The sequence below is a fragment of the Neoarius graeffei genome, chromosome 18 (assembly GCF_027579695.1).
Source record: "Neoarius graeffei isolate fNeoGra1 chromosome 18, fNeoGra1.pri, whole genome shotgun sequence".
In the NCBI taxonomy this organism is placed as follows: domain Eukaryota; kingdom Metazoa; phylum Chordata; class Actinopteri; order Siluriformes; family Ariidae; genus Neoarius; species Neoarius graeffei.
In genome coordinates, this window is record NC_083586.1 from 48,626,967 (window position 1) to 49,130,353 (window position 503,387).

Here is a 503,387-nt window from a genome sequence, read left to right on the forward strand (position 1 = left end):
TTTAGCTTCAGGAGTAAGGGGGAAAAAAAACCCCACCAAACCTGTACAGTAGTTACCGCCTGAGGCTTCTTTTGGTGCAACCGGAAGTTCGCACAGGTAAAAGGCCACAGCTTTTGCAAGGTTCGGTTTGAGTGGAGTCAAACGGGACGGGCAAAGAGAGAGGGAGGGCAGGGTAGGGTATGGTAGGGTAGGGCAGGGCAGGAGGAGAGCTCGTCACAGCGATCCTTCCCACACTTTCACACACAAAAACGCCTCCGGAAGGCTACGGATTTCACTGAACAATCTGAAACAGCAGGTTTTTGGAGAACGAGCTCCAGAGGCGGAGAGTCGCGAGCGCACCGGGACACACTGCATTAACAGCTGCATTAACATGGCGCGCTACCGGACGGTTACCTTGGTCCTCCTGTGTTTAATGGAATGCGGGTTAATTTCCGCCTTCAACCTGGACACCGAGAACGTGATCAGGAAAACCGGGGAGCCGGACAGCTTTTTCGGGTTCTCGCTCGCCCTGCACCGACAACTTCGTCCGGATGACAGAAGAATGTAAGCGCGTGTTTTTAATGCCATATTCAGCTCTAGTGTGGGAGGAAAGCAGGTGACTTACTGCTCGTCTTTCCACTTGTCACTCTCTTCGACAGATGCACACATCTGCAGCGATTTTAAGCTGGTAAAAAGAAAAAAAAAAGTCACGGTTTTGATGACTTCTTATTAGTTGTCATTTTAACTTCTGACAACTGGATCATTAAAATGAGAGTGTTGGTGAAATAAGGACTTGAAATCGGCTGTTTTACTCTATTATTATTATTATTATTATTATTATTATTATTATTAATAAACATAGCCTAGGTGGCTTTTTTTTAAGTGTTTAACATTGATCAGGAAGTCATTAAAATAATGTTAAACAGTTAAAAAAAAGCCACCTAGGCTGTTTAATAATAATAATAATAATAATAATAATAATATCTAGTGTATTTATTTCACAAACACTTAGCCTAATAATAGCACTTAGCATATTGATTTGATTGATCAGGAAGTCGTTAAAATAATCAAATCAATATGCTAAGTGTTTGTGAAATAAATACACTAGATATTATTATTATTATTATTATTATTATTATTATTATTATTATTAATAAACATAGCCTATGTGGATTTTTTTTTTTTTTACTGTTTAACATTATTTTAATGACTTCCTGGTCAATCAAATCAATATGCTAAGTGCTATTATTATGCTAAGTGTTTGTGAGGTAGATAGACTAAATATATATATATTTTACTCTGAAACATTAATTCATCATATAGATTTAGGTTGTTGTGTATATTAACTTACGATTTCATTGTGTTTCTCTCCTTTGTGGATAATTCGTCGTTTAAATCACTGATTTAAAGCCTATTAGGCGAAATTACAGTAAACCAAAGACGCCATTTTGCTTATTAATATGCAAACCATAACCTGTAGTCTTCAGGCTATTTTACTTGTATTTTAAAACCCACTTCAGTTTACTCACGTGAGACAAGTCTGGTGAGGCGTTTTCCATACATATTTAACATCTAGATTAAATAAAAATGCTAAAATTTATTTAAAAAAACAAAACGATATAAAACATATCCGCCCTCAGCACAGTATAGCGACCTAGTCTGAGGTAAAGAGCTGGCCACGCCCTAATCACGTGCACATGCACCTTTCAAGCAGCTGTTTAATTGTCTCGTGCGCTCAAATTTGACAAATTAGCAACAGATGCTAAAGACAGATTATTATTATTATTATTATTATTATTTAAATGTTATTTTTCTCCCCTTAGAAATTAAATTAATCTTAATTGGCTTACTTATCTGTGGAAAAACAGTAGTTTTATTGGTTGAATAAGGTCAAATATTTTAGTTTTAGTGAGTTGTAGCCTGTGTGAGTCAGGTTATGAATCATTCTCGAAATTCTCCTCAGCTGCCAAAGTTCCTGACCAGAGAGAGAGAGAGAGAATGTGTGCCAAAGCCCAACTGGTGTTTCTCCTCGAGAGAAAGTACTCTGAGCCTATCTGTCTGAAACACCGAGGGGAAAGTGTGAAAGACAGAGTGAAGGAAAGATTGTACACTCTCAGAAAACAAACTACGTCATTGTACCTTTAGGGGTGCAACTTGTCACTGGGGCAGTACCTGTTAAGGTGTACCATTTTCATATACTGATTAGGAACATAAAGCAAAAGCACAACTTTATTCACGTCATCACACACTTGTGAAATTCCTCTCTGCATTTAACCCATTTGAAGCAGTGACCACACACACATACCCAGAGCAGTGGGCAGCCATGCTACCAGCACCCGGGGAGCAGTTGGGAGTTAGGTGCCTCGCTCAAGGACACCTCCGCCCAAGGCCGTCCCATATTAACCTAACCGCACGTCTTTGAACTGTGGGGGAAACCGGAGCACCCGGAGGAAACCCATGCAGACACGGGGAGAACATGCAAACTCCACACAGAAAGGCCCCTGCCAGCTACTGGGTTCGAACCCAGAACCTTCTTGCTGTGAGGTACATATTAGGTACATACATAAAGGTACATATTAGGAGGCACTTATGCCACCGTGCCGCCTAATATGTACCTTTTTGACCCTAAAAAGGTACACACAGTTACCTTGAAGTCCAATAATGAGCCCCAGGGGGTACATTAGTGTAGACTGTACGTTGGGGGACATAAATTGACTCCTACTGTACCCCTATTTCTAATAATGTAAGTGCGACTCAATACCACACCACATAGTGCACCATTTTGTAGTCATAGCTTAGTTTAGCTTAGTCCTCTTCATCCCTTGAGGGGCATAAGGCATCAATGAGCTGCCTCCATCTGGACCTCTCCTGGGTGACGTCTTGAGCCTTACCCCATGCCAGATCCATCTCTTTCAGCTCATTCGTCATGGTTTGCCGCCGTGTTGTTTTGGGCCGACCTGGTTTACGTTTTCCAGGAGGTGCCCATCTTAGAGCAGTCTTTGGTATACGGTTCTGAGCCATTCTGAGGACATACCAAAGCCATTGTATGTGCTTGTGCTTAATCTCTAGCGCCACACTCTGGCTTTTAGTCTTCTTATAGAGTTATTTCTTTGCATCTTTTTCGGCCAGAAGATGCAACATATTTCCCAAAGGCATCCATTGTGACATCTTATTCATGTCACCTTTTACTAGGTGCCAGCATTCTAAGCCATAAAGGAGAATGGGTTTGGTGTTGCTGTTGTAGAATCTATTTTATAGAAGAAGAAGAAACCTTATGCGAGGATCAGACTACACGTATTTGCCACAATTTTTTCATTGTCGACAAATTTCCAGCATCAGGCGAATATGAACTTGAATCACTTGTAGCACTTAAATATGAACGTCGAGAACAATGAATGGGCCTTGTTAAAGTCAAAGTTCTTCCCATGCCAGAACATGGTCTTCTCAGGCAGTCTCCCATCCCAGTAATAACCAGGCCCTTAAAGCACACTGGGCAGCACCGATCTCCACTTCTATAGCCCTCAGCCTCTCGCCTATTATACAGCTAGGGTTACAGTGGGTAGCTAGTCCTCTGGTAACCACGAGAGTTTGACTCCCCACTCGCATCTGTATTGCGATAGTTTAATTCCCCACTCGCACCTACTTGACAGATGGCAGTAGGTACCATTATTATGATGGTCTTTGGTATGACCTGACTGCGAGTAGAACTTGCAGTCTCCCAGTCAAAAGGCAGACACGCTAACCACTAGGCCAGCTTGCGTTGCAAATGGGCCTTGTAGTGTGACATAATCTAAGAACAGCAATGCGGTGTCTGGGACGCCCCAATGAAAAGTCTAGCATGTCAGGTTTTTTTTTTCTATCTTAGTTGGATAACTCCTATATGGCCTGTTCCTTGATGGCCATCGTTGACAATTTCTTGACCATACTCCACAAACATGAACATGAACAATGATTGGTCGGAGTCCAACTTGTAGTGTTGCCAGTCTCCCGACCAAGACAGGGCAAGAATTTATGCCACTATGATTGCCTAATCTGACACTGTGACCATTGTGAAAGACAAAAATATCATGTAGTCTGATCCTGGCATTAGTCAAGAATATTGAGTGCACTTGAGAATTATTACAACACACTGCTGTAGGGTTTACAACAGCATTTTGAGTCATTAATTGTACTTTTTGCATCACAAACTAAAGCACTGAGAGAGAAGATCTGCATTAATACATATGGTTATGCATTTACACTAATAAGAGACAAGTCGCTGGTTTTGCCGGTAGTCTCCTGTGGGTGAGTGGAGACCATTTAAATGAAAACTAATCAAGTGGGGACCTGAAGAAACATCAGACCACACAGATCATACAGCCCACCCTCTATTAACATCATTGGATCTCATCAATCACTAGGTCAATTGTTCACAATCACGCTACATAATTAGTAGATTAGATATTTTTTAAATTAAATATAGTTTAAACACAACCTCACAAGACTTATATTCTCTTAAATCAGACCAATCATGCTCCCTTTTTTTCAGTATACGATTGTTGTAAGGAATTGTTCAAACCAGTCATTTGGATTTGTTAGTGTACCACATCCTACCTAATTTGAACAGGATTGAGGAAATGTTAATTCAGATTGCTGCTTTGTAGTTTGTCACTGCTGCTGAAATCGCAGTTTCATGTCACACACGAATGGTCACCTGTTTTATCGCTCGCTAGAATAAAAATGAACAATTTATTGCACAGAAAATCTCATCTCATTATCTCTAGCCGCTTTATCCTGTTCTACAGGGTCGCAGGCAAGCTGGAGCCTATCCCAGCTGACTACGGGCGAAAGGCGGGGTACACCCTGGACAAGTCACCAGGGCTGACACATAGACACAGACGACCATTCACACTCACACATACGGTCAATTTAGTCACCAGTTAACCTAACCTGCACGTCTTTGGACTGTGGGGGAAACCGGAGCACCCGGAGGAAACCCACGCGGACACGGGGAGAACATGCAAACTCCGCACAGAAAGGCCCTCGCCGGCCACGGGGCTCGAACCTGGACCTTCTTGCTGTGAGGCGACGGTGCTAACCACTACACCACCGTGCCGCCCTGCACAGAAAATGCATAAGAATAATGTTTCTACATCCAGAGTTTGCAAATTTGCGTTTCATTTTGCATTTGCGGGCGGCACGGTGGTGTAGTGGTTAGCGCTGTCGCCTCACAGCAAGAAGGTCCGGGTTCGAGCCCCGTGGCCGGCGAGGGCCTTTCTGTGTGGAGTTTGCATGTTCTCCCCGTGTCCGCGTGGGTTTCCTCCGGGTGCTCCGGTTTCCCCCACAGTCCAAAGACATGCAGGTTAGGTTAACTGGTGACTCTAAATTGACCGTAGGTGTGAATGTGAGTGTGAATGGTTGTCTGTGTCTATGTGTCAGCCCTGTGATGACCTGGCGACTTGTCCAGGGTGTACCCCGCCTTTCGCCCGTAGTCAGCTGGGATAGGCTCCAGCTTGCTTGCGACCCTGTAGAACAGGATAAAGCGGCTACAGATAATGAGATGAGATGAGATTTTGCATTTGCATTTCATGTCTCCATGTAGTAGAAATTCTGACCTTGTGTGTGTGTGTGTACACACACAAGTCTCGTTGCTTGTGTATTGTATAAACATTTCTTATCGCTATGGCTACAGTTTGAAATCAGTATGGTAGAAAATTTTTTGAAAGGCTCTGGAAAAGGCTGTAAAACTCAGAAATCTAAAAATTATGGTTTATTTTTTTGACGTATGTGTGTGTGCATATTTTTAGTTGTGCTTGCTAAATATTGAGGACCAGAATACGTTTTTTACCAACAGAATCAGGGCATTTTTTTGGGATGTGAGGACATTTCTTCCGGTCCTCATTTCTTTGAAGGGCAATTTGAGAGTTAAGACTTAGTTTTATGGTTCAGGTTAGAATGAGGTTGAGGTTAGGGTTCGGGTAAGGGTTGGGGTTAGGCGTTTGGTTGTGATGATTAAGGTAAAGGACTAGGGAATGCATTATGTTAATAAGTGATAGATGCAATTAGGTGGAAGATGCACAAAGATCGAAGTACAAGAGTGTGTGTGTGTGTGTGTGTGTGTGTTTGTGAATGGTTTGTTTTGACTCATATCCTCGATGACGGTGCATGGGCTTGCCTTGTTTAAACACAAGAAAATGTGTCTCAGTTCCAAATGTGTACCCTACAAGCGTGAGTGTCTGTGTGTGAGATTCATATACCTGCAGGCCAAGGCAGGGCTGCGTTAGGTGTGTGTGTTGGAAGAAGGGGGGGAGGTTGGGTGTGAACTGGGTGTAGCATTCTTTATCAGGCCATGGCTAGTAAGAGACACTTTGTCTATTGGCATGTGTGTGTGAACAAGCATATTTTTGTAGAGACAGAATTTTAACATGCACAAATAGTTTTTCTACTCATGCAACTCTTTAACAAATCAATTAAAGCACTTGCTACAGAGAGAGAGAGAGAGAGAGAGCACGTGTGCTTGGGCACATTGTCACCAAATACCTCTCTTTGAGTTTCCTTTTTTGAGAGCTACACAGAATATAAAGCAAAGAAAGAGATGAACGCTGATTGTTCCAGGCTTTGCGGCTGGCTATCCATAAACTTGTATGGCTTTCAAGATCTTGCATTTGTACTTGACTAAATAAATCAAGGAAGGGAAAACCTATCGGTCTCAAGAAAGAGAAAACGAATGTTATGATACATTCAATAAGTTTTCACTGACTTGTGCATAATGTAAGCCGTTAATAAAAATGTGTGAAGAGAGCTTAAAGATGTGTTGATCTGGTATTGAGGACTGTCCTGGTGTTGGTCCCGGTATTGGGTTTAAATGCCAGATAAGTAACAGATTGTCAATATGTGATGTTGACTGACAAAACACGTAAACATGGGGATGGAAGTTGACTTACGGCTCTCTGGTACACCTGTGATGTTTCACATAGCTTAGCAACCAAAGTATACAAAGACGTCACTAGGTGGGTTTCCATTGCAGTTTTGTGCAAAATAGAAACCATTTTATTTAAAACAAATAAATAAAAAATCGAGAAAACAGTTGTGAATGGTCTGTTTCCAATGAGTAATGTTACGCAATCAAAGCTGGGTTTTAAGATAGAAGATAAACTTTATTCATCCCTCAGTAGGGAAACTTACATCTTTCAGCAGCTCACAAATAGAAAAAGAGTCAGGAATAAACAGTAACAAAAAATAGAGTGCAGTAAAATTATTAAAAGCCTACAGGAAAAAAAAACATATATCTATGTATAAAAATAAATTAAAAAAGGTAACAACATGGGCCATGTACGTCATATACACAACAAAATAAGAATAGTACTTCAACTGAAGTAGAATATTGTCCTAATAAAATACTGGCAACTGAAATAGAAATATTGCACCAGGTAGTGAATGTTATTACACAACATAACATAAATAATGAGGATGGAATATGTGTGTAAAGTAACCAAAAATTGACAAAAACACACAAAAAACCCACAAGCATAATTGCACACGACAATTATAAGAGTGAAACTTAAATAAGAAAATACTTTGCAATACTTGCTTTTCTCTTCTCGCTATAGTTATTCCAATTAAACATGGTGACAGATCTCCAAGACTTGATAAGTGCTGGCATGGTGATTTATGTCATGTGACAGTCACTGGGGTTGAACAAGCCAGTGCATACTTGGTGCTGGCCCCAAGCCTGAATAGACTGGGGAGAGTTGCATCGGGAAGGGCATCTGGTATAAAAACCTATGCCAAATCAAATCTCCGGATCATGATGATCCACTGTGATGACTCCTAACGGAAGCATCCGAAAGAATTAGAAAAAGAAGCTGAAGAAGAAGACAAAGATGCGACTTGAATCTGAAAAATGTGTTCCCATTTAAATTTTGCAAAACATTGCTTTGTCGAATCATCTAAAAAAAAACGTGCATAACATTTTTTGTGATATTTGATTTGATTTTTTTTTTTTACAAAATTCATGTGTTTCCATAACTTTTTTTTTTTTAGATTTGCAATTTCAAATTGTGTAAACAAGTAAGCAGGCTAATGGAAACCTGCCTACTGTTGCATCAGTATTGACATCTCTGTAATTCAGTGTATAATACATATTTAGAATATATCAAACGAGACCGTCAATGACGGCGTGGCTCACTCCGGCCCCATCTAGTCCAGAAGGAACGATCTAAAGTGGGCTACCTTGCACAATAAATGTTGCAAGCTATATACACTATATACAAGCTATATATAGAAGCAATGTCCACCCTAGGAATACCGACCTATTTGCTAGAAAGAATCCAAAATGGCAAGGAATTGACCGAGAAGAAGTGATTTTTGTTGAACTGGTCATTAAGGCTTAATTAGTCCATAACTTCATTAATAATTGTAATAAAGCAAATCTGGGTAGAAGTTATATGCACCCTAGGTACCCCTACCTTTGTGCCAGAAAGAATCAAAATCGGTGAAGAATTGAGGGAGAAGAAGTGATTTGTGTGGAAACTGCTTGTTAGGGCTTAATTACTCCATATCTTCATTATTAATTGCAATTATGCAAATTTGTGTAGAAGCTATATGCACCCTAGGCAGACCTACTTTCCTGCCAAAAAGAATAAAAATTGGTGAAGAATTGAGAGAGAAGAAGCGATTTTTGTAAAACGTGGACGACGCCAGACGGACAACAGACAACATGGCAGACATGATGGCATAAGCTCATCACCTGTTGGCTGGATGAGCTAGCAAATCAATCACATAAAACAACAAGAATCTGTTCGTTCCTTCCATATAAAGATCACATTGTTTCCCCTAATAGTTTTTCACAATATGTCCCACAGTGACAAACAATTGCTCCAAATAGCAACTGAAATAAGTTTTGATATCGGAGGTTTTTCAGATTTTTGATGTTGATATTTGGGAAATGGGACTTCTGTATTCTTTCCCTACGTCAAGAACAAATACTAAAAAAACATTTGTATTTGTTATTAAACGTATGGAAGAGTGAGCATACTGTCCAACGAAATTGATTGTTGTGAATATATGGTGTCAGCACTCAGGCAGTGATGGCTCAGATGTTAAGGCCCTTGAGCAAAGTCACAACTGTCCAGCTGTGTTTGGATTGTCGCACTAGCAAGCCACTTTGGATAAAAGCATCTAATTAATCATTGGATATAAACAGATGCAGATGCTATATAACATAACCGGCACAATTGAATTACATTACTTACAGATAAAGTACAGGAGATGTGTTGCAATCAGATTATATGTGTAGTGTGGAAATCCCACAGAAGTCCCAGTGTACAGATTTATATACTGTGGAATGGAATATAAAGTGGAAGAGCAGTTATACAACCCAGAATTGTAGCATTAAATCAATTAAGTACTTTCCTTTTATACAGCAGTTTGCTTTCTTTTTCATGCATGGCATGAAGTACAAATTAGCAGGAAAGTCAGTCTCTTTGCACACTGTTGCCATGGGCCGTGATGTTTATTTAGGGATTGTTAAACGCTGTGGTTACGTTCAGCTCCGAGCCTGAAGCAACATGAAAAGACAGACCTGGAGGTGAAGAAACGCTGAAACTATCAGTCAGGATTAAAAAAAAAAAAACCTTGGCAGAGACGGCTAAAACCTGGCTGAGTACAGATCTTGGCTTCCATAATTGATTAGTTTTGACTTGTCTTTGTCTTACTGGTCCTGGCAGGCAGCGTAGGGTAATTATTTTGGGCTGGTGCTTGTTTTAACGAGAAAAGAAACATTTAACATGGTCAGTTATTCCACAACAATTACAGCCTTTGGTTTGAATGCACATCACTTGACAAAAATATGTTACAAAAGATTCATGGTAAAGTTTTTCAACTTTTTATTTTCCTCCTATTATTACCCAGGATAAAAGTTGACAGACATATTGGCTTAAAGAAGGTGTGGTGAATGGATTTATAGTCCAAAAGAAACTGTGAAGAAAATGATAACTGGATCTGGATGTGTGCGTGCACATATGTATATCCGCTGGTGTTTCCTTTGCACATACTTACCGTAAAACAAAAAATATTAAAATGTAATCAGAACATGCACCGGCTCTGGAGAACAATGCAGATATAACAAGAAATCCCTCTAATCATCTCCCAAACATCACCATATATAACCTGGCCCATATCCCGGGGTGTAATGGGGCCAGTCTGTGTGGAAACAGGCTCCCCTTCCTTCCTCTGATTCACTCAGCTTCCTGTTCGTGAGCTTTTTTGTAGGTTTAAGTTGAGTTTGAAGTGTCAATAGCTAATTTAGAGCACTCAATTGAGTGAGACTTCATTATGCTACATGGTTAATATCATAGTAGCTTCGTAGCAAATATTAGCAGTTCACGTAAACATAAAATGTCCATAATTATGACTTTCCTAGTGGGAACATTGGATAACACATTAAAAACAGCATTGGTTTCAACCTGTTCAGAAAAAGGAGTCATGCCAGATTAGGAAAAACATTCTAACCTATTATTCTTAAAGGATATGGGACATGGATTTTTTTCTGGGCATAATTACGTATAAAGGACATAAGAAATGCCATCTAAATCACTGCAGGGCGTCAAAAATATGAAAATCATCACATTATTCAAGTTTTTTTATACATCAGCGTAAAACAAGGATTCGTTAATTAGCTAGGTGGTCACGTGACCCGTGACGTCACAAAAACTTTCCAAGGAGCCAGCGCTTGGGAATCTAATGTAAACAGGTTACCGAAATGGACACCATCGACAGTGACATTCCCGATGTTTCACAGAGATATGAAGTTAGACCCTATCAATTCGAACCGATAGCTGGAAATTCACATGAACATGGATCTTATCTTTACTCTGACGGGTCAGATGATTCTGAGAGTGAGAGTTCATTCAATCCCCATGAAACTGAAAGTGGTCGGCTCGATAACACTTCCTGGTAAGTTAAAAACAATTCTGCTCAAAGGCTAATGATCTGTTGAAAGAAGTATTATTTTTGTATCATACATTGAAAGTTCATCATAGATCTAGCTAAAGTCCGTTGCAAGCTAGGTTTTTTTTGCTGATATTTTTCGAGATTGATTGAGATACAATGCTTCCAGAGTCCGAGATGAAAACATTCAAAATGGCGAAACGAGTCAGAATTATGATAATCAATAACTGATACACCCAAAATTATAATACTAATCCTTAGGCTTTCAGTCGCTTAGTGAATGCACCTCGTGGTGGCCGTAGCACTTCGGGTTTCACTCCGCCATCTTGTTCCTGAATTGGGACGTTGGGAACAGCTCCATCTTTAAGTAGCCTCTTAAATTTGGCTTGGCAATTAATATCGCTCAGTACCTGAGTATTAATGTTGAAAGAATCCTCAGTGAAATGGTCCGAACACAGTTTGTGGGAAACAGTAGGTGCAAAGTTTTTTCAACAGGTGTTCTGTAAAGTTATCCTACCTCTTGGATTTGTCCTACCAAGCCTACTGCGCATGCGCGAAGCCTACTGCGCATCAGTGATGGGAATTTCAGCTCTTTTTCGGGAGCCGGCTCTTTTGGCTCTTCTTACTATAAGGAGCCGGCTCTTTCGGCTCCCAAACGGCTCCTGAGATTTTATTTTTGATTTAATTGCTGCAATTAACTAGTTAATTAATTACATTATTATTTATATTTTATCCATTGTAAAGCTTTGTAAAGTATAGCAGTGTAACAATGTTCTAGCTATGGAAATAAAACTTACTTACCAATTAATAAATTATTTTCTCACAAACATAATGCAAAACTGTTATATTACCAATATAAAATACACAGAAGACATCAAATGTTTATCCTTTATGGCTTTATTTCACACTCGACCTTGAACAAAATGCCACAAAATAAATTATGAAGTATAAATCAGGCCTAAGAAACTATGAAGCAAAGTTGGAAATTATTTTAACAAACACAGAACAATGTGCAACAAAATATTTTATTAAATAAAATATTAAATAAAATATTAGACTCCTCTCCCCTGCGCTCCACAGCTTTAAGCATTACACCAATTTTCGTATTTTCGCAGCTGTGAATGACATCAACCCCCCCCAACCAAAAAAAGTAGGCGTACACCATGCTACTTTTTTTTCCTTTGAATGGTAATAGACAACACAAAGACGCAATCGGACAGCAACTTTTTTTGTGAAAGTCTCTCTCTCTGAGGCACCTAAGGACAAAAAACTAATTCGGCTCCCCAACTCGGCTCCCACCGAAGAGCCGGCTCCCGTCGTTCACTTCAAAGAGCCGGCTCTTTGAACCGGATCGTTCGCGACCGACACATCACTACTGCGCATGCGCAGGTGAGCCCACACTTTCCTCAGCTTCGGGTCCTTGGGGAATGCAAAAAAAACTTACTCCAGGGCATTTCCAATTGGAATTATTGCAACCATAAGCAGCACAATACACCATGATGTTCAATGTACATTAAAGACTATAAAAACAATTTTCTTGTCATCCACTTCTCCATTCATCTACCCGCTTGTGCTGTGCCCGAAAGTTTTTGTGACGTATGATCACGTGACAGCGGCTCTTCCGGTTGTAGAAAATGCATATCGGAAGTCGAGCAGAAATGCCATATAATCATCACGAATATAACGATTTTGCTGAATTTAATAGATGATTTTGTATTTGTTGATGCAATTAATTCATATTTTTAATGGAAAGAAACTGATATAGCGTGCATTTATGTTTCATGTCCCATATCCTTTAAAGGAAAACGGCAATGTACACTGTGCTTGTATTCCCTAATGCACGAATCAGAGACCCCTTTAACTGTAGTTAGTACATATTATTTTAAAATTTGGGACAATATTTAAATGTATACAATAATATTTTGGCGATTGGATGCAGAGTTTTTGATGTTTCCACCTATAAAACCCATTTTATTTTGAAATTGTCATTAGATTCCAGTTGACACCATTTAGAATCATAACACTCTATAATGGTGACTCGTGCTTTCCACAACTGCACCAAAATTAGAAAACTGTAACCCCCCAGGCTATGCTTCAAGACTCTAAAGGTACCTGAACCCACTTCTACTCCTTTTCGACCAACAGGGAATGGGTTCCGTTCTGGTTCGTGCACCAAATTTCGAGCCGTTCAGAACTTTTCAACCAAAAATAAATTGGTTCAGAAACTGAAAAGTTGGAACCAAAGTATAGTTGATTTTTCCAGCATGAACTGTGCCAACATAAGTGGGCGTGTCATTAGTTTGGAGAAGAGGCAGAGCACAGCACTGGAGAACGCAATGGAAAAGGATTCATCTACAGAAAAAAAAAAAAAACTGGACCCGAAAACAAAGATCTGCAATAATAGAACAAAAGCTTGGAAGTAATCAATGCGCTCTGCCATCTTGCTACTACTGTTTCCTCCCGTTATGAATTGCGCACTGCCCTCCGTTCATGACACATCCTTGATGACAACGGTTCCACTCAAAACTGGTGAGAATGTGGGCCGGTTCACTAGCTGGCACTCGTCTTCTTCCGCTTATCCGGGACCGGGTCGCGGAGGCAGCAGTCTAAGCATGGAAGCCCAAACTTCCCTTTCCCCAGACACCTCGGCCAGCTCCTCGGGAAGAACACTGAGGCGTTCCCAGGCCAGCCGAGAGACATAGTCCCTCCAGCGTGTCCTGGGTCTTCCCCGGGGCCTCCTCCCGGGGGGACATGCCTGGAACACCTCCCCAGGGAGGCGTCCAGGAGGCATCCGAAAAAGATGCCCGAGCCACCTCAGCTGATTCCTCTCGATGTGGAGGAGCAGCGGCTCTACTCCGAGCTCCTCCCGAGTGACTGTGCTTCTCACCCTATCTCTAAGGGAGCGCCCAGCCACCCTGCGAAGGAAACTCATTTCGTCTGCTTGTATCCGCGATCTTGTTCTTTCGGTCATTACCCAAAGCTCATCCCCTCCTAGAACTGCCACCTTATTGTGGTGGAGGGGTTTGTGTGCTTGAATGATCCTAGGAGCTATGTTGTCAGGGGCATTATGCCCCTGTCAGGGTTTCCCAAGGCAGACAGGTCCTAGGTGACAGGCCAGACCAAGAGCAGTTCACCAAAACCCCTATGGAGAAAAAATCAAGGACCGTGACGTCGCCCGGTATGACGCAGCCGGGGCCCCACCCTGGAGCCAGGCCCGGGGTTGGGGCTCATATGCTAGCGCTTGGTGGCCGGGCCTTTGCCCATGGGGCCCGGCCGGGCTCAGCCCGAAGAGGTGACGTGGGCCCGACCTCCTGTGGGTTCACCACCCACAGAGGTAGCAGTAGGGGATTGGTGCAGTGTGGATTGGGTGGCAGTCGAAGGCAGGCGCCTCGACGACCTGATCCCTGGACACAGCGGCTGGCTGTTGGGACATGGAATGTCACTTCACTAGCTGGCACAAAGGTTAAAAAAATCCTGAATAGAACCGGTTCAAGAACCCGTTCCCTGTTGGTTGAAAAGGGGTATTTGAGAACCATCGGTCTGAACAGTTGACCAGACCTTCCAGGCTACACTGTTTTGAAATGATAGAACACTTTGATAATCTTTTACATTACATTATGTTCAATCTTATGGTAGATGAATTAATCCAAAGAGTACAACAGAATACAAAAAGCATTGTATCTTCTATCTGGAGTTGACAGTGATGAGACCAATTTTCCACTCAAATGACCAGAAACAAGTGCGATGTGGGAAGATGGAGGGTTGGAGTGCTAGAACACAGAGATGCTACATCTACTGTTCAAGTGACAAATGGTCAAACAACAAATGAATCACTTTTACAAAATGATAGAATTAGCTTTAGTGCATTACTTAGTGCAGAATAAGTTTTTTTTTGTTGTTTTTTTACGAGGATATCAGCTCATATAGCGTGAGAGGAGAAAAACAAAATGGCGGGGCATGTTGCTCAACCAACCGAGGATGAAATAAAAACTCTGCTCAAAAACAAACCCCCCCAAAAATACAAATAACAACAAAATATGGAATAAAAGTATTTGATGGTAAGAACGTATCTTTTTTTTATTTTTCAAGAATTATTATTATAGCAATTTTCACGAATTGCTACTGTCATTTCGTCGGTTTGTTTACATTCTAAGCAGAAATTTTTTTGTCATACATTTTGGATAAAGTTTTTATTTATTGAATTTGCAAAAAATAAAAATGCTCTGTTTCTCAAAATCCAGTGACTGTAGCTAGAGAAACAGTTATTCCACTCAATCTCGTCGTGCATGGCTTATAGCCAATTCGTCATGTACGACTCGATGGAGCAACTGAATAACTTTTGTGGAATAACTGTTAAATACTGTACATCACTCAGATCTGCGATGTATTTCGTATGAAAAATGCGAGTTTTTTCAACACAAGAAGATGAACTTCATATCTTCAAGGCAACTTGTGATTTTCTTTTTATTATATCGACACATTCACAAACAAAAAGTACTCAGATTTATCAAAATAATTCATTGATTTCCTCACGAGTGACATTTAGAGATTTATGTCATGGTTTTGGTTCTCCAGCTCCAGGATGTAGCTCGTATAAAAAATACGAGTGACGTATTTCCCTGTAAAACACTCATGTCCATATAATATAAATGTATATGAATACATCAGTCCATTGGTCCACATGTGAATAAGTGTAGAAATGTTTTAATGTAAAAAAAAAGGTTAATACTTTTATACGGTACCTCTGTGTAGGTTTTACTGATCACATCTTAACTGTATATGTTTATTTCGTTTTTTTTTTTTAATTTTTTACTTTAACGTAACAGACCAGAAGCAATTTCTCTTAGAAGAAATGGAAGAACATTGATGTTGGATCAGGTTTGCCCTTTTGCGCTTATCATTAGGTCAGTGGACGACTGACCTCTTCCATCAGCAGATATTCATTTCCACCAAAAGTGTTCATCATTGTCATTCCCTGACAGATTTTCATTGTCCCTTCTGCAAGTCCTTTAGTGAAGTAATATCAAGCAAGCATCCAAAGTCATCCTGTAAGTCATCCCGAGTCAGACAGTATGACCTCTGCAGGACCCAATATGGGGTTGCTACCAGTGTCTTCAGCATGACTTGTCAACGATAAACCAGACTGTATCGTTTCTAAAACGGATCAGTTATTCATTTAGAAAGTTTAGTTTTTATTCAAACCAATTTCCAAGTGCGGCAGAATCCAGTTCAAGAGGTTAGGGTTTGGCTATGGGAAGTCTCAAGAAATTATCTCAATCTTCCAGTTTCGGGTTTAGAACTATATGTAGAACTATAACCCCTATCTAATTATAAGATTGTATGTGTCAATTATGACTATACAGTATATTATACAATGTAATTTTACAATACACTATAAGAACACAATAAACTATTAAAAGGGTTTCTCAAGGACTTTTGGACAGTTAATGGTTTACATTTTCATAACTGACCAGCTTTCTTACAGTTAAAACATAATGACGTATTTGTGCAGTCGTTTTATTTTTTTTTAAATTATTATCAAATAACTTTTAATGTGAAATCCTTTAAATGTGTCTTATTCCTTTTATGCAATACAAATACACAACTGATGATATTTTGTCCATGATAATATTACAGTAATAACCTGGCAACTTGTCCAGGGTGTACCCTGCCTCTCACCCATAGTCAGCTGGGATAGGCTCCAGCTTGCCTGCGACCCTGTAGAACAGGATAAGCGGCTACAGATAATGGATGGATGGATGGAATATTACAGTAGTTAATGCTAAAAAACACACTATATAGTAGGGGTGGAATGATACATAATGCAAAAATGGTGGAAATGTGGATCAACATTCTATTAATTATGAATGTAATGCTGTTTCACTGTTTGAACACCAGAGCTCCTAATCTGTGCAACCCATGGAGGTAAAATATATAGAGTGTACACTGGTGGCATGATATCGTTATTTAGTGGAGAGCCTGCCAGATTTGCACTTGTAAAGTATGATAGCTTTGGATTTCAATGACAAACATGCATTATACTTTATACGTTTACATGGCGGCGGCACGGTGGTGTAGTGGTTAGCGCTGTCGCCTCACAGCAAGAAGGTCCGGGTTCGAGCCCCGTGGCCGGCGAGGGCCTTTCTGTGCGGAGTTTGCATGTTCTCCCCGTGTCCGCGTGGGTTTCCTCCGGGTGCTCCGGTTTCCCCCACAGTCCAAAGACATGCAGGTTAGGTTAACTGGTGACTCTAAATTGAGCGTAGGTGTGAATGTGAGTGTGAATGGTTGTCTGTGTCTATGTGTCAGCCCTGTGATGACCTGGCGACTTGTCCAGGGTGTACCCCGCCTTTTGCCCGTAGTCAGCTGGGATAGGCTCCAGCTTGCCTGCGACCCTGTAGAAGGATAAAGCGGCTAGAGATAATGAGATGAATGAGATGAGACGTTTACATGGCCATGCTATGTCAGCTTAAAAAAAGCTGCTCCTTGGTAGCTTTTAAAGATAAGATAAAATAAGAAGACCTTTAATATCCCACAATGGGAAAATTTCCTGTTTGCAGCAGCCCAGTGGATAGCAGCAGAAGAGGACATATCAAGCCACACAAAAGAACAACACCAGAGGCCATGGAATACGGTCATTTTAGCCTACTTTGGAGCTCTATTTCTGCTGTGGAGACTGTTTCAATCGATCAGTTTTTCCTGGTCTGACATCTTGTTTATTCAGTCAAAATCTTTGGGAGAATTTATTTATTATTAAAATATTTTGTTAAAAACGCTAAACTTCTGTTAGTAGCAATTTTTGATTTATTTAGTTGGATACACGCAAAAGCACATTGCTTTGCTTTGTTTACAATTCAGGAAAAAAACAAGAATCAAATATTGTTAATATTCTCAGAATAGAATCAAATAATTTCTGGAGTGTATCATTACACCTCGTCTATAGAATATAGTTAATTATTATACATAGGCCACTTTTTCAATGGAATAAAAACATGTATTCTATTCCCTTCTAGCGGGTTTCGTTCATTTGGTTCGATAGCATGCAATATTGTTAGCATATCGCTTAACCTACATGTATTACATCACTCTACCTAATAGAGAATGAGCATTGAATATGGTTTACGATATTGCATGGTTGTCAAGACAACATGACGTCACACGTCGGAGACGTAAAACTTCCGTGCTGGTGAGCGACTGTGACGATTTGTAAACAAACATGGCCACCAGGTTTGCTTCGTTAAATACGGAAGATTTTGAGAGAATTTTGACAGAGAAAGACGCGTGGAACACCCGAAAGGAATGTATAATAATAATAATAATAATAATAATAATAATAATAATAATATTTGCTGGCTTTTTTCCTTGGTATATCAAATATATTCCATTCAGAATGATATACCACTCAACGCCAGCCAATATTATTTAAAATGTTCATACACAGTGTGGTGTACACAGTGTGTCAAGTCTGCATGTTTGTTTGCTTGCTCCAGCAGTCTCTATTTGTGTGGACTTGTCTTGACTCAAAACTGTTTATCTAATAGTGGAGGTCAGCCAGACCCAGCCACAAATGCCTCTATTGCATTACTGTTGAGCCGCTGGGTCTCACTCTGGATACCACGAACCTTCACTACACTAATGAAGGCATGATTCATCGGTCATTATAAAGAAAAAAGTATCCAGGACTCAGATGATAATGAACTTGAATATAGTTATATATCCTCTTGCACTGTCTCTGTTGCGTACATGTCTTGCTCTGATTTTATTTGCTATTTATCTTCCGCCTGATCTCTGTGTTGATCACTAAGCCGTTGCTGTACAACTCAATAAGGCATCTCGTGATTCTTCAGTCACAAAAAAGTATGAACATAGAACAGTAGCTGCTTGTGTTCTTTGAATTCCTCTGTAACTGTCTTTATAGAGAGTCAATTTGTTAATACATGTGAGAATCTTTTTTCTTTGGCAATTTCTCTTTAAAAAGTACCAAAAAGCTATCACGGCACAGTTGCTGGTTCTAAGATCATTGGTTACCCAGTGATTATTGGTAGATTTTGGTATTTTTTTCTTGATGAAATGACAAATTTCTGGTAGTTTATTTCATGCTTTGTGAGTCAGAGTAGTTTATTCAGGAAAAAGTTGAATCGTTGTAATCCTTACAGATTGAGGTTTTACATATTTTACAGATGAGACATATTTGCCCTTTGGCACACTAGAATGGTTTAGGATTTACTGTATGGTCGATGCTTATTGTCACTGATGGCCTCAGGCGATATGAATCAGTAGCCATTACACAGCTTTCTTTCTTTCTTTCTTTCTTTCTTTCTTTCTTTCTTTCTTTCTTTCTTTCTTTCTTTCTTTCTTTCTTTCTTTCTTTCTTTCTTTCTGTTGATAGTTACATTTAATTTTATGGATCATCTGCGACACAAGTTAATTTCAGTTGTCGCTTATGGCCCATTCTATAATTGCAGGTACATTTCAAGTGTTGACTCTGTTATCCTTAAACTGGGAAGCCCATTAACAGAATTGATGTTAACAGAGTTGACATTTTCCACCATTTTGTCTCTTCGCTCCACATGCTAACCTCCAACTAGCTACCACATGGTGTGTATAAAACAGGATTTTATGGATTTTAAGTAGTCTTTGAGTAGGACTATCGAACCGTCCATATCCTAATGTCCATCCAAAAGGAAGGAGGTGAGAACAAAACCTCACTGTCGTCACTTCACAACATCCGCTGCCGGAACAATAGTCTTAGCGTAGGCCATCGCCCTCTCCGGGTCCAGGAAGTCTTTGCTATCTCCGTTATAGGAGATGCGGAGTCGAGCTGGGAACATAATCCCATAGCGGATCCCTTGTCGACCTCGGAGAAGGTTCCTGACATTGTTGAAAGCGGCCCAGGCCTTAGCGACGCTCGCGGTGTAGTCTGGAAATATAGCCACTGGGTCTCCCTTGTACCGGAGTGGGCCTCCGTCTCTGGCTCGGCGCAGTACATCAATGCAGTCCTGATAGTAATGCAACTTGGCGACAATTACCCGGGGTTTTCCATTGGGCTTTCTCGGTGCAAGTCCTCTGTGAGAACGATCAACCAGAATATCCTTATCCAAACGCAGAACTTCCTTTAATAGTTTAGAGACTGAAGCAGTGGAGCATGAGCCAGGCTCCTCCGCAACTCCCACTATACGAACATTGCATCGTCTCATTCGCCCCTCCATGTCCTCTGTCTTCTCCCTCAGATTAGCCAACTCTGTTTTAAGCTCAGCAACCGTCACCTGTAGCGCGGTAACCTCACCCGACCAAGTTGACAAACCTCCCTCCATGTCGCTGATGGCGGCCTTCATGTTGTCCATGTCGGAGCGGATGGCCGCAGTGCTGTTAGCAATTTCAGACTTGACTTCTTTCAGCTCGTTTTTAACGAAGTTGAATTCATCAGTGAGTGCATTCTTTAGCTCGGTTCTAATAATAACGGAGATATCTGCCTTCAGTGAGGAGATGATATCCGCTGTCAGGCTCTCGGGATCCATTTCTGACTCCGGCTGTGACGCGCTTATCCTCTCACCGCTGACCTTATCACCTCGAGCCGCGGTGATTTCGGGCCCAGCGCTTGTAGGGCCGCAGTATTTATATTTATGGAGCTTGGTCGCCATTGAAGTAATGCGGACAGTTTAACTCTGCTCCAGGGTGTTTCGGTTGCGGTAATTAATGAGATTTGCGACAAAACTACAGAAAGTGCACTTTAAAATAATATTTTTTGAAAAGTTAGGCAAAAGTTTCAAAAATGAGTGAGAGATTCACTTCAATATCACAATAACAGATTTGACGAATAATTACTCTCCTGTTGGTGTATCCTCAACATTTTGTTCAAATTAATGAGAGAAGAAACAGAACACCTCACTGCCTTTCTGAAATTTCCCGCCAGAGGAAGCGACGTCTCTCGGTGCAGGTGTCATGCGTATTATTAAACGCCCTTGTGGATTTTATGCGGTTTTATAACAGACTTAACAGAGTTGACAAGAACACTGGGACAGATAAAAAAAAGTTTTTTATGACTGAAATTTCACATAATCCAGAAAATAAATGTTCTATGCAATTGATTTTATAACAGTTAATATAATAAGCCCCAAAAAACAGATTGTTAGACTGAATCACTTCATGTTTATTCGAGTTGAATGGATGAATCAGGAGTCGAAGACGGCCAGTAATGTTGGGGGAGGGGTGGGAGTCATTTAGTGAATGTTTTATGGATAAATTGGGTCTAAAATGTACATCAAGCATCGCTATTGGTGAAAGTCTGTCATAATTTGCATTGTTGTTCAAAACTGATTCAATAAAGATTTCTCATCTCATCTCATTATCTCTAGCCGCTTTATCCTTCTACAGGGTCGCAGGCAAGCTGGAGCCTATCCCAGCTGACTACGGGCGAAAGGCGGGGTACACCCTGGACAAGTCGCCAGGTCATCACAGGGCTGACACATAGACACAGACAACCATTCACACCTACGGTCAATTTAGAGTCACCAGTTAAACTAACCTGCATGTCTTTGGACTGTGGGGGAAACCGGAGCGCCCGGAGGAAACCCACGCGGACACGGGGAGAACATGCAAACTCCGCACAGAAAGGCCCTCGCCGGCCACGGGGCTCGAACCCGGACCTTCTTACTGTGAGGCGACAGCACTAACCACTACACCACCGTGCCGCCCCATAAAGATTTCTTTTGTGGAAAATAACAAAAGGAGACACAAAATGTACCCTGAATTCTAGAATGACCCATATAACAGCTATAATCAGTTATTCCCTCATCAGCTTCTTTTTTTTTTAAATATCTCTTGAAGTTAATACGACAAAAAAATCTTGACAAGTGACAAAACTGAAAAAAAAAATGGCAAAGTTGTATGTCGTGAAAACTCCTGTGGTGGAAAATTATAGCGGTGATACTGCAGTATTGTAGTTGAGTCACTAAACCTTGAGTCCGAGTCCAATCTCAAGTCCCCAGTGTTCAAGTCCAAGTCATTAAAGAAAATTTCGAGTCGAGTCCCAGTCAAGTCCACTATTGATCCAAGAACAAGACTCCAATCGCACAATTTGACGGTGGCTGTTGCTTCCTTTATGTGAAAGCGTCTCTGCTACTGTGTTGAACTAACGTTCCTGCTGGACTGCCCCATTTTAGTTAATAGGCTACAGATAAAAGGCTTGTTCATTGCTCAGCAAGCCCCGCCCACTATCAACAGGGCAAATGACATGAGAGAGGGTTAACACTAGCTAGTTCATCGCTCAGCAAGCCCTGCTATCAACAGAGCAATGAACATAGCGTGTCACTTCCTTCTCTGGGTGGAGTCTTGCCAAATGACGATTGAAGTTCGAGGTTGTCCCCGTTGTCTTTTCGATAGTTTTTCTACATATGGAACACATAGCAGTGCATTTTTTTTCCCACTGCACGAGAAGTCTGTATAAGCAAAGCGAACAATCCTCTCCAGGCATTTTAGTGCCATTAACGTTAGTTTGTTCCTGAACATGACGTATGAACAGGTGAATGTGCATTCTCTTGCACAAAATTAGTATAAAAATTAATGTAGATATAAATATCTTAAGGGGCGGCACGGTGGTGTAGTGGTTAGTGCTGTCGCCTCACAGCAAGAAGGTCCGGGTTCAAGCCCCGTGGCCGACGAGGGCCTTTCTGTGCGGAGTTTGCATGTTCTCCCCGTGTCCGCGTGGGTTTCCTCCGGGTGCTCCGGTTTCCCCCACAGTCCAAAGACATGCAGGTTAGGTTAACTGGTGACTCTAAATTGACCGTAGGTGTGAATGTGAGTGTGAATGGTTGTCTGTGTCTATGCCCACGTTTACATTAGACCGTATCAGCGGATCATCAGATTAACATTTTTAAAACGATTTGCGTGCACACAGCAACACCAATACATGGATACGCTCGGCTCCGCAGGCATCCTGCGCTCCAAATCACTCCGCCCTGAACAGCGAGTGCCCTCTGGAGGGTGCGCACTCCGGACTTGCGCAGCTCACAGAGCGCGCGAGTGTAGTGCACAAGCTGTGATTCAGGACTGAGCCGCTGTGTGTGTGATCCCAACGCATGTCACTTACCACTTGCAAGTGGAAGGATGGCAAGCCTAAAGACAATCATAACTACACAATGGGCAGTATTTGCATCAGTATTTGCAGTATTTGCATACTTTTATACTCTTTAATGAAAGGTGATACAAGGCGGAAGTCTGCGCCGTTTTTCAGCAGTCGCGTCACATGACCAACGCCAGCGAATCAGGAAGGTGGATGTCACAGTGACGTTGTCCAATGACGACGCCAGCTAGAGCTCAGCACAGCGTATCCGCGTATTCTCAATGTTTACACAGCACCGGAGCTGACATGATCTGGATTGAATACGTGGACCCTGGCGGATTCCCGTTTCCTGGCGTTTCCAGGCGGTTTAATGTAAACGGACAGTGCATCCGCGAAGAAAACGAGACAGATACGGTCTAATGTAAACTTGGCCTATGTGTCAGCCCTGTGATGACCTGGCGACTTGTCCAGGGTGTACCCCGCCTTTCGCCCGTAGTCAGCTGGGATAGGCTCCAGCTTGCCTGCGACCCTGTAGAACAGGATAAAGCGGCTAGAGATAATGAGATGAGATAAATATCTTAAGCCAAATTATTATGGCATGTTGCAGAAAGTAAAGAAAATATCTGAGTCCTTGTCTCCAATTTATGAGTCTGAATGCGGTTAATGCACGAGTCCGAGTCATCAGTGCTCAAGTCCAAGTCAAGTAACGAGTTCGTAAAATTAGGGCACGAGCCGGACTTGAGTACTACAAGCCTGGATACTGCAGACTCCTTCCGGAAATCTTAAGTAAGCATCTCCTTACTGAAAACTTCACCATATCAACGACTCCAGGCTTTCCTCTGTTAAGTAGGATTTTTTTCCCCCATGTTTACCTTGTAGCCAGAACGAGTGTCAGAGCTCATTTCATATTAAATGAATCAACACCTTCTGAAACAATCAGGAATTCATTAGTGGTGTGGAGTATTAGAAATCAACACCTTCACAGCATCTGAACGACTATGCTGATGTGTTTTCAATGAACAATAAGCTTGTATTAATTATAGTTTAAATTTGTTTTAATGGGAATTATGGGGATAAACAGATTGAGATTTTTTTTCTTTTGTACAAAAAAAAAGAAAAACAGCCAGGATTAAATCATATCTTTCAGATTGGCAGCAGTGGTTGAGTTTCCACTCCGAGCTTACTTGGCTGACAGGAACCTTTTTTCCCCCTGCGTTCTCTGAACTATTTGATCATTTTGTTGGCTGCCACGTCTACATGTAGCAGGTTTTCTATCAGACCAGAGCAAAAATATAGTAGACTATATAGCGAGTTCGCCATTTGTAGTGCTGTCCGAATGTACAGTGAGAATTATTACACCTTATATAGTGGACTCATAGTATCCTACAATGCACCATAAAAAGTCATGTACAACCGATGGTCACTAACCAAGCAATATATCCCATCATGCATTGCAGTTGCGCTGGCATTTTCACAGAGCTGTAAAAGCTGTTTCGTAAAGAGCGTTAAATATTTTAGATTGAGTATAGCAGTAGTTTGTTTTTCCTTATGACAACGGGCACGAGACAAATTTATAAGTTGTGGCGCGAAAATACAACATTATTGTAGTGTGTTGGGGTGAATAGAAGAGAATAGAAAAAAGCTAAAATAGAATAAGACAGATAAAATACAAGAATAAAAGTTTGAGTGCAGAGCGATGAATTAATCAAAAGCCTCAAATTTGATTTAATAAAAGGCAGCGGCAAAGAAGAAAGGATTCAGCCTTGCTTTAAAAGAACTGAAAGATGCAGCAGACACAAAGTCCTTTGTATTTATTAATGTGGGAAATTATACGCTCAGTATAATATGGATTTATCACAAAAATACATACATGCATGTGTTTATTATTTTGAAAACCCACCAGCCGACTGATCTGGCACGTTTTGATTGTGCGACACTAACGACGTAAATAACGGCGCGGTGGAGTAGTGTCCGAAAGTGTTTTGTCATTTTACCAATGAGCTCACTATATAGTCCTCTATATAGTAATTCCCTATATAGGGAGTAGGGAGCGATTTCAGACACAGGGTGTGTTCCCTAGATAGTGAGTAGGGAGTAGTGAATGAGTGAGTGATTTTGAACACAGCTTGTGCGTTACTGAGAGTCCTTATATGTATGCGCTGTGATTGCACTCTAATAAGGAACAGGTGCATGTTAATTAGTCCTAATGGTGTAATTGCAGTCTGCAGCTGCATACTCTAAGCTTCAGTGCATGTGGATGTGAGAGATGTAACCGGACAACTTGACATATCAAGTTTGATCTTGGATGGTAACTGTATAGTAATGCTGTAAAGTAAAAGCGCTGGTTCACTGCTGTCCACCAGGCACCCAGCAGAATCACACCATAATAAATGGTGTTTTTGGTGCAAATAAATAAATAAATATGTATTTGTAACTGTGATGTGTGTCTCATTACTGGGATCACCATCGCAAGACAATGCAGCAATTTATTGCCGTGAAATACACAACACCACACAATTTGATGGTTCATCCATCCATTATCTGTAGCTGCTTATCCTGTGCAGGGTCACAGGCTAGCTGGAGCCTATCCCAGCTGACTATGGGCGAGAGGCGGGGTACACCCTGGACAAGTCGCCAGGTCATCACAGGGCTGACCTACAGAGACAAACAACCATTCACACCAACAGTCAATTTAGAGCCACCGATTAGCCTAACCTGCATGTCTTTGGACTGTGGGGGAAACCGGAGCACCCGGAGGAAACCCACGCGGACACGGGGAGAACATGCAAACTCCACACAGAAAGGCCCTCGTCGGCCGCTGGGCTCGAACCCAGGACCTTCTTGCTGTGAGGAGACAGCGCTAACCACTACACCACTGTGCCGCCTAGTCGATGGTTCATAATATGCTATAATAATAATAATATTGGTTGAATTTGTGCCCTTGCAAATATTTTGCTCATACACTCATCAGGAGCTCCGCTTTTAGGCACGGACTAAAGATATATGAGGAATACAGCAACTTCAGCAGCTGGTTAATTATTACCATTTCTGGTCACTCTTTAATAGTGGGAGCACTTGAACTCCCAAGGACTGATAAAGCAGAATGATTTGGATGATTGTCATTATATGAAACTGCACTATGGTATCTACTGTCCTTTTGTTATGCCCTTCGAATATCTCTCTAATGTTAATAATCCTTTCTGTATGCGGTAGTTAAAACCAGTCTCAGATCAGTGTAACAGCTATTACTTGTATTTGCAAATCTCACTTGCACACCATTGCTCTCTCTATTTCTTTTTGATAACCTGAACTCACTGAGAATTTATAGGACTTGTTGAGTTAGTTGTATTTCCCGTGAGTTAAAAGATGACCACCTGCCCCAAGCCTTAACCCTAACTACAAATCTTCATGGAAATACGGTTGTGTGAATTTCTGAGAAATTGCGGCTGTGAGATTTTCCTTCCAAGGGATGAAGGGAGTAATGGGTGTGCATACCATTTAGCCCAGAATTCATTAGCAGGGTCATGCAAAGCCCTCAGGGAAGAATGTGGTAGGGAGTAAATCATGCTCTCAGCTACTTGATCAGATATCGGTTTTGAGGTTGGTTAGGGAAGATGATTACTTGAGAAACTGAATCTGAAACGTCAGTAAAGGAAGAGATAGAGGATAAGAGAACATCAGGTGGATGATAACGGAACCTTTTTTTTCTTCTTCAGTATTACTATATACACTTACCGGCCACTTTGATACTGTAGGAACTTGTTCTTGGTTCTAAGATTCCTGTTCTTGGCTGCAGGAGTGGAACCCAATATGGTTTTCCGTTGCATGCTGAGATGCTTTTCTGCTCACCACGGTTGTAAAGAGTTGCTATGAGTTACTATATCCTTCCTGGCAGCTCAAACTAATCTGGCCATTTTCCTCTGACCTCTCTTATCAACAAGGCGTTTGTTTCCACCCACAGAACTGTCGCTCGCTCAACTCAATGTTTTTTTTTTTTTCGCACCATTCTGTCTGTGTAAACTCAAAAGACTGTTGTGTGTGAGATCACCAGTTTCTGAAATACTCAAACCAGTCCATCTGGCTCAACCCAACACCCATGCCACAGTGAAAGCCACACTTTGAGATCACAATTTTTCCCATTCTGATGTTTGAACATTGTGAACATTAAGCTCACTGAAGCTCTTGATTTGCATCTGCATGATTTTATAGATCGTGCTGCTGTCAAGGGATTGGCTGATTAGAGAACTGCATAAAACTGCAGGTGGATGTAGGGGTGTTCGTAATAAAGTGGCTGACGAGTGTGCACATGACCATCATGACGCATTAGATAACATGATTAAATAGATGACTGATCCTAATGGCTGTACAATTCTTACCAACGTCTGATTAAACCCTAATTACAACAGACCCAAAGTAGTACAATTGACCTGTTTGTATCATACAGTACGTGTATATGACATTTATTAATATCAGCTTTAAACTTCATGGCGTTATCTCTATGAAATTAGATTGAAAATTCGTCAGAATTCCCCACTGGAATGCCAAACATGTAAATTGGACAGAGGCAAATGCCAAGTATGTATTTGGCGACACAAAGAGATGCTTGTCTCATTGGAAAATCTGACCCATTTCTCTGGATGCTCTGTAAAAGAGCGTGGCTTCATGAGCGCTTGTTCTTGTATCAGGGCTTTCCCTGACTGCAAAATAAAGCACCTTTGGGTGAAGTTAGAGACATTTGCTGCAGTGCGTCCAAGTGCACCACACTGATTAATAACCTACAGATCTAACTGATCTTTTACCTACACATTAATACCTCAATCGGCTTGAGTTTAAAGGAGAACTGAAGTCATTTTTAAACTTGCTTTATTTCTTAATTAATGTGTTATTCAATTACGTTTTCGGTTTTAGTAACCTTATATCGTGACTCGTATTGGCAACAAATTGCAATTAAATATTATACTTATCGGCCTATTTGGTTTGTAGCCATGTTGAATTTAGTTCGTTTGGTCCACGGCAGGCGTCGCTTATCCGCGCGATCTTCACGAGACTTGTGCGAGACTTCGAAACGTGAAGTGTCAGCCAGGTGTCAGTGCCGCCATTTTGAAAACTGTTTTCCAAACGAAATATTGCACAAAAACAAGTTTAAATGACGATTACTGCCTACTTTTTTGAAACTTTCCTGATTTGCTATCAAAACAATCAAAACTTCCGGCTTGATTACATCAGCATTCAAAAGAGGGCGCGCACGTCTTTTGACAATGTTGGCAGATGTTGGTCACTTTGATTTCCGCTGTACGTTTTACTTCCGTCCTACGATGTCTCGCACAGGTCTCAACGAATCTCGTTTATGGCCATTACTTTGACATATGGACTGATATATTACATAGCGTATTTCAAACACTCATAACTAGCTATAGCAGTGACAAAATAGCTATCAAAAATGCATTCCGATATTTAATAAAATGAGATATAGAATTTTGATAATAAAAAATTTCCCTTCCGTTCTCCTTTAATAGACAGAGTTAAACTGGGTTTTAAGGGATTTGAACTGCTTGTTTTGGAATTGTCCAGTTCTTGTCAAGTTTCCCAGAACAATAAAGAGACCATAGATGAGATTCATATGAGATTTTGTGATGGCAGATCAGTGCTAGTCTCAAATGGTTGCCGAAACCTGATTGGCTGACCTGATGGTAGCCATGTTTTTGAAGTAACCTAGTCATCGTTTAAAAAAATCCACTTACAGAGTACAGCACAGCAGTGCAGCTTGCTCGGACTTATTGTTCCTGAGATACAGTTAGCTGAACTTGATTTAATAATGATCACTCCCTGGACTTATAACCTGTAACCAATAACTTGAATTTTGGTTGATATTTGAAGACTGTTGCGTCATATCCTCGGGGTAGGGGTAAGATTAGACTCACTGACTTATAAAGTGTCTCATTCGCCGGGTTTCCATTGCAGTTTTGTATAAAATGGAAGCAATATTTTAAAAAATTTCACCAAACACAATTGTAAATGGGAGCAGCACGGTGGTGTAGTGGTTAGCACTGTCGCCTCACAGCAAGAAGGTCCGGGTTCGAGCCCCGTGGCCGGCGAGGGCCTTTCTGTGTGGAGTTTGCATGTTCTCCCCGTGTCCGCGTGGGTTTCCTCCGGGTGCTCCGGTTTCCCCCACAGTCCAAAGACATGCAGGTTAGGTTAACCGGTGACTCTAAATTGACCGTAGGTGTGAATGTGAGTGTGAATGGTTGTCTGTCTCTATGTGTCGGCCCTGTGATGACCTGGCGACTTGTCCAGGGTGTACCCCGCCTTTCGCCCGTAGTCAGCTGGGATAGGCTCCAGCTTGCCTGCGACCCTGTAGAAGGATAAAGTGGCTAGAGATAATGAGATGAGATGAGATGAGATGAGAAGTCACAACTCAAACACCTCTGAATTATTTTGTTACATTAGAAAAAGGTCATATATACTGGGAAGCCATGGCTTAATGGTTAGAGAAGCAGCTTTGGGACCAAAAGGTTGCTGGTTTGATTCCCTGGACCAGCAAGAATGGCTGAAGTGCAAACCCCCCAACTGGATTAGAGTGTCTGGTAAATGTTTGTAATGTAATGCTTATCAACTATACCAAGGATTCCTATATTAGGTCTCGTGACGTTGTTTTAGTAATGTGTTGTTTTTGGGTTTTTTTTCAAATTACATCCATCTCGCTAACTACTGAGACACATTTTGAAATGAAGTAAGTAGGTAATCAATGTGTCATTCAATTTAGAAATGAAATTTTAGGCAAATCTTTTCTCAAAAACATTTTGAGAGAATACCACTTCATGAAATTCCTTCCGCAATGACAGGACTGTTACATGATGAAAGTTTCGCGCCGAAAACCAGATCAACCCAAATATAATTCAAAACACAGTTACGTTATTTGGATAGGAGTATGTCCATGGATGTATTTCAGCATATTCTCTATAACAGCCTGAGATTTTCATTCAAAGCCAAAGTCCCTTCCCACGCCATGTGGCGGCGCCGATCTCCGTTTCCATAGCCCTTGGCCTCTCACATAGCTAGGGTTACAGTGGGGGGCTAGTCCTTTGGTAACCATGAGAGTTTGACTCCCCACTCGCATCTGTATTGCAGCGTGCCTTGCCAGATGGCAGCAGGTACCATTTTTATGATGGTCTTTGGTATGACCTGACCACGAATAGAACTTGCGATTTCCCGATCAAGAGGCGGACACAATAACCATGAGGCCATCTCGCAGTTGAGATTTTCGTTAGCCGCCAAAAAAAAAAAAAAACACCCTCTGGAAATGACACATTAGCAGCTTTAATTGTTATGAATGAGTGCACTTGTCTTTTGCCCATCTGGCATTTGACCTCCCTGACTTTGGCCTCCTGTGGACACCGAATTAAAGGTCAACGACTGAAGACACATGTAATAGGTTGGCAGATTTACAAAGAATTTTAAGTACTGCACACTGAATATAGAATATATTTGATTTGTTGTGTTCTGTAGTGAACATATTCAAATCTGTTACGGATACAACATCTTTTTGTTAAGGTAATTCTTTTGCGATTTTAGCTTCTTTTCCAGTCATTAACTTGTGCTACTCGATAGCCAAGTAATGGCCTTCCACATTTTCCTGAACTGTATCTGTTTCACTGACGTCTGAAACTTCAAAGCCTGTGAACAGACCTGTTTGATTCCCAAGTGCTTTGATGTTGCTCTAAAGCCTTTCCCGCTGCATTATGGGTAACGTAGTCTCCGCCGTAGTCAGAGCCGCTTTTTGTTCGCGGCCATAAAGAGAACTTCTGTAGCCGACGCTGAAGTGTCTGGATGACTATCAGCGCAGCAGCCGATCCGAAACAGAAGAAAAGGGCCTTTCAGTCAGACAAATGTGCTGAAAGCAGAGATACGACCTCAGCCCTGTGTGTGTCTGTTGTCTTCTCAGTGCTGCTGCTCTTCTTTTCAGACGAAAGCAGAAAGGGTGTCTCTGTCGTTTCTTCATGGAAGTCTGAGAGAGTACAGTGAGTGATGTGTGGCAGACTGGACAAGCAATTTTAAACAGAGTGAGGGCTTTCAGTTGTGCATACAAACACATTTGTCTTATTTTATGTTCTAGAGCTCACATTCTCTTTAAAAAGTGTCACCTCTGAAACTGCGAAAGAGGGTGTTACTTACTGCGTATAGAAACAAAGCAAATCGTAGTGCATGGACAACTTAATTTATTACATATTCACGGGATATGAGCAATCGTGCACTCTCACTGGCTACTGTACTACTAGGATATCAGCTCATATACCATGAGTAGAGAAAAACAAAATGGAGGAGTTTGATAACTAAATCATTCTAGCTAGCGCTTAGCTATCTTAGCCTTAGAATGCATGGGCTCGACTCAACGGTAGCGAGTATGGCGTAAGACACCTAATGTTTTGATCTTACAGAGAAAGAAACGATAACACAAAAGCAGTAACAGAGAAAAGATAGATTTGTCTTTTGCTTCACGGATCTATTCGCGAATGTCAACCACAAATTACATCCCTGCAGCTCAAAACTCTCCGAGGTCGATGCAGTGTCACGATGTTTTCCGTGCATTGCCATCTTGGTGTGACGCAGTTCCATCTAATTAGTTAAAACTCTTTGCGGTTGGCTGTTTCTGTAGGGCCATACTGTTTACCGCAAGAGGGAGGAAAACGGTTCCAAAATGGAGAAAAGCGACCCTCAGGACATCAAAATGATCACATTGTTCTTGCGGGATACAGGAAAATGCCATGCACAATAAAAAAAAAAAAAGAGAGAGAAATTTCAGATGACTTTGCGGTCATCTCATCTCATTATCTGTAGCCGCTTTATCCTGTTCTACAGGGTCGCAGGCAAGCTGGAGCCTATCCCAGCTGACTACGGGCGAAAGGCGGGGTACACCCTGGACAAGTCACCAGGTCATCACAGGGCTGACACATAGACACAGACAACCATTCACACTCACATTCACACCTACGCTCAATTTAGAGTCACCAGTTAACCTAACCTGCATGTCTTTGGACTGTGGGGGAAACCGGTAGCCTGGCAAGCCAGACTAAATGTGAATATTTAGTCTGGCCTCGCTCGTAGACATTTCCAAAGGGTGTGGGAAGATCAACCCTCTGTCTTTCAAACGGTCTCTGTGCGTATAGGCCAACGCTCTGACCAATCAGCGCAACAGTGACTGTGACGTAGTCAGAGCGACAGAAAGCAGTGGGGGAGGCCTTGAAATAAATAATTTTTCAAAATGCGTATTAATTAATAAACAGGTTCTAGATATTAAGAGGTTTGGAGATAATGACCACAAGTTTGGAGTCTGTACCACATACTTAACATACACTCTTATTTTTCAAGTGTTTTTCAAGGGTTTGCTTAAACTGTTTGAGAGTTTTTATTTTTATTTAGTGGTGTTTGGTGAAATAATTTCCCTTAAATTTAAAATAACGGGAAAATAAGAAACAATCAAAAAGTAATGTTTCAAAGCTGTTTATTAATTCTTCGTACTGCACAAACTAGCCCCATCCTTTTGGCTACGAGCGGAGCCAGCTGGTAGATCAGACTTTTGCCATAGCTGGTCGGCAAAACAGCGAAAACGTCCTTCTTGAAAAGGAATGAGCGGAGAGCCTCTTCCTGCTCATGTTTCAATGAAAACTCCAAGTCTAATTCTTCTAAAACTGATTCCAAAGCGGAGTCAAACGAGCGCTGTTCACTAGCCGTAGCCATCTTTCCTGTTGTGCTTTCTCCAGCGTCGCGCAGCCTTGTCGTCACTCCTGCAAAAGCCCGCCCAAAGAATCCAAACAAAAACCTTGCGTTGTGATTGGCGGGCACGGTTTGATATCCGGGGTGTGTTGTTGATATGATGCGAGGCTAGACCCACTCGTAGGCAAAAATATTTTTGGCCACTAGGCCTAGTTTACTAGGCTAGGAAATCGGAGCACCCAGACACGGGGAGAACATGCAAACTCCGCACAGAAAGGCCCTCGCCGGCCACGGGGCTCGAACCCGGACCTTCTTGCTGTGAGGCGACAGCGCTAACCACTACACCACCGTGCCGCCCAACTTTGCGGTCAGTACCTTTTAATTTAAAAGCGAATACAAATACTCCATTAATATCAAGCTAAAATATACATCACAATACTAACACATAGTTTGAAGATGCGTTGTGTTTACACTGGTAATGCTTTTGAAGTTATTTTTAATGTCATCATTCCTTAAAAGTCTTGCAACTTGGAACAGCTGAACACTGTAGTGTGTCTGTTCGAGACACATTTATTCTTGTATAGTGTTTTCTTAAACCCTTGACGTTCATGCACTGTTTATCTTGTGCTTTTACAATGCCTAAGATATTACGTGTCTTCAGATGTGTACCGTGAATAAGCATCGTTATTGGCTTGAGTTGAAGTTTGCAGTTTACTGTCGGTGTCAGTTTGTAGTTTAATTGTCCGTGAAGATGTTTAAAAGTCCGTGCGTCAGTGCTGGAGTGACAGGGACAGGAATGTTTAAACACAACCAATCGTTCTGTTGAACAGTAAAAAAAAGAATCTGTCTTTTTTTTCTGCATAAATATTAAACGCAGTTTAGTTTTTCAATAGGTGTCTTGTTTTCTGCAGGTTGCCTGTATGTTGTTGGATTATCTCATCTCATTATCTCTAGCCGCTTTATCCTTCTACAGGGTCGCAGGCAAGCTGGAGCCTATCCCAGCTGACTATGGGCGAAAGGCGGGGTACACCCTGGACAAGTCGCCAGGTCATCACAGGGCTGACACATAGACACAGACAACCATTCACACTCACATTCACACCTACGCTCAATTTAGAGTCACCAGTTAACCTAACCTGCATGTCTTTGGACTGTGGGGGAAACCGGAGCACCCGGAGGAAACTCACGCGGACACGGGGAGAACATGCAAACTCCACACAGAAAGGCCCTCGCCGGCCCCGGGGCTCGAACCCAGGACCTTCTTGCTGTGAGGCGACAGCGCTAACCACTACACCACCGTGCCGCCCCATTGTTGGATTATACCATGAGTATTTGCGGCAATGCTAAGAAAACAGATAATAAGAGGCTCCCGAGTAGCGCAACAATAAAGCGTTCACCTTGTTGTCAGGACATTGTAAGTTCTAATACCGATGACACCAAAGCGATCCATGGTCAGGCACCAAGTGGCTGTGCTGTCTGGCTGGGAAGGATGACATACGGTACTCTTTCCCTTGTCAACTGTAGTGACTAGCCAATCGTGAGCGTCTTTGAGCTCATGTACTGTATGTGGAAGAGGGCAGACAGCACATTCAGATATTTTGTTTGCTCTTTTGAAGTTAATGAGACCAAAATGTCTTGGCAACTTGTCATGTTACCAAGAAACTTCACAGCCATCCAGCTGTCCACAAAGACTTTCCTGTGGTTTAAAACCTACATTTTACAGCTTTACCTCTGACTGTGACAAAGTAATCACACTGGAGACTCCTTCCATAAATGTTAAATGTGCATCTTCACTATATTTAACAGTTATTCCACGAAATCGAGTCGTACGTGAGCTGATAGCCGACGAGGTGCGTAGCGCTGAGTTGGCTATAAGCCATGTACGATGAGATTGAGTGGAATAATTCTTTTATTCTATCCACATTCACTGGATTTTGAGAAACAGAGCATTTTTATTTTTTGCAAATTTGATAAATATAAACTTTATAAAAACAAAAAAAAATGCCTGACAAAATAATTTCCGCTTAGAATGTAAACAAACCGGCAAAATGACAGGAGCGATTTGTGAAAAATGCAATACTTATTGAAAAATAAAAAGGTACGTTCTTACCATCAAATACTTTCATTCCATATTTTGTTGCTTTTTTTTTTTTTTTTTTATGGGTTTGTTTTTGAGTAGAGTTTTTTTGTCCTCAGGTTGGTTCAGCAACATGTGCCGCCATTTTCTTCTTCTTCTTTAGGGTTTTTTTTAGTGGTTGGCAAACCAACTTAAAGCTGAATTAACTGGGCTGGTATGTGGAACAGGAGATACTGGGAGGAAAAAAGCAAAAAAAACTAAATTCTTTTTGCTATTTCTGTTTCTTTTAAATACTTGATAACAAAGTGATACGGTATATCTGGCTTGATTCACTCCGACATTTTGTTTTTCTGTACTCATGGTATATGAGCTGATAGCCTAGTAGTAGAGTAGCCAATCAGAGCACACGATCGCTCATATCCATTGAATGTGGATAGAATAACAATGATTTTTTTTAAGTCAGTGTATGTGAAGTGTCCAGCACTGTTTGAATTATTAGAAGAAGGATTACGTATTAGAACGTCTGTATTAATTAAAAAAGTCTACTATTCTGTGAGGTGTGCAGGTATAGAAAATCAATCAACACCTTCTGAACAATCACAATCAAGAATTCAACAGCTCTGAGGTATCATGAATATTAGTGACTACTGGGCAGTCTGAATTGAAAACAGAAAGTGAATTGAAGACGAAATATTGGATGAAAAATATCGTATATAGACGTAGACAATGATTTTAAAGCTGTATCATTTGGGAGCCAAGTGTGATCATGATCTTAGATTAAATTAATTGTATTTTATTATTATTATTATTATTATTATTTTTTTTTTTTGGACACAGGCTGCTGGTTGGTGCTCCCAAGGCAAGGAAGCTGCCCAATCAGAAGTCAGAGATAACAGGAGGCTTATACAAATGCGATATCAACTCCGCCAGCTCTGCCTGCCAGCGAGTTAATTTCGACAATGATGGTATGCTTACACTACAACAAAACAATTTCTTAACAAGTGATCAACATCTTGAATATGGACAAATGTTTCTGATATATTTCTTTTTATGAGATTATTCTACTGGCAGACAATTTTGCATTTTTTTCTAGAAATAGGTGCTTAAAATGAGATGTACCTGTGAATAGATTTGAATAAGATAGAAGACTATTTCAAGTTTAAAATGAGCAAGAACTGTCTAGCGATAGGTGTAATAATCGTATATTTGGTTTAGATCTACAGTACTGTGCAAAAGTCTTAGGCACCCTATTTATTTATTTATTTCCCATACAAACTTTTGTTATAGTTTTTGTTAAAAACTCTGATGTCCATAATTATAACACAAGAGTAAAGAACAATATTCATATTGTGAAAATAAACTCAAAATCAGGACACAGGACTTTTGCTTTTTCAGCTGCCATGTATAATTCTCTGCCCGACTATGTGAAAAACTCTGAGAAATTTAGAACTAACTATTGGAAACACTTTTCTGGTATTTCAATATATTTTTATAAATGGAATACAAATTTTATTCATTATTAATCATCATAATATGTTTGTCTCACTATATTGTATATTACTTATTTTATATTAATTATATATTTTACAAATTTAATAATGTAGATAGAGATTATTAGCATACGTTTAGACAGAATCGCCAATGGAAACTAGCATCAGCTGAGTGGATCTTGTGTTTGATTGATCAATCAATCAATCAATCAATCAAGTGTGATGGTCAAAGTGTCCAGAAGAACTGTGGCTGGTTCTGTAAGATGCTCAGTAAAACCTACAGCCATGGGCGGATCTACCGGGGTGGCATAGGGTGGCAAATGCCACCCTAAAAGAAAGCCTTGCCACCCCTGCTGCCACCCCAGTTGGCAGCGACGAATTCAAAGAAAAATTACGGCCAATTTGACATTTACGTGCGCTAATTTCCAATGTCCGACTGCGGCGAATGCAGCACGAGATAATGCCAGAGATTGGTTGTTTTGGAAAATTGAGAGGCGTGAAGCGAGGGAGCCAGGAGTCGTGAGGAAAGGAGACACGAGAGGAAAGAGGTAAAAGCTGATTAACTATCTATCAAGAAATGAAATTATAATGAATGAACAGTGCTAGCGGGTGGCACGGTGGTGTAGTGGTTAGTGCTGTCGCCTCACAGCAAGAAGGTCCTGGGTTCGAGCCCCGGGGCCGGCGAGGGCCTTTCTGTGTGGAGTTTGCATGTTCTCCCCGTGTCCGCGTGAGTTTCCTCCGGGTGCTCCGGTTTCCCCCACAGTCCAAAGACATGCAGGTTAGGTTAACTGGTGACTCTAAATTGAGCGTAGGTGTGAATGTGAGTGTGAATGGTTGTCTGTGTCTATGTGTCAGCCCTGTGATGACCTGGCGACTTGTCCAGGGTGTACCCCGCCTTTCGCCCGTAGTCAGCTGGGATAGGCTCCAGCTCGCCTGCGACCCTGTAGAAGGATAAAGCGGCTAGTTGCGATGCTGATTTTGAGAGGATAAAAATCAGGTTGGAGAATGTTATTTAGCTAACTATACATGTAACGTTAGCTAGGTCTGACATTAGTTTTGTGTAAAGTCGGCCACAAAAGTTAATATTGATTCAACGTCTGTCAAGGAATTTGTGAAGCGTTTTGCTGAGCAACATGGAAATCACCGCATTCAGCTGTTGCATGACAAGTTCATGTTATGCTCACTGGTGAGCCTTTACAAAGCGTGAGGGAAAAAAAAAAACTATAAAATGTGACACTGGTGTAAATGGTTTAAATCATGCTGAACTTGAAGCAGTGTTGTTATTGTTGTTGTTTTTTAGTGTCTGTTCTTTTGCATATACAGTATAAAACTGTCCAGAAACGGTATAGACCTCATCTGAGAATGTGCGTTCTTCGTGAACAATAAAAGCATGAGATTAAGTTTCTGTATGAGTTTGTAAATGGTAGCCCGTGCCCTTTTGTAGTGTGTACATACTATTTGTTGTCAAACTGTGATAACTATGATTAAATTCAGTATATATACGTCTGTAATACGTTGCCACCCCTAAAAAATTCCTGCCCCCCTCTTGCCACCCCATAAATATTTTTCTAGATCTGCCCCTGCGTACAGCTCATTTCCTTATCAAACTGCACCCATTGGACCTGAGACTAGCATTTTATTTAAAGCAAAGGGTCGTCTCACACCAAATATTGACTTTGTTTCATTTATTATGGCTTACTGATTACTGTTTATTGTATTTTTTTAATGTTGAAACATTTCATTTCATTATTTTTTTAAGCCATTTTTGGTCTACAGCATATCTTTACATGTGCCTCAGACTTTTCCACGGGACCGTAAAAACTATATATTTACAATTTATTTACCTCAATCTGTGTTTACCAGCAGACAGTTACCGTAAATCTGCTAACGTGAAATCTATCTGATTCCTAATACTATCATCTCAAGCTTTGCACGGAGGTCTCAGGATTTCTTGAAGCTGTTACATACAAAAAAAGTCACCTTATGGCTTACAAATGATAATAGATACAGTGGTAATGTACAATAGCAGCCCTGCTGGCAGTCGGCCATTTTGCCACCTATAAACGCTCTATTGCTGGTTACTCGCAGTGTTTTGTTTTTAAAAAAATCAAAAATTTCCTTGTATTTTTATGTGACATGATTTATTTGTTGTCAGCCCTGTGATGACCTGGCGACTTGTCCAGGGTGTACCCCGCCTCTCGCCCATAGTCAGCTGGGATAGGCTCCAGCTTGCCTGCGACCCTGTAGAACAGGATAAGCAGCTACAGATGAATGGATGGATGGATGGATGATTTTATTTGTTTTGATTCACTGAGAAAAGTGGTCTTTTTAGCCGGCAAGAAGTACATTTGTGGTTTGTGTTGTGACAACGACCATTGTTTACTAGTATCTGTGTCAGTACTGCATCTGCGTTATCCAGCCGAGTGAGATCTACACTCATCAGAGTGAAGTCTGGTTTGATTGATTGGGATTTTTATTGTCATTAATGAAGTACAAAGTTAACAGACAAGAAAAAAGTACAATTTGTGTTTGCTTTTTTTTTTTAAAGCTTTTAGTATTTTTTTTTTCATTTATTATGGCTTACTGCTTACTGTTTATAGTATTTTTTTAATGTTTCGATATTTCATTTCATTATTTTTTAAGCTGTTTTTGGTCAACAGCATTTCTTTACACGGGCCTAAGACTTTTGCACAGGACTGTATATGCAAGATATTTTCACTTGCGAAATCATACTATCTCTCTTCCTAACTCTATACGATACCAGTCAAATGTTGTTGGAGTTGTTTTAATGAAAAGAAGCGTGTTCAAATTAATTCCTCTTGAATTTGAAAAGGCCGATCTGGATCACTCTAATTGCCACCTGTAGCACACAGCATGTATATTGAAATTAAACACAAAGTTCTATTGTAAGATAAATCTAAGCTTATAATACACTATCGTTCAAAAGTTTGGGGTCACTTTGAAATGTCCTTATTTTTGAAAGAAAAGCACTGTTCTTTTCAATGAAGATCACTTTAAAGCAGGGCTTTTCAAAGTGTGGGGCGCGCCCCCCCTGGGGGGCGCCAGAGTTCTTCAGGGGGGGCGCAACGTGAGAGACAAAATGGATCGGTTTTTAGTACCTAAAGCTACAGTGAGTGAGGAGACAAAGTCTGGGCCAAGCAAAAAAACAGAGCCTCCAGGATGTTGCGATTTGCAACTTCAGCGCAAATTCAACCAGTCCCCGCGAATTCAGGGCGGTGTTGCAATTATATCCAATCACCGCAACTTTCCCGCAAATTTGACCAATCGTTGGCGTCGTCTTGAGGTGACGTCGACAAACTACCTTCCGCCTTACTTCCGTGTGTTCAAGAGAAGCAGCATGCGCGCAGTGTTGCCAGATTGGACGATTTCAAGTGCATTTTGGCGGGTTTTGAACATATTTTGGACTGGAAAACGTCAGCAGTATCTGGCAACACTGAAAGTGTGTTATGTTTATAGTGAAGCACTGTGTGCACTTTATTTTTTTTTACTTAATACAAGAAAGTAATGGATGCCAACATTTTTGCCAAAATGGTATTTTATTTTCCATTGTTTAGGCAGCTTCAGCATCATACTGTGAGATTCTGTTCAAATTGTTTTTTTTCTTCTATGAAGCCTGAGCCATTTATTTTATTAGTTTATAATTATTGTTTAATTTAGTCTTCAGGAGAGACTGCCTGCACACAGCTGAGGCATTTATATTATATTTTAAGGTAACTTCATGTTGTGCTGTGAGGTTCTATGCACTTTAACTTTTGAACCAACAGGTGCATTTGGATAAGTAAAGCCTATTTTTCTGCATTTTTGTAGTCCTGGTAATCTTTTATATTGGTAAAGTTGTTTATAGGACCATTTCTCTTTGTTTTTTTAATCAATAGTTTTTCAGTAATAACTTAATATTTAACATATCACTCAATTTTAATCACAAAAAGAGAAAATTGCAACAATTTCTCGCAACTTTCACTTCCTCCCGCAATGTAATCGCAACAAAAACCTAAAAAACACCGCAACTTTCATCGCAATTTTTTGGGAAAACCCCCGCAACATCAGACATTTTAGCCCACAACAATCACAAAAAAGGCCCGCGGAATCCTGGGGGGACTGGAAAAAGAAGGAAGTATGAGCACGATTATTTAAAGTTTGGATTTTCATGGATTGGATCTGAAGATGCTCCACTGCCACAGTGTGTTGTCTGCCAAGAGGTGCTAGCTAACGATGCTATGGGATGTTTAAAGTGTGTAAAACAAGATGTTTTAAAAAGCACAGATGTTTAAAATGTGAAAAAGAAAAAAAATAATGTGTACAACAACCATTTTTTAAAAAATACGAATGGAACATTAAGTATAGCAACAACAAAAATTGTAAGGGGGGGCGCTGTTGTTTATTTGCTCTCCGAGGGGGGGCTGACTCTCCCACACTTTGAAAACCCCTGCTTTAAAGGAACAGTCCACCATACTTCCATAATGAAATATGCTCTTATCTGAATTGAGACGAGCTGCTCCGTACCTCTCCGAGCTTTGCGCGACCTCCCAGTCAGTCAGACGCAGTCAGACGCGCTGTCACTCCTGTTAGCAATGTAGCTAGGCTCAGCATGGCCAATGGTATTTTTTGGGGCTGTAGTTAGATGCGACCAAACTCTTCCGCGTTTTTCCTGTTTACATAGGTTTATATGACCAGTGATATGAAACAAGTTCAGTTACACAAATTGAAACGTAGCGATTTTCTATGCTATGGAAAGTCCGCACTATAATGACAGGCGTACTAACACCTTCTGCGCGCTTCGGCAGCGCACTGATATCTGAGCTCCGTATCAATGCGCTGCCGAAGTGCGCAGAAGGTGTTAGTACGCCTGTCATTATAGTGCGGACTTTCCATAGCATAGAAAATCGCTACGTTTCAATTTGTGTAACTGAACTTGTTTCATATCACTGGTCATATAAACCTATGTAAACAGGAAAAACGCGGAAGAGTTTGGTCGCATCTAACTACAGCCCCAAAAAATACCATTGGCCATGCTGAGCCTAGCTACATTGCTAACAGGAGTGACAGCGCGTCTGACTGCGTCTGACTGACTGGGAGGTCGCGCAAAGCTCGGAGAGGTACGGAGCAGCTCGTCTCAATTCAGATAAGAGCATATTTCATTATGGAAGTACGGTGGACTGTTCCTTTAAACTAATCAGAAATCCACTCTATACATTGCTAATGTGCTAAATGACTATTCTAGCTGCAAATGTGTGGTTTTTGGTGCAATATCTCCATAGGTGTATAGAGGCCCATTTCCAGCAACTCTCACTCCAGTGTTCTAATGGTACAATGTGTTTGCTCATTGCCTCAGAAGGCTAATGGATGATTAGAAAACCCTTGTACAATCATGTTAGCACAGCTGAAAACAGTTGAGCTCTTTAGAGAAGCTATAAAACTGACCTTCCTTTGAGCAGATTGAGTTTCTGGAGCATCACATTTGTGGGGTCGATTAAATGCTCAAAATGGCCAGAAAAATGTCTTGACTATATTTTCTATTCATTTTACAACTTATGGTGGTAAATCAAAGTGTGACTTTTCATGGAAAACACAAAATTGTCTGGGTGACCCCAAACTTTTGAACGGTAGTGTAACTTGCAGTAACAGCTTCACAAGTACAAGTGCACTCGTCTGTAACAAAGTTGTTCTTGAAAGTTGTGTTACAAATCCTTCAGCACAAAGATTTTGATTTGAAGGAATCTTTGGGGTTTTTTCCTTTTTTTTTGGGCTTATTTCAAAATTTTACATAAACTGTGTATAATTCTGCAATTTCACGTCTGGTGTGTGTGTTTGTAGAGAACCCGAATGAGGAGAGCAAAGATAATCAGTGGATGGGTGTCACAGTGCAGAGTCAAGGACCCGGTGGCAAGATTGTGGTCAGTGTTTGCTTGTGTGTGTGTTTATGTCTGATGTATCTACTCAGTCTATCGCTCTAGTTAGTAAGCACCTGCTGGTTTCTACCTATTCCAGACATGTGCACATCGCTACCAGAAGAGAGCCTATACCAACACAGCACAGGAGTCCCGGGACATCACGGGCCGCTGCTACGTGCTCAGCGAGGACCTGAAAATCAACGAGGACACTGGTGACGAGGGAGGAGACTGGAGCTTCTGCGAGGGCCGAATCAAGGGTCACGAGCGGTTCGGCTCCTGCCAGCAAGGCCTCTCGGCCACCTTCACTAAGGACTACCATTACCTAGTGTTTGGTGCACCTGGAGGCTTCAACTGGAAAGGTGGGGAATGGGGAGGGGAGCAGATGAGGAGGAGTGAAGATCAGGAGCAGAAGGGATGGGAGAGGGGAGGAGAAAAAGTGTAGAAGGGGAAAGAAGAGGGGGTATCTAGATTAGGAGAAGGGATGGAGAGAAGTGGAGGAGGAGTAGCGATCAGGAGGAGAAGGGAGGAGAGATCAGAAAAAAAGAGGAGATCAGAAGAGTCCTAAACAGAAGAGAGATGAAATGGGAGTGGAAGAATGTGGAAAGGGTGTGAGTTAAAAAGAGGAGAAGAAAGAAAAGAGGAGAATGATGCAGCAAGGAGAAAAGATAAGAGGGAAGGGTAGAGGGGATGAGAAAGGAAAGGAGGCAATTGGATGAGAGGGGAGGAGAAATAAAACGTGCGGTGCAGACAGAGGTGGGGATGAGAAAAAAGAACTTAAGGAGGAGGGAGGAGTGATGAGTGGGAAGGACAAAATTAGGAGATGAGAGAAGAAGAACAGGAGAGAATGAGATGTGGAGCAGAATATGGAGAGACCAGGTGAGAGGTTAGTAGGAGAAAGGAAAAGAGGTGGAGCTGAGATGGAGGATAGGAAAGGAGAGGAGAGAAGGGAAGGGAGGTGAAGATGAGGAAATGAGATTGAAGTAAATTTGTTCTAGTTGTTTCAGTCCCATTTCACTGCTGATTATCACATTGAACACTTTACTCAATTCTCACCACACAGTACTTCATTTAACATCTTCTTTTGTTTCCTTCGTTTTGCCCTCCAACTATCCCACATATTCATGATCTTCTACTCTCATCTGTTCGTCCATTGACTCCAATGATCCTTTATCTTGGGCGTGGCCTCAGGCATTGTACGCTTGGAGCAGAAGAACAACACACTGATGGACATGGGTTATTATGACGATGGACCATTTGAGGTCAAATACAGCACGCCTGAAGGACTTGACAGAGTGGCCATTCCTGCTAACAGCTATTTAGGTGCGTCTGGTGTTCATGAGATCACATCACAACATATTCATTACGAAAAATAAAATCCATTTCCTTCAATCCTTATTTCATCTGAAGAAGGAACTTTTATTGTTTTTCATTGATAGACCTGGGTGAATCCTGAGATTCTCTGTTTCTGTTTAGTAAAAGGTCATTTTTATTAGGTCATTTTGACTCGCACAAAAAGTCAAAGTCAGGATCCCTCCCATGCCAGGACCTAGTCTTCCCAGGCAGTCTCTGGTCCCAGTACTAACCAGGCCCTTAAGGCGCACTGGGTGGCACAGATCCCCGGTTCTATAGCCCTCGGCCTCTTGCCTATACAGTGGGGGCGGCTGGTCCTCTGGTAACCACGAGAGTTTGACTCCCCGCTCACATCTGTATTGCAGTGTGCCTTGCCAAACGGCAGTAGGTACCATTTTTATGATGGTCTTTGGTATGATCTGACCACGAGTAGAACTCGCTTTGACTCACACAGAACAACTCAAAATAGTCTTTTCGGCTACGTTCACACTGCAGGCTGAAGTGACTCAAATCCGATCTTTTCGCCCATATGTGACCTGTATCCGATCTTTTATTGACAATATGAACGACACAGATCCGATTTTTTCAAATCCGACCCAGGCCGTTTGGATATGTGGTGCTAATTCCGATTCCTATCCGCTCTTTTCATATGCGACTTCAGTCTGAACCGCCAGGTCGCATTCATCCGACTTACACGTCATCAACAAGCCACAAACGTCACTATTCTGCGCTGAAGTAGGCGGCGGGTCTCTCAAAAAAGTTACAACAACATGGCGCATAATCACGGGCGCAGATAGAGGGTGGGACGAGTCAGATTTAAATTCACCTCGTTCGGTCCCCCCTACTTATAGGGAGGAAAAAACATCTATGCTGTCTTTCTTTGCATAAGGCAAACCTCACGGAAAAATCAAAAGACTAATTACCATTCGGTTTATTGAGGTGCACAGCAGTGTATACATATAGTTGCAACAACTCACATAAAACAAAACAAAGACTGATATTCGGTTGGTTGAGCTGCGCAGACTGCACAGGTTGCGAGCTCGAGCTTGGTTGCTATGGTTACTAACAACAAGTTTGACAGGCATATTGGGGTTGGGGTTGGTTTGCTGGCAGCTTTGTCCCCCCCCCAGTTCAAAAAACGTATCTGCGCCCCTGCGCATGACATCAATGCGAGGGACGCTTCGGGCTGTGAAGGTTCTGAATCTTCTCAACGGAAGGACGCAGAGGTTAGGGAGCTGATTTCCATTTGGGGGGATGCAGCTATTCAAGCTAGATTGGATGAGTCATACCGCAACCGGGCGGTTTTACTTCCGTAAACACTGGCCATGCTCACTGCGTGTGACGTCGTCGTATCCTGCAGTGCGCATGCGGAACACTTTTAGGTCGCTTTTCGTTCATACTGAGGATCACATACAAGTCGCATATATTTGTTAATGTGAACGACCTCACAAAAAAATCGGATTTCACAAAAAAATCGGAATTGAGCATTAAGCCTTGCAGTGTGAACGTAGCGTTCCACTGCACACTCACTGTGGTCCATAACAAAGAGGTCATGCTCACCAACCGCTGACTTTTGTTTAGCATTTTTGTTTGAACATGCTGCCACTGGCTGATGACCCACTTCATCTAATCGCTGACTGGCCATGTCTGTCCTCAGGATTCTCTCTTGACTCTGGTAAGATGCTGACTAAGAAAGGTCAGCTGACCGTGGTCGCTGGAGCCCCGAGAGCCAATCACAGTGGAGCTGTGGTTCTACTGAAGAAGGAATTTGAAACAACTTCACAGATGGTCTCTGAGTATATCATTGAGGGAGAAGGCCTAGCCTCATCTTTTGGCTACGAAGTCGCAGTGGTCGATTTAAACGGAGATGGGTAAGACCAGTAATTCAACAACTTTAGCTAGATTCTGTGACAACTGTGTATGCTTAACTGCTGTTTCCTGCCACTCATTTACAGATGGCAGGATCTTGTTGTCGGAGCTCCTCAGTACTTTGAGAAGGATGGTGACATCGGTGGCGCTGTCTACATCTACATCAATCAGAATGGTGATTGGGACAAAGCCAGCAAAACTAGAATAAACGGACCCAAAAACTCTATGTTTGGGCTGGCTATTGCAAACCTTGGCGACATTAACCTGGATGGATTTAATGGTTTGTGACTTTGAGATTTTGTTGGCAATAATAGTTTTTCACTGTACAAATGATTTTTTTTCTTAACTTTTGGCACCAAAAAACCTCACCTGCTTTTCCATTGTCTACCAGTCCAGCTGGATAGTTTTTGTCGCTAATTAAGATTGGTTCCAATAGTCTGTCGCTGATTAATTAGTGGTATTGCGTCAAACTAAACGCTAACATTCAAGACAAAAACCTAAATAAGAAAAACATTGTAAAGAAAGATGTACTGGCATTGTTATATAGCAATACAATTTCATTTTCTGACCATCGCGTATGACTTCACTGGGGTTTTTCATGCCTTTGTAACATCCTTATAAAGTTACAGTATATTCAGGTCATTCTATCTGTCAATTTAAAAAAAATCAACTTTTTATACAAAATAAATACTTAATTTTACTGTTTTATTATTTTTCTTAACTGGACTGGACTTTTTTCGATTCTTTATATTTTTGTTTTTGAAAAAAATGGTAAAAACCCTTTCATCAATGAACATTTTTTTTTTATTTTACAATTATTCACCGAAGGCTCAGTGAATATCAGTGAAATAATAACTAATAAGCAATTAGTCAAAGAGTCCAGGTGCTAAACTGGCCTGCCTGCAGTCCAGACCTGTCTCCCATTTAAAACATTTGGCGCATTATGAAGCGTAAAATACAACAAAGGAGACCTCGAACTGTTGAGTAACTGAAATTGTATATCAGACAAGAATGGGACAACATTTCTCTTTCAAAACTACAGCGATTGGTCTCCTCAGTTCCCAAACATTTACAGAGTGTTGTTAAAAGCAGAGGTGATGCAACACAGTGGTAAACATGCTCCTGTCCCAACTTTTGAGTATATATTTTTCAAAAAACAATAAAATTTCTCAGTTTCAACATTTGATATCTTGTCTTTGTACCCTTTACAATGAAATATAGGGTTTCCATGATTTTGCAAATGATCACATTCTGTTTTTATTTAAGTTTTACAGTGTCCCAACTTTTTTGGAATTGGGGTTGTAAATCACAATTCCACCTTAGCTCTGAATATTTTTAGACCAAACTTTGTAACATCTTTAGGGCTTTTAGGAACAGCGGGTTTTTTCATAATTTGTAATTCTTCCTCACTTACGGTGACAAAGCGATTGGCTGCCATTTTGCTGAGTCGCTTAAGGTGATTATCGAGAAATAGTCCTAATTTCTCGACCAATCAGCACGCAGTTTTCTATAATCACCTGCGTATTTATACTAAAAACCTGTAGAAGCTGACAAACTAAATGACCAATCCGAGAAAGCAAACACGTTAATAGTAGCCCTTCTTTCACAGAGAGATGGGGGGGAGGTGTATTAGTCATTGCTCAAGTTGGTGGAAAATAAATTCCATCCCTGAGTACCTCTAGGTTCTAGTTTAGGCACGTTTTGGTTTCTAAATGCGCAGTGGTTTTAACAGAGTAAGCTTAATTGGAGGCTTCTTCACTGATTTTTTTTTTTAGACTGAGCTACTGAACATGGTGATAATGATTCTAATTATGGTGAGCATGCTAATAAAGAAGAAATGTTAAATGTGCACATGGGCTGTTTGTGTTGTGTAGACGTGGCTGTTGGGGCTCCGTATGATGATGAAGGAGCAGGAAGTGTCTACATCTATCATGGGTCAAGCGACGGCCTCAAAAAAGAACCTGCTCAGGTTTAATACCAAATCATCATTCTGACATTTACCTGATGGCATTTCAGACAAGAAGTCAATAATTTTGACTGGTCAAAATTATTGACATTATTTGACTTTTGAGTATTTATATACTGTATATAATTGAGTATTTATATGTTCTACTGTAGTGCCTTCTCGGTCATTTCCTTGCTTGTGTACGTATCTTTTTTACTCACTTATTCTCATTCCGTTTATTTATTTTTTTTGTCTCTGCCAGGTGCTGAAGGGAAGAGACCAAGGCATTATGACGTTTGGTTACTCCTTAGCTGGTAACATGGATTTAGACAACAACCAATATCCAGACTTGGCCATTGGCTCTCTCAGTAACACTGTGGTCGTGTACAGGTCAGAGCTTGGGCTGTTTAGTCACAATAAAAATCTGGAAAAAATTTCATGAAATATTGGATTACATTTAAATGATCATTTTAAAAGTATAGCTTCATTACATTAATCTACCCAGAGCAGCCTGGGGAGCAGTTGGGGGTTAGGTGCCTTGCTTAAGGACACTTACGGTATTCCTTCTGGTCCAGAGAATCAAACTGGCAACCTTTTGGTCCAAAAGCTGCTTCTTTAACCATTAGGCCATGGATTCCCAAGTCATATTATTTAAGCCTTCATAACACAGAACACATCCCAAACAATTTCCTATTCACTATGCTCATTATGCACAAGGGTATAACATAATGACACTGTAGGACCTAAAGTTTGCACAAGGTGTTGCGTATAACACCACTTGAAATTGTGATTCAGTTATTGGAAATGATTGCATGTATTCACTACTTTTAGGCCATATATTAGTTTGTTGCTTTGCATTTCATTACAAAAGTGTGGAGAACGGGCGGCACGGTGGTGTAGTGGTTAGCGCTGTCGCCTCACAGCAAGAAGGTCCGGGTTCGAGCCACGTGGCCGGCGAGGGCCTTTCTGTGCGGAGTTTGCATGTTCTCCCCGTGTCCGCGTGGGTTTCCTCCGGGTGCTCCGGTTTCCCCCACAGTCCAAAGACATGCAGGTTAGGTTAACTGGTGACTCTAAATTGACCGTAGGTGTGAATGTGAGTGTGAATGGTTGTCTGTGTCTATGTGTCAGCCCTGTGATGACCTGGCGACTTGTCCAGGGTGTACCCCGCCTTTCGCCCGTAGTCAGCTGGGATAGGCTCCAGCTTGCCTGCGACCCTGTAGAACAGGATAAAGCGGCTAGAGATGATGAGATGAGACGTTCTTGCCATCAAGTATTTTTATTCCATATTTTGTTGCTTTTTTTGTGTGTATTTTTTGGGGTTTTTATTTCGTCCTTGGTTGATTCAGCAACACGCTCCGCCATTTTGTTTTTCTTTACTCACGGTATATTCCATCGAAAAAGTGTCCTGTATGTTGTATAATAATCACTAAAATCAAACCTTCGGCAACCTTTACTTCTTGTTTTGTATCTGAACTCTGACTATTTGAGCTTCCACTGCTCCTTCTGATCGTTTATTCCTGACACTTCACAGAGCACGGCCAGTGGTCAACATAGAAAAGATTATCAACATCACTCCCAAGAAGATAGATCTCACGAAGAAGAACTGCGAATACGGCATTTGGTAAGAGAGATTAACGAACCTCAGTGTGTAATGTTTTTACATGCTTGTGTGCTGATTGTGTTTTTCAAAAAAATGGATATGTTTCCAGTCTTCAGGTGAACGCTTGTTTCAAATACACCTCCACCTCCAAAACTTACGCCCCTGCCCTCAGTGAGTACATACATATTCTTCCTGTCATGCTGAGCCAGCCTTACAATTTAGAACTAAAATACTACAAATGTATTAAATGTTTATTTTAATAACTGATCAATCTTTCCTTACTTCCACTCAGAAATCAAATACACTATCCAGGTGGAGATGAAGAGGAAGGACCAGGGACTTCCACCTCGTGCCAAGTTCGTCTCACCCAACCCCACCGACACTGATTATGAGAACACAGGCGACATAGAGCTTAGAAAGCCGAATGAGGAAGAGTGTATCACAAAACAACTCAAACTTCAGGTACGACTAATCACTAAATCAAGGTGTTACAAGAACGTGGGGGTGGTGTTACTTTCCATATTTTGTTGATCATCTGCAGAGGCAGATAGGTGGCACTGTTGTAAAATTTGAACCGCATAAACTGACGTGCTAGAATTCGGTGTGTTAGCCTGTGTATGCATGAGTGAGAGATAAAATGACTGATGGCCATTCATTTTCTGACAGCACAACATTTCAATTGAAATTTTCTCAATTCTATGGAAATTAGGTATGACGGTAGCCTGGCAAGCCAGACTAAATGTGAATATTTAGTCTGGTCTCGATCGTAGACATTTCCGACAGGTGTGGGAGGAACAACCCGCTGTCTTTCAAACTGTCTCTGTGCGTATAGGCCAACGCTCTGACCAATCAGCGCAACAGTGACTGTGACGTAGTCAGAGCGACAGAAAGCAGTGGGGGAGGCCTTGAAATAAATAATTTTTCAAAATGCGTATTAATTAATAAACAGGTTCTAGATATTAAGAAGTTTGGAGATAATGACCACGGGTTTGGAGTCTGTACCACATACACATTTTTTTCCAAGTGTTTTTCAAGGGTTTGCTTAAACTGTTTTTGAGAGTTTTTATTTAGTGGTGTTTGGTGAAATAATTTCCCTTAAATTTAAAATAACGGGAAAATAAGAAACAATCAAAAAGTAATGTTTCAAAGCTGTTTATTAATTCTTCGTACTGCACAAACTAGCCCCATCCTTTTGGCTACGAGCGGAGCCAGCTGGTAGATCAGACTTTTGCCATAGCCGGTCGGCAAAACAGCGAAAACGTCCTTCTTGAAAAGGAATGAGCGGAGAGCCTCTTCCTGCTCATGTTTCAACGAAAACTCCAAGTCTAATTCTTCTAAAACTGATTCCAAAGCGGAGTCAAACGCGCGCTGTTCACTAGCGGTAGCCATCTTTCCTGCTGTGCTTTCTCCAGCGTCGCGCAGCCTTGTCGTCACTCCTGCAAAAGCCCGCCCAAAGAATCCAAACAAAAACCTTGTGTTGTGATTGGCGGGCACGATTTGATGCCCGGGGTGTTTTGTTGATATGGTGCGAGGCTAGACCCACTCGTAGGCAAAAATATTTTTGGCCGCTAGGCGGGTGGGTCTAGTTTACCAGGCTAGTATGACGGGGTAAAAAGTGACAAATCTAAATGATTGGCTCAAACGATTCCTCATACCAAACCTGTGGTGCCTGATGTTACTTCAGTTCCCCACTCACAAACTGGAGCTCCTATCTGTAATTAGTTCCCATTGCACACGTACAGCAGAGAAACTATTAGTGACACAAATGACATTTCCCTTGCTAGTGTGAATGTAGTGTTAGAAGAGGAAAACCCAAAATTATTTAAATGTGTATAATAATACTTTGGGTATTTACTGTAGAAATAGCCACTCATTGTATGAATAAATAAATTCTATCCACATTCACTGGATATGAGCAATTGCACACTCTGATTGGCTACTCTACTACTAGGCTATTAGCTAGTATACCGTGAGTAGAGAAAAACAAAATGGCGGCGTGTGTTGCTGAACCAACCGAGGACAAAATAAAAACTATACTCGAAAACAAAACCCCAAAAAATACAAAAAGGCAATAAAATATGAAATAAAAGTATTTGATGATGAGAACAGATATTTTTTTTAATTCTATCCACATTCACTGGATATGAGCAATCGCGTTCTCTGATTGGCTCCTCTACTACTAGGCTATATCAGCTCATATACCATGAGTAGAGAAAGACAAAATGGTGGCGCGCATCAAGTCCGATATATCACTTTATCAAGTATTTAAAAGAAGCAGAAATAGTTAGATAAAAGAATATATATATATCTCCTGTTCCACACTCCAGCCCAGTCGGTGGCGGGAATGCACTTTTAAGTTGTTTTGCCAGCTGGTAAAAAAAGAAGAAAAGAAAATGGCAGCGCATGTTGCTGAACCAAACGAGGATGAAATAAAAACTCTACATGAAAACAAAACCAAAAAACCCCACCAACAACAAAATATGGTATAAAAGTATTTGATGATAAGAATGTATATTTTTATTTTTCAAGAATTATTATTATTATTATTGCATTTTTCACAAATTGCTCCTCATCTCATCTCATTATCTCTAGCCGCTTTATCCTGTTCTACAGGGTCGCAGGCAAGCTGGAGCCTATCCCAGCTGACTACGGGCGAAAGGCGGGGTACACCCTGGACAAGTCGCCAGGTCATCACAGGGCTGACACATAGACACAGACAACCATTCACACTCACATTCACACCTACGGTCAATTTAGAGTCACCAGTTAACCTAACCTGCATGTCTTTGGACTGTGGGAGAAACCGGAGCACCCGGAGGAAACCCACGCGGACACGGGGAGAACATGCAAACTCCGCACAGAAAGGCCCTCGTCGGCCACGGGGCTCGAACCCGGACCTTCTTGCTGTGAGGCGACAGCGCTAACCACTACACCACCGTACCGCCCACAAATTGCTCCTGTTTGTTTACATTCTAAGCAGAAATGATTTTGTCGGACGTTTTGTACGAAGTTTTTATTTATCGAATTTGCAAAAAATGAAAATAAAAATGCTCTGTTTCTTAAAATCCAGTGAATGTGGATAGAATAAAACAGTTATTCCAGTCAATCTCGTCGTACATGGCTTATAGCCGACTCGGTGCTACGTGCCTCGTCAGCTATCAGCTCATGTACGACTTGATTTCGTGGAATAACTGTTAAATATATGCACTGTAAGGCACTTGATTCATCTCATCTCATTATCTCTAGCCGCTTTATCCTTCTACAGGGTCGCAGGCAAGCTGGAGCCTATCCCAGCTGACTACGGGCGAAAGGCGGGGTACACCCTGGACAAGTCGCCAGGTCATCACAGGGCTGACACATAGACACAGACAACCATTCACACTCACATTCACACCTACGGTCAATTTAGAGTCACCAGTTAACCTAACCTGCATGTCTTTGGACTGTGGGGGAAACCGGAGCACCCAGAGGAAACCCACGCGGACACGGGGAGAACATGCAAACTCCGCACAGAAAGGCCCTCGTCGGCCACGGGGCTCGAACCCGGACCTTCTTGCTGTGAGGCGACAGCGCTAACCACTACACCACCGTACCGCCCACAAATTGCTCCTGTTTGTTTACATTCTAAGCAGAAATGATTTTGTCGGACGTTTTGTACGAAGTTTTTATTTATCGAATTTGCAAAAAATGAAAATAAAAATGCTCTGTTTCTTAAAATCCAGTGAATGTGGATAGAATAAAACAGTTATTCCAGTCAATCTCGTCGTACATGGCTTATAGCCGACTCGGTGCTACGTGCCTCGTCAGCTATCAGCTCATGTACGACTTGATTTCGTGGAATAACTGTTAAATATATGCACTGTAAGGCACTTGATTCATCTCATCTCATTATCTCTAGCCGCTTTATCCTTCTACAGGGTCGCAGGCAAGCTGGAGCCTATCCCAGCTGACTACGGGCGAAAGGCGGGGTACACCCTGGACAAGTCGCCAGGTCATCACAGGGCTGACACATAGACACAGACAACCATTCACACTCACATTCACACCTACGCTCAATTTAGAGTCACCAGTTAACCTAACCTGCATATCTTTGGACTGTGGGGGAAACCGGAGCACCCGGAGGAAACCCACGCGGACACGGGGAGAACATGCAAACTCCGCACAGAAAGGCCCTCACCGGCCACGGGGCTCGAACCCAGGACCTTCTTGCTGTGAGGCGACAGCGCTAACCACTACACCACCGTGCCGCCTGCACTTGATTCAACTGCACTTAAGAGTTCAAGAAGCAGCGTGTTCTTTAATAAAGTCAAACAGTAACCATTTTCCTGCTTAGTAAACCGAGCAGCTGCTTTGAACATTTCCATGTTAGGACAAAGCTGAATTTCTCTCGTTTTCTGATGTCAGAAGTGTGCAAGAATATTACCGCCACCTTGTGGGAGAAATCTTGTATATTGTCATGTTATGAAACGTATTTTGCTGTCCCGCTCTGAAGGATAACTTAAAGGATAAGCTGAGAGGCTTGCCCATCATGGTGAACATAGAGCTGAAGCAGTCAGGACGCAGGAAGAGACAAACCGGCCTCGCTGAGCTGAGTCCCATCCTTGCTGCCAACAAACCGAGCAATACCGAGGTAAACCCACTTAGTATCACAACATGCAAAAGCTTTCATCTACTCAGGTCTTTAATTAAAGAGCACGTTAAAATGCATGATTGATTTTTGGTTTCAGGTGAATTTTGTGAAAGAGGGCTGCAGCAATGACCTGACGTGCCTGAGTAAATTGAAGCTGGAGTACAAGTTCTGCTCTCGAGAGCAAAACAAAGACAGTTTCAAGCCACTGCCAGAGTAAGTTTTCTTATATAAGTGAACAGATTGTTTTGTCCCACACCGGTGGAATTTATTATGGTAGGCTGGGGGGAAACGCCCTCGCTTAATGGATATGTACAGTAACTGTGCTGTGAAACAAAAGGTGAACTGTGTGTAGGGTTTTTATCCTAGTTTTATCCAAGTATCTAAGTGACAGTGAGATGGAGGATAAATTAAATCTGAAAATTGTCCAGCGTTTACATGTTTGTTTTTTTTCTCCAAGAAAATACATTTGTACAAAGGGGGCGTTTTTGCCCCAGTGGTAAGGCAAAACACCCTCAGTGTGGGGTAAAATGCCTGATAAAGCAATTCGCTTCATCCAGTAGTAGCAAACTCACACAAAAAGCGTTTTTTATTATTATTATTATTATTATTATTATTATTATGGGGCGGCACGGTGGTGTAGTGGTTAGCGCCGTCGCCTCACAGCAAGAAGGTCCGGGTTCAAGCCCCGTGGCCGGCGAGGGCCTTTCTGTGCGGAGTTTGCATGTTCTCCCCGTGTCCGCGTGGGTTTCCTCCGGGTGCTCCGGTTTCCCCCACAGTCCAAAGACATGCAGGTTAGGGTAACTGGTGACTCTAAATTGAGCGTAGGTGTGAATGTGAGTGTGATTGGTTGTCTATGTGTCAGCCCTGTGATGACCTGGCGACTTGTCCAGGGTGTACCCCGCCTTTCGCCCGTAGTCAGCTGGGATAGGCTCCAGCTTGCCTGCGACCCTGTAGAACAGGATAAAGCGGCTAGAGATAATGAGATGAGATAAATACGCAGATTATTTTTTATAAAAAATAATTTATTTCAAACTTCAAAAGCAGCATGCAAACGTAATGACGGTGTGGCGCAGACTTGTAACTTATCTACGCCGACTCACATAAAATACTTTGTTCTGAAATCGATAAAATAAATCACAATTCCACCTTACCTTTGAATAGTTTTAAACCAAACTTCGTGGCATCTTTAGGGCTTTTAGGAACAGGATTTTCTTTCATGCTTTGTAATTCTTCCTCGCTTATGGTGACGAAGCAATTGGTCGCCATTTTGCCGAGTCGCTTGAGGTGATTATCGAGAAAAAGTCCGAATTTCTTGGCCAATAATCACCTGCGTATTTATACTAATTTTAAATATTAAGATAAATATTAAAAGTAGGTGGCCTTTCGATTTCATAAAACCGGTGAAATTTAGTTCCCTCTGAAATTTGGTCATTGTGATCTATGTTTATTTTTCTCATCTCATCTCATTATCTCTAGCCGCTTTATCCTGTTCTACAGGGTCGCAGGCAAGCTGGAGCCTATCCCAGCTGACTACGGGCGAAAGGCGGGGTACACCCTGGACAAGTCGCCAGGAGGCGACAGCGCTAACCACTACACCACACTGATGGTCTCATGTTGCCATTTAGAAGTTGTTTGCATTGTTGTTCGAGTTACAAATAGTATACTGGTCTTTAGCTGCATATTTTTACTTTACAAGATAGGCATCAAGTGCATGCCTCAAGTAATGTTAAAAGTGCCTCTTCCATTTTAATTTTCAAATCCCGACTTAAAACTTACCTTTATACTCTGGCTTTTCCTTCGTCTTAACCCCCTTTTCCTGCTCTATTTCTTAAAACTCCTTATTTGTGGTTTTGTGTGTTATCCCTTTTCTGTGATTATTTATTCCTTCTTGTTTTATTAACTCTGTACAGCTATGGAATCAATTTTGTGCCAAAATGTTCATACAATACTTTTGAAATATCAAACAAAAACGACAAATCAAAATACAAAAAAACAAAGTCAGTTTTTTTATACTGGCAAACAAATTATTCGTGTAATCGTGCAAAATATCAGTCTATTACTCTTCAGAAACCTTTTATTTTTGTTCCGCGTCTTTCTCAGTTTTGTTTGTCGTAATTTATTTTGGTTGCGATTCCAGCTTTCTCATTTGCGCTCCCTGACTTTTTGCTTGCAGTTTTGGCACAAACTTCACGTGTGGGTGGGCTGTCCAGGAATGCATTCCCATTGGCTAACTAGTGTTTGACTGACAGCTACGCTCAGCCATTCCCCCGGAGGCTGTTGCGGCCATTTCCTACTCGGATTCTGGCGGACTGTTTGACGAGTGACCGATCCATTGACGGTAAACAAGGATGGAGTGGACTTCAGTGGCGACTATGATATTGAATTAATTCAACAAAGTGTAAATTCAATATCATAGTCGCCACTGAAGTCCACTCCATCCTTGTTTACCGTCAATGGATCGGTCACTCGTCAAACAGTCCGCCAAAATCCGAGTAGGGAATGGCTGAGCGTAGCTGTCAGTCAAACACAAGTTAGCCAATGGGAATGCATTCCTGGACAGCCCACCCACACGTCAAGTTTGTGCCAAAACTGCAAGCAAAAAGTCAGGGAGCGCAAACGAGAAAGCTGGAATCGCAACCAAAATAAATTACGTCAAACAAAACTGAGAAAGACGCGGAACAAAAATAAAAGGTTTCTGAAGAGTAATAGACTGATATTTTGCACGATTACACGAATAATTTGTTTGCCAGTCTAAAAAAACTGACTTTTTTTTGTTTTTTTGTATTTTGATTTGTCATTTTTGTTTGATATTTCAAAAGTATTGTATGAACATTTTGGCACAAAATTGATTCCATATACAGCACTTTGGTCAGTTTAAAACTGTGTTTTTAAATGTGCTTTATAAATAAATATTACTTACTTTACTTACTTACATTTTACATTTTGGGCGGTTTTTGAACATATTTTGGGCTGGAAACCGTCAGCAGTATCTGGCAACACTGCTTTTGGTTATTTGGGGAAGGTGGGGGTTAGGGTTATGACTGTGAAAGTGTTTTCAAAATTTCTACTTTCCTGATGTTGCATTTGGTGAACTTTTACTCATATATTACTTTTTTGAAGTTATTTTTACTGGGTTATGCAAAAACCTCCCGCACCCAACATCACCTCACTTTTGATAAATACATGTATGTTAAATAAATAAATCATGATTATAAAATAAATTCATTGAAAGATGTGTAAAGTACTTTTATATAACAATAAATTGCTTAACAATTGTTGTAATAATAATTATAATTGTTAATTAATACATTACAACAATTGTTAAGCAATTTATTGTTATATAAAAGTACTTTACACATCTTTCAATGAATTTGTTTTATAATCATGATTTATTTATTTAATATACATGTATTTATCAAAAGTGAGGTGATGTTGGGTGCGGGAGGTTTTTGCATGACCCAGTAAAAATAACTTCTGTAAAAGATTTATTCCTTTGTAAGGATAAATTGTAAGGATTTATTCTTAATTGTAAAGGATTTAGTCTGTGACCCTCTGTTCAGTATTTTTATTTAAAATGGCTAGAAGGCATTGAATTCTTCTGTGACCTTCTGTCTCAGCTAGACACATTGCTCGAGACGTAATATTGATATCTTTATCAGAACATATTGCCCTTTGCTATCTCTGACCTAAGGTTGTGTTAGATTTAACCAGTCTCTTCAGTGGACTCGCTGGTTATGGAGCTGCTGAGCTGTGAGCCTGATGAGGAGCACAGACACAAACACACACCCTCTGCAGTGATGTCATTTCATCCACACAGATAACACACCTATATAAAATCCCCTGTATTTTCTTGTCTCTTTGGGGACTTGCGAATAAAGATTGCGAACTACTTTGTGGGGTTCCTGTCTTTCTTTGCGACTCACCCCCAGACGTCTGGGTGACATGGGGGGACTGATCTCGAGATGGGGTAATCGCTCTCTGGAGGCTGAGGGCAAGAGGTGAAGAAACCTTTCAACTTCAAAAAAGTAATATATGAGTAAAAGTTCACCAAATGCAACAGCAGGAAAGTAGAAAATTTGAAAACACTTTCACAGTCATAACCCTAGTGGGGGTGTTTTAACCCTATTTAGTCAATATATTATTTTTTTAATTCCTGAAGCAAATATTCGACGTTAAACATTTCTATTTCAACCAGCAGCCCACATTTGACAAGAAGTGGTCTTAAAAAGACCAATGTTTTTTTTTTTTTAAATTCGATCAGATTGCTGAAAGACAGTTGAATAAAGTTCAGAGGAGTTTACTCTATGGTGGGGTTTACATTAGACCGTATCAGCGGATCATCAGATTAACGTTTTTAAAACGATTAGTGTGCACACAGCAACGCCAATACACGATTCGCGTGCACACAGCAACGCCAATACACGGATACGCTCGGCTCCGCAGGCATCCTGCGCTCCAAATCACTCCGCCCTGAACAGCGAGTGCCCTCTGGAGGGTGCGCACTCCGGCCCTGCGCAGCTCACAGAGCGCGCGAGTATAGCGCACAAGCAGTGATTTGGGACTGAGCCGCTGTGTGTGTGATCTCAGTGCATATCGGGCATGCGCGTCACTTACCACTTGCAAGTGGAAGGATGGCAAGCCTAAAGACAATCATAACTACACAATGGGCAGTATTTGCATCAGTATTTGCAGTATTTTCATACTTTTATACTCTTTAATGAAAGGTGATACAAGGCGGAAGTCCGCGCCGTTTTTTAGCAGTCGCGTCACATGACCAACGCCAGCGAATCAGGAAGGTGGATGTCACAGTGACGTTGTCCAATGACGACGCCAGCTAGAGCTCAGCACAGCGTATCCGCGTATTCTCAATGTTTACACAGCACCGGACCAGACACGATTTGGATTGAATACGTGGACCCTGGCGGATTCCCGTTTCCCGGCGTTTCCAGGCGTTTTAATGTAAACGGACAGTGCATCCGCGAAGAAAACGAGACAGATACGGTCTAATGTAAACTTGGCCTATATCTATCACATTCTCTATTTGCGTCCTGATCTGTGAATATTTTAAGTGTGATGTAAAGAAATGTCCTGACCATCTCCTGTCATGTTTTCAGTCTTAATGGAGTGCCAGTCATTTCACTCGTTGACCAGAAGGAGATTGCGCTGGAGGTCAAGGTGACCAATAAGAACGGAGATGACGCGTACGAGTCAGAGCTGACCGCATTATTCCCCCACTCCCTCTCTTACTCTGCGGTTCGCACCAAGAAAGCAGTGAGTCTGACTTCTTAACTCTGTACTACACATCAGTGCCCTGCTTTTTACCTTCTTTTATGTTTAATTGAACGTTTGTTTGTATACAGGAGAAGGACATCGTCTGCGGGGCCAATCAGAACGGGTCAAAAGCCGATTGTCCAATGGGAAATCCTTTCAAAAGAAACTCGGAAGTAAGTCACAGAGATGGCACTGTAATTTAGCCGGCATGATCAATCTGTTCTGATGCTATCTTTCTATTTTATGTTATAGGCCATATTTTACATCATTCTGAGCACTACTGGGATCTCGTTGAACACGAATGAGGTCGAAGTTACACTTGAGCTTAAAACGTAAGTGATTTTCAGACCGTCAAGTGAAAATTATCCTTCAGATTTCATTTTTAAAGGAATAATTTAGCTTTTTTTTCTTTATCTTAATCTCCATACACTATAGTTGTAGCATATTAGAAAGTGATTACCTTACCATAGATAACAATTTCAACATGTTTCCAAGGAATGGAGAAAACAACAGAAAATCGTTAGCTTTCAGGCAAAGCTAATTAAGGGTTTTAAATGAGACAGATATGCCAGAAAGTCTCACTGAGCTCTTTTTCAAAACCTATACAGTACAGGGATGTGCATCTCCATCACTGAGGCCAATGCAGTACACATATCAATGCATTGCCAAAGATCTGATACTTTAAAGATACATACGAAGCAACTACTAATACCAGAACGTCAAGGACGTAGTCGCTCATCTGGCCTGCCATCAAAACAACCATGACGACCAAAATATCAAACAGAACTGAAATGTGACGATGTGAGAGAGGACCAACATCCACGACTAATTGTTTACAAGAGGAAAATCAACAAAGGACTACGTTTTATTCCCCGAGAGAAGATCGACCCAAAACATCGATCAGAACTGAACTCGCACGATAAATGAGAGAGGAGATACAATTCTAGTCAGAAGAAAATTTAAGTTGACCTAATAAAAAAAATTGACGATACAATGACCAAGTTTTGTGCAGAAGGTCTAGTTCTTTCAAATCAAACTATCAGAACTGAAATCCATTGAGATCTGAATGAGGGAGGAGACACGATTTAACTGAAAAATAAACAAAGTTGTAAACAAATCAACAAACAAACAACCAAGTTTCGTTCCTCGAGGGAAGATCTACCCAAAACATCGATCAGAACTGAAATTGGGTAAGAACTGCGAGAGGAGATGCAATTCCAGGCAGCACGGTGGTGTAGTGGTTAGCACGGTCGCCTCACAGCAGTTCCGGGTTCGAACCCAGTGGCCGGCGAGGGCCTTTCTGTGTGGAGTTTGCATGTTCTCCCCGTGTCTGCGTGGGTTTCGTCTGGATGCGCCGGTTTCCCCCACAGTCCAAAAGACATGCAGTTAGGTTGACGTGGGGCGGCCTTGGGCTGAGGTGCCTTTTGAGCAAGGTACCTGACCCCTGACTGCTCCCCGGGCGCTCTAGTGTGGCTGCCCACTGCTCTGGGTGTGTGTGCGTGTGCTCACTGCTTCAGATGGGTTAAATGCAGAGGATGAATTTCACTGTGCTTGAAAGTGTGCATGTGACAAATAAAGGTTTCTTCTTCTTCTTAATTCTTATACGAAGTCCCAAAATTCGTTAAGTTGACCTAATTAGCAGTTCGTTAGCAAAAATTTGACAAGACGGTAACAAAGTGTTGTGCGGAAGGACTAGTTCTTTCAAATAAAACAATCAGAAGTGAAATCCATTGAGAATTGAGGGAGGAGATACGATTTAACCGGAAGTAAACAAAGCTGTAAATTAATTGTTTACAACAGGAAAATCAACAACCAACCAACCAAGTTTTGTTCCTCAAGGGAAGATCTACCCAAAACATCAGTCAGAACTGAAATCGGATAAGAAATAAGAGAGGAGATAAAATTCTAGTGAAAAGTCCAAAAACTCGTTAAGGTGACCTAATTACCAGTTTGTTAACAATGACCAAGTTTTGTGCGGAGCGATGAGTTCTTTCAAACAAAACAATCAGAACGGAAATCTGTGTCGAATCGACGGAGATACGATTAACCGAATTGTGGACGACGGACACCAACGCCATGGCAGCAGCTCATCAGCCTTATGGACAGATGAGCTAACAATATGACACGATTCGCCCGTATTGCGATACAGCGAGATTCGACACGATTTGATTCAACACAATGTGATACGATGCAATGCAAAAGAATACGATGCTCTGCAGTTCAATATAGTACAAATAGTTTGATTTTGATTTCTTTTACTTCTTTTTAAGCAGCCAGCAAATCATAAATTTACGAAAAAATTTGGATTTTAGCGATGCAAAGATGTTAGAAATGAATGAGTTTATCCCAAATTGTATCCGTTGCACACTTTTTTCACATCGTGAACGTTTTTATCAGTGCACCAATGCAAATCTGAGTAATGCCAGTTACATAAAAATTTTATGTTCATGCAGCAAAAGATAACTATTCTTCCTTCACAGTCCGATCTCAAATGATGGATGATAATGATCTCATCTCATCATCTCTAGCCGCTTTATCCTGTTCTACAGGGTCGCAGGCAAGCTGGAGCCTATCCCAGCTGACTACGGGCGAAAGGCGGGGTACACACTGGACAAGTCACCAGGTCATCACAGGGCTGACACATAGACACAGACAACCATTCACACTCACATTCACACCTACGGTCAATTTAGAGTCACCAGTTAACCTAACCTGCATGTCTTTGGACTGTGGGGGAAACCGGAGCACCCGGAGGAAACCCACGCGGACACGGGGAGAACATGCAAACTCCACACAGAAAGGCCCTCGCCGGCCACGGGGCTCGAACCCGGACCTTCTTGCTGTGAGGCGACAGCGCTAACCACTACACCACCGTGACGCCGGATGATAATGATTTAGTGCTTAAATTAAACACTGATTGGTTTATCAGCAGAATTAATAAATATGTTTCACCTAATTGTTTTTGACAAATTTATCAACTGCTGTTAAACTTCAGTTCGAAGTCTGTTTCAGGTAAACGGTTGTTCTGTTGTTTTCTAAGGGCAGGGAAGTGTGTTGTCTGTAGTAATCACACATGATACACATATGGTTAATGGAGATTAAAGAAACATTAGGGGATCCCTTACAATTATTTTGTGTGTGTGTCTGTGTGTGTGTGTGTGTGTCTTGTAGGACGAGTGAACAGGCACCACAGATAGTGACGAAGAAAGCAAATGTTGTAATTGAGCTGATGTTGTCGCTTTCTGGGTGAGTTACAAAATACCATAACTTTTAATATTTTTCAGCTTATAAAAATGACATAAGTAAAATTACATATATATATATATATATATATATATATATATATATATATATATATATATATAAAAGCAAAGAATGAATGACTGACATACACAACACACTGACAATAAATAATAAATATAATAATAGTTAAGTCCCTGACCTGGAGAACTGGAGTTCTGACCTCAGGGCAGGTTTTTCTTCTACTATTTTAATATTCTGTATAAGTAAAATAGAAATGCGTACTGATCTTTAACGATAAACATGGATCTTGTGTTTCAGGGTAGCTAAACCGTCTCAGCTGGAGTTCTCCGGAAACGTCATCGGAGAGAGCGCTGTGAAGTCGGAAACTGACATCGGCAGCCAGATTGACTATGAATTCAGGGTGAATACGTGTTCATACATTATTATACGGTACATTAGGACACTTGTTCGATGGAATAAAAACACGTGTTCTATTCCCTTCCTAGCGGGTTTCGTTCATTTGGTTCGATAGCATGCAATATTGTTAGCATGTCACTTATCCTGCGTGTATTACGTCACTCTACCCAGTAGAGAATGAGCGTTGAATACGGTTGACGATATTGCATGGTTGTCAAGACAACATGATGTGACATGTCAGAGACGTAAAACTTCCGCGCTAGTGAGCGACTGTGACAATTTGTAAACAAACAAACAAACATGGCTGCCAGGTTTGCTTTGTTAAATACGGAAGATTTTGAGAGAATTTTGAAAGACAAAGACACGTTGAACACCCGAAAGGAATATGTATGTGTAATAGTAATAATATTACACTACTGTTCAAAAGTTTGGGGTCACTTTGAAATGTCCTTATTTTTGAAAGAAAAGCACTGTTCTTTTCAATGAAGATCACTTTAAACTAATCAGAAATCCACTCTATACATTGCTAATGTGGTAAATGACTATTCTAGCTGCAAATGTCTGGTTTTTGGTGCAATATCTCCATAGGTGTATAGAGGCCCATTTCCAGCAACTCTCACTCCAGTGTTCTAATGGTACAATGTGTTTGCTCATTGCCTCAGAAGGCTAATGGATGATTAGAAAACCCTTGTACAATCATGTTAGCACAGCTGAAAACAGTTGAGCTCTTTAGAGAAGCTATAAAACTGACCTTCCTTTGAGCAGATTGAGTTTCTGGAGCATCACATTTGTGGGGTCGATTAAATGCTCAAAATGGCCAGAAAAATGTCTTGACTATATTTTCTATTCATTTTACAACTTATGGTGGGAAATAAAAGTGTGACTTTTCATGGAAAACACAAAATTGTCTGGGTGACCCCAAACTTTTGAACGGTAGTGTAATCTCATCTCATCTCATTATCTCTAGCCGCTTTATCCTTCTACAGGGTCGCAGGCAAGCTGGAGCCTATCCCAGCTGACTACGGGCGAAAGGCGGGGTACACCCTGGACAAGTTGCCAGGTCATCACAGGGCTGACACATAGACACAGACAACCATTCACACTCACATTCACACCTACGCTCAATTTAGAGTCACCAGTTAACCTAACCTGCATGTCTTTGGACTGTGGGGGAAACCGGAGCACCCGGAGGAAACCCACGCAGACACGGGGAGAACATGCAAACTCCGCACAGAAAGGCCCTCGCCGGCCACGGGGCTCGAACCCGGACCTTCTTGCTGTGAGGCGACAGCGCTAACCAGTACACCACCGTGCCGCCTGGTAGTGTAATCATTAAGGCTATTTTTTTTTTAATCATCATCATTGGGGTAACTCTGTTTGTTTATTATCGATTTTGAAGGTGATAAACTTGGGAAAGCCTCTGAAGTCGTTCGGCACGGCATATCTGAACATCGAGTGGCCCAAGAACACAGCTGCAGGGAAATGGCTGCTGTACCTGATGAAGATCAATACTGTGGGTACGGCTATAACCAGCTGCAAACCAGATGAGGTCAACACGCGCAACTTATTTAATGTAAGCCACACTTCAGACTACAAGGATTATTTTTATACCACTTAGATACAGAAATAGATCTCCCATTAGATATGTAGAAGTGGGATGTACTCACATAATTAAGTACTCAGTTACAATACTGAAGCATCACTTTATCCGATTCTAACTGAAAATTCATATAGAATACTTAATTAACTCGTACATTTCATTTCATTCTACTTACATTTCCATTCCAATCTCATGACTCAAATATTTTTTCCTTTTACCCAGCTACCAGTCCGATCAGTGGCGTTTCTCTGCATTTGAATATCCAATCACATCCATAACAGTAATAGATACTACAACCAATTTCTCAATCTTTCCCTAAGCACTGCTATTAATCTCACTTGCACTTCATACATTAGTTGTTCTACATACAGTATGAATGTAAATGTGGTATGAGGAATATGAAGCATGACCCCAACAGTGTTCCTAATCGTAAACTTTTCATAAGTGTCGTCAGGCAAAACAAACCTCGCCCGGTAGCACTTATGATGAATATGAAGGAAGATATCGGGAAAAAAATAGGTACCCTATGGGTCCATGTGGCTACTGCTTATAAATAAAATTGTTTTCTGATCCCATATCCATACAGTAAATACAGCATATATATTTACTCTGTGAGGCAGTAGCCACAAAAATGAAGCGTAATCCTAAAATGAACAGTTTAAAAATCACAGAAGTAAAATATACCAAGTGTCTGTACTTTATATTATTCTACTTTTAGGCCAAACAAAATAATATATGTGTTTCCGGTTACCCGACCGACCCTGTAAAAACACTGCGACCCTTCAACTGTTTATGACCACGATAAACAAACTATTTCTCATGCCCAACCCTACCTGCTTGGCAGCCACCTGGCGAGTCAAACGAGAACCGCTAGGGCGTCATATAAACCACTCGGTATTTGCCGAAAGACACGAGGCCCGTCAGGAGTAAATTGGGGAGGCTGGGACCTCCCCTGCCCGAGTTACGAGCGTCTAAAGTCGGGCAGGAGCCGCCGATAGAAAAACGAAACTAAAGCCGAGCACCGTGGCTCTTCATCCCAAGGCGCAGGGCAAGCCCAACCTGGCAGCGCTGGTTCGTTGGGGACAGGGCAGAGGTCTCATGCGGGGAAAATAATTTAGTGTGGATATGGCTAGATAGTGATTGAAATAATGCATACATCACAAGGAACTGTTTGCTCAGGGTATAAATCAGGTATTCAACACTTCCAATGCTATTCTATACTCAACTTAAGATATCTGAATTGATAATAAATCTGAAATTGGAGGAGTTTGTGTCAGTGAAATGATACATTCCTTGATTTCCTCCTGATTTAAACCTTAGAGCAAATAGTGATGAACCATGGACTAACAGGGCTGAAAAATGAAAGCATTTGCATTTATTTTGCAACACAATTTACAAACACAGAATAGGAAACTTAAATATAGGAAATTTAGTTTCTTTATTTGAAAAGAAAATGGCACGGAGCAGCTGTATTCATTAGAACAACATAAGTGAACATTGCATTCATAGACAGAATAAGAAAAAACATGAAGCAAATATAATGTCATTAAGGCCGAGATATTAGGCATGCACCCAATTTTGATAAACACACAAGACATCGGTTTTAAGTATGAAAGTCCCCACTAGTATATAAAAATATATTTTGGAAATGTTCAGAACTGAAGGGATAGATCTAGGTACTGGACCACACCACCACCACTCTGGCCACCACCAAATAGATCATCCACCAAAATATTCCTATTTTACCTGGAAAATGAAAGTATGCCATCATTATTATAGACTGGTACCAAAATCCAGAATTGTGACACCCAAAGGCATTTTTGAGACAAAGTCGGCAAACAGTCTTATTTTGTCAATTTGGGTGTGCCGAGTTCAAATCTGCAATATGCCGAGCTCTATCTGACCTCTGTTGACCTCTGGAGGTCATTGAACTTTGGGCCTGTAAACGTCTCAGCTGAACCCAGTTTCTCAGCTTTCTAAGGAATGAAATGTACTAAAATGATTAATGAAGTTAGCAAATGGCCTTGTTTGTTAAATGTTTGGGTGCTGAATTCATTTTTCATTTGTAAAACGACATATGACCTCTGATAACCTCAAGGTCATTAAACTTGGCCTATAGGCCTATGCATTTAACGGCATTTTTAAACTGACTTTACTCCCCCACAAAGAATATGAACAGACAAAAAACAAATAGAAAGGAACAAATACAACATTAAATGCCAGTCCATGTACATGTGACTTACTTTTCACAATGAGAATGCCTCGGCGATCACCTTACATAACATTGCATTACATTTAGCGGTTATTGTTTATACAAAGCTACTGAAAAAAGGACAGATTCAGCAGCATACAAAATGTGGGGGCATACAGGGTATACAGGTTAATCAGGGTTAGTATATATGAGAGTTTTTTTCTTTGTTGTTTGTTTTTTGTAAAGGCTTTACCCCGTTTAAAACAAAACAAAACAAAGGTTTTTTAAATTTGGACACTCTCTAGGATAATTTTGCAACTTCAGTTTTAAGATTTTGACATAATACTGTCTGCATCTTCTCAGTTCAGTATCGCTCTTCTGTACTTTCTCCACTCCTGCACGTATTTAGGACATTTATCTGTTCTGTGTGCTTGTGCAACTACATTAAATTTAACAGCTGAATTTTCCACTTTCATGAAAAGCAGTAATGAGTAATAATTAAATAATGTTCAGTTGTTATTCCGTAGGTTTGTGTATGCAAAGAGTCCCAGATATTACAAATCTCATGGCTTGTACAAAGTTCTTTGGGCAGAGCTTCTGAAAGAAACATTTTAACGTTTACCAAAGGAAGATTACAACCCCGATTCCAAAAAAGTTGGGACAAAGTACAAATTGTAAATAAAAACGGAATGCAATGATGTGGAAGTTTCAAAATTCCATATTTTATTCAGAATAGAGCATAGATGGCATATCAAATGTTTAAACTGAGAAAATGTATCATTTAAAGAGAAAAATTAGGTGATTTTAAATTTCATGACAACAACACATCTCAAAAAAGTTGGGACAAGGCCATGTTTCCCACTGTGAGACATCCCCTTTTCTCTTTACAACAGTCTGTAAACGTCTGGGGACTGAGGAGACAAGTTGCTCAAGTTTAGGGATAGGAATGTTAACCCATTCTTGTCTAATGTAGGATTCTAGTTGCTCAACTGTCTTAGGTCTTTTTTGTCGTATCTTCCGTTTTATGATGCGCCAAATGTTTTCTATGGGTGAAAGATCTGGACTGCAGGCTGGCCAGTTCAGTACCCGGACCCTTCTTCTACGCAGCCATGATGCTGTAATTGATGCAGTATGTGGTTTGGCATTGTCATGTTGGAAAATGCAAGGTCTTCCCTGAAAGAGACGTCGTCTGGATGGGAGCATATGTTGCTCTAGAACCTGGATATACCTTTCAGCATTGATGGTGTCTTTCCAGATGTGTAAGCTGCCCATGCCACACGCACTAATGCAACCGCATACCATCAGAGATGCAGGCTTCTGAACTGAGCGCTGATAACAACTTGGGTCGTCCTTCTCCTCTTTAGTCCGAATGACACGGCGTCCCTGATTTCCATAAAGAACTTCAAATTTTGATTCGTCTGACCACAGAACAGTTTTCCACTTTGCCACAGTCCATTTTAAACGAGCCTTGGCCCAGAGAAGACATCTGCGCTTCTGGATCATGTTTAGATACGGCTTCGAGTTTTAGCTGGCAACGGCGGATGGCACGGTGAATTGTGTTCACAGATAATGTTCTCTGGAAATATTCCTGAGCCCATTTTGTGATTTCCAATACAGAAGCATGCCTGTATGTGATGCAGTGCCGTCTAAGGGCCCGAAGATCACGGGCACCCAGTATGGTTTTCCGGCCTTGACCCTTACACACAGAGATTCTTCCAGATTCTCTGAATCTTTTGATGATATTATGCACTGTAGATGATGATATGTTCAAACTCTTTGCAATTTTACACTGTCGAACTCCTTTCTGATATTGCTCCACTATTTGTCGGTGCAGAATTAGGGGGATTGGTGATCCTCTTCCCATCTTTACTTCTGAGAGCCGCTGCCCCTCCAAGATGCTCTTTTTATACCCAGTCATGTTAATGACCTATTGCCAATTGACCTAATGAGTTGCAGTTTGGTCCTCCAGCTGTTCCTTTTTTGTACCTTTAACTTTTCCAGCCTCTTATTGCTCCTGTCTCAACTTTTTTGAGATGTGTTGCTGTCATGAAATTTCAAATGAGCCAATATTTGGCATGAAATTTCAAAATGTCTTTCGACATTTGATATGTTGTCTATGTTCTATTGTGAATACAATATCAGTTTTTGAGATTTGTAAATTATTGCATTCCGTTTTTATTTACAATTTGTACTTTGTCCCAACTTTTTTGGAATCGGGGTTGTAGATTTGAACTTAATATCCTTTGCTTTATTTTTATTTCAGGATACATCACTGTCCAGAACCAAGCGTGAAGTTAAAGGTGAAAGCACAGGAAACAAAGGAGTTTTATCACCCCTTCTTTCTGACAAGAGGAAGTCTAAAGTCTTGGTAAAAACCTGTTTGCTGTTCACCTGTTCTCTCCCGAAGCCACTGCTTTGTTTGTAATCAGTTGTTTGTTGTGTTGTTTGTAGACCTGTGACAGTGGTGCATCGTGTGTGAAAATCAAGTGTCCTCTTGAGGGATTGGACAGCAGCGCCGTCATTGCACTGAGAGCGCGTCTGTGGAATGGCACCTTCATAGAGGTGGTTCAGTGTTTTATTTTATTAGGGGTCCAAGCACCAAAGATGTTGGAACACGATTGTGTTCTTTTTATTATTATTTTTTTCCTCTTCTTTCTTTTTCTGGCCAAAAACAAATCATGCAGATCAAAGCACAAGTCATAGAGACGTTAAACTTAGTCAATATGTAGTACTCCCTGCTATGCAGGAAAGCAAAATGGGCCAGATTGGACTGGTGGTCACTTTAAAGTACAGTGTTGGTCCATATCTTATGAACTGCGAGTTGTACCATGAAACTGTTGCATCTGTGAAACAAAAAAGCTTCAAGAACCAGCTTCAAATTTTGTCCTTGGATTAGGACATATACGGTACATATTTTCTCTATCAACATTCACTGGATATGAGCAATCGCGCACTCTGATTGGCTACTCTACTACTAGCATATCAGCTCATATACCATGAGTAGAGAAAAACAAAATGGCGGCGCGTGTTGCTGAACCAACTAAGGATCAAATAAAAACTCTACTTGAAAACAAAACCCCCCAAAAGTGTTATCAAGTATTTAAAAGAAACAGAAATAGCTTAAAAATTTTTTTTTAAATAGTCCCTCCCCCAGAATCTCCTGTTCCACACTCCAGCCCAGTCGGTGGCGGTAATGCACCTTCAAGTTGGTTTGCCAACCACCCAAAAAAAAAAAGTAAAGAAGAAGAAAACCCCCCCAAAATACAAAAAAAAATCAACAAAATATGAAATATTTGATGGTATCTTTTTTTTTTCAAGAATTATTATCGCATTTTTCACAAATTACTCCTGTCATTTCACCGGTTTGCTTACATAAGCGGAAATTATTTTGTCAGATGTTTTGTACAAAGTTTTTATTTATCGAATTTGCAAAAAATAAAAATGCTGTTTCTCAAAATCCAGTGAATGTGGATAGAATAAAACAATTATTCCACTCAGTCTTATCATACCTGGCTTATAGTACCTTGAGTCAAGTCCACTGTTGATCTGAGTCGAGTCCAAGAACAAGACTCCAACCGCACCATTTGACGCTGGCTGTTGCTGCCTTTATGTGAAAGCGTCTCTGCTACTGTGTTGGACTAACGTTACTGCTCGACTGCCCCATTTTAGTTAATAGGCTACAGATAAAAGGCTTGTTCAGCAAGCCCCGCCTACCATCAACAAGGCAAATAACATGAGAGAGGGTTAACACTAGCTAGTTCATCAATCAGCAAGCCCCGCTATCAACAGAGCAATGAACACAGCGTGTCACTTCCTTCTCTGGGTGGAGTCTTGCCAAATGACGATTGAAGTTCGAAGTTGTCCCCGTCGTCTCCTCGACAGTTCTTCTACATATGGAACACGTAGCAGTGCATTTTTTCCCACTGCACGAGAAGTCTGTATAAGCAAAGCGGACAATCCTAGGGGCTTCTCTCCAGGCGTTTTAGCGCCATTAACGTTAGTTTGTTCCTGAACATGATGTATGAACAGGTGAATGTGCATTCTCTTGCACGAAATTAGTATAAAAATTAATGTAGATATAAATATCTTATGGGGCGGTATGGTGGTGTAGTGGTTAGCACTGTCGCCTCACAGCAAGAAGGTCCTGGATTCGAGCCCAGCGGCCGGCGAGGGCCTTTCTGTGCGGAGTTTGCATGTTCTCCCCGTGTCCGCGTGGGTTTCCTCGGGTGCTCCGGTTTCCCCCACAGTCCAAAGACATGCAGGTTAGGTTAACTGGTGACTCTAAATTGAGCGTAGGTGTGAATGTGAGTGTGAATGGTTGTCTGTGTCTGTGTGTCAGCCCTGTGATGACCTGGCGACTTGTCCAGGGTGTACCCCGCCTTTCGCCCGTAGTCAGCTGGGATAGGCTCCAGCTTGCCTGCGACCCTGTAGGACAGGATAAAGCGGCTAGAGATAATGGATGGATGGATAAATATGCCAAATTATGATGTCATGTTGCAAAAAAAAATAAAGAAAAATCCGAGTCCTCGTCTCCAATTTACGAGTCCAAATGCAGTTAATGCACAAGTCCAAGTCATCAGTGCTCAAATCCAAGTCAAGTCACGAGTCCTTAAAATTAGAGCACAAGCCGGACTCAAGTACTACAAGCCTGAGACCTATATTTATTATATAGTATATAGGCTTGCTGTTTGAAACATTATAAAGAGCCACATTCGGTCAGTGTCCTGAACTTCATGTTGTTGTTGTTGTTGTTGTACCATGCAGGACTTCGCTGACCTGAATTATGTCGACATAATTGTGAACGCATCACTCAGTCTGGACAATGCCCCCCAAAATGTGTTGCTGAAAAATAGAAATACACAGGTGAGCTGGGACAAATTTGGAAATATATTATGAGTAACCATGTATTTATATATATTATGATACATTATTGGTGTGTGTGTGTGTGTGTGTGCGCGTATTAGGTACGAGTGACTGTATTCCCAGAACGTAAAGCAGCACAATATGGAGGTTTACCCTGGTGGATCATCCTGGTGGCTATATTACTGGGCCTGCTCCTGCTGGGCTTACTGGTCTTCCTGCTCTGGAAGGTAAGACGAAGCACAGCTTCACTGTAACAAATTTATCCCCATCAGCTCTCATTTATCGATTATGACTGACCCGTCTATGCCTATATCTGTGTGTGCGCTCGTTTGTGCGTGTGAGAGAGAAAGAGACAAAAAGAAATGTTCCAGATGGACTAGACCAAGATGTAAGCACTGTTAACATGGATGTAGGGTTGTTTTTTCACTGCACATTCAAAAACAAGAATGGGCCCAAACAGGAACCACCAGGATATAGTTTACTTTCCAGCAGCTTGGAAGACTTGGAATGGTCACAGTGATGACACTGAAAGCAAACACATCATTTCATCACTGGAAAGTCCATAATAGACAAAGTGCTTTTCTGGGGCCGTATGCAGAGATGCCAATCACTACGATTCGTGCATAGTCACTACGTTTTTGACAGTAGCACTACGAGGCTACGACCGTCTATTCAGTTTATATGGGATTCATACGATTTTAGCACGGATGCAGTTCGAAATGCGTGAATCTATAAGGGTTCACGATATTTTGCTGGTGTTCGGTACATTTGAGGCCAGTTATCGCTTGATAATTCAATATTTTGACTGTATTTATGGTCAAAGTTTGCTTCGATGGGCGCCGCCATCTTTGTTGACAAGCGTTCTGCGCATGCGCGAATTAATTATCGACGCTGCGATGGAATGTCGAGCAGCCCATGTCAGTAGGTATTGAGGGGCGGTCAGGGTGTTGTAACCTCACAAACTATCGCTCAAAACATGAAATCAGGGTTGTCATCCACCCAAAACACCATGTTCCGAATATGCAATGAACATTTCACGATATAATAATAATAATAATAATAATAATAATAAGTTAAATTTATATAGCGCCTTTCAAGAAACCCAAGGACGCTTTACAATTATAGACAAGGAAAAAAAATACATAAAAATAAAAATAATAATAAAAAATAATAAATAAAAAGTAAAAAGTCCACCAAGTAGGGGTCAGGATGTAATTCCAGTGGTGTAGCAGCCACAGTCCCACCAAAAGGCGCACGAAAACGAGTCCCACATCTCCAGCACCGCCGCCGTGACGCCGTCAGCAACATCGCTCGATCCACAAAGCGAGCAGAGAAGCTCCGCCACGCAGAGCGCTGGTGTGTCCCAAACCGCCTGCACAGCCGCCGCGACGCCACCGAGCAACATCGCTCAGAACATCACACCAAGCGTTAAAGCGCAGAGCGCTGGACAACCACGATGTAAAATGAGCAACGAACTCACTGCAGTCCATAGCTGGGAGCACAGGCATCACCCACGGCGAACCAAGGCCTGGAGGGAACCGACACCCAAAGCTAGGTCCGGAGCTACACCACAACTGCCGGACAAAACACTCGAACAAACATCAAATCACACAAACACACAGAAAAATAAATAAATAAATAAATAAAATGAACATAGAAAAAGCTCTGGTGAGAAGCGGCAGCCAAAACACACACGACATACTCTCAACCGGAAACGGAAAAAAAAAATTATTATTTTCAAGGTGATATATTCGCAAAAAGAAACGAAACACTGTTGGAACCGAAACAGTCAGTAAATCAATCAGAACTGAATAAGTAATCTGACTTGATATTGATGAGATTAAAAGTGAAAGGAAGTTGATAAAAATTAAAAGTAATCAAAGTGACTTGACATTAATCATGGGAATAAAAAGGAAATGGACATGTTCCAGTACAACTATTTGAGTATTGCTAATTGAGTGTTCCAGCATATTCTCTATAAGCATTGATGGCATGTAATCTGCATTTGTTTAGTAAACTATTTGAGTATTTGCTAATTGAGTGTTCCAGTATGTTATCTATAAATATTGATGGTATGGGGCGGCACGGTGGTGTAGTGGTTAGCGCTGTCGCCTCACAGCAAGAAGGTCCTGGGTTCGAGCCCCGGGGCCGGCGAGCGCCTTTCTGTGCGGAGTTTGCATGTTCTCCCCGTGTCCGCGTGGGTTTCCTCCGGGTGCTCCGGTTTCCCCCCCAGTCCAAAGACATGCAGGTTAGGATAACTGGTGACTCTAAATTGACCGTAGGTGTGAATGTGAGTGTGAATGGTTGTCTGTGTCTATGTGTCAGCCCTGTGATGACCTGGCGACTTGTCCAGGGTGTACCCCGCCTTTCGCCCGTAGTCAGCTGGGATAGGCTCCAGCTTGCCTGCGACCCTGTAGAACAGGATAAAGCGGCTACAGATAATGAGATGAGATGAAATTGATGGTATGTAATCTGCATTTGTGTAGTAAAGTTAAGAAAATAATATTCACTGTTTGAAAGTTGATTGTATACAACTTACCAGAGAAGTCTTAACTTTGTGTGAATGTGGTGAGTTATGAGTTGTGGTTTGGTTTTATTTTTCAGATAACTGAAAAAAAAAACCCAAATCAACAATTTTCTCCCCCCAGAACCAACATGTCCCAGTTCGTTTTAGTCACCTGTATTCACTCAGAATGGCCCTAAAAAAGCACCAATTTCCAAAATTTTCAAAATTTTCTCGGGGGGCTTACAGCGCCCCCCCCAACCCCCAGCTGGATTGGACTCGCTACGCACCCTGCGGGCGCTCCGCTCGTATGCATGTGTCACTACACATTGATTTCACAAAAGGTTGGCATCTCTGCGTATGTTTCACTAGCTTATACAGGTTATGACACAATTTGTCACAAAAATGGTCACTGATAACAAGAAATCAAACAAAGCACCTCGTTGAGACAATTTGAGGTGTATTGCACTGTTTTGTACGTGCTTGTACATCGCCTGCCCAGGGCCCACAGATGTTAATTAGCTCATAGCTAACTCTGGCGCAACAACTGGATTGTCCCCAAAAACCAATAAACTAAACTAAATTAAACATTTGAGCTAAAGGTAACAAAAATAATCGGGATCCTACATTGTCAATTTTTTCAACTTGTCAAAGGCACGATGACTTCAAAACTAGATCTTTTAACCCTAAGTATACTTCGTGCAACATGGATATACGCTATGACGCATACAGTACACGTCTCTGAGCGCTTGTTCAGTACGCCTTGATTGAATACGCATCATCTACCAGGAGCAGCAAGAGTGTGGTCTGAAAGTAACACAATCCCCTGAATTAGATAAAAACAAGAACACAAAAGGCATGTGCGGTAGTTGGTTAAGTCAAGGGAAGAAGATCTTTAATGTTTAACACTGGTCTTAGAAGACGACGAATGAGACAAGAGGAAGAAATTTTAAAATGATTTTACAACATGTTCTTCTGTGTTTCACACTTCAGCTACTCTCACCTACTGGACAGTGTATACACGCTCAGGGCTCCCAGCTACAAAATCTGTGTGCTGCGCATGACAAAATTTGTGTCGTGGATATCGTGTGCACACAGTGCACGGACCACATCTGTTGAAGTATATTTGGGCCTTTATATTCTCATAGTATCTGAGGCCCGATGGCCACATGTGCACAATACATACATGGATTGTTCCAGCGTCCAACCCAGTGTTTTAGGCTAATATTGGCCAAGTAATGATCTACAGTTACAGATGGGAACATTCTCTGTCCCTGTGTCCGAAATCGCTCCCTACTCACTATATAGGGCACTATATAATGGGGACGCTATTTTGTAGTGCTGTCTGAAACCTTAGTGAGGATTATTTACACCCTATCTAGTGCACTCAAAGTATCCCACAATGCATCACAAAAAGTAGTATACAACGATGGTCACTAGCCAAAGCGATATATCCCATCATGCATTGCGGTTGCGCTGAAAGAAATCAAATTACAAGTCTCAAATTTGATTTAATTAAAGGCAGCGGCAAAGAAGAAAGTATTCAGCCTTGATTTAAAAAAACAAAACAAAAACTGAAACATGCAGGCAATTTGTATTGATTAATGTGGGAAGGGGCGGCACGGTGGTGTAGTGGTTAGCGCTGTCGCCTCACAGCAAGAAGGTCCTGGGTTCGAGCCCCTGGGCCGGCGAGGGCCTTTCTGTGTGGAGTTTGCATGTTCTCCCCGTGTCTGCGTGGGTTTCCTCCGGGTGCTCCGGTTTCCCCCACAGTCCAAAGACATGCAGGTTAGGTTAACTGGTGACTCTAAATTGAGCGTAGGTGTGAATGGGAGTGTGAATGGTTGTCTGTGTCTGTGTGTCAGCCCTGTGATGACCTGGCGACTTGTCCAGGGTGTACCCCGCCTTTCGCCCGTAGTCAGCTGGGATAGGCTCCAGCTTGCCTGCGACCCTGTAGAAGGATAAAGCGGCTAGAGATAATGAGATGAGATGAGATAATGTGGGAAGTACGCTCAGTATAATATGTATTTATTATTTTGAAATCCCACCAGCCGGCTGATCCGGCACATTGTAATTGTGCAACAGTAATGACGTAAATACCAGTGTGACGGACTAGTGTTCAAAAGCGTTTTTTCATTTTACCAATGAGCTCACTATATAGTCCTCTCTCTCTCATTATCTCTAGCTGCTTTATCCTTCTACAGGGTCGCAGGCAAGCTGGAGCCTATCCCAGCTGACTACGGGCGAAAGGCGGGGTACACCCTGGACAAGTCGCCAGGTCATCACAGGGCTGACACATAGACACAGACAACCATTCACACTCACATTCACACCTACGGTCAATTTAGAGTCACCAGTTAACCTAACCTGCATGTCTTTGGACTGTGGGGGAAACCGGAGCACCCGGAGGAAACCCACGCGGACACGGGGAGAACATGCAAACTCCACACAGAAAGGCCCTCGCTGGCCACGGGGCTCGAACCCGGACCTTCTTGCTGTGAGGCGACAGTGCTAACCACTACACCACCGTGCCGCCCACTATATAGTCCTCTATATAGTAATTCCCTATATAGGGAGGAGTGAACGACTGAGCGATTTCGGACACAGGGCGTCTTGTTGTTGTTGTTAACTCATCCGGCCGACAGGTGATGAGCTTATGTCATCATGTGTTGCCGTCTGTTATGCGTATGTGACTAACCAAAGCAATATATCCCATCATGCATTGTGGTCGCGCTGAAAGAAATCAAATTTTAAAAAAGTCTCAAATTTGATTTAATAAAAGGCAGCGGCGAAGAAGAAAGTATTCAGCCTTGATTTAAAAAAAAAAAGCTGAAAGATGCAGGTACTTTGTATTGATTAATGTGGGAAATTATACGCCCAGTATAATATGGATTTATTACACTTTTTTTTTCCTCCAAAAACTTTATTTAGAACATATAGATACAAACAAACAAGGCACTTCAAAGTCACATACAGTTCCTTCTTTTGGTTGAGCAAAATAAAAATAATAAAATAAAGAATAAACAAAATATAAAGGGCTCTCTCATATTAACTTAAAGGTATCAAGTAATGAAAACAACTTAAGGGCTTTTTTTTTAAATCATTAATCAGCTTTAACGACTGACTTAGGACCTTAAGCTCATTCCTCCACCTAATCAGACAAGGTTTTCTTTTAAAATACCTGCATGTATTAATGTATAAATTTTCCAAGTATTAATAAAACATTACCAACAAAATCTAGATTTCTATTATCAATATAAACACTAAATTTGACCATGTTTACAGTCAGAGGTGACAAATCAATGTTTTTGAACTGCAGCCAGCTTTGCATATTGTTCCAAAAAGGTTGTACTAAGTTGCAATTGAAAAATACATGTTCCAGGTCCTCGATTTCTTTCTCACAGAATACAATTATTTACACTACCGTTCAAAAGTTTGGGGTCACCCAGACAATTTTGTGTTTTCCATGAAAAGTCACACTTTTATTTCCCACCATAAGTTGTAAAATGAATAGAAAATATAGTCAAGACATTTTTCTGGCCATTTTGAGCATTTAATCGACCCCACAAATGTGATGCTCCAGAAACTCAGGCCAAGTTTACATTAGACCGTATCTGTCTCGTTTTCTTCGCGGATGCACTGTCCGTTTACATTAAACCGCCTGGAAACGCCGGGAAACGGGAATCCGCCAGGGTCCATGTATTCATTCCAGATCGTGTCAGCTCCGGTGCTGTGTAAACATTGAGAATACGCGGATACGCTGTGCTGAGCTCTAGCTGGTGTCGTCATTGGACAACGTCACTGTGACATCCACCTTCCTGATTCGCTGGCGTTGGTCATGTGACGCGACTGCTGAAAAACGGCGCGGACTTCCGCCTTGTATCACCTTTCATTAAAGAGTATAAAAGTATGAAAATACTGCAAATACTGCCCATTGTGTAGTTATGATTGTCTTTAGGCTTGCCATCCTTCCACTTGCAAGTGGTAAGTGATATGCGCTGAGATCACACACACAGCGGCTCAGTCCCGAATCACTGCTCGTGCGCTTCACTCGCGCGCTCTGTGAGCTGCGCAGGGCCGGAGTGCGCACCCTCCAGAGGGCACTTGCTGTTCCGGGCGGAGTGATTTGGAGCACAGGATGCCTGCAGAGCCAAGCGTATCCGTGTATTGGTGTTGCTGTGTGCACACTAATCGTTTAAAAAACGTTAATCTGATGATCCGCTGATACGGTCTAATGTAAACATGGGCTCAATCTGCTCAAAGGAAGGTCAGTTTTATAGCTTCTCTAAAGAGCTCAACTGTTTTCAGCTGTGCTAACATGATTGTACAAGGGTTTTCTAATCATCCATTAGCCTTCTGAGGCAATGAGCAAACACATTGTACCATTAGAACACTGGAGTGAGAGTTGCTGGAAATGGGCCTCTATACACCTATGGAGATATTGCACCAAAAACCACACATTTGCAGCTAGAATAGTCATTTACCACATTAGCAATGTATAGAGTGGATTTCTGATTAGTTTAAAGTGTCATTGAAAAGAACAGTGCTTTTCTTTCAAAAATAAGGAAATTTCAGAGTGACCCCAAACTTTTGAACGGTAGTGTACATCAAAATTAAATCTTAGGAATTCATTTGTCGGATACATGCATGTATTTATTATTTTTGAAAACCCACCAGCCGACTGATCCGGCAGGTTTTAATTGTGCGACAGTAATGACGTAAATCCCAGCGCGACGGACTAGTGTCCGAAAGCGTTTTTTCATTTTACCAATGAGCTCACTGTATAGTCCTCTATATAGTAATTCCCTATATAAGGCGTAGGGAGTGATTTCAGACACAGGGTGTGTTAGTAAATATGTCGCAGGCCTTATGATCAGGAAATAAACATAATTGTTACTTTTACGTTGGTTGAGAACAGTGTTACATTTATGGAACACAGAAATATGATAGTCCTATTATTTCCTGTTGGTATCTTGAGAAAGTACCAAAATCATACAACTGGAAGGTTTGGTACAGGACTGATAGCCAATAATAAAAACAGCTTTGTTTTTTGTTTTTGTTTTTTGGTGCCAGAAGCAAGTTTTAATACTTTATGCAGTGGGAAAAGGCCCTAACCAAACAACTTTACTTCTTTTAGTGTGGCTTCTTCAGCAAAAGTGAGTCCAAAAATGAACCTGAGAAAGAGAGGCTGACTTCTGATGCATAGCGAGAGGGAGTGACAGAAAGTTCGAGCAGCTCTCTTTTGGTAACAGGCCTTTAAAGATCCATTCAAGCTCAATGGTGGCATGGGGAGTCAGTGTAGGCTGCGCTAACTCATGCTAGCCCGGATCATCATGCTCCCTTGCATTGCTTAGATTTGGGGAAATGGTGGCTATTATTATTATTATAATATCTTCTAGCTTCCAGTGCATAGTGATGAATTAGAATGCTGTTTACAATGCAATCCTTTCATGTATGGTGTTGGTGCACGGGATAAAAGGGTTACATACATGGGCATGTCATATTTCCTCATAGAAAGCTTTACATGCGCACACACACACACACACACACACACACACACACATATTGAGGATAGTACACGGTTGCACGAAGATATGAAGTTTATCTTCAAGTGGTAAACATATTCACGAGTGAGCAAAGCGAATGAGTGATATATTTTTCGCCACTTGAAGATCAATTTCATATCTTCGCACCACCATGTCATGTTCTTTATATTATATGGACACATCCATAAAAAAAATACCCAAGTTAATCAAAAGAATTTTAATTTTGAACCGGTTCGCCATTTTTACAACACATGTCTAGTCAGCGGGAAAACGCTGGGAGTGACATCATCAGAGTGAAATATCAGGAATTATTATACATCCAGGCCACTTGTTCGATGGAATAAAACCATGTGTTCTATTCCCTTCTAGCGGGTTTCATTCATTTGGTTTGATAGCATGCAATATTGTTAGCATATCGCTTATCCTACGTGTATTACGTCACTCGACCCAATGGAGAATGAGCGTTGAATATGGTTTACGATATTGCATGGCTGTCAAGACAGCATGTCCAAGATATAAAACTCCCACTCTAGCGAGCGACTGTGGCAATTTGTAAATAAACATGGCTGCCAGGTTCGCTTCGTTAAATGCGGAAGATTTTGAAAAAGACAGACGCGTTGAATACCCGAAAGGAACGTGTATGTAAAATAATAATAATAATAATAATATTGGCTGGCTTTTTTTCATGGTACATCGGATATATTCCCTTCAGCTAGCATGATATTGAAGTCGTCTTCAACTCGTTCAACATCATGCTAGCTGAATGGAATATATCTGATATACCATGAAAAAACCCCAGCCAATATTATTTAAAGATGCCACTCAGATCCGCAATGTATTTCGTATGAAAAATGCGAGTTTTTCAACACGAGAAGATAAACTTCAGATCTTCAAGCCAACATGTGATTTTTCTTTTTATTATATCGACATGTTCACAAACAAAAAGTACCCAAATTTATCAAAACAATTCATTGATTTCCTCATGAGTGACATACAGAGATTCATGTCACGGTTTTGGTTCTCCATATCCCGGATGGAGTCCGTATGAAAAATACAAGTGGCGTATTTCCCTGTAAAACACTTGTGTCCACATAACGTGTAAAAAAAATTAATAAAAACACACACACACACACACACACCATAACTGATTATCAGCTTCATTACAGATGCTTGGACCTCGCAGACTCAAATCTTTCCTGCTTTATTGTGCATGTTATACTTTCTAGAACATCTGGTGCTAGATTCCTCTCTGTTGCTTCTTTTGAACAAAACGTTGCTTAGCGCACTTTCTTCACGTCTGGCATGCTTTCACTTCGTATTAATCTCAAACAAAATAGGTCCAACATTTGGCTCATGTTAACACTAATCCCTGTGCTCTGTCATTGTCTTCAGTGTGGATTTTTCAAACGTTCCAAATACAACGACAGCGTGCCAAGTTACAATGCCGTGAGGATTAAGAAGGAAGAGCGTGCACGTCCACCCAGGAAAGAGCAGCCGGCCTCGGTGGAAAAGAAACAGTGGATGACTTCTTGGAACGAGAGCTACTCCTAGCCTTATGCTACGTCAACTACTAATGCACATTAATATCCTGCTTTAAAAAAAAACGAACAAAAAACACACAAAAAAAACCCAACAACCCAAAGACACTTTCTCTAAGACGTTGAGCGCTTCATCTTTGCACACCCCGAACTTCTGATTGTAAATATGACAATGACAAAATGAAAGGAAATGTAAAAACCTGTATTATGTTTAGTGACTACTTCAGAAACGATAAATGAAACTGATAACCGAGATAAGGAAAAGAAAAAAAAAAAGAGAGAGATGGATATTTTTGGGCTTCTCAATGAATCAACAATCCTTACTGTTACATATAGGCATGTGCCAAGAGTCCGTTATACGATATCACAATATTCAACACACATTACAAACAGGATCATATTTAAATTCTCAATGCTAAGTTAAATATAGCCTATGAGATGCTACGTTGTTGACTTTCCGTCGACTAATGTGCACAGAATCCGCAGATGTTAGCAATCAATGCTACACGTAATGTACTTTTAGTAGTGCTGAGGCTTTTTTGTTTGTTTGTTTTGGTAATTTACCAACACGTCTGAGGTAAATATTGATATTCCTGATAATTTTATCTAATTTTCAGTGTTCTTCTGCCTTTACATTGTGTGTGTGTGTGTGTATACAAGACTTGCAGGGCTATATGCTAGCTAGATAAAGTTTAGCCTTATTTCCAGGAAGTGCAAGCAGTTTGTTGCCTAGCAACAGTGTCCCAAAGTGTTCTCTCAGCTCTTGAATAAGCAGATCATTTTCAACTATCGATATCAAAACCACAAATTCACAGCATATAACCAGTACTTTTCCGATAAATTGGTAATCGAATATTCTGATACTGTGGTAAAGTTTTGCGGTTATTGTGCAACAAATTTAGAAATGTAGTATTGGCACATGCCTGGTTGTGTGTATACTAATTGTGTTCGGAGAACTGGTATTTATTATCTGGTTCTCACAAGCAAGCCAAAGACTTTTGTTTGTTTTTTTGTTGTTTAATGGGTACTTTTGTGGTGAGATTTCCAACCTAATTTGCTAAAAAAAGTTCTCCATTGTTACCAGCTTTTTTTTTTTTTTTAAACAAACCTTTTCAGTTTTACTCAGAACTATTTGGAGGAATGTAAATATTTTTGTTGTTTTTTCTTTCCCTTAACCATTCTTTATTTCTTAATGCTTGTTTTGTAAGATAGGTGTTTTTTTTATTATTATTATTATGAATTGTTCAGATTGGTACTGATTTCAGTTTCATTGACGTATGTATAGTCGTTTATTTCATTCATACAGGTCATCATTTCAGGGTTTAGCACAAATGTACAAGGGCTGAAATTTGTTCATGTAGTCTGGCACCTTTTTATAGAAAAAAAAAAATTACGCATTTACATTGGCAGACTTGATGTTGACAATGGAAACGCAGCGTCAGCCATATTTTTTGGATGATAAAATACGTATGAAGAGGTTATTATTCAAAAATGGTTGGTATTGAGGAAAAAAAAAAAACAACCCATCTCAAACTTCTGAATTTGGCGCAGACATGACATTGTAAAATAAAACAAAAATAAAGAATTAACGTATAAATCCTTTCATGATCTGTTTTGCACTTGTGTACTGTGCTTCTGAGCTCGTTTCCTCACGTTCGTTTTCATATTTATTTAAAATGAGAAGGGAAGGCGCACATACAGTACTACTTGAGGTCATTTGCAAGAATATACCATGTATTTTATTATATGAGCCTCAGAAGTATAGACATCTTGCTTTCTTACAGAGCATTTTCTTTATTTTTTTTCTTTCAATTTTTCCAGAATTTATACCCTCAGTTTAGTCAACTACATTGTCAGGGTTCCCTTTAAAAGATGAATTCATTTAAAAAGAGGGGGAGCACAGTAGAAGAAGAAGAAACCTTTATTTGTCACATGCACATTTCAAGCACAGTGAAATTCATCCTCTGCATTTAACCCATCTGAAGCAGTGAACACGCGCGCACACACACCCAGAGCAGTGGGCAGCCATACTACAGCGCCCAGGGAGCAGTCAGGGGTTCGGTACCGGTACCTTGCTCAAGGGCACCTCAGCCCAAGGCCGCCCCACGTTAACCTAACTGCATGTCTTTGGACTGTGGGGGAAACCGGAGCACCCGGAGGAAACCCACGCAGACACGGGGAGAACATGCAAACTCCGCACAGAAAGGCCCCATCAGTCATTTCCCGATCCCTCCCCATCTCTCTCGCCCGCTCATTTCCTGTCTCTACACTGTCCTATCCAATAAAGGTGAAAAAAGCCCAAAAAAAATCTTAAAAAAAAAAAAAAGGGCCCTCACCGACCCCTGGGTTTGAACCCAGAACCTTGCTGTGAGGTGACCGTGCTAACCACTACACCACCATGCCACCCCTTTTTTTTTCCTTTCTTTTAGAAAAAAAGTAGTGTAAAAATTATTCCCCCCCGATCAAGTGTTAGAAACAATGGAATAAAACAGATTGGCAGTTCATGTAAAATATTTTTTTATTTATTGTTACACATGTAAAACCATCTGTGGCATAAGAGACAGTGAAAATCTCTCTTCCTGACAAGTCCACTGACGCCCTTGCCTCATTATATACAGCTGATGATAAAAATAAGCAGATTTAAAAAAAAAAAGTAAAAAGACAAAAAAAGTGTACAGTCGGGGAGGTGATGTGCACAGTTAAAAGTGCACACTCAATTTCCACTCAGTAGATTTGCTCAGCAAAGCACTCGTACTTGTGCTCCGTAACGCAGACAGACATTCGCTTGCTACAGATTAGAGGTTAATCTAAAGTGCAGGGTGTGCTCTAGCATTCACAAAAGCACTTCAGAGAAAAATCGGACACTGGATTTGATAAAATTCTCCATTTATGGTAGTTATGGATATTAAGACGGATCCAGTATCAACAGTTTGACTCTGTGAATGCCAACCCTGATAAGAAGTGCTCCATGGGTCACTTCAGTTACACTGCTGCCCTCCAGTGTGAAGAAACAGGAACTGCCACTTTGAATTTAGTGCATCAATGATTCAACAAGGGTGGAGCTTAGATTACATTTGATCAACCAACCACAAATTTCATAGGACATGACATCATAATTGTTTAGCTTATGATATATGAGAAGCATGTGGAATACCCCAGGGCTCAATTTTAAGCCCAATATTATTCAACACAGATGTGCAAATATATCCATTTGAGTATGTAGACAGTGAAACTAAACAAATGTACCTATTGGTTATAATTATGCAATAAAATACTTTCCCTCATGTCAGTTTTCTTCCTAGCAGACACGGCTCCTGGTTTTACATACCCAATATAACATTCCACTCCTTAGCATCGGCTATGGAGCAAACTATCACGGGCTTAGTGCTAGCAAGGTTAGTTTGTGTTTTCCTACCATTATATCATGGAATTACATGTAATACTTTATGCTAAGCATAGCATCAAGGCAAATGAGTGAGCTAAAGGGATAAATGATGTCATATACCTTGGTTTGTGATTTGCTGAAATTTAACTGAGTCTCACCTTTGTTGATGAGTCACTTAGCCAAATCAGGACATTGTACCTCAAATTTGGATGTCAAGAGACTAAAATCTGCATGGACAATACAAACAATTTCATTTAAGTGGAAGTCAAGAATTGATTCAAAACAGCAGCAGTGTAATTAAGACACCTTGAGTCTTAAGTTTGGACATGACGAATCAAGACCTACGATATAAAACTATGATTAAAAATTGTAAAAATATCTTTACTTAACCAGAGAATGGAAAGAATGTGCTAGAAGAATCTAAGTTACTTCCAATTGAGTGGGTTCCTATTCCCATCATATCCAGTGACTTGCAGTACATACACACACACAGCCATGACGTACATGACATCCTGTTGGGAATGTCCGCGCTTCCCAGATCAGGGGCTTTTCCCTGAAGTGTAAATTTTACTGGCGATTCAGAATCAGCAGGCAGATTCAAGATTAGCAGGTTTACCAGCAGCACCGCTCAGTCGGACCTCCTTCTCCTTCTTCGCCCGCTGCTTCTCAAACTTTTCCTGTGCCTTCTTCATGTCTCTCAGCTTCCTCTTAATGGTGGACCGATCTCTGTGACTTGACACCCCCAGCTCCTACAACAAAATTATTACAAAATGTATGCATTTTATTCAACACCAACTATGCCTTCACGTTAGAACGTGGATACACAATATTGTTGGTGAATTCCAACCTTGAGTTTACTGCTGTCCAAATCGGCCAGACGTTTGCCATCAATGCCTTTTGCGGTGAACTCAGCTATGTATTGGTCCATGTTCATGCCCATCAACCAGCGACACACCTGCTGATTGGTCCACTCAGAAAGGGGGCAGTTCAGCCACAAGTGTTGCTCTGTGACTGGACCAGGCTTATCATCGAGGGTCTGAATAAGAACACGGGTATGAAAAACACAAGCCTTCACATATACACAATTTATCTGCATAAAGAATTGGATATACAATATTTAACCCACACCATTTCCGGACAAGTTTCATCAAGCGACAACATTCAAAGATAATTTGTTGAAAATACATGCAAGTAGAAAACATCTGCTTACTAATGTGGCTGCCTTCATTTTTTATTTTAAAAATCAGACTGCCTATCTAACCTTTAACCCTATAGTTTAACTAGAAGGGCACTTGGTAGAGTGCATACCCCCACCAAGCCACATAACATCAAAAATCAAATCAAAATCACTTGAACTTAGGATAATACTAAAGCTGTCCACCAAATTTCATCCAAATCCATTCACTACTTTTTGAGTTACATTGGGAACAGACCAAAAAAAAAAAAAACCCGGATCCGCATACATATCCTGATTTGCGTCAAAATCTAATCAATTGTTCCTTGACCCATGGCTCACCTTTCCTCCAAATTTCATCAAAATCTGTTCACTACTTTGAGTTACATTGGGAACAGACAAACAGAGGCGAAAACAGAACCTCCTCCAACAAAGTTGGCGGAGGTAATAACCCTAAACCGAAGATGAATAATCCATAGTATTAGTTTAGTACAATAATTGTAGTTCAGGAACACCAACAACTTTTAATCATATTCATCGTTTACTAAATTAGACAAATATTAGCTATAAGACTTTGCTAATAAATCCAGCACTACGGTGTCAAAATCTTCCTGTGCGAAGATCTTAGAATTTCTTGGGGCAACTATCAATTGCACACCAAGGTCCATTTGACCCACCACAGAATCAGGTTGGACTGCCTTTTACAGTATTAGTTTTATTCAGGTTATATTTAAAGTGAATAGCATTTACTGTAATACTGTGTAATTAGGTTTCTTAGCATCATGTACCGTAGGATCATTATGGAGGACCCGTGCACGGTGGTGTAGTGGTTAGCACGGTCACCCCACAGCAAGCAGGTTCTGGGTTCGAGCCCAGTGGCTGATGGGGCCTTTCTGTGTGGAGTTTGCATGTTCTCCCCATGTCCGTGTGGGTTTCCTCCGGGTGCTCCGGTTTCCCCCACAGTCCAAAGACATGCAGGTTAGGTTAACTGGTGACTCTAAATTGACCGTAGGTGTGAATGGTGGTTTGTCTCGATATGTCAGCTCTGTGATGACCTGGCGACTTGTCCAGGGTGTACCCCGCCTCTCACCCATAGTCAGCTGGGATAGGCTCCAGCTTGCCCACGACCCTGCACAGGATAAGCAGGGACGGATAATGGATGGGGATTCTGCAGGACAATTTGCTACTTTAATCCTGCTTATGCGGTTATTTTTGTTTTTAAACCTGCCTGCGATTCTTTCTAATTAATTTAGTTGGTTTGGTTACTCAAAATATAAACAAACTAGCATCCTAATTTAAACCACTGCAACCCTGATCAGGCAGTTACTGAAGATGAAGTGAATGAATGCTGTAAATTATTACTTACAATATGCAGCAACTCTTGTTCAAATTAAGCAATCAATGCGTTCTTTCCAGACCCAGGAACATCATATCCATGTTTCAAACACATTAGCTTTTCATTCCTAATAATGTGCTCATAATGGGTTTCATTCCAATTATGCCAAGATAACATTTACTTTCATCAATATGGACACCACACACACACTGCTGAATATTTAACAGTTATTCCACAAAATCTAGTCGTACATGAGCTGATAGCCGATGAGGCGCGTAGCACCGAGTTGGCTATAAGCCATGTACGACAAGATTGAGTGGAATAACTGTTTTATTCCATCAACAATCACTGGATTTTGAGAAAAAGCATTTTTATTTTTTGCAAATTTGATGATTTAAAAAAAAAACCCTTTATACAAAACTTCCGACAAAATCATTTCTGCTTAGAATGTAAACAAACCTGCGAAATGACCAATTCAATTTGTGAAAAATGCGATAATTCCGGAAAAAAGGTTCTTGCCATCAAATACTTTCATTCCATATTTTCTCGTCTCGTCTTCTTCCGCTTTATCCGGGACCGGGTCGCGGAGGCGGCAGTCTAAGCATGGAAGCCCAAACTTCCCTTTCCCCAGACACCTCGGCCAGCTCCTCGGGAAGAACACCGAGGCGTTCCCAGGCCAGCCGAGAGACATAGTCCCTCCAGCGTGTCCTGGGTCTTCCCCGGGGCCTCCTCCCAGGGGGACATGCCTAGAACACCTCCCCAGGGAGGCGTCCAGGAGGCATCCGAAAAAGATGCCCGAGCCACCTCAGCTGATTCCTCTCGATGTGGAGGAGCAGCAGCTCTACTCCGAGCTCCTCCCGAGTGACTGTGCTTCTCACCCTATCTCTAAGGGAGCGCCCAGCCACCCTGCGAAGGAAACTCATTTCGGCCGCTTGTATCCGCGATCTTGTTCTTTCGGTCATTACCCAAAGCTCATGACCATTCATTCCATCTCATCTCATTATCTCTAGCCGCTTTATCCTTCTACAGGGTCGCAGGCAAGCTGGAGCCTATCCCAGCTGACTACGGGCGAAAGGCGGGGTACACCCTGGACAAGTCGCCAGGTCATCACAGGGCTGACACATAGACACAGACAACCATTCACACTCACATTCACACCTACAGCCAATTTAGAGTCACCAGTTAACCTAACCTGCATGTCTTTGGACTGTGGGGGAAACCGGAGCACCTGGAGGAAACCCACGCGGACACGGGGAGAACATGCAAACTCCACACAGAAAGGCCCTCGCCGGCCATGGGGCTCGAACCCAGGACCTTCTTGCTGTGAGGCGACAGCTCTAACCACTACACCACCGTGCCGCCTCATTCATTCCATATTTTATTTTATTAAAATTGATTTATTTTTTGATTGATTGGGGTCCTTCTTTAGGGATTTTTTTTGGCAGTTAAAGGTGCATTACCGCCACCAATTGGGCTGGAGAGTGGAACAGGAACTGGGGGGGGGGGGGGGGGGGGGGGATTATTTCAGCCATTTCTGTTTCTTTTAAATACTTGATAATTTTGGGGGTTTTGTTTTCGAGGAGAGTTTTTATTTCGTCCTCGGTTGGTTCAGCAACATGCTCTGCCATTTTGTTTTTCTCTACTCATGGTATATGAGCTGATATCCTAGTAGTAGAGTAGCCAATCAGAGCACGCAATTGCTCATATCCAGTGAATGTGAATAGAATATAAAAAGAGAGAATATTTTCAGGGGAAGAAAGCCCAAGTTATTGTTAATGAAATGAATCACAGAATATCATGCAGGAATATTTAGACTTGGATCAGAAGGCTAAAATCGGTCAACAATCTCATTTCCATGAATCCGTAGTCCGTCAACAAAACAGCACACACTGCTCCTTTTTTTAAAAAATCTAAATGTAATATATTCTGACAAAAGTCAGGGCAGTTCTACAATAGCTCAGTTAACTGTGAGCTGTGTAAATACTGCAGTCATGTTACTGCAGTTCCATTAAAAAAAAAAAAGTTATTGGGACAAGTTGAATCTAGAGCACTTTCAGGAATGAGGCCATAGAAAGTGCGAGCAAGAGAGCAAAGAGTGATAAGGAAGATAGCAATCTGAACACTCCTTTCTGTACCTTATACCTTTCTGCCTGGGTGAAAGTGACTCACTATCAGTCTTAAATAATAAACCCAACAAATTCCTAGCTTAAGAGCAACTTTCATATCATAACTCAAGAGATTTGTACATGGAGACCGTATACACTTGCCCATGAGTTCATCGGGCTGATCCTCAGAAGATAAAGGCGACAGTGTTTATACGTTACACAGGCAAACATGCTCTTGTGTAAATTTAAATCCTTTGGCAGGTTTACACCAGGCAACATGGAAGTCGTGTATAAACACGTAAATCAAGATACAACTCTGTCAAACAGACTCAACACATACAGTAATCCTACATTCCCCCCCCCACACAGAGACAGACCTTCCACAAGTCCAACGCATGACCTTTCCCATAAAACGCCAAGCCTTTTTGACAAATCGAGACTGTATACATAAACTTGACTCTCAACCTTGTCATGTCATGAAGAACTAATTAAATGGCTCAATGCCTGGTATTTGGAGCTACTGGAGAACAGAATATTTAACATTTATTCCACGAAATCGAGTCATACATGAGCCGATATCCGACGAGGCACGTAGCACCAAGTTGGCTATAAGGCCAAAAAAAAAAAAGAATAGTGTTTTTCCGGTAACATGAAATACTAAAATAAGGTCGGTAGGTAAGAAAGTTTTTTTTTTTCTTAATTTTTTTTTATTTTGTTCGAAAAAATTAACACAAGTAAACATCTTACAAAATAGTATTTTGGCACAGAATCCTTTATACCACACATCATAATAAAATAAGTATTTTAAATCTTTAAACAAATAAAAAAAAATATCACGAGAGTTCGAGTTATGATCTACGGAAGCGATATTTCATGATATTTTCATGTAATAACGTGAAAACACCTTATCAAGAAATAACGTGAAAATAACGTCCTAGGCTAGGCTACTTCCATTAAAAGCAGACGGCCTAGCCTACTGTAGAACTTGGGTCGAGCAAAAACACAGAGCAAAAACATGGCTGAATCCTGAATGACTCCTATTTGTATAAATAGGGGACTACATAGGCAGCAAAATGTAGTGTTTTTCCCTGCCATGGAAGTGCACTTGTATACTGAAAAGGAAGCAATTTGCATTACAGCCTTGAATGAGGATTCAAAATGGCGGCTTGGCTCAGTTTTCCTTCCTCGTTGTTTATGCAGGAGGGCTGATAGAAGTGGCGAAACATTTTACTTTTTATCGTTTCTTTCACAACTTGAATGTGTTGAAACAAAAAATTATGACAAACTAACGCCGCTTACACTAAAATATCAAGGGAAATTTGTAATAAAAACTTTACGGTCGGCAATTTCGACGCGGAAATTCTTGATCGGTCGGGTTACCGGAAACGCACTATTTTTTTTTTATTTGGCCTAAGCCATGTATGACGAGATTGAGTGGAATAACTGTTTTATTCTATCCACATTGACTGGATTTTGAGAAACAAACACTACACTGCACAGTGGTGTAGTGGTTAGCACTGTCGTCTCACAGCAAGAAGCTTCTGGGTTCGAGCCCAATAGCTGACGGGGGCCTTTCCGTGTGGAGTTTGCTTGTTCTCCTTTTCATTGTCGGGACTTGAACTATTAATCGACGAAACCCACGTTGCAAATGTCGGGAACATTCAGAATTTGTCGAGTTTAAATTTCCCGCCAAGGGAATCCTGGTACCAATGTTGCCATTATTAGCTGGCTTTTGTGTGATGTCAGGAGTGCGAGTGGTTTTACCAGCGGCTTTTCCACTTACGTCCACACAGTGTAGCTTCCGTCCGACTCTCTGCTAGATTACATTCATTTTGACGGAAACTTGCGACAGAACATGACATAGAAAGAGAGACTACAATCTATGAGTGTTATGGGGGGGGAGCGCCCAGAAAGCGAGGTATTGCTGCCAGATGCAGCAACACAAATGCAGTGGAGGGCGTGGCCCTGTTCCTTTTCCCGAAAGATAAAGGTAATCGCTAATTAGTCAAGACTTTGCTACAATGAACTGCAAAGCATTTTGTTTCCAACATACTGTAATACTACTAACTTAAGGAATGCATCTTCAACTTCCAGTCATCCAAACGTGCATTTACTGGGCGATCTACTGCCGGCGATAGACTATGCATGGCCACGGAAAAGTTGAACTGAAGACCGTCAGCTGTAGCTGTACTCGGCTAGTATATCAATCTTTTTTAAAAAGTCTATTCTAATTCTAAGAACGTTTTGGAAAGCTTACCATTCCATATTTGCAAGTCTGTCTTCATGATCGTCCTCAGGTTCATCATTGTCACGGTCACTGACCCTGCTCTCGTCGGACAATTCTGGCTCAAATCGGTACGGTTCGATACCCCTCTCTTCTTCCCTATCGCTGGCCACTTCTTCTTAGTCTGGCTAACGCAACTTCAAAGCTCTGCGAGCATTGGTCTGGCATAGATATTAAGCCCAACCGTTTCCCAAAGTGCGTGGTTGACCCGCCTCCCTGAAATGCCTCAGTTTGCTACTGGTCGAAGCCAGAAAAGACTGTGACGAAGCTTAAACCAATCACATCACTCTTTCCTCTGACGTATGTGACGCGACGGAAACTGCTTGAGTAACAGGAAGAAGATAAATACCTCCAGGGCTGCTCTTTGCTCCGTTTTCAATGAGAACTTCCCGTTGAATGCTTTCAATACAGCATCTACCGCTGTGTCAAAGGCTTGCCGCTGCTCCATGTTCGTAATGTTTCTAGTGAATGAAGCGCTTCCGGCATAGATTCTGTAAACAATCTATGGCTTCCGGTCGCAGTTCTACTACGTCACTGCCTTGAACACGCCTCTACCCAGGGCCGTTGGAGATGCTCGAAGTTGATTGGCTCCCGATTTTTCGGGAGCTTGGACGAGCTGGAGATAGCTTGCCTTGCCAGACTATGTTCGCAACAGCCCCCCGTGTTGCGTCACACTTAGGATGGGCGGGCCCAGGCTAACTTCTTCTGTCAGTTTGTCATCAACTTGAACTGATGAAAAACTACTAAAACTTGAAGTTTCTCCCTCACTAAATTCCTGTTCGATTTGGTCGCTCATGTTGTTGTTCATGGCCGACACACGCCCGTGACATCACGCGGCTCCCGTCTGCTACTTCCGGTTGCCTGGTGGGCGGTTCTAAAAGGGCTAAATTTACTCAGCTTTTGTCTGCAAATATATCCGCTACCGTGCGGTTTAGAGAACAGTTGCCTCTGTCCAGAGACTCAATAAATCTCGCCAATTTTAACTGCTATTCTGTTTTAGCGCAAAAAAACGCATTTCTCTCAGCCTTTAAAGATGAAGAATGTCAAGAAACGGGTGAAATGACAGGAGCAATTTGTGAAAAATGTTATAATAATAATAATTCTTGAAAAATAAGATACGTTCTTACCATCAAACACTTTCATTCCATATTTTGTTGCTTTTTTTTGTATTTTTTGGGGTTTTGTTTTTGAGTAGAGTTTTTATTTCATCCTCGGTTGGTTCAGCAACACGTTCTACCATTTTGTTTTTCTCTACTCATGGTATACGAGCTGATATCCTAGTAGTAGAGTAGCCAATCAAACAGAGTGTGATTGCTCATATCCAGCGAAGGTGGATATAATAAAAGCATATCGGCTAGCGTTGAGGAGCAGATCGAGAGCCTGTGATCAGGGACAGAAACAGTGACAGATTGTACTGGACATAACTGACAATGCTGGAGCAACCATGTGACCGCTGGGGGTTGCTCACCTCGCATGAGGAGATGATGAGCTTCTGGGAGTGTCCTCGAGTACGAGGTTCACTCAGTAAAGACACCAGGGCAGAGCGAGGACTGCTGGCGTTCAAATTGAAGCTCTGCCAGGACGGACGGACAGAGAGACAGACAGACAGACAGACACAAATGTACAAACAAGAATAGAATAAATATCTATTCAATTTGGGATTAACAAATAAAAGATATTTCACTTTTACCCCAAATTTAGGAATAACTGAATCCTAATGTGCTGGATTTTTAGTTCTTTACGAATGACGCCACCACACCCTCTACATTCCCTCTTGTTGGGGGGGGGGGGGGGGGGGGGAGGTCAAATAAGTATGGTGTAAGACAAAACTCTCCAAAAAAAATAAAAATAAATAAAATAAAAGACCCAATACCCAACATCAATGAGTGGTGCAAACAAAAATTGTCGTGAAGAGATTTTTCCCACCACAAAAAGTTCCCTTACCCCACAGCTACTTACTGATGTTTTAAAACATTTAAACTTTATATGCATTCTGCAGGGGCGGCACGGTGGTGTAGTGGTTAGCGCTGTCGCCTCACAGCAAGAAGGTCCGGGTTCGAGCCCCGGGGCCAGCGAGGGCCTTTCTGTGTGGAGTTTGCATGTTCTCCCCGTGTCCGCGTGGGTTTCCTCCGGGTGCTCCGGTTTCCCCCACAGTCCAAAGACATGCAGGTTAGGCTAACTGGTGACTCTAAATTGACCGTAGGTGTGAATGTGAGTGTGAATGGTTGTCTGTGTCTATGTGTCAGCCCTGTGATGACCTGGCGACTTGTCCAGGGTGTACCCCGCCTTTCGCCCGTAGTCAGCTGGGATAGGCTCCAGCTTGCCTGCGACCCTGTAGAACAGGATAAAGCGGCTAGAGATAATGAGATGAGATGCATTCTGCATAACCAAAACGGCAAACTTACTGATATTTAACTAACTTAGTAGTTACACATGCCATCAATAGTGATTTTTTTTCCAAATCTACGCCGTTATCCAATATCATGGGTTACATACCATGATAATATAAGCCAGTATAAGATATTATTATACATACATGACACTTTTTTTGATGGAATAAAAACGTGTTCTATTCCCTTCTAGCGGGTTTCATTCATTTGGTTTGATAGCATGCAATATTGTTAGCATATCGCTTATCCTGCTGTACGTGCATTACATCACTACCCAATGGAGAATGAGCGCTGAATACGGTTTACGATATCACATGGTTGTCAAGACACGTCACACGTCGGAGCTGATGCAAATATTCAATGAGAGTTTTCTGCTGCGCATAAGCATTTCTGTGTTCGCCGGGAAAGAGAAAGACACATTGAAAGGCTACCAAAGCTTCATTAGATATTCTTCAGACATATTTACAAGAGGGGAAAGAAAAAAAAATACCAACAGACATCGAAAAACCAGAAAAGAGACACGTCGGAGACGTAAAACTTCCATGCTTGCGAGCAACCATTTGTAAACCAACATGGTTTGCTTCGCTAAATACGGAAGATTTTGAGAGAATTTTGAAAGACATGTTGAACACCGGACCGGCACGGTGGTGTAGTGGTTAGCGCTGTCGCCTCACAGCAAGAAGGTCCGGGTTCGAGCCCCATGGCCGGTGAGGGCCTTTCTGTGCGGAGTTTGCATGTTCTCCCCGTGTCCGCGTGGGTTTCCTCCGGGTATCTCATCTCATCATCTCTAGCCGCTTTATCCTGTTCTACAGGGTCGCAGGCAAGCTGGAGCCTATCCCAGCTGACTACGGGCGAAAGGCGGGGTACACCCTGGACAAGTCACCAGGTCATCACAGGGCTGACACATAGACACAGACAACCATTCACACTCACATTCACACCTACGCTCAATTTAGAGTCACCAGTTAACCTAACCTGCATGTCTTTGGACTGTGGGGGAAACCGGAGCACCCGGAGGAAACCCACGCGGACACGGGGAGAACATGCAAACTCCGCACAGAAAGGCCCTCGCCGGCCACGGGGCTCGAACCCGGACCTTCTTGCTGTGAGGCGACAGCGCTAACCACTACACCACCGTGCCGCCCTCCTCCGGGTATAATAAATAAATTATAATATTTTTGTCTCATTTGTTTAACTGGGTTCTCTTTATCTACTTTTAGGACTTGTGTGAAAATCTGATGTTTTCGGTCATATTTATGCAGAAATATAGAAAATTCTAAAGAGTTCACAAACTTTCAAGCACCACTGTATTCCATTCAGCTACTCATCTTCGACTCAATCAATATCGTACTTGCTGAATGGAATATATCTGATATACCACTCAAATGATTTAAATATATATGCCAATAAAAGAAAATCAGCCAATCAAAAATGAGTGTCACATTAATGTAATAAGAATTCTTGTTTACAGTATAGTGACCGTAACCTTGCATTAGGATTTGCTATCATAATTATTATCCGATTTCACTTAAATGCACAATTGTGCGCTGAAAATAAGCACATCACACTGGACTAAAAATAATAAAACATATACACTTACTGGCCACTTTAATAGGAACACCTCTTCACCTAATACACTTATCCAAACAGCCAATCATGTGGCAGGAGCACCATGCATACGGATATGCAGATATACAGTGGGGCAAAAAAGTATTTAGTCAGCCACCAATTGTGCAAGTTCTCCCACTTAAAAAGATGAGAGAGGCCTGTAATTTTCATCATAGGTACACTTCAACTATGAGAGACAGAATGGGGGGAAAGAATCCAGGAAATCACATTGTAGGATTTTTAATGAATTAATTGGTAAATTCCTCAGTAAAATAAGTATTTGGTCACCTACAAACAAGCAAGATTTCTGGCTCTCACAGACCTGTAACAACTTCTTTAAGAGGCTCCTCTGTCCTCCACTCATTACCTTTATTAATGGCACCTGTTTGAACTCATTATCAGTATAAAAGACACCTGTCCACAACCTCAAACAGTCACACTCCAAACTCCACTATGGCCAAGACCAAAGAGCTGTCAAAGGACACCAGAAACAAAATTGTAGACCTGCACCAGGCTGGGAAGACTGACTCTGCAATAGGTAAGCAGCTTGGTGTGAAGAAATCAACTGTGGGAGCAATTATTAGAAAATGGAAGACATACAAGACCACTGATAATCTCCCTCGATCTGGGGCTCCACGCAAGATCTCACCCCGTGGGGTCAAAATGATCACAAGAACGGTGAGCAAAAATCCCAGAACCACACGGGGGGACCTAGTGAATGACCTGCAGAGAGCTGGGACCAAAGTAACAAAGGCTACCATCAGTAACACACTACGCCGCCAGGGACTCAAATCCTGCAGTGCCAGACGTGTTCCCCTGCTTAAGCCAGTACATGTCCAGGCCCGTCTGAAGTTTGCTAGAGAGCATTTGGATGATACAGAAGAGGATTGGGAGAATGTCATATGGTCAGATGAAACCAAAATAGAACTTTTTGGTAAAAACTCAACTTGTCGTGTTTGGAGGAGAAAGAATGCTGAGTTGCATCCAAAGAACACCATACCTACTGTGAAGCATGGGGGTGGAAACATCATGCTTTGGGGCTGTTTTTCTGCAAAGGGACCAGGACGACTGATCCGTGTAAAGGAAAGAATGAATGGGGCCATGTATCATGAGATTTTGAGTGAAAACCTCCTTCCATCAGCAAGGGCATTGAAGATGAAACGTGGCTGGGTCTTTCAGCATGACAATGATCCCAAACACACCGCCCGGGCAATGAAGGAGTTGCTTCGTAAGAAGCATTTCAAGGTCCTGGAGTGGCCTAGCCAGTCTCCAGATCTCAACCCCATAGAAAATCTTTGGAGGGAGTTGAAAGTCCGTGTTGCCCAGCGACAGCCCCAAAACATCACTGCTCTAGAGGAGATCTGCATGGAGGAATGGGCCAAAATACCAGCAACAGTGTGTGAAAACCTTGTGAAGACTTACAGAAAATGTTTGACCTCTGTCATTGCCAACAAAGGGTATATAACAAAGTATCGAGATGAACTTTTGTTATTGACCAAATACTTATTTTCCACCATAATTTGCAAATAAATTCTTTAAAAATCAGACAATGTGATTTTCTGGATTTTTTTTCTCATTCTGTCTCTCATAGTTGAAGTGTACCTATAATGAAAATTACAGGCCTCTCTCATCTTTTTAAGTGGGAGAACTTGCACAATTGGTGACTGACTAAATACTTTTTTGCCCCACTGTAGCTCGAAACGTCAGAATGAGGAAAAAGTTTGATTTCCGTGACTTTGACTGTATCATGGTTGGTGGTGCCAGACAGGCTGGTTTGCGTATTTCCTTTTAAGTAACTGATCTCCAGAGAGAGGGGACACAGAATGGTGTGAAAAACAAAAAACATCTAGTGAAAGGCATGGGAAGTCAAGAGAGAATGGCCAGACTGGTTTGAGTTGACAAGAAGATTACAGACACTTTAAAAAAAATAATAAAATTTTAAAGCTACACTTTGGTTATAATTAGTACACAAAGTGTACCAACAACAAGCATACAGAACTACTTAGGTGACCCTGATTAAGCTGTGGCCACAACTTCGTATAATAAGGTCACAAGTTACATTTCTTAAGATCGATTTCTTGGCCACACAGTATTTAATTTTAATATACAATACTTAATAAAGTGTTGTATTGAATCAGACGAGTGTAGTTCATAGGAACCTAACCCATTAAGTGTCGCTCCAACAAAAATATCAAGTCTTGAGCTCCAGTTACACAATTAACAACCACAACTGTGGCTTTTGGTGTCTCATACGGTATAGTGGTGCTTGAAAGTTTGTGAACCCTTTAGAATTTTCTATATTTCTGCATAAATATGACCTAAAACATCATCAGATTTTCACACAAGTCCTAAAAGTAGATAAAGAGAACCCAGTTAAACAAATGAGACAAAAATATTATACTTGGCCATTTATTTATTGAGGAAAATGATCCAATATTACATATCTGTGAGTGGCAAAAGTATGCGAACCTCTAGGATTAGCAGATAATTTGAAGGTGAAATTAGAGTCAGGTGTTTTCAAATCAGTGGGATGACAATCAGGTGTGAGTGGGCACTCTGTTTTATTTAAAGAACAGGGATCTATCAAAGTCTGATCTTCACAACACGTTTGTGGAAGTGTATCATGGCACGAACAAAGGAGATTTCTGTGAGGACCTCAGAAAAACCTTTTCCAGCTCATCAGGCCGGAAAAGGTTACAAAACCATTTCTAAAGAGTTTGGAATCCACCAATCCACAGTCAGACAGATTGTGTACAAATGGAGGAAATTCAAGACCATTGTTACCTTCCCCAGGAGTGGCCGATCAACAAAGATCACTCCAAGAGCAAGGCATGTAATAGTCGGCGAGGTCACAAAGGACCACAGGGTAACTTCTAAGCAACTGAAGGCCTCGCTCACATTGGCTAATGTTTTTTTTTTTTTTTTTTAAAGATATTTTTTTTGGGCTTTTTGCACCTTTATTGGATAGGACAGTGTAGAGACAGGAAATGAGCGGGAGAGAGAGACGGGAAGGGATCGGGAAATGACCTCAGGCCGGAATCGAACCCGGGTCGCCCGCATTCATGGTATGGCGCCTTAACCACCTGAGCCACGACGCCCCCACATTGGCTAATGTTAATGAGTCCACCATCAGTTAAGAACACTGAACAACAATGGTGTGCATGGAAGGGTTGCAAGGAGAAAGCCACTGCTCTCCAAAAAGAACATTGCTGTTTGTCTGCAGTTTGCTAAAGATCATGTGGACAAGCCAGAAGGCTATTGGAAAAATGTTTTGCGGACAGATGAGATCAAAGTAGAACTTTTTGGTTTAAATGAGAAGCGTTATGTTTGGAGAAAGGAAAACGCTGCATTCCAGCAGAAGAACCTTATCCCATCTGTGAAACATGGTGGTGGTAGTATCATGGTTTGGGCCTGTTTTGCTGCATCTGGGCCAGGACGGCTTGCCATCATTGATGGAACATGGAATTCTGAATTATACCAGCGAATTCTAAAGGAAAATGTCAGGACATCTGTCCATGAACTGAATCTCAAGAGAAGGCGGGTCATGCAGCAAGACAACGACCCTAAGCACACAAATCGTTCTATCAAAGAATGGTTAAAGAAGAATAAAAAGTTAGTGTTTTGGAATGGCCAAGTCAAAGTCCTGACCTTAATCCAATCAAAATGTTGTGGAAGGACCTGAAGCGAGCAGTTCATGTGAGGAAACCCACCAACATCCCAGAGTTGAAGCTGTTCTGTACGGAGGAATGGGCTAAAATTCCTCCAAGCCGGTGTGCAGGACTGATCAACAGTTACCGGAAACGTTTAGTTGCAGTTATTGCTGCACAAGGGGGTCACACCAGATACTGAAAGCAAAAGGTTCACATACTTTTGCCACTCACAGATATGCAATATTGGATCATTTTCCTCAATAAATAAATGACCAAGTATAATATTTTTGTCTCATTTGTTTAACTGGGTTCTCTTTATCTACTTTTAGGACTTGTGTGAATATCTGATGATGTTCTAGGTCATATTTATGCAGAAATATAGACAATTCTAAAAGGTTCACAAACTTTCAAGCACCACTGTATAATCTTGTATAACTTTGTCGACTTGAGAAATAACCCGCGGTGTCAAAACATGAACATGTGGCCACACCTTATTAAAAAATAACCATTAGGTCACCTCAGTGGATCTGTAAACACATTGTTAGTATGTTAGCAGGTTAGCAGGTATCTACTCAATTCAACTGTTAAAATTAGTCCCAAGTGTGATAGAGTGGCACTACTCCAAAAAGGTAACACTGCAACACATGCACAACATTTGTGGAGACCTCCGTCAGTCACACGACTACATGAACCAATGTCTATTAGTGACTAAATATAACCAAGTTGTCCACTATGACTACTCCACCTAACACACCAATATCGTCTATAACAAATGAGTGAGGAACAAGTGAGACGTGTTAGTTTGCTACAAGCAAGGAGGAGATTAACGATGTGCTGAAAATGATTTCATACTGTACCAAATCTAAGGATTGTGAGAGGCGAGAGTGCCAGGACAAGGTGCTCTGTTTCAAAGAAGAGTTTAAGAAACGGATTTAGCAAAAAGGACAACGTAGCCATTCAACAAAGAGACTGTCTCACTGGAAATACTGTACATACTAAAAAGACATCGTATCATAAGCTATTTGACTGTGTTAATGCAGTGAGCTAGTTGATGAAGAATCTTAAACCAAGCAAGTATGAGTGGATTTGCAGAAGACAGCGCAATGTCCGAGATGTAGTCATAGAAGTCCTGCAAATTAGTGGAAACATTGTCATTTTGCATGTTTGTGTTCACACCGATGGACTATTGGGAGCATCTTTTTTTTTTTCCTGCAGAAACACACTTTTGGGCCTCAGGTGATCATTTTTATGGTTGTTCTGCATTCAATCTCACGTTCAAGCCCAGTCGCTATAAGCCTCAGTACACAATCCTCCTCGGTCTTCTTTTCCTACAAGTTATGACACGGAAAAATCCCAAAGCTTAGGGTTCCCGTATTAGAAGTCATGTATTTCGTAAACTGCTAGCTCCACAGCCAGTGGAGCTACCAACCTTATTCTGATCATGAATCAATAAAGATTACTCAGCCCAATATGTTATTCAATTCAAGCCAATAATAGTGATCCAAACATTCGATTTTTTTCCCCCCCAACTAAGAAGAAAACTTCCGGTCTACTCTGCCAGCGCTGCCATTTTGGAAATCACATGATGCATTGTTGAATGCTGATTGGCATGGAATTCGTCTGCAAGAAACTACGCACCAATGTTTTGAATGTGAACTGTCTAAATGAGTGACAAAAATGGGACTAAAGGCTCACCACACACCGTGTCATGGTATGGAAGGGTTGAAAATTAAACAAATAGTCGAAAGTCCTTCCCGCGCCACATGGTGGCACCGATCTCCGTTTCTGTAGCCCTCGGCCTCTCGCCTAGGGTTACAGTGAGGGGCTAGTCCTCTGGTAACCGCAAGAGTTTGACTCCCCGCTCGCATCTGTATTGCAGTGTGCCTTGCCAGACAGCAGTAGGTACCATTTTTATGATGGTCTTTGGTATGATCCGATCGTGAGTAGAACTCCCAATCTCCCAATCGAGAGGCGAACACGCTAACCACTAGGCCAACTCGCAGTTAAACAAGTAGTACAGTACACAAAGTCTATAGGTAAAACAGCACAGTGTGTAAGGTTTACGAACACCGTTTCAAGCTTTGGCCAATCAGCACACAGGATTGCAATCATGTGATTTTCAATCATGGTGGCGCCGGCAGAGTAGGCAAACTTTTCGACTCCGTTCAGTAAATCGGCAGCAGGGGACACTATTATATTGAAATTGCTTAGGTTTCGTATACACATCGTAGCAGTAGTTAGACAAGGGTCATTTCTCGCTCAGTTTTCAAAAAGATATCTGGATGAAACTTGGTGTGCATATAGGTAGTGACTATAATACCCCTTTTCCACCAAATCAGTTCCAGGGCTGGTTCGGGGCCGGTGCTGGTTCACAACTCGTTCAACTTGCGAGCCAGCTGAGAACCAGTTTGCTTTTCCATAGCTCGCGGTGCTAAGGGAAGCCACGTCATTACGTCACTGTATACGTCAGTTACGTCGCTACGTTTGCATAAACCTTGGCGCAAATATCGAAGCAAAAACAACACGGAAGAAGCAGCAGCAGCAACAACAGCAGCAATAATAATAATGGATGACTTCGCGTTTGTACAGCTGCTGCTTCTCGTCGCTTAAAAATGGCGATCTTTCGCAGTCGTTATTGTTGTTGGTCTTAACAACTCCGCCCCCCCCCGCTGACGTAAGCGGTTCTTTTCTCTGGCCCAGCAAAGAGTTGGTGCTAGCCTGGAACCGGTTTTTCTGGCCCCAGAACCAGTTCTTTGTCAGTGGAAACAGAAAACCCGGTTCCAAACTAAGCACTGGCCCCGAACCAGCCCTGGAACTGCTTTGGTAGAAAAGGGGCATCTGTGATCTCCATGTCATGCATGACGTCATTTTATGACCTCATAATTTTTTTTAGGAATAGCTATGGATGGGGACCACCCGGTACACTTACCAGGACAAGCTACTGTAGACAAAATTCTTTCATGCCATCTTCCATGGCCCTTATACCTTAATACTTTTTTGCACGCATTTGACCTCTGACCTTGACCCTTTGTCAAAATTAGGTCAAAGGTCATTTATGCGTTAAATCACTATTCCTCCCTCTTTTTTTCATTAATTTTCACGAAATGGGGTATGGAGAACCTATTTGAGGGGGGGGGTTTCAAAATAGTTCACATCGGTTAAGCGATTTGACCTGTTTTCACCGAGTTGGTGACCTTGAACTTGTCAATTAGGTGACTCTATAGCAAAAAGTCAGTTTTGTCCATTTTTCATGGTCTTTGAGCGAGCCTTGCTCCTTTGCCATAGAAAAACATGTTTTAATGAATATTTATAGTTTTGACCTTTGTCAATATTCAGTCACATATTTTCAGTGGCCTACATCTCAAAAACGGAGCAAGATATGGCTATAGTTACAATTAACCATGAATAGGAAGTCATATAGGCGGCACGGTGGTGTAGTGGTTAGTGCTGTCGCCTCACAGCAAGAAGGTCCGGGTTCGAGCCCCGTGGCCGGCGAGGGCCTTTCTGTGTGGAGTTTGCATGTTCTCCCCGTGTCCGCGTGGGTTTCCTCCGGGTGCTCCGGTTTCCCCCACAGTCCAAAGACATGCAGGTTAGGTTAACTGGTGACTCTAAATTGACCGTAGGTGTGAATGTGAGTGTGAATGGTTGTCTGTGTCTATGTGTCAGCCCTGTGATGACCTGGCGACTTGTCCAGGGTGTACCCCGCCTTTCGCCCGTAGTCAGCTGGGATAGGCTCCAGCTTGCCTGCGACCCTGTAGAACAGGATAAAGCGGCTACAGATAATGAGATGAGATGAGGAAGTCATATACGGTATGGGCTTTCATTTGGGAACATTGGTTTTGCCCTGGAGTGACCTTGACAGGTCAGATCAATGATCTGCATCTTTTTCACTGGCCTGCATCAAGAAATTGGTGAAAGATAGGAACTTTGTGAATAATATTAACCATGGAAGTATTATATCCTTTTCCCTTTGGCATCAGATTCCAGACAAGTGGCTTCATTTCTCTCAGTTCTGCGACCTTGACTTTTGTCCCAAGGCCTCAGGTGTGGAAACGGGATGCCACTTCGCCCTTGGCACAGTACCTCTAGTACTGATTTGAAGTTGCTGAAATGTTGATTCGGGAAACCTTTATTGTTTTCTGATCAAACGGAGACTGACAGATTGTATGTGGAGCGGACCGTTCATGAATTACAGCTTTGGGGATTTTTCCGTGTCATAACTTGTGGGAGGGCGGCATGGTGGTGTAGTGGTTAGCGCTGTCGCCTCACAGCAAGAAGGTCCTGGGTTCGAGCCCCGGGGCCGGCGAGGGCCTTTCTGTGCGGAGTTTGCATGTTCTCCCTGTGTCCGCGTGGGTTTCCTCCGGGTGCTCCGGTTTCCCCCACAGTCCAAAGACATGCAGGTTAGGTTAACTGGTGACTCTAAATTGACCGTAGGTGTGAATGTGAGTGTGAATGGTTGTCTGTGTCTATGTGTCAGCCCTGTGATGACCTGGCAACTTGTCCAGGGTGTACCCCGCCTTTCGCCCGTAGTCAGCTGGGATAGGCTCCAGCTTGCCTGCAACCCTGTAGAAGGATAAACTGGCTACAGATAATGAGATGAGATAACTTGTGGGAAAAGAAGGCCGAGGAGGATTGTGTACTGGGGCATGTAGTGACTGTTCTAAGCTGTATTCAATAAAGGCATTTAAACCATTTGCAAAGTGCAAAACACTGTGCATGTATATTCACTTGTTTCTTGTCCGTTTTGGTTGTGTAGGATATGGATAAATGTTCCCACATACTGTATAAGGGAAAAAAAAATGTGGTGCATTGTGTTAACTTATAATTTAATTATTTGTTACGATAGAAATGATTACATTTCAACAAGCGCATTAATTGCTCTACTGTCAGAGCTGCTGTTATAGAAAACGAATCAACACCTTCATGCCCTCAGCCCTCACTGGACTGAACTTGGGTGTTCTTTGGGACCAGGGTCTGGCAACTGGACAGAGGAGGAAGTGGTGTTGATCTTTGCATTCTGGATTCCCGCACAGGTAAGTGGTTTTCTTGCAGCTTTCACCAGTGTGGACTTCGAGGCATCTTTTGCAGGCACCGAGTTGTTGTGCTGCATCCCTCTTTTCCGAGGGCTTTAGGTTGGTTCTAAACTTTCTGCAGAAGTACAGTTTTCTTCTGTGCTTTGGGTCACCACAGATGATGCAGCCTGTTGCGTCACTGTTGGATGACACTGCCGGACTGTTGGTTGCTTTTGTTCTGGCTTGCTTCAGGAACTTGGTCTTGTCATTGGCAGGTTCAACGGCATCTTTCAGCTGGTCAAGTTGCTCATATATGGCTTCCTGTGATTTTTATGTTTGTATGTTTAGAGGTTTTTCACCTTCAAGCTTCAGCTTCTACTTACTTCTACTTCTGATTCTACCTTTTCTTCTGGAAAAACCCACTACTACCACAATTCTACTATAACGTCAGCTCCACTGAAAACCAATAAAATACAAGACGAGTGGAATCCTGTGTCCGAGTCCTTCCCTTTCAAGTGTGGGAAACCCTGATGCTCACATACACTTGACAGCCCTTTATATGCCTATTTGCTGCAAGCAGTTTTGTGCACTTCACACATGCAAAACCAAATCAAAGCAGCGATCCATCCTGCTCCATCAACAACTTCTCACCTTATTCCTTCGTTCCGTTCCGTCCTCTGCATGTCCCTCTGTCGGACTATGGGGGAGACTGCAGCTGGACAGTGACTGCTCTTTCTCTCGCTCCCGTTCTCTCGATCTCTCCCTGTCTCCGAACCAGGAGAAAGGCATGCAGGATGGGATGGAGGACACAGAGTCGGAGGGAGAAGCGTTTCCACTAGATTCGTCCACCAGCTCTCTGGAGCTCCTGCATTTCGACATGAGGGAACAGTACAAAGTCAAGTAGCACTAAAGAGGCACCTACAAAGAGAAGCACCAGATTCCATACATTATTGAAAGAGAACACAAAACAGAATTAAAACTCAGGAGAAGAAACTACCTGCTCCCTACAGAACCTCGCTGTGCCTCCTTTTCTTGCTTGCGGCCTTTGCCACCGGATTTGCGCAGACCGCTAATGAAAAATTATTTGAAAGCAAATCAACACAATAATAAACTTGTAATATATATTTAAATATAGATGGTGTTTAAGAGAGCTTGGGTGTTACCCAAAATCCGGAAATCTTCTCTTAGATGATCTTGTGGTTGAGCTATCACTCTCCTCATCTACAAGATAAATATTTATTTATTATGCAGTGTTCACTTAAAGCTAGATGGCCTTTCGATTTCATAAAATCTGTGAAATTTAGTTCCTTCTGAAATTTTGTCATCGTGATGCATGTTTATTTCTATAATATCTCAACATATCAGGCCATTCTGTGGCTGGGAAGTTATTTAATTTGAGTGGATTCCCAAGCAAATAATGTGCATGAGGGCGGCACGGTGGTGTAGTGGTTAGCGCTGTCGCCTCACAGCAAGAAGGTCTGGGTTCGAGCCCCGTGGCCGGCGAGGGCCTTTCTGTGCGGAGTTTGCATGTTCTCCCCGTGTCCGCGTGGGTTTCCTCCGGGTGCTCCGGTTTCCCCCACAGTCCAAAGACATGCAGGTTAGGTTAACTGGTGACTCTAAATTGACCGTAGGTGTGAATGTGAGTGTGAATGGTTGCCTGTGTCTATGTGTCGGCCCTGTGATGACCTGGCGACTTGTCCAGGGTGTACCCCGCCTTTCGCCCGTAGTCAGCTGGGATAGGCTCCAGCTTGCCTGCGACCCTGTAGAACAGGATAAAGCGGCTAGAGATAATGAGATGAGATAATGTGCATGAAATCGTTCGCTTCGTGCAGTCGAGCAGACACGAGGAAGTCCGTATGCGCATGCGCAGGTTTACCACCTTTTTCTTTTGGGTTTTACAGCAGCTGGCATCCACAGTGTTGCATTACTGCCATCTACAGGTTTACCTTTGAGCGTGCACTGACCGTTACATCGTTCTGTCGCTAAACGAACAGCTGATCACACCGAGGTGCTCGCTGAGCGCCGATATTTATTAGCTTGGTCCTGCGTTTCCTTTCCTTTGTATATAACATAACGTCTTTTCTTTTCACTTTCCGTTACTGTAGTCAGTCTTTCACGTTTCATTCGCACGCTCACATCCTCCATTTTTCTCTCCTGTTTCAAATTTGTATCCCATAATGCCTTGCACAAACAGGGAAAGCCCACCACATGATGCATGACGTCGTACTGTATCTTGTATTGGGTCATGGTGAAGCAGGAAAAAATAGCGCAGAATTTAGGACCACATGGCCTTAAATTCATCAATTGTTCCATTTAAAAAAAAAATCTAATAAAATTGGAAGTCTGTGATTCAAATTCAGTAGCTTCCAGTTCACTAAACAAAAATATTTGGGTGTTTGGGAAAATTCTTTTTATGACCTAAATCTGAAAAATCTGAAAGGCAGTCTAGCTTTAAGTCTCATTTGGGTTGAGCTGGACTTTATACAAATCCTATAGGGGTTGACTGAACATTGAAATTTAGCTATATAAAAGAGACCAACCAGCCTCCAGACTAATCTGATCAGCCCGCCTCCGTTTCTTCGGCCACATAGCCAGAACACCACCACCTCTCGAGCTGGCCAACCTGATCAGGGAACCCGCCCCACCCCACTGGTCCCGCCCCAGAGGGAGACCCCGGACCAGGTGGCTTGACCAGCTTAAGGCAGACCTGAGAGAGGCCGGACTTAACCTCCGCACAACCTGGCTCGCTGCCGAGAACAGAACGAACTGGAGGGTCATCTGCCAAGGCGTCACGCTCTCACGAGCCAGTGAGGATGAGTGAGAGAGTGAGTGAGTATATAAGAGAGAGCAATTTGATTATTTAACTTATCCCACAGCCCTGCTGAATTCTCAATCCTGATTGGTCAGAAGGTGTTGATTACATTTTCGATAACTGCAGCGTCGGCAGGATTTCTGGATGTTTATATTAATGTGATCATTCTAATATGCTATTGTATCTATAGCGACAGCGATTTCACAAAAGAAAAGAATTGTATGACGGATGTGCAGCACAATTTAAGTTGAATGATAAATGGGTTGAAAATTGCGTTATTTACAAAAGGAAAATCATTGACAGGGAGGCTTTTTCTTCAAGGAGCTGTTTGCTTAACATTAACAGAAGGAGTCTCCAGTATCAGTGCTTTATAACAGCCAGCAAGTTTTCCACCGCAAGAAAGTCTTCAGGACAGAGGAACTTGTGTTTGCGGTTTCTCCGTAACGTGAGTTTTTTTTTCGCTCATCAACTTCAAGACATCCTCAATGTTTTTGAGGACGTTCTGGATCAGTAACATCTCATCTCATTATCTCTAGCCGCTTTATCCTGTTCTACAGAGTCGCAGGCAAGCTGGAGCCTATCCCAGCTGACTACGGGCGAAAGGCGGGGTATACCCTGGACAAGTCGCCAGGTCATCACAGGGCTGACACATGGACACAGACAACCATTCACACTCACATTCACACCTACGGTCAATTTAGAGTCACCAGTTAACCTAACCTGCATGTCTTTGGACTGTGGGGGAAACCGGAGCACCCGGAGGAAACCCACGCGGACACGGGGAGAACATGCAAACTCCGCACAGAAAGGCCCTCGCCGGCCCCGGGGCTCGAACCAGGAACCTTCTTGTTGTGAGGCGACAGCGCTAACCACTACACCACCGTGCCGCCCCGGATCAGTAACATAATTGCGAACAAATAAAAAAAAATAATTCTTGGTAAATTGCTGTGGTGTAAGCAGAATGAAAAACACTTCAGGATGTGCCGTTATAGCAAAAAGATCAACTTTGATATGGTAACATAACTCCTCTCAGTTTAATTTCTTATTACAGCAAATCCCAAAGTCTTTTAATCCTTAAAGTTTCAGTGCTAACCTGCTTTCCTTAAAAAAATAAATAAAAACGCTGAAATATTACAATATACACCTCAAAAGACTGCTGACCTTATCATAAATGAATGAAATCAGTGACATTTCTATATGAATAGGTGATGCTGCACCTTTACTCTTCCTGCTCTGGCTGCTCTCCTTCTTCTTGTACCTCCTGTTCCGGAGGTTGTGGAGCAGGCCGGTGGATGACTGGTTGGATGAGTGAGATGTAGACGAGTCTTTAGGTGGCGACAGGCTAGACATCGTACTGCCTTCTCCATGAGGCATAAGACCCTGAAGGGAAGGAGAGCTGGACAAATCCCCTCCTCTGTCTCCTCCAGGCCTCGCCCTGCCTTGAAACTCCCGCCTCTGCTCGTAGCCTGGCTGCGCAGTGGGGACAGGGATGGAGAGGCTCTCCAAGTATGATGGTCTCCGATTAGTTTCAATATTGCTCTCGCTTATGCTCTCTTCTTGCTATGGAAAGAAATAAAAGAAGGAAATTTAAATAAAATCTCTGGAATTAAAGGACTGCGAAAACACCATCATAGGCTACAATTAATATACTATACCATAACATACAACAGTCAAAATACAATGGTGTAGTATAGTAAGATATAGGCAGCAATCAAAATACTATATTATAGTATTTTGACTGTGTTATAGTGCATTATATTATAGAGCATTATGACATAGTACGTTGATTATTGCCTATTGTAGCATTAGAGTATATACATCATACAATATTATGACTAGTCTGTCAGTACATTATGGTATAGTATTTTGATTATTGCTTAATATAGCATATTATAGTATTTTACAACATCATGGAATAGTACTATGATTGTTTCCTATTATTAGCATTATAGTACATTATATATAGCGGAGGCGGCATGGTGGTGTAGTGGTTAGCGCTGTCGCTTCACAGCAAGAAGGTCCAGGTTCGAGCCCCGTGGCCGGCGATGGGCTTTCTGTGTGGAGTCTGCATGTTCTCCCCGTGTCCGCGTGGGTTTCCTCCGGGTGCTCCGGTTTCCCCCACAGTCCAAAGACATGCGGTTAGGTTAATATGGGACGGCCTTGGGCTGAGGTGCCCTTCAACGAGTCACCCAACTGCTCCCTGGGCACTGTTAGCATGGCTGCCCACTGCTCTGGGTATGTGTGTGTGTGCTCATTGCTCACGTGTGCACGCACTGCTTCAGATGGGTTAAATGCAGAGAGGAATTTCACAAGCGTGTGATGAATAAAGTTGTTGTTCACCATTTTGGCAACATGCATCCAGTCAACGGGAAAAACACTGGGTGTGAAATCATTGGAGTGAAATATCAGGAATTAAGTCAGTCAAATCCACAATTATTTCAGATGAAAAATGTGAGAGTTTCTCAACATGAGAAGAAACTTCAAGCTGTGTGATTTTCTTTTTATTATTGCCATCATCTGCTGTCCATCACTAGCGATGATGACTGCTTCATTAGATGTGCAGAAACGCAGATAGGCTGCGAGGCTTGCACCAGAGTGACAGTCATCCACAGTGGTGGCATGAATGGCCTGATCGAGCTGCTATGGAATGTCTGGTTTCGTGAGCTCTCATATACTCCCTTTGATGCTTGTCTTCAACTGCAGACACAGATTTTTACTATGTTTCACCATCCGAGGCATCCCTTTCCCACGTACTCCTGTCCTAACGAAGCACCTTGCACAGTAAGGTAAGGTAAACGATGTCAAGCCCCCATCATGTTGTCTCTCTGGACCGCCAGATCTGATGCCAAGTGGTGCACAAAAGTGCCACAGACCTGACGGGTATGGAAGTTGCCCCGCAGTGGCAACTGACTTACCGAGCGACACCATCCATTGGCCATTTGAGTGGCTCTTCCACATGCCATCAGGTGGCGCGCCACTGCACCGAAAAGCGCCCTGCTGACAGTGCCTTATTGGTGATGTACTATTTAACCCATAGCTGGAACCCAGGCAGGTGCTACCACTCCGGGTCAGAGCGGACCTGGGAGCAATGGTGATTAAGGGGTAACTCCACTTTCCCCAATACTCAAGTCCTCCCAGACCTGAGACTCACCACCGGTTGCAGTTTAAAGTCACACCCAGGACTAATAGCAGCTGATAGCCTAGTCTTTTTTATTATATTGACACATTCACAAACAAAAAGTACCCACATTTATCAAAACGATTCATCGATTTCCTCACGAGTGACAGAGAATTATGTCACGGTTTTGGTTCTCCATGTCCTGGATGTAGCTCGTATGAAAAATACGAGCAGCGCATTTCCCAGTAAAACTCTCGTGTCCATATTGCCTCGGTCACAACCGGCCGTACGTGCTCCTATGGCCGGTCTACGTGCAAAAAACGCAAGAAACGCACGGAGGGCGCGCGTGTGACGTGCTGATTTTCTAGCCGTAGACTGGCCGCAGACCGGCCACAGAGGTTCTTTGTCATGTCAAACAAACTCTACGGGTGCTTACGTTTTTTTCAGGTTGCAAGACAAACTTACGGCCAACGTGCGTCTTTCTCCATGAACAAAAAAAAAAAACCGCAGTGATTTGGGAAACGCCAAAAATCGCACGGCCAAAAAAATCATACGTCCGGTTGTGACCAAGGCTTATATCATTATATATTATAGTATAATACATGATAATAAGAAACAACCAAAATAGTATACTAACATACGACAATTTATCTCATCTCATTATCTGTAGCCGCTTTATCCTTCTACAGGGTCGCAGGCAAGCTGCAGCCTATCCCAGCTGACTACGGGCGAAAGGCGGGGTACACCCTGGACAAGTCGCCAGGTCATCACAGGGCTGACACATAGACACAGACAACCATTCACACTCACATTCACACCTACGCTCAATTTAGAGCCACCAGTTAACCTAACCTGCATGTCTTTGGACTGTGGGGGAAACCAGAGCACCCGGAGGAAACCCACGCGGACACGGGGAGAACATGCAAACTCCGCACAGAAAGGCCCTCGCCGGCCACGGGGCTCGAACCCGGACCTTCTTGCTGTGAGGCGACAGCGCTAACCACTACACCACCGTGCCACCCCCATACGACAATTTATATACTATATAATGCAACAACCAAAATACTATAATAATAATAATAATAATAATAACAGCGACAATGCTATAATTTAGTATATTCACCAACAGTTTCGGAAAAATAAATGGGCTCTTCAAAGCAAACATTTACATCACTTATGAAGAACTGATTTGCACAGAACACACATTCTGATATTAATCTAATTAAACCTAAAACACATTTGACAGAATCCAGATATAAACGGGAGCAGCGATATCCTGGAAGTCACCTGTGGTTGAATGGAGGACTGTGTGCTCTTAGCGGACTCTCGGAGTTTACTTCGAGATGGCCTTTTTCGCTGGACTCCTTGGGTGAGCCTGGCTTTGGCTCTGTAAGCACTGCAGTCTAGACGATCCGTCCGGGGTACCGCTTCCCCCAAGTCTGCATCTGAGGGGTGAAATTATGATCTGCTTATTACTGCAACATCATTCGTGCAAACTAGGAGTAAATTTGGGTTTTCAGAACTTCAAAGGCAAGAGCTCGTAGTGCAATCGATGAGTAAACCAAACTACTGCAGTATAAAAACAGCCTATAATCCTGTTGATGTAACAGACCTTAAAATGGTGAGGATGTTTTGAGAAAAAATGCCTAATAAATAAAAGGCATCGTAATGATTCTGCGCTACCATGGACGAGGTAATCCGAAGCATGTTCATTCCTGTCCGAGGATCCTGAGGTGGGGCTGCTCTGCTGGCTCTCTACTGCAGGGCTGCAGGACTCGTCAGGCTGATCCGAACTCGCTCGACCTTCCAAAACAGCAATCTGAGGACCAACATAGAGAAAATATAAAGATCGATTTATTTAACAACAAACAGGTGATACTTTTTGCCCATTCACAATTACATTTAATGTTGTGGAAAATCTATGAAAACAGGTCCTTGTCATCACTTGCATTAGAACCTCTATAAAAAACACAGTCACTCCCTCATCAGCCAACTTTTTTCCAGCGTAGATTCACTCCTACAATGCAGATGATCGAGCCCTACTAGTTGCAAATGTGTATGCCAAAATATCTTCAAAACATACTTCAAACAGCAAGAACACACTACTGAAGGGGGAAAAAAAAAAAGCTGTCAGATATTTGACCTTGGGTGGCACGGTGGTGTAGTGGTTAGCAATGTTGCCTCACAGCAAGAAGGGTCTGGGTTCGAGCCCAGTGGCCGGCGAGGGCCTTTCTGCGTGGAGTTTGCATGTTCTCCCCATATTTGTGCGGGTTTCCTCCGGGTGCTCCGGTTTCCCCCACAGTCCAAAAGACATGCAGGTTAGGTTAACTGGTGGCTCTAAATTGACCGTAGGTGTGAATGGTTGTCTGTGTCTGTGTGTCAGCCCTGTGATGACCTGGTGACTTGTCCAGGGTGTACCCCGCCTTTCGCCCGTAGTCAGCTGGGATAGGCTCCAGCTTGCCTGCGACCCTGTAGAGCAGGGGTGGGCAGTTATTTTTTCCATGGGGCCACATGAGAAACAGAAAATTTTGTGGAGGGCCGGACCAAAAGGCTGAACTAAATTCTGCATAATATTAATTGTATTTCTTTATATAAAGCAATAAATAACATTGTTTTTACAAGCTGCTAAGACTGGTAAGAGTATGGAAAAAACGAGGTTGCCTTACAAAAAAAAAAAAAAAAGTCATTTATTCAATCAAATTTCCCAAAACAATGGTTAACAAAATGTGAACGTTTGTACCTTTTTTTTTTCAGTCACATTCACCCCAAAACACAATAAAGACATCACAATATTGTCTTTCTACTCCAAATATCAAGCAAGATACATCATATTATAATAAATGATGCCCACATTTGTAGTCTAATCGCCTTATTTGGTGCTTTTCGCCGGAGATCGGCTCCGGCACCTGCTGGTGACGTCACACAATGTGATTGGCTGGACCGTTTGAAGGATGACGTACAAGTTTGTGGTTGGTCTGGACAAATTATGGAAGTAGTTATCGCGGAATTAGGTTTCGTGGGATTTCATGTCATGTTCATGTCGCGCACATTGCGTTTTTGTTGAACACAACTTCAAAATAAAAGCAATGCACATTCAGTCCATGCATGAGGTAAAATTAGAAAATATGTTTATTTTGTAATTTCTCATTAACCTTACGCGGGCCGGTCAGAATGAACCAAAGGGCCGGATGCGGCCCGCAGGCCGTAAAATGCCCAGGTCTGCTGTACAGGATAAGCGATTACGGATAATGAATGGATGGACGGACGGACATTTGACCTTGCCCCTGTTTGAATCAAATAGAAAATCTAAATCAGTTCATCTGCTGGTTACAATGATTCATTCAACCACTCGTTTTTTGAGATAGCACGCCAACAAGAATCTTGGATGTACGCATGCACGGTCAACATAATGCCTCGACCACGTACAGTTGAACTCAAAATTATTAGCCCCCCTTGTGGAATTGAACATAATTCTTGATTTCTCCATGAAAATGACCATTGACAACAAATGTTTTTATTCTTGAAATAAATGCACTATGAAGACATTGTCCAACAAGTTTCATTACGATATCTTATCACACTGAGTTTCAACCAAAAACAGCAAAAGTGAGATGTTCAAAATTATTAGCCCCCTGACCATTAGTAGTCAATTGTGTACCCTTTTTGACCCACAACTGACAACAACCTCTTGGAATAGTTTTTCACTAGGTTGGCACAGGTCTCCTGAGGAATTTTGGCCCATTCCTCCATTGCAAACTGTTCCAACTGGCCCAAATTGGATGGTTTTCGTGCATGGACGTTCTTTTTCAGCACTTGCCACAGGTTTTCTATTGGACTGAGATCTGGGCTCTGTGCAGGCCACTGTATGACGTTGGTCTTGGTATCCTTGAAGTATTGCTGGACTATTTTAGATGTATGCTTTGGGTCGTTATCTTGCTGGAAGACCCAACGACGACCTAAGCGCAAAGTGAGAGCAGACTTCTGCATGTTTTCCTTCAGTATTTTTAGGTAATCTTCCTTTTTCATGGTGCCATGCACCCGAACCAGACTGCCTGTACCTGAGGCTGCAAAACAGCCCCACAGCATGATGCTGCCACCACCATGTTTAACTGTGGGAACTGTGTTCACAGGGTTGAAGGCCTCTCCCTTTCTTCGCCATACATAGGCAATGTCCATATGCCCAAACAGCTCCAATTTCGTCTCATCTGACCAAAGCACAGACTTCCAAAACTCATCTTTCTTCTTCAAGTACTCACGGGCAAACTTTAGTCGGGCTTTGATTTGACGATGTTTTAGTAAGGGGGTTCTTCTGGGACGATAGCCCCGAAGCCCATTCCGATGAAGAGCCCTCACAACAGTGTGCCTTGACACACAAACTCCAGAAGAGGCCAGGTCAGCAACAATTTCCTTTGCAGATGTACGGGGCTCTTTACGGACATCTCTGACAATTTTTCTTTCCAGAGTTCTTGAGATCTTACACTTGCGTCCACGACCAGGTTTGTTCTTGACCGAATTTGTCTCCTTGTACTTGGCAATGATGCACCGAACTGCAGTTCTGGAGACTGTAAACCTCTTCGAAATGGCAGTGTAGCCTTGGCCCTTGTCATGAGCCTCCACAATCTTTTGTCGGAGTTCAAGACTTATTTCTTTAGTCTTCGGCATTGTGACAAATAGTAATCCTCCTCATTCATTCAAATGCCCTGTTCCTTGGAGTCCTTTTAAACTGTTGAATGGAGCCAATTGACTACAGGTGTTGCTAGGAAGCCAATTGATTGCACAGGTGTTGTTTAAAAGCTGATTGGTTAATTAACTGTGTTTTAAAAGCAAGAATCCACATGGGGGCTAATATTTTTGACCAACTCATTTTTACCATATTTCATATAAAGACAGCCTAAAACTAATTTCATATTCCAAAATGCACCACAAACATCTGAATAGTACTGGTGATTGTTTGTGTATATCAATTTTTATCAATGCTTTAAACATTTGGAGGATATTTGGGAAAATGTTCCAAAATTTAAGGGGGGCTAATAATTTTGAGTTCAACTGTATTAGCAAAGGCATAATTCTATGGTCACACTACAGCTCGCGATGCCTTGCCACGGGTTATTGATGAAAACAAAGTCTTCGTTGGCGATGCTATCCCAAGCTTTGGGACGTATTCCCAAACCCATCTGAGAGTATTTTCCGCTTAGTTTGCCGACAAAAACATCGCCACCAAATTTCAGTGTATGCATTGAAAATTTTCGCAATGTTTTTAGCCACTCATGAGGGGGAGAGACACCAAAAACCAACTCACGAAACTTGGAGAACATTTGCCATGCATTGCACGATTAGTGTGATCAGGGCCCAAGTAATGCAGCATGTCAGTTTCCTCTGGCAGAAATGCTATCATTAACACAAACGTGCTTTTCCTTGCAGCTACACTAGTCTCAGAGGTGCTGCTATAGAAAATTAATCAACATGACCAATCGGGTTTGAGAATTCAACAGCGCTGTGGCATAAATTCTTAAAATGACCACAAATTTTACACAATTAAAACGTTACAGACAAACAAAAACACTAGTCCTAAGAAATACTGCATTATAAAATTACAAATTAGCATCATATCATCCGTCATGGTCTCTCTCTCTCTCTCTCTCTCTCTCTCTCTCATTATATCCAAGGCTTAGCAGACTTCCACACTAAAGTCAGATTTACCTGTTCATGAAGCTTTCTCAGAGACTTCTTATAATCCCTCTCTCGATCCTCCAGACATCTCTTCAAATCCTCCTCTCTCTTCATAAACTCAGCCTCCCTGCAAATGGAGCACAATTAAAAACTCACTCGCACTCGAACCCATTAATTATTCACGGCTTTTTCCGCCCTTTTAGATTTCAGAAGGTACCCAAAGGCCTCTTCAGATCACAAACGCTAGTGAGCATAAGTCAGCAAACAGAGTTTCATTTAAATCTCACTGAGGCAGGAAAATCTTTAAATAATAGATGCCACTTTCATGCAAGAAATATCTTGGAACTTCTAGCATGATGAGAAGAACGGCCACTTTAGAAGAAACATTATATGTAATCAGAGGAATTGTTCAAATAAAAGAAAAATGCTTGTTTTGCTCACAATGCCAAGAGATGCAAGTTAGTGTTATGAACTAGAATGCTAATTAGCTTGTATTTATTTCTTAGCCATGAGAATTTTAGTTAGATTTATAAGGCATGAGGGCGGCACGGTGGTGTAGTGGTTAGCGCTGTCGCCTCACAGCAAGAAGGTCCTGGGTTCGAGCCCCGTGGCCGGTGAGGGCCTTTCTGTGCGGAGTTTGCATGTTCTCCCCGTGTCCGCGTGGGTTTCCTCCGGGTGCTCCGGTTTCCCCCACAGTCCAAAGACATGCAGGTTAGGTTAACTGGTGACTCTAAATTGACCGTAGGTGTGAATGAGAGTGTGAATGGTTGTCTGTGTCTATGTGTCAGCCCTGTGATGACCTGGCGACTTGTCCAGGGTGTACCCCGCCTTTCGGCCGTAGTCAGCTGGGATAGGCTCCAGCTTGCCTGCGACCCTGTAGAAGGATAAAGCGGCTACAGATAATGAGATGAGATAAGGCATGAGCTACTTGCATCTGAATAAAAGTAAAAATTGATTTATTCATTGCTAATATTCACCCTGCTGCCGTCGTCGTCTAAAACCTAGGAGCTTGTGGCTTGACGTTAACTCTGAGGTGACCTTGGCTTCTGGTGTACACCGTATACTAGCCTAGTATTAGATAACCTGCTAACAAATTAGCAAAACATGCTTAAAAAAAAAAGTGTCAAATTGTTATAATTACACTATAGTTAGCCTAACAGCTAGCTTGATGGCAACGCTGGCTGCTGAATTACTCGATAGAAAAGTCTAAAATTAGAAAGATTGCTAGCAACTTTTGACTACTTGTTATACAATAGTTATCCCCAAGATACCAATTTGTTGGACTCGTGTTTAACGGCAAACCCTCCTCCTCAGCAAACATTGCAGTGCAGTGACCCGGACACGTAGATTTCTCCTCTACAACATCCGAAGGATCCGCCCCTTTCTCACTACCTGGTCCAAGCACTGCAACTAGCTCCTTGCTGGTCTTCCAGCTTCTGCCATCTGACCCCTGGAGCTCACCTGGTCTACAACCTGTCTCGTTCACCCCTCTGCTTGCTGACCTGCACTGGCTACCTATCGCAGCTCATATCAAATTTAAGACATTGGTACTAGCTTACCAGGCTCTCAAGGGGTTAGGGCCAGCATACCTCCAGAGTCAGATCCGCCCCTACATACCAGCCAGATCCCTAGACTCCGCTACTACTGGTCGTCTGACCCCTCCTCTTCCCCAGCCTGCTGTCTGTCCTGGTTCCCCATTGGTGGAATGACCTTCCCATTGAGGTCAGAACTGCAGACTCCCTGACCACCTTCAAGCGCAGACTAAAGACTCACCTCTTCAGGCTGCACCTCTCCCCTTCTTCCCTGCCCACTGTGCATCAGTCTAGACCAATCCAGGCTGTGTACTGTCTAGCCTGGGGTTAGCTGTTGGAGTTCTCCATTTAGTTGTACTTTGTACGGTTGGTTTGTTTCCTTGGCCGTTTGAGTATTGATAAATCAATTGAATATTACACTAGGTATTGGTGTCACTTGTTCAGTTGGCACTCGAACTTTGTCGAGAAGTTCAGCACTTCGTGTACCTGACTTTTGCACTCATTGTACATCACTCTGGATAAGAGTGTCTGCTAAATGCCATGTAATGTCATGTTTGGTACTAGTGATAGCCCGATATATTATCATCTGTTTGGCCAAAGTGCCACGAGGGCCAATAGACTTTTAGCTACATTTCCAAAGTTGGCCCAGTTTAGTTGTGTTTGTTGGGCCAACTTTAAATATACCTTGTCCACTATGGTCAGTACTTTTGACTGTTGGTAGGATAGGAATTGACTATTCTACATATTCAACCACTACAAGAATGGGTCAGTGTACAATGTCAGGGTGCCATTACTTACAGTACATAGTTGAACATAAGTGTGTGTATGTCTTACTGGTCCTTGTGCTCTTGTAGTAGCCTGCTGGCTTTGTCGTATTTGACCTGTAGTGACTCGTGCTGGCTCTGGGCCTCGCTGAGTCGCTGGTTGATGGTCTTGCAGAGAGCCTGAGCATCGAGCCAGTATTTCTCCAGCTTTTCTATTCTCTCTTTGCTCTCGTTTACGCTCTTCTCCAGAGATGCACCTCGAGTCTCCCAGGCTAAGCGGTCAGCTTCACACACTCGCAGCTACAGAAACATGTACAGATACACTGTTTTACAGTTACAGGTAAATACAGAGGGCATGGCTGAGATTCTGCTTACCTTTTCCTTCATCTGCTTCAGCTCCGCTAGAGTTGTGTTGTGCTTCATTTGGAGCTGGAAGAGAGACAGATTAAGCTTGGAGAGTGTTTAGGAAAGTTTACATTGGAAGTCATGCATTGTACATGGCAGATTATTTTTAAATCTCATTGTTATGATGTTCCTGGACATTCATTTTGGTACTAGTGCCCATAAATCTGTTCAAATAAATAAAACGCACACAGTTTTTGCCAAAACGTTTTTGTTTTGTTTTTTTGCTTCGCACTAAAGGCATAACAGGCAACGGAAGGGAATGGCTAACATCTCATATCATCTTTAGCCGCTTTATCCTGTTCTACAGGGTCGCAGGCAAGCTGGAGCCTATCCCAGCTGACTACGGGCGAAAGGCGGGGTACACCCTGGACAAGTCGCCAGGTCATCACAGGGCTGACACATAGACACAGAACCATTCACACTCACATTCACACCTACAGTCAATTTAGAGTCACCAGTTAACCTAACCTGCATGTCTTTGGACTGTGGGAGAAACTGGAGCACCCGGAGGAAACCCACGCGGACACGGGGAGAACATGCAAACTCCACACAGAAAGGCCCTCGCCGGCCACGGGGCTCGAACCCAGACCTTCTTGCTGTGAGGCGACAGCGCTAACCACTACACCACCGTGCCACCGAATGGCTAACAGTTTAGCATAAATGCATAAAAATGGATTAGGTAGGACACACTGCCCAAAGTTGGATTTACACATCAGAAGTCATTTTTCTTTTGTAAAATCAAACTTATTTAGTGATGTGTTCAAATGGAGTTCCTGTATTAAATGTCTTTTGCATCATGTGAATGTTGATTTACAATTTATAAGAAGAGTACAATGAGACCGTCAGTTACGGCGCAGCTCACTCTGGCCCTGTCTAGTCCAGAAGGAACGATCTAAAGTGGGCCACCTTGTGCAATAAATGTTGCAAGCTATATACACTATATATAGAACCAATATCCACCCTAGGAATACCAACTTATTCGCCAGAAACAATCGACCAAGAAGAAGCAATTTTTGTTATGGACTAATTAAGCTCATCAAGGCTTAATTAGTCCATAACTTCATTAATAATTGTAATTAAGCAAATCTGGGTAGAAGTTATATGCACCCGAGGTACCCCTACCTTCATACCAAAAAGGATCAAAATCGGTGAAGAATTGAGGGAGAAGAAGCGATTTGTGTGGAAACTGCTCGTTAGGGCTTAATTACTCCATATCTTCATTATTAATTGCAATTATTCACCCCTTTCACATATCCCACAATCCACTGCATGGTTGGGAACTTCTGGTGGCCAGGTCCAGGCTGCCGATACAGCACGAAAACCAATATTGAGCTATATACTCAGTTTCAATGTTCAAATATTACTACAGGTTTACATGGTTCACAGATATTTTTAAGATTAATACTGCTCGAAATGACTGCACATTTACACTTTATCAGTTTTGATGTTCAAATATCAGATGCAAGCTGAAATGTGAGGTTATTAGATTGCTTTTACAGGTCTAGTTACTGGTTCCACTGTATTTTTCGTCAGCACAGAAGCTTTTAAATCGGCCATATCATCGCCCATACAGCCCTTTCACTTTCAGCACTGTTTACACAAAATACATGCTCCAACTACACAGCACTATATATAACTCTGGCCAGCAACATTAAGAGTGTACATTTACATATGAGAGACCATGTAAACCTGCAATAATATTTGAACAGCCAATATTTGAACATCGAAACTGATTATATTATATAGCCCAATATTGGTTTTTGTACTGTTATCAGCAGCCTGGGCTTGGCCACTGGAAGTTCCCAACTGTGCAGTGGATTGTGGGATATGTGAAAGGGGCAAATGCAAATTTGGGTAGACGCTATATGCACTCCAGGTAGACCTACCTTCCTGGCAAAAAGAATAAAAAAAAAAAGTCAGTGAAGAACAGAGAGAAGAAGCGATTTTCATGAAATGTGGACGATGCCAGACCGACAACACGATGGCATAAGCTCATCGCCTGTTGGCCTGATGAGTTAATAACAACATGCCCTGTGTCCGAAATCGCTCACTCGTTCACTACTCCCTATATAGGGAATTACTATATAGGGGACTATATAGTGAGCTCATTGGTAAAATGAAAAAACGCTTTCAGACACTACTCCATCGCGCTGGCATTTATGTCATTACTGTCGCACAATTACAACCTGCCAGATCAGTCAGCTGGTGGGTTTTCAAAATAAAATACATGCATGTGTTTTTGTGATAAATCCATATTATACTGAGCGTATAGTTACCCACATTCATCAATAGAGATCTTGCATGTGACGTCACAGCCGATCCAGATTGTGACAGACGCCATCTTGTCGGTCAAACGCCATATTTCCGCCTTCTACTTCTGGTTCTACTTCTAGCTTTTCTTCTGGAAAACCCTACTATATACAATTCTACTACAATGGCTGCGGCTACAAGCTCTCCCTACCTGTGCACGGTTTTTATGTTTTTTGTGTGCATTTTTGCGTGTTGTTCGTCTGTACCGGACTTCAATACCCACTACAACCGTATGGACTTACTGGACATTGATTTCCAGAAGAAAATGACGGCTTGTAGCGATTTCCATCGCATGCACAACATTCCGGACGAGATAGCGAGACCAGCGGGGTCTCCGTGGATTGTTATGGCGAAGGAGGCGGCGTCGGGAGAGGAAGCAAAAGCGAGGCTGCAGGCAGAGCCGGCCTGTTGACTAAGCTCAGAAAACAGCCACTCAAATCTCCACTGCTAAGCCTCTACCTCTCTAAACGCCAGATCCATGGTAAACAAGACGGACGATTTGGAATTACAGCTGGAATTACCTTATTCTATTATCGGCTGGTCAGTGCTATACTAGATACTACTGATACTGTATATCTAGTATTAGTACTCAATACTTAAGTGACTTACCCGTCCAATGAGGATTGTTATTTTCTTGTTTACAAGATGCTGCGGCTGACAAATCCTGAATTTCTGTAAAGATAACTGTCCAGAGATTTATAAGCATGCAGTGCTTCACCACTGAACAGCAAGGGAAAGTTAATGAGGTAATTATACACGTCTGGGTATTCCACCTCTGGCAGTTCAAAATCTACCGACACGGTCGTGAAAACTATGTCCGGTAAGCCATAAGGGCCACTAATCTGTAGGTCGTTTATTTTGGACATATATCTAATTATCTGTTCATTAGAAAAATGAGCCGTGTAGTCCGTCGGTTGAAATTGATCCATTCTGTACACGAGTGCAGCAGTATTCAGCTGTGTTTTTTACCGACAAGATGGCGGCTGTGTACTTTCCGGTTACGTGACTGCAAGATCTCTATACAAAGTACCTGCATCTTTCAGTTTTTTTTTTTTTTTAAATCAAGGCTGAATACTTTCTTCTTTGTCGGTGCCTTTTATTAAATCAAATTTGAGACTTTTAATTTGATTTCTTTCAGTGCGACCACAATGCATGACGGGATATATCGCTTTGGTTAGTGACCATCGGTTGTACATGATTTTTCGTGATGCATCGTGGGATACTTTGAGTGCACTATATAGGGTGTAAATAATCCTCACTAAGGTTTCAGACAGCACTACAAAATGATGTCCTCACTATATAGTGAACAGGGAGCGATTTCGGACACAGGGATGGTCATCACTATCCCCCGCCATGAGCATTTTATGAAGACCTTGCAACACTTACGCTCTTATAAGCACATTGCTTTAATATTGACTTATAATGTCCTAAGTGCTATGACACCTTCATAAAATGCTACCCAGCTTTTTTTCAGTAATATGAGCATGCAAAGTTTCATTGATGTAGCTTATGTAGTTTCTGAGAAAACTTGTCCAGATTGAAACGGATGGACGGACAGACCGACTCCATTCCTATATCCCCTGCGCACTTCGTGGCGAGGGACAACAACAACAACAACAATTATTTCTCCAACGTGTATTACTCTGTACGAATATCAGGTTCCCTTGCTTAAATTTAGGATTGAAATCTCTGTAGAAATGGCACTGTACTTCTTTAAAAAGGTATACAGTAGTTGATTTTTTTTTTTTTATTCTAGCTGAAGCTAGACATTTTGAAGCCTTTGAGAAACCTTGTCTTGACGCAGACCCCGTCCACACGTAGCCGGGTATCTGCTAAATCGAAGATATTTTTCTACGTTTTGGCCTGTCATCCACATGAAAACACATCAAAAACGAATATTTTAAAAAACTCCGGGCAAAGTGAAGATTTTTGAAAACTCCGTGTATGCCTTTTCGTGTGGACAGAGATAACCGGAGGTTTGCGTTTTAGAACGTCACAATCTGCGCCAAAAAAATGACAACAAATCTGCCCTGACGTCAAACGTGCGACCTTTGTTTACTGCAGAAGCCAGATTAAGCATGGACTTAAGCTAGCCGCACACTACGGCGATCCACGCGGTACCGAACCGACCCATTTCAGAGCCGACTCCCGACAGGGCACGCACATATCCCCCGACTGTTGACGAGTGCAGTCGCGATTGAAGCGACACGTGACAACTTAATAGCTTTGTGATTGGCTATTGGATATAGTTACTGTTAAATCCAACACTTGAAGATGCTACAGGCTGAATTACAAATGACACAACATGGAATATGTAGCGCACTATCTAGGCTGCATGAGCTATTATTTCCAACCTTAAATAGAAGAGTTAAAGCGATTTGGAATTCAGCCACACAACTTGAGCAGAGTGGCTTTCCAGCCCACTGTGTCTATGGATAAAGCTTCAGTCTATGGAATTACAGTATATACCTGCATTAGGTGCTACCAACACGTATTTCTCGCGCTAGAAATTGTGTTTAATGATGTCACGTGTTATATGCGAAAGATATGATTGGCTATTGCTAGCGACTCTCGCCGATCAGTCTGGCTCCCGATTAGTTTTTCGAATCGGCTGTGAGATGAGTCGGGACCATCGAAAACTAGTCTTTACGCCTGACTCGCGACTTCAGTTGGCTCGGTACGCTGAAAATCGGCGTAGTGTGCGGCTAGCTAAAGAGTAATGGATCGGAGTAGTGCCTTGAAAGCATTAATTATTGTGCAGGTGCTATTTACATGTTTAATTTTAGAAGCCCAACTACTGCTCCAAGAGCACAGGCGATGTGATTAGGGGGTAGGATTTGGGGAAATAGCCATCTACAGGTTTGGAATGCTTATGAATGTGATTGAAAACGCAGATGTTCGGTTATGTGTGGAAGGGATTTTTTTCGAAGACGAGGTGGTGTGGATAAAACATTTTTATAAACGGAGGGGGGGAAATGTTCGGTTTTAAAAATACCCGGCTACGTGTGTACATGGCATTAAATATTTGTGACGCCACCTTTAACACATAACTTTCATCTCAGCTAGCAACCAATTATACGATGTTCCTGCATCGTACCTCTTTGAATGTTTGCTCTAACTCGGTGTAATTCGTGCCCTCGGGAATAACAATGCCTTGATTCTTCAGGTGTGCAAATACTTCCTGAGCCAAATCTAGGGTTGTGTCGTCTTCTTTCTCCTCTTCCATTTGAGTCTCTCCATCCTGTATTACAGCCCCAAACAATGCAGACTAAATCAGATACTGATGAAAAGTAAAGGAATCAAAACGCAGTCACTTTAAAACTCCATAATTTATGACAATCCCTCTTACCATCTCAATTACTCCTCTCTCTCTCTCTCTTACCTCTTTCATGGCGCTTTTGCTGTTTTCTCCTGCTAGTAGCTGGTCTTCTTGCTTGGTGTGATCATGTTCCTGTAGGACGTAAGCTGCTGGCTCTTCAGGTTGGACTTCTTGAGTTTGGGGGACCTTTTCTTCATTCTCCGCTTCCTCGTCGGCAGTGTCGTCATCTTGTTGGACCTGTTTTTGCGGGTTCTTTTCTTGCTCCAGAGTTTCACTGATCAACCGAGCTACTTCACTCTCAACCCCTGGCTTTTCCCGGCCAATCAGGAACCTGCATTTTTGGACACAGAGGGTGCGTTATCTCATGTAAATTTTGCACAGATAACAGGATTTGGTCATATGCATGCTGTGGAATTTTGGCAAACATCTAAAAAAAAAAAAAAAAAGTTGAAAAACCTTTCACCAAAACAATATTATTTACTTTTTAACAGCTTGCTGAGTCTAGCTATAAAATCCTGACGTGCTCTTGGGTCTACGTCCCTTTATAGGGATATGGAACAGATAAGCCACTAGTGTAATAAATAATTAACTGATCTTCCAGTCTTGCTGCGAGTGTGCACCATCATTGAACAAACACAAGCACGCCCTGCGATCTATGACCACTAAAACCCAGACACTAGGGTCAAGCGATCACACTAAAAAGGCGCTGCTGAATAACGAAGCTCTTCAGTTCATATCCTGATGATAAATGGACCTCGCCCTTGAATTCCTGAACAGTAAATGATTGACTAATTATGTATTTTTGAGCTCCGTCATGTTCATGTACGTGTTCGTACTTCACAAGTCCTCTGGTGTTCTTCAGTACAGTGGCAGCGAACAGCTGGGTGACTCCTACAAGGCTGATCCCATCCACTTCCACGATCTGATCGTTGACCTTAATACTGGCAAAGACACAGCATACAAACATTTCTAACCCCTATGTAATTTAATCTCAAAATAATCCATAAATTAAAAGCTGGACAATGTATAAATTAGCAATAACGCTGTATCCATAAAATTATTGGCATTGTTGCGTAGAAATTTATTCAGATTTGGCTTAGGTACCGGCCATCATTCTGAGCCGCTCCTTTCTCTGTGATGGTTTTGACAAAGATGCCGAGTTTCTCCAGACCTTGATCGGCTCCTACGCCCATTCCTATTATACTGATCCCCAGACCTTCATCTCCTGTACCAACAAACCAATACGTATGGAATCAATTTTGTGCCAAAATGTTCATACAATACTTTTGAAATATCAAACAAAAACGACAAATCAAAATGCAAAAAAAAAGTCAATTTTTTTAGACTGGCAAACAAATTATTCGTGTAATCGTGCAAAATATCAGTCTATTACTCTTCAGAAACCTTTTATTTTTGTTCCGTGTCTTTCTCAGTTTTGTTTGATGTAATTTATTTTGGTTGCGATTCCAGCATTCTCGTTTGCGCTCCCTGACTTTTTGCTTGCAGTTTTGGCACAAACTTCACATGTGGGTGGGCTGTCCAGGAATGCATTCCCATTGGCTAACTTGTGTTTGACTGACAGCTACGCTCAGCGATTCCCCCGGAGGCTGTTGCGGCCATTCCCTACTCGGATTCTGGCGGACTGTTTGACGAGTGACCGATCCATTGACGGTAAACAAGGATCGAGTGGACTTCAGTGGCGACTATGATATTGAATTAATTCAACAAAGTGTAAGTGCGGGACAAATGTGTTGTACGTGTTGCAGTAGTACACATTATGCAGGCGTGTTTAACGTTAGCAAGACAGCTATTATATTGGGTAGTGGAGCTAAGTCGAACATTTGACTTGCCACGAAACACCTGCATAATGTGTACCACTGCAACACATTTGTCCCGTACTTACACTTTGTTGAATTAATTCAATATCATAGTCGCCACTGAAGTCCACTCGATCCTTGTTTACCGTCAATGGATCGGTCACTCGTCAAACAGTCCGCCAGAATCCGAGTAGGGAATGGCTGAGCGTAGCTGTCAGTCAAACAAAAGTTAGCCAATGGGAATGCATTCCTGGACAGCCCACCCACATGTGAAGTTCGTGCCAAAACTGCAAGCAAAAAGTCAGGGAGCGCAAACGAGAAAGCTGGAATCGCAACCAAAATAAATTACGTCAAACAAAACTGAGAAAAACGCGGAACAAAAATAAAAGGTTTCTGAAGAGTAATAGACTGATTTTGCACGATTACACGAATAATTTGTTTGCCAGTCTAGAAAAATTGACTTTTTTTTTTTTGTATTTTGATTTGTCATTTTTGTTTGATATTTCAAAAGTATTGTATGAACGTTTTGGCACAAAATTGATTCCATAAATACGCACAGGATATCTACACTGAAGAGAACACAGTTCTGTGCATAAATGTTTCAAAAAACTAATAGTTACAAAAATTTATAATGGAAATTAGTTACAGTCCAAACAATAAGACAGCAGTGCACTTATAGAAGAAGAATACTGATATGCTCAAGTACCACAATCCAAAAGATGATGAAAATAGCCATCCCAAAACAATCACTGGAAGTGAAATCTCATTGACAATAGAGATCAGGATAAAATGGGGTTCACGCTTTGAAATCTCCACTTAAGACTAACAGTGGTCTCACCCGTAACTGGAATTCCAGACCATCACCCATTTCCAAAGAAGCTTATGTTCCTGCACATGGTAAAACTAATTTCCCATGATGCCCAAAGCATACCCCAGTGACCAAACCAAGCATAGCCTGTCTGTCTGTCACTCACCAAGTAACGATGAGTTTTGTCATTTATACGTACCTTTCTGAATTTCCACTGGGAAGACGTCCATTTTCTCCACCCTCTTCTCCAGCTCATATTCGGCTGATGCGGATACGGGGTCGACCTCTTCATTCCTGCGATCGTACTCTTCGTTGGAATATGTAACGAACACCTGCAGAGAGAGCATACACATGCACAGTTTTAGGTGAATCCCATAATAATTAAGGCAGACAATGACAGTTCAATGTGACTCAGATTAGTTTTCAATTAACAAATGACTCATCTACACCAGAGGTTTACAAACTTTTTGACAGGTGGAACCCCTTTTAACTGTAAGTAAGTAAATAAATAAAATCAAGAACCCTTTCAGTACAGATTTATTTTATGCACAAATATTATTTAATCACATATAATATTTTGGCCATTTACTCCACCCAGAGAACTCCAACCCGTGGCATTAAAATTTTCAGCAGTTAGCCTTTTGCACGTTCTGCGATAGGGTTCTTGATGTGATCCTTCTGTGGTGCTCAACTACATGGTGCTACTCTTGGATGCATTATAATAGTATTATATTTTGGCTTTTATATCTATGTTTAGCTAGCAATTTAGCTTTTTGCTGGTGTCGTTAAAGTTATTTATTTATTTATTTTTAAATCTACTTGGTGCCATTTGTACAAATTTAGTATTGATAATACACTTAATTCCATTATTAAACAGTCAACATAGAACCATCCTGAAACTTTTCTGAGGACCACAATGGAAAGAAGTGTTTTACACTTTGTTGGGCCATCCTTGGTTTTAGTTTCATGTATTTAGTTCGATTGTACATTAGTACTTTGTCCTACTTGCATGCAATTTTACCTTAATAAAAATCAATCAATCCTTATGTTATTGATGAGCATAACTTTCATATGGTGGGTTGAACCCCTAGGATCCCCGAACCCAAGTTTGAGAACCACAGATCAAGAGAATTTACTATATTACTATGCTTAACCTGGCAAGCTAAACCAGGTAAAATAGCGTGTGTGTTTTCGTTCCGCATGCAAGCAGCAAATAACCTGAAAGCAACTAATAAAAGAAACAGACTAGAATTCAGTTCCCAGTTGAGAATGGCACAACCAGGCCACTCCCTTTCTCTCTTTCGGTAAATCAAGCCCATTTTTATTGCCATCCTGTCCATAATCTATATACAATCCACACTCACACCTGACTGTCGTCCCATTGATTGAAAACACCTGCTAATTTCACCTTCAAATTAACTAGAAGTAGTTCACATACTTTTGCCACTCACTGATATGTAACATTTACACAACATGCTTACCACTTTAAAGGTGCAATTTGTTGTGACTCAAACAATAATTGAGATAAAAAAAAAAAAAAGGAGGGCAGAACGGTGGTGTAGTGGTTAGCCCTGTCGCCTCACAGTAAGAAGGTCCGGGTTCGAGCCCCGTGGCCGACAAGGGCCTTTCTGTGCGGAGTTTGCATGTTCTCCCTGTGTCCGCGTGGGTTTCCTCCGGGTGCTCCGGTTTCCCCCACAGTCCAAAGACATGCAGGTTAGGTTAACTGTTGACTAAATTGACCGTAGGTGTGAATGTGAGTGTGAATGGTGGTCTGTGTCTACGTGTCAGCCCTGTGATGACCTGGCGACTTGTCCAGGGTGTACCCCGCCTTTCGCCCATAGTCAGCTGGGATAGGCTCCAGCTTGCCTGCGACCCTGTAGAACAGGATAAAGCGGCTAGAGATAATGAGATGAAAAAAAAAGTCTGGAGTGTGCATAGGTATTTACCCTCCCAAGTCAATACTTTGTAGAGCCACCTTTTGTTGCAATTACAGCTGCAAGTCTCTTGAGGTATGTCTCTATTAGCTTAGCACATCTAGCCACTGGGATTTTTGCCCGTTCCTCAAGGCAAAACTGCTCAAACTCTTTCAATTTAGACGGGTTGCGCTGGTGTACAGCAATCTTAAAGTTACGCCACAGATTCTCAATTGAATTGAGGTCTGGGCTTTGATTAGGCCATTCCAAGACATTTAAATGTTTCCCTTTAAACCACTCCAGTGTAGCTTTAGCAGTATGTTTAGGGTCACTGTCCTGCTGGAACGTGAACCTTCATCCCAGTCTCAAACCTCTGGCCGACTCAAACAGGTTTTCCTCCAGAATTGCCCTGTATTTAGTGCCATCCATCTTTCCTTCAGTCCTGACCAGCTTCCCTGTCCCTGCAGATGAAAAACATCCCCACAGCGTGATGCTGCCACCACCATGCTTCACTGTAGGAATGGTGTTCTCAGGGTGTTGGGTTTATACCACACACGGCGTTTCCCATGATGGCCCAAAAGTTCAATTTTAGTCTCATTTGACCAGAGAATCTTCTTCCATGTGTTTGGGGAGTCTGCCACATGCTGTTGGGCAAACTCCAAACGTGTTTTCTTAAGCAATGTTTTTTTTCCTGGCCACTCTTCCATAAAGCCCCACTCTGTGGCGTGTATGGCTTAAAGTGGTCCTATGGACAGATACTCCCATCTCCGCTGTGGATCTTTGCAGCTCCCTCAGTGTTATCTTTGGTGTCTTTGTTACATCTCTGATTCATGCCCTCCTTGCCCGGTCTGTGAGTTTTGGTGGGCGGCCTTCTCATCAGGTTTGTAGTGGTGCCATATTCTTTCCATTTTGCTATAATGGATTTAATGGTGCTCCGTGGGATATTCAAAAAGTTTGGGATTTTTTTTTTTTTTTAAATAACCCAACCCTGATCTATACTTCTCCACAACTTTGTCTCTGACCTGTCTGGAGTGCTCCTTGGTTCTCACGTTGCTTGCTTAGTAGTGTTGCAGAGTCAAGGTCCTTCCAGAACAGGTTGATTTTATACAGACGACATCATAGGACAGATCATGTGACACTAACTTCACACAGGTGGATCTTAAAATCAACTAATTACATGACTTATGAAGTGAATTGGTTGGACCAGCGCTTATTTAGGGGTTTCATGTAAAAAAGGGGGTGAATACTTATGCACACTCAAGATTTCTGTTTTTTCATCTTAATTATTGTTTGTGTCACAACAAAACAATTTGCACCTTTTAAGCTGTAAGCATGTTGTGTAAATCAAATGGTGCTAACCTTCCAAAAATCCATTTTAATTTCAGCTTGTAATACGACAAAACAGGACAAACACCAAGGGGGATGAATACTTTTGCAAGACACGGTATACCGGGTTGAAAGATTGGACTTCCAATACTACAGCGAAACATACAAGTCAAGACAACACAGTGGCTCTACAGCCATGATCAGGAGTGGAGAGTATGGATTTAAAATACAAACCTGAAATACTACATTCGGTCATTTCAATTTAATAACTTTTTCCTCAAGTCTATACTTTATGAATATTCTCATTAATCCAGGTCAAAGTTACCTCAAGGAAATTGGATCAAATGCAACTGGACTTGGTTTTAAGTCTTTGAAGACGTTTCACCTCTCATCCAAGAGGCTTCATTAGTTTGTCTGACTGGGCTAGGTGAAACATCTTCAAAGACTTAAAACCAAAGTCCAGTTGCATTTGATTCAATTTCCTTGAGGTATATACACGTTATGAAAATACTTCGATTTGTCTGATTCCACAGACTAATTTCACCAAGATTTAAAAAAAAAAAAAAAAAACCTTAGTAATTGTTATGGAACATGTGAGGTTACTGTGACATGTTTACACTTGGTTTAAAAACGTGTCTTAGGCGATCAGATCACAAGTCGAAACGACCACCAAGATACATTCACTCCAGCTGCTTGCTCACGTGATCTGGGATACATTTGACAATATATCTTTTGCAGTGTAAAAACTAACGGTGTCCTGACACACCCCAGACAAGGATGTAACAGGAAAATAAGTCATCAATGCAAGACATGGTTGTTGTTTTGGCGACAGTGCGCCAACACTCGTCTCGTCCTCGTCTTTTGTAAGTCGCAAATGATTTTGTCCTGCTGGAACAGGACTCGTACAAGGCCGGATTAACTATATGGGCCTGCGGCACAGTGCCCAGGGGCACCAACCACTCACAGCCAGTGGGGGGGCACCACATGACAGAAACTTTAAAAATATTTTTCATGAATGTTTGTACACTTAAAATGGTTATACACTTGACATTGTTAAATAGTCATATATAATTCATTATGAACACTAATTTCATAAGAACAACAATCATAATTCTTAGCAAGAGTGGCCTATGTGACCATTAACCCCCCTTTCCTCAACCTGTCAGTTGAGCCAGTCCACCTACGGTGAAATGCATCAATTTTTTTAAAACCGCGGTAGAAATGAAAAATGGACAGACATCAATTGAGTGGTTGTGCGAAGAGAAAATTTAAAAAAAAAAAAAAAAAAAAAAAAAAAAAGAGAGAGACTCCAGGCGTGTAGCTGCAATTAAAAATGTTCCAGTGTTAGATCGTTTTTTTATAAAAACATCGACAACTGCTGTCACTACCAGTGCTGAAGCCGAAGCTAGTGAAATCAGCGATGCTAGTGAGGGAGATGGCCCTGCTAGCACTAGCCGGGGAGATGCTACAACCACAGCCAGTGTTAGCCGAGGGGTCGGCGACGACGAGGATCCCCTTGAGACATACAAATATATGCTGCTCATTTTTGAATAAGACATTTCAGTATGCCTACATGCACATCGTTGGTTGTTTTCAGTGAATTTGATGGGCTGATGTAGCGTACTTAATAAATTTTCAATGAGGAAGAATGACCTTGTTTATGTGTACTATTGTTTATGTATATGCTACTATTTTTGACAGCAAAGGGCAAGGTTTGTGAGTGTGTGCAGGAGGTTACTGAACGCGTGCGCGCAGGGTGTGTGTGTGTGTGGGGGGGGGGGGGGGGGGGGGGGGCACTTGAGGTATAGTGTCCAGGGGCACCGCATTGGCTTAATACGGCACTGGACTCGTATATTAGTTCTTGAAACATTTTTGTTTTCTTCACTCACCCAACCTAAACAAATCTGGCGCTTGTCTGAATAAGTAATAAAAGTTAGAGCCCTGCACTCCCGCGGGAGTCCCGCGGGACCCGACGCAAAGCAGTGTGGCGCGGGACAAATTTTGAAAGCTCATTGCGGGCGGGAGAGGGACTGCACAATGCGGGAGCGGGCGGGAGAGGTGATAAGCTGCAGTCCCGCTAACTAAAAACGTGTTTAAAATAAAATTTATAAATTATTAATTTATGTCTATCATATATAATTTGTGCTGGATATTTTATTTGGCATTAATAAAAACATTTTAAGATGCTTAAGTTTGCGGATGTGGTCTAATCTCGCGTACGTTTCCGATTCCTTTCCGCTCTTCCGTGTTTGAGATCTCCGATCATGGCAGAAGAGCAGAGCTCCTCTCGTGAAGCTCACAATGGGCATCTCTGTAAAGCCTCAGCTGCGCATGCCGCCTGGCAACGCACACCCTCGCTATGTGAAGGATCGGTCAGTGGAGAGCTCAGCTAAGCTCAGCATGTTTAATTCCCCAAGCCAATGACAAGAACTTTCGTGAGAAATAACGCGAACGTCTGTATCATGCGGGATTTGCGGGCAGGAGCGGGACAAAATATGGCAGGCGCGGGCGGCAGCGGGACTGAAAATCATAATTCTTTGCGTAGCGGGCCTGCACAATGCGGGAGCGGGCGGGAGCAGGGCTGAAAATTCTGTCCCGCGCAGACCTTTAATAAAAGTGTTGCGGGCCCTTTAAGTTTCCAGCAGAAGTGATGAAGGCAGGAATGAAATCTGAACACAAGAGATCGTCTGGATACCTTAGAGACACATCATGGATAAGTGTACAGTGGTGCTTGAAAGTTTGTGAACCCTTGAGAAGTTTCTATATTTCTGCATAAATATGACCTAAAACATCATCAGATTTTCACACAAGTCCTAAAAGTAGATAAAGAGAACCCAGTTAAACAAATGAGACAAAAATATTATACTTGGTCATTTATTTATTGAGGAAAATGATCCAATATTACATATCTGTGAGTGGCAAAAGTATGTGAACCTTTGCTTTCAGTATGTGGTGTGACCCTCTTGTGCAGCAATAACTGCAACTAAACGTTTCTGCTAATTGTTGATCAGTCCTGCACACCGGCTTGGAGGAATTTTAGCCCGTTCCTCCGTACAGAACAGCTTCAACTCTGGGATGTTGGTGGGTTTCCTCACATGAACTGCTCGCTTCAGGTCCTTCCACAATATTTCGATTGGATTAAGGTCAGGACTTTGACTTGGCCATTCCAAAACATTAACTTTATTCTTCTTTAACCATTCTTTGGTAGAACGACTTGTGTGCTTAGGGTCGTTGTCTTGCTGCATGACCCACCTTCTCTTGAGATTCAGTTCATGGACAGATGTCCTGACATTTTCCTTTAGAATTGGCTGGTATAATTCAGAATTCATTGTTCCATCAATGATGACAAGCCGTCCTGGCCCAGATGCAGCAAAACAGGCCCAAACCATGATACTACCACCACTATGTTTCACAGATGGGATAAGGTTCTTATGCTGGAATGCAATGTTTTCCTTTCTCCAAACATAACGCTTCTCATTTAAACCAAAACATTCTATTTTGGTCTCATTCATCCACAAAACATTTTTCCAATAGCCTTCTGGCTTGTCCACATGATCTTTAGCAAACTGCAGATGAGTAGCAATGTTCTTTTTGGAGAGCAGTGGCTTTCTCCTTGCAACCCTGCCATGCACACCATTGTTGTTCAGTGTTCTCCTGATGGTGGACTCATGAACATTAGCCAATGTGAGAGAGGCCTTCAATTGCTTAGAAGTTACCCTGGGCTCCTTTGTGACCTCACCGACTATTAGACGCCTTTGTTGGTCGACCACTCCTGGGGAGGGTAACAATGGTCTTGAATTTCCTCCATTTGTACACAATCTGTCTGACTGTAGATTGGTGGAGTCCAAACTCTTTAGCCCATGTTTACATTAGACCATATCAGCGGATCATCAGATTAACGTTTTTAAAACGATTAGTGTGCACACAGCAACAGCAATACACGATTTGTGTGCACACAGCAATACCAATAGACGGATACGCTCGGCTCCGCAGGCATCCTGCGCTCCAAATCACTCCGCCCTGAACAGCGAGTGCCCTCTGGAGGGTGCACACTCCGGCCTTGCGCAGCTCACAGAGCACGTGAGTGAAGTGAACAAGCTGTGATTCGGGACTGAGCCGCTGTGTGTGTGATCCCAGCGCATATCACTTATCACTTGCAAGTGGAAGGATGGCAAGCCTAAAGACAATCATAACTACACAATGGGCAGTATTTGCATCAGTATTTGCAGTATTTTCACACTTTTATACTCTTTAATGAAAGGTGATACAAGGCGGAAGTCCGCGCCGTTTTTCAGCAGTCGCGTCACACGACCAACGCCAGCGAATCAGGAAGGTGGATGTCACAGTGACGTTGTCCAATGAGACGCCAGCTAGAGCTCAGCACAGCGTATCCACGTATTCTGAATGTTTACACAGCACCGGAGCTGACACGATCTGGATTGAATACGTGGACGCTGGCGGATTCCCGTTTCCCGGCGTTTCCAGGCGGTTTAATGTAAACGGACAGTGCATCCGCGAAGAAAACGAGACAGATACGGTCTAATGTAAACGTAGCCTTAGAGATGGTTTTGTAACCTTTTCCAGCCTGATGAGCATCAACAACAGTTTTTCTGAGGTCCTCAGAAATCTCCTTTGTTCTTGCCATGATACACTTCCACAAACATGTGTTGTGAAGATCAGACTTTGATAGATCCCTGTTCTTTAAATAAAACAGGGTGCCCACTCACACCTGATTGCCATCCTATTGATTGAAAACACCTGACTCTAATTTCACCTTCAAATTAACTGCTAATCCTAGAGGTTCACATACTTTTGCCACTCACAGATATGTAATATTGGATCATTTTCCTCAATAAATAAATGACCAAGTCTAATATTTTTGTCTCATTTGTTTAACTGGGTTCTCTTTATCTACTTTTAGGACTGGTGTGGAAATCTGATGATGTTTTAGGTCATTTTTATGCAGAAATATAGACAGACAATTCTAAAGGGTTCACAAACTTTCAAGCACCACTGTAAATGGCAACGTGTCTCAGCTGTCCACTTGTGATCCACTCGCCCAAGACACCTTTTAAAATCAAATGGGGCAGCCATGGCCTGAAGGTTAAAGAAGCAGCCTTGGGACCAAAGGGTTGCTGGTTTGAATCCTGGGACCAGCAGGAAAAGTGTGAGGGGAGATGAGTGAATGAACTTTCCCCTCCCAGCCCAGCCCGAGGGCTGAAGCGCCCTAGAGCAAGGGGTTAGCAAGGCACCTAGCCCCCAACTGCTCCCTGGGTGCTGTAGCATAGCTGCCCACTGCTCTGGGTGGGCGGGCGGGCGGGCGTGTGCACTCATTGCTTGTGTGTGTGTGTTCACTGCTTCAGATGGATTAAATGCAGAGGAGGAATTTCGCTGGGCTTGAGTGTGACAAAATAAAGGCTTCTTGTTCTTCTTCTTCTACACAGGGCATCTCAAAACAGCACTTTCACCAAATAGAACCAAACAGTATAAGGTAACAATCCCCCCCCGTATTATGGATAAGATTTTGTGTTACTCTTAAGTCTTTCCTGTTGTCAGGAGTAACCATGCACTGTGTGAACAATGTCTTTTCTTCAGCAGTCATGCACAGAGGAGCCTCTCTTTCCCTCTGCAGGTCTCTTTTCCAAACACAGAGCCCGGTTTATTCTTAGAGACGAGCAAGGATGAGATTAATAACTGCACGACTAGATGAGTGAGAGAAACCACAGGCGTGAGCGCAGTAATCAGGTCACACTTTAGACTTGGATTCCACTGTGGTTTTTTTGGAAGGAGCTGCCGTGTCTCAGGCTTCAGATTGTTAATAAGCATAGCGAGACTCGAGGTGGAACTAGTGAAGGGTGAAATCTCTTCTACACTACAGCAGCACAGAAAGCAGCCTGATTTAGCCCCACCTGCTAGTGCCAGACGTCTTGACTTCTCACTCGAGCAACCGAGACACACGGTGCATGTATACATGTGCGTATGTGTGGTGGGGTGTTGCTTATGCAATCTTACAATACCAAATGTGGGGCGGGGTGGTGTATTTTTGTGGAAATATTTTACATAACGGTACTTGGACAGTAAATAATGGTGCGGTCAGACTAATGAGCAAAAAAAAAAAAGTTTATGTCTACAGAATAGTTACGAGGGCATCTGAGAAACCTGTTTTTAGCTCAAGATAAAAAAAGCTTCCACTCGGTCATTCAAGACGGGCAGCTCAAACACGCACCCAAGTCCTGATTGAAACGTTGACACGGATACGCTCCAGAGGAAAATCCTAATTTACAAACTGGATAACAAGAAGAGAAGAGGACACTGAAGTGTGTGCGCCAGAGATGACGAGGCGAAGCAGAAGACGTCTGCGATAGTAAATACTCCAAATAAATGAAGGGAATTTAAAAACGCAATCCATAAGAGAAAGAAAGGCATCTGCTAAAGAAAAGACTAACCCTTTTTGTCCCTAAAACACCTTTTTAAATGTAAAATAAACATTAATCAGTTAACACACACATTACAGTGCATTAAAATAGAAGACAGTCTGTCTGTCTCTGTCTCTCTCTCTCACACACACAGGCGTCTTTCTTTCCTAAACAAGATCTCTGCCTTTCAAGTATTCCACTTTCTACTAGTCCAGCTGAGTCATGTGACCTTGTAAACAATACACTTCCTGTGTGATGCCAACCAATCTCCCCCCCCCCCGAGATGTCCCCGCATCTGCATCTGGACAAATGCATGACCTTGCAAAAAACATACACACAAATCAATCAAAGAAAATTAATATCATGAAAGGACCAAGTACCAGCATCTGAAGAGTTAGCACTTGATGCCAAGGAAAAACCTGTAGCTACACTGCTTAAGTGAAATGGATGTGAAGCAAGCTACTGTGCACTTATTCAACAACTGCAAATATTCCTGAACAGTCCTGAGGGAATATACTGTTTATACAGTCAAAAATAGAGTCCTGAAGACAAAGAACGCTGCAGAAATGAGCGGTTTTTTTTCCCCTCTTGTGGTACAGCAAGCCTTGGTAATTATCTGATCTGTTGAGTTAGCAGTGTTTAATGAGGTAGAATAGTAAAGTGTCGTGGCTCTTTCAGGCTACATCCACACGACAACGGCAACGAGATTTTTTTTTTTAAAAATATCGTGTCCACATGGGCAACGGATCAGTAAAATATCAGGTACATATGGCAACGCAACGCTTGCTGAAAACGATGCAATACACATGCCACACCTCTACGTGCGCTGTAAGACGGTCCCATCGGAGACACCAGAACAATAGAAGAAGTAGGACGCATGCGCATAAACCCGTTCTTCTGTAGCATCAGCCACAAAGTTTTGATTATTAATCAGTACCGTAAAATAGTATCTATTGTCTAAGACACTTATTTATATTTCATATTAAAACGTCTATTAATACATAGAAAGCCTGGCCAGGCACTGAACGTTCATCTGCCTTCACTTTAAGAGAAATTCAGGGCGAGCATGAGCCTAGGTTCTTCCCGGTCACTGTCACACGCGCACACCTTCTCACTCCCTATCCTATGGATATAGTCCCTTTAAATCACGTGCTCGTTTTTTGAATGGAGACGCGGAAAGAGGAATGAATGGGGGTAGATGGAAGCCGGTACGCCAACATTCTGAGATCCTCCAGAATTCTTTAATGGTCCGGAATAAATTGAATGCTACACGTTGATGGATTACTTTGTTCTTCTACGCCCTTTTTGAGGAATGTATTGTCGGACTTAAACCAACATCTGAAGAGGTGAGATCGCTCCTTTTTCTTCTCTATTTTTGCTGGCGGGATTGTTTTTGTTTTTGGAAAGCGCACGGGCAGTGCGCGGTTTGGTTATACTGCTTCCGCAGTGTTTGGACTAAAGACTCTGCCCTAAGGGCTATTCTCTCTCTCTCTCACTTTGCACCATTACACAATAAATATTCACAGTGAAAATATTTTGTAAGCACGTTTCATGAACCAAGTTATAGGATTTGTTGACAACTCGCATCGAGTTCGTTACACTTCTACCCGGCTTGAAGCACTGACAGTCATGTGGTTGTGACGTCATCATAAACAAATCCATTCTACTCATCCAGACAACTTCGCAACGGCGCCGTTGCCAGATTTTTCCACTCTGGAACCCGTTCTCAAAAGATTTCGTTTTGGGGCACCCAAAACGCCGGTGCTGTGTGGACGCCAGGCCGGAACGATAAACAATTTTATCAGATTCACCTGAATCCGTTGCCGTGTGGACAGGGCCTCAGACTGTATTTTAGACCAGGGTTTCTCAACACAAGTCCTGGGAAAGCACTAGCATGAGCTGAAGTTTTCACAGGTTCCATCTAATGCTGTGTTTGACGTCACTCGGAAGTGAGAAGTCTGAACTCGGAATGACTGAGGAGGGGGAATTCTTTGGTTTTTCCTCAATTCAGAAATTCCAAAATTACAAGCTTTAAGGGACGCATACATGGGGTTGGATGGTAAGGATAAATTCAAGGGCCCCATCTCAAAATGAGACAAGCCCAGAATGAAGTTACTGTGTGCCAGGGACAGATCTAGCCCAAGAATCTGACAGGTGAACATTTTCAGAAATATTTTCACTAATTTTACCAGCTCGCTATGGATTTTCACAGGGCCATAGAGTACACTGAGCCCTTTCCGAAGAGGGCAGCCACAGCCCGCTACGACCACGGCTCGGCCTGTTATTCGCCCCCGAACACCCCGTGTGAGCACGGCTCGCCAAAAAACTTTAATACAAGCCCTGGCTCCAGCCGCACGCACACGCTGGGATTTAAAAATTCATAACTCGGCCACCGAAAGTCCTAGCCCCATCAAACTTTACAGGCACCTTCCTCTCCCTGAAACCTTTCGAAACAGCCCAGGCATGGCCTGCTACGACCACGGCTCAGCTAATTATTTGCAGCGAATTTCAACCTCTTTCTGGAGCATTTTTATTGGTTTGACCTAGATTCTTTGTCTCCGGTCATGCTATACAAAGCATTGTGAAAATACAGGGAATTAGGTCAGGTAAGCATCACCGCTTGCCACAGGTGGTCAGAACCTGAACCACTGGCCTGTTGGTTGAGCGTGGTTATAGCCGGCTAGCAGTAAAGTAAATAAACGCCCCGTGACCAATACCAAGTGGTGCATCAGTTGCAATATATGTGCACGTACATCGGTCAGACTCAGTCTGGATCCATCCCTGGTTATGCAGTAGGATTAACCCATCAATAGCCTGCTCCTAACACATATGATCCCATGACGGGAGTCACAATATGCATATTTGAGTCCTGCTCCTGCAGAAACGCCAACCACTACCACCAAATCTCAAAATTATTTACATCTGCACCTGACCTGAAGGTTTTCCAATTAACTCATTTGGTTGAATTCCCAAAGAAAACGATAAGAAATTAAAAGTTCGTCCATGATTTTGCAATGTTTTCTTTGTGATTTCTCCTTGCAATATTTATTGTTCCAATTCACACCTGCATTAGCATAAAAACAAACTTGTCTGGCCCCCAAATTCTTTTTGGAATGTCCCATGAGTCCCACTGGATCCCAGTGATCTAGTCCTCATGGACCCCATCTCTGAGCAGGGAAAACAGAGTGCTAGTGTTGGAAGTCCTCCAGTTAAACCATGTAGCAACAACAGACAGCATTATCAAAATAAGATCTCTGATATTTTCCTATTTGAACCCACTTTGGTATTTGTAACAGCACTAGTTTGACTACAGCTAGTCAAAGTACCAAAGATTTGCAATCAGATGGCTAAATTGTCGAACATTACTGCTCTTACCATCAAAATTATCTGAAAACATGTTTCCTTACAGACACAATGCGTTTTTTTTTTAAAATAATGGTTTAAGGAACCTATTCATAAAAAATATCCATACACAAACGACCACTTTTGGCTCCAAGAACTTTGTCCTTTTCTACACCCTCAGAACCCTCATGAACTCGAATAGTTGGCATTAACCTTCATCAACCATTTGGCTACGACCTGTGAAAAAGTCGTAGCCAATTCCAACCTTTATTCCAGGTCAAGCTAAGAGTTTCTCACACAGAAGTAAACTATACCCAAAGCTATTTCTCTGTGTTCACCGTCAGAGGCAAAAAAAAAAAAGACATGCCTGAATTAATGCAAGCTGAGACAGGACCTTTGTTCAAAAAAAAAAAAAGTGGATCGTTTCCTCACATTTGAGTGTATCGCTTACTGATCCAGAATCAGATGATCTTACCTACACAGTACTATTGAAAACATATGAGGAGCAGCAAGCCTGCTCTTTGGTTGCCACTATTGCGCAACATGTAGGTACTCAGAAAACATTTACCTGCATGTGAGATCTTGTATAAAAATGTAGAGGAAGGATAAAGACGGAAAGGAAATTTTCCAACAAAATAACTGGGCCTGACCAATACAGCCAAGCAGGCCTTTGTGCTGTCACATAGTTTTGGTTAATGCTAGTAAGCCAAGTCAAATTAATTGCTTAGGTATTCCACAAAACTTCTGCTTAGCACATACACTTGTTATTGCCTCATAGTGCGTTTACAGGCATAAAAATGTAAGGTTAACTTTGGCGTACCTTGATAGGAGCAGTGGAGAACCTGATCTTTCTCCTTGGGCTGAGATCGTCATCAGAGAGGCCTGGAATCTCCTCATATTCCTGGAACTGGTCATGGTCTGGTCCGGTGTGCTGTCCCTTTTGCTGCTCATCCAACTTGCTTTCCCGGTCATCCACAAAAGCAGCGTTCTCAATCCCACATATCAGAGGTCTTTTCCCAGCAGAGTCCTCATTCACTTGCTGTTGCCCCTCTTCAACATCATGTTCATCATCCTCTTCCTCTAAAGCCTCCTTCACCACATCCTGATCATCCTCCCCATTCTCCTCAGTTTCCCTCTGCTCCTTCTGCATGGCACTTTCCTCCAATTTCTGCTCAACTTTCATCTCACCGTGTGGATATAGTTCCTCTTGCACTTGCTCTTCCTCGTCTTGTACCACTTTCACCTTCTCATCTTCCTCTTGCTCCTTCTGCTTCTCTTTGTGCATACTTTTATCCTCAGCCAACTTTTCCTGTCTTTCCTTATCTCCTACAATCTTTGTTCTGTCCATCCCCTCCTTTTTCTCCTCCTCCTCTAGCCTAAAGTCCCTCCCTGATTTATCTTGATATATGATTCGAACCTCCTTGCTGTCTAGGAGTTCCTTGTCCGAAGGAAGATTTGTGGGAAGTTGCTCATTCTTGACTTCCTCAAAAACATCATCTGCAATGTGGTCGTCTTCATTGCTTTCACCCTCAGATGATTCATTATGGACCACCACTAACTCGGCTCGGACCGTAGACAGACCAGGGGTACCAAAGTCCCCCTTCTGTTGCTTCCCTTTGGAGACATTCAATTCCATACATTCATTTCCATCTCCTGAAGGACTGAGAGAACTACTGCTCAGAGACAAACGATGACGCTTCTCGCTTTTAAAAAGAATAGTTGGTTGTGTAGAGACAACAGAAACTGAAGTTTCACTAGCATTGGCCACTGTGGTTTTTGTGCCATGGCTAGTCCATGGAGGGCTTTCTTCTTTGCAGACTCCATTCAATGGTGAAGGCGAATACTGGGACTCACTTTGTGAAGTTAAGCTCGCATCTGCCTGGCCAGAAGGACTTTCAGGCCACAGAGAGTATGATGTGGGAGAACCATCACTATCTGGTGACAAAGGTGTATCGGAATGCTCACTGTTTGGGGACGATGGTGGTTGGGAATGACTGCTTGGACTTTGTGAACGAGTTGAGACAGATGGGCCGGACAACGACTCACTGTCGCTGTCTAACATGAAGCTCTCCAGTCTCCTGGATATAGGTCCCGCGTTCTTCATAATCACGGCAGGCTTGCGTGGTGGTACCTCACGCTCAGTTCTTCCCCTGTCCTTGGCTTGCTTCGGATGTTCTCCTATTATCTGAATTTGGTCTGTCTTTTCTGTCAGCTTCTTCACACACCTACCATCCTCTGAAACGCTACGCACAGAAGACCGGCTGACAGATCTACCAGGCCCACATCTGTCTGTCGGTAGTCCACTCTCAAAGAGCTTTCTGGTCTCTGAGAACTTCTCAGCCAGCGCCACTTTATTATACGAGATGTCTTCTGATTTACGTACCACTTCCGAGGTGCCCGATTCCATGCTGGAGGCACTCCCCATGCTAGATCTGTACGAGATGGAACTTCGTTGCAATTTAGCCGTTCCAGGTTTGGTTTGGTTTGCACTGTCCTGTGGCTGTTGGACATCCATTTGAAGGAAGAGGTTTTTGATTTCATTGACCCGGCTACCTGATGGTCTGCCTCGCACCTCGCTACCTCCATAGGAGTAAAGGACGGACGGGCCCTCAAAGGAGCATTTGATGGAGTGGAAGTCTGATTTGTATGCATTTCTGTGAGGAGAGGCACTCCTTAGCACTCGGTCACTTTTGGGTTCACTTTTAATCATTTTCAAACTGAATCAAATCGCGCACGTAGGGCAAGTGTATAAATGGATAAAAGACGCAAGCTTTAAAAAAAACAACAACAACAACAACAACAAAAAATGTTTTCATGGGCTTTTTGCTGGCATGTTCTACACAGCCTTAAACAGGACTGGTCTGTTTTCTAGTTGCAAGAGGTGCTTGAAGAATAGCACACTGCACTGAGGTGCTGTTACCTAAAGAAAGGAAACACCAATTTTTAGACAGATCAGTTAAATGTTAGTTCATTTCAGTTCAAGGTAATTCTGATTCTCATTCGAAGTCAATGTTTATTAGAGATATTACATGTTTATTTTTATCTAAGCATGTCAAAACAAGTACTGTACAAACAACAAAACTGATTCAAAGTAACAATGTATCAGATTACTCCTTAAAAGTCTCCCCTTTAGGAAGTCTCACTGAAGTGTCTAAGCAACACCAGCCCACGGTCCGAGTCTGGATTCGAACTAATGCAACTCTGGTGTTACCTATAGGACTCCGTTCCAGAGCTGCCTTTTAATTGCTGACAAGGATTCACTCCATATCGATACCGATAACACAGAAGGCTAGATCACTGCCAGGGAGAATAAAACTCGATCAAACTCACCATAACTCCATGCATATCAGCAGAGGAGGATCTGATCAAATCACCCACATTCAGAAGCGACCAGACCAAACTTCTCACACCCCTTCAGCTCCTGACTGCCTGCAGGATTCGCACACACATTCTCTCTGTCTCTCGCGAACAGCTCGGGAGAGAACCTTATCCTCGAACGCGCGCTCCCGCGCCAGAAGGTTTATCGAGAACGCGCGAGCATGTGTGCGCGTGCAGAAAAGTGGCGACGCGCACGCGCATGCGGGAGGGGGTTGGTGGTGGTGTGGGGATCTTCCCTGGCAAGCCGTGGGAAAAATTCCTATTTTGCCTTCTAGCTCCAACATAACTTGGACACCCAATTAGTAGTACAGACTCTCTGCAGGGCGGCACGGTGGTGTAGTGGTTAGCGCTGTCGCCTCACAGCAAGAAGGTCCTGGGTTCGAGCCCCGTGGCTGGCGAGGGCCTTTCTGTGTGGAGTTTGCATGTTCTCCCCGTGTCCGCGTGGGTTTCCTCCGGGTGCTCCGGTTTCCCCCACAGTCCAAAGACATGCAGGTTAGGTTAACTGGTGACTCTAAATTGACCGTAGGTGTGAATGTGAGTGTGAATGGTTGTCTGTGTCTATGTGTCAGCCTTGTGATGACCTGGCGACTTGTCCAGGGTGTACCCCGCCTTTCGCCCGTAGTCAGCTGGGATAGGCTCCAGCTTGCCTGCGACCCTGTAGAAGGATAAAGCGGCTAGAGATAATGAGATGAGATGAGACTCTCTGCAAGCAACATTGACAGAAAGAATTTAACCTTGAAAATAGTTGAAATTGGGTGGCACGGTGGTGTAGTGGTTAGCGCTGTCGCCTCACAGCAAGAAGGTCCGGGTTCGAGCCCCGTGGCCGGCGAGGGCCTTTCTGTGCGGAGTTTGCATGTTCTCCCCGTGTCCGCGTGGGTTTCCTCCGGGTGCTCCGGTTTCCCCCACAGTCCAAAGACATGCAGGTTAGGTTAACTGGTGACTCTAAATTGACCATAGGTGTGAATGTGAGTGTGAATGGTTGTCTGTGTCTATGTGTCAGCCCTGTGATGACCTGGCGACTTGTCCAGGGTGTACCCCGCCTTTCGCCCATAGTCAGCTGGGATAGGCTCCAGCTTGCCTGCGACCCTGTAGAAGGATAAAGCGGCTAGAGATAGTTGAAATTGAAAGTTTGGAAAAAGCCAGATTTGAAAGGAATGGAAAATGTATGGGTTCGAGCCCAGCAGCCGGCAAGGGGCTTTCTGTGTGGAGTTTGCATGTAAAGGTCTGCGCGGGACAGAATTTTCAGTCCTGCTCCCGCAAAGAATTATGATTTTCAGTCCCGCTCCCGCCCATGCCTGCCATATTTTGTCCCGCAAATCCCGCATGATGCAGACGTTCGCGTTATTTCTCACAAAAGTTCTTGTCATTTGCTTGGGGAATTAAACATGTTGAGCTTAGCTGAGCTCTCCACTGACCAATCCTTCACCTAGCGCACGTAGCAAGGGTGCGCGTTGCCAGGCAGTATGCGCAGCTGAGGTTTTACAGAGATACCCATTGTGAGCTTCACGAGAGGAGCTCTGCTCTTCTGCCATGATCGGAGATCTCAAACACGGAAGAGCGGAAAGGAATCGGAAACGTACGTGAGATTAGACCACATCCGCAAATTTAGGCATCTTAAAATTTTTTATAAATGCCAAATAAAATATCCAGCACAAATTATATATGATAAACATAAATTTTATTTTAAACACGTTTTTAGTTAGCGGGACTGCAGCTTATCACCTCTCCCGCCCGCTCCCGCATTGTGCACTCCTCCTCCCGCCCGCGCCTGCAATGAGCTTTCAAAATTTGTCCTGCGCCGCACTGCTTTGCGTCGGGTCCCGCGGGACTCCCGCGGGAGTGCAGGGCTCTATTTGCATGTTCTCCCCGTGGGTTTCCTCCGGGTGCTCCGGTTTCCCCCACAGTCCAAAGACATGCAGGTTAGGTTAACTGGTGACTCTAAATTGACCATAGGTGTAAATGGTTGTCTGTGTCTATGTGTCAGCCCTGTGATGACCTGGCGACTTGTCCAGGGTGTACCCCGCCTCTCGCCCATAGTCAGCTGGGATAGGCTCCAGCTTGCCTGCGACCCTGTAGAACAGGATAAGCAGCTACAGATAATGGATGAATGGATGGAAAATGTAACGTAAATACATGCATGGGTTGGTAGCTTGTAATATTGAGAGCCTGTAAGAAAAGTTTCAGGCATGTTTCAGCATTTATGAGAAAGTTGTGAGCGTTTTTGTATCGCTGCTCTAATCGCGTAATTGTATCGCTAGCCTGTTGGAAGGGTGATGCGTGATGTCACTTGGGTGCAAGGCTAAGTGTCGCTCTTCAGTACTGAAGGGGGCAAAGCGTTAAGCAGTAATCAATTTCCGCAGACAGGATGGCGGAAAGTGACTCGGAAGGCAGCAAGTACAAACTCATTACAGATTCTGCTGGCCTAGAATCAGTTTGAGCCAAGAGTTAAGGAAGGTGATTCTCAAGAAGAATCAGAACAGGAAACCAGCTCTTCAGATTCTGAAACTGACGAGGAACAATGGATGGGCAACATGCAATGGTGTTCGTGCAAACGTTGTGATCACACATGGCTGAAGCATGCTAACGAACGTTTATGCTGCCAGGAACGTGTAAAAACTCACGCATTTGCCTCTTCGACAGATTTAAGTGAGTCAGATTGTATGCAGATCTGTCTGTAGGTAGTCTAGCAAGGTTACAGTCCGCAGAATGAGGCTGTCATGGCAGCACTACTTGTACCGGGGATATACATAAATATGAAAAGTTGCCTCCCGCACATTCAGTCACGTAGGAGTACATCAGCTGTTCACGCTTCCCTCGCTGTTCATCAGTATTATCTTTCCCCCTCCACTTTTTTGTTAGAGAAAGAGAATTTCAAAATTTTTTCATATAAACTTTTAATGAAATAATCTCCAGCCAGGGGCAGCGATTTCTTGTAATTTGTGTGTGGAGGGATTAAGTGCAGATGAGCTTCCATGTGCTGCACCCAAGTGACATCAGAGCATTGCCGCAAACGATCGGGGGGGATTTTTCTGATTGGTTAAAATATTTTCAATGGCAGCATTTATGAATTCATCGATGATGGGGGAACTCTGCATAGAAACTGACTTTCGGAGATGGATATCTTAGTCATGTGAGATCCTTATTTTCAATTAATCGCATGGATCGTTAGTTTATATAACAATCTATCTTCATAACTGTATTTTAACCATGTTCTTTCTTTTCCTTTAAACCAAATTGTTTATGCACTTGATTTGATTGTTTTTGACTGGATAAAGTTTCAATCAAGCACTCGTCATCATATTCTTCTCCCTTGTCCAGCACTGTTGCCAGGTCAGGGTCCATGTGGACCCTATTGATCCAGATGTCATATTAATTGGAGCATAGTTTTACGCCAGATGCCCTTCCTGATGCAACCCTCCCATTTCTGGGCTTGGGAAACAACCATTCACCAATGGGCAATTTAGAGTAGCCGGTTAACCTAACCGCATGTCTTTGGACTGTGGGGGAAACCGGAGCACCCGGAGAAAACCCACACAAACACAGTGAGAACATGCAAACTCCACACAGAAAGGCCCCTGTCAGCCATTGTGCTCAAACCCAGAATGTTCTTACTGTGAGGCAACACTGCTAACCACTACACCACCGTGCCACCCTTTCAAAACCCTTTTATATGAAGGATAAGAACGGATTCATTCATTCATCTTCATTACGTGCTTTATTCTGGTCGTAATGGATGCACAGCCAATCCTGGGAACACAAGAGATGGGTCACTAGTCCATCACAAGACACCCTGCGGAGCAATTTCGCATGGCCAGTCGACCTACTGGCATGTTTTAGGAAGGTAGAAGGAAACAAGAGAACCCAAATGAAACCCATACAGACATGGAGAGCATGCACCGAAACATGCACCTGAGCTCAAGGAACCTGAAGAACTTTAAAAGGAAAAGTTTCAGAAAATGTAGAACTTCTTTCTGGAAGTAGAACCCTTGACCACACAACTCACTCCTTTCTATTCATGTCCATATTGTAAATTAAACAATTTCATACCTTGCAGTGTACCAAGCAGTATCTTGGGTATCCGGGGAGGAGCTTCTTTGTCTGGTTAACAGTTCTAGCTTTCTAAAGAGGTCATACTTGGGAGCTTTTGTTCTGTAGATTTTGACACAGAGCTTCTAAAAGTGCTAAATTTAGCCTTTTAATAAGTGTATTCTTCGAGTTTCTTTTATTTCTGTGAAGCAAAGCAGTAAAACAGGCTCACGTTAATGATTGTACAGTGTCACCGGAGCCTGTGCCATTATGTGTGGGTTATTTGTGAAATGTTTGGTTCCCAAAAGGTTCTCATGAGATTGGGACTGTCATGTGAAATAAGTCCAACCTTCTCTTGAGCCATTCTTCCAAAGTAGAACTGACATGGAGGAGCTTTTGTCTTTCTGATACATATTTAGGTCATGTCTGACAAGAGGAGACGAGAGGATTAATAAGTTGTGAGGATGTTGGAAATGTGCTTTAGCTGCTGTCTGATCTTTCTTTTTTTTATATTTTCAGTGGAGCTGTGAGGCGAATGTAGCTAAAAATGAATGGAAATCAGTTTTACCAGAAAAAAAACCCTTTACCGTTAATATCTGCATCAAAACATGCCCCATTCTTCATGCTTTCTGATGAGGTTTATGACACAGTAGGACTTAGAAATATTTATAAAAACGAACCATACACCCAATCACTGTACGGTTTGCAAACGAGCCATTATAAAACTGGAATTATTTTCCCCCCCTCAACCAATGATAATTAGTTATTATTTCACTTATAGGCCACACCCCCAAAACCTGACAACAGAATTGTTCCACCTTGAGTTTAAATTTAACGAAACTTACTATTCGTCCATCCATCCATCCATCATCTGTAGCAGCTTATCCTGTCCTACAGGGTTGCAGGAAAGCTGGAGCCTATCCCAGCTGACTATGGGCGAGAGGCGGGGTACACCCTGGACAAGTCGCCAGGTCATCACAGGGCTGACACATAGACACAGACAACCATTCACACTCACATTCACACCTACGGTCAATTTAGAGCCACCAATTAGCCTAACCTGCACGCTTTTGGGGGAAACCAGAGCACCCGGAGGAAACCCACGCAGACACGGGGAGAACATGCAAACTCCACACAGAAAGGCCCCTGTTGGCTGCTGGGCTCAAACCCAGGACCTTCTTGATGTGAGGGAACAGTGCTAACCACTACACCACCATTCCGCCCTGAAACTTTCTACTTAAAAGCATTATCTATACTTATGTGGCCAAAAGTATACAGACACCTGACCATCACATCTGTATGTACCCATTCCAAATCCATGGGCATTAACACAGAGTTGCACCGCCCCCTTTTGCTATTATAATAATCTCCACTCTTCTGGAAAGGCTTTCCACCAAATTTTGGAGAGTGGCTGACGGGATTTGTGTTCATTCAGCCACAAGAGCATTACTGATGTCAAGTCAGGAGGCCTGGGGTGCAGTCAGTGTTCCAGTTCATCTCAGGAGAGTTCAGGTCAGGACTTCACGCCAACCTTTTTCCACTCCAACCTTGGAAACCATGATTTTACAGACCTGGCTTTGTGCACAGGCTCATGCTAATGATAATGAGTTCCAGTGAATGGAAATTGTAACGCTCCAGTCAGTGTATAAAGACATTCTAGACAATTGTGCACTTCCATGTTTGTGGCAACAGTTTGGAGAAGAACCACATGTTGGTGTCCACATACTTCTGGCCTTATAACCTAGGTTAACAGTGTAATCTGAAGAAAGTGTTCAAAGATTTGTGCCTGTATTTATTGACTTCGTAGCTCGAGGGAAAAACTAATAAAAACGAAACAATAAATGTTGGACAATTATTTTGTCATAAAAAAAAACATGATAAATTAGTGACAGATCTTGGTGTCGCTGAAGTGTCCGTTAGCCTTTCTGTGGCTCATGGCTTGCAGTGAACCTTAAGAGTAGCTGAGCGAGAGTGTGTGACAGTGAATCCTCTAACAGATGGTATTTTACAGCGGCTACATATTGAGAGTAGATTATCTCTACTGATCCCCTGTCAATCAGTGCTGCTCAGAAACAGATCTGTACTCACACAGCTTTGGGTTTAAACATATAAAACACAACGAGCCTGAGTGAGCAAGACTGTATGGTGACGGAAAACCCACTTTTCATGTTAATATCAATAATATTTAATAGGTGAACGGTCGACCCATTGGAAAGGGTTTAGTTCATCGTTGGATCCTGACTCTTCATTTGCATAGATGAAAATGGCACATTTAATCCACGACACATCCAGACTTTACACGCTAACTCAGTTTCCTCAGCCCACAATTAAATCTCACACTTCACAAAACTGATCTCACATCGGAAACAAAGTGCTTTTCAGATTTTTATCAATCTGGGATCATGTAATTTATTTTTCCTGCACTATACCGTGATCCCCAAACTGTTTTTTTTTCTTTTCAGATACATGCCTTTAAAAAAAAAACAAAACACTATTTTGGTTACATAAGCTCAAGACACATTCCATGTTAAAAATAGAATCATGCCAGAAATTCAAAGTACATTAGAGAAGCAAAAATAATCAAATGCGCTTCTTACCTTGTCTCTTTTTTAATGCCTGTCAAACTGCACTGACATCCAAGTTGACTGGATTTACTTCCACTAACGTAATATCTTTTCTTTTTTTGTAGAATAAGGCCTTGCTTCTACTTATTCACTGGTGGGGAACTATGGGTTGGTAATATATTACTGACATCCTTTGTACTTGGCCTGGGTTTGTTTCATGGCCTGAATTTGGTTCTGTTTTCCCCAGGTGGCCTCCGGACCTAGATTTATAAAAATATCACCCAATCAAAGTGGCAGTGAAGGAAAGAGAGGGAAAGAAAGAGAGAGCGAGTTTGTGAGAAGAATAAATTTGGAAGATTCGGATTCCTGATGAAGATGTGTTTCTTCCACACAAATCACTCATTTGCATTAAAGCATGATAAAGTAATAATGTCACAGGGAGTGGCTACATATAGCATGTGCTGCTGTTTACACACACACACACACACACACACACACACACTCCTAAAGTTCTCAGTTTGACTGGAAGGCTTCTGCAATAAACACACACCCTCATAAATCTCTACCCCTTGTAAATGCCAGCAGTCTTTAAATAGGGTGTTGGAAAGTTTGATGAGACTTGAATATTAAAACAAAGACCTATCAAAGATTATATATAATGTACGTGTTCTTGGTTCTAAGATTCCTGTTCTTGGCTACAGGAATGAAACCCAATGTAGTCTTCTGCTGTCACAAGCTGAGATGCTTTTCTGCTCACCACGGTTGTAAAGAGTGATTATACACTACTGTTCAAAAGTTTGGGGTCACCCAGACAATTTTGTGTTTTCCATGAAAAGTCACACTTTTATTTACCACCATAAGTTGTAAAATGAATAGAAAATATAGTCAAGACATTTTTCTGGCCATTTTGAGCATTTAATCGACCCCACAAATGTGATGCTCCAGAAACTCAATCTGCTCAAAGGAAGGTCAGTTTTATAGCTTCTCTAAAGAGCTCAACTGTTTTCAGCTGTGCTAACATGATTGTACAAGGGTTTTCTAATCATCCATTAGCCTTCTGAGGCAATGAGCAAACACATTGTACCATTAGAACACTGGAGTGAGAGTTGCTGGAAATGGGCCTCTATACACCTATGGAGATATTGCACCAAAAACCAGACATTTGCGGGCGGCACGGTGGTGTAGTGGTTAGCGCTGTCGCCTCGCAGCAAGAAGGTCCGGGTTCGAGCCCTGTGGCCGGCGAGGGCCTTTCTGTGCGGAGTTTGCATGTTCTCCCCGTGTCCGTGTGGGTTTCCTCCGGGTGCTCCGGTTTCCCCCACAGTCCAAAGACATGCAGGTTAGGTTAACTGGTGACTCTAAATTGACCGTAGGTGTGAATGTGAGTGTGAATGGTTGTCTGTGTCTATGTGTCAGCCCTGTGATGAGCTGGCGACTTGTCCAGGGTGTACCCCGCCTTTCGCCCGTAGTTAGCTGGGATAGGCTCCAGCTCGCCTGCGACCCTGTAGAACAGGATAAAGCGGCTAGAGATAATGAGATGAGACCAGACATTTGCAGCTAGAATAGTCATTTAGCACATTAGCAATGTATAGAGTGGATTTCTGATTAGTTTAAAGTGATCTTCATTGAAAAGAACAGTGCTTTTCTTTCAAAAATAAGGACATTTCAAAGTGACCCCAAACTTTTGAACGGTAGTGTATGAGTTACTATATCCTTCCTGGCAGCTCAAACCAATCTGTCCATTTTCCTCTGACCTCTCTTATCAACAAGGTGTTTGTTTCCACCCACAGAACCATCACTCACGCAATGTTTTTTGTTTTTCACACCATTCCGTCTAGAGACTGTTGTGTGTGAAAACCCCAGGAGATCAGTAGTTTCTGAAATACTCAAACCAGTCCATCTGGCTCAAACTAACACCCATACAGTGAAAGAAAGTCACACTTTGAGATCACAATTTTTCCCGTTCTGCTGTTTGATGTGAACATTAACTGAAGCTCTTGATTTGTATCTGTATGATTTTATGCATTGTGCTGCTGTCAAGGCATTGGCTGATTAGAGAGCTGCATAAAACAGCAGGTGTATGTATGGGTGTTCTTAATAAAGTGGCTGGTGTGTGTGCACATGGGTATGCAGAACTGTGAAATATGATATATGTGGCATATGTGGTGTTGTAATACTTGAGATTGATCTTGGTCTCAAGACCACTTTTTAAAGGTCTCAGTCTCGTCTCGGAATCGACCACATTTCTACTTGGTCTTGTCTCAGTCTCAGACATAGAGGACTTAGGATTTTATTTCAAGACCGGTCAAGACCGCAACGGTGGAGATTTCACTAAATTGCCTATGCATTATCTGATTTATTTGTTAACATAGTTCCTGTGATTGGATTTAAAACTTCCTGCTTAAAATGCGACCAATAACGTGACTCGTTGCTAATTTGAAATTTTTCTTCCTGTTAACAGCCGTCACCCCGCCCCCACCCCTTTACACACACTGGTCTGGTCTTGGTCTTGACTCAGTCTCGCCCTGCCTTGGTCTTGGTCTTGACTTGATCTCAACCCCTCAAAGTCTTGGTCTTGTCTTGGTATCGAGAAATACATTTCATAGGTATTGGACTTTGCAATCTAGCCCAGGTTTTAGCCAAAATATTGATAATCATATTAAAGCTATTGGGTTCTATTGATATTTATTTTTTTCCTGGCCTTAAAATGATACAGTAATAAATACATGCTTTTGAATTGCCAAGTTACATTGGCCAATCCTGTAACTCGAAATAAATCTAAATTAATTTGCCTGAAAAATGAACAGTTCTCAACATTCACTTGGTACAACATTTTTATTAGGTCAGGTGAGTAATTCCAAGATTGGGATGCCATTGGTAAACTGAAGGTAAAAGACATTTGAAACACTGGTAAAGCGTCCTTCACAACAACCAATGTACATGTTTCAGATAAATAAATCATTAATAATCCATCCATTATCTGGTTATCCTGTGCAGGGTTGCAGGTAAGCTGGAGCCTATCCCAGCTGACTGGGTGAGAAGCGGGGTACACCCTGGACAAGTCGCCAGGTCCTCGCAGAGCTGACACATAGAGACAAACAACCATTCACACTCACATTCACAGTTACGGTCAATTTAGAGCCACCAATTAGCCTAACCTGCATGTCTTTGGACTGTGGGGGAAACCGGAGCACCTGGAGGAAACCCACACAGACACAGGGAGAACATGCAAACTCCACACAGAAAAGCCTGCGTTGGCCACTGGGCTCAAATCCAGAACCTTCTTGCTGTGAGGCGATAGTGCTAACCACTACACCACCATGCTGCCATCATTAATGATGCCTACAACATCTACAGCCATTAGAAAACACCATTTTGCTTCTAGCAGATGACTATAACGCCACTTTATATTGAAATGTATTCATACGTTATCATTAATAATTTGAAAATCATGTAATTTTTGCATTGACGTGTGAATCCATTTAACATCTTGTGCTTGAAACATTCTTGACCATGAATCCTCCATTGTAGGTTATGAAAAAGGTACATTTTAGTTCCACAACATTGTTAACTGTGAAATATTTGGAATTTTCCATAAGTCATATGTTTATCTGCATTGAGGCGGCAAGGTGGTGTAGTAGTTGGCACTGTTGCCTCACAGCAAGAAGTTTCTGGGTTCAAACCTCACAGCCTTTCTGTGTGGGGTTTGAATGTTCTCCCCGTGTCTGCGTGGGTTTCCTCCGGGTGTTCTAGTTTCCCCCGCAGGTCAAAGACAAGGGGGTAGATAAGGGGGCAGCCATGACCTGAAGAATAGCAAAACAACCTTGGGCCCAAAGGGTCACTAGTTCGATTCCCCCAACCAGCAGGAAAAATGTGAGGGGAGTTGAGTGAATGAACAGCACTTTCCCCTCCTTCTGTATCATCGCTGAAGTGCCCTTGAGCAAGGCACCTAACCTCCAGCAGCTCCCCGGGCACTATAGCATAGCTATGTGCTCATTGCTCACACGCAAGTGAGCATGTGTGTGTTCAGTGCTTCAGATGGGTTAAATGCCGAGGACGAATTTCACTGTGCTTGAGTACATGTGACTAATAAAGGCTTCTTCAAGACATGCAGATTAGGTAAAATACCCAGACAATACTGGGGTTAAGCCAGTGCATGCTTAGTGCCAGTCCCAAGCCCGGATAGATTCCGGAGGGTTGCGTCAGGAACATGTCAAATCTATACTGTAACAAAACAAATATGCAGAGCAGATCTGCTGTGGTGACCCCTAATGTATGGGAGCAGCCAAAAGAAGAACATATGTTTATCTGCATTACTTAAATATCATGGGAAAAAAAGTCTGTGTATGAATACTACAAAAAACTATGATGTAAGACGATAATGAGGACTCCTATCTACAAGGTGGCACCTTACGCCCAAGCTCCAGCTTCGAGCCACACCCGTCTCCATACATAGTATTTAGGATAAACTTAATATTGGGAAATAAAGACATCGACCAGACTTTTGACAGATGGAACTATTGAGACAACAGCTAGCACTCTATAAAATATTGTGTAAAAATAGTTTGCATACAATTTTAACATCCAATATGGTAGCATACAGTTTGGGAGGTAGTCCAAAATTTCCTAAGAGCAGACTGATAAGTTTTCTTGGCACCATGTTCTTGGACAGATGGTGATCTATTTTATCTCCCAATACTCACCCATTTCCCACACGCTCTGGGCTACGAGTGGTGCAGATTTAATCACAGAGGCCTTCTTTAGCATAACACGAAGCAGGGATAACAAAGATACTCCCACGACATGACTAATTTAAGACATCATTTGAAACATTTTCCTAAAACATAGTCCTGTCAAATACTGCATACAGTGACAAAGGCTATTTATAAAGCCAAATGTCATTTCCCCATTCCTTTTAAAACTCTCTTTGAGCATGTGTGTGTGTGTGTGTGTGTGTGTGTGTGTGTGTGTGTGTGTTATGGCTATTTTAAAAAATGAATGACTTAATAATCTGAAATTGGATAGTTATACACTTGAATTATATACACTAATTTTAATGAACTTACACTGATTGTAATGAATGCAAAATATTTATTAATGCATAATTTGTGTACGTTCAGTTTCTATCCACTGGTTCTATTCCCCTTTAAAACCTGGGAAGCACAACAAGCTTTGAACAAGTGATACTTTTCCATCTTGGAGTGTGTGTGTGTGTGTGTGTGTGTGTGTGTGTGTGTGTGTGTGTAGAGCTGGCTGGTGCAGTGGAAAGCAGCTGCGTTTCTGTTTATCATCTCAAACCTCTTGAATGTCTTCAGAGACTTTTAGCAAAGGTCCTGCAAAGCACAGAGAGAGTCAGCAGGGTTGTTTCTAACTATAAGTTTCAGAAGCATTCACACAGGATCCCTGAGCCACCATGGCTGCATTGCACAGCTCCAGGGTCCTGGGTTTGATCTTCAGCTTGTGTGAAGATATGCATGTTTCTTCCCCATGTTTTCCTCAGAGTTTCTTCTGGGTGCTCTGGTTTCCTCCAAATTCACAAAATCATGCTGGCTACATTAAATTGCCCTGGGTGTTGTGTGATGGCCTGGCATCCCATCCAGGATGTACAGTATTCCTGCTCTGTGCCTAGTGTTCATGTGACCAAGATAAAATGGTTTATAGAGATGAATAAATGTTTTGTCATGAAGGGACATGCTTGTTATCTTAGTTCAGGCTTTCCCAGAGGCCTCCTTGTGGTCTGTAACGTGATTTGGGTAAGAGTGTAGGACAAACTGGATGTTAAGTAGCACAAGTAATCAGAATCAGAATCAAGTTTATTGCCAAGTACGTTCTCACATGCAAATAATTTGCTTTGGTGATTGATGCTTGAACAGTTAAGATAGAAGATTTTAGCATCGACAAAAGTAGTTATATACACTGAATAAAAAATAAGAAGAATCTAAAATATACAAATTTGAAAAATGTACATATAAGGGGTATGTGCATGAGTTGTTTTGGATAAGAAGTAACTAAGGCTGGTATTTTAAACAGAAGTTGAAAAAAAAAAAAACATTCACCCACAAAAAGCCCACAATTCTCAGTATTCTTTTAACCAACCCCAAATAATCAATTGTATTAGATTGATCTGGCAATAAGGGAAGTTTAGCACATTGCACACACTGTATCAAGATCATCACAAAGTCATATTTTGATAAATATCATGTCACATTTTGCAGTATATATTTACAGTTGTGGTCAGAAGTTTACATACATGAATGTCATCTTGGATATGAATGTCATGGCAATATTTGGGCTTTCAGTAATTTCTTTGAACTGTTCTTTTTCTGTGGCAGAATGTACAGCATACATCTTTAATTAAAAAAAAACACACTAGAATTTGGTGCACAAGTTTTAATTTTCTTTGGGTTTTCTAAAATCAACACAGAGTCAAAATTATACATACAGGGTCAAAAATATACATACAGCACACCTAATATTTGGGTAAAATGTCTCTTCGCAAGATTCACCTTGACCAAACATTTTTATTTACCATGAACAAGCTTCACTGTCATTAACCCTAACATTCATATTTACCATAAAGTATTCACGTAGAATTGTATTGATCAATGTCTTTATAAGGTCCAGAGCACTGGAGGTGCACGGCCTCTGATGTCCACCATAGGGCGCTGCACCAAGGTGCAAGACCCTATTGTTTACCGTAGGATTCTTCTTATTCTCATTGTTTATTCCTATTATTATTATTATTATTATTGGGCGGCACGGTGGTGTAGTGGTTAGCGCTGTCGCCTCACAGCAAGAAGGTCCGGGTTCGAGCCCCGTGGCCGGCAAGGGCCTTTCTGTGCGGAGTTTGCATGTTCTCCCCATGTCCGCGTGGGTTTCCTCCGGGTGCTCCGGTTTCCCCCACAGTCCAAAGACATGCAGGTTAGGTTAACTGGTGACTCTAAATTGACCGTAGGTGTGAATGTGAGTGTGAATGGTTGTCTGTGTCTAAGTGTCAGCCCTGTGATGACCTGGCGACTTGTCCAGGGTGTACCCCGCCTTTTGCCCGTAGTCAGCTGGGATAGGCTCCAGCTTGCCTGCACCCTGTAGAAGGATAAAGCGGCTAGAGATAATGAGATGAGATTATTATTATTTTTTTTTTTTCTTCAAGACTTGGCCATTTTTGAGATGGTTCCCATGGGTGAAAACTCATGAAATTTGGTACACACATCAGTCCTGGCCACTGCTACTCAAGGATAGAGGCTTGGCTCTGGGTGTGTCTGGGGGACTCCATCGTGCCCCCACATGTCATTGAGACTTTTGCCCAGTATATAGTTTCATCTATCCACGTCAAATTTGGTAGGTGTATGGGGTGCCCCAAGATGAACAAAATTGGAAGGTATATTATATTAGCCATACTCAACAGGAAGTGAGTTATTTTTGGTTTTGTGCATTTTGACATGTTACATTTTGATGTTCTCCTCCAAGGCAGTTTGTTGGATTCAGGCTAGGTTTGGTATACCGGAAGTGCTCGGACCCTTCATTGGCGCTTGCTGCTATATTTCTCTATTGAGCCATTTGTGTTTTAATGTTTTCCATTTAAGGCTCTATCAGTTTCAGCTATAATAGTTTACCTGGTTTACCATAAAATTTCATTTAACTTCGAAAGAACACAGAATGATGGAGGAACTGTATTATACAAAACACAAGACAATGTGTGTAGGGCCTCACAAAGTTATAGCCTATAGTGCTTCCAAAAATACATAAATTAACAATCTGGGACAAAATAGTTGAGTTTAAACTCATTTGCTTCAGTTATGGTATGGGCAAGATTAAAAGTTTTGCAGGCATCACACACATTCCATGACTATATACAGTGGCGGTTGAAAGTTTGTGAACCCTTTAGAATTTTCTATATTTCTGCATGAATATAACCTAAAACATCATCAGATTTTCACACAAGTCCTAAAAGTAGATAAAGAGAACCCAGTTAAACAAATGAGACAAAAATATGATACTTGGTCATTTATTTATTAAGGAAAATGATCCAATATTACATATCTGTGAGTGGCAAAAGTATGTGAACCTCTAGGATTAGCAGTTAGTTTGAAGGTGAAATTAGAGTCAGGTGTTTTCAATCAATGGGATGGCAATCAGGTGTGAGTGGGCACCCTGTTTTATTTAAAGAACAGGGATCTATCAAAGTCTAATCTTCACAACAAATGTTTGTGGAAGTGTATCATGGCACGAACAAAAGAGATTTCTGAGGACCTCAGAAAAAGCGTTGTTGATGCTCATCAGGCTGGAAAAGGTTACAAAACCATCTCTAAAGAGTTTGGATTCCACCAATCCACAGTCAGACAGATTGTGTACAAATGGAGGAAATTCAAGACCATTGTTACCCTCCCCAGGAGTGGTCGACCAACAAAGATCACTCCAAGAGCAAGGCGTGTAATGGTCGGCGAGGTCACAAAAGACCCCAAGGTAACTTCTAAGCAACTGAAGGCCTCTCTCACATGGGCTAATGTTAATTTTCATGGGTCCACCATCAGAAGAACACTGAACAACAATGGTGTGCATGGCAGGGTTGCAAGGAGAAAGCCACTGCTCTCCAAAAAAACATTGCTGCTCATCTGCAGTTTGCTAAAGATCATGTGGACAAGCCAGAAGGCTATTGGAAAAATGTTTTGTGGACAGATGAGACCAAAGTAGAATGTTTTGGTTTCAATGAGAAGCATTATGTTTGGAGAAAGGAAAACACTGCATTCCAGCATAAGAACCTCATCCCATCTGTGAAACATGGTGGTGGTAGTATCATGGTTTGGGCCTGTTTTGCTGCATCTGGGCCAGGACGGCTTGCCATCATTGATGGAACAATGAATTCTGAATTATACCAGCAAATTCTAAAGGAAAATGTCAGGACATCTGTCCATGAACTGAGTCTCAAGAGAAGATGGGTCATGCAGTAAGACAACGACCCTAAGCACACAAGTCGTTCTACTAAAGAATGGTTAAAGAAGAATAAAGTGAATGTTTTGGAATGGCCAAGTCAAAGTCCTGACCTTAATCCAATGGAAATGTTGTGGAAGGACCTGAAGCGAGCGGTTCATGTGAGGAAACCCACCAACATCCCAGAGTTGAAGCTGTTCTGTACGGAGGAACAGGTAAAATTCCTCCAAGCCGGTGTGCAGGACTGATCAACAGTTACTGGAAATGTTTAGTTGCAGTTATTGCTGCACAAGGGGGTCACACCAGATACTGAAAGTAAAGGTTCACATACAGTGGTGCTTGAAAGTTTGTGAACCCTTTAGAATTTTCTATATTTCTCCTTAAATATGACCTAAAACATCATCAGATTTTCACACAAGTCATAAAAGTAGATAAAGAGAACCCAGCTAAACAAATGAGACAAAAATATTATACTCGGTCATTTATTTATTGAAGAAAATTATCCAATATTACATATCTGTGAGTGGCAAAAGTATGTGAACCTCTAGGATTAGCAGTTAATTTGAAGGTGAAATTAGAGTCAGGTGTTTTCAATCAATGGGATGACAATCAGGTGTGAGTGGGCACCCTGTTTTATTTAAAGAACAGGGATCTATCAAAGTCTGATCTTCACAACACATGTTTATGGAAGTGTACTCATGGCACAAACAAAGGAGATTTCTGAGGACCTCAGAAAAAGTGCTGTTGATGCTCATCAGGCTGGAAAAGGTTACAAAACCATCTCTAAAGAGTTTGGACTCCACCAATCCACAGTCAGACAGATTGTGTACAAATCGAGGAAATTCAAGACCATTGGTACCCTCCCCAGGAGTGATCGATCAACAAAGATCACTCCAAGAGCAAGGTGTGTGATAGTTGGCAAGGTCACAAAGGACCCCAGGGTAACTTCTAAGCAACTGAAGGCCTCTCTCACATTGACTAATGTTAATGTTCATGAGTCCACCATCAGGAGAACACTGAACAACAATGGTGTGCATGGCAGGGTTGCAAGGAGAAAGCCACTGCTCTCCAAAAAGAACATTGCTGCTCATCTGCAGTTTGCTAAAGATCACGTGGACAAGCCAGAAGGTTATTGGAAAAATGGTTTGTGGACGGATGAGATGAAAATAGAACTTTTTGGTTTAAATGAGAAGCGTTATGTTTGGAGAAAGGAAAATACTGCATTCCAGCATAAGAACCTTATCCCATCTGTGAAACATGGTGGTGGTAGTATCATGGTTTGGGCCTGTTTTGCTGCATCTGGGCCAGGACGGCTTGCCATCATTGATGGAACAATGAATTCTGAATTATACCAGTGAATTCTAAAAGAAAATGTCAGAACATCTGTCCATGAACTGAATCTCAAGAGAAGGTGGTTCATGCAGCAAGACAACGACCCTAAGCACACAAGTCGTTCTACCAAAGAATGGTTCAAGAAGAATAAAGTTAATGTTTTGGAATGGCCAAGTCAAAGTCCTGACCTTAATCCAATCGAAATGTTGTGGAAGCACCTGAAGCGAGCAGTTCATGTGAGGAAACCCACCAACATCCCAGAGTTGAAGCTGTTCTGTACAGAGGAATGGGCTAAAATTCCTCCAAGCCGGTGTGCAGGACTGATCAACAGTTACCGGAAACGTTTAGTTGCAGTTATTGCTGCACAAGGGGGTCACACCAGATACTGAAAGCAAAGGTTCACATACTTTTGCCACTCACAGATATGCATTATTGGATCATTTTCCTCAATAAATAAATGACCAAGTATAATATTTTCGTCTCATTTGTTTAACTGGGTTCTCTTTGTCTACTTTTATGACTTGTATGAAAATCTGATGGTGTTTTAGGTCATATTTATGCAGAAATACAGAAAATTCTACAGGGTCCACAAACTTTTAAGCGCCACTGTACACTCTCAGAAATAAACTACTTTTCCTTGTTATTGTTGTGACACCATCATTAGTTTGTACCTTTTTACCTGGGAAGGGGCATGTGGTGTATCTTTAATAGTAAAGCTTTAAACGCTCCTTAAGTTACAGTAACATACCCATCATGCTACCACTCCAGTAACCAGAAAACGTACTGCTTGGCTCCTTTATTTCTGAGAGTCTATGAGCCATATGATTACTATCAGCTACCATTGGGCCATTCTTCATTTACCATGAGACACAAACTGTGGTCATCAAAACCTTCTGAGATTTAAGTCTTAAATACAACCCCGATTCCAAAAAAGTTGGGACAAAGTACAAATTGTAAATAAAAACGGAATGCAATAATTTACAAATCTCAAAAACTGATATTGTATTCACAATAGAACATAGACAACATATCAAATGTCGAAAGTGACACATTTTGAAATTTCATGCCAAATATTGGCTCATTTGAAATTTCATGACAGCAACACATCTCAAAAAAGTTGGGACAGGGGCTGGAAAAATTAAAGGTACAAAAAAGGAACAGCTGGACGACCAAATTGCAACTCATTAGGTCAATTGGCAATAGGTCATTAACATGACTGGGTATAAAAAGAGCATCTTGGAGTGGCAGCAGCTCTCAGAAGTAAAGATGGGAAGAGGATCACCAATCCCCCTAATTCTGCACCGACAAATAGTGGCGCAATATCAGAAAGGAGTTTGACAGTGTAAAATTGCAAAGAGTTTGAACATATCATCATCTACAGTCCATAATATCATCAAAAGATTCAGAGAATCTGGAAGAATCTCTATGCGTAAGGGTCAAGGCCGGAAAACCATATTGGGTGCCCGTGATCTTCGGGCCCTTAGACAGCACTGCATCACGTACAGGCATGCTTCTGTATTGGAAATCACAAAATGGGCTCAGGAATATTTCCAGAGAACATTATCTGTGAACACAATTCACCGTGCCATCCGCCGTTGCCAGCTAAAACTCTATAGTTCGAAGAAGAAGCCATATCTAAACATGATCCAGAAGTGCAGACGTCTTCTCTGGGCCAAGGCTCATTTAAAATGGACTGTGGCAAAGTTGAAAACTGTTCTGTGGTCAGACAAATCAAAATTTGAAGTTCTTTATGGAAATCAGGGACGCCGTGTCATTCGGACTAAGGAGGAGAAGGACGACCCAAGTTGTTATCAGCGCTCAGTTCAGAAGCCTGCATCTCTGATGGTATGGGGTTGCATTAGTGCATGTGGCATGGGCAGCTTACACATCTGGAAAGACACCATCAATGCTGAAAGGTATATCCAGGTTCTAGAGCAACATATGCTCCCATCCAGACGACGTCTCTTTCAGGGAAGACGTTGCATTTTCCAACATGACAATGCCAAACCACATACTGCATCAATTACAGCATCATGGCTGCGTAGAAGAAGGGTCCGGGTACTGAACTGGCCAGCCTGCAGTCCAGATCTTTCACCCATAGAAAACATTTGGCGCATCATAAAACGGAAGATACGACAAAAAAGACCTAAGACAGTTGAGCAACTAGAATCCTACATTAGACAAGAATGGGTTAACATTCCTCTCCCTAAACTTGAGCAACTTGTCTCCTCAGTCCCCAGACGTTTACAGACTGTTGTAAAGAGAAAAGGGGATGTCTCACAGTGGTAAACATGGCCTTGTCCCAACTTTTTTGAGATGTGTTGTTGTCATGAAATTTAAAATCACCTAATTTTTCTCTTTAAATGATACATTTTCTCAGTTTAAACATTTGATATGTCATCTATGTTCTATTCTGAATAAAATATGGAATTTTGAAACTTCCACATCATTGCATTCCGTTTTTATTTACAATTTGTACTTTGTCCCAACTTTTTTGGAATTGGGGTTGTACGTTTTCTTTACTGTTTTGTCTTTTTAGTTGCTTTTAAGTAGTACACAGGTTAGTGTGTGTATATATATATATATATATATATATATATATATATATATATAGGTATATACACACAAACACACACATTTGGGGTTGCATATTTGATATGGCATAGGTTTTGACACCAGATGCCATTTCTGATGCAACCCTCCTCAGTCTATCCAGCACTATGTACAACCCCAGTGGCTGGGATAGATATTTTACCTAATCTGCATGTCTTTGGACTGTGGAGGAAACCACAGCACCCAGAGGAAACCCACACAGACACGGGGAGAACATGCAAACTCCACACAGAAAGGCCCCCCCATTGGGCATGGGGTTCAAGCCCAGACCCTTCTTGCTGTGAGGCAGCAGTGCTAACCATTACACCACTGTGCTTCTCAGAAACCATCCATGTATTATCTGTACCACTTTTCTGTCAGGGCTGCAGGAGAAGCTGGAGCCAATCCCACCTGACTTACCTGAGTAACCAGTTGACCTTTGGACTGTGGAGGGAAACCAGAGAACCCTGAGGAACAAGCAAACTCCAGAAAGAAAGGCCCCAGTCAGTCAGTCAGTCATGAGGCTTGAACCTAGAACCTTTTTGCTCACCACTGCACCACCCATTATGAGAAACCTTCTCAGTATTATGGTGGTGCTTTCTTTTCCTTTTTAAATCAGACTTTATTCAGAAATTTCATCAACACAAAAATATAAATTTACAACTTTGAAGAGTACACACAAAACACTTATTTTCACACACACAGTCATTTCTTCTTCTTCTTTTGGCTGCTCCCGATTAGGGGTCGCCACAGCGGATCTTTCGTCTCCATTGCTCCCTGTCTTCCGCATCCTTCTCTACCACACCTGCCACTTTCATGTCCTCTCTCACCACATCCATGTATCTCCTCTTTGGCCTTCCTCGTTTTCTTTTGCCTGGCGGCTCCATCCTCAACATTCTCCTTCCAACATACTCTGCATCTCTTCTCAGGATGTGCCCAAACCATCTCAGTCTCATCTCTCTTAGCTTAATTCCCAAGCTCTCTACGTACATGTGCTGTCCCTCTGATGTGCTCGTTCCTTATCCTGTCCAATCTCCCATCGCAAACCTTAACATCCTCAACTCCGCCACCTCCAACTTTGCCTCCTGTCTCTTCGTTAAGGGTACGGTCTCCAATCCGTACATCACAGCTGGTCTCACTACTGTCTAATACATCTTTCCTATCACAAATGACTCCCGAAATCCTTCTCCACCCTGCCTGCACTCTCTTTCTCACCTCACTATCGCAGCCCCTGCACAGTTGACCCCAGGTACTTGAATTCACCAACTTTCTTTACGTCTACTCCTTGCATCTTCACTACACTCTCATCGATGCGCATGTATTGTTTTGCTCCTGCTCACCTTCATTCCTCTTCGTTCCAATGCATCCCTCCATCTCTCTAAACCCAGCTCAACCTCCTTTCTACTTTCACCACACAATATCACAATATCATCCGCAAGCATCATGTTCTATGGTGACTCTTGCCTCACTTCATCCATCAAGCTACACACACACACACACACACACACACACACTCATTTACATTCATAATTTCAGCATATCCCATGGATGTTCATTGTTTGTCTTTTCAGTTCACATATTATGTGTTTATATACAGTCTCAGCAGAAACATAGTGCTGCTGAAGAGCATCTTGTTTTCCCTATTTTCAGTTAGCCAGCCAGGCTCATCCGGAAATCATCTCTAATTGGGTTTCTCATTGTGTGAGTGCGCCATCTGCTGGAGGACTCAGATATAACAGCTGGCTGCTTATAAAAGACGTCATCGGCGGTACCCAAGCCAGTGTACGGTTTCTGAGGGAACCGACCATCGTCAGTCTATCCGCACTGCTCCTGCGGCAAAGCCCCCAGCATCGCCAGCAAGGTAGGAAATTGCACAAATACAGGTACAGCATTTTGTCATTATGTGAACGTTTTTCTGTATCATTGTTGCTTGTGTGTCTCTATTGTAGTGCGTGTGGGTGAGGAACCGTGAACGCAGCCTGTGAGGTGTCGATGCAATGGCTTTATTTCTAGGGAGGGGAAATAAACAAACACCCTCCTGGTGCTGAACACCGAGGTTAATTAAAATGTTCTCGTCTTCACGCGCCGTGTTGCTGCTGGAATGAATGATGCGCGTGACGCTGTGCTGTTTGCATACTCATCGTCACGTGACGTTGATTAATAATAATAATAATAATAATAATAATTACATTAATCAGTCGTTAAACTGATTAAAAAGGTGATTTTGACGCGATGAGCGAAACCGGAAACGGATCTTGGTGTATAAAATAGCCAGGCGGATGCAGCGCGTGCCTGATTTGATTTGGAATAGAATTTGCCGCATAGGTGGCTCGAGCGCTTGTTACCTTGACAACACAACTGCTGAGGGGGAAAAAAAACAAACATGGCCGGCTGATTTCCAGCTTTCTGTATTTAGCATTAACGCTTTCACTCAAGGGCCCAGAGCTAAATTCAAATAAATTAAATATTTTATTTATTTTTCTGAAGCCAGGGCCCCTAAAGGCCCAACTATCACTGAAAAGGCACAAACACTTCACTTCACTTGTGGATAATTTCTCTGGTTATAATACATAAGGCTAAATTGCTCAACTCTGATTGGTCAATCAAGGAAGGCTCCACCCACCAACACGGGGCTGTATTTCTGAAATGCTATTGGCTAGTTCGTTGCTTGGTTACAAAAATTAGCAAATTTGTCAACAAAATGGCTGACTCAGCAATGTCATGTTTCACTATTGATGAAGAAATGATAAACCAATTGAAAGCTGCGAGCAAAATTTTTTTTTTGCTTTCCATGTTTAAGAAATGGGCCGCAGAAAGACAAACGACTCTCTAGTGGCATATGAATGCTGTGAGTTAGACAAGGTGCTATACAGTTTTATGCAGAAGTGAGGAAAGAAAATGTGGAAAACTACAAACCAGGCTCTCAAAGTAATGCAGGCAGCGCTGGATTGGCATCTGAGTCGAGAGAAATATCCGGGATCAATCCTGAAAGGTGGAAAGCCTTGTCGTGTCATGATGAAGGATTGGTTCAGAAAACATGAATGACAAACGTTGTGAACTTGAATGGCTTCCGAAGTATAAATTTGGCCCTATATATTATAAACAAGTAATTGTATGGGGCCCAGTAAAATTAAGGATTGATTTTACTCATGATTTCAAAGTTTTGAAATCGCCCTTGTCGCTTTGCGACTTGGGCAGTTTTCAAAACTTTGAAGTCATTCGTGAAATAATCCTTAATTTTGCTGGGCCCCATACAATTGCCTATGCTAAATGCCCCAAGGAAAACCAAATCACAGTCTCTGAGGTGGTGTACCTCAAGCTACAATTTGAGGTTGTTTTTTTTTTTTTTGTATGTGTAGACTTAATGTTTATCCATTCTTGAAATTGAAGAAAGGGCTTAATTTTTAGAAAACTGCTGTAACATGTATAAGGGCATGGTACAAAATGGGCCTTGTTAATGAATGAGAGCAAGTGGGTTTTTTTTTCTTAACCCCCCCCAGCTGTTTACATGGAAATTGGCAGGCACATAGATGGTTGTACATGGAATACCAAGGTTGAAAAACTAGTAAACCAATTAGTATTTGATTAGCATGAAGGATGAATGCATCCCATTCAGGAATGTCATTCCATATCTATCAAAAACGTAATAGACTATTTCTAATCATCTTTGTGCTCTGTAGGCCTTTGTATTTCTCAAGTAGGGCCTACTAGTGTTAACCGAAATAATCATTTTTATTCTTTAATATTCACAGCTTTCAAGGCTAATCTTGAGAGAACTGGGCCACATCCAATAAACAACTCTGGTTAATTGAATTGAAATTGACCTGTTTCTGACTTCTTCTGTTTAAAAAAAAAAAAAAAATTGACCACTAATCTTTCGTCAAAACTAGTTATATTCTAAAATGGTTATTCACATGAATAGGGTTGATTTGTGTGTGGGGGGGGTAAAGTTGTGAAAACTCACCTTGAAGTGTCATGATTTCAAAACTAGCAAATGGAAAATCTTGCTGAATACTTCAGTGAGGGAACATCCCTCGAAGTTATTTGATATTCAAACAGAAGTGAAAACATGACCACCTCCAAAGCTGGCAGAGGTAATAAATTATCCAATGTGTAAAATTTCAGTCTGTCTTACTCTAATCCTCCAGACCCAAAGCTATGGGAAAGGAAAAGCTGCACATCAATATAGTGGTCATTGGCCATGTGGACTCTGGGAAGTCCACCACCACTGGGCACCTCATCTACAAATGTGGTGGCATCGACAAGAGGACCATTGAGAAGTTTGAGAAGGAGGCTGCTGAGGTGAAACACTCAGATCAGAATGTTGAGCAGTTAAATGTTTGTCAGGTTTTTCACTTAAATATTTGAGAGCTTGCAGATCATTTGTGCACAATAGTCTTTTTATAGGACAATGTGCCATACAGTTTCTGACCTTGTATCAAATCATCCAGTTCTTTTTGGTGAAACCTGAAACATGTTTGAACTCTGGCTTTTGTAACTTTAAATTTCAGATGGGTAAAGGTTCTTTTAAGTATGCATGGGTTCTGGATAAGCTGAAGGCTGAACGGGAGCGTGGTATCACAATTGATATCTCCCTCTGGAAGTTTGAGACCAGCAAGTACTACGTCACAATCATTGATGCACCTGGACACAGAGACTTTATTAAGAACATGATCACTGGTACCTCCCAGGTCTGTGTAACTTCATGCATATAAATCTTACAGTAAAAGTCCTTGGTAAATAGGACTAAGTTTACATTTAAGATTATTTAATGACTTATTTTATCGGTGATCACAGGCGGACTGTGCCGTGCTCATTGTGGCAGCAGGTGTGGGTGAGTTTGAAGCTGGCATCTCAAAGAACGGTCAGACCCGAGAGCATGCCCTGCTGGCATATACGCTCGGTGTGAAGCAGCTGATTGTGGGTGTCAACAAGATGGACTCCACAGAACCTCATTACAGCCAGAAGCGCTATGAGGAAATTGTGAAGGAAGTCGGCGCCTACATCAAGAAGATTGGCTATAACCCTGACACTGTGGCCTTTGTGCCAATCTCTGGCTGGAATGGAGATAACATGCTTGAAGCTAGCCCAAATGTTAGTAAAATGCTGAGCAGGAATAGTTATTGAGCAAATCTCTACATGCAGATCTCAAAGATGTAACGGTCCTGTTTTCTATAGTATAGAAAATGTCTTAAGACTGGCTGGTATTGACATGTGCGCTTTTCACAGATGAGCTGGTTTAAGGGCTGGAAGATCAACCGCAAGGACGGGGGTGTCTCTGGAACAACTCTATTGGAGGCTCTGGATGCCATTCAGCCTCCAAGCCGGCCAACTGACAAACCACTGCGCCTCCCACTCCAGGATGTTTACAAGATTGGAGGTGAGGAAACACATTTGTCAGTCCAGACAGGCTTCTTCAAAAGCTAACATGCAAATTATAGCAGCTGATCTGTCTGCAATCAAAAATTTAAAAGAAAACTGAATTTGGAGAGCACTCAGGAAAATTAAGTATTCTCTTTCACAGGTATTGGAACAGTCCCAGTCGGTCGCGTTGAGACCGGTGTCCTGAAACCTGGCATGGTTGTGACCTTTGCCCCTGTGAATGTGACCACTGAGGTCAAGTCTGTAGAAATGCATCACGAAGCTTTATTGGAGGCTTTGCCTGGTGATAACGTGGGCTTTAATGTGAAAAACGTCTCTGTTAAGGATATCCGTCGTGGGAATGTCGCCGGTGATAGCAAGAATGACCCTCCACAGGAAGCTGCTAACTTCACTGCGCAGGTGAGCAGATGGCTCCATAACATTTCTGATTAGTAAAGTCTTTTGAAATACAAATTTTACAAAGGAGCTGATGATTGCCTCCCTGAGTTCTGGTAATGGTTTAAGTCAGTCCTCTTGAGGACTGAAAATGGGGCAAGCTAAGTTGGATCACCAAACTCCAACAGTCTTGTCTAGTGGGAGATGATCCCTTTTGGGTCACCAGGCTTTCCCCAATGTGTGGACATATGGTGCTCTGCCATGCTGTGCAACAGTGCCATGTCACTTGCACGCCAAAAAAAAAAAATCAGTACCATAAATTGAACAATGCAGAGTACTTTCTGCATGTAAATGTATCCTAGTCCCCTCTGAAAATGAGGAACTATAGAAATGGGACAATATTGTAATATGTATAGACTATCCTGGTACTCAACCCAGAAGTGAAAATAAAGGGGTTTGCTGCATGGACTGACTGCCATTTGCAACCATGCATAAAATCATGTTCTAGATGGTGCTGTTGCATGACTTGACCAATTCTTTTCCTGGCATCCTAGAATTGGAAAATGAAGAGGCATCCTAAGAAGTGCTTTCACTTTAAATCTAAGTTTGCCCCTTGCATATTTGACAAGGTGAAAAACCAGCAAATTAATGTTTATCCAAATCAGATGGTGCAGTGGTTGGCACTCTCCCCTCACAGCAAGAAGGTTCTGGGTTCGAGCCCAGTGGCTGACAGGGGCCTATGTGTGGAGTCTGCATGTTCTCCCTGTGTCTGGGTTTGCTCCAGTTTTTCCCCCCACAGTCCAGACATTCAGGTTAGGCTAATTGGTGGCTCTAAATTGACCATGAGCATGAATGGTTGTCAGCCCTGTGATGACCTGGGGAGTTGTCCAGGGTGTACCCTGCCTCTCACCCATAATCAGCTGGGATAGGCTCCAGCTTGCCTATAACCCTGCACAGGATAAGTGGTTCTGGATAATGAATGTATCCAAATCAGCCCTAGATGCCACCAGCATGTACCCTTTGAAATTTTCTAACTTCAAATTATTTCTTTGGGTGGGGGGAGCTGTTATGGGCTGGGCTCTGCATAAGTGGCACTTTTTTGGGGGGGCAAAGCCCTGGGTCAGTATGTTTTGTTTTTCATCCTCATGAAGGTCATCATCCTGAACCACCCTGGCCAGATCAGTGCAGGTTATGCTCCAGTGCTAGACTGCCACACAGCCCACATTGCTTGCAAGTTTGCTGAGCTGAAGGAGAAGATTGACCGTCGTTCAGGGAAGAAGCTGGAGGACAACCCCAAATCGCTCAAGTCTGGTGACGCTGCCATTGTGGGCATGATCCCAGGCAAGCCCATGTGTGTGGAGAGCTTCTCAGCATACCCTCCTCTTGGTAAGGACTCTCTTTCAGATGGCCACCTTTAGGATCCTCAAGTGTGAAACTTGTCATTGTTGTCTGTCTCTCTCAGGACGCTTTGCTGTACGTGACATGCGTCAGACGGTGGCAGTGGGTGTCATTAAGCGCGTGGAAAAGAAGGCACCCACTTCAGGAAAGGTCACGAAGTCTGCCCAGAAGGCCCAGAAGAGCAAATGAATATTGTGCAGGGCTGCAACCTCTCGAGTCAGCCACAGCAGAACCCACATCCATCCGCTCCTTAGCTTAATAGTCAAAGCCTGGCAAATTATCACAATGCATCGCAAGAGTAGACGAAGGAAAAAACCCACAACCACTCTGACAATGATGTTTAATATGTTGTATTTATGGTTTCTAGTCTGAATTGCATTTAGTTCATGTTTTGTGGATATTTATCAGCACCTTTATACTAGAGTTTAGATTAAGGACAGGAAAAGTGTTTCTATCTTCTCTGCTTAATGTGCAATAGTCTGAGAACCTCTCCCAGTCCTGACCAGCCATGTTGCTAATGTGATCTGGCATGCAAGCATGATCAGCCTTTTCTGCTTTTCTAGTAAAGGATTTTAATTTTTTTTTTTTTTTTTTTTTAAAACATCAGTGTTGAACTGATGTCATGATGTGGCTTTCAAACCTAGTGTCTTTTCTGGCTGCATGCATGATGCTACCCTAGCTAGAGCACTTTACTGAGACTCCCTTAGCACTTTGAGAAAGCATGAGCTAAATACTTTGCACTTGCACTCATGTACTTTAACATATGGACATATTTCTCCATAAGCTCATTTAACATGGATAAACAATAAAAATTGAGCATTCATTTTTTTGTTGCTGTTGACTTTGTTCTTGTTTTACTTTTGGAAACGAAGCATACTAACATCTGAATCAGTTGCTGCATGGAGATGAACAAGATTGGCAAGTGGGGTTCAGCTACACTTGCCAGAAATTTATTAATATTATACACTGATCAGCCACTGTGTATTCCATATGTGACTTTTTTTTTTTTAAACTATTTGATCACATGGCCACTGACAGGTGGTGTGAATAAAACAATCTCATTACAGTGGTACCTGTTAAGGGGTGGGATATATTTAGGCAGCAAGAAAGAACAGTCAGTTCTTGAAGTTGATGTGTTGGATGCAGGAAAGATGGTCAAATGTAAGGATCTGAGTGACTTTGACAAGAGCCAAATTGTGAGATCACTGGGTCTGAGCATCTCCAAAATGCACATCTCATGGGGTGTTCCCAGTATGCAATGGTTAGTATCTACCAAAAGTGTTCCATGAACTGGTGACAGGGTCATGGGTATTGAAGGCTCATTGATTTTTGCATGTGGCACAAAGGATGGGCCAATCCCACAGAAGAGCTCCTGTAGCACAAACTGGTAGGAAAAAGTTAATGCTGGTGAAAACAGTGAACTTTTTTTTGCCCCATGCAAATCAATGAGCCTTCGATACCCATGACATTGTTGCTGGTTCACCGGTTGTCCTTCCTTGGATCACTTTTGGTAGGTACTGCATACCGAGAACACCCCACAAGATGTGCCATTTTGGAGATGCTCAGACCTGGTCATCTAGCCATCATTAATTTGGCCCTTGTCAAGGTTGCTCAGATCCTTATGCTTGTCCATTTTTCTTGCTTCCAACACCAACTTCAAGAACTGACTCTCTTGCTGCTTCATACAGATCACCCCTTGACAGGTGGCACTGTAATGAGTGTTTTTCATCTGTCAGTGGTCATAATGTAATGGCTGATTTGGTGTAGTTATAAACACATGGCATATTAGCTATTCTCATTAGAAATGACTGGCATGAACTTTGCTAGAAAGCTAAAACATGATCTTGGGTAGCAAACAGACCTGAAATACATGCACCCTGACAATTTTGTATTTACTTATCAGGATTTTACTCCTTTACACACCTCACTCTCTCTTGCTAACTTGCAATCTATCTTGCTAACAACTAACAGCTGCATGTTTGAAACTCCAGTTCATGACCCTTGATGACTGGCTATTGATTTTCAGTCAGCAGCTTAGAATTATTCTGAAACACTTACTGTAGCTTGCATAGCCAACAATCTAGATGGCTGACCTGAGAGAAACTCTACCTCATTTGTCTTTAAATGTACAAACGTAACCCGATGAAGTGGTTCACTAAAGAGTATTTTCAGGTGTATTTATATCTGCGTTCAGTTGATTTTAGCTGGTTTCACTACTAATCATGTACTGTATATTAGGGTGCATCAGTTGCCCTCACTTTCATAAAATCTGATGCATTTTTGCTTGGTTGTTCCTTTTCACCAATAAAGACATCCTGTAAAATGTTTCGACCATATTCAAAAGTCTAATGGTGGCACCATGAGGTTCATTTTTTGCCAAAAACGCTTATTTTATGTTTTCGCGTAAGGTTTGAATCACAATGTTGGACTCCATTTATTGATTTCTTGTGACCCAGAGATCATGTTAAGAACCTTTGCAAGGGATTGAGAAGCATTAATGTGATTCATAATACATTTGTATTGTTTAAAAGTAGTTGAACAATGATTCAATGAACAGCTAAAACTCAAACTGTGCTTGATAATAGATTTAGAATATGTACTAAAAATGTGTATCTAAGATATTTGGTATACTCTATAAGGTGCCATAATGTTTCATGAAAAGTGATCGAAATTTTGTCATAAAAGTCATAAAATAGCAGCTTTTTCCATAACTTTGAGCTCCTGGTGCCACCATTAAACTTTTGAATTTTGTCAAAATATTTCACCCAGTGTGTTTTCTTACCAAAAGGAACATAAAAACAAAAATGCATCATGATCGGAGGAACTTTTCATCTGATGCACCCTACTGTATATACACCAGTCAAAAGTTTGGACATGCAATTCAGTGGTTTTTTTTTCTTTATTTTTATTAAGAGTCACTTCATGTCTTAAAGTAACAATGGATGTAATTTCTCTACTTAGTTGAGCGGTTCTTGATATAACATGGATTACTACAGTTGCGGTGTTGAATAGGGCTATTTGATCTCAAACGCATTAAGAAGGCAAGAAACTCGTTCACTAATTACCTTTTGACAAGGCACACGTGTTGATTGAAAACCACTCCAGGTGACTACCTCATGAAGCTGGTTAAGATCACACCAATAGTGTACAAAGCATTGTTGAGGTAAACGCTGGATACTTTGAAGAATTTAAAATATCATACATATTTAGTTTTTTTAAACACTTTTTTGTTTGTAACATAATTCCATATGTGTTCCATATGCAATTTCATTGTTTTGACCTCTTCAGTATTGTTCTAGAAAGTAGAAAATACAAAATACAGAAAAACCTATGAATGAGTAAGGGTAGCACCTCAGGGAATCGGGGCATCGAGTAATTTTTTTTTAATAACAATCCTCCAGCCATGAATATACATAAATAATAATTAGAAGCTCTTAGAAGTAAAGAATGCAATAGTGCCATCACCAAATGAATCGAGTGAACATGATTATACTGCAAATCCGTGGTTAATAGTCTGCTTTAACAAACTGGTGATGAAACACCAGAGAACTTCAGCACATGGTTTTAGAGAACCTGCATCACTCCGCTGGAAAAGATTAGATTTTTTGCAAATGTGAACAGAACAGGAGAATCTTGAATTGTATGCTCTACTCAACATTTAAAATTTTTTTCATCAAAACTGTATAGGGTTCAACATTAAAGGTACTGGGACTTATTATATTTAAAGAAAAATAAAAGACTTCATGATATAATGTTACATTGAAAAGATGTCAAAACTATAGCTGTATGGTCTTGTACAAAAGTCTTAGGCACATGTAAAGAAATGCTGTAGACCAAAAATGGCTTAAAAATAATGAAATGAAATGTTTCAACATAAAAACAAAAAACTATAAGCAGTAAGCCGTAATAAATGAAATAAAGTCAATATTTGGTGTGAGACGACCCTTTGCTTTAATAAGTTTTATAATGAAATGAGCTGTAGGTTTTACTGAGCATCTTTCAGAACCAGCCACAGTTCTTCTGGACACTTTGTCACACTTGCTTTTCAATTTTGCACCAAAACCCAGTAGCCTTCATTATGTTTTCTTTTTTAATCGGAAAAGTGCTCTCTTATGTAATATGCTGCTCAGATAGGAACTTTTTTTTTTCCTGTAACATTTAATTTTGTGCTGGAAAACGAACATTTGGACTCTAAAATGTTTTTGTACTGACTCAGTAATGTAGAAGCCATAAAATAGAAATTGATAACAAGGTTTGTGTGAAAAAAAAAAGAGTACCTAAGACTTTTGAACAGTACTTTATGTGAGAAAAAAGTTTTTTGTTGGCTTGACAAAATCGGAATCAAATCCGGAATATAGTATCGATAAAATGTAGCCTACTTAAGTTATTCCATGAAATCGAATCGTACATGAGCTGATAGCTGACGAGGCACGTAGCACCGAGTAGGCTATAAGCCGTGTATTACTAGATTGAGTGGAATAACTGTTTTATTCTATCCACATTCACTGGATTTTGAGAAACAGAGCATTTTTATTTTTTGCAAATTTGATAAATAAAAACTTTATACAAAACGTCCAACAACATCATTTCCGCTTAGAATGTAAACAAACTGGCGAAATGACAGGAGCAATTTGTGAAAAATGTTATAATAATTATTATTGAAAAATAAAAAAAGATATGTTCTTACTATCAAATACTTTCATTCCATAATTTTTTGCTTTTTTGTATTTTTACCTCACCCGGGATGGAGTCCACAGGGGGGAGAGGTATTTTTTTTGGTGGGATTTCTTTCTTTCTTTCTTTATTTATTTTTTTGTTAATGATATTACGGGAAAACAGCTGGACCAACCTTCATGAAACTTTCAGGATAGATGGACATTGGTCTCAAATAGAACCTCCAACATTTTGAGGGTCATCCGGACAAGGTCGCCAAAAAGGTCAAAATCTTTTTTTTTTTTTTTAGGATATCTTCCTTCATATTAATTCAGATGTGTTCCGATTGGCTGAGAGCAGTACGAATGAGAATGAGAATTAGAACCATGTTTATTGGCCAAGTATGTTCACACACAAGGTCAAGGTCACCAAAAAGGTCAAAATCTTTTTTTTTTTGCGATATCTTCCTTCATATTCATCACAAGTGCTACCGGGCGAGGTTTGTGTTGCCTGGCAACACTTGTTTGGGTTTTGTTTTCAAGTAGAGTTTTTATTTCGGCCTCGGTTGGTTCAGCAACACGCTCCGCCATTTTTTTTTCTCTACTCACGGTATGTGAACTGATATCCTAGTAGTAGAGTAGCCAATCAGAGCGTGTGACTGCTCATATCCAGTGACTGTAGATAGGATATGTTATAGGACATTTAATAGTGTGTGTTCCTCTGAGAATAACAAATAACAGTTGGAATTTGTTATAGCCATTTCTATTTTTATAGTATTACTGTTATTTCCATAATTTTACAGCCACAGGATTCTCATAGTCAGGGGTGCTCCTAGGATTTGTTTTCATAGAGGGTGAAAAAGGGGAACCAAGCCCTTAATGTGATGGTCTTATTGAGGTTATGTGGGTTTGTGTGTGTGGTTCATTCAAATATCAGAAAAAAGCAGCCATATAAGCAAAAAACAATAAATAGTAATACATATGAATAAATATTATTGAGGCACAAAACAGTATCATCTGTTTCAAATGTATTCCTCTGGATTGCATTTAAGAGAGATTTTATTCCTTCATACATCAACACCGCTTTGAAAGCGCATTAGATTTTGAGTTTATTACCTTCTCTCTGCTTACCCAGCATTCTCAGAGTCTGCTGCAGATTTGTTTATTCCAGACATGTCCAGGACTGTACCATTTAATAGCATATTGATGTATCAAGCCAACAGATCATTCATTCTACCTCGCTGGAAACATTTTTGTTTTTGTTTTCCAATGACCATAGGATTTTATGTCTTGGTGTGGCTTCACTTCACTGTGCTTTGGGTTTGGGCGAAGCTTGGCAAGATGAGATTAGGTTTGTCATCTTCTCCACAGGTCTTTGAGAGTCTTGTTTGGCTTTGCATTGTATCCAAAATCAGATGAACATCCACCTCCGCTTCTTACTCAGGAATGAGTCCACATTCCTTCTGCTGCTTCAAAGGGTGTCGCATGTCCATTTCTGTAATTTGGCTTTTGATCACACGTCCACCCTGAAAAATCCCCGAATCAATCGACCTGAGATTTCAAACTTGGCTTGCGTAAACGCTTCATGTTTCATACCCCTCCGTGATGGCTTTCTACCCCTTCCTCTACTCATCCCTCTCTCTTTTGTCTTCATTAACATTATGGCATTTGGCAGATTTTGACTTTTTCCATTGACTTTGTTCGTATCTTTAAAAACTCATCAGCATTTAAAATTCTCAATTCTAAAATGAGCCATCTTGTTCATAAAACCTTGCCTTCTGGGTTAACATCGGTTCCTGTTGTTCTTATGTGAAAGATTAGCAATGCCTTTTTTATTTTTCTATTGGAGACACGCAATTATAAGTTTGTCATAGCACTTTTACCTATGCAGTTAGTTTAGGCAAGTGAACCCAGCAATTGCACTTAGGTGTGGATCAAAATGGCCAGTCTGAGACCAAGTGAGTGAATCCTAGTGCAGTTTGATTGACTTGAAACACAACTCAACTCTGATTTGATCAATTTACATGAAACAACCAATCAATAAAAGAGTTCCTTAAAATTAAATTTCCAATCCTGTTTCTACATCCAAGTTGTTGTTTTTTTTTGTTGTAACATGCAAGATGGAACGTGACCCAACAGGAAATTAATGAAGTGTCAATTTCACTCCGATTTGATCTAAGAAAAGGAATAATACAGTATTTAAGAAAGCGTCTTTTCGTTATATTGCAGATTTCCCTCTTGATGCGAACCCAATAATACAGTGCTTATAAACAAGCACAATGCATGCAATGAAAAATCCTCATGTATGGTTCATGGTATTAAACTTTTTTTCCTCTTCTTAAATAAATCATCAGTACTTAACAATATATAAAATTAATTCAAAAATTTAAAATGTATTTTAAAAATACCTCAAACTCCATTCTTGCCTTTCCAACTTCCCATTTCTCGTTTTGAAAATAAAATACTTAAAAATAAGACAAAGCTTTCAAGCAAGCTTCATGTCCTTCAAGATGATCAAATCTAATAAGAGTACATCGTTGTCCAAGACTTATTGTTTTAGCCGAACGTGTGGCATAATGAAAGGCTTTGTACCACCCAATTTGGGAGCCAGGCCGTCCCTCGTTGCTGTCCCTGTCCTCAAAAGTTCAGAGGAGAAACTGGAATTTCCCGAAGACTGTGCCAGGAAGTCAAAACCTTGGGGTCGAGTATGAACCGAGTTCTCCAAGTCTCCATCTGGGATGAAGAGATCGGCCTCGGCCCAGCCACCTCCTCCTGTCTCATTCTCTGTAGCCAAAGAGTCCTGGCTGCTGCTGGCTGAGAGGCTGTGGTGCCTGTCAACCTCTGGAATCCCAATGAGATCCTGGACGGAAAAGGAGTTTCCCATGGAAACAGTCTGGCCCCCTCGATCTGGCACTGAGGAAGGTGAGAGCTCCATCAGAGGGTCCATCTCCATTCCTATCTCTGGGCTCATATGTCTCCTCCAGGAAGCGTCCTCTTTGGCGCTGGGCCGATTTCTAGCGCTTGGTGCCAAGTCCTGCGGGGATCTGTTTAAATACGAGGGTGGGAAGTGATCAGAAGAAGGACTGGACTGAGATTGGGCTGATGCACTGTTCACTCGGCCTGAATGAGGCAGCTGAAACCGGGCAGATGCTGGAGGGGGGGGAGGAGGAGGAGGGCTGGCCAGTCTTGGAAAATGTACCCCACCAGGGTTTGCCATGAAAACAGGTGGGCAATCTGTGGTGGGTGTTGCAAGTGGCTGAAGCGGAGAGGGGCTAAATGGTGAAGCAGAATTGAGTTTGTCATCCATGGAGGGAGACCCCGATGAGTTGTTCACGTTGAAGTTGAACTCATTGGGAGCCAAGATGAGATGGAAGCCATGGGGGAAGTTAGAGCTACTCATTTGGCTGAACTGCGATGGAGAGGAGAGATCCTTGGTAAAGGCCGGACTTGGGTAGTCTGTCGTTTTTGCCAACTCAAACAGGGGAAGAGAGGACAGGCTGAGACCTGAGGAGGTGCCTTTTTGCAGGACCTGACGGTAGACGTCCAGCAGTGAGTCCAACTTGGATTCAATAGACTGTACCTGAACGAGAGACATAGAAACACTTAAGGCCACACCAATTCAATTAGTTGGTTCTCGGAATCGCCGCTTGAAGAAAAGGCAAAATGAAAAAAAAAATCGAAATCAAACTCCCACCAACAGAAAAGATCACGTGACGTGAGGTCACGTGATGTCGAAAACCAATCAAATTGCCCCTTTCACTTTCGATAAAGACTTGTGGAAGAAACATGACTGTGGAGGGGAGTCCTGCAAAGCCTGTGTTTGTGATTGTTAGGATATTCAGCGAACAGAAGTGTAAAATCTTTGACAGGTGTGTTGAAATTCTGTTTACTGGTTTGCCTGTATTGTTTGGTCTATTTCCACCGCTAATTTTACCATCAGAGCATTTTTTTAAATTTTATTTTATTTCGCCTGCTCGCTTCATATTTTTCCTGAAAAAATCCGAGAACCAACTAATTAAATTGGTGTGGCCTAAGCACCTGATAAAATGATGTAAAAACAAATACAGTGACATGTAACACCCCTGTAGTTCTACCTGAGCCATGTCTGAGTAATTGTTTTCATATCTGTCTAATTTGTCTTACCTACCACGTTTTGGTCTGAATTTTTAGCTTTCCATGAAATTGGGAATTCTCGGGAATTTTGGGATGATATCTGCAGTTCATATCACAGGAAATGCAGACAAGGTAAACTAAACTTCTATCGTAAGCATGAATATTAAAATTATAAATCACTTTAAAAAAATTAAAAAAACAGCATCACTGTCTTAAGAGATCCATAATGTTCATGGGTTGTGCTAGTTAGCTCATCCAGCCGTAGGCCAGGCCGGATGAGCTTATGCGATCACGCGTCGTCTGTCTGTCCACGATTTACAAAAATTACTCCTCCTCCTACAAGATTGATCAGATTACGATCAAACTCACACACAATGTTCCCCAGGTGGCTGTGCATAAAACTTGTAAAGATGATGACACCACCTCTCACATTTACAGTTTCATGGGCGTCTGAAATTTTTGGGTGACTCGTCACATTAAACGCTACTCTTCGTAAACTGCTGGGACGTTTTCACTGAAACTCATCCAGAAGACTCTAAAGACATTCCAACAAGAATTGTTCACCAGGTGGCGCCACCTACCATGGATGAGGCTACACAGGGGTCATGTGCAATTTCACGAAAATTGCTACTCCTCCCACAGGAGTGATAAGATTTTGATCAAACTCATATGGAATGTTCCCCAGGTTGGTATGTATAAAAGTTGTCAGGGTGGTGGCCCCACCTGTCATTATTTAATATTTTACGAGTGTTTGAAAATTTTAGGTGACTCGTCACACCAAACACTACCGTTCATAAACTGCAAGGATGTTTTCACTGAAACTCACCCAGAAGACTCTAAAGACACATTCCAACAAGAATTGTTCACCAGGTGGCGCCACCTGCCATGGATGCGGCTACACAGGGGTCATATGCAATTTCACAAAAATCGCTACTCCTCCTACAGGATTGATCGGATTTCAAACTCACACACAGCAACAGTGACTGATATGAGCTACAGCCTCATTGAGGCTATTTTTTTTTTGGTGTGTGTACCGTAGCTAACGCTCTAGCTGGAAACGTAAATGGAAGTCAGCATTTAATACTGAGATACATTTTGACAGTGGGTTTCCTCCAGGGTTTCCAGTTTCATTCCACCTCCCAAAACATGCTATTTTCGCCAAAACAGAGGTGTGTTTTGGGTTGGTAACCTCACACCACCCTGTTGCTGATTATTTTCCTAAGACTGAAATTTGCCAGGGGTTATTTTTTGTTTATTAAAGAACAGCATGCATTTTTTAGCAAGTTCTAATCAGATTTAATGTTAAATATAAACACATATTTATATCATATTTGAAACAATACTGCATCCTGTTTAGATAACTTGAGCTTCATATATGGTTACCGATGTAGAGTTAAGCTTGTTAAGAATTTGCAAATGACGGTACACACTCACCTGTCTCTCGACTTTACACACCCTCCCCAACATGCTGACGTCCTCCAGCAGATCTCCATCGGACAGCATCTTCTCCTTCAGCTTCTTATCTACAGGGACCTGCCCCTTCCCCAGGATCTGATCCACCCTGACGTACATGGTTACATGTTGAAATTTTATAAAAGATCATCAGATTAGAGAGATACACAATATGGCATGAAAAATGCATGTGAAAATGGGTGATAATATTCAGCTTACTTCAAATGCTGAATATGTATCATGATTCATATGCAGGAATTATTCATCAAAGTGCTTATTGAGGATCAACTTTTATATTAAAAGAGAGATAAAGATGTAAAGAGCAAAATTATCTTTCAAGTAAGCAGATATGCTCGTATGGACATATGCATGGAGGCTCGTATGCTTGTTTGCTAGTATTATAGTGTTCAAGTGTGCAAGTAGGAGTGTATGCAGGTATACTAGTATTTTTGTAAGTACAACTCCAATTCCAAAAAAGTTGGGACAAAGTACAAATTGTAAATAAAAACGGAATGCAATAATTTACAAATCTCAAAAACTGATATTGTATTCACAATAGAACATAGACAACATATCAAATGTTGAAAGTGACACATTTTGAAATTTCATGCCAAATATTGGCTCATTTGAAATTTCATGACAGCAACACATGTCAAAAAAGTTGGGACAGGGGCAATAAGAGGCTGGAAAAGTTAAAGGTACAAAAAAGGAAGAGCTGGAGGACCAAATTGCAACTCATTAGGTCAATTGGCAATAGGTCATTAACATGACTGGGTATAAAAAGAGCATCTTGGAGTGGCAGCGGCTCTCAGAAGTAAAGATGGGAAGAGGATCACCAATCCCCCTAATTCTGCACCGACAAACAGTGGAGCAATATCAGAAAGGAGTTCGACAGTGTAAAATTGCAAAGAGTTTGAACATATCATCATCTACAGTGCATAATATCATCAAAAGATTCAGAGAATCTGGAAGAATCTCTGTGCGTAAGGGTCAAGGCCGGAAAACCATACTGGGTGCCCGTGATCTTCGGGCCCTTAGACGGCACTGCATCACATACAGGCATGCTTCTGTATTGGAAATCACAAAATGGGCTCAGAAATATTTCCAGAGAACATTATCTGTGAACACAATTCACCGTGCCATCCGCCGTTGCCAGCTAAAACTCTATAGTTCAAAGAAGAAGCCATATCTAAATATGATCCAGAAGCGCAGACGTCTTCTCTGGGCCAAGGATCATTTAAAATGGACTGTGGCAAAGTGGAAAACTGTTCTGTGGTCAGACGAATCAAAATTTGAAGTTCTTTATGGAAATCAGGGACGCCGTGTCATTCGGACTAAAGAGGAGAAGGACGACCCAAGTTATCATCAGCGCTCAGTTCAGAAGCCTGCATCTTTGATGGTATGGGGTTGCATTAGTGCGAGTGGCATGGGCAGCTTACACATCTGGAAAGACACCATCAATGCTGAAAGGCATATCCAGGTTCTAGAGCAACATATGCTCCTATCCAGACGACGTCTCTTTCAGGGAAGACGTTGCATTTTCCAACATGACAATGCCAAACCACATACTGCATCAATTACAGCATCATGGCTGCGTAGAAGAAGGGTCCGGGTACTGAACTGGCCAGCCTGCAGTCCAGATCTTTCACCCATAGAAAGCATTTGGCGCATCATAAAACGGAAGATACGACAAAAAAGGCCTAAGACAGTTGAGCAACTAGAATCCTACATTAGACAAGAATGGGTTAACATTCCTATTCCTAAACTTGAGCAACTTGTCTCCTCAGTCCCCAGACGTTTACAGACTGTTGTAAAGAGAAAAGGGGATGTCTCACAGTGGGAAACATGGCCTTGTCCCAACTTTTTTGAGTTGTTGTCATGAAATTTAAAATCACCTAATTTTTCTCTTTAAATGATACATTTTCTCAGTTTAAACATTTGATATGTCATCTATGTTCTATTCTGAATAAAATATGGAATTTTGAAACTTCCACATCATTGCATTCCGTTTTTATTTACAATTTGTACTTTGTCCCAACTTTTTTGGAATCGGGGTTGTATACTGTATACTAGTATAAGTATGCATTTAAGCTCGTGCTCAAGTATGGTACTATACATGCATGCAGTATACAAGTATTCATGTTGGTAGTATGCTAGTGATTAAGTATGCGATTACATGTTTGACAGTATGCCAGTGCGCAAGTATTTAAGTGTGCTTGTATGCAAGTATGTTTGTTAGTATACTTGTTGAAGTATGCAACTATGATAGTATGTAAGTATGCATACTGACATGTATACTAGTATTCTTGGAATTAAGTATGCTAATATGTATGTTCATTAGTATGCTAGTGTTTAAGTGTACAAGTATGTATACTAGTATTCTTGTAAGCAAGTATACTAGTATGCTAGTGTTTAAGTGTACAAGTAGGTATACTAGTATTCTTGTAAGTATGCATGTTCATTAGTATGCTAGTGTTTAAATGTACAAGTACGTATACTGACGTGTACAAGTATGCTAGTATGCATGTTCATTAGTATGCTAGTGTTTAAGTATGCTAGTATGCATATTGTTACAAACTGTACCAGAAAAGAAATACTGATCACAATATGACACAATAATACCGAATACTGTCATATATTTTGTGAAAAAGTTTAAAATCAGTGTGATCTTGCCATTAAAAAGCAAACCAAATTTCAATCTGACAACATATTTGTAAACCCGCCTGTCGTGTGTGTGTGGGGAAAACACACTGCATTTCACTGCAAGTGTGATTTACCTCGTCTGTAAACTTTTAATCCGGCACAACATGTCCAGGTGTCCTGCTGAATATTGCTCGATCACGTCCTTAACATCATACGGACGCAGCGTCTCTTTAAACTTCTTCTTTGCCACGTGGAACTGCATGATCCTGCATATAAATATAGACCATAAAAAGAGAGCAGTTTATAACATTAAGGCTACATCCACACGACAATGGCAACGAGATTTTTTTCTTAAATATCACGTCCACATGGGCAACGGATCAGTAAAATATCAGGTACATATGGCAACGCAACGCTTGCTGAAAACGATGCAATACACATGCCACACCTCTACGTGCGCTGTAAGACGGTCCCATCGGAGACACCAGAACAATAGAAGAAGTAGACGCATGCGCCTAAACCCCTTCTTCTGTAGCATCAGCCACATAAAGTTTTGATTATTAATCAGTACCGTAAAATAGTATCTATTGTCTAAAACACTTATTTATATTTAATATTAAAACGTCTATGTAAATTAATACATAGAAAGCCTGGCCAGGCGCTGAACGTTCTTCTGCCTTCACTTTAAGAGAAATTCAGGGCGAGCATGAGCCTAGCTTCTTCCCTGTCACTGTCACACGCACACACCTTCTCACTCCCTATCCTATGGATATAGTCCCTTTAAATCACGTGCTCGTTTTTTGAATGGAGACGCGGAAAGAGGAATGAACGGGGGTAGATGGAGAGAGAGAGGAATGAATGGGGGTAGATGGAAGCCGGTACACCAACATTCTGAGATCCTCCAGAATTCTTTAATGGTCCGGAATAAATTGAATGCTACACGTTGATGGATTACTTTGTTCTTCTACGCCCTTTTTGAGGAATGTATTGTCGGACTTAAACCAACATCTGAAGAGGTGAGATCGCTCCTTTTTTTTCCCTATTTTTGCTGGCGGGATTGTCATGTGGTTGTGACGTCATCGTAAACAAATCTGTTCTACTCATCCAGACGACTTCGCAACAGCGCCGTTGCCAGATTTTTCCACTCTGGAACCCGTTCTCAAAAGATTTCGTTTTGGGGCACCCAAAATGCCGGTGCCGTGTGGACGCCAGGCCAAAACGATAAACAATTTTATCAGATTCACCTGAATCCGTTGCCGTGTGGACAGGGCCTACAAGTATAAACAAGCAGCGTTTGACCATGCAAATGCTTTGTGAACACCAGCATGTTAGAGGAAATGGACATTATTTGGGGACCAAAAAAAAAAAAAAAGGGACGTTGGTTGTTATCACAAAATATTGGGATTTCTTTATTTCCAACACAGGCAAAATAACTATACAGCTGTTGTAACAAAACATTAGGGCCTTAAAAAACAAACAAATGGTGGAAAATAAAGCTGAAAAACAAACATTTCAGAAGAAAACGGAGCATCATGCAGTACTTTGATATTCAAACCTCTAGGGGGCAGTAATGAATAAACAAACCTGACAAGTCTATTTGGATGTTGTTAAAACTAAATATTGAGCCTTGTTTTTGTTTTCAATGATAAAACTGATTGCTTTAAGGAAATTTGACACAGTGGTAACCAGAGAAACGGAAATTTGATACCCTGAGAAAACCTTGAATAGAGATTCTGTTTCCCTCTGATTTACTCAAGCACCCACCCCCACATTCACCCTCCCACACACACCTGACAGCATCTTCCAAAACCACAGTCCAAGGCTGAAGAGCTGCAAAATAACACTTAAGTACACAATACACCCTGGAGCACAATCATAACACTGCACCGACCACCAGATATTAATTAAGGCTACTTATACAGCAGCAGCTGGCAGAGCGCTGAAGTCTTGGTAAGAGTCAACAATATAACATACTCTCATACTTCCAGTATTGTATTACTTGGATGCATTTCATCACATGATACCTGACCATTTTATCACAACTGTGTAGAGAGCTGGCAAATTGTACACATGAATTTGATGCCAGCAACAGGTTTCCAAAAAGTTGGGACAGGGGCACTTCTTCAACAACACTCTCTAGATATTTGGGAACTGAGGAGACCAGGTACTGTAGTTTTGAAAGTTGTCTCATTCTTACCGGACCTGATATACAATTTCAGCTGCTCAACAGTTTGGGGTCTTTGTTGTATTTTGTGCTTCACAATGCGCTAAATGTTTTCAATAGGAGACATGTCTCGACTGCAGGCAGGCCAGTTTAACACCTGGACTCTCTTACTATGGAACCATGCTGTTTTAATTCATGCAGAATGTGATTTGGCCTTGTCTTGCTGAAATAAGCAAGATATCATTCAGCATTAATGATGCCTTCCTAGGTGTACAAGCTACCCATGTCATGTGCACTAATGCCCCCTCATACCATCACAGATGCTGGTTTTTGAACTGTGTGCTGATGATAAGCTGGATGGTCCATCTCCTCGTTAGCCTGGAGGACATGGTGTCCATGAGTTCTAAAAAGAATTTCTACTTTTGATTCGTCAGACCTCGGGACAATTTTCCACTTCTCCTCAGTCCATGGTAAAAGAGTTCGGGCTCAGTGAAGGTAGCGGTGTTTCTGGATATTGTTTATATCTGGTTTTAACTTGCATTTGTGGATGCAGTAAGGAACTGTTTTCAGAGACGATGGTTTTCTGAAGTGTCCCTGAGCCCATACAGTGATTTCCACTACAGGCACGTGTCTGCTTTTAATGCAGTGTCTCCGGAGGGCCTGAAGATCACAGGCATCCAATGTCAGTTTTCAACCTTGTCTCTTGCATACAGAGATTTCTCCAGATTCTCTGAATCTTTTAATGATATTATGTACCATAGATGATGTGATCCCCAAATTCTTTGCAATTTTCCATTGAGGAACGTTATTCTTAAATTGTTGCCCTGTTTGCCCTCGCAGTCTTTCACAGACTGGTGAACCCCTCCTCATCTTTACTTCTGAGAGACTCCGCCTCTCTGGGATGCTCTTTTTTTTATACCCAATCATGTCACGGATCTGTTGCCAATTAACTAAATTATAATTTTTTTTAAAGTTACAAAACTTTTTCAGTCTTTTGTTGCCCGTCTCTACTTTTTTGAAACGTATTGCTGGCATGAAATTCAAAAAGAACATATATTTTTCAGAAAACAATAAAATTTCTCAGTTTCAACATCTGATATGTTGTCTCTGTACTTTTTCAATGAAATAGAGGATTTCCATGATTTGCAAATCTCCATATTCTATTTTTATTTACAGTTTAAACAGTATCCCAACTTTTTTGGAAATAGGGTTGTATTATAGTGTTCAAGTATGCAAGTATCCTAGCATGGTAGTATGGATGTATGCTTGTCGGATAGTGTTGAAATAATCAAGAATTCTAGTGTGCAAATATAATAGCATTCAGTTATGCAAATATACATGTTGGCTGGTCTGCAAGTATGCTAGTAGGAAGGCATTTTGTATGCAAGTTTCACGTTGTTTGCCATAATAATAGTATTCAAGTAAACCAAGATGCATGAGTTCAAGTATGCTAGTATGCATATATGCAGTATGGCTAGAATTGTGCTGGACAGTATGCCTCGCATTCGTGTTGTCTCGTATGCTAATGCTTAAGTATGCAAGTTTGCAAATATGCTACAGTGTGTTAGTCTGGCAGAGTATACATATTTGCTAGTATGATAGTGTTCAAGTATGCAAGTAAGCCAATATGCAATTGCTCAAATATGCATGCATGCAGTGTGGCTAGTACTGTGTTGTGTTGGATAATATGACTACTATGCTAGTGCTTACAAATACAAGGTTCCATGCTTGCTAGTACTGAAGTATGCTAATATCCTAATACATATTTGCTACTAGGACAGTATGCTCATAAGCATGCATGCAGTATAGCTAGTAGTCATGCTGGCTAGTATGATAGTGCCCAAGTCTGCAAGTTTGGATATTTGTTAGAATGCTACTGTTTAAGTATGATAGTATGGTAGAGTATGCATATTTGCTGGTATGACAGTATTCAAGTACAGTTGTGGTCAGAAGTTTACAAACAGTGACATGAATGTCATCTTGGATATGAATGTCGGCAGTATTTGGGCTGTCAGTAATTTCTTTGAACTGTTCTTTTTCTGTGGCAAAATGTACAGCATTCATCTTTAATAAAAAAAAATGGATTTGGTGCACAAGTTTTAATTTTCTTTGGGTTTTCTGAAATCAACACAGGGTCAAAATTATACATACAAGGTCAAAAATTTACATACGCTCACTTAGATTATTAATTCAGAGGTGCTGAAACTTCCAAAATGTCTCTTATCTTGCCAAGGCCGAGGTCTCTTAACTCCCTGTTAGTGATCATGATTGACTACAGCTGGTAGCTTCTCTGTGCCTTCATAAAAAGGGTTTGTTTACAGCATTCATTGGATTGACCAACACACAGTAAAATGGGAAAGTCCAAGGAGCTCAGTGCAGATCTGAAAAAGAGGATCACAGATATACACTCTGGAATGTCTCTTGGACCCATTTCTAAACAACTGCACATTCCAAGATCAGTTCAAACAATTGCATCCAAGTTATTGTGAGGTGTAGTCACTTTTCCAAGCCACTTTGCTTCAAGAAAACCCAAACTGTCACCCTCAGCTGAAAGGAAATTGGTTTGGATGGTCAGGAGCAACCTGGGAACCACCATGGCACAGCCCTGCCATGAACTGGAAGCTGATGGATCACTGTCTACAGTTCAGATCACCATGGATTAAGAGGCTGCTATCCAAGAAATAACTCCCTGCTCCAAAATTGACACCTTCAAGCTTAACTATAGTTTGAAGCTGACCACATGGACAAAGAAGAAGCCTTGTGGAGGAAAGCTGTATGGTCAGATGAGACAAAGATTGAGTTGTTTGGCTGCAATGACCACCATGTACAGAGGGACACTGTACCAGCTGGTGGTGGTGGTAGGATCATCATGCTTTGGGGCTGTTTTGCTGCCAGTGGAACTGGTTCATTGCACAAAGTGGATGGAATAATGAAGAAGAAGGACTACCTCAGAATTCTTCAGCATAAACCATCAGAAACTTGAACACGACTTGGGATTTACAACAGGACAATGAACCCAAACACGCATCAGAGCTGGCTGTGGAGGATAAAGCAGGCTAATATTAAGCTGAAAACAAGTCCTGACTTCAACCCTATTGAAAATATATGGACCGTGCTTATAAGTCGAGTCCATGCCAAGAAAAAAAAAAAAACACCAAAAAAAACAAATTTTGAAAAATTGAACTCTACCAATTCTACCATGAAGAGTCGTGAAATATCCAACCAGAATTCTGCCAGAAGCTTGTTCATGGTAAACAAAAATGTTTGGTCAAGGTGAATCTTGCGAAGAAATATTTTACCCAAATATTAGGTGTGTATAATTTTGACCCTGTGTTGATTTCCGAAAACCCAAAGAAAATTAAAACTTGTGCACCAAATTCTAGTGTTTTTTTTTTATTAAAGATGTATGCTGTACGTTCTGCCACAGAAAAGAAGAGTTCAAAGAGATTACTGAAAGCCCAAATATTGCCATGACATTCATATCCAAGATGACATTCATGTCACTGTATGTAAACTTCTGACCACAACTATATGGTAGTAGGCCAAGAGGAAAGTGCTCCGGTATGCAGTATGGCTAGTGTGAATGGTATTCATGCTTGCTAGTATGCGAGTGTTTGAGTATACTAGAAGTATGCTAGCATTTTAAGTATGCATGTCGGCTAATATTCAACGGCTGAAATAAGCAAATATAAGTATGCACGTGTATGCCACTAGTGGTCAGTATGCTAGTGTTCAAGTTTGCAAGTATGCATGCAACTATACTATAATCCATGTTTGCCAGCAGGCTAGTGATCTAGTGTGCAAGCATGCAAGTATGAGTACAGGTACGGTAGTTCAGTGGTTAGGAGTCTGTGCTAGTGACCAGAAGGTTGTGATTTTAAATTCTAGAACAGCCAAAGCCCCACTACAGGGTTCTTGCGTCCTTAACCCCCCCCCTCCACTGCTCACTCTGTAATTGTAATTTAACTGAAAGTGGTGTGAGAGTGTAAGTAATAGTGTGACGGTGTGCTGAGGTTTACCGGACTGCTCGGATGACGGTCTTCACTGCTGGTAACAAGTCGTCTATGGAGATCTCACAGTGACAGCCTTTCTCATCGATGCCCTCCTCTGGTGTCACATTAGCCTCACCTGTTCCGACACACACACACACACACACACACACACACACACACACACACACACACACACACACACACACACACACACACACGTCAGCTCTCTCCTGCTGCCAAGTACACTTAATCTTCCTCTTAGTCATCAATGTCAGTGAGTTCTCTTTTCTGTTACATTAAAGTGGAGATGAAGAAAAAGAATGTCTATTAGACGAGAAAAATGTTAATAATAAAAGAGCCACTGAAGATCAAAGTGAATAAAATGAAATAAATAAAAAAAAAGACAATATACCAACGCGGATTGAAACAAAGACTGAAAAGTGCAATTACAGCAAAAATTAGATTTTCTTTTTCATCATGTTCGGTACTTTTGCAAGTTTAAAAAAAAAAGTCTTCAGACTGCAGAGTACTGAAGTATGCGAGTATAAACATTTGCTACCATTTTTACTCTGCACGTATACTAGTATATACATGTTTATTAGTATGTTGAAGTGTGCAAGATTGTATGGCATGAGTATGCATGTACTGTATGGTATTTATTAGGAACACCCATTCACCTGCTGTTTTACGCTTTTATCTAAATCAGCCAATCCCTTGACAGCAGCACAATGCATAAAGTCATGCAGATACAAATCAAAAGCTTCAGTGAGCTTAATGCTCACTTCAAACGCCAGAATGGGACAAATCGTGATCTCAAAGTGTGCCTTTCACTGTGGCATGGGTGTTGGTTTGAGTATTTCAGAAACTGCTGATCTCACACACAACAGTCGTTTGAGTTTACACAGACAGAATGGTGCGAAAAACAAAAAAGACTGAGTTGCGTGAACGACAGTTCTGTGAGTGGAAACAAACGCCTTGTTGATAAGAGAGGTCACTGGAAGAAATTGGCCAGATTGGTTCGAGCTTTTTTGCCAGGAAGGATATAGCAACTCATAGCAACTCTTTACAACCGTGGTGAGCAGAAAAGCATCTCAGCATGCAACAGAAGACCCCACTGGGTTCCACTCCGGCAGCCAAGAACAGGGCTCTTAGAATCAAGAACAGGTTCCTATTAAAGTGGCCAGTGAGTGAATATTTGATTTACGCTTTTATATGGTTGATTGCCAGTGTTCTAGTGTTCAGATATGCCATTATGCAATAATGTGAGCATGCATGCTTGCAAGTATGCTAGTGTTAAAGTAAGAATGATTTCTCGTACTCTGCTGCACATACGCTAATATGCTAGCGCATGCATGTTTGCTATTCTGCACTGCAGTATACAAGTAGTATGCCAGTATACTTGTAGACACATATAGTGTTGCAATTATACAAGTATGTTAGCATGCAAGAATAAAAGTATGCATGTTTGCTAGTATGTTAGTGCTGAAGTATGCTACTATGCTAATATGAATTTTTGCTAATATGCTAGTATGTATGTGCTCAGAGGTGGACAAAGTACCCAACTTCATTACTGAAGTCAAAGTACAGATCCCACTGGTCAAATGTTACTCCGATACAAGTGAAAGTTGTCCAGTCAAATTTTTACTTTTAAAAATACTTAAGTATTAAAAGTACATTTTGTCAACGCATTGTTGCCACAATGCTTACAAAACCTAATGCCGTTACCAGAGACAGAAATGTGAATTCACAAAATGAACACATGCTGTGCATCATGATGGTTTAACGTTAAGCTAGCTAGTCAGTGAAGCTCCACCTGACATGCGAGCAAACTCGAAAACATATTGGGTAGCTAACGCTACTAAAAAAGAAAAATTTCTACATTCTGTTTATTTGGCAAGATTATGCTAAAACATTTCTGAAAGCACTTCAGATAAATTAACGTTATTCACGTTAGCGTAACTCCGTTTTTACATGCTAACTAACAGTGTCCAAGTTAACTAGCTATGTGTTAACGTTAGCCCAGGGGCGTCACTAGGCCTTTTTTACTGGGGCACGTGCTCCAGTAAAAATCAGCTATGCCCCAGTAAGAAAATGTTGAAAGATTTTCGTAACAAACTAGTTTCTTTGGCAGATCATTTATCTACTGCAAGTTGTAGGACAGAGTGTGTTTCAAACTTCTATCGCCTCTTCTTTCTAACTAATTTTCTGATTGGTCTGGGAGATTCTCACTGTAAACATAGCGTGCGTGCGGCGTGCCATGAGTCCATTTAGCCTACTGGAGAGATGAGTCTACTCTTTGGATGAGTCAGAGAACGGGCTCTGGATGAGTTAAGGTAGCGCAAAGTGTTTGCAACAAAACTAAGCAAACCATATTCTAACAAACCCGTTAAACTACATCAAATTAAACGATATTAAATTACTTTTCCAGATGGATATCAGACAATTCTTCTCACGAAGTAGAGACGGGGCAGGGAAACAGTGACAGATGAGGAGGAGGGTGAGAGAAGTAAGATTAAAGGAACAGTCCACCGTACTTCCATAATGAAATATGCTCTTATCTGAATTGAGACGAGCTGCTCCGTACTTCTCCGAGCTTTGCGTGACCTCCCAGTCAGTCAGACGCAGTCAGACGCGCTGTCACTCCTGTTAGCAATGTAGCTAGGCTCAGCATGGCCAATGGTATTTTTTGGGGCTGTAGTTAGATGCGACCAAACTCTTCCGCGTTTTTCCTGTTTACATAGGTTTATATGACCAGTGACATGAAACAAGTTCAGTTACACAAATTGAAACGTAGCGATTTTCTATGCTATGGAAAGTGCGCACTATAATGACAGGCGTACTAACACCTTCTGCGCGCTTCGACAGCGCATTGATACGGAGCTCAGATATCAAGGCGCTGCCGAAGCGCGCAGAAGGTGTTAGTACGCCTGTCATTATAGTGCGCACTTTCCATAGCATAGAAAATCGCTACGTTTCAATTTGTGTAACTGAACTTGTTTCATATCACTGGTCATATAAACCTATGTAAACAGGAAAAACGCGGAAGAGTTTGGTCGCATCTAACTACAGCCCCAAAAAATACCATTGGCCATGCTGAGCCTAGCTACATTGCTAACAGGAGTGACAGCGCGTCTGACTGACTGGGAGGTCGCGCAAAGCTCGGAGAGGTATGGAGCAGCTCGTCTCAATTCAGATAAGAGCATATTTCATTATGGAAGTACGGTGAACTGTTCCTTTAACGTTGTAGGCTATGTGCTAGTCAGTCATAACTAACTAGCTAAGTTTATGAATCGTGAGAGTTGAGGTGACACATTTAGCATCAGCATGCATTAAAAGCCCAAATGCCAACAATAAATTTTTTGGGGACTGGGATGTGTTTTCCATCTCGTTGACCTATTCCTCAAATAACTTCATCCATGAAAGCATGAGAATTATCCACTTTGCATAGGTTGGGGACAGGAACATTAAGGTGCATTTTGTGTGTGTGTGTGTGGGGGGGGCATTTTGTGTGTGTGTGTTGAGGGGGGCAGTGCCCCAGTAAAGCTTAATTCCTAGTGACGCCCCTGCGTTAGCCGTGGACAAGGCGACGGCAATTTGGCAGGCAAATCCATAGAAAGTCCTTTGACTAACCAGACTGCATTGCTATTGCAACGTTATCGCTAGCTCTAAAAGCACAGACAACTTCGTTGCAAGCTTTCTCTTGGAATAAAACGTTTATATTCCTCAATATGCTTCCGCAGGTTGGATGGCGAGTTTTTTTTAGGCCGTGATGTGGTTCGTTTTCGGCAAACATTTAAAACGAAATGAATCTTTAATCCTTTCAGAAAACTGAAACATGGGTTCTAGGTAAAGCCATGCGTGTGTGCATTCATTCCCCAGAAGAACCGCCTCCTTCCATTCTGCCATCAACTGATCGTGTTAACCTTCATCCTACCAAGTGGGGTCCATCTGGACCCCGCACCTATATGTTTGTTTGCCATTTTAAAAATATGTGACATACTGCCTCACCGTTTTATGAATTTGTCGGAATTTATGTCTTAATTAAAACACTAAAGCACCGGAAGATCAGCTTTTTGCATTGTGAAGGTATAATTAATTTGTTACTGGGGTCCAACCGGACCCCAGAGTAAAGTTTATCTGTCTTTCATTTTATAATTGAATAGCACACTGAAAGTTAACTTCTTTAATTTCTTTTATGTTCCATAATGAAACTACCAAGGCATTCCTTCTTGGGGTCCGTGTGGACCCCACTGCTGCAATAAGCACAGGCTGCAAAACAAAAGCCCTAAATTATTTTACAATTACTTTTTTGTTTTAAATTCTGTAAGAAAAGACCTAAGTTGTAATCCAGAATGTTTTACAGCTGCATGAGCTGCAAAAATCATGTACATAATGCCAATTTTTTTTGTGGCGCTATAATTTGCTACATGTATGCTAGTTATTGCAATATTATTGCAATGTTATTGCATTTATAATACATCATTGATATTCAGCCATAGTGGATTTTGTTCTTCAATAAAGTTATGTCTGTTTGCTGCATTGAATTGGTTCTTACTACATTGATTTCAAGGTATTCCCTCCTGGGGTCCATACGGACCCCGCCTGGTAGTTTGTGTATGTAAAATTGGCTGGTAGGATGAAGGTTAAGTGTGTTCTTTATGCCTTGGGCCCTTTAGTGTATTGCTGTTATTAATACAAGATGTTCTGAACAAAACTTATCTGGTGATTTTGTCTTTATAAGCTTTAATTTTAAAGAAAAGTATTGGGGTCCAAACGGACCCCACATGGTAAGATTAAGGTGAAATAGCATGGTAGGATGAGGGTTAAATAACACTGCTGAGAAATCACTGATCTTGATTTTATAGTCTATGGACGTGATGTGACTAGTGATTACTGATCGTCTGTCTCAGTGTCACCTGCGAAAAACCCATCACGTTTTAGAAAAGAAAAGAAAAAACATCCACTTTCTAAGCTGCTTCATAGTAACGAGTAACGAGGACCTTGATAGAAATGTAGTGGAGTGAAAAGTACGATATTTGTCTTTCAAATGCAGTGAAGTGAAGTCATGGGTTTCCAAAAACATAATACTCAAGTAAAGTACAGATACTCAAAAAGTGTACTTCGTTACTGTCCACTTCTGTACGTGTTGAAGTATGCAAGTTTGCAAGTCACACGTTCACTAAAGAATATGCGCTAGTGTGCCATGTTTGCGATTCTATATGGAAAAATAAGAGTGACAGCATGCAAGTGTTCAAGTATGCAAGTATGATATTTTATAGATACTTACTAGTATGATGTTCAATTACACAAGTATGCTAGTATGCATTTTTGTTAGTGTTGAAGTATACAGATATGCGTGCGTGCTCTTACACAAGTATACAAGTAGGGACGTTTTCTAGTATGCACATATGCTAGTGTATACCTGTTTGATAGTACGTTACTGGTGAAGTATGCAAGTGTTCAAGTATGTAAATTAGACTGCACCTTCAGTCATTTCTATTACCTTTAAACATTCTGAACAGAATACGTTACAGATCCTAGATTGTGTCGTTTCTACTACAAAGATGCTTTCGAGAGATCCTGTAATCAAAGCAAATCCTGTTCCTCCAGTCACACTGCACACTCCAGCAGGTCTTTTCCGCTGATCTACAACTGAACGCAGGGCTGGACTGCAAAGAATCAGCTTATGCACAGACACAGTGTGCTCAGTACAGCCGTGAGTCTGTCTTGCTGTAGGTTGGGATGGTGGACCTGAGATTGAAATTTGAGCGGGTGTAGAAGACCGAGGCCCAAAACACTGGAAGAGGTCAGAGCTGAAAATAAGCATGCGTGGGTACATGTGTGTGAGAAGGTTTGGATGTCTGACAAAACCACTGTATTCGCAGAGAGAAGACAGGATCTGCAGTGTCAGCCCACAGAGGGAGGGATGGAGGCGTAGGGAGAAGGCTACAGAGGGAGAGAACAGACCCTGTCTCAGCAGGAGACTTCTGGGGACAAGTGAGGACCATTTGTCCCTGAGGACACACTGCTCGAAAAAAAAAACAAACCCGTTACCCATCATTTTGTGTCAGGTGTTAACATGATGCTTCACTAGAGATAGCGCAACTTCATATGCATTAGGTATAAATCGTTCACGTTCATCAAGATCTACAGTACATCAAGGGTTAGCTCTGGTATCAGGGAAGTTCATTGCTGTATTAGAACAATAGTGACCATAATCATGTTTTAAATAGCTTTATACCACAGTCTTATTGAATTAAATCGGGGAAAACACACTCCAGGCTGTGCAGTTAGAAGAAAATAATGCCCAAGGTGGGGTAGTGTGATGAGGCACAACACTCAAGTGGAGTGCCACTACTCCAGTGATGTGCATTATTTTTGTATACCAGGATGGTCTGAATGTTTGATTCTGCTTAGACTTCAATGTTTAATTTATTAATGGATGACATGTTCTCCCCGTGTCCGTGTGGGTTTCCTCCGGGTGCTCCGGTTTCCCCCACAGTCCAAAGACATGCAGGTTAGGTTAACTGGTGACTCTAAATTGAGCGTAGGTGTGAATGTGAGTGTGAATGGTTGTCTGTGTCTATGTGTCAGCTCTGTGATGACCTGGCGACTTGTCCAGGGTGTACCCCGCCTTTCGTCCGTAGTCAGCTGGGATAGGCTCCAGCTTGCCTGCGACCCTGTAGAACAGGATAAAGCGGCTAGAGATAATGAGATGAGATGGATGATATGTTGTACATTTTAATGGTTTATAGTAATGCTGTAGATTTGATGCTGTGGAACATCCACGAGATAAGCTAGCTCCTGTTCTCATTTATGTTCTTCTTCTCATATGTCAGCCGTAGTTGACCGTTTACTGCAGATTTTTACTCAGAAGAGCTGCCTAGGGTGGACGTCGAGGACGTCGAGCAGTTCGCACCCCACCATTCACACCTATGGACAATTAAGAGTAGCCAGTTAATCTAACCACATGTCTTTGGACTGTGGAGGAAACCCACGCAGACACGGGGAGAACATGCAAACTCCACACAGAAAGGCCCTTGCCAGCCGCTGGGTTCGAACCCAGAATCTTCTTGCTGTGAGGTGACAGTGCTAACCACTACTATATATATATATATATATATATATATATATATATATATATATATATATATATATATATATACACACACACATACACACAGTGGTGCTTGAAAGTTTGTGAACACTTCAGAATTTTCTATATTTCTGCATAAACATGACCTAAAACATCATCAGAGTTTCACACAAGTCCTAAAAGTACAACCCCGATTCCAAAAAAGTTGGGACAAAGTACAAATTGTAAATAAAAACGGAATGCAATGATGTGGAAGTTTCAAAATTCCATATTTTATTCAGAACAGAACATAGATGACATATCAAATGTTTAAACTGAGAAAATGTATCATTTAAAGAGAAAAATTAGGTGATTTTTAAATTTCATGATAACAACACATCTCAAAAAAGTTGGGACAAGGCCATGTTTACCACTGTGAGACATCCCCTTTTCTCTTTACAACAGTCTGTAAACGTCTGGGGACTGAGGAGACAAGTTGCTCAAGTTTAGGGATAGGAATCTTAACCCATTCTTGTCTAATGTAGGATTCTAGTTGCTCAACTGCCTTAGGTCTTTTTTGTCGTATCTTCCGTTTTATGATGTGCCAAATGTTTTCTATGGGTGAAAGATCTGGACTGCAGGCTGGCCAGTTCAGTACCCGGACCCTTCTTCTACACAGCCATGAGGCTGTAATTGATGCAGTATGTGGTTTGGCATTGTCATGTTGGAAAATGCAAGGTCTTCCCTGAAAGAGACGTCGTCTGGATGGGAGCATATGTTGCTCTAGAACCTGGATATACCTTTCAGCATTGATGGTGTCTTTCCAGATGTGTAAGCTGCCCATGCCACACGCACTAATGCAACCCCATACCATCAGAGATGCAGGCTTCTGAACTGAGTGCTGACAACAACTCGGGTCATCCTTCTCCTCTTTAGTCCGAATGACACGGCGTCCCTGATTTCCATAAAGAACTTCAAATTTTGATTCGTCTGACCACAGAACAGTTTTCCACTTTGCCACAGTCCATTTTAAATGAGCCTTGGCCCAGAGAAGACGTCTGCGCTTCTGGATCATATTTAGATACGGCTTCTTCTTTGAACTATAGAGTTTTAGCTGGCAACGGCGGATGGCACGGTGAATTGTGTTCGCAGATAATGTTCTCTGGAAATATTCCTGAGCCCATTTTGTGATTTCCAATACAGAAGCATGCCTGTATGTGATACAGTGCCGTCTAAGGGCCCAAAGATCACGGGCACCCAGTATGGTTTTCCGGCCTTGACCCTTACGCACAGAGATTCTTCCAGATTCTCTGAATCTTTTGATGATATTATGCACTGTATATGATGATATGTTCAAACTCTTTGCAGTTGTACACTGTCGAACTCCTTTCTGATATTGCTCCACTATTTGTCGGCGCAGAATTAGGGGGATTGGTGATCCTCTTCCCATCTTTACTTCTGAGAGCCGCTGCCACTCCAAGATGCTCTTTTTATACCCAGTCATGTTAATGACCTATTGCCAATTGACCTAATGAGTTGCAATTTGGTCCTCCAGCTGTTCCTTTTTTGTACCTTTAACTTTTCCAGCCTCTTATTGCCCCGTCCCAACTTTTTTGAGATGTGTTGCTGTCATGAAATTTCAAATGAGCCAATATTTGGCATGAAATTTCAAAATGTGTCACTTTTGACATTTGATATGTTGTCTATGTTCTATTGTGAATACAATATCAGTTTTTGAGATTTGCTTTCAGTATCTGGTGTGACCCCCTTGTGCAGCAATAACTGCAACTAAACGTTTGCAGTAACTGTTGATCAGTCCTGCACACCGGCTTGGAGGAATTTTAGTCCATTCCTCCGTACAGAACAGCTTCAACTTTGGGATGTTGGTGGGTTTCCTCACATGAACTGCTCGCTTCAGGTCCTTCCACAACATTTTGATTGGATTAAGGTCAGGACTTTGACTTGGCCATTCCAAAACATTCACTTTATTCTTCTTTAACCATTCTTTGGTAGAACGACTTGTGTGCTTAGAGTCGTTGTCTTGCTGCATGACCCGCCTTCTCTTGAGATTCAGTTCATGGACAGATGTCCTGACATTTTCCTTTAGAATTTGCTGGTATAATTCAGAATTCATTGTTCCATTGATGATGGCAAGCCGTCCTGTTCCCAGATGCAGCAAAACAGGCCCAAACTATGATACTACCACCACCATGTTTCACAGATGGGATAAGGTTCTTATGCTGGAATGCAGTGTTTATTATCCAATAGCCTTCTGGCTTGCCCACGTGATCTTTAGCAAACTGCAGACGAACAGCAATGTTCTTTTTGGAGAGCAGTGGCTTTCTCCTTGCAACCCTGCCATGCACACCATTGTTGTTCAATGTTCTACTGATGGTGGACTCATGAACATTAGCCAATGTGAGAGAGGCCTTCAGTTGCTTAGAAATTACCCTGTGGTCCTTTGTGACCTCGCCGACTACTACACGCCTTGCTCTTGGAGTGATCTTTGTTGGTCGACCACTCCTGGGGAGGGTAACAATGGTCTTGAATTTCCTCCATTTGTACACAATCTGTCTGACTGTGGATTGGTGGAGTCCAAACTCTTTAGAGATGGTTTTGTAACCTTTTTCAGCCTGATGAGCATCAACAACGCTTTTTCTGAGGTCCTCAGAAATCTCTTTTGTTCGTGCCATGATACACTTCCACAAACATGTGTTGTGAAGATCAGACTTTGATAGATCCCTGTTCTTTAAATAAAACAGGGTGCCCACTCACACCTGATTGCCATCCCATTGATTGAAAACACCTGACTCTAATTTCACCTTCAAATTAACTGCTAATCCTAGAGGTTCACATACTTTTGCCACTCACAGATATGTAATATTGGATCATTTTCCTCAATAAATAAATGACCAAGTCTAATATTTGTGTCTCATTTGTTTAACTGGGTTCTCTTTATCTACTTTTAGGACTTGTGTGAAACTCTGATGATGTTTTAGGTCATATTTATGCAGAAATATAGAAAATTCTAAAGGGTTCACAAACTTTCAAGCACCACTGTATGTGTGTGTGTGTATATATCTTGCTCTCTCTATCTCTCTATCTGTCTATAACTACACAGCAAAATCCCCAGTGTTGAATTAACACCCAGAGTGTTTTTATAGGTCCAATTGGACCTATATAAACACTCTGGGTGTTAATTCAACACTGAGGAATTTGCTGTGTATCCATCTCTCGCTCTATCTATCTACTGTATCTATCTATCTCTCTCTCATATATGTATCTCGCTCTCTCTCTTATATATATATATATATATATATATATATATATGAGTGATTCCACGCTTATGGGTACTGAAATGGGGACATGAACTTATTTTTAAAAATTCACCTAAAACCATTTCTTTTTTTTACCATCAGGTCACAAAACATGTAATCTTTAATGAATGATATGTTAAAAGATAACTTGAATTTTCTGAGATGTAATAAAAACATATTTATATGCCAAAGTCAGAACATAACAGAAGTGTTGTGGACATATAGATTCTCAATTTTAACAATGTACAATTACTTTTTGAAACATAGGAAGGTGATGTTTTAGCAAATATAATTAATAAACATGTGTAGTAGAATAAACATGCACATTCTTTCAATAAGATTAACATGGTATATAGCTAGATTGTAATTAATTTGTAACAGACGCGAGATGGACAATCGTAACAGAAGTAATGTAACAGACATCATTTTGGAACTCATAGGCTTGACTTTGGCATATAAATATGTTTTTATTACATCTCAGAAAATTAAAGTTATCTTTTAACATATCATTCATTAAAGATTACATGTTTTGTGACCTGATGGTAAAAAAAGAAATGGTTTTAGGTGAATAAGTTCATGTCCCCATTTCAGTACCCATAAGCGTGGAATCACTCATATATATATATATATATATATATATATATATATATATATATATATATATATATATATCGCTCTCTATCTGTCTATCTATCTCCCTCTAGCTCTCTCCATCTCTCTCTCTCTCTCTCTCTCTCTCTCTCTCTCTCTATCTCTCTCTATTGCTCTCTCCATCTGTCTCCATCTCCCTCTAGCTCTCTCTATATATCTCTCTATCTCTATCTAACTCTCTCTCTCTCCCCCCCAGCCTGTCACTTTATTGAGAAACTAGAAAGCATAACCTCTTGAACTCCAGGGTGCTAGGAGTAACTCTGCCTCAAGTTGGGTCACATTATTGCCTATAAATTTATAAAAATGTAAAGAGAAAATTAAAATTAGATAGAGCCTGTGACTAAAAAGTCACAGTAATTTGCGCTGGCTGACCTTTCTCAATTGAAGGTCAAGGAAAAATTGCGCCCTGCCGCCCCGAACAAAAGAAAAAAGAAAAAAAACTGATTGAAAAAATCATGAAAATTGACAGAGTTATAAGTGATTGAAAAAAGCCCGCTTTTCACAGATCATTCCGGATCAGTGATCTGGATCAGCACCAAAACTCATAGCTACGTAATTCAGCCCAGCGGTATTCTTCATGTGAAACGTGGTGATGATTGGTTGAAAATTGATGGAGAAATAGCATCCTAAAAAACGTTAGGAGAATAATAAGACTAAGAATAATAATGTAGAAAGATCATGAGTGAGAGTAACAATTTGCGCAAATGAAAATTTACCAAAACGATTTTTAAAAAAAATCATGTTAGCATATAATAAAAATAAAAGCGCTTCAATGAGTGTTGAGCATTTCAGTAATGCTGATACAGTTGAGGGAAAATCCTTTCAATGGAAACTCATTTCTATCACTTGAAAAAAAAATCGTAAATCATACTTTCTTAAAATTCTGACATACGTAAAATCTCATTACAAGTGTGCAATTATTTTAATTTGTACTTGAACACACAGGTCAGATTTTTCATTTTTGCCTGACCACTGCCTTGTATTTAAATATTTCATGTAGAAAAATTGACACAATTTAATAATTTGAAAGATGAAACTGCGTTAATGGAAACTGGTCAATCAGAGCCCACGTTTGTTTCCACATGACATTTTTGGGGGGATTTTTTTTTTTTTGACATCGCCATGTGGACTTACCATCGGCGGTGGAGCGGGACTGGCTCTTGAGGCGGAGAGAGGGTCTGAAGCGAGTGCGGTCGTTGAAGCTCCAGCTCTTCTGCACTTTGACTGGACTGGAGCCGTCGCTGTTGATCTCGGCGCCTGGGGAACGCCGGTCTATGACGGACATTTGTCTGCTCTTGATGCTCTGACCACGAGGACTGGCCATCCTGACACGGTCTTTAAAGCTCAGCTTTTGACTAAGAGACAAAAGACGGAGAGATATCAAGAGCAAGAAGATGAGAGCACATGGCAGACTTTAAGATACTGTAATACGACACTGTGAGCAGTCATGTTGCTCCAAACCTGCATACAATTCACATTCCCTGACACCTCAGTGTATTAGTTTCTATCTCTGCTCTACACACATCCTCTTATCACATTCCACTAGAGGCCATTTTCCTTTTCAAGTTGAATTAATACGAGATTCTGATTGAAAGGAGTTTAAACATTCGTTTGTTCTTGCCGAACGCTGTTTTTGTTATTCTCATCTCATTATCTCTAGCCGCTTTATCCTGTTCTACAGGGTCGCAGGCAAGCTGGAGCCTATCCCAGCTGACTACAGGCGAAAGGCGGGGTACACCCTGAACAAGTCACCAGGTCATCACAGGGCTGACACATAGACACAGACAACCATTCACACTCACATTCACACCTACGGTCAATTTAGAGTCACCAGTTAACCTAACCTGCATGTCTTTGGACTGTGGGGGAAACCGGAGCACCCGGAGGAAACCCACGCGGACACGGGGGGAACATGCAAACTCCGCACAGAAAGGCCCTCGCCGGCCATGGGGCTCGAACCCGGACCTTCTTGCTGTGAGGCGACAGCGCTAACCACTACACCACCGTGCCGCCCCTGTTTTTGTTATTGTTTTGTATAATGTTAATCGCAAGATTAGAAGCCTTTTACTCAAACATTTACGGTAATTTGCTGCAATGATGAAAGCTGATGTTAGCATTCACCACAAAGTCGCAAACCACAATGTTTTGCATGACTCATCTCAAGAAAAAAAAAAACAAGATAAGACTCGAGTTACAGACAGGGTTAATTGTCACAGCTTTTCTCACAAATTAATTTGCCACCTTGTTGCTCGGAAAGCCTCCGAATGTTACTTGGGTTTGGAAATAGGAAAAAAAATTATTGCATCTCAATATGCACAGCAATAGCAAAATAATTAAATATATGATAGCACTAACAGTAACATTAACAGTAATAATTTGTAATAATAATTACAACCAGTGCAGTCAGAGAAAAAAAAAACATGAAATTAACTAATGCATAAGAAATTATAATCACTGCAAGCATTAGCATGCATTGTCCGAGTGCGAAAAATACATTTTCATTTGCAAGCAAGGTTCTTTAAACGTAATCTCTTTACAGCAGCGGCTTGTGACCATAGATTTTGGTGGGGGAAGACATTAAAACAACAACAAAGCCTCATACAGAATTAACCGAGAGGCTATCAGGTTTGACTGATGCTACTATATAGTGTCCTTTTTTTTACGTATCCACGTAATAGGAAGTCGAGCGCTGATATGGCTTGAATGGACTTGAACAAAATAATTATACACCAATTTTCAGCACAGACAAAAACCAAAACAATACAATTTCCTTCGTTGATCAAAGTGAACATCTCTGATGTAACACTGCGAGCTCACTCTTAAACTGGTAAGGAAATTTAGCTTCATGATCTTTCAGATGTGAAAAGTTTTCAATGACAGCTTTACTGATCTCAAACATGCATACATACATACATACATACATCATCTCTAGCCGCTTTATCCTGTTCTACAGGGTCGCAGGCGAGCTGGAGCCTATCCCAGCTGACTACGGGCGAAAGGCGGGGTACACCCTGGACAAGTCGCCAGGTCATCACAGGGCTGACACATAGACACAGACAACCATTCACACTCACATTCACACCTACGGTCAATTTAGAGTCACCAGTTAACCTAACCTGCATGTCTTTGGACTGTGGGGGAAACCGGAGCACCCGGAGGAAACCCACGCGGACACGGGGAGAACATACAAACTCCATACAGAAAGGCCCTCATTGGCCGCTGGGCTCGAACCCAGAACCTTCTTGCTGTGAGGCGACAGTGCTAACCACTACACCACTGTGCCGCCCCATGATAAACATTTTCTATCTATCCACATTCACTGGATATGAGCAATCGTACGCTCTGATTGGCTACTCGACCACTAGGCTATCAGCTCATATATCATGAGAAGAGTAAAACAAAATGGCGGCGCGTGTTGCTGAACCAATCGAGGATGAAATAAAAGCTCTACTCGAAAACAAACCCCCAAAAAATACAAAAAAAAAGCAAGAAAATATGGAATGAAAGTATTTGATGGTAAGAACGTATCCTTTTTTATTTTTCGAGAATTATTATTATTGCAATTTTCACAAATTGCTACCGTCATTTCACCGGTCTGTTTACCGTACATTCTAAGCGGAAATGATTTTGTCGGACGTTTTGTATAAAGTTTTTACTTTCGAAAACTCGAATTTGCAAAAAATAAAAATAAAAATGCTGAGTTTCTCAAAATCCAGTGAATGTGGAGAGAATAAAACAGTTATTCCACTCAATCTCGTCGTACATGGCTTATAGCCAACAGTGCAGTGCACCCCAAAGACACAATAACAACCTAGCTAGCTACACAACAGTATAGATTAAACTTGCTAATCATATTTTCAGTCAGGAAACGGACTGAAAACTACTGTATGGTCTGTTTCACAATCATGGTTGTCTTTTTGAATAACACCAACTGACTCTTGCAACTCGGTCCAGTAATTAATAAATAAATAAATAAATAAATAAATAAATACACGCACACCTCCAGCCCTACCTACAGCACTAATGTCTCTTACACGTTCTTATAAATATGTTTAAGAGTTGAATGCGGCTCAGTTTTGACCTTGTGGTCATTTCATTTCATTCTGCTTTAATCTTTAAACACTTCGATTTTAATAAGTTAAATTCAGGCCATGTACACACGTAGCCGGGTATTTTTAAAACCGAACATTCCCCCCCCCCGTTTATAAAAATGTTTTATCCACACCACCTCGTCTTCGAAAAAAATCCCTTCCACACATAACCGAACATCTGCGTTTTCAATCACATTCATAAGCATTCCAAACCTGTAGATGGCATTATTTCCCCAAATCCTACCCCCTAATCACATCAGAATAGCCCTCTGTTGGCGTCACTTCCGCCTAAACATAAAACATGGCGCCAAGCTCGTTCGTCTGGACAGACTCGGAGACAGAATTGCTTCTAAACACAATTTTGGAGTATAAACTTCAAAAGACGCAAGAAAACGTTGATTGGGAATCTTGTCAAAGCAAATATGTGGACATATTGACCCTGTTTTTGGAGCAGTCGTTGGGCTTCTAAAATTAAACATGTAAATAGCACCTGCACAATAATTAACGCTTTCAAGGCACTACTCCGATCCATTACTCTTTGTCCATGCTTAATCTGGCTTCTGCAGTAAACAAAGGTCGCACGTTTGACGTCAGGGCAGATTTGTTGTCATTTTTTTGGCGCAGATTGTGACGTTCTAAAACGCAAAACTCCGGTTATCTCTGTCTACACGAAAAGGCATACACGGAGTTTTCAAAAATCTTCACTTTGCCCGGAGTTTTTTTAAATATTCGTTTTTGATGTGTTTTCATGTGGATGACAGGCCAAAACGTAGAAAAATATCTTCGATTTAGCAGATACCCGGCTACGTGTGGACGGGGTCTCAGAATCGCATTTTTAGCACTAACTAGGTTTTACTTTGGGACGTACACTTTTACTTTCACTGACAACAGAAGGATATTTAAGCGGAAGTTACATCGTTTTGTAAACTAAGTGCCTCTGACGGTCCTTTGTCTGTTAAAAATATTCCTCTCTGGAAATCGCTCACCATATGATGAGGTTGTAAATGATTTAAGAAAATATGTCTCTTTTGAAGCAGAATATTCGGTTGTTGCTCAGTAAAAAACAGGACTTGAAACAGATGGGAGACACTTTTGCAGCGGAGCTTCACATGTGGTTGAAATGCGAGTCCGTCAAAAAGTGTCTTCTCTGGAAAACCACAAGGATTGTGGTCACCGCGTCAGTAGTTATTCCAGTTACCACCATGTACGGTACAAACATCGCTGCACAGGACTTGAAAATTTGTACTTAACATACATCACAGACATTTCAACAGTTTTTCACTTTGTATTATCTTACTCTTGAGGGCTATAAGAAAGGGGATCAGTTTTAGAAATACACTATACGGTACGTCATCTATTCACCACAACCAACACGTCCAGTGTAACCCAAGAGCATTAGCTCAAAATTGAGTCCAACCCGGAACAAATTAGTAACAAGCTGAATTTTTCAGAATATGTTCAGAATACCCTTAGGAATAACATACTAAAAGTCCCCGGGAATCCACCTTGTGCTCTCTGAGAAATTCAAGATGGCGTCCAAAATGGCCGCCGATTGGAGATTTTTCAATATCTCAGGGATAAAACATAATATAAATGCAATTAAAATGTTAAATTATATGTTTTCTCATACAAGCAATGCAAATTCACCATTGTCACACTGTTAAAATTAAAATTAACCAAGATTACAAGGTCATTAATGTGGAAATTACATGGAATTTGATGGTTGACATGATTGACAGATTAGCTTAGTAGGCTACCTACATACATGAACATAATGTAAGACAACAATTAGACATCAATTTCCTTAATATTTAGTGCATCTTTAAGCGTTGATAAAATATTAAAGGGAAATTAAATTTGAGAACTCTATCTTCTAAAACTACAATGGCAAGCTGTTTCAGTACACTTCTTCAACATTCCGGCGACTTTCATGACAAAAAGGTCTGCCTCAATAAAAGCTCTTGCTTATAAACAATGAGTAGACTTAAACACTTCTCAGTGCCTCAGTTGTAATGCTTGGACCTTTGTTGTACCATCAATGAAGTAGGGAATTTATTCAAGCTTGTTTAAGGGTGGAAAAAAATTAATCTTTGAGTTTCTAGCGCCAGTCTTTACTACTAGCAATGCCAGTGTGTTCGGACAAAAAATGACTAAACTCAGCATGACCTTTTAAAAATGACTGAACTCAGCATGACCTTTTAACATGCCATTTTTCATTTTACACCACCAATTTACTTTAATTAATATTAATGAAAATAAGTGCTCCAACCCCTAGTAATTGTGTTTGTTGTTTTGTGAACAGAATAGGATGATACGGAGTGAACGAGTAACCAATGGATCCACACTATACATACTGTTATAATAATGTGTACATTGTTATTATATAATGTTAATACACAATGTAATTAATACAGACATGTTGGAATTTACTCTCCTACCCTACAAAACATATATTCTGACCTTTTAATTGCATTAATATTTTGTTTTGGGCCTGAGATATGGGCAGATCTCCATTTGGCGGCCATTTTGGATGCCATGTTGAATTTCTCAGAGAGCACAAGGGGGATTTCCGGGCACTTTTAGTATGTTATTCCTAAAGGTATTCTGAACATATCCTGAAATTTTCAGCTTGTTACTAATTTGTTCCGGGTATAACCCTATTACTCCTGGGCTAGTGTATGACCTCAACTCTGAAATTCTGTGCAGTTCATTTCCATCTCAAAACGTCATTATTGGCAGCAGAGAAACACAAAAAGCTGAAGTTTGATTTTTGGACTATTGTGGACCCAAAAAATAGACCCTGATTGTGAAACAGCCCTTATAGACTAAAAAGGCAGCACTGCTCATTTTGATAATTTGCGTTCAAATTGATTTTTATAAGAAAATTCAGCTGTTTTTAAAGCAGGTGTGTTTCTCATCGCTATTAACCATAAAGTGCGAGACAAACATTCAAATTAACATTAAAAGTAGACGGCCTTTTGATTTCATAAAAATCAGTGAAATTTAGTTCCCTCTGAAATTTGGTCATTGTGATATATGCTTATTTCTGTAATATCTAATATATATCGGGCCATTCTGTGGCTGGGAAGTTATTTAATTTGTTTACCTTCTTCTCCTTCTTCTTTTGGGTTTTACGGCAGCTGGCATCCACGGTGTCACATTACTGCCATCTACAGATTTACCTTTGACCGTGCACTGACAGTTTCATCATTCTGTCGCTAAACGAACAGCTGATCACACCGAGGTGCTCGCTGACCGCCGATATTTATTAGTTTGGTCCCGCGTTTCCTTTCCTTCGCAACATGACGTCTTTTCTTCTCGCTTTCCTTTGCTGTAGTCGGTCTTTCACGTTTCATATGCATCATCCATTTTTCTCTCCTGTTTCAAATTTGTATCCCACAATGCCTTGCGCGAACGGGGAAAGCCCACCATTAATTTCCCTGAGGGAACCCTCCCACAGGGATCAATAAAGTTTTATCTAATCTAATCTAATGACGTAGTATCTTGAACCGGGTCATGGTGAAGCCGGAAAAAATAGCAGAGAATTTAGGGCCACGTGGTTCAAAATTCATTCATTGTTCTATTTAAAAAAAAAAAAAGAATAAAATTGGAAGTCTGAGATTCCAATTCAGTAGCTTTCGGTCCACTAAACAAAAATAATTGGGTGTCGGGAAAAAATAATTTTTATGATCTAAACTTGAAAAATCTGAAAGGCAGTCTGCTTTTAACTGTTTTGTCTGTTGCTCTTCCCCCACTCATAAACAAAACATTCACAGAGTGAACATGGGGCAGCGTGATCCTTGCCCCAGTGGGCCTCTGTTAGCGCTTGTTGTACTTCCTTGTACTACAACTTGTAGTTTTGATGCAATACAAACTCTACAGAGCTACATGAGGCTTCGGCTAATATCTGTCAGAAAGAATAGTTTTAAAATCATTGAACACATTCTGAAATTTAAATGTATGGACTTTATGAAGATTATCATTTGTTAAACGGCTGATATACAGTATACGGTTCAGCTCTATCCCACCTGCCGCTATGGCCGAGCCACCACTGCAAATAATACGACTGGACAGTGGAGATAAGCACACAGCAGACTTATATCGCTTCCTTTCTGATTGCATCTAAAGAACAAAATCAAAATCCAGATTTTTCCCAGTCGTCCATGCACTTAAGAGTCAGTCGAGCATTCCAAGAGTTAACAGAACACGATGCATGGCACGTATACCTCTGTGAATTCAGTTTCCTGCGAAGTCCGCGCTTATCGCTAAGACCCTTACTAGGATCGAGAGAGAGATACAGGCATAACGTCATGTTAGTTTAATTGCTTTCTCTCAGCTCAGTAGGTGACTGATTTCGATTTGTAACCCAGGTGCTCTTCAGTAAATCTATGCTAATTCCACGACCACAACATACGTTTCTGATGGCCAGTGAGTCAGCACGCAAGCAACTTGAGACTCATTAGGAGCAATAAATGCTCCAGAAACTACATTACCCTGATGAAGGACCCTCATCCCTGCACCTCATTTGCATCTTTGATATGGCTCTTCCCATAAAGAACAGACGGGGATAAATAAGTGCTCAGGTTTATTCACACCTCCGAACCACCTGTGATCATTTCCTATTCTGGATAAATTATGTTATTTGACTTGGATGTGATTTTGGTTATCATTTTTTTTCCCTTTTCATTTGGCCAAAGGCCATTATTCTCGCTCCGGTTCTTCGAAAATCATGTGCTAATTATGACATAAAATCATGCAGCTGGCTGTAGGATGTCAATTTAAACTGTTTGACAGCAGAATCCATTAGCCTAATAACTGTAGTTTAGTAGCACCAGTGTCATCCTCAGTCCCATATTTTCTGTCTTTAATTCAAAATAATGTCCCTGATCCACCACATCTCACAGATATGTGAGAAACACAAACACTAAAAGCTTGCAATTAGTTATCCATCATGCACACTTCGCTTTACAACATGCCTGCAGCTCGGCAACATAATTAGAGATGGAAATAATCAGTAGATGGCTCTAGAACTGCGTTTTATTACAAAATCACTGACCGGTTCATTGAACAACTTAAAGGTGCAGTTTGCAAATGTTTAACAGTCTTTCTATGCTTGTAATAATTACATATTTTCAAAGATATTCAGAGAAAAACTGTCATCCACAATATTTCTGTGGAACAGTTTCATCAATTTAGGCTTCGCTTTATGTAACAGAACAACTTAAAGGTGCCGTATGTAAAGTTTCCGAGACTCTCTACACCTGCACCAATCATACATTTTCAATATTTCACAATATTTCTGTGGAACAGCTCTAATCACTTTCATCAATTCAGCCTTCACTTTATGTAACAGAACAATTTAAAGGTGCCGTATGCAAAGTTTCTCAGTCTCTCTACACCTATACATTTTCAATATTTCACAGTATTTCTGTGGAACAGCTCTAATCACTTTCATCAGTTCAGGCTTTGCTTTATGTAACAGAACAACTTAAAGGTGCCGTATGTAAAGTTTCCCAGTCTCTCTACACCTGCACTAATCATACATTTTCAATATTTCACAATATTTCTGTGGAACAGCTCTAATCACCTTCATCAATTCAGGCTTCACTTTATGTAACAGAACAACTTAAAGGTGCCGTATGTAAAGTTTCCGAGACTCTCTACACCTGCACCAATCATACATTCTCAATATTTCACAATATTTCTGTGGAACAGCTCTAATCACTTTCATCAGTTCAGGCTTTGCTTTATGTAACAGAACAACTTAAAGGTGCCGTATGCAAAGTTTCCCAGTCTCTCTACACCTATACATTTTCAATATTTCATAATATTTCTGTGGAACTGCTCTAATTAGTTTCATCAATTCAGGCTTCGCTTTATGTAACAGAACAACTTAAAGGTGCCGTATGCAAAGTTTCCGAGTCTCTCTACACCTGCACCGATCACACATTTTCACGCAATGTTTCTGCAAAACAGATATGGTTAGTCTCTTCATTTCAAGCTTCTGTTTACATTTTTCTGGCCCAGAAATGAGTTCTGGCTAAAAAATAGCTGCCTTTTATCTTTCAAAAGCACCCATGTGGCAGCTATCGTATCAAAAGAAGGGTTGGGATTGGGATCAGTTTGGCTGAAGGCGAGGCTGGTCACTGTAACTGCAATTCACCTTACAAGCAGCAGAGGGCTCTGAAAATACAAACTGCACCTTTAAGATGGACAAGACTCTTTTTCTTTTATATAATCAAGCACATATGGATTAAATTTCAAGAAAAACTGGATACTTACTTCGTCGAGGTCTCCGCTTGATCCTTCCTTTAGTAGCAGTTGAAGGATAATATGGGAAGGAAGGATAAGACAGGATTAAACACCATGCCACAGTTGTGCTTTGTACTGATATGACACTGAAATCAAGCAGTTGAAGAATGAACAACTGGATTAACTGAGAACATGGCAGTGTATTAGAGTTCAAGGAAAGGCAACTGGTCATTATGGCACACATGCATGCAGTCAATGATGCCAAGCGACTGCAAGCAAAGATACAAAGCACAAGCCAAAGTGTGCCAAGCGTGATTTATACCGACTGTCTTTGGTGTGTAAAATAATTAATCAGTGTGTTTCTGTATTTCTGTGCACGCTCAAGCTGGTGTCGTGAATTACCTGCCTTAGTATTTCCAGGCTCAAATATGTCCTAAAATCTCAGAGATACTACAGCGAACAAACTATCATTCCTTTAAAACTACAGTGTAGTGTTTCTTCCAAACCACTACATGCTTTCTAAAAACAGCAAGAGAGGCAAGAGAGGGAGGGGAGAGGAGGACAACATAGTGGCTCAAAAAAAAAAAAAGGGTGCTGCAGTTTAAGAATACTCAACTCACCTAAAATATATTTTATTCATTGTACGCTGATCTCATTTTTATACGGTAACAGAATTAACCAGACAACAGCCTGGTTTTATACAGCATACCTTTAGTCATATTAATACCTGCACACCCAAATTAACACCGGAATATTTTACATTTTTTTTTACTGTGAAATGAGTAGAAACAATTACAATTGAGTCAATATTTACGAAGAAAAAAAACCCCAACATTTTATTTTAAAAAACATTGAAAATGAAAAATGAATGAACTTGGTGATCCACATTATTTGTTTTTTGGCATGTAAGTAGAGCATCACGATTAAACATTTTTTTTCTTTTTTTTAAATACCAACACAAAGGCTGTGTTGAAGATGAAGAGGAGAGGGAAAGGGAAGGGGAGAGAGGAAGTGGCTATTTTGAAGAATCTAAAATAGAGCGATGGCTACAATTATCGACACCTGAATGATCTTTTGGCCGCTGCAAAAGTAGAAAAGAATCTCGAATCTTGAATACGTGAATTGTGCATGAATAATGATTCAAACTTCCACTGGGGGGGGGGGGGGGGGGAGAAGAGTCGATTCCAGATTACTTAATGTGTCAGATCATGTGACACCATTCCACAATTATCGACACATTTGTCCACAGCAGTGGCGGCTGCTGGTTTTTAAAACAGGGGAAGCCCATTTTACGCATTCATCGTAAAACCTGTAGGCCGGATATCAAAGCATAGAAAGGTGTGCCCCATTAGCATAGTGAACTAGACAACCCTACCTAGTGGCAGAAAGTATTTTTGCTTGTACATTTCATGTTATAGTCTGGCTTGCCAGGCTAGTGCCTCATATCCTTAATCAAAAATATCAAACATCCAAAAATCACTGGCTATTCAACGAAGAGCCTTGAACATCATACCCTGATATGCAACACAGACTCTTTAACACAACACCCAGCTGTGCAACACATCCTTGAACATCTTCTGCAACACAGTCTGGAAATTCATAACCAGGTAGGCTATGCAACACACAGAACCTTGAATATTATACCCAGGTATAACCTATAACACACAGCCCACCATTCTCTTAACATTACTGAAGTGTGTATATACTTCAGATTCATGAACATGAACACTATTTATACACAAATTCTGCCCTCCGCTCCTTTTCCAGAAAATGGTCTGTGACCCTGTCATACCAGCTGGTTGTGCTTTCCAGAGACTTCACCAATTTCTGTTAGCAGCTAGCACTGCAGATCCCAATAAGGCTCAAGCTAGCCTACAACCAGATTGAACTACAAATGAAATAAACGAGTGAATTCACGAATCATCAAACTGATAGAATGGATGAAAGTTAACGGAGCACAACGAGTAATATTTACATTTATTTACAGAGTAATGTACAGAGACATCAATGAGAAGAACCGTTTATATGAAAAGAAATTCGGACAGCACTTTGGCACACGACTACACTTTCTCGACATCCGCTAGGGACTGACTGATCATACTTCTGTGTTCCTCGCCGAAGTACCGCCCTCCTCATGTCTTTCAAACACTACCTCCAATAATCCTTTATCAGCCCGGCTTCTTGTCCCTCCCACTGTCTCGTTTAGTCCCAGAGAAGCCCGGCTTCCCTGGAAGTGACGATTTTGTTGATTTTAACCAATAACAACTAGCCGAAATTGGCTGTTCAGAGCCGTCTCATAGACTGCAACGGATACCCGGCTGCCAGTCAGTGTTGCCAGATACTGCTGACGTTTTCCATCCCAAAATATGTTCAAAACCCACCAAAATGCACTTAAAACCGCCCAATCTGGCAACACTGCTGCCAGTCCATAGAGCCCATTGAAATAAGAAAGGTTACAGCCTGGCAGCAAAGGTGATTCTCGTAGCGAACTGCAAGTTCGTCAAACATCACTCAAATAAGTTACAGGATAGTTATGAACATAAATACAATCTTGGGCATATATTATGTTATGCAAGTTATTGTTTTAATGAGAATTCAACGTCGTAGACGCCGCAGTTTGGGGAGAGAATTTTAGGGGAAGCTCGGCTTCCCTTGTTGTCTCTGAGAAATCGCCCCTGGTCCACAGTTATCGACACCGTTCCACAATTATCGACATCCAGATGATTATTTATAAAAAAATAAATAAATAAATAATAATAATCAGTATGTGGTATTAACAAAACAGTTTTTATTTTAAATTTGTTTAACATAGACATATTTAGTACAAAATATCTTTTCTATAAATATATCGATGTCGGTGTTTACGTAAATGAGGAAGTAATTCTAACGTTTGTAAACAAATGAACTGATCGTGTTTAACCTGCATCATAAAATCTTTTTGTTCCACTTTCGAAGTATTTTCATAGATCACATTTTGTTAATCATTCGTTGTTGTTTGTATTCATTTCTAGTTTCGTAGTTTATCACTAGAGTGCTTCGAGGTCAGCGCGACCCCAGCGGTGGCCATATTGGAAGTCAAAGCTCGCTGTGTCAGTGCATTGTTGTTGTTCAGCGAAGCAAAAAGGGGCGACAATGCTGAATACGTGTGTCATTGTTGGCTGTAGTAGCCGGGGGGAAAAGGGTGGCAAAAGCTTCCACAGACTCCCTAAAGTCGTGACTAACCAGGGAATTGCAGCACAGGAGAAAAGCGAGCGGAGGAGACGACAGTGGCTGGCTGCCATTAACCGATCAAATTTAGGACTAGACTGTATCCGGATTTGTTTTGATCACTTTGTGACAGGTAGGTTAATATTGTCTTGAATTTCATAGTTACTAAAATAAATGTGATACAAACTATTATCTTTTCTATGTACTTTCAGCAATGATTAATGGATATATTTGTCACATTAGGTAGCTTATGTCTACTGCAGTGCATTGTTGCATCAAATGGCATTTAAGATCTAGGCCTAGTAATGTTTATGTACACATGCTGTTAGTACAAGTTACATACTAGGCCTACATTTTATTCACTGACTAAAATAATTGATAATAATTATAATAGTTATAACACTGACACATCACGGACCCAACCGGACACAAATCTATCGTATGCTTCCATACTCTTGTAGTTCTGGAAATCCTTTAGTTCACAAAATGGACTTGGGTGAAACACTAGATAGTTCACAAGATCGATGTATGTCACATGCGGCAACAAGCTGGGGTCAGCTTTCCATTCCTTCTCACTAACAGTGTATGGATCTACATTCCCAATGAAACGTACCTTCTCAGCATAACGCTCCCGTGCCTGCTTATCTAAACTATCACAGTAGTGCTCCATCACTTCAGATGTCTAAATTCTTAAAAAATCCAAGCTTCTAAGCCAGGGGTCATCAAACTACGGCCCGCGGGCCGACTCCGGCCCGCCACCCCCCTTTGACCGGCCCCCCAGCCCCTCTGCCCCCCACCACTTGAACCGGCCCTATGAGGCAATCCCCAAAAGTGGTCATGGCCTATTTTTTTAAAATTGCTTTTTGGCAAATAATAACATGTCTGCATCTTGTATTTTGTTGATTTTATCAATTAAAATTGATATTTAGTTATAAAATGAACTATTCATATTTTCCGAATTTTCGTCATATGCTTGCGATCAAGCAGTGAGAGGCAGCGCACGCGCAGAGAACTGTCAGTGTTCAGGACAGCAAAATGGCTAGCGGTAAGCGAAAAGCTGACAGAGTGTGCAGAGTTTTTAAAGAACAGTGGACCACCGATTATTTTTTCGTTCAGTGTAAGGACCATGCAGTTTGTCTTGTATGTAAAGAAAGTGTGTTGGTTTTCAAAGAATATAATCTGCGTCGTCACTACGAAACCCGCCACAAAGAGTATGCTAGTTTGCGAGGGCAAACAAGAGAAGACAGGATTCGGAGGATGAAATGCGGACTGGCTGCACGACAGACGCTACGTTCACACTGCAAGGCTTAATGCTCAATTCCGATTTTTTTGTGAAATCCGATTTTTTTGTGAGGTCGTTCACATTAACAAATATATGCGACTTGTATGTGATCCTCAGTATGAACGAAAAGCGACCTAAAAGTGTTCCGCATGTGCATTGCAGGATACGACGACGTCACACGCAGTGAGCATGGCCAGTGTTTACGGAAGTAAAACCGCCCGGTTGCGGTATGACCCATCCAATCTAGCTTGAATAGCTGTATCCCCCCAAATGGAAATCAGCTCCCTAACCTCTGCGAACTTCCATTGAGAAGATTCAGAACCTTCACAGCCCGAAGCGTCCCTCGCATTGATGTCATGCGGAGGGGCACAGATACGTTTTTTGAACTGGGGGGGACAAAAAACTGGGGGGGACAAAGCTGCCAGCAAACCAACCCCGATATGCCTGTCAAACTTGTTGTGGGTTACCATAGCAACCAAGCTTGAGCTCGCAACCTGTGCAGTCTGCGCAGCTCAACCAACCGAATATCAGTCTTTGTTTTATGTGAGTTGTTGCAACTATGTATGTACTGCTGTGCACCTCAATAAACCGAATGGTAATTAGTCTTTTGATTTTTCCATGAGGTTTGCCTTATGCAAAGAAAGACAGCATAGACGTTTTTTCCTCCCTATAAGTGGGGGGGACCAAGCGAGGTGAATTTAAATCTGGGTGGGACGAGTCCCACCCTCTATCTGCGCCCGTGATTATGCGCCATGTTGTTGTAACTTTTTTTGAGAGACCCGCCGCCTACTTCAGCGCAGAATAGTAACGTTTGTGGCTTGTTGATGACGTGTAAGTCGGATGAATGTGACCTGGCGGTTCAGACTGAAGTCGCATATGAAAAGATCGGATAGGAATCAGAATTAGGACCACATATCCAAACGGCCTGGGTCGGATTTGAAAAAATCGGATCTGTGTCGTTCATATTGTCAATAAAAGATCGGATACAGGTCACATATGGGCGAAAAGATCGGATTTGAGTCACTTCAGCCTGCAGTGTGAACGTAGCCAGAATGTATTCCTTCGCCAAACCCAGATCAACCAGGCTGCTGTCCGAGCTAGCTATAAGGTAGCTCACCTACTAGCTACCCATGGAAAGCCGTTTACTGATGGGGACTTTGTTAAAGTATGCATGCTTGCTGTGGCCGAGGAGGTGTGTCCTGACAAGAAGGATGCGCTCAACGCGGTGAGTCTCTCCGCACCTACTATGACCAGGCGAACCGAAGATTTGGGGGACAACGTGTATGACCAGCTGAATGAGAAAGCGTCAGAATTCGAGTTTTTTGCTTTGGCCATGGATGAGAGCAATGACGTGCAGGACACAGCACAACTGCTGTGATCTATTGCTCATATTATAATTTCACTGTTTTTTTTAATGTATTTATTTTATAGGCCTATTTATTTGACCTTTTATTAAGTGCTGCACACAATTATTATTTATATTATTAATAATATCAGCAGGCCTACCTACAATTTATAATTTATCACTCACCTTTGCCAGTGTCAATCACCTCAACTAGGCAGATATTTCTTACCTTGACAGTTTTGATGTTATTTTTATTAGAAAATAAATAAATAAATGGAATATCTGTGGTATTTCAAATTAAAACAAAGTGTGAAGACTCGATTACTACTTTTGCAAACCACTAGTAAAGATAAACAAATATGTGCCAGGAATCAAGTGTGGATATAGTAGTGTGGATATAGTAGTGTGGATATACTGTAGTAGTGGGGATGGCTGTGCCAGGCTAGTAATCTCTACGACACAATGAGGCCTGCTGGTGGTCATATTTGTCTGGGTCATACAATTCTATGTTATATAGCTGACCCGACCCCGGCCCCCCATCACAGTCAGGAACGACAATGTGGCCCCCAGAGAAAAAAGTTTGGTGACCCCTGTTCTAAGCCCTCTAATGCAGAAACGAATCAGTGAATGTGTACTCTATGGTGTGTACTCTATGAGCGCTCTGGAGCGAGTGACTTCCAAGATGGCCGCGCAGACCTCAGTGTTACTATTTTTAGCATCATCTCGGAGCACTCTATAAATGTCAACAGGCTGTTGAGATTGTAACCACATGACAATCCAGGTCAAAGGTTGCATCTCATTCCTCAAACCAAAATATAAAATGTCTGCTGATACTGTAATATGTGGCAGAGATTTACAACAAACTGCAAAAAAAATATTTTCCGAATGGAATAGAAAAATCTGAATATTTCAAGCATGTAATTTTTATACGCCAGGAATTTAATTCTAGTCTAATTCTATTTATTGCAATGGGATTCCAAATACTCTATAAACATTCCATTCTGTTAAGAATCAGGAAAAAATTATTATAAATCGCAGCATTTATTTTTTTTAAAAGTACTTCACCGACTTCAACAATGTTACACAAAGATCGATCCATAACAGTTGTAAATGTCACTTAATTCCACAGGGTGTCGATAATGGTGGACACCGGTGAAAGTGATCACTATTATCGACACCTCACGTGACTTCTCAAACGCGTGTTTAGATACAAAATGGCGCCTGTCAAATTAAAGCGTAAGAAATAAAGTAGATTTTGACGAGGAGATCATGAACGGTGAATTTGATGAGTAAAAACATGTCCATGATCTTTCCACCATGCTTACCTGCGATGATGATAACGTCCGGGTTTTCCTCAAATTGCTGATCGTGCTAAAAAAATCCCATCTCAGGTAACGAGCCGTGTCATCAGATAACAAGGTCAAAGGGTGAGGCGGGCCTTCTGTTTGATTGATTAACCAATAATAACTGTTGTAACTGAAACTCACCTTTGTAAAATTGTTTTTTTTTGTTGGAAAATCTGAAAAAGTGTCGATAATGATGGACTGTCGATAATTCTAGCCGCTGCTCTATTAATTTTTTTCACACTTTTGGTACGTCACATAGTTCCACGTTGTCAGGGATGGGTTGGAGACGGATGTAACTGCAGAGACAGTTTTATTAAGAAAAGAGACACAGGCAAATAATCCAAAACAGCGAGGAGGAATCAGAAATGTGAAAACAAGCGAATGGTCGGGTGAGGCACAGAGCATCAAAGGAAAGGCTGAAAGCGCAAACAGGAAACCGGGAAATAAACACAGGAAAATAAGGCTCGGTAATGTGTACAATCTTAACGCAATACTTCACACCGAGTGTGCATTTTAAGTGTCTTTATATAAGCACGTGGGTGCACCTTAATCATGTGCAGGTGTGCCTTGTTAATGGTGTGCGTGCGAGAGCCCGCTCAGCACGCGCGCAGTCCGGAGCGCGCCCGAGAGTCCTTCTGGTGCGCACGCCAAAGTGTATGTTCCATATGTTGTTTCAGAGTTTTGGTGTTTTCAGTATTATTCTGCTGTATAGAAAATGGTAATACAAAAAACAAACAAACAAAAAAAATCCAAGAGTGTTCTGAGAGCACAATATCCCTCGCTGGCAACTATGCCATAACTCTGGTAAAACGTGACTGAATTGAACAAAACTGCAATATGCGTATTACCGACATATAACAAAGAATCCTGTCAAGTTTCGTGAAATTCCTCCACAAAATGTGAAAGGAGTTGATTTCAGAAGGTGAGCACCCTTCCTGGGACGGATGGATGGATGGATGGAAATCGCCACGACATAATCCCCCTTCGGGCCTTTTGGCCAGCGGGGGATAAAAATTGTGAGGGAAGTTGATTTCAGAAAGCAACCACACCTTGATGAAACTGCCAAAGTACGAGTTTATTAATAATCAAGGGCATAACTCTGGTCAAATTTGCCCAAATTAAACGAAATTTCAATATGCGTATAACCGTCATATAACAAAGCCTTTTACCAAGTTTGGTGAAATTCCTCCACAAATTGTGAGAGGAGTTGATTTCAGAAGAACGTACACCCTCATGAAATTGTCAAAGTACAAGTTATTTAAATCAAGGATCAAAACTCTGGGAAAATTTCCACAAATGAAATTAAATCACAATATGCGTATTACTGTTCTATAACGAGGCCTTTTGCCAAGCTTCGAGAAATTCATCCAAAAATTGAGAGGAGTTGATGTCAGAAGGCGAGCACACCTTCATGAAATTGTGAAAGTACAAGGTTGTTAATCAAGGGCTGTAACTCTGGTAAAACGCGACCGAATTGAAAAAAATAACAATATGCGTACAACCGACATATAACAAAGCCTTCTGCCAAGTTTTGTGAAATTCCTCTAAAAATTGTGAGAGGAGTTGATTTCAGAAGGAAAACACACTCTCATGAAATTGGCAAAGTATAATTTTGTTAATCAAGGGCTGTAATTCTGGTAAAATGTGACCCAATTTAACAAAATTACAATCTGTGTATTAACGACATACAACAATGCCTCTTGTCAAGTATTGTGAAATTCCTCCATAAACTGTGAGAGGAGCTGATTTCAGAAGGTGTGCACCCTTCCCAGGACGGCTGGCCGGACGGACATCGCCACGACATAATCTCTCTTCGGGCCTTTCGGCCAGCGGGGGATAAAAAAAAAAACAACTATGAATGAGTAGGGGTGTATAAACTTTTAACTGGTACGGCGTATATACTACAAAATCACTGATACTGTATAAATCACTTAAGGATTCAATTTGCACTTTAAACATGTGCCTCTTCCCTTGGTTCAGTTACACATATCTTGTATTCACTGTTTATGCACTACAGTCTTTGTTATATTGTACAGCCTTTGTGTTGGTATAATAATAATTTTTTTTTATGTCATGATTTTAAAAATCACTAAACGCTCCTTTAATGAAAACTGTGTACGGTTGTCAATATAGTATGTGAGAATTGATTCCCAAAAAGTCAAGTTTATTTGTATAGCGCTTTTAACAATAAACATTGTCGCAAAGCAGCTTTACAGAATTTTAGTGACTTTAAACATGAGCTAATTTTATCCCTAATCTATCCCCAATGAGCAAGCCTGTGGCGACGGTGGCAAGGAAAAACTCCCTCAGACGACATGAGGAGAAACCTTGAGAGGAACCAGACTCAAAGGGGAACCCATCCTCATTTCGGTGAACCCATCCTCATTTGGTACAGATACAGATCAATATTTCAGTCCTGACACACACGGAGCCATCCGTACTGTGCTTTAACCCCCGCTTTGGATATCGCATATGATAACTTTAAAAAATAAACCCTTAATAATTACAATTTTGAGTGTTTAGGAGGAACTTCTGCGTGTTGCACTGGCTGTAATGTGGGACCTGATTTCCTTCTGTTCCAAGAGCTTTCTGCAGAACCCCAGAGGCTGGATAATACCAGTCTTAAAGATGCATTTAAAGCAATTTCCATGAGACAAGACTTAAATCAAAGATAATGTCCTGGAATACAGTGTAGGCGAGTGTGTGTGTGTGTGTGTGTGTGTGTGTGTGTGTGTGTGTGTGTGTGTGTGTGTGTGTGGTGGAAGGGGGTGTGGGGGTGTGTGCTGGTGGGTGTAGAATGAAAAGGGCAGACAGACAAAACGAGAAGTCAAAAGAGAGGAAAAAAACCCTACAAGAGAATATCGCATATTCAGAGCTCTTATTCACAGATGAAAGTAAAATAAAATAACGAGGAATAAAGGGACGTGAAAGATGAAACATTCAGGAGGAAGAGCGACTGCCAGAGGTTTATACCTACTTTGTCGGACTGCAGGTATGCAACGCCTTTAAATGTGGCTTCCAGGTAGCAATGGAAACCGAGTTCTCATCAGCCGCATAACTACGCCAAACACACTGCATGCCAAAAACACACATACACACACACAAAAGGAAGAGGGGGAAGGATAAGGAAGCAAAAGAAAAAAAAAAGAGAGAAAAGCCAAGAAAGGATGGAGGAAGGGAAAGGACAAACAAACAAACAAACAAACAAACAAACAAACAAACAAAAACATACGAATATTGATTAGTAAAGAGCATTGTTAAGGGTTTTTGGTCTCAGCAGGCATCCATACATGCCTGAGCACAGGGATATTGGACTCATAGTGATGCCATGTAGCCTCGAGGTACGCACGGCTATCGTCGGTGGAGTAGTAACGCCATGCTGCCTGATACAGGACCGTGGGGAGAGATGAGGTGGTTATACTCACATACACACACACACTATCCACACAGGTTTCACACCTCTAGTTTCCGTAAACCTGCCCTTTTTTTTTTTTTTTTTAGCTCAAAGCACCTGTTGAAAATTATTAAAGCTAGACTGCCTTTCAGATTTTTCAAGTGCAGGTCATAAAAAGAATTTTCCCGACACCCAGCTATTTTTGTTTAGTGGACCGAAAGCTACCAAACCTGAATCATATCCCTCCAATTTTATTATCTTTTTTGTTTTTAATAGCAATTAATGAATTTAGGGGCATGTGCCTCTAAATTCTCTGCCATTTCTGTCTGCTTCGACGTGACTCATTTAAAAAAAAAAAACTACGTCATATATCACGTGATGGGCTTTTCCCGTTTTGCACAAAGCATTGTGGGATAGAAATTCGAAACAGAAGAGCAAAATGGAGGACGTGAGTGTGCAAAAGAAACGTGGAAGACCGGCTACAGTAACGGAAAGCGAGAAGAAAAGACGTTAGATTTTCTGTCTTAAAACTGTGAGTGGACGCTTCGATGTGAATGCTGTTCACCTCGGTGTGATCAGCTGTTCGTTTAGCAGCTAACTGTCAGTGTACGGTCAAAGGTAAACCTGCGCATGCACACACACACAGACTTCCTCTGTGTGCTTGACTGCGCGAAGCGAGCGATTTCATGCACATTATTTGCTCAGGAATCCCCTCAAATTAAATAACTTCCCAGCCACGGAATGGCCTGATATTTTGTGAGATATTACAGAAATAAACATACCGTATATCACAATGACTACATTTCAGAGGGAACTAAATTTCACTGATTTTATGAAATCAAAAGGCCGTCTAGCTTTAAATTCTTTAAAAAAAACCCTGATGTCTTTAATTCCTCTTATACCACAGCAATTCTCTAACATTAACATGTTTTTATTGATTAAACAAATGACGTCATATGTTTACCAGGGTTCTAACTGGACCAAAACATCAGTGTAGTGGCACCAGTCATAACGGCCAGGGGTTCAGCCCCCGAAAGCTCACGGGTTCTACATGCACGGAGATGCATTCGAGTGCATTTCCTGGCACTTGCAGGCCTTCCTGAAAGTCGCTCTTTTTTGGTAATATTAATGAGATTTTTTTTTTTTTGCCAAAGGTTGCTGTGATTGTTTTTGATTGAAGACTTATTAGAATTAATATTCAACTACAGCGGTGCTTGAAAGTTTGTGAACCCTTTAGAATTTTCTATATTTCTGCATAAATATGACCTAAAACATCATCAGATTTTCACACAAGTCCTAAAAGTAGATAAAGAGAACCCAGTTAAACAAATGAGACAAAAATATTATACTTGGTCATTTATTTATTGAGGAAAATACTCCAATATTACATATCTGTGAGTGGCAAAAGTATGTGAACCTCTAGGATTAGCAGTTAATTTGAAGGTGAAATTAGAGTCAGGTGTTTTCAGTCAATGGGATGACAATCAGGTGTGAGTGGGCACCCTGTTTTATTTAAAGAACAGGGATCTATCAAAGTCTGATCTTCACAACACATGTTTGTGGAAGTGTATAATAGTACGAACAAAGGAGATTTCTGAGGACCTCCGAAACGGCATTGTTGATGCTCATCAGGCTGGAAAAGGTTACAAAACAATCTCTAAAGAGTTTGGACTCCACCCATCCACAGTCAGACAGATTGTGTACAAATGCAGGAAATTTAAGACCATTGTTACCCTCCCCAGGAGTGGTCAACCAACAAAGATCACTCCAAGAGCAAGGCGTGTAATAGTCGGCGAGGCCACAAAGGACCCCAGGGTAACTTCTAAGCAACTGAAGGCCTCTCTCACATTGGTTAATATTGATGTTCATGAGTCCACCATCAGGAGAACACTGAACAACAATGGTGTGCATGGCAGGGTTGCGAGGAGAAAGCCACTGCTCTCCAAAAAGAACATTGCTGCTCATCTGCAGTTTGCTAAAGATCACGTGGACAAGCCAGACAGCTATTGGAAAAATGTTTTGTGAAGGATGAGACCAAAATAGAACATTTTGGTTGAAATGAGAAGCCTCATGTTTGGAGAAAGGAAAACACTGCATTCCAGCATAAGAACCTTATCCCATCTGTGAAACATGGTGGTGGTAGTATCATGGTTTGGGCCTGTTTTGTTGCATCTGGGCCAGGACGGCTTGCCATCATTGATGGAACAATGAATTCTGAATTATACCAGTGAATTCTAAAGGAAAATGTCAGGACATCTGTCCATGAACTGAATCTCAAGAGAAGGTGGGTCATGCAGCAGGACAACGACCTTAAGCACACAAGTCGTTCTACCAAAGAATGGTTAAACAAGAATACAGTTAATGTTTTGGAATGGCCAAGTCAAAGTCCTGACCTTAATCCAATCGAAATGTTGTGGAAGGACCTGAAGCGAGCAGTTCATGTGAGGAAACCCACCAACATCTCAGATTTGAAGCTGTTCTGTATTGAGGAATGGGCTAAAATTCCTCCAAGCCAGTGTGCAGGACTGATCAACAGTTACCGCAAACGTTTAGTTGCAGTTATTGCTGCACAAGGGGGTCACACCAGATACTGAAAGCAAAGGTTCACATACTTTTGCCACTCACAGATATGTAATATTGGATCATTTTCCTCAATAAATAAATGACCAAGTATAATATTTTTGCCTCATTTGTTTAACTGGGTTCTCTTTATCTACTTTTAGGACTTGTGTGAAAATCTGATGATGTTTTAGGTCATTTTTATGCAGAAATATAGAAAATTCTAAAGGGTTCACAAACTTTCAAGCACCACTGTATATTCATGACATATTTATGGAATAATAATAAAACAATCAGTTGATGTTCACGAAGTGTCAGCTTTATTTTCAGCTTCAACCATTCAATTACAATCCATGACTATCCAGATCTAACTCGGGGACCGGCACGGATTATGTACATGGCGCGTTTAAGCGCCTCTTAACACGGATGGCACTTAACCGCGAACACAGCATAACGATGGAGGTAGAGCGGACTCGCATGATCAGTGACAATCTCCACACAGAACTACTCAGGCAGCTCTGCACTGGGCGCTTACGTGGACGGGGAGTGGAGTATGTCCCAATGTAGAACATTCGCATGGCGGCGCACCGTTGTCGCCGCCGCCGTGTCAGGATAACAAGAGAAAATTAAACAAAAGACCACATTTTCAAGATTGACAAGTCTTTTTATGAGTGTAGCGGCAACTTTGACAGGCGTGTCGGCAATATCGTGGGCGTAGCAGTAAGGAAACATTGCGTCTCTGCCCGGTACGCTGAAGAAAAGGCCGAGTTAGAACCCTGCACACAGTCTGAACATTTGATCACAAATTATTCAAACCTAAATGTTCGAGCTGGTTTTGCTACCTGGATGAGGCAAGCTGCAGGATTCCTTCTCTTCTCAAAGTGCTTCTGTCTGTGCTGCTCCTGGACTTTAAGAGCGAAACCTGAACCCAGGATCCCCTGCAAATTCAAGATATAATTACACAGATATCAGCTGGTGAGTGATATGAGGCAGCAATCTGGAGCGTAGCATGTTGTGGGTTTGATTCTCACCGCAGGCAGAGCGAAGAAGGAGATCCCGAGCAGCGCGAAGCCAGAGGACAGCAAGCGGCCTATCCACGTCTTAGGAGTCTTATCTCCGTAGCCTATAGTGGTCAGAGTAATCTATACGACACGAGGAGATCGAGATCAGTGAAACTGTTCCATTAATATCGACCGTCTTGACGAAATTTTCGCTAGGTTCTAAAATGACATGATTGCAACATGTTAATCTAGTCCTGTCGCTTTGTCATAGCTTTTCTCATGACCTCTCCCTTTTTCTCCATCTCTTGAGCTGTTATTTTCTTCCTGTCGAAACAGGAAAATGATTCCTTTTGATCGAGAGACTTCTCCATCACTGCGATGTGTGACCTATTGATCGTCTTCAGTCTCGCTGCATGAGTGTTCGTGAGCAGCCATGGGGGGGGGGGGGGGGGGACGGACTGTCATTTTAGTTCATGGTGATGAAGACTTGGTTTAAAAAGCCACAGCTAAAGTAAAGAACGTCTGTCACCTGAACCCCATTTTACCAATAAGACCGAATGGATGGGTAAAAAAAAAAGGGATATATCTCCTATTTATCAGAAAAGAATTGGCAGAACTAATAGAATTTCATAGAATTTATTTTCTATGAAATAAATTCATGTTTCCAAGATAAACATGAACAATCGTGTAGCATTTGCATGAAATTCAATAACCTCACGTGAATTAGATTAACTCATGTTCAACTGAACCGAGGCTATCTAGTTTCAACGCGTAACCGGGAAAATCAAGGACGTTATCACGGAAGATATTGCGAGAGGAGAAGGATAATAAAATAAGGGAAGCAGTGTGCTGTATTATTTATCAATTTTTCATAAAAAATGGCAGAACAAACTATTTTTCATTTTTGTGTTGTTTGCAAGGAATTGCCAGTGTTAATTACTTTTGCATTATCATCAGAGACAAAGTACCCAACTTCATTACTTAAGTCAAAGTACAGATCCCACTAGCTTTGAAAGTGGATGGTTTTTCTTTTCTTTTTTAAAACGTGATGGTTTTTTCGCAGGTGATACTGAGACAGACGATCAGTAATCACTAGGGTCACGTCTCGTCCACAGACTATAAAATCAAGATCAGTGATTTCTCAGCAGCGTTATTTGAACACGATCAGTTGATGGCAGAATGGACGGAGGCGGTTCTTCTGAGGAATGAACGCACACACCCATGGCTTTACCTAGAACCCATGTTTCAGTTTTCTGAAAGGATTAAAGATTCATTTCGATTTAAATGTTTATTTTGTTTACCGAAAACGAACCACATCACGGCCTACAAAAACTTACTGTCCGACGTGCGGAAGCATATTGAGGAATGTAAACGTTTTACTCCAAGAGAAAGCTTGCAACGAAGTTGTCTGTGCTTTCAGAGCTAGTGATAACGTTGCAATAGCTATGGTTAGTCAAATGAATTTCTATGGATTTGCCCGCCAAGTTGTCATAGCCTTGTCCACGGCTAACGGTAACACATAGCTACCAGTAGTTAACTTGGACACTGTTAGTTAGCATGTAAAAACGGAGTTACGCTAACATGAATAATGTTAACTTATCTGAAGTCCTTTTATGTTTTAGCATAATCTTGCCAAATAAACAGAATGTAAAAATCTTTCAGGCAGATTCATATGTGCATGAATACATGTGCACGTGAGACCTGTGAGATGGACAGTATTGTACTAGTCAGTCACAACAAACTGTTGGAATTTTTTGTTTTGATGTCAGATGATGGTCTTGCATTTTTGTCGTCTTGTTTAAAGCAGTGCTGCTGTTGGGCAGTTATTAAGCTGGAGGTGTGGACCTGGGTTTTAAGCAGGTTGGATTGTCCCTTTTATTTCCTGAGCAAGCTGCATTTACAGCTATTCACTGTCTTCCTGATTAACATACACATACATGTGTGTGTGCATGCACTGCCAGAACCGGGTCAGAACCCTACCATGCTGCTTTGTGGGTGGGGAGGAGCGTTACAATTAAAAAAAAATATATATATATATATATATATATATATATATATGAAAATGACAATGGTTATTTTTCAGTTCAGTTGTGTTTCATTTTGTATCATTCTACCAGGTGTTTATTCTATAAGTTCTACAAGTTAATAAATCCAGTCGGTTGCTTCAGAGGCATGAGGTATTATAAGCGTTGTGTCAATAATACAACGATGCGTTGACAGAAAATGTACTTTTAATACTTAAGTATTTTTAAAAGCAAGTACTTCAGTACTTTAAGTAAAAATTTGACTGGACAACTTTCACTTGTATTGGAGTAACATTTGACCAGTGGGATCTGTACTTTGACTTAAAGGAAAAGGCAACTTTTGTACAAAATCACCACAAATAGATAGATAAATATATAAAGTAATCGATCATGGAATTTATAGAGAAAGAACAGACCGCATAACAGTATCTTTTAACTTTTAATAATATGGGCTTGCGCTGAGCTCAGCGAAGATGCGTTCCGCCATATTGACCTACTGCGTGACGTCATGTGGCCCACCACTGAAAAGAACTCTTCAGTGCTTCATGGTAATAAGGTAAAAAACCAGTACAATCGCTTCTTCAAAGTTTCACCAAATGGTTTTATTTATGCAACTTAAAACTCATAATACTGTATAACTTTGGTTGAGTAAAAACACGGAGCAAAAACATGGCTGAATCCTGAATGACTCCTATTTGGATTTGTCCTACCAAGCCTACTGTGCATGCGTGAAGCGGCTCGGCTCGGTTTTCCCTTTCGGGCGCTCTCGTTTTCTGTTAGAATTTGGTAAAGAAAAAAATAAATAAATATTATTTACCAGCTTACCGGGTCCATGAACATAAATCTGACAGCTGACAAGGTCGGGATATAAACGAATCGAATACAAGCCACCCGCCGGGACTCCTAATCACAGTGATCTGCTTGTAAACCCTGTTTTCATGGGCCCAGTGACGTCACAGATCAGAGGGAGGCGCATTAACGAAAGATTCTGATTGGTTTATAGTTGCCCACAATCTCAAAATGGCTGACTCCTCCAACTTCGGCTCCTCTGTGTCAATTCATGATTTCAAAGTTAAAAATATTTTTACATGTTCGATATATAATGGAAATAATTAACAGAACTGATTACGTATATGTTTTTCTCCTATTACACACCTGGTTTTGTACAAAAGTTGCCTTTTCCTTTAAGTAATTAACTTGGGTACTTTGTCCGCCTCTGTCCAGAACACGTGGCATTTCCGCAGCTCTCCAGTTCTACTGTGATTCAGTTTTTACTTTTGGTTCACACTCGATTCACATCCTGTAGCTGGGTTGATTCCTAGTCAATCTGCTTTCTCATTTCAAACCAAACCAAGATCACTTCGCTCACACACTTGGAGGTCCACAGCTGAGGGCGATTGCTGTGTTTTCCACAATGAGGAGGAAAACGCACCAGAGCATCTATAAAAGCACCCACAAACTCACCGTGCCCCACCAGAGTGCATCAGCGTACGTCGAAAAATCCTTATTCGAGTCCTTCTCTACAAGGTAGACAAGGAAGGAGGTGAAGATGAGCACCAGGAAGCCGATGTACCAGGCAGTCACGAGCTCCTAGAAAACAGCAGAAGAGACTTTAAGAGTCAAATACTTCTTCCTGTTTGGGACAAACTCTCGAATATTTACAGTCCAGTACCTAGAGGTTAGGGCCACATGACATTTTGTTAAGTCTTCTGGACCAAAAAGTACACAAAACAGGGCTTTCCACAAGCGCCGGCTGCCGGCCATACAGCCGACTACACAATTAAGTCCAGCTGGCTACTTTAATGACTATTATTTTTGTAGCCCACAGGCTCTAAATATTAATTTTGATTTTAATAAAATTAAATGTTTATCTAACGGACTAGGGCGGCACGGCGGTGTAGTGGTTAGCGCTGTCGCCTCACAGCAAGAAGGTCCAGGTTCGAGCCCCGTGGCCGGCGAGGGCCTTTCTGTGCGGAGTTTGCATGTTCTCCCCGTGTCCGCGTGGGTTTCCTCCGGGTGCTCCGGTTTCCCCCACAGTCCAAAGACATGCAGGTTAGGTTAACTGGTGACTCTAAATTGACCGTAGGTGTGAATGTGAGTGTGAATGGTTGTCTGTGTCTATGTGTCAGCCCTGTGATGACCTGGCGACTTGTCCAGGGTGTACCCCGCCTTTCGCCCGTAGTCAGCTGGGATAGGCTCCAGCTTGCCTGCGACCCTGTAGAACAGGATAAAGCGGCTAGAGATAATGAGATGAGATCTAATGGACTGACAATAATGTCAAACTGAACCGCACTCATTTAAGTTGTGATTCGCGCTGTTTGTACCAGTAATAACTACAAATTCCCCGCCGACTTCGTTGATCAAGGGAGAGTAACTCATCCACGGCCCCGACATGCGGTGTATGTGCGCGCGCACTCGGCGGAGGCAGTAGTGTGTCGGGGCTGTCGGAGGGAACAGAAGCAGAGATAACGCTTATTTTGTCTCCGGTAAACCAGTCTTCTCTCGTTCAGTTACGTGCTGGCATCAAAAGACACCGTTGGTTGTAAATGAAACCAAACTGAGTGGTTGGAGTGTATTTTCATACACAAATGGAGAAATGTTCGCTGAGTGTGTAATTGTGTAGCCCCACTGCAGACCGTTGTCGTTGTTAATTCATAGCATGCTCAGCTGCGTGAATGTGTCATGCACCGAAAATAAGAGATTTACAAGCCAGGAACGCCTCATGATGCAATACGCAAGAAAAGAAAGAAGATTTACTGCCATTTTACTTTGTATTTGAGTAAAGTGAATAAATAAATGGTCTGTGGAAAATACATTTAATCCTGGGAACTGCGTGCACAGGAGTTTATTTCGTGTTTCCTCCCCCCGGCTGGCTACTTATTTGTCATGGCTTACTAGTATGAGCCTTAGTGGAAAGCCCTGACAAAATGATGTGTACACACTGCCCTGTACATATATTCTTCCCCGCTAAAATTTCCTATGTATATTTTGTAGTTGGACTTACTTGAGATTTTACGCATTAATCTACACAAAATAACTCACTGAATTTGGGGGTGAGGGAGGTGATTTTTCCTGCAAATAAATTAATCCAATTGGAAATTGTTAAATTAAAAAATATAAAATGTTGAAAGTGCAGATCTATGTGCTTATGTTGTAGTACTCGAGACTGATCTTTTTCCCCAAGACCACTTTTTGAAGGTCTCGGGCTCGTTTCAGAATCGACTGCATTTTTACTCAGTCTTGTCTCGGTCTAGGACGTAGAGGACTCGGGATTTTATTTCAAGACCAGTCAAGACCACAACTATGGCGATTTCACTAAATAGCCTGTGCGTTGTCTGATTAGCTCATCCGGCCGACAGGTGATGAGCTTATTCCATCATGTGTTGTCCGGCGTCCGTCCAGCATCGTCCACATTTTACAAAAATCGCTTCTTTCTTAATTCTTCACCAATTTGTATTCTTTTTGGCAGGAAGGTAGGTCTGCCTGGGGTGCATATAGCTTCTACACAAATTTACATAATTGCAATTAATAATGAAGATATGGAGTAATTAAGCCTAATGAGCAGTTTCCACACAAATCACTTCTTCTCGGTCAATTTTGATTCTTTCTGGCATGAAGGTAGGGGTACCTAGGGTGCATATAACTTCTACTCAGATTTGCTTAATTACAATTATTAATGAAGTTATGGACTAATTAAGCCTTAATGAGCAGTTCAACAAAAATTGCTTCTTCTCAGTCAATTCCTCACCGTTTTGGATTCTTTCTGGCAAACAGGTTGGTATTCCTAGGGTGGATATTGCTTGTATATACAGTATAGCTTGTATATAGTCTATATAGCTTGCAACATTTATTGCGCAAGGTGGCCCACTTTAGATCGTTCCTTCTGGACTAGACGGGGCCGGAGTGAGCTATGCCATCATTGACGGTCTTGTTTTATTTATTTGTTAACATCGTGACTGTGATTGGATGCAAAATTTCCTGCTTCAAATGTGATCAGTAATGTGACTCGCTGCAAATTTGAAATTTTTCTTCCTGTTAACAAATGTCACCCCTCCCCCACCCCTTCAGAGAGACTTGGTCTCACCCTGCCTTGGGCTTGACTTGATCTCAACCCCTCAAATGCTGTGTTCACATATATACCGGTACGATAGTGATATAACTGTATCGATACAAAGTACACCGGTACAGTTTAGTGCATCTGTCCACACTAACGAGAAATGTTTGCGGTTTTCTTTCACGGAAGTTGAAATGCGCGTGCGCGAAATGTTTCCGTGGTTACCGAGTAACTTCCTTCCGAGAATATGGCGGATGAAACAATGTGTGTGTGCTTTTAGTTGTCAATGTACAGTCTGTATTTCTGGTGGTCATTTATTCAGTCGAATCGTATAAAACGCGCGAGGCAGTTGAGAAAGAAACAAAGAAAACGAATCTCCGTTCTTCACTATTTTATTCAGCGAAGACATCGATTGAGGTGTGTGACTTTGCGCATGTGCATTATATTTGTATCGATACAGAACCGCTTCATCTGTCCACACTACAGCGAAGCGCTACAGTACCGATACTGTACCGGTACGAAACCCATACATTTGTGGCTTTCGTACCGATACAGTTATACCGCTACAGTACCGGTATAGTTGCTAGTGTGGACAGGTGTTGCGGTACGAAAGTAGTATCGTATCGGTACAAAATCCCTAGTGTGGACAGGGTAAAAGTCTTGGTCTTGTCTTGGTCTTGATACACTTTGGTCTTGGTCGTGACTTGGTCTCGGTTTAGATGGTCTTCACTACAACACTACTACTCAGCACCCCTGCTGCTTAGAAAGCCCCAAGTTATTTTTGAAAGAGACATGATTACGGCATCAGACTTTAGCACGTTAAAGATGAATTACATCACGAGTACATTGCATCAGTAAATGAGTTCATTGCTGTATTTTGCCCTAATTGGAATAACAGAGACTAGCTCTTTTTTTTAAATAATTCAGTAATGCTACACGTTACATTACAAGCATTTAGCAGATGCCCTTATCCAGAGTGATGTACAACCCACCCAGAGTCACCTGAGGAGCAGTTGGGGGTTAGGTTCCTTGCTCAACGGCACTTCAGCCATTCCTGCTGGTCCAGGGACTTGACTCAGTGACCTTTTGGTCCTAAAGCTGCTTCTCTAACCATTAGGTCATGGCTTCCACAAGATGATTTTATTTAGATATGGGGTCTAAATTAATTTGGAACGTGAACCTATATAGTGATCTCTATGTTCTACAGAAAACCTGACTGAAGCTTTGCAGTACACCAATTATTGGTTGTCGTAACTTTAAAACGTGATTTTTTTTTCCTCCCAAAAGCTTCATAAACCCGGTCCTATAAGTGACCTATGAAATGAATGATTACATATGATCAAATGATCTTTGGCTGAAAAGAAGATTCTGAAAATTAAATGTCCCCAAGTGGGTATAATCCAGCCTCTGTAATGACGGAGATTAGTGTATCTTTCTGGGTTCAAGGAATGATGAGAATCCTCGTAAACAGAAATAAAGGAAGGATTTGAATCATATAGTGGTATTATGGCACAGCGGTTAAACATGGATTACTATCCACTTATGGAAAACTGATTCAAAACTAATCCGGGAAAATAATACTCCAAGACCATGACCTATTAAACGATGCATAAATAGTCTTTATTTAACACTCCATTTAAGCATGTGAGTGCATCATCTTAAAGTGTATGTAACGCCTCTAAACCTCACTTTTTTCCTTATACAAAGCAACAATCATTATGTCGAGTGACCATGTGTTTTCGAACCAGAGCTGATCCAAAAGGCTATAAATTGAATCAATAAGATCAGCCGATTTTCACGGAATCTGTCGAGACTCATCCAGAAGATCCTGAAGGGATGCGTGACGTCACACGTGTAACAATCCAGGCATCAGTTTTGTTCATGTGCGCAGCAGTGGTTAGACCAGTCTTGATATGGAATCACGTTCTGGAGAGAATTCTGATACTGACTGGGATTCGTACAACCCCGATTCCAAGAAAGTTGGGACAAAGTACAAATTGTAAATAAAAATGGAATGCAATAATTTACAAATCTCAAAAACTGATATTGCATTCACAATAGAACATAGACAACATATCAAATGTTGAAAGTGAGACATTTTGAAATTTCATGCCAAATATTGGCTCATTTGAAATTTCATGACCGCAATACATCTCAAAAAAGTTGGGACAGGGGCAATAAGAGGCTGGAAAAGTTAAAGGTACAAAAAAGGAACAGCTGGAGGACCAAATTGCAACTCATTAGGTCAATTGGCAATAGGTCATTAACATGACTGGGTATAAAAAGAGCATCTTGGAGTGGCAGCGGCTCTCAGAAGTGAAGATGGGAAGAGGATCACCAATCCCCCTAATTCTGCACCAACAAATAGTGGAGCAATATCAGAAAGGAGTTCGACAGTGTAAAACTGCAAAGAGTTTGAACATATCATCATCTACAGTGCATAATATCATCAAAAGATTCAGAGAATCTGGAAGAATCTCTGTGCGTAAGGGTCAAGGCTGGAAAACCATACTGGGTGCCCGTGATCTTCGGGCCCTTAGACGGCACTGCATCACATACAGGCATGCTTCTGTATTGGAAATCACAAAATGGGCTCAGGAATATTTCCAGAGAACATTATCTGTGAACACAATTCACCGTGCCATCTGTCATTGCCAGCTAAAACTCTATAGTTCAAAGAAGAAGCCGTATCTAAACATGATCCAGAAGCGCAGACGTCTTCTCTGGGCCAAGGCTCATTTAAAATGGACTGTGGCAAAGTGGAAAACTGTTCTGTGGTCAGACGAATCAAAATTTGAAGTTCTTTATGGAAATCAGGGACGCTGTGTCATTCGGACTAAAGAGGAGAAGGATGACCCAAGTTGTTATCAGTGCTCAGTTCAGAAGCCTGCATCTCTGATGGTATGGGGTTGCATTAGTGCGTGTGGCATGGGCAGCTTACACATCTGGAAAGACACCATCAATGCTGAAAGGTATATCCAGGTTCTAGAGCAACATATGCTCCCATCCAGACGACGTCTCTTTCAGGGAAGACCTTGCATTTTCCAACATGACAATGCCAAACCACATACTGCATCAATTACAGCATCATGGCTGCGTAGAAGAAGGGTCCGGGTACTGAACTGGCCAGCCTGCAGTCCAGATCTTTCACCCATAGAAAACATTTGGCGCATCATAAAACGGAAGATACGACAAAAAAGACCTAAGACAGTTGAGCGACTAGAATCCTACATTAGACAAGAATGGGTTAACATTCCTATCCCTAAACTTGAGCAACTTGTCTCCTCAGTCCCCAGACGTTTACAGACTGTTGTAAAGAGAAAAGGGGATGTCTCACAGTGGGAAACATGGCCTTATCCCAACTTTTTTGAGATGTGTTGTTGTCATGAAATTTAAAATCACCTAATTTTCTCTTTAAATTATACATTTTCTCAGTTTAAACATCTGATATGTCATCTATGTTCTGTTCTGAATAAAATATGGAATTTTGAAACTTCCACATCATTGCATTCCGTTTTTATTTACAATTTGTACTTTGTCCCAACTTTTTTGGAATCGGGGTTGTATATATCAGATGAAACGGCAGATGATTGTCAAGGATATTCCAGAGTAAATGGTTATCTGTTCGAGCCCCCAAGATGAAAAACTGCCAGTTCACTCAGTTCACAACAGTCTTCCTCTGTAGTGTGCGTGAGATAGAGAAATGGAGAGAGAGAGAGAGAGAGAGAGAGAGAGATGTGCAGAACGCAGTGGTTACCTTTCATCATGTTTTCCTGAACAAAACTAAAAACAACTGGAGTCTTGCAATATTGCAATCTGAGAGCATTTAACACGTTTCAGTTAATAATTAATGATGATTGCTTGCGTGCATTTTTCTTCCTGTTAAAGTGCATCAGATATGATAAGATTGGATGTCGCAAGCGTGTAAATGTTGCTCATAATCCTGCGTCTGGTGGACTCTGTGTGTGTGTGTGTGTGTGTGTGTGTGTGTGTGTGTGTGTGTGTGAGATGATAGGGGAATCGATGAACTGTTCAAATGTTAGATCAAATGTCATTTCTTAAATAAATGGGTTTCTTTTTTTGCTCCAGTAATTCCCATGTGGTCGTTCTAGTGGTGATGAATACTTGATGAATCAGATTTATTATTAGTCGGCGACACGAAATCTGCCCGCTTCGTTTGCACAAATCTCACCCACTGTCGCTTTAGATTAGTGTAATTTCTCGTAAATTTGTGAATTGAATGTCCTGTTGTATATGGATTTGAACATCCAAACACAACACAGCGTGTTCCCATCGTTATTTTGTAAGATTCCTACAACAATATCCAATTTCAGCGAGTAAACAAGCACGGAGTCAGATGAACCGAAATGACCCAGATAACCGGGGTTCCACACGTGACGTCATGCGAGATTAGCCCTGAGGCAAGGCTGCCTTTTTCCGAGATCCGGAAGCCGCGATTTATCGATAGTTTTGTGCTTGATAATTAATATTATTTTCCCCCACTGCTTTATTAATTCATTTTGGTCGTTACGAATGATATATATTCATTTTAAAGCATTACAATAAGGCATTACATACAGTACACTTTAAAGGTGTCATTCCACGACAAACCGTTTAATACTTGCTCTTTTTGAAATACCATAGGTCACTCCAAGTTGGATATGCATGCTGCACGTGAAAATGTTCTTCTATCCCCATTCCCTGTATTAGCCTATGAAAGAAAATAGATGGAAAAACGAGCGAATCAGAAAAAGCCCTACGAACTTATGTCACTTCGAAAATTAGTAGTCATGGCCTCGCCCATAACCCACTGGAGGGAGCGTCACAGTGCTGTTAGCCAATCAGAAGCGATATGTTTACGTCATGAATATTCATGAGTAAGAGCTGAAATCCTGTCGTTCTCTCCCCACCCACTCCTCCACCAAACTAGAACAGCCTGAAACAGGAGCACCACAGCATTTTTTTCACCAAAACCGGCTCACAGGGCATTCATTCATACTAGAGACCACCGCACAATTAATGAAAAAACGATGCAGTGACACCTTTAAGCTTTTCAGAGACTACATATCCCAATCCAGCCGATATTTATACCACATCCCTGCTGCTGAATTCTTGAATCTGATTGGTCAGAAGGTGGTGAATAATTTTCTGTCAAGGCAGCTCTGAAAGTAAATCCCAGGTTTATGTTTTTAGTTCTATAGGTTTAGATTTTAACAATGAAAAAAAAAATGTATGAGACAGTGCACAATGTCGGTAGATACTGGATGTTGGCAGCACATTGAGACTGGGATCCTTTCGAACCAAAAAAAGTGCGGAAGGTAAAGTAAGGTCACTTTTATTAACATGAGTGTACTGGAGTGTATCGTTCATCCTCAGTATCTGGCTTATCATGGTCAGAGTCACTGTGGTTTAAGTTACTTATTTCTAGTTTGGGAAAATAGAAAACATAAACACGCTGAATGCGGGTAAAAACAAAAATAACTTGGGACTGGATGAGAATGGTCAGGATTCCTTTGGGAGCAGGTCAGAGTTGGGGTTTAAAAACAAAACAACAACAACAGTCCTATGACCACCTCCAGCAGATATGCTCCAAAATGTGAGTTTACTTTCTGTATCTAATTATAGCCTACGGAGGACCTTCACGTGACGTCATCGGAACTGCAGATTTGTTTACGCGGCCATGTTGCCTGGCGAGCTTTGTGTTTGCCAGCGACCAGAACGAGGGTACATGAGTGATTGTAAGCCAAATTCAGTAAACAGATACAGATAAACTTGAAGTTCCATCTAAAAAGAACAATGCCAGAGACCTGTAGTGCTTCTGGATGTAATAACAGACGTGGAGATTAGCCTGGTTTAACTTTTCACTGCTTCCTGGTGAACCCAGAAAGACGAGAAAAATGGCAAGCTGCAGTTAAACAGGAAGACTGGATGATAAAACCATACCCGTGTGTGTGGAGAACATTTTATATCAGGTTAGTATGAAAGCTCTGTGCAACATTAAAATGTAGATCTGGATGCAGGCTTTGGACATGATATATTTTATTAGACCTAACGCTTGGCTCAACTAGCAGCATGTTTGTTATGCACTGATAATGTAGATTCGGCTAAATACCATAAAATATGCTAGCTCTAGGCCCTGGCTTGTTTATTACTATTAAAAGTCCACATTTGAGCTTACCTTTGTGATCATAAGGCATTTTTCTTTATCGGGAATTTATCATAACATTCCAGCATGAATGAAACCTGCCTTGAAATATCGGTAGGCGTCTGTACTTTTGTAAGCCTTTAGCATGTCCAGTGTATTTAGAAGTCCCAAATACGAAATAGTTCAGGATGTCATAGTGTCCCAAATCCGGTAGCTGGTTTGCCGAACACTTTTTCTCATCTCATTATCTCTAGCTGCTTTATCCTGTTCTACAGGGTCGCAGGCAAGCTGGAGCCTATCCCAGCTGACTACGGGCGAAAGGCGGGGTACACCCTGGACAAGTCGCCAGGTCATCACAGGGCCGACACATAGACACAGACAACCATTCACACTCACATTCACACCTACGGTTAATTTAGAGTCACCAGTTAACCTAACCTGCATGTCTTTGGACTGTGGGGGAAACCGGAGCACCCGGAGGAAACCCATGCGGACACGGGGAGAACATGCAAACTCCACACAGAAAGGCCCTCGCCGGCCACGGGGCTCGAACCCGGACCTTCTTGCTGTGAGGCGACAGCGCTAACCACTACACCACCGTGCCGCCCCGAACACTTTGAGTGGAATAAATACATTTGTGGGTAAATTAAGAAGAAGCCTTTATTTTTGTGACACATCACTCAAGCACAACAAAATTCCTCCTCTGGATTGAATCCATCTGAAGCGGTAAAAGTGTGGGTGCATACACATACACAGAGAGAGAGAGAGAGAGAGCAGTGTGCAGAATAGATAAATACATTTGTGGGAAAATGATATGGATCTGTGATGCCGGCATGTTTCAGCTTTTTGATATAACGCAATCTGCTGGTATAAAATACATTTTTAATCATTTCAGAGAGATTGTACTGACTGCAGTCGTCTCGATTTTCATTATAAACTGTTGCGGCTATGTTTCCTTGTTTGCCCCGCAGTATGGTGGACGCTGCATGAAAAACAAAAACCTGTGACGTCAGTGAAAGTCCTCTATAGGAGTTTGTTTCAATTCCGTTTACGAACTTAGCATAAATTACACAAAGTCAACTCTGTTACTGACTCCTAGTGGGAGTTCCAATACAATTCAGATCAAACTGCCAAACTTCAGTCCAATATAAAAGTATCCCAGCGTACCTTGCTGTGTGCGTAAACCACAGATCCCAGAAGCTTCCAGGTGCCTCCGCGGCGGTCCATACGCACCATGCGCAAGATCTGCAGGAAGCGCATGCTCCTCAGCGCTGATGCGGCAAAGATGTTGCCCTGGCTACCGGCCGAAACCACGGCAACTGAAGCGACCAGCACAATGATGTCTGATAGAAAAGGTCAGAGAGAACAGAAATTTTCATTTGCATTGTTCATTGTTCAGAGACCCAGCATTGATTTTTGTGTAATTACAACCCCAGTTCCAAAGAAGTTGGGGCACTGTGTAAAACATAACCAAAAACAGAGTGTGAAGATTGCAAATGCAAATCATGAAAACTCCGTATTTCATTGAAAATAGTGCAAAGACACCATATCAGATGTTGAAACTGAGAAATGTTATTGGTTTTTGAAAAATATGCGCTCATTTTGAATTTGATGTCAGCAACATGTTTCAGAAAAGTTGGGATGGGGCAACAAAAGACTGAAAAAGTTGTGTAATGATTAAAAAAAACTAACAACCTCATTTGGTTAAGTGGCAACAGGTCAGTAACATGATTGGGTATAAAAAAAAGCATCCCAGAGAGGTGGAGTCTCTCAGAAGTAAAGATTGGGAGGGGTTCACCGCTCTGTGAAAGACTGCGTGGGCAAACAGTGCAACAATTTAAAAATAACGCTCCTCAATGTAAAATTGCAAAGAATTTAGGGATCACATCATCTATGGTCCATAATATCATTCAAAGATTCAGATAATCTGGAGAAATCTCTGCATGCAAGAGACAAGGCTGAAAACTGACACTGGACACCTGTGATCTTCAGCCCCTCAGACGACACTGCATTAAAAGCAGACACGTGTCTGTAGTGGAAATCACTGTATGGGCTCAGGAACACTTCAGAAAACCATCGTCTGTGAAAACAGTTCTTTACTGCATCCACAAATGCAAGTTAAAACCAGATATAAACAATATCCAGAAACATCACCACCTTCTCTGGGCCCAAGTTCTTTTACGATGGACTGAGGAGAAGTGGAAAATTGTCCCGAGGTCTGACGAATCAAAAGTAGAAATTCTTTTTAGAAATCATGGACACCACGTCCTCCAGGCTAAAGAGGAGAGGGACCATCCGGCTTGTTATCAGTGCACAGTTCAAAAGCCAGCATCTGTGATGGTATGAGGGGGCATTAGTGCACATGACATGGGTAGCTTGTACATCTAGGAAGGCATCATTAATGCTGAATGATATACATGTTTCAGAGCAATATGCTGCCATCCAGACAAAATCTTTTTCAAGGAAGGCCTTCCTTCTTTCAGTAAGACAATGCCAAACCGCTTTCTGCACATATTAAAACCGCATGGTCCGAAGTAAGAGAGTCCGGGTGCTAAACTGGCCTGCCTGCAGTCCAGACCTGTCTCCCATTTCAAACATTTGGTGCATTATGAAGCGCAAAATACGGTACAACAAAGCAGACCCCAAACTGTTGAGCAACTGAAATTGTATATCAGGCAAGAATGGGACAACATTTCTCTTCCAAAGTTACAGCAATTGGTCTCCTCAGTTCCCAAATGTGTACAGAGTGTTGTTAAAAGTAGAGGTGATGCAACACAGCGGTAAACATGCCCCGTCCCAACTTTTTTGAAACGTGATGCTGACGTTAAATTCAAAATGAGCACACATTTTTCAAAAAACAATAACATTTCTCAGTTTCAACATTTGATATGTTGTCTTTGTACTATTTGCAATGAAATTCATTTTCATTCGTGCAGTATGTTGGTCTCGTCCTGCATGTCTGCAATTTGCTCTGTTACAAAGAACCAGGATTTCACTCTTTCTCTTCCTCTCTCTTCATGATGCGCTCGATGCTGCAATGATAGGGTTAAATAAAAAATGGGAGATTGCAAACAGGCTTCTTCTGTTATAAAGAAATAATCAGGTTTTTATATTTACATTCTCTCTATTCATGTACTCTGTCTCTCCCTGACAAACACAGAGAGTGAGGAGGAGCTGAGAGGACAAAGGAAGTTCACACTAAACCCACATCCACTTAAGAAACCATCAAAGAACACAAACAGCTCCAAGCCTCAAACAAACCAATAAGACTCGCTTTCCCTCCCTGTGTTCCTGTCCTCGCATCCCATCCATCTCAAACGCCTCCAAACGAAGTCTCCGTGCTCTGATACGCCCTGATTCATTGCTGCTTGGTGTCGTAAGTAATGAGGACGATGCTTCAGCGCTGTGGTTCGGGGCTTCAGGGAACACAGGGGCATCCTGATTTAGTAAAGGGCTCTGCTTTTCATAAATCATAAACTAGTTAGACAGAATGTGGACTGGATAAAAACTGCATTACACCACTGTTACACTGTACAGCTGCCAATCTGATTCAGACTGAAGGGATCTGGGCAAGGGCGAACTTTCACCAGCTTTCCATTCGAATTCTACTGTTGAATATCACATACTGAATTTGACAACTTAAAAGAGTTGGTCTGGAATCACTTTCTAATATTATTGATCATAATTTCAATTATAAGTCTATCCGTATAAAATTCAGCTCATTAGATGAGCAGCATTTCCAATTAAGATGGTGTCGCCTTCAATGTCCTCTGTGTGGGAGAAAAATGATCAGGACGGCACTATACTATCCTGAACTTCCTTATAAGAAAATGAACGTAAACAGTTATTCCACTCAATCGAGTCGTACATGAGCTGATATCCGACGAGGCGCGTGGCACCGAGTCGGCTATAAGCCATGTACAGTTAGGTCCACAAATATTTGGACGGAGACATTTTTCTAATTTTGGTTCTGTACATAACCACAATTAATTTTGAACAAAACAATTCAGATGCAATTGAAGTTCAGACTTTCAGCTTTAATTCAGTGGGTTGAACAAAATGATTGCATAAAAATGTGAGGAACTAAAGCATTTTTTAAACACAATCCCTTCATTTCAGGGGCTCAAAAGTAATTGGACAAATTAAATAATTGTAAATAAAATGTTCATTTCTAATACTAGGTTGAAAACCCTTTGTTGGCAATGACTGCCTGAAGTCTTGAACTCATGGACATCACCAGACACTGTGTTTCCTCCTTTTTAATGCTCTGCCAGGCCTTTACTGCAGCGGTTTTCAGTTGCTGTTTGTTTGTGGGCCTTTCTGTCTGAAGTTTAGTCTTTAACAAGTGAAATGCATGCTCAATTGGGTTGAGATCAGGTGACTGACTTGGCCATTCAAGAATATTCCACTTCTTTGCTTTAATAAACTCCTGGGTTGCTTTGGCTTTATGTTTTGGGTCATTGTCCATCTGTATTATGAAACGCCGACCAATCAGTTTGGCTGCATTTGGCTGGATTTGAGCACACAGTATGTCTCTGAATACCTCAGAATTCATCCGGCTGCTTCTGTCCTGTGTCACATCATCAATAAACACTAGTGACCCAGTGCTACTGGCAGCCATGCATGCCCAAGCCATCACACTGCCTCCGCCGTGTCTTACAGATGATGTGGTATGCTTTGGATCATGAGCTGTAGCACGCCTTCGCCATACTTTTTTCTTGCCATCATTCTGATAGAGGTTGATCTTGGTTTCATCTGTCCAAAGAATGTTCTTCCAGGACTGTGCTGGCTTTTTTAGATGTTTTTTAGCAAAGTCCAATCTCGCCTTTTTATTCTTGAGGCTTATGAGTGGCTTGCACCGTGCAGTGAACCCTCTGTATTTACTTTCATGCAGTCTTCTCTTTATGGTAGATTTGGATATTGATACGCCTACCTCCTGGAGAGTGTTGTTCACTTGGTTGGCTGTTGTGAAGGGGTTTCTCTTCACCATGGAAATTATTCTGCGATCATCCACCATTGTTGTTTTCTGTGGGCGTCCAGGTCTTTTTGCATTGATGAGTTCACCAGTGCTTTCTTTCTTTCTCAGGATGTACCAAACTGTAGATTTTGCCACTCCTAATATTGTAGCAATTTCTCGGTTGGGTTTTTTGTTTTCACAGCTTAAGGATGGCTTGTTTCACCTGCATGGAGAGCTCCTTTGACCGCATGTTTTCTTCACAGCAAAATCTTCCAAATGCAAGCACCACACCTCAAATCAACTCCAGGCCTTTTATCTGCTTAATTGAGAATGACATAACGAAGGAATTGCCCACACCTGCCCATGAAATAGCCTTTGAGTCAATTGTCCAATTACTTTTGGTCCCTTTAAAAACAGGGTGGCACATGTTAAGGAGCTGAAACTCCTAAACCCTTCATCCAATTTTAATGTGGATACCCTCAAATGAAAGCTGAAAGTCTGGACTTTATGTCCATGTCTATTATATAACTATAACTTGAATATGTTTCAGTAAACAGGTAAAAAAACAAAATTTGTGTCAGTGTCCAAATATATATGGACCTAACTGTATGATGAGATTGAGTGGAATAACTGTTTTATTCTATTCACGTTCACTGGATTTGGAGAAACAGAGCATTTTTATTTTTTGCAAATTCGATAAATAAAAACTTTATACAAAACGTCCGACAAAATCATTTCTGCTTAGAATGTAAACAAACTGGCAAAATGACAGGAGCAATTTGTGAAAAATGTGATAATAATAATTCTTGAAAAATGAAAATTGTTCTGATCATCAAATACTTTCATTCCACATTTTGTTGCTTCTTTGTATTTTTGTGGTTTTGTTTTCAAGTAGTTGTTTATTTCATCCTCGGTTGGTTCAGCAACACGCCCCACCATTTTGTTTTTCTCTACTCATGGTATATGAGCTGATATCCTAGTAGTAGAGTCGCCAATCAGAGCGCACAATTGCTCATATCCAGTGAATGTGGACACACACACACACACACACACACACACACACACACACAATCCACTGGATATGAGCAATCGTATGCTCTGATTGGCTCCTCTACTACTAGGATATCAGCTCATATACAGTGAGTAGAGTAAAACAAAATGGTGGAGCCTGTTGCTGAACCAACCAAGGACGAAATAAACTCAAAAACAACCCCCTCCCAAAAAAAAGCAACAAAATATGGAATAAAAGTATTTCATGGTAAGAACATATCTTTTCATTTTTCAAGAATTATTATTATCGCATTTTTCACAAATTGCTCCTGCCATTTCGCCGGTTTGTTTACATTCTAAGCGGAAAATATTTTGTCGGACGTTTTGTATAAAAAGTTTTTATTTATCAAATTTGCAAAAAATAAAAATGCTCCGTTTCTCAAAATCCAGTGAGCGTAGATAGAATAAAACAGTTATTCCACTCAATCTCGTCGTACATGGCTGATAGCCGACGAGGCGTGTATCTGACTCAAATTCGTGAAATAACTTAAATATATGCAATTAATAGATTATTTCCTTCCATATTAAATATTGACCTCAAGCAGCATTCCACAGAATTTCAAAACAAGAATTTCAGAATTCCACTGTAAGACAGTGGTGCTGGAATTTATCCTGCACACAAATTATCTACTTATGTTGAATTAAATGAACAAATTAATGAATTTATTATTTTTTTTCTGATGAAAGTATGTTACAGTTTCAACATCCATGACACACAACAGAATCAATGAGTATAAATACACCAAAAAGACATATTTTAAATACACCAAATAATAATAATAATAATAATAATTATAATTATATAATTATATAATTATATATTATATAATTAATAATAATAAATACACCAAAAAGACATGTTAAAACTGTTAATATTATAGTCAGGCTGTCTGTTGTTGCCCAAATGAGGATGGGTTCCCTTTTGAGTCTGGTTCCTCTCGAGGTTTCTTCCTCATGTCGTCTGAGGGAGTTTTTCCTTGCCGCCGTCGCCACAGGCTTGCTCATTGGGGATAGATTAGGGATAAAATTAGCTCATGTTTTAAGTCGTTCAAATTCTGTAAAGCTGCTTTGCGACAATGTTTATTGTTAAAAGCGCTGTACAAATAAACTTGATTTGAAACTTGATTTGATATTTCTATTATGGACCCTATAATAGGGAATACATGACAAGGTGTGCAGTTATAGAAAAATAACTAATGTCAGCATGGTGTGATGTGGCCCTCTGTGATGTCTATTAAGCGAACACTTTTATAATTCATTAAAAGTGACCAGCCCTGCGATAACCTGGCGACTTGTCCAGGGTGTGCCCCGCCTCTCGCCCATAGTCAGCTGGGATAGGCTCCAGCTTGCCCACGACCCTGTAGAACAGGATAAAGCGGCTACAAATAATGGATGGATGGATGGATGGATGGATGGATGGAAAAAGGTGACCCATTATACCCCTTTTCCACAAGCTGACACAGTTCCCTGAGGTCTTAATGAAATGTCCATGACATGTTTTGGTCAAAATACCACAAGGATAAAGCACCACAGCTTCCTTCTCACACTGTCTACACGGCCCTCACTGTAAAAAATAATTTGTTGTGTTGACTTAAAAAAGTGATTCACCTGGTTGCCTTAAAATTTCAAGTTTGTTGAAACTCATATAGTAAGTTAGCACAATGCAACTTGATTGCCTCATTATGCTAACTTGAGTTTTAATGAACTCAAAATTTTAAGGCAACCAGGTTAATCACTAAGTTAACACAACAATTTTTTTTTTTTTACAGTGCAGCGGGGGATAAAAATGATAAAATCAGTAGCAGCAGGTTAAAGTCAGCGTAAGGCTACGCAAAGTATTGCACTTGAGTATTTAAAGGGCTGATGACACGAACATGACTCTATGCAATTTCTTAAATAAACTATACAACATGGCAAACATGTTAGATTTCTGTTATAATTACGTGAAAAGAAGCTGTTGTCATGCAAATATCCAACTTTTAATTGCACAGCGCAAGAAAACTGGGTCCGTGGCTCGCGGCCATGTTGTGACGTCAGCGGAAGAACACGCTGCGGTTCACTGGCTGTTCTACTCTGGTTCTACTCAATGGAAATGGCGCATGAAAAAGCCGGTGAACTCTCTAGTGCTAGCTCTTCCTCTTCTGGGAGTCTAGAATTGTGTTGATCTCTTCCGAATAGAATCTATGATAGCCTACCCTCTTTACCCTTTGCCTCTCGTTGCTAGGCGGCAGTTACATGAAAGCCGCAAGCTTTCACAAGCAAATACATGACTGATATCATGCTGACTTTATGATTACATTTATGATTATCATGTAGAATCTATAGCTCTACGTACCTTTATCTTATGTCGTTTCACAACACATGTTCTGACAGGAGGACTGTCTTTGGATCCGGCATAGCTACTAGTAGACCCCCTCCGGAATAGTGGCAGTGTTGCCAGATTGGGAGGAATCCCACCCATTTGGGCGGTTTCAAGTGCATTTTGGTGGGTTTTGAACATATTTTGGGCTGGAAACCTTCAGCAGTATCTGGCAACAGATACTACAAATCCTCTTGGAGCAAGTCCGCATCAGCATCTGATCCGATTTCCTTAAATATCTTGGTGTCATCGGCGATCATTAATACTTTACTTGACTATGATATCCGGGAGGTCATTTGCATCCAACAGGAACAATGCAGGACCAAGGATCGAGCCTTGTGGTATGCCAGAGGTGACAGGTAATGTGTCAGAGGTAGCCCTGAGAACGGTTGACGCATCAGATATTAAGTTATTTATAACCATGCTATCTGTTATAACCCAAATGAGGCGGGTTCCCTTTCGAGTCAGAAGGTTTCTTCCTCATGAGGTCTCTGGGAGTTTTTCCTTGCCACCATCGCCTCAGGGGGCGGCACGGTGGTGTAGTGGTTAGCATTGTCGCTTCACAGCAAGAAGGTTCTGGGTTCAAGCCCAGCGACCGACGAGGGCCTTTCTGTGTGGAGTTTGCATGTTCTCCCCGTGTCCGCATGGGTTTCCTCCGGGTGCTCCGGTTTCCCCCACAGTCCAAAGACATGCAGGTTAGGTTAACTGGTGACTCTAAATTGACCGTAGGTGTGAATGTGAGTGTGAATGGTTGTCTGTGTCTATATGTCAGCCCTGTGATGACCTGGCGACTTGTCCAGGGTGTACCCCGCCTTTCGCCTGTAGTCAGCTGGGATAGGCTCCAGCTTGCCTGCGACCCTGTAGAACAGGATAAGCGGCTACAGATAATGGATGTATCATCGCTTCAGTCTTGCTCATCAGGGATAAATAACCTTATTAGGAATAAAAATTTATTTTTCTGTAAAGCTGCTTTGCGATAATGTCTGTTGTTCAAAGCTCTGTACAAATAAACTTGACTTGAATTGAAACTATTCAAATACAAAACAGTTATTAAAATTAAGAATGGAATCTAAGGGACTCTGACAGCTCGAATGTTTTAGGGTACTGCTGACATTTTAACTACAGTTAAAATGAATTCTGCTTCGACATTTTGCCAATGATGCAGAATAATTCGAGAAACAATTGTGATTCACTGAAATATCCCTGCAAATAGGAACACTGTGTTTCTGAAACACTGGAATGCATTTAAGAAGCCCTGCATAACACACAGTTAATACAGTATATGCCTCTGCCTGTTGTGCGTCATCATTTATCCTGATGCCTACGTTCGCATTATTTACTTTTCATCAGCGCTTTCGTCGAGGCAAATGGTTTTTAAATGCGCCTTATAAATAAAACCGACTCGCACAAACACTTGAGATGTCCTCCTGTTAATCTACATTATACCATTCCTGTCCAATCAGATAAACCCTTCCTCTTTAGCGCTTCAAGCACCTGGCAGCTTTTATAATGACACAGAGAATGCACAGAGCTCATTAAAAGTTGGCAAGACAAACACTTAGTCTGGTGTTGATTGGAGAAGTTAAAAAAAAACAACAACAACAAAAACATCTTGGACATATATTAATTTGTTCTATCCATATTCACTGGATATGAGCAATCGCGCGCTCTGATTGGCTGCTCTACTAAGGATATCAGCTCATATACCATGAGTTGAGAAACACAAAATGGCAGAGCGCATCAAGTCAGATATATCACTGTGTTATCAGGTATTTAAAAGAAACAGAAATAGCTAAAAGAATATAGTTTCCCCCCCCCCCCCATATCTCCTTTTCCACACTCCAGCCCAGTTGGAGGCGCCAAACAACTCTAAAGAAGAAGAAGAAAATTGCGGCGCGGGTTACTGAACCAACCAAGGAATAAATAAGAACTATACTCGAAAACAAAACCTCCCCCAAAAAAAGCAACAACATATGGAATAAACGTATTTGATGGTAAGAACGTATTTTTATTTTTCAAAAATTATCATTATAGCATTTTTCACAAATTGCTACCGTCATTTCGCCAGTTTGTTTACATTCTAAGCGGAAATGATTTTGTCGGCCGTTTTGTACAAAGTTTTTATTTATCGAACTTGCAAAAAATAAAAATAAAAACGCTCCGTTTCTCCAAATCCAGTGAATGTGGATGGAATAAAACAGTTATTCCACTCAATCTCATCGTACACGGCTTATAGCCGACTCAGTGCTATGCAGCCCGTCGCATATCAGCTCATATACGACTCGATTTCGTGGAATAAAGGCCTCTGCATGCTCTTGCGACAAGGCTTTCGCAGATAGCTTTTCGCAGACAGTTGTAATTTATCGTTGAGCGGGGAGTAATAGGCAGGGGTGTAGTGGGCGTGGTACGCGGGGGTACGCCGTCCACCCACTTCTCCTGAGGTGAGATTAAAAAAAAAAAAAGACAATAAATTTAAAGAAATACTCAAGTCTTTAAGAAGGAGTGCATGGTAGGGCTTAACCCAATGGCTGCATGTCATGTATTTTGTATACGCAGGTGCCTCAATCGCGCCAGACTAAATGCTTGATTTATTCGATTGGTGCCTTTTATAATAAATTTCAGCCCATTGCTGGTTTGTATGCGATGTGAGTGAGTGACGTGACTTTTTTTGAACTTCTGGACACATGCTGTAGCTGTTGCCACGGCAGTAAGTAGGCTAGTAAAAATATCGAATTCCGAATGCAGCTCGGCTCAAATGAACATGAATCGAACATGAACGCCTGATAGTCCATGTTAAACCTATGCAAGGTTTATGTTGAGTTCCAGCAGCAGAGTGGTGCTGTCTACGACGATGCATTCGGAAGGAGAAGGCGAATTTGTTCCTCTTTAGCCATTTCGGCATATTTATTGGAGACAAAATAAACCGCGGCTTTTCGCCATAACAGTTGGGCTGTACTGACAAACACGAATGAAAATTGCACACATAAAAATGTCTGAAAAAAGTGTCTTCTTGTGCCCTCTTGTGTTGTTAAAAGAACGTAACATTTATACAAATCATTCATACCAAACATAGGCGACCAAACAAAGGCTACCGCTTCTGACATGATATCAAATCGATGACGTCACGAATCGCATACCCCCACTTTAAAAATCTCCACTACACCACTGGTAATAGGCGTGCGCGATGTTATTCACCGCCACAACGCAAGGGGGCGTGAAGTCGCGAAATCGCTAGGAGTAGTTGGTGGGTGTGGTTAGTGGAGTGTTTATCCTCCGGTTACTTATAATGACTAGAACTGGAGTCGTATAGATGTGCGTACTTCCTCACTTCCTCGATCAACCGCTCTTCGGGCTGCTCCATCTTCGCTCGTGTTTTTAAAAATGCCGGTCGTGAAAACAAACCAAACCGGGAAAGTAGGGAAGTGGAAGTGCGTGTACAGTGGATGTAGAGTGGACCAATCAGAGCCCTCTTGTCTGCGACGCTGTCTGCGGTGGTCACAATTTTTGGGAGGTGCGCGCAGAGCGTCTGCGATGGGGGGGGGCTACGCAGACACTATCTGCGGCGCCGTCTGCGAGGACTGGATTGTCAGCATAAATTGGCCTTAACTGTTAAATATTACTTCTGTGGAATTATACATCATTATTTCCTTTAGTGACTTGTAAAAGTGTTCAGGAAGGGGGAAAAAAAAATAAATAAAACTGGGGGCGTCGTGGCTCAGGTGGATAAGGCGCCATGCCATAAATCCAGGGACCCGGGTTTGATTCCGACCCGAGGTCATTTCCCGATCCTTCCCCATCTCTCTCTCCCACTCATTTCCTGTCTCTACACTGTCCTATCCAATAAAAGGTGAAAAAGCCCCCCAAAAAATCTTTAAAAAATAAATAAATAAATAAAACAACCCACACTGCTGCTGGTGTTGTCAGTGACCCTTTTTTCCCTTTCAGCGTCCGTTGGGATTTAAACCCCAAATGCTTTGTGCATAAACGAGCCGCTCACATGATTAACTGCCAAACTGGTTCCAGTCACATTATTTATGAGCTGCTTGGAGGAGTAATGGTGTGAACACGTAATGAGTTTGTGTACATGTGAGTATGCACACGTATGTGTGGCTCAGTGACTTGCTAGACTTCAGCTAATGTGCTCAGACACACACATGCACACACACATCGCAACCGAAAAAAGACTCATCACCTTATTAGCCTTCATATTACACATATAAGTCAAGAATAAAGCACATATGATGAGCTGTTACAGGAAAATAATCAATAGTGAGGTCATGTGACACAGCGCGACACAAAGCAATGTTACTTTAACATCCTGAAAGTTGATTATTTTCCTGAAACAGCATGTCCCGCTGTGTTTTATTCCTCTTCTACCACAGCAGTTTGCCAATTTTCCCATTTTTTTGTCTTAAAGAACACCATGTTTTACTTTTAAGACATTTATAGCTAAATTTAATGTTGTGGAGCGGCCACGAAATAAGTTAGTTCCTTTTATTACCTACATTATACTCGAAATAAACAATCATTCCCTCACCATCCTGTCTACTTCCCTCTTTATTGAAGTTTCTCATTTCATCTCATTATCTCTAGCCGCTTTATCCTGTTCTACAGGGTCGCGGGCAAGCTGGAGCCTATCCCAGCTGACTACGGGCGAAAGGCGGGGTACACCCTGGACAAGTCGCCAGGTCATCACAGGGCTGACACATAGACACAGACAACCATTCACACTCACATTCACACCTACGGTCAATTTAGAGTCACCAGTTAACCTAACCTGCATGTCTTTGGACTGTGGGGGAAACCGGAGCACCCGGAGGAAACCCACGCGGACACGGGGAGAACATGCAAACTCCGCACAGAAAGGCCCTCGCCGGCCCCGGGGCTCGAACCCGGACCTTCTTGCTGTGAGGCGACAGCGCTAACCACTACACCACCGTGCGGCCTGAACAAGAAAGTTAATTAAAATATTTAAAACAGAATAATTTAATAAAGATTACAAAAAAAGATTGTTTTTATGCCTATAATAATAACAATAATAATAAAAATATCTCATGCATTTGAACAACTTAATTCCAGGAAAAACAAAACGGCTCCTTTAGTCACCCTGCGCTGCAAATGTGAATGTTTTTGTCGGTTTAACAGCATAAACGTGCAGAATCACACCTACGTAAATTCATAAAATGATTAACAAAACACTTAGTGAGAATGAAACGAGTGCGTGGAAACATATTAAAAGTGTACAACGCAGCCGTAAAGTCTGGAACATTAATTAGGAAATACTGGTTTAGCAAATATCTCGCAACTGATTTTACAAGAATTCTAATAAGCAAAGAGCTCAGCTTTGGACACACACCCTTACACACACACACCAAATAGAGCACGAGTTACGTATATACAGCGCCTAATGCACATTGAAATAAACTGGTATTTTTTGAGCTATAACACACACGCGAGGTGAGACAGTTCATCTCTTAGAAGCTTCACTCCAAACACACACACACACACACACACACACACACACACACACACACACTGAGGCCAGGAGCAGTGAGAAAGAGCATGGAGAAGGTTAAAACTCCCAGGGGCCTCGTTGCCAGATTGTGGAATACGACTCCAAAAGGAAATGAGGCTGCCACTCTTCGCTGCTTAACCAAAGCCATCTACGCTGGGTCACGGTTATCAAATCATTCAGTCTGGCCTGAAATTGATCTTGCATGCAAATTTAGGAGCATGAATGAGGCCTGGAGAAAGGGCAAATCTTTCTACTAAATTGCTCCAAACATTTTTGAATGAGCTGAGCGATACTATTTATTTGTTCTTTCAAGAAGCCTTTTTTTCACACAGTTGTCGGTCCCTCATGTCTGGCTCAAACTAGTGTTTTATAACATATTACGTTTTGGGTTGCCAGACTGACACTAAAAGGAGAACTGAAGTCATTTTTAAACTTGCTTTATTTCTTAATTAACGTGTTATTCAATTACGTTTTTGGTTTTAGTAACCTTATATCATGACTCGTATTGGCAACTAATTGCAATTAAATATTATACTTATCGGCATATTCGGTTTGTAGCCATGTTGAATTTAGTTCGTTTGGTCCACGGCAGGCGTCGGTTATCCGCGCAATCTTCATGAGATTTGTGCGAGACTTCGAAACGTGAAGTGTCAGCCAGGTGTCAGTGCCGCCATTTTGAAAACTGTTTTCCAAACGAAGTATTGCACAAAAACGAGTTTAAATAACGATTACTGCCTGCATTTTCAAACTTTCCTGATTGCTATCAAAACAAACAAAACTTCCGGCTTGATTACATCAGCATTCGAAAGAGGGCGCGCAAGTCTTTTGACAACGTTGGCAGATGTTGGTCACTTTGATTTGCGCTGTACGTTTAACTTCCGTCCTACGATGTCTCGCACAGGTCTCGACGCATCTCGTTTACAGCCATTGCTTTGATATATAGACTGATATATTACAGAGCAGGGCGGCACGGTGGCGTAGTGGTTAGCGCTGTCGCCTCACAGCAAGAAGGTCCGGGTTCGAGCCCCGGGGCCGGCGAGGGCCTTTCTGTGTGGAGTTTGCATGTTCTCCCCGTGTCCGCGTGGGTTTCCTCCGGGTGCTCCGGTTTCCCCCACAGTCCAAAGACATGCAGGTTAGGTTAACTGGTGACTCTAAATTGACCGTAGGTGTGAATGTGAGTGTGAATGGTTGTCTGTGTCTATGTGTCAGCCCTGTGATGACCTGGCGACTTGTCCAGGGTGTACCCCGCCTTTCGCCCGTAGTCAGCTGGGATAGGCTCCAGCTTGCCTGCGACCCTGTAGAACAGGATAAAGCGGCTACAGATAATGAGATGAGATGAGATATTACAGAGCACATTTCAAACACTCATAACTTGCTACAGCAGTGACAAAATAGCGATCAAAAACGCATTCATATATTTAATAAAATGAGATAAACAGAATTTTGATTATAAAAAAAAATTGCCTTCAGTTCTCCTTTAACATGCATGGTTGATAGAGGGGTACAGAAGAACTGACACACTGATGGAGTATGAAAGGTTGCCAGGTTGAAGTGTTGCCACATTGGAGTGAGTAAACGGTACACCAGGCTGCCGAACAGGAAGGCAAGGTGTTTCAGCTGGTTGATGACACAGCTAGCCAGATTGGAGGCCAGGTTTCAGGTGGGCGTGAGCAAACCGAACTGTTTAGCACCACAAGGATTAGACTGTGATCACAGAATGACCTCCACACAGAAGTCACAAGGAGAAACAAGGACATTAAGGGCCCAGTCCCACAACACCGATAACTAACTATAACTATACAGTGCTGCTTGAAAGTTTGTGAACCCTTTAGAATTTTCTATATTTCTGCATAAATATGACCTAAAACATCATCAGATTTTCACACAAGTCCTAAAAGTAGATAAAGAGAACCCAGTTAAACAAATGAGACACAAATATTAGACTTGGTCATTTATTTATTGAGGAAAATGATCCAATATTACATATCTGTGAGTGGCAAAAGTATGTGAACCTTTGCTTTCAGTATCTGGTGTGACCCCCTTGTGCAGCAATAACTGCAACTAAACGTTTCCGGTAACTGTTGATCAGTCCTGCACACCGGCTTGGAGGAATTTTAGCCCATTCCTCCGTACAGAACAGCTTCAACTCTGGGATGTTGGTGGGTTTCCTCACATGAACTGCTCGCTTCAGGTCCTTCCACAACATTTCGATTGGATTAAGGTCAGGACTTTGACTTGGCCATTCCAAAACATTCACTTTATTCTTCTTTAACCATTCTTTGGTAGAACGACTTGTGTGCTTAGGGTTGTTGTCTTGCTGCATGACCCACCTTCTCTTGAGGTTCAGTTCATGGACAGATGTCCTGACATTTTCCTTTAGAATTCGCTGGTATAATTCAGAATTTATTGTTCCATCAATGATGGCAAGCCGTCCTGGCTCAGATGCAGCAAAACAGGCCCAAACCATGATACTACCACCACCATGTTTCACAGATGGGATAAGGTTCTTATGCTGGAATGCAGTGTTTTCCTTTCTCCAAACATACGGTAACGCTTCTCATTTAAACCAAAAAGTTCTATTTTGGTCTCATCTGTCCACAAAACATTTTTTCCAATAGCCTTCTGGCTTGTCCACGTGATCTTTAGCAAAATGCAGACGAGCAGCAATGTTCTTTTTGGAGAGCAGTGGCTTTCTCCTTGCAACCCTGCCATGCACACCATTGTTGTTCAGTGTTCTCCTGATGGTGGACTCATGAACACTGGCTAATGTTAATGTGAGAGAGGCCTTCAGTTGCTTAGAAGTTACCCTGGGGTCCTTTGTGACCTTGCCGACTATTACACACCTTGCTCTTGGAGTGATCTTTGTTGGTCGACCACTCCTGGGGAGGGTAACAATGGTCTTGAATTTCCTCCATTTGTACACAATCTGTCTGACTGTGGATTGGTGGAGTCCAAACTCTTTAGAGATGGTTTTGTAACCTTTTCCAGCCTGATGAGCGTCAACAACACTTTTTCTGAGGTCCTCAGAAATCTTCTTTGTTTGTGCCATGATACACTTCCACAAACGTGTTGTGAAGATCAGACTTTGATAGATCCCTGTTCTTTAAATAAAACAGGGTGCCCACTCACACCTGATTGTCATCCCATTGACTGAAAACACCTGACTCTCATTTCAAGATACCAAGACATTCACATACTTTTGCCACTCACAGATATGTAATATTGGATCATTTTCCTCAATAAATAAATGACCAAGTCTAATATTTGTGTCTCATTTGTTTAACTGGGTTCTCTTTATCTACTTTTAGGACTTGTGTGAAAATCTGATGATGTTTTAGGTCATATTTATGCAGAAATATAGAAAATTCTAAAGGGTTCACAAACTTTCAAGCACCACTGTACCTGAATTTAGTTCCAGTCTGGAGCAGTCACACCACAACTATAATCCCGACTATAATATCGCTTGGTCCTGACACTCAGGGAAATAAATGCATGCAACTTACGAAGTCATGGAAGATTTTTCCAAGTAGTAGCACGTTATTCCATGTCATACTGTACAGCTTGGACTTCAAAACAACCCATGCACACACTCCGGTGGTTGATATAATACAGATAGGTCACGGATTACAGAAATATAACAAAAAAGGATACAAAATACAGAGTGGTTACGGATTTTAATATGGATGCATCACGGATGCTAATAATTTACGGATTGGTCACGGATGTTTCAGTATATTACAGATTGGTTAGGCTACTATCGCACTGTCTCGTAGCTTGCCACGTAAGCAGCGTGTGGGTCAAACGCCAAGAAATGAGGCGTATTTTGTCCAAAATTTAAGTCCTGTGATGTACACAGCGTATGTGTGATGTTCCTTTGGCGTATCTGGGGTTTGTATGGGGTTCAAGGGACGTAAAGTTATGGCATACTGCGGCACATGCATGGCATATGATGCGTTGCTGCGGCGTAACCATTTCGTTGCTTTCTTTGGCGTGACGTTTTGTTCTTATGTGTGACATTGCTGCAGCATATCTGCGGCGTTCACAGGTGGGTATAAAATGGGGCACCAAGCTGAGTTCGTTGTCATTCATCACAGTCAAGAAAGTATCATGCCAGCGAAGAAGTCAGGACCCAAGAAGGGCAACGGAAGAGGGAAGACATCAGCCGCATCCACCCAGCCAGCCCTGGAGCCACCTTCATCAGACACGTCAACTAAAGCGTTCGCACGGCGTAATAGGTGTTCGAGCAACGTTCCCGCTGCGTCACTGCTGCTGCGTAGCTTACGTTTTTACGGCATACACATGACGTATGTGTGACACATCAAAGCTGCTACGTACCGTATATGCTACGGATTTTTAAATGCAGACTTAATAATTCGCCACACGCTGGCGTACGAGAAGAACGTGTTACGCATCCTAGAGTATTAGCTACGTAAGCTGGCGATGCTGTGACATTCCTTTCTTACTGCCACATATCCTGATACGCCGTACATACTGTACGCAAGGCTGAAACGCCAATGTGTGAACCAAGCATTACCGATTTCATACGGATAAAAAATGGATTCTAAAACAATTAAATGTTTGGACTGCCTAAGTTCATAATTTAAATATCTTACCTGGTATTTATATGTTTACTTTATTAATTTACGATTGATATTTCATGGAAAATCACATATCTGTGAATAAAAAGATCCGTGCTTTGTATCATTTTTTATTTTCCGTGACTTCATGATGCAACAAGGATGTACAAATGTTCGCGGGGAAAACAGCACGTGCTCAGACAACGTCACATGTAAACAGTTACCTGATTGGTCAGACGTTTTATCGGATCAGGTCCAGGCCTGGAAAAATGGCTCCAGAAGCAATCTCACTGATACGGATAAACCCAGGCCTGGGCTATAGGGATCGTTATCGGTCTGGTGTCACCACCAACCACATAAACTGCAGGAGGTTGATTTATTTATAGTTATCATTATAGCTGTAGTTATCGGTATTGTGTGGCCGGGCCTTAAGACTTAGACGGCATACAAACATCTAGTCAGTGTTGGTACAATGCAAACCAGATTGTGAATAAATTACTTGTAAACTGTTCACAAGAGCATTTCTGGAATAAATACCATCACACTGTTAATAAATTCGTGAAGGTTCTGAGAAACAGAAAACTATCTTTCTTACCGATAACGCAGAATGGCTTTCGAGCAAATCGGAGCCGTCCCTGCCATCCTCGGTACCGACAGCAACAGCCTGCAGACCAGATCCGTATGAGGTACTCCATCCCAAACACAATAATCATCACAAACTCCTGTGAGAAGATGGAATAAAGCAGTCAGGACAAGACAACAAAGAAGGCTCAAGATTTAGTCCAATTCAGAAGCCAGCATCAGGACAAATTCCTGATTTTGGATAAACTCGGTCTTCCCGGGAAGGCTATACCATATTCTGTTCCATGAAAGTGTAAAAAAAAAAAAAAAAAATGTTATGTCGCTGAACCAAGATACTATTTTTTTAAAATGATAATGTACAGTCAAGCCGGAAAGTCTGCACACCCCTTTCACCTTCTCCATGTTTTATTACATTACAGACTTATTGTATAATAGATGGAGTTCATTTTTTGCCAAAAACATCTACACACAATCGCCAATAATTACAAAGCGAAAACAGGTTTAGAAAATATGCAATTTTATTTTACTGACAAAAATAGGTTATTTAGGGGTTACATATCCGTACACACCAGTGGCGGCTGGTAGTCTTTCAAACAGGGGAGGCTGGTCGGTTACGATATTTCCAGATTTTAAAAGAAAAAACACATCAATTTTGCCCATACTCTTGCCTCTGATCTGGCTGATTGTTGGCAGGGTCACAAACTGTGAAATAACAGGTTCTTTTGGCCCATTAGCCTACTGTCCAATATACATGATGGTGGTGTTGGGGGGGGAGGGGTATATTTTAACATTTTATATTTTAAAATTGTGGCATGTTGTTTAAAAATTGACCTCGGCTATGTTTTTGTTTAAAAATGTTTTCCAAATTGTAGCTGTGTTTAATTCATATCCAGAAAAATATATATTCCAATATAATATACTCAGCATAAACATTTTAAATAGATTCTATATTTTTGGTCCATCCATGACATATTACTAAAGTAGCCTATTTACTGTTGTTGATGTGGGTCACTTGCTGTTAGCCAATTCACTTTCTCGTACCAGGAGAGCTGAAAGGAACGAGTATTATTCCCTACCTTTTTCACCAAGTCAATTTGAGGCGTTGGTCTACCCTGCTCTTTAATTTTAATTTTTTCCTCGAAAGGAAGACTGGCAAATGGCTTCGCCAAAATTAAATCAGCAATGCTTGGCATCCGTGCGCAGCTTTCTTGCTAGCTGACTAGCCCCCTCAAGTTCAAGTTCAGTCACTCAAATAAACGAAATTTCTGGAACTAAGATAGCAAACTTGACAACACTATATTTACACTTTATTTACAATGAAAATATATACAAACTAAAAAAGCTGGTAGAAACCGTATGTAATGAATGAAATCGAAATGTAAGCCGATCTCTTACAATACACCACAGCACTTGCGAATCCGCATGGGACTGAACTGATGTTGCCAGATACTGCTGACGTTATCCAGCCCAAAATATGTTCAAAACCCGCCAAAATACACTTAAAACCACCCTATTGGGCGGGAAACCGCCCAATCTGGCAAGACTGTACCGCTGCCTGTCTATAGTTGAAACGAGCTGTCAATCAAAGAAAATATCCGGCCGCTTTCACCAATCACCAGTCTCCTCGCGGAAACTGCCATGTCCCTCCCATGTGAGGCTCGGAGTCCGTGGGCGGGTGTTTTCGCAGTATTTGTCCAATAACCGTCTTGCATTTTGAGATTGAAAAGCGCATAGCTCCCAAATGCCGTTGAAGTGCACTGAGGCTGGGAGTCCGTGAGACTCCGTGGGCGGGCATTTTCGCAGTATTTGTCCAATAATCGTCTTGCATTTTGAGATTGACAAACACATAGCTCCCAATCCACTGAGGCTGGGCTGCATCGCGCTGTCACGAGGGGGAAAAACTCACGCACACATTAGGCGAACTGGGGAAAGTTATAACGGAATGATTTCGCACTGTAGTTGGGTTGAGCACATATATTTCTATGATTCCGGATCTGAAATAGCAATGTTATAAGGTCGGCTATAACATAAGCCTAGCGCAATTCATCCTACACAATGTTCGTCATTTTTAGAGGCTGAGCCTCCCTCGTTGTCTTAGAGCAATTGCCCGTGGTACACACCCTTAGCCTAATACTTGGTTGATGCACTTCTGGCAGCAATTGCAGCTGTAAGGTGTATTAGGAAAGAAGCTACGAGCTTGGCACACTTGTTTCTGGACATGTTTGCCCATTCCTCTTGGCATATCCTTGCAAGCTCCATCCGGTTGGATGGGGAGCATCGGTACACAGCCATTTTCCGCTCCTTTCACAGATGTTCAATTGGATTCAGGTCTGGGCTCTGGCTGGGCCACTCAAGGACATTCACAGACTTTCTCCGAAGCCACTCCTTTGCTCTCTTGGCTGTGTGCTTCGGGTTGTCGTCATGTTGGAAGGTAAACCTTCGCCCCAGTCTGAGGTCCAGAGTGCTCTGGAGCAGGTTTTCTTCAAGAATCTCGGTGTACTTAGCTGCATTCATCTTTCCCTCTATCAGGGCTTGTTACCCCGTTCCCGCTGCTGAAAAACATTCCCACATCATGATGCTGCCACTGCCATGCTTCACTGTAGGGATGGCATTAGCCAGGTGATGAGCGGTGCCTGGTTTCCTCCACACGTGACATTTGGTATTCAGGCCAAAAAGTTCAATTTTGGTTTCATTGGACCAGAGAATCTTGTTTCTCATGGTTTGAGAGTCCTCTAGGTGCCTTTTGGCATGTGCCTTTTACTAAGGGGTGGCTTCCATCTGGCCACTCTACCATACAGGCCTGATTTGTGGAGTGCTGCCTGGATGGTTGAGCTTCTGAAAGCTTCTCCCATCTCCACAAGGATATGCTGGAGCTCTGTCAGAGTGACCCTTGGGTTCCCGCTCACCTCCCTGGCCGAGGCCCGTCTTCCCCGATCGCTCAGTTTGGCCGGGCGGCCAGGTCTAGGAATATTCTTGGTGGTTCCAAACTTCTTCCATTTATGAATGATGGTGGCCACTGTGCTCTTTGGGACCTGTAAAGCTGCAGCAATTTTTCTGTACCCTTCTCCAGATTTATGCCTTGACACAATCCTGTTTCTGAGGTCTGCAGATAATTCCTTTGACCCCATGGCTTGGAGTTTGCTCTGACATGCACTGTCAACTGTGGGACCATATATACTGTAGGCAGGCGTTGGCAATCCCCAATCATGTCCAAGCAATTGAATTTACCACAGGTGGACTCCAATTAAGTTGTAGAAACATCTCAAGCAGTATCAGTGGAAACAAAATGCACGTCAGCTCACTTTTGGGTGTCATATCAAAGGGTGTGCACACTTGTGTACATATGATATTTTACATTTTGATTTTTAATAAGTTAGCACAAATGTCTAAAAACCTGCTTTCACTTTGTCATTATGGGCTATTCTGTGTAGAATTTTGTGACAAAAAATGAACTCAATCTATTATAGAATAAGTCTGTAATGTAATAAAACGTGGAGAAGGTGAAAGGGGTGTGCAGACTTTCCGGCTTAACTGTAACATAATACGATCAAGGAAGTGTTTGAGCATCTCTCCTTGCGAATGCTTTTGTGTCGTAAATGCAGGTAGGTCAGATTTATGAACGTAACAGAGAGCTAACGTGATTACGAAGCCGTTGCTAATCCCTGATTTCATTAGCGTAGCTGCAGAAGCGTGTAACAAGCCCAAAATCCACTTAGGATGATGGGATCCATTGTCTCACCATCCAGACACCTCTGATTTTCTCCATGACTCTACGACTGCATGACTTTTCCACCCTGATCTCATCAGTTCGCTGTAAATGGCTTTGTTTGTGATTCGGTTTTATTGGAGCGGTTTCACTAAATGATACGGTGATGATACGCATCGTTAATTAAGCTTGGTAAACAGGTAAAGGGAAACAGATTTACAACAGGACGCTAAAATATTTACTCTCTGCTGAAGCGTGATGTTATACATCACTAAGGCTTTGAAGACTAAATTGTTAGACTGAGGAGGGAGTGTGTACTGCATGACACATTGCAGTGGCCAGGAATAGAACATATGAGGAACTAAATAACCCTCAAAGAGCTTTTGATCTGCACCTTCAGTAGCACCAGGAACGGCTTTCATCAGGGCTTTAATCCAGAAGAACAGACATGATGTTATGCTTTTAAACACCTCCCACCTAGATATATTTATGTAACATATAAAAGCGATATAGTACGTTCTTTATATTTAACAGAACGTATCCCTTCACAAATACCCCTTTTCAACCAACAGAGAACGGGTTCTGTTCTTATTCGTGCAACAAATTTTGAACCGTTCAGAACATTTCGACCAAAAATAAATTGATTCGGAACAGAGGTGGACAGTAACGAAGTACATTTACTTGAGTACTGTATACTTAAGTACACTTTTTGAGTATCTATACTTTACTTAAATATTGGTTTTTTTTGAAACTCGTGACTTTAACTTCACTGCATTTGAAAGACAAATATCGTACTTTTCACTCCACTACATTTCTATCAAGGTCCTCGTTACTCGTTACTATGAAGCAGCTTTGAAAGTGGATGTTTTTTTCTTTTCTTTTCTAAAGCATGATGGTTTTATCGCAGGTGACACTGAGACAGCCGATCAGTAATCACTACAGTCACGTCACGTCCATCGACTGTATAAAATCAAGATCAGTGATTTCTCAGCAGCGTTATTTGAACATGATCAGTTGATGGCAGAATGGAAGGAGGCTGTTCTTCTGGGGAATGCACACACACCCATGGCCCATGAACCCATGTTTCAGTCTTCTGAAAGGATTAAAGATTCGTTTCATTTTAAATGTTTGCTTTGTTTGCCAAAAATGAACCACATCACGGCCTACAAAAACTCACCATCTGACCTGCGGAAGCATATTGAGGGATGTAAACATTTTATTCCAAGAGAAAGCTTGCAACGAAGTTGTCTGTGCTTTTAGAGCTAGCGAGAACGTTGCAATAGCTATGCAGTCTGGTTAGTCAAATGACTTTCTATGGATTTGCCCGCCAAGTTGTCGTAGCCTTGTCCACGGCTAACATTTACACGTAGCTAGTTAACTTGGACACTGTTAGTTAGCATGTAAAAACGGAGTTACGCTAACATGAATAACGTTAACTTATCTGAAGTCATAATCTTGCCAAGTAAACAATGTAGAAATCTTTCTTTTCTAGTAGCGTTAGTGACCCAATATGATTTCGAGTTTGAAAAGAGTTTGCTAGCATGTCAGGTGGAGTTTTACTGACTAGCTAGCTTAAAGAGCTGATGACACAAACATGACTATGCAATTTCTTAAATAAACTATACAACATGGCAAACATGTTAGATTTCTGTTATAATTACGTGAAAAGAAGCTGTTGTTATGCAAATATCCAACTTTTAATTGCACAGCGCAAGAAAACTGGGTCCGTGGCTCGCGGCCATGTTGTGACGTCAGCGGGACAACACGCTGCGGTTCACTGGCTGTTCTACTCAATGGAAATGGTGCATGAAAACGCTGGTGAACTCTCTAGTGCTAGCTCTTCCTCTTCTGGGAGTCTAGAATTGTGTTGATCTCTTCCGAATAGAATCTATGATAGCCTACCCTCTTTACCCGTTGCTAGGCGGCAGTTACATGAAAGCCGCAAGCTTTCACAAGCAAATACATGACTGATATCACGCCGACTTTATGATTACATTTATGATTATCATGTAGAATCTATAGCTCTACGTACCTTTATCTTATGTCGTTTCACAACACATGTTCTGACAGGAGGACTGTCTTTAGATCCGGCATAGCTACTAGTAGACCCCCTCCGGAATACTGGCAGTGTTGCCAGATTGGGAGGAATCCCGCCCAGTTGGGTGGTTTCAAGTGCATTTTGGTGGGTTTTGAACATATTTTGGGCTGGAAAACGTCAGCAGTATCTGGCAACACTGACCCTGACCTTGCCAGAACGTCTTGGTTTGCAATTCCAGCTGTTTCTGTGCCTTTATTGCATTTCATGGTTTTTGTTCAAGCTATTTTTCTCGTTTATGGCTTTTGCACTTAGGGTTTTCTTCTTGTTTATGTTTTTTTGCTCTAGCGTTTTTGTCCTTGTCTGCCTTGTTTTTGTCAAGTTTTTTTGTCTCTTTTTACCTGGACTATTTTGCCATTTGCTTTTGTCCATTTGTTCACCTTTTTGCCACGCCCTTTTTTCCCTGGATTAAATCACCTTCTTTTATTGGATTACTGCCTGTGTTCTGCTTGTGGATCCTTATCTCACCCCACCTCCCCTAACATCTCCGTTTGACACTGAATGTTTGCGAGCCATTTTTCCCTTCTGCGTTTAGAAATCTTTTCTAGTTTTTTCCCTTGATGATGAATTACTTTTGGTAAATTTAAAAAAGCTGGCGTCTTTGTTTCGTTCAGAACAAATTGCACATCCAGAAACGCAGCAAAACCTTCTCATACCGATCAATAACAACTAACTCGGCTGAATGAAGCACTACAAGCGTGCCTCCTGTCATAGAGGCGTAGTTACCATTGCTACGGGGGTCATGCGACAGTCGTCGGTTGTCCATTGTTAGTGTTGATGACTTCTTCCTTAGGATGCACAGAAACGCAGATGGGCTGCGAGGCTTGCACCAGAGTGACCGAGTTGTCCGCAGTGGTGGCATGAAGGGCCTGGTCGAGCTGCTATGGAATGTCTGGCTTCGTGAGCCCTCATATACTCCCTTTGACGCTTGTCTTCGATTGCAGACACTGAGATTTTAACTATGCTTCACCATGTTGCTCTAACTGAGGCATCCTCTTTCCCATGTCTGATCGATAACTCCGGCATTCTTCATGTTCCTCTTCAAGACGTCTTTGTACCTCAGTTTCTGTCCTCCTTGTCTCCTATTTCCGAGGCTCAGTTCTTTATAGAAAACAGTAGTCGCGTGTCAGGCATGCGCCAGATATGTCCAGCCCAACGAAGTTGGGAGGCTGTGATCAGGGCTTCCACGCTTACTGTACTGGCTCACCTGAGGACTTCTACATCAGGGACCTTGTCCTGCCATCTTATTCTGAGGATTTGATGCAGGTGTTGGAGTTGTAGCCTGGTCAGTTTCTTGAAGTGTTTACGGTAGAGCATCATGCATTCGATGGCGTAAAGCAGAAATGGTAAGACTGCGGCTTTGTATGCTTTCAACTTGGTGGTTCTCTTGATGTCATGGCGAGACCATAGTTGCTTCTGTAATGCATTGAAGGCTTTGGTGGCAGCTTGAATCCGGCTGTCTACCTCCAAGTCTGAGGAGTTTGTGTTGGTAACTGTACTGCCTAAGTAGATGAAACTCTCAGAACTCCTCAGACGTGTTCCGTTGACCAAAACAACATTGTTTGACCTTGCCTGTGGCTCAGGTGAGGGTTGGTACAGGAGTTCTGTTTTCGTGGTATTGGTTTTCAATCCAAAGACGGTTGCAGCTGTGGCGAAGTGATCAACAGTTTCCTGCATGTCGTCCAAATCTGTTGCTACAAATGCAGAGTCGTCTGCGTACAGTAGCTCTCGCATGCAAATTTGCCAAGTTTTGGTTGAAGACTTGAGTCTGGCAAGATTGAAGAGTTTGCCTTCTGATTGAATCCTGATGGAGACTCCTTTATCTAGGTTAGTGTCCATAGTCTCTAGGACTGCTGTAAGGTAGAGTATAAACAATGTCGGGGCAAGAACGCATCCCTGTTTGACACCATGATTGACAGGAAAAGCTTCACTAATGTCAGAAATCTCTCTCTTTTTTTCCCTTGGTGATTAATTACTTTGGTAAATTAAAAACCTGACATCTTTGTTTCGTTCAGAATGATTTGCACGTCCAAAAACGGAACAAAACCTTCCCATACCGATCAGTAACAACTAACTCGGCTGAATGAAGCACTACAAGCATGCCTCCTGTCATGGCGGCGTAGTTACCATTGCTATGGGGGTCATGTGATGGTGCAAAGCCTCTACAATAGAACAAAAGCTAATCATTGCACTCTGCTAGCTTGCTACTACTGTTTCATCCTGTTGTGAATTGTGCAACGCCCTCCATTCATTACGCATCCTTGATCAAAATGGTTCCAATCAAAATTGGTGAAAACATGGGCCGGTTCACTAGCTGGCACCAAGCTTCAAATAATCTTGAATGGTAACGGTTCAAGAACCCGTTCCCTGTTGGTCTAAAAGGGGCATTAGTTATGCCTACGTTTTGCTGTTTGTTTGATTGAACTGTTTTGTGGTCATGGGACATGCACAGATCACCACCATTATTTTCTTTTAATTTGTCATCCTTATGTGTGTACTGAATGCCTGTATGTGACTTTCACTCTTGCAAACTGTTTGCTTAATGGGTCAAGGTTCCTCTTGGGTTCTACTTGGAACTCCTAATCGGAAAACACACTTGAAGTGATGTGTGTGGAAATTTTGATGAAGAATTCACCCCTAAGAACCCTGATACAACACGGAACCCTTTTTACACCCTCAGGGTGTAGTCTATAGGTGAACAGGGTTTGTGCTCCTGGGGTAGAGTAATAATATATATATTTTTCATAATATTATGAAAAAAAAAAGAATGTCCTCAAAAGGGTTGTACTTGGGACTTTTTCTGGAAGACATCCAGTCTGTTGAAGGGTTCTATAGGGAATGTTTAGGTCCGTCATTGAGGCAGTGTCATATGTGATGGCTATTGTCATCCTAAATTCTTACCAAGATGAACAGAGCCTGTGACGACACTTCTTGATGATCTGGAATGGTCGAGAACACGGACAGCACCAAACAGCCAAACACCAATGCGAACCTGTTCAAGAGAAAAAACAAAACAAAAAGTCTTGATCAGACAACAAGATAAACATCGATCATTCTATTGAACAATGGTAGTTTTATTTATTTATTTTTCTTAATATAGACCAGAGCATCAGTGACGCAGTAGCTCACACTGCCGTACCATGAGAAACCAGAGTTGTTTATAATTAGCCAAGTTGCTCTTCGTGAGAACAATTAGAACAATTGAAACAAAACAATCAGGATCAAAATCCAGCAAAAACTCAGGGAGGAGTAGCGATTTTCCTGAAAGTTCGTTCATCAGGCTAATTAGCGGCTTGTTAATGAGAAACCACAAAACCAGGAAGTAACTTTTATGCAGACTGATTACAGTGGTGCTTGAAAGTTTGTGAACCCTTTAGAATGTTCAATATTTCTGCATAAATATGACCTAAAACATCATCAGATTTTCACACAAGTCCTAAAAGTAGATACAGGGAACCCAGTTAAACAAATGAGACAAAAATATTATACTTGGTAATTTATTTATTGAGGAAAATGATCCAATATTACATATCTGTGAGTGGCAAAAGTATGTGAACCTCTAGGATTAGCAGTTAATTTGAAGGTGAAATTAGAGTCCGGTGTTTTCAATCAATGGGATGACAATCAGGTGTGAGTGGGCACCCTGTTTTATTTAAAGAACAGGGATCTATCAAAGTCTGATCTTTACAGCACATGTTTGTGGAAGTGTATCACGGCACAAACAAAGGAGATTTCTGAGGACCTCAGAAAAAGCGTTGTTGATGCTCATCAGGCTGTTAAAGGTTACAAAACCATCTCTAAAGAGTTTGGACTCCACCAATCCACAGTCAGACAGACTGTGTACAAATGGAGGGAATTCAAGACCATTGTTACCCTCCCCAGGAGTGGTCAGCCAACAAAGATCACTCCAAGAACAAGGTGTGTAATAGTCGGCGAGGTCACAAAGCACCCCAGGGTAACTTCTAAGCAACTGAAGGCCTCTCTCACATTGGCTAATGTTAATGTTCATGAGTCCACCATCAGGAGAACACTGAGCAACAACGGTGTGCATGGCAGGGTTGCAAGGAGAAAGCCACTGCTCTCCAAAAAGAACATTGCTGCTCGTCTGCAGTTTGCTAAAGATCACGTGGACAAGCCAGAAGGCTATTGGAAAAATGTTTTGTGGATGGAAGAGACCAAATAGAACTTTTTGGTTTAAATGAAAAGTGTTATGTTTGGCGAAAGGAAAACACTGCATTCCAGCATAAGAACCTCATCCCATCTGTGAAACATGGTGGTGGTAGTATCATGGTTTGGGCCTGTTTTGCTGTATCTGGGCCAGGACAGCTTGCCATCATTGATGGAACAATGAATTCTGAATTATACCAGCAAACTCTAAAGGAAAAATGTCAGGACATCTGTCCATGAACTGAATCTCAAGAGAAGGCGGGTCATGCAGCAAGACAACGACCCTAAGCACACAAGTCGTTCTACCAAAGAATGGTTAAAGAAGAATAAAGTGAATGTTTTGGAATGGCCAAGTCAAAGTCCTGACCTTAATCCAATCGAAATGTTGTGGAAGGACCTGAAGTGAGCAGTTCATGTGAGTAAACCCACCAACATCCCAGAGTTGAAGCTGTTCTGTACGGAGGAACGGGCTAAAATTCCTCCAAGCCGGTGTGCAGGACTGATCAACAGTTACCGCAAACGTTTAGCTGCAGTTACTGCTGCACAAGGGGGTCACACCAGATACTGAAAGCAAAGGTTCACATACTTTTGCCATTCACAGATATGTAATATTGGATCATTTTCCTCAATAAATAAATAAATGACCAAGTATAATATTTTTGTCTCATTTGTTTAACTGGGTTCTCTTTATCTACTTTTAGGACTTGTGTGAAAATCTGATGATGTTTTAGGTCATATTTATGCAGAAATATAGAAAATTCGAAAGGGTTCACAAACTTTCAAGCACCACTGTAGATCTTCCAAACTAAACAATCAGAATCAAAATCCAGTGAAAACTCAGGGAGGAGTCACGTTTTTTGCGAATTGTGGACGGACAGATGGACGGATGCCGCATGATGGCAATTTAAAAAAAAAAAAAGCCGTATAATGAACTGCACAACTAAATCAGCCAATTAATGCAACAAAGAACAAGACAACCAGGCAAACTGAACTGTTTTCAGCAGTCAGTGATAAATGCAATTACGGCTTAAAGAACAAGCGCTGTGTTTTTTTTTCCTTTTCCTCAAGATGAATGAATACGTCAATGGAACAGCAAAACAAACAAAACGTTTCCTTCAGGGATAAACTTGGATAATGGCTGTATTTAGGGATTTGCTGCTGAACCCAGCTTCGCCTCGCTGTCCTTTAACTGACTGACTTCGTTCACCATACCTCACATTCCTGACATGTTTAACATTATGCAAAAATTCCTTAACAAACTCCCGGCCACAAATTGTTCTCTGGAAAGAGATGTACACCTCTCCGACCTTTCAAATGATTCAGCCTTCGTTTTCCGTTACGCTAATCTGAAATCCGGCTGGGAGAAAACCACCGCAGGCCGTATGAAATATGAGGTTAGAGATGTAAATTGCTGACCCTCAGGCGGACATCTGCGAATGATCAACTGCAAAGGCCCACTTTAGGCACGACAGCCCGAAGGCAAATATCCCCCGATTTTTCCCATTAAACCGTTTCCTTTATTCAAATAAAACTCGATACCACTGGTATTCTGTTTGAATCAAAATAATCCCATCCCACCCAGACCTAGATTTTTTTTTCTCAGATGTGCCAACAACACTGCTAACAAAATCCTAGCAGGCCAAGACTGGAGGAAAAAAACAAAAAGACCATAAAAATCTAACGTAGTGGTTTATTCAAATGTGTAGCTTCTTTATTTCTTACTGATCAGAGACCATAGTCCCACCCACTTGTTTTCTGTTGGCTCACAAGACCAAGGTTTGTAAATTCACAAATCAATGTTTACGAAGATAAAGTCAGGCTTGGAACAAAAGTAACTGCTACCAGAAGGAACTTCAGATTTGATCTGAAATTTCATATAATTTTTTTAAATGTTAAAACTCATCTCATCTCTGCAAACTGAAAAGTACGATAGAGAAATCATTCTAATTCAAAGTTAAACTTGGTCCTGTAGCAAAGAAACTACAGCCATGGCACTTTACAATTCACAGGTTTGTTTTTTTTTGTTCCAATGTTGCACTTCATGTACAACCCCGATTCCAAAAAAGTTGGGACAAAGTACAAATTGTAAATAAAAACGGAATGCAATAATTTACAAATCTCAAAAACTGATATTGTATTCACAATAGAACAAAGACAACATATCAAATGTCGAAAGTGAGACATTTTGAAATTTCATGCCAAATATTGGCTCATTTGAAATTTCATGACAGCAACACATCTCAAAAAAGTTGGGACAGGGGCAATAAGAGGCTGGAAAAGTTAAAGGTACAAAAAAGGAACAGATGGAGGACCAAATTGCAACTCATTAGGTCAATTGGCAATAGGTCATTAACATGACTGGGTATAAAAAGAGCATCTTGGAGTGGCAGCGGCTCTCAGAAGTAAAGATGGGAAGAGGATCACCAATCCTCCTAATTCTGCGCCGACAAATAGTGGAGCAATATCAGAAAGGAGTTCGACAGTGTAAAATTGCAAAGAGTTTGAACATATCATCATCTCCAGTGCATAATATCATCAAAAGATTCAGAGAATCTGGAAGAATCTCTGTGCGTAAGGGTCAAGGCCGGAAAACCATACTGGGTGCCCGTGATCTTCGGGCCCTTAGACGGCACTGCATCACATACAGGCATGCTTCTGTATTGGAAATCACAAAATGGGCTCAGGAATATTTCCAGAGAACACTATCTGTGAACACACTTCACCGTGTCATCCGCCGTTGCCAGCTAAAACTCTATAGTTCAAAGAAGAAGCCATATCTAAACACGATCCAGAAGCGCAGACGTCTTCTCTGGGCCAAGGCTCATTTAAAATGGACTGTGGCAAAGTGGAAAACTGTTCTGTGGTCAGACGAATCAAAATTTGAAGTTCTTTATGGAAATCAGGGACGCCATGTCATTTGGACTAAAGAGGAGAAGGACGAGCCAAGTTATCAGTGCTCAGTTCAGAAGCCTGCATCTCTGATGGTCTGGGGTTGCATTAGTGCGTGTGGCATGGGCAGCTTACACATCTGGAAAGACACCATCAATGCTGAAAGGTATATCCAGGTTCTAGAGCAACATATGCTCCCATCCAGACGACGTCTCTTTCAGGGAACACCTTGCATTTTCCAACATGACAATGCCAAACCACATACTGCATCAATTACAGCATCATGGCTGTGTAGAAGAAGGGTCCGGGTACTGAACTGGCCAGCCTGCAGTCCAGATCTTTCACCCATAGAAAACATTTGGCGCATCATAAAACGGAAGATACGACAAAAAAGACCTAAGACAGTTGAGCAACTAGAATCCTACATTAGACAAGAATGGGTTAACATTCCTATCCCTAAACTTGAGCAACTTGTCTCCTCAGTCCCCAGACGTTTACAGACTGTTGTAAAGAGAAAAGGGGATGTCTCACAGTGGTAAACATGGCCTTGTCCCAACTTTTTTGAGATGTGTTGTTGTCATGAAATTTAAAAATCACCTAATTTTTCTCTTTAAATGATACATTTTCTCAGTTTAAACATTTGATATGTCATCTACCGTATGTTCTATTCTGAATAAAATATGGAATTTTGAAACTTCCACATCATTGCATTCCGTTTTTATTTACAATTTGTACTTTGTCCCAACTTTTTTGGAATCGGGGTTATACCATTTTAAAATAAATTATACTGTTAAAATGACCATTTACACCAGTGGTGAACTGTTACTATTAGGGCTGGGACTTGAGCTCAGCCAAAACTTAGCCAGACACCAAAAAAGCAACAGGGCAATGGATTTTGCAAGAGATTAGCGGCAGGCTGCCAGGTCGCGCCACTGGGTGTAGCTGTCGATGTTGATTTTAAAAGTAACTAAGTAAATTACATGGGGAAATGAATACTTAAGCCTGAGTGAAATATACCGGGGGGAGTGTGTGTAACCGACTATAACCAGTCAGTTACTCTAATAATAACTAAAAGTCTCTGTGTGGCTAATAGATGATGCAGAGGAAGCGAAGAGTTGACTTGATCTGTTAGCATTTATTCTGGAAAACAATGACTGACAGGGCGATCGACACACGGAGACGGGAAAGAATTCTGGCGTCCCGATGACATAATACACCAGTTAGCACCCAGCCAAATGGCTACTCGGATAAACGCTTGACTTTTCAGACGGAATTTTATCATGCCAATTTACATAGTTGATCCGATACAAACAGTGGATGTGTGTCAAAACATTCTTACGTCAAAAAAATAAGATCAACTCTGACCTACTGCTCACTTGCGTATCCCCCCGCTCTCGCTTATATCAGAATGCTAGCAATGGAAGGAATAGGACACTTATTATGAATGTTGACTTCAACAAATAATGAACCCTGAAACGAGTAAGTAAAGAGCCGTGTCTCTCCCCAGGGATTTCAAACAGCATCCTGGTCAACTGTCATTTTGAAACAGCATTTTGCTTCTTGAAACAGCGTCAAAATCTACTCTATATGTTTTGTAAATACATTCAGTCGGTAAACAGGAAGTCGATGTGCGACAGACCTGAAAACAGGAAACACGGTATAGAACCCCAAGCTGAAACTCGGCACCAAATATCAAGCAGTTGTGATTTGTAGTTGTTGAAAAAAGTGTTATGAAAATTTTGTAAATCCATGCTATATGTTTTGTAAATATGTTCAACCGGTAAACAGGAAGTCGATGTGCAACAGACCTGAAAACGGTACACACGGTATAGAACCCCAAGCTGAAGTTTGGTACCAAGTACCAAGTGGCTATGATTTGTAGTTGCTGAGAAAAAGGGTGTTTCAGACGGACAGAAATACGGAGATATGGCCAGATGGACAGAGGTAAAAAAACAGTATACTCCCCCTTCCTTTGGAGCAGGGGTATAATAATAATAATAATAATAATAATAATAATAATAATAATATTATTATTATTATATTGGGGAAAAATATATATATACTGTATTAATGAATATTGTCCATGCAGGAGTCACGAAGCCAGCTTCCCCCTTTCCAGACTTCACACGCATGATAATGTCCACAGGTGTGTTACACTAATTAACACCCCATCAGAAACAATAGCGGAAACATTAACGGAACCCAAACAAATTAACATGATTTACAATACAGGGATTTGGGGAAGTTCACAAAAAAAAAACAAACCACAAACTTTATTCATATGAAATTATGACACTGCTACATGTGCGTGGAAGAAGAATCTGTTGACAGAAATCTTATTTTCTTGGTCGTTAGCCTGTGTTACTTGTTCTTGATAGCACTGATTCATGGTTAAGCTCATGTTGGCCTTCCAGAAGGCCGAGGGCGATACATTTTTGGTCCCGCCCACTATAAATCAAAATCTGATTGGTTAATTCATCTGTCACTTCCTACATAAACACACACTGCAATGGCCTTCTGTCCTGGCAATGAAGTCCTAACCAATGAGTGAGCAGCTCTAAACTCTTCTCAGCCTAGACACAACAAACAAAAAATCTCATCGGATAACTCAATTTTAATGTTTTCAGGACAGTAAGCCTTTCATTTCTGAAGCAAATTTGATAGAAAATGACGCCAAATTAGAATTAGAAGAGAATAATTATAATGAAAGTGTGAAAGAATGAAAGAAATTAAATATAACGTTTGAAATCCTGATATGTTTGGGCCTTCTCTGAAGGTCTAGAAGGCCCTGATGCTTCCCCTCTGAAAATATTCAGATACAGTCAGATTTTATCTTAAATTTCATGTAATTTTTTAATGTTAAAACAGACATACAAGGGATTTATAAAAACTGACATGAAAATGCTCCTATAGATATGCAAACTGAAAAGTACGATAGATAAAACAATCTAATTCAAAGTTGAACTTGGTCCTGTAACAAAGAAAATACAGCCATGGCACTTTACAATTCACAGTTTGGTTCCACCCCCCAATGTTGCACTTCACGTACAATTTCAACAGAAATTATACTGACCATGATAATGACCATTTATACGACTTGTGTTCCAACAAATCTTGTTCACATGGTTATAAATCCTTCTTATCTAGAGCTCCAGAGATGTGCTTTAAAAATAACAAACGGAAATATATCCAAATATGGACATACGTATACACGGAGGCAGACACGTTTATTGATCTAACTCTTGAATAATTACTATTTTTACAATCCGTGTCCACCTCTCGATCGGGAGATCGCAAGTACTACTCGCAGTCGGGTCATACCAAAGACCGTCATAAAAATGGTACCTACTGCCGTCTGGCAAGGCACGCTGCAATACAGATGTGAGTGGAGAGTCAAACTCTCGTAGTTACCAGAGGACTAGCCCCCCACTGTAACCCTCGCTATGCAATAGGCAAGAAGCTGAGGGCTACAGAAACGGAGCTCAGCGCCACTTAATGTGCCATATGGTGCGGGAAGGACTTTAGACTTAGAGTATACACAGAGTTAATCTCTTTTATTCAAAGAGACAATAAAAACCCCAATGGTTTTCATGCCTTTATTATGCATTCAGATCCACAGAAATCTGACACACGGGTTTTTATACATATAGCAGGGCTCGACATTAACGGTAGTCCGACTGTCCGGGACAATCAAACGTTTGGTCTGGACAAGTTAAATCCGCATCTGCCTGTCTGACAGGACGAGTTGAAGATTTGTTGAAAATCACCATTTTTATAGTAATTATTCAAGAGTTACATCAATAAAGTTCCAACAAAACAAGTTCAATCCCCTCAGTGATCCGGCCGCGTTATTGGTTACGAAATTCTGGGGAAGCCGAGTACAGCAGGTGTGTGTGTAAAAATAGCCATGTTATAATACTTAATTAATTTGCACCAGCAGTGGTAGTGCAAACTGTTACTTTCACTCAGGTTCTTTCTACTTTCTTCTTCTTTTTCTTCTTCTTCTTATTATTATTATCCTCCGCCTAATGTTTTTGAGGGCACTATTTCTCCCTCCGTTTTCACCACCAAACTTCACATGAAGAATACCTCTGGGCTCAATTAAGTTGCTATGACTTTTGATACTGATCTGGATCACCGAACCAGAATGATCTATGAAAAATGGGCTTTTTTCCTCACTAAGTGTCATTCTCTATCTCTTACCGTTCCAGATCTATAGGGTACGGTGACCAGACGTCCCAGTTTATAAGGGCTAGTGCAAATCACTGTGACTTTAGTCACAGTATCTGTCTAGTTATAGATTATTAGACTCTGAATTCACTCAAATCGGATAAATGGTGATCAAATACCTCAATAAAATAAATATCTGTGGTGAATCTTCATTTCATTGGGACATTCACTGTAGCTTTCTTTTGTATGGTTCACATTAACCATCACAAATGTCATAAAATGTTTCGGGGGAATTTTACAACAGTGTCGAACTCACTTACAGTTTGTTTTCATTTGCAGCATGATTCTGTCCCACTTATCATGTCCAACTTGCTTTCTTTCGGTTTCATTTCTTAAAATTAATTTATACTTCATCAAGATTTAACTTTATTTCCTCCAGAAGCTTTGAATTTGGGTGAGTCTAACTCTTAAAACTGCAGATCAGGTAATGGGTTAGAACATACACATGTACCATAATGGGGAATTGGATCGTTTTTGTTTATTGTTTAATGAAAAAATTATAAATCATTAAAGCATAATGATGATCATAACTAGACCTGCTTTTTGATAAACTTTGTTAATCACTTTCCTTTCACTGAACTAGTAAATACATAGGAATAAAAAGATTACGGTCAGGATAAGTGAAAAATCTTGTTGTGGATTAAAAAGTTAAAAAGGTAATGTCGAGCCCTGGGTACTGTATATTTGAACACAAGGTTGAGACAAAATCATAAAATGTCTGAAAGTTGCGAGACGGAACAAACTGCTTCCGAAATGTTTCTACAAACGATTTACAAGACCACAGGCAAAAAAAAAAAAAAAATGTTCAGAAGAAAACCAGATTCTTCACTTTTTCATCATGCATTATCCCTATCAAAAACATCATTAGACCAAATAACACACGAGAGACTACGCTTTTCCTTTTTTAAAAATAAATAAATAAATAAATAAATATGCTAATTTAAAACACCCATTAGCTGAGTTCGCTTCCTCAGCTAATGCACAACAGCTACCGATCTGGGAGGATGGACGCTAAAAGTGCTTCACTGGACAGAAATGCAGCTAAGCAGTGCTTCTTATTCAAATGCTGCTCGTGTCTTGGCGTAGGAAGAGAGCACTATGTGTGCTATTTTGTATACATAAGCTAATAGACATCCGCAATTAGCTACCATTGCTCGTACCGACTGGGGGGAGGGAAATGCCATCCTTCCCACCAACAGAGCAGGATAATTATGTTCTCTCACTGTGACATCTTTGGGATTTTAACCTGCAATCTCCCAACAACAGGGTGTTACATGGAGCCTGTCAAACACCAGACCAGACGAAACAGACAAAACTTGGATCTGAGCCATAATAAACCAGAATTTATACTGAGCAGAAATAATGACTCAAACTTACATAATATTAAACACATATTTTGTCCAGAACACATGCCTTTTTTTATAAGACCTTTTTTTACGCACATATTACATACATATTATACTCTTTGTGCGTAAGCCAAACCATCTGAGTTTTAACTTCCGCTAACACTGTGACCTTCCACAGCTGTGTTGGCAGTGCAATACCCTGTGTGATCCTTCTCTACGGCCAATGAGAACATGTTGACGTTTACAGCCTTGTGAAAGCGGTGGGGGGATTTAAGAACAGATCGAAAGGTCACATTCAAGGCTCCAGCAGCGCGTGTGAAAGTGGTGGGCGCTCTATGGGTGACTAAACCCTTCGTCCTGACCCTGACCTGTATATGATGGCTTTGCTCGTCTGAATAAACCATCCAAGACCCAGTTTGTGCAAGGAGAACTGCTGGAAGGCAGAGTGAGCAACAGTTCTCTCACTCAAGGCTTTTGTAATATAAAGGGTTACTTGGCTATTCTACGACTAGGATATCAGCTGATATACCGTGAGTAGAGAAAAACAAAATGGCGGTGTGCATCAAGTCAGATATATCACCTTGTTAGCAAGTATTTAAAAGAAACAGAAATAAGTAAAAGAATATAAGATTCCCCCCCCCCATATCTCCTGTTCCACACTCCAGCCCAGTTGGTGGAGCCAAACTGCCAAAAACCCTAAAGAAGAAGAAGAAAATGGCGGACGGTGTTACTGAACCAACCGAGGACAAAATAAAAGCTCGACTCAAAAACAAACCCCCCCAAAATACAAAAAAAGCAACAAAATATGGAATAAAAGTATTCGATGGATACTTCTGATTGAATTATAGCATTATTATCGCATTTTTCACAAATTGCTCCTGTCATTTCACCGGTTTGTTTACATTCTAAGCAGAAATGATTTTGTCGGACGTTTTGTATAAAGTTTTTATTTATCGAATTTGCAAAAAATAAAAATAAAAATGCTCTGTTTCTCAAAATCCAGTGAATATGGTTAGAATAAAACAGTTATTCCACTCAATCTCATCGGCTATCAGCTCATGTACGACTCGATTTCGTGGACTAACTGTTAAATATATCTGTTTATTCTATCCACATTCACTGGATATGAGCAATTGCACGCTTTGATTGGCTACTCTACTACTAGGATATCAGCTCATATACCATGAGTAGAGAAAAACAAAATAGGGGAGCGCATCAAGTCAAATATATCGCTTTGTTATCAAGTATTTAAAAGAAACAGAAATAGCTAAAAGAATACAGGTCCCCCCCAATATCTCCTGTTCCACACTCCAGCCCAGTTGGGGGCGGTAATGTACCTTTAAGTTGGTTTGCCAACCACCAAAAAACCCTAATAGAGTAGTCACACTCGAGGCGGAATGAGCCGGAATGCCGTCGGAATGAAAATTCTTCGTATATTCCGGGATATTCGAAGTGCATTCTAAAAATTCCGACTGCATTCTGAGTGCATTCCAAAAATTCGGGCCCATTCTTGTGGTTGGCTCGAATATTTTGCTCATGCTCAAAACATTCGAGGTGCATTCGAAGAGGAGAAATATCGAACGGCATTCGAAGTGTATTCTAACTGCATTCTAAATATTCTTACGGCATTTCAACAGCATTCGAAACATTCTGATCGCGTTCGAGGGAAAAATCGAAATGGCAAGCCACTTCAAGTCCTGCCAGAATGTCCCGAATGTGCCTCGAATGAGCCGGAATGCCGTCGGAATGAAAATTCTTCGTATATTCCGGGATATTCAAAGTACATTCTAAGTATTCAAGCTGCATTCTCTTTGAATTCTTAGACGTTCGAAACATATTTAGCCGCTATTCCGGCAGCGCTCTGACTGCATTTGAGGTGAATTCGTACAGCATTCGAGGCACCTTCCGACCAGACTTCGGGTGGTATTCGGGCAGCAAACGAACTGCACTCGTACGGCATTTGAAGTGCATTCTTAATATTCTTACTGCATTCTAACACCATTCTAGGTATTCCTACTGTGTTCCAACTACATTTGAACCGCATTCGAAAGCTAATACACCCGGAATGTGCAAGAATCATTCGAGGTGGGTTTGAAGCGCATTCTAAGTATTCGAACGGCATTCGTACGAAGCTGTAAGAATGTTGGTCAGTTTGAAATTCCCGCCCGAATGCGGCACGAATTTTGAAAAATTTTTCATTCCGGCTGGTTCTGCTTGATTCCTGCTAATTCTGAATAAGTGTGACGGGGGCCTTAAAAAAGGAGAAGAAAAACAAAATGGTGGAGCGTGTTGCTGAACCATTCGAAGATGAAATAAAAACTCTACTCAAAAACAAAACCCCCAAAACTAAAAAGCAACAAATTATAGAATGAAAGTATTTGATGGTAAGGACGTATCTTTTTTATTTTTCAAGAATTATTATTATTATCGCATTTTTCACAAATTGCTCCTGTTGTTTCGCCGGTTTGTTTACATTCTAAGCGGAAATGATTTTGTCGGACGTTTTGTATAAAGTTTTTATTTATCGAATTTGCAAAAAACAAAAATAAAAATGCTCTGTTTCTCAAAATCCAGTGACTGTGGATAGAATAAAAGTTATTCCACTCAATCTTGGCGTACATGGCTTATAGCCGACACGGTGCTACAGTACGCGCCTCGTCAGCTCATATACGACTCGATTTCGTGGAATCATGTTCAACACTTTTAAAGGAACCACAGCTGGAGGGCATTACACCATTTCAAATGTTAAATAAGTCACATCAGTTTGAATTGGCTCCTCTACAACGTGAAGAACTGTCAAAGCCAACTGTGAAAGCTCAACTGACTGAAGGGTGAATCTGAGGACCGATTTGGATGCGTGTCCATATCATGCATGTCATACACGCTGAGAAAAGGACCGGAATGTGAAGCAGACTTTGTCCTTCAGCTTTTATTGTCGGAGTGCTTCGGCTGCAAACAACCTTCACTGGAAAAAAAAAACGAGACAGGGAGAAAAGTAGAAAATATATGTAAATCGCTAGGCCGTGTGATGTCCATTAAGCTCGACTAATCACAGAGCCAAGGCCCACGCTTTTGTTGTGCTCACATGTTGGTTCCTGTCCTGATGGGTGACATCTGGTCGTACATGGAGTGCGATGACCTTTACTGCTGCGTGACAGGCTCTTAAACTTACAAACACGGCCCACAGAAAATACATCACGTTGCCTTGGCCAAACAGAGCATGAGCAGACACTGAAAAGGTGGTACATTACATAATCAAAAGGCTTTCCTTTAAACTCTGTACCAAGGACGAGCAATTAATGGCCATACACAAACGCTTACCCAGGGTTCCTGCTGGCGTTCATCACACTCGCCATTGACGAACATAATCTATCAGCGATGAAGAGAAAAGTACTAGCAGTCGTCACAGTGACTAATGTATTTATCATGTTTATCATTATCATAAGTCATCTTTTATCGAAATTCATCCTCAAATCCCTCCGTTTGCTGAAATCCAACCCCAGTGAAGAGACGGTGGGAAGCCAACATGCTTGTGACCAATAAAAACTGACCACACATAATGACCAAATAAGCGCCAAGCTTTTGACCAATCGCAGTGCGTCTTAAATCGGACTGGTGTGGTGGTGTAATTATCTCTGCGTGAACCGAACAATGGTGCAGTCTAAGCTGAGGAAGTTTTTTGGGCGGGGCTTCTTCAAGCACTGAAGATGATTTAAGGGCCGAAACAGCCATGGTGGAGGCACACTCAGAGCCCCGAGCACATTGGGCAGTGTCGGTAATACAGGGGCCGGTTAAAAAAAAAAAAAAAAAAAACGGCAAAGTGAAAGTTCTGTTAGCTGACAAGCGACTGAAGGGAGCTATGTTTCCGGGGGGCGTGGCGTGGCTTGTTGAGTCCCCGTGGTGAATGTATGATGAAAACCACCATGTCATTCTGTGTTCGATTTGTAAATCGACAGGAAACTCTGATTCCTTCACTGTTGGTTGTTCCAAGACTCTCCTCAACCCTGTTCAATTGTAAATCAAGTTTTGTGTTGAAGTAAAGGCTAAAGGGAGTCCTCATACCTCTTTTGAATAATTCCCTGATAAAATAACCTTCAGTGAGCTCAAACTAAAGACGTTTATTTTAGTTTGATGGTGCACAGGGTGCCCAAAATCAAGTCTTTCTTATTAGAATCTGACTGGAGCCCAAATTTTATATGTAATGGAGAGGCCTGTACAAATATTTGAATTGTGCCAGTTTGGTTGGTATAAACCTGTATTAAGTCCACTTTGATAAGTCGCGAATGAAGAAAAATAGAGACTAAGTGAAGAAAAAAGAACAAGAAAAAGTGAAGAATACCTCTTTGACTTGATTTTTCAAGGAAAAGAGTTGCGAATATTTTTCAGAACCAAGGGGGATCGCTGCGTATCACTTCTTTCAATTGCACGTTTGCAATTTTTCCCTTCAGCCATTATACCATTCGGCTTTAATATGACATAAGCCAGTGATTGAGGTGCTACCGACTGAAAGGTTGTGTGTTCAAATCCAAAGACTGCCAGATATCAGTTTGGAAAAGGTTCTCCTCTCTAACTGTCACCTGCAACATGCTTGGAAGATGGTTGAAAATGAAAACACCAAACACCCAACCAGTCACCCACAAAGACCCAACAACCAACTGCAGTTAGTGAACCAAACATGTCAAATATTTAGTTACAGACAGCATGCTTTTGAAGACACAAGCTGCTAAATTACAAAAAAAAAAAAAAAGTGAGCCAGAAGGACAGAGCTGTATAAGGGTATATTTACACTAACTAACAAAAAGAGAAAATAAAGGTGAGGTGTAATACACAAAATGTTTTACAATAGTTTCTTATATGATAATCCAATCGTTTATTTCACACCAGGTCCATGTTCTCCATGCCTGGGTGATTCTTGTGGTTTCAATACACACTTTTTTTTTTTTACCTTTTTCCATCACTGACCAATGAATGAAATAATTTTATGAGGATTTTATGTCTTCTGCCCGACACAAGCATCAACCAACTATCTTTGGTTCGTTGAACCATTTGGTGCCTGCCCAAAATTCCCCAATTTCCACTGATGCCTATTCAAACAAAAATAGCTTGAGGTTGGACTTCAGGATACCCATCATACCGTTTTAAAGCTAAACAACTGAACTGTGTTTGGTGGTATTTATAGATATTTATTTATTAATAGTACCTTGGTCCAAATCGAATTCTACTCAACTTGAAAGACCTCCAGTTTCACTATCCATGCTACTTTTGTCACTACAACCATCAATCATAAGCATTTCCGCCACTTCTTTTGCTGTAAATCGTGGACGTGTTCGCTCATTCAAAGACGCCATTTTGAATCTGACTGAGGTCGTTGTGTTACTTACAAATACAAGGCAGTAAGAGGCAACCAATCAAAAGAAATGATTTATTCTTACCAGAATCTGATTGGCTATGGTACAATTAACAGTTATTCCAAGAAATCAAGTCGTACATGAGCTGATGGCCGACGAGGCGCGTAGCACATTGTTGGCTATAAGCCATGTACGATGAGTGGAATAATTATTTTATTCTATCCACATTCACTGGATTTTGAGAAATGAAGCATTTTTATTTTTTGCAAATGTGATAAATAAAAACGTTATAAAAAATGCCCGACAAAATCATTTCCGCTTAGAATATAAACAAACCGGTGAAATGACAGGAGCAATTTGTGAAAAATGCGATAATAATAATTCTTGAAAATTTTAAAAGATATGTTCTTACCGTCAAATACTTTTATTCTATATTTTGTTGCTTTTTTTGTATTTTTTGGGATTTTCTTCTTTTTCAGGTTTTTTTTTTGCGGTTGGCAAACCAACTTAAAGGGGTACCGAATATAATATATACAGTTGCTGATGTGACAAAGTAACGTATTCTTAAGTATTCTATCAAATTTATATACTAGAAAACAACGAAATATCTTGGTAATTGTAAATATAATACTTTATACGCTAAACCGCACAAGAGTCGCCATTTTTAAAAGACCGTGACGTCAGCGCTACCCACTGCACTAGCGGAACTCTCCGAAATAGAGGAGATAAGCGTGTAATCATGGCGTCGGGCGCATCAAGTGAAAGCGACAGCTCTGTCGAATCATATGAAGAGATCCCGCAAGACACACCGCAAGCAGGCTATGGCTTAGAAGGGTACAAGTTTGAACCTAGGAGAGGTACTATGTAGTGGAAGTTCATTATGTCTAACTATTAAAGCTATTTTAAGTTCGTTTCTTAAGACAAGGATTTTTTAAGATGTTACCTTGTTGACAGTTTCGGCGAGAATCTTCCGCCTTCTTCAAAACAGTCACCAGATGTCGAGTGGTGACGTGCCTTATCAGCTGATGTTACGCTACGGAGGCGTGAACGTCCCGCCCAATTTGACAGGTAGTTCACGCCTCCTGCTGTCAGGTCGCTCCCCCAGGACACATCTGGTGACTGTTTTGAAGAAGGCGGAAGATTCTCGCCGAAACTGTCAACAAGGTAACATCTTAAAAAATCCTTGTCTTAAGAAACGAACTTAAAATAGCTAGGAGAGGTACTCTCGACTCCGGTGATGAAATAAGAGAAGAAAGCTCGGATGACGGCGAGGATGAGACTGATGCTGACCATGGGCATGGCGAGCGTGGGGCAGAGCGTCTGCGTGCAGGTGGCACGGCGTGGTGCTCGTGCGGAAAATGTAACGTGGAGTTGCTCACGAGTCCAGCAGAATTTATTTGCTGCAATGAGATAGGCGCCACCCGTGGACTTGCGAAATCGTCGCAAGAGGCAGAAACAGGTATTTCACACGTGCTATTCCCAACCTCAATGAGCCAACACAACTGGGCACATACATACGTCACGAGTGTTACGCAGAGAAAATGAACGTGCATTCTGATTGGATAAAATTAATATCATGGCGGGCTGTTCAAACTGCGGAAATAGTTTGCTCGAGCTACTTTCAAAACACTATAACTTTCCGACCTTAGAACAAAAAACTTTTGTAAGTCTTGAATAAGGTTCGTTAATGTGTGTTTTATTGTTATATTTACTCTATATATTGCACTCTGTTCCCCTTTAAAGGTGCATTACTGCCGCCGACTGGGCTGGAGTGTGGAACAGGCGATATGGGGGAAAAAAATTATATTATTTTAGCTATTTCTGTTTCTTTAAAAAACTTCATAACTTTTGGGGTTTTGTTTTCGAGTAGAGTTTTTATTTCGTCCTCGGTTGGTTCAGCAACACGCACTGCCATTTTGTTTTTCTCTACTCACGGTATATGAGCTGATATCCTAGTAGCAGAGTCGCCAATCAGAGTGTGCAATTTCTCATATCCAGTGAATGTGGATAGAATAATAAGTACTGTTAGCCTTTTTTTGTTGTTGTTTTCAAGGTATTTTTATTTTGTTATAGCAACCATTATATTGTCATTTCTGGAGTAACGATGTTTAAATGGTCTGGCATCAAAGGGTTAATTCAGCGCAGTATGAAATGACACCAAACCAAACTGCAAACAAGCCAAAAGCAGCCATTTCAATTTCTGGACTTCAAAAACGAACTAATAAAAAACCATCCTGAGCGAGGTTGTCTTGGTTTCGTCCATGCGATCTCTAGCATGATTTGACTGCAGTGAGAAAGTGATTCACACCCTGTCCCAAGTGCAGGAAGTGAGCCAGACATGCCGTGTATTTTGGGGTGTAGGCAGCATTTCTGTCGATGTCATGAACGTTGAACAAAATGATTGATAGTTATCTATAATCACGCTCGATGTACTCGGGTATTTCTGTGCATACTTAGCAAAGGATCGTTTACCCATTTCCATCACCATAGTTCTGACTAATAAATGAAACTTTTTTTTTTTGCTTTTTATTAAACAGTCTACATACAAACCAAACGTATCAACTTTTTAGCAAACTATCTAATAGGTGTGAAAACACCCTTAGTCTCGTGCATGGATAGAGCTATTAATAGCACAGTGATACACCTCTCTGGATATAGGGGCACATATCTAGATTATATACAGAGAATACTTCCATTGGCTGTGTGCCATCACCTCAAATGCAGCTAAGTACAGAGGCGGGCAGGGTAATAGACAACAGACAAACTGCTGCTATTTTCTCTAATACACTGGAGCCTGCCAATCTCTCACCATGCCAATGCATTCGAGGCACCAGGGAGAGAAGTTGTGCTCAAATTCAACACTTTATTACCACATCAGTGCAACTGTGAGAAATCTGTTGGAATGCACATTAAAAAAAAAAAAATGACACACAGACTCAATGACTTCAGCAGTTTCCATGTGGCTTAATGACTATCAAGTACATTGTTGGTTCCCAACGTCAGCTACTTATGCCCTGTCCATGGTGCTGAACCTAAAATAAAAAAACCCTCGCACATAATCTCTGTTTAAACAAGTGGATTGTGCCTACAATGATGGTCTATGTACTATATCGTGGGGTACATTAGTAACATACAACCCCGATTCTAAAAAAAAGTTGGGACGCTGTGTAAAACAAATAAAAACAGAATGTGATGATTTGCAAATCATGGAAATCCAATATTTCATTGAAAATAGTACAAAGACAACATGTCAAATGCTAAAACTGAGAAATGTTATTGTTTTTTTTGAAAAATATATGCTCATTTTGGGTGGCACGGTGGTGTAGTGGTTAGCGCTGTCGCCTCACAGCAAGAAGGTCCTGGATTTGAGCCCAGCGGCCGGCGAGGGCCTTTCTGTGTGGAGTTTGCATGTTCTCCCCGTGTCTGTATGGGTTTCCTCCGGGTGCTCCGGTTTCCCCCACAGTCCAAAGACATGCAGGTTAGGTTAATTGGTGGCTCTAAATTGACCGTAGATGTGAATGTGAGTGTGAATGGTTGTTTGTCTCTATGTGTCAGCCCTGTGATGACCTGGCGACTTGTCCAGGGTGTACCCCGCCTCTCGCCCGTAGTCAGCTGGGATAGGCTCCGGCTTGCCTGCGACCCTGTAGAACAGGATAAGCGGCTACAGATGATGGATGGATGGATGCTCATTGTGAATTTGATGTCAGCAACACGTTTCATAAAAGTTGGGAAAGTTTACCACTGTGTTGCATCACCTCTGCTTTTAGCAACACTCTGTAAATGTTTGGGAACTGAAGAGACCAATTGCTGTAGTTTTGAAAGAGAAATGTTGTCCCATTCTCGCCTGATATACAATTTCAGTTGCTCAACAGTTCAGGGTCTCCTCTGTCATATTTTGCGCTTCATAATGCACCAAATATTTTAAATTGGAGACAGGTCTGGATTGCAGGCAGGCCAGTTTAGCACCCAGACTATTTTACTACAGAGCCATGCAGTTTTAATATGTGCAGAAAGTGGTTTATTTACAGTTTACACAGCATCCCAACTTTTTTTGGAATTGGGGCTGTAATATAAACTCAGATACCTCTCTAGGAAAATGCCGTGGATGGGATGCCAGTCCATTACAGCGCATTATACACATACACATTCGCATACTCATTCACACCTAGGGACAATTTAGCATAACTAATCCAGCTACCATCAAGTTTCTGGGAAGTTTGAACAAGCCAGAGAACCCAGAAGAAATCCAGGCAGACTGTGCAATGCACAGATATTAGAAATCTGTTGGAGTGACTTGCATTAACTTTTCAACACTTTAGTTTGGTTCAAAGATGACTACAGTGTGGGGATCAGAAGCAGGACAGCAGTGCTTTGTGGCATTTTTATTCAGGGCAGTCTACTACATATCATTGTCTACAGGAATAGTACCAAACTTGTACCAAACGCATATCCACCTTGCAAAGCAAAGTGACAAATGGATCTAATTTTAAGGCAACAACAACATAACAAGGGTTTGCAACCACAAAGGGAATAAATGAAACTAATTGAGGCTAACAAAAGATGGTGAACCAATGACAGGATGAGGATAAAAACTCGACCATTACAGGAACTAAAATCATTGGAGCCATAGATGGATGGATGGATGGATGGATGGATGGATGGATGGATGGATGGATGGATGGATGGAACTTTATTGATCCCTTTGGGAGGGTTCCCTCAGAGAAATTAAAATTCCAGCAGCATCATTACAAGATAAACAGAGAATAGAAAATGGAGAAAACTTCTAGATAAATTAAGTATTAATAGAGAAAACTTCTAGATAAATTAAGTATTAATTTATCATTTCTAGATAAATTAAGTCATTAATTTATGACCAAGATAAAGCTCTCTAGAAGATGAATGAATGAGTAATGCAAGTGAATAAGTCAATGTCGACAAGTTTCTGTGTTAAAGTTGTCTGTGATAAAGAAAGAGTGGGCATTAAAACAAGTGCTACTACTATCTGCAAATCAGTAACTTGGGGTTCTTATTGCTATAACTCAACTGGCTTAATTTTCACTCAACCACTTCATCAAAGAGATCCAGGACTATTCGCTCTGCAGTTGATCTATTAAAGTGACTCACAGTCAGCATCTGCACCCAATCCATGACATCGAGCCTGATAATGAGTCTGCTGGGGTAGTGGTAAGAAAACACAACCACACAAACTGGACCCAATTTAGCTTTTGTTTACAGTCCACTTCACTAGCATTACTCAATAAAGTCCTCCTTTAGGACTGGTGTGGCCTTCTGATCTCAGGATTGTTCAACCAAAGCAAAGTACAAAAGTGCCCTTACTTCACTTCGACAGCTTGAAAATTTTACCTAATGTAGTTCTTAAATCCTTATTTAAACTGGATTAGTTTTATCTGGAAAGGTATTAAACCTTCTTAGGGATTCTTCAGGTAGTGGTTCTATCATCATAAAAGAAATCCACTTGCAATCTTTTGTGAAAAGGAAACCTCCTGATTGGACTTACTAATAACATCTGTATTGATTTTAATCCTTGTGTCACAGTGCGTTTACATGCACATAGAGAAAATCGAATTTCTGCCGTTGCTCGACTGAAATCGAAGTTCTAAATGCCATGGATACACCTTAGCTAGGCTGAAACTGAACCGAACTTGATTTCTCGTAATCGAGCTACATGACCTAGATTATGCGATTTCTGCCGAGCTACTTAGTGCATGTAAACCCTATCGAGCTACGTAGTCGAGCTACTTACTTCAGTACTGCCCCTTCCGGAAGTGACGAGTGACGAGACCACAAGCGGGAAACACGACAGCCTCGGTCGGCATGACAACAGTAGTAGCGAGCAGCAGAAGAGGTCAGGAGGAACAAATGAAGAAGAGAAAATGGCGAGCAGAAACGTGCACTTCTGGAGCAATGAGGAGACAGAGTTCATGCTCATTCAGCTTAAGGAGTTGAATATATTAAAATTCATGGACGGGAGAAAAACGTGCAATGGAGAACACAGAACTGATAACTTTGTTTATACTCTTGAATAGCTCTTCTTCATGACGACAACCGGAAGTGTACCAACACGATGGGGCGTGTAGCGCCACCTGTGGCTCGGGTGCACAATGTACCTCACACAATAGCTCGATTTCCTTGTGTGCATGTAGGATTGGATTTCTCTGGCACCCCTGCTGGGACCCTTTGCTCGATTACCAACAGCAGCTCGATTTGGATGTGCATGTAAACGTACTGACTGTTTGCTTTCAGTCGCTACAGTTACACTTGCGGTCACGACTCCATACAAACGTGAGCAGTACTCTAAATTTAGAGTTGTTGTGCCTTGTCAAGATCAAATTGTGGTACTAGCTTGATTCGCCTCGCCACTGGTAATATGAACCAGAAGCTGCACTATCGAGCATGTTTCATAGAACCATCCGACATCCTGCCTCCCGATGTCTTCAAGCAGTTTGCTTGGGATACTCAGCCATAGGTCGACTGCCAACCAAGGCTAACGAGTTATACCAACCCGGGAATTTCGAACTTTCTCAGAAACCATCCAAAAATATAGACTGAGATTCACAGGCCATTGTTGGAGCAGAAAAGAGGAACTTGTAGCTGATGTGCTCTTATGGCAACCAACTCATGGGAGTAGTGCCAGAGGTAGACCCGCAAAAACGTACATCGACCAATTACTTGAAGATACTGGGCTCATATATGACGAACTCCAAATTGCCATGGCCAACAGAGGTGATTGGAAAACTCGTGTCAATTGATGCCAAGCAGAGTCTTTGTTGCAATAAGTAAGTGATTTTAATCCAGTGTTGGTTTATACATTAGGAAGGGTAAAAAGTAAAGTCCACTGCTTACTTTATTTCTCAGGACATACAGTAGATTTCGCTTGTTAATAGTAATCCTGTTCGGATCAATCTCATAGTGATAGAATAAGGAAGCACAGTAATAGAAGAAGTGATGCATCATTGCTGAGTCTTATCACATGATACTGACATGTTACGTTACAGGCATTTAGCAGACGCTCTTATCAAGAGTGACGTACAACATACCCAGAGCAGCCTGGGGTTAGATGCCTGGCTTAAGGGCACTTCAGCCATTCCTGCTGGTCCAAGGAATTGAACCAGCAACCTTTTGGTCCCAAAAGGTCTAATGCTTCTCTAATTATTAGGCCATGGATCAACATCAATCTTGGTCATGTATGGTAATCTATGCAAATTGCACATGCTTTATACCTTATCAAGTTAGTAAAACCTTGAATTTTGATTACTGCCTAAAACTCGGACTTGAAACTACCAGTTTCAGTGAATCTGATCTTGCTAAGTTAAACTAATTTGATTCAGTGTTTACAGCACACACCAAGCAGGCTACAACATCTTTGCCCTACTTCTACAGTAAGCCAGGTTCACAGTTTCATACTGTTACTTTAACATTATAACAATTAACTACCAATCATGGCATAACAGTAACTGAACATACACTACCGTTCAAAAGTTTGGGGTCACTTTGAAATGTCCTTATTTTTGAAAGAAAAAGCACTGTTCTTTTCAATGAAGATCACTTTAAACTAATCAGAAATCCACTCTATATATTGCTAATGTGGTAAATGACTATTCTAGCTGCAAATGTTTGGTTTTTGGTGCAATATCTCCATAGGTGTATAGAGGCCCATTTCCAGCAACTCTCACTCCAGTGTTCTAATGGTACAATGTGTTTGCTCATTGCCTCAGAAGGCTAATGGATGATTAGAAAACCCTTGTACAATCATGTTAGCACAGCTGAAAACAGTTTAGCTCTTTAGAGAAGCTATAAAACCTGGGCTGCCAACTCTCATGCAATGAGCGTGAGACACACGCATTTGACTGTCTTCACACGCTCACACGCCATACCTCCAATTTCTCACGCTAGAAAAAAATCTAGTTTATCTATCTGATCTAGGCTACCTATTGCGTCGCACCAACCACTTGCGATTGATCAATTACGCCTTATGCACGGCTAAACAGACAGAGAGGTGTTCCCTTCAGTACACACTCCCCTATGGTAGGTGGCGCATCTAATGATGCTGCACTCGCCGGAAGTTGGATAATTGCCTACCGTCAATTTAGAGGAAGAGGAGGGAGAAGAAGGTATCCGAGTTGAAGACGGGTGTCTCAGACAGATTTGTACATATGTACGCCGATGTGTGGCATTACTGGCGTAATTATGAACTTATAAAGTTTCTTAATCGTTTTAGCCTATAAGTGTTGTGAGAATATTTAATGCCATATCGAGAGCTGTGTACTAGGCATGCTAAATCATTATAGGCCTACTGCCGTGCCACAGCCTCTATCTTCCCCAACAAGCAGCACGTGAGAGCACCTCCTTAGCACACGGTTATTAAGGCGCATTTTTAGTTTGTTTACTGTATGTTATCATACTTTATGACTTTATTTGAAGCCATACTGGAAATGTTGTAAAATAAAGCAAGTAAGAGATAATATTACAAATGCAAGAAGAGCCATTAGCCACCATACCTATTGTTTATTTACAGGGTATTTATTTTTAATTATTTATGATGTATGTAATTGCTCAGTTAAAGTAAATAAAGCATGGTCACCTGTAATATCAAAGAACTTGAACTTGTTGTGAATAATTAAAAAAAAAAGACAGAGAACAATATACTGAGGAGACAGGGTTTCAAAGAGGGCAAGACAGGTAGAGAATATTTGTCAGATAACAGGCCCTGACGAATGCTCTATTACTAATAAGAAACATAGATAAGAAATAAATTAATAAGAAATATATTAATATAGCTTATTTAAGTATGACCAAAATGTTTAAGCCCAACTTTGTGTGCACATTCCCACCTATGGCCAAGGTTCAGCTTTTTGTGTTTCAATACTGTTCAAACTTAATCATTTTAATGTTTCTTGTAGTACATGCACATTTTGCTTACTGTTTAAGCATTTTATTTGTTCTTTTGCTGTTGATATTTTTCCCCATGCCAATCTTCTGCTGAACCCAGTGGTGGGGAAAGCCCTTAAATGCATAATGAATAGTCAGTGAGGGACAATCTTATTTTTTGCAACAGTTATTAAAAACTTAACATTTAGTTTCAATTCAGAAGGTGTTTAGGCTTAGCTGATGAAATATTTTCAAACATGAACTTGCCTTTAAATTTGAAATACAGGTCTATAGGGCTACAGGAACATTGGCAGTCATCTGTAGTTTTCTAGTGTGGGGGCTTTTAAGCCAAAACTTGGTGCTTTTGTTGGCCACAAGCTGAAGGCCTGGCAAGTCAGGGTGTGTAAGAATGTAGGTATGGCACAGCAGGCCACTCCAAAAATCCACCAGAATGCAGGAACATCTACTAAATCCAAAATCTCAACACCCCCCCCCCCCCCCCCCTTCATTGTCCATCTCCAGTTGGAAGACTCACAAATAAAACACCAGAATGCAGGGGGACAAGTGAATATCAAACTGAATACAAAATTCCCACTTACTGTGTGGTGTGCAGAAAAATTTTGCCGTCGACCCCCCCCCCCCCCCAAAAAAAAAAATCTCACTCCAAGGAATTTTGAAAAGTTGGCAGCCCTGATAAAACTGACCTTCCTTTGAGCAGATTGAGTTTCTGGAGCATCACATTTGTGGGGTCGATTAAATGCTCAAAATGGCCAGAAAAATGTCTTGACTATATTTTCTATTCATTTTACAACTTATGGTGGGAAATAAAAGTGTGACTTTTCATGGAAAACAAAATTGTCTGGGTGACCCCAAACTTTTGAACGGTAGTGTACGTACAGGTCCTAATCTGGTGGTTATACATATCGCATAAGCACACTAACACTCAGCTGTCTACAAGTCAAGAAGGAAAAGAATGTGCAAACAACCCACCAAAAAAAACCCCAAAACAACAACACTGTTATTCTTGCACTGTTATAGCTATACTTAAAAGTAGACGGCCTTTTGATTTCATAAGACCGGTGAAATTTAGTTCCGTCTGAAATTTGGTCATTGTGATATATGGTTATTTCTGTAATATCTTAAAAACAACAACAAAAAAACAGCCCATTCTGTGGCTGGGAAGTTATTTAATTTGAGTGGCTTCCCGAGCAAATAACGTGCATGAAATCACTCGCTTCGTGCAGTCAAGCAGACAGAGGAAGTCCGTGTGCGCATGCGCAGGTTTACCACCTTCTTCTTCTTTTGGGTTTTACGGCAGCTGGCATCCACAGTGTCACATTACTGCCATCTACAGGTTTACCTTTGACCGTGCACTGACAGTTCCATCCTTCTGTTGCTAAACGAACAGCTGATCACACCGAGGTGCTCGCTGAGCGCCGATATTTATTAGTTTGGTCCTGCGTTTCCTTCGTCTTTTCTTCTCGCTTTCCGTTACTGTAGTCGGTCTTTCACGCTTCATTTGCGTCCTCCATTTTCCTTTCCCTTTTCCAATTTGTATCCCACAATGCCTTGCGCGAACGGGGAAAGCCCATCACGTGATGCATGACATAGTATCTTGTTTTGCGTCATGATGAAGCAAGAAATAATAGCGGAGAATTTCGGGCCACGTGGCTCTAAATTCATTAATTGTTCTATTTAAGTGGGCGGCACGGTGGTGTAGTGGTTAGCGCTGTCGCCTCACAGCAAGAAGGTCCGGGTTCGAGCCCCGTGGCCAGCGAGGGCCTTTCTGTGCGGAGTTTGCATGTTCTCCCCGTGTCCGTGTGGGTTTCCTCCGGGTGCTCCGGTTTCCCCCACAGTCCAAAGACATGCAGGTTAGGTTAACTGGTGACTCTAAATTGACCGTAGGTGTGAATGTGAGTGTGAATGGTTGTCTGTGTCTATGTGTCAGCCCTGTGATGACCTGGCGACTTGTCCAGGGTGTACCCCGCCTTTCGCCCGTAGTCAGCTGGGATAGGCTCCAGCTTGCCTGCGACCCTGTAGAAGGATAAAGCGGCTAGAGATAATGAGATGAGATGTTCTATTTAAAATAATCATAATAAAATTGGAAGTCTGTGATTCGAATTCAGTAGGTTCGGTCCACTAAACAAAAATAACTGGGTGTCGGGAAAATTCTTTCTATGGCCTAAATCTGAAAAATCTGAAAGGTGGTCTACCTTTAAGAGAATATGGTAATGCATCGACGTGATTTTTTATTTTTTTGCGACCGTACGACATCTGTATGCATGAACGATGTATGTGCACCACCACAAAGAACCTGATTGTAAGTGCAAGGCAAAGTATATTAAGCACTTGACCACCGAACAATGACATTTGTATCTTTATTTACATAAGATAGATGGGTTTTTATCCGGCGCTTATGTTAAATTTGCTCTGCAAAAAATAACGTGGGATTATTTCCTAACACGTTTTGCAGAAAATATTCACGACAGTCTATCTCTCCTTGACTTACTACGACTAGACATGAAAAACACATAAAACTGAAAAGCTTAATGGACTTCATCCCAAACTACTAGCGAGGATAAGAGTGCATCAAACCTAGTTTTTCTCAATAAATTGATTCTTATAACACACAAACGACGAGCAGTGTACAGAGCCATGTTCAAGAAGTATACATGTGCTTCAGGGTTTTAAAGAAAGAAAGAAAGAAAGAAAGAAAGAAAGAAAGAAAGAAAGAAAGAAAGAAAGAAATAAAAAGAACAGGACATCACTGCCAGTAAAGCTGAGTGTGTGTAGGCAGGCTGCCAGAAACATCACCACTACTAACTTTTCATTCTGCCTGAGGCACTCTGAAGCAAAGAAGCATCTCGACACCCACTCGGGTACGGCGAGAGACACGGCACATGCTCGAAGACCCGTTCTATTCTCTCTTAAGATCGAACTGAATTCATATAAGATGAACAAGTTAGCTTAATATGCTAATCTCACCTGATTCAACAGCCACGAGGTCATGTACAGAAGAAAAGGTAGGAATTTAGACCTCATGCTATCTGCTGTAACATGGTCATTTCTAAGTTCATAAAAAAAAAAAAAATAGGAGTGAATGGCTAGCCGGAGGCGGCTTGTTTGATTAGCATGAGGTGCTAATCAGTTTGTGTACTATAAGCATGTTACACGAGGTGAAAATGCGAATTTAATTGCATTCAATCGAAACCTGAAAGGCACTTTAAATTTCGTCGTGGGTTTAAGTTGCCTTTAAGACCGTCCCTTAAATTTCGTAGCTGATTTCAGTACCTTTACTGAACTTTTTAAATGCATTAAATATACTCGGAAGACCCTTTATTGGTATTCTTGAAAGTAGCAGTGACTTACAGACATTTAAATGTTAAACTCAGTAACTTTAAAGGACCTCTAAAACTTTCTTTTTAACAGGATTTAGTTCTTTAAGAAGTCAGGGAAAGTCGCTTAAAGTGACACAGGTCGATGTATTAAAAAGATGAATAGTACCCTGTGGAGGGCGGCACGGTGGTGTAGTGGTTAGCGCTGTCGCCTCACAGCAAGAAGGTCCGGGTTCGAGCCCCGTGGCCGGCGAGGGCCTTTCTGTGTGGAGTTTGCATGTTCTCCCCGTGTCCGCGTGGGTTTCCTCCGGGTGCTCCGGTTTCCCCCACAGTCCAAAGACATGCAGGGTAGGTTAACTGGTGACTCTAAATTGACCGTAGGTGTGAATGTGAGTGTGAATGGTTGTCTGTGTCTATGTGTCAGCCCTGTGATGACCTGGCGACTTGTCCAGGGTGAACCCCGCCTTTCACCCGTAGTCAGCTGGGATGGGCTCCAGCTTGCCTGCGACCCTGTAGAACAGGATAAAGCGGCTAGAGATAATGAGATGAGATGAGATGAGTACCCTGTGGAGCAAGAATAACCCCTAGGTACTTCACTTGCCTGTGAAGGAAAATGAGCTGGAAAAACACCCCGCGCAAATGTTTACACTTGGGTGCGGAAACGGCCGAAGTTTATCCTCGTTATAATATTATAATGAGCGAGGTCGCAACAAACATGGCGGAACCGGCAGCCTCCGACACAGAACCGAGCGCTCGAGAGCCTTCAAGCTCACAAGCGCGTTTAGATTTGTAATATTTCAATTCTCAAGTTTTATAAAAATATTTTTCTAAATATTTCAATGTGTCTCGATTTAGGAGTCTTCGTTCGATCTGGGCGAGCCACCATGTTTGACCTCACGTGACTTTTCCGAACGGGCTGCTGAGCGAGCAGTTTGTAAACCGACTAAGACGTGATTCGGATGCCCCACGTTAGGAAATAAAATGTATTGAAACAAGATGATGCATGCCAGCTATGGGGATGGGTATCAGGTCAAACAATTCAAAAAGGGGAGTGGATTAAATGATTCCTGAACCGGCACATCGACCTGGGTCGCTTTAAGGATTCTTAAAGTTAGAAGTAAATACACTGAAATTTAGCATTTCGTAAACTTTTAGGATCCTTTAAGAATATCTTAAGCCCGGCGCACACGGGCGATTTTCTGTCGCTTGGTCGTGCAACTTTTTGACGCAAGCGTGTGCGGATATTTGCGACGGCAATTTTGTTGTTGCTTGCGACAGATCGTAGGTATCAAACCTGATTGATATTCTGCGACAAAAAAAAAAAATGGCTGACTTGTTGCAGAGATATCGCCGCGTGTGCGCGTCTTTGCGATAACGAAGCGATCACCTCCAAAGGCTAAGCCAATCCCTGCCCGCGAAGTAGTCACATGACTTTCTTTAAAGTGATAGCAAGGCACTGTTCTACCGATACAGCGCGTCTCATGACCGTGTCTTGTTTCACTACGGTCAAGGATGTCTTTAAAGCATTCTTTCGACATGCGAAAGTATCACATGTATGAAACGGCATCCTCCAGCTCCCTCACCAAGTTTTGGTAGACACCGCGTGTGTTTCTCTCCTTGCTATCCAGGTGCGAGCCCAGGTAGTTCTTGCATCAGATGCTCGACAACGGCAGCGACGACACATGATTATCAGAAATATGCCAAGTGCCGCTTTCGCAATGTTCTGATTCATGGGCGGCGCCATTTTGAAAAAGTCATGTGATTTCCGTGTGACTCGCATCCTCCTCCCCACTGGTCGCAGATAACGCTCACACGCAGCTACCCCGAGAGGGGAAACTTGTGTCCAAAAATCGCAATACAGTACGCTTGAGACAGAAAATCGTCCGTATGCGCCGAGCTTTAAGGCTGTTAATTTGTCAAGTGTTAACAATTATCTTCCTCTAATCATCGAAATGGGCAACAAGCAATGCGCAAGTTCGACTAACACATTGTCATTTTCGATGATGCGCATCATGTGATCGCGGCTTGTACAAGCAAAAACAAGCAAGTGTATTTACACGTATGACGATAGCGACTTCTGCTCCATTTCAGCGAATTACATGAACAGGAAAAGATGTCCCTGGAGCTCAACTACCTCATGATGATGTTGCACAAGATTCAGTTTTTAATTTAAAATGATGGGTTGAAGGTAGTTTCGCCAACAAAAGATTCTACACGGTCATGACCGTCACTCATGTAGGTCTAGTCAATGCGATCGTATATTTGTTAGCCTTAAATTCCTCTCTATGCATAGGGCGATACTTTAACACCCAGGATTTGACAGCGATCAGTATAGTTATAGGTGAACTAACGTTAGGGCGTCGGCCCCAGAGAGCGTGTTGTAAAATCAACCTAATAATAACAAACACAGTAAAAAATGCAGATTCTTGCCCGCATTTTTATTATTTTTTTTTTACTGTGGCCTAGGCATACATCTGGTGAATATTTTACTTATACTTAAATATGATTTGTTTATTTGTCAGGGACCATGTACAACAGACATTGAACTCAAATATATGAGAACAGATGTACTGCGCCCGAGTGTAGCTTTTAGCCAATTTCCATCCGTGGTCTTTGCAACAGGTAGACACAAGAACAATAGGTAGGGTGGGGCAGGTAGACCAGTGTTGTAGTCGAGTCACTAAACCTCGAATCCGAGTCCAGTCTCGAGTCCCCAGTGTTCGAGTCTGAGTCAAGTCCAAGTCATTTAAAAAAAAAAAATTGAGTCGAGTCCAAGACTCCAACCTCACCATTTGACGGTGGCTGTTTTAGCGCCATTAACATTAGTTTGTCCTATGAACAGGTGAATGTGCTTTTCTTTATCAGGGAGTGTGAAGTATTCTGTCAGAGATGGTTGGGAGATGGATGCAAGTGCAGCAGGTGTGTTTACTAATACAAGTGAAGACGGTAAACAATCCAGAACGGCAGGCAAAATCGTAAAACAGTGAAACAGGCAACAGGTCAAGCGAGGCACAAACAGGCTATCGTACACTCGGCAGAATCAAAGACGAGAATCAGGGATCAGGAAACCAAACAAGGAAATAAGGCTCGGCAATGTGTCAGCAACGCAACTCAAGACTTCGCAAAGTAAGTGTGTTTTCATAGTTTTTATATCGCCGCGCTGATTGCGCCTTAATCCTGTGTAGATGCGAGTCGTTTACGGCGTGCGCGCAAGTCCACTTGGCGCGCACGCTGTCCGGAGCGCGCCCGAGAGTCTATTGATGCATGCGCCAAGGTGCGCAGGTGTGACACTCTTGCACGAAATTAGTACAAAAATTAATGTAGATATAAATATAAATATCTTATGCCAAATTATTATGGCATGTTACAAAAAATTAAGAAAAAATCTGAGTCCTCGTCTCCAATTGACGAGTCCGAATGCAGTTCATGCACGAGTCCGAGTCATCAGCGCTCAAGTCCAAGTCGAGTCACGAGCCCTTAAAATTAGGGAACAAGTCGGACTCGAGTACTACAAGCCTGAGGTAGACACAAGCAAATACTACACTGGGAAGGGAAGGTAAACATAACATGGCAGACACAAAGACAACAACTCGACGCAACAACACCACAAAAAAATGCAATAGAAAAGGTAGACAATATCACAAAATAACATAATACCCGCGACCCTATTCCCATTTCCGGACTCCCCCCGCCCAACCCTCCCTCCTTGCCCAAAAGAGCACATGCCCCCACGAGCCAAACTCCCACCTATAGGATGCGAGAGGCAGCAAATAAATATAGCCGCTGCTAAAAAAAGTTTCTAATCCTACCATCAACCCCTCTCGATAATCCGCAAAGTGCAAACAAAGATGTGATTAAATGTTATAAATAAATCTGGATATGCCTGTGATAAGCCTATTAAAATACTTGTAGGGATTTAAGACAAGGTTCATCTTCTCAAACCCCACACCATTTTATATAGTACTGTGCAAAAGTATTAGGCCCCCTGTTTTTTTTTCCATACAAACTTTGTTATAGAGTTCTAGTTTATGACTTCTACATTATCGAATCAAAACATTACAAAAACATTTTAGCGTTCCAAACGTTTTTTTTTTTTCCAGCACAGAATTAAATGTTACAGGGGAAAAAATGTTAGTATCTGAGCAGCATATTCCATAAGAGAGCACTTTTCAAATTTAAAAAGAAAACATAATGAAGGCTACTGGAAAATTTCTGCTGCAAAACTAGGAAGTGAGCGTGACGGTCAAAGTGTCCAGAAGAACTGCGGCTGGTCCTGTAAGACGCTCAGTAAAACCTACAGCTCATTTCCTTATCAAACTGCACTCATTGGACCTGAGACTGGTATTGTTTTTTCAAAGCAAAGGGTCGTCTCACGGGGCGGCACGGTGGTGTAGTGGTTAGCGCTGTCGCCTCACAGCAAGAAGGTCCTGGGTTCGAGCCCCGGGGCCGGCGAGGGCCTTTCTGTGCGGAGTTTGCATGTTCTCCCCGTGTCCGCGTGGGTTTCCTCCGGGTGCTCCGGTTTCCCCCACAGTCCAAAGACTTGCAGGTTAGGTTAACTGGTGACTCTAAATTGACCGTAGGTGTGAATGTGAGTGTGAATGGTTGTCTGTGTCTATGTGTCAGCCCTGTGATGACCTGGCGACTTGTCCAGGGTGTACCCCGCCTTTCGCCCGTAGTCAGCTGGGATAGGCTCCAGCTTGCCTGCGACCCTGTAGAAGGATAAAGCGGCTAGAGATAATGAGATGAGATGAGGGTCGTCTCACACCAAATATCGACTTTGCTTCATTTATTACTTACTGATTACTGTTTATCTCATCTCATTATCTCTAGCTGCTTTATCCTGTTCTACAGGGTCGCAGGCAAGCTGGAGCCCATCCCAGCTGACTATGGGTGAAAGGCGGGGTACACCCTGGACAAGTCGCCAGGTCATCACAGGGCTGACACATAGACACAGACAACCATTCACACTCACATTCACACCTACGGTCAATTTAGAGTCACCAGTTAACCTAACCTGCATGTCTTTGGACTGTGGGGGAAACCGGAGCACCCGGAGAAAACCCACGCGGACACGGGGAGAACATGCAAACTCCGCACAGAAAGGCCCTCGCTGGCCACGGGGCTCGAACCCGGACCTTCTTGATGTGAGGCGACAGCGCTAACCACTACACCACCGTGCCGCCCTACTGTTTATAGTATTTTTTAAAAGCCATTTTTGGTCTCTTTCCATGTGCCTAAGACTACTGTATATCTTCATAAAAATTTTCATTTAAAGCTTGGATTCAGTTTGCGAGCCAAAATACCGGATATGATCATCTCTCATATCACCTAGCATTAGTGAAAGTGAGATTCAGCAGTGCCGTTGGTTAATGTGGTTGAAAATGATCTGTGTTTTTGCGTTACACTGTGTAAAGTGGGCTTGAATCAATTACACAGTCAGTCTGTTTAATACCGTATTAACCAAAAATCCTCTCGCTCCCTGTGAGTGCTGCATGCGAGTACATCTGTGTGTGGTGTTGTAAAATCGTGGACACGTGTGTCTGACTGAACCCAGTGTTTCATCACAAAGGAATGTCGCGTCTCAAGATGACAAAAATGTAGTACATTTCTCCGAGTGCTCTACTTGGCAACAAGTCCAAAAAAAAAAAAAAAAATCAGAACATACCAGGAAAGGACGAAGCACTGAGCAACAGCTGAATATCTGGCTGGATCTCAAAATAAGAGAAAAAAAATCTAAAAAAAAAAAGGGAGAAATCTACCCTTCCTTGACACAAGCAACGACTGTGACCTTTGCATAGCCAGTGCCTGGTCAATTCTGCTTTGGCATTCCATTTGAACGGCACGCTCCACCAAGCCCTCCTCGTTTAGTGTGTGTGAAAACAGCCTCGGAGGCATGTTTACACGTTTCTCCAAATTTCACCGTTGCGTTTTGGCTTCTGCGTTTGTCGAAGTCAACCAGTGCTCCTCGCACCCTCCCTCTCACTTCCCCCGGTCCAATTCCCTTACGTGACAAACCATAATTAAAGAAAAGCAGATGGACGGCCTGCGTCACCCTCTTAATGATATTTCTCGGTGGCTCAGAAAGAGAAGGAGACACAGAGAGAGAGAGAAAGAGGAAAAAAACAGCTGGAGATCTGCTGGCTTCCAGAAGGAAAACCAAAATAGTCTCAAGTAAGCAAGCATGCGAGACTGTGATATTCCAAGAAATGCGAGCAGCAGAGGTGAGAAAGAGGAAGAAAATACTGCTACTGAAGGACTTAGAATATGGAAAGGACGTATTTTGCGAATACTATTGAAATAGTGATTTCACAAAGTCATGATGTCGGGTTTAAAACCGAAAATCAGCCGTCTGAAATCGAAAACATTTCTACAGATCATTGGGAATAGCTTTCGCTTCTAGTAAAACTCAAAGCATGTCCAAATTTGATTACTGATTGCCCCACCCTTTCTGCTGATTTGAAAAATGCACATGTGCTGCATGTATGCAGTGTGTGACAAGTGTAGAGAGATGGGAGAGTCAAGTGGACCTCGCCTTAAGGTCAACATTACAAATATACATTGCTCTATTATTATACATACTGTACTAGCAGGCAGTGGTGGCTCAGTGGGTCATGGCTTTGAGTCCCAGCACTGCCAAGCTGCCACTGTTGGGCCCTTGGACAAGACCTTTCAGCCTATCAGGTCAACCTAACCACACGGACCCCATGTACAAGTGAGGAAAAGCTAGAAGAAAACCTATTTCTAGAAGAAGAAGCCTTTGTCACATGGGCACTCAAGCACAATGAAATTCCCCTCTGCATTTAACCCATCTGAAGCAGTGAACACAGACACATACCCAGAGCAGTGGGCAGCTATACTACAGCGCCCGGAGAGCAGTTGGGGGTTAGGTGCCTTGCTCAAGGACCCTTCAGCCCAAGGCCACCCCCATGTTAACCTAACCGCATGTCTTTGGGGGAAACCGGCGCACCCGGAGGAAACCCACGCAGACACGGGGAGAACATGCAAACTCCACACAGAAAGGCCCCCGTCGGCCACTGGGCTCAAACCCAGAACCTACTTGGTGTGAGACGACAGTGCTAACCACTACAGCACCGTGCCGCTATTTCTAAACTTTTTAAAACTAATTATTAAGCTTGAAAGAATCTTGTTCTGTTGACCATAACGTTGTAGTCAACACCACCTCAACCGAGACCAAGTCATGACCAAGACCAGAGTGTATCGAGACCAAGACAAGGCCAAGACTTTGATTGGTTGAGATCAAGTCAAGACCGAGACCAAGGCAGGGTGAGACTGAGTCAAGACCAAAACCAGACCAGTGTGTGTGAAAGGGTGGGGGAGGGGTGATGACTGTTAACAGGAAGAACAATTTCAAATTAGTAATGAATCACGTTATTGGTCACATCTGAAGCAGGAAATTTCACATCCAATCACAGTAACGATGTTAACAAATAAATCAGACAATGCACAGGCAATTTAGTGAAATCCCCACAGTTGTAGTCTTGCCTGGTCTTGATAATAAAATCCCGAGTCCTCTACTGTACGTCTGCGATAGAGACAAGACCGAGTAAAAGTGCGGTTGATTCTGAGACCTTCAAAAAGTGGTCTTGAGAAAAAAATTACTCTCGAGTACTACAACACTAAATGACTTTCACTGTGGCATGGGTGCTGGTTTGAGCCAGATGGACAGGTTTGAGTATTTCAGAAAATGTTGATCTCTTGGAGTTTTCACACACAACAGTCTCTAGATTTTACACATTGTGGTGCGAAAAACAAAAAAACATCAACCGAGTTGAGTGAGCGACAGTTCTGTGGGTGGAAACAAACGCCTTGTTGATAAGAGAGGTCAGAGGAAAATTGACAGATTGGTTCAAGCTTTTTTGCCAGGAAGGATATAGTAACTCATAGCAACTCTTTACAACTGTGGTGAGCAGAAAAGCATCTCAGCATGCAACAGCAAACAGAAGACCACACTGGGTTCCACTCCTGCAGCCAAGAACAGGGATTTTAGAATCAAGAACAAGTTCAAGTATATAGTAGGTGTATCAGGTGAAAATTCAAATTCAACCCAAATTGCTTGAAACGGCTCTCACTGAATTCAGAATTGAATGCAGAACATCATACTTTTTACAGAATTAAAATGTTTATCCGTTCTTGAGATATTTCAAATCAAAGATTGTAAAAGCGGCTTAATTTTTAGAAAACTGCCGGAATATTCTGTATGAGGATCTCATGGTCCAAAATGGGTCTCATTAACCAATGAGATCAAATGTTTTTTCTTAATAACTTTTCTATTTTTCAAGATATTGACATGGAAATTGGCAGGCACATAGATAGTTGTATACTGAATACAAAGTTAGAAAAATTATTAAAATCAAATAATGCAAATGAGCATTTAATTAGTATTAATTATGCTAATTTGGTAAAAACATTAAATCGGTACACTCAGTAAAAAAGTAATAAAAGATAATTTCTAACCCCCTCTTTGTGCACTGCAGGCCTTTGTATTTCTCAAAAGTAGGGCTTTCTAACATTTATATTAAAGAATATAAATGATAATATTCGCAGCTTTCAAGCCGAACCTCAAAAAAACTGTCTGATCCACATTCAATAAACAATTCCAATTAACTGAATTGAACTCGACGCTCGCGCTGTACTCGAGTTGAGGGGGGATGGGGGGGATGCCATCCCCCCGGAATAAAAAATGGTCAAAATCATCCCCCCTCCCTTTCCTTGAGCAATTTTATCAATAAATGTGGACATTACTTCTGTTTAACATTGGAATTAGAAATGCCATTCCACGTAGCTTTGCTGAAACTGAACATACAATAAGCTACCGCGAGAGAGGGCACGCGCAAGCGAAGTGTTTGAGGAGGTGACATTCAGTTGGGGTTCCGTTATTTTTGATTTCATTCGGCGTCAGTGACAGCAGCCGATTGCAGCATCATGGCCAAGCAGAGTGGACAGCAAGACCTAAGCAAGTTCGGATTTAAGATCGCAAGAAAAAACATTTCAGGAGGTAAGTCAAGAGTTACGAATATCAGTCCCACTTTCTGTGAGCCCACTATCATGCTGTAAAGTAACCGATATGTAGCCTAATTTGTGGGCGGCGGATAACAACACAGCTATCGTAATGAATGTTAGTTTGGAGTCTAGCCAGCTATCGATAGCTTACTCAGGTTCATGTTAGCTTTGATTTCTTGTATAAGGCCATTAATTTAATCAGCCTGGACGTTCGTTTGTTATTCTTCAGGCAACAAAAAGTGTTATTCAAGACAGGAAGGCTAAAATAAACGACACTAGCAGTTTTGAAGGCTTCATTGCCTCATTAGAGAGCCAGTCATGAGATGTAAGGCTGATTTACAATTTACTGTTGCTTGTTTTAGCTTATTGGTTCCCTACCTACCTCTGTATTTAACTCAGTGTTCCCAATGTTCAGCTTTGAATAAAAATTCTATTGACTTGATATGAAAAGATTCAGTTGTTCATTTACATTGCCTGCTGAGGTTTTAATAAATTATTTACCAAACGATTTAAAAGGAGCCTACCATGACTATGAAGTTACACTTCAAATTTGTCATCTGCATTTCACCCTAATATGGAGAATGTGGTCGGTATGTCAGCCAGGAGACTGACTCAACATGACACATGACATCCACACTGTGCATGTTTTACAGTAAAATACCAGTGCATTATGTTTTTACAACAATAAAAAGGGTACACAGTGTGTACTACACACTTTATCAGCACAAAATACTGTATGTCTGGTAAATGAACAAGGTCCACAGACCTACGTTGTGTGCAAACCCTCCTAAAAGCAAACCAGTTTCCCACCGACGGACCGACCGATGGGTTGACACACGACTAAAAATTTCACCATCCCCCCGGTTTGATTTTACAACTCGACCACTGTGCTCGCGTTTCTGACTTTGGTTTTTTATAAAATCTCATTCCTACCACTAAGATCTCAATATTTTTCATTAAAACAACTACAGTTATATTTTAAAATAGTTATTTATTTATGCAAATGGGTTTGATTTGAAAAAAAAAAGTAGGTAAAGCTATGAAAACTCACTTCAAAGTCTTCTGTGAAGCATAACATCAAAACTAGCTGACGGAAAATTTTGCTGAATACTTCATCAGAAACGGTGAGAGCGAGAGAACATCCTTATAAAAGTTATCTGACTGATATTCACGAGTAATCCAGTCGGAAACCGATCAGAAGAGAGAGAGAAAGAGAGCGAGAGCCTGACCGCTTACCCGTGACTCAAAGAAAAGCACCGGCAGTTTCCCGACGTCCCGCGAGCAGAGAGTGAACTCTGTTGTACCCACTTCAACCTACCGTTACTCGCAAAGTACTGAACAAATCTTAACGAGATACATTTCTTTGGAAAGCAGAAATTATAAGCTTTTTAATGACAGCATTCATGATAGAAAATATTCAAGAGTTAAGCAGTGACAGATTTGTAAACTTAGATGAGCGTCTGCGTGGACAATTTTCACAGCACGCCCAGTGAGCATCTGATATAGTAGAAAATGTCAAGATTTGTGAAAGACATGAAAGGATTCCCAAGGCCACGACAAAGTTATCTAATAAAGTCCCTTTGTCCTGAGATACCACTGAAGCTAGGGGCAGTTTCGATGATTAATTATAACCAACATCCCCACCTTCACTTCTTATAGTCGTATGAACTTGAAAAACTGATTAAGAGCGTGTGTATGAATCACTACAATTACGATACTGTCTACGAGGGAGGATCACATGTCATTAGAAGAGTGCATAAACATGACAGAAGGGCCGGTGTGATTAGGAGTGTGTGTGACGGTGTCTGGAGACCTCATCATGCCCTGACCCTGTCTCATTAATACTACTTTGTGGAGCGTTAAGCCAGAGCGAGGGCGATCGATTCGAGGCGGTTCTAGAGGACGGAGATAAACAAGCCTGATGGATGAGGCTGATGTTAAGTGTCACGCTAAACTTTCTCGCTGCCGGTGTGAGCGGTCTAAACTTCAGCGCATGATGATGATACTTGCTAAGTTCATTACTTTATTTAAAGCAGTTATACACTACCGTTCAAAAGTTTGGGGTCACTTTGAAATGTCCTTATTTTTGAAAGAAAAGCACTGTTCTTTTCAATGAAGATCACGTTAAACTAATCAGAAATCCACTCTATACATTGCTAATGTGGTAAATGACTATTCTAGCTGCAAATGTCTGGTTTTTGGTGCAATATCTCCATAGGTGTATAGAGGCCCATTTCCAGCAACTCTCACTCCAGTGTTCTAATGGTACAATGTGTTTGCTCATTGCCTCAGAAGGCTAATGGATGATTAGAAAACCCTTGTACAATCATGTTAGCACAGCTGAAAACAGTTGAGCTCTTTAGAGAAGCTATAAAACTGACCTTCCTTTGAGCAGATTGAGTTTCTGGAGCATCACATTTGTGGGGTCGATTAAATGCTCAAAATGGCCAGAAAAATGTCTTGACTATATTTTCTATTCGTTTTACAACTTATGGTGGTAAATAAAAGTGTGACTTTTCATGGAAAACACAAAATTGTCTGGGTGACCCCAAACTTTTGAACGGTAGTGTAGTTCCATGGTAATGACGAGCAGGTCGGGACTTCAATGTCCTCAAGAGTCACTTTTGTGACCTTGAAAAAGACTTTACACTTGTTTTAACTCTGTGCCTGGATGAGACCCACGAGTAAGCCGGTTGTTTGCATTTCTACAAATGCCAATGATGCTCGAACAAGGCAGTTAAGTTCCTACAGAATGCATTAACGCCAGAATCCACTGCAATACTGTGCAATTATTTGCACTTTAAAGTCTTGAAGGAATCGTGATTATGCATCACCTCTTATCGCCTTGAAATGGAATGACAGGAGTGCGAGCAGCGGCGCGATATCAGTATCCAGGCAACGGTGACATCTGACGGGAATTTCAGCAACCGGATTGTGTAATAAAGGTGCACAAAATGAGCGCACAAGGGGAGTAAACATAACAAATAAGCCCTCTGGTTCAGCACAGGGTGTCGAGACGGTGCGTCAGAAGAACCTTTGGAGAAGGAAAAGGTCACAGTGATTCATAAACGCTACCTGAGCGCTAAGAAGACTTTTGGATTCTGACACTCTTCTGAGATGCTGCGTTTGGAAAACGTTAGCTTGCGTTTACACACACGGAGTTTCACCCATAGCATGTACAAAGCTTCATTCACATGTTCTGCTACTAACATGGTGCTCACATGCAGTCAGATTTAGGTGTAATATATAAAAAAAAAAAGCCAGGTATTATCATTATTTTTCAATAATTTAGTATTGTTTTAATATTTACTTATACTTATATCATGTAAAATGTAGTTGGATTTAGTTTTTATTTCATAATGAGAGCAGACACATTTTGATAGCTTCAGGTTACCCCTCCACACACACACACACACACCGGCCACTATATTAGGAACACCAGCAGCACAATGCATCGTGATCTCAAAGTGTGACTTTCTTTCACCGTGGTATGGGTGATGGTTTGAGTATTTCAGAAACTGCTGATCTCCTGGGGTTTTCACACACAGCAGTCTCTACACAGAATGGTGCGAAAAACAAAAAACATTGAGTTGAGTGAGCGACAGTTCTGTGGGTGGAAACAAACGCCTTGTTGATAAGAGAGGTCAGTGGTTTGAGCTTTTTTGCCAGGAAGGATATAGTAACTCAGAGCAACTCTTTACAACCGTGGTGAGCAGAAAAGCATCTCAGCATGCAACAGCAAACAGAAGACCACATTGGGTTCCAATCCTGCCAGCCAAGAACAGGAATCTTAGAACCAAGAACAAGCTCCTATTAAAGTGGCCAGTGAGTGTATATAGTGCTACAGTGCTATTCCACACATTTAAAACGTGCCAGATCAGTCAGTCGGCTGGTGGGTTTTCAAAATAATAAATCCATATTATACTGGGCATATAATTTCCCCACATTAATCAATACAAAGTACCTGCATCTTTCAGCTTTTTTTTTTTTAAATCAAGGCTGAATACTTTCTTCTTTGCCGCTGCCTTTTATTAAATCAAATTTGAGACTTTTAATTTGATTTCTTTCAGCGCAACCACAATGCATGATGGGATATATCGCTTTGGTTAGTGACCGTCATTGTACACGACTTTTCATGATGCATTGTGGGATACTTTGAGTGCACTATATAGGGTGTAAATAATCCTCACTAAGGTCTCAGACAGCACTACAAAATGGCGTCGCCACTATATAGTGCCCTATCTAGTGAGCAGGGAGCGATTTCAGGCACGGGGGTAGTCAAAAGACGCGCATGCCCTCTTTCGAATGCTGATGTAATCAAGCCGGGAGTTTTGTTTGTTTTGATAGCAATCAGAAAAGTTTGAAAAAAGTAGGCAGTAATCGTCATTTAAACTCGTTTTTGTGCAATACTTCGTTTGGAAAACAGTTTTCAAAATGGCTGCACTGACACCTGGCTGACACTTCACGTTTCGAAGTCTCGCACAAGTCTCGTGAAGATCGCACGGATAAGCGACGCCTGCCGTGGACCAAACGAACTAAATTCAACACGGCTATAAACCGAATAGGCCGATAAGTATAATATTTAATTGCAATTAGTTGCCAATACGAGTCACGATATAAGGTTACTAAAACCGAAAATGTAATTGAATAACACGTTAATTAAGAAATAAAGCAAGTTTAAAAATGACTTCAGTTCCCCTTTAAAAGAATACAGTAATGCATCAAGCTGATTTACAATGGATTTTGCAACCATACGACGTATGAACGTGCATCACCACAGGGATCCCGATTGTAAGTGCAAGACAACGTATCTCATAAACACTTGACCACTGGCCAACGAAATGTGTATCTTTATTTACATAAGATAGATGGGTTTTTATCCAGCGCTTATTTTTCCTTTGCTTTTTAAAAAATAACGTCAGATTATTTACTCATACGTTTTATTGCTTTTTTTACCTGAACGATTTCTTAATCTGCACACTCCATACATGATTACTGTATAGTTCAATAGCAGTTATGAGTATCTTTCATTAGTGTTAGATAATCTAAAACTACTACAGATCGATATTGATTAGTTCTTATGCACGATAATATTCGATCGTAACTGTATAGTAATGCTGTAAAGCGAAAGCGCTGGTTCGCTGCTGTCCACCAGGCACCCAGCAAAGTCACACCATAATAAATGTCGTGGTGTTGTTTCTGGCGCATGGCATACGGCATCAAAAAAAGGAATAAATATGTATTCGTAACTGCGATGTGTATGTTATTATCAAGGCTTTGAACCGGTTCAAGGAACGAAAACGAAAACCGGGAACTTTTTCTATTTCACATGGAACAGAAACGAAACCAGAAACTTTATTATTTTTTATGTTCCGGAACAGAAACGCTTATTAAAAATAATGGTAACCGGTTAATACCAGTTTTTATTTCGTTCTTCAAAGTTTCCGTTGCCTACAAATAAAAAAGTCATTCTTCTCCTGCGCAAGTTTCTATGACCTGCTGGGGTTCACTTCCTGTGTGACGTTTGCTGACTGAATGGAGAGAGCGGGAGGGTGGACTACTATCACGTCTCCACATCTTAAATAAGAGGTAAATATTGCAGTCTATCGTTATTCAAAAACGTCAATTTCAAACACGATATCAATATATTTGTCCACGTTAATGAGAGGCTCGCGAACATTAAATGACGTTAACCTCTGTTAGCCTATCAATGCATAGGGCCTGACTAGCCTTTGGTAACACACTAAACGAATTATCTTTCATTTTTGGCACTTTTTCTGTTTGTGTAGATGGGAAGACATACTGAGAATCCAAATCGCCAACATTTGAAATAATTGTTTTGAATTATTTCTTGTCTTATTTAATGAAGGTTGTAATAGAATTAGCCTACATTTGGCTTAAGCTGGATGAGACAGAGACATAATTTTATAGCCATTTGTTAAACAGCTGACAGGGAACGTAATTAACCGTTCCGGGAACTAAATTTTTTTGTTCTAACCGGTTCGGGAACGTCTATTTAATGGTGGAACCCAAAACCGGAAACGTTAAAATTCCGTTTCTGTTCGGAACGAACCAATAGGAAAAAAATTCTGGTTCAAAGCCCTGGTTATTATTGGTCTCACTGTTACAAGACAATGCAGCGGTTTACTGATATGAAATACACGACACTACACAATTCAATGGTTTATTCATGGTGCCATAATATTATTATTCTATTCAGGTTGATTTTGTGCACTTGCAAATATTTTGTCCATACATTAATCAGGAGCTCCGCTTTTCGGCACTGACCAAATAGCTAGATCTATATTAATTTATTAATGAATGACACTTCATATCCATTTTTAGTTACAATTACAGGTTTGAGAACATCTGAAATACAGGCTCATTCCTGTTATCATTTACATCATTGAAGCTATTTAACAGTTATTCCACGAAATCGAGTCGTACATGAGTTGATAGCTGACGAGGCACGTAGCACCGAGTCGGTTATAAGCCATGTATGGCGAGATTGAGTGGAATAACTGTTTTATTCTATCCACTTTCACTGGATTTTGAAAAGCAGAGCATTTTTATTTTTTGCAAATTCGATAAATAAAAACTTTATACAAAACGTCCGACAAAATCATTTCCGCTTAGACAGACTTCTTCAAAACCTATCGATGGCTGCACAAATTGACTTTAGTGTTGTTTTTTTGTACAAAGTGCCGTCTTGCTGTCGTGCCGAGGTATAGAATACCTTTCGACGTTTATTTAATTCTTCCTTGGACATTTCAGTGATGTGATCTTCAAGCTTCTTTGAGCTTTTGAACCAGTCAAAAAAAATTCAACAAATTGTTATGCATGAAGATGAAGAATATAAACAAACCGGTGAAATGACAGGAGCAATCTGCGAAAAATGTGATAATAATAATTCTTGAAAAATAAAAAAGATACATTCTTACAGTCAAATATTTCATTCCATATTTTGTTGAGGGTTTTTTTTGTAGTTTTTATTTCGTCCTCGGTTGGCTCAGCGACACGCTCCGCCATTTTGTTTTTCTCTACTCACCGTATATGAGCTGATAGCCTAGTAGTAGAGTAGCCAATCAGAGCACGCGATTGCTCATATCCAGTGAATGTGGATAGAATAATAAGAGAGTTATTCCTTCTCCAGCCGCTCTTTTCTTTTCTTTCTTGAAGTTAACAAAAAGACAATTAAAAAAAAAACCCGCACAGCTTGTCATGTTACTGAGAAACCGGAAAGACCCGGAGGACTTCCTTGTTATGGAAAACTTCCTGAAAGTTACAAGGCGCTGACACTGAGCACTCCTTTCATACATGTTAATAAATGTCTTCTTCCAGAAAGCTTCATCATATCAATCATTTTATAGTTCATCGGTTGAATAACACATTTGAATCGTTTATTATTTGTTTTAGATTGAGTGGGATTGATACAATTCCCTACGACTGAGACGTTACTATGGAAATGAGAACGTATAAGAGCGAGAGCATTAACATGAACCTTGCATAAGAGATGCTGTGACAGAAAATGAATCGACGCCTTCTACCCAATCAGATTCAAGAATGGAACAGTGCTGGCTGTATTCCATTATCATCCAAAAAATATCGACAATATTACAGTATATCGTGATATAAAGTTATTAAGAAAAAAGAAAAAACTATTTTGTTTTCACAAAATGACAAGAAACACATTCGCTACAGCTTGATAAATGCTCCCGCTGTCTGAAAACAACATTTGTCTCACACAAGGCTCTTCATGCACCACTAAAATACAAAACACAAAACATTATGAAAGCTTCAGTGTGTAATGTACTGCTTTGAGGCTTGTAGGCAAATTAAATTCTTTATTTAAAAGAAAAAAGTTTAAATGTAAAGCGTTCTGGTTTCTTTAAGGTTCAAGATGTGGAAAGTTGTCACTTGAACTTTTCTTCTGAGTTTCATTTGGAGAAAATCCAACGGACTGGTTTGAGTATTTTAGAAACTGCTGATCTCCTGGGGCTTTCACACACAGCAGTCTCTACACAGAATGGTGCGAAAAACAAAAAACATTGAGTTGCGTGAGCGACAGTTCTGTGGGTGGAAACAAACGCCTTGTTGATAAAAGAGGTCAGAGGAAAATGGACAGATTGGGTCGAGCTGGAAGCTCAGGAAGGATATCGTAACTCAGAGCAACTCTTTACAAATGTGGTGAGCAGAAAAGCATCTCAGCATGCAACAGAAAACAGAAGACCACACTGGGTTCCACTCCTGCAGCCAAGAACAGGGATCTTAGAATCAAGAACAAGTTCCTATTAAAGTGGCTAGTGAGTGTATATAGTGCTACAGTGCTATTCCATCCTCTCCAGTTAATAAATAAACATCATTTAATGTTAAATTTGTGAAATTTTATTTTACGTATTATTTAATTTTTATAAACTTGACACAAAAACTTTATAAAATGCTGGATTTCAAAAATATATATTAATTTCTCTTTTTTACAATGAGAACTTTTTTAAGATTTGAAATCTGAAACTATGATACAATTTTTTGCCACAGTTTATCGAGTCATCAATATCCACAGTGCTCCAACCTTTTCATGTCATCTCATTATCTCTAGCCGCTTTATCCTGTTCTACAGGGTCGCAGGCAAGCTGGAGCCTATCCCAGCTGACTACGGGCGAAAGGCGGGGTACACCCTGGACAAGTCGCCAGGTCATCACAGGGCTGACACATAGACACAGATAACCATTCACACTCACATTCACACCTACGGTCAATTTAGAGTCACCAGTTAACCTAACCTGCATGTCTTTGGACTGTGGGGGAAACCGGAGCACCCGGAGGAAACCCACGCGGACACGGGGAGAACATGCAAACTCCGCACAGAAAGGCCCTCGCCGGCCACGGGGCTCGAACCCGGACCTTCTTGCTGTGAGGCGACAGCGCTAACCACTACACCACCGTGCCGCCCCCCAACCTTTTCATTTGTTTATTTATTTTTTGTAACTTATTTCATTCAGGTATAAATAGAATTCCATGTTCGCCAGGAAATAATAATCAATAAACTGTCAAAAAATTATGAAAAACAAGATTTGTCATTATTTTCAACCTGTTTATATATATATATATATATATATATATATATATATATATATATATATATATATTAGCTCATCCGGTCGTAGGCCAGGCCGGATGAGCTTATGCGATGACGTGTCATCCGTTGTCGTCAGGGCCGTAGCCAGCATTTTAAAATCACCGAGGTCCGTGATGTGCGTGCAAAGCGCATGCCGAAACATTTTCAACATCTTTAAATGAGAGGGGCGAATTACACGTCACACAAGAAATCTATTCCTGAAATTACTTTTAATGGTGTTTGAACTGAATATGATCAGTTTTGAAAAAAATTCATGTATGTGGCAAGAGTAAGAATAATTTAAGCTTGTTTAATGGTTTGATCTGGCCCAAGCAATGAGGACAAAAGATACCCTAACCATGTAGCCTGACGCACGCAAGATACAGACACAGAGGACCCAGTCCCACCAAGATCCTCTTTCCCTCTCTCATATCACAAGGCAAAGTTATCCAAGGCAAACATAAGTTGAAACTTTCCACTCTATTGCTTTGGCTTATAGAATGATTTATTTTTAAAATCACAAACAAGGTAGGCTACAACTGCGCTGCTTCGAAAACGTAAATTTAACAGCTTCATGAAAGTGCGCTGATGGTTACCATGAAAAACCCGTGTCTGCTGCACTGCGTTCCTCCCCCAAGTCACGCACTCATTCGTTTTTGTGTTCTTGGTCTCAGAGCCACGCGCACCAAACAGACACAGAAGACAGAATCAACGTTTAACATAATTAACAAAGCACTTTTTACGGAGACGTTTGAATGTTATTCTTTATTTTTTTTTATCCAGTTGAATATTTAGCGTACAAATGTATTTTCAGCTCTTAAAAATGACTGAGGTCCGGACCTTGGTGGCCTCATAGCTGGCTACGGCCATAGTTGTCGTCCATCCACAATTTTCAAAAATCGCTACTCCTCCTACAAGATTGATCGGATTTCAATCAAACCCACATACAGTGTTCCCCAGGTGGCTGTGCATAACAGTTGTCAAGATGGTGGTGCCATCTGTCTTATTTACGATTTTATGGGCGTTTGAAAATTTTGTGTGACTCGTCACGTTGAACGCTACTCTTCGTAAACTGCTGGGACGCTTTCACTGAAACTCACCACCCAGAAGACTCTAAAGACATCTCATCTCATTATCTCTAGCAGCTTTATCCTTCTACAGGGTCGCAGGCAAGCTGGAGCCTATCCCAGCTGACTACGGGCGAAAGGCGGGGTACACCCTGGACAAGTCGCCAGGTCATCACAGGGCTGACACAGACACAGGCAACCATTCACACCTACAGTCAATTTAGAGTCACCAGTTAACCCAACTGCATGTCTTTGGACTGTGGGGGAAACCGGAGCACCCGGAGAAAACCCACGCGGACACGGGGAGAACATGCAAACTCCACACAGAAAGGCCCTCACCGGCCACGGGGCTCGAAGCCGGACCTTCTTGCTGTGAGGCGACAGTGCTAACCACTACACCACCGTGCCGCCCACTTTAAAGACATATTCCAACAAGAATTGTTCACCAGGTGGCGTCACCTACCATGGATGCGGCTACCCAAGGGGTCATATGCAATTTCATAAAAATCGCTACTCCTCCCACAGGAGTGATCAGATTTTGATCAAACTCGTATGGAATGTTCCCCAGGTTGGTATGTATAAAAGTTGCCAAGATGGTAGTGCCACCTGTCATGTTTAACATTTTATGGGCATTTGAAAAATTTGGGTGACTCGTCACATTAAACGCTACTCTTCGTAAACTGCTGGGACGCTTTCACTGAAACTCACCCAGAAGACTCTAAAGACATATTCCAACAAGAATTGTTCACCAGGTGACTCCACCTGTCATGGATACGGCTACACAGGGGTCATATGCAATTTCACAGAAATCGCTACTCCTCCTGCAGGATTGATCGGATTTCAAACTCACACACAACAACAGTGGCCGGTATGGGCTACAGCCTCATTGAGGCATTTTTTTTTTTTCCCGAAAAGTTCATCATGTGATACAACATATTTGCTAACTTTGACTTATACTCACCTTTCTGCACAATTTCCTCATTTATTTTCCCTCAGTCCTACATTTTCAGCTTTTCATGCGATTATTTTATTTCTCATTTCATTCAGGCATAAATGGACTTCCCTGCACTCCAGCTATGTGATGATGATTTATATTTGTGAATGATCAGGCCATCTGTTTTAATCAGACACTAAATAACAGGCATGCTTTGATGGGTGTGGGTAGGATTCATTTCACCCCAGACTGAAATTTAAACCTTGGCTTTTTCCATCACCAGAATTCAAACAGAGCTTCAATAGCAGCCTGCTGGTCTTTTCTCAGTGTGATGTGAAAAGGTTTCCTTACCCAAGATATAGAATTTGCTGATGGACCATTAATCAGTGTACAGTCTGTCTGTCTGTATATATCTGGACCAAGATTCTTTCAAAATGGCTGCTTCGACCTCAGTTAATCGGACACACCACGTGAGAAATCGGATCTCAAATTAAAAACACTCTATCGACAGATGCTAGAGGATCTGACTCACGATGATTTTGATTCAACCAACATGCCCTGGGGATAAATTTAACATCCCGGGGAAAGCTGGCACCAGCATTGCTGTCCTTCTGAATGAGAGACGTACTGTAAAAACATAGAGAGAGAGAAAAAAGATAATCACGGCTTAAGCTGATAATGCACGAACACGGATCAAGGATGCGGGTTGTGGACCAGCAAGCGTCGTCGTCTTCAACAGCCTTCACTTCTTATTTACTTTCCAAAAAAATGTGCATACGGTGTCTTGCAAAAGTATTCATCCCCCATGGTGTTTGTCCTGTTTTGTTGCATTACAAGCTGGAATTAAAATGGATTTTTGGAGGGTTAGCATAATTTGATTTACACAACATGCCTACCACTTTAAAGGTGCAAATTGTTGTTTTTTAATAGTGACACAAACAATAATTAAGGTGAAAAACAGAAATCTGGAGTGTGCATAGGTAGTCACCCCCCAAAGGCAATACTTTGTCGAGCCACCTTTTGCTGCAATTACAGCTGCAAGTCTCTTGCACTTAGCACATCTAGCCACTGGGATTTTTGCCCATTCCTCAAGGCAAAACTGCTCCAACTCCTTCAAGTTAGATGGGTTGCGTTGGTGTCCAGCAATCTTCAAGTTATGCCACGGATTCTCAATTGGACTGAGGTCTGGGCTTTGATGAGGCCATTCCAAGACATTTAAATGTTTCCCTTTAAACCACTCCAGTGTAGCTTTAGCAGTATGTTTAGGGTCATTGTCCTGCTGGAACGTGAACCTTCGTCCCAGTCTCAAACCTCTGGCCGACTCAAACAGGTTTTCCTCCAGAATTGCCCTGTATTTAGTGCCATCCATCTTTCCTTCAGTCCTGATCAGCTTTCCTGTCCCTGCAGATGAAAAACATCCCCACAGCATGATGCTGCCACCACCATGCTACACTGTAGGAATGGTGTTCTCAGGGTGCTGGGTTTGTGCCACACATGGCAGTTCCCATGATGGCCAAAAAGATCAATTTTAGTCTCATTTGACCAGAGAATCTTCTTCCATGTGTTTGTCACGTTTTCTTTCTTTCTTTCCATTTATTTAATTATTTATTTATTTATTTATTTATTTTCTGGCCACTCTTCCATAAAGCCCCACTCTGTGCACTGTACGACTTAAAGCGGTCCTATGGACAGATACTCCCACCTCCGCTGTGGATCTTTGCAGCTCCTTCAGTGTTATCTTTGGTGTCTTTGTTGTATCTCTGATTAATGCGCTCCTTGCCCGGTCTGTGAGTTCTGGTGGGCGGCCTTCTCGTCAGGTTTGTAGTGGTGCCATGTTCTTTCCATTTTGCTGTAATGGATTTAATGGTGCTCCCTGGGATATTTTTTATGACCCAACCCTGATCTATACTTCTCCACAACTTTGTCTCTGACCTGTTTGGAGGCTCCTTGGTTTTCATGTTGCTTGCTTAGTAGTGTTGCAGAGTCAGGGTCCTTCCAGAACAGGTTGATTTATACAGACATCATGTGACAGATCATGTGACACTTTGATTGCACACAGGTGGATCGTAATCAATTATGTGATTTATGAAGTGAATTGGTTGGACCAGCTGTTATTTAGGGGTTTCATACGAAAGGGGGTGAATACTTATGCACACTCCAGATTTCTGTTTTTTTCATCTTAATTATTGTTTGTGTCACAGTAAAACAACACTTTTCACCTTTAAAGTGGTCGGCGTGTTGTGTAAATCAAATGGTGCTAACCCTCCAAAAATCCATTTTAATTCCACGTTGTACTGCAACAAAACAGGACAAACACCAAGGGGGTTGAATACTTTTGCAAGACACTGTATATGGTCTGGAATATTGGACTGTAACCATCAACACATCTTAAATCTTATTAGTCACTTTTTATGAAAGTCTTATGAAACTTGGACTGGATGTAAAATGAATCAGTAAATCGCGCGTAAAGGTTAGCAAATTTGTTGTATCACATGATGAGCTTTTCACTTTATGGAAAAAAAACAGGTTCAAAATAACGACAATATTGTTTTTCATAATTTTTTGACAATTTATTGATTATTATTTACTGGTGACCAGGGAATTCTATTTGTACCTAAATGAAATAAGTAAAAAAAAAAAAAACATACATAAACAAATGCAAATGTTGAACACTATGTAAATAGATGACTCGATAAATTGTGGAAAACATTGTAGAATAATTTCAGAATTCAAATCTTAAAAAATGTCTTCTCATTGTGAAAAGAGAAATTAATAATTTAAAAAACCCCAACATTTTATAAAGTTTTCTTGTGTCAAGTTTGTAAAAATGAAATAATATGTAAAATTTAATGCAATTTAACAAATTTAACATTAAATGGCTTTTATTTATTAACTGGAGAGGATGGAATAACACCGTAGCATTATACACTCACCGGCCACTTTAATAGCAACTAGTTCTTGATTCTAAGATCCGTGTTCTTGGCTGCAGGAGTGGAACCCGGTGTGATCTTCTCAGCATGCTATTACATGCTGAGATGCTTTTCTGCTCACCACGGTTGTAAAGAGTTGCTCTGAGTTACTATATCCTTCCTGAGCTTCCAGCTCGACCCAATCTGGCCATTTTCCTCTGACCTCTCTTATCAACAAGGCGTTTGTTTCCACCCACAGAACTGTCGCTCACGCAACTCAATGTTTTTTGTTTTTCGCACCATTCTGTGTAGAGACTGCTGTGTGTGAAAACCCCAGGAGATCAGCAGTTTCTGAAATACTCAAACCAGTCCGTTGGATGTTGGATTTTCTCCAAATGAAACTCAGAAGAAAACTTCAAGTGGCAACTTTCCACATCTTGAACCTTAAAGAAACCAGAACGCTTTACATTTACACTTTTTTCTTTTAAATAAAGAATTTAATTTGCCTACAAGCCTCAAAGCAGTACATTACACACTGAAGCTTTCATAATGTTTTGTGTTTTGTATTTTAGTGGTGCATGAAGAGCCTTGTGTGAGACAAATGTTGTTTTCAGACAGCGGGAGCATTTATCAAGCTGTAGCGAATGTGTTTCTTGTCATTTTGTGAAAACAAAATAGTTTTTTCTTTTTTCTTAATAACTTTATATCACGATATACTGTAATATTGTCGATATTTTTTGGATGATAATGGAATACAGCCAGCACTGTTCCATTCTTGAATCTGACTGGGTAGAAGGCGTCGATTCATTTTCTGTCACAGCATCTCTTATGCAAGGTTCATATTAATGCTCTCGCTCTTATACGTTCTCATTTCCATAGTAACGTCTCAGTCGTAGGGAATTGTATCAATCCCACTCAATCTAAAACAAATAATAAACGATTCAAATGTGTTATTCAACCGATGAAATATAAAATGATTGATATGATGACGCTTTCTGGAAGAAGACATTTATTAACATGTATGAAAGGAGTGCTCAGTGTCAGCGCCTTGTAACTTTCAGGAAGTTTTCCATAACAAGGAAGTCCTCCGGGTCTTTCCGGTTTCTCAGTAACACGACAAGCTGTGCGGGTTTTTTTTTTAATTGTCTTTTTCTTAACTTCAAGAAAGAAAAGAAAAGAGCGGCTGGAGAAGGAATAACTCTTATTATTCTATCCACATTCACTGGATATGAACAATTGCGTGCTCTGATTGGCTACTCTACTATTAGGCTATCGGCTCATATACTGTGAGTAGAGAAAAACAAAATCTGTAGTAGTTTTAGATTATCTAACACTAACGAAAGATGCTCATAATTGCTACTGAACTATGCAATAATCATGTATAGAGTGTGCAGATTAAGAAATCGTTCAGGTAAAAAAAGCATACAATGCATTGACACGTTGCCTGCTATGGAAAAAAAAATACATTTTTTTCATCAGTATTTTCCGTAAAACATATGAGTAAATAATCCGACGTTATTTTTAAAAAAGCAAAGGAAAAATAAGCGCTGGATAAAAACCCATCTATCTTATCACATTTCGTTGGCCAGTGGTCAAGTGTTTATGAGATACGTTGTCTTGCACTTACAGTCGGGATCCCTGTGGTGATGCACGTTCATACGTCGTATGGTTGCAAAATCCATTGCAAATCAGCTTGATACATTACTGTATTCTCTTAAAGGGGGACTGAAGTCATTTTTAAACTTGCTTTATTTCTTAATTAACGTGTTATTCAATTACGTTTACGGTTTTAGTAACCTTATATCGTGACTCGTATTGGCAACTAATTGCAATTAAATATTATACTTATCGGCCTATTCGGTTTTTAGCCATGTTGAATTTAGTTTGTTTGGTCCACGGCAGGCATCGCTTATCCGCGTGATCTTCACGAGACTTGTGCGAGACTTCGAAACGTGAAGTGTCAGCACCGCCATTTTGAAAACTGTTTTCCAAACGAAGTATTGCGCAAAAACGAGTTTAAATGACGATTACTGCCTACTTTTTTCAAATTTTCCTGATTGCTATCAAAACAAAACAAACTTCCGGCTTGATTACATCAGCATTCGAAAGAGGACACACGCGTCTTTTGACTACCCCCGTGTCCGAAATCGCTCCCTACTCACTACATTGGACACTATATAGTGGCGACACCATTCTGTAGTGCTGTCTGAAACCTTAGTGAGGATTATTTACACCCTATATAGGGCACTCAAAGTATCCCACGATGCATCATGAAAAGTAGTGTACAGCGACGGTCACTAACCAAAACAACATCATGCATTGCGGTCGCACTGAAAGAAATCAAATCAAAAGTCTCAAATTTGATTTAATAAAAGACAGCGGCAAAGAAGAAAGTGTTCAGCCTTGATTTAAAAAAAACTGAAAGATGCAGGTACTTTGTATTGATTAATGTGGGAAATTATACGCCCAGTATAATATGGATTTATTATTTTGAAAACCCACCAGCCGGCTGATCCGGCATGTTTTAATTGTGCGACAGTAATGATGTAAATCCCAGCGCGACGGACTAGTGTCCGAAAGCGTTTTTTCATTTTACCAATGAGCTCACTATATAGTCCTCTATATCGTAATTCCCTATATACGGAGTAGTGAACGAATGAGCGATTTTGGACACAGTGAACGTTGGCAGATGTTGGTCACTTTGATTTCCGCTGTACGTTTTACTTCCGTCCTACGATGTCTCGCACAGGTCTCAACGAATCTCGTTTACGGCCATCGCTTTGACATATGGACTGATATATTACATAGCGTATTTCAAACACTCATAACTTGCTATCGCAGTGACAAAACAGCTATCAAAAATGCATTCCTGTATTTAATAAAATGAGATAAACAGAATTTTGATAATAAAAAAAATTGCCTTCAGTTCTCCTTTGGCTACGGAGCTTCACTCTGCGTGCTTTGTGTGCTGTGCTACAGGAAAATAATCAACTTAAGGTGTAAAAATGGGCCGCATCAATCCACTTCATAATGATTATTTTCCTATAACAGCACACCCTCAGCGTTTTATTCATTACTTTCGGCATAGTACGCAGTATTCATCTGGCGCCCCGTATACAAAACAGGGAAATAACAGCAAATTACATTTTTTGATACAAGCCAAAATTACACGAACGCTAAACAGTAAGCACGCGATGTGAATCTGAAAGCCTCACAGCGGTTGTGCTTTACGTTTCGGTTGGATGAACGTGTTGATGTGTGCATCTGTTGAGTTGAACAGTCACTGCATCATGCCATATGAGTCACTGAAAAGTTTTCCTTTCAAACTAGCCAGTTCTAAAACTTGTACAACTTTTGCCTCAGTGCATTAAAATGAAAAGCAGAGGCATATAGAATGCATGCGAAATGTCACTGCTTCATTTCACTTCACTGTACTTTTCAGCCTCGAGACAGCTGTAATGGCAGAAGATGGATGACGTCTGACTCGGTGATAAATTACATCCTATGGATATAACCTCTGTAAAAAAGCTCGGAAAGGAGCCGTATCTATAATGCAGAGATGGAGTCTGGAGCGTGGACAGATTGAGCCTGTTTTAGATCACAGGGCCTGGATTGACTGCCCTTAGTCCACTTTTATGTTCCAAGTTAGAAAGCGATGGCAGTGGATGAGAAGGTCAGTCGATACTGAAACACGTTTCATGTGACCGAGGCACTGGCGGACCAGCGAAGGTTCGGGAAGCATCTGGTGAACCGAAGCTGCTATTTGGGAAAGATATCAAAATCAAATTAAGGCACTGAAACAGAATTCTATCAGACTCGGAATGGCTAGACATTAGCCACAAATGAGACTATATTGATCGCTGCACTTTTAATCTCCAAAGAATGGTGCAATTTAAAGAAAGTTCAACTTAAAGTCAGCTTAATGGACTTGGAGAAGGATGATGGAAATTTGCCTCCTACAGATTTCAGGCGGAAATACTTTGGATGAAAAAAAAAAACAGTGGAAGTTTGTTATGCTTAATGCACGCTGTGGTGAACATTCTCCACTCGGTAATAGCGGATTCCTCGCTAAAAACCGAGTTCCATCTTGCACCCTAAATAGTCCCTTTACTTTGTCCTTTGTACAAAAGAGAGTTTTCTTCTAAGCTTCGAAATAAAATCCTTTCATCAAGCTCGAACAGTTACACCCACAGAAACCTTAACGAACCAACTTGTCGAAGACTGGACGCTTCCTCTGGGCATAAAAACTCATGATGCCATGATGTCATCTGACCCACTGGTGTGGGTGACATTTTAAGTACGTTCTATTTCCGTTTCCGTTTCCAGTCGAGAGTATGCTGTGCGCATTCTGGCTGCCGCTTCTCACCGGAGCTTTTTATTTTATTTTCCCTTTTTTTGTGCGTGTGTGTTTGTGTAGTTTGATGTTTGTTTTTTGTTTGACTGTTTTGTCCCAGTTTTGGGCGTCGGTTCCCTCCAGGCCTTGGTTCACTGTTGGTGATGCCCGTGAGCTCATTGCTCTTTTAACCTCGAGGTTGTCCAGAGCTCTGTGTGGCGGCGGTGCTTTTGTGCTTGGCGCGGTGTTCCAAGCGGTGTCGCTTGGTGGCGTTGTAACGGCTGTGCAGGCGGTGTGGGACTTATTTTCATGCGCCTTTTTGGTGGACTTTTTATTTCCCGCTCTCTAATTGTAAAGCGACCTTGGGTATGAGAAAGGCGCTATATAAATTTAACTGATTATTATTATTACGTTCACATTACCAGGCTGAAGTGTCTCAAATCTGGGGGTGGGGGGGGGTTGCCTTAATGTGACACAGATCTGATGTTTTCAGACAGAAATATGATCTTTTCAAGTCACTTTCATATGCAGTGCTTTCCCCAAAGCGTGGCTATGCGGCGCTCTGTTGTGCTGTGCGACATTAGCATCGCGCTATCACTTGCACACCAGAAAGAAAAAAATCAATACCATAAATTGAACAATGCAGAGTACTTTCCGCACCAAAATATATCCTTTTCCCCTCTGAAAATGAGTACTAACTATAGAAATAGGAAGATATTGGAATATAGGTCTAAACAAGCCTGGGACTCAACCCAGAATTGAAAATAAATGGTTTTGCTGCATGCACTGACTGCCATTCACAACCATACAGTACATAAAATCACGTTCTAGGCGCTGGTCACTAGATGGCGGTGTTGCATGATTTGACCTCAATTCTGTTCCTGGCATCCTGGAATTAGAAAATGAAGAGGTGTGCGATGAAGTGTTTTCATTTCAAATCTAATTTTGCCCCTTGCGTACAGCAAATTTAATCATGTTGAATAGTGCCTAAATCAGCCCTAGATGCCGCCAGAATGCACCATTTTGAAGTCTCGAATTTCTAAATTTTCCAGAGGAGCATGCCCCCGGACGCCCCCAGCAGCCTTCGGGGCCCTCCAACCTGGGGAACCTTGTATATGAGCTTGATCAAAATCTGATCACTCCTGTAGGAGACGTAGCGCTTTTTGTGAAATTGCACGTGACCCCTCTGTAGCCTCATCCATAGTAGGTGGCGCCACCTGGTGAACAATTCTTGTTGGAATGTCTTTAGAGTCTTCTGCGTGGTGAGTTTCAGTGAAAACGTCCCAGCAGTTTACGAAGAGTAACACTTAATGTGACGAGTCACCCAAAAATTTCAGACGTCCATAAAATTGTAAATATGACAGGTGGTGCCACCATCTTGACAGCTTTTTTGAACAGCCACCTGGGCAACATTGTACATGAGTTTGATCCAAATCTGATCACTCCTGTAGAAGGAGTAGTGATTTTTGTAAATTGTGAACAGACGGATGATGCGTGATCGCATAAGCTCATCCAGCCTGGCCTACGGCCGGTTGAGCTAAAAACCGCGTCAACCATAAACATAGGCAAATCCGAGCTGAACAAAAACCAGAATTGAACAATAAGGCTTGTGATGTGAAAGTAGCATTTCATTCGTATCACAATTGAGACGGAGCCAAAAAAAAAAAAGCACCTCCTTTCTAAAACAAGCTGTTTGACTAACAATGCAAACAGCCAACAATGTTTATCACCACCAACGACTGTACTTCAAAATAACTCTTGAATAACATCCAAGTCCAGTCTATATACAGCATCTTGCTCCAAGAAAAAACAAACAAACAATAAAACTGGGTATCAGTGTTCAAAAGTTTGTTCTCCTTAGTACACACTGGTGTAGAGAAGTGAACAGACATACGTATGGAAGAGTGCAGAGTTCATCAATTGTAATCTTGAAGATTCTGAAGCTTGTGGCCAGAAAAGAGTACAAGCATGTGATGCAGAGACAATGTGTGGGATATTTTTTAAGATAAAAGTAATGCAACCTGTATTTATCCTGTTGTTACACTGGTCAAGCACCCGAAAAGGTTCTTCAGTTTGTCCCTCCAGGGGAACCTTTGAAGAACCCCAGAAATAAAATAAGGATTCCTTTCAGAAAAGGCTCTAAACAGAACTGCTTAAGAAAGCTTTATTTTCTAAGGGTGTAGAGCTTCAGATGACTACAAACTGAATTCATAAAACCTTTTATTTTTTTCATGGTCCGGTTTCCATCAAATCCTGCGCTCTGACTGGCTGGCGAGCAGGTCCGTATCCTACGGTACGGACCCCAGGTGACTCGCTCGTTCACAACAACAACAAACATAGTAGCATTTTTTGTCCACATTTATCTTTTTTTTATAAGATTTATTTATAAGATTATCAAAAATCTTATAACTTTTTGCCAGCATTTCTCAGGAGAATAGCATTAATTTTACAGCATGGATAGCAATAACGACAGTGTTCACAGCGAAAGCGAGTTTTACTACCCTGAGGAAGAAGAAATAAAATAAAACATTTCAGGAGAAAGCTAAAAACCTCTAACTGTTGCTAACGCCGAGCAAAAACATGGCTGAATCCTGAATGACTCAATTTTGTATAAATAGGGGACTACATAGGCGGCAAAATGTAGTTTTTTTCCTGCCATGGAAGTGCACTTGTATACCGAGGAGGAAGCCATTTGCATTACAGCCGTGAATGAGGATTCAAAATGGCGGCTCGGCTCGGTTTTCCCTTTCAGGCGCTCTCGTTTTCTGTTAGAATTTGGTAAAGAAAAAATAAATATATTATTTACCAGCTTAAGCTCGGTCCGTATGGTGAAATACGCTCAGTACTTTCAAGACCTCGGTCATGGTATTTCACGATATGGACCTCCCAGCTGGTAAATAACATATATATATATATATATATATATATATATATATATATATATATATATATATAAATAATATGGATATGAGTGTTTTACTGGGAAATACGTCACTCGTATTTTTCATACATGCTCCATCTGGGACATGGAGAATCAATACCATGACAAAAATCTCTAGATGTCACTCATGAGGAAATCGGTGAATTGTTTTGATAAATTTGGGGACTTTGTGAATGTGTCGATATAATAAAAAGAAAACCACATGTTGGCTTGAAGATTTGAAGTTTATCTTCTCGTGTTGAAAAACTCGCATTTTTCATCTGAAATACATCGCGGATCTGAGTGTTGAACGGAATATATCTGACATACCACAAAAAAAAGCCAGCCAACATTATTATTAGTAGTAGTAGCAGTAGTAGTATTATACATACACGCTCTTTTCATATCAGCATTCTCGAAGGCCAACACTAGCTTACCCGCGACTTGGTGCTGTTAGCGTGGCAGTCCAGTTAGCTTCCAGCAAGTGTAGTGTTAGCGAAGGCCAATGCTAGCGCAGTCACACAGAATATTAATATTATTATTATTTTCCCTGGGGCGGCACAGTGGTGTAGTGGTTAGCGCTGTCGCCTCACAGCAAGAAGGTCCGGGTTCGAGCCCTGTGGCCGGCGAGGGCCTTTCTGTGTAGAGTTTGCATATTCTCCCCGTGTCCGCGTGGGTTTCCTCTGGGTGCTCCGGTTTCCCCCACAGTCCAAAGACATGCAGGTTAGGTTAACTGGTGACTCTAAATTGACCGTAGGTGTGAATGTGAGTGTGAATGGTTATCTGTGTGTCGGCCCTGCGATGACCTGGCGACTTGTCCAGGGTGTACCCCGCCTTTCGCCTGTAGTCAGCTGGGATAGGCTCCAGCTTGCCTGCGACCCTGTAGAACAGGATAAAGCAGCTAGAGATAATGAGATGAGATGAGACTTTCTCTCAGGTTCATTCATTCAGTTGATCCTGATCAGGGTCATGCTGGATCCAGAGTCTATCCTGGGAACTCTGGTGCACGAAGAAGTACTGGATCGGAAGCTAGGCCCATCCAGGAAACCCATGCACACATGCAAACGTATGAATGTCCAGCCAGAAACACGTTATTTCTTTCTCAAGGGTTTCTCGAAGGTTCCTTGGGTGGTTAGTGGTTCTAGCTCTCGAAAGAAGTTCAACTTGAAACCTCTGTTTGTTGAAGGATTCCATGTAGAACTTTTAGAAATACATGAATGAACAATGGACCATTTTTCTCTCGAGTCCAGGACAGCAAATTGCTCCTTTCACTGAAATGTTCTGTGCTTTCTAAAGATAAACTACTCGAAACTTTCAGAAAGAAGAAGATTGTGTTGCTTCTTTTATCTTCATCTCTGCAATGAAAGATTGCAAGCTGAGAGAATCCGTCACTGGAAAAGTCATGGTCGATTGTGTGTGGGGAATGTGGAACTGCATGATTTACTTTCCACAAATGATTATTTCACGTTATGCTTTCATTTTGATGAGCCATGGCAAATGCTATTCCCGGGACCAAATCATCAACATTTTGGATCATCTTCGTACACCATTTGCATTGGGGAGACTTGGGACACATTTTCAGATTGTGTGAAATTCTTTGCAATTAGCGCCACATTCATATTGCGTTCGAGAGTATTTACTATCCCCTCTTATCACAATATTAGTTTCTCAGATTGTCACATATACTGACCTTCAGGCTTCACTTTTCCTGTTATTTTTTTGTGGAGAGACATAGAACAAAAATAAACTACCTAGCTTAATCCTACATGTTTAAGTTTTATTTATCAAAACTTGTAACAGCGGCACGGTGGTGTAGTGGTTAGCACTGTCGCCTCACAGCAAGAAGGTCCGGGTTCGAGCCCCGTGGCCGGCGAGGGCCTTTCTGTGTGGAGTTTGCATGTTCTCCCCGTGTCCGCGTGGGTTTCCTCCGGGTGCTCCGGTTTCCCCCACAGTCCAAAGACATGCAGGTTAGGTTAACTGGTGACTCTAAATTGACCGTAGGTGTGAATGTGAGTGTGAATGGTTGTCTGTGTCTATGTGTCAGCCCTGTGATGACCTGGTGACTTGTCCAGGGTGTACCCCGCCTTTCACCCGTAGTCAGCTGGGATAGGCTCCAGCTTGCCTGCGACCCTGTAGAACAGGATAAAGCGGCTAGAGATAATGAGATGAGAAAACTTGTAACATATGAACTGGATGAACACACAATGCTGGTACAGCGATAGAAAAATGCCAGTTTACCCAAAACCTGACGAGACAAAACAGTTCCATTCTCAAGAAGGAATGAAACCAGAACATCAAGGACGTAGTCGCTCATCTGGCCTGCCATCAAAACAACCATGACGACCAAAACATCAAACAGAACTGAAATGTGACGATGTGAGAGAGGACCAACCTCCACGACTAATTATTTACAAGAGGAAAATCAACAAAGGACTACGTTTTGTTCCCCGAGAGAAGATCGACCCAAAACATCCATCAGAACCAAATTCGCATAATAAATGAGAGAGGAGATACAATTCTAGTCAGAAGAAAATGTGTGAAGTTGACATAATTACTAGTTTGTTAGCAAAAAATTGACAATACAATGACCAAGTGTTGAAAAAGTGTGAAAAAGTGTTGTGCAGAAGGTCTAGTTCTTTCAAATCAAACAATCAGAACCGAAATCCGTTGAGAGCTGAGGGAGGGAGGAGACACGATTTAACTGAAAATAAGCAAAGTTGTAAACTTACAACAAGAAAATCAACAAACAAACGACCAAGTTGGGAAGATCGACCCAAAACATCGATCAGAACTGGAATCGGGTGAGAACTGTGAAAGGAGATACGATTCTAATAAGAAGTCCCAAAATTTGTTAAGTTGATCTAATTAGCAGTTTGTTAGCAAAAATTTGACAAGACAGTGACTAAGTTTTGTGCAGAAGGTCTAGTTCTTTCAAATCAAACAATCAGAGCTGAAATTGACTGAGAAAAGAGGGAGGAGACACGATTTATCTGAAAATAAACAACAAACAAATGACCAAGTTTTGTTCCTCAAGGGAAGATCTACCCAAAACATCGATCAGAACTGAAATTGGATGAAAAATGAAAGCGGAGATACAATTCTAGTGAGAGGAATGGAAAATTCGTTAATGTGGCCTAATTAGTAACTCGTTAGCAAAAAATCTGACAAAACAACGACCAAGTTGCGGGTAGTGTGATGAGTTCTTTCAAACAAAACAATCGTAACGGAAATCCGTGGAGAACTGACGGAGCGGAGATACGATTTAACTGAATTGTGGACGATGGATGGACGACGGATGCCACGCCATGGCAACAGCTCATCGGCCTTATGGACAGATGAGCTAATAAGCTTAATCCTTAATTAACTCTAGGCTACTTTAATTTCTAACAAATCCCCAATTCACCAGCGTATATTACACCACAGAATGGAGGTGGAGTCGAAGTAGAAAATACAACCCCGATTCCAAAAAAGTTGGGACAAAGTACAAATTGTAAATAAAAACGGAATGCAATAATTTACAAATCTCAAAAACTGATATTCTATTCACAATAGAACATAGACAACATATCAAATGTCAAAACTGAGACATTTTAAAATTTCATGCCAAATATTGGCTCATGGCGGCACGGTGGTGTAGTGGTTAGCGCTGTCGCCTCACAGCAAGAAGGTCCTGGGTTCGAGCCCCGGGGCCGGCGAGGGCCTTTCTGTGTGGAGTTTGCATGTTCTCCCCGTGTCCGCGTGGGTTTCCTCCGGGTGCTCCGGTTTCCCCCACAGTCCAAAGACATGCAGGTTAGGTTAACTGGTGACTCTAAATTGACCGTAGGCGTGAATGTGAGTGTGAATGGTTGTCTGTGTCTATGTGTCAGCCCTGTGATGACCTGGCGACTTGTCCAGGGTGTACCCCGCCTTTCGCCCGTAGTCAGCTGGGATAGGCTCCAGCTTGCCTGCGACCCTGTAGAAGGATAAAGCGGCTAGAGATAATGAGATGAGATGAGATGAGATATTGGCTCATTTGAAATTTCATGACAGCAACACATCTCAAAAAAGTTGGGACAGGGGCAATAAGAGGCTGGAAAAGTTAAAGGTACAAAAAAGGAACAGCTGGAGGACCAAATTGCAACTCATTAGGTCAATCGGCAATAGGTCATTAACATGACTGGGTATAAAAAGAGCATCTTGGAGTGGCAGCGGCTCTCAGAAGTAAAGATGGGAAGGGGATCACCAATCCCCCTAATTCTGCGCCGACAAATAGTGGAGCAATATCAGAAAGGAGTTTGACAGTGTAAAACTGCAAAGAGTTTGAACATATCATCATCTCCAGTGCATAATATCATCAAAAGATCCAGAGAATCTGGAAGAATCTCTGTGCGTAAGGGTCAAGGCCGGAAAGCCATACTGGGTGCCTGTGATCTTCGGGCCCTTAGACGGCACTGCATCACGTACAGGCATGCTTCTGTATTGGAAATCACAAAATGGGCTCAGGAACATTTCCAGAGAACATTATCTGCGAACACAATTCACCGTGCCATCCGCCGTTGCCAGCTAAAACTCCGTAGAAGAAGAAGCCGTATCTAAACATGATCCAGAAGCGCAGACGTCTTCTCTGGGCCAAGGCTCATTTAAAATGGACTGTGGCAAAGTGGAAAACTGTTCTGTGGTCAGACGAATCAAAATTTGAAGTTCTTTATGGAAATCAGGGACGCCGTGTCATTTGGACTAAACAGGAGAAGGACGACCCAAGTTGTTATCAGCGCTCAGTTCAGAAGCCTGCATCTCTGATGGTATGGGGTTGCATTAGTGTGTGTGGCATGGGCAGCTTACACATCTGGAAAGACACCATCAATGCTGAAAGGTATATCCAGGTTCTAGAGCAACATATGCTCCCATCCAGACGACGTCTCTTTCAGGAAAGACCTTGCATTTTCCAACATGACAATGCCAAACCACATACTGCATCAATTACAGCATCATGGCTGCGTAGAAGAAGGGTCCGGGTACTGAACTGGCCAGCCTGCAGTCCAGATCTTTCACCCATAGAAAACATTTGGCGCATCATAAAACAGAAGATACGACAAAAAAGACCTAAGACACTTGAGCAACTAGAATCCTACATTAGACAAGAATGGGTTAACATTCCTATCCCTAAACTTGAGCAACTTGTCTCCTCAGTCCCCAGACGTTTACAGACTGTTGTAAAGAGAAAAGGGGATGTCTCACAGTGGTAAACATGGCCTTGTCCCAACTTTTTTGAGATGTGTTGTTGTCATGAAATTTAAAATCACCTAATTTTTCTCTTTAAATTATACATTTTCTCAGTTTAAACATTTGATGTGTCATCTATGTTCCTCATCTCATTATCTGTAGCCGCTTTATCCTGTTCTACAGGGTCGCAGGCAAGCTGGAGCCTATCCCAGCTGACTACGGGCGAAAGGCGGGGTACACCCTGGACAAGTCGCCAGGTCATCACAGGGCCAACACATAGACACAGATAACCATTCACACTCACATTCACACCTACGGTCAATTTAGAGTCACCAGTTAACCTAACCTGCATGTCTTTGGAGGAAACCCACGCGGACACGGGGAGAACATGCAAACTCCACACAGAAAGGCCCTCACCGGCCACTGGGCTCGAACCCGGACCTTCTTGCTGTGAGGCAACAGCGCTAACCACTACACCACCGTGCCACCTCATCTATGTTCTAGTCTGAATAAAATATGGAATTTTGAAACTTCCACATCATTGCATTCCGTTTTTATTTACAATTTGTACTTTATCCCAACTTTTTTGGAATCGGGGTTGTACAAGTTTTGGTTGATAAAATATTTCACCTGCACAAACCTTACTGCAGTGTCCAGCTTCGTGGCTCCAAAGGAAGCTGGTTACTCTAAGGGGAAACATCTAACATCTGATGTCATCTAAAACCTGACTGGTTGAAATTAATTTATGGGAATACAAACCGTCCCGAGTCTCCCCCATCCCATGTCTCCTTTAAATATTGTGAGAAAGTCTGAAAAAACTGGCATCTCATCAGCACAAGTGATCTGCCACATCAACAGTCCCAGGAATTGCAAGACTGCAAGCTGAGACAATTTGGACCGACAGTGCCACAGAAACTCTTATGAAGTTTTTTTTTTCAATAAGTCAAAAGAAAGACAAACGTCGAGATGAGCAAATTGTAATAAAGATGAAGAAGGACCACCGTGTGCTCTAGAGAAGACAGAGAGAGCTTGGAGAGGCGTTTGATGGATGAGTGTTGATCTTAACGCTGCTATTTAAGCTCTCAGCAAGCAGAAGCATATCAGCGAGAAAAATTGTTTATGGTAATGCGTGGCAAGCTGCAGGAAAAAAATCATTTGGACCAACCTGATGAGAACAACAACAACAAAAAACAGATGCCGTATGGGATTTTGCACCTTGGAGTGAAGTTTCAGTGATTATCACTGTTCAGTGCTTCTTTCCTGACAGGTGTGGATGAGAATAGTGGAGGATATTGGCTTTTACAATGGAACTACAAAAAAAACCCAAAGCTTAATAATACATCAGTATACTCACAACCATAAATGGGTAACGGTTTAGATGGATCACGTCTGGTCCATATTCTATGCAAATGAGGTCAGTTACCGTACATTACATTACAGGCATTTAGCAGACGCGCTTGCCCAGAGCGACGTATAACACACCCAGAGCAGCCTGGGGAGCAGTTGGGGGTTAGGTACCTTGCTCAAGGGCACTTCAACCATTCCTGCGAGTCCAGGAAATTAAACCAACAACCTTTTGGTCCCGAAACTGCTTCTCTAACCATTAGGCCATGGCCTCCCAGTTCATTAACTACCACAGCAACATTAATTCTTTGCTGGAAATATTATTAATTTGTTAATATGTCGAAAACAGGATTGCAAATTCATTTCAACCAGGGTGCCGAGGCATGTAACAGCTGCTACACAGCCCTTAATTCAAAAGCTCTCTTATTTGGAAGTAAGAAGTGAAATAAACCAAAGGACTGGATGGAAAGATATAAATCTTCAAATGATAAATTTAAAAGCTTGGGCAGAAGCCAACTGGTTGGACTGTGTGGAACATTTTTAATGCATTCGTAACTGTCCACACACACACACACACACACACACACACACACACTAATCTCACTTCGTCACATCTTTACTTCATTTATAAATCTTATCTAAATTGGCCAAAGACCAGTCATAACACCAGGCTACATATCAGAACTGTAAAAAGAAGCAAAACACTATAAAATGTTTTGAAGCAAAAAAAAAAAAAAATCTGAAGCTCAAAATTTGAGTTGAATTGCTCGTGTTTTTGTGTAATAAACACATGTATCAATTATCTGAGAATAACAATGTTATGAGAAGCAATCAAATCATAACTTTCAATTACACTGAAATGTTACCGTGGGGGCGGCACGGTGGTGTAGTGGTTAGCGCTGTCACCTCACAGCAAGAAGGTCCGGGTTCGAGCCCCGTGGCCGGCGAGGGCCTTTCTGTGTGGAGTTTGCATGTTCTCCCCGTGTCCGCGTGGGTTTCCTCCGGGTGCTCCGGTTTCCCCCACAGTCCAAAGACATGCAGGTTAGGTTAACTGGTGACTCTAAATTGACCGAAGGTGTGAATGTGAGTGTGAATGGTTGTCTGTGTCTATGTGTCAGCCCTGTGATGACCTGGCGACTTGTCCAGGGTGTACCCCGCCTCTCGCCCGTAGTCAGCTGGGATAGGCTCCAGCTTGCCCGCGACCCTGTAGAACAGGATAAAGCAGCTAGAGATAATGAGATGAGATAAACAAAGCTGTAAACAAACCACTTACAACAAGAAAAATCAACAAACAAACGACCCAGTTTTGTTCCTGAAGGCAAGATCTACCCAAAACATCGATCAGAACTGGAATCGGATGAGAAATGAGAGAGAGGAGTCCAAAGACATGCAGGTTAGGTTAACTGGTGACTCTAAATTGACCGTAGGTGTGAATGTGAGTGTGAATGGTTGTCTGTGTCTGTGTGTCAGCCCTGTGATGACCTGGCGACTTGTCCAGGGTGTACCCCGCCTTTCGCCCGTAGTCAGCTGGGATAGGCTCCAGCTTGCCTGCGACCCTGTAGAACAGGATAAAGCGGCTACAGATAATGAGATGAGATGTTATGGTGGAAAAAAACAAGGAGTCTGATGCTACAAGTGTCGCAAAATTACACAATACCATTTTACATGAACAAACACCCACATGCACTGGAAAGCCTGGCAACTTTTCTGACAGATGATGCCAACTGTTGAAAAAGAGGTGTGGTAAATTTACCATCATTCCCCCATTGGGAAAATAGCTTGAATAATGCATGCTTTTGCACACATAAAAAAAAAAAAAAGCACAAATGGAAGCACTGACATCTGTGTGAAATTTTTGTACATCATAGAAAGTCAGATGGCATCTTGATGACTTTGGCCCTGAACCCATCCTTCTTGGAGTAGGTAGGTGGAGATAAGTCTGCCTGAATGCTTTGATATGACTTATTACACTTTAGAGTTAACACAGCAAGCGTGGGAGAAAGCAAGCAAGCAAGCAAAAAAAAAAAAAAAGAAAAAGAAACTAAAAAAGTTAAAAGTGAAGATTCTGTGCGCTGATGAAAAAATGGATGGCTGGATGGCTCAACTGATAGATGGATCAACCAATGGATGGATGGATGGGTCATTGGATGGATGGATCAATTGATAGATGGATCAACCAATGGATGGATGGGTCAACTGATAGATGGGTCATTGGATGGATGGATCAACTGATAGATGGATAAACCAATGGATGGATGGGTCATTGGATGGATGGATGGATGGATGGATGGATGGATGGATGGATGGATGGATGGACTGATAGATGGATCAACCAATGGATGGATGGGTCATTGGATGGATCAACTGATTGATAGATCAACCAATGGATGGATAGATCAACTGAAAGATGGGTCATTGGATGGATGGATCAATTGATAGATGGATCAACCAATGGATGGACAGATGGGTGGGTTATTGGATGGATGGATCAACCGATGGATGAATGGATGAATGGATGGATGGATGGCTCAATTAACACATGACTGCAATATAAAATGGGTTGATGGGTCAACAGATGGATGGATGGATGGATGGATGGATGGATGGATGGATGGATGGAATAGTAATAGTTGGATGTATAGATGGATCAGTCAGTTGATGGCTCGACCAACTGATGGAAGAATGGATGATTTCATCCGCAATGAGAGATACATGACGCTTCCTCTTCTCCAAGCATAAAACAACATCTCACAAATACACAAGTCTCCAAGCAATCTACAGCCCAACACTCTAAACCAAGTCCTCAAGACTGCAGCAATGCCTTGGCAGACACATCTTCATGATGATCAACATTAGTTTAATACAACCCTGGAGTTACTTCCATTTCGATACTTTAGTTTGCAAATGGCAAAGAGCTAAATTAAGGCCATGGTGGGACAAGACAAGGCTACAGTTGGTGCCACAGTTGGAGACTTGTTTTGCACTCATTCTCTTTGCACAACCAAGCTTTTGAAAGACTGCCTTTCAGAATCTCAATACTTTAGAATCTCAGGTTTGGTTGCAAAATGTAAATTTTCTGTCTGAAAACTGATTTTTTTGACAGAACAAAAGCAATATCAGAAACTCAGGGGCAACACATGCTCAATAAAAACCAAGTTACATGGACAGAAGGCTTCTGTCTTGTCTTGGTTGGATTTGTGGTAATTGGGAACTGGGATGTGATGTCTGAGGTTTTGACAGCAGATGCACACACTTCTACACGCCTGGCCAGACTACAGAGGATCTCATTTTCACATTCTTGCGTGGATTGAGAACATAGTCATGAAGTCCGAAGCTGTGATCCATCAGAATTCTCTTATTAATAGAAAAGGAGTATGACAGCAAGGCTAATTCACATGTACTGTATGTGGCTTGAAGGCAGACCTGCTGCATAACTGCCAGTGCAAGTGTGTGTAGCCTAAGTCTTGTCTATTATCATAGACATTGTGTCATCTTTCTTGCTCCATAAGACATCTGGAGAATCTCCTAAATCTATTAAAAAAAAAGTACTTCTGGCCCTATCCTGGGAAACAAGTGTACACTGGTGTATCATTAAGTTCAGTATTCTATTGTTTTACACATACGCATACAGTAGCAAGATCAAAATCGACATCCTATATACACTACCGTTCAAAAGTTTGGGGTCACCCAGACAATTTTGTGTTTTCCATGAAAAGTCACACTTTTATTTACCACCATAAGTTGTAAAATGAATAGAAAATGTAGTCAAGACATTTTTCTGGCCATTTTGAGCATTTAATCGACCCCACAAATTAGGGCTGCACGATTATGGAAAAAATGATAATCACGATTATCTTGATCAAAATTGTAATCACGATTATTCTTGATGTTAGGGAAATCACTTAAATTTTATTTCACTATATTCAAACAAACAATATGAACAGCTTTCAGTGCAGAATGAAATTTAAAAGAGAAATTCTGATTTCCAAATGACAAATAAATGAAATTTATCCAAGAAATTACCAAAGGATGAAGGAACTGAAAACTCAGTTGCAACAATTACATAGCATTATACTGAGGCCTACAAGTTTTTAGCTAGAAAGACCAGCCTATCAACATGCTCTGGCTTTAAACATGAGCGAAGGCAGGTCACAGCATTGCCTCCAGTGCTAAATAGTCTGTTGTTCCGACATAGTTAGCTTTTCTCTCTCACCTCAATCTGTTACCTACTCTCACGCTATCACCCCTTGAAGATACCGCTGCACTGAAGCTCTGCGCACTTGGCTTGCTTGCTTATTTAGGCGGAATAATGAAACCTTACATGCGTCGGTTTGCCCCCTAATGGTTTGGCGGAGTACTGGTCAAAGTGCTTGATCAGATATGCAGCAGAGCTCGCATTTTAAATGGAAATAAATCGCGATTTTCATTTAATTTAATCGTGGCAGCCAAAATCGCGATTTTCGATTAAATTCGATTAATTGTGCAGCCCTACCACAAATGTGATGCTCCAGAAACTCAATCTGCTCAAAGGAAGGTCAGTTTTATAGCTTCTCTAAAGAGCTAAACTGTTTTCAGCTGTGCTAACATGATTGTACAAGGGTTTTCTAATCATCCATTAGCCTTCTGAGGCAATGAGCAAACACATTGTACCATTAGAACACTGGAGTGAGAGTTGCTGGAAATGGGCCTCTATACACCTATGGAGATATTGCACCAAAAACCAGACATTTGCAGCTAGAATAGTCATTTACCACATTAGCAATGTATAGAGTGGATTTCTGATTAGCTTAAAGTGATCTTCATTGAAAAGAACAGTGCTTTTCTTTCAAAAATAAGGACATTTCAAAGTGACCCCAAACTTTTGAACGGTAGTGTACATTTCTGTTTATTTTATTCTATCCTCATTCACTGGATATGAGCAATCGTGTGCTCTGATTGGCTACTCTACTACTAGGCTGTGAGCTCATATACTGTCAGTAGAGAAAAACAAACTGTCGGAGCGCATCAAGTCAGATATATCACTTTGTTACCAAGTATTTAAAAGACACAGAAACAGTTAAAAGAATATAGTCCCCCCAATATCTCCTGTTCCACACTCCAGCCCAGTCAGTGGCAGTAATGCACCTTTAAGTTGGTTTGCCAACCACCAAAAAGAACAAGAAGGAGAAGAAAATGGCGACAGCTGAGGACGAAATAAAATCTCTACTCGAAAACAAAACCCCAAAAATACAAAAAAGCAACAAAATATGGAATGAAAGTATTTGATGGTAAGGACACATCTTTTTTTTTCAAGAATTATTATTATTATAGCATTTTCCACAAATTGCTCCTGTCATTTCGCCGGTTTGTTTACATTCTAAGCGGAAATGACTTTGTTGGACGTTTTGTATAAAGTTTTTATTTATCGAATTTGCAAAAAAATAAAAATGCTCCGTTTCTCAAAATCCAGTGAATGTGGATAGAATGAAACAATTATTCCACTCAGTCTCATCGTACGTGGTTTATAGCCGACTCAGTGCTACGCGCCTTGTTGGCTATCGGCTCATGTACGACTCGATTTCATGGAATAACTTTTAAATAGTGCTGCTTTGTGACAGCGTCTGTTGTTAAAAGCAGAACGTTACACAAATTAAACTCAATGGAACTGAGACCTGATTACGATTATTAGCCAAATCCCTCTTGTCCTTTAATCTGCTTCATTCCAACACCTGATCTTCTAGTGTAACAGTGTTTTATGGTTTTCCTGTAACTGCAGAGTGAAACTTTTTTTTTTTTTAGGGGTAATGATTAAATTGATGCCTCGACACACAACCTTTCACTACTTTGCTCAATCAACTTTGGTGCTTTAAAATCCTTCAAATGGTTTTAAGGAGGGTGTACTTCCTCAACTAATCATCTTCAGAAAAGATCTCATCTCATCTCATTATCTCTAGCCGCTTTATCCTGTTCTACAGGGTCGTAGGCAAGCTGGAGCCTATCCCAGCTGACTATGGGCGAAAGGCGGGGTACACCCTGGACAAGTCGCCAGGTCATCACAGGGCTGACACATAGACACAGACAACCATTCACACCTACGGTCAATTTAGAGTCACCAGTTAACCTAACCTGCATGTCTTTGGACTGTGGGGGAAACCGGAGCACCCGGAGGAAACCCACGCGGACATGGGGAGAACATGCAAACTCCGCACAGAAAGGCCCTCGCCGGCCACGGGGCTCGAACCCGGACCTTCTTGCTGTGAGGCGACAGCGCTAACCACTACACCACCGTGCCGCCCTTCAGAAAAGATGATTCTACAAATTAATTTCCAGACAATCTTCTGCAGAACTTTCTCTGCTCTGTAAAGTTAAATAACTGGTCAATTGCCTGATGTACAATGGAGGTAGAGAGATTGATTGAGTTCATTACAAGTGTTGGCTCAAGTGCCAAATTTTGTTCACCAAAACTGTAGAAACATGACACTGATTTTTTCAAAAAAATTTTTTCAAAAATATTATTCATGATCATTTATCTGCTGTACTTTCCAAACCTGACGAACTTGCTGTGTGCACTTGTCTTTCTCCAAAAATAAGTGGGCACAATACTACAGTTTTGACTTATAGACTAGTAGGTATTTAATATTTAAATAGCTCATAGCAAAACAAACCAAAACCATTCCTCACACTGCTTATAAACCAATAAACAATGCATTGTACCATCTTTGAATTTTTATTTCTGAGCATTTCCCATATGGTGGCCTGAAACATTAAAATGTAACTGAATTTTTTATTCTTCTCTTTTTCACTCTCAAACAAACTCTTTTTTTCACTTAACATTTAACACTTTTGTTTTCCGGTAGATTCTTACTGCTAGATGTCATGACCCATATCCGATATGTGATAGTGTTGCGAGATGATATTTTTCCCTCATACAGCCCATGTCTAATTATCAACAGAACATGATCCATACTTAAAAATCTAGAACCTAAAACAAACCCGTTAATGTCAAGCTACACTTCACTCGCTCACTCGCTCTAGTGAGGAATTTGACGCAGAGCAGACTCGGGGTGCGTTTGCAGAACAGCAGAGAGCTTCATGTGTGAAAATGGGCAAGGGCCTTTCGTTGCCATGGAGAACAATTTAGCTGCTAGTGGCCCTGACAACCTCTGGCACACACGCACACACACATATACTGTACACACACACACACACACACACACACACACACACACACACACACACACAGCAAAACAGGCACTTCAGTTTAGCATTTCTGTGATTGTGGTCGAAATCCACTCATTTAACTGGGTAAAGTTTATTTCATACTAAGTATCAGGACAGTACGGCACGTCAGTAAAAAGCCTATTAAAATGGTTTTGATTGCAGTGGATGACCTGTATTAAGGCATCGCCGACATTATCATTCATCCACACCTACACCCTGCCCCAGCAAGCTACACTGTCTCAGCATGCACCAACACCCTGCCCCAGAATGCACCAACATCCCCGCCCCAGAATGCACCTACACCATACCCCAGTGTGCTCCAACATTGTCTCAGCATGCACCAACACCCTGCCCCAGAATACATCAACACCCTGACGCAGCGTGCACCAACATTGTCTCAGCATGCATCTACACCCTGCCCCAGCATGCATCAACACCCTGCCACAGCATGCACCAACATCCCTGCCTCAGCGTGCCCCAACATCCCTGCCCCAGAATGCATCAAGACCCTGCCACGGCATGCACCGACATCCCTGCCTCAGCGTGCCCCGACATCCCTGCCCCAAAATACATCAACACCCTGCCGCAGCGTGCACCAACATCCCTACTGCAGTGTGCCCCAACATCCCTGCCCCAGAATGCATCAACACCCTGCCGCAGCGTGCACCAACATCCCTACTGCAGCGTGCCCCAACATCCCTGCCCCAGAATGCATCAACACCCTGCGGCAGCATGCACCAACATCCCTGCTGCAGTGTGCCCCAACATCCCTGCCCCAGCGTGCATCAACATCCCTGCCTCAGCGTGCACCAACATCCCTGCCTCAGCGTGCACCAACATCCCTGCTGCAGTGTGCTCAAACTCTCTCTCCACAACATCCCAGAATACCCCATCACCATCCATACCATCCCAGCACACTAACACCATCCCCACCTAGTCCCAGAACTCACCAATATCATCCTCACCCCATCCCAGCATGTTTCAGCACCAATTCTACCACATCACAATATCTTCCAACACTGTCCCGACCCCATCTAAGCATGTTCCAACACCATCCCCACTCTATCCCAAGACACTCCAGCACTGTCCCTACCCTACACCAACTCACCACCAACAGCGTTCCCCACCCCACCCCAATATGCTTAGTCACCGTCCCACCACATCCTAGCACATTTGAACACCATGCCTGTCCCATCTCACCACACTCAAACACCGTCCCCACCTGGTCCCAACATGGTCTAACACCGTCCCAACCCTGTACATGTGTGTGCTGGCCCATGTTCCCGGATGGTACACCATTCCTATACCCCCATACTAGCATGCTCCAACACCCATGAAAGCATGCTCCAACGCAGTTCCCAACCCACCCCAGAATGCTCCAACACCCCATCTTTGCACACTTCAGCACTGTCCCCACCCCATCTTACTCTGCTCCAACAGTGTCCTCATCCCCTCCAAAATGTTCCAACACGATCCCCACCCCATCACAACCTACTCCAATGCTCCAAAAATAAAAACAGACAGAAGTTGACCTTATTAAAGACTGACGGAAGTGCATTTTAAAGCATCAGCCTTGAATATGGATCTGCAAATTATGTATTTACACGGTTCTGGGAGGGTGGCACGGTGGTGTAGTGGTTAGCGCTGTCGCCTCACAGCAAGAAGGTCTGGGTTCGAGCCCCGTGGCCGGCGAGGGCCTTTCTGTGTGGAGTTTGCATGTTCTCCCCGTGTCCGCGTGAGTTTCCTCCAGGTGCTCCGGTTTCCCCCACAGTCCAAAGACATGCAGGTTAGGTTAACTGGTGACTCTAAATTGAGCGTAGGTGTGAATGTGAGTGTGAATGGTTGTCTATGTCTATGTGTCAGCCCTGTGATGACCTGGCGACTTGTCCAGGGTGTACCCCGCCTTTCGCCCGTAGTCAGCTGGGATAGGCTCCGGCTTGCCTGCGACCCTGTAGAACAGGATAAAGCGGCTAGAGATAATGAGATGAGAGAGATGAGACGAGACGTTTCTGGGATTTCTTGCACAGGTTTCGGAAATATAACATGAAAATGCTATCCACCATGAGTTCAACCAATGGAACCTGTTTCTGAAACATAAGGATGTGTGTCTGTCATCATAACCTCCTTCTCTTTTGTGTGCTGTACCTCATCTTAGCTACTTGCATTAATATCTTAACATACACACACTTGTGCTTCTGCTTTAAATATCTCTCTCTGGCTTCATCTTTATCATACAGAGGCAGGTGCTTTGGAGCTGAAACCACACTGAGTCAGACGAATCATCATAGGCGATTATGGAGGAGTCCAGAAAGCCTCTTAACACCACCTGCTGTGGAGATCCTCAAATTTGACACTAGCTCCGTTTGCTCGATGAGCAAATGTGCTGGAATACATGGTCCATGTTCATAATAAAACAGGTGCCCATGTGTGTGTGCTCTGCCTATGTGTAAGACTCACACTTGGTTTCTCTCTCTCACTGAGATGGTGTGTGTACGTGTGTTGCAAGCATTGCATTCTCAGGGTTAAACGGTTGATGGTTATCTCCGTCACCTGTTCTCCTGACCACACGCCAACAGAATGACATAACGGCTGAGCCGTGAGAGATATGCAACGTGGACAATGTCTGTGCTCCATTTCATGATGCATCGCGATGGTTATAACCAAGAGAAAGTTCACATAGTGTCAAGGGTTGAGAATGTACCGTAACAAGCGAAGAAACACGTAACGGGCCGGTCATGGGTCCGAGAGTCTAATTTTCAGATTGTGTGACTGCCAGAGAGCTAATGTCCTTGAAGACCCTGAAATCTAAAATGCTCAGCTATTTGCTCACCACTGTAACTAAAATATGTGTGCTTACTCTCATGAGATCGATGTTAAAGCCTTGGAACACTCAGAAGTTCTGACTCACAAGACTATCAAAACTCTGATTCACAGCGAAGTCCCGACCAGAGGCGATAAAAATATGCTTACACTTCTCCTCCAAGCATGACACTCACATTCAGTGCCAAAAGATAAAGCATTACTGCATACAGTCATGGGAAAAAGAAAATACACCCTCATTCAATTCTATGGTTTTATGTCTGAGGACCTTAACAATTGTGTGGTCTTCAAAAACTTCTAGAAACAAATAAATGACCACAAAAAAAAAAAAAAAAAGACATTTCAGTATGTAGTCATTTTTTCCCAAAAAGTAAACCAACATTCAGAAAAACCAAGTATGCCCAATATTACATTAATGGCATTTAGCAGACACTCTTATCCAGAGCAACATACAACGTACCTGAGCAGCCTGGGGAGCAGGTGCCTTGCTCAAGGGCACTTCAACCATTCCTGCCAGTCCAGAGAATCAAACCAGCAACCTTTTGGTCCCAAATCTGCTTCTCGAACCATCAGGCCATGACTTCAGTAACATGTAGAACCACCTTTAGCGACAGTAACCTGAAGTAAACATTTTCAGTCGTAGTTTCTCACATCTCAAAATTTTGGAGAAATTTTGATGCACCCTTCTTTACACCATTGCTTCATCTCATCTCATTATCTCTAGCCGCTTTATCCTGTTCTACAGGGTCGCAGGCGAGCTGGAGCCTATCCCAGCTGACTACGGGCGAAAGGCGGGGTACACCCTGGACAAGTTGCCAGGTCATCACAGGGCTGACACATAGACACAGACAACCATTCACACCTACGGTCAATTTAGAGTCACCAGTTAACCTAACCTGCATGTCTTTGGACTGTGGGGGAAACCGGAGCACCCGGAAGAAACCCACGCGGACACGGGGAGAACATGCAAACTCCGCACAGAAAGGCCCTCGCCGGCCACGGGGCTCAAACCCGGACCTTCTTGCTGTGAGGTGACAGCGCTAACCACTACACCACCGTGCCGCCTTCCATTGCTTCATGTTCGAGTTAATTTGTTGATGCACAGCTCTCTTAAGTTCCTGCCATGACATCTCAATGAGGGTGAGGTTTCAACTTTGACCTGGCTATTCCATCACTTTGATTTTTTTCTCCTCTTTAGCCATTCAAAATGTTGATTTGATGGTGTGCTTGGGATCATCGTCCTGTTCCATGTCCCAATTTCGGCCCAGCTTAAGCTGCTGGACAGATGTCCTTAAATTTCTCTCAAGAATGTTCAGGTATAAAGTGGAATTCATTGTTGTCTCAATGACTGCAAGTGTCCGAGGTCCCGTGGCCGCAAAACAAGCCAAAAACCATCACCATCCTTCCACCACCATGCTTCACAGTTGCATTTGGTTTGTACACGATGACCAAACATCTCCACCTTGGTCTTCTCAGTCCAAAGGATACTGTTCCAGAACTTTTGTGGTTTGTTCGGATACCATTTTGCAAACCTAAACCGGGCTGCCATAATCTTTTTGGCTTTTTCGTAGCCACCCTTCAGTAGAAGCCAAGTCTTTTTCTGATTGTGCTGTCAGGAACATGAGAGGCCTGTAGGTCATATGATGTAGCTCTTGGGTTTTTCTTGATATCCCTGAGCATTAAAGATGGTTGATGAAAAATCTGGTGTCTGTATTCAAAAATGCAGAAGCCAGCGACTCCTTATCCAAGAATTAAATTTATCTTGCACCTTATCCCAATATCTTTCATTTCATGGAAAACAAACTCCATCAGATTTTGGATCCTGATGATGCCATTCATCAGATGATTCTCAGGAACTGGCGATGGCAAGAGCAGTCAACTGGCAGCCCAGACGCAAAGTATTTCAGTGGAATGAAAAAATACTGTGGCAGAGCACAAGCATATGGGGACAAATCTGCTTGGAGTTCAACAAATCTATTTTCAGTTCTGTTTCTGTCGCAGATCATCTGTTATGGTTTATCCAATCACATACATTTAGCTGAAGGAAGCTCATCGGACCAGAGTCTAGCTACAGGGTTAGGCATTAGTTAGACATTATATGGGAGAGTTTTCACACATTTTTATTGGTTTTATTTCATTTTAATTACCCTCTCTGGTCTGTTTCAAGATAATTAGACAGCGATGACTGTGTTGTTTTCTCCCTGCATTCATGTCAAAGCATATGTCTCACATCTCTCACCTTAGAGTCCATAGCTCTAGTCAAAAGTGGTAATATGATGCACTAATATGAAAGAAAACCATTCTGAATCGTATTTATAGCCATAAACTAATTCATAAAGTGTAAACGTCACCATTTAGTCATTTTAGTTGCTTTTCTGGATCTTCACTAATTGTATTTGTACACCCTTGGGCTATGGGGTCACCATATGTCAAACTAATGAAATTCCAACTTATTATCATCATGCTAAAGTTGATTTCCGAGCAGATATTCATCACATGTTTGCCTGTGAAAATTAACGCAATGAACACAGCACACACACTGTCCATGAGGACAGTTGAGAGTTATACCTGGAGGATGCTCTGGACTCTTACAGTAATGCTTTTATGGCTGAGGACTACAGTTGACTTGCTAACTTTGGGACTGCGGTTGTCGTGGACGGTTTTGCGCTCAGGTTTCCATCAATGAAGAGTTTATAACATCAACGAAACTGACTTCATGTTAAAACTGTTAATGTTATAGTCATGTTGTCTGTTGTTGCCCAAATGAGGATGGGTTCCCTTTTGAGTCTGGTTCCTCTCGAGGTTTCTTCCTCATGTCGTCTGAGGGAGTTTTTCCTTGCCACCGTCGCCACAGGCTTGCTCATTGGGGATAGATTAGGGATAAAATTAGCTCATGTTTTAACCATCATCCTACCATGCTATTTTACATCTTAATCTTACCATGTGGGGTCCGTTTGGACCCCAATACTTTTCTTTAAAATTAAAGCTTATAAAGACAAAATCGCCAGATAAGTTTTGTTCAGAACATCTTGTATTAATAACAGCAATACACTAAAGGGCCCAAGCCATAAAGAACACACTTAACCTTCATCCTACCAGCCAATTTTACATACACAAACTACCAGGCGGGGTCCGTATGGACCCCAGGAGGGAATACCTTGAAATCAATGCAGTAAGAACCAATTCAATGCAGCAAACAGACATAACTTTATTGAAGAACAAAATCCACTATGGCTGAATATCAATGATGTATTATAAATGCAATAACATTGCAATAATATTGCAATAACTAGCATACATGTAGCAAATTATAGCGACACAAAAAAAAATTAGCATTATATACATGATTTTTGCAGCTCATGCAGCTGTAAAACATTCTGGATTACAACTTAGGTCTTTTCTTACAGAATTTAAAACAAAAAAGTAATTGTAAAATAATTTAGGGCTTTTGTTTTGCAGCCTGTGCTTATTGCAGCAGTGGGGTCCACACGGACCCCAAGAAGGAATGCCTTGGTAGTTTCATTATGGAACATAAAAGAAATAAAAGAAGTTAACTTTCAGTGTGCTATTCAATTATAAAATGAAAGACAGATAAACTTTACTCTGGGGTCCGGTTGGACCCCAGTAACAAATTAATTATACCTTCACAATGCAAAAAGCTGATCTTCCGGTGCTTTAGTGTTTTAATTAAGACATAAATTCCGACAAATTCATAAAACGGTGAGGCAGTATGTCACATATTTTTAAAATGGCAAACAAACATATAGGTGCGGGGTCCAGATGGACCCCACTTGGTAGGATGAAGGTTAAGTCGTTCAGATTCTGTAAAGCTGCTTTGCGACAATGTTTATTGTTAAAAGCGCTATACAAATAAACTTGAAACTTGACACACACGACAGCACATGTCTATGCTGTATTAATTTCCTATTGGGAAGCCATGGCCTAATGGTTAGAGAAGCAGCTATGAGACGAAAGGTTGCTGGTTTGGTTCCCTGGACCAACAGGAATGGCTGAAGTACCCTTGAACAAGGCACTTAACCCCCAGCTGCTGCTCTGGGTATGTTGCTCTGGATAAGAGTGTCTGCTAAATGTCTGTAATGTAATATTTTCAACAGTTTTTAGTCCTGTCTCACTGTCTGTAATCAGCGTTATGCTTGAGGCACAAATCCGCCTACGTGTGGCAAGGTTTGGTTTCATTTCACTGTCTTGGAGACCTAATTCATAATTTGCCATGACTATTTAAAATAAATAGCACATGCAAACACTCATGTGGGAAGCCATGGCCTAATGGGTAGAGAAGCAGCTTTGGGACTGAAAGGTTGCTGGTTTAATTCCCTGGACCAGCAGGAATGGCTGAAGTGCCCTTGAGCAAGGTGCCTAACCTTCCAGGCTGCTCTGGGTATGTTGTTCTGGATAAGAATGTCTGCTAAATGCCATTAATGTAATGCAAAAAATCTCACTCAGATACTATTTCCTCTCCAAATTTTGCATGTACCAACCGTCACTTCTTAATTATTATTTGTAAACGGCCCATAACACATTGACTGACGGTAAATTATATATTTTTGTTTTGGATCTTTTGGGCAAATGAGAAACATCTGAAAATATTAAGCAACTGGAACTTTTTAAAACTCAAATCATAGTCATCTCCGCCAACTTTCTTGGAGGAGGTCATGTTTTCGGCTCCGCTTGTTTATCTGTCTGTTCCCAACATAATTCAAAAAGTAGTGAATGGATTTTGATGAAATTTTAAGGAAAGGTGAGCCATGGGCCAAGGAACAATTGGCCCAGGAAGATTACAATATGTATGTGGATCCAGGATTTTTTTAATCTCTTCCCAATCATAGGTGCTAAAGAAGGCAACTGGACTTGCTTGAAAATGTTTCACCTTTCATCCAAAAGGCTTCTTCAGTTCTGTCTGACTAGTGGGGAGTTCCAGGTATTTATCCTCTAGTGGACCAAAAGCAACCCTAAGGACAGTCGTTGAGGTCACATGGGTCGCTGACACTCTCAGGCTACATCCACACGACAACGGCAACGAGATTTTTTTTTTAAATATCGTGTCCACATGGGCAACAGATCAGTAAAATATCAGGTACATATGGCAACGCAACGCTTGCTGAAAATGATGCAATACACATGCCACACCTCTACGTGCACTGTAAGACGGTCCCATCGGAGACACCAGAACGATAGAAGAAGTAAACGCATGCGCATAAACCCGTTCTTCTGTAGCATCAGCCACATAAAGTTTTGATTATTAATCAGTACCGTAAAATAGTATATATTGTCTAAAACACTTATTTATATTTCATATTAAAACGTCTATGTAAATTAATACATAGAAAGCCTGGCCAGGCACTGAACGTTCTTCTGCCTTCACTTTAAGAGAAATTCAGGGCGAGCATGACCTTAGGTTCTTCCCTGTCACTGTCACACGCACACACCTTCTCACTCCCTATCCTATGGATATAGTCCCTTTAAATCATGTGCTCGTTTTTTGAATGGAGACGCGGAAAGAGGAATGAACGGGGGTAGATGGAGAGAGAGAGGAATGAACGGAGGTAGATGGAAGCCAGTACACCAACATTCTGAGATCCTCCAGAATTCTTTAATTGTCCGGAATAAATTGAATGCTACACATTGATGGATTACTTTGTTCTTCTATGCCCTTTTTGAGGAATGTATTGTCGGACTTAAACCAACATCTGAAGAGGTGAGATCGCTCCTTTTTTTTCCCTATTTTTGCTGGCGGGATTGTCATGTGGTTGTGACATCATCGTAAACAAATCCGTTCTACTCATCCAGATGACTTTGCAACGGTGCCGTTGCCAGATTTTTCCACTCTGGAACCCGTTCTCAAAAGATTTCGTTTTGGGGCACCCAAAACGCCGGTGCCGTGTGGACGCCAGGCTGAAACGATAAACAATTTTATCAGATTCACCTGAATCCGTTGCCGTGTGGACAGGGCCTCAGTCATCCTGTAGGAGTTGGGGTTACTGGAGGCCGGGTGTGAAGGTTGTTAGCGGCCTAGAGGGTTGTTAGGGTGATCGATAGGTCGTTGGCTCTCTCTGAGTCATTGACGTCAGCTAAGTCTTGGTGTGGATGTGTATTCAGTTTTCTGAGAAATGTGCCAAGGACTGCATTGTAGGGTTGCTTTTGGTCCACTAGAGCAGGGGTTCTCAACCTTTTCTGCTTCGAGGCCCACCTATTCATAGTTGTAACGAGTCGGGGCCCATTAAAAAAGATCCCCAATTATTTTGGCTTATCTATTCTATTAGAATCTAAAAATCCATTGCAAAGTGTGTTAAAGGGATGCAACATCACTCCCCATTACAGATGGGAGCCCAGGAATTAAATACATGCAATAAAAGCAAACTGTTTTTAATTGTAGGTATTGTATTTAAAACTGTATGGATGTCCCAGAAGCCAAACCATGCATGCAGGTCATTCTCAGTCAAAAGGGATTAATGATCCAAAAGTGGAGTCTGGTCCATTAACACAAGAACTTATTGCCATGTTTGTGTTCAGCAAACAAGCAAGTTATTAAAACCAAGAACTGCACTCAAAAGAAGTGGATATAGAAACCACTCAATGGGATTAGATCCTTACACGCTAACAAAGAAGGATTTTTCCTATGAGTTGGAAAATGATCCATTCGTTGAGTTCCCCGACATCGCAAACTACCTGGTGCTACAGGCATTGTTCTACACAGACACACAGATGAAAACCTGGATGAGCATGGACGTGTACAACTTTTTATATGTGGCTGGGTTAAAGATCTGGGGGTCAGGACACTATAAGATAGACCGCGGTAGACGGGTCTAAGTGCAGGAAGAGTGTTCATTAGCAGGCGTGATATTTACAAAAGCAAAATATTTAAACAGCGTCATAAACATGGCTAGAAACAAACGTGACAGTGATAATGATGATGCTTCGCAAAGCCTCTGTGAAAACAGCGTCTGCATCTGCTGATTGCGCTCAAATCAGTATCGGGTGTTTCCCATAACGACTAGGTCCCAAGTGCGGCCGGTTGAGCTGCCCCAGGCTCAAGTGCGCAAAGGCATGACAGTCAAGTGATCACCTACTGCGTGACCACAACTTTTAGCTCAAATGTATATCGCCACCAAAATGCCTCATTTTCATCGATAACCCATCGCAAAGCATCGCGAGTTGTAGTGTGATCGTAGCTTAATGAGGCGGATGTGACGCCGGATGCAACCTAGCAATTGTACTCTACTATGAGTAAAAAATTAACTTCAGCTTGAAAAATTCCTGGCCCACTCGATGGCGCTTCGTGGCCCACTAATGTGCTGTGGCCCAGTGGTTGAAAAACACTGCTCTAGAGGATAAACACCTGGAACTCTCCACTAGTCAGACAGAACTGAAGAAGCCTTTTGGATGAGAGGTGAAACGTCTTGAAGGACTTCAAGCAAGTCCAATTCCCTTCTTTAGCACCTACTGTTTATGATGACCTGGATGACGGAGAACCTTCACACACATGCGTCTCTTCCCAATGTAACTCAAAAAGTAGTGAACGGATTTGGATGAAATTTGGTGGACAGCTTTAATATTATCCTAGGCTCAAGTGATCCGATTTTGATGTTGATAAGATGTGGCTTGGTGGAGATATGCACTCTACTGAGTGCCCTTCTAGCTTAATTTGTGTTTTTAATGTGTTTAAAGCTTACTGTGTTAAAAAATCAGAACATAATAACATGATGTTCATTTAAATATGACTGCTGTCAGGCTTATTGTGTTTATATCAGCGTATAAGGCGCTTTATATAATAAAAAAAAGAATACCAATTCGTATGGTGAGTCATTTATGTCGTCTATGGCTGTCAGTCATCTTTTGTTTCCGTGAACTCGGCTGTAAACCAGTCTTTTGAACTCCTGCTCATCATTTTTAAAAAATCTAATTATTGTCCTTTTTCTTGTTTTTTTTTTTCTTTTTAAGATAATGAGACAAGCTTAATACCAAATCATGTCTGTTTATATCACCTGTTAAATGAAGTCAAAGCAGGTCGTAAACTGGGAGAAAACGGAATGTTATAATTCCGGTTTAGCTCATTTGACATGATTTTAAGCATCAAATCTCAGCCGAGTCCTATTTCGGATTGAGCTGCATTAAAAAATGATTAATTCCAGCACACTGTGCATGTGCCACTTATTCACTCTGTGGCTTCTCAGGCTAGATAAAGGGAATGCGGTAATACATAAGCAATAATTTGAAGAATTCACAGTAATACTGGGGCGGCGCGGTGGTGTAGTGGTTAGCACTGTCGCCTCACAGCAAGAAGGTCCGGGTTCGAGCCCCGTGGCCGGCGAGGGTTTTTCTGTGTGGAGTTTGCATGTTCTCCCCGTGTCCGCGTGGGTTTCCTCCGGGTGCTCCGGTTTCCTTCACAGTCCAAAGACATGCAGGTTAGGTTAACTGGTGACTCTAAATTGACCGTAGGTGTGAATGTGAGTGTGAATGGTTGTCTGTGTCTATGTGTCAGCCCTGTGATGACCTGGCGACTTGTCCAGGGTGTACCCCGCCTTTCGCCCGTAGTCAGCTGGGATAGGCTCCAGCTTGCCTGCGACCCTGTAGAACAGGATAAAGCGGCTAGAGATAATGAGATGAGATGAGACAGTAATACTGTGGTGTGTGTATTTAAGCATTGTTTTCTTCAGACGATTAAAAAAATTGCACTCGTTCACCTCATTTATCATTACATCTGAGTGAATCAGTCACCTGCGTTGATGTGAAAGCAGCTGTACGGATGCAAGGATTTCTGGTTTTGTGACAAAGTATAAACTAGAATCATGTTACGCAAAAGTTCTTTCTGTATGTTTTAGACTTAGAAGCCAAATATGATGAAGCATGTTCAGAAATTAGAAAGAAGAAAGATTAAGGAAAAAAAAAAGGCCGACGCTGGTCGATAATTTGTCTTTACTCTTAAACGAATACAGCTTTCTTCATATTTTCACATTATATTCATTCACTTTGAGAAAACTGGGTTCTTCAAGGATTCTCTGTATAGTTAAGCGTCTTCGAAAACTTCATCAAACCTTCAAAAGTTTTCACATCAAAGAACTCAGTGGTATTGAGCTGAACTTTTTTTGTTTTGTTTTTTGTATTTTCTAAGAAAATGTATCGGGCAATTATTTTACAGCTAGTTTCTACTTCAGCAGTTACTTTTCTGAAAGCTCTGAGATGGTGAATAAAGTTCCAAAATGCTGCAGGATTCACTGGGCTACGACATTAATCAGGGTATAACACGCTATCTGTATGTGTAGCCCCTTTTACACAGCCTGTTCAAGGTAGGAATTTTACGCCTTTATTCCGCCTTGTGTTCTGTATAAAACGTCCGAATGCAGAACGGGGGTGCGTGCTGTTCCACCTCCGAAACAGAATGATTGGGAGTAACAGAGCTGAAATCGAAGTTTGTGTAAAAGGGACAGCCGGCACGGCGGGACAGGGGTTTGACGTTTCTGACAATGACATTCTTCTTTCCGATACTGTCTATAGCGTCTAAGGTCCGCGTGCCTTTCCACCTCACATTGCTTCCTACTTCTCTTCACTTTCTCCTCAACATATAATATGCAATGCTTCTTTTTCTAGCCACGACCAAGTCCACTGATTCTTAATTCCTACGTCAATTTTTTTTCACACTGGTTTTCCGCTCAACAACTTCTTTCCTCTTGTAGCCCACCATTCTTCTGTTCTGACCACGTCATGTGACATGGCTGGAAGTGTTTATTGGTCTTAAAATCCAGATAGTTCTGTGGCAAACTGCGACTGCATTCACTTCAGGATATTTTCGAGTGGAACACTTAAATATTTTTTTAAAATTTTGCTTAACATTTTACACGGAAATTGATTTTTTTTTTTTACGTGAAATACAATGTTTAAAACCGTGACTTTCCGCATTTCCGAGGAAATTTCACACCCCTTCATATTCCAGATCCACAAACATATTGCTTGGTTAGCACCATTTGATTTACACTGCATGCCTACAACTTTAAAGGTTCAATTTGTTGTTCTACTGTGACACAAACAATAATTAAGATGGAAAAATAAAACAGAAATCTGGAGCATGCATAGATATTCACCCCCAAAGTCAACACTTTGTAGAGCCACCTTTTGTTGCAATTACAGCTGCAAGTCTCTTGGGGTATGTCTCTATTAGCTTAGTACATCTAGCCACTGGGATTTTTGCCTGTTCCTCAAGGCAAAACTGCTCCAACTCCTTCAAGTTAGATGGGTTGCGTTGGTGTAGAGCAATCTTCAAGTTATGCCACAGATTCTCAATTGGATTGAGGTCTGGGCTTTGATTAGGCCATTCCAAGACATTTACGGTAGATGTTTCCCTTTAAACCACTCCAGTGTAGCTTTAGCAGTATGTTTAGGGTCATTGTCCTGCTGGAATGTGAACCTTCGTCCCAGTCTCAAACCTCTGGCCGACTCAAACAGGTTTTCCTCCAGAATTGCCCTGTATTTAGTATCATCCATCTTTCCTTCAGTCCTGACCAGCTTTCCTGTCCCTGCAGATGAAAAACATCCCCACAGCATGATGCTGCCACCACCATGCTTCACTGTAGGAATGGTGTTCTCAGGGTGCTGGGTTTGTGCCACACATGGCATTTCCCATGATGGCCAAAAAGATCAATTTTAGTCTCATTTGACCAGAGAATCTTCTTCCATGTGTTTGGGGAGTCTGCCACATGCTGTTGGGCAAACTCCAAACGTGATTTCTTTAAGCGATTACTTTTTTCAGGCCACTCTTCCATAAAGCCCCACTCTGTGGAGTGTACGGCTTAAAGTGGTCCTATGGACAGATACTCCCATCTCCACTGGGGATCTTTGCAGCTCCTTCAGTGTTATCTTTGGTGTCTTTGTTGCATCTCTGATTAATGCCCTCCTTGCCCGGTCTGTGAGTTTTGGTGGGCGGCCTTCTCGTCAGGTTTGTAGTGGTGTCATATTCTTTCCATTTTGCTATAATGGATTTAATGGTGCTCCCTGGGATATTCAAAGTTTGGGATATTTTTTATAACCCAACCCTGATCTATACTTCTCCACAACTTTGTCTCTGACCTGTTTGGAGGCTCCTTGGTTTTCATGTTGCTTGCTTAGTAGTGTTGCAGAGTCAGGGTCCTTCCAGAACAGGTTGATTTATCCAGACATCATGTGACAGATCACGTGACACTTTGATTGCACACACGTGGATCTTAATCAACTAATTACGTGACTTATGAAGTGAATTGGTTGGACCAGCTCTTATTTAGGGGTTTCATATGAAAGAGGGTGAATACCTATGCACACGCTAGATTTCTGTTTTTTCATCTTAATTATTGTTTGTGTCACAATAAAACAATTTTCACCTTTAAAGTGGTCGGCATGTGTAAATCAAATGGTGCTAACCCCCCAAAAAATCCACTTTAATTTCAGCTTGTAATGAGACAAAACAGGACAAACACCAAGGGGGATGAATACTTTTGCAAGACACGGTATATTCGGTTACGTTCCTACTCTGTATGTGTGGTTCGCAGTTAAACAGAGGGTCAGTTAATGCCCTAACTCTATACTGGACATCCTAATGAAGCAAATCTAATCAATCTTTTATTTGATTTAAACACAGGAATGTTACTGAGGCTTCTCCTTTGCCTTGGTGTGTTTGCTCTGTGGCTGTATGTGACTTATTTAGTGCTGGTTAAGAGCAACTAGGCAGAAAAGAACAGCTGCAAAAAGGAAGATGAGAAGGTGACATAAAGGTCAGATGCCCAACACACACGCACGTGCGCGCACACACACGCTTCTCACCATACCCCTATTCACAATCCCAGTTTCCAATTTACATTACTACTGAATTTATTTTTCTGTCTCTTCAAAGGTCTTGCAGCAGCGTTCGGCATCTGACGCACAGAACGTAACACGTATCTCAGCCGTCTCTTTGTGTCGACTGGCCCCGACCACGGCCCCTTTTCAATATCAGGGTCCATAATGGCTAAGGAAAACATACCCCGTTTCACCCCACTTCAGGTTTTCCATTAATAAAATTCCTCAACTCAGCATAAAGGTCCGGAAAATTCCACGTCTGTAAAATCACTTCGCTCCTGCTTTTTCCCCCCTCCCTGTCGTAACCCCGGTGTGATTGGCAGACGGAGGGAAAAAAAAAGTCGTCCAGAGAAGAAAAAAAAAAGCCGTGTGTTTGTGCGCTGCTGTTCTACCTCATTTTCACTAAACCTTCTTTTTTTTCCCCGTCGAATGAAAAGAAACACTAACTGCCACAATGAGAAAAGCAAAGTGGTGTGAGGCACTTAAAGGTCCTTGTGGTGCGCTCGCCCAGACGCCGGCGGCTGATGGAAATTTCCAATGTAAGGAATCGAGAGCTCTTGCCTTTTACTTCAATCTAAGCAGCTCATAAAGTTCAACGAGGAATTCGGCTCATCGGATGAGTTTTATGTAAGACGCTTTACAGTCAACTACGCCAGATCTGCTTCATCAATTAAAATCACACTGTTCCTATAGCAACACGTTTCCCCTCACATCATCTCTATGGCAACGCTGATCAAAGGGTCACGACTTGTGGACTTGTGTAGACCGACAGGAGTTGGAAGTCGTACCGTAACTAAAGCCTTGCACCTTCAAACTGTGAACTTCATATCAAATCATGTATCATATCATACCATACTCTAACCTGAACATGAAGCTCCTTAAAGGTTGGGTTTCCTTTGGAAGTCTGGTTCCTCATAAGTTTTCTTCATGACATTATTGCCTTTGACTCAGAGCTGATATTTTGTAAAGCTAGCTGCGACAAGGTGAAAAGAGCGACCAAAAAAAAAAAAAACCTCAACTGAATTTAAAAAAAACACACACAGATACAATTGCTGTCCTTTTTTTTGAGTCAAATGTACCTAAAGACACTTAAAGGTACAATAAAATTTGGACACTGTTCTCCTTTTTCTTTTGATGAAGTTTTTTTGATTCTAAATATCTCATCTCATCTCATTATCTCTAGCCGCTTTATCCTTCTACAGGGTCGCAGGCAAGCTGGAGCCTATCCCAGCTGACTACGGGCGAAAGGCGGGGTACACCCTGGACAAGTCGCCAGGTCATCACAGGGCTGACACATAGACACAGACAACCATTCACACTCACATTCACACCTACGGTCAATTTAGAGTCACCAGTTAACCTAACCTGCATGTCTTTGGACTGTGGGGGAAACCGGAGCACCCGGAGGAAACCCACACGGACACGGGGAGAACATGCAAACTCCACACAGAAAGGCCCTCGCCAGCCACGGGGCTCGAACCCGGACCTTCTTGCTGTGAGTCGACAGCGCTAACCACTACACCGCCGTGCCGCCCCTGATTCTAAATAGTGACTTATAAATGTATTTCTGATTTTCTTTTGACCATTTTCGCCTCCGCCAACTTTCTTGTATGAGGTTATGTTTTCACCTCCTTTTGTTTGCCTGTTCCCAACGTAACTCAAAAATAGTGAACGGATTTTGATGACATTTGGAGGAAAGATGGGCCAAGGAACAATTCAGTTGATTTTGATTCAAATCCGGATACGTATGTATGTGGATCCAGGAGTTTTTTTGGCTTTTCCCAACGTAACTCAAAAAGTAGCGAAGGGATTTGGATGAAATTTGGTGTGCAGGCTTGCTCATTGGGGATAGATTAGGGATAAAATTAGCTCATGTTTTAAGTCGTTCAAATTCTGTAAAGCTGCTTTGCGACAATGTTTATTGTTAAAAGCGCTATACAAATAAACTTGATTTTGATTTTTTGATTTTTTTTTTAGTATTATCCTAGGTTCCAAACCCCTTCAAAGAGTCATCGACTCTGCACGGAAGATCATTGGCTGCCCACTGCCCTCTCTAGAGCAACTCTACACCACCCGTTGCCTCAGCAGAGCCACCAACATCTTAAAAGATCCTTCCCACCCTGGACACCAGCTTCTTGAACTACTGCCCTCTGGTAGACGGTTCAGGTCCATTGCATCACGGACAAATAGACTAAAGAACAGCTTTTACTCGAGTGTCATACGTGAACTGAACAAAGGCAGTCACCAACGCAGATGCCAGCGGTACGGACAGAAACAGGTCTGAACTGTAACACAAGCTGTCTACACCTCTACATGCCTATGGTACCTCTTACCTGAATAGTATATGTTTTTACAACCACGTGCACCTTATTCTCTTGATCACATATATTTATTTATTTATATTGCTCCTGCTCAACTGCACTCAGTCAACATGGGCAAATGTGCATTTATCACGCCTAATTGTGCAATACGTTCACTTATCACTGTGCAATAACCCACTCTATCATAGGTCAGTTCTTGTATAGATATGTTTATCTTTTTTTCTTGACTTATCAATCTATCTTTTTGCTTGAAAGTTTATCTTGTACATATCTGACTCCCCCCAAAGTGTTTGTATGAATACGCCAATGGGATTGTGTGCTTCAATTTCACTGTATTGTACGGTGCAGTGACAATAAAGGAATCTTGAATCGGGTGGCACGGTGGTGTAGTGGTTAGCACTGTCGCCTCACAGCAAGGTGGTTCTGGGTTCGAGCCCAGCGGCCGGCGAGGGCCTTTCTGTGCAGAGTTTGCATGTTCTCCCCATGGGTTTCCTCCGGGTGCTCCGGTTTCCCCCACAGTCCAAAGACATGCAGGTTAGGTTAACTGGTGACTCTAAATTGACCGTAGGTGTGAATGTGAGTGTGAATGGTTGTCTGTGTCTATGTGTCAGCCCTGTGATGACCTGGCGACTTGTCCAGGGTGTACCCCGCCTTTCGCCCGTAGTCAGCTGGGACAGGCTCCAGCTTGCCTGCGACCCTGTAGAACAGGATAAAGCGGCTACAGATAATGAGATGAGATGAGATAACAACAACAAGAGTGCTCTGAGAGCACAATATCCCCCACTGGCAACTATATCTATGCGATAAGGCCATAACTCTGGTAAAATGTGACCGAATTGAACGAAATTAAAATATCTGTATTACCGACATATAACAAAGAAACGTGTCAAGTTTCGTGAGATTCCTCCAAAAATTGTGAGAGGAGTTGATTTCAGAATGTGAGTACCCTTCCCGGGACAGATAGACGGATATCGCCATGAAATAATCCCCCTTTGGGCCTTTCGGCCAGCGGGGGATAATAAAACCTAGATGGATACTGTGACTAACATCACAGTGATTTGCGTTACCTCTTACAAACCGGGACGTCTAGTCATTGTATCCTATAGATCAGGAATGGTAAGAGATACGGGATCAGTATTTTCCCCAGAAAAAATTTAAAACCCTAAATTCTGGCATGATAAAACACAGACAATTGAGCGCCAACGGCGCGAAATGAAACTGGGGGGTCTGGGGGCATGCCCCCCCGGAAAATTTTTTGAAAATAGATGCTCTCAGGTGCATTTTCAGGGTCTCTGAGAGGTTTTAGATCCATGATTATAGGATAGATTTTACCAGTGTTTCAATGATTTCTGACCTAAATAGTATTAATGTATACACATTTGAAATTTCACCTTAAAGTTCAACATGCAAGTTAAACTGTTTTGTTCTAGATTACTGAGGTATACGATAGATTTGAAAATCTACGGGGATCCCTTAATTATCTATGATCAAGTAGTGTTGTAACAAAAATGTGCATGAAAATATGAACAGTGGTTTGCTCCAGCTTATGCAATCCAGTGAAGAGAATCGATCATCATGACCTCCTGTTGATCACAAAGGGATCTGAACCTAAGACCTGCCACCTTAAAATAAGCTGCTGTATTACTAGAACTGTAATGATTTAGAATGTTTCGGATGCAATTACCGTAATATATGTAGAACTAAGATGCACTGAAAAGAAAAGTAAGACAACTGCATATTATAAAGTTTAAATTTTGGCACTTTATTAAATGGACTAGATTAAGATTAAAACATATTTAAAGGAAAAGAAAACTTAATTCATACATTTAAGTTTGCAGAAAGATTATGTATTTATAAAAACATTCATGAAGAGATTGTGTTAATAAGTGTCAAATGTAGCGTAATTTCGAATAATAATGATAAGCATATTTGGCAGTGTGATGTCACTGTGAGCCTTTAACAAAAGAATAATCCGGAGCCGCCTTTTGTTAAATGGATCCCAGTGACATCACACTGCCAACAATGCTTATTATTTGAAATTATGCTATATTTGACGCATTTGGACAACTTCACTTCGTGAGAGTGTTTATAAGTACATTATCTTTCTGCAAACCCAAACTAATGGATTAAGTTTTCTACTCCTTTAAAGCAGATTAATTCTCCTTGGCTTTTGCTTGGCCCAATGTTGGGCAACCCTCTCATAGTCCGTCATAGTGCTGATGTGGATCAAATTGTCCAGCGAGTCTTCTCCTAGCTTATTAAAGTCAGTCGGCTTTGTCCGTCTGGTGGGGGACAACATCGGCAGCCAATGAGATCGCTTATAATCAGGGCTTTGAACCGGTTCAAGGAACGAAAACGAAAACCGGGAACTTTTTCTGTTTCACATGGAACAGAAACGAAACCAGAAACTTTATTATTTTTTATGTTCCGGAACAGAAACGCTTATTAAAAATAATGGTAACCGGTTAATACCGGTTCTTATTTCGTTCCTCAAAGTTTCCGTAGCCTACAAATAAAAAAGTCATTCTTCTCCTGCGCAAGTTTCTATGACCTGCTGGGGTTCACTTCCTGTGTGACGTTCGCTGACTGAATGGAGAGCGGGAAGGTGGACTGCTATCACGTCTCCACGTGATAATAAGTGAGTAAGTGCATTACTGAGTGTCTGAGCAAAGAAGAGCCTGAACGTTGCAACCTCCCTATTGGCTGTTTGTAAAAATGTATCAGTTGTTGCCCTTCCCACGGGAATCATCGCGGGCTCGAGAGACGAGACCTGACGAGTTAGTTCGTTGGTAGCAGAACAAAATGTCTGGACACAAATCGGGTTTTCAGAAAAGGAAAGAAAATAAACGGAGGGTTGAAAATACAAAAAAGGAGGCAGAAAATGCAAAACGAGTTTTAAGGTAGGACAAATGGTTACTTTTTAAGGCAGCCCGCCGTGGCTGCAGGCTTTCAGTTGTTATTGAATGGTTACTTTTCTGAGGCAGCCCGCCGTGGCTGCCTGCAGGCTTATTTATTATAGCCCATTTAGTTAAAATAGTTGATATAAAATGTTTATAGTTATAGTTATGTGATGGTTGTCCTGATTTAGACTGGTTTTTTTTTTTTTTTTTGGGGGGGGGGGGGTGGTTGCGCGATGTTGCACCCGGGTCCAGATTAGGGCAGAACCGGTCCTGGCTACATTTCAGGTGTAGTTTGTTTTATGTATGTATGTACTTGCATAGATGTGTACTTGGTCTTCCAATATGGCGCCTAACAAAATCTCGCGGCGCGGTGACGTCATGCAGTAGCCCTCTATAGGGCCTGACTAGCCTTTGGTAACACACTAAACGAATTCTCTTTCATTTTTGGCATTTTTTCTGTTTGTGTAGATGGGAAGACATACTGAGAATCCAAATCGCCAACATTTGAAATAATAATTGTTTTGAATTATTTCTTGTCTTATTTAATGAAGGTTGTAATAGAATTAGCCTACATTTGGCTTAAGCTGGATGAGACAGAGACATAACTTTATAGCCATTTGTTAAACAGCTGACAGGGAACGTAATTAACCGTTCCGGGAACGAAATTTTTTTGTTCTAACCGGTTCGGGAACGTCTATTTAATGGTGGAACCCAAAACCGGAAACGTTAAAATTCCGTTTCTGTTTGGAACGAACCAATAGGAAAAAAAAATCTGGTTCAAAGCCCTGCTTATAATGAATCGGAAACTCCCGGGATGTTTGACGTTTTCTTTCGATATTTTTATTGGACGGTTTGAACACGTGATCTTGACATAGCCAACAGATTACAGTTTGTTTACATCATACCACGCGGACATATTACTTTGACAGAATCAACACAAACATTGGGAATAAAAGACCGCTTGTTTAACACAAATATCAATCAGTATGTAAATGGATCTGTTATTTGCTCTCCTATGTATCTAGTTACTTGTCGGTAGGAAATTTTAACGTATCGGTATACATCTAAGCGTATCGGATTTTAACTAAAGCGACTAAGCGTATCGGCAGGCAGAGCAAGCGTATCGGGCCCGATACGCTAAAACGCTTTGGGGAAACCCATGGGGATAACGGTCAGTGAGGAAAAAAATCCCATTTTTCATAGATGATTCCAGTTCAGTGATCCAGATCAGCACCAAAAGTCATAGCAACTTAATTCAGCCCAGAGGTATTCTGCTTGTGAAATTTGGTGACGATTGGTTGAAAACTGAGGCAGAAATAGCATCTTAAAAATGTTTGGAGGATAATAATAAATGTCGAAAGATCCTGAGTGAGAGTAACAATTTGCACCAGCGCTGCTAGCACAAATTAAGAAAGAACACTATTCTATGAGCTGGTGTGCGCAAACCTTTTCACTGGTAGTGTATACTCTTAGAAAAAAAAAAGGAAGCTCAAAACAAATTTCTGGCAAATGAACAATACTGTAGTGTTATATCACTAAATGATGCTTGACCCTGCGTAAAACTGTAGGCACTGCTGATGGTAGCAACACACGTTTGTGCTGAACTGAACACCCGAGAGATTCCTTTAAGCTGGGAAGGGTGTCAAAACAATCCAAATCGAAGTGTTCAGAGCACAGGACGGATGTTGGTGAGGGCTCCCACTTGTCATGAGTGCGCCTGACTTGCTTCACCCACTTCGCATGCAGCTCGGGATCTCTGGGAAACTTGAATAAACTTACCCCATCCTTGTCACCAGGTCATCACAGGGCTGACACATAGACACAGACAACCATTCACACTCATTCACACCTACGGTCAATTTAGAGTCACCAGTTAACCTAACCTGCATGTCTTTGGACTGTGGGGGAAACCGGAGCACCCGGAGGAAACCCACGCAGACACGGGGAGAACATGCAAACTCCACACAGAAAGGCCCTCGCCGGCCACGGGGCTCGAACCCAGGACCTTCTTGCTGTGAGGCGACAGCGCTAACCACTACACCACCGTGCCGCCGCCATGTAATCTTTTTTTTAATTATGTTTCTTGCCTGGACTACTTTTGAAATCACTTTTTTCTTTTTTTTTTTAAATCCAGTAGGCCTAGTTGTCTTCTGCTGATGTACTGTAAAATAAAGAATAGTGCTGTCTGTCAGTCTGCATGCAATTTAACTCGATAAAAGGCATTTAATGTATTTTTTTTTAAGCACACGGGTGGGCGGGTAAACAGAGGTTATTGTGGTAGCGTGGGCGAGAGGCTACATTCGAAAAGGATGAGAGAGATGCGAAGGTTACAAGACAGAGGAAATTGCCTGAGCAAATGCTGAGCCACCTCGACGATGACATTTCACTGCTTAGCGCCGATTTTTGAAAGGGCAGAGAAAAGAGAAAGAAATTTTCAGAAAGCAACAGAGGAAAAAAAAGCATGGAGAGGGAATATAAGAAACTTAGCGCAAGTAAGGCAGCAAAAGAGCAATGTGGAGGGGGGAAGAGGCATCTGAGTAACTGGGAAAGACGTGTGTCATGAACGCATTTTCCTGACATGTGAATGGAGGAGAAAGTGGCACAGCTGAACACCATCATATACACATCCATCAACAGCAATGCACAAGACACACTGAGACTAAATCAGACCATTCATCCGTCTTTAAGAACCGCTTTTATCCTGGTCCTGACTGTGCTGGATCTGGAAACTATCCCAGGAAAACTAGGGGCGAGATAGGATTACATTCTGGATGAGACACACACATTCGCACCTCGAGGTAATTTAGCGTCGACAGTTCAGCTACTCGGTGGTACGGTGGTCCTTTTCCGCCTCATCGCTCCAGGAACCCTGATTCCTACATGCTCAGGTTACTGTCTCTGCATAGTTTCCGTTGTGTCCACTTGGGTTTCCTCGGTGCTTCCTCCCACAAACATGCCTGGACGTCAGAGGTGTTCAAACTTTTCTGGGGGCCAGATTCGACTATCTCAAAATACCTGAAGGCTAGTCACCAACATATTATGTATGTATTATGCAAAATAAGAAATAACTAGATGTTGTAACTTCTTGAGGCCTCAAGGCATTTATAAACGAAAGTGAGGCCATGGCTCTGCGTATATGCTTTAATGTTCACAATGCTCAAACATCAGAATGGGAAAAATTGTGAGCTCAAAGTGTGACTTTCTCTCACTGTGGCATGGATGTTGGTTTGAGCCGGATGGACTGGTTTGAGTATTTCAGAAACTGCTGATCTCCTGGGGTTTTCACACACAGCAGTCTCTACACAGAATGGTGCGAAAAACAAAAAACATTGAGTCGCGTGAGCGACGGTTCTGTGGGTGGAAACAAACGCCTTGCTGATAAGAGAGGTCAGAGGAAAATGGACAGATTGGTTCAAGCTTTTTTTGCCAGGAAGGATATCGTAACTCAGAGCAACTCTTTACAACCGTGGTGAGCAGAAAAGCATCTCAGCATGCGACAGCAAACAGAAGACCGCACTGGGTTCCACTCCTGCAGCCAAGAACAGGGATCTTAGAACCAAGAACAAGTTCCTATTAAAGTGGCCAGTGAGTGTACACACACATATATATACACACACACACTTAGGGCTGGGCAATATCGCTGAAAATTTGATCATGATAAAATGTTTCATTTTTGTTGATATCGATGATGATTGACAATTTTTAAAGACTTATTTTCAATTACTAAATACCTGGAGAAAAAAAATAAACAATTCAATTTAACCACTTCATAGTAACCACACCTTACTATTATCAACAGTTTCCTCATCATCTGCACGATGTTCCACACACACAGATTTTACTTGGGTGGGCCGTCCAGGAATATTAACGTCCAACAAAAAACATTTTTTTAAACAAATAAGTATGAGGGCGGCACGGTGGTGTAGTGGTTAGTGCTGTCGCCTCACAGCAAGAAGGTCCGGGTTCGAGCCCCGGGGCCGGCGAGGGCCTTTCTGTGTGGAGTTTGCATGTTCTCCCCGTGTCCGCGTGGGTTTCCTCCGGGTGCTCCGGTTTCCCCCACAGTCCAAAGACATGCAGGTTAGGTTAACTGGTGACTCTAAATTGACCGTAGGTGTGAATGTGAGTGTGAATGGTTGTCTGTGTCTATGTGTCAGCCCTGTGATGACCTGGCAACTTGTCCAGGGTGTACCCCGCCTTTCGCCCGTAGTCAGCTGGGATAGGCTCCAGCTTGCCTGCGACCCTGTAGAAGGATAAAGCGGCTACAGATAATGAGATGAGATATGGATGGATAAGAAATCGCAATGTTGTGTTTGCTTTTTCTTTCAGTACTTTTTTATTACAAAAGCAGACACATTTAATAAAATATGACAGTTTAATCAACTGAAACTTGTACAAAAACTTTGTTAGCATTTTAAATGCTGACTGCAACATTTGCAAAACTTTTACAAAGGTACTTAAAATGTCCGACACACGGACTTTTTGTAGTTCTAAATCGAGCGTTAGGCCTAGTTCAGATGAAATTACACTATTAAAATGATCACTGAATGATTTGTTTTTCTGAATCTTTACTATTTTGTTGTTCGCTAGAATACCATTTTGCGATTTCACACTTAAGCAAAATGTTTGAAAACTCTGGATCTCCTTCCTTCATGGTGGCTGCCATTTTTTTGTGCCGCACGGCGCATGCGCAGAGCTGATTCGATTCTATATTCTGCATGGAATGCAGGGCTTTCCACAAGCGCCGGCTGCAGGCCATACAGCCAACTACACAATTAAGTCCAGCCGGCTACTTTAATGACTATTATTTTTGTAGCCCACAGGCTCTAAATATTAATTTTCGATTTTAATAAAATTAAATGTTTATCTAATGGACTGACAATAATGTCAAACTGAACCGCACTCATTTAAGTTGTGATTTGCGCTGTTTGTACCAATAATAACCACAAATTCCCCGCCGACTTCGTTGATCAAGGGAGAGTAACTCATCCACAGCCCCGACATGCGGTGTGCGCGCGCGCACTCGGCGGAGGCAGTAGTGTGTCGGGGCCGTCGGAGGCGACATCAGAGTGAACAGAAGCAGAGATAACGCTTATTTTGTCTCCGGTAAACCAGTCTTCTCTCGTTCAATTACGTGCTGGCATCAAAAGACACCGTTGGTTGTAAATGAAACCAAACTGAGTGGTTGGAGTGTATTTTCATACACAAATGGAGAAATGTTCTCTGAGTGTTTAATTGTGTAGCCCCACTGCAGACCGTTGTCGTTGTTAATTCATAGCATGCTCAGCTGCGTGAATGTGTCATGCACCGAAAATAAGAGATTTACAAGCCAGGAACGCCTCATGATGCAATACGCAAGAAGATTTACTGCCATTTTACTTTGTATTTGAGTAAAGTGAATAAATAAATGGTCTGTGGAAAATACATTTAATCCTGGGAACTGCGTGCACAGGAGTTTATTTTGTGTTCCCCCCCCCCCCGGCTACTTATTTGTCATGGCTGGCTAGTATGATCCTTAGTGGAAAGCCCTGGGAATGCGGAAATGTCAAGTTCGATTTTAGATTTACGAACCCAAAAAAAATGTCGAAAAACCGGCGTTAAAAAAAAAATTAAACCGCACAAACGCCACTCACCCGGCCAGTGGACTGGAAACAGAACATTTTTTAATAATGGCCTGATTGAATGGAGAGCTTTCAAGCTGTCTTAAAGCTAGACTGCCTTTCAGATTTTTCAAGTGTAGGTCATAAAAAGAATTTTCCCGACACCCAATTATTTTTGTTTAGTGGACCGAAAGCTACTGAATTTGAATCACAGACTTCCAATTTTATTTATTTTTTTTTTAATAGAACAATTAATGAATTAAGGTCACGTGGCCCTAAATTCTCCGTTATTTTTTCCTGCTTCACCATGACGCAATACAAGATACTATGTCATGCATGACGTGGTGGGCTTTCCCCGTTCGCATAAGACATTGTGGGATACAAATTTGAAACAGGAGAGAAAAATGGAGAATGCGAATGAAACGTGAAAGACCGACTACAGTAACGGAAAGAAAGCGAGAAGAAAAGACGTTATGTTATATGCGAAGGAAAGGAAACACAGGACCAAACTAATAAATATCGGCGCTCAGTGAGCACCTCGGTGTGATCAGCTGTTCGTTTAGCGACAGAATGATGGAACGGTCAGTGCACGCTCAAAGGTAAACCTGCGCATGCGCACACACACGGACTTCCTCTGTCTGCTTGACTGCGTGAAGAAGCGAGCGATTTCATGCGCATTATTTGCTTTAATCCCCTCAAATTAAATAACTTCCCAGCCACAGAATAGCTTTTTTTTTTTTTTTTAGATATTACAGAAATAAACATACATCACAATGACCAAATTTCAGAGGGTAAATTTCACCAGTTTTATGAAATTGAAAGGCCGTCTAGTTTTTAATCCGTATAAACGTGACATGTTATCGCTAAGGTTAGCATGACAACATGGAGCGTTTCTGTCCAGTCAGAGCATTCAGCTTTGTAATGGAGCTTTTTTCTCTCCTATTTAACTGATCATTAAAAGGACATTTCAGTCCATGTCCTGTTTTTGTGTCGGGAACAGAAAGTAATCGGCCATTTATGGTTTTTTGTGCTTCTTTTCTAAGTCAAAAAATGTCATCATAAACAAAATGAAAAGAAAAGAATCAGTTTTTCTGAAGCCTGTGGTAATCACTGATTGATCGCATGTACGGTTTACTGAGCAGCTCAAGCAGAGAAAATTCTAATCCACGAGAGAGATACAGATTCCAACGCAACCCAAACTCACATATAGTAGACCATTTTTGTGCTGGAAGGTAATGCTGGATCTTTCCACCAGCTCCCATCACAAGCATATTTAAGACGGGTGGGAAGCACTGCTCGTTTTCTCACTCCACGCTGTTTCTCGCAGTTCGCATTTAATGCATGGTAAGTGAAACTATCCAACAATTTTCTTATTGCTCTTGATGAAGTGTCTATTGACGGTACATATACGCCACAGCATACTGGAACTGGAAATCAAAAGGGCAAAATGCAGACTTTCAGCTTTAATTTAAGAGTATTTACATCCAAATCAGGCACTTTTATAACTGCCACCCCAGGGACCAAAAGTAATTGGACAAACTAACATATTTTTAAAAAACAAATGTTGGAGGACGTTGTGTTTTCGCCTGTTTGTTCACAATGTAACTCAAAATGTAATGAATGGATTTTGATGAAATTTGGAGGAAAGGTGAGCCATGGGTCAAGGAACATCTGATTAGATTTTGATGCAAATCTGGAGAAGGATGTGGATTCAGGATCCAGATATGCATGAGGATTCAAGATCCAGACATCATCTGCAGATCCAGGATTTTTTTTTGCCTGTTCCCAATGTAACTCAAAAAGTAGTGAACGAATTTGGATGAAATTTGGAGGAAAGGTGACCCATGGGTCAAGGAACATCTGATTAGATTTTGGTGCAAATCCAGATATGGATGTGGATCCAAGATCCAGATATGCATGCAGATTCAGTATACAGATGCTGTATGTATACAGATGCTGTATGTATGCAGATCCAAGATTTTTTTTGGTTGTTTGTTCCCAAGGTAACTCGAAAAGTAGTGAACGGATTTGGATGAAATTTGGTGGACAGCTTTAGCATTATCCCAGGTTCAAGTGATTTGATTTTGATGTTTATAATGTGTGTCTTGGCGGAGGTACCCACTCTACTGTGTGCCCTTCTAGATTTTAATCATTTGTTGCAAATTCACTTTAAGAACTTGTTCAAGACTTCACAAAAGGTTTTCCATGGTTAATAAAACGTTGCTTCCAGCCACTTCAGTTCCTCGAGCCTTCTCATCCTCTGAATATTTTTTTCACAATGCCCATGATTTGATTCATAATGTCTCATGATATTATATTCCTTAATTATCGCAACAGTCTTTTGGTGGCACATATATCTGCTATGGCTCTTGGTGAAAAAGTATTCTTGCCTAAATAAATACCCTTCAGTAAATTAAAGCTAGACGGCCTTTCGATTTCATAAAATCGGTGAAATTAAGTTCCCTCTGAAATTTGGTCATTGTGATGTATGTTTATTTCTGCAATATCTCAAAAACCAGGCCATTCTGTGGGTGGGAAGTTATTTAATTTGAGGGGATTCCCGAGCAAATAATGTGCATGAAATCGCTCGCTTCGCGCAGTCAAGCAGACAGAGGAAGTCCATGTGCGCATGCGCAGGTTTACCTGCTTCTTCGTCGTCTTCTTTTGGGTTTTACGGCAGCTGGCATCCACGCTGTTGCATTACTGCCATCTACAGGTTTACCTTTGAGCGTGCACTGACAGTTCCATCATTCTGTCGCTAAACGAACAGCTGATCACACCGAGGTGCTCGCTGACCGCCGATATTTATTAGTTTGGTCCTGTGTTTCCTTTCCTTCGCAACATAACGTCTTTTCTTCTCGCTTTCCGTTACTGTAGTTGGTCTTTCACGTTTCATTTTCACACTCACGTCCTCCGTTTTTCTCTCCTGTTTCAAATTTGTATCCCACAATGCCTTGCGCGAACGGGGAAAGCCCACCACGTCATGCGTGACGTAGTATCTTGAATTGGGTCATGGTGAAGCAGGAAAAAATAGAGGACAATTTAGGGCCACGTGGTTCTAAATTCATTAATTGTTCTATTTAAAAAAAACTAATAAAATTGGAGGTCTGTGATTCAAATTCAGTAGCTTTCAGTTCACTAAACAAAACTAATTGGGTGTCGGGGAAAATTCTTTTTATGACCTACACTTGAAAAATCTGAAAGGCAGTCTAGCTTTAATTTATAGGTGTAGTCTTGGGGGAAAAAAGGGGCTCTAGAGATTTGAAATGTTGAAACTGTGTTAAAAATTGCAACATGTTGGCCGGTAGGTCACCCATCATATGTACTAAGAGAGAAGCTGTGAGCTAGTAAATGTCTGTCCACAGGCTGCATTTGGCCCTTGGGATGGACTTTGGAAACCCTTGTTTGAGGTGAACAGGCTACAAGAAATTGTCTTTCCTTTAGACCAAATCCATACCACAGCTATATGATGAACATGTCGGCCAACATGTCTGCATCTTTCTTACATGCCTTGCACGTCATTCTGAGTGTGTAATGAGAAAACAGGAAGGAAGGAGCCAAGGAAATGAGGGCCATTAGAGAGCAATGATGCAGGCCCCGAGGTTTTCCTGTTAGTTGCCAAACTATTTAAAGAGATAAAAGGTTTTACATATTGCATTGTTGAAACAGTTAAAAAAGCTGAACAGAACGCCATCTCCGTCTACATATCTGATTTGTAACACCTTCTTTTCAATAAAGACGGAAACAGGTTAACCATGGATGAAACGTGATAAGCGTACTCAAGTGGAAAACATAATAACTTGTGTGTGGAGTCCGGATGCTACTCAAATAGTGTATGCACTCAGAAACAGACCATCGGAAGCTTGGACGCTGAAATATTTCTGTCCCTCTGTGTCCTCAGTTTAGTAGCACTAGCATTATAGGAGCTACGAAACTGTCAGCTCCTCATCAGACAGAGTGGGGGGAGGGCACGAAAAGCACTTCAGATGCCGGATGGCTCATGTGGGTCATCGTGTGGAATTTAGTACAGATTTCAAAGGAAAACGGGTGGCTTTCGGACAAGTCATGGACCTGGTAAGAATTTTTTTGCGTGATGTGACAAAGGAAAAGTCCGCCCTACATAAAGAACTACAGTGGCTATAGAAAGTGTACACACCCCGTTAAAATGAAAGGTTTTTCTGATGTAAAAAAATAAGACCATGATAAATAATTTCAAAACTTTTCCCACCCTTAATGTGACCTATAACCTGTGCAATTCAGTTGAAAAACAAACACATCTGTTCGGGGGAAAAACAAAAAATAAAAAAAAACATACAATAAGCTGGTTGCATAAGTGTGTACACCCTGAAACTAATACTTTGTTGAAGCACTTTTTGATTTAATTACAGCATTCATTCTTTTTGGGTCGGAGTCTATCAATCTGCCACATCTGGACTTGGCAATATTTGCCCACTCTTCCTTACAAAAGCGCTCCAAATCTGTCAGATTGCGAGGGCATCTCTTGTGCACAGACAGTCCTCTTCAGGTCACCCCACAGATTTTCAATTGGATTTAGGTCTGGGCTCTGGCTGGGCCGTTCCAAAACTTGTTTGGGGTCATTGTCATGCTGAAAGATTAAATTCCTCTTCATCTTCAGCTTTCTAGCAGACACCTGAAGGTTTTGGGCCAAAACTGACTGGTATTTAGAACGGTTCATAATTCCCTCCACCTTGACTAAAGCCCCTGTTCCAGCTGAAGAAAAACAACCCCAAAACACGATCCTGCCACCACCATGCTTCACCGTGGGTATGGTGTTCTTTAAGTGATGCACAGTGTTGTTTTTGCCCCAAACATACCTTTTGGAATTGTGGCCAAAAAGTTCAACCTTCAGACCATAACACATTTTCCCACATGCTTTTGGGAGAGTTGATGTATTTTTTTGCAAAATTTAGCCGGGCCTGGATGTTTTTCTTTGACCCAACCTCATAGTCCAGACATATGGAGAATACGGAAGATTGTTGTCACATGTAGTACACAACCAGTACTTGCCAGAAATCCCTGCAGCTCCTTCAGTGTTGCTGTAGGCCTCTCGGCAGCCTCCCTGACCAGTTTTCGTCTTGTCTTTTCATCAACTTTGGAGGGACGTCCAGTTCTCAATAATGTCACTGTTGTCCCATATTTTCTCCACTTCTTGATGATGGTCTTCACTGTGCTCCATGGTATATCTAATGCTGTGGAAATGTTTTTGTAGCCCTCTCCTGACTGATACCTTTCAACAGTGAGATCCCTTTGATGCTTTGTAAGCTCTCTGTGAACGCTGGCTTTTGCTGGAGGATGCAACTGAGTAAATGTCTGAACTTTATTTGGGGTTAATCAGAATCATTTTAATTGATGGCAGGTGTGAACCCAAAAAGACTGAATGCTGAAATTAAATCAAAAGGTGCTTCAACAAAGTATTAGTTTAAGGGTGTGCACACTTATGCAACCAGCTTATTGTATGTTTTTTATGTTTTTCCCCTTAACAGATTTGTTTGTTTTTCAACTGAATTGTACAGGTTATAGGTCACATTAAAGGTGGGAAAGTTTTGAAATTATTTATCGTGGTCTTGGGTTTTTTTTACATCAGAAAAACCTTTCATTTTAACGGAGTGTGTACACTTTTTATATCCACTGTATATATCAACAGACGATCTTCAAAAGTGTTTCAATTCTGAGTTGACTTCTTTGGTAAGCATTGACATGGTTGGTCTATTTTCAATTGTTTCATGGTTTCCTGCATAACCAACGATGCCATTCGGCGTCCCACTGACAGCAGCACAAGTACGTAAAGACAGAGATGCAGCAGTGTCTTGTCTTAAAGTCTGTGCAGCTCTCTCAATTCCCCATCTGGACACTCTGCCCAAACATATCAGCTTCTAAAACTTCAAGTTTATTGCTAATGTTTGCATATGTCCGCGCTATTACACTTCCATACCAGCATACTAAAAAAACAATTGCGTACTAGCACATGCCAACACTGGGATACTTGAACATGAAGAAATCTGTGCACTACAGCCAACGAGTACATGTGTGTATTTTCCTACTAGCAAACAGTACCAGTCAAAAGTTTGGACACGCCTTCAAATCCAATGCTTTTCTTTATTTTTATTAATTAAAAGTCACCTCATGTCTTCAAGTAATGATGGATGTCGTTTCTCTTTACTTAGTTGAGCAGTTCTTGACATAATATGGATTACTACAGTTGTGGAATAGGGCTATTTACTGTTTTTATTATTAATTTGCGCTAGCAGCGGTGGTGCAAATTGTTACTCTCACTCAGGATCTTTCTACTTTATTCTTATTAGTATTCTCTTAACGTTTTTTAGGACGCTATTTCTCCCTCAGTTTTCAACCAATCATCACCACGTTTCACATGAAGAATACCTCTGGGCTGAATTACTATGAGTTGCGATGACTTTTGGTGCCGATCTGGATCGCTGATCCGGAATGAGCTGTGAAAAATTGGCTTTTTTTTCAATCACTTATAACTCTGTCAATTTTCATGATTTTTTTCAATCAGTTTTTTTTTTAATTTTGTTCAGCAAAATGACCTTCACCTTGACCTTCAATTGACAAAGGTCAGCTAGCACGAATTACTATGACTTTAGTCATGGTCTCTATCTAGTTTACTATTTACCATTTGATCTCAAATGCATTAAGGTGGCAAGAAACTCATCCACTAATTAACTTTTGACGAGACACGTGTTAATTGAAAAGCATTCCAGGTGACGACCTCATGAAGCTGGTTAAGATAATGCCAATAGTGTGCAAGGCATCATCAAGGGAAACGGTGGGTACTTTGCAGAATCTAAAATGTGAAACATTTAGTTTTTTAAACACCTTTTAGCTCATCCGGCCGACAGGTGATGAATTTATGCTATCACGTGCTGTCCGGCGTCCGTCTGGCGTCGTCCACATTTCACAAAATCGCTTCTTCTCTCTCAGTTCATCACCGATTTTTATCCTTTTCGGCAGGATGGTAGGTCTGCATATAGCTTCTACACAAATTTGCATAATTGCAATTAATAATGAAGATATGGAGTAATTAAGCCCTAACGAGCAGTTTCCACACAAATCGCTTCTTCTCCCTCAATTTTGATTCTTTCTGGCATGAAGGTAGGGGTACCTAGGGTGCATATAACTTCTACCAAGATTTTCTTAATTACAATTATTAATGAAGTAATGGACTAATTAAGCCTTAATGAGCAGTTCAACAAAAATCGCTTCTTCTCGGTCAATTCCTCACCATTTGAGATTCTCTCTGGCGAATAGGTCAGTATTCCTAGGATGTGTATCGCTTCTATATATAGCTTGTATACAGTGTATATAGCTTGCAACATTTATTGCACAAGGTGGCCCACTTTAGATCATTCCTTCTGGACTAGATGGAGCCGGAGTGAGCTACACCGTCATTGACGGTCTTGTTAATATTTACTATTTGATCTCAAACGCATTAAGAAGGCAAGAAACTCATCCGCTAATTAACTTTTGACGAGGCACACCGGTTAATTGAAAAGCATTCCAGGTGACGACTTCATGAAGCTGGTTAAGATAATGCCAATAGTGCGCAAAGCGTCATCAAGGTAAACGCTGACTACTTCGAAGAATCTAATATATGAAACATATTTTAACACTTTTTTCTTTACCCCACAATCCCATATATGTTCCACATGTTATTTCAGCATTTTGATGCCTTCACTATTGTTCTACAATGTAGAAAATACAAAAAAAACTCTGAATGAGTAGGCGTGTACAAACTTTTGACTGGTACCGTTCTTGAACTCCTATTAAATGCCATTGTAACTGTGCTCCATCCTGTGTTCATTGTGACATACTATTAGGGCTGTGCTCGTTTGCCATCAGTTGCTCACACTATCGCTCCATATATATCGCGATATATCGAGTCAAACGATGTCTTTAATGTATTGTAAGCAGAGGGCGCGAATACGTTTGGCGCCAAAATTATTCAATCAATGAGTCTCGAGACGAGGCCATGGAGACATGGGGGACGTAATTAGTGGCTTGCAGCGTCTGTAGCAGAGTGCACTGAAGCAGAGCGCCTAATTTCTAGTGCGCATGCCCTGAGTAACTGGAAGCGCCATTTGTAAATAAAAACGTTTTTGGTTGGAACAGGTTGCAAGCATGAATTTCCGTCGATTTCTGGCATGAAACATGGTTTAAATCAAGTGAAAATTGATGACAACCTGCTACAGAACCGGAAGATATGCATGAAATATGTCATATATGGGATTTTCGATTTTCAAGTGAGTAAACGATATCGTATCGTACCCCCGAAAATCGTGCATGATCGAGTATCGCGAGCTGTGAGCACAGCCCTACATACTATCCCTACATTTTTTTGGGCGTTCCAACCAGGGAAGGTGAACTCTAACACATGCGTCTGCTGAGATACGTGAAGCCATCTAAGCACATTTTTTTCCAAACAGGGCAGCGTACAGTAACACACTGAAAGAAAAGCGCTATCTACCCTCTTCCATGTGCTTACAGATGCCCAATAGACGATTAGCTATTGTTGTGGTTAACAGGGAAGACAGAGTAGGCCATCTCTCGCAGCCATGGATAGATGCGGCATCATCGAGACTCAAACTCACGATGTCCCAACCATTAGGCAAAGCTTCTCTCTTGTGCCACTCAGGAGCCTCAACCTCGAACCTCAGAAACAGCTAAACTACAGCATCAACCACCAAATTAGCACCAGAACTAAATCTAAACATATAACACATACTTCAGTATAAATATATTTAATGTGTCTGTGTTATTTTTCCATCAACACAAACATTTAAAAAATAGGACATAGGATGATGTTATTTTCTAAAGCGCAGTGCAGAAAATATTAGCACACTTGTAAAACGTGGCTATTATGCTGCTCCATCAGAACACATTAATGCAGGGCCATTAAAAAAAAAAAAAAATAAATCAGCTTACACCTGATCAAACAAGATCAACTGTGAGCTACTGTTCACTAACGTATCCCCCCGCTCTCACTTATATCAGAATGCAAGCAATGGAAGGAATAGGACACTTATTATGAATGTTGACTTCAACAAATAATGAACCCTGAAACGAGTAAGTAAAAAGCCGCGTTCTCCCCAGGGATTTCAAATAGCATCCTGGTCAACCGTCATTTTGAAATAGCATTCTGCTTCTTGAAATAGCATCAAAATCCATCCTATACGTTTCGTAAATACATTCAGTCGGTAAACAGGAAGTTGATGTGCGACAGACCTGAAAACGGTACACACGGTATAGAACCCCAAGCTGAAGCTCGCTACCAAATATCAAGCAGTTGTGATTTGTAGTTGCTGAGAAAAGTGTTACGAAATTTCTGTAAATCCACGCTATATGTTTCGTAAATGCATTCAGTCGGTAAACAGGAAGTTGATGTGCGACAGGCCTGAAAACGGTATACACGGTATAGAACCCTAAGCTGAAGCTCGGTACCAAATATCAAGCAGTTGTGATTTGTAGTTGCTGAGAAAAGTGTTACGAAAATTCTGTAAATCCACGCTATATGTTTCGTAAATGCATTCAGTCGGTAAACAGGAAGTTGATGTGCGACAGACCTGAAAACGGTATACACGGTATAGAACCCTAAGCTGAAGCTCGGTACCAAATATCAAGCAGTTGTGATTTGTAGTTGCTGAGAAAAGTGTTACAAAAATTCTGTAAATCCACGCTATACGTTTCGTAAATACATTCAGTCGGTAAACAGGAAGTCGATGTGCGACAGACCTGAAAACGGTATACATGGTATAGAACCCTAAGCTGAAGCTCGGTACCAAATATCAAGCAGTTGTGATTTGTAGTTGCTGAGAAAAGTGTTACGAAAATTCTGTAAATCCACGCTATATGTTTCGTAAATGCATTCAGTCGGTAAACAGGAAGTCGATGTGCGACAGACCTGAAAACGGTACACACGGTATAGAACCCTAAGCTGAAGTCTGATACCAAGTGGCTATGATTTGTGGTTGCTGAGAAAAAGGAGTGTTTCGGATGGACGGAAATATGGACGGACGGACAGAGAGGTAAAAAACCAGTCTACCCTACATTATTCTTCCACTTCAGAGTCTCTCCTCTTTGAAAAATGAGGCTTATTGTTAACATTCAATAAAAACTCCACGGCAATTATCTTCAAGATAAACACGAGAGTCTGGAATTGATAAATGAGTTATAAATAGCAACAATTCATAGATCTGTTTGTAACCTGCCTAAATGGAATAGATTAATCTCAGCCCTGTTCAATGTTTGTAGTAGAGACGAGCTGAAATATAATTGTGGTGTAATTAACTCAGGGGTTTAATCGGCAACACGTGGACTCAAGAAGCCATTATGGGGCTCTGCTTCAGCTTTCCACAGGTCTCATAGTGTGAGAGAGAGACAGTGTATGTGTGCGCAGAGGGGGGTGTTGAAACTAGGTGTCGCCTCGCACTGGAAGTTTTATTACACAAGCTAATATCACGCTAATGAGGAGCCATTATCAGGGCCGGAAATGGCTGAGGAGAAAGCAGTTCTGTGCCCACACTTCTGCTCATGCTGTTATATATAGAGCGCGTTCAGGGTACGTCACCTTCACTGCTGATAGTTTAGTATTAATCCAGTCATACGAACTCATACTGAGAATTTCTTAATAAGGAGTTCAAATGTGCAGCCTGGAGGCTGTATGCCCTGATGAAGGTTCAAACCTGGCTCACCAAGTAACTCTAGGCTCCTTAATTGAATTGAAAGATTTGGGGAAAAGGTCTAGCCTCTGTTATTCAGAGCGGAAGCATCAGGGCCTTCTAGGCCTTCAGAGAAGGCCCAAACATATCAGCATCACATCTCATTATCTCTAGCCGCTTTATCCTGTTCTACAGGGCCGCAGGCAAGCTGGAGCCTATCCCAGCTGACTACGGGCGAAAGGCGGGGTACACCCTGGACAAGTCGCCAGGTCATCACAGGGCTGACACATAGACACAGACAACCATTCACACTCACATTCACACCTACGGTCAATTTAGAGTCACCAGTTAACCTAACCTGCATGTCTTTGGACTGTGGGGGAAACCGGAGCACCCGGAGGAAACCCACGCGGACACGGGGAGAACATGCAAACTCCACACAGAAAGGCCCTCGCCGGCCACGGGGCTCGAACCCGGACCTTCTTGCTGTGAGGCGACAGCGCTAACCACTACACCACCGCGCCGCCCAGTTTGCCAACCGCCAAAAATAAACAAACAAACACCTAAAGAAGAAGAAGAAGAAAACCCCAAGAAATACAAAAAAGCAACAAAATATGGAATAAAAGTATTTGATGGTAAGAATGCTTTTTTTTTAACTTTTAAGAATTATGATGATGGAATTTTTCACAAATTGCTCCTGTCATTTCGCTGGGTTGTTTCCATTCTAAGCGGAAATGATTTTGTCGAACGTTTTGTATAAACTTTTATTTATTGAATTTGCAAAAAAATAAAAATAAAAATGCTCCGTTTCTCAAAATCTAGTGAATGTGGATAGAATAAAACAGTTATTCCACTCAATCTTGTCGTACATGGCTTAGGCCACACCAATTTAATTAGTTGGTTCTCTGATTTTTTCAGGAAAAATATGAAGCGAGTGAGCGAAATAAAAATAAAAATAAAAAAAATGCTCTGATGGTAAAATTAGCAGTGGAAATAGAGGGCTTTCATAATAGAGAAACAAAACAAAGACAATACACATTTCATATGGCTCTTTTAATAGCTTATCTTATTTCCACCCATATGCATTATAAGGTGGAAATTAAGGTGCATTAACTCCACCTAGGAGTTTCCTTCGCAGGGTGGCTGGGCGCTCCCTTAGAGATAGGGCGAGAAGCACAGTCACTCGGGAGGAGCTCGGAGTAGAGCCGCTGCTCCTCCACATCGAGAGGAATCAGCTGAGGTGGCTCGGGCATCTTTTTCGGATGCCTCCTGGACGCCTCCCTGGGAGGTGTTCCAGGCATGTCCCCCCGGGAGGAGGCCCCGGGGAAGACCCAGGACACGCTGGAGGGACTATGTCTCTCGGCTGGCCTGGGAACGCCTCGGTGTTCTTCCCGAGGAGCTGGCCGAGGTGTCTGGGGAAAGGGAAGTTTGGGCTTCCATGCTTAGACTGCTGCCTCCGCGACCCAGTCCCGGATAAAGCGGAAGAAGACGAGACGAGACGAGCATTAAGGGCTAGCTCTGGCTGCACGTCTTTTATCAGGCAAATCAGTAAACAGATAGGCTAAATAAACTATTGAATTACAGTCAATTGAACATCTACAATGCACAGAAAAAAAGATTTGACCAGGAGTAGGCTACTTCTGATGGCTAAATACTTCGAATGATTTTTTGTTTGCCCCTCACATCAATCAATGAAATATATAAATCAAACCCACCTCCACAGAGTTGTTGTCCAAGTTGGCACATCGCAGGGTAACAAGCTCACGGCATCTTGAGTACAACTGTGCAAAGTTTTCCCCCTCTTGAATTTTGACACGCCTGTCAAAGACTTTACGCTTCTGTTCGCTGAATATCCTAACAATCACAAACAGGCTTTGCAGGATTCCCCTCCACAGGCATGTTTCTTCCAGAAATCTTTATCTAAAGTGAAAGGGGCGATTTGATTGGTTTTCGACGTCACGTGACCTCAACCTGCAGTCGATTTCGATTTTTTTTTTTTCATTTTGCATTTTCTTCAAGCGGCGATTCCGAGAACCAACTGATCGAATTGGTGTGGCCTTATAGCCAACACGGCGCGACATGCCTCATCAGCTATCAGCTCATGTACGACTTGATTTTGTGGAATAACTTAAATATTACTTACATTTTGGTTCCAAGTTGTAGCCCTACAAAATATGGAAAAGCTCATGTAAACACTTATGCAAGACACCGTGTGGGAAACTGAAGTCTCCTGTGTATTCAGAATGCAGGCGAAGTTTCACAAAGCCAAACAGTACTACATCTGTGTAAACTCCTGGGATGAGCACAGGGCCGCGTTCATGATTACAGCAGCAGTTCTTCGGTACAAATCTACAGCATCCAGGGGAAATTACCCACTGAAACGAGAGTGAAACTTGAGCATAAACTGTTTTTGAGAAGTGCAAATTCTGTCGAAAGCATCCACGGATGTAGAAAGTGAGTCACGGGTACAGAAGCTCGGAGCAAAAGTAGAGCGCAGGATGAATCAGGGAAATCTGTAGGCTGAGAGGAGCTAGATCAGAAGAAAACAGCGTGTCGTGCGTTTCAGAAACGGATCCGTGTTGCAGAGGAGAGGATAATTAACACTAAGGCCAGCTGTAAGAAGTCGCCGCAAAGTGCACAGTCCAACCGAGGTTTGATCCAAATGTAACAAAAATGCAAAAATGAGTGCCAGACGGCAGATCTGGAGCACTGCATAATTATACATTCTAGATTCACGATACACAACAAAACAGATATCCGGGATCGAGATCACAAAATAGGATTTATTTATACGTCATTAAGAATTTGTTCTTGCTTTATTATTTAGCACCAGGTCCCTGGTCTCTGTGCTCAGTTAATTTTCATGTTTCCTCCCGGTTTGCACATTCCTTCACCACATTTTTGTGACTTGCCTGACGTCATGCTTATAATGACATCGGTGACACCGACAGTAACGCATTGCTCATACTTAATAGTTTCGTTGTCAAGCTGCTCATAATTATTACGTTTTAGCCCAACCAGCCGTCAGTGGAGTAGGTCATCGGAAATCATGTGGTTTAAAGGTAGGTGCACCTAATAAACTGGCATCTCGCTGTACAAACCCACTCACCCAAAACCCACAGGTGTTGGATTTCAGATGTGTTTTTCCATCATTGCAGAGTGTAATGTGGCAAATGATGTGTTGCTCAGTAATGAGCTATAATTCATCTCTGTGACTAAAGGGATATTAAAGAATGAGAGATATCGAGGAGGAGATGCTGGTTGGTGAGGAGAACTGTTATCAGCTCACGCCGGGAACATGCACACAGATGTGTAGACACATGCCAGGATTTGTTCTCTGACTGTGTGCGCAATTTGACGTGACTTTTCTTGCCTGTGCGTGTGTGTGGGGGGTTATATCTTGGCGGGGTTCCCATGATGATAGGAACATCTTGCAATTCTGACAGGATAATTGCAAACTGCAGCTCTTATTTAAAGAACTAAACAAGCCGAATTGTTTCGTTTTGGTCACTGAGCTTGGGGTTAGTGTTAGATTTAGGTGTAGTATAACATAACGTTAATTAGCGGCATGAATAATTATACCCCTGCTCCGAACGAGAGGGGGTATACTGGTTTACCTCCGTCCGTCCCAAACACCCTTTTTCTCAGCAACCACAAATCATAGCCACTTGGTACCAGAAGTGGACAGTAATGAAGTACATTTACTTGAGTACTGTATTTAAGTACACTTTTTGAGTATCTGTACTTTACGTGAGTATTATTTTTTTGGAAACTTATGACTTTAACTTCACTCCATTTGAAAGACAAATATCTTTTCACTCCACTACATTTCTGTCAAGGTCCTCGTTACTCGTTACTATGAAGCAGCTTTGAAAGTGGATGTTTTTTCTTTTCTTTTCTAAAACGTGATGGTTTTTTCGCAGGTGACACTGAGACAGCCGATCAGTAATCACTAGGGTCACGTCACGTCCGTAGACTATAAAATCAAGATCAGTGATTTCTCAGCAGCGTTATTTAACACGATCAGTTGATGGCAGAATGGAAGGAGGCGGTTCTTCTGGGGAATGAATGCACACACATGGCTTTACCTAGAACTCATGTTTCAGTTTTCTGAAAGGATTAAAAATTCGTTTCATTTTAAATGTTTGCAGAAAATGAACCACATTATGGCCTACAAAAACTCGCCATCCAACCTGCGGAAGCATATTGAGGGATGTAAAAGTTTTATTCCAAGAGAAAGCTTGCAATGAAGTTGTCTGTGCTTTTAGAGCTAGCGATAACGTTGCAATAGCTATGCAGTCTGGTTAGTCAAATGACTTTCTATGGATTTGCCCGCCAAGTTGCCGTAGCCTTGTCCACGGCTAACGTTAACACATAGCTAGTTAACTTGGACACTGTTAGTTAGCATGTAAAAATGGAGCTACGCTAACATGAATAACGTTAACTTATCTGAAGTCCTTTCAGAAATACATTTTAGCATAATCTTGTCAAATAAACAATGTAGAAATCTTTCTTTTCTAGTAGCGTTCGCTACCCAATATGATTTCAAGTTTGAAAAGAGTTTGCTAGCATGTCAGGTGGAGCGTCACTGACTAGCTAGCTTAACGATAAACCACCATGATGGCACAGCATGCGTTCATTTTGTGAATTCACATTTCTGTCTTTGGTAACAGCGTTAGGTTTTGTAAGCGTTGTGTCAATAATACAACAATGTGTTCCCTTAGCAAAAAGTAGTATACTTAAAGTTCATTTTATTAACTATGCTTCAGTATAAGTATAGCAAGTATACTACAGACCATGTACTTTTAGTGTACTAGAAAGTATACAAATTTAATACTTTTTCGGACTAAATTGGAACATTTCAAGTTTATAAATGTATACTTTAAAGTTCATTTTAAGTTTGCAAAAGTACACTTTAAAGTATACAACAAGTACACTCATCTATATACTATCAATGTACTTGGTATATCCCTCTTGCATGCTTAAAGTATACCACAAGTACACTTATCGATATACTGCCATTGTACTAGTGATATACTTCGAGTCACTATTTTTAGTTTATTATTGTATACTTTAAGTATACTGTTATAAACGTTGGTTATTTCACTAGTTTACTTGTTATACTTTAAGTTTGCTTGGCATATTACTTGAAGCTTACTATTTATATACTGGAAATATACTCCTTAAAGTATTCTTAAAGTTTACTCATATGTACACAAGAGTGTGATGCATTTACAAAATCACAAGACAGAATGTTGAAAACAAGTTTGATATATTTTCAAACATTTCAAAAACAAAGACCTATGAAATCAAATCCTTCCTTACTGGAGAAAATGAAAGGAAAAAGTGCACATTCGCATGAAAAATGCAAACATAATGGTCTCTTGATCAATAAAGTCAAGTCAAAAGTTTTTCTGTTTTTGTGTATGATTTTAAGGTCCATAAAGATTGAGCACACATACTATATACTGTAAAGTTTTAAACTCCAGCATTATATTATATTATATTAATATATAAATTAAATATTAAGCATGAGTCAATGACTTGACCTTATTATGCACTTGGAGAAAGATATACTAAGTATTAGTACTTTGTGGCAGAAAAACATAAAAAGTATACTAAAGTATAAGTTTTAGTATTAAAGTATAAGTCTTAGTATTAATGTACTTAGTCTTAGACTTTTGTTTATACTTTTCAGTATAAGCCAAGTATACTTCACTATACTATTCTTAAGTATATAAAATATAGTTTATAAAAAGTCAACTTCAAGTATACTTCCTCAGTTTTAGTAAAAATAAGTATACTCATAGTACACTTGAATAAACTTCTTTTTGCTAAGGGTTGACAGAAAATGTACTTTTAATACTTAAATATTTTTAAAAGCAAGTACTTCAGTACTTTAACTTAAGTAAAAATTTGACTGGACAACTTTCACTTGTATCGGAGTAACATTTGACCAGTGGGATCTGTACTTTAAGTAATGAACTTGGGTACTTTGTCCACCTCTGCTTGGTACTTGGTACCGAGCTTCAGCTTGGGGTTCTATACCATGCAGTCCTTGAAAAAAATCTCCCAGTCTTAGCAGCACCCAAAACATACTTGCCTGAAAAACAATTCCACTTGCCCAGAGCTTTAATTTATTTTGGAGAGGACAGAATACAGTTGATTTTTTTAATAGGTGAAGAAGCATAATTTTGATAAGTCCACCAAACCATAACGCCAATATATGTAGACACATTCAGAAAGAAAGATGTTCTAGTAGCAGAGGAATGAATATTTCAGGGTATATTAAGCTGTGGAGAGTTTTGAATGAGTATAATAATAATGCTGGAGCTTTGTTTCTGTTATCAAAGGAACACAGTCCTGTGCAAAATGTCACCGTGGAACCAGAGTGTAGAAAGGAACCTACAGTTCGAGAGACACTCAACTTTACAACAGCTGCATGCATGTGAGATGGAAATCAATCAACTAAGGCAGGAAAAACTCCCATTCTCATCTCATTATCTGTAGCCGCTTTATCCTCTTCTACAGGGTCGCAGGCAAGCTGGAGCCTATCCCAGCTGACTACGGGCGAAAGGCAGGGTACACCCTGGACAAGTCGCCAGGTCATCACAGGGCTGACACATAGACACAGACAACCATTCACACTCACATTCACACCTACGCTCAATTTAGAGTCACCAGTTAACCTAACCTGCATGTCTTTGGACTGTGGGGGAAACCGGAGCACCCGGAGGAAACCCACACGGACACGGGGAGAACATGCAAACTCCGCACAGAAAGGCCCTCGCCGGCCATGGGGCTCGAACCCGGACCTTCTTGCTGTGAGGCGACAGCGCTAACCACTACACCACCGTGCCGCCCGCAGGAAAAACTATTTTGGATAAAACTGTCATTGTCCGTTACACACTGATCAACCTGCGTGACTCAGTTGTGCCTTTTGAATAGAGAATAAATGAAGAGGGAACTGAACATTAACCGTTTATTGAAATTATTATTACAAGGGTGATTATAGTTACTGTATGACTACAGCTACAACTGGAATGTGCTGAGTCTGTTAGCGTTTGTAATTATTGGACCATCCACTATTAGATAAAATTAAAATAAAATCTTACAACATTGTTTAAAAGTCTAGAGCAAGATATTTTGTTATTTTACAAATAACACTTCAGATATTGTTTTAACAATAATAAGCATCGCTGTATAAATGATAGAGTGCAGATAGCTCTGTACCTAGATGTCCTTGGGGTTGCTGAGACATGGAGGGATGGGGATACCATCTACTCCACAGTTCAGGTCAGAGTCCTTTGAGAGTAAATGCTCTGGCTTTCGCAACATTCTGTTCCCAAAAGCTGATGTCAGGAAAAAGTCTTCACACAAAGAAGGTTTTCTTGCTTTTGTAGTTTTTTTTTTTAAACTGTTCTTCCGTGTTGGGAATTTTCAGGAAAAAGAAGGTATATTCCAACATGTAGCTAATGCTAATGCTAGGCTACAAATCTGCACCATCACTCCAGTCATTTCGAGGAATTTTGTACGGATCAGAACCACTAATAAACACTTCTTTCTGACTAAGATTGTCCAAGTAATCCGGTAGTAGAGCTTTTTTAGCTGTAGTTTTCTTCAGACAACAGCAACAGATGCCGGACATCTCCGCTTGGCTTCAGTGTGTGAACAGCCAATCAGCGGGTCCTGTATGTGTTCACAATTTTTATGTCACGACTTACAACCATTGGGAGACACCCTTTGCTGGCTGTCCACCAATCACAGGTTCCCGTACCACAATGGCGGTATATTGATAAATATTTAGAAAATAAAAATATCATTACGAAATATATGAAACCATCAAAAGAGGTAAGGAATATTATTCAGTGATATCGTTCATTATTAACTCCAATCGTGATATAAAAGTTCAGAGTTTGACACCTGCCCGCTTCAACCACGCTGCTGGCACACGATGCCGTTGACCCTCGTCGCTCTTAGCTAACTGGTATAATTACATCATTACGTGGACCCCTCTGAGCTGAGCTTTTCCAGTACACTCGAACACACGCATACTTCGATGGATTATAACCAAAAACAAGGAAATTTGAATGATTTCCTCAAAATAGGTTTTGGTACTTTTATATACTGTCGTGTTGATGAATAAAACTTTTTAACGCATTTCCCGTGAAATGAGACGAGCTACTTCAGACTGGAGCGTACAGTCAATGTCTCGGACACTTGGTAGGATTCATTTTATACAGGAACCAGTCCAGGAAAACAAGATTTTCGATAGACACAGGTGAACTTTGTTATGACGAGGAGTCAAATGTCACGATGTGTGATTCACTTTGCAGAATAATAATAACGATAAGAATTGAAATATGCTACTACCGGACTGACAGTTCAGACCTGCATCACGGAGCGGTTGCCTGTGTTGCTTAGGTTGCCAGCACTAACTTTTGTCGTCCGATCAGACGATTACCATTAAAGTTTTAGTTATCCTTGCACAAACTTTAGTCGTCTCAGACGATCAGACATGCGGTTTGTCGAGCACTGCAGTGTATACCGTTTTCAGGTCTGTCGCACGTTGACTTCCTGTTTACCGACTGAATGTATTTACAAAACATATAGTGTGGATTTACAAAATTTTTGTAACACTTTTCTCAGCAACTACAAATCACAACTGCTTGATATTTGGTACCGAGCTTCAGCTCGGGGTTCTATACCATGTATATACCATTTTCAGGTCTGTCGCACATCGACTTCCTGTTTACCGACTGAATGCAGTTACGAAACATATAGGGTGGATTTACAAAATTTTTGTAACACTTTTCTCAGCAACTACAAATCACAACTGCTTGATATTTGGTACTAAGCTTCAGCTTGGGGTTCTATACCGTGTGTACTGTTTTCAGATCTGTCGCACATCGACTTCCTGTTTACCGACAGAATGTATTTACGAAACATGTAGGGTGGATTTTGATGCTATTTCAAAAAGCAAAATGCTATTTCAAAATGACGGTTTACCAGGATGTTATTTGAAATCCCTGGGGAGAACACGGCTCTTTACTTACTCGTTTCAGGGTTCATTATTTGTTGAAGTCAATATTCATAATAAGTGTCCTATTCCTTCCATTGCTTGCATTCTGATATAAGTGAGAGCGGGGGGATATGTTAGTGAACAGTAGCTCACAATTGATCTTGTTATGTCAGTTGACAGTCCTCACAAAGATGCTAAGACAAGTGTTTGTGTGTGTGTGTGTGTGTGTGTGTGTGTGCACGCGCTGCAGCAAGCAGTAACACTATGGCCTGCCAACATCTTATCCTCGCTCACTTTTCTTCACCCTCATTTTTTAATATCCCTTACATCTCAGGGATGAATTATGGCTTTTCACCAAGCCTCCCTTTATTTATATACGCCACGTTCTGATCTGAGAACAGTTCTCCCTGCACTTCTCCCCAACACACCACACACAAACACTGATCCCAGACCAGTTCTGATTGCTCCATTCGATATATACGAGGGTAATGATGTATAACGCTGTGCTGCAGAGAATTAATGTGTTTGGAGGCACCATCAATTCATGAACAGAAGGAAGCACAAAATGTCCAAACCCTGTCGAGGGCAGACAGTGCTATAACACAATCCTAATGCTGATGAGAATATTTCAGATTTTTCTTGTGAAGATGGGATTGCAGTTGCTAAAAGGGACGAAAGTTTGCTCATGTGTGTGTCATAAGATTCTAAGTTTGCATTTAGAGTCAACAGTAGGCATTCATGTCATTATATTTATATATATTTTATAATTTGCAGTATAATCAATATAAGCTTTGTTTTTTTTTCTAGATTCCAGATTTCAGTAGCTGCTAAGGAGAATCTAGTAATAACTAATATTATTCATTTCATTTATCCCACAGTGCTGTTGAACTGTGACTGCTCAGAAGGTGTTGATGAAACATTCTTTATTAATAAGAGCTTTGCTGAATACTCGATTCTGATTGGTCAACTGCAGCATTCTACAGTCTGTTATTATTAACAAAACATTGCTATGGACCATGTCATTAAATCATTTTTAAATCGATATTTGGTGTCAAATTGTTGACTTCTTTGATAATTAGCTGTGTAATAAGTGGGATAACGTACATCGAGATTGTCATTATCCTGAATTATTCTATCCACATTCAGTGGATATGAGCAATCACACGATCTGATTGGCTACGCTACTTCTAGGCTATCAGCTCATATACTGTGAGTAGAGAAAAACAAAATGGCAGCGCGTGTTGCTGAACCAACCGAGAACGAAATAAAAACTCTACTCAAAAACAAAAGCCCCCAAAAATAAAAAAGCAACAAAATATGGAATAAAAGTATTTGATGGTAAGAATGTATCTTTTTTTATTTTTCAAGAGTTATTATTATCGCATTTTTCACAAATTGCTACTGTCATTTCACCGGTTTGATTAGATTCTAAGCGGAAATGATTTTGTCAGACATTTTGTACAACATTTTCATTTATCGAATTTGCAAAAAATAAAAATGCTGTTCCTCAAAATCCAGTGACTGTGGATAGAATAAAACAGTTATTCCACTCAATCTTGTCGTACATGTCTTATAGACAACTCTGCGCCACGTGCTTCGTCAGCGATCAACTCACGTACAACTCGATTTCGTGGAATAACTGTTCATTATTATATGGCACGAGCTACTTCCGGTAAAATCGTGCACTCTGATTGGTTCCTTGGCAGCAAAATTTTCCCGTCATGCCCGTGGGTGATTCCAGACTTTCTTTCCAAGGCACCGGCTTTCAATGTGGCAAAAAACTAAAACAAAATGACAAAAAAAGATTGATTGGAAATCAAAACGGAATCAAAAACGGCCAAAACTACAAAAGACAAACAAGGGTCACCGAGTTATTCAAGAAATGAGCAACAAAGAGCATTCAGAAACCCCTAACCACTAACAGAAATTCAGTTTTGAAACCACTAGCTGTTTATTCTGCATGTGTGACTCAACCAAGTTACAAATATGACGGTGACTGAAATAGGGATGTTAACCGATGACCGTTTGACCGATGGTTGACCGAATCAATGTCAACCGGTTATTTTTTTTTTGGTTGTCGGTTAAAAAAAAAAATCAATCATTTTGAAGCTGCCGATTTTGGAGCGGAGAACCTGGAATTCTGTGTTTGTTAACGCTTGGGGCATGCCATGCGGTGTAAGGATGACAGCTGACAAATCAGAAACACCCATTCAGTCATGTCCCGCCCTCCCGCCCCAGTTGAAGACAGCTGCCACTCGGCGAAAGAAAAGTCTCAGTGTTGGATTACATTTTACTACCAGGTACGTAACATCAAGGAAATTCTTGACTATCAAAGAAACAAGAACCCGGCGCATGAATGAAGTCGATGGTTGATTAGTCTGGTGAATATTAATGTCAACGTAATAATAATACACAAGATTTGAACTAAAACCTGGTTACTCACTGATGTTACTTAGCATCAGACAGTTGCTATATTAGTTTAGCGGCTAATCAGCTCAGCTCCAGCTATCCCATTCCCAATGGCTGTGCACAGTTAGCACACAAACTAAAGGTGCAGATGCCGACTTTTGGAGGGAAGGGGAGAGAATGAAATGACAGCGTTGTCTGGAGGGGGAGTGACAAACGCAGCTTTTATGTCTGTGAGCCAAGTCGGTGACGGCTTCAGAGCAACTTCAATACCATGCAGTAATGGCATGTTGATATTGGTAATGGCGTTATAACGATTGTAGCTAATTAATTAGATTACCCAGCGTTATAACAGCCTTTATTTTAACCAGGGCTTTGAACCAGAATTTTTTTCCTATTGGTTCGTTCCGAACAGAAACGGAATTGTAACCTTTCTGGTTTTGGGTTCCACCATTAAATAGACGTTCCCGAACCGGTTAGAACAAAAAAATTTCGTTCCCGGAACGGTTAATTACGTTCCCTGTCAGCTGTTTAACAAATGGCTATAAAATTATGTCTCTGTCTCATCCAGCTTAAGCCAAATGTAGGCTAATTCTATTACAACCTTCATTAAATAAGACAAGAAATAATTCAAAACAAATGATTATTTCAAATGTTGGCAATTTGGATTCTCAGTATGTCTTCCCATCTACACAAACAGAAAAAGTGGCAAAAATGAAAGATAATTCGTTTAGTGCATTGATAGGCTAACAGAGGTTAACGTCATTTAATGTTCGCGAGCCTCTCATTAACGTGGACAAATATATTGATATCGTGTTTGAAATTGACGTTTTTGAATAACGATAGACTGCAATATTTACCTCTTATTTAAGATGTGGAGACGTGATAGTAGTCCACCCTCCCGCTCTCTCCATTCAGTCAGCGAACGTCACACAGGAAGTGAACCCCAGCGGGTCATAGAAACTTGCGCAGGAGAAGAATGACTTTTTTATTTGTAGGCTACGGAAACTTTGAGGAATGAAATAAAAACCGGTATTAACCGGTTACCATTATTTTTAATAAGCGTTTCTGTTCCGGAACATAAAAAATAATAAAGTTTCTGGTTTCGTTTCTGTTCCATGTGAAATAGAAAAAGTTCCTGGTTTTCGTTTTCGTTCCTTGAACCGGTTCAAAGCCCTGATTTTAACGCCGTTATTCCCATCACTGAATGTTATGTACTTCTTCTAGCACTTTATTTTCAACGCCATCATGGCCAACTGAAACTGTCTCTAAGCTGGAGCCATTTGTCCTCCGCTCCAATACAAATCCCTCGACATCAGTGCCGCGTTTGACTAAATGTTTCGCGCTGTAGAAAAGGTAATGTGAGTGGAGGGCAGCGACTGGGACTGAATGTGCGGATGCTCGCGGTTAGATTCAGAATAGATTCTAATAATTCCAATTCTAGAATTTTAAACTCATAGGTTAACCGACTTTAACCGACTAATAAGGCTCGGTGGTCGGTCAAGATTTTTTTTAGTTTTCGTCATCCCTAGACTAAAAGCAGCGTCATGCCTCATTATAATGCCTGTCTATTTCAATCTTAGAAATAAAAAAAAGCCATAAAATAAACTCCTTATTAACCTCGCTGGCTATGTCTTTACGGGAAAATATCAGATGTCGGTCTTTTTGTACGGACCGTCAAGACCTCGGTCTGATATTTTCCCGTAAAGACTTCATGCTCGGTTAATAAGTAGTTAATAAACCCCTTCAGGGTGATTCAAGACCCCTCCGCTTTACATCAGGCTCCTGCATCATCTAGTCAGTGTTTATTTCACAATGATGACCGTCTCGCTGTACATTATCCCTTACATAACAGCAGCTCTGACAGTAAATCAGGCTGCAAGACAAATCCCAGGCTTATAATGTTCTTATACTCACACTTTATCATTTCTACTGCACAGAACCTTGAGTGGCAGACACTGCATTGGATCAAAACATGCTGTTTTACAAAGAACACCAATGATAAGGTGAAGCTTTCTGGAAGGAGATGTTTATTTTACATTTATAAAAGGAGCCTTCAGTGTTAGCACATTGTAACATTTAGTCAGTTTTTAAATGCAGATGTCTGAAGGATATTCCACAACGACGACAAATGTAACTGCAAACAGGCAAAAAGTGTGACATGTCACAATTTAATTAATTATATCTGCCAGCTTTGTCGGAGGAGGTGATGTTTTTGCCTCCCTTTGTTTGTCTGTCTGTTCCCAACATAACTAAAAAACTAGTGAACGGATTTTGATGAAATTTGGTGGAAAGGTGATCCATTGGCCAAGGAACAACTGATTAGATTTTGATGCAAATCCGGATATGTGCATGGATCCAGGTTTTGGTTTTTTGGTCTGTTCCTAACATAACTCAAAAAGTAGTGAACGGATTTGGATAAAATTTGGTGGGCAGCTTTAGTATTATCCTAGGTTCAAGTGATTTGATTTTGATGTTGATAATACATGGCTTGGCGGAGGTATTTGAATTTCCCTCTGGGGATAAATAAAGTATGTATGTAAGCATGTATGTAAGCATGTATGTATGCTGGGTGCGATTTGCTGGGGGGGATGGGGGGATCATCCCCCCCTCTGGTTTTTATCTCTGCTGAAAAAAAATCCTCGGGGACAACCCCGTCAATAAAGCAAACAAACCAAAAAAAAGTTGACATGACAGGCATGTCGTGACACAGTTTTCTATGGTCTACATTGCACTCACTTTCAAAATGACCCGAAGTGGCAGCTTTGATGTTCACGAACGTCCCCAGCAAATAGATACATTGTAGATAATAACAATATCTTTGCGTTCTATGCAGGGATGCAAACAGCGCGCCTTTTGGCGGATGCCGCCGTTTTCACGGCCGATTTTTTTTTTTAGGGGGGGCGTTGGAGTGTCTGATTCAGTGGCGGCTGGTAGTCTTTCAAACAGGGGAGGCTGGTCGGTTATGATATTTCCAGATTTTAAAAGAAAAAACACATCAATTTTGCCCATACTCTTGCCTCTGATCTGGCTGATTGTTGGCAGGGTCACAAACTGTGAAATAACAGGTTCTTTTGGCCCATTAGCCTACTGTCCAATATACATGATGGTGGTGTTGGGGGGGAGGGGTATATTTTAACATTTTATATTTTAAAATTGTGGCATGTTTAAAAATTGACCTCGGCTGTGTTTTTGTTTAAAAATGTTTTAAAAATTGTAGCTGTGTTTAATTCATATCAAGAAAAACATATATTCCAATATAATATACTCAGCATAAACATTTTAAATAGATTCTATATTTTTGGTCCATCCATGACATATTACTAAAGTAGCCTATTTACTGTTGTTGATGTGGGTCACTTGCTGTTAGCCAATTCACTTTCTCGTACCAGGAGAGCTGAAAGGAACGAGTATTATTCCCTACCTTTTTCACCAAGTCAGTTTGAGGCGTTGGTCTCTTTAATTTTAATTTTTTCCTCGAAAGGAAGACTGGCAAATGGCTTCACCAAAATTAAATCAGCAATGCTTGGCATCCATGCGCAGCTTTCTTGCTAGCTGACTAGCCCCCTCAAGTTCAAGTTCAGTCACTCAAATAAACGAAATTTCTGGAACTAAGATAGCAAACTTGACAACACTATATTTACACTTTATTTACAATGAAAATATATACAAACTAAAAAAGCTGGTAGAAACCGTATGTAATGAATGAAATCGAAATGTAAGCCGATCTCTTACAATACACCACAGCACTTGCGAATCCGCATGGGACTGAACTGATGTTGCCAGATACTGCTGACGTTATCCAGCCCAAAATATGTTCAAAACCCGCCAAAATGCACTTAAAACTGCCCAATCTGGCAACACTGTACCGCTGCCTGTCTATAGTTGAAACGAGCTGTCAATCAAAGAAAATATCCGGCCGCTTTCACCAATCACCAGTCTCCTCGCAGAAACTGCCATGTCCCTCCTATGTGAGGCTCGGAGTCCGTGGGTGGGCATTTTTGCAGTATTTGTCCAATAACCGGGGAGCATTTTGAGATTGAAAAGCGCATAGCTCTCAAATGGCGTTGAAGTCCATTGAGGCTGGGAGTCCGTGAGACTCCGTGGGCAGGCATTTTCGCAGTATTTGTCCAATAATCGTCTTGCATTTTGAGATTGACAAGCACATAGCTCCCAATCCACTGAGGCTGGGCTGCATCGCGCTGTCACGAGGGGGAAAAACTCACGCACTCATTAGGCGAACTGGGGAAAGTTATAACAGAATGATTTCGCACTGTAGTTGGGTTGAGCACATATATTTCTATGATTCTGGATCTGAAATAGCAATGTTATAAGGTCGGCTATAACATAAGCCTAGTGCAATTCATCCTACACGATGTTCGTCATTTTTAGAGGAGGCTGAGCCTCCCTCGTTGTCTTAGAGCAATTGCCCGTGGTCTGATTATAGTTTCAAAGTAAATTCTGTATTAAAATTACTAAATAAGCAAATCCGTTACAGTCCATGAAACAGGAAGTATAAGGATGAGAAAAAAAAACAGTTTAAATCGGAAAGCTGGGCACAATGTGAACTGTGCCATCAGAGCAAACTGTTCATTTAGTATTCATGTATTTTAGTGATTTTCGAGTCACTGTCCATTTAATCCGGAGGGAGAGAAACATCACAGCAACACGACAAGCAATGCGAACTTTGTTGTGTTAGTGTTCGTGTATTTAGTCAGAGAGATAGGAAGATGAATTTACTATCTCTGGTTTAGTGTTCGTTTTCATTTAGTGTTATTCATTTGATATCATCGGATGTTATTGAGCTGTTAGCCTATTGTTACCTTAATTTTGTGATGTTTCATGATTTAAAAAAAAAAACATCCCCCTTCTGTTTTTTTGACAAATCGCACCCTGTATGTATGTATCTATACATTCTACAGTGTGCCCTTCTAGTTTAAAAATATAATAGTTGGCTTATTTTATTCTTTGTTTTGCAAATTGTCATGAAAGGAATAAAATGCAAGGAATAAAAGGATAGTGTAAAAAGGCAACATCATGTTCATACACTTATAATGATCATCTTTTGCTTGCTTTGAAATATGAACTGCATCTCTGTCCTACTCAGACTCCAGGCTTCTGACGGTCTGGTTCATTGCCACTGCTGACTCTGTTAGTCTCCTTTATTCTCATTTTTCATCCCTCCTTTCACCATGATGCTGATAAATATCTTTTCAAAGCGGGGAAAAAACACGTCTGAGACCAACTATCATACACTGAATAGTGGTAATAATGGAATAAAGAGGACATGTGAAGCAAAACAGAAAAACTGACTCCTTCCATCCGGTAAAAGGCCGAATGGAATAATTACGGCTTAAATTCGTGCTCATAATAGGCCAGTCGAAAGACAGAAGAATTAGCAGAATGAGAGAATTAGCATGGTCAAGGCCAGCAGTGCCTCGGTATAAACAGGAAATAAAAGCTACTTTTCATACTTTCAGTCTGAAGTTATGTTTTCTCCATCTTCTTTCCTTCGTGTTGCTACAGCTATTAATTCACACTTCACACACTGGTGCTCATGCATCTGCCCTTACCTGTCTCGTTCACAGAGGTGGACATGGTACCCAAGTTCATTACTTAAGTGAAAGTACAGATCCCACTGGTCAAATGTTACTCCAATACAAGTGAAAGTTGTCCAGTCAAATTTTTACTTAAAGTTAAAGTACTGAAGTACTTGCTTTTAAAAATACTTAAGTATTAAAAGTACATTTTCTGTCGACGCATCGTTGTATTATTGCCACAACGCTTACAAAACCTAATGCCTCTGAAGCAACCGACTGGATTTACTGACTAACTTGTAGAACTTATAGAATAAACACCTGGTAGAATGTTACAAAATGAAACACAACTGAACTGAAAAAGAACCATTGTCATTTTCATTTGTTTTTTAATTGTAAACACTGCTCTCCACCCACAAAGCAGCATGGTAGGGTTCTGACCCGGCTCTGGCAGTGCGTGCACACACGTACACTACTGTTCAAAAGTTTGGGGTCACTTTGAAATGTCCTTATTTTTGAAAGAAAAGCACTGTTCTTTTCAATGACGATCACTTTAAACTAATCAGAAATCCACTCTATACATTGCTAATGTGGTAAATGACTATTCTAGCTGCAAATGTCTGGTTTTTGGTGCAATATCTCCATAGGTGTATAGAGGCCCATTTCCAGCAACTCTCACTCCAGTGTTCTAATGGTACAATGTGTTTGCTCATTGCCTCAGAAGGCTAATGGATGATTAGAAAACCCTTGTACAATCATGTTAGCACAGCTGAAAACAGTTGAGCTCTTTAGAGAAGCTATAAAACTGACCTTCCTTTGAGCAGATTGAGTTTCTGGAGCATCACATTTGTGGGGTCGATTAAATGCTCAAAATGGCCAGAAAAATGTCTTGACTATATTTTCTATTCATTTTACAACTTATGGTGGTAAATAAAAGTGTGACTTTTCATGGAAAACACAAAATTGTCTGGGTGACCCCAAACTTTTGAACGGTAGTGTATGTTAATCAGGAAGACAGTGAATAGCTGTAAATGCAGCTTGCTCAGGAAAAAAAAGGGACAATCCAACCTGCTTAAAACCCAGGTCCACACCTCCAGCTTAATAACTGCCCAACAGCAGCACTGCTTTAAACAAGACGACAAAAATGCAAGACCATCGTCTGACATCAAAACAAAAAATTCCAACAGTTTGTTGTGACTGACTAGTACAATACTGTCCATCTCACAGTTCGTGTGTGAGCGTGCATGCGCAAGTGTATGTATTCATGCACATTATGAACCTGCCTGTGGAATCATGGTGGTTTAATGTAAAGCTAGCTAATCAGTGAAGCTCCACCTGACATGCTAGCAAACTCTTTTCAAACTTGAAATCATATTGGGTAGCGAACGCTACTAGAAAAGAAAGATTTCTACATTCTGTTCATTTGAAAGCACTTCAGATAAGTTAATGTTATTCATGTTAGCGTAACTCCGTTTTTACGTGCTAACTAACAGTGTCCAAGTTAACTAGCTATGTGTTAACATTAGCCGTGGACAAGGCGATGGCTACTTGGTGGGCAAATCCATAGAAAGTCATTTGACTAACCAGACTGCATAGCTATTGCAACGTTATCGCTAGCTCTAAAAGCAAAGACAACTTCACTGCAAGCTTTCTCTTGGAATAAAACGTTTACATCCATCAATATGCTTCTGCAGGTTGGACAGTCAGTTTTTGTAGGCCGTGATGTGGTCCGTTTTAGACAAACAAAGCAAACATTTAAAACGAAACAAATATTTATTCCTTTCAGAAAACTGAAACATGGGTTCTACATATGGCCATGGGCATGTGCATTCATTCCCCAGAAGAACCGCCTCCTCCCATTCTGCTGTCAATTGATCGTGTTAAATAATGCTGCTGAGAAATCACTGATCTTGATTTTATAGTCTATGGACGTGACGTGACTCTAGTGATTACTGATCGGCTGTCTCAGTGTCACCTGCGAAAAAACCATCACGTTTTAGAAAAGAAAAGAAAAAACATCCACTTTCAAAGCTGCTTCATAGCAACGAGTAACGAGGACCTTGATAGAAATGTAGTGGAGTGAAAAGTACGATATTTGTCTTTCAAATGTAGTGAAGTTAAAGTCATAAGTTGCCAAAAAAATAATACTCAAGTAAAGTACAGATACTCAAAAAGTGTACTCAAGTAAATGTACTTCGTTACTGTCCACCTCTGCTCATTCAAAATGGAAAACGGTCCACCTCGGAAACTTTATTTATTATATAAAATATTCAGGGTGGCACGGTGGTGTAGTGGTTAGCGCTGTCGCCTCACAGCAAGAAGGTCCGGGTTCGAGCCCCGTGGCCAGTGAGGGCCTTTCTGTGCGGAGTTTGCATGTTCCCCCTGTGTCCGCGTGGGTTTCCTCCGGGTGCTCCGGTTTCCCCCACAGTCCACAGACATGCAGGTTAGGTTAACTGGTGACTCTAAATTGACCGTAGGTGTGAATGTGAGTGTGAATGGTTGTCTGTGTCTATATGTCAGCCCTGTGATGACCTGGCGACTTGTCCAGGGTGTACCCCGCCTTTCGCCCGTAGTCAGCTGGGATAGGCTCCAGCTTGCCAGCGACCCTGTAGAAGGATAAAGCGGCTACAGATAATGAGATGAGATGAGATAAAATATTCATAAAAAAGTTTACACATTGCTACTGCACTTGTTTTGTATTGCAAATAAAGGCAGTGTGATACAAAAAAAGATCAAACCGCTAATTAAACATGGCTAATCAGGGCTGTCTGGAAGAGTTATCTTTTTCTTTTTCATTTTTTCCAGAGTTATAATTTTTTTCCCACAGAGTTGCTGTTTTGAAGCAAACAATGACCAGTCTGCTTGTGACGTACAGGAAACTGAAGTGAAATTAACATTGCTTTTTGGTATTAAAGCTCTTACAGAGCTAGCAACTGTGCTTCAGTAGTTAGTTAGCATTGCTGCTAAAGATTATATAATACATAAATAATTATCCTCACACTATCAGTAATCTGCTGACTGGTGTCAATGTGATTAACCTCATTTATTTTTTTCGCAGTGCGGTTTCCATCAAATCCTGCGCTCTGATTGGCTGGCGAGCGGGTCTGTATCCTATGGTACGGACCCCAGTTACGGACCTCTGGCGATTCACTCGTTCACAACAACAACAAACATAGTCGAATTTTTTTGTCAACATTTATCATTTTTTAATAAGATTTATTTATAAGGTTATCAAAAATCTTATAACTTTTTGCCAGCATTTCTCAGGAAAATAGCATTATTTTACAGCATGGATAGTGATAACGACAGTGTTCACAGCGAAAGCGAGTTTTACTGCCCTGAAGAAGACAAAATAAAAGAAAACATTTCAGGAGAAAGCTATAAACCTCTAACTTGCTAACGCCGAGCAAAAACATGGCTGAATCCTGAATGATTCCTATTTGTATAAATAGGGGACTACATAGGCGGCAAAATGTAGTGTTTTTTTTTTCTGCCATGGAAGTGCACTTGTATACCGAGGAGGAAGCCATTTGGATTACAGCCATGAATGAGGATTCAAAATAGCATTAATTTTACACAGGGCTTAATTTGAGCCGGAACATGACGGAACAAGATCCGTAACCTCCATCGTCGGATCCGGCAGCTATTTTCATTTCATTCGGTGTTCCGGCAGCTATTTAAATGGATCAGATCACCTCCATGACCATCACAAAGGGAAAAAAATCAAACAATAAATTAAATAAATAAGTGAATAAGAATTTTTTAGTGTTCGGTTTTGATTTTGATATCTGTTGTTGATTTCTCTCCTATGACATCCACAAAATCTACAGTATGCGAAAGGGGAAGGGGGGGGGACATGGGGTGTATACTTCCGCTCAATAGAACACCAGGTTTTTTGTACCCGTTAGCTTGTGCTGTGGAAAAAATGGCAAAAAAACAAGAAAGCTTACTAAAATTTTTCAAAGTCCCAGGACAGCCGGATCCTAAACGACCTAAAATGGACGACGTTGGACACAGTGACACTGCACCAGCACCTGCTGCAAGTGTACCAGTCCGCAGGAACGATCAAAAAGAAGACGAGAAGAATGATGATGGCGGTGAAGCTAGAAGTGTTAGCGCACCAACCGCAAAGCAAAGCCTTTTGACAAAGAACATGGCAAAAAGGGAAAAAAGGTGACTGGTAGGCTACCGTACATTTCAACAGGAATGGACAGAGGAATTCGCCTTTGTGGGGTGAGAGGGTTCTGCTTTGTGTCCAATAGGCCTATACAATGACAAGATTGCATCGATGAAACAATGAAATAAAGCGGCACTTCGAAACACGCCAAGCTACGTTTGTGTCAAAATATTCAGCGGGGGACAGGAGGAAGACGGCATGTCAAGAGCCTCTTTATTATGAAAAAGAATATATTACACTCAAATTGTTGGTCATACGTAAAAATGCATTTTAGTTGTATTCAGCGTCACTTTTTATATATGGCTCTCACGAAAATGTATTTGAAAATATGTGGCTTTCATGGCTCTCTCAGCCAAAAAGGTTCCTGACCCCTGCCTTAACGCATGTGTGGAGAGCGAGAGTGAACTTGAGTGCCTGTTTGGAGAACATTCTGAGCGTTGTCCATTGTTGTCCAGGATTTGATAACTGGTGCTGTTGCAATACATGTCACGCAATAGGCGTGTGCGCGTAAAGTTATAGTAAACCGCCCCCCGCCTTTTTTTTTTTTTTTGAGTCGCCGGACCCACCCACCTCCTGCGTTCCGGGACCTCCCACTTCACAAATTAAGCACTGATTTTACATCATGGACAGTGATAACGACAGTGTTCACATTGAAAGCGAGTTTTACTACCCTGAGGAAGACAAAATTTAAAAAAAAACATTTCAGGAGAAAGCTAAAAACCTCTCACTTGCTAACACCGAGCAAAACATGGCTGAATCCTGAATGACTCAATTTTGTATAAATAGGGGACTACATAGGCGGCAAAATGTAGGGTTTTTTTCCTGCCATGGAAGTGCACTTGTATACCGAGGAGGAAGCCATTTGCATTACAGCCGTGAATGAGGATTCATAATGGCGGCTCGCCTCGGTTTTCCCTTTCGGGCGCTCTCGTTTTCTGTTAGAATTTGGTAAAGAAAAAAAATATATATATATTATTTACCAGCTTAAGGTCGGTCCGTATGGTGAAATACCGTGACCTCGGCCTTGAATACTGACCTCGTCCCAGAGGGCCTCGCTCAGTACTTTCAAGACCTCGGTCACGGTATTTCACGATACGGACCTCCCAGCTAGTAAATAACATATATTAATTATCTGCTCTACATTTGTCTGGTTTTGCCTTATGACTTGGTTTCCCTCTGCAGTTGTTAGTTTATAGGTTTGTTTTATGTGCAGAGCAGTGCTAGCAAGCAAAGATTAGCAAAGCAGCTTGATGAACACAATAGCCACTGAGAAAATCTCATCTCATCTCATCATCTCTAGCCGCTTTATCCTTCTACAGGGTCGCAGGCAAGCTGGAGCCTATCCCAGCTGACTACGGGCGAAAGGCGGGGTACACCCTGGACAAGTCGCCAGGTCATCACAGGGCTGACACATAGACACAGACAACCATTCACACTCACATTCACACCTACGGTCAATTTAGAGTCACCAGTTAACCTAACCTGCATGTCTTTGGACTGTGGGGGAAACCGGAGTACCCGGAGGAAACCCACGCAGACACGGGGAGAACATGCAAACTCCACACAGAAAGGCCCTCGCCGGCCCCGGGGCTCGAACCCAGGACCTTCTTGCTGTGAGGCGACAGCGCTAACCACTACACCACCGTGCCGCCCACTGAGAAAATGTTAAAAGTAAAGAGAAAAGACTATTTCAAAAGGTTCTTATGAGTAGATAGATAGACAGATAAACGAATATACTCTACTTTTAGCATTGTAATTCCACTTTTTTTTTAAATTCACTTTTCCTCCCAGCTTTTAGTAAGCTATAGGTTGTAGGGGAAATTGTTAAACTAGCCTACCTTCTATTAAAAATGAATAAATAAATGTCATACACTATATCATGAAAAAGATAACTAAAGAGCCTCTTAGTTATAATGATATGCAAAGGTTTCCATCAGTCTGAATAACTGAATTCAAATTTCAGGCACTGAATGTACTGTTTATACAGCTGAAGGGCAAAAGTTTGCACGCCCCCATGGTTTCGGAATAGAAACAGGGAAAAAGCAGCTTATCTACTGTACAACTAAGAAGAATTCCAAGCCTTAAAAATGAAATGTGTGTACATTTTGCAACAAGATGCCAATTCAGATCATTCTTTCTCTTGCCAACATTCATTCATTCATTCATTCATTCATCTTCAAGAACTGATCGATCCTGATCAGTGCTGCAGTGGATCCGGAACACTGTTAGTGACGCAGGAACACACGCTGGATCACAAGGCTGCTCAGAAGATGCATAAGACAAAGCGATGGACGTAGAAATATGTTTACATGACATTCAGAATAGGAAATACAAACTGATATTTCGGGATTTTTTTTGTTATTTCTTTTATTTACTCCTTTTATGCTTTTTGTCTGGGGTATACAAACTTTTATTCTACGCTACTCTTAACAATTTGTGGTAAAACCTGTTTATATGCATGTTAGATGTGTTGGGAGCTGAAATCATGTGCACCTTCAGTGCTAATGTTTCTACAATAATGAAAATCTTGCGCGTTTTCAGAAAAGCGTCTCACCCACTTCAGAATAAAACCACGGTGTTCCCTATGAGACTTGGGGGGGGTGGGGGGACAAATACAAGGCACAACAGATTCTGGAGGCTTTCCTGCTGAGACATGACAAAATATCCCAGTCTGAAATCTGAAATCAAGAGAGATTCAACAGAACAAAACCAACAGAATAAATAAATTAAGGTAATTCATAGAACATTGCCACTACTGATGTCTTTCCTGGACGTTTTGAGTTCATGTTCATGAAAAGTTCTTCAGTGGGCCTTGAGGAACCTTGTTGAGCCAGAGAGATGATGTCGGAAAGGTTTTATGCAGAGTAACAGACCATAACTTGAGATAAAGTTTAAGAAAAATTGTGTTTACACCTAACTAATTATGAAGCGACGTTAATTTACCATCAAAATTGAATACTCATTTAAGGTGAAGGTTTTCTTGAGGCTGAGATAAGAGTGTGACATCCATTCAAACTCCCAGTGAGTCATATGGAAGCCGAGTAGGTGGGAAACGAGGGTGCACTTCCAACCAAAAGGAGCACCTGTCTAAGTGAAATCCCGATTCACTCCCTCAGAAATGCTGAGACAAATCAACCGTGAAACACATTTCGGGGTAATGAACCATGATCGCTCTTTCTCTCTTTCACTTTCTCTCTCTCTCTCACACACACACAACCATATACCCACACAGTCAGAGTTAAGGTTGATACCCTTATGCTGTGACTCATGGCAAAGTTTCAACGTTGACTGCATGCTGAGGCTTTTCCGTCAAAAGAGAGATCAAGCTCCAGGTGGTCACGTCTCCACATGGACAGACCAAAAACCTAATTAAAAAATATCTCATCTCCTGTCATCATCACCATCATCCTGATCATTTCCACCACCATTATCATCACCAATGCCATTCTCATGACGCAGGTGACCAGTGATTACTGACTGTCTGCCCTCTCACTGCCTTCCTGAAATGAAGGGTAGAGAACATTCAGCTCGCCCACAAGCCTCTGGAGCTGGAGCACATCATTAGATGGAGTCAAGCTGGAGCTGTTCATCAGACCTACACCAACACCTATGGCAAGGTTTTTTTTTTGAAAATAGTTCTCCAAGTTTTCACTAATTGTTCGTCCATAATTACATAAAAAAATATTAATACCTAATGGTTATTCTACTTTTGATGACAAACCTGACGTTTCATTGAAGCAATGAAAGAAAACTGGACCATCATCAGTGACAACACCAACCTACTAACATTAGCTAAAGGTGCTGACTGCAAAGTCTGAAATGTAATTTTTTTTTTTAATTTCTTATTGTGCATAACATTTTCCTATGTCTCGCAAAAACATCATCATACGGACGAGATGTGATCATTTTGATGTCCTGAGGGTCGCTTTTCTCCGTTTTGGAACCGTTTTCCTCCCTCTTGAGGTAAACAGTACAGCCCTACGGAAACAGCCGAACGTGAGGAACTTTAATTAGCATAACTATGGAACTGTGTCACACCAAGATGGCGATGCGCGGAAAACATCGTGACACTGCATCGACCTCGGAGAGTTCTGAGTCGCAGGGATGTAATTTGTGGTTGACATTCGTGAACAGATCCGCAAAACAAAAGACAAATATATATTTTCTCTGTGACTGCTTTTGTGTTATCGTCTCTTTCTCTGTAAGATCAAAACATTGGTGTGTAACTCCATACTCGCTACTGTGGAGTCGAGCCCATGCATTCTAAAGGCCTCTGCATGCTCTTGCGACAAGGCTTTCGCAGATAGCTTTTCGCAGACAGTTGTAATTTATCGTTGAGCGGGGAGTAATAGGCGTGCGCGATGTTATTCACCGGCACAACGCAAGGGGGCACGAAGTCGCTAGGAGTAGTTGGTGGATGTGGTTAGTGGAGTGTTTATCCTCCGGTTACTTATAATGACTAGAACTTTTTTTTTTATATAATGACTAGAACTGGAGTCGTATAGATGTACGTACTTCCTCAATCAACCGCTCTTCGTGCTGCTCCATCTTCGCTCGTGTTTTTAAAAATGCCGGTCGTGAAAACAAACCAAACCGGGAAAGTAGGGAAGCGGAAGTGCGTGTACAGCGGATGTAGAGTGGACCAATCAGAGCCCTCTTGTCTGTGGCGCTGTCTGCGAGGCTTCTGCGGTGGTCACAATTTTTGGGAGGTGCGCGCAGAGCGTCTGCGAAGGTGGGGGGGCTACGCAGACACTGTCTGCAACGCTATCTGCAAGGACTGGGTTGTCAGCATAAATTGGCCTTAAGGCTAAGATAGCTAAGCGCTAGTTAGAATGATTTAGTTATCTGTCCAGAAAAATGACACGCCATCTAACCTTGCGCTATCTTGCAATTGCACTCACTAGGCAGGCTTTCCTTTCCTTTCCCGCTGATGGGAGAGCGAAGTCCACCATGCTGACTTGTTTTGGTTAAAAGTAGGTCAGACACGCCCCACGGTGGTCACATGATATTGTTGCTCACTTACTTCGGCAATCTCCAGGATCGTAAAATGCGGGACACTTTTTATCTCAGCAAAACATTTACACACAGGATACAAGGTGTGTGTGTGTGTGTGTAGCAGTGAAACATCTCAAAACTCCAACAGCAATAGAAGAAGAAGAAACCTTTATTCGTCACATGCACACTTCAAGCACAGTGAAATTCATCCTCTGTATTTAACCCATCTGAAGCAGTGAACACACACACACACACACAGAGCAGTGGGCAGCCACACCAGAGCACCCGGGGAGCAGTCAGGGGTTCGGTACCTTGCTCAAGGGCACCTCAGCCCAAGGCCGCCCCATGTTAACCTAACTGCATGTCTTTGGACTGTGGGGTAAACCGGAGCACCCGGAGGAAACCCACACAGACACGGGGAGAACATGCAAACTCCGCACAGAAAGGCCCTCACTGGCCGCTGGGTTCGAACCCGGAACCTTCTTGCCACCCACAAACATTTTGCCCAGAATTCACCTTTGCGGTCAGAACCTTTAAATACTTTAGCCCAGGCTGGCGATCATCCAACATACAGTATATATAGACCCCAGTGTTGTGCATGAACGCGTTCAAAAGAACGCGTTCACTGAACACGCTCGTTTTTCCATGAACTTTGAACTGAACGCAACAACTTCGTAATGAAAGAACTTGAACGTGAATTCGTTCAAATTATGCGACATGAACGACAAACATGAAGATGAACGAAACATGAAACCTGATGAATCGAGTGGCACGTCTACTTGCAAGATATTTTACGTTCTACTACTTCACTGTCAGTCCGATGTTGTTGTCACTCACTGCCCTGAGGTGCCGCGTATGTGCAATGCATCATGGATAACGTAGTGTGAAGCCGGAGATAGTGGATGGCTCTATGATTTGGCGCCATACTACATTACCCATGATGCAGCAGAGCAGAGTAGGCGTAACCCAGCGTTCCCTAGCTACAGGCAGCAGACAGCACGCACACCACAGCCAGCGCACACTCACAGCAACATGGCCAGTGAAAGTTCAAGTAGTGGCACGGAGAACACAGATGAGTACAATGCCAAATAATTTTAGAAATTTGATTGTTGTGTGCATACACAGATGTGTACTGAAGAATGAGGCTATCTGAAGTTTTGCTGTTTTGTATTTTGAGAAATAAAAAGCCCTTGAGCATGCATCCCTCTGTCTGATCAATATGGTTGATATGGTCAATGCTGTTGATATGGATCTTAAAATAGCACTCCTTCAGTGTATATACATATTGGCAGTCATCTTTTTAGAAACACACACATTTATGAGGAAGTCTAGTTGTCGTTTATTAGAAGTTACTGTTAGGTGAAACTGAAAGCATTTGTTTGAAGTCACGTGTAACGTTTTGGTGCAGTGGTTGAGTCAGTGAAGAAATCAAAATATTTTGTCCTTTTTTCCATATATAGTATGTACAATAACTTCCATTTTGTGTGATAGAATATAATATCTATAATATGTGAGTAGTGGGCGGCACGGTGGTGTAGTGGTTAGCGCTGTCGCCTCACAAGAGGGTCCGGGTTCGATCCCCGTGGCCGGCGAGGGCCTTTCTGTGCAGAGTTTGCATGTTCTCCCCGTGTCCGTGTGGGTTTCCTCCGGGTGCTCCGGTTTCCCCCACAGTCCAAAGACATGCAGGTTAGGTTAACTGGTGACTCTAAATTGACCGTAGGTGTGAATGTGAGTGTGAATGGTTGTCTGTGTCTATGTGTCAGCCCTGTGATGACCTGGCGACTTGTCCAGGGTGTACCCCGCCTTTTGCCCGTAGTCAGCTGGGATAGGCTCCAGCTTGCCTGCGACCCTGTAGAACAGGATAAAGCGGCTAGAGATAATGAGATGAGATGTGAGTAGTTTTGAGCTAGAATGTAGCATATGATTTTAGTCTTTATTTTCATATCCCGCCTAAAAGTAAAATGAACTGAACTTTGAACTAGTTCAGAATTAAAACTGTGAACTATGAATGTGAACAGTTCACTTTTAACATGTTTCAACTGAACTTGAACTAGTTCAAAAAAAGTGTGAACTTGCACAACACTGATAGACCCTCATTTACTTTGTGTATGTGTGTGTAAAAACACACGCAGACTTGATAACACTCAGAAACATGTCTGTTTGCTTGAATGAATATTCCATTCGGAGCGTTTGCACTTGGAAGTAGAAAACACAAGGATGTTGTACGACAGAAGGGCAGGCATTACATTTGTCGGAGTCCATTTCCTCCAGTGGGATACAAAATTATGAATGCAAAGTTAATGTGGACTAAATAAAGAGCTAAATGTGAACTTAATGAAGAACTCGATTAGCATTAGCCATTTCAGATATTCAATTCAAGAGATATGAAGGGCTTTGTTCATGCTGGCCAACGAAGCAGTCATTAACTTCATCAAAAACGACTTTAACACACATGTCTATGGGAGGTTTTACTTTGTCCAGTGTGAAAACAGTATATACTGCCTAGCTGCAAGGCAATGGGTGTAGAGAGGGTGTGTGAGGTGCGAGTGTGTGTGAGGTGCGTGTGAGTGTGTAAGCAGTGGTGGGTGTGGGCATGAGATGAAGATTTCCTTTCAGGTACATATAACTGAGAACACTTGGGTGAAAACCACAGTTCAGTAATTAGTGTGTGTGTGTGTGTGTGTGTGTGTGTGTGTACATGAGTACGAGGGGGTGGATTTGGGGTGGCGGTTAAAGTTGGGCACAGATGTTAGAACTGCTCTGGGCTTTCCCTCTCCCTGTCTCTTTTTCATGTTCCGTTTCACACTTTTACAAGCCCACCCCCGCCCACGCACAGCATGACTCGCCCCAGACCTACAAAGATCCCTCACAGCACCTCTGTAGTAGCAATTACAACACAATTATCGCGTAAGACACGTTTTCACTAGACAAATGACAGGCATTTAATTGCTACATGCCGCATATGTGAGTCTCAACAGCTCGTATGCTAAGGTATGCAAATGAGCCCAGCGTCATGCATTTTTTAACATTTGGCGTGACGCAATGTGTTCCTAGCTCTGACGGAGTGTGTGTGTGTGTGTGTGTGTGTGTGTGTGTGTGTGTGTGTGTGTGAGGTTCTCGCGCTGTCCAGCGGCGACAGCTGAAGCAAGAGCTCTGTAATTACACACGTGACACACAATGCTGCTAAGCCAATAATACACGTGCGTCTGAGATTCATTTGCATAAAGGAGCGACAGAGGAGCTCGGTCAGCATTTTGCAAGCCCGCAGGGAAAAAGGAAAACACAATGGGGAGAATTATATTGCAAAGGAAATAAACAGAAGTTTAAATGATGATTTCATAGAAGAAGTAGTAGTAATGTTTCAGAACCAGTTTATTTACAGTAACAGTTTTCAGGTTGCTGATAATTACCATTTTCGGAGTTTAATATTTATTGCGCTAGTCAGGGTAAGACTTACAATCAAAGGGGACTTACTGGAGTCACACACTTGTGTCTCATTTGACACACTATTGACGATAGTGTTTTTGGGTGATATTAAAGAGCTCCTCTGAGTTGAAGAATGTTATATGCAGAAAAACATACCTACTTTTGGTCAAAACCTAATTTTTCCATCATTTTTTTGTCTATTTGCCAGAAAATCAGTCCTATCCCTTATCCGTAACCACTTATCCTGTGCAGGGTCGCGGCTGACTATGGGCGAGAGGCGGGGTACACCCTGGACAAGTCGCCAGATCATCACAGGGCTGACACACACACCCCTTTTCCACCAAATCAGTTCCAGGGCTGGTTCGGGGCCAGTGCTGGTTCACAAATTGTTCAACTTGCGAGCCAGCTGAGAACCAGTTTGCTTTTCCATAGCTCGTGGTGCTAAGTGAAGTCACATCATTACGTCGCTGTATACGTCAGTTACGTCATTGTATACGTCATTACGTCGCTGTATACGTCAGTTACGTCGCTACGTTTGCATAAACCTTGGCGCGAATATCGAAGCAAAAACAACACGGAAGAAGCAGCAGCAACAACAACAACAATAATAATAATAATGGATGACTTCACGTTTGTACAGCTGCTGCTTCTCGTCGCTTAAAAATGGCGATCTTTCGCGGTCTTGTTATTGTTGTTGGTCTTAACAACTCTGCCCCCCCCCGCTGACGTAAGCGGTTCTTTCCTCTGGCCCAGCAGAGAGTTGGTGCTAGCCTGGAACCGGTTTTTCTGGCCCCAGAGCCAGTTCTTTGTCAGTGGAAACAGAAAACTCGGTTCCAAACTAAGCACTGGCCCCGAACCAGCCCTGGAACTGCTTTGGTGGAAAAGGGGCAACAGAGACAAACAACCATTCACACTCACATTCACACCTACGGTCAATTTAGAGTCACCAGTTAACCTAACCTGCATGTCTTTGGACTGTGGGGGAAACCGGAGCACCCGGAGGAAACCCACGCGGACACGGGGAGAACATGCAAACTCCGCACAGAAAGGCCCTCGCCGGCCACTGGGCTTGAACCCGGACCTTCCTGCAGTGAGGCGACAGTGGTAACCACTACACCACCATGACGCCAAAACCTTACACCAATATATTTTATTCAAATCCCAGCAAACCGATAGTATTCCCACACATCAACATGTTGTGTGATGCGACATGATGTCCTACATTAATGCAACATTTATTATGAAAAAAATGTATTTAAAAATGAGAGAATATTTTAACAAGTATCCGTGAGTGGACAGTGAAGATGTTACCTGAGAGCAATTCATTACATTATGGCATTGAGCAGAGGCTCTCATCCAAAGCGACGTACAACAAGTGCAAAAGTCAGGTACACGAAGTGCTGAACTTTTAGGCAAGAAAGTTCTCGTGCCAAATGAACAGGTGACCCCAATACCTAGTGTAATATTCTGTTGATGTTACCAATATTTAAACGGCCAAGGAAACAAACCAAACATACAAAGTACAACTAAATAGAGAACTCCAACAGCTAACCCCAGGCTAGACAGTACACAGCCCGGATTGGTCTAGACTGATTCACAGTGGGCAGGGAAGAAGGAGAGTGGTGCAGCCTGAAGAGGTGAGTCTTCGGTCTGCGCTTGAAGGTGGTCAGGGAGTCTGCAGTTCTGACCTCAACGGGAAGGCCATTCTACCAACGGGGAACCAGGACAGACAGCGGTCTTGAGCGGGTTGGGCAGAAGCAGAGAGGGGGGAGTTGGGGCCAGGCGACCAGTAGTAACGGAGAGTAGGGATCTGACTGGTGTGTAGGGGCAGATCAGACTCTGGGAGGTATGCTGGCCCGAAGCCCTTGAGAGCCTGGTAAGCTAGCACCAGCTAGCTAGGTAATTCATTCCTGCGAGTACGGAGTACTAAGCACTGAGTCATGCTGAGAGGCTTCCTTTCTCTTCACTTGCTGCTATCTACACTTTGCTCATGAGTCAAGTTAATTAAAATAAAAAAAGAGCCAAAGCCGAAAGTAAATAAAAGGGTAGTATGTAATTATTAATTTGGGTTTAAATATAAAGTAGAACAACGTGAAAGTGTGAGTTTTGCGAGACTTATTTTTACCTTGACATCATTTTTTGTAAATAAGCACAAAAGCAAAAAAAAAAAAAAAAACAAGAGTACTCTGAGAGCACAATATCCCCCGCTGGCAACTAGGCCATAACTCTGGTAACATGCGACTGAATTGAATGAAATTGCAATATGCGTATTACCGATGTATATCAAAGAATCCTGTCAAGTTTCATGAAATTCCTTCAAAAATTGTGAGAGGAGTTGATTTCGGAAGTTTCCCGGGATGGACAGACATCGCCACGACATAATCCCCCTTCGGGCGTTTTGGCCAGTGGTAGATAAAAACTGGGCGACATGGTGGTGTAGTGGTTAGCACTGTCGCCTCGCAGCAAGAAGGTTCTGGGTTCAAGCCCAGCGGCCGACGGGGGCCTTTCTGTGTGGAGTTTGCATGTTCTCCCCGTGTCTGCGTGGGTTTCCTCCAGGTGCTCCGGTTTCCCCCACAGTCCAAAGACATGCAGGTTAGGTTAACATGGGGCAGCCTTGGGCTGAAGTACCCTTGAGCAAGGCACCTACCTCCAACTGCTCCCTGGCTGCTGCTAGCTCCCTGGCTGCCCACTGCTCTGGGTATGTGTGTGTGTGTTTTCACTGCTTCAGATGGATAAAATGCAGAGGGTGAATTTCACTGTGCTTGAGTGTGAATGTGACAAATAAAGATTTCTTCTTCTTCTTAAAAAATCAATCATTATCAAAAGTCGTTATTTAAAAAAAAAACCTGCAATCCATTCATTCGTGAACATTTGAAAATGTAAGAGCTTGGCGCTCTGACTGAAGAATCATTTTTCAGCAATATGATCATTCATTTTGGATATTTAATCATGATAATATTGTCAACTGTGCTCAAGTCATACTGCAAGATGAAGAATTATCATTCTCTTTAACATTTCCATACAAGGCAAGAAGTTTAACACTAACCAGATGAATGAATGTATTTTTACATTAGAACAGTTTGTCCATTCAGCATGAGCACGAACCACACACACACACACACACACACACACACACACACACACACACACAGGTAAGTGCCAATCCTCACAGCAGCTCATTAAAACAAGAATACACACAGTTCCCAGAGAACAGCGTATTGCAGAGAGATAAACACATTCACAAACACATTCCAGATTACGCAGCAGATTGCACCACGGGAACTGTCACACACTCCTTCAAAGCCATGTGAGACTCTCCACTTCCTCTCTGCAGGGTGTAGGAGTTTTCCTTCTCCAACATGATGGGTACACTCACACACTCTCTCTCTCACACACACACACACACACACACACACACACACACACGTGCCATGGCCAACCGAAAAATCCAGCACTGTGTAAACGTCTTAGGAACGCAATATTTTAAGATTAAATTAGTCTTACATGCTGGTTTTGTCTCAAAGTCTCGAAAGTCTTTTTTTTTTTTCTTTCCAACATAATTCTTTTTAAAAATTCAGTGCTCGGAAGATATGTTTGTATTCTGCTAAGTAACGGACGTCATCAAGGATATCTGGGATTGTTTTTGTCCTGCAGATTGTACCCAAGTTAAATTAGACCATTTTAAACACAAAGACAAATTATGATTTGATTTGGTTTTGTTCAAAATGTTTACTGCGCAATGGAGTAATTCATACGTTCCAGCTGTTTTTTTTTTCAATGCTTAACACTTTGGCACAGTTCTGTTTACATAAAGCATATTTAGGAACATACAGTGTCTTGCAAAAGTATTCATCCCCCTTGCAGCCGTAACTGCAGCAAAAGGTGGCTCTACAAAGTATTGACTTTGAGGGGTGAATACTTATGCACACTCCAGATTTCTGTTCTTTTTTCATCTTAAATTACTGCTTGTGTCACAATAAAATAGTTTGCACCTTTAAAGCGGTCGGCATGTTGTGTAAATCAAATGGTGCTAACCCTCCAAAAATCCATTTTAATTCCAGCTTGTAACGCGACAAAACAAGACAAACACCAAGGGGGATGAATACTTTTGCAAGACCCTGTACATCAACTTTGAGCCAATAACCGTAACTCCACTTCATCTTGGGTCATGCCACAGCACACCTTCATTGATTATTTTGCTCTAACAACACGCCAAGGGGTTTTATTCCAAATACTGTATAGTCGGCATTTAATGATTCACCCACTTCACGATTTCTTTTTCCCAGGATTTTTTTTTTCAATTTTCAATGAAGAAAATTTTATTACAAAAAAAAAAAAATTGCAACATTTATTTTCCTATTCTTTATCAGGTTAAATATTCCTTTTGTTAAATAAAAAAAAACAAAAACTTTTGTTTCATTTTCTTAATACCCAGCAACAATTCTTAACCCTTTTATTAAAAATTATAAAGTTAATAAATAAACCTTTTCTTAAACTTTTAAAAACATTTGTTCTCCCTCCATTTGCCTCTCTTTTCTTTATGTTTCAGAAGTCTGTAAAAAAGAGAGCTCCGATTTCTTGTTAAATCTATTTGTACAGTCAATCACACAACAGCTCTTTCCCATTTTACATTTGTTTTTTGTCTGTTTTCCCTGCATTAGAGCTGTGTTACTTCCACCTCGAGTGAAGTTATATGCATTCACACTATTTAACAGTTATTCCACGAAATCGAGTCGTACATGAGCTAATAGCTGACAAGGTGCATTGTTTTATTCTATCCACATTCACTGGATTTTGAGAAACAGAGCATTTTTATTTTTATGCAAATTCAATAAATAAAAAAATAAACTTTGTACAAACGAATTGACTTTGGTGGGTTTTTTTGTTTTTGTTTTTTTGTAGAAAGCGTCGTCTTGCTGTCGTGCCGAGGTATAGAATAGCTTTAGACATTTATTTAATTCTTCCTTGGATATTTCAGTGATGTAATTTTCAAACTCCTTTGAGCTTTTGAACCAGTCTAAAAAAATTCAACGCTTAAAGATGAAGAATGTAAAACAAACCAGCAAAATGACAGGAGCAGTTTGTGAAAAATGCAATAATAATAATAATAATAATAATAATAATAATAATAATTCTTGAAAAATAAAAAAAGATACATTATTACCATCAAATATTTTCATTCCATGTTTTGTTGCTTTTTTTGGTATTTTTGGGGGGGTTTTGTTTTCAAGCAGAGTTTTTATTTCAAGCTCAGTTGATTCAGTAACACGCTCCGCCATTATGTTTTTCTCTACTCACGGTATATGAGCTGATAGCCTAGTAGTACAGTAGCCAATCAGAGCGAGCGATTGCTCATATCCAGTGAATATGGATAGAATAAAATACGTTATAACACCATCTTCTGTCTAAACAAACGCAATTTCAGCTAGGAAAGCGTAAGAGATGACACAGCCTGATGATAATCACGATTCATTTTTTATTTAATAGATTTGAGCCGTCATAAATATGTATTGCAATTTATTGTCCCGCGGTATATCGTTACATGCTGATAATATAGTACGACATAGTACTGATGACATAATTCAAGTATTGTACTCTGCTATAATATATTGATCTCAAAAATCTCTTGAAGATCAATATGTTGAAAATCTGAAGCAAATATGTCGTAACAAACTGCAGCCGTGATAATTAATTAAATAATATTGGCTGGTGTTGAGTGGTATGTCAGACATATTCCATTCAGCTAGCATGATTTTGAACGAGTCGAAGATGCAATATATCTGATATTCCATGAAAAAATCCATTATTATTATTATTAGCGTTATTATTATTATTAATACACATTCCTTTCGGGTGTTCAACGCGTCTTTCTCTTTCAAAATTTTCTCAAACTCGTCCGTATTTAACAAAGCAAACCTGGCGGCCATGTTTGTTTACAAGTTGTCCCAGTCGCTCGGTAGTGTGGAAGTTTTACGTCTCCGACGTATGACGTCATGTTGTCTTGTCTTGACAACCATGTAATATCGTAAACCATATTCAACGCTCATTTTCCATTGGGTAGAGTGATGTAATACACGTAGGATAAGCGATACGCTAACAATATTGCATGCTATCGAACCAAGTGAATGAAACCCGCTAGAAGGGAATAGAACACATGGTTTTGGAAAAAGTGTCCCGGATGTATAATAATAAGATTTATTGTATTGTATGTTACAGGGATACACAACACTGTAGTACCTTTCAGAAAACTAATGACTGACGTGAGAGTTAATTTGATGATACAACTGACTTTGAAAGAGAGAGAGAGTAACCGGGACGTTCCCCATGCAGCTGCTGTGGAAGGCCTCTGGTCATTCGGTCATATGATCACATGACCACAGAGCGGGACGACCCGAAGCAGATGATGAGCGCAGGACTATTTTTGATCTGTGCCAATCTGATGCCATCCCATCTGTCAGCACTTCATCTGGCTCGGTCTCGGTCTCTGTCCGTCTTGCTGCGGCTTTATCCCTTTACTTAATAACGCTTCAACCCTTCGTGTCTCTCTTTTCTCCTCCTCTAGTTGTGTGTTTTGTGCTCTCTACAATTTAAGCGGACCCTTGTTAATAGCGACTGCCGGCCTACGGTGGTGGCCGTGGTGGTCTCTGAGTCAGTAGCCTGAACCCCTACATCAGCTGATCTCTCAACTACTGACACACACAAAGTACAGGAAACAGAGAGTGTGTGTGGGTGTGCGTGTGTGATGCACAGCTACCTGTCAGTGCTGTCAACAGCCATCCCGTAAATAACCATACCGCTGTATGTAAGCCGATGTTTGTGTCTGTCTAGTGTCTATTTCAGACTATGCTTTGAGAAGCAAGCTAACAAGCACAGGAGCAGTACATACAGAGAGTCTATTCATTGCTGCTATATTTACTCGCGCTGCATCACCTCAGCGCAGCTGCCTTCACCATCACACAAACATCACCGTGTGTATGCACAGGCCCACAAGCCAGTGTAGCAGATGCCATTCGAGTATGTGTATGTAGTCCACAGACACGACGGAAAAAGGTTCGGTATTTAGTCGGTGGAGTTGTGTCGCTTCTTCCATGAGGGCCTATGATGTGTCCACAGTAACGTCTGATCTGTGGGTTAGCAGAGTTCTCCGAGCGCAATTGCTTAAGCCTGGTTTTTAACAAGCTCGACATGAACAGCGATTTTCCTTTTGAAATAAACACTTCCTACTCTATTTTTCCACAGATCACTATTGCAGCTGGATAAGTAACTGCTGGATTAGGGGGCATTTGGATAACAGTAGTAAGGCAGACCCAAAGCATACACCGTCGCCTCGATACAAAAAAGTAAATAAATTTAAATAAATTTAAAAAATAAAAATAAAAAGGCAGAGGGTTTGAAAATGTTTCAAATATAGATATAAACTAGTGCATTCGGAGTGATCCAGACTGCAACATTTTGCATCTCGGAGTAAATAAAATGTTCTTCGTGATCTCATGATTTCAGTGGGTAGTATGTGAGAAATATAAAATGAATGAAAATTCAAGTGCAGGCGGCACGGTGGTGTAGTGGTTAGCACTGTCGCCTCACAGCAAGAAGGTCCTGGGTTCGAGCCCCGTGGCCGGCGAGGGCCTTTCTGTGCGGAGTTTGCATGTTCTCCCCGTGTCCGCGTGGGTTTCCTCCGGGTGCTCCGGTTTCCCCCACAGTCCAAAGACATGCAGGTTAGGTTAACTGGTGACTCTAAATTGAGCGTAGGTGTGAATGTGAGTGTGAATGGTTGTCTGTGTCTATGTGTCAGCCCTGTGATGACCTGGCGACTTGTCCAGGGTGTACCCCGCCTTTCGCCCGTAGTCAGCTGGGATAGGCTCCAGCTTGCCCGCGACCCTGTAGAACAGGATAAAGCGGCTACAGATAATGGATGGAAAGTTCAAGTGAAGTCAAGCATCTCTGATGATTTCATACCAGTCTGACCCATTTTCAAGTTTTATAGGTCAATCATGGGTCAACTCATAACCCATGTCGTAAATTGTCGAATACTTAGTTATTATTCTATCCACATTCGTTGGCTATGAGCAATCGCGCGCTCTGATTGGCTACTCCACTAATCGGATATCAGCTCATATACCATGAGTCGAGAAATACAAAATGACGGAATGTGTTGTTGAACCAGCCGATGACGAAATAAAAACTCAACTCGAAAACAAAACCCCAAAAATACACAAAAAAATGAATAATAATAAAAAAATACAAAAAAAGCCAACAAAATATAGAATGAAAGTATTTGTTGGGAAGAACGTATTTTTTTCAAGAATTATTATTATTATTATTATAGCATTTTTCACAAATTGCTCCTGTCATTTTGCCGGTTTGTTTACATTCTAAGCGGAAATAATTTTGTCGGACGTTTTGTATACAGTTTTTATTTATCAAATTTGCAAAAAATAAAAATAAAAATGTTCCGTTTCTCAAAATCCAGTGAATGTGGATAGAATAAAACAGATATTCCACTCAATCTCATCGTACATGGCTTATAGCCATCAGCTCATGTACGACTCGATTTCATGGAATAACTTAAATATTGTTGTGAAGGTCGAGACCATCTTCAAAATTTTGCTGTGGCTGAGGTTGTAGTAACGTTTTTCCGTTTCCGGTTGAGAGTACGCCGTGCGCGTTTTGGCTGCCGCTTCTCACCGGAGCTTTTAATTTTTCTTTTTTTCCCTTTTGTTTTCCTTTTTTGTGTTTGTGTAGTTTGATGCTTGCTTTTTGTTTGAGTGTTTTGTCCGCCGGTTGTGGTGTAGCTCCGGACCCAGTTTTGGCATTGGTTCCCTTCAGCCATGGGTGATGCCTGTGCTCCTCGCTATGGACTGCAGTGAGCTCGTTACTCTTTTTAACATCAGGGTTGTCCAGCGCTCTGTGCAGCGCTGCTCCGAGCGACGTTTCCCAGCAGCGTCACAGTGGCTGTGCAGGTGATGTGGGATTTATCTTCGTGCGCCTGGTGGGACTGTGGTAGCTCCGCCATTGGAATCACATCCTGACCCTCTTTTGGTGGACTCTCTTTTTTTCCCCTCTAATTGTAAGGCGACCTTGGGTGTGAGAAAGGTGCTATATAAATTCAACTGATTAATAAAATAATAATCAGAAAATGGCAACCCTAAGAAAAGCTGCTTCAACATTAGACGAACAACAACGAAGAAAATACTGATAGAGATCTCATGAAAGCGAAATATTCCGTAAACTTGAACTATCGGACCTGAAGAGACAAAACATTCTAAATGAGAAACTTGAGTTAAAACTTGAGTCAGTGTAAATTAATCTTAATATGATTTATACATTTATGTATTTATACTACTATTCAACACTTACTGCGCTGATGTTCCTGACGCTTCTCTTCAATTGTAATTCTATTGATCTAAACAAAAGCAAACACAAATTGCACTTTTTTCTTGTCTATTAACTTTGTACTTCATTAATGACAATAAAGATCTCAATCAATTAAACCATGTAATTTTTACTGGTAACAAAATCCACAAAATCAACAGACTTCACTCTGATGAGTGTAGATCTCACTCGGCTGGATAACGCAGACGCAGTACTGACACAGATACTAGTAAACCGTGGTCGTTGTCACAACACAAACCACAAATGTGATTCTTACCGGCGAAAAAGATCACTTTTCTCAGTGAATAAAAACAAAGAAAAAATAACAAAAATACAAGGAAAAATTAAAAAAAAATTTTAACAAAAAACACTGAGTAACCGGCGACGGAGCGTTTATAGGCAGCAAAATGGCCGACTGCCGGCAGTTACTGACAGGGCTGCTATTGTACATTACTATTGTATCTATTATCATTTGTAAGCCATAAGGTGACTTTTTTTGTATCTGACAGCTTCAAGGAGTCAAACAGCTTTCATGTTGGCAGATTTAAATGTCTGCATGAAAACACAATCTGCAGCTTTAAAGCTAGACCGCCTTTCAGATTTTTCAAGTGTAGGTCATAAAAATAATTTTCCCCAACACCCAATTAGTTTTGTTTAGTGGACCGAAAGCTACTGAATTCAAATCACAGACTTCCAATTTTATTAGATTTTTTAAAATAGAACAATTAATGAATTTAGAGCCACGTGGCCCTAAATCCTCCACTATTTTTTCCTGCTTCACCATGACGCAATACAAGATACTATGTCATGCATTATGTGGTGGGCTTTCCATTTGCGCAAGTCAAATTTGAAACAGGAGAGAAAAATGGATGGACACGAGTGAAACATGGAAGACCGACTAAAGCAACAGAAAGCGAGAAGAAAAGGCGTTATGTTATATACAAAGGAAAGGAAATGCAGGACCAAACTAATAAATATCGGCGCTCAGCGAGCACCTCGGTGTGATCAGCTGTTCGTTTAGCGACAGAATGATGGAACTGTCAGCGCACGCTCAAAGGTAAACCTGCGCATGCGCACACACACGGACTTCCTCTGTCTGCTTGACTGCGCGAAGAAGCGAGCAATTTCATGCACATTATTTGCTCAGGAATCCCCTCAAATTAAATAACTTCCCAGCTACAGAATGGCCTGGTTTTTTGGAGATATTACAGAAATAAACATATATCACAATGACCAAATTTCAGAGGGAACTAAATTTCACCAATTTTATGAAATCGAAAGGCCGTCTAGCTTTAAGATTGAGGTAAATAAATTGTAAATATACGTAGTTAATACGGTCCTGTGCAAAAGTCTTAGGCATGTGTAAAGAAATGCTGTCGACCAAAAACGGCTTAAAAATAATTAAATGAAATGTTTCAACGTAAAAAAAAAAAAAAAATACTATCAACAGTAATACACTACCGTTCAAAAGTTTGGGGTCACTTTGAAATGTCCTTATTTTTGAAAGAAAAGCACTGTTCTTTTCAATGAAGATCACTTTAAACTAATCAGAAATCCACTCTATACATTGCTAATGTGGTAAATGACTATTCTAGCTGCAAATGTCTGGTTTTTGGTGCAATATCTCCATAGGTGTATAGAGGCCCATTTCCAGCAACTCTCACTCCAGTGTTCTAATGGTACAATGTGTTTGCTCATTGCCTCAGAAGGCTAATGGATGATTAGAAAACCCTTGTACAATCATGTTAGCACAGCTGAAAACAGTTTAGCTCTTTATGCCGCTTTTCCACTACCAACGCGGCTGAGTCGGGCTGAGCCGTGCCGTGCTGAGTTGGGCTGAGTCGAGCTGAGTGGGGCTGTTGGAGTTGCATTTCGACTACAACCGCGCTGAACCGTGCTGGCTGGAAGTGGGTGGACACATTGGGTGGAGTTAGCGAAAGTGGGTGGACGTCACGTGATGTCGTTAGGCGGCGCAAACAGTGACATCAGTGACCTTTTAAGCGGTAGTCTCACAACCCGGATAGTAAACAATAAACATGGAGGACATGGAGTCGTTAGTGTTGCTGGTCTTGGTGCTGTGGCTTGTTGTCACCGACAACGCCAACAGATACTGGCAAGAGCGTATAGATGAGGCGAGGCGCATAAGGCTTCATAATTCTTCTTCTTCCGGGTTTACGGTGTTTACAGATCCCAGCATGCTCGCGGGGCGTGTGTGGGCATGTAAGGACACTCCTCCTCACCAATCAGTGCACAGGGGAGTGTCTCCTCACGCCCCTAACCCCACTTGGCTCGGTTTGGCTCGCTTAAGCCCCACTCCAAAACTGTGCGAGTTTTGGGTGCTGAGTAGGGCTAAAGCGAGCTGAGTCGTGCTGCTCTGAGGTAGTCGAAACGCGAGCCGTGCCGGGCTGAAGTGAGCTGAAAAAGGGTAGTGGAAAAGGGCCATTAGAGAAGCTATAAAACTGACCTTCCTTTGAGCAGATTGAGTTTCTGGAGCATCACATTTGTGGGGTCGATTAAATGCTCAAAATGGCCAGAAAAATGTCTTGACTATATTTTCTATTCATTTTACAACTTATGGTGGTAAATCAAAGTGTGACTTTTCATGGAAAACACAAAATTGTCTGGGTGACCCCAAACTTTTGAACGGTAGTGTAAGCCATAATAAATTAAACAAAGTCGATATTTGGTGTGAGGCGACCCTTTACTTAAAAAAAAATATAAAAATAGTCCTCTCAGGTCCAATGAGTGCAGTTTAATAAGGAAATGAGCTGTAGGTTTTACTGAGCATCTCGCAGAACCAGCCGCAGTTCTTCTGGACACTTTGACTGTCACACTCGCTTCTTCATTTTGCAGCAGAAATTTTCCAGTAGCCTTCATTATGTTTTCTTTTTAATCTGAAAAGTGCTCCCTTATGGAATATGCTGCTCAGATACTAACATTTTCCCCTGTAACATTTAATTTTGTGCTGGAAAAAGAAACGAACGTTTGGAACGCTAAAATGTTTTTGTAATGTTTTGACTCGATAATGTAGAAGTCATAAAATAGAAATCTATAACAAAGTTTGTATGAAAAAAACAAACATAGGCTGCATATGACTTTTGCACAGTCCTGTATATATAAATTATGCATTTCCTTTTAGCCTGTTCTGAAGTCCTATATGAACATTAACAGCTTTAATAATGTCTCTTAGCTTCCCTTGTTCATTCTTGCCAAACAGATAAAGCCCTGCTAGACTTCCACGCATGGAACGCCTTCGCTCAGAAAACATGAATGGAGGCTTAAATTAAAAAAATAAAAAAGGATGTATTGTTTATCAGGCCTGCATCTCGATACAAGAACAAGATCTCCGTTATATAAGTATCTCCACTTCTGTTCAAAACAGAGCACATGCATGTCAACAGCTACACCTAAAAGCTCGTTCGGTTTATTTAAAATCCCAATTTCAGTTTTGTAAGTATTCTTCTTCCTGTTAACAAGTAACTGATGAAAAAAGTAAATATTAAAGGTGCAATATGTAGTTTGTGAAATAGACTTGCAATGAAAACATTGACGAGTTTTCTCCTCCATGTGAGCAAGCGCGCTCCAGCCAGTTTTCCTTGCATTCCACTTTCGCCAATCACAAGATTTTTCTGAAATATGATTGTTACAGGCTGCAAATATAACAGGTTGCACCTTTGGTATGCTCTGATTGTGTTATGAGGCGGCTCGGTGGTGTAGTGGTTAGCGCTGTCGCCTCACAGCAAGAAGGTCCGGGTTCGAGCCTTTCTGTGTGGAGTTTGCATGTTCTCCCCGTGTCTGCGTGGGTTTCCTCCGGGTGCTCCGGTTTCCCCCACAGTCCAAAGACATGCAGGTTAGGTTAACTGGTGACTCTAAATTGACCGTAGGTGTGAATGTGAGTGTGAATGGTTGTCTGTGTCTATGTGTCAGCCCTGTGATGACCTGGCGACTTGTCCAGGGTGTACCCCGCCTTTCGCCCGTAGTCAGCTGGGATAGGCTCCAGCTTGCCTGTGACCCTGTAGAACAGGATAAAGCGGCTAGAGATAATGAGATGAGATGATTGTGTTGTCAGTTTCAACAAATCTAAGCAGTATTTTCAAAGTCGTATGACTTTTTTGTATTCAGTGTATCTTCAGCTACAATAATATCGCTTTCGTATGAATGTTATGATTGTACTTTTAAAAAGAATAACAGATAAATGAAGATGCTGTAAAAAGCAGTTTTAGAACTGTGTTGGAATGTGTGAAAAAAACATGACCTTACTCATTGCGTCGAACCATTTTGGTCACTTGCGGTGATTCTGTTCAGTCTTAGGAATGGATCGAGCACAAAAACTTAAATCTGCTCCATTGATTTGGACAATTAACTGGCCATCAAAAAATGTATGTCCTATTGTTTTGGGATAAAGGGTTGGCAGTGGGAGGGGTATTCAATAAGAAGAGTAAAAATTTCCATTCCATTCAATGAGAAGAGTGAAAACCCCTCCCACTGCCAACTCTTAATCCCTTCAGGTCAAGTCCCAATGGGTAAGGTCATATTTTTTCACACATTCCAACACAGTTTTAAAACTGCTTTTTACAACAGTTTCATTTATCTGGCATTTGAGTTTATTTTGGTATTTGCCTCTATCCAGTGTGTCTTGAAATTAACTCAGTTCAGAGCCACAAACTACTGTTACACAATTACTCTGTAATCTTGCTCCCACTCCAACTCAAAAATTCACTCTCTAAACTCAAAATACAGCAAAATTAACTATTTTGAGGAAAATACTTTTAACTGAAAAAAATTGATGTCATTTTTCCTGTGTATGCACTACAGCGCATGCATATCAACCAATCGGCTCATCAGAAATAAAATTAATATTTACACTTACTCGAGTTGATCTTTGGCTGGATCGAGTCGAAGTTAATTAATTAATTAATTAATTATTTTTTTTAATGCACCGTTCATCATCAGTGTCACAAGTCTCAAGACTGAATTGAATCACTGTCCTGAATCATTAACTGAATCATGAACTGAATCACTGTCCTGAATCATGAACTGAATTGCTGTCCTGAATCCTGAAATGATTCATGAACTGAATCACTGTCCTGAATCATGAAATGAACCAGTCCTGAATCATGAAATGAATCATGACCTGAATCGCTGTCCTGAATCATGAAACGAATCGCTGTCCTGAATCATGAACTGAATCATGACTTCAATCGCTGTCCTGAATCACTGTCCTGAATCATGAAATGAATCATGAACAGAATTGCTGTCCTGAATCCAGAAATGAATCATGAAATTAATTGCTGTCCTGAATCATGAAGTGAATCACTGTCCTGAATCATGAAATGAATCACTGTCCTGAATCATGAAATGAATCATAACCTGAATCGCTGTCCTGAATCATGACCTGAATCACTGTCCTGAATCATGAAATGAATCATGACCTGAATCGCTGTCCTGAATCATGAAATGAATCATGAAATGAATCACTGTCCTGAATCATGAAATGAATCATGAACTGAATCACTGTCCTGAATCATGAATCATGAATTGATTTGCTGTCCTCAATCATCCGAAGAGCATAAATCCGTATGCCATCTTGCAACAAGTTTTACCTCCAAATTTATCTCAATTTTAAACTCATTCTAAACCTGCCGAACTCCACTGGCGAAGCTCTCGACCCCAAAGGGTTAAAGGTGCATTAGGTAAAATCTGGAGAAAAAAGGACTCTAATGGTCAAATGTATGGAGTTGAATAAGATTTTTTTTTTAATTCATTGAGTCCAAGCTTATTTCCACCCATGTATAAATAGCTCCACCCACAAAACTTATCATGGTTCGACTAGAATTAGCATGCGAGCTAGCAAGGACTGTCATGACGTCGTTTTAAAGTGCACACGGATATCTAGCTGCTTGAGTTGCAAATTCTCATGATGATTGAAGAGGATGTGAATTCTTCGTAAACATGTTGGGGGCGTGTTTATGAAGCGACTGACAAATGAACATTCCAGACTGGAAAGCAAGTTTCTAAACTGTTTTTTTCATGCATTTGTTCTGAGACAGTGGCTTACCCTTTTATTATTATGTTTCTCTAATTTGTATGTAACTTTCCCCGTTATTCACACTCATACACAAATGAAAAATATTGCCTATTGCACCTTTAATGCTAGTGACTAGCAGCGACAGTCAGTTTGTTACCAGGTTTTTGCTGTAGACAACAAATGCTACATATTTCTAGTCACATCCCTTCTTCCATCTCCCCCTTATTCTTTTAGTCACTATCCACAAGTCATGATCCAAGGTGAAGGAAAAATAAGCTGAAAACAATTTTTTTTAAAAACCCGAACAACTGTTGTGTGTGTTATCCTAGACTTCCATGTTTGAAGGCCTATACAGTGAAAATCGGTTTTCTCCCGTGCTTTTTAAACTTTAAGTCGTTGCATCCACACTGATAAAATGAGCGAATCATTTGAATAACTCATTGGAATTAGCAATCAGCATCCGGCACAATCAAGACGTCCTAACTACATGATTGTTTTTGGAAGGGTTTACACTCCGCGGTTTGGTAATGGACTTCATCAGGTTCCAAATGTTTAAAACAAAAAAAAAAACATACCTTCTCCATGCATTTACTGTGCTCGTGGCCATATGTAGTCACAATGAAATAAAATTGCGTGACTTTATGGAACGAGTCAGTGAAATGAGACGTGTTGTCTAAATTTGCACAAATGCCTGAGAAGTGGATAATGTTCTTCAAAACAATCCCTATGATTACCCTTTGTGTTTGACTTTTTTTTGATAATTTGGACTGTTTCGAAAACAATAGGATTACCATCAGTATACAACACACACATAATTGCACGCGCACACACACACACACACGTTTGTTTCACTATCCTTGTGAGGACCTTCCACTGACATAATTATTATTCCAGTTAATTAATGCTGTGCCTGCACCTCAACCTAACATTAACCTCAGTAATGAAAAGGAAACTTTTGGGCTCATTCATTCATTTATTTATTTATGTTAAAAACATACACACACAACAGCAATTTCCTCATGGGGCCCATCCAAATGTCCCCACAATGTCGAAATGGTCAAAATTTACTATCCTTGTGGGGACATCTGGTCCCCAGTAGTATATAACCCCCCCGCACACACACACACACACACACGTTTGTTTCACTATCCTTGTGAGGCCCTTCCATTGACAATTATTATTGCAGTTAATTAATGCTGTGCTTGCACCTCAACCTAACCTTAACCTCAGTAATGAAAAGGAAATTTTGGGGCTCTTTTATTCATTCATTCATTTATTTATTTATGTTAAAAAAAACACACATGCAACAGCAATTTCCTGATGGGGACCATCCAAATGCCCCCACAAGGTCAAAATTGTCAGATTTTCCTATCCTTGTGGGGACATACGGTATGGTCCCCAGTAGTAAATAAAAACACGCACGTTCACGCGCACACAATAAAACTGTGGTCAATCGTCAAAAGTTTGGACGCACCCATTCAGTTTTTCATCACCACCGTTTCTTGCCTTCTTAATGCGTTTGAGATCAAACAGTAAAGAGTAAATAATAAATAATACCAGTAAATAGTCCTATTCTTATTGCTAACTTTAAAGTGCATATCACGGGTAAATTCAGGAGCAAGATCAGTGTAATTCTCCTATTTGATATTAAACTTTGGTCAAATATCTGTCACATTTTGCATTTTGTGCAATTTTTTTTTTATCCTTGCGCAATACCAGAAAAATTCAGTTGAAATCAAGCCATTTGAGGCGAATTGGTCCGCCTCTGAAAAAACTTGGCCTTTGGATTTCCCGGCAAACATCGATTTTCGTGACGTCGCGTGCGGGACGCCTCCCTCTGAATCCTACATCAGCGCTGGTTTGTTTATGAGAAAACGACCTGGTGGTTTTCTGCAAATTTCTTCAACGTTATTGCGTAATTATTAAACTGGTTAACAGATGTATCGTAGGAGGGTGTAGCAACACCAATCTTGATGGGATTAGTACTCATCGTTTTTCAAAAGACCGAACAATGAGAGAGAAATGTGAACGCTTGGTCTACACAGGCTGTGCACTGAAACCGTGCAAGCTCGCGCAGCCTGCTGGCGCTTCCGCAGGTAACGTCACGAATCTGGCTCCAGACTCCCTTGGGATTTTTCCAGACGCGTTTTATTATTTTATTTTTTTCTGCTGTAGACAGATGGCCTTGTGCAAAATTACCCATCTGGATAAGTGTGTAAAGGGACATACTTTCATATTAAAAAAAAAGGAAATTGGTCCAGAATATGCACTTTAAAGTGCATCCATGGCATCGCCTCCACTGGGCGGCACAGTGGTGTAGTGGTTAGCACTGTCGCCTCACAGCAAGAAGGTTCTGGGTTCGAACCCAGTGGCCGGCGAGGGCCTTTCTGTGCGGAGTTTGCATGGTGTCCGCGTGGGTTTCCTCCGGGTGCTCCGGTTTCCCCCACAGTCCAAAGACATGCAGGTTAGGTTAACTGGTGACTCTAAATTGACCGTAGGTGTGAATGTGAGTGTGAATGGTTGTTTGTCTCTCTGTGTCAGCTCTGTAATGATCTGGCGACTTGTCCAGGGTGTACCCCGCCTCTCACCCATAGTCAGCTGGGATAGGCTCCAGCTTGCCTGTGACCCTGCACAGGATAAGCGGTTATGGGTGTGTGTGTTTATTTATTTCATAGGATCTTTTATAGTACAGGGTGTTTCAAAAAATTTGATATTATTTGAGATGTAAATATCCCAGAAACTACATAGTCTAGGCAAATGAAACTGAACAGGATTAATGTTGAGCAATATAAAGATTTATTCCTCAAAATTTGAACGAGAAATTCAAAAGGTATGTGGATTCCATGAATGATTTCACAAATTTTCAATCTGCACGCTGCCTGAGACATAGACACACACGTCAAGTCGGCAGTCCAGCTCCTGCCAAACACGCTGCAGCATGTCTTTGGTAACAGTATTTTCTGGTAACAGTGCATTTTTAAAGAATTCTCTCATAAATGTACGCTGCACGGTCTTGTTCGACTGTGTCCGAGCATACTCTGTCACACAAAACACCTTTTCTTTTCCAGTGAATGGCATTTCTATACCTAAAAAGATAAAAATAAAAAACATTAAACGTAAAATTTAAACGCGAAGTTATTAGATCGTGAAATTATATAATTTTTTTTGAAACACCCTGTACAGTATTTTCTCAAGCGCTTTTGAATACTACATAGAAATGTGCTTTATAAATAAAAATAAAGTATTCCACAACTGTAGTCATCCATATTATATCAAGATCTGCTCAGCTGAGTAAAGAGAAACGACATCCATCATTACTTCAAGACATGAAGTGACCTTTAATTCAAAATAATAATAAAGCAAACCGCTGAATTAGGAGGTGTCCAAACTTTTGACTGATACTGTATCCAAACATACAGTAGATTGATCGTATTTAGTAAATTCAATGTGAATACATATGTACAAACAATTGTAAACACATTAAAAATTCATGGATGACACAAGAAAGTGAAAACACTTATTTCCATTGTGGTCCATAAAATCAAGAGACAAAATGAATGGAAAATAGAGAATGTAAAATTAAAATAAAGAAAAATATGCTATATATATACATACATACATTGATAAACAACATGAGTAGTATAAATAAATATAAATATGATAATAACATACCGCGAGTTGGCCTAGTGGTTAGCGTGTCCGCCTCTCGATCAGGAGATCGTGAGTTCTACTCATGGTCGGCTCATACCAAAGATCATCATAAAAATGGTACCTACTGCCATCTGGCAAGGCACACTGCAATACAGATGCGAGTGGGGAGTCAAACTCTCGCGGTTACCAGAGGACCAGCCCCCCACTGTAACCCTAGCTATGTAATAGGCGAGAGGCCGAGGGCTACGGAAACGGGGATGATAATAATATAAAAAGATAATACTGTACTAAGTACTTATTTTATATACAGTACATTACTGTATATAAAATGGCAAATACAAATGGAAACAAACTACTTTTACATTTCATTAAGAATTTCCAAGGGCATAAATAATTGTGGGCGGCACGGTGGTGTAGTGGTTAGTGCTGTCGCCTCACAGCAAGAAGGTCCTGGGTTCGAGCCCCGGGGCCGGCGAGGGCCTTTCTGTGTGGAGTTTACATGTTCTCCCCGTGTCTGCGTGGGTTTCCTCCGGGTGCTCCGGTTTCCCCCACAGTCCAAAGACATGCAGGTTAGGTTAACTGGTGACTCTAAATTGACCGTAGGTGTGAATGTGAGTGTGAATGGTTGTCTGTGTCTATGTGTCAGCCCTGTGATGACCTGGCGACTTGTCCAGGGTGTACCCCGCCTTTCGCCCGTAGTCAGCTGGGATAGGCTCCAGCTTGCCTGCGACCCTGTAGAAGGATAAAGCGGCTAGAGATAATGAGATGAGATGATAAATAATTGTAACAAATGAGGTCTTTAAAGAAAAATTAAAGTATGTTAATAGTAAAATTACTGAAATTAAATGTTGTAGATAATAATAATAATAATAACCAGAGGGTCAGCAATGCAGTAGCTAACACGGCCGTACCATGAGAAACCAGACTCTCTTATAATTAGCCAAGTTGTTCTTCATGAGAACATTTAGAACAATTTGATCTCCAAAACAAAACAATCAGAATCAAAATCCAGTGAAAACTCAGGGAGGAGTCGCGATTTTTGTGAATTGTGGACGGACAGACAGAAGGACGGATGCTGCATGATGGCAATAACTCACCGGCCTATGGCTGTGTAAGATAATAATAATAATAATAATAATAATGTTGTTTACTTTATACAGCACCTTTCACGGACCCAAGGTCACTTTACAGGGAGAGGAAAAAAAAAAAACAGCTTTCGAAGACAGAGTCGTCTATATCCCCCACCCTATATACCAAGTTTCAAGATATTATTTGTCACATTTTTCAAGTTGTGCTGCAGGAAACCAACCCTACCTCTTTACACTGACCTCAGCAGCCTGTGGCATAAACCCACCAGACCTTTGGTCCAGGTGAGCTAAAAATAAAAATTTATCACATTTCTTAGTATCAAAAGGCACGTATACATTACTTACTCAACACATATACCAGCTTTCAAGCCCATAACACTCATAGTTTTCAAGTTCTGCTCCGGAAACAAAACCTACCCCTACGACTAACCTGAGAGACTAAGTCTGAAATTGTTTCCATGGAAACATCTCATCTCATTATCTCTAGCCGCTTTATCCTTCTACAGGGTCGCAGGCAAGCTGGAGCCTATCCCAGCTGACTACGGGCGAAAGGCGGGGTACACCCTGGACAAGTCGCCAAGTCATCACAGGGCTGACACATAGACACAGACAACCATTCACACTCACATTCACACCTACGGTCAATTTAGAGTCACCAGTTAACCTAACCTGCATGTCTTTGGACTGTGGGGGAAACCGGAGCACCCGGAGGAAACCCACGCGGACACGGGGAGAACATGCAAACTCCACACAGAAAGGCCCTCGCCGGCCACGGGGCTCGAACCCGGACCTTCTTGCTGTGAGGCGACAGCGCTAACCACTACACCACCGTGCCGCCCCCATGGAAACATGAAAACTTTACATTTCTTAGTAAAAAAAAGGCACATCTACATCACCTTGTTAACATGTCTACCAAGTGTCAAACCCGTATCATGAATAGTTTTGGATACATGCTCCGGAAGCGAACAATGCTCTTAGAAACGAAGTCAAAATTTATTTTTGATGTAAAAATTTGAAAAATACTTTTAAAAAAAAAAAAAAACAAAATAGCAAAAGGCACCAGTTCACATGTTGCTTGGTATGTATACAAAGTTTAATGAAGATACCGTCCGTAGTTTTAAAAATATGGCCTGGAAACGAAAGCGTAACCGGACGGACAGCCAGATAGCTGGACAAATGGATGGACGGACGGAACCCGTTTCTATATCCCCCCGCCGAACTTCGTTTGGGCGGGGAATAACTAAACAGAGGAAGAAAAGTATTCATGGAAAAGAAAAGTCTTTACATCAGATTTGAAGGTTGATTAAGAAGAGCAGTGACGGAGAGATTGAGGGACACGATTCCACAGCTTGGGGGCCACGGCACTGAAGGACCTGCCTCCTAAGGTGGGGAGTCAGGTACGTGGGACAGTAAATAAGTTACAGAAGAGGATCTGAGAGAACAAGAGGGAGCAAGAGAGTAGGGGGTCAGGAGTTCACTGAGGTAAAGGAGAGCCAGGTTATGTAGAGCTCTAAAGGCGAGGCGCAGTATTTTGTATTTTATCTGGGACAGGATCGGTATAATAATAATAATAAAAATAATAATAATAATGTGTGGGATGAAACTAATTAAAGGGGAACTGAAGTCATTTTTAAACTTGCTTTATTTCTTAATTAACGTGTCATTCAATTACGTTTTCGGTTTTACTAACCTTATATCGTGACTCGTATTGGCAACTAATTGCAATTAAATATTATACTTATCGGCCTGTTCGGTTTGTAGCCGTGTTGAATTTAGTTCGTTTGGTCCACGGCAGGCGTCGCTTATCCGCGCGATCGTCACGAGACTTGTGCGAGACTTCGAAACGTGAAGTGTCAGCCAGGTGTCAGTGCCGCCATTTTGAAAACTGTTTTCCAAACGAAACATTGCACGAAAACGAGTTTAAATGGTGATTACTGCCTACTTTTTTCAAACTTTCCTGACTGCTATCAAAACAATCAAAACTTACAGCTTGATTACGTCAGCATTCGAAAGAGGGCGCGCGCGTCTTTTGACAACGTTAGCAGATGTTGGTCACTTTGATTTGCCCTGTACGTTTTACTTCCGTCCTACGATGTCTCGCACAGGTCTCGACGAATCTCGCTTACGGCCGTTGCTTTGACATATGGACTGATATATTACAGAGCATATTTCAAACACTCATAACTTGCTATAGCAGTGACAAAATAGCGATTAAAAATGCATTCCGATATTTAATAAAATGAGATAAATAGAATTTTGATGATAAAAAAAATTTGCCTTCAGTTCTCCTTTAACCACAATTTTTTCCATTACCAAGGATGCCAAAAATTCCGAAACTAATGACAGTGGTGCTAACAGGCATTGAAAACAGCCTTCAACCATCAGCTTCTAAACTACTACGATAGGATTAACTGATAACAGCTGGCCAGTATTATGAATGTCTCCCAGAAATGGTTTCCCACAAGTCCAACACACACACACACACACACACACACACACACACACACACACACACACACACACACACCCATAAAACACAAAGGCAATTATGAAAAACAATTATGTGACTTCCTGTAAATACTACTAGATTTAATGACTAGAGTAACACGGGAACTACAGACAGCGATTAAGCGTTCGGTTGATCTTTTAATAATCCACTACAATCTGAATGAAAGAGAAATGACTTTGTAGAGAGGTATATTTCTGGTTCTGGGTTTCAATTCTTTTATTAAAACGCCCCGTGGACTTCTCAAACTCGGAAATATCCTGCATGGTACAAATATGTCCACCTGCAAACGAGATGATCAGGGCTCGACAGTAACTTTTTAATCCCCTCGATCAGTCACTTGTCCTGACCATAACCTTTTAATTCCTATGCGTTTACTAGCTCAATGAAAGGAAAGTGGTTAATAAAGTTTCTTGCATAGTTATGATAATCATTACGCTTTAATGATTTATAATTTTTCAACAAAATTCAAACTTTGACTGTAACGATAAACAAACGCTGCATCTGAAATTACTCACTCGTTCACTACTCCCTACTCACTATCTAGGGAATTCTATATAGACTGGTACCAAAATCCAGAATTGTGACACCCAAAGGCATTTTTGAGACAAAGTCGGCAAACAGTCTTATTTTGTCAATTTGGGTGTGCCGAATTCAAATCTGCAATATGCCGAGCTCTATCTGACCTCTGTTGACCTCTAGAGGTCATTGAACTTTGGGCCTGTAAACGTCTCAGCTGAACCCAGTTTCTCAGCTTTCTAAGGAATGAAATGTACTAAAATGATTAATGAAGATAGCAAATGGCCTTGTTTGTTAAATGTTTGGGTGCTGAATTCATTTTTCATTTGTAAAACGACATATGACCTCGGATAACCTCAAGGTCATTAAACTTGGCCTATAGGCCTATGCATTTAACGGCATTTTTAAACTGACTTTACTCCCCCACAAAGAATATGAACAGACAAAAAACAAATAGAAAGGAACAAATACAACATGAAATGCCAGTCCATGTACATGTGACTTACTTTTCACAATGAGAATGCCTAGGCGATCACCTTACATAACATTGCATTACATTTAGCGGTTATTGTTTATACAAAGCTACTGAAAAAAGGACAGATTCAGCAGCATACAAAATGTGGGGGCATACAGGGTATACAGGTTAATCAGGGTTAGTATATATGAGAGTTTTTTCTTTGTTGTTTGTTTTTTGTAAAGGCTTTACCCCGTTTAAAACAAAACAAAAAACAAACAACAAAGAAAAAAACTCTCATATATCCTAACCCTGATTAACCTGTATACCCTGTATGCCCCCACATTTTGTATGCTGCTGAATCTGTCCTTTTTTCAGTAGCTTTGTATAAACAATAACCGCTAAATGTAATGCAATGTTATGTAAGGTGATCGCCTAGGCATTCTCATTGTGAAAAGTAAGTCACATGTACATGGACTGGCATTTAATGTTGTATTTGTTCCTTTCTATTTGTTTTTTGTCTGTTCATATTCTTTGTGGGGGAGTAAAGTCAGTTTAAAAATGCCGTTAAATGCATAGGCCTGTAGGCCAAGTTTAATGACCTTGAGGTTATCAGAGGTCATATGTCGTTTTACAAATGAAAAATGAATTCAGCACCCAAACATTTAACCAACAAGGCCATTTGCTAACTTCATTAATCATTTCAGTACATTTCATTCCTTAGAAAGCTGAGAAACTGGGTTCAGCTGAGACGTTTACAGGCCCAAAGTTCAATGACCTCTAGAGGTCAACAGAGGTCAGATAGAGCTCGGCATATTGCAGATTTGAATTCGGCACACCCAAATTGACAAAATAAGACTGTTTGCCGACTTTGTCTCAAAAATGCCTTTAACTCCTTAAATAAGCACTTTTTTGAATTTTGGTACCAGTCTAATATAGCTCATCTCATCTCATCTCATCTCATTATCTCTAGCCGCTTTATCCTGTTCTACAGGGTCGCAGGCAAGCTGGAGCCTATCCCAGCTGACTACGGGCGAAAGGCGGGGTACACCCTGGACAAGTCGCCAGGTCATCACAGGGCTGACACATAGACACAGACAACCATTCACACTCACATTCACACCTACGCTCAATTTAGAGTCACCAGTTAACCTAACCTGCATGTCTTTGGACTGTGGGGGAAACCGGAGCACCCGGAGGAAACCCACGCGGACACGGGGAGAACATGCAAACTCCACACAGAAAGGCCCTCGCCGGCCCCGGGGCTCGAACCCAGGACCTTCTTGCTGTGAGGCGACAGCGCTAACCACTACACCACCGTGCCGCCCTAATATAGCTCATTGGTAAAATAAAATAAAATAAAAAAACACTTTCAGACACTACTCCGCTGCGCCGTTATTTACGTCATTACTGTCGCACAATTAAAACGTGCCAGATCAGTCGGCTGGTGGGTTTTCAAAATAATAAATACATGCATGTACTGTATTTTTGTGATAAATCCATATTATACTGAGCGTATAATTTCTCACATTAATAAATACAAAGTACTTGGTGTCTGCTGCATCTTTCAGTTCTTTTAAATCAAGGCTGAATCCTTTCTTTCTTCTTCGCCGCTGCCTTTTATTAAATCAAATTTGAGGCGTTTGATTAATTCCTTGCTCTGCACTGTCACTTTTATTCTTGTGTTTTATCTGTCTGATTCTATTTTAGTTTATTTTCTATTCTCTTACTGTTTTTAATTGTACTTGAATGTCTGTTTATAAAGTGTTTCTTCCTCCGTCCATTCACCCCAACACACTTTTTTTTCATGATGGAATAAATTGCTTGGTTAGTTACCATCGGTTGTACACTACTTTTCGTGATGCATTGTGGGATACTTTGAGTGCACTGCATAGGGTGTAATAATTCTCACGATACATTCAGCCAGCACTACAAAATGGAGAATTCACTATATAGTCCACTATACAGTGAGTAGGGAGTGAGTTTGGACACAGGGAAAAACTATCCAATGCCCCACTACGGTGCGTACGTGTGTTGTTCTAAGCCATTACCTGATCCACAGTGTTAAGAGTCAGACTCCTCCAAACTCCAAACTTCTGGAGGAAATAAACTTAAGTCCTGATTAATCCAGTAAAACTTGAAGCATAAATTAATTCAAAGAAATGAAACCGAAAGAAAACGAGTTGGACATGATAAGGGGGACAGAATCACACTGCGAATGAAAACAAACCGTAAGTGAGTTCGACACTGTCATAAAATTCCCACGAAATATTTTACGATATTTGTGATGGTTAATGTGAACCATACAAAAGAAAACTACAGTGACCGTCCGAATGAAATGAAGATTCACCACAGATTCATGGATTTTTTTTTTGTTTCCGTTTCCGGTTGAGAGTACGTCGTGCGCGCTCTGGCTGCCGCTTCTCACCAGAGCTTTTTTATTTTATTTTTTCTATTTTTTTTTCTGTGCGTTTGTGTAGTTTGATGTTTGTTTGAGTGTTTTGTCTGCCGGTTGTGGTGTAGCTCCAGACCCAGTTTTGGGCGTCGGTTCCCTCCAGGCCTTGGCTCGCCGTGGGCGATGCCTGTGCTCCCAGCTGTGGACTGCAGTGAGCTCGTTGCTCATTTTACATCGTGGTTGTCCAGCGCTCTGCGCTTTAACGCTTGGCGTGATGTTCCGAGCGATGTTGCTTGGTGGTGTCGCGGCAGCTGTGCAGGCAGGTTGGGACACACCAGCGCTCTGCGTGGCGGAGCTTCTCTGCTCGCTTTGTGGATCCACGGCGTGGTGTTCGAGCGATGTTGCTGATGGCGTCACGGCGGCAGTGCTGGAGATGTGGGACTTGTTTTCGTGTGCCTTTTGGTGGGACTGTGGCTGCTACACCACGGGAATTACATCCTGACCCCTACTTGGTGGACTTTTTATTTTTTATTTTTTATTTTTTTTATTATATTTATTTATTTATTTTTTCTTTCCTTGTTTATAACTGTAAAGCGTCCTTGGGTTTTTTGAAAGGCGCTATATAAATTTAACTTGTTATTATTATTATTATTATGTTTATTTTATTGAGGTATTTGGTCGCTGTTTCTCCGATTTCGATGAGTTCAGAGTCTAACGAGACCGTCAATGACAGCGTGGCTCACTTTGGCCCCGTCTAGTCCAGAAGGAACGATCTAAAGTGGGCCACCTTGCGCAATAAATGTTGTAAGCTATATACACTATATACAAGCTATATATAGAAGCGATATCCACCCTCGGAATACCAACCTATTTGCCAGAAAGAATCCAAAACGGAGAGGAATTGACCGAGAAGAGGTGATTTTTGTTGAACTGCTCATTAAGGCTTAATTAGTCCATAACTTTATTAATAATTGTAATTAAGTAAATCTGGGTAGAAGTTATATGCACCCTAGGTACCCCTACCTTCATGCCAGAAAGAATCAAAATCGGTGATGAATTGAGGGAGAAGAAGCGATGTGTGTAGAAACTGCTCGTTAAGGCTTAATTACTCCATCTCTTCATTATTAATTGCAACTATGCAAATTTGGGTAGAAGTTCTGTGCACCCCAGGCAGACCTACCTTCCTGCCAAAAAGAATAAAAATCAGTGAAGAACTGAGGGAGAAGCGATCTGTGTGGAAACTGCTCGTTAAGGCTTAATTACTCCATATCTTCATTTTTAATTACAATTATGCACATTTCTGTAAAAGCTATATGTACCCCAGGTAGACCTACCTTCCTGACAAAAAGAATAAAAATTGGTGAAGAATTGAGAGAAGAAGAAGCGATTTTCATGAAACGTGGCCGCCGCCGGATGGACGACGGACAACACATGATGGCATAAACTCATCATCTATCAGCCGGATGAGCTAATAATCTATAATTAGATATTACAACGTGGTTATTTTTAAACACACACACACACCTGCTGTACTCACCTTGCCTGGAATTTCGTAAACAAGAATGCGGCCAGATCACTGAGGGGATTGAACTTGTTTTGTTGGAACTTTATTGATGTAACTCTTGAATACTTACTATAAAAATGGTGATTTTCAACAAACATTTAACTCGTCCGTTCAGACAGGCAGGTCCGGATTTGACTTGTCCGGACCAAATATTTGGTTGTCCCGGACAGTCGGACTACCGTTAATGTCGAGGTCTGATTAGGAAGATATTGCAACAACAGGCAGAAAAAGCGACTTTCTTGGTGATCTGTATGTTATATTTCCATGCTTGCTTCACAACTAGCTGACCATCAAGCTTGCTCTTTATTTAGCTAAAATCCTAACTAGCGAGCAGAGTACAGTACTAAATTTACCTCAGCTGTTTTGTGACAATTAGTCATAGCTATGTCATGATGCACCGAGTATTAGAATCAATATTTAAATAATATTGGCTGGCGTTGAGTGGTATATCAGAAATATTCCATTCAGCTAGCATGATATTGAATGAGTAGAAGACGAGTAGCTGAATGGAATATATTTGATAGACCATGAAAAAACAGCCATTATTACTATTATTAATATTAATACACATACACATTTGATGGAACAATTAGAGATTTTACAAAAAGTTAAGAACAGGGGGGAACTTACCAATATTGAATGCTGATTCTGATCAAGTATGACTCATCGTTCTGTCAATCCAATGTACTGTACAAAGTCAAAGTTCTAGCAATAAAAATGGTACAAGTCCAAAAAGCCGGAACAACAACCCAACTTATATACAAGCTACATACAGGTTTACAGTTCAAGTTCAAAGTTACTTTTGGTCGTAGTTAATTGTTACATTGCAGTTGTTCAAAACAAAACGGCTTTGCTGAGTGAAGTCCACGAGTGATGTCCTCTTGTAAAAGTCTCTGTCAGTTTTCCTCACCTCCAAGTAGAACTTTGACAATATTTCTGCTATTGCTCTCTTTTCCAGTTTTTCAATGTCTGCTTTTCTCTTGTAAATATGCATGAAGAACATCCAGTGAAGTTTTGGTAGCCTTTCGGGTGTTCAACGCATCGGTCTCTTTAAATCTTCCGCTTTTAACGAAGCAAACCTTGCAGCCATGTTTGTGTACAAACTGTCACAGTCACTCACTAGCGTGGAACTTTTACATCGCCAACGTGTCTCTTTTCCAGTTTTTCGATGTCCGTTGGTATGTTTTTCTCTTGTAAATATATACGTGAAGAATATATAATGAAGTTTTGGTAGCCTTTCAGGTGTTCAGCGCGTCATTAGTTTCAGTTTATTTATTTAGTGCTTAATCCGAGCACTGAATTAACCCTGTCTTCTCTCTTTCCTGGCCACACGGATTGTGCGCATGCGCAGCAGAAAAGTTTTGTCATTGGATCTTCGCATGAGGCCGCACGGTGGTGTAGTGGTTAGCGCTGTCGCCTCACAGCAAGAAGGTCCTGGGTTCGAGCCCCGGGGCCGGCGAGGGCCTTTCTGTGTGGAGTTTGCATGTTCTCCCCGTGTCCGCGTGGGTTTCCTCCGGGTGCTCCGGTTTCCCCCACAGTCCAAAGACATGCAGGTTAGGTTAACTGGTGACTCTAAATTGACCATAGGTGTGAATGTGAGTGTGAATGGTTGTCTGTGTCTATGTGTCAGCCCTGTGATGACCTGGCGACTTGTCCAGGGTGTACCCCGCCTTTCGCCCGTAGTCAGCTGGGATAGGCTCCAGCTTGCCTGCGACCCTGTAGAAGGATAAAGCGGCTAGAGATAATGAGATGAGATCTTCGCACAAGCTCTGGCATGTGATGTCATTTTGTCTTGACAATGTGCAATATTATAATATGGCACGGTCATTCTCTATTGCGGAGAGTGGCGTAATACATGGATGATAAGTAACATGATAACAATACTGCATGCCATCAATAAACCCACTAGAAGGGAATACAACCCCGATTCCAAAAAAGTTGGGACAAAGTACAAATTGTAAATAAAAACGGAATGCAATAATTTACAAATCTCAAAAACTGATATTGTATTCACAATAGAACATAGACAACATACCAAATGTCGAAAGTGAGACATTTTGAAATTTCACGCCAAATATTGGCTCATTTGAAATTTCATGACAGCAACACATCTCAAAAAAGTTGGGACAGGGGCAATAAGAGGCTGGAAAAGTTAAAGGTACAAAAAAAGGAACAGCTGGAGGACCAAATTTGCAACTCATTAGGTCAATTGGCAATAGGTCATTAACATGACTGGGTATAAAAAGAGCATCTTGGAGTGGCAGCGGCTCTCAGAAGTAAAGATGGGAAGAGGATCACCAATCCCCCTAATTCTGCGCCGACAAATAGTGGAGCAATATCAGAAAGGAGTTCGACAGTGTAAAATTGCAAAGAGTTTGAACATATCATCATCTACAGTGCATAATATCATCAAAAGATTCAGAGAATCTGGAAGAATCTCTGTGCGTAAGGGTCAAGGCCGGAAAACCATACTGGGTGCCAGTGATCTTCGGGCCCTTAGACGGCACTGCATCACATATAGGCATGCTTCTGTATTGGAAATCACAAAATGGGCTCAGGAATATTTCCAGAGAACATTATCTGTGAACACAATTCACCGTGCCATCCGCTGTTGCCAGCTAAAACTCTATAGTTCAAAGAAGAAGCCGTATCTAAACATGATCCAGAAGCGCAGACGTCTTCTCTGGGCCAAGGCTCATTTAAAATGGACTGTGGCAAAGTGGAAAACTGTTCTGTGGTCAGACGAATCAAAATTTGAAGTTCTTCATGGAACTCAGGGATGCCGTGTCATTCGGACTAAAGAGGAGAAGGATGACCCAAGTTGTTATCAGCGCTCAGTTCAGAAGCCTGCATCTCTGATGGTATGGGGTTGCATTAGTGCGTGTGGCATGGGCAGCTTACACATCTGGAAAGACACCATCAATGCTGAAAGGTATATCCAGGTTCTAGAGCAATATATGCTCCCATCCAGACGACGTCTCTTTCAAGGAAGACCTTGCATTTTCCAACATGACAATGCCAAACCACATACTGCATCAATTACAGCATCATGGCTGCGTAGAAGAAGGGTCCGGGTACTGAACTGGCCAGCCTGCAGTCCAGATCTTTCACCCACAGAAAACATTTGGCGCATCATAAAACGGAAGATATGACAAAAAAGACCCAAGACAGTTGAGCAACTAGAATCCTACATTAGACAAGAATGGGTTAACATTCCTATCCCTAAACTTGAGCAACTTGTCTCCTCAGTCCCCAGACGTTTACAGACTGTTGTAAAGAGAAAAGGGGATGTCTCACAGTGGTAAACATGGCCTTGTCCCAACTTTTTTTGAGATGTGTTGTTGTCATGAAATTTAAAATCACCTAATTTTTCTCTTTAAATGATACATTTTCTCAGTTTAAACATTTGATATGTCATCTATGTTCTATTCTAAATAAAATATGGAATTTTGAAACTTCCACATCATTGCATTCCATTTTTATTTACAATTTGTACTTTGTCCCAACTTTTTTGGAATCGGGGTTGTAGAACATGTTTTTATTCCATGGAAAAAGTGACCCGTATGTCTAATAATTAAATAATATTGGCTGGCGTTGAGTGGTATATAAGATATATTCCATTCAGCTAGCATCATCTTGAACGAGTCGAAGAAGTGTTATGTATAATAAGAGTTCATCCTAGTCGACTTAAAATTTGGGAGCCTTGATTGTGTTTTTGGATCGGATTTAACCGTAACTTTGCAGTTTGATCCACAGACATACTGTATGTTTTGTAAATGTAAGTTGGGGATTGGAGGGGGGCTCAAATAATTTATTTAAATGTTGAAAGATGTCAGATGGGACAGAAGTACAACCTCACATTTGATCAAAAGTGCCAAGACTTTATGGATACTGAACGCCCCCACCCCCAACCCCCCCCAAAAAAGCAAGACAGTGTGCCTTTATTTATTCATTCATTCAAAGACTAATTATTGGGGTGCCAATATTTTTTCAACACACGAGGAAAAAAAAATTACCACACATTCTCATAAGAATTACTTTCCTAAAATAAACAAGTTCCTTCATTTATTTTTGCAGAAAAAAAAAAAAGAATCATTGTTTGTTAGTGTATTTTATACAGTATTTGATACAGTTCTGCTCAACAGGTGCCAAAAATTCTGGAATTGTCCTTTGGACCTTATTGTAAATTCATAAAATGGCCTATATAAAATAAATGCACAATTGTCAGCATTGCTCTCATGCTCTGAAGTCGTGTCCAGTTGCTTGACAGCAGGAGAAGCAGAAATACATTGTAGGTTTAGAATGGCCCCTCAGCTGTCCTTCTGTAATAACATCCTGCTGTCAGCAGCTGTTCAGAAAGAAGGAGAGAGAAAGAGAAAGAGAGACGCTGCTTTTCAAGGTCATCAGTCTGCTCACGAAATGTGAAAACACAGTATCAACCTCGTCACCCGCACAGAGAGCAGAGCGATGAGGGAGGAAAAAAAAAAGCCTGGAGCCATCCGAAAGTCCGTGCTCAGTGAACAACATTCAGAAAGAGTATCAGCCAGCATCTACAGGTTACGCTGGGCACTTTATAAAACCAGGACTATTATACAGAACATCAGGAGGTGCTGAAGATTTCAGATTCGATGTGACGGCGAACATGAGCAATGCGTTTTAATCACAAGGGCTCATTCAGATTTTTACGAATCAGCCAACATCAAACCATGCATTAGAAAAATATTCACGTTGAATGAACACATGAGCTATAGAGACGTACACGGATCAGCTGTAACGTTATGACCACTGACATGTGACGTGAATAACGTTAATTATTAGACATACGGGCCACTTTTTCCATGGAATAAAAGCATATATTCTATTTCCTTCTAGTGGGTTCATTGATAGCATGCAATATTGCTATCATATCGCTTATCCTCCATGTATTACACCACTCTCCACAATGGAGAATGAGCGTGCAATATTGTTACAATATTGCACGTTGTCAAGACAACGCATCGGAGCTCATGTGAAGATCCAATGACAAAACTTTTCTGCTGCGCATGTGCACAATCGTTTCTTTGTCGGCCGGGAAAGAGAGAAGACGAGGCTAATCCAGTGCAAGGTTTAAGCACTAAATAAATAAACTGAAAACTGAAGACGCGCTGAACACCTGAAAGGCTACCAAAACTTCATAATATATTCTTCACACTTTCGCCCGTAGTCAGCTGGGATAGGCTCCAGCTTACCTGCGACCCTGTAGAACAGGATAAAGCGGCTAGAGATAATGAGATGAGATGAGAGATGAGATATTCATCGCGCATATTTACAAGAGAAAAACATACCAACGGACATCGAAAAACTGGAAAAGAGACGTCGGAGATGTAAAACTTCCGCGCTAGTGAGCGACTGTGACAGTTTGTAAAGAAACATGGCCGCGAGGTTTGCTTTGTGAAAAGCGGAAGATTTTGAGAGAATTTTGGCTGCCAGGTCGCTTCGTTGTGTGTAGTTGTCGATGTTGATTTTAAAAGTAACTAAGTAAATTACACAGGGAAAATAATAATGATATTCAGCTTGACTACGCTAGCATTGGCCTTCGCTAACACTACACCAGCTGGAAGGTAACTGGACTGCCGCGCTAATAGCACCGAGTCACGGGTAAGCTAACGTTGGCCTTCGCTAACACTACACTGGCTGGAAGGTAACTGGACTGCCACGCTAACAGCACCAAGTCGCAGGCAAGCTCGTGTTGGCCTTCACTAACGCTACTGCTGAATGCTTCACTGGCTGGAAGGTAACTGGACTGCCGCACTAACAGCACTAAGTCGCAGGCGAGCTCATGTTGGCCTTCAAGAATGTTGATATGAAGAGGGTGTGTATGTATTATAATAATATATAGATTTAGGCACAGGCACTAAAAGCGGAGCTCCCATCTGTTTCTGGGTTGTAGAATTTTCTTATATCATAGCCAGCCTCTTGTTTTATTTCTTTACCGGCTAACACTGGCCACTAGGCGGTGTGTCTCATCTTATCTCATCTCATCATCTCTAGCCGCTTTATCCTGTTCTACAGGGTCGCAGGCAAGCTGGAGCCTATCCCAGCTGACTACGGGCGAAAGGCGGGGTACACCCTGGACAAGTCGCCAGGTCATCACAGGGCTGACACATAGACACAGACAACCATTCACACTCACATTCACACCTACGCTCAATTTAGAGTCACCAGTTAACCTAACCTGCATGTCTTTGGACTGTGGGGGAAACCGGAGCACCCGGAGGAAACCCACGCGGACACGGGGAGAACATGCAAACTCCGCACAGAAAGGCCCTCGCCGGCCCCGGGGCTTGAACCCGGACCTTCTTGCTGTGAGGCGACAGCGCTAACCACTACACCACCGTGCCACCCTAGGCGGTGTGTATGACTGGTAATTATAACACTGGTATGGTGGCAGGCACGCACAGGACCGAAACCATCAGAAAACAAATCGATGGGTTTCTTTATGTATCCACACTCTGTGCCTATGGGGCTCTACTAATAATAATAATGGCTGCCTTTTTTTCATGGTCTATCAGATATATTCCATTCAGCTACTCATCTTCGACTCATTCAGTATCATGCTAGCTGAATGGAATATATCTGATAGACCACTCAACGCGGCGGCACGGTGGTGTAGTGGTTAGCGCTGTCGCCTCACAGCAAGAAGGTCCTGGGTTCGAGCCCCGGGGCCGGCGAGGGCCTTTCTGTGCGGAGTTTGCATGTTCTCCCCGTGTCCGTGTGGGTTTCCTCCGGGTGCTCCGGTTTCCCCCACAGTCCAAAGACATGCAGGTTAGGTTAACTGGTGACTCTAAATTGACCGTAGGTGTGAATGTGAGTGTGAATGGTTGTCTGTGTCTATGTGTCAGCCCTGTGATGACCTGGCGACTTGTCCAGGGTGTACCCCGCCTTTCGCCCGTAGTCAGCTGGGATAGGCTCCAGCTTGCCTGCGACCCTGTAGAAGGATAAAGCGGCTAGAGATAATGAGATGAGATGAGACCACTCAACGCCAGCCAATATTACTTAATTATCTCATTACAGAGGGTGGGATATATTAGTCAGCGAGAGAACAGTCAGTCCTTGAAGTTGATGTCTTGGAAGCAGGAAAAATGGGCAAACGCAAGGATGAGCAACTTTTACAAGGGCCAAATTGTGATGGCTAGATGACTGGGTACCAAATACAGATACAGGAAGCTTGATAGAAAGGATCACAGGAGTATCTAGTCAGGACAGGAGGTGTGCACTGGGACTGGAAGCCCACAGGACACAAGAGAAAATTCTATGAGTGGGACATTTGTACTTCCATGTAGGCAGGAGCAAGTGGTCAGATATGAAGCTTGTGGGACAAAACAAATACTCGCATGAACGCTGTATTTACACATTTTATTCAGGTGTCCTTGGTCCTCTGTCCTGGCTTGGTCAGGGTCACGACTGGTCGTTTGCTCATAATTTGGGAAAGAGAACCAATTAAATGACACAGGAGACAAAAATAATAACTGTGTGAAGAGGATTTAAAGAAAAGTCCATGCATATCTCAATTACAAAACCACAACAGCAGCGACAAAGCCCCGACAACTTCCAGTTTAGGTCACGCCCACTTTGTGTTTAAATTCCAATACAGATATGAATGGTTTGAGCACTAAATGGATACAGTTCCAGGAAGATCCAGCATCTTTATAAACCCAAGACAGATGCTAACTGACTTCAATCAATCTGGGCTCAAACCAGCTCCAGTCTAGACCCGGCCAAAAGCCACTGATTAACGAGAACAAGCATGGGTGAGAGTTTACTGCTGAAGAAGAGCCTTGCAAACATGATCCAAACTACATGTGCACTTGCTAACAATGAGCACAGTCTAATGGCAGAACCGGACAGGATGCAATTACAGCAAGGTCTGTTATTAATATTTCATACTCCAAAATAGCATCGCAGTACAGAGTTCTTCAAAACAAAGCGGCCAGGATCCGAAAGAACTTTAGCAAAACTGAAAGCATGCTGATGAAATCGCTCCTCTCAACGACGCCAGATGCTTCCAGAACGCTGACAGCCACCGCAGAGCAGACAGGGAGTGAACCACAAAGGCAACAGGAAGCGAATCTTACACAAGCAGAGCTCAAAGTAGTAATCACAAGACAACAGAGTTCTTTCAGATCAGATGTGTGTGAGAGAGAGGCTGGAGAACAGGACAAGTACGATGCTGGGGTTTAGTTCCGTTCGAGTCATGGAGGATAATTCACACCGAATGGATGGAGAAGAAGAGTGGACCACAGAGACGAGTGGTATCTTGGGCGTGTCATGCTGCTTGTGTGTATGACGCAACAGGTGCACACTGATATATATCCAGTCATGTGTATTTCACATGAATCGGAACCAGCATCTCTACACTTGGTTTTTTGGTAATAAAATTTTCTTCAGGGGCGGCACAGTGGTGTAGTGGTTAGCGCTGTCGCCTCACAGCAAGAAGGTCCGGGTTCGAGCGCCGTGGCCGGCGAGGGCCTTTCTGTGCGGAGTTTGCATGTTCTCCCCGTGTCCGCGTGGGTTTCCTCCGGGTGCTCCGGTTTCCCCCACAGTCCAAAGACATGCAGGTTAGGTTAACTGGTGACTCTAAATTGACCGTAGGTGTGAATGTGAGTGTGAATGGTTGTCTGTGTCTATGTGTCAGCCCTGTGATGACCTGGCGACTTGTCCAGGGTGTACCCCACCTCTCACCCGTAGTCAGCTGGGATAGGCTCCAGCTTGCCTGCGACCCTGTAGAACAGGATAAAGCGGCTAGAGATGATGAGATGAGAAATTCAAAAATATAGTTAGAAAACTGAATCGTAAACCCAAGATCATATCGAACTGAATCGTGAATTGGGCGAATCGTTACATGCCTACCTCTTCTCCCTCTTCCAACCATCTCCTGTCCTGTTTCAGTGAGCCTGTTCCCTCATCAGATTCCTGTTGCTGGAGGCCAGAACTGGAACCCAGCGTGGTCTTCTGCTGTTGTAGCCCATATCCACCTCAAGCTTTAGCATGTTGTGAGGTTCTGAGATGCTTTTCGTGTGAAAATCTCAGATCAGTGGTTTCTGAAATACATCTTGCACTAGCAGCCATGCCACAATGAGATCACTTTTTAAAGCCATTCTGATATTTAAACTGAAGTACGAAGAGTCACAGTGAAGAATGACTGGCTGATTGGAGAACTGCCTGAATGAGCAGGTGCTCGACGGTGTACACTGTATATTCACACTGATATGGTATTTTGTTCTGCATATGAGGTTGTGTTTTTTTAATCATGAAGTCATTATTGTGTTTGTTCTGAACAAATGACTTTCTTTGAAAATAAACACTGAATCTTAGTCCTGAAATGTGCACGGGGGGGGGACAGGAACCAGAACGGCAAGGACGTAGTCGCTCATCTGGCCTGCCATCAAAACAACCATGACGACCAAAACATCAAACAGAACTGAAATGTGACGATGTGAGAGAGGACCAACCTCCACGACTAATTATTTACAACAGGAAAATCTACAAAGGACTACATTTTGTTCCCCGAGAGAAGATCGACCCAAAACACCCATCAGAACTGAACTCGCACGACAAATGAGAGAGGAGATACAATTCTAGTCAGAAGAAAATGTGTGAAGTTGACCTAATTACTCGTTTGTTAGCAAAAAATTGACAATACAATGACCAAGTGTTGTGCAGAAGGTTTAGTTGTTTCAAATCAAACAATCAGAACTGAAATCTGTTGAGAGTTGAAGGAGGGAGGAGACATGATTTAACTGAAAATAAACAAAGTTGTAAACAAATTGTTAACAATAAGAAAATCAACAAACACATGACCAAGTTTTGTTCCCCGAGGGAAGATCTACCCAAAACATCGATCAGAACTGAAATCGGGTGAGAACTGCGAGAGGAGATGCAATTCTAATGAGAAGTCCCAAAGTCCGTGACGTTGACCTAATTAATTTTTTAAGGACTCATAACTTGACTTGGGGGCGGCACGGTGGTGTAGTGGTTAGCGCTGTCGCCTCACAGCAAGAAGGTCCGGGTTCGAGCCCCGTGGCTGGCGAGGGCCTTTCTGTGTGGAGTTTGCATGTTCTCCCCGTGTCCGCGTGGGTTTCCTCCGGGTGCTCCGGTTTCCCCCACAGTCCAAAGACATGCAGGTTAGGTTAACTGGTGACTCTAAATTGACCGTAGGTGTGAATGTGAGTGTGAATGGTTGTCTGTGTCTATGTGTCAGCCCTGTGATGACCTGGCGACTTGTCCAGGGTGTACCCCGCCTTTCGCCCGTAGTCAGCTGGGATAGGCTCCAGCTTGCCTGCGACCCTGTAGAACAGGATAAAGCGGCTAGAGATAATGAGATGAGATGAGATAAACAAAGCTGTAAACAAACCACTTACAACAAGAAAAATTAACAAACAAACGACCAAGTTTTGTTCCTGAAGGCAAGCTCTACCCAAAACATCGATCAGAACTGGAATCGGATGAGAAATGAGAGAGAGGAGATACAATTCTACTGAGAGGCCTGCGATATTTGTTAATTTGGCCTAATTAGTAACTCGTTAGCAAAAAGTTGGACAAACCAACGACCAAGTTTTGTGCGGCGTGATGAGTTCTTTCAAACTAAACAATCGGATTGGAAATCCGTGAAGAACTGACGGAGGAGATACGATTTAACCGAATTGTGGACGACGGACGCCACGCCATGGCCAGATGCACTAAACATGGAACACAACTACATTTCGAACCAGGCTGGAAAACCGATACGTTATTACCATGCGGCCCGACTTCGTGTACATACTGTATTTTGATGATCTTTTCTCCTTTTAATAACTGAAAAGATTTCATTCATATCCAAATCCTCCCTCGCCTGCACCAGTGACTAAAACCTCTTCCTGATTACTTCCTCATTATACATACATCATACTTCAATTTACGTTTCCTAAAAAGCGATATATGCCCTTCCAGCAAAAACGAATACAGGTTTCGCTTACGACCTATGCAACTTACGACCGATCGACTTTACGACTGTCTGGTTACGACTGGCGAGTGTTTCCCAGTGTGAGCAGTATCCCGGTACAGTAAACGTCTCTCGTGTCCGTTTGTGTTGGTAATTACGGAGAAAAAGAAACAAACAATTCAGACGAGGCTTACCATGTTTATGAAAAGAGCAAATCCTCCCGCCAGCCCGAGCGCTGCAACAGCTGATGATGACGTAGACGACCCACAGCCAAGCACCAGTCGTGCCAGCGGTCACTAAATTTTGCATTTTGCTATGTTTTATATTTGTATTTTGGTATGTTTCAATGTTTTCTATTTTTCACACCTGTATTTCGTATTTTTTGTTTTGCACGTATTAAACGAATTGTACTGTACGCAGTGTCGTATGCAGTGTTTGACTTAAACCAAATAATGAGCCAAGGTAATGAAATAAGAAAAATGTTGATAAAATAAGACTTTAAGATGATTACAATATCATTACACATCACAATATACTTACGGTCATTTAACATGGGCCCACTTACGACCAGATCGGTTTACGACCGGTCAGTCGTAACCAAACGCAGTCGTAAGTCGACGACTACCTGTAATTACTTCTGGAATTTCGGTTGTGCCCGGAAAGCCGAGAGCACTGATCCGAGTTCATAAGCGACTTCAGACACTGAGAGAACAACTAAGAACTACTGAAAGATCTCCTGCGAGTAAACAGAAATCCGAGATTGGAAGCTAACGTGATAAAGCCAGTTTGGCAGTACGGCTTTTTATAGAACTGTATTTTATTTTTGCACACATTAAAATCGTTACATGTGTTTATTTAGCACGTTAATAATTTCGTCTAATCACTTAATCTTAAGGTATTAATAGGATTTTAGTGGTGAAATAAGAGAGAGTTAAACTCCTAACCATTTACACCAGACGGTGCAATCACGTCCCTGGAGTCACTCTATTAAAAGCCTGCTTGTAATATCACACACACACACTTGTGCTTACAAACTTGCTGTTTTCATAGAGCCAGCACAATGTGTTATTCACACTCACACACACACACTCACACACACACACACACACACACACACAGCTGTTGTGCGTAGTTCCCCGGTTTTGGCTCCTGTCCTCGGCTCAAAGGACCTCAACGTTAACACCCCCCCCCTCCTTACGTGCTGTAATTGGATTGTGCATGTGTGGTTTGTTTTTATTGTTTCATAAAATGTCTGTGTTGATTTATCGTCTCGTGCGCGTTAAGGGAGTGTGCACCAATTACTCCCTGAGCACTCCACAGAGGTGACAGGAAAGTTGGCAGAACAAACACTGCTTCTAGATCCAAACCACGGCGCTGCCGCTGGCTGCTGCTTCACTCTGTCTGTCCGTCTCTCTCTCTCACACAAACACACAGCTGCAACAGTTACCCTTCCAGACCGTCATTCAAAGCTCACACACACACCAGCTTTCGAACAGACTACAGGCTATATGACTATACTTCCTGAATTCAGGGTGAACAGAGGTGAGAAGTAAACTGATGAGACAAGGGAAAAAAAAAAAAAGATTGATTCTTCAATTCTCTCAAAAGAATTCCATATTCATGCGTAATATGCGTTTATGCATATGCATTATCATATGCATAAATGATTACAATATTACTGAATTTCAGTATCTACGATGAACAGCACTATAGACTGGGGCTATAAAAAAAAAACCTTGAAACAATTACATTTTATTTTTTAACACTAGAATATGAATGCATTTAAATATTAAAAACAGCCAATAATTTTATACTGCAAGATACAGAGTGAACATTAGAAACAGTTATTGAGTAGAGCTCAAAAAAAACCACACACACACACACACACACACACACACGGGTTTCACAACCTATTGCTTTCAGCTATTTATTTTTAACTACATGTTGTCTGTTGCTGATACAGTACTTTACTCAGTTTTATTCACTATAGAGTTTCAGCAGCGCAGCAAAACCTAAATCTGAAAATTATAGATCTAACCTGATATCGCTTCAGAAAACAGATTTCTAAGAAGAACGATTCAAAGGACAACATGGGACTGGATAACTATGAATGTGGATTTCTACCTACAAATGCGTAATACATCAGGGGAAGTCATGGCCTAATGGTTAGAGAAGCAGCTTTGGGACCAAAAGGTTGCTGGTTCGATTCCCTGCACCAGCAGGACTGGCTGAAATGCCCTTGAGCAAGGCACATAACCAACCCCCCCCCCCCCCCCCCCCCCCCCAGCTGCTCTGGGAAGAGTGGTGGTGTACCTTGTGTCTGATTAGCCAAAGAAAAAAAGATGATGTGATGATCAGTTTGAGTGGTGCTGGTGGTGCCAAAACTAATACAAACATAAATGTTACTAAAATGGCGACACGGTAGTGTAGTGGTTAGCACCGTCGCCTCACAGCAACCGGTGACGTTCCGTTCGAGCCCCGTGGCCGGCGAGGGCCTTTCTGTGTGGAGTTTGCATGTTCTCCCCGTGTCCGCGTGGGTTTCCTCCGGGTGCTCCGGTTTCCCCCACAGTCCAAAGACATCCAGGTTAGGTTAACTGGTGGCTCTAAATTGACCGTAGGTGTGAACGTGAGTGTGAATGGTTGTGTGTCAGCCCTGCGATGACCTGGCGACTTGTCCAGTGTACCCCGCCTCTCACCCGTAGTCAGCTGGGATAGGCTCCAGCTTGCCTTGTAGAACAGGATAAGCAGCTACAGATAATGGATGGATGGATGTTACTAAAAGTCAGTACTATTCTGACTAATTAAAATACACTGATTTTCAGGCTGTGTCATATTAGGGCCTACAGCATCTGAGACATTCAGTTATGGAGGAAACCAGTGAGTCAGAGGAAGTGAGGCATTCCTGGGCAAAAATAAAGTCCTCCATACTGTCACAGCTGTATAAAATAATTCTAGACACTTAAGAGTAGCTAGTTACTTCATAAACACACACACACGATTCTAAGATTCCTGTTCTTGGCTGCAGGAATGGAACCCAATGTGGTTTGCTGTTGCATGCTGAGATGCTTTTCTGCTCACCACGGTTGTAAAGAGTTGCTATGAGTTACTATATCCTTCCTGGCAAAAAAGCTCAAACCAATCTGGTCATTTTCCTCTGACCTCTCTTATCAACAAGGCATTTGTTTCCACCCACAGAACCGTCACTCAGTCAACTCAATGTTTTTTGTTTTTCGCACCATTCTGTGTAGAGACTGCTGTGTGTGAAAACCCCAGGAGATCAGCAGTTTCTGAAATACTCGAACCAGTCCATCCGGCTCAAACCAACACCCATGCCACGGTGAAATGAAAGTCACTTCTTTGAGCTCACAATTTTTCCCATTGTGAACATTAAAGCATATACGCAGAGCCATGGCCTCACTTTCGTTTATAAATGCCTTGAGACCTCAAGAATGGCACAGGAATAGTTTAAAGTGTTAACAATAAATCTAATATAGTAATTTTTATGATTAAAGTGATTTATATAGGTAGCGGTCTGAGTGAATGACCTTGACGTCCGTCACGTCACAGTAGGAAGGCTATCGGTCTCATCGCCATCTCCGCTATACTAAAACACAGCAACACGACAGCAACACGACAGAAGGTGGATTAACGTTGCATTCACGGCCCAAGAATGTTCAAACTGCAAAGATTTGGACGCGTTTTGCGAGAAGTTCACGGGCACATTGGGCGTCTACGAAGTGGTCTCTCCTCTGCTCTGCACATTTTACTGAAGACTCGTACAAGACCTCTGATCTGTTGAGGAGCGTTGGCTATAAGCCCGTATTGAAAGAGGATGCAGTACCAACAATTAAAGAAAACTACAAGAAAAGGAAAGTGTTTATTTTATTTATTTTTTAAAAGGAAAGTAAGATCAGTTGCACCAGTTCTCCCGGAGTGTGAGCTGAGGGTTGTTGGTAAAACCCGGGACGGAACGGGACGGGATATATCGCTCGGGCAGTGACCTCCCTGCGGCTGTTGCTAAAACCGGTGACGTTCCGTTCCATCCCGGGTTTTGGTAATTGCCTGAGCTGAGCAGTAATGGCGGAGTACTCGGTATGGAGAAAATGGAGAATGAGTGGACCAGCCATCTGATTTATTCGCTGGATATTGCTGCCATCTTGCCCTTACGTGGAAGAAGTGAACGAATGGAGAACTGAACGAACAACTGAAAGTCAGATTGTTTCAAAACAATCAGCCACAAGATCGGTCTTCAAGAAGCGAGAACGCAGACGGGTAAGCTCCGACTCTTATTTGGATACAAAACAACAAAAACACGTTGTTTACTTGCGTTTAGATTAATACATGTAACTTGTATTGTGTGTTTAAGTTACGGGTATAAGATTATTTAATTTGCTTCAGAATGTGATTGTCTCAGTTCATCTGATTATTTAATGAGCCTTTTACGTTTTATCAGTGAAAATGCATGCACATGTATGTTGCATAAGTTATAACACCCTATCCTGTTTTAATGAGACTCAACCCACAATCAATGAAGTCAAATCAGTCTTAGTTGAGCAAGTCGGTAACGCTGTTTCTTACTTTCACCATAAATTTTTATTTATATGACTTTGGTCTATAGTTGTCAAAGGCCTCAGCCTTAAAACCGGTTACCGTTGTGACATCACGCACTCAGGGCTGGCTGGCTCAGCGGGGCAGCACGAATGCCAACTTTGCGGTCGATTTTAACTCTCAAAAATATATTTTTTTAAATTCCCATTTCTGCAGCATACAAGCATACTATCCACTCAGAAACGTATTTAAAAATAAAGGTTCTGCGTATCTCCTTTAAGCTCGCTGAAGCTCTTGATTTGTGTCTGCATGATTTTATGTATCGTGCTGCTGTCGAGGGATCGGCTGATTAGAGAACCGCATAAAACAGCAGGTGGATGTAGGGGTGTTCCTAATAAAGTGGCCCGTGAGTATATACCTCCTGTCTCTCTATCCCACTATCACTCTGTTTTAAGTATTCTTACTTAATCCCCCCCACTGCTTTATTCACCTCCATTAGTTTACTTGAAATACATTTGTTACTAGGGCGGCACGGTGGTGTAGTGGTTAGCGCTGTCGCCTCACAGCAAGAAGGTCCGGGTTCGAGCCCCGTGGCCGGCGAGGGCCTTTCTGTGCGGAGTTTGCATGTTGTCCGCGTGGGTTTCCTCCGGGTGTTCCGGTTTCCCCCACAGTCCAAAGACATGCAGGTTAGGTTAACTGGTGACTCTAAATTACCCGTAGGTGTGAATGTGAGTGTGAATGGTTGTCTGTGTCTATGTGTCAGCCCTGTGATGACCTGGTGACTTGTCCAGGGTGTACCCCGCCTTTCGCCCGTAGTCAGCTGGGATAGGCTCCAGCTTGCCTGCGACCCTGCAGAACAGGATAAAGTGGCTAGAGGAGATGAGATGAGACGAGACATTTGTAACTACTGGTTTCGTCTTTTCTGTTTTTCCCCTTCTGACTTTCTCCCTCCTATCTATAACATCACTCTGATTCATGATCAGTCATGCAGGAGTTAACTGAATTCTTCCATTGTTTTACACACACACACACAGTCCTGCTGGTCAGTAATTTTGAGAAAACTTTCCATAAATTTGAAGACAAATAAGACCAACAACATAAGTTTTGCTTGGCTCACACCGATATCAGCCTGAGGGACTAAAGTTGGGCCTGTTCTTCCTCACCAGGCCTCTCGTCTGTATGTGTTCTTTCTCACTGGTTATTAAGGACAGAAGAGGGCACCGAAGGTTCAAGCTGAACCTGAGAACCACTCAAGGAATAAGAGCTGGTATTCATAAAGCATTTCCATTGCAGGAGAGCTTCAGCATCTCACAGAACAATTTTGCTCTTTAGTCTGATGACTAACATGATGTATAATCAGGGAAAAGTCTGATCCTGGGTTAGAAAAACTGCCATCCTTTCGGAAAACTGCTCCATTCTCACATAACCCGAGTTTAGACATGACGTGAACTTTCACTGTCGTCTACGTGCCTGGACATAAATTTTACCAGAGACAGAACGGGGACAGAGAGGGACAGTAGTTCCCTCTCAGATCAGCTACAGATTATCTACTGTGTAATTCTGGGGGATATGAAAGATGAAAATTGCAATAATTTAGCAAAATACAGTAGCTCAATAACAATTATATGACAATAATAATTAAGAATTTATAGTACCTGACATGAAATTTTTGAGACGTGATGAATTAGTCCTGGTGAGAGTTTACACTTTAAAGGAGAACTGAAGGCAAATTTTTTTAGGATCAAAATTCTATTTCTCTCATTTTATTAACCTTCATCCTACCAAGTGGGGTCCATCTGGACCCCGCACCTATATGTTTGTTTGCCATTTTAAAAATATGTGACATACTGCCTCACCGTTTTATGAATTTGTCGGAATTTATGTCTTAATTAAAACACTAAAGCACCGGAAGATCAGCTTTTTGCATTGTGAAGGTATAATTAATTTGTTACTGGGGTCCAACCGGACCCCAGAGTAAAGTTTATCTGTCTTTCATTTTATAATTGAATAGCACACTGAAAGTTAACTTCTTTTATTTCTTTTATGTTCCATAATGAAACTACCAAGGCATTCCTTCTTGGGGTCCGTGTGGACCCCACTGCTGCAATAAGCACAGGCTGCAAAACAAAAGCCCGAAATTATTTTACAATTACTTTTTTGTTTTAAATTCTGTAAGAAAAGACCTAAGTTGTAATCCAGAATGTTTTACAGCTGCATGAGCTGCAAAAATCATGTATATAATGCCAATTTTTTTTGTGGCGCTATAATTTGCTACATGTATGCTAGCTATTGCAATATTATTGCAATGTTATTGCATTTATAATACATCATTGATATTCAGCCATAGTGGATTTTGTTCTTCAATAAAGTTATGTCTGTTTGCTGCATTGAATTGGTTCTTACTGCATTGATTTCAAGGTATTCCCTCCTGGGGTCCATACGGACCCCGCCTGGTAGTTTGTGTATGTAAAATTGGCTGGTAGGATGAAGGTTAAGTGTGTTCTTTATGCCTTGGGCCCTTTAGTGTATTGCTGTTATTAATACAAGATGTTCTGAACAAAACTTATCTGGTGATTTTGTCTTTATAAGCTTTAATTTTAAAGAAAAGTACTGGGGTCCAAACGGACCCCACATGGTAAGATTAAGGTGTAAAATAGCATGGTAGGATGAGGGTTAAATATAGGAATGCATTTTTGATCGCCATTTTGTCACTGCTATAGCAAGTTATGAGTGTTTGAAATATGCTATCAGTCCATATGTCAAAGCAATAGCCGTAAACGAGATTCGTCGAGACTTGTGCGAGACATTGTAGGACGGAAGTAAAACGTACAGCACAAATCAAAGTGACCAACATCTCCCAACGTTGTCAAAAGATGCGCGCGCCCTCTTTCGAAAGCTGGAAGTTTTGTTTGTTTTGATAGTGATCAGGAAAGTTTGAAAAAAGTAGACAGTAATCATCATTTAAACTCGTTTTTGCACAATACTTCGTTTGAAAACAGTTTTCAAAATGGCGGCACTGACACCTGGCTGACACTTCACGTTTCGAAGTCTCGCACAAGTCTCGTGAAGATCGCACGGATAAGTGACGCCTGCCGTGGACCAAACGAACTAAATTCACCACGGGTAACAACTGAATAGGCCGAGAAGTATAATATAATTTAAATTAGTTGCCAATACGAGTCACGATATAAAGTTACTAAAACCGAAAACGTAATTGAATAACACGTTAATTAAGAAATACAGCAAGTTTAAAAATGACTTCAGTTCTCCTTTAAATTAAATATATACAGTATTGTACTTACTGCATGTGTACATACATACTAATACATAAAGCATCCAGATGAATTATTAAGTCAGTAAATCCAGAAGTTTTCAGTTTACTTTTAAGAACAAATCAAGAACAGACTTTACTTAAGTAAAGGTGCGAAAGTCCTGCCTCCTCTCTATCGTTTTATTTAACTAGAGTGTTTAATTAACATTAAACTGTAATTGAAAACAGGATGAATACGCGTTTCATTACGTATTCTGAAGTATTAGTATAAATATGGAGGTGATTATAGGAAATCAAGCGCAGATTGGTCGAGAGATTCGGATTATTTCTCGATAATCACCTCGAGTGACTCGGCAAAATGGTCGCTTTGTCACTGTCAGTGAGGAAAAATTAAAAATGATGAAAGAAAACGCTGTTCCTAAAAGCACTAAAGATGCTACAAAATTTGGTCTAAAACTATTCAAAGGGAAGGTGGAATTGTGATTTATTTTATCGATTTCAAAACAAAGTATTTTACGTGAGTCGGCGTAGATAAGTCAAGTTTATTTGTATAGCGTTTTTAACAATAAACATTGTCGCAAAGCAGCTTTACAGAATTTGAACAACCCAAAATATTAGCCAATTTCATCCTCAATGAGCATGCCCATGGCGACGGCGGCAACGGAACCCCCCCAGACAACACGAGGAAGAAACCTCGAGAGGAACCAGACCCAAAAGGGGACCCATCCTCACCTGGGCAACAACAGACAACACGACCACATCATCAACAGTCCTAACACAAAGCCAGCCTCGTTGATGCCACAAACCCCCCCACCGATAGAAACCCGAGCGCAAAACCGCCCATGACAATCGCAGTCCCAAAGTCAGCGAGTCAATATAAGATATTGACTTATAAGATAAGTGAGACGAGTCTGCGCCGCAACGTCATTACATTTGCATACCGCTTTTGAAGATTGAAATAAATTATTTTTTAATACTTTTTTTTTTAAATAATCCCTGGTGTATTTATACTAAAACAATTATCTGCCTCAGGCTCAGTGAATATCGTGAATAATAACCTCGATTTCATCTGTTATTAGAGTGATTCCACGCTTATGGGTACTGAAATGGGGACATGAACTTATTCACCTAAAACCATTTTTTTTTTTACCATCAGGTCACAAAACATGTAATCTTTAATGAATGATATGTTAAAAGATAACTTTAATTTTCTGAGATGTAATAAAAACATATTTATATGCCAAAGTCAAGCCTATGAGTTCCAAAATGATGTCTGTTACATTACTTCTGTTACGATTGTCCATCTCGCGTCTGTTACAAATTAATTACAATCTAGCTCTATACCATGTTAATCTTATTGAAAGAATGTGTATGTTTATTCTACTACACATGTTTATTAATTATATTTGCTAAAACATCACCTTCCTATGTTTCAAAAAGTAATTGTACATTGTTAAAATTGAGAATATATATGTCCACAGCACTTCTGTTACGTTCTGACTTTGGCATATAAATATGTTTTCATTACATCTCAGAAAATTAAAGTTATCTTTTAACATATCATTCATTAAAGATTACATGTTTTGTGACCTGATGGTAAAAAAAAGAAATGGTTTTAGGTGAATTTTTAAAAATAAGTTCATGTCCCCATTTCAGTACCCATAAGCGTGGAATCACTCATTACTTATCGATATTCAAGTCATCTTTGGCGAATAATTGTTAAATAATACTTAAATCTCCTTAAGCGTCCTTTGACGGTCTAATCACTAACAATGAATCAGCAAAGCCATGATCAACACTTGACTTAAAACTACCTTGTCAGAAATCAGACATTTTGTTCACGGCTTTAACAACTGACTCATGATACTGGGAGGCGAAGGAGGGTGAAATTAAATACTCAGCTGTATGAGTACAACAAAAAACCCAAACCACAATGTTTAAAAACAAAGGTTTTGTACTTCAAGCTTACTGCTTTTCTCCACCAAAGCCGAAATTAGCAATAGCAACAGCCACAGAACCGTCATCATGCTAGCTTGCTTGTTTTATCAGATGTGTAAAGACGGGTAGTGATGATAGTGATGATTACCAGGACCTTATATTCTGAGACACGCTGCGCACACACACACACGCACCTGAAACGGAATCAAAAGCCATATGACCACTGGGTATGAGTGAGAAGCTATTTATGCTAGTATAAGAAATCTTTGTACATGTTGTACAAAAGAGTGTAATGTCGTAATTATTCATGTTTATTACCACAAGAAAGGAGAGCGAATTAATCTCATCTCATCATCTCTAGCCGCGTTATCCTGTTCTACAGGGTCGCAGGCAAGCTGGAGCCTATCCCAGCTGACTACAGGCGAAAGAGGGGGTACACCCTGGACAAGTCGCCAGGTCATCACAGGGCTGACACATAGACACAGACAACCATTCACACCTACGGTCAATTTAGAGCCACCAGTTAACCTAACCTGCATGTCTTTGGACTGTGGGGGAAACCGGAGCACCCGGAGGAAACCCACGTGGACACGGGGAGAACATGCAAACTCCGCACAGAAAGGCCCTTGCTGGCCACGGGGCTCGAACCCAGACCTTCTTGCTGTGAGGCGGCAGCGCTAACCACTACACCACCGTGCCAGAGCGAATTCAAATTTTAAAAAAGTATTCACATTCTCTCTCTGATATACCATCAAAAAAACCCAATAAATCTTTCACTTTTCAGCCAAGCAATCTGTAGCTCCATGCTAATCCTTAGAAATAAACCCACTTTGCGCTCTCACACTGTCAAATCCTAATTTTAAGGATTACACACTGGGGGGGAAAGAAAAGGTTTCAGTCTTCAACTTTTATTCTACACAGAACAAAAACCCACTTTAGAAATGTACAGTCCGCTCCTCAACATCCTGAAGGAGAACAGAGATCATTAGCATGAATAGCGTAGCTGATTAGCATTGCCTGGTATTAACAAATGTTTCCCAGGGAGTTTGGTTCTCCAAGGCTTCGTAAAGTAATAATATTCAATTTATTAAATCAAAAACATAATGAATAATGTATATAAATGTACTGTATAGTGTCCACGTATGGATAATGGTTTCGGAAATAGCACTGGCTCTTGTTTTCTAGTCAGAGGATGTTAAGCTTAGCTTCGAGGAGCTAAGAAAGACAGCTGACCCAAGCTCACCATTTCATGTAAGCTACCAAGAACCAAAGTTAGCGGGGAAATTTTGATCAAGGACAAAACAAAAAGTCACCGAGTCACAGTATTGAGCTGCAGTTTCTTACTTCCTGCTTTGAGCTTGTATGTGCATGGTGGTGAATCAAAGCAAACAGATCGAGACTAATTCTCTTTTCTGCAACATCAACAGAATATCGACAGAACTTACAAAAAAAAAAAAAGATACGAGACCAAAAGTGCTTGCGTATCACCCAGTTACTAAAATTACTCAAACCATTTCTCAAAGGGTACACTCATGATTTTGGTAAGTCATAGTGGACACCCCCGAGAGTAAGAAAAGGACAGCCCCGAAGGCATTACTGAAACCAAAAAACCCACAGCTAATTTCAGCGAAACCGTCTCATATCTACAAAGGATCTGTTTTTGAGAGAAGGATGACTGGCTCCTGATAAACGGCGTGCATGAGAGCCATGCTGCTGTGAGCTAACCACATTCATCTGTGTATCACGCTTCATGATCTCTAGAGTTACTCTCGAGGAGACAACTTCCTCTTGTTTGCACTGTGAGGTAAAGATAAGGGCCTCAGTGTGTCTCTTCTGCCTCCTGTCGTAATGGTGCTTTGATGACCGAAATAATCCAACCCTTTATTCATCCCTAGAAACTCTTCACTTCCTGTCTCTTTGTAGCTCCTTCTTCAGCCTCCGGTTACCAACAGAATAATTAATTAAAGGATGTCCTCGAGGAACAAAGTGCTAACCCTGATCCTCCGTTAGCTCCTGTGAAGCTCCGATCTAAAAACCTACCTATCGCGACTGGCCTTGAGGAAACATGATGTAGTCACCCCAGTTATCATTTTTGCAAAGAAGGAACAAAGGAAAACTTCAGACATTGAGTTGTGATGAAAAACTGATGCTTACATCAATATACAATATCACCATAATACACTGAAACGAATCAAAAACAACAATGTGTGGTCTTGTTCAACCTGCGATTAAGGAGGAAACTGGTGGATTGGTGGAGAAACTTGCTACATGGTGGAAAGTGGTCTTATTAACTTGGTTGGCACTTTCATTTAAAATGCGCTACAATCCAAACAGAGCTGAGGCCCTTCCTGAAGGAATCACGAAGTGGAAACTCGGAGCTACACAATTTTCCATTTATACCAAGACCGAGGGATGTGTGGCATCCAACTTTTGCTTCTTTAGCCTTGTAGCTCCAGTACAAAAGTAAAGAAGTAAATACTGGATGCTATTACATTCAGGGTAACAAAAATAGTCCAAATTTGGTTTCTCACCAAACTATTCCTTTTGCTCACAAGTAAGATCTGCATGAGCCAAGCTGTCCAAGTGTGTATGAGTAAATGTATAAGCAATTACATCAGTGAAAAGAAGATCAGAGTATCAGTATCAGTCTCCACAAAATTCTTCTTGATGTCTGATTTAACTTTCACCACTGACTCACAACTCTACATGACTGGCTTAGCTTGGTTCCTCATGTGAGCATGAGCTTTGACTCTATACGATCAGCAAACCATGACAGTTTGGTGTTTTTGCCAATATAGGTCTGAAACAGCATCAAGAAACAGTTAGCACATGCAAAAAGCCTCAAATGAAGGCACAGGGCATTCCACAATATGCCTTATATGCACCTTCATCTGCCGAGTTCCAGTATTTAAGAACACAGGTACAGAGAAAGGTTAAAATACCCAGAAGTCTTCTTAAATCAAACCAAATTTTAATGCAACATATGTTGGTGGCTCACCAACAGAAACGAATTTACTCATCAAAGACATAGTCGTCAAGCTAATTTAAAAAAAAAGAGAGAGAGAGAGAGAGAGAGAGAGAGAGAGAGAGAGAGAGAGAGAGAGAGAAATAAGTAATCAAGTCTTAGTTACTTTGGTATAGGTAATGTGTAATTTGATAGTTTAGAACTAGCTAGTTAGCCTTGGCAAAAACATTCTTCTCAGCAACACAAGGTCAGTCTTGGGGTGACTATCCATCCATCCATTATCCATAACCACTTGTCCTGTGCAGGGTCATGGACAAGCTGGAGCCTATCCCAGCTGACTATGGGCGAGAGGCGGGGTACACCCTGGACAAGTCACCAGGTCATTGCAGGGCTAATAAATAGAGACAAACAACCATTCACACTCACACCTACGGTCAATTTAGAGCCAGCAATTAGCTTAACCTGCATGTCTTTGGACTGTGGGGGAAACCGGAGCACCCAGAGGAAACCCACACAGACACAGGGAGAACATACAAACTCCACACAGAAAGACCCCCGTAAGCCACTGGGCTCGAACCCAGAACCTTCTTGCTGTGAAGTGACAGTGCTAACCACTACACCACCACGCTGCCCCTTGGGGGTGACTAAAGTGTGCAAAAACTAAACCAACTATTTATAGACACCAAGATTGTACTTGTTTGATCTGAACTGTGAAGGTTCATGAATATAACCACTACCCATAAAATGGTACCAAGAAACTGGACCATGTCAGATTGTTGGTTTACACTAGACACCTTTCTAGTACCAAATGAACTGGCAGTGGTGTATCTGAGTAGGATATCAAAAGTCAAAGTCCTTCCCATGCCAGGTCTTCTCAGGTAGTCTCCCAACCCAGTACTAACTTGGCCCTTAAGGCGCATTGGGTGGTGCCGATCTGCGTTTCTATAGCCCTTGGCCTCTTGCCTATACAGCAAGGGTTACAGTGGGGGGATAGTCCTCTGGTAACTGCGAGAGTTTGGCTCCCTACTCATATCTGTATGATGGCAGTAGGTACCATTTTTATGATGGTCATTGGTATGACCTGACTGCAAGTAGAACTTGCAATCTCCTGATCAAGAGGCAGGCACGCTAACCACTAGGCCAGCTCACAGTCAGTAGGATAGCAGTGGTTCTGAAATTAAAGTTCTGGTCTCCAGATTGAAAGGTTAACAATTAATATCCTGGATCTGGCAAGCTGCTATTGTTAGGACCCTGAACAAGGCCCTCAACTTTCAACTGTTCAGTGCTGAGTTTCCCAAAAGCATCGTAGCACAAAGATCATCGTTAAATGGTCAAGCGAGCAGCACAATGAACACTCCCTCTCCTAGTTAAGATACTCCTAGCGTTAAGAGGCTTTTCGGAAACCCATCATGAATCAATTTTATGGGCGTTTGCCAAATTATTAAATGTAAATATAAAAAATCTATACCATTTGGCTGCAAGAAATATATGGTATGATACAAAAACCATCATGGGAGTATTATAGCTATGAGGGCCTTGCGCGAATTTCATATCCGAGTTGCAATTAGATGGCAATTAGATGAGGGAAAGTGCATATCTTGAGGCATTTCAACAGTTTAATTGCATCCACTTAATTTCCACTTTCTCTTTTCATGAATGGTAATTACAAACTTTGTTCACCCCTTATGATCCCCTGTAGTCCTGCTTCTGCTTACACCCTCCACATTTCTTCTTCCTCCCTTACTCTGGGCATTCATCCTAAGGGGAAAAACTTCTCAAAGACTTCACTGTATACAGCACAGTGCCTTGAAATTGGGAAAAACAGGAGGGGAAGGCAGGTCTGAGAGCACACACACACACTGCTCAGTCAACAAAAATGAAATAAGTCCACTGTAAGTCCCTGCACAGCCTTACACTACGCAAGACTGAGCTTTGAGGCAAAGCGTATACCTGCATCCTTCTTCTTTATGCCTCTATCAAAGGAAAGAAACACCATCCAAGAAAATCGGCAAGCCTTGATAAATATTCACCTGAAGAAAGAATCCAATCACACCAAATGCAGATGTTCAACATAAAAGAAGCCAATTGGACCCATTTTCTTTGAAGTATACCTGGCTTTCAGAAACTGAAGGTACTTCAACAAAGGAAGCACTCAGCTTTTGTTTCAAAGACAATGAACTAACTTCAGCATGCCTCCAACAAAACATCTCAACAAAGCATTCAGGTTTTTGAGTTTGGAACCATATGCTTATTTTAGATATGAATTTTAAAGGGAAAAAATTTTGTACAAAAGTACAGGCAGGTGACTTTGAAATACCGTACCAACTTTGCCAGCTTTCACTTTAGTCTGTTTTCTGTCAACCTCTGTTCACTCAGGAAATTCAATTTCATTTTCGCAGCAATGACTGAATGACAGCAAGAAAAGCTTATTAAATAACCAGTGTGAGTTATACCTTATGGATTAATGAAAACAAAAACGTGAAGTGAATAGAAATGGAAATTCACACTTTTACACTATAATGTAATGACACTCGTTATTACATTATTTCCTACATTTCTCGAGTCACTGCAAAGGTTTTGAAAGGCCTCAGTACTCCAGACCAAGCAGAAATGATTTCCACTGTGATGAAAAAGCCTGTTGGACATCCAGAAACCAGATTACACATTCCTAAAGATAAAGGCTGTCCAGCTCTGCTTGTGATCATGTCCTAGTTCCAACACTCCTGGCTCTTATATTCAGATGCTACTGAAGGCCTTGTTTGGGTGGATGAGGTGTTGCAGATACTTCAGGACTTAAGAAGAAGAAGAAGCAGCAGCCTTTATTTGTCACATGTACACTCAAGCTGTAGGAAAGCCATGGGGAAGCCATGGCCTAAAGGTTAGAGAAGCAGCTTTGGGCCCAAAAGGTTGCTGGTTTGATTCCCTGGACCAGCAGGAATGGCTGAAGTACCCTTGAGCAAGACATCTGACCCCCAAGGACTCCATATGCTCTACTGCTAAATGCCTGTAAGGTAATACAAAATCAAGCACAGCAAAATTCTTCCTCTACATTTAACCCATCTGAAGCAGTGTGTACCCAGAGCAGTGGGCAGCTATGGAAAGAGCAGTTGGGGGTTAGATGCCTTGCTCAAGGGCACTTCAGCCATGATACAGAGGAAGGGGAAAGTGCTGTTCATTCACTCAACTCCCTCACACCTTTCTTGCCAGGAATCAAACTGGCAACCCTTTGGGCCCAAGGCTGCTTCTCTAACCTAAACCACGAAAGCCCGAAGGCCAGTGGCCTCCCAGGACTGGCACGAAGATTCACCATCAGCTATCTTAGAGGTTCTCAGCACTTAGAATGTGGGTTCTTCCCAGTGAGCACCACCAGACCAAATGTGTCCATGGACACTCCATTATTGAGCTCGTTTGGCTAATAAAAAAAAGAGACACTTATTGGTCGGGAGACAATATGGATTCCGTATTAAACGTCATCAAAGAATTCTGCTCTGACCAAAATGGACTTGTCCCCTTTACATCTAGCAAAGACATCTTTCTTTACTTTGTAGAAGAAATGCACGTCTTTCCCAGACTAACCGGAAACATCTATTGCTATTCCATTATTAGACCAGCATGGCAAGACTTCGCTTTCTGCATAAAAAACGATTAGTGTTTATTTTATTAGCCAGTCCTGGTACAATGTACTCTTGCCCCTTTGAATTCTTGTATACAACGAACCACTGTAAACATATTTAAACCTGGTCAAACTCTAGATGTCCCATTAATGTCTGGCAAAACATCTATCAGTCTCACTATGACAGATCTCAGCTCTAGCTTTAGACACAGACCCACTGTGTTTGCATTTTGTTTCCCTGTTCACTAACACACATGACCCAGATCATCACCTAACTATAAATCCCATCCATCCATTATCCATAACCACTTATCCTGTGGCAAGCTGGAGCCTATCCCAGCTGACTATGGGTGAGAGGCGGGGTACACCTTGGACAAGTCACCAGATCATCACAGGGCTGAGACATAGAGACAAACAACCATTCACACTCACATTCACACCTACGGTCGATTTAGAGTCACCAGTTAACCTAACCTGCATGTCTTTGGACTGTGGGGGAAACCGCAGGAAACCTATGCAGATATGGGGAGAACATGCAACAACTCCACACAGAAAGGCCCCCATCGGTCACTGGGCTTAAACCCAGAACCTTCTTGCTGTGAGGTGACAGTGCTAACCACTACACCACTATGTGAGTTGAGTCAGTGTCGGGAGCAGTATGAGCCTTCCTCTTAATTCCCTTTACAGCATAAAATGGAAAACTTTAAAGGGGAACTGAAGTCATTTTTAAACTTGCTTTATTTCTTAATTAACGTGTTATTCAGTTACGTTTTCGGTTTTAGTAGCCTTATATCGTGACTCGTATTGGCAACAAATTGCAATTAAATATTATACTTATCGGCCTATTCGGTTTTTAGCCATGTTGAATTTAGTTCGTTTGGTCCACGGCAGGCGTCGCTTATCCGCGCGATCTTCACGAGACTTGTGCGAGACTTCGAAACGTGAAGTGTCAGCCAGGTGTCAGTGCCGCCATTTTGAAAACTGTTTTCCAAACGAAATATTGCACAGAAACGAGTTTAAATGACGATTACTGCCTACTTTTTTCAAACTTTCCTGATTGCTATCAAAACAAACAAAACTTCCAGCTTGATTACATCAGCATTCGAAAGAGGACGCGCGCGTCTTTTGACGACGTTGGCAGACATTGATCATTTTCCCTGTGTCCGAAATCGCTCCCTACTCACTACATTGGACACTATATAGTGAGGACGCCATTTTGTAGTGCTGTCTGAAACCTTAATGAGGATTATTTACACCCTATATAGTGCACTCAAAGTATCCCACAATGCATCACGAAAAGTAGTGTACAACGATGGTCACTAACCAAAGCAATATATCCTATCACGCATTGCGGTCGCGCTGAAAGAAATCAAATTAAAAGTCTCAAATTTGATTTAATAAAAGGCAGCGACAAAGAAGAAAGTATTCAGCCTTGATTTTAAAAAAAAGAACTGAAAGATGCAGGTACTTTGTATTGATCAATGTGGGAAATACGCTCAGTATAATATGTATTTATCACAAAAACACATGCATGCATTTATTATTTTGAAAACCCACCAGCCGGCTGATCCGGCACGTTTTAATTGCGCAACAGTAATGACGACGTAAATCCCAGCGTGACGGACGAGTGTCCGAAAGCGTTTTTTAATTTTACCAATGAGCTCACTATAGTCCTCTATATAGTAATTCCCTATATACGGAGTAGGAAGTAGTGAACGAATGAGCGATTTCGGACACAGGGTTGGTCATTTTGATTTCCGCTCTATGTTTTACTTCTGTCCTACGATGTCTCGTACAGGTCTCAATGAATCTTGTTTACAGCCATTGCTTTGACATATGGACTGATGTATTACATGTAGTTACGCTACAATGACCTGCATAGCGCTTGTATTGTTTCTGCCTACCGTTAGCGGCCTGCAGTGGCTACTCATGCGTCGCATTTTGGTCTTTGCTTTCTACATTATTGACTCCCGTGCGGATTTCCCCAGTACACAAACACTGATGACATAGTCAGTATTCTCAGTAACCTCATGGTTCTTGAATTTCTGCGATATGACAACAGGAAGTGGAAAAAAATTGCTTATGAAGTAGACCCTCATCTTCTGACTTCTGCTACCATCAATAGTGAGTAGGTTGTGTTTTCTAAACGTATAGAAGTGATAGCTTAAGTATTGTTCTTGATTACTGCCAAGTTTCATCGTAATCAAAAGACTAGCACATAGTTTTCTAACGTTAGCAAAACCAATGTGTCCAAGTGCTGCCGGCGGACGGACAAAAATTAGGATAAAAATTAAGCAAGTTATGGTCATTCACAGGTGGAAGTTGTTGATATCGGTCACAGTTCTTCTATCGTTTTAGTGTGTAATTAAGGGCCGAAAATCCCCTCAATTTTTCGAAATGAAAAAATTCATAACTTTCTTAATATTTGTCATAGATAGTTGGTTCATGCATCATTTTAAAGGTAGTGCTTTCTAGTGTAGTAGAAATATTCTTAATCTAATAACTTTGATTTTTATCGTCACATGTCTGTTACATGGCATATTTCAAACACTCATAACTTGCTACAGCAGTGGCAAAATAGCTGTCCGATATTTAATAAAATGAGAAATAGAATGGCGGGACGGTGGTGTAGTGGTTAGCGCTGTCGCCTCACAGCAAGAAGGTCCAGGTTCGAGCCCCGTGGCCGACGAGGGTTTTTCTGTGTAGAGTTTGCATGTTCTACCTGTGTCTGCGTGGGTTTCCTCCGGGTGCTCCGGTTTCCCCCACAGTCCAAAGACATGCAGGTTAGGTTAACTGGTGGCTCTAAATTGACCGTAGGTGTGAATGTGAGTGTGAATGGTTGTCGGTGTCTGTGTGTCAGCCCTGTGATGCCTGGCGACTTGTCCAGGGTGTACCCCGTCTCTCACCTATAGTCAGCTGGGATAGGCTCCGGCTCACCTGCGACCCTGTAGAACAGGATAAAGCGGCTAGAGATAATGAGATGAGATGAGAATGAGAAATAGAATGGCGGGACGGTGGCGTAGTGGTTAGCACTGTCGCCTCACAGCAAGAAGGTCCGGGTTCGAGCCCCGTGGCCGACGAGGGTCTTTCTGTGTAGAGTTTGCATGTTCTACCTGTGTCTGCGTGGGTTTCCTCTGGTTTCCCCCACAGTCCAAAGACATGCAGGTTAGGTTAACTGGTGACTCTAAATTGACCGTAGGTGTGAATGTGAGTGTGAACGGTTGTCTGTGTCTACGTGTCAGCCCTGTGATGACCTGGCGACTTGTCCAGGGTGTACCCCGCCTTTCGCCCGTAGTCAGCTGGGATAGGCTCCGGCTCACCTGCGACCCTGTAGAACAGGATAAAGCGGCTAGAGAGAATGAGATGAGATGAGAATGAGAAATAGAATGGCGGGACGGTGGTGTAGTGGTTAGCACTGTCGCCTCTTCTTGCGAACCCGCAAGAAGGTCCGGGTTCGAGCTCACGGGTGCTCCGGTTTCCCCTACAGTCCAAAGACATGCAGGTTAGTTAGATTAACTGGTGACTCTAAATTGACCGTAGGTGTGAATGTGAGTGTGAATGGTTGTGTGTTAGCCCTGTGAACAGGATAAAGCGGCTAGAGATAATGAGATGAGATGAGATGAGATGAGATGAGAACTTAAAACTGGATATGACTGAGGATGCTGAGGAGCATGCCCTGCTGTGATGAAGGAGAGGCAGAAAGTGAAGACAAACTTAGTGGAGGAAAGAAGCATCTTTATGTCAGGTGCCTGAAGGATCACTAGCTTCACCTTCCCACTTTATCAAGCATCAAGGGACGGTTTAATACAAAAGAGAAACAATGTAACAGGTTGAAAAAGAAAAAACAATCTTTTTGGGACTCACACAAGCGCGTGATAGATGAACGCCCAGGCACGCGGGCGCTCGAGGACATTGTACAGGCAGTTTTGCACGCGGCGGTAGCGCGCGTTCCTGCGGCCGCTTTGCGCGCCGTACACCAGCGGTTTACCGAGAAGGCTGAGGCGGGCGCCGCGCTCTCCCCGCCGTCCGTCCGCACCCTGGCGCCGCGCGACCCCGCCGCCCCGTTCCACATCCTCCGCGCCGCGTGTTTCAAGGCGCACGCCACCGGAAGCGCCATCGTCTGCGCCGCGGTCGCGCGGCATGTCGTCACCGGAGCGGGCTGAGAGTGCTCGCCGCTCCGAGCGCGCGGCTCACATGCGTGCGCTCCGCTCCGCACCGCTCCGCTCCGCACCGCTCACACTTCCACGGTGAAACAGGTTTCCCAGCAGGCGCACCACGCAAACATGCCTCACTATTAAACACTCTGAGTTCCGACGAACTCACTATAATATAAAGCGCGTTTTCCGCCCGGTTCCGCTTTTGCGCCTCACGTGCACTGCGCGGCGAAAACCGATCCAAAAAGTCTTTCGTAACCGATTCAAACTCGCCTCGCGCATCAGAATGCTTGCTTGAGTGAGAGCGCGCGCACAGGAAACGGATCTTACGGTGTGTGAACGCTCGGCTTTCAGCAGTGACGCGACTCAACAGCGCGCGCGCACGCACACGCAATCGCACTAGCGCGCGCGCTGTGTTCAGGCTTGATGACACCTTCTTCTTCAAACCGGCAGCTCGCGCTCTTTACAACTCAGGAATAAAATGCGGTTTCTTTCTTTCATCATCTACACTACCGTTCAAAAGTTTGGGGTCACTTTGAAATGTCCTTATTTTTGAAAGAAAAGCACTGTTCTTTTCAATGAAGATCACTTTAAACTAATCAGAAATCCACTCTATACATTGCTAATGTGCTAAATGACTATTCTAGCTGCAAATGTGTGGTTTTTGGTGCAATATCTCCATAGGTGTATAGAGGCCCATTTCCAGCAACTCTCACTCCAGTGTTCTAATGGTACAATGTGTTTGCTCATTGCCTCAGAAGGCTAATGGATGATTAGAAAACCCTTGTACAATCATGTTAGCACAGCTGAAAACAGTTGAGCTCTTTACGCTACGTTCACACTGCAAGGCTTAATGCTCAATTCCGATTTTTTTGTGAAATCCGATTTTTTTGTGAGGTCGTTCACATTAACAAATATATGCGACTTGTATGTGATCCTCAGTATGAATGAAAAGCGACCTAAAAGTGTTCCGCATGCGCATTGCAGGATACAACGACGTCACACGCAGTGAGCATGGCCAGTGTTTACGGAAGTAAAACCGCCCGGTTGCAGTATGACCCATCCAATCTAGCTTGAATAGCTGCATCCCCCCAAATGGAAATCAGCTCCCTAACCTCTGCGTCCTTCCATTGAGAAGATTCAGAACCTTCACAGCCTGAAGCGTCCCTCGCATTGATGTCATGCGCAGGGGCGCAGATACATTTTTTGAACTGGGGGGGGGACAAAAAACTGGGGGGGACAAAGCTGCCAGCAAACCAACCCCAACCCCGATATACCTGTCAAACTTGTTGTGGGTTACCATAGCAACCAAGCTCGAGCTCGCAACCTGTGCAGTCTGCGCAGCTCAACCAACCGAATATCAGTCTTTGTTTTGTTTTATGTGAGTTGTTGCAACTATGTATACACTGCTGTGCACCTCAATAAACCGAATGGTAATTAGTCTTTTGATTTTTCCGTGAGGTTTGCCTTATGCAAAGAAAGACAGCATAGACGTTTTTTCCTTCCTATAAGTGGGGGGGACCAAACGAGGTGAATTTAAATCTGGGTGGGACGAGTCCCCCCTCTATCTGCGCCCGTGATTATGCGCCATGTTGTTGTAACTTTTTTTGAGAGACCCGCCGCCTACTTCAGCGCAGAATAGTGACGTTTGTGGCTTGTTGATGACGTGTAAGTCGGATGAATGCGACCTGGCGGTTCAGACTGAAGTCGCATATGAAAAGAGCAGATAGGAATCGGAATTAGGACCACATATCCAAATGGCCTGGGTCGGATTTGAAAAAATCGGATCTGTGTCGTTCATATTGTCAATAAAAGATCGGATACAGGTCACATATGGGCGAAAAGATTGGATTTGAGTCACTTCAGCCTGCAGTGTGAACGTATTAGAGAAGCTATAAAACTGACCTTCCTTTGAGCAGATTGAGTTTCTGGAGCATCACATTTGTGGGGTTGATTAAATGCTCAAAATGGCCAGAAAAAATGTCTTGACTATATTTTCTATTCATTTTACAACTTATGGTGGTAAATAAAAGTGTGACTTTTCATGGAAAACACAAAATTGTCTGGGTGACCCCAAACTTTTGAACAGTAGTGTATCTGGGTTGTTTTACAAAAATCACATTTAACACTTATTATCTTCAGCATCAAAAGGCTTGACTAAATAAACTTGATTGTTTATTGTAGCCCTGTGATAGCTCTATTTACCATGCAATAAAAAAAATTGGTGATAACGTTATTTTTGGTGAATGTATGGCAATATATGTCATATTTAGCAAAATTACTCGTGTCATTTAGAAAAAGTGCTTTTTTGACCACAGGTAGCTCCAAAAGGGATGCACTTAAATCATTCTTTATACCATAAAACAAATATTTGGTTCCATATCATTGGAAACATAGTTAAGTTTCAATGTTGAATGCCAGTAAGTTTTCAGACTATTTTGATCAAATTAGTATGTAATTGTGTAAAAAAAATGTCCTCTCCGAGACAGCTAATTTTTCAATATAAAATAACATATCTAAAATGATTATTTTCATCCTAAAATGTGGTCAAGATATTGGGACATACCGTAAATATTAGAGACAACTAACACAAAGCTTACAGGCTTATATTTAAAAGCACTATGGAAGCAGTGGATTCTCTCCAAGAATCACTTCATTTGTTTCTCCCAGCCCTGCTTAAAGCTACACTTAATCTTGTCATAATACAAACTATTACACATGCCTATCTGTTCTTTAACTTGTCCTTCACTTAAAAACTGGTACAAGAACCAGTTTGAATCAATTTGAATTTTGGACCCCTGTGACACAAACTTTGTACCCTGATTGTAAAACAACCCATCCATCCATCCATCCATCCATCTATCTATCTATCTATCTATCTATCTATCTATCTATCTATCTATCTATCTATCTATCTATCTATCTACAGTAGTGCTTGAAGGTTTGTGAACCCTTTAGAATTTTCTATACTACTGCATAAATATGACCAAAAAACATCATCAGATTTTCACACAAGTCCTAAAAGTAGATAAAGAGAACCCAGTTAAACAAATAAGACAAAAAAATATATTATACTCGGTCATTTATTTATTGAGGAAAATGATCCAATGTTACATATCTGTGAGTGGTAAAAGTATGTGAACCTCTAGGATTAGCAGTTAATTTGAAGGTGAAATTAGAGTCAGATGTTTTCAATGAATGGGATGACAATCAGGTGTGACTGGGCACCCTGTTTTATTTAAAGAACAGGGATCTATCAAAGTCTGATCTTCACAACACATGTTTGTGGAAGTGTATCATGGCACGAACAAAGGAGATTTCTGAGGACCTCAGAAAAAGCGTTGTTGATGCTCAGCAGGCTGGAAAAGAGTTTGGACTCCACCAGTCAGACAGATTGTGTACAAATGGAGGAAATTCAACACCATCGTTACCCTCCCCAGGAGTGGTCGACCAACAAAGATCACTCCAAGAGCAAGGCGTGTAATAGTCAGCGAGGTCACAAACGACCTCAGGGTAACTTCTAAGCAACTGAAGGCCTCTCTCACATTGGCTTATGTTAATGTTCATGAGTCCACCATCAGGAGAACACTGAACAACAATGGTGTGCATGGCAGGGTTGCAAGGAGAAAGCCACAGCTCTCCAAAAAGAACATTGCTGCTCGTCTGCAGTTTGCTAAAGATCACATGGACAAGCCAGAAGGCTACTGGAAAAATGTTTTGTGGACGGATGAGACCAAAATAGAACTTTTTGGTTTAAATGAGAAGCGTTATGTTTGGAGAAAGGAAAACACTGCATTCCAGCATAAGAACCTTATCCCATCTGTGAAACATGGTGGTGGTAGTATCATGGTTTGGGCCTGTTTTGCTGCATCTGGGCCAGGACGGCTTGCCATCATTGATGGAGCAATGAATTCTGAATTATACCAGTGAATTCTAAAGGAAAAATGTCAGGACATCTGTCCATGAACTGAATCTCAAGAGAAGGTGGGTCATGCAGCAAGACAACGACCCTAAGCACACAAGTCGTTCTACCAAAGAATGGTTAAAGAAGAATAAAGTTAATGTTTTGGAATGGCCAAGTCAAAGTCCTGACCTTAATCCGATCGAAATGTTGTGGAAGGACCTCAAGCAAGCAGTTCATGTGAGGAAACCCACCAACATCCCAGAGTTGAAGCTGTTCTGTACAGAGGAATGGACTCAAACCATCCATCCATCCATTATCTGTTGCCGCTTATCCTGTCCCACAGGGTCGCAGGCAAGCTGGAGCCTATCCCAGCTGACTATGGGCAAGAGGCGGGGTACACCCTGGACAAGTCGCCAGGTCATTGCAGGGCTGACACATAGACACAAACAACCATTCACACTCACATTCACACCTACGGTCAATTTAGAGCCACCAGTTAGCCTAACCTGCATGTCTTTGGACTGTGGGGGAAACCGGAGCAATCAGAGGAAGCCCACGCAGACACAGGGAGAACATGCACACTCCACACAGAAAGGCCCTCGTTGGCCGCTGGGCTCGAACCCAGGACCTTCTTGCTGTGAGGTGACAGTGCTAATCACTACACCACTGTGCCGCTCCCGAACTCAAACCCGACCTTCCAAATCCACTAAACTGCGTGTCAAAACACAAATTTACGTGTTGTACTGGATTCATACAGAATGACAGTGAAAAACATCAGTGCATTTGTTTTTAGTTTCCTAAACCCTGAAATGAATCTATCTGTCTAAGTCTACTAGAATTCAATCAGCCTTGGTGGCATTCATGAACATTCATTCATTCTCATTGTGTTAGGACTGGGACTGTTTTGGCCTCTTGAGGCCACTGTTATTTCCTTTTCTTGTCATGTTTGTTTTGGCCTCTAGAGGCCGCCACTGTTCCTGTGTTTTGTGTTTGTGTTGATTACCTGTTTGTCTTCATTATCGTCACCTGTGTTAAATTTATTTTGTGTATAAATACTCCTCTGTTTGTTCCCTAGTCACAGAGTCTTTATGCTATGCTGTCTAGTGCTAGTTTCCTCTGTCCCATGTACCTTGCCTGTGCCCTTGTGTTTTTGATATTTTTTGCTTTCTTGAAACTTTATACTTTTGGATTTTCTGAGCGTTTTGCATTTTTGCCTTTTCCTTTTTTTTGGACTTTGAATTGTTGGATTTTTTATTTTTCCCTTTGTCTTCTCAGCGTTGGATTATACTTTTTGTTTTTTTGCCCTGGATTGTATATAGTGTATATAGTGTAAATAAACTGGTTTTTTTTTGATACTCTACTTTCGCCTCACGCCTCTGCACTTGAGTCATTCCCCTGGTGGCCTAGTGGGGGTTTGCTGGATCACTACACCAGCGACCCGGGTTCAATTCCCAGCAAAACCCTAACAGAAAGACTCCGTCATGACCGACTCAGCAAAGGCTGCTTCAACTGTCTACCCGGCCAACCTTCAGGGAATTATGGCAGCTTTGACACGCTTCGGAGCGACCATGGACGAACGCTCGCAAGCCAATGGGAGGCTCTTGCTTGCCACGAGGTACTGCTTCAGCAAATTGGGAAAACCCTGGCACAGCTGACTCCTCTGCCCGCATCTCCTCATCCTGATCCGGCTCCTGCTCCAGTGCCTCCCGCCACGCTGTCTCCTTCACCTCGCGAACCCAGCCTTCCTGCACCACAGAGGTATGACGGCAAGCATGGTGAGTGCCGGGAGTTCCTTACCCAGTGCCAACTCACCTTTGAGCTCCAGCCTACCACCTACACTACGGATCGCCGCAAGATTGCCTTTGTGATAACCTTGTTAGCTGGTAAGGCACGAGCTTGGGCAACAGCTATCTGGCAGAGACGGGGACCCGAGTGCTCTGATTTCGAACTGTTTACAGAAGAGATGCTTCGATCAGGCGGACATCAGTACAGACGCAGCCAGAAAGCTCATGTCCATCCGGCAAGGAGGAAGCGTCGCAGACTACGCCATATCGTTCCGGACGCTCACAGCAGTCAGCGGATGGAACGAGGCTACCCTGGTTTCAGCCTTTCACCATGGTTTGTCTGACCCCATCAAAGACAGCCTGGCCTCTATCGGATGCCCAAGTGACCTCGAAACTCTGATCTCACATGCTATTCGTCTTGACAACAGGATTAGAGAACGCCGCCAAGTCCTGAGCCTCCCCAGCCTCACTGCCTCAACATGGAGCCCGTCTACCCCCTCCAGTGACTGTCCAGAGCCCATGCAAGTGGGTCGTACTCGTCTCTCCGCATCTGAGAGGGAGCGCAGAAGGAGGGACAAGTGCTGCATCTACTGTGGCAAGCCTGGTCATTTCCGAGCATCATGTCCCGAGCTCTCGGGAAAAGGACCGCCCCGTCCAGCCGAGGGAGGGTTGTGACGGGGCCTACCCTCTCTCCCGAACTCCCTGGCCAAGGAGTCTACATCCCGGTCTCCATCTCCTGGGGTGAGTCCATCCACTCTTGTCAAGCCTTGTTAGACTCCGGGGCGGCTGGAAACTTTATGGATGTTCACTTCGCCCAAAGTATCAATGTCCCGACTCCCGACTGCTCCTCTTGAAATCCCGCTGTCTGTGTCTGCCCTCGATGGCCAAGCTTTAGGTGACGGAAGAGTCACCCAAGTTACTTCTCCAGTCTTTCTCCAGTCTCAAGCTCACAAAGAAGAAATATCCCTGCACCTTATTCACTCACCAGAGTTCCCGGTGATTCTAGGCCTTCCTTGGCTTACCCGCCACAACCCTCGTATAGACTGGGTAACAAGCCAGGTTGTGGAATGGGGTCCTGCATGCCATGCCTCTTGTCTGCTCTCTAGCTCTCTTGTGTCTCCTGCCGAGCCTCCTGATCTCACCGAGTTATCTCAAGTTCCCACAGAGTACTGGGACCTCAAAGAAGTCTTTAGCAAAAGCAGGGCCGCCATTCTTCCTCCGCACCGTGCCTACGACTGTGCCATCGACTTGCTCCCTGGGACTACCCCTCCTCGGGGCAGACTGTTCTCCCTCTCTCAGCCAGAACGCAAGGCCATGGAGGAATACCTCAAGGACACCCTGGTCTCTGGGTTCATTCGACCCTCCACCTCACCTGCTGGTGCTGGCTTCTTCTTTGTCGGCAAGAAGGATGGGGGGCTCCGACCATGTATTGACTACAGGGGCCTGAACAAGATCACTGTGCGCAACCGCTATCCCCTTCCGCTGATGTCCACAGCATTCGACCTGCTCCAAGGCGCCACCGTCTTCACCAAGTTGGACCTACGGAACGCATACCACCTCATCCGTATCCGACAGGGAGATGAGTGGAAGACTGCCTTTAACACCCCGTCAGGGCACTACGAGTACCAGGTGATGCCCTTCGGACTCACCAACGCACCAGCTGTTTTTCAGGCCCTAATCAACGATGTCTTGAGGGACATGATTAACCAGTACGTTTTTGTCTACCTCGACGACATCTTGGTATTTTCCAAGACCTTGCAGGAGCACTGCCACCATGTCCGCCAGGTTCTCCAGAGGCTGCTACAGAACAATCTGTTTGCGAAGGCCCAGAAATGCGAGTTTCATGTCCCCGAGGTCTCCGTCCTGGGATTTATTGTTCGGACGGGACAACTCCAAATGGACCCAGCCAAGACCCTGGCCATCCGGGACTGGCCCACTCCCAAGTCCGTCAAGGAGGTGCAGCGGTTCTTAGGATTCGCTAACTTTTACCGCAAGTTCGTCAGGAACTTCAGTTCCGTAGCAGCACCCATGTCAGATCTCACCAAAGGGACTGGTGGATCTTATGTCTGGTCCCCTCAGGCAGAAAAGGCATTTAAAGACCTCAAGCACCGCTTCTGCACGGCACCTATTCTGGTCCTCCCGGACACCTCCCAACCATTCATCGTGGAGGTGGACGCCTCGGACAGTGGTGTCGGCGCGGTGCTCTCTCAACGTTAGGAAGGAAAGTTGCACCCCTGTGCATACTTCTCCCACTGCCTGAGCCCTGCGGAGTCCCGGTACGATGTGGGGGATCGAGAACTGCTAGCAGTCAAACTGGCCCTTGAGGAGTGGAGGCACTGGCTGGAGGGAGCGCAACATCCATTCCTGGTTTGGACGGACCACAAGAACCTGGAGTACCTCCAGCAAGCCAAGAGACTGAACCCACGACAGGCTAGGTGGGCCCTGTTTTTCAGTTGTTTTGACTTCACCCTATTGTACCACCCCGGCTCCAAGAACACCAAACCTGATGCACTGTCCAGGCTGTTCTCTGCCACTAACAGGGAGAGTGAAGTCGGGCCTATTATCCCTGTGTCCCGGATTGTGGCCCCTGTCCGCTGGGGTGTTGAGGAGGTCGTCCGATGAGGTCAACGCCAGGACCCCGGTCCTGGGACAGGGCCACCGGGCCTCTTGTACATCCCTCGTCAAGCCCGGGCCAAGGTTCTCCAGTGGGGTCATTCGTCCCCTCTCACCACCCACCCGGGAGCTCGGAGGACCCTGGACTTCTTGAAAAGACACTTCTGGTGGCCAAGCATGGAGAAGGAGGTGAGGTCATTCATCCTGTCCTGCGAAGTGTGCACCAGAAGCAAGAATCCACGACAGCATCCCCAGGGCCTCCTGCACCCTCTGCCTATTCCCTGGCGTCCCTGGTCTCATGTGGAGGTCGACTTTATCACGGGCCTTCCAGACTTACAAGGTAACACTGTCATTTTGGTAATAGTCGACAGATTCTCTAAGGCCTGCTGCTTCATACCACTGTACAAACTCCATTCTGCTCTTGAAACAGCCAAACTCATTTTCACACATGTCTTCCAAGTCTTTGGTCTCCCGCAGGACATCGTCTCAGACCAGGGGCCCCAGTTCTCCTCCCGAGTGTGGCGCGGGTTCTGCAAGCTTATCGGAGCCACTGCCAGCCTCTCCTCTGGGTTCCACCCCCAGTCCAATGGCCAGACGGAGAGGCTCAACCAGGACCTGGAAACCACCCTGCGAGGCCTGGCGATGGATAACCCGACTACATGGAGCACCTGGCTGCCATGGGCAGAGTATTCTCACAACACCCTGCAGTCATCGGCTACCAGGTTATCACCGTTCCAGTGCCAGTTCGGGTTCCAGCCACCTCTGTTTCCGGACCAGGAGGAGGACGCTGGGGTGCCCTCGGTCAATCAGTATGTGAGACGGTGTCGCAAGACCTGGAACAAGGTCAGGAGGACCCTCATCCAGACTTCCAGGTTCAACCAGATTCAGGCCAACGGCCATAGAAGGCCTGCCCACATTTTCTGCCCGGGGCAGTGGGTTTGGCTGTCCACCAAGGACCTTCCACTGTGGGTGGAGAACCGCAAGCTTGCTCCTCGCTACATTGGCCCCTTCAAAGTTGTGCGCAGGGTGAACCCTGTCTCCTACTGGCTCCAGTTACCACGAACTCTTAGGATCAACCCTACATTCCATGTTTCCCTGTTGCGGCCCGTACTGTCATCCACGTATGCCCCTGCCTCTAGGAATCCCCCGCCCCCCGCATCTTCCAGGGTCAGACTGTGTTCACTGTGTGCCGTCTGCTGGACTCCCACCGGGTCCGTGGCGGGCTTCAATATCTGGTGGACTGGGAGGGCTATGGCCCTGAGGAATGCTGTTGGGTCCCCACCCGGGACATTTTAGATAAGGAACTTTGTCGGGACTTCCATTTGGCCCATCCGGATCGCCCTGGGAACGTTAGGAGACTCTCCTGGGGGGGGGGTCCTGTTAGGACTAGGACTGTTTTGGCCTCTAGAGACCGCTGTTATTTCCTTTTCTTGTCATGTTTGTTTTGGCCTCTAGAGGCCGCCACTGTTCCTGTGTTTTGTGTTTGTGTTGATTACCTGTTTGTCTTCATTATCGTCACCTGTGTTCAATTTATTTTGTGTATAAATACTCCTCTGTTTGTTCCCTAGTCACGGAGTCTTTATGCTATGCTGTCTAGTGCTAGTTTGTCCCATGTACCTTGCCTGTGCCTTTGTGTTTTTGATATTTTTTGCTTTCTTTGAACTTTGTACTTTTGGATCTTCTGAGTGTTTTGCATTTTTGCCTTTTCCTTTTTTTTGGACTTTGAATTGTTGGATTTTTTATTTTTCCCTTTGTCTTCTCAGCGTTGGATTATACTTTTTGTTTTTTTGCCCTGGATTGTATATAGTGTATATAGTGTAAATAAACTGTTTTTTTGATACTCTACTTTCGCCTCACACCTCTGCACTTGAGTCATTCCCCTAGTGGCCTAGTGGGGGTTTGCTGGATCACTACACCAGCGACCTGGGTTCGATTCCCAGCAAAACCCTAACACACTGGGGGTCACAGGTGAGCAGGGGCCAATCCAGGCTAATACTGGGCGAGAGGTGGGGTCCACCCTGGACAGTTCACTAATCTATCACCAGGTTTCACACTCACAGTCACATCTCTGGACTATTTAAACTAGCCAGTTGACCTAATCCACATGTCTTTGGACTGTAGGAAGAGATTGGAGCATGTGGAGGAAACCCACACGGGTACGAAGAGAACATGCAAACTCTACACAGAAAGGCCCCAGTCGGCCAAGAGGTTTGAATCTAGAACTTGCTTGCTGTGAGGTGATAGTACTAACCACTGCACCACCCCAGTCAGTAACATCCATCCATCCATTATCTGTAGCCGCTTAACCTGTGCAGGGTCATGGGCAAGCTGGAGCCTATCCCAGCTGACTATGGGCGGGGTACATCTTGGACAAGTCGCCAGGTCTCCGCAGGGCTGAGACATAGAAACACACAACCATTCACACCAACAGTCAATTTAGAGCCACCAATTAGCCTAACCTGCATGTCTTTGGACTGTGGGGGAAACCGGAGCACCTGGAGGAAACCCACACAGACATGGGAAGAAGATACAAACTCCACACAGAAAGGCCCCTGTCGGCTGCTGAGCTCGAACCCAGAATCTTCTTGCTATGAAGTGACAGTACTAACCACTGCACCACTGTACCACCCCGGTCAGTAACAATATTAATTAAATCATAGTGTTTTTACTTTTTACCGCGAGTTGGTCTAGTGGTTAGTGTGTCCGCCTCTCGACCAGGAGATCACGAGTTCTACTCGTGGTCAGGTCATACTGTACCAAAGACCATCATAAAAATGCCATCTGGCAAGGCACACTGCAATACAGATGTGAGTAAGGGAGTCAAACTCTCGTGGTTACCAGAGGACCGGCCCCCTACTGTAACCCTAGCTATATAATAGGCAAGAGGCTGAAGGCTAACGAATCGGAGATTGGCACTGCACCCATGTGGCTTAAGGAATTGGGTAGTACTGGGACAGGAGACTGCCTGGGAAGACCAGATCCTGGTGTGGAAGGGACTTTGACTTGACTTGTTGTTACTTAAGTCCTCAACTTTACTGCATTTATAGCAGAGCTCTGTACTTAAGAGAATATGGTAATTCATCGACCTGATTTTTGATGGTTTTTGCGACCATACGATGTCCATACGAACGTGTACCACCACAGGGAACCTGACTGTAAGTGCAATCTCTTAAACGCTTGACCACCAGACAACAAAAATTGTATCTTTATTTACATAAGATAGCTGGGGTTTTATCCAGTGCTTATTTTTAATTTGCATTTTAAAAAATAACATGGGATTATTATTTACTAATACATTTTATGGAAAATATTCATGACTCATGACATTTCATATAAAACTAGTTAAAACAATTTTAATAGTCCGCTAGCTTGTTGGACAGTTGACAGTAATCGAATATACCATGCACTGAGAGGCTCCAGTGGAAATTATGGATTCTCTGAGGTGACTGGTATACAGCCCTGAAGACAGTAGTACTATGTGAGTCACCAAAGAGAATCCATAATTTCAGCCGGTGCCTCTCAGTACAGGGTATATTCGATTTATATCCCTCATCAAAAAATTCCCAAAATCCTCCAACTCCTCATCATCTACGAGATTGAATCTCGGCATAAACTCACTGGAGGCAGCTATGTTTGTTGTTTATGTCAGAGCGACCTTCGACCTGTGCGTGTGCAGTGTACCATGCTATCGCCTGTCTTGCTAGGCATGATCATGATACATAGATCTACATACACAGAAATGCTTGCAGAGCCATAGCTGTGACTCGTGTCAGCTGTATAGCTTGAAATTGTGACATCAGTTCATGGTATATCCAGGAAATACCATGATTGACTCACACCATATCCATTTTTTTTTATGTCACAAGGGGGCGGCACGGTGGTGCAGTGGTTAGCGCTGTCGCCTCACAGCAAGAAGGTCCGGGTTCGAGCCCCGTAGCCGGCGAGGGCCTTTCTGTGTGGAGTTTGCATGTTCTCCCCGTGTCCGCGTGGGTTTTCTCCGGGTGCTCCGGTTTCCCCCACAGTCCAAAGACATGCAGGTTAGGTTAACTGGTGACTCTAAATTGACCGTAGGTGTGAATGTGAGTGTGAATGGTTGTCTGTGTCTATGTGTCAACCCTGTGATGACCTGGTGACTTGTGAAGGTTGTACCCCGCCTTTCGCCCGTAGTCAGCTGGGATAGGCTCCAGCTTGCCTGTGACCCTGTAGAACAGGATAAAGCGGCTAGAGATAATGAGATGAGATATCAAGATTGCAGCTCAAACCCTCGGAGCTCATACACTGCATTTGATTGAGGAGGATGTTTTCCAGTAGGCTTTTATCCTACTGATTTTTTTTATCATGGGCAACATATCTTTGCATTGTATGCTTTTTTACCTGAATGATTTCTTACTCCACACACTCGTGTAAACATGATTATTGTATAGTTCAAGACCAATTATTAGCATTGTTTATTAGTTGTAGATAATCTAAACCTACCGCGGATCGATATTGATTAGTTCTTATGTGCAATAAAATTCGATTGTAACTATACAGCAATGTTGTAAAGTGAAAGCGCTGGTTCACTGCTGTCCACCAGGCACCCAGCAGAGTCACACCATAATAAATGTTGTGGTGTTGTTTCTGGCGGATGGCATGTGGTGTCAAAGAAAGGAATAAATACGTATTCGTAACTGCGATGCGTATCTCATTATCAGTATCACTGTCACAAGACAATGCAGCAATTTACTGACGTGAAATACACAACACTACACAATTCAATGGTTCATATTCTATAATATTATTTTTCTATTCAGGTTGATTTTTACTGATATATATATATATATATATATATATATATATATATATATATATATATATATATATATATATGCTTGGCGTACATGTTTGGAACCTTTATGATGTGGATCTAGAGGGTGGACACCCCAATTTGGGTGGTCCACAATAGGAGCAGTAAGGTGCCTCCTTCCCTCCGCTAGCCTGGGAGTCCACTGTGGGAAGGTGGTAGTACTCTCTTAACCCCACCTGCCAGGGATACTGGCAAAACCATGAGGAGCAGCGTGGTGGATTTCAGGTGCATTACAGATGAGTTCTCGTTGACCAACGACTGCACATGAATTTGACGTTGGGTGGTTGATTTGCGCTAATACAAACAATGGCCAAGGTCTCCCAGTCATGTTAGTTGACTACTGCCAGGACCGTAGGCGTCACGTTCGTGGCTCCTTTTCTTCGCCACCGAGAGACTTACTATGTCTCAGCCTCAAATTAGACTGCCGAGTTCATATACCTAGGCAGCAACATTGCATCCTCCAAGAAAGATGTCAAGCTTCATCTTGGAAAACCCTGGGGAGCTCTAAACAGTTTGAATCTCATCTCATTATTTCTAGCTGCTTTATCCTTCTACAGGGTCGCAGGCAAGCTGGAGCCTATCCCAGCTGACTATGGGCGAAAGGCGGGGTACACCCTGGACAAGTCGCCAGGTCATCACAGGGCTGACAGACACAGACAACCATTCACACTCACATTCACACCTACGTTCAATTTAGAGTCACCAGTTAACCTAACCTGCATGTCTTTGGACTGTGGGGGAAACCGGAGCACCCGGAGGAAACCCACGCGGACACGGGGAGAACATGCAAACTCCGCACAGAAAGGCCCTCGCTGGCCATGGGGCTCGAACCTGGACCTTCTTGCTGTGAGGCGACAGCGCTAACCACTACACCACCGTGCCGTCCACAGTTTGGATAAAGTTTGGAAATCCAACCTTCCACCAGACCTAAAACATAACTTCTTCAGAGCCACTGTTGAATCTGTCCTGGTTTATGGGTCAACTACCTGGACACTTACCTCCAAACTCCAATCTTCACTCGACGGTGCCTTTACAAGAATGTTAAGAACAGCTTTAAATATCTCCTGGGAAGACCATCTAACAAATAAAGAACTATATGGATTTATTCCCCCCGTATTGGCAACCATCCAGGAGAGAAGCTTACAGTTTGCTGGCCACTGCTGGCACAACAAGGAAGAGCTGGCAAGCGATCTCCTTCTATGGCAGCCCAAACACGGTACCACCTCTGTGGGTCGTCCTGCACGTACCTACATTGATCAACTGCAGGACAACATGGGCTGCCTAGTAGAAGAACTGCCTGTGGCAATGAAGGATAAAGTCTGTTGGAGAGACAGGGTCATGAGAGTCCGAGCTTACTTGACATGATTGATTGATTGACTAGAGGGTGTAGTGTACCTTAATAACTTGTTTAAGGTTGTTTTCTTTATCACATTACACAGTAAAAAAAATCCATTTAACCTCAGAAGACTGTAAAAGACAGAGACAATCAAAATTAAAGCAGCTTCCTGTGAAAAATCTCAATTTCAGACACTAAATGTTTTAGTCAGAAGCAGCAGCAGTGTCTGAGACAGTGGAGACAGATAAGAATCCCGAATGCAGTTTATCAGGTACACTATATGGCCAAAGGTTATGACCACCAGACCATCACATCTCTAAGTATTTTTTGAACATCCCATTCCAGTGTTAAACCCGTTCCTGTGATAATAACTTCCACTCTTCTGGGAAGGCTTTCCACTAGATTTTGGAGCATGGCTGTGGGAATTTGTGTCCATTCAGCCATAAGAGCATTAGTGAGGTCAGGCACTGATGATGCATGAGGTCTGGGGTGCAGTTGGTGTTCCAGTTCATCCTAGAGGTGTTCAGTGGGGTTGAGGTCAGGGTTCAGTGCAGGACGCGTGAGTTCTTCCGCTCCAATTTTGGTCAACAATGTCTTCATGGTCTTCATGCAACTTGCTTTGTGCACAGGAGCATTGTCATGTTGGAACAGGTTTGGACTTCCAACTTTGTGGCAACAGTTTGAGAAAAAATGCATATGGGTGCAATGGCTAGGAGTCCACATACATTTAATCATATGTTGTATTTTCAGTTTTAAACATTTCAGAGGAAATATTGTACTAATAATCTGCAAGTTATGTGAGCCAAAGCCCATCAGTGTCTCGTAGCTCAACACCTAACCTGAGGAAGCAGGTCCAGGTAAGCCATTAACTAGCTAAGTGAGCCAGATTACACTATGTTTTTATCATAGGTAGCTTCAACTATTATCTACTAGCAGGTTACCTGGTGTTACCCGGGTTTTGCAAAATTCTGGGTTGCCCCCAGACTTCCATGTCAAATTTATTGAAGATCTGTTGAGAAATGGTGATGTTAACCCAAGACAAACAAAAATCCAAACATCCAACACCCAGGGGCCCACCAGGGACCCCTTAGGGCTCAAATATGGAATTTCTGAATTCTGCCAAATTGTGGCTATCTCCTGTACCTACACACCAAGTTTAGTGAAGATCTGTCGAGAGTTTGTGTTGATAAATGTAACATGAAAGGCATTGAGGGAGGGGGTGGGTGGATGTTGTGCCCCCCAGGGACCTCTTTGGGGCCTATACATTCATTCTCATCTCATTATCTCTAGCCGCTTTATCCTGTTCTACAGAGTCGCAGGCAAGCTGGAGCCTATCCCAGCTGACTACGGGCGAAAGGCGGGGTACACCATGGACAAGTCGCCAGGTCATCACAGGGCTGACACATAGACACAGACAACCATTCACACTCACATTCACACCTACGGTCAATTTAGAGTCACCAGTTAACCTAACCTGCATGTCTTTGGACTGTGGGGGAAACCGGAGCACCCGGAGGAAACCCACGCGGACACGGGGAGAACATGCAAACTCCACACAGAAAGGCCCTCGCCGGCCCCGGGGCTCGAACCCAGAACCTTCTTGCTGTGAGGCGACAGCGCTAACCACTACACCATCGTGCCGCCTGGCCTATACATTAATTTTGTTTATATCTGCAAAATTCTGGGTCATCCCCGGACCTACTTGCCAAATTTGGTGAAAATCCGTCAAGAAATGGCGATGTTAGCTCAAGACAAAGAAACAAAGAAACAAACTTTGCCGCTTATTATATAGATTATCCAATAGCTTATGAAAGACATAAAACCAGCTTGTAGTGTCATGAAGGGAAAAGTCCTTAGAAAGCATCCAGTGATCTAGATAGTGAGTCAAATCGATCTTTGAATGGTATTTGCTCATACGGTACCAGTCAAAAGTTTGTATACCCCTACTGATTCATAGGCTTTTCTGTATTTTGTATTTTATGCATTGTAGAACAATACTGAAGATATCAAAACTATGAAATAACATATGGATCATATCTGGAATTGTGTGCTGAACAAAAAAAAAATGTTAAAAAAATATGTTTGATATTTTAGATTATTTAAAGTACAGTAGTCAGCATTTACCTTAACAATGCTTTGCACACTACTGCCATTATCTTAACCAGCTTCATGAGGTAGTCACCTGGAATGCTTTTCAATTAACAAGCGTGTCTCGTCAAAAGTTTAACAGTGGACGAGTTTCTTGCCTTCTTAATGCATTTGAAATCAAATAATAAATAATAAAAATACAGTAAATAGCACTGTTCAACACCACAACTATAGTAATCCATACAGTATCATGTCAAGAACCGCTCAAGTACAGTAAGTAAAGAGAAATGACATCCATCATTACTTTAAGCCATGAAGTGACTTTCAATTAATAAAAAATAAAGAAAAAACATTAAATTTATGTGGTATGTCTAAAATTTGACTGGTACTGTAGGTAGCTAACCTGGTCTAGCTTTCTACTAGTCTCCATGTCAGTTACTTGCATTTTGTTTGAATTGTACTGAATTGAATTGAAGAGCTAATGCTTGCTTACAATATACTGTAGTCGTCTATTTTCAGAGACAACCAAAGATTCCACTTACCCTAAAGCACTGATAATAACTTACCCACCCATTGAGGATGATTGACCGAAAGGCTTGGGGTCTAACGGAATACATGAAACAGCGTTAGATAATGAGGATACAAAGAAAAGGTAACTCATCTCATCTCATCTCATTATCTCTAGCCGCTTTATCCTTCTACAGGGTCGCAGGCAAGCTGGAGCCTATCCCAACTGACTATGGGCGAAAGGCGGGGTACACCCTGGACAAGTCGCCAGGTCATCACAGGGCTGACACATAGACACAGACAACCATTCACACTCACATTCACACCTACGGTCAATTTAGAGTCACCAGTTAACCTAACCTGCATGTCTTTGGACTGTGGGGGAAACCGGAGCACCCGGAGGAAACCCACGCGGACACGGGGAGAACATGCAAACTCCACACAGAAAGGCCCTCGCCGGCCCCGGGGCTCGAACCCAGGACCTTCTTGCTGTGAGGCGACAGCGCTAACCACTACACCACCGTGCCGCCCAGAAAAGGTAACTGTATTTTATTAATATTACAGAAAAAAAGACGTCATCAGATTACCAATACATTCAGTAATTATTGGACTTCAAGGGGATTGTTAGCAGGATTACAGTTTTAAAATATATTTAAAAAATAAAAAACAATATACTACATTGCGGGTGGCACGGTGGTGTAGTGGTTAGCGCTGTCGCCTCACAGCAAGAAGGTCCGGGTTCGAGCCCCGTGGCCGATGAGGGCCTTTCTGTGCGGAGTTTGCATGTTCTCCCCGTGTCCGCGTGGGTTTCCTCCGAGTGCTCCGGTTTCCCCCACAGTCCAAAGACATGCAGGTTAGGTTAACTGGTGACTCTAAATTGACCGTAGGTGTGAATGTGAGTGTGAATGGTTGTCTGTGTCTATGTGTCAGCCCTGTGATGACCTGGCGACTTGTCCAGGGTGTACCCCGCCTTTCGCCTGTAGTCAGCTGGGATAGGCTCCAGCTTGCCTGCGACCCTGTAGAACAGGATAAAGCGGCTAGAGATAATGAGATGAGATACTACATTGTCAGAAATAGGGGTACAGTTACAGTAGGAGTCCATTTCTGTCCCTCAAGGTACAATCTACACTAATATACCCCTTAGGGCTCATTATTGGACCTCAAGGTAATTATGTGTACCTTTTTAGGGCCAAAAAGGTATCTATATGTTCCTATAAAGGGTGCAAATAAATACCTTAGTGGATACTGCCTCAGTGACAAGCCATTGCACCCCTAAAGGTACAATCATGTACTTTATTTTCTCAGAGTGTACCAACACTTCATAAGACTTCAAACACCATTCTGGTCTCCAGTGAAACCATAGCTAATCTTACAGGTGCTGGTTCATTATCATTGTCTATCTAGTGATAAATTAAAAAAAAAATCACTGAGTAGAAATTTCACCTTTATTTTGTCTTTAAAGTCAAAAAGGATAACAGCATCACAGTACAGTGCAGGTTATGCCTTCCAGCTGTGAGAATGCTGTCATCATCCAAGGACTCAACGTCTACTTAATTCCAAAATTAAAAGAAAGTAATCAACTTATGCTTCTTTAGTATTGTGATAATCAGGAATTAGGTTACTGCTGACATTTTTTAGTAAGTAATTATTACTTGTATCACAATACATTTTTAAAGTAACCATCCCAACCCTGATGACAGATGTCTTTACAATAAAATGAACCTTGAAAGGAAATAATAGTGTCACGCCACAGGATTTTTGTACCAGATGTGCTGTTTATAGAAGAAACGTAGAAACGGTGTTGAAAAGTGTGTGATATTTAGCACCGTTTTCACTGGCTGATCCAGTAACTATCAACGAATAATTACCTCAATAGCGCCCCTACGGGATACATTTACCACTTTTAACATCATCCACGACTGGGACAAGTATAGATCTTCCTTCTGCCATAAAAATCAGTGAATGACATTTTGATTTGTAATCAAATTGCGTCACATGGTTTTCGCTTGGCGGCACTAATAGTTCACCACGGGTTTTCTTAACCTTCCGAGAAGCATTTTGTGATTTGTTGCTCAGCATCCATTATCCGTAACTGTGGAGGGTCACGGGCAAGCTGGAGCCTATCCCAGCTGACTATGGGCAAGAGGAGAGGTACATCCTGGACAAGTCACCAGGTCATTGCAGGGCTGACAAACAACTATTCACACCTACAATCAATTTAGAGCCACCAATTAACCGAACCTGCATGTCTTTGGATTGTGGGGGAAACTGGAGCACCCAGAGGAAACCCACACAGACACGGGGAGAACATGCAAACTCCACACAGAAAGGTCCCCGTTGGCTGCTGGGCTCGAATCCAGAACCTTCTTGCTGTGAGGTGACAGTGCTAACCACTACACCACCGTGCCACCCGTTGCTCAACAACAACAAATCTGGGAAATTCACCAGTAATCTACAGTCGATATTGTCTCCTGATGGATTCACAAGGTTCTGTATCATCTGTAGTCAGTGCCTGGAAAATGGACCATTTTAGGTTGTGTGCACTTGGCTTTATGTCAGATTTACAGTAACTTCCCTTGGTTCAGTTTCACTTTGGCTTGTATTTCCTATATACAGAGGCTTTGGAGTTTAATGCAGCAGGTACTGTATAACTCAAAATCCATAATCTGAGCATCTGGTATGACAATCTGGTGGACTGATACTGTATATACAGACAATATACAAGTACTTTATATTATTGTTGATGAATATTAATAATTTTCTTTGACTCCTTTGGACCACATAACATGATGGCAACCTGCTGGTGTACTGTTCATAGGATGGAATATTTACAACAGTAGTTTCACCTGTAAATTGGATATAAAGTTCACATTAGATCAGATCAGTTAGTCACACATACTTTCACTTAAACTTCTTACACTCAGTTACTCTTTTTTAAACCGGAAGCTGAGTATTTCAGTTTTGCCCTTTTTTTTTTTTCAACAGGAACAACACACTTCCTCTGTAGTAGTGTTGAGAAATACGGTATCTCAATGAACTTTACAAGCATAGTAATTCGAAACCAGTCTATAGATCAAATGTTACAATTTGATTTCTCATATAAACAAGTGTGCCAGGCAAAACAAACCTCACCCGGGAGCACTTATTTTATACCTATATGTTGATAATGGTAATATTCCTCAATCATCAGCTGTCCTATTAAAATCCATGACCTTGAGTTTGACATTTCAAAATCATTCAAGGTCAAACATCATGGTGCCAAATGAAAGCCCCTATGGCACTTTCTATAAGTTGATAATGGTAAATATCTGTCTACCATCAACCGTTTTCAAGTTACAGCCCTCTGAAAATCCGTGACCTTGAGTTTAACCTTTCAAGGTCACTCAAGGTCAAAGATCATGGTGCCAAATGAAAGTCCGTATGGGAGTTCCTATATGCTCATAATAGTAAACATCTGTCTATTGGCAACCGTTTTTGAGTTATAATGGAAAATATGTGATTTTGACTGAAAGGTTGACCTTTCCGGTGACCTTGACCTGATTACCCCCAAAATTTAATGAGGTAATCTACGGACCATTGCCCACCTACCCTGAAAATTTGAAGTCAATTGGTACAACTGTCTAGACACTAGATTGTTAACATACATACATACAAACAAACAAACTGCACTGATTACAATACCTCGCCCCGCTTACTCCGTCGCGGGCGAGGTAATTATAATTAGTACTTCAAACGTATTATGTCAATTATATCCATTATGACAACATCCATAGGTGGTGTTTTGGTCTTGTTTTGTGGTGTCATTTTTATCCATTCAGTAAGATCATTCTCAGTATAGTCACTGATGCATTAATTATTATTATTATTATTTTACATACAGGCCACTTTTTTCATGGAATAAAAACGTGTTCTATTCCCTTCTAGTGGGTTTATTGATCGCATGTAATATTGTTATCATATCGCTTATCCTACATGTATTACGCCACTCTACCCAATGGAGAATGAGCGTGCAATATTGTTACAATATTGCATGTTGTCAAGACAAAACGACATCACACATCGGAGCTCATGCGAAGATCCAATGACAAAACTTTTCTGCTGCGCATGTGTGCAATCATTTCTTTGTCCATCAGGAAAGAGAGAAGATGAGGCTAATCCAGTGCTACTGCTAGGATTAAGCACTAAATAAATAAACTGAAACTGAATACGTGCTGAACACCCAAAAGGCTACCAAAACTTAATTATATTTTCTTCGTGCATATTTACAAGAGAAAAACATACCAACGGACATCGAAAAGCTGGAAAAGAGACACGTCGGACATGTAAAACTTCTGCGCTAGTGAGTGACAGTTTGTAAACAAACATGGCGTTGAGGTTTGCTTCGTTAAAAGCGGAAGATTTCGAGAGAATTTTGGCTGCCAGGTCGCTCTGTTGTGTGTAGTTGTCGATGTTGATTTTAAAAGTATCTAAGTAAATTACACAGGGAAAACAATAATAAAATATTCGGCTTGACTGCGCTAGCATTGGCCTGTGCTAACACTACACTGGCTGGAAGGTAACTGCACTGCTGTGCTAACAGCACCGAGTCATGGGTAAGCTAGCGTTGGCCTTCACTAACACTACTGCTACGCCGGCTGGAAGGTAACCGGACTGCCATTCTAACAGCACCGAATCGTGGGTGAGTTAGCGCTGGCCTTTGAAAATGCTGATATGAAGAGAGTGTATGTATAATAAAAATAATAATATTGGCTAGCTTTTTTGTGATCTATCAGATATATTCCATTCAGCTACTCATCTTCGACTCATTCAACATCATGCTAGCTGAATGGAATATATCTGATATACTGTACCACTCAATGCCAGCCAATATTATTTAATTCTGCCACAGCACTTTTGCTTCACTTTCGTGAATTTGATTGATCAGAAGGTGTTGAATTAATTCGAAGGTCTGAGATCAGTTTTGATGTTACTGTTCCTATAACTTAAACATGGTATACTTGTATGGCAGTCACTCTATATAAATAGATGTGTAACTGTTGCTATTGATGCAACAGATGCTTCATAACAGGCATGTTGTATGCCAGTGAGTGTTGGCCACTGAAGAAAACTGACATGGCATGGCTGGTGAGGAACAAACAGGCGATGCTGAGGTGGATGTGTGGTGTGAAGCCTGAGAATGATGTTAGCTCCTGTGACCTGCATGTGAGGCTGAAGATTGAGGATCTTGAAACTACTCTAAGATCTAGGCACCTACATTGGTTTGGCCATGTCAAGGAAAGCGAAGCCTAGATAAATGACATATTAGTTTTCCAGGTGGATGGGCACAAGAAACGGGCCAGGCCCTGTAAAACATGGGGAGAGGTGCTATCTGTTATCTGTAGACCTGAGATTGAGTGGCCTCACTGTTACAGGTGCCAATGATCGAATAAAGTGGAGGAGGAAACTATGTTCATATCATGCAACATCAAATCCAGTCAAAGTCCTTCTCATGCCAGAATCTGGCCTTCCCAGGCAGTCTCCTGTCCCAGTACTAACCAACTCTTTAAGGCATATGTATGGGTGCGGCGCCGAGCTCTGTTTCCATAGCCCTCAGCCTCTCGCCTATACAGCTAGGATTACAGTGGGGGGGGGATGGTCCTCTGGTAACCATGAGACTTTGACTTCCCCCACTCACATCTGTATTGCAGTGTGCCTTGCCAGACGGTAGTAGGTACCATTTTTATGATGGTCTTTGGTATGATCCAACCGCGAGTAGAACTCACAATCTCCCGGTTGAGAGGCAGACACGCTAACCACTAGGCCAACTCACGGTTTCACCAGCAGTGGAAGTTGACATTAAATGGAGAGAGAGAGATATTTATCATTTTTGAAAGGAGTCTCCAGGACCAGTGCTTTGTAGCAGTCCGAGGTAAAGCTGTAAATTTCAATTCTGAGTGGGAGAGAGAGAGAGAGAAGTTTCATGGATGTTTCACAACATTAAAGTGCTGATGACACGTTTTTGACATCTTTGGCGATGTTTTATAACTTAAAAAGTAATTCCCGATGATCCATATATTAATTCACGAAGGCGCCTATTTTACAAGTTATGATAAAAACGCAGCTATTTGGGCAAATTTGACGGGGCTGCAGCACCCAGGAGATGAAAGAGGAGGAGGAGCTATATGACGTCAGCGAAAGAACCTTCCTCCTAACTTACCAGTTTGTTGTTGATGTGGCAGGTGTTCAGTTTATCATTATTAGTATTTTTATTAGACATTATTATATATATATATATATATATATATATATATATATATATATATAGATAGATAGATAGATAGATAGATAGATAGATAGTTATATAGTTATATATATAGTTATATATAGTTATTATGCCTTCGCGTTGTGTTGCCGGCTTTTGCTCCAAAACCCACAAGGATGGGGTAAGTTTATTCAAGTTTCCCAGAGATCCCGAGCTGCATGTGAAGTGGGTGAAGCAAGTCAGGCGCACTCGTGACAAGTGGGAGCCCTCACCAACATCCGTCCTGTGCTCTGAACACTTCGATTTGGATTGTTTTGACACCCTTCCCAGCTTAAAAGAATCTCTTGGGTGTTCAGTTCAGCACAAACGTGTGTTGCTACCATCAGCAATGCCTACAGTATTCCAGAGGGGGTCTACTAGTAGCTATGCCGGATCCAGCAGTCGCCTGGGACAAGCCGACTCCTCCAAAGACAGTCCTCCTGTCAGAACATGTGTTGAGAAACGACATAAGATAAAGGTACGTAGAGCTATAGAGTGCTCTGACATGATGCTAAAAATGGTAACCATGCGGTCTGCGCGGCCATCTTGGAAGTGACTCGCTCCAGAGCGCTCACAGAGTACACATCATAGAGTACACATTCATGATAATCATAAATGTAATCATAAAGTCGGCGTGATATCAGTCATGTATTTGCTTGTGAAAGCTTGCGGCTTTCATGTAACTGCCGCCTAGCAACGAGAGGCAAAGGGTAAAGAGGGTAGGCTATCATAGATTCTATTCGGAAGAGATCAATACATGATTGCTTAAAAATTAGTTATTTTAACAATTTGCATCTGTTTTGTGATTATCGTGACACTTGTGTGTTATATAGAACTGTATGTCTTATCAGCACATCGAGGATCTTCCACCGGAGGCTTTAGCAAGTACTCGTAGCAACACTACACTTTACCCTTTGCCATGCGTTGTTAGGGAACGGTAGCAAGTACCCCGATGACCGACTTCAAGAATATGTAGAAAAAATTTAGAAATTATACTTTCCAAAAGTCATTTGAGCTTAGTGTATTGCATTTCCATTTATATTGTAGGTTCTTGCTGATGTTTTTGCGGAGTATGACGCAGCTGGGGCGGCATGGTGGTGTAGTGGTTAGCGCTGTCGCCTCACAGCAAGAAGGTCCTGGGTTCGAGCCCCGGGGCCGGTGAGGGCCTTTCTGTGTGGAGTTTGCATGTTCTCCCCGTGTCCGCGTGGGTTTCCTCCGCGTGCTCCGGTTTCCCCCACAGTCCAAAGACATGCAGGTTAGGTTAACTGGTGACTCTAAATTGACCGTAGGTGTGAGTGTGAATGGTTGTCTGTGTCTATGTGTCAGCCCTGTGATGACCTGGCGACTTGTCCAGGGTGTACCCCGCCTTTCGCCCGTAGTCAGCTGGGATAGGCTCCAGCTTGCCTGCGACCCTGTAGAAGGATAAAGCGGCTACAGATAATGAGATGAGATGACGCAGCTGCTGAATCAGAAGCTGCAGAGTTTGTATGTACTAGTTGTGAACATTCACATTATCATCAATCTCATTTATTTAAAATCAGATAAAATCATGCCATCATGATCACTGCTTAAAGTACCAGTATTTGGTTGTTGAAGAGCTAGCACTAGAAAGTTCACCGGCGTTTTCATGCGCCATTTCCATTGAGTAGAACAGCCAGTGAACCGCAGCGTGTTCTTCCGCTGACGTCACAGCATGGCTGCGAGCCACGGACCCAGTTTTCTTGCACTGTGCAATTAAAAGTTGGATATTCGCGTAACAACAGCTTCTTTTCACGTAATTATAACAGAAATCTAACATGTTTGCCATGTTGTATAGTTTATTTAAGAAATTGCATAGAGTCATGTTTGTGTCATCAGCACTTTAAATGTAACTTATAAAGTAAGATTTGCCATTTTTTCCCACCATCTACTGATTATTGATTTTGAGAATTGTGTTGAGAAGAGAGTACCAAAGCTACTTGTTGACGGATAGAGGAGAGTAGGAAGACCAAAGCTGAGATGGATGGATGTTGTTGAGGAAGACATGAGAGAGAATGGACTGGTTGAAGTAGACACCTAAGATAGATAAAGATGGAGGCAGAAAACTTGAAATGGTGACCCTACTTAGGGTAGAATAAGCCAAGGAAGGAAGGTCAGAGGGAATTGATTATTTAAATAATATTGGCTGGCTTTTTTGTGGTACAGTATATCAGATATATTCCATTCAGCTAGCATGATATTGAATGAGTCAAAGATGAGTTCAATATCATGCTAGCTGAATGGAATATATCTGATATACCATGAAAAAAAGCCAGCCAATATTCTTAGAATTATACATACACACTCTCTTCATATCAGCATTCTTGAAGGCCAACACACGCTTACCTGCAAGTCAGCGTCGTCATCACAGCAGTGAAGTCACCTTCCAGCCGGTGTAGTGTTCATCAGTACTGTTAGCAGTCAAACCAGTGCTATCGAGAGCAAGTAGCAGAGACTAACGACCGAGAAACTAAGATTTCTGTCTCCAGGATCATCTTCTACGCTGCATGCTCGCTACAGTATTTTTCACTCAGACTTAAGTATTCATTTCCCTGTGTAATTTACTTTTAAAATCAACATCAACTACGACACACAGCAGAGCTACCTGGCAGCCTGCCGCTAATCCCTTGCAAAATCCTTTGCCCTGTTGCTTGTTTGCTGTGTCTGGCTAAGATTTGGCTGAGCTCAAGTCCCAGCTGTCATAGTAACAGTTTGCCACTGCTTGTAAATATGCGTGAAGAATATCTAATGAAGTTTTGCAAGCCTTTCAGGTGTTCAATGTGTCTTTCTCTTTCCTGGCGAATAAAGAAATGCTTGTGCGCATTCGCATCAGCTCCGACGTGTGATGTCATGTTGTCTTGACAACCATGCAGCATTGTAGACCATATTCAATGCCCATTCTCCACTGGGTAGAGTGACGTAATACACATAGGATAAGCGATATGCTAACAATATTGCATGCTACTGAATCAAATGAATGAAACCCGCTAGAAGGGAATAGAACACATGTTTTTGTTCCATCGAAAAAGTGTCCTGTATAGACACAGCATACGTTTTGTTCCTTTCTTACAGATCTCCCTGCTAGGACAGGAATTCAGATCACCATGTTCCTTTAAAGCAATGTTTCCCAAAGTAATTCTCAAGAACCTCTACCTTATTTATTTGTTTATTTATTTACAGTTATGTTCAAATCAAGCATTCGAGAACATTCCTTTCAACTATTTCCTTATAACTGCTAGTCAATTTTCTAAATACAGTCCACCAGAGCTAAGTGTGTCTCCTCAGTCTGGTGTGTAATCTGTTGTACAGGGACTTGATCTGCTCAGTGAAAAGACACTCGAGTAATAAGGTGCTAATTGGCCACATTTGGCGCTTAATGAGTCCCTGGAGCACATTCACGCTGCCTCATCAGACGCCATGACAGAATGAGTGTTTATGGATGAAACGACTGAAAAATGACCCAGAAAAAGTTGCCAAATGGAGGCAGTGTTGATTGCATAGGGTTGCTGCAATGCTGTGCTTTTGGCCCTGGAGTGCTTCGAGAACCCTCATCATTCAACACACATCCTGACAAAAGTCTGCCATCTGCTGGGGACTGCAATGGGAAGATGGTTTGCTTCAGATCCACACAGACAAAATAAAAGCATGAAACAAACAAAACATTGTAATGAATGTCATGTGATTCATTTTTTAAAACCTTTTAGACAGTTTTGTATAACCGATATCCATTTTTCCTCATTGCAGTGTCTTACAAAAGTATTCATCCCCCTTGGTGTTTGTCCTGTTTTGTCGCATTACAAGCTGGAATTAAAATGGATTTTTTGGGGGGTTAGCACCATTTGATTTACACACCATGCTTACAACTTTAAAGGTGAAAATTGATGTTTTATTGTGACACAAACAATAATTAAGATGAAAAAAAAAACAGAAATCTGGAGCATGCATAGGTATTCACCCCACCAAAGTCAACACTTTGTAGAGCCACCTTTTGTTGCAATTACAGTTGCAAGTCTCTTGGGGTATGTCTCTATTAGCTTAGCACATCTAGCCACTGGGATTTTTGCCCATTCCTCAAGGCAAAACTGCTCCAACTCCTTCAAGTTAGATGGGCTGCGTTGGCGTCCAGCAACCTTCAAGTTACACCACAGATTCTCAATTGGACTGAGGTCTGGGCTTTGATAGGGCCATTCCAAGACATTTAAATGTTTCCCTTTAAACCACTCCAGTGTAGCTTTAGCAGTATGTTTAGGGTCATTGTCCTGCTGGAACGTGAACCTTCGTCCCAGTATCAAACCTCTGGCTGACTCAAACAGGTTTTCCTCCAGAACTGCCTTGTATTTAGTACCATTCATCTTTCCTTCAGTCCTGACCAGCTTTCCTGTCCCTGCAGATGAAAAATATCCACACAGCATGATGGTGCCACCACCATGCTTCACTGTAGGAATGGTGTTCTCAGGGTGTTGGGTTTGTACCACACATGGCATTTCCCATGATGGTGAAAAAGATCAATTTTAGTCTCATCTGACCAGAGAGTCTTCTTCCATGTATTTGTCACATGCTGTTGGGCAAACTCCAAACATGTTTTCTTTAAGCAATGGCTTTTTTTTTTCTGGCCACTCTTCCATAAAGCCCTGCTCTGTGGCTTGTATGGCTTAAAGTGGTCCTATGGACAGATACTCCCATCTCCGCTGTGGATCTCTGCAGCTCCTTCAGTGTTATCTTTGGTGTCTTTATTGCATCTCTGATTAATACCCTCCTTGCCCGGCCTGTGAGTTTTGGTGGACGGCCTTCTCTTGTCAGGTTTGTAGTGGTGCCATGTTCTTTCCATTTTGCTATAATGGATTTAATGGTGCTCCCTGGGATATTCAAAGATTGGGGTATTTTTTATAACCCAACCCTCATCTACAGTATACTTCTCCACAACTTTGTCTCTGACCTGTTTGGAGGCTCCTTGGTTTTCATGTTGGTTGCTTAGTCGTGTTGCAGAGTCAGGGTCCTTCCAGAACAGGTTGATTTATACAGACATCATGTGACAGATCATGTGACACTTTGATTGCACACACGTGGATCTTAATCAACTAATTATGTGACTTATGAAGTGAACTGGTTGGACCAGCTCTTATTTAGGGGTTTCATATGAAAGGGGGTGAATACCTATGCACACTCCAGATTTCTGTTTTTACAGAAATAGATATGGAGGACAGGAGGAGATGGAGGGACATTATCCATTGTGGCGACCCCTAACAGGAATAACTGAAAGAAGAAAAAGATTTGTATTTTACCTGAATGTCATTAAAATTGAATATTTGTATTTTTACTTAATATAACTACTTCTTCTCTGATCTAACCAATGACTGTACACTTGACATTAGTGTTGTAGTAAAGACCACCAAAACCGAGACCAAGACAAGACCAAGACTTTGAGTGGTTGAGATCAAATAAAGACCAAGACCAGAACTAGACCAGTGTACGCAAAGGGGTGGGGGAGGGGTGACGGCTGTTAACAGGAAGAAAAATTTCAAATTAGCAACAAGTCACATTATTGGTTGCATGTGAAGCAGGAAGTTTTACATCCAATCACAGTAATGATGTTAACAAATAAATCAGACAATACACAGGCAATTTAGTGAAATCCCCACAGTTGTAGTCTTGCCTGGTCTTGAAATAAAATCCCGAGTCTTTATGTCAGAGACCGAGACAAGACTAAGTAAAAATGTGGTCAATTCCGAGACGAGGCCGAGTGACCAATCTCAACACAACTTGACATCAGTTGAAAGGGCTCCCTGGCATTCTATTCACATTGCAGTATATCCAATCAAATATAATCAATGTTGTAAAAATCTATCAAAATTTGTGACATTTCTTCATCTTCATTTGCTAACCTACACACAATGTATTTAGTGCTATCACTATCTGTGTGCTTTTTAAACTTCATAAGCCACCAGATGAGTTTTGAAATTGAGGATGAGCACCCCTGCTCTACCTCAGTAAAATATTCCAGTCTGCTGGAGGAAACAAAGACTCGCTTGAAATGACGCATCTCTTTGACCTGCCTAGATAGTATGCGCTCCAACTAATTTGAAAGAGCATGTTGAGAAAAGTTTGGCTAATTTGCCTATACAGTATTTATCTATGTTATCCTGTTATCTTTGCTAAAGTTAAGTTAGACAAGCATTGATTGACTGGATAATGAGAAATTGCTGACGATAAATCCTGGTTATTTACAATATTTACGTTTAAGATAAGTCGATAGTTTTGATGAAGACATGACATGACAATTTAATTTTGTCTTTTATGACATGAACAGGCGGCATGGTGGTGTAGTGGTTAGCGCTGTCGCCTCACAGCAAGAAGGTCCGGGTTCGAGCCCCGTGGCCGGCGAGGGCCTTTCTGTCTGGAGTTTGCATGTTCTCCCCGTGTCCGCGTGGGTTTCCTCCGGGTGCTCCGGTTTCCCCCACAGTCCAAAGACATGCAGGTTAGGTTAACTGGTGACTCTAAATTGACCGTAGGTGTGAATGTGAGTGTGAATGGTTGTCTGTGTCTATGTGTCAGCCCTGTGATGACCTGGCGACTTGTCCAGGGTGTACCCCGCCTTTCGCCCGTAGTCAGCTGGGATAGGCTCCAGCTTGCCTGCGACCCTGTAGAACAGGATAAAGTGGCTAGAGATAATGAGATGAGATGAATGAGATGAGATGAAGTTAGACAAGCATTGATTGACTGGACAATGAGATATTGCTAACGATAAATCCTGGTTATTTACAATATTTACGTTTAAGATAAGTCGATAGTTTTGATCATGACATGACAATTTAATTTTGTCTTTTATGACATGAACATGCACTAACCGGACACTTTAATAGGAATTTGTTCTTGATTCTAAGATCCCTGTTCTTGGCTGCAGGAGTAGAACCCAATGTGGTCTTCTGTTTTCTGTTGCATGCTGAGATGCTTTTCTGCTCACTATGGTTGTAAAGAGTTGCTCTGAGTTACTATATCCTTCCTGGCAGCTCAAACCAACCTGTCCATTTTCCTCTGACCTCTCTTATCAACAAGGCGTTTGTTTCCACCCACAGAACTGTTGCTCACTCAACTCAATGTTTTTTCTTTTTTGCACCATTCTGTGTAGAGACTGCTGTGCGTGAAAACCCCAGGAGATCAGCAGTTTCTGAAATACTCGAACCAGTCCATCTGGCTCAAACCAACACCCATGCCACGGTGAAATGAAAGTCACACTTCTTTGAGCTCACAATTGTTCCCATTCTGATGTTTGAGCATTGTGAACATTAAGCTCGCTGAAGCTCTTGATTTGTATCTGAATGATTTTATGTATCGTGCTGCTGCCAAGGGAGTGGCTGATTAGAAAACTGCAAAAAACAGTAGGTGGATGGATGGGTGTTCCTAAGAAAGTGGCCGGTGGTGTAGTGGTTAGCATGGTTGCCTCACAGCAAGAAGGTCCGGGTTCGAGCCCCGTGGCCGGCGAGGGCCTTTCTGTGTGGAGTTTGCATGTTCTCCCCGTGTCTGCGTGGGTTTCCTCCGGGTGCTCCGGTTTCCCCCACAGTCCAAAAGACGTGTGGTTAGGTTAATATGGGACGGCCTTGGGCGGAGGTGTCCTTGAGCGAGGCACCTAACTCCCAACTGCTCCCCGAGCGCTGGTAGCATGGCTGCCCACTGCTCTGGGTATGTGTGTGTGTTCACTGCTTCAGATGGGTTAAATGCAGAGAGGAAATTTCACAAGTGTGTGATGAATAAAGTTGTGCTTTCTTTCTTTTTTATAGTAGTGCTTTTTTGAAGAAGATTTTGAGACATTATCTGTCGTGTCACTTTATTTTCTCAGTACCTTTTCCACCCTGATAGTAAGCCAAGACTTTCGGTCCTTATATTTAAGCACAGATATAATGCGTAAGAAACGAACAGCACAAAATATTTCTTCCACACACTTTTTTATTTGGAAATAATAAAAATGAACTCTTTTTTTTTAAATATAAAACATACACATCATTTGAGCCACATCTTTATACAAACAAAAGTGTTGCAAGTGAATACGTTTTTTTAATTAATTTATCCTATTATTTTTTTTCTCGATTCATTTCAGTGGAACATATAATGTGAGTTGTAAACAATCAGCGTTTTTTTTTCCTTTTTTTGTGTGTTTTCTTTTCATTTTCTACCCAGTAATACTGATAAAGTCAAATGAAAACCGGGCTCACGTAAAAAAGAAAATGAACTTGGCTAATTTATTTCCTCCAATGAACGTGTGGTGAAGTGAGAGGCTTGTATTGAAAGCACAGAGATGGTCATGTTGTGGCGGAGCGGCTGGGCCCGCTGAGCGTGAGATGTTATTGGAGGGTCCTGACGTCTCGATTCGGCTCCAGCGAGTCAGTGGTCCCTCGGGAACTGAGGCGTCTTTTTGCGAATAAATCCTTGGCCCCTTTTGCAAATATGGCTTAACCGACTTAATGGTTAGTTCATATTTACAATCTGTGCACATTCAGTGTTTTTGTGCATGTATTACTGTATTTGGTGTCACACACCTGTTCAGTTCAGTAGCTATGTATCACGCTAATGTATGTAGAATTACCTAATCTCTGTCTCTTGGAGGTAAAGAATCATTTACATATGAGATATTTGTAAAAGGAGGAGGTTAGGTTATGATCAGTATTACAGTACAGCACATATTCCCCCAAAGAGATAAGAAAAGACAAAGAAATACGAGGAAAAAACAAAACATTCATCACCGGAATGTAGGACAAGTACTGGAGGGTTGTTGTTGTTGTTGTTTTCTGCAGATCTGAGAGTGAATGGCTTTAGTTTCTTAGTTTATCTCTTTATAATTAAGTACAAGCAAACTGTACAAGTACATGCAACAAACAAGCTGACCTACTGTATGTGGAACTAACACAGGTATCTATTTCTGTAGCTTTTCTTTTGTTGTTCTGTTTTGTCAATTTATAAAAATGTGCATGCAGCTTGGAACAGGTCATGCTGCTCCGCCCCCTCTGGTGGGAGGGGCCGGTAGCCTGGCAGATGATTGGCATTTGTAGTAGCAATGACAAAATCTGATTGGTCACTTGAACATCGCACAAGAGCATTAAGTGAACATTAAGTGGAAAAAAAAAAGGTTAATAATAATAATAATAATAATAATAATAATAATAATAATAATAACAAACTTTCCCTAATTTTTTTATCTTCTCTTCTATATTGTAACATTTCCTGAAAAAAACCCAACACATCAAGGTTCTTGTGCTTGCATTTGAACCGCAAAACAAAAAAAAAAAAAGGGAAAAAAAGGGCTTTTTAGATAAAAAGCCAAGTGCATGCATGTGGAAATGGAAGGGAAAATCTTTAAAAAAAAAGAATTGAATATGATAGAATATGATGTGTTATATATTGCACCAAGTCTGGTCCTAGATTTCTGGAGATAATATAAATAATAGATGATTTTATATTAATGTAATATATTTTATTTATTTATTTATTTATTTATTTATTTTAATATTGTGTTATTTTTGGAATAGTGTATGAAAATTAATGCTCCCCAAAAAAAAGAGTCCCATTTATACCTTGCGTTAACATTTTTTCAAAGATCCGAACATGATTGTGTTTGCTCGGGACACATCAATACTGATACAAGTATGAATCTGGTGTCCTCATTAAAAAATCCTTCGACACCACTGGACACTATGTGACGTGAACATGGTGAGAGTGTATAGACGACAGGAAATGGCATCGATCTGGACGTATTTCACGATTAATGATGGCATTAATGCAAAAATATGAAGAGGTGTAGCTATGGCGTCTTTCTGTAATACGAATACGACTAATCTGATAAAATATCTTTCAACAGTATCTTAAATCGAGAGTGTTCGTGTTAATCGACAATGTTTGCTGATACTGCTCTGCTCATTAACCAGAACGGCAAGGACGTAGTCGCTCATCTGGCCTGCCATCAAAACAACCATGACGACCAAAACATCAAACAGAACTGAAATATGACGATGTGAGAGAGGACCAACATCCACGACTAATTATTTATAACAGGAAAATCAACAAAGGACTACATTTTGTTCCCCGAGAGAAGATCGACCCAAAACATCCATCAGAACCGAATTCGCATGATAAATGAGAGAGGAGATACAATTCTAGTCAGAAGAAAATGTGTGAAGTTGACCTAATTACTCGTTTGTTAGCAAAAATTTGACAATACAATGACCAAGTGTTGTGCAGAAGGTCTAGTTCTTTCAAATCAAACAATCAGAACTGAAATCCGTTGAGAACTGAGGGAGGGAGGAGACACGATTTAACTGAAAATAAACAAAGTTGTAAACAAATCGTTTCCAACAAGAAAATCAACAAAGAAATGACCAAGTTGGGAAGATCGACCCAAAACATCGATCAGAACTGAATTCGGGTGAGAACTGTGAGAGGAGATACAATTCTAATGAGAAGTCCCAAAATTCATTAAGTTGACCTAATTAGCAGTTCGTTAGCAAAAAATTGACAATACAATAATGATCAAGTTTTGGACAGAAAGACTAGTTCTTTCCAACGAAACCATCAGAACTGAAATTCATTTAGAATTGAAGGAGGAGATACGATTTAACTGAAAATAAACAACGTTGTAAACAAATAGTTGACAACAATAGAATCAATAAACAAACGACCAAGTTTTATTCCTCAAGGGAAGATCTACCTAAAACATCGATCAGAACTGGAATCAGATGAGAAATGAGAGAGGAGATACAATTCTAGCGAGAGGCCTGGAAAATTCGTTAATTTGGCCGAATTAGTAACTCGTTAGCAAAAAATTTGACAAAACAACAACCAAGTTTTGTGCGGAGTGATGAGTTCTTTCAAAAACAGTTGGAACAGAAATCTGTGGAGAATTGACAGAGAAGATACGATTTAACTGATTTGTGGCCGATGGAAAGACGGACGACGGATGCGACACCACGGCAACAGCTCATCAGCCTTAAGGCCAGATCAGCTAAACATACTGTTTAAATGGCGAAAAATGGTCAAATAAAGCACTAATCATGAGGAGCTCATTGCTCGCAGCACCCAGGAACGACCAACATAAATAAAATGTACCGTTAAACCCTGATTGCTTAATTACTAAGTTGGTTAAGAATTTTGGTATCAGTATCCGAATTGGGATTGACGAGTCCCAAAAAACATCGACTCGTCCTTATATTAGGTCTGACACATCCCTAAAATTTGCAGCCATTGCTGTCAGAATGTAACCGCGACCCTTTTTTTTCAAACTTCATAAAGTTAAGATCATCTTATCTGACAGAGAGAGTTTTGACTGTGATGCTCAGTCTACCATCAAGCCATGATCTTTGTGCTATGCTACTTATTACCTCCACCATCTTTGTTGGAAGAGGTTATGTTTTCACCTCCATTTATTTGTCTGTTCCCAATGTAACTCAAAAAGTAGTGAATGGATTTTGATGAAAGATGAGCCATGGGTGAATGAACAATTGATTAGATTTTACATTACATTACAGGCATTTAGTAGACGCTCTTATCCAGAGCAACATGCAACATACCCAGAGCAGCCTGGGGAGCAGTTGGGGTTAGGTGCCTTGCTCAAGGGCACTTCAGCCATTCCTGTTGGTGCAGGGAATCAAACTGGCAACGCTTTAGGTCCCAAAGCTGTTTCACTAACCATTAGGCCATGGCTTCCCCATAAATTGATTTTGATGAAAATCCGGATATGTATGCGGATCTGGGATTTTTTTGTCCAATCTCAACGTAACTCAAAAAGTAGTGAATGGATTTGGATGAAATTTGGTGGATAGCTTTCGTATTATCCTAGGTTCAAGTGATTTCATTTTGATGTTGATGATATGTGGTTTGGTGGAGGTATGCGCTCTACTGAGTACCCTTCCAGTTAGGATTGGATTTCAGGCTGGCACAAAAACAGAGAAAGGATCTTGGATACCAATACAACAAGGGTCATCAAATGATTCCAAACCAAAACCAAAAGAACAATGGAGACCCTTAATCCTGGAGTCAGCAGAAAACAGATTGTCTCTATTTTTCTGAGGTGTTCTCGTTTTCATTTTATTGTAACCTCAGTCAAACTGTAATTTTCTCCACTGTGCAATTTGTCAATCTGCTTTAAAGTGACTGTGGCAGCGGGGGCGTGGTCTAGCATCGGTCTGTGACAGGAGGGCGGAGTCGGGGAAGTTAAGTGGCAGAATCACTACACCTGTTGTTAATTGATGTGTTTGTGTGTCTTCCCAGTGACCGTGCCCTTCTTAAGGAGAGAGAGTGAGAGCAGAGGGACTCTCTCCACAACCAGACGGCTGATGTGTGTGCGTGTGTCTGAGTGTGTGTTTGCAACTGAAAAGTGCAAATAAAAGAGAGTTTTGTTAAAACAGTTCTGTCCTGCCGTCCTTCTGTGCTCCACCCACCTACATGGACTGCTACAGTGGTGCCGAAACCCGGGACTCGAGCACAGAAGACAACAGCCCCATGGAGTCCTCGACCTTCGCCGACCTGATCCACGCCCTCGCCACGGCCCAACAGAGCCAGCACCAGGCACTGCTCGCCCTCCGAAAGGAGCAAGAACAACGGTTCGAGGCCCTGGTGCTGGCGCAACAGGAAGATCGTCGAGCGTTCCGGCACCTCCTTGCGTCGGCGGGGTCCACCATCTCCACCGCCACGGGCCCTTCCCCCCTCACCCTCACGAAGATGGGCCCGCAGGACGACCCCGAGGCATTCTTCACGCTCTTTGAGCAGGTAGCAGAGACCTCGGGGTGGCCGGTGGAACAGCGCGCGGCGCGCCTCCTCCCCCTGCTAACAGGAGAGGCGCAGCTGGCCGTGCTACAGCTCCCCGCCGACCGCCGGCTGGCCTACGCGGACCTTCGCCGGGCCGTCCTCCAGCGGGTGGGACGCACCCCGGAGCAACAACATCAGCGTTTCCGCGCTCTGCGCTTGGAGGAAGTTGGCCGGCCGTTCACGTTTGGCCAGCAACTCCGGGATGCCTGCTGGCAGTGGTTGAGAGCCGACAGCTGCGACGCCGAGGGACTCATCGACCAGGTGGTACTGGAACAGTTCGTCGCGCGTCTACCAGCGGGAACCACAGAGTGGGTCCAGTGCCACCGCCCGGCGTCGCTGGATCAGGCAATCGAGCTGGCGGAGGATCATCTGGCGGCTGTCCCGACGGCAGGACAGCAGACGACCTCTTCTCTTCTCTTCTCTCCTCTCTCTCTCTCTCCCCTCCTCCTGTGTCTTCTCCTCGCCCCATTCCCCCACCGCGGAGACGGGGGCCGGCGCCACCTCAGCCGGCCCGCCGCACCCGCGGTGCCTTTCCGTGTCTCCCTTCTGTGTCTGTCTCCCCCCCCCCCTCAGGTGAGTGAGCCCCAGAGTGCTAGTGCAGAGAGGAAGCCCGGGCCGGTTTGCTGGCGCTGCGGGGAACCGGGCCACCTCCAACAGCAGTGCTCGATAATGGAGGTGGGCGCGGTGGTTCGGATCCCCAACGCGCCAGGAGCCGCCCTCGATCGGGCCGGAGCGTATCGCATACCGGTGAGTATCCAAGGGGATACATATCAGGCGTTGGTGGATTCTGGCTGTAATCAGACCTCAATCCACCAAAACCTGGTGCAAGACGAGGCATTGGGGGGAGCACAATTGGTGAAGGTGTTGTGTGTGCACGGGGATGTTCACAACTACCCTTTAGTGTCAGTCCACATTATTTTCAGAGGGGAAAAATTTATAGTGAAGGTGGCGGTTAATCCTCGCCTTACCCACTCTTTAATTTTGGGAACTGATTGGCTGGGATTTCGGGGTTTAATGACACACTTAGTCAAGAGTGGGTCCTGCCATTTGACAGGGGGAGGTCCCGGTGTCGCTTTGGCGGGAGCAGCTGTCACAGAGCCGTCTACGTCATCTCCACGCCAGAGTGAGGAGTCACCGGCTCCTCCTCTCTCTCTATTGGGGAATTCCTCGCGGATTTCCCATTAGATCAATCGCGAGACGAGACTCTGCGGCATGCTTTTGACCAAGTGAGAGTAATCGATGGTCAAATGCTCCAGCCAAACGCCACCCCGTCCTTCCCCTACTTTGCGATTATGAAGGATAGATTATACCGAGTGACGCAGGACACTCAAACTAAAGAGCGAGTCACGCAGCTTTAAATTCCGAAGAGCCGCCGGGAATTGGTATTCCCGGCGGCTCACTTTAATCCCATTGCTGGACACTTAGGGCAGGATAAAACACTAGCCCGAATAATGGCCCGATTCTATTGGCTGGGGATTCACGGCGATGTCCGTAGGTGGTGTACGGCATGCCGCGAATACCAGTTAATAAATCCAGCGGCCATTCCAAAAGCGCCTTTGCGCCCTCTACCGTTAATCGAGACCCCGTTCGAAAGAATTGGGATGGATCTCGTCAGGCCATTAGATCGGTCAACACGAGGGTACCGCTTTATATTAGTTCTGGTGGACTATGCAACGCGATACCCGGAAGCAGTGCCTCTTCGCAATATCTCAGCACGCAGTATTGCGGAGGCACTCTTCCGCGTCATCTCCCAAGTTGGAATCCCGAAAGAGATTCTGACTGATCAAGGCACCTCGTTTATGTCACGAACACTGAATGAACTGTATGGGTTATTAGGTATTAAGCCGATCCGCACCAGCGTTTATCACCCACAAACGGACGGCTTAGTGGAACGGTTTAATCGCACCCTTAAAAACATAATTAAGAAATTTGTAAGTGAGGACGCACGTAACTGGGATAAATGGCTCGAACCCTTGCTCTTTGCAGTGCGCGAGGTCCCCCAAGCCTCCACGGGGTTCTCCCTGTTTGAATTATTATATGGGCGTAAGCCGCGCGGCATTTTAGACATGCTGCGAGAAAATTGGGAGGAGGGACCTTCACCAAGCAAAAATGAAATTCAATACGTTATTGACCTGCGCGCAAAACTCCACACACACACACACACACACAACTAACCCAGGAGAATTTGCGGCAGGCCCAAGAACGGCAAACCCGCCTGTACGACAAGGGTACGCGCCTTAGAGAGTTTGCACTGGGAGAGAAAGTACTCGTACTGTTGCCCACATCGAGCTCTAAATTAGTCGCCAAGTGGCAAGGACCCTTTGAGGTCACACGGCGAGTCGGGGACGTCGACTATGAGGTGAAGCGAACGGATAGGGGTGGGGCGCTACAGATTTACCACCTCAACCTACTCAAACTCTGGAACGAGGAGGTCCCCGTGGCGTTGGTGTCGGTGGTTCCGGAGAAGGCGGAGCTGGGGCCGGAGATTCAAAAAGGAACATTAGCATCACGTCCCTCTCCGGTCCCCTGTGGAGACCACCTCTCCCCGACCCAACTTGCGGAGGTTGCCCAGTTGCAGACCGAGTTTTTGGACGTGTTCTCACCCCTGCCCGGCCACACTAACCTCATAGAGCACCACATTGAGACGCCCCCGGGGGTGGTAGTGCGTAGCCGCCCTTACAGGTTACCCGAACACAAGAAAAAGGTGGTTCGGGAAGAACTCGAGGCCATGCTCGAAATGGGCATTGTCGAGGAGTCCCACAGTGACTGGAGCAGCCCGGTGGTCTTGGTACCCAAGGCCGACGGGTCGGTCCGGTTCTGTGTGGACTATAGAAAAGTCAACGCGGTGTCTAAATTCGATGCATACCCAGTGCCTCGTATTGATGAGTTGCTCGATCGGCTAGGCACGGCTCGTTTTTACTCGACACTGGATTTAACAAAGGGTTATTGGCAGATCCCCTTGACTCCATTATCTCGTGAAAAAACGACCTTTTCCACACCGTTCGGCTTACACCAATTTGTCACACTTCCTTTTGGGCTGTTTGGGGCGCCCGCTACGTTTCAGCGGCTGATGGACAGGGTCCTCCGCCCCCACGCCACCTATGTGGCCGCGTACTTAGACGATAACATTATTTATAGTAATGACTGGCTGCGGCACCTACAACACCTGAGGGCCGTCCTTAGGTCGCTGAGGCGGGCGGGTCTCACGGCCAACCCGAAGAAGTGTGCGATTGGGCGGGTGGAAGTACGGTATCTGGGCTTCCACTTGGGCAACGGGCAGGTGCGTCCCCAAATTAACAAGACTGCAGCGATTGCGGCCTGCCCGAGGCCCAAGACCAAAAAGGGGGTGAGACAGTTCCTGGGGCTGGCTGGCTATTATCGTAGGTTTATACCTAATTATTCGGACGTCACCAGCCCGCTGATTGATCTGACTAAAAAGGGGGCACCAGATCTGGTCCAGTGGACGGAGCAATGCCAGCGGGCTTTTTCTAAGGTTAAGGCTGCACTGTGTGGGGGGCCACTTTTACACTCCCCTGACTTTTCTCTTCCCTTTATGTTGCAGACGGATGCGTCGGACAGAGGGCTGGGGGCCGTTTTGTCCCAGCAGGTGGAGGGGGAGGATCGCCCCGTCTTGTACATTAGCCGCAAGCTGTCGGTGCGTGAGGGGCGCTACAGTACCATCGAGAAGGAGTGCCTGGTGATCAAGTGGGCGGTCCTCGCCCTCCGGTACTACCTGCTGGGACGCCCTTTCACCCTCTGTTCGGACCACGCGCCCCTCCAGTGGCTCCACCGCATGAAGGATGCCAATGCGTGGATCACCCGTTGGTATCTGGCACTCCAACCCTTTAACTTCAAGGTGATCCACAGGCCGGGGGCGCAGATGGTCGTGGCGGACTTCCTCTCCCTTCAAGGGGGGGGGGGGGGGGAGTCGGCTGCGGGCCGGACGGCTGCCCGGCCTGAGTCGGGCGGTGGGGGTATGTGGCAGTGGGGGTATGGTCTAGCATCGGTCTGTGACAGGAGGGTGGAGTCGGGGAAGTTAAGTGGCAGAATCACTACACCTGTTGTTAATTGATGTTTGTGTGTCTTCCCAGTGACCGCGCCCTTCTTAAGGAGAGAGAGTGAGAGCAGAGGGACTCTCTCCACAACCAGACGGCTGATGTGTGCGTGTATCTGAGTGTGTGTTTGCAACTGAAAAGTGCAAATAAAAGAGAGTTTTGTTAAAACAGTTCTGTCCTGCCGTACTTCTGTGCTCCACCCACCTACATGGACTGCTACAGTGACCATTAATGCAAAACTGTAAAACTGGTGCTTTAGATCTTTCTGTAGAAGTCTCTTGGCGTTCTGGATAAGTAGACAAAAAATTAGCCAGCAATGTGTTTTCATTTTAATTTGACTGTTTATCATTTGGTGAAAACTCTTGATCCTGTACTCCTCCACAGGGGTGCCATGGGGGGGAGGGAGTTAGGACGATTCTAAGGGCCCAGCATTGACAGAGGGCCCTCAGAGGACAATATTAATATTATTACCATCCATCCATTCATTATCTGTAGCCGCTTATCCTGTGCAGGGTTGCAGGCAAGCTGGAGCCTATCCCAGCTGACTATGAGGGAGAGGCAGGGTACACCCTGGACAAGTCGCCAGGTCATCGTAGGGCTGACACACAGAGACAAACAACCATTCACGCTCACGGTCAATTTAGAGCCACCAATTATCTTAACCTGCATGTCTTTGGACTGTGGGGGAAACCGGAGCCCCCAGAGGAAACCCACACAGACACGGGGAGAACATGCAAACTCCACACAGAAAGGCCCTCGTTGGCTGCTGGGCTTGAACCCAGGACCTTCTTGCTGCGAGGCGACAGTACTAACCACTACACCATCGTGCTGCCTATTATTACCATGTGAAGTTAATTTAAAAATAAATATTTGTAATAATTTTGTCTCTTAAAATGAACAAATACAACAACCTTCTGGTCTGGTTTTCCATTTTCTACAAAATGATTAGACTAGATAGTCTTTATATTTCACCCCTCTCCCTTTTCATTACATGGTACAGTCTTGCGTAGGTGGAGCCAGAGCATGACACTGCATTAGGTTTGTTGCTTTCCAATCCAGCACTAACGTTAGCCGTGCACGGTAGAAGCAGAATTAATGGTGAACCATCAGTAAATTGATACCATCATGAAGAAGTTGGCAGCACGGTGGAGTAGTGGTTAGCGCTGTCGCCTCACAGCAAGAAGGTCCGGGTTCGAGCCCCGTGGCCGGCGAGGGCCTTTCTGTGCGGAGTTTGCATGTTCTCCCCGTGTCCGTGTGGGTTTCCTCCGGGTGCTCCGGTTTCCCCCACAGTCCAAAGACATGCAGGTTAGGTTAACTGGTGACTCTAAATTGACCATAGGTGTGAATGTGAGTGTGAATGGTTGTCTGTGTCTATGTGTCAGCCCTGTGATGACCTGGCGACTTGTCCAGGGTGTACCCCGCCTTTCGCCCGTAGTCAGCTGGGATAGGCTCCAGCTTGCCTGCGACCCTGTAGAACAGGATAAAGCGGCTACAGATAATGAGATGAGATGAAGAAGTTGGGTTACCAGAAAGGTAAAGAGAGGCAGCAGAAAGCTGAGAGAGAGAGCGAGAGAGAGAGAAATAGCCGACAGTCACCCAGTTTTTTTTTTCCCAAAGAAGGGTAGCCTATACATTTATTCGCTGACCTTCCTTTGGTGGCTATTAACCTAACATGCTAACATTAATGCTACAGAAGGTTATTATCGTGGCTTAGTCACTGCTTGGATGATCAAGCCAACAACTTAACTGACAATATACTGTCGTTTTACTTAAATATTTCATAGGTTACCTTTAAATGAGATGAGTAATGAATCATTACAGAGGTGTTCAGATCCAGTGGGTCATTACTGGTGTTTGACAAACTCACACTTTTGAATTCATGTGTGGTTTTTATTTGAAAATTATGCTAATAACACTTCCTCTGAATAAACTACAGGTCAGGTTTTTTTTTGGGGGGGGGGGGAGTGTTATATTGTTTTATAGGGCCCAAAATTTCTAGTGGCGCCTCTGCTCATCCAATCTGTATACGCTCTGCTGTACAAACTCATTCAGCTTCCGTCTATCACGTGTTGAGACGATAGTTGGAGTTTATATGCGTGTGTCTGCACTCATTTCCCAACAATGTTGCAATGGGCAAATTGGCAGTGAGACGTTCTACGCATCTGAAAATTCCTTTTAAACTCTTGGCTATACCTTTAGCCGGTTTGCTAAGCTGCTGTTGAGTTTTGACATGCAACTCTAATCAAGCCATTTCATGAGTACTTCAAATTTTCTCTTTGAAATCCTGTCAGATTCACTCATGCTAACTAGCAGACTAGCATTCCCACTGAAGATCTTCCCATTGTGGTGTTTTGTATCAGTATTCATTGGTGTAAGGTCATGTTACGACAGAATTTGTCAGATTCCTGTCAAATTTGCATAACTTTATTCACCAATATTACTAATATGGTAGCAGCTACCACAAAACGCTTACAGTCACTAGAACAACCGTTGTAATGGCAGCTACATAGATAATCCCACTTTCTACATGCATTCATTTGGCTGATGCTTGGCTTGGTGATATACAGTTGGCACCAGAGCAGTTAAGGGTTAAGGGTCTCACTCAAGAACCCAACAGTGGCAGCTTGGCACAGGGATCTGGGCTCAGATTAGTAGCCCGACGCCTTAATAACTGAGCCAAAACTGTCCTTGTAGCGTTAGCATTTTGCACTGGAGAAAATAAATGGGTGAAATGTTAACGCAAGGTGTAAATGGCATCAACAATCTTCTACCTTTCAGTCTGATGATGAAAATAAAGACGCACTATAGTAATGACATCAAGGAATAACCAAAAATAGCAACGTTGCTAATAGAAATGAAAGCCAGTGGGGACCGTTTATAAATAAACCAAATAAAATTGTGCTGGTCCTCACTCCTTTTTCTTTTCTATTAGCCATGTTAGCATTTTTGGGGTGAATCTTTCTTTTGAATCGCAAGTACGCCTTTTTGGTCCTCTTGATGTTTCGAGCTGTGAGTCTTTGGTCAATGTGGCGTTTCAGAAGGATGCAACTGAAGCGTTATCATACACTCATAGACCATCAGGAAGGGTTAAAGGTGTGAAAGCAAATGGAAAAGTGTTCCATGTGAACAGAAATCGTATTAGAATGTGAAATGAATTGATGTAAATGTTTTTTGGAAACACTTTTTCTCGAGTCTTGTTGTTTTTTTTTTTCTTCTCATTCTCAGCATCATCACCATGCACACAGTACATTTGTAGACAACACAAACCTCATAACTTGTGTGTTTGAGGTGTGAAAAAATATCAGCTGAAAGAATAAACAAAGAGGAAACATTGAGGAGAATGTAGCCTCCGTCAGTTGTGGTAAACATCCTGAAAACAGTAATGTT

At 41.8% G+C, this 503,387-nt stretch overlaps 4 protein-coding genes across 6 annotated transcripts; 2 read left to right on the top strand and 2 right to left on the bottom strand.

Moving 5' to 3' along the window:
* The first annotated feature begins 227 nt into the window (after positions 1-227).
* On the top strand, positions 228-84,003 carry itga6b (integrin, alpha 6b). Of its 2 annotated transcripts, XM_060898960.1 has the most exons (26): positions 229-543; positions 35,592-35,719; positions 42,080-42,159; positions 42,254-42,515; positions 43,345-43,476; positions 45,164-45,377; positions 45,462-45,655; positions 47,250-47,344; positions 47,583-47,710; positions 48,852-48,941; positions 49,030-49,091; positions 49,213-49,382; positions 53,413-53,550; positions 53,648-53,763; positions 58,665-58,821; positions 58,911-58,994; positions 59,074-59,153; positions 61,993-62,067; positions 62,383-62,485; positions 63,881-64,054; positions 68,536-68,640; positions 68,724-68,834; positions 71,037-71,135; positions 71,237-71,362; positions 78,773-78,880; positions 80,574-80,662. In XM_060898960.1, the coding sequence occupies exons 1-25, from the start codon at positions 371-373 to the stop codon at positions 78,839-78,841; spliced, it is 3,165 nt and encodes a 1,054-aa protein (XP_060754943.1). In that variant the 5' UTR covers positions 229-370; the 3' UTR covers positions 78,842-78,880; positions 80,574-80,662. The 2 variants fall into 2 exon arrangements, with proteins under 2 accessions (XP_060754942.1, XP_060754943.1); XM_060898959.1 differs by lacking the exon at positions 78,773-78,880 and having other exon boundaries at positions 228-543; positions 80,574-84,003.
* On the bottom strand, positions 83,220-142,717 carry ppp1r9alb (protein phosphatase 1 regulatory subunit 9A-like B). 2 transcript variants are annotated; one of them, XM_060898957.1, is made up of 19 exons: positions 142,546-142,717; positions 140,036-142,135; positions 126,418-126,550; positions 124,698-124,818; positions 124,430-124,534; positions 123,657-123,924; positions 123,372-123,515; positions 117,935-117,988; positions 117,630-117,859; positions 115,294-115,390; positions 111,277-111,412; positions 110,881-111,038; positions 107,693-108,035; positions 104,827-104,884; positions 104,661-104,732; positions 104,315-104,528; positions 92,472-92,576; positions 84,952-85,140; positions 83,220-84,853 (listed from the first exon to the last, which is right to left on the bottom strand). In XM_060898957.1, exons 2-19 carry the CDS (start codon positions 141,923-141,925, stop codon positions 84,689-84,691), a joined length of 4,482 nt encoding a protein of 1,493 aa, XP_060754940.1. In that variant the 5' UTR covers positions 141,926-142,135; positions 142,546-142,717; the 3' UTR covers positions 83,220-84,688. The 2 variants fall into 2 exon arrangements, with proteins under 2 accessions (XP_060754940.1, XP_060754941.1); XM_060898958.1 differs by lacking the exon at positions 92,472-92,576.
* A 20,929-nt stretch (positions 142,718-163,646) lies between these two features.
* Positions 163,647-169,750, top strand: eef1a1b (eukaryotic translation elongation factor 1 alpha 1b). Its single transcript, XM_060898961.1, has 8 exons — positions 163,647-163,893; positions 166,181-166,334; positions 166,544-166,723; positions 166,830-167,126; positions 167,262-167,412; positions 167,557-167,813; positions 168,941-169,175; positions 169,252-169,750. Exons 2-8 carry the CDS (start codon positions 166,191-166,193, stop codon positions 169,374-169,376), a joined length of 1,389 nt encoding a protein of 462 aa, XP_060754944.1. The 5' UTR covers positions 163,647-163,893; positions 166,181-166,190; the 3' UTR covers positions 169,377-169,750.
* Positions 169,751-172,117: 2,367 nt separating this feature from the next.
* kcnq5b (potassium voltage-gated channel, KQT-like subfamily, member 5b) lies at positions 172,118-460,072 on the bottom strand. The gene is made up of 14 exons (XM_060898962.1): positions 459,491-460,072; positions 263,689-263,779; positions 255,000-255,126; positions 237,114-237,289; positions 227,212-227,337; positions 223,754-223,864; positions 223,565-223,660; positions 219,747-219,841; positions 209,620-209,646; positions 200,381-200,601; positions 188,231-188,339; positions 182,182-182,313; positions 179,387-179,513; positions 172,118-177,419 (listed from the first exon to the last, which is right to left on the bottom strand). The coding sequence occupies exons 1-14, from the start codon at positions 459,766-459,768 to the stop codon at positions 176,388-176,390; spliced, it is 2,748 nt and encodes a 915-aa protein (XP_060754945.1). The 5' UTR covers positions 459,769-460,072; the 3' UTR covers positions 172,118-176,387.
* Positions 460,073-503,387: the final 43,315 nt, after the last annotated feature.

Coding starts and splice junctions, on each gene's coding strand:
- itga6b (XM_060898959.1), top strand. CDS start 371: ATGGCGCGCTACCGGACGGTTACCTTGGTCCTCCTGTGTTTAATGGAA. Junction 47,711..48,851: donor AACACTGTGGTCGTGTACAG/GTCAGAGCTTGG, acceptor GACACTTCACAG/AGCACGGCCAGTGGTCAACA. Junction 58,995..59,073: donor CTTTCAAAAGAAACTCGGAA/GTAAGTCACAGA, acceptor TTTATGTTATAG/GCCATATTTTACATCATTCT.
- ppp1r9alb (XM_060898957.1), bottom strand. CDS start 141,925: ATGATTAAAAGTGAACCCAAAAGTGACCGAGTGCTAAGGAGTGCCTCT. Junction 124,535..124,697: donor GCGGCTCAGAATGATGGCCG/GTACCTAAGCCA, acceptor TGTCTTTGCCAG/TATTAAGGTCAACGATCAGA. Junction 85,141..92,471: donor TCATCATCTCCTCATGCGAG/GTGAGCAACCCC, acceptor GTTCTTATTCAG/ACCCTCGATGATAAGCCTGG.
- eef1a1b (XM_060898961.1), top strand. CDS start 166,191: ATGGGAAAGGAAAAGCTGCACATCAATATAGTGGTCATTGGCCATGTG. Junction 166,335..166,543: donor TTGAGAAGGAGGCTGCTGAG/GTGAAACACTCA, acceptor TTTAAATTTCAG/ATGGGTAAAGGTTCTTTTAA. Junction 167,127..167,261: donor TGCTTGAAGCTAGCCCAAAT/GTTAGTAAAATG, acceptor CGCTTTTCACAG/ATGAGCTGGTTTAAGGGCTG.
- kcnq5b (XM_060898962.1), bottom strand. CDS start 459,768: ATGCCGCGCGACCGCGGCGCAGACGATGGCGCTTCCGGTGGCGTGCGC. Junction 200,602..209,619: donor CAAGCGGAGACCTCGACGAA/GTAAGTATCCAG, acceptor TTTGTCTCTTAG/TCAAAAGCTGAGCTTTAAAG. Junction 182,314..188,230: donor ACCGTCATCCGAGCAGTCCG/GTAAACCTCAGC, acceptor ATTTATATGCAG/GATCATGCAGTTCCACGTGG.